This window comes from Podarcis pityusensis (genome assembly GCF_964106645.2).
Source record: "Podarcis pityusensis genome assembly, chromosome: 4".
NCBI lineage: Eukaryota > Metazoa > Chordata > Lepidosauria > Squamata > Lacertidae > Podarcis > Podarcis pityusensis.
The window spans coordinates 24,602,755-25,179,470 of NC_138027.1; the positions used below are offsets into that span (position 1 = coordinate 24,602,755).

The 576,716-nt window shown below is 43.0% G+C and overlaps 9 protein-coding genes and 7 long non-coding RNA genes across 41 annotated transcripts in view; 8 read left to right on the plus strand and 8 right to left on the minus strand.

The window, feature by feature from the left end:
- The first annotated feature begins 27,073 nt into the window (after positions 1–27,073).
- On the plus strand, positions 27,074–79,522 carry TNFRSF19 (TNF receptor superfamily member 19). Of its 5 annotated transcripts, none has more exons than XM_081004183.1 (11): positions 27,074–27,218; positions 27,478–27,566; positions 45,506–45,604; positions 48,263–48,373; positions 53,702–53,880; positions 55,680–55,765; positions 72,186–72,350; positions 73,280–73,405; positions 75,213–75,315; positions 76,442–76,728; positions 77,766–79,522. In XM_081004183.1, the coding sequence occupies exons 3-11, from the start codon at positions 45,539–45,541 to the stop codon at positions 77,771–77,773; spliced, it is 1,131 nt and encodes a 376-aa protein (XP_080860309.1). In that variant the 5' UTR covers positions 27,074–27,218; positions 27,478–27,566; positions 45,506–45,538; the 3' UTR covers positions 77,774–79,522. The 5 variants fall into 5 exon arrangements, with proteins under 5 accessions (XP_080860309.1, XP_080860305.1, XP_080860306.1 ...); XM_081004179.1 differs by having other exon boundaries at positions 27,076–27,218; positions 76,442–76,839; XM_081004180.1 differs by lacking the exon at positions 27,074–27,218 and having other exon boundaries at positions 27,264–27,566; positions 76,442–76,839.
- LOC308476582 lies at positions 52,009–52,967 on the minus strand. Its single transcript, XR_013985978.1, has 2 exons — positions 52,644–52,967; positions 52,009–52,608 (listed from the first exon to the last, which is right to left on the minus strand). It is a non-coding gene; the product is annotated as an uncharacterized lncRNA (long non-coding RNA).
- A 38,939-nt stretch (positions 79,523–118,461) lies between the features above and the next one.
- LOC308476577 lies at positions 118,462–121,826 on the plus strand. Its single transcript, XR_013985973.1, has 2 exons — positions 118,462–118,575; positions 118,715–121,826. It is a non-coding gene; the product is annotated as an uncharacterized lncRNA (long non-coding RNA).
- On the minus strand, positions 120,981–170,773 carry MIPEP (mitochondrial intermediate peptidase). 2 transcript variants are annotated; one of them, XM_081004109.1, is made up of 19 exons: positions 170,451–170,773; positions 168,343–168,516; positions 167,622–167,710; positions 166,422–166,508; positions 165,001–165,064; positions 164,482–164,664; positions 163,373–163,529; positions 162,441–162,489; positions 161,858–161,918; positions 160,668–160,720; positions 155,752–155,905; positions 154,163–154,240; positions 153,451–153,655; positions 150,884–150,993; positions 141,578–141,652; positions 137,029–137,148; positions 128,181–128,302; positions 125,756–125,829; positions 120,981–122,331 (listed from the first exon to the last, which is right to left on the minus strand). In XM_081004109.1, the coding sequence occupies exons 1-19, from the start codon at positions 170,631–170,633 to the stop codon at positions 122,234–122,236; spliced, it is 2,136 nt and encodes a 711-aa protein (XP_080860235.1). In that variant the 5' UTR covers positions 170,634–170,773; the 3' UTR covers positions 120,981–122,233. The 2 variants fall into 2 exon arrangements, with proteins under 2 accessions (XP_080860235.1, XP_080860236.1); XM_081004110.1 differs by lacking the exon at positions 170,451–170,773 and adding an exon at positions 170,235–170,403.
- A 174-nt stretch (positions 170,774–170,947) lies between these two features.
- LOC308476548 lies at positions 170,948–185,188 on the plus strand. The gene is made up of 5 exons (XR_013985937.1): positions 170,948–171,027; positions 175,631–175,728; positions 177,743–177,839; positions 178,880–184,778; positions 184,961–185,188. It is a non-coding gene; the product is annotated as an uncharacterized lncRNA (long non-coding RNA).
- On the minus strand, positions 171,819–178,871 carry LOC308476515 (uncharacterized protein). Its single transcript, XM_081004199.1, has 4 exons — positions 178,743–178,871; positions 174,802–174,982; positions 173,927–173,989; positions 171,819–173,363 (listed from the first exon to the last, which is right to left on the minus strand). The coding sequence occupies exons 1-4, from the start codon at positions 178,755–178,757 to the stop codon at positions 172,570–172,572; spliced, it is 1,053 nt and encodes a 350-aa protein (XP_080860325.1). The 5' UTR covers positions 178,758–178,871; the 3' UTR covers positions 171,819–172,569.
- A 139-nt stretch (positions 185,189–185,327) lies between the features above and the next one.
- Positions 185,328–282,563, minus strand: SPATA13 (spermatogenesis associated 13). Of its 7 annotated transcripts, none has more exons than XM_081004060.1 (13): positions 282,412–282,563; positions 225,437–227,233; positions 213,052–213,405; positions 208,225–208,369; positions 198,858–198,994; positions 198,365–198,544; positions 195,375–195,560; positions 194,179–194,358; positions 192,589–192,821; positions 189,635–189,764; positions 188,320–188,692; positions 186,104–186,178; positions 185,328–185,732 (listed from the first exon to the last, which is right to left on the minus strand). In XM_081004060.1, exons 1-13 carry the CDS (start codon positions 282,424–282,426, stop codon positions 185,551–185,553), a joined length of 3,987 nt encoding a protein of 1,328 aa, XP_080860186.1. In that variant the 5' UTR covers positions 282,427–282,563; the 3' UTR covers positions 185,328–185,550. The 7 variants fall into 7 exon arrangements, with proteins under 7 accessions (XP_080860186.1, XP_080860187.1, XP_080860188.1 ...); XM_081004061.1 differs by lacking the exon at positions 282,412–282,563 and adding an exon at positions 260,994–261,189; XM_081004062.1 differs by lacking the exon at positions 282,412–282,563 and adding an exon at positions 234,822–234,958.
- On the plus strand, positions 235,180–236,488 carry LOC308476547. Its single transcript, XR_013985936.1, has 2 exons — positions 235,180–235,657; positions 236,381–236,488. It is a non-coding gene; the product is annotated as an uncharacterized lncRNA (long non-coding RNA).
- On the minus strand, positions 242,106–261,208 carry LOC308476545. Of its 2 annotated transcripts, none has more exons than XR_013985929.1 (4): positions 261,177–261,208; positions 243,239–243,326; positions 242,825–242,903; positions 242,106–242,461 (listed from the first exon to the last, which is right to left on the minus strand). It is a non-coding gene; the product is annotated as an uncharacterized lncRNA (long non-coding RNA). The 2 variants fall into 2 exon arrangements; XR_013985930.1 differs by lacking the exon at positions 261,177–261,208 and adding an exon at positions 248,348–248,385.
- Positions 282,564–299,887: 17,324 nt separating the features above from the next.
- On the plus strand, positions 299,888–315,481 carry LOC308476544. Of its 2 annotated transcripts, none has more exons than XR_013985927.1 (5): positions 299,888–300,004; positions 303,032–303,846; positions 305,061–305,252; positions 307,571–307,687; positions 314,922–315,481. It is a non-coding gene; the product is annotated as an uncharacterized lncRNA (long non-coding RNA). The 2 variants fall into 2 exon arrangements; XR_013985928.1 differs by lacking the exon at positions 314,922–315,481 and adding an exon at positions 310,344–310,540.
- A 14,358-nt stretch (positions 315,482–329,839) lies between these two features.
- LOC308476573 lies at positions 329,840–415,864 on the plus strand. The gene is made up of 5 exons (XR_013985969.1): positions 329,840–330,188; positions 343,917–344,019; positions 371,324–371,396; positions 414,551–414,697; positions 415,762–415,864. It is a non-coding gene; the product is annotated as an uncharacterized lncRNA (long non-coding RNA).
- AMER2 (APC membrane recruitment protein 2) lies at positions 392,958–406,154 on the minus strand. 2 transcript variants are annotated; one of them, XM_081004121.1, is made up of 2 exons: positions 403,349–406,153; positions 392,958–403,171 (listed from the first exon to the last, which is right to left on the minus strand). In XM_081004121.1, exons 1-2 carry the CDS (start codon positions 404,211–404,213, stop codon positions 402,288–402,290), a joined length of 1,749 nt encoding a protein of 582 aa, XP_080860247.1. In that variant the 5' UTR covers positions 404,214–406,153; the 3' UTR covers positions 392,958–402,287. The 2 variants fall into 2 exon arrangements, with proteins under 2 accessions (XP_080860247.1, XP_080860246.1); XM_081004120.1 differs by having other exon boundaries at positions 392,958–406,154.
- A 31,179-nt stretch (positions 415,865–447,043) lies between the features above and the next one.
- MTMR6 (myotubularin related protein 6) lies at positions 447,044–467,892 on the minus strand. The gene is made up of 14 exons (XM_081004115.1): positions 467,731–467,892; positions 461,293–461,409; positions 459,550–459,712; positions 459,116–459,273; positions 457,791–457,919; positions 456,823–456,957; positions 455,722–455,854; positions 455,121–455,230; positions 454,038–454,163; positions 453,362–453,411; positions 451,566–451,766; positions 450,697–450,831; positions 450,476–450,602; positions 447,044–449,584 (listed from the first exon to the last, which is right to left on the minus strand). The coding sequence occupies exons 1-14, from the start codon at positions 467,752–467,754 to the stop codon at positions 449,330–449,332; spliced, it is 1,863 nt and encodes a 620-aa protein (XP_080860241.1). The 5' UTR covers positions 467,755–467,892; the 3' UTR covers positions 447,044–449,329.
- Positions 467,893–468,883: 991 nt separating this feature from the next.
- Positions 468,884–503,070, plus strand: NUP58 (nucleoporin 58). Of its 3 annotated transcripts, none has more exons than XM_081004118.1 (19): positions 468,884–469,062; positions 474,814–474,950; positions 476,068–476,103; positions 477,505–477,654; positions 478,385–478,516; positions 479,157–479,267; positions 480,477–480,501; positions 481,664–481,729; positions 482,519–482,693; positions 483,272–483,351; positions 484,360–484,478; positions 485,186–485,268; positions 487,103–487,304; positions 492,585–492,683; positions 494,726–494,821; positions 500,465–500,554; positions 500,697–500,783; positions 500,911–500,991; positions 502,896–503,070. In XM_081004118.1, exons 1-19 carry the CDS (start codon positions 468,989–468,991, stop codon positions 502,973–502,975), a joined length of 1,923 nt encoding a protein of 640 aa, XP_080860244.1. In that variant the 5' UTR covers positions 468,884–468,988; the 3' UTR covers positions 502,976–503,070. The 3 variants fall into 3 exon arrangements, with proteins under 3 accessions (XP_080860244.1, XP_080860243.1, XP_080860245.1); XM_081004117.1 differs by lacking the exon at positions 468,884–469,062 and adding an exon at positions 472,020–472,359; XM_081004119.1 differs by lacking the exons at positions 468,884–469,062; positions 500,465–500,554; positions 500,697–500,783; positions 500,911–500,991; positions 502,896–503,070 and adding exons at positions 472,022–472,359; positions 496,812–499,050.
- A 15,837-nt stretch (positions 503,071–518,907) lies between these two features.
- Positions 518,908–531,437, plus strand: SHISA2 (shisa family member 2). The gene is made up of 2 exons (XM_081003797.1): positions 518,908–520,647; positions 527,509–531,437. Exons 1-2 carry the CDS (start codon positions 520,326–520,328, stop codon positions 528,060–528,062), a joined length of 876 nt encoding a protein of 291 aa, XP_080859923.1. The 5' UTR covers positions 518,908–520,325; the 3' UTR covers positions 528,063–531,437.
- Positions 531,438–553,938: 22,501 nt separating this feature from the next.
- ATP8A2 (ATPase phospholipid transporting 8A2) overlaps positions 553,939–576,716 on the minus strand; it is a 324,329-nt gene continuing 301,551 nt past the window's right edge. For 8 of the 10 annotated variants that reach the window (XM_081004078.1, XM_081004077.1, XM_081004075.1 and 5 more), the window contains 3 exons: positions 572,808–572,912; positions 558,374–558,465; positions 553,939–554,592 (listed from right to left, as the gene is read on the minus strand). In XM_081004078.1, coding sequence (XP_080860204.1) covers positions 554,495–554,592; positions 558,374–558,465; positions 572,808–572,912 — 295 coding nt within the window. In that variant the 3' untranslated portion in view covers positions 553,939–554,494. The remainder of the gene's footprint in view (positions 554,593–558,373; positions 558,466–572,807; positions 572,913–576,716) is intronic. The other 2 variants (XM_081004079.1, XM_081004074.1) reach the window with 1 other exon arrangement.

A 576,716-nucleotide genomic window follows, 5' to 3' on the forward strand; every position in this document is an offset into this window, starting at 1 on the left:
TATTATTATTATTAATAATAATAATGATGATGATGATGAAAGGGAATTGCATAACCAATTAAAAATGTCCAATCTTGCCCGCAACTGTTTGCTACAGTGTATTGTTGGGGATGATATCAGTTCTACCATATGTGCCAGCTCTTAGGGGCCAAGGCAGTTTAGGGGCCCCCCCCAATTATTTTTTTAAGGGGGCCAGCCCCACCCAATGTTCAGAGGGCATTCAGCAGCACTCCCTGGCTCTTCACGATGTCAGGAAGTTGCGTTGGGTCCCCTCAGTCAACTTGCGAATTCTACCTCTGAATTCTACACTAACACTGCAATCCTAAAGAGAGAATGGAGGAAGAAAGACCCAAAGGTGGATGAATCACCACAATCAGGTTTATGGCAACAGGGTGAAAATAAGGGTCAGGAGGTGCTCAGTCCTTTCATATCCCTCCCCCTGCTTTTTTTAGTTAGCAATTTCTCTCCCGTTGGAAAGAATGGGTCAGAAATTCACTCCAGGCATAAATTCCTTCCATGTTTGGTGGGCTGTAGAAGGACTGGGAAAGCTATGGGTCCTTCAAATCCATTGCCTTGAGCTGACCTTTCTGCTCCACTGCATGCCCAGCTTTCTGCCCTAGCAATGTGAGAGGTCTCTGCTGCAGAGCTTTCCATGACAGTGGGGAGGAAGCAGATCTTCCTCTCAGAGGTCAGACCTATCTCTCCACTCTCAGGGATGGAGATCTCAGGTTTCCTGTGGCCCCTGCATTACCCTCTCAGGGACCATAAGGTTATAGGATAAGAATGCTGGCAACAGTGGTGCACACACACACAGTATTAAACTGCAAAACTATAATTTGAAATATATGCATGATTTTGTCCCAACTACAGAAAAGCACTCATGGGTTATTTTAGAGATTTTAATTATGTATTTACTTCAGTTCTCCTGCCTAGCTACTTAGAAAAGGGAAATGTTTTGCAGGAGCAGGGAAAGCTCCTGAGCCCTCAAAAATAATGTATTTGTATCTTTATTCCAAAATTCCAAAATCTGCAACACAGTGGGGGAAAACCAACTCACAGCGTTATTTTTCTCTTGCAAATTCTACTAATGTTCTTGCAGTGCTAACCCTACATAGCTGATGTGAGAACGAAATCTCCAAATGCTGCTGCCTAGCTTTTGTCCACTAGAGGTCTGTGTAGGATTGCAGAAAATTAAGCTGAGTTTGCTGGGATGGAGTCTAATAAACAATCTTACAATACCATTAGTGTCTTAGATGAAAACAATCAAGCATTTACATAAAACTGATAAACGAAACAGCCTTTTCGGTGTGCAGATATTCTGCTGTCAAAAGCTAAGTTGTGTAATGATGGCTATTAATCTTCATTCACTGAACGAAGTCATTTGAACCCACAGGAACAAACAGAAACTGTACTAATTTTCCCTTTTTTAAAAAAGAAATCCACAGAAGTTGCCTTGCAGAGTTATCACAGGCAAATCGACATGTGAGATTTTTATGCAGTGACTGCCAGTGTTTAAAAGTTAAGTCATACATTTGATAGCATTTTGGCTTGTCCCCAAATGCCTCTGAGCCAGGGTGCAATGTTTGCAACAATTCAAATATGATAAAGGGAGAGAGGTGAAGAGAAATAAGTGCCAACATTAAATAACATACACGTAGCCCAGAAAGAGGATAAAAGAGGGTATAGATTTGCATAAAATTTCCATCTTCATATGTATAGCCACAAAATTTAGAAATCATGACTGAAATTTATATAGAAAGACCAGACTATGACTTAGTGATGTATGGAAGTGAGAGCTGGACCATAAAGAAGGCTGATCACCGAAGAATTAATGCTTTTGCATTATGGTGTTGGAGGAGACTCCTGAGAGTCCCATGGACTGCAAGAAGATCAAACCTCTCCATTCTTAGGGAAATCAGCCCTGAGTGCTCACTGGAAGGACTTATCCTGAAGCTGAGACTCCAATACTTTGGCCACCTCATGAGAAGAGAAGACTCCCTGGAAAAGACCCTGATGTTGGGAAAGATGGAGGGCACAAGGAGAAGGGGACGACAGAGGACGAGATGGTTGGACAGTGTTCTCGAAGCTACCAGCATGAGTTTGACTAAACTGCAGGAGGCAGTGGAAGACAGGAGTGCCTGGTGTGCTCTGGTCCATGGGGTCACAAAGAGACGGACACGACTAAACGACTAAACAACAACAACATGACTAGGAGACCTGTGTGCCTGCTTACACTACTATCAGGTGCTAATGGTTCTTCTCTCCTTTTCTTCCTCCTTATGTTTCAAGGAACTGTAATCCAGACTTGGACCAGACAACCCTTCAAATAGAGGAATGTCCTCTGTAAAGTAGAGCAGGTAGCCAACCTAGACTGTTAATTTCATGTAACTTTATGCAACCGATTCTTTTGACATTTGTAATTGTTTTTACTGAAATATTGTATTTTTTGTTTGTGTAAAAAGGTAAAGGTAAAGGTACCCCTAACCGTTAGGTCCAGTTGCGGACGACTCTGGGGCTGCGCGCTCATCTGTTTGGCCCTAACTATGAATATCTTCTGGAAAAGATAAGACTTTTTTTTTTTTGCTGTAATTTAGCATTTTTTGGGTGAGGATCTATGCATTTTTTCTCTGAAGTAAATTCAGTAGTGTCAAATAGGGCTTACACCCTAGTTTATTATTGTTTAAAGTAGTATTCTACCACTTCCCTGCATTGGGAAGTTTTTAATGTTTGATGCTTTGTTATGTTTTTATATGCATTGGAAGCTGTGTTGGAGTTGCGGGGGCAACCCAGCCAGATGGGTGGGATATAAATAATAAAAATATTTATTATTATTATTATTTTAAACAGCCAAAGGTTGCCCCAAAGAATCCCAGGAAATAAAGTTTGTTAAGGGTGCTGAAAGTTGTTAGGAGACCACTATTCTCCTCACAGAGTTAGGATTCTCAGAGTAGTTGAATAGTTGATTCCTCTTCCCCAGGATGGCTGAAGCAAAAACATTTTGCCACATAATTTTTTTAAAAAAATATGCATCTTCATCTCAAAGGCTGGTGGCAGCTAAGAATTGAAAGCTAATAGGAAAAATACTGAAGTACTATGCTGAAGGAGACATACACATATTTCAAGGATCAGAAGGCATGTAAGTTTAAGCCAGAGTTAGATTAATAGTATAGTAATCACAATAATACAGATCAGAGATGCAGAACTTCTTTCAGCTCAAGGTCATATTCCCTCATGAGCATCCTGCAGGCGGCACATGCCGGTGGTTGGTGGGGCGAGAGAGAAAAGGTGGGTGGAGCAACAGATGTGATTCTCATTATGGCATAAATTATATACTGTACTCTGTGAATCTGCCTGCCAGCCATGCAAACAAATGCAGTACTACCTTCTTCACTGGATCAGCAAGGTATAAACAATAGGAGACCTCTCCACAAAATGTCCTGTGTGATCCACAGTCAGCAGCAGAGATCCTGCATTAGGGAGTGGAAGAAATATATTTTAAAAGACCAAGAATCAAAACAAAAACAAAGCATGTTAATGACAGGCTTGTAGCCATCACTATGGAACTATTAGTTGTTGAGCAGGGAGGCAGAACTCAGGAGGAGACCATATGGCTCAGAATGGAGAGCACAATCTGTTGTTTCAGCTATAAATGTCTTTGAATGCTAGCACATGGCTATGTTTGAAGGCTTGGCCACTGTAATATAATATTTTTGGGTAACGCTGATCCCCAGGAAACCCTTTGTGTAAAATTAGCCATCTGATATTCATAAAAGCACAGAATGGAGAAATTTTTTAAAATGATAATTAAAAACCAATTATTTTTAAAACTGGTAATAAAAATAGTGCAAGCACAAAAGGCTGAGCTGCTAAGAGGGAGCAAATGGAAACACTTTTATGGTGTGTAAAGAAGATTAAAATTAATTCGCTACTGAATCTAGAAATAGCCGTTGATTTAAATTACAGGCAATCACATATAACCTACAATTTAGAAATATGTTTCAATAACCACAATAATAAATTAATAATGATGCAAAGAATCAAAACTTAAGTCCTGTGTGAGTAAATTTCTTGCACTGTAATAAAGGCAATTCCTTGCATTGTATTACAATTTGCATTCCACAGAATTCAAATTGGAGTACAATATAAGAAATAAAGGAAGCAGTGAAAATACATTTAAAAATCAATATGAATATTTAATATGAACATAATGCAGACCACCTAAATAAAGTTTGCAGACCACTAGTGATTTCATAGTTTGGGAATCCCAGAACTAGATCCCTCTTCATAAGTCACAGGCACTTTTTTCCAGCTTACATAGCTGATCAGAGATGTGAATCATGGGCAGGAAAGCACAGCAAGTGATAAGGCCAGTTCACATGGTAAGTTTTAAGAAAAATATGGCTGTGTGTGTGTGTGTGCGCCTGGACTCACCATGATTCCAATGGCAAATATATCATGTAGATTAGCTCTCTATGGACTCAGCTACATTAGTAGAAAAAGTGATTTGAATGCATTATAAACAAGAAACACCAGATGGCACCAGAGAGCAGGAAACATTTATACATATTTTCCATAGGGTTTTCTTCTAGTTTCTGACTTATTCATAGCATTTTTTCCCTTTGTGTAGATCCACCCACAGTTTTGCTGGTAAGAACTAGGAAAGGAGATGTATCACAAAGGAGACATCTGATTGACTAGCAGGGAAAGGAGGAAACCAGACAAACTCAGCTGGAATGGGATTGGCGAGGGACTTTAAGTTCTAGTATGCTTATGTTTTCCAGATCACCCCTACCTATATTCTTGTTGAACGCTTAGGTATTACAATATTCAGAGGTGCCTCATCTTTCATTACCAGGTGCCAGGAGCAACCTATTGAGGATGACTCTTTCTTGTAGGTTTCCAAGGAGCATTGGGCTCTGTGGCCTCTTTGAAATAGAGTGCTAGCTTAGATGCACCTTTGGTTGGCCAGAGTCAAAAGGCAATCCTTACAATGCCATGTACAGAGCAACTGCTGTGCCATACTGGGCAATGATAGTTGTTACTAGTACAATTACCATATTTTCTCAAATGTAATGCACACCTTTTTTGGCCAAATTACATGGCAAAAATTAGGGCGCAGATTAAATTCAATAGCGCATTTACATTCACCAGCAAATACTTTTCTGGTTTCAAGGCTTTGAAAATTGAGGTGCACGTTAGATTCAATGGCACCTTAAATTCATGTAAATATGGTATATCAACAAGCACGGCTGAACCAGGCAACCTCCTTGTTGATTCAGTACTTAGGGTTACTGTTCAGAGGAAAATACATAGGAGCCTCTACTCTAAATCCCACCCTTTCTCTTTCTTCTGGAGAAGTATATGACTGTTTTAAGTTGGAGTAACCTTGATGGCAACAACACCCTCTCTGCCTAAAAGTGAATATTGAAGAGGTTGAGCGAACAAGCGACAGCATATGCTCAGTGGGGTGGGCTGTTTGAATTTTATTACCTTGGCAGAGATCCAAATTTCCATTGACTGCAATGCGGTAACCTTACCCATTCCAAGGCATAGCAGAGAGCCTGTCCCATAAATGGCTTAAGAACATTTTCAAACACATTTCAGACTTCCTCTTCAACGTTTTGAAAGATAAGGGAGTAATGTCACTCGAAATCTCACACTGAGCCTTCAGCTATGTTTAGAATAATACTGCAGCAAAGCTTAGAAGACTGTGTTATTGCTGCTATTGTGAGTGGTTACTTTACTTATCTTGTATAACTTTGAACTTCGGCGGCGAGGAATTAAGAGTGCTCAGCTCTTGCCTCAGAAGGCTAAATTAATTCAGAATTGCCTTTACTCCATTTCGCAGCCTTTTGTCCAGAGTAGTCTACATTTTTAAAGATCTCTACCCAGCAGTGTTTGCAGTGAATTGAATCCTATAGACCCTCAGTTGGTGCCACTGTAGTAAACGATTGTGTACTAAGGGTTATATCCAATGCAGCACTAGGTTAAAACATAGCTGTCAACTTTTCCCTTTTCTTGCAAGGAGTCGGAATAAGGGAATTTCCCTTAAAAAATGGGAAACGTTGACAGCTATGGGTTAAAATCAGTGTACTTGTTGTGTTGGTGGAACATTGTTGTCTGTTACAGAAGATTGTTGTGCAATGGATTGCACAATAAAACCAACAGTTTCACAACAAGCTTTTGCTAGCAGCGGTGGAACAAGCTGATCGGGCGCCTGGGGCTGCACATGTGCCCTGTGCCCAGGGGTGGGGCCAGAATAGAATAGAATTTATTATTTATACCCCGCCTATCTGGCAGGGCCCCCCCAGCCACTCCCCCCCAGCCAGGGTAGGACACTCCACAGGGCCTCTGAGGAATCTGCCTGCCTTCTCCCACTCAGCTGCCCTACAGTTGAGGAGGAGGCGGCGGGCAGACTATTTGGGGCAGTGTGGAGCTTGCGGGCACCCAAGCCACCGCATCAATCCCAGGAGAGAAACCTGGCTCGGGTGCGCTGCAGGCTCCGCAGTGAGTGCCGCATGGCATTTTGTCACCCCCTTCAGTGGTGACACCTGCGGCAGCCCGCCCCCCACCGCCCCCCTTCCTCCGTCCCTGTCGGCTAGTGCAACAATTGCATTCAATTCCTCTGTTGCACAACCTTTAAACACTGGCATCCACTAGCACAAGGGCTTTTGTTCTGGCAGACATAGAATGTTGGATACAGACCATTATCAGTTGGTCTTTAAGGTGGCATAAGATCCTTTTTTATTTATAATACTATGTGTTATTCAAATGCTACTTTAGAACAAGCAGTTCCTCCAATAAATGCACTATTATTATTATATGAGGAAACATCCAAAATAGGTGATTTATTAATAGCTAGAAGTCTGTTTCAGTTTTAACCAATGAAATATATGCAATGACAAACCTAGTCTTAATTGCAATGTAATTTGAGGTGGGGCGAATTTTTGACACTAAATCTTTCATGTTATGAACCTTTTTTTGGCAAGGCAAGTTAATGCTGAAGGAAAAAGAGAATGTACACTGATCTATTTCATTTGGTAATTTCCCAACATCTGGACACCTGTTTTTAATTTACAAAATTGGATTAGGTTCAGATCATCCTAAAGGCAAACACACACACACACACACACAGAGAGAGAGAGAGAGAGAGAGAGAGTATCCAGCTATAATAAATTTACTAAATAATATATGCACAACTTCAGATATTTTCTATAAACAATAGGTTAAAAAGTAGGTCACCACTAGTAAGAAGATTAACAAACTTGACCTGTTGCTATTCTAAAATGTGAATTGAAATTTATTCCATCATTGTTTTCAATAGCACCGAGGTTGCACAAACACCTCACATTTGAAGCACATTTAAAGCAGATTTGCCCCTCAAAGTATCCTGGAAACTATAGTTTCTTAAATGTGCTAAGAACTGTCCTTCTGTGATGGGTGAACTATAGCTCCCAGGATGGAGGGGAATTTTTCATCCTTATAAATAGTATAGTGGTACCTCGGGTTACATACGCTTCAGGTTACAGACTCCGCTAACCCAGAAATAGTACCTCAGGTTAAGAACTTTGCTTCAGGATGAGAACAGAAATCGTGCTCTGGCGGCGCAGCAGCTGCAGCAGGCCCCATTAGCTAAAGTGGTGCTTCAGGTTAAGAACAGTTTCAGGTTAAGAACGGACCTCTGGAACGAATTAAGTACTTAACCCGAGGTACCAAAGTACTGTATAGAGTTGTAGAACTTATGTTGAGAAGGACTCAATTTGAATCAGGGGTCTGGAATATCTGGAATATATGAAGAATAGTTTCTCTGATTAAGTGTAAAGTGAATTTCCCTTGTGATTAAATACATGGTGTTAATAACTTACATTGACTTTATTTACATTATTTCAGCTTTACATGGATCACCAAGTGATCCGTCTATCTACATCTGAGGGAGAGAGGGAGGGATGAGACAGGAGAGACCCTTGTCTGCCAGACTCTGGAGGCTCTCATGGGAACCTAGATCCATTTAAATCTGGTTTCAAGCCTGGCTATGGGACAGAGACAGCTTTGGTCTCCTTGCTGGTTGACTTATGCTAGGAACTGGTAAAGCAGAGTGTGTTCATGTTGGTTCTGCTGGACCTCTCAGCAGCTTTTGATACCATTGACCAAGGTATCCTTCTGGGCTGCCTAGCTGGGATAGAACTTGGAGTCCTAGAGCACACCCAATCTGTGAGCCTGTGTATTCAGGGGGAGTGTTACCCCATCCAGAACAAGATGAATCACTTTTCCCTGTTCTGCCTTCTAACAGACCAAGAACACTTCTGGACTGAATTTCAGTTTGTTCACCCTTATCCTTTCCATGAGTGATGACAGATGTTGTTGTTGAAGAAGAAGAGTTTGGATTTGATATCCTGCTTTATCACTACCCGAAGGAGTCTCAAAGCGGCTAACATTCTCCTTTCCCTTCCTCCCCCACAACAAACAATCTGTGACGTGAATGGGGCTGAGAGAGACTTCAAGGAAGTGTGACTAGTCCAAGGTCACCCAGCAGCTGCATGTGGAGGAGCGGAGACACGAACCCGGTTCTCCAGATTAGGAGTCTACCACTCTCAACCACTACACCACACGGTCAAGAGGATGTTGTTGTTTAGTCGTTTAGTCGTGTCCAACTCTTCGTGACCCCATGGACCAGAGCACGCCAGGCCCTCCTGTCTTCCACTGCCTCTCGCAGTTTGGTCAAACTCATGCTGGTAGCTTCGAGAACACTATCCAACTATCTCGTCCTCTGCCGTCCCCTTCTCCTTGTGCCCTCCATCTTTCCCAACATCAGGGTCTTTTCCAGGGAATGAGTGATAACAGACACCAGTTTAAAACCAAACCAACTTCCTTGGATTTAGGTGGAAAAGAGAAATAGAGTTGAGTGTTATCAGCATACTGGTGACACCAAACCCAGAAACTCCGGACAGCTGTGATGTGCCCAGAGCAGATTCAAAATTCTTATTTCTTTGTAAGGCATGTAAAAATTCATCCTAAGGCCCATAGAATTTTTGTTGTGATTGTTGTTCTTTGCCCACCCTTCACCATGATATCCCAGAGCTAGTTACAACAATTCAAAGAAGTGTGAACTAGAATGAGAAGAGGCTGCTGTTCCATAGTCTTCCGTACAGACTGCTATGTATTACCAAATAATATGCTCTCTTAGCAGTTGGCCTGGGAAGGTAGTGGAAAAATGTTGGTCGTACAGTCCAACAGAAGATCTCTTCTTCATTTCAAGGCATCTTAGGTAGCAATCCTGTACATCAGTTGGGATTTTGCTATTGACTTTCAAAGGAAGAAGACTGCATCCATAGGAAAAAAATATTATCTTAGTGTTGGGTATAAAAAAAACTTTAAGCAAAATAACTCTTGGCAAATTCTGGACGTCTAGAAGAGCTCATTAGCTATGAATGTGCTTAGAGGATAGGCATTGGAGAGCAATATACAGTACTTCCTAGTTTTAGTAACATTGTCCTTCCGTTTGCCAGACCTCCAGGGCTCACCTGGAGTCTTCATGTTTGCCTGCCTCTCTCCAGGTGCCCAGTGAAGGGATTGTCTCTCCAGGAGGGCAAGAGGGTGTTTAAAAACAACAACACAAGATTGTGCATGCAGCTTGCAAGAGCTGGCTGCAAATTATTGCATAGACTTTCACAAGTACTTTCCTCACCTCCCTTCTCATCTCTCCCAATTAACCTCCATTTCTGCAAATTATTGCATAGACACTCCATGGCGTCTGCCCACCTCCCTCTCCTTGGCTCAGTGGTGGGAGGGAGCTCAGAGGAGTAAAAAGTACTGGGTTGGGGTCAAGAGGTTGGGTTTATGACATGACACAAAGTGTAGGGCTGCAGAAGCAAGCAATGTGTGATAAACAGCAGCAGGAGCTATGGCAACTCTGGCCTTTGGTTTGTCTTGAGCAAGTCCAAGGAGGCAAGAACAAAAAATGGCCAAGGGAGTCTGGAACATTGAGAGACAGGAGGGGAGACTGGAGAGTCTGGACTGGAAGAGGCATTTATTATATATTTTCATTTGAAATGGGGTGGAGACTAGATGGATCATTTGGGTGAGCAGATGGGGTAGGGGCTGCCCTGGAGACCGAAGAAAACAAAATTCTAGTTTGGGAAGTTCCTAATTCCATTCCAGCTTTTTCCCCCTTCCACCTCCACGGCAGCTCTCTCACACCTGCCCCCCTCCAAAAGAAATAGTCCAGTTGGGAACCTTAGGAAATAACTTAGTATGCTGAAAAGAAAGTGGTGAAAGTGGGGCAGGAAGTGTGCTTAAGAAAAAATGAGTTTTACAAGCTAAAATCTGGATTGAGGATAGAGTTATATTGATTCACTACAGGGGCTTCTGCTAGCCCGGTGTTGGGGATTGAACCTGTGACCTATAGCCAATTATGTGCCAGCAAAACTCTTCAATCCAACAAGGAAAGAAAACAGTATTAGTGCTAGTGGTTCCTAATCCATAGTCTCAATTTTTTCATAGATGATGAGAGGGATATGATTGTCATATGAGGTGAAAAGAGGGAGGGATGTGCCACTTACAAGCTACAGAAACAAAGGAGCTAAGCCACAGAAGGTTCAGATGACACTGACAATGACATGATGTTAGCCACACAGACCCCTGACCATCACCAGGGGACACCCCTAAATCTCAGGTTTGGGGCCTAAAATCTCAGGGTGTGGGATGCTCCTTACCTGGCACCCCGATTGTCCCAAATACGTTTACTGTTGTTTTGTTTCTGCAAAGACATCCAAACTCACAGTTTTGTCAAGAAAGGAACACACACATACAGAAACACAAGTTCTCATGGGTAATTTATAAATGTTGGAACCTCACGGTCTACAAGTTAGTATTGTAGCCATAATATGTGAAGATACTGTCAATGAACTAGAATTCACAACCCAGGGAAAGTGTGGAAAAGTCAGACAGCGGATTATGTACAATAACTTTTGAGGCATTGTTTGTTTGTTTGTTAACCCACCCGCTCCAAATATCATTTTCAATGGAGTTATTTCTGGAACTCTGTTTCTTGCTTACATATTCACAGTCAGTGTTATTGTTTAGTCTCTCCTAAAGTTGAGCTTGACAAACTCACGCGTAAAAGTGCATCTTTCTTTACATCTGATCCCAACACTGTTGTGTATGTTCTTATATGTCTCTCATCAAAGAAGAGCCCTGCTAGATGGACCAGCGGGCTGGCACAGTCCATAAGGCAGCTTCACATGTTCTTAATCTCTGCTTTTTATGAACACCACATTCAAATACATGGGGGTTTTTTTAAACGTTCCTCTCATGTACACAGTTAGAATTATTTCACAATACAACATGTTTGATCTTCCCATGTCACTTGAAGTGCTGACTTCTTGGCATTTTGATTTAAGGAGCTTCATAAATAAATTAGACTGGATTTCCCCCGTGCCGTGCCAGCTCTTGAAGCCCTTCCAAGGCAGTGACATGGAGACTTGATCCTGGAGTTATACCTCCGCGAGCATTATTGGTTCAACAACAAGGATTAAAAATGCAGAATTCCAATACAAAACAAGTTGCTACAAATTAATAGCTTGGTAAGGCAACACACTGCCTTCAAGCAAGTAAATCTTTTTCATCCTGAGGGCCACATTTCTGTCATGGACTGACTAGCTAATGCTATTCTAGGCTGCGTCAACAGAAGTTTAGTGTCCAGATCAAGGGAAGTAATAGTAGTGCTCTATTCTCCCTTGGTCAGACCACACTTGGAAATCTGTGTCCAATTCTGGACACCACAATTTAAGAAGGATGTTGACAAGCTGGAACATGTGCAGAGGAGGGCAACCAAGATGATCAAGGGCCTGGAAACCAAGCCTTATGAGGCTTGGAGGAGCTGGGTCTGTTTAGTCTGGAGAAGAGGAGGCTGAGAGGAGATGATGATAGCCAAATATCTCAAGGCTGTCACATGGAAGATAGAGTAAGCTTGTTTTCTACTGCTCTGGAGGGTAGGACTTGAATCAACGGCTTCAAGTTACAAGAAAGGAGATTCCAACTAAACATCAGGAAGAACTTTCTGACAGTAAGAGCTGTTTGACAGTGGAATGGATTCCCTCAGGAGGTTGTGGGCTCTCCTTCACTGAAGGTTTTTGGGCAGAGGTTAGGTGGCCATCTGCCTTGGATGCTTTAGTTGAGATTCCTACATTGCAAGGGGTTGGACTGAATGACCCTTGAGGTCCCTTCCCACTCTATGATTCTATGAGTGGACACAGAGGAATGGTGGGAGGCACCATCTGGAGAACCCCCCAAAGGAAGACGGAGAGGAGGAGACTTAGGCAGCCATGAGAAGGTAAGGACCTTCAGTCTCCACAACTGCCTCATAGAGGCAAGACATACCGAGAAGAGTTGCTGTGCTCAATGGGTCTGGCTCCCCTGGGCAGACCTTCTAATAAAGAATTAACTTCACTTTCTCAGTGTGATTTATTACTGGCTTGTTACTGACAATTCCATTCTGACAGACTCATGGTAGTGGTGGGCGAGGCCAGAGGCAAAATTGAGCAAAACAACCAATGTAAATGTTACCTTTGTACAGTAGGCCATTTTCTACACTCACTCACAAACTCCTTACAATCCTCCATCCGGACAAGGGGTCATTAACAGTGTTCAAGGACACATTCCAGATAGGCGTGTAGCCTGGGAAGAGTTTTGAGGGCCAGAGTGAGAGATGGAGGGCCACTATTGGCCCCCAGAGCCTGAGGTTTCCCACTCCTACTTTAGAGGGCAGCACAGAAACACTAGTTTGATGGAATCTGTGACAAGAAGTGATTAAGTAGTCACGTGGTAAACTAGAAAATTCTTCCACAAAATAAGTGATTTTAAGCGTCAAGTCACCAAGAGCAAAGAGAAATATTGATGTGACATGTTCTTTGATAAAACAAATGGTATTATGGTGGGCTCACATGATTCCCCCTCCCCCAATTCTCCTCATGTAAGATCCATGCAGAACTGGAACGGAAGGCAACGCATCCTCAGATCATGTGCCAGCATGAATCTGGCACACCTGATTGTTTAAATGTTCCTGAAGTTGTTTTGGCCTGAAATCTAAACAACTGTTGGATGTTTTCCATAGTTAAGCTCCCCATGGAATTCATGCCAAGTTGGCTAGGGGGAGGGGAAATAACCTTGGAGAGAAAGTTTTGTGACTCTGCCATTACATAGTATAATGGCAACACCGGTAACTATTAGTCAGCTCTCCTTTCAACTAGGGCTTAAATTATGACCAGCTTATAAATTGTTTAAGTATATAGCTTGTCCCATCCTAAAGGCTTTGGGAAGGCAATAAAGGAGAGCGGGAGAACCATAAAATCCCTTAAAGTAGAGAAATGAAGTGTAAGTAGAAAGCTTCATTAAAAGGCAGCATCCACACTATGGAGCTCCCTTCTGGTTGCTATTAGATAAGCGTCAACCCGATTAGGGTTTTGACACGTACTGGATACATTTTTATTTAGACAGGCCTTCCTAGAATAGTGATCATAGCCATGCCTTGTGTCAATTTTATGAAATGTTATCCCACATGCACCAAACATAAAGGCAGAAATCCCAGGGATCTATAACCCAATCACTCCAATTGTAGTTTCTTGCAATCCATTTTCATTTTTACCACCAGGAACAATGTGGTGTTGGCCACCTCACTGCTCATTCTCTAACTTCACATTATTTATGAACAAATTTAATTGCATAGTGGACCCCATTACTTGCATGTAAGAAATAGTTGGCAATATGAAGGGGAAGACAACTTACCTCTGTGGCTAATTCTGCTGGCTTCCATGTTAGTTTATTGGTTTATTTTTAGGCATGTTTAACTTATGACTAATCAAGCATATGGTGGTGGTCTACTCAGTGTAGACCCATTGAAATTGATGGACATTACTTCATTCTATTAATTCCAGTGGGTCTACACTGAGTAGACTAGCACTGGATACAATCTGTATTTCTTCACAGTTTGCCCCATGTAGAATTTATTATTAAAATGTAGAGCTCCGGGAAAATTCAAAAAGGTAACCTAATCTAAGTTCTTCTTTGGCGATCACTCGTAGCCGAGTAAGATTGTCTTCCATAAACACGGTTTTAACAATGAGTCCGTAAGTGACTGTGGAGACCAATTCTGGATCCACACAGTGGGGACATTGGTTTCCGGGTGGGAGTTGATCACGGTGTGGATTTGCCAAGCGTGCCTTCCTCTTAGCAAGTTTCTTCCTTGTGTCCTGAGTTTGAGTGTCTTCAAAGCCCATGACACCTTTGGTAAAGGCTGTTCTCCAACTGGAGCGCTCACAGGCCAGCATTTCCCAGTTGTCAGTGTTTATACTACATTTTTTTAGATTTGCCTTGAGACAGTCTTTAAACCTCTTTTGTTGACCACCAGCATTACGTTTTCCATTTTAAAGTTCGGAATAGAGTAGTTGCTTTGGAAGACGATCATCAGGCATCCACACAACATGACCAGTCCAACGAAGTTGATGTTGAAGAATCATTGCTTCAACACTGGTGATCTTTGCTTCTTCCAGTACACTGATATTAGTTCGCCTGTCTTCCCAAGTGATGTGTAAAATTACTATATGCTTGTGAAACATGGACCACTTATAAATGCCATCTCCAGCTCCTAATCTAAATATCCCCGTGGCATACCAATGCCCCCAAGTAAATGTGCTTATTCTCATTACACTTTGCCACATAATTGTAAATAGCCACTTGGCTCATCACTTGTGGTGACTGAGAATTTGCTTCCAGTTACGGAAGCTTTCATAATTGGCTGGAAAGGATTTGCTTATTATTATTACTTTACTTTCGGGATGTTGATGTACCACAAATGGCAGGTAACACGTGTGCCCCGTTGGGCTAGTAAATTTTGTGTGCACTTGGTAACTTTTGTGGATTAATTGGGGAGGTTGCATTATTAGTTAGGAAATTTGCAGTTCTACATATACTGGAAAACACTGATAGATCACAGAAGTCTTCACATGTGTTTGTTTTAACAATACATGTCAAATCCTAGTCATCCCTTATTATTACAGCTGGATGAAATGGTAGATTAAAGGTCCTGATATAACACAGCAAACAAATATCAAGCTCTATAATGCAGTGCCCAGATTGTGGAACTCCCTCCCTAGGGAAGCCTGACCAGCCCCTTCCTTTCTTGCCTTTCAGCAAGTTGTAATAACATTTTTGTTTCATCTGCCCTTTAGTCTGGGGTGGTGGTTGTTTCTTGATCCCTGCTTCTAAAGTATTTTAGTGGCTTTAATTCTAATTTTCTATTTTTAAAGTACTGCTTTTTTTGCTTAATGTTTTGTGTATTATTGTCTGCTTTTAGGAAACTTATAGCCAGAGTCAGTTTATTTTTATACCACATGTTCCACAAATACACTGTAGTCAAGCAGTTCACAGCCAAAACAAAAAAGATTCCCAAGGGTGTCAGAAAAAACAGGGGGAAAATCAGCTGTCCCCAACAATGAAAATGGAGTAAAATGTGTATTTAAATATATGTTTTCACATGAATTTAAAAATAATAATAATCACAGATTTGTGTGGAAATGAGATGGAATGGACTTAACCATTCATACCTGCAAAATTGACATGGACTGAAAATAGACTGATCCATACATCTCTATATTCTGTGTACTGTTGCAAGACGACCTTGACAGATTAGAGAACTGTTCAAAACGACCTTGACAGATTAGAGAACTGGGCAAAAACAAACAAGATGAATTTTAACAGGGAGAAATGTAAAGTATTGCACTTGGGCAAAAAAAATGAGAGGCACAAATACAAGATGGGTGACACCTGGCTTGAGAGCAGTACATGTGAAAAGGATCTAGGAGTCTTGGTTGACCACAAACTTGACATGAGCCAACAGTGTGACGCGGCAGCTAAAAAAGCCAATGCAATTCTGGGCTGCATCAATAGGAGTATAGCATCTAGATCAAGGGAAGTAATAGTGCCACTGTATTCTGCTCTGGTCAGACCTCACCTGGAGTACTGTGTCCAGTTCTGGCCACCACAGTTCAAGAAGGACACTGACAAACTGGAACGTGTCCAGAGGAGGGCAACCAAAATGGTCAAAGGCCTGGAAACGATGCCTTATGAGGAACGGCTAAGGGAGCTGGGCATGTTTAGCCTGGAGAAGAGGAGGTTAAGGGGTGAAGGTTAAGGGGTGATATGATAGCCATGTTCAAATATATAAAAGGATGTCACATAGAGGAGGGAGAAAGGTTGTTTTCTGCTGCTCCAGAGAAGCGGACACGGAGCAATGGATCCAAACTACAAGAAAGAAGATTCCACCTAAACATTAGGAAGAACTTCCTGACAGTAAGAGCTGTTCGACAGTGGAATTTGCTGCCAAGGAGTGTGGTGGAGTCTCCTTCTTTGGAGGTCTTTAAGCAGAGGCTTGACAACCATATGTCAGGAGTGCTCTGATGGTGTTTCCTGCTTGGCAGGGGGTTGGACTCGATGGCCCTTGTGGTCTCTTCCAATCTATGATTCTATGATTCTATGAATGCTGAACAGTTTCCAAGAGAGAGCAGACATGCTCACTGTTTTAAAAAGTGCCGACAGCCATTAAAATCTGTTCCTGAAATGGAAACATCAATGACCTCTTTCCCAGCCACATTGTAAAAATTCATTAAATTCAAAGGATTAAAAAAAAAACACCATTATTATTGTCCTAACAGACTAACTTTCATGTAAGGATTGTGATGCATTTTCCATAAGCTATTATTAATTTTGTGATTTTGCAAAATCTTTTGTTGTATTTCACATCCCCCTGCTTTGCAAGGCGAATCACTCTTGGAATACAGGTCTGATTATCTCACCTCAAAAGGGATATTATAGACCTGGCATCCAAAATGATCAACTTAACTATATGAGTGACTTCTACGATAAGCCGTTCATTAGAAGAAACACCTCTACAATTCCTCTAAAACTGGAATATTGCTTTGAATATGTTCACTCCAGTTGTAGCAGTTCATCCTTAATGACTGCTAGATGCTATAATTTTCTACAGTTGACTGCACAAGCATCCCTTCAGAGAGGAGGATGAATATCAATGAACTCCAAGCTGCAAGCAGTATCAGCTACCAATATTTTCTTTTGGTCAGTTAAAACACTTCAGATAGATAGTTAACAAATTCCTTGGCTGCCATTCAAACATGCAGAAAAGGTTCTGCCTCTGCACCTCTGTCATGGAATCTTAAATATCTTCCCACAAGGTATCAAAGAACAGCATCATTAACTTTAATTATAAGTCATCTTGAATTAAAGGGAAGTAAATAACATGTATATTTTAATACTTAGTTTCTGTGAACGGTTGTGGTTAAGAAAATCACTTCACAGAATGGAGACAGGGGGTCTGAGATGTGTACTGCCATGATCCATCCTGCAAACTGCAAACACAGATAATGCCATCAGAGAATCCCAGCTTGCTTGCTTGGGTTGAAGAGGAAGAAGAAGAAAAAACAGTCTCCTTTCCTGTGGAGACATATCTGTAAACATAGATGGCAGCACGGAGGCCAAAACGTTCCATCCGGTCCCTGTCCCCAAATTGTGCCTTCCTGTGTACTCAGCTCTCAGCTGTGTAAGCTTCCTTTCATGCCGCCTCTACTTTTACTGTTAGCTTATTTGTTCTTGGAAGTGTTGCATCACAGTCCCGTTTCTGCCAATGCAATGTCAAAAGGCCATTGTGGCGAATCCCAGTTGCTTATTTACAGTCACAGCACACTGCCTGGGAACCTTTTTCAATGCAAGGGCCACATTCCCTCCTGGGCAAACTTCTGAGGGCCACATGCCAGTGATGGGCAGGGCCTGAATCAAAAGTGGACAGAGCAGCAAAAGTCTCCCTTTTGTAATGTTGTCTAGTTTCTACTCAACACAACTCTCTCTGTCCTTGATCTGGACAAGGAAGAGGCATTATCAGAGTTCAAGGACACATTCCAGCTAAACTTGGGTCTCCAGCTGTTGCTGGACTACAAAGAAGAAGAAGAAGAAGAAGAAGAAGAAGAAGAAGAAGAAGAAGAAGAAGAAGAAACCTTTATTGTCACCTCACCACCTGTGTGCAGTGAAATTAAACACCCCCCCATACACTCAATCTTGTTCGCGCTCTGTGTGCTTGTCAGAAGTCAATTACACCACTATTTTTTTCCATTCAGCAGCCCAACAGCAAACGGATAAAAACTGTTCTTTAACCTGTTGGTGCGGCTGACTATACTGCCCAAAGGTAGGAGATTAAAGAAGTGCCGGCCAGGGTGTGAGTCGTCCCTAAGTATTTTCCTCACTCTCCTGAGGTAGCGGTCTCCCACAATGTCATCTAATGAACTCCGAGGACAGCCCATGATGTCATGTGCTGTATTCGCCACCCTCTGTAGGGACTTCCTGTCTGTGGCTCTCAAACCAGCGTACCACACTGTTATACAGAATGAAAGGACACTTTCTATTGTGGCCTGGTAGAAGGAGATAATCAATTTTTGTTTGACATTGTTCTTTGCAAGACCCTGAGGAAATGGAGTCCATCATCTCTAGCTAGCAGGACCAGTGGTCAGGTATGATGGGAAGTGTAGTTCAAAAATGGCTGAAGACCGAAGTTTGGGAAACACTGAGTTAGACTAGAACACTTGGGGTGCAAAGCAGGGTCTGTGAGAGGAGGTGTAGCCTGGAAGAGTCCTGAGGATCAGTGAGAGACCTGGAGGCATTTGGCCCCCAAGCCTAAGGCTCCCCACCCCTAATGTAGAGTTAGCACTACATTGTCTACATTGAAACTTGTCTAGAAGAAGAAAGACATTAGAAAAGAATTCCAAGTTCCTTTCCATTTTCTTCACTGGCATATTCTACCTTTGAACAAAAAAAATAAGATAACTCTGTAGCAAATACTGATGCTCTGAAATGGTGACAAGAGTCTTGCACTAAAAATTCAGCAGTCTGCTGCTACTCAATAAGTCATCTTCAAAAACTTAAGCCTAGCTCATTCTCTGTTTGTTATATTAATAGACACTGTTGATCTAAGGCCAATAGCCTGAGGAAGTCAGTTTATGAACTCAATTGCACCAAAGTCTCCAGAAAGAATGTTACATTATTGAAGTTTTGCATGCTAGTACAGAGCCTCTTAAACACCATCAGATATGAAGTTGTAAGAGAGTTTCCTCGTGTTTTCCCATCTTAGCTTCATTTTAGATGTAATTTAGGATGAGCATGAGCGTAACAAAATTGTGTTACTACTGCATGCTGTTAACCAGAGGTGTGGAACCTGTGGCCTTCTAGATATTGTTGAAATAAAACTCCCACCACAAACCATTGGCCAACAACATCTGCAGGGTCATATGCTCTTTCTCCCTTCTCCAGACATACCAAGGCAAGCCAGTAAAAGGCCAAATGCAATGCCCAGAAGACAATCCCTAAAACATTTGGGACAGTCACCTAATGGCAGTTACCTAAACATTTGATGCTGGAAGAGGGGAATCTGCAAAAATCAGAAGTACATTTACTTACTGGGATATTTATATTTTTAAAGTTTGACAGTGTCTAACCTTGTCTATAATGGTTGTGCATAGGCTTGCTCATCTGTAATCAAAAAGCAGAGACAGAATGCCACATATAGAACCTTCAGCATTACAGCCCTTGGGTGGGAGGGAAGGTTAAGTGATCAGAGCCATTTGACAATGGAATGGATTGCCTTGAGAGGGAGATGGCTGTGCTGAAGGCATCTAACCAGAGGATGGATAGCCATCTGTCAGGGCTACTGCAATTCCAGCCTGCATTTTTGATCCTCCATTGAATAGGAAGTTGCATTAGATGACCTCCTTTGAGGTATGAAGCTTGTTATGGATAAGTTGTACTCCCATTGAAACATTAGATTTTCACTTGGGCTTTTTTCAGGGATTCATCTCCGTTTGTGAATATACAGGTAGCAATGGTGGCCAACTGCCTTTTACCAACTTCATCAGCTACACTCATTCATGAAGAGGTCAAACCAGGCCAAAGCAAAGTTTTTGTTTCAGTTCCTTTCAGGTTGTTTCACAATGCTAAATCTGAACTATATGTTGGGCTTCCCATGAAGGAAATCTGGGAATTTAAGAACATAAGAAGAGCCTGCTGGATTAGGCCCATGGTCCATCTAGTCCAGCATCCTGTTCTTAGGGTGGCCAACCAGATGCTTATGGGAAGCCCTCTAGCAGAATTAAAGTACAACAGTGTTCTTCCCTCCTGTGGTTTCTATCAACTAGTATTCAGAAGAATACTGCCTCCGACAATTAGGTAGAACATAGAACATAGCCATCAGGGGTAGGGCTTACCCAAACTTTCATTTCCTCTGCTCTTTCCAGGCATGGCCCACAATTTAAAACTCCAAGTCCAAGCACCGTTGCTTTTTGCAAAGCAGAGAAGAGTAGAAAGGCCATAAGCATATAAGAGCATCTGCTTTGCATTCTGAAGGTCCCAGGCTTCAATCCCCAGCATCTCCAGGAAGGACTGAGAATGTACCCAGTATTAAACCCAGGAGAACTGCATTCCAGGCAGTGTAGATAACACTGACCTAGACAGACCAATGGTCTGAATTGGTATAAGGCACTTTGCTGTGATCCTATGCTATTACTGTATAAAAACGAATAGATAACACAGCAGCCATATGATCACGATAATCCAACTGAATGTTAATGGTATATGGTAGAAGTCCCACAACATCTGCAGAATGCCAGTTAAGCTTCTACCATGACAGATATGCTGGTGACATCCTAGATGTGCCAGTGGAACACCCTACCAGTGCAGTTGTTCCACCGGCTAAGACAAACCAGCAGAATGGGGCACTGTTTGGGACTTTTCCACATGCTGTGTTTCCCCCTTCTAAACTGGATGAGTACTGAATATGGCAGCTGATGCACCAGCATATCTCCTTTCAGTGCCCCTTCCCTCCCGGGGGCTGGCATAATTGGAGTATAAGATTACTCAGAAAGACCACCTCAGTAATCTTACTAATGTGCCTGAAGAAATACAAAATGTTGTGTTACAGTATCATAAATGGCTTTGATAGTTAGATAGGAGAGGACAATGTGCTACTATCGCTTTACTGTCTTTTGCAAGAGAATTGTGTAAAGGCTAAAATGCACTCAGCATATGATTTGAATGACTGGGTAGAAAGATCCTGAGAAAGATTCTGAACGCCTGCAATTTTGTTTCAGCCTCTGTTACAAGCTGCATGTAGATCTACAGGAAACCATGTAATCTCAGATTTCTCTGTGTGTGTTACAGCTTTCTCTATGTGTTACAAATAGCCATGACCCATTTTGGAAAGTATTCATAGATGTTTGGACAAAAAATATAGCTGCAAAGTAACCTTTTATTATTTAATAACCTTTAAGCCAAGTGGACAGAAACAGGATAACAAGGAACTGGGCTGGCTAGACTGCCAGGCTCCAGATGTATACTTTTTAAACCATTCTGTAAGCGTGCAGTATTATTATGAATACTAACAATTTTCAAATTGTAATTTTCACCTTCCCTCTTAAAGTTTTAGATTAAAATACTTGAAATGTTCTGGTCTTTGATTTTTACTTAATTCCAAGATTATTACCTCTTGCAAATTGTAATTTTCTCAGTTGTATTATTATACTTCATGTAGTCAATCGCAGGTTTCTCATAGCTGTACTGTATGGAATTATTATAAGGTACAAGCACATTTAGACTAAAACAGATAGGAGCAAGTCAAGTGCAAAGTGTATAAAAACAAAACAAAAAACTGACAAAAATATACCACGTTGAAGTCTATTATTTCAGTGGGAGAGATCTAAGAAGATTCTTAGCACATCCGCTAAAGTCGTTGTATCTTAACAGTGCTTATCTCTGGCAGGATCGTGCCCCAGTTTTTAAAAAGAAAATAAATGAGATACTGATTACATTTTAGTTCAAGCTATTTAAAAATAAGCCTGTTTACAATCTAACTTTAATAGAGACCATATTAATTCTAAAATATATAGTGTTTCCATTGATACACACATGGAAAAAATAAAGCATATAAAAATTTTATGAGCCTCTATCAAGAGTTATATTAAAGCCACTCCTCTGTATAAAGAATTCATAGCAGGGGGTGGGGGAGACTTTTGAGGTCATATAAAAGTTCACACAACACAGGAGTCAAGGCTAGGCCACCAGGAGGCTGGAAACAATCAACGTCGTTTATGGTCTTTTGACTCCAGAAGATCTCAGTCAGGCTGCACTAGACAGAGAACTGGGGAGCAGGAGGAGGGCCACTGCATTGGCTCTGCTGGGCAACCAGCTCCATTGGGCTCATTTCTCCCTCAGCTGACAGCTAGATGCAGTCATTCCAACCAGTTGGCCATGAGTATGGGATACGGGGTAAGTGCTGGAAGCTGCCCAGAGTGACTGGGGAAACCCAGCCAGATGTGGGGGGTATTATTAGTAGTAGTAGTAGCAGCAGCAGCAGCAGTATTATCTCTGCTGAAAGACCATTTTACTCTTGCTCTTCCTTTCCATTCAAGCTGGATGGAACTTTGAACTTCAAGAATTAGTGCCCAGGTTTTCCCATTCTCTCTTCACCCACATGGCAGCTCATCCACATCATGCTGGTGTTTTATTAGCGTATCCCAGTTCTCAAGAACAAACACTTATCCACAGCCAATTAAAAAAAACCCAGAACAGATTCACACAGGCAAAAACCTTCATTTATAACCAGGCCTCTGGCCTTTAACTATATGCGGCTTTTTAGAAGTGGGTGTTTTTAATGTATTTCTCTTTCCTCTTGGTTTTAATGTATTTATGGGGGGTTTGTGGTCTGTTTGGTTGGTTGTAAATCACTTTGGATTAACCCTGGCAAGATAAAGTGACTGAAAAAATTAATAAATAAAATAGCCAGTGTGGTGTAGTGGTTAAGAGCGGTAGTTTCGTAATCTGGGGAACCGGGTTCGCGTCTCCGCTCCTCCACATGCAGCTGCTGGGTGACCTTGGGCCAGTCACACTTCTTTGAAGTCTCTCAGCCCCACTCACCTCACAGTGTTTGTTGTGGGGGAGGAAGGGAAGAGGAGATTGTTAGCCGCTTTGAGACTCCTAAAGGGGAGTGAAAGGTGGGATATCAAATCCAAACTCCTCTTCTTCTTCTTCTAAAGCTGCAAAATGCAACATTATCAAGGGGGTGAAATTACTGTCCTTACTAGGGAAGTTTAGGGAAGCTTTTAATGTTTAATAGATTATTGTATTTTAGTGTTCTGTTGGAAGCCGCCCAGAGTGGCTGGGGAATCCCAGCCAGATGAGTGGGTTATAAATAATAAATTATTATTATTATTATTATTATTATTATTATTATTATTATTGGCTCATAACCACACCTACTTATACATATGGCTTTTGCTTACAATTATTGGGGAGTCTTTGGCTCTCCAGGTGTTATTGGATTAAGGTAAAGGTGGCACTGTGGGTTAAACCACAGAGCCTAGGACCTGCTGATCAGAAGGTCAGCGGTTCGAATCTCCACAACCGGGTGAGCTCCCATTGCTCGGTCCCTGCTCCTGCCAACCTAGCAGTTCGAAAGCATGTCAAAGTGCAGGTAGATAAATAGGTACCGCTCCGGCAGGAAGGTAAACGGCATTTCTGTGTGCTGCTCTGGTTCGCCAGAAGTGGCTTAGTCATGCTGGCCACATGACCCGGAAGCTGTGTGCCAGCTCCCTTGGCCAATAAAGCGAGATGAGCATCGCAACCCCAGAGTCGGCCACGACTGGACCTAATGGTCAGGGGTCCCTTTACTCCTTAAAGGACCCCTGGACGGGTAAGTCTAATCAAAGGCGACTATGGGGTGTGGCGCTCATCTTGCTTCAGGCTGAGGGAGCTGGCGTTTGTCCACAGACAACTTTCCGGGTCATGTGGCCAGCATGACTAAACCGCTTCTGGCACAACGGAGCACCATGACGGAAGCCAGAGCACAGAGAAATGCCATTCACCTTCCCACTGCAGCGGTATTGGATTACAGTGGTGCCTCGCAAGATGAAATTAATTCATTCCGCGAGTTTTTTCGTCTAGCAAATTTTTCGTCTTGCGAAGCACGAAATCCCATAGGAATGCATTGAAATTCAATTAATGCGTTCCTATGGTCAAAAAAAGTCCAAACAAAGCCAAATTTGGTACAACAAGAGTTTATTAAGTGCTCTTTAAAGTCACATATACTGTAAAGAGCATTTCAAAAATTGAAGGAACAATAAATTCAAAAATTGAAGGAACAATAAAAATCAGAAAAATTCAGAAAAAAACCACACAAGCTTCCAGATTCTTGCAAACCCCTCCTCAACTGTTCCCCCAGCCACCCACCACACAGAAATTCAAATCCATAATTTTTTTTTAAAAAAACAGCAGAGTGGCCCAATGGTCACAGAAAATCATAAAAATGCAGAAAAAAACACACAAGCTTCCAGATTCTTGCAAACCCCTCCCCAACACCAAGTCCTTGAATTCCAAACACCCCAACCCAAAATCCAAAAACCCCCAAAAAAGTTTTAAAAGTTTAAAAGAAGTTTTGGAAAAGCTTCAAAAATCACCAGTCTTCAAAAACCTCAAAAAAGGCTACCACACCGCGTTCTATGAGTTGCTCCTTGAAGTCAAGTCGCAACTGTATTAACGGTGTTAAGAAAAAGGAAACAAACTTGCAAGACGTTTTCGTTTTTCGTCTTGCGAAGCAAGCCCATAGGGAAATTTTTCTTGCGAAGCAGCTCAAAAAACAGAAAACCCTTTCGTCTAGCGAGTTTTCCATCTTGCGAGGCATTCGTCTTGCGGGGCACCACTGTACAACTCACATCATTCCTGATCATTTGAAGCGTTGTTTGGGGCTGATGGAACTTGGAGCTCATTGATATCTGAAAAACCACAAGTTCCCCATCTCATAGTTACAAAGTTCTTTCTTCCTACGATCATATCCTTGTCAAAATCAAAATCCCAATTATATAAACACTCAGATATCAAGGTCAGATAAAGCATTCAAACTGAGCATGTTTTGCACTATATATGTTTGTGTGTTTTATTTGTGCATTATTAGTGCAAAATATGAAAGTTCTGAATTTCTAGCCAACCCTCCCTGCAAGTAGATCAGGACACAATAAGAATTCCACTGAACCAAACCAAAGATCCTAGTCCAAATGGCCAACTAGGAAGCTCACAATGCTCCCATGGCTGCTCCCCAGAAGCTAATTTGTAGTGGCATACTGCTGAACTTAGAGGCTACATATTGACATGACTCATAGCCATTGGTAGACAAATCCTTCATGAATGTGTCTAGTTCCCCTTTAAAGCCATCTACGCCAGTGGCCATCATCACATTTTATGGCAGCAAATTCCATAAAGTAAAGAAGTACTTTCTTACGTTTGTCCTGAATCTATTGCCAGTCACTTTCATTGAGTGGTTCCAAGATATAGTATTGTTGCGTGCACCCCAATCTCTGAGCTGTGAGAGATTCCAGGGTTGCCAGCACTTTACTTAGGGTTTGAGTTCCTTGGAATAAAGGTCACTGAATACTGGGGCATCTTTAGGATATATTGCTTTATTTACACACATATATAATGTGAGCATAAGATGGAAGGACTGACCAAATTAATAACAGGTTTTGCTTGCTCCCCACTGTTGTTGTTGTGTTTTTTTTGGGGGGGGGAGCAAAGAACAAGTTTAGCCTCTGTCTCTTTCCAGCTTCCAGCTCCAGACCAAGACTGGCTCCTGGCCTTTTGTTCTCCTACTTACAAGATGACACGGACTGCAGTCCAGTGAAGAGGGTCCCACATTCAAATCCCCTAGTCAACAGGACCATAGATTTGTACCAGGACCTGTGCCTTGCTAATGACAATGCTTTGTTTAGCTGGATCAGCCTTCTCCAACTTGGTTCCTTCTGGGTGTTTTGGTCTACGACTCCCATTCACCACAGCTAGCCCAGTTGTACTGGCTTGGTTGATGGGAGTTGTAGTCCAACACATCTGGGGGGGGGATTAGGTTGCACAAGGTTAATCTAGACCCTCACATGTTCACTGTGTGAGTAGAGGTGTATTGCTCACATAATTTTTTCCTCCAGTAATGAAAAATGGGCACAGGTGTGTGGTGGTGTTGGTGGTTGAGAAGGTGGAGCTTTGAGTAACTTTGGTGACAACATGTGCTTCCTGTCCCTGTGCTTACTCATAAGCATATTAGTAATTTCCCATCAATGCACCACTCCTGATGCAGAGGAAGACTTTGCAGCTCTCTAAGCCAGAAGAAGTGTGAAATTTCTACTCCAGACAACAGAGGAAAGAAATCAGCATCCAGCAAGACCAGAAGAAAGAAGAACAGATTAAGGGATACAGAAGTACTTAACAGTGCTGCACAAGGTACCAGTAGCCATGATGAGCAAAGCAATGCAATTGTCTCCAAAGGCTCCCTCTTACTGTCATAGTTCATCCAGTTCACATTAATCCTGTGAGAGTATGCAGATTTACTTATCAGGAAGTCCCAATCAGCGGAACTAACTTCTGAATAAACGTGCACAGGCTTGGGCTATGTCCCCCCCCCCCCCCATTCAGAACACACTGGTGTCCAACTGAATTCAAGTTGCTTAAAAATTTGTAGACTTATTAGGACATTTTTCTCTAAAGCCTCTTTGGTACTGGAATTGAATGTGGGAATCTGTTCTTTCTTTTGGTGGTTTCAATGGTAATTTATTGGCAGCTGTTAGAAATCATCCTACAAGTTTATCATTTAAGCCCGTGTGGGAAATTTTGATTTTGGTCAGTCACAATGCTGGAAGATACCCTTACTTGAAGATTATCTGATAACTTTATTACACAAGGACATGTAAAATGCACTGCCTCTTTCGTGACTTCATATAAAAATTCCAAATAACAGAAACTTTTGAAGGACATTCTTGCACTGTTTACGACAGCTAACTCAATTAAAAACTGCACAGACTCTTGTTGCAGTTCAGCTGTGTTTCCCCACAGGCTGTATTATAGCTCTCCAACCAGTCCCACAGCATTGAATGATGTCATGGGATCAGCTCAGCAAGATGAAAGGCATAAAGCGGAACCCGCTGGCACTGGGGAAAGCTTCCAACACACAATCCACAACGAGCACAGCTTGGGAACAAAAAGAAAAGAGAGAGAGAGAGAGAGAGAGAGAGGACTACAGATCCAGCCATTCAGCTCCAAGAAACATGTTTTTCCCCTCCTCACAACCAAAAAGGAGGGTAGGTGGGCTTATAGCGATGACTTTTTATTAACCATATTTGAGACAAGAGAAAGGGAGAGAATGGAGCACAACTACCTGCTATAAAGAAAGTTCTTTCTCTCCAGTCTCCCAAGCACTGCCTTTGATGTATGGCAACAGATCACTGATCAGATTACAGGCACTGCTCGTCTCCCTTTGATCTGCGTGCTTAATTTTATTTTCCTGGATTTGAATTTTGCCTGGGCTTGTGCTGACATACTTTTTTTTTTTTTTTAAAGCAGATGAAGGCATTTAATGCAGAAGCTCTGGCAGAGTGAAATTCAGTTGCAGAAAGGGTGGCTATTGGATAAACAACAGCATTCATCAGGTACTGTATTTTTTATTTCATTTTAATCTTACAATGCATTGACAGGCTGTCGGTTTTGATTTTTTTAATGAAACAAAAGCTAGCTTGAAAGTTGCATAAATGATATTAAACACCCATGCAGATAATTACAGTTTGAGAAAGGCATATGGTTGAATGTAGGAAATATTTTAACAACAGTCTCGTTTGGGGAATTTATTGTGCGATATTTTAATAAGAATAAACCTCAAAACATGGTTCAGAAAAGAAATTGAAAGCACTGATAGTAACTAGTGTTCTTGGAACACTCTGTATTTTTCAATACACAGTTGGAATACATAAAAAGTTACATATGTAAATCTTAAGAGTTGTTCAGGTTCGCTTAGTGAGTACATAAGCAGCTAAAATCTTTACACGTATGCATTCTCACAATTTCAGAAAATAAATGGAATGTGTATTGAAATTATTTGAGGATCATGATCTGTACTTGTAACTCCATGCCTAGTTACCCTCATGCTATATACTCTTAGGGTTCCATTGAAATTGGGGGGCTCACCTCTAAGCAAATGTGTTTAAAAAATGGAGTTGTCCATGAAGTGAAAACACTGAACTATAAACTAAAGAGCACAACTACTCTAACTTTGCATGTTTACTCTGAATGAAGTCCCACAGAATTCAGTGTAGCTTATTCTCTAATAAGCATGCTTACGCATTTACCTGGGAGTAAGTCCTGTTGAACTCAATGATGCACTTCCGAGAAGTTATTATATGTTGTATCTTGTCATAGCATTGAAGACTCTAGCTTCAATCCACGTGTCTGTGTGTTCTCCAGGTCAGGTTCTCCAACTGACTACATTGTCAGGAGAGCGCCATGTACAGATGGAGATGCTGGAAGCACTCAATGGGCTAACCCTTGCATTGGCACAAAATCAATGTGCACAGTTGCAATCCTATTCATTCAAGAAACAACGCATGTATGTCTCTGGGAGGCAATGCATAATTATGATGGCAATTTATGGCCATGTTTATATATTCATTAAAAGCTTTATGTTTTAGTAGTAACAGCACAGTCCTAAGCATGTTTACTCAGTAAGTCCCACTGCATCCAAGAGGCATTACTCCCTATGTTTAGGATTACAGACTAAGGGCCTACTAATCATAAAAAGAATATCATAAATGTTACTTTTATTTGTAAATAAGATTAACACACACTTTATTTATTTTCTCTACTGCCTTTCATCTGATGATCACTCTTAAAAATCCACTCTATTCTTTTTTTTGAATTTTAAACAGGAAAAACAATGTAGGCTATATTATATGCTTGTTCATATCTCCGTATCTTAATCAGACACTGCATACTTCAAACAATTTCAGGGTGTGGGTTTTTTTAAATAAAGAGAATTAACAAATCCCAGTATTTTTCAACATGAGAGTAAAAGAAATGAAATATAAAGCAGATCACCAACTCCTGCTTAAAAAGAAAAGCAGCTAATACCTAAAACATGCTAACTGAGGATTAACTGCTCTTAACATATTTTAGTCTTGAACATCTGTTAAAGGGTTTTGGATGTTATGTTTGAAAACCCAGCCTCTCAACATGAGATCATGACCATATTTTTTAGGACTGATAATCTATACCATGACCTCTGGCTAAACATTTATATACTTGAAGAATATTAGTTGTTTTATTAACTTAAATGGAAGACTTTCTGAAAATATGGTCCTCAATTGCTGGTGCTCTGCATGCATGAAAATCGGATAGATGAGAATTTTAAAGAACTCATCCCATACAGTAAACTGGGATCAATTTAGGTCTCCAGATAGTTGTTTAAGAACCCTAATGTAAAGTCTGTCAATATTTTAAATGTCTTTTCTTCCTGCTTTTAGAGCTACAACTTAAAGACATGACTCTCATGAGGCTTTAAACAGATTCTGTACAGTTACCCAACTTATTTTTTTTAGAACAAGTTTACAGTATTTCCCCATTTCAATTTCTTTTATATCCTTATTTTATAACAGATTAGTATTCAATCTTCAAAAATTCCCAAAAAATCATTTTTTTTCTTCCTACACTAATTTTATTGTCACAGGCACATTGTGATCAACATAAATATTGCTTTCTTAATTTTACTAAATTATATATTGAAGCAACAGTATAATCAGTTACAGAAGATGTGCTGTGGTAAATTCAGTGCCTCTGGGATCTTCTTTCTTATTAACTAACCTATTGGAGTCACTTGCTATTACAAACTCATTTTCAATCCACCCACCCACAATCCATTCATGAAATCTATTTTTCCACAAGGCTGCTTTTGGCTATTATCAGGGCAATACATACAGTATCGAGCTTTTCTAGGGTTTAATTTTACATCAATAATCAATAATCTGCCCTAATTGACTGTTATAAGATTTGTCTAAGAGTATACGTCTAGCAACTTTTTCTCACAACCTCTTCTTTTGGGTCTGTAGGTTATTATATAAATATTTCAAAGACTTCTAATTTTATCTAATAGAGGTCTCTTGCTCCGTCTTTTCTTCCTTCAACAACTTTTCACTTTAAAAGGACTGTTTAAAATAGCCAAAATTCCTGTCATCAGTTTTAATTTATTCAGTATCTTTAGAAGATAGTGGTGGATTATCAAATTCTTTAACTCTTGGCACATCAGCAATATTGATAACTAGGTTAGTGCAAGCACATGTTAATATAGTGACCATTAATGACATAAACAATTTTATATGCCATATTTTCCTTTTTTGAAATACAGCTGGCATGGAATTTTTAAAGTGAAAAAGTAGTAAATTGTCATTAGGTCATGTCAGTGGGATGCCCTCATTTTATTATAAATTACACTTGAATTTCTGAAGATATATGAAACAGGTGGACAATCTAAGAAGCCAGGTGTGAAATAAGCATGCCCTGTCTTTGCTGCAATTAATATCCCTTCCAATATTTCACATTCTAGAAACACAGTCACTCTGGAAACATACCAGACACAATCTAATACAAAGTTAGACACCCCTTTCTATTGATTTTAATAGGCATAAGTAACTTGTCTATTAAATTGATACCTATAACTTTCACACACCAAATAATAATCTCACCACAGCCACCAAAAACATTTGTAATGGTAGCTAAACAGAGTTCCAGCAAAATTCTAGAACCCACTCTAGAATTATTCTTCCATCACCAGCCACAATCTTGGGTTTGTTTGTTTTTTAAAAAAACAAAAAAACCTCCTGTGTGACAATTATTAGGAAAAAACCTCCAATCGGTGTCAACATATAAGAACAACTTTAAAAACGTAAACCAGTTAAAATAAATCAAAATTAAGAACAGATTTAAAGCCTGGGAAAATAAGCTTACACCCACCTTGATAGCAAGCTAGGAAAGCTGATAACTGGCGATGTTGTCACTTCTGAGAAGGCCATAGAAGGCCTCTGTCACACTTCACCCTACAGGGCATCCCAAAGAACCCCAAAACAATATCTTAAGGTTCAGTTATGCCAATATGCTGGACAGGTAGTCCTTCAGGTACCCTGATCCCAAGCCAGGAAATGCCTTATGTCAAAAGCAGCACTTTGAATTGGGTCTGGAGACAAAAGTTGCTCCAGATCTGAAAGAACATGAGCCTACCATCTTGCTGAAGCTAAGCAGGCCTGGGTCTGTTCAGTGCTTGGATGGGTAACTAGCTGTGAAATCACATGAGTTGTAAGAAGAAAACAAAATGGTATAAATTCTGCCAGTCTGTTGAGATCATATTCAAAGCCCTCCTGTGGTCCCAGCATCCCCTAAAATGCTTGGTTGGGAGAGGAAGAGGACCTTTTTTATGGCTGCCCCTGAAAATCTGGAATTCCCTCCTGTGGAAAATATGTCTTACCCTATCCCCACCTGCCACTGGCCATATAGAAACTAGCAACATGAACAACAAAACTTCAGTTTAAAGAAGAATTTTGGTTTTTATATGGTGGTTTTATTGTATTGGTTTTAACCTACTGCTATGGAATAATTTTTACCATTGCTGTTGGTATTATTGGAGGGGTTTTTGTGTTGCTTCTAACTTATATTTTTAATTGTGGTTTAATTTTGTTGTCAGCTGCCTTGAGCATTTGATAATGAAAGGCAGACTACAAATGGTTTAAATAAATTCACTGTATACTTAGAACTCCTCAAAGTGCAGGATACAAATGTGAAAGGTATAAATAACTATATATGTAGGCAGAATAACCAGAAGCAATGTAAAAAGCAAAAGCATAACATAAAAAAAAACAGTGCAGCATTCTGCCACTTTAAAAAACCCGCTGGTGGTTTAGTCTTTCATGGGCCTGATTCATACAGGATTTAATAATAATACCTGGCACTTATAATACTTTAGACTTCCAAAGCACTACACAAACATTCTTTAATCCTTTGCACAATGTTTTCAACAAAACTGACTTCAAAAGCCACATGTACATATACTATTTATTTACTCAACAGATGGGAGCAATTATTGATTCCTTCCTACAATCAAACTGTCTCAAATAACACCATAAACATATTTTAGGACTAGTAGAAGTAAAGATTACTAAAATACTCTGTAATATAATATTGACATCAGTTTCCAACAGCTGTCATAACAAGTACAGATCTGTCTTTAGACTCTAACGTTTAGAGCTGTCTCTGTCATTGAGCTACACAGATAATATTCCATATACTTCTGCTTTCTCATAAGGGTCAGTTCAGTTAACATCTCAAATAGATCATTCTTGCTTTTCCACAAGTGATTAAAATTAGGCAATAAAGTGGAACAATAACAGGCGAGTAAGCTTTGCTGTTACACTGAACTCTTCACCAGATATAACAAAGAGCTGGTTTGTTTTCTACAACTCATACAGGACTATCAAATCACTGGTCTATCAATATACTTTTTAGAATCTCAAGGAATCATTCCCTATTTCCTAAGCTCATGGGTGAGTAGCCCTTACTCATGTAGCCAAGAACGCACTACACCAACAGAAGGGAACATCCAATGTTTCCTGGTAGAAACAGCTGCTGCTTCCATAGGATGGCTGCAGGGATTAGGCAAGCAATGGTTGTCACTGCTTCTGATAGTTCTTCATGTTATCTCCCTCTAAAAAGGTACACCTCTAGCGCACCTTGTCTCTTAGAGTAGTGCAATGGAAAATCTGCAGAGGACCAAACTGTTAATGTGGGAGATGAAACACATATTCGGTGCAATTATAGTTGATTCAGGCCTCACCTGTGCAAATGCCATATGTAACATGTAGCTCATGTCTTCAGAGTACAGAAATTGACAGAGAAGCCTTGAAGTAATCACATCAGAAGGTCTTGTCTGAAGTAAGAGTGGGTGCCTTAAATGGATCTGAATATGCAAAACACTCAGAGAACCCTCAGCGACCTTTGAAATGAAGCCTATGGAATATTAGGTATGTTCTATCTAGGGTACATTCTTCATTCACACAGGGTAAATAGAAAGTCCAATAGGAATTGGGAGGGTGAAGGCAAGAGTCATGTTCAAGGACACATTGTCTTCTGCAGGGGTTACATAGCTTTCCCTAAGAAACAAGTTGAAATGAAAAGGATTTCCTGAAGGCAGAATATCTGAAAACCACTGCATCACACGAAGAGTTGGGCATATGCAAGGTATTTCAGTAGTAGCAAGTGACTGACACTTTAATCCCAAAGATTGATAGAAAACAACACGGCAATCGGAGTCAAGTTCTCTTTGCTACTCCACAATGAAAGATCTAATATTACCAAAGAGAGTCAGTGATGGCTTTTCTGTCCTAGAAATCCAAATGCAAATTTGCACTAGCACAAAAACATTGTAGATGGCCCTGTATTTGTGCACAGTGGCTAGTTCACTAGCTTTATCGATACACGCAGCAGCGAGCAATACTCTTGTTCAAAGCACAGCAGTCGTACTGATAGTCCCAGGTGCATTTTCAGTTTAAATATATTACAGCACAATCCTATGCAAGTCTTATACAGCAATGCCCAGGAAGATATGCCAGTATCACCTGTGTAAATTCACTTGGATCCTAACTGTTCAGAGTTTGTAGAGAGGGTGCAATGTGGACTTTCATTTTGTTCCTTTCCATTGTCTCCTATATGGTGAATTCTAGTTACACCTGCATTTTTGGTAGTTAGGTTATCCCAAGCACCACAGGAAGAACCAGTAAACAGTTATGATGCAGCTTAACTGTTATCAGAAAAGCACCCAGCCAATTTGGTTGCCAATAAATATTCTTGCAGACATTTTTGAGATAATGGTCTTTCTAATGAGTGGCTTTGTTAATTGTCTTACTTTAAATGTTGTGATGATCCTATGCCCTTTTAAAATATGGTTTTGGGTAGTGGGGGGTTATTAGGGTTGTTGTTTTTATTTTGATGATGTATTTTGTGGTTTTATATTTTGATTTTATTCCGTTAAGTGCCCTGAGACGTCGGGGTATAGGGTTGTATATAAATTCAATTAATAATAATAATAATAATCCCACTTCCCACCATCCACATGCCCCTTTTTGTCCATTTACACTGGTATGATTTGCACCAGCTCTCTTTCAACTAGCATAATTAGATAAAACTGGAGGTGTGGGGGGGGGGAGGTAGCAGTGAGAGAAGAGAGACAGACACCCCATCCCTTCCTGCAGCACTACTCAGAAGTAAATCTGACTCTATACAATGGGCCTACTCTCAAGTGCATTTACATAGGATTATCACTGCGGCAGGAATTATATCTTTATATTGCTTTTAATTATCACCTGCCCCAGGAAGGTGACCTTTGAGAAATGAAATTCGCAAGGCTGCGTTGCAAGATCAGAAATACCGAATATAAAAGTGGTAGGCAAGGGGTAAAGGGTGGCGACAGCCCACAGCACAGAAACGGCTCCCCGCTCCCCATTGCCTTTTAATTTCGTGGCGGGGGGGGCGGAGAGAGAGAGAGCAGGGGACCCTTATCAGCCGCACTCAATAGAAATCATACCCCACCACATACCCGGCTATTAAAACTCCCTCCTCTTGCCAAGCGGCGCGTGGGGGGCAGGCGCTGAGGGAAGGCCCCAACGGCTATTCCCCCTCAACCGTCACTGCGTCCGCCTCGAGTTTTAAGCGTTGCCGCCTCCCGGGAGGGTCACGTGGCGTGACGGCCTGCGATTGGTCCGTGCTTCCCAGCGCGGAGAGGGAGGTGGAGCGGCGGGTGGTTGCCTAGGCTACGAGAGGGAGCTGCGGGGCAGAAAGAGAGGCGGCGGGTGGGCTGGTTGGCTGGCGGAGGCGGAGGAGCCGCTGTGGGGCTGGATGGGAGCCTCGCGCAGCGGCGGCGGCAGCAGCAGCAGCCGGTGGCGGGCGGCTGGCGTAACTTTTAACGGTCACGGACACCCCGCCGCCTCTAAGCTTTTTCTTTTCTTTTCTGGTGGGTTTTGCTGCGTTCGCCGAGCCAAGTTCGCCGAGCCACGATGACGGTGAGGCACCCGTCGCCCTGGAGCTGAGGGAGAGGGATGAGCCCTTTTGCTTTCGCGAGGTGACCAGAAAGGCGTCGGCAGCAGCGGGGCTGAGGGAAAGGCGGAGGCGGGAGGGAGGCTTTTATAGGAAAGGTTTGCCTTGGCTGGGAGGCTGAGGGAGCAGTCAGCGCCGAGAACGTGGCTAGCTGCTCGATATTGGGATTTATTTCCCAACTTTTGTATGCCGCCTTTCTCCCGCTGCGCAACCCAAGGCGGAATACACGCGGTGTCCAGTTCTTCCGCCCCCTAGAAGGTGGTGGGTGGTCGTCCTCAGACCATGCTTTCTGATTGTGTGATGCCAGCCAGGGGAGGGATGGTTTCAGTACCCAGGGTGGTTTCAGATCTGTTAAGGTCACCTAGTGAAAGCCTTGTTTGTGGTGGCGCCCTGACTTGAGAAGTCCCCTTCCTAGGGATGTTTCCTTAGTTATGCTTGACTCCCTCCTCTTATTCTGAGCTTTTAATTTCCGACAATGTTTTTATATGGCTTTGCTATTGTTCTGCTGCGTGGTTTTGTTTTTGGGGATGTGTTAATGTTTAACCCCAACCCCCCACAGCAATCTGTAATTGTAAGATGCTCTGTGGGTTCTTATGCCCCCACCTTTCAGTTATATGTCGGTACAATCCTGTGTGTGTTTTCTTGGTATTAAGTATCAATGTGCCCAGTGGGGCTTGCTTCCGGATAAGGATTTCAGTGTGTAGCTCTTAAATAGTTGAAACCCTGGTGTGTCAATGCAGTTTGCTGGTGCTGCCTGCTGAATTCTCACTTAAAGTTGCTCTCTTTCCAGTCAAGAGACTTTGAGTGGAACTGTCCTTTCTTCTTTTTACTATGCTATGTGTCTCTTCTGCCCATAACGAGCAAGCCTAAAGAGGAAATTTAAATTGTACTTACAGAATTATACCCACTCAAACAAAGGCTGTCAATGCACAGATAAAAAGGCAGGTCTTAAATACAGAATATTGGAGTATGGGTATAACTATGCTATCAAACAAGATAGATGCTTAAGAACAGATAACTTCAGAACTTTAATTTAAACCCAAATGCCTGGATGGAGCACCAGAAGTGGCAAAATTACTTCAGGCAAGTTCAAATAAATGAAGGATTATTTGGCTTTCCAAATGGGACAACGTTGCAACCAGATAGCAGCTAGCCCTCAAATAGTTCAAATTAGCAAAATTGTGTCGAGGGGTAACAACAACCGATCCAGTTGGAGATTTTGTAGCACATAAAGCTTCCCAAACAGGTTGCTTCAAATCGGGCAGTCTCTCCCATGCCAGATGTCCACTGGGAATGGTGTTGGTGGATGCAACCACCAACCTTTAACTTAGTGGAATAGAGAGACCAGGAATATGCCTGTACAGAAGAAATTTGACCAAAACTTCCATAGGTGTGGTCTACCCAGAGCTATGGCGATGGCAACAACAAACCCATGGTTTGAGCTTAACAAAGATAACAGACATGGGTGCCTTCTGTTCCTCTGCCTTAAATTGAAGGGTTCAAAATATTTGACAATTTAAATAAGCTCAAATATACACATAGATGTTGCTGATATACATGTGCAACCTCCCTTACTTTGAATGTTGAATTTGACAAATTCAAAAGTATCTCTAATTATAAAGTAGCCTTTAGTAAATCAGCAGTAATAAATGTTACTACTTCAAAAGTAAGAAAGAATTGTTTGAATATAAGAACAAAAGAAGAGCTTGCTGGATCAGGCCAATGCGCAAGGTTTATACCTTATTTCGTGGTATGATAAATCATGATAACAGATGGGAGTGTATGCTAACTGGCAGTAACTTTACCAGTTGAACTATGGCCCATTATACACTATGTCAGAAAAGGATTTGAAGCACTGGCCTTTGGAAAAAAAAAATCTGCTGGCATGGATTGTACGTAATAGTAAGTACACGTGTTGCCAAGGCTGCTGAGTTTTTTTCCTTGCCCTTAAGTTGTCAGGAAAAGCCTTAACAAAGTAGTAGTGCTTGGTTAGCTATTTTGTCGTGTGTTGGTAAAAAAAATAAATCAGACTACATAGAAGTAAGTTCTAAAGGTCTGTGGCTGTGTGGGATCTTGATGTTCCTTTTTTTGGCTCAATATGCTGCTTGGCATTACCCTTAATTGCAGATTTATTAGAAGTTGATTCAACAATCTGCAGTTGACTCTTTGCCTTTGGATGTGTTGGTGTGGTTAGGGAGAAAAGACAGACCTCATATTTGCCAAGTCACCCATTCATTTACCTTTCATTTCTGGAATGGGTTCTCATATTTAACCTAATTTATTGGAATTTGGAAATATGGGGGAGTAATTCATTAACTACCTAAAAAACTTTATTTGCTCAAAAGACCTTTATACTTTTTAGCATAACAAAAAGAGGAGCAGAAGTATTTTGCCAATCTATCAATATAACCCATTAATATATTTTTAATGTGACCCCATATCAGAGCTCAGGTTACTTGAGATCTACCATTCCAAAGTGTAGGAAATGTAGTAGGATAGACATGTTCTTCCAGATGTGCTGGGAGTATTTTAAAAAAATGGGATTTGGTATTGGCAAAATGGGAAAATTTTGAAGTGTGTTGTTTATAAGGAGTGTAGATTCATGCAATTCTATGTTATTGACACTGGCCATCTTCTGCACTTGCATTGTTGTTGTTGTTTAGTCGTCTTATGGTATTCTTTTTTTCCCTGGTGCCTAAAATAGTATGGATAAGTGGAGGTTTTAATCTTTTCACAAACGTAAGAATTGCATGGGGAAAGTGTGAGACGTAATAGTTTATCAAAAGCTTATGTGTCAAGGAGGCCAGGACTCAATAGTCAAGTATCTTTTTATTATACATTGTTCCTCTTCTCTTTGCATGTGAAATCTAAAGAAAATACATTGGTGATATTAATGTAGGAGCCTTTATTGATGTCAAGTTTGTGCAACTAGGTTTATAAGTTGAGGAGGCTGGTGGAAGCAGATAGAAGGTGCTGAGTGGGATAGATTAATGCTTTATTGATTTATTACACGTTGTATTTTGCTAATTGCAGAAGCTAATCTCCATGACATCTGTTTATATTTTCTTGTAGCTACATAAATACGTATTATGTTATCCACCTGAGCTGTTTGTGTTGTGTTGTCTGGCTTATTAGCTCCATAGTGTTTTCCTTGTGTTAACTGTATGTAATTGACATAAATACAAAATATATTTGCTGTAAAGTAAGATCAGGAAATGCATACAGTGAAATTATACCAAATTACCACACATGAATACCTGAAATTAGATGATAGCAGAAACATTTTAGAGTGACAGTACAGTAATTTCAACCATTTCAATTTATGATTTCAGTGTAGCTAAGCCTATCCAGAACACTAATCAAGAAACAGTACAGCCATAACAAACTTCCAATACATTTGAAGTTGCTCATATTTACTATTTCCTCAACAGTGAAACCTATTCCCTGTTATTTAGCCCAGTGTTTTCAAAGCTAGGGGGACTTTAAAAAAATTATTTTGTGATATGGTGTAAGGGTCTAAATAATAATTAAAAAATTGCAATCCCACTGGGGATGCCAAAGACTTTGGGCATCCCTAAAATAGCTCTTTCCTGTGGTCTAAACCACTGAGCCTAGGGCTTGCCAATCGGAAGGTCAGCGGTTCGATTCCCCATGACGAGGTGAGTTCCCATTGCTCGGTCCCAGCTCCTGCCAACCTAGCAGTTCAAAAGCACGTCAAAGGTCATGTAGATAAATATGTACCACTCTGGTGGGAAGGTAAAGGGCGTTTCTGTGCGCTGCTCTGGTTTCGCCAGAAGCGGCTTAGTTGTGCTGGCCACATGACCTGGAAAAACTGTCTGTGGACAAACGTCAGCTCCCTTGGCCAGTAAAGCGAGATGAGTGCCGCAACCCCAGAGTCATTCACAACTGAACTTAACTGTCAGGGGTCCTTTACCTTTACCTTTTTATCCTAGCTATTGTGCACTGCTTAAACTTGGGGTGGGGTGGGGTGGGGTTCTTGCATCCCCACCAGTTCATTTAGAATTCCTGGGTAGCCTGAGGACAATGCTAAGTGGAAAAACAAGTATTAAACAGACTCTTCTCTTCTCCCAAATCTGATTCTCCAAATAAGATTTCAGACTCCTACAGATGCTTTTGATTTTAATAAATTAGGGTTGGCATACACACAACTTATATGAAAGCTATATTTTAAACTTAGTTTCTGCTTTTGAAACTACTTACCCCTGAATGTTCTTATCTATCTGTCACACCAACTCAGTGAGGTAGGTAAGGCTGAGAGACTGTGACTGGCCCAAGTTAGTTTCACGGCTTAGGGGTTTGAGCCCTAATTTCCTCTGTCCTATTCTAATAGTCTAACCACTGCACCACTTACAAATAGAAATGCAGTAATAGTAAAGCAACAAAGAATAGTTAGCTTGAATAGTTAGTGGTATTATTTTTACTTATTTATTGCATTTATACCCCACCTTTTATCCAAGGAGCTCAAGGTAGCGCACATAGTTCTGCCCCTTCTTTAATCCCATCAAACCAGGTGAGGGTAGCTGATGGATCTCAAACCCTTCGTGAGTTAGGGGCTTCTCCTGTTTATGAAGACAGTCTCTGGCAGATTGAGCAGACAAGACCAACAGCGGGTCCAATGGTCAATAAGGTGGTTTCTGGACTTTGTGTAGAGGGAAGTGAGGGGCAGATGGGGTTTGTCACCCTGGGAAGGTAGCCCATCTAGGAGAAGGAAAACACTGATCCTAAACCTCCGTGGCCTTGCGGGATAACTTCAGAAGAACAAAAGGCTAAGAAGTACCATAAACCCTACACAAATCTGGAGTGGAGTCCCTAAGATGGTTGGATGGTACCTCCTTCCAGCAACTCCTGCAGCCAAGCTGGTGCCAAATGTGTTGCTCTGCTTTCCTTTGGACCACATCAGCAAGGCCGGGGAGGAGGTGTCTTGTCGCCAATCCAGGACCTCCATACACACTGCCCAGGCTTGTGCTCTGGGAAGGTCACTTCAGTGCTGCTAACACAGCAGTTTGACTTCATCCCTGGAGGCACACTCCATTGTCTATTGAGATAGATGGATGCCAACAACCCTGTGAAGTAGGTTAGCCTGACAGGCAGTGACTGTTCCAAGGTCACTTAGTGAGCTTCATGGTTGAGTGGGGTTTTGAATCCTGGTCTCCCTGGTCTTAGGCCAATACTCTAACCACAACACCATACTGACATAGCATGTGGTACTTCAGCTTTGTGGGGAGACGAATAGAGGCAGGGGGATTGAACATGTCAACTTAATACTACGACCCTCCACACTGTTCTCTCTCTCTCTCTCTCTCTCTTTGTCTTCCCTACCCACTTACCCAAAAGAAACCTAGTTTGTAAGGGAGCAAACTATACGTGACATACCTGGGACAAAGTTTCATTGAACTAGTGGGGCTTGTGAGTATATTGCCTAGGACTGCACTGTTAGTTCCTCGAGGAAGAGATCTGTCTTTGCTTCCACTTTGAAAAGTACTATAATAAATAATAAATAATAAATAATAAATTTTATTTATATCCCGCCCTCCCCAGCCGAAGCTGGGCTCAGGGCGGCTAACAACAATAAAATAAAACAAAATAAAATAAAGCAATATGCACATTGACAGCGCTATGAAAATAATTATAAAAACCTTACAACCTATTTGTTTGCCTATTCATTTTCTGCATGCACTACAAACAGAATATAGCATAAGAAGTCTGAGGTTTTTGAATATTTCAAGCTTTATAAGATATTTTATCTATTCTTAAGCTGATCATTTTTATTTGTCATGTTATTATTATTTATTGAATTTATATACCACCCAAACCCGGCAGTCTCAGGGCAGTTCACATACTGTGTTCATACTGTTAGTGATATGGGCTGTACAAGGTTTTTAAAATGCTTAGTGACCATTTTTTCTAAAGCAATGTAATGGAATAACAGTTTTTAGTTATTCTAAACCATACAGAATGAAAATGAGAAATAGAGGTCCAACTTCATGGAGTCTGACTGGCTGAAACAATAGGTGTTGTAGTTTTAAATTGTTGCATGTTTACATATGGAAAAACAAAATATAATGCTGCCCACCACAACATGCAGACTGATGTATGTTTTGAAACTCGGTTTAAAAGTTATGAAGGATTATGTATCCCAGATATATGGCCACATTCACATTAAAATTGTTCTCTTGTTATACTTAAAACAAACTTGGGAGATACTTCTCTTTAGGCACCCATGTGCTTTATATTACTAGCTGCTATCAGATGTGGATGGGGACAGATCACAGCTTAAGTTAGGATTTGGACAATTTAGCAGAAACATTCATTTCCTTTGCAAAACAGTATTTTCTAATGAATGCTTTATGTTGATGTGGCTATCCCTTGGTAGGGGAAAAAGTTTTTATATTGTTAATTAAAACTCATTATTAATATTAATAAGTAGAAACAAAATGTCTACATTAGTTGGATTTGGGATACAACATTTCTGGACATATTTTGCCCTCTGTATACACAGGAAAAGGATAGACTGAATGGCTTGTGTCCAACTGACATCAGTACAGTGCCACTTGATAGCAGTAGAGAACAAATTTGCCCAATAGCAGCCTATTATTAAGTGCAGTAATGTCTGTTTTTAAACCAGAAATGTTTGAACTGGAGACAGAAACAGGAAACACGCAGTTGGCACAGTTTCATTCCTTTCAAGACTTGCTTCCAGGCAAGTCAGTCAGTTATTTGTATGTTCCAGTCCTTTTATTTTTTAATCTAATTTTCTTTGTGAAAAGCACTATGTTATTACTGCATATTCCAATTCAGGGATCATACTGCATGCTACATTGAATACTCTTCCTACGTATATTAGCTGAGCCGTCTCCTGAGATGTTTCTGTGAATTGAAAAGTGCCTATAAAACTTGTGTGATTAGAGCGTTCAGACATATCTGCTGTAAAGTACTGAAGAGAATTTGCAACTTTTGAGGCTAAACGAGTTCTCTGAAATTTAATATCCAGATGGTCTCAGACTTCTTTTTGGAAGTTCCAGCAGTTGTAAACTTCAACTCAGAGCCTTTTGATGAATTGCTCTATTTTGAAGGCTGAGTAATTCTTCAATATATAGATGAGGCAATCGGCTTAGAGTTCACAGCAAGATGAGCAGATGTACTAGGCTAGTAGTAGAATTATGCGATGTGAAATGTTTGGCTTTTGAAGTGTACGACTTAGTTTCTGCATGTGAAATTCCTGACACTGGTACTGGGTTTGGCAATGTTCATAGGAAAATGTTAGATTTGCTATTCAATATAAAAATACTCAAAGAATTGCATAAGAAAAGAATATCTCTGTAGAAAGCTTCATAAAAAAATATAAAATATGTACACATAGCTTTTTGTATTATTTTGCTGGCATTTGTTAACCAGAGATAATTGGGGACAGAGGCGGAATTTACTTTTATTATATTTAGATCCTTCCCTTAGTTATTGATTGGAAAAACTTAGAGCAGATGGCACAAAAAGTACAAATGTGTCAAAGCAGGCCAGTGGAAGGAGCCTTTCTGTCTGTCCCACTACCTGAGAAGTGACTAGCCAATTGGGAGGGGCACTGTGGATCAGCAATGGAATGAGTCTTTTTCAGGTAACTACAGTAAGACTCATTCCATTATCTTAGCATGATTATTGTTTATTAAATTTATACCCTATCCTTTCTGCTCTCCAGAAAGTACCTGATAGAATACTTGCTATGATGTTTTTTCTATACTAGTTTAATTTCTGATTCTTTTAATATATTATTTGTTAGTCCAAGCCTTTGGATGGGATCAGATAATAACTGACAGATGTAGCTCTTTTGCAAATGGGCCCCAAAAAGTTGGTTACCTCTTGTTCTGTTGTACAATTTTATTATCATAGTATTGCCACATATCACAATTGTTCCTATTTAGTTTAGTTTATCATTACCAGCCTTTGAATTTCCAAATACCATAATTAAGCATATAAGTTGTAAACATGCATCACCAGTGTACTGTACTATAAGGATTTTATGAAAGGCCTCTTGAAACTGGAAACCTAGAAAAAAGGAGTGCACTTGGACATTATAATAGTGATTTGTTTTATTTTGCATTACAGTCTGCCAGTTGCCTTGTTACCAACAATAACATTAATTATCATCTAGCCCTTAGGATCAGCAGACCCAGAAATCAAGCACATAATCATGTGAGCTGTGCACATAGCTCTTCGGGCACAAATGAGATGAAGATTTTTTTGAGTAGGCCTTGTGGGGACTATTTGCATATCTGAAGTTATATGCACTTGTGGTTCTTTGAATCATTGGAAGTGACTGCTGCAGCTCACCTTGAACCCAAGAGCCCTTAGTCTGAGAGTGAGAAGGAGATAAGTGACTGAAGAATGGGACGGGTACCTAGTATTCAGACATTATTTATATGGCTGCTCTTTTTCAGCCTTGAATATAGATATATAAAAATAGTATATTTGGATCATAATAAAAAGCTAGCATACCCAGCTTTTAAAGTGTATGACCAATTATATATAAGAAAAGCTGTATCAAATTTGTTGTCCCTCCTTTGCTAATAGTTTTTTTCCAGTATAGTTAGTTGGTTTTTTGCTTCTTCCCACATAGTTTTTGCAGCACCAAAATGACCTACCCAGGTCACAAGCTAAGACAGTGTGTATGGAGGGCCAGGGCTGCCCAGATGACAAGACCCACCAACCTCACCTATTCCTCTTTACACCTTGGCAAAACAAAAACAAAAAACCCTTAGCTCTTGCCATTGCTCGTTTGCTTGCCTGAGCCACTTGCTTGCACATGGCTCCCTTCTCTTCTTTCCGCTTCCTTCTAATTTTGTCTTGGCTGCCTGTCCATCCATATCTCCATCCTCCAGATCCCTCTTCCTCACCTTGCCTAGATCACCCTCCTGCTCACATTTCCTGGGTCTGTCTCTGTCCTTTGGATCCTCCCACCCACCAGCTCAGCAGCTCAGCACACTGCCACTTGTCTATGTAGCCAATGTGCAATGTGATATTTTATATATATTATATATATTATATTATATATTATATATTATTATATTAGAGAGATTTGCATGCCATTCTAACCAAATGCTGGCTCAATAATAATAATAATAATAATAAATTTTATTTATATCCCGCCCTCCCCAGCCGAAGCCGGGCTCAGGGCGGCTAACAACAATAAAACAGTACAAAAGTACAGCATAAACAACAGTCTAAAATCATTCATTATAAAATTAATTAATTCAAGCCGCTGGCAACTATTGAGCCAGAGCTCCGCGAAGATTGCCGAGGGAGGGAGTCAGGCTGTGCCCTGGCCAAAGGCCTGGTGGAACAGCTCTGTCTTGCAGGCCCTGCGGAAAGATGTCAAGTCCCGCAGGGCCCTGGTCTCTTGTGACAGAGTGTTCCACCAGATCGGAGCCACAGCCGAAAAAGCCCTGGCTCTAGTTGAGGCCAGCCTAACTTCTCTGTGGCCTGGGACCTTCAAGATGTTTTTATTCGAAGACCGTAAGTTTCTCTGTGGGGCATACCAGGAGAGGCGGTCCCGTAGGTACGAGGGTCCTAGGCCGTATAGGGCTTTAAAGGTTAAAACCAGCACCTTAAACCTGATCCTGTACTCCACCGGGAGCCAGTGCAGCTGGTATAGCACCGGATGAATGTGGTCTCGCAGCGAAGACCCCGTAAGGAGTCTCGCTGCAGCATTCTGCACCCGCTGGAGTTTCTGGGTCAGTCTCAAGGGCAGCCCCACGTAGAGCGAGTTACAATAATCCAGTCTGGAGGTGACCGTCGCAATGAGTTGCTTCCCAAACCAAGTGCATGTGTGGACCTTTAGCTATGTTCCTTGTGCATCAGGCAGATTTCCTATCTATGTTTATGTCCAACATAGGTTTTCAAATTAGAATTGGGGTTCTAAATCAGGAAAGAGAAAGGTTCTGTGCTGAGTTTGGTTCAAGTTTATGTTTGGCTTGATTCTTAGCACCAAACAAACTCTCTTGTTCATGGCCAGTAGAGATTTACTTTTGATGAGCCAGTGGCTGTGACTGGATTATTGGAGACTTTGCTACAGTTCAGAGTTGCAGTAACTTAGATAGTAATGCTGATTAGGATGTACCACTTTGGATCCCAGGTGAGAGTGAACAAATGACTGAATGTTCCTTTGTACGAAAACATTTACTGCATGTAGAAAACTATATTGGAGGGCAGGGAGAACGCTAGGCTAAAACCCCTTCATTCTGTCATTTAGTGTATATGTGGAGGAATGTATTTCTCTATGGAGCACGTGGAAGACTAAAGTAGCACAGCCCAAACAGTTCTGTAAGGACTAGGTCAGATTTTCAGGAGTTACCAGTTTTCCCATATGTGATTACTCACCATTGTTCAGGCCTCAAACCTAGATGCAACACTGCTAGTTCATCCACCCTGCAGTTTTAAACTTATTTTCTTTTTTCAGATTTAGTACTTCATTAAAGGAAAGACTTCAGAAATGGATACAAAAAGGTCACAGTGGCATTCTAGCATGCTGAAGTTGCTGATACTTCTAATATGTTTTGTAAGTAGACAATTTCTTGATGTGTGTTGTGAATTTATGCTCCAGTGGGTTGCACAAGTGGTGGTAGTAGATGACTCCCTACTGAGGGAATCAGAGACAACAGTGTTCAGTAGTAACAAGATGTCCTGGGAGGTTTGCTGTCTTCCAGGTGCATAGATTTACAGTGTGATGGAGTTGTCATCAAATTTTATAAACCCCACTGACCACAACCCTTCTGATTTGTGTGGGTACGAACAATACCGCCAGACACAGCCTTTGACATATAGCATGGGCTATGAAACTCTGGGCAGGAAGTTGAAGAGCCTTGGGGCAAAGGTGACTTTTTCAACACTCTTTCCTGATGACATTTGTGGCCTAGGAAGAGAGAGGAAAATACTCAAAGTAAACCACTGGCTGCGCAAGTGGTGTTGTCAGGAAAAGTTTGGCTTCTTGGACTATGGTCTCCTCTGTTTTGAGGAAGGACATCTGGCAAGATATGGGTTGCACCTCACAGCGGTTGGCAAGAATATATTTGCTTAAGAGTCTTGCAAACCTGATCAGGAGAACTTTAAACTAAATCCTTATGGGGTGGGAGACAATTTTACAAACAGCAGGGGAACACCTGGTATTGGGTATAATAGCTTCATTGATGCATAGGTAACTGAGGTGGTGCTCCAGAAACTGCTTAAAGGACAAGAAACTACAAGATGGTAGCAGCTGGAGGGATTGACTCATGATTTCAGTTATTTCTATACTAATGCTCACTATATGGGAAACAAGCAAGACAAATTTGAGCTCTTAAAACAGGAAGGCAAATATGACCTAATAGGCATTATTGAAATCTGGTGGTATGAGACTGATGACTGGAATGTAGAAACTGAAGCATATAACCTGTTCAAAAGGAATAGACCAAACAAGAAAGGAGGAGGAGTAGCATTGTATGTAAAGGATGTATGCACTTGTGAAGAGTTCCATGATCTGGAAGATGGAGGGCAGATAGAAATTATATGGCTAATAATTGTTGTAGAGGCAAGCAACAGTTACCTTAGTGTCTGCTATAGACAGCCAAGCAAGACTGAAGACTAAAGACTTGGATGCCTTCCTGGAGTAGATTACCAAACATTCAACAAAGAGATATACAGTAGTCATGGGAGACTTATGCTTCTCCAATATTTGTTGGAACTCAAAACTCCACCAAGAATGTACGATCCAGCAAATTCCCCCATTGCCTTGCTGACAAGTTTATTTCCCAGAAAATGGAAGAAGCAACATGAGGATCATCTATCTTGGACATGGTCCTCACCAACAGGGAGGAACTGATCAACGGTGTGGAAATACTGGGAAGCTTGAGAGGAAGTGTTCATGTCCTCTTGGAAGATATTGGAGATAGTTTTTCTTAGTAATCAGTGGCAATTGCAGAATAACTGGCCAGAACTAGCATCCCTAATCGTTGGCCATGCTGGTTGGGGCTGTTGTATAAAACATCTGAAGGTCAACAGTTTGGGAAGGCTCTATAAGATTATTGATAAAATTCAGCTGATTAAGATATTGTGAATTAGCCCAAAGCAGTTCATGCTTCACCAAGAGGCAATGAATGTAGGATCATGTTAGTTCTGAATGTGGTGTTGTTACAAGCTTAGTTAAGGTTAGCAAACCTCTAGCTCATACTTGCAGAATAACAATACTTAGAAGTCACCACCCACGCTCTTGAATAATAATGTTGAAGTAATATTGAAAATGATGTGTATTTGTCTCACAAATGTGTGTAGGACTTAAACACATAGTTAATTTAAGTACCACTGATTTTAAATGGGAGTTATGTGTGTAAGGCTGTAATGCTAAATAGATTTCTCTGTCAGTAAGCCTTAGTGAATACAGTGGGACTTATTTCTGAGTAAATACCTATTTTGCACAATTTAAAATACTAAGATGTAGCATATTATTTTTGTCTTAGTGATTTTTAATGATTTTTGTAATTTTAGCTTACGTTGTTTGTCAATAGAATTTTGATATTTGTACACTTAAAAAAATTAATTTAACGATTCCTTAGCTTCCTAATAGATCCAACTTGCTTCAGTGAGGGGTGGTGCATTTCTGTCGATAGCATCTACTTCTAGGAAAACACTTCAAAAATACAAATGTTTATTTTAAGGTACCACAGATACATATCACCAATTTGACTTTGCTTCTAAACCAATTTAATTAGATAGATAAAAGTTACAACTATTTCAGTTACATGTCTTAATGATAAAATGAATCTAAGCACAGATGTTGCATCAGTAATTTGCTTTCAAAGATTTTTCCTACTGGAGGTGATTAGGATAAAGCATAGGTTTATCCACCAGTAAAGAGAGCTCCAATAATGTAAGGTTACTGTTTCAACCAGCAAGATTGGAGGCTACTGCCAATGGTCCTCTCACTGACTATAGCCTGCAAAAAGGCCTGAAATGGAGTGTTTCAGTGTGGGGTGTCAGAGGCTCTGGATCCTAAGAAGGGCCAGATGCCAAACGTTCGATGGCATTTACCTAATCCCAGATATGTGCATACAGGACTGCAGCCAGGGAGCGCAATCTCAACACCTTGAAAGCACCAGGGGGGAGGAGCAAGACATGTAGGATTATACCAATAGAAAGAGATTAACTGAAGCACTATTAATTAATTTTATATTTTCATTTTTAGACAAACACTGTAATTTGTGAAACTGGAGACTGTAGAGAGCAAGAGTTCAGAGATCATGATGGAAACTGTATGCTATGCAAACAATGTGGACCTGGCATGGAACTGTCTAAGGTATGCATGTATTCACATTCTCTAAACCATTTTTTCTTTTGATCCTATTTCGCAGTTATTGAGATTAACTTGAGTATTATGTATTGAGTCACTGAGGGTTGTGAAATGGCACTTAGAAATGACAAGCGAGTGTTTTGTTAAAAATATTTAGATTCCTAGTATTAAGAATTTTAAGAACAGTTCTGCTAGGCTAGGCCCAAAGGCCCATCTAATCCAGCATTGCTTTCCCATAGAGGCCTACCAGATGTCTATGGGAAGCCCACAAAGATGACACATGCACAATGGCACCCTCACATTTGTGTTCCACAGCAGCTGGTATTCACAGCAACCAATATTCTGTGATACACTTTGTCAGAGTCATTTTATATAGTTATGAGGCTATTCATAACTTTTAGGCCATTCCTTTATATACAAAAACATGAAATATGTGATTAGATTCTTAGCCATATTTGATTCTGGAGTAAAAATGTTAAAACAGAAGCTTTGTGGTTTCTGCTTTCTTTGAACTGATTTGCTCAGAGCATCCACAAGCTTAAAATTTAGTAGGAGATTTTATTCTTAAAGAACATTACACCCTTTCTTCACTGCTTTTAGTTAAATGAAAAGCTGTGCATCTTATGAGTGTCATAAATAACATTTAATACTGCTGCTATGTGCTTTTTGCCACTTGGAAGAGCAGAAAGTATTTTTATGCTACAGACTGGTTGCATTTGCATGTAAAGCTAAATAATTATTTGTTGTGACTTGCTTGAACATCTGAACCCACCCTAGGCAACTTGCTGTTGTTAACAGCAAACCGAGAAGTGAATCCATGGTTTCTTGTTAGCTTACAAATTGTGTCTGTTTTAAACTAAAGTTTGGGGTTGTGGTCAAACCCCCAGTGGATTTTTCTTAACCATGGTTGGTTTGCCTAATTTGAGCTCAACAACAACAAATCCAAATGTGGATGAATTCTGATAATAGTCCTTTAGACAAGATGTTTCCCATAGAAAGTAGTGTACACTGAGAGTTCATGACAGAAGTTGCGATATTCTGGTGGTGACTCAGATTAGATTTACTTAGGGTTGTCTAACCATCTTTTGTGAAAGCCTCTCCCTTGGTTAACTGCTTCTTTTCATCTCTTATCTTTGGATAGATGGTAAATATTAGCTCTTCAGTTTCTGACACCTCAGAGCAACATTGCTCATTAAAAATCTTACCTGATTTTTGTTCAACAACCTATGATACTTAGATCTCCAGGGGCAGAGTCTTCTCCTCCCATTTGCTTGGGTGGCCAAGTGCCTGTAAGTTTGGAAGCAAAACAGGACCACCCAAATATAAAGTCATTACTTCACACCTGCAGGCTATGGTGGAACTCATGGAATGGTGTCTTTCTGCTCTCCCTACTTCTTCAGAATAGATAACTATTGCTGTTTTACCTGTCCTTCCAATTTCTACCTTGTCTAATTTCCAAATCTTTCTACCATTGCATTATCCAGACTCCTGTGGTACACAACTGCCTCCATATTAAAGATCTCCAAAACCACATTTTATTTATACTTGCTTGTGAACATGTATCTTACAGTGAATACACATGTAAGATACATGTTCACATGCAAGTATAAATCAAAACATTGGCTGTTCTTCCCTTTCCTGCTGGGGCAGAACGGGAGTTTCATTCAGGCTGCAGCTTTCTCCTTTCTCAGCTGATTTGCTGCTGCTATCCTCTACTATGGGCTCAGGTGGAAGCTCACTACAGAACTGAGAGATTTGGGGAGGTAGAATGAGGAGGGGGCTGTTGCCTTGGTTCTCACAGGAAAAGACTTGTCATTCTCTGCCCAGCTTCCTCGCTGGAGCTTCTTCTGGGAAGATCACATTTGGTCCTTCATATTCTTACCATATCCCCCCCTTCTGCCAGCCCTCTGTGGCCTGGGATATTTTGGTAAGAGAGCAGCAGAAGATTGAGTCAGTGAGGCTGACTGACTTAAAAGTTCTGCCTCTACTCCAGTTCTGTCACTCTGTTGGATTAATATATCTGAAAAGTCTTTGGGGGTCATGATACCCCCAAGTAAAATACTCAAATGCTTAGGAATACACAGGGCTTTATGTTTTCTTTTACTTTGTCGCATGAAGCACTGAGAAGGGGCAGAATGTGGTTGCAGAGAGAAAGGAATGGGGTGGCTCGTCCATGCCCCTGGGTGGCTTCCTCTACTGCTGTCTCCAGTTGGTAGATGGCATCTTCTAGGGTGGACCCTTGTCCCAGCAATGAAATGACTAGACCAAGCCCTGATAGAGAAGCCAGTAAAGTGGGGTACGGGGAAGAGAGACAGGGCTGTTTGGGAGAGAGAGGGGGTGAGGGAAGAAGAGGAAATAAACTTCATGTGTGTTTGTATTATTAACTCATGGCTATGGAATTCACTACAACAATTCACTTCCCCTTGTTTGATGGAACCACTGTTAGCAGTACGCTGTTAGCAATACACAGCTTGTATCTGTTGGTTCAAGAAAATACAGGTAAAAATTCCTGGTTGCCAAGATCTTAAGTTTGGGGCAAGTACTCTTTGATGAGAGAACCCTTAGCAGAGATTTAAAATCACAAAATACGCAGCAAACTAAAGCATGGAAATAAGGAATGTTAGACCTTTAAAATAGGCTCTTGTAAGTTCCAAAACATCTCTCTACCCCCAGCATAGGAAAAGACCACAGGTTTGGAAGTTAAGAATTGGTTTACTTACAAACTGTCTAAAGGTCAGATTCATGTCCCTCCCACTGTTTTTAGCAGGCTTCTTTTGGGGAGTGGTTGATGACATTTGAGCTCTTGAAGAGCCATCAAGGTGGCAGCCACTGTTTTTGTTTCTCTCCCTTAATTCAGTGCCTCTTTCTTTGTGATATGGAGGTTGGGGAGGAATGGCAGCCACTAGCCTGACAGAACTTCAAGAGTGCCAGTGAGTGTTTTCCTAAACCCAAAAAATAATACTCACTCAAAATGCATTGCCTTTAATGCCTTGTCAAATATGCCTGTGAAATTTGAGGGGCCATTTGGGTTTAGCCCTAGTTATAGCTTGCATCAGTCTGAAGGCTTATAGATAATTTCTAAATAAATTATTATACTTTGTCCAATTCTTTGTCCATTAAATTAGATATACATTAGATTATCTTGCTTGCTTTTAACATAGTAATCAGGAAACTGGTCTATTGTATGTGCTATTTAAAACATATCTTCCATATCTTTGGCAAGTCTTTCAAAGGAACTATTTTGAAGCAGTTACTGGATAACATTTTGTCCTTCAAAATTAGCTCTTTCAAACAATATGCTTTGCAACTCTAACTACAATATGCACATTTCAGAATACAATATGCTTTTTAAAAAGAAACAAATTACTTCATATAAAAATGCTGTGTTTTTAGTTTATCTAGTATTTAAGGGAAGGATGTGGGAGAAGTGTCTGTTTCTAAAACTCTTGTTCCTGATATCACCCCTATCCACTACCATTTGCCAGAACAATATAAATGCAGATATCCCTTGCAGTTTGTTTATGGAATATATTTGCAGCAATGACGTACTGGTGCTTATTATTATCAAAAAGGGACCACTATGAACATTGTAGCCCACTCTTATGACTCTGAATAAGAATTGGATCTTAGTAAAAAAAAAATTCAACAACAGGCATAACTTTAACCTCCCCAAAGCCAAATGAGAGAGTCTTTCAGCTGCTTCCTAAAGGCAAAGCTAATCATTATGTCTAGCAGAGGGCTTTTGTAGAGTTAGCTTTTGCAAGAAAGACACCACTTGGCTGGTTTTGGCAATAGAAAATTACAAGGAGGGAAAGGGTTTCCCAAAGAAATAGGAAAGTGTGGGATACACTTGCACTCCCTTTTTAGAGTGAGGACAACTGGAGAACTCAGTGACATCGCAGGACCATATCTGGTTGACTACATAGCACTTGATGTCATCATGCTTACTGTATGACCCCCTAAACATTTGGTACCACACAGTGAAGAAACCAATTCATTTTAAATTTGCACTCAAACAGTGGCTGCAAACTGCCACAAAAATATGCAAGGAATTGGGTAAGGGAAGGCTTTATAATGAGCACTCTAAAATAGCAACATGGTGGACTCCCACATAAACCTGCCTATGCACGGAGGTTATTTTCAGTAGACCTCCCCAGACATCTAAAATGAGTCGGGTGGTGGTGACTGGGGAGGCCTTCTTCATAGTGGCACCTTGCTTAAATAATTCACTTCTCAGAGCGCTAGAGGTAATGTATCCTCCACATCAGTCAAATACCCTTTTATTTTCTCAAGAATTTTAACTTAATGGTATATTTTATGTTGCTGTTTTTATTCAGTTTTGCTTTACTATTTTATTAATATCATTGATGCTGTTTTATTGTATTATATCATTTGTGTGAACCACCTTGGAAATATTGAAGGAAGGTGCACACATTCCTTAAATAAAGTAATTTGCACTCCAATTTTGCTAAATAAATTACTATCATATTCTAGTTACAGATAGGTAGCCGTGTTGGTCTGCCATAGTCAAAACAAAAAAATTCCTTCCAGTAGCACCTTAAAGACCAACTAAGTTAGTTCTTGGTATGAGCTTTCGTGTGCAAGCGAAAGGTATCTGAAGAAGTGTGCTTGCACACGAAAGCTCATACCAAGAACTAACTTAGTTGGTCTTTAAGGTGCTACTGGAAGGAATTTTTTTGTTTTATCATATTCTAGCTATTTTAAATACATAGCACCAGCTCCTCACTATGTTCTCAGTGTTGCTAATAAACATTGAAAACATGTTAATATTGGTAGTTAATATTTGGGTTTTTAAAAATTGGATCCATGATGCCTTGTTTTTTAGTGAAAAGCAGAGTTTTGTACTTTATTATAAAGATGAAAGATGCATATTTCAAACAGTTGCAAATGGTTATTTACTTTCTTATTTTAGCTACTATCATTTGATATGCTTTTATTTTTCCTGTTTTGGTGTAAGTGTCTAAGAACTTAGAGCTTCTGCATTTTCACAAACCTAGCTTAATTAATAATGGACAGCTCAATAATTCCCATAAGCCTGTAATAATGTAGCTGTGGGAGACCATGGAGTCCTTTATCATTCAAATGCTTAGCCGTTTCTCAAATAAAGTAGATGAATAAGTATTGCTTATAGAAGTAAGGGAGATTATTAGTAGTGGAAGGCACATTTGAACTTGCTGAAAGGATTGCTTTTGTCTCTAGAAAGTCTTATTCTCGGAAATAATTACACTGAGTCTTTGCTTCATCCTTGCAATCTCCCTTTATTCACGCTTCTAAATTTCTGAATAGTGTGTTCTTGCTTGTTAATCCCTACAGGAATGCGGCTTTGGATATGGGGAGGATGCCCAGTGCATGACATGCAGACCAAACAGATTCAAGGAGGACAGGGGCTTTCAGAAGTGCAAACCATGTTTGGACTGCGCTCTAATAAATCGATTTCAGAAAGCCAATTGTTCTGCTACCAGCAATGCTGTTTGTGGAGACTGCTTGCCAGGGTGAGTTAAGGAATCATAAGGAAACTAGAAATAACTTGTCTGCAGGGTTAGTACAACACACTTCAGATTTAGAAAGCCCTACAATCTGAGACTTGGCTGGCTTTCCCATCATAGACTGATGACTCTACCTTTTTGTTTTGCTGATTATATCTTCAGGACTGATTTCATGTCCTTGATGAATACTTCAGTGCTTCAATGAGAAACATTACGTTATTCCAGCACTATGAAATCCATTAACCACATGTACAATAACCCCTCAAATTACGTATATTTAGCTTGTGCACATTCAGCTTTACACTTAACAAATAAATAGAGGGTGGGCATCCAGGAAAAAAAGACTTTGGCAATCCCACCTGCCATTGAACCCAATGTGTTTTGACTAGACACTATTTTGGCTTTAGGCATGATCCCCAGAACATAACCCAATGTAAATTGCAGGCTTACTGTATTCCACATGCTTTTCTGGTCATTTTAAAAAAGTTGTAAACATAATATCACTCTGACATGAAAAATTCTAATTTTTAATGCTACCGTGCTTAAGCTAGTGCTGAAGAGTTGGTTTATTTCACAGCACAACACATAGAATTTTATCAGAAAGATGGCACTACCTTTAAAAAGGTAGAGATCTCTTTTATTTGAGTGACCACAGCTGTGGAACAAGAGCTTAAAATATTCTCATATATGGTTAAATATAAGACTTGGTCTTATATTTGCATATACACAAAACCATGGTTTAACACTATGTGGATGAGCCTCCATGAGCCCTTAAACAAAGTTTCAAACTTTGTTATTTATTCCTTTCCACTCCTGTTCCATGGCTAGAAGGACTTTTCCCAGGTTTGGTTTCAAAGAATCTCAGCTTGGCATTACTTTAAAAACATTAAATCATATACAGTGGTACCTTGGTTTGCATACGTCTTGGTTTGCAAATGTTTTGGATTTCAAACATGTCAAACCCGGAAGTGTATGTCCCAGTTTGCAACCTTTTTTTGGATTACAACCCATTTTTTTGGATTACAAACAAAAAAATTTTGAAGGCCACATTAGCGAAAGCACGCCTTGGGTTACAACCTGTTTTGGTTTACAAATGGACCTCCGTTTGGTTGTAAACCAAGGTACCACTGTAATGGTTAGTTGCTAAACAAGCAAACTTCAAACCATGAATTTATTAATATGGTTGTTTGGCTAACCATTTGCCATGAATCATGGTTCCCAGCTTGTACATAACAGTTAGCCAAGATTCTTTGAATCGAAACTTGGTAGAAGTTCTCCTCCCAGCTGCATGGGAGGACAGATGGGAGAGTATGTTAGCCTAGTGCTTCACATGGTCTTATAGAGGCTCATCCACATAACACAGCAAACCATTGTTTATCATTATGTACAGACTGTTGTCGGGTGGGGGGGAATGGGCAGAAATTCCATACATAAGCTGTTTGGAATGTTGTACAGGTCCCCACACTCATCAGAACCTTTCTCAGAATGCTGCTCTTTGGTGATGTGGTGTTGGAAATTGATGTTACTACTGTGAAACAAGTGGTGGTGGGGAAATAGCTAAAAGGAAAGCTGGTTTCATTGTTCCCTTCCCCCTCCCATTAAGAACTTTAATATCTGTTCTCGGTATTAATGGACATTGGATTTTATCCTCTAACTTAGTCACTGATTTACTGCATGATCTCACATTTTTCCAGGGCTGTTCTCTAGGTACACTCTTCCTTATCTATGAAATATGTCTGTATGTCCTGCTGTTAAAATTTTGTAGACAACATGGGGAATGTGTTATTTGTTCCTCTGTCTTTCAGATTCTATAGAAAAACCAAGCTTGGGGGCTTTCAGGATATGGAATGTGTTCCTTGTGGTGACCCTCCACCTCCTTATGAACCTCACTGTAAGTGCTCCTGACAGTAAAATAGTATGATATTGAATTCAGGTTTGTTTGGGTTTTTTTAAACATGTACAGCTGAATTGAATTTGATAATTGAAACTGATAACGTTGCCACAAATACCTCACCTAGAAAAGCAAATGGCATATCACTAAAATAAAACTGCTTGATAATCCTAGCCTTTTAAAAGAGGCTGTGTAGCCTAGGCCCTGCTGATTTCCCAGTGCACTGTCCCAGGTTCTAACATGGGACAAACACTAGGCAGCCCTTCTCCAGGCAGAACTGGTACTCGAGAGCCTTGTCCCTTGCAGAATGAAGCACAAGCTTCAGCCACAAATGGATGAATAGTGTACAAGCATGTTAACCAGTAATTGTTTCTCTGAGTGGTTCCCCAGCCCTTGTTCTTGTTGACCTTGGCTCCTCTTCACTTCTGAGCAGAACAATCCCAGATTTGAAGCTGAGCCTGGCAGTGGGGATAATCCTGGAGTTGTTTGTATGCCCTTGCTTCCTTGTAGTTTTAATGGATGCCTTCTCTTTATGGCAAGAGGAGGAATGAAATGGAGTACTGTGCAGAAGGGCATGGCTAACCAACTGGAACTGTGAATGGCTGTGTCCCACACTAACATTTTGCTATGGGTCACATGTGTTATGTTTTAATATTGACATGAACCGACAGTGTCTGTAGTTCTGTTTAATAATGAGTTCTGGTATCAAACTATCTTTCTAGTATTTTGATGCCATTCATGGTGCAGTTTTCTAATTTGTTTTTATTTGTGCGAAGAACAGTATACATAGGTGTGATATAAATAATAAATAAAATAGTAATGTGTGAATAAAATAATGCATTTTTAGTAAGAACATATAATGTTTTGCATAATGCTTCAAATTCATTCAAGTATTAAGCATACATTTGTACACTGCTAATTCTTTATCTCAAATAGATAAAAGTTGCAAATATTAAGGTTATGTGGCTATATAAATTAATCACAATGTGTATGCTTTGGCAAATTTTTGTTTGCTCTTGAATACAAGTTGAGGCTACACTTCCAGAGTTAAAGTCCCATCATATGGTGGGGCATTAATGAGGACTACAGAATGCTGGAAGCAGTTGATTATTACCCAACTGGCTATAAATTTCAGGGCTAGCTTTCATCTTCACTCTCTCTGTAGACCTCTTTAAAACATGGTTTAAATATTTACTCATGGAAAAGCTGCTTGTGAGTTGTTAAAAGTCCATCAGAAAGTTGAAAGGATTTTCTAATGATCAAGTAAGGGGTGTAAAAGGCCAAGAGAATTGTTATCGTTCTTGGGTAAACTTTATAGGGTAAACAAAAAATTCTGTGTCATATGATAATAGCAACTGAAGCCTATGCATAAATTCATTTAAAATAGCAAGTCCAAATATTTGCATTTACTTACAGAGAAATTTGATTGTACAATGGCAGTGCAAGATTTTAAGCAGAAATTAAAACAATACTAAATTAATGTACAGTATATTCAATTATTTCTGTATTGAGAAGAAAAAAACTTTTAATAAAGGTAGGAAAGTATACAAAAAAACCTTACATTAAATTTTACTCAGTTATCTTCTGATGGGTTTTATTTATTTAAAACTTTTTAAAATCAGATGGAATTCATTACAACAAATAATAATCAAGCCCTTGTTAAGTCTTGGCTCTCCAAGACTGGTTGCAGAATGTTTAAAAAATAGCAGACATTAAGCTCATTGAGAATGAGAGCTGAACAATTTCACTGGCAGTACCTATTTTGCATAGCTTCTTTTAGTCAAGATGTGGGCTAATCTTATTTTCACCACCGATTGTCCAAAGCTGTATAAAACGTTTGCTCTTCCACATTTGCATGGACAGGCGGAGACCCCTCCCCCAGGCGACCCCCGGGAGGAATAATGATACCTGACAACGTGTTACGGGATTAAAATTGGCCACAACTTTATTAAATTCTCAGATGTAGAAAGACTTTGGCTTAGGCATTGGGCGTTTTTCCCTTCCAGTCCCCAGCCGGAGATCTGGGGAAGATCAGGGTTATCCAAAGTGTGTGGGGATTGGGCTGACTCTGGAGAACATCTGTTCAAGCAGAGAGCCCGCCCCCCATTTTGCCGCGTCGTAGGGGAGAGCACTAACAACCCATTGGCGTATGGCCAGTGCCTCCCCTCAAAATAGCCCCTTTAACGGGGAACCCTGGGATCGCCGCCGCAGGGGGTGGGTGGGTCACTGCTTCATGCCCCCCATTGAGAGAAGATAGACTAAAGGATTCCTCCCAAGGCCTACAAACTGCCATAGTTGTGACATTTTGCTACGGGGAAGGCAGAACCTGCCAATGCAGGGAAATTCCTTCCCGATCCCTCAATGATGACCATCTAGGACCGCAGCAGTGCCTGCATAGCTGTAAGGAAGAAGGTTAAACTGCGAAAGAAGGTATAAACTGAGGGAGGGCAGGGTGGGGGAAGTTCAGGAGCCGACTGAGGAGCAACAGGTAAGTTACACCCTCTGTTGTGAGTGTAGGCGGTCCTAACTCTACCTGGCCAACTCCCTTGGCAACACACACCCCAGCCGGGATTGGCTGATTGATGAGGCTAGGTGGGAACCTCCAGGTATCCAGCTGGGGGGGGCGGTGAAGCCAGCTACCCTGCCGGGGGTCTAGTAGTCTCCAGGGGGGGCTGCGCGCAACCACGCAAAAGCCGCCCCCCAGTTAATGCGGGGAGCGGTCATTTTGGATTGCTTCATGTTTCAGTGTCTGGAATAAAAAAGCATTGATTTTCTGCAAGATTTTCTGACTAAACTATAGCTATGTTTTGAACTTTAGGCCAGAAGATGTTTTCCTAACGCATGGCTCTTGCCAAAAACAGCAGCTGCATGTCTAGTTTCCTGGCTCCCTGTAACTTCTAGTACAGTTTCCCTGTTTTCACGACATCAAGACATTGTGTGTTTCTCTATTCCATTGCTTTTGACTGCTGGTGATAAAGCCTTTTATCTTCACATAATGTGTTTGCAAGACATACAGTTTCATAATACTATTTTTATATGAAGCAGTGATGTTTATTTTTCCCAGCATTTTGAATTCTGAGGTTGATATGTATCATCTTGTAAACAAGTGTTTTGCCAGATATTAAGTATATATAGCGGTTTTAGTGAAGGTAAGCTTGGCATGCAAGAGAGTTTTTAGAAAGTTGAAATAACAATATTAAGCAGTTTAATAGTGTGATGTTAGCTTCAGATCTTTTGCTCATTAAACTATGAAATATGAACGTTAAACAAGTGAAATCAGTTTGATAACTTAGTTTAATACAATCATCCTATAAATGAATTAAACTACAGGTTTTCTCTGATTTTATCACACCCTTCTTTGTTACCTTACAGTGATTATATCTTTTATAAATGAAGGTCATTTGCAGAAGTATCATAAATACAATCAGTTGCAACTAAATTGAATTTTAAAAGCGTGCCTTGTCATCACTAATAGTTTAATTATACATCATTAGTGTTTAGTTATACGAGGAATAAATGTCACCTCAGATATTGTAATCATATTTGCCCTTTGTGTGATGTAGTAGCTAGGGTTGCCATATTTCAAAAAGTGAAAATATGGACACAAAAGTTGTTGAGCTTTGAGCTCCTTTTGGCAAAGTTGACAACATATCTGTTGCCATTCATCCAGATTTTCCCATTTCTGCCTGGACACTGCTTCCGACTGCAATAACCCTAGAGTTCTACGACTAGGACAAGAACCTGGGAGATCAAGTTTCTAATTCCCATTTCACCATATTTCAGTCTAACCTACCTCACAGAAATGTTGTGAGGATAAAATGGGGAGAGGGAGCCTCTACGGCACCTTGGAGGAAAGGTGGAAAATAAATATTGCTTTATATCAGTCTGATTAGAAGAGAGTTTTCACAGCATTTTATGTCGGTTACTCTGCTGTTCTATCACATTCAGGTAGGATTGCATAGGTCTGTATTTAGTAAGATGCCTGGAATGGAGTAGCAGTAGTCTTATATTTGGGCTGCACTGAATTTTGGAAGAGTCATATAAAGGGCCATAGACCTTTTAATCCCAGCTTATAAAATCAATCAATATGGCTCTTATTATGCTTTAAAAAGAGTGGCAAAACTAGAACTGAATTCTGTTGCCCCTGTTCAGAGGCCTTCTGCTTGACCCAACACTTTCAACACTGATATACACGGTACAGTTTCGCTATTCATTGCAGTGTTGCCAAAATTTCTGTACGCTCCTTCCCTAAGGCCTATCCTATGCTAGCCAAAAGCACAGCGTGCACCTAGCTGACTTCAACTAGTTTTTCCACAACTTTGCCACTTACTGGGGAGAAACCTTGGGTGGGTGGCAAAACAAGATAATGTAAATAGTGTCATTTGACAAAGGCATATTCTGGAATCGAGGTTTATGGAAAGAGCTTCACAAGTTTATAGTTTTGTTTCATTCTGTAATTTTTGTTCAGAGTGACTGCAAGTCAGAAATGAAAAGAAAGCTTAGATGTCATGAAATGTAAGCAACACACTGGGTGTGTGGGTGTGGGTGTGAAGGACAAATCTTCCAAGTCTCCCCTTGGTTTGGCTCAGGATTTTCCAGGTTTCTCAAAATAAAATTTGATTGCCTTGGAGCAGGTTTGCTTACCTCCACTGGCCATGTGCCTCAAACATTCCCCCTTCCATCTCCTTACCTGGTGAATTGGCTGGGTGCAGGAGCAGCAAAGGAGAAAAAGGTGGCATTTTTTCATCTTCTCATTTCTCTCAATCACTTGTCATCTAAGTGACAAAATGCAGTACACTAGAGGATCGTGCTGCATCATGGCTTCCTCATGCTCTGTTAGCCAGATTGCAAGGTGATAGTGGGATGGTGTGTGGTGCAAAGTGAAAAGTGTATTTCTTTCAAGGGCTCTTAAAAGCTAGTGGAATGGGCTTTTAAATGTTTATTTTTAGAGGGGGTTTTAAAATGTGAAACTGAATAAATAAATTGAACTAGCAATGCTGTGAACTGCGCCATGGGTCCTTCTGCTTACATAGCATGTCCTTTGTCACAGAGCTGTAGACTTTCCATGCTGGCTGTTCATGGATGATGCTCATTTATGTTGCATTTTTTCTCCAGCTTCCTTTTGGATCCATCTGATTGTACTATGGGGGTTAGGAAGCAGGTTTGTATTTGATTAGAATTCATTTTAATAATTGCAGATAGTAGAGATCGAGATACTATCGTTTAGGTGACATTAGTATTCCCTTTTACTTTCTCCTGTGGCCTGCCAGTCACTGGTGGCTTTATATTTTTCTTAAGGAAATAAGGCACAATGAATGGCTAGTTTGTTCACTGTACAAACCTCCCTTCCTGCTAGTGTTTTCCTCAAAAGGTCTACAAAAGCCAAAGACACAGCCTATTGTCTCAGGGCTTAAATAGGTAAAAGGTATTCTTAGAGACTTCTGCATTAGCATTAATCCTTTTGTATCAAGAGTCAAGAAAGAAAAAAAGCAAAACTAATATTACCAGTAAAGGGAGGAAAATGAGTAGCTCAATGCATTAAAGAAATAGAGAAATAAGTAGTCAGATGGGCAGGGTACAAATAATAAATTGTTGTTGTTGTACTTAATTGTGCACAACTAATAACAGCAGGAAGAGAATTTTCCATTTGCTTTTTCTTCCCTGTGTTTTGTTATAAGCAGTTTGTAGCTAGTTGCTTTCTCCTTATCAATTGGTACACACTTCAGAAGCTTGTAATGCCTAGATTATAGCTAGTTCATCTGCCCGGCCTCTCAGAGCTATCAGGCAGAAAGAGGTGTGAGAGAGCATTAGGCAGAAATGAAATGTTTGCGTCTGTATAACAGAAACATGTTCAAAACATTGGATGATGTTTTACTCACAGACCCATTGAAATTAATGAACATGCCTAAATTAGGTTCATTAATTTCACTGGGTCTGCTCTGAGTCAAACTAAGTTGAATACTACCCATTCCTGCTAGTTTCTTAATTCTATTTTCTTTAAAAAAATACATCCACGTTGATTTCAGCTGGACACACTTTGAAATAAATGTGCTGCCCAAGTCTTTTTGTCCCCATTATTTCCACCAAACTCCCTTGTTAATAAGTAGCCATGTATGGAGGCTAAAAAACACAAGTCAGTGCTTTTCTTTTGACAACCGAGGTGCTTTATTTATCATGCATCATACGGAGTTGCCTCCCCCCCCCCCCCAATTTTGTGTCTAGACTGCTCCTTCCCTGGAGCTCAGAAGTCCTCTGAAGCACCTCTAAGACAATCAGCTAACATATTTATGCCACTCATGCTTTTGGCTTACTGACTTGACTTCTTTCCCTCCAGCTTTTCTTAAAATTACCTTTAAAAGTGCTGTCTCAGTATTTTATTCTCTGACTAGGCCTCACCCTCCTGAGGAGACTCTGGATGACTGAAAACAGTGCACCCTAGGGATGTCCCATTGCGTTTATCAAGCAGGTTGCATACTCAGTGTTTTGCAAGTCAGCTCTGTACATGGTTATTCACACTACTTGATTAATTTTACCTTGATGGAGAAAAAAGAAAGGTCGTTTGTATACCAAAGCTTTAAAGATAGAATATATTCTTCCTGCTCAATCTGTAAAAAATGTGCCTTTTTCTGACGGGTATTTTGTGTGGTATTCAAATATCTTACAACGTACATTAAGCTGGCTAATTTCCAGTTTCTTTAGGAATATTTAAACTGAAAACAGCTCTTGTGTTTGAATAGCTATCCATTGACATATAAATTCAGTTATGTTAGAATTCCTGTTTATCCATATTAATTACTCAGATACATATATGGAGCCCAGAGGATACATATAGGCCACAACAAATACCTGTCTTATTGCTCCTCTCTCATAAAGCACTTACAGCTATTGTGGCCTATCTCGGGGTGTGGGGTGTGATTTAACCTCTTCCCTCACAGTATGATTAGTGAAATCCTAACCATGTCTACTCAGAAGTAAGCCCTTTTGAATTCAGTGGGGTTTACTCGCAGGTATGTGGGTTAGTTTTGCAGCCTAAAGTTGTGAGAATCCAGGGAGTTTCAGTTGTCCAAATTTTTTCCATCCTACCTGTGAGTTTTGTTCTCAGACGTGCTGTCATACATATCATTTTTATTTCTTGTTCTGGTTGTTGAAATGGTGGGGGTACCTTGTTTTGTTTTTATGTGTTGACTTGTCATTTTTATTTTTATTATGGATATGGGCTTCAAAAGGGGAAGAAGCCTGGGCCTCTTTAGACCCCTGTGGGAGCCTAATTCTGTCTAAAAGGAGGTCTGTGCATGTCTCTGATATCCCAGCTCAACTTTCTCCATTCTGCTGTAAGACCGTAGAGCCACACTCCTTCATGGTCAAACTGGAAGGAGATATGAGATGCGTACACAGTCCTTCCATTTCCCCTAACAGGCACATCTTGGTGCATATACCAAGGGTAGAAACACGAGTTTTATGAACTAAAAGGATTATACCAATAGCCTGTAATGTTTTAACTTTATGATGTGGAAAGGGTGAAGAAGGTGTTAATTTGAACTACAGGGATTGAGAATGTCAGTATTTCTCTTAACCAGCCTTCTGCACAAGTTAGTACTAGAAGCAACCTTTCATCTCTTGAGTCAATCCTATAATTAGCATCATTCTTTGCCAGAGGCTGAGTGAGTGTTTGTTTTAGGTATAATATGTCTGCAAGATATTTAACTTAATCATTACTTTTTATTAACAAAGAGCTAGCTGCTCAGTTATCAGATTTAAGTGAACTTGAAATTCCTCAGAGAAAATGGGATAATGATTGACCTATACTGTGTGGATGCTCTTTGCGGTCGGCCTTGTATATTTATCAGTAGGCTGACCCTTAAGGCGACTTACAGTATTCATGCTTTGAATTTAGAAAGCAGTATTGAAGGCTAAGTAGTGACTAATCTGCTAGATGCAGCTCATTGAACAACTAGATTGTATAGATCTTATCTACATCCATTCTGTTGGGTTTGTTCTCTGAATTTACTGTATTGTCCATAATTTTTCAGTGGCATTTCATTTTTGTTTGCATGAGAAGCTAATATGCCTGAAAACCAGAAAGATTATTTTGCTCAGGCTGTACATTTCAAATTGTTTAGCTTCTCTAGTCTTTACTTCCAGAAGTTGTAGGACAAGGTAAAACCTTACTGGCTTCACATGCATAGAACAAATGTGGCTTAGGAGCTAGTTTAGCAATGTGTTGTATTCATCTTTAGCTGCTAATATGCTGCCAGGTGTGCAGCAAGTCAGTAGAATCCAAAGTAAACTTTCAGCACTTCACTTGGGAGCATGCAGCAACTTGTTCTGCCTCAGGAGCCCAGTGCGTTGGCTAGTCCTGGAACAAACACGCAGATCCTTGAAGAAGAACAAGTTTTCTAGGTGCTTTAAGGCAGGTGCAGAAGGCCTCAACTTGGAGTGTGGAGACTAGCAGACAGTGAGAAACATCTAACAGTATGCTGTAAGCCTGCAGAGAGGCTACACAGCATGGAAGTAGCAGTTGTACTAACTTCTATAGGATATTGTTCTGTGTCTGAGGGGCCAGCAGGATTACACCCATGGCTGTAATATTTTTGTGTTAAGTTATTCAATATTCATCTGTGTTCATTCTATTTAATCATATAAAATGTTCAGTGCTTTTTGCCCCCTGTTTCAGAGTTTGCAAACACACAATACATTCTTATTTTTTATGAACATTCTTACAATTCCCTTTATTAATGAAAAACATTTTAACAATTAATTTAGAAATAAGACTTCTAAGTGAACATAGTAGACAGTGGAAAGCATAGTCTGATGTAATAAGCAGTTGGCTGTGTTCCTTGAATGGCTTTGTGTGTAAAGTTATGAATACTGGAAAGTACATGGTCACAAAGGAGTGGAGGGAAAAGAAAGAGAAAATAAGATAAATTAAGGATTTGTGTGTGTTTTATTTCTAATCCAATATATGAATACAGTATTTCAAAAAAAATTACTGGGGAAATGTCAACGGTTCTGTATATTAGCAACTGCTTATATTATACAGCTGGGATTACTTTGTATAACCACAAATATTGCTCAGGTTTTTTTGTTTAAAGAACACCCTGCATTTGAGTTTACATCGAGATTGCAAAAACATTATTGACTTGCAGAATAAAGAATTTTTATTTGAAATAATCCAAGAAACAGTCTGAAAAATATTTATTACTAATATTATGTATATACTAAGAAAAATAAAATGTTTCCCATCAATAATAAATCTATCTCACTACAGCCACAATTTAACTTAGTTTCATTTCTATAATGAAATAACAACTCATATATTTGTTTAAAGAGAAAAGCTTCCCAGTGTTCCATTGGTCATATTTTTTTCTGTTCCCTTTATGCACCTGAATAAAAAAGTAATATTGAATCATACCACTTTTATTATTGACTCAAATTGCTAAACTATTCATAACAAATTATATCTTAAAGTTCAAGAATCAGGCATGGACCACAATACAAAAGAGATAATCTATAAAGTTTTCATCATTGGGTATGAAAGGGCAAAGATGAGTATACATCTTGCATGAACATACAAGATGCCCCATCTATAAGATGCCCCCTATTTTGGGGGACTCAAATTTCAGAAAATGTGGAGATGGCACAGAGTTGTTGAGCTGATTACCCAGGGTTGTAGAGCTTTTCTTGGGGGGGGGGGATTGCCGAAAATCGCTCACCTGCACACGTCACAAAATCCACCTCACGTCTGTCCCCTTGCTGGCAAAAGCTGCCAATCACACGACCAATTGCCGCAGCGTCAGCCAATCAACACCACCCATTGACACAGCAACCAATAACATGCACAATAGCTGCTAACAGCCGCAGCGGCAACCAATCAAACGTCCACCCTTATACCCATGTATAAGACGACCCCAATTTTTTAGCTTGATTTTTAAGGGAAATAACATAGTCTTATACACAGAAAAGTATGGTATGTACTCAGGCTATGGGAATACCATGCTCTAAAGGCTCCACCATGAGTCCCCTTAACTAAAGCTGTGCTTTCTTTCCTTTTTTTAATGATACATTTACTAAACATGCGTTTTTAATAAATTAAAATAATCATAACTGTCTTGCAAGTTATACCCCAGTCTGAACTACTTGTCCCTGTCAGTGTATTTTATCATCCCTTTTGTGCTGGAGTAACATTGGCTTGGATCCACAGTTGCACTTCCACTCACGGAATATTTCTTTCCTTGAGTGGAAGGAGCACCTATTTGATCCAGCTGTCTGTTCGATCCAGTCCAGCACTTTTTTGTTTTCATTTTTTTTGCATTGATAAAGCTCACCCCAGTCTACTGACACTAATGAAATCATTCCATTAGTTTCAGTGCAACTAAATTGTCTTGAGTTCTGGTACACTGGTTTGTGGAGGCTGTAAACTTTGTCGTTACAGCTAGAAGTTTATGAAGAAAGAAGGAATTGGGAAGTATATGTGTTAAAAACATTATAAAAGTATGAACAGAGCAAGATGAATTATGTACTGAGGACTCATGAATCATCCCTTTTAACATATCCGTACAATATAAGTGTGGATGGAACTTTTGATCCAGGCATGCTCTGTTATTAACCTGAACCGCCTTTCACATTCTGCAGTTGTCTGGTTACTTCCTTTTCTTTCCTGCCCTTTCCATGTACCCCGGTCATTCCTTCACCCTTATTTTCCCCAAACATATATTTTTATTCTTCTTTTGCTGCCAGGTTGCACAGGGAATGTAGGAGCTCATAATAGAGGTCATCGCATGAAAATGACTCCTCACTTCAATTCAGTACATTTTGTAGGCTTGGCATAGCAGCTTGTTTTTTACATGTAAGAGTTTTATAGTTATTTTACCATATTTTGGCAGTGCTTGGTCTCCTAACTAGCCATTATGACTACAAAGATCATTTTTCAGGAAATTATAGACTTTCAGTCTTGTCCAGGCATGCTTGTGGGAACAGGCAGATTTTACATGTTTTCAGAAGCTAATACATTTGGGTTGCTTTCTTCTGATCTTTTGTCTCATGAAATCTTTGTTGTTTTTTGCCTGTGAAGTTGCTGTACTGATGTGGGCTTCTGTAAGCACTGCAATTCATGTCAGTTGCAAGAAATAAGCCTCCTCATGTCTTTTACTGCAATGAGTGAACCCATTTGGGCTGGAGACAGATTATAGCTTGCTTCCAGAGAACTGAAGGCAGTCTGAAAGAGGAATCAATGGTTGTTGTGTGCACAGTCATCCTAGTTTACCACTGGTGAACAGGTTTTGCATATTTTTAAAGAAACCTCTGTGAACAGCGGTAATAATAGCTAGCCTACTTCAGTCATCCATCATTCACAGGGTGGCATTATGGCAATAGGATCTGCCCTTGACCAATGTTCATTATAACATGTATAGAGACCAACTGTACATATGAAGAAGTGGTCTGTACATCTAAATATAAACATGTGTAGGATGGTCATGACACTGCACCCCTACACATATTATAGACTCTGTTAAATGTCTGATGAAGGCTAATGAACAAAAGAAACATGTTTTTTATCTATTCGCAAAAATGTTGTATCCAACTAAGTTCTCAGAGGAGACGCAACTGAAGTTAATGGACCTAACCTAGTCACATTTGTTAATTTCAGTGGATCTACATCTACCCAAAGTATTTACCGGTATATACCACCTTATACCAGCAAGACACTGTACAAATAACAATGAATACATAAATGAACAGAAAATGAACAATACATTAATATCCCAATAAAAATAAAATGCAGCCCTAAGCCAAAGGCTTGCTTAATTATTGACATGAAATGCCAGAAAGGCTTGAGCTCAGAGGTACATTTTTAACAAGTGCCAAAATATCCTCCCTTGCACATGTCAGCACTCCAAAGTCAAGTGATTCAGTAGAAAGCAGGCCACCAGAGAGAAGGCCCCCACCCCAATTGCTGCCAATCAAGATTAGCCCAGTAAGAGGGTCTCTTCAGCAATGCACAATGCTCTGACAGGACAGTAGGAAGCAAGGCACTCCTGCAGGCATCCTGGTTAATAATAATAATAATAATTTATTATTTATACCCCACCCATCTGGCTTGGTTTCCCTGGCCATTTGGTTCCAAGTTGCTCAAGACTTTATAGGTTTAAACAAAAATGTGAACTTGATCTGGTAACTTACTGGCAACCAGTACAGGTCCTTTAGGTACAGTTCAATATGTGTTTGATAGAACACCTCCAAGTAACCTTGCTACAGCATTCTGCACCAACTTCAGTTTATGGACCCAGCTCTGAGGAAGCCCCATATAGAGCACTTTAAGGTAGCCCTTTCTAGAGATTACCAATGCATCAGACACAATGGCTAGATTATTAAAGGTAAAGGTACCCCTGCCCGTACGGGCCAGTCGTGTCCGACTCTAGGGTTGTGCGCCCATCTCACTTAAGAGGCCAGGGGCCAGCGCTGTCCGGAGACACTTCCGGGTCACGTGGCCAGCGTGACGAAGCTGCTCTGGCGAGCCAGCACCAGCGCAGCACACGGAAACGCCATTTGCCTTCCCGCTATAAAGCGGTCCCTATTTATCTACTTGCACTTAAGCGTGCTTTCGAACTGCTAGGTGGGCAGGAGCTGGGACCAAAAGATGGGAGCTTACCCCGCCGCGGGGATTCGAACCGCCGACCATATGATCGGCAAGCCCTAGGCACTGAGGTTTTACCCACAGCGCCACCCGCGTCTACAGATTATTAAAGAATATTAAAGAATGATAATGATAATAATAATAATAATTTATTTACACCCCGCCCATCTGGATGGGTTTCCCCAGCCACTCTAGGCGGCTTCCAACAAAATATTAAAATACAATAGTGCGTCAAACACTAAAAGCTTCCCTAAACAGGGCTGCCTTCAGATGTCTTCCAAAAGTCTGGTAGTTGTTTTTCTCCTTGACATCTGGTGGGAGGGCGTTCCACAGGGCTGGTGCCACTACCGAGAAGGCCCTCTGCCTGGTTCCCTGTAACTTGGCTTCTTGCAGTGAGGGAACCGCCAGAAGGCCCTCGGTGCTGGACCTCAGTGTCCGGGCAGAACGTTGGGGGTGGAGGCGCTCCTTCACATAGTTGGTATACCAGCCACTGAAGCCACTTTGGCTTCCAGGAACAAATAAGAATTGAAAACTCTCAAGCTGTGTACCTGTGTAATCTAAAACATGCACATTACCCAACCCCCAGACCTGGAAACCACCCACCCACAGGAACTCAGTCTAGCCAGGATTCATTTTCAACTTATTGACCCTCACTCAACCCATTACTGTAAACCAGTACACAGTCTATAACAGACAAATAAAGCTGGGTATCATCAGCATAATGCAGACACTGCTTCAAACTTCCGTAGGGATCATTACCAGCAACTAAATATGAACATTAAGTAGCATGGGGGACAGTATAGTCCCCTGTGGCACCCCATAATACAAATGGCAGGGGACTGAGGTGCAGTCACTTAATGTTCTTTGATACCAGTCTAGTGGATAAGAGTCAAACCTCTGGAACACAGTGTGCCCAACTCCCAAGTCACACAACCAGTCAAGGATTATACCTTGGTCAATGATATCAAAAGCTGATGAGAGAGCCAGCAAGAGTTTACAGGGTTGAACTCCCTCTGTCCCTCTCCTGGTAAAGCTCATCTAAGTGACCAAGGCCAATTCAGTCCCAAAAGCAGGCCTAAGCCTGTGCCTGGAGCTGAGCTGTCACCACTCTCACAAGTGGTCCAGAGTTGGAGTTTTTAAGCAGGCGTCATTGCACTACCTTTTCAAGATGGCTGATTCCTTATTAAATGACACATTCATATAACTCCCTGGACCCACCTGGATAATACTCCCCAGCAAGTACAAATAAGCAATGAAGGATCAAGACAGCAAGTTGGCTGAACAGATATAAGCACCTTATTCACATCCGCAAGCTTCAATCAATGAAAAAAATTCTACAGTGTCTGAGCAAATGGTGCATTGGACACCTCTCAATGGCCTGTCACAACTGTGGCATTGCAGTCATTACAGAGAAACAATTTTGCCCTTGAAAGTGCCTCTGCATATTTGTCACTCATACCTCTGAGGGTTGTAAAGCCTCACGTACCAAATCAATGTCTATTGCTTTAGACCTGGAAAAGCTCTGTTGGACTACTTAACAATGCAAAGGAAACTAAAAAGTAGACCTTTTCAGTCTGCAGTAGCGTGCAATGATTGTGTGTGTGTGTGTGTGCGCGCACGTGCGTGCGCTCTAGCACACATTCAGTCATCTTTGCAGCAAGTCCTTTGCTATTTATATTCAAGCCATCTTTCGGTCTGATTCATTGCCTGCAGCTCTCCAGTATACTAGTTTATCTATTATGAGAGAAAATGCTTTTCAAGCTACTGATCTATTAAAAAACACTATTTTGTGTTTTAATACTGTAACATTTTAATTAACAACAAGAAGAAGAGTTCATGTTTGCAGAATGGAGCTTTCCAGCTCCTTCCCTTTGCAGCCCCTTGCATGCCCTGAAAATCTGATGCTGGGGCTTGAAAGGTCCTTGGGAATGGTATGGGATGCAGGCAGATTATTGCCCCTCCCTTACATGAATTGAGGAACAACTTCAGATCCAAGCTCTGTTCCCAGCTTTAAACATTTTCAGCCCCTGTTGTTTGTGGCATGCTGAAAATAATAACCCCCTTTATTTCTGGCCACTCCCTGAATGGCCCAGATCATTAGTATTCAAAGTTGGCAAAAGGTCCTTGGATGAATTCCTTCTGAGGACATTGATCTCCATTTGCAGCTTAAGATAAAATGACTCTTGGAACATCCCAAGTATTTTAATAAGTTTCCTTAGCATGGAAAATATGTATGTTACACTCATCAGCTGTGTGGCTTATGAATCCTTCTAGTTGTTAAGTATCTGTGCATACAGGCTTTCAAAGCTAATACATTTTCTGTCTTAGATTCTTTTTCTGAACTTTTTTATGCTGTTTCTTCTTTGGGGTTAACTTTGTGGCAAAATATCTGAACATTTAAAAAATGAAACTTAAGTTTTAATAAATGGTGATTTGTGATAAAGAAAACCTGTGGAAAACATACTGTGGTGGACTCTACTTAATATGCTAGATGTAGAAAACCTTTAGCCGATATACTGTTCTAATTGCTGAAATATTTTATTTTTCATTTATAACCATTAATTACTTAATCCAAACCAGTGATGCAATCAGTAACCTGATCCTGGAAAATCTGTGCAAACAATAAGACTTGTTGTCTTGGATGTACCAAGAAGTTACCTTTTTTTAAGCTAAGCACATGAGAGGAAGGAGAGCAGGGTTCATATTTGATACATCAGAACCATCACTAAATACTCTTTAGTTCTATGATGGTGTAAATTGGGCAAAGCTGGTAGGAGACTTTGTCTGCTACAGTGTTGCTGTGAAAACATGTTTAAAAATTCCTATTACATCAGAAAAGCAGAGAAGAAAGCAAATATATATTTTAAGTTCTGCTCACTCAATAGAATTTGTGCTCAAAGGTTTGTTTCCAATGTATTTGATATTTAAGCAGTTGCTTTGTGGCTTGGCTGATTCTTCATTTATATTGCTTAATCAGTGGATAGATTCTATGGCATGAATTTTCATAGAAGTTGATTCTACAATAGAACATGCAATTCTTATACCACTATAGAACTGTATTTCTCATAACATTGTTGTTATTACCCGTCTATTACTATTATTACCCGTCCTTCACCAGAAAGTCCCAGGGAAGGGTTACAGCAATATATAAAATACAGCATTAAAAACAGTTTAAAATAAATTACAGTCACAAGTAGTTTGAATCCTAATAAGTATCAAAGGCCAGAGTAAAGAGGTGTGTCTAAAGCATGTGACAAAAACTACAATGAAAGTACACCTCTTTGAGAAGGGAATTCCACAATCTGCCAGAAAAATTCCTTCTCCTGGGTCCCCACACCCCAGACCTCTGAGAACAGTGGAACTACCAAGAGGGTCCTACTCTGGTGAATCTTAAGACCTAAGAGGGTCTTTAGAGAAAGAGGTAGGCTTTCAGATATTTGGGGACCTAAGCAATTTAGGGCTTTGAACTGGCAGCCAGTGCAGCTGTTATAAAACAGGGGTCATATGAGTTCTAAATACAACTCAAATCAGTAATTGGACCACTATATTTTGGACCACTTGAATTTCTGAAGTAACAAGGTTAAATCCAGGAGCACCCCCAAGCTGTTTAGAAAACAGTTATGTCAAAACAACTAATGTCTGGCATTACATTTATGAATAAGCTGCATTAAATATGCTCATATTTGTTTTTGAGGATGTTGTTCCTCTAAGCACTAAGTGCTTCTTGGATGTTCCTTGCATCTGATTTCATATAGCTAAAAAGTATATGTACTTATCTTTATTTAGGCACTACAAAAGTGAATCTGGTGAAAATCCCATCAACTGCTTCCAGTCCACGAGACACTGCTTTAGCTGCTGTGATATGCAGCGCACTGGCAACTGTACTGTTAGCTCTCCTCATCCTTTGTGTTATCTATTGTAAAAGGCAATTCATGGAAAAGAAGCCAAGCTGTAAGTTTTCCATATTATATGTTTAATAATGTTGCCTTTGTTTTCTTTGCCTTTAAAACCAATAACTTTTTCACCTGAATTTTCATAATGAGCATCTTATTACACTTTGGAGCTGATTCTCAAAGCATTTCCTTCACCTTGAGTGATTACATCATAGACAATAATTGATTGAAAGGTTGTTGTGTGAATCTGATGAACATACGCCCAACCACCACATGTCTAGATGCTTGTTAGTCTTGCCTGGCATGTGGTGAACCCATTTACAAGACCACACATGCATCAAAAAATGACCCAAACCAAAATCATGTGTGAAAGATGTTCTTTAAATTAGCAATGTCAAATAGCAGCAGGTGGACCATAATTTCCTATCAGACAACCAAAAGTAATCCATGCCTGGATTTTTCTTATAGGGAAAAAAGCAGACAAAGAACACTTCTTATTCAGCAACTTTTGATTGCTTTCAGCTCTACACTAGAATTGGGGTCTACCCTGTACTTCTGGTTGGAAAGAACTTCAGCTTTCTTCTTCTGCAAATGGTTTCTATTACACTTCTGCCAGACTAGGGCTGGGTACACGCTATACCTTTAAAGCACATTTAAAGAATTCTGGTTTAAGCCTGTTAAGAGTTGCTGTGAATTGTAACTCTGTGAGGGGTAATGTACAATACCCAGAATTCTTTGAGGAGCAAAATGCGCTTTGAATGTGCTTTAAAGGTATAGTGCATACTCAATCTAGATAGTTACTTCACAGTGCTTTAGAATCTTAACTGTGGACCCAAAAGCAGAGAGATCTAAATGATTCATAATGAAGTGCTTCGTCACTGAATAAATTTTGTACATGAATGTGAAATTATGCTGGTTATGATTAGAAAAAACTGTAACCAAAACCGAGACAGTTTAACCATTTCAAATGTCTTTTCTATTCTTAAGGGTCTGTGCGATCACAGGATATTCACTATGAAGGCTCTGAGCTTTCATGTTTTGACAGACCACAACTTAATGTGTATGCTCATAGAACATGCTGCCAATGTCAGCGGGACCCATCACAGATATGTCGTAAGTACATTCATTTTGGGTGAGGTTTATGGGGAAAGGACGAGTGCAAGCAGCAGGGACATAAGAGATAAAGAGAAAAGTTAAAAGATCAAATTCTGAAATTATACTCTTCATAGGAGTTTGAATCTCTGTAACCAAACATTGCTACATGGATCTCAATATTCTAACATAACAAAAACAATTGGCATTCTACTTCGGAGTGTACTGTTCGCTGTGTAGATCCTCAGGAGCATATTTTTACCTGCCTTACATCTTAAGCTTTCCTAGCAATTACATTCTATATGAATATAGGGAATGGGAAAAAAGAAAAATTTTAACACATTTCTTCAGAGGCTAGTGGAGAATGCTGTAATTTCAAACGGTATCTGGCAAAGAAATCATAGTAAAATTGTAGCATATAATAGTACTACGCACCGTATTTTTCACTCTATAAGACGCACCAGACCATAAGACGCACCTAGTTTTCGGAGGAGGAAAACAAGAAAAAAAATATTCTGAATCTCAGAAGCCAGAACAGCAAGAGGGATCGCTGCGCAGTGAAAGCAGCAATCCCTCTTGCTGTTCTGGCTTCTGGGATAGCTGCGCAGCCTGCATTCGCTCCATAAGACGCACACACATTTCCCCTTACTTTTTAGGAGGGAAAAAGTGAGTCTTATAGAGCAAAAAATACGGTAAGTTACTGGCAAGCACTTTAAGAGACTGTGCATTAGATTTTCTTCTAGCAGTTAAGGATTGGAATTCAGCTTCTCTTAATTAAAGAAGAAATTGGGTCTCTGGTGTCTGATTAAAATGAAACTGAAAGTTTGCCATGTTGAGACAGCTGTTACGTTATATGCTACAAGTGGAACCTGCAGCAAAATATTGTAGCGTGTGGTTCTCCTGCACAGGTTTCCAGTTACTCCATTATTTCCTCCTGTTCCCTGATTTTCAGTCCTCCCACACCAACATTCCATGCCCATCAAACGTGCTTAGTCCTCATTGGACTGTTGTTATTGCTTTGCCAGTGGCGGGGCAAGGGAGTTTTTGTACTTCTGTAAACTTATAAGATATACTACATAATTTTGTTCAGGGGTATCTGGTTAGTGCTGCCACTTTAGCTATGACCTGGCTATGGTTATGCTTTACAATCATATTCCCTAAGTGTGGCTAAAGAGAACCTTTAAATAGTTGTGTACATGGCTCATGTGGTCTTTCATCTAGAAATGGCTAGGTGTCATCCTTCATGGTTGTAGACAGAATAACACTGAATGACCTTTTGAAAAGAAAATCCAATATGAAATTTTAAAATGTTAAGATATTACTTTTAAGCACACGTAGGGCTGTAACTGGCATCAAAGACCTACACGTTGTCAGAGGCAGTTGTGAGCTTTAACTTGTCATAGGTGACCAATTTTATGTAACTCATGCTAATAGTATCCTGCTTCCCACCCCCCGCCCCGCAAAAAGTGTATACAGTGGTACCTCGGGTTACATGCGCTTCAGGTTACATATGCTTCAGGTTACAGACTCCGATAACCCAGAAATAGTACCTCGGGTTAAGAACTTTGCTTATGAGAACAGAAATCGTGCTCCGGCGGTGCAGCAGCAGAAGGAGGCCCCATTAGCTAAAGTGGTACCTCAGGTTAAGAACAGTTTCAGGTTAAGAACGGACCTCCAGAATGAATTAAGTTCTTAACCCGAGGTACCACAGTAGTTGTTATAAGCAGTGGCTCTGCTTGTGCATATGAATATTGTTGCACATTGTGTTCCAACACATGTTCCCAAAAGATCTTATATCTGTTAAGATAAAAGTTTTATTTATTTTTAGGACCAGTGCATTTGATTCCATCCCTGTGCTGTGATGAGACATGTAGCCTGGAACACAGCTGCCATAGCTGCCCTTTTCACTCTCGGAATACACTTCATGAAAGGTAATTCAGGACCTTTATTTGTGTCCGCTGCTAACTATTCTGTTCTTATATCCTGTAATAAATATTAAATGAACTAAAAGAGTGAAGTGAAAAACTTTGAATTGACACATGTTTGCTGCCAGCTTTGTGGAAAATTCATATTCATGGCAATATCATTATTACTTTTGCTCACTAAATAAAAACTGGTTGTGGGCCACTTTCTGTGGTGTGAATGCTAGCAAGTTAAAAGAAGTTAATGATCTGTTTCTGGGTGGGTATCCATATACCCCTTTGAAGACCCTGAGGTGATTTCTTAGTACTTGATCCATAAAATACTATGCATACTCATTCTAACAGACACCTTGCTTGGAAAAATGTTATTGCCAGTAACTGAAGTTCTAAGAGTGTTTCCAAACAATAATTTTCAGAATTGCTTGCTGACTCTGTTGCAGACATCTTAGCGCAATGTAGCACTTCTGTTGCAAGTCTATTGCATATTTGCACCACTAAAGCCGCATGATTTTGTCATGTGAGAAAATACAAATCTCTTGCTCACCTTGCTTTGCAGGCATTTGCAGCTGAGAGTGCTGCATGAAACATGGTTGCATATCACAGATTTTGCCATTTTTGAACAAAATATTGTTGGGCCCCACCTGCCCTTCTTCCCCCAACCCACACTTCTGTGGAGCACACCTTCTTCCATTACATGCAACTGGGTGCAGGCCTCCCCTTCCCCTCCAACTGTTCGCAATACATTTCTGCCTGCCTCGCCTGCCCCGCACCCCTACTCACCTGCTTGCCTCTCCCCTGGGCCTGCCTCTCTTACCGTCTTGCCTACCTGTCTCTCCCCAGCTGCCCTGGTTCAGACGCACTTGGAAATGGTGCCAAAAGTCAGGAGGAAAGCTGGGAAAAGAGGGTGACACTTGGTGGCTGCCCAAGGGAGAGAGAGCAGTGCTAACTTGCATAAAATATTGGAGGGGCTGCCCACCCTAAATTGGGGGAGCTGAAGGGATCAAGATCCCATAGAGTTGACACCTGCGAATCACGAGTAACATAAAAACACTAGTTCTTACTCTAGTTCTTGATTTGCAGTGTTACTTTTTGAACCTTATTAAAGTCGTCCTTTATTTCCTGTGACTTCTTGCAGGAATTCTAATTCTGTTGGGGAAATGATTCCAGCATTCCTCGGTTCTCTTTCACATTCAACCTGTGGAGATCTTTCAGATGCCTGGCCTCTTATCCAAAATCCAGCTTGCTGTGATAGTATTTCTTTCTGTGAGTCATACCCTGAGCTAACGGGAGAAGATGAAAATTCTTTCAGCCTAGAGACTGAAAAAACAGCCATTGTGGATTCAGATAACGAACAGGATTTAAGGGTGTTCATGTCTACAACGTCTCATTTTGGAAGCTTGACAGAATCAACTGAACTTTCCAGTAAGAGTCCTTCCAGTATCACTGCTTCATTAAACCAGTTCTTAACTGCTGAACCACTGTCAACAACAGAGCTTGACAAAACAGTTAGTGATTCTATAAACTGATGGCCAGGTAAGAACAAAACATTAGTTGTCTACCAGGTGAAGTACTATGTAGTATCAATTAAACTTTTACTAATGCTATCTAGGATAGTTTGTAAATTGTCTAGTTGAAATTGGTGTCTCAGAGATCCTTCACTAATAATTCTGCCTCCTCTTGTATATATTTTACATGCTTTATAAAAGCAGATTTATGCAAATTCCTAACGCTTTTAAAATCTTACTCTGATTTGCATAGCCATTCCTATTAAAGTCAATGACCACAGCTCCAATCACGTGTTCACAACTAAGAGCTCCCGAGGAGGGCATGGATCATTTCTGTGCATCTGAAGTTGAACTCGGCTCATCTGGATGAGCACTGGTTCCACGTCACTTGCATATGGATCTCCCTTGCTGTTTTAAAGTCCATATTCCTGTTTTGAATTGTTATCTTGTATTATTTTTGAACAATACTTAAGCCCTTTATATCAATATTATATTTATTATAACTTTTAAAAGAATGTGACTGTATAATACATTTGCAGGCTTATAATGTATAGGACCTGAATTTAAATAAGATTGTGACAAGATGGCGGATTTAGGAGGGCTGCTGCGGGGATTAGGCTGATTCCTGGACAATCCCACCAGCAGGGGACAGCAGGAGAGAGATGGGATGGGGTTGTCAGAAGACACTTTGAATATCCCCAGAGGGAGCTGGGGAAGCAGTATAGACTTGCTCTGTGGGCTGAAAATATTTTTCTTCCCAATGTTTCTGATTGGAATTGACTGGCTGAAAGTACTTTTCCTATTAATTAGAATATAATTAGTATACAAAAGCTTGTGTTCAGCAGTAAATAATAAAAATGACAAAGGCATCTTCTTATGACAGTGACATCTAGAATGTGGCCAGTTGTAGGTTTTGTGCATATGGCTAACCCCTGCTATCTTGCTCTCTTTTAGGAATCTAAAGGACCTTTCTTGGCAGCCTTTAAACTGAATGCTTCCCAACGTGCTTCTCTTTGAATGCTTGTGGATGGAATGTGGCCTGGATCTCGATGTTACAAGGTTTCAGAAACAGCTGAACTAAATTGGCAGCATTTCAAAGCTCTCTCAGGCAGTTGCATTTGAAATACAGCAGCTGTATGAGAAAACTTCAAGGAGCAGCTTGGTAAAAGACCAAAGGCAGATCCATGCTACTCTGTCTCTTTTCTGAACAGCAAGCTTCTGTGTCTCATTGACACAAGGAAAGTTTGGTGGACTGATCTTACTGCTAAGCAGATTATGTAAATATAAAGAGCAATAGAATTGTGTGTGTGTGTGTGTGTGTGTGTGTGTGTGTGTCTACTAATAGCAGGTGTTTGTTTGTCCATTTTTCTGTTGGCAAAAGGAAGCATTTAACAGGATTTTCAACGAGCTGTACTGAGTCAATACATAATAGGCCAAATATACAACAGTAAAAAGAATCTAAAAATAATAAAATGAAACTTCATTGGGAACTTGGGATCTGCCTGTTACAGTACAGAATGCATAAATACTTGTGCGGAGAAAACATGCTGTGAAAATTGCAAGACTATACTAAAGTGCTTTTTTCACAGCTATTTACAGTGCAGTCCTATGCATGTTTACTTAGAATTCTAAGTCCCACTGTATTCAGGGATGAATATTCCCAGATACATGTGCAGTTCTAATGTGGCAGCAACTTTGCTTGCCAAAAGATGTTAACTCCAACTCCCAGCCAGATATTTCTCCCATAATTTTTTTGCATTTCTATGATGGCGTGCTAAAACTGTGGGTACTTTGGCAGGAAAGCTAAATACTTTTAAGTCCTATTGATTTCATTTGGAATGCTTTTGAGTAGTGCTGACTCTCACAATAATACCAGGAGGACTTGAAGTGTTTGCTTTTGGCTAAACTATATCCTGTATATTTTTTAAACTTTGAAACAAAGAACCAAGACTTTTGTGTTATATTTAGTGGAGAATCCTTTAGTATCATTGAAAAAATAAGGCTGTATTCCTGTATACACACCAATGTGGGAAGCAAGCCTCACTGAATCATAGAATCAGAGTTGGAAGGGACCTTGAGGATCATCTCCTTCCAACTAAGCATCCATGACAGAAGGCCATTCAACCTCTGCTTAAAAAATACGTGTTGTTTCAAGCAAACATCCAATGGAATTATACTATGTTAGAAAACTAATGTTACAAAATTCACGTTTTTATACGCTAGTGAAAACCTGCAAATAATACGTATACTTTTTGCATGAAGAACCATATATGTGTGTAAACTTTGTAAATAAAATAATCCAATGTGCATTTCAGTATTCTGCAAAATGGTTAAGACTATGCGTGGAGACTACTGTTTACCTCTAAAAACTGCTTTCAAAAGGCCTGTGGTATGTGCCCCATTGTAATGAAGATCAAAAGTTTGAAGCAAGAACAGGATTTTAAAATGTGCATATTGTATAAATGCAGTTTACAAAATGTTTGATTCAACCAAATTGGTCTTGATTATGTTGCCTATGGCAAGCAATTTTGTATATGCCAATAGAAAACATACACTGAATTTTTTATACTATTTGCTTTCAAACAAAAATGCTTTCCCAATATTCTTTTACATGCAGGAATTCAAAGGGGTGGACGAAGACTGTAAATTACAACTTTGTGTATATGTTTATATATTTTTCTATTTGTTAATAAATAGTCATTTAAATACTATTTGTATATATGTGTGTTTCAAACATAGATCTTCACCTAAATAATAGTTATATTTTAGAAACATGTCAAACCATCTCAGTATGATTCTGCCTTCTTATAGTCCGTTTTTATTTCTTTAGGCTATAAGACTGATCCATGCTTCCTTTGTTGCTGCTTCCAAATTTGGAGCAAAGCAGGGAGGGGAGAGGGAGGTGCTTGTATCTTTTGTGTCAAGATGCACACTCTCCCTCAAATATAATAACCTATCTGTGCATATGTGCACCCACAAACTGGTAGTGATGATGGATAAGTAAGTCACTTGGTGTCCTGTGTTGTCACTTTGGGTGAACATTTGAAACAATCCTGTGTTCCCATTTCTTCAGCTTGTGGCCTTCAACTGCTTTTCTCAACTAGAAACTTAGAAGAGGACCCGTGTCTGCACATAAATCATTGTCATACAAAAGCAATGCAGTTAATGAGAAAATTTTGTAATGCACAGCCCTGGTCTCCTTGAGCACACATTACATCACTTTAAATGGAAGGCTTTGCCAGGGAGCAGGTGCACTCACCTAACAACTTTTAGGGTATGGTAGCATGCCCACTAAACAAACTGTACTAACTGAAACTGGGTATTGCTTGTCACTGAGGTGGGCCTCTCTTCTGACCACTTGCTCCCCAGCATATAGATCAGTGCTTCCTAGGCCCCTTTCTAGGAACCAGTTCTGAACTTTCGGCCCATTCCTCCCTCCCCACTGTGACCAACTCAGCCATCTCTGTGGAACTCGTGACAGCAGTCTTCACAAGTCTTGCCCCAGGCACCTTTGTTTAAACAAGTATATCCAGTGAGAAGATCTACATAGGAGCCCCAGAGTGTCTGAAGACCCTTCCTAAAGTAGCATGTTGAATCATGGAATAGTAGGGTTGTAAGATGCCAATAATTTGAAGACTATTGCAGCAGATCTGCTTGCATATCATTCATAGATGCACACAGTTATGGGGCTCTTATGAAACTCTGAGCAAACAAGTACAATCCCATAATGAATTCACGCTTGCCTATACATAACAGTAACATCAAATGGTGCCTTGCATATCTGAAACAATTCCCAAGCAACTTGTATTCAAAAGTATACTGCCTTTGAAAGAGGGGGGACAACACAGCCATTGTGGCCAGTAGCCATCCATGGGCTTATCCACCATGAATTGGTCTCCTCTTTTAAAGCATCCAAGTCAATGGCCATCAGTGCCTTTTGTAGGGGCAAATTTTATATGCTCTGTGTGAAGAAGGATATTTCAGTGTCCAAGATGGGTTAAGCACAGTTTACATTTCTCCTTTGTTGTAGAACCTTTTGAGGGCTTTAACTTTGCATGCACCGAAGTCTTTACGAGCAATATCTCCTGTAGATTAAATTAATCCTCTCGCCTCCTCTCTGAGCCTTATGACTAGAGGTTTAGATTACAACCTGAAGCACATTCCAATTCAGTCTCTGTTTGAGGGGTTTTTTTATTTTTTAAGGGGGGAGAAAAAACAAAGACCCCTTATTTGAGCTAGTGCATGCCCTCTGCAAGAGAATGCGACTGGTATAACTTGCATAACAAAGGAGCACAATGTGCACACTGTGTTAGCAGGGTGCAATTTAATCCATACTTGCTTTAGGCATGAGTGTTGCTGGCACACCGTCCTTGGCCCTTGCAGCACACAGGAGCTCCTTTGATTGTGTCCTGCAAGGCAGCCCCATCTATAGAATGAAAAGGGCTGCAGGTGGATTTGCCAGCAGTCCTGCTGTGATTCACATCAGCAGTAAATGATGGGATTAGAGGAAATGTTCCATAATAGTGTACTGACAGGGAGAGCTGATTGAGGGCATACTAAGGATCAGGGTAAGTGACATCATTTCTCCAGCGGGAGTAATGTTAAGATTTCCCTGTAATTTGGTTTTGATAACACAAAGGGGGAGGGTTGGTGGGAGAGGAAGTTATTCTAACAAAAGGGAATGTGCACTGCTGGGCCCAGTTCAAGGTGCTTGTATTAGGGCCCTGAATGACTCAGGTCACAACTATCTGAAAAAACTACCTCTCCTCAGGCCTTTTCAGCTCTTGGTGGCTCCACCGCTCTTAGAAGCTGGGTAGTCATCCTGGGAGAGGGCATTCTCTGTGGCAGCCCCTAAGTTGTAGCACTCACTTCACACAGGCAACTTCAATATACAGTTTTGGGCAAATGTTGAAGATGCTCCTCTTTAGCCTGGCCTTTGACACCTGAGATGTATATTTACAAGGCCCACTATTTTTCTGGTTTTGGGTTTTTTTATTGTAATTTTTAAAATTGTAATTTGATTTTTTATAAAATAAATTGTAAGTTTAAAAATTGCTTTAAAAACCAATTGAGTGCCTTCAAGGGCACAGTCTCAGAAGAGCAGGATGTTGGATGAGATCCAGCAGGGTTGATCTTAGAAACATGGAATTGTAGAGTTGGAAGGGACCATGAGGGTCATCTCGTCCAACCCCCTGCAATTCAGGGATCTCTTTGCCCAATGTGGGGCTCGAACCCACAACCCTGAAATTAAGAGTCTCATGCTCTACTGGCTGAGCTATCCTGCTGCATCGTCTTACGCTGCACCACAAAGTGCAGACTTCCATGAGTATGTGAAACTGAGGACGGTGGGGTTTGACTGTGCAGAATGCAATTACTTGACTTAATGCCAAGTTCAGAAACATTTTTTACCCTTCTCAATACTGGGCTACTGCCTTTTTAAAAGCATCACCCCCTCCTTTCCTGATTGCAGCTGAGCAACAGTTAAACAGAGTCACATTTAAAACTGAGCAGCCTTCTCGCCTGGCAAATGTGTGAACAGAATGTGAAGGCTCTGAGACAAATTCTCTCTCATTTCAAGAACACTTCATTACAATCATACCAAATTCAAAGGGATGAGAACAGAGATAGCGTTCAATTTGACTGAGCTGATTAGTGTCAAGGCATCCCCCCAAAAAGTTCAAAGGCATCATTTGTCCAGGGCCTGCGATAAAACTTTGAAAAGCCAAAGAAAGAATCCTCTCAGCTTCCATCCGGCAGATAAAAAGGGGATTACAGGCCCTTGCTGTCCTTTGAACCTTAAAAAGTCCTGCTGGCAAACAGAATAAGACAGGGTTCAGAATAATCTCCCGCTAAAAGCTGTTGCTTCACTGACTTCATTTCACTTCTTCAAAATTTATCTACTCATTTGCAGTTTTTCAAAAGGGCTTCACAACCAAAAGTTACCAAAGCGGTGCACGAAAAAATAAGACCAAATACGGAAAGTTTGCAAACTCAGTAAACGAAAAGCAACGGAACCTTTTAGTGAATGGTGCTCCATAAAAGGACGAGGTCCCACTTCCAAGAAAGTCTTCTTGCTCATCTCATAACGGCCCTGATCCCAAAGTATCTGATGCAATGCTTTAATAGACCTGTGTATGGGTTGGTGTGGGTGGGCAAATGATGCGGCCACAGGTAGTAGGAGAATACACATTTCCTTCTGCATCTACAGATCAGTGCATAAAGAATAAGAATTTATATCTTTGTTCTCCCCCCTCCCCCCCCCCAAAATACTAAGCAGCTGTCCACAAATGCAGCCGACCCATGCCCACATACGAAGACCTTTTCCTGATGATTGTGAGAACAGGAGGCTGACCTTTAATCTGATTCAGCAGGACTGATTCAACCAGATGCTTATGGGAAGCCTTGCAATCAGGACAGGAATGTTACATCTCTCTCCTCACTTCTGATTCCCAGTATCTGGTACTCGTAAGCATACTGCCTCTGACACTACAGTTATTCAATGACTGAGTGATCCTCGTTTCCAAGTAAGTGGGTTTAGGTTTGCAGCCTAAAATAGGCATTGCAGCTTTAGAAACACCAGTATATAGAAAGCTGCTTGATACTGAGTCAGACCGTTGGTTCATTTAGCTGAATATTGTCTACACTGACTGGCAGCAGCTCTCCAGGATTTCAGGCAGGAGCCTCTCACAGCCCTAACTTGAGATGCCAGGGATTGAAGCTTCTGCATGAAAAGCCACTGAGCTATGACTCTTCCCTGTAACTAAAGCTTGAGGGCGTTGCTCATCCATTTCCTTTCTGGGAGTACTGGGCAAACCATGCCTGTCCTCGTAGGCCTTCCAGGTCTACCTGCCTGGAGTGGCTGTCTGCAGAAAGTAACTTGCATCCTTTCCCCCACATTGCAAAACAGATAAAGGAAGACTAAAATACTCATATTTTCAACTCCAAGGTGGCTGTCACCAATGGAAGCGAAAGCCTTGAAAAAGCTCAATATGGAGGTCAAATGGCCGAAATATTGGGAAATTTTGGAACAAGATGGAGATAGACTGAAATTGCAGAGTTTTGAAAAACTAAAAAACAAAGTGCGAGACTGGCTTCATTATTTTCAGATAATGGAGGCATTTAAATTGGACAAGAAAATTGGCTTCCAGGTGGAAAAATCAAAATTAGAAACTGAACTGTTAGAACCCAAAACTAAGAATTTGTCAAGAATGTATAACTTGCTGCTGAAATGGAACACTCAGGATGAAATGGTGAAATCTGCTATGATTAAATGGGCACAAGACGTTGGACACAACATTATGTTCGCTGACTGGGAACAGTTATGGACCACAGGTATGAAATTTACGGCATGTAATGCCCTAAGAGAGAATATTATGAAAATGATATACAGGTGGTACATAACCCCAGTCAAGCTTGCAAAAATTTATCATTTGCCCGATAATAAATGTTGGAAATTTAAAGAAACTGAAGGTACATTTTTTCACCTTTGGTGGACGTGCCCAAAGATTAAGGCTTTCTGGGAAATGATATATAATGAATTAAAAAAGGTATTTAAATATACCTTCCTGAAGAAACCAGAGGCCTTTCTCCTGGGCATAGTCGGCCAAACGGTGTTAAAAAAGGATAGAACTTTCTTTATGTACGCAACAACAGCAGCAAGAATACTCATCGCAAAGTATTGGAAGACACAAGAGCTCCCCACACTGGAGGAATGGCAGATGAAACTGATGGACTATATGGAACTGGCGGAAATGACTGGCAGAATCCGTGACCAGGGAGAAGAGTCGGTGGAAGAAGATTGGAAGAAATTCAAAGATTATTTACAGAAATACTGCAAAATTAATGAATGTTAGAGTGATGTTGGATTGAAATTAAATGGTTTCTAGCTATACAGGTTTTAAAGTTATATATAGATTAAGATTAAGGATTAGGAATAAAAAGGTTAAAAGAATGGAAAATTGGCTATTAATAGATAAAAATTTAATGTTATATTATATTAAGATTAAGGATTGGGATTAAAAAAGAGGGAAAGGAATTGCTGGACAAATAAACTAAATTGGAATACAAAAGAGGGAGGTATGAGGAGGTCCAGAAAATAAGTAAATTCAAAAGTAGTGATGAAAAGATAGAATTGTTTTTAACTGTTTTTTTTCCTCTTTTTATTTTATTTTTAATTTTGTATTTTGTATTGTGTATTTTTCTTTTTACTGTTAAATTCTCTTCTATTGATGTGTTTCTTTCTATCTGAAACTTTAATAAATATCATTTTAAAAAAAAAAATACTCATATTTTCTCACTGGGAAAGTCCAGAAGCCAGCAAATGGATCAGAAAGTAGAGCAATGTTAGACTTCTCTTCATTCCAAATAAGTCGGAAAAGAAGAAATCCATCAACAACAATAAATCTGTCTGCCAGATGATGCTTCCAAAGTATGTTGAACAAAGCTTGTTCTATTTATAGGCAATTGTCTTCATTAACCACCCTGAGTCTTCTCCACCCCTTTTCTTATTGTCAGCCATGCCGTCACTGCCTAGCGCATTCCCTTACAGTAGGTGCCGGTTCAAAAAGAAACATTGGATGAACAGGTCAATCAGTACCCAAATTACACGCAGTGTTATTGCTTTTTTCCTCACAAGCTATGAGTTACAACATGTTACCTTTCCTTTCTGCAAAGACATAAGCGCACAGTGCAGATTACTCAGCTTCAGAAAAATTATATATAATTGTCCCCTGAGGCCTGGAAATCCTGAAAGATGCTGAAGCACACAAGAGCTTGCTCTTTGCAGAAACACCCAATTTAATTTCTCCCTGGAAATAACAGCTTTGATATACTTTTGTGCATCATGTACCTGTGATCCTGGAAACTGACTCCAGGCTCCTACTGTAGTGACTGAAACATACTACCACCCAAGGAACGTTGTTATTAGGCAGCCTCTGTAAATGTTGTATACAGTAATACTGTATACAGTAAAAGAAATAGCTAAAACCAAAAGTTACTGCTTTTAGCTAAGCCAAGGAAGCCAATTAGGATTCATGCATTTGCACCTTGCCAGCACTGTCATTCACACACACACACACACACACACACAGAGAGAAGTAAGTTTACTTCCAAGTAACCAGATACAGGATTACTCCCAAGTACCAAGGTATACGACTGCAGCTGCAATTAGGATGCAATTCTGTACTGACAAGTCTCAATTGATTCTGTGGGACTTACTTCTGAGTAACCTATGTAGGATTGCACTGGTGAAAGGGTTGCCAACAATGGTCCTACGGACCCAAAGAATTAATCAGGGAAATAAAAAACAAGGGCCCTATGGACCCAAAAAATTAATCAGGGAAATGGCTGTCAAAGTGATACAAATGTGCTTTAAATGTGTGGTGGGGGACGCGACATTTGACAGTATCAGGGTGCAATTCTCATCTATATATTTGTGTCATGGATGAAGAATGACTCATGGATGAGTTCACCCCTTTGCTGAAACACCACTTGGTACATTCCACCTCAGTTCCAGGTGGAACTGATCAACAGCTTCCACAGAGACCTGGGCTGGTGTCACAAGCAAAGGAGGGGCCAAAGTGCTGTTGCTCAAACCTCTTGGGTGCATATAATGCCTGAATAAAGACTAGGGTTGTCTCAAGGCAGTTTGCTGCCTGAGGTGAAGGACAAGATGGCAGCCACCACTGTTCCACATACAGAAGCCATTTGGAACAGCAGTGAAATCTTACTTCAGTACTGGCAATGTGCTCCACTGTGCCTGAGGGCAACAGACCACATACAGCTCTGTCCTCCAACAGATGAATATGAGTCAGGGGGCTCAGGACATGCAGTTTCCCCTGCCTCCCTTACCTCACACTGTCTAATAGTAGGGCTGGTCCTGGTAAAGAAGGAGCGTAGAGGATTTTGAGGCAACAGGGGGGAAAGTTGGAGAAAAGTCGTCTCAGCTGCCTGCTGCCAAGGTAAATAATACATCTTAAGTATATCATACAGATGTGATTTGATATTTCCTTCTGTTGGTTCAGTTGACTGCTTTTGTGGCCTGCCTTCTAGAATACTGTAGAATGTTCTGGAGTAATATTTTTTTTCTTAACCAGGGGAGAGACAGAGAAGCACCACTGTAAACAAAACAAAACAAAAAAGATGAACCTCCAGTGTGTTGAAAAATAGTTCTTGAAAATGTTGGCTTGAGGATGGTGGACTTTCCCTTGATTGAAAACCAAAAGCTTACTATTGCCCCTGGGGAACAGCACTGCTCAAAACATGTCAAGCACAAATGAGGTTCTTCTGAACCTACATATATTGCAGTCTTTCCCTAAATTGTGGGTGCAGGTGGGGAGTGAAGTGGAGAGAGAGAGAGAGAGAGAGAGAGAGAGAGAGAGAGCGCTGTGGGGCTCTGTTGTTCTTCTCCACACAGTTACTGTACAATAAGATAGGGAAACATCTGAAAAAGGGTACATTTCCATCTGTGAACTGGACTCTGATAGCCATGTGTTCAGCATCCTTTCTGGGAGACATCTGCTTCTAACTAGCAACTGCTGGGAACTGCTGGTGAATATAACTGGCTTGCCCTTATTGTGAACTTCTCTTGGGCGCTGCATTGGCTACTAGCAGCAGATTACTGAGGTAGTTGACTGACTCCGTGGCTTTCATGTTTTTCTAGCTCTAGAGAGCCTTTTACTACCATGACTTTGGTACCAAGAAACCCCGGGGAAGTCGATGGAGGAAGATTGGAAGAAATTTAAAGATTATCTTCAGAAACATTGCAAAATTAAAGAATGTTAGAGTGATGTTGGATTGAAAATAAGCGGTTTCCAGATGTACAGGTTAAAGTTAATGATAGACTAAGAATAAAGATTAGGATTAAGGATGTTTAAAGAAATGGAAAATTGACACTAAGAGGAAAAATTTTAATGTTATATGATACTAAGACTAAAGATCAGGTTTAAAGAAGTTGAAGTTATATATTTCAATATCTTATTAAAGTGAAAGATTGGGATTAAAAAAGTGGAAAAGAAACTGCTGGACAAACAATTTGGATTGGAATACAAAAGAGGGAGGTATGAGGAAGTCCAGAAAATAAGTAACTTAAAAATGGAAATGGAAAAGAGATATTGTTTTTAATTGTTTTGCTTTTTGTTCTTTTACTGTTGAATCTTGTTTTTTTTTCGTGTTTTTGTTATATGTATTGTGTATGTTTTTCTTTTCTCTCTTTGTTGTTTAAAACTTTAATAAAAATTATTTTTTTAAAAAAAGAAAAGAAACCCCGGGGAAATCTGCTGAGGAAACTTTGAATATTGCAACGAGCTGTGAGACAGGATGGAAAGGAGGTAGGGTGAGATCTAGTGGTAGATTCTGGGCAATCAGCAAGGGTTTCTGATTTATGATTGTGTGACAAAAAACAGCAAAAACAAAAGAAACGACAGTAAGGCTCCCATCTAATTCTAAACTAGATGGTTAAAACTAAGAAATGAGAAGCTGTGAAGTCAGTTCTGCTTAGGGGTGGGTGAATTTGCATTTCTCTCATTTTGCCATCTTATGTTTAGTTCTCCACATTTCTACATCACTTTGCGATATTTATTTATTTTTAATTCCACATGAAAATCCATTAGCATCTTAATGCTAATGTTACCAAACTGTATGCAAATATTATTTTCCCTAATATAATGCATTTTTTGCATGTTCTCTGTGATTTTTTTATGCATGCTTTACCCCGGTGTACACACTTTTCCTACACACTGTTTGGCTGGGGAACTGCATTGCAAAATTTAAAGAAGCGCAAATTTTGAAAGATGGCTGTGTTCCTGGGTTGCTTTTGGAACGTGCAGATTTCCTAGCTTCACCTTCAAATGTCAACTGAATTGAATTTCTTCTTTAGCCCTAGTTCTGGTACTGAATACAAAAAGGCACCCTTTTCGTATATTCCGTATTGCATGTCCTCCTCTCTCTGTATTTTGCACCTTACTCTGGCTGGAAGATTTTGGGGGTCAAGTAAAAAGACAAGATGGGGGTGCTGCAAGCTTGACATCTGCCCAGTCCTGTCCTTGGATTTTTGCTGTCACCTTAACATGAACTGAGTGTGTCCTTAGAAGGCACCCAACCTTGTGCATTTCAGAGGGAGTTTGTTGATGTCGCTGGGCAAGCTGCCTTTCAGTAAAGCCGTTCTACCATTACTGATCTTTCCACTGATGAAGAAACCTGGAACACAGTGTGAAAACCAGTACAGTATTCTAATAAACACCTTCTGTGTGTTACCTGTTGGGGCAAGCCACAATTCGGATTATCCTATCGTTTTCTGTAAAGTTGCTGCACATTTTCTGCTCAGCTTGGTGTGCCAAGAATGCTACAGGCTGACCTGGGCAGGTTTTTAAGAGACCTCTTGCTGCTTATTGTCACAGCTGGTTACATTAAGCCAGTGTGGTGTAATGGTGAGAGTGTTGGACTAGGACATGGGAGACCAGGGTTTGAATCCCCACTCTGCCATGAATTTCATTGGGTGACCTTGGGCCAGTCACTATCCTTTAGCCTAACCTACCTCACAGGGTTGTTATGAGGGTGAAATGGGGAGGGAAGGGAACCATGTCCACCACCTTGAGCTCCTTGGAAGAAAAAGGTGGTATATAAATGCAATAAACAAATAAAACTTTTAATACTGGTGGTAGTGAAGGTATCATGGGTAATGGAATTGAGGCCAATGCTGGCTCTCCAAACCCTTCTGTCTTGCCCTAGGGCAGTGTTTCCCAACCTGTGGGTCCCCAGATGTTGTTGGACTACAACTCCCATCATAGAATAGAATCATAGAATAGAATCATAGAATCATAGAGTTGGAAGAGACCACAAGGGCCATCGAGTCCAACCCCCTGCCAAGCAGGAAACACCATCAGAGCACTCCTGACATATGGTTGTCAAGCCTCTGCTTAAAGACCTCATCAAATTTGCGGATGATACAGCAGTGGTGGGGCTCATTAGTGAGAACGATGAGACTGCTTATAGGAAAGAAGTACAGGGGTTAATTCAATGGTGTAAAGAAAACAATCTTATGCTTAACACCAAAAAAACCAAAGAACTCATAATTGACTTTAGGAGAAAGAAAAGTGTATTTTTACCATTGCACATAAATGGCGAGGAGGTGGAGAGGGTTGGTAGTTTTAAATACCTGGGCATTTACATCTCTGAGGACCTCTCATGGACTGCAAATATTAATATGGTTGTGAGGAAGGTGCAGGGGAGGTTGTATTTCCTGAGAATGCTCAGGGGACTGAATCTATCTCAGCACCTACTTCTGTCCTATTATCACAGTACCATCGAGAGTGTCTTAACCTATAGTATATTATCGTGGTATGGGAGCAGCTCTGAAACGGATAAAAAAGCTTTACAGAGAATAATTAAAATTGCCCAGAATGTTATTGGGCTCCAACTACCAACCCTGGATGAGATCTTCACGTCTCGCACTTTGAAGAAGTCACACAATATCCTGAGAGATCCCACCCATCCTGCTCACAACTTCTTTGAACTGTTGCCTTCGGGCAGAAGATATAGGACAATGAAAACACGAACCACACGCCTTCTGAATAGTTTCTATCCAAGAGCTCTGATTGCACTAAATAATGATCTCAGGGCCAGTTGCAAGAAATAGCAAGCAGGGAGTAGGAAGGAATGAGACAGGTTTTTAGGTTATGTTATGCCTTTAATAGGTTATGTTACATTCTGGAGTATGATATGTTTTTATAGATTATGTCTGAATAGGATGAGAGTGTTGGAGATACGTGCAAATGTGTATGTGAACCCGGTCTTTGGGTGGGTGTTTGATTTTCGTTGTTGTGTATACTGTGTATATACGGACAATGACAATAAATTTATCTTAAATCTTAAATCCAAAGAAGGAGACTCCACCACACTCCTTGGCAGCAAATTCCACTGTCGAACAGCTCTTACTGTCAGGAAGTTCTTCCTAATGTTTAGGTGGAATCTTCTTTCTTGTAGTTTGGATCCATTGCTCCGTGTCCGCTTCTCTGGAGCAGCAGAAAACAACCTTTCTCCCTCCTCTATGTGACATCCTTTTATATATTTGAACATGGCTATCATATCACCCCTTAACCTCCTCTTCTCCAGGCTAAACATGCCCAGCTCCCTTAGCCGTTCCTCATAAGGCATCGTTTCCAGGCCTTTGACCATTTTGGTTGCCCTCCTCTGGACACGTTCCAGTTTGTCAGTGTCCTTCTTGAACTGTGGTGCCCAGAACTGGACACAGTACTCCAGGTGAGGTCTGACCAGAGCAGAATACAGCGGCACTATTACTTCCCTTGATCTAGATGCTATACTCCTATTGATGCAGCCCAGAATTGCATTGGCTTTTTTAGCTGCCGCGTCACACTGTTGGCTCATGTCAAGTTTGTGGTCAACCAAGACTCCTAGATCCTTTTCACATGTACTCTCAAGCCAGGTGTCCCCCATCTTGTATTTGTGCCTCTCATTTTTTTTTTGCCCAAGTGCAATACTTTACATTTCTCCCTGTTAAAATTCATCTTGTTTGTTTTGGCCCAGTTCTCTAATCTGTCAAGGTCGTTTTGAAGTGTGATCCTGTCCTCTGGGGTGTTAGCCACCCCTCCCAGTTTGGTGTCATCTGCAAATTCCTAGCCAGCATCCATCATTCCTAGCCAGCATGATCAATGGGCAGGGATGATGGGAGTTGTAGTCCAACAACATCTGGGGACCCACAGGTTGAGAACCACTGCCCCAGGGGCTTTTGCCACACCACACTCCCACTCTGCAAGCTCCCTAGCTGTTTTTTCCTCACTGTAATGTGTCACCGAACCTCTTGCTTCCCTGGATGGAGAATGCAAGTCCCCACACTCCCCTCCGTTGCTAGTAAGCAAGAACCACAAATGTAGGAGCTGCTGTCAGTTTGGGCAATACTGAGCTAGAGGGAGCAATGTTCCGACTCAGAATTAATACCCTTCAACATTTCTCTGGTGAAAATAGGGACATCCTAAGGAAAAGCGGGGCATTACGGGATCAAATCAGAAACCAGGGTGTAAATCCAAGATTGTCCCTGGAAAATAGGGTCTGATGCCACTTCCTGTCTGTTCCTGTGCCTGCTAGTGCCAATTACAGAATGTTTATTCATGCTATTAAAATAGATTCCGTTTTGATCGTATGTCCCTTTTGGATGGTGAATATTAGAAATGGAGAGAGCTGGGCTCGGAGTCTCCTTCTAGCTTTCATTATGCCTTTCATAACACTTCAATCAAACTGTGTTGCTCTCTGTTGTTGATTTAACCTTTGTTGGCGCTAAGAGCTTTAATTGGCTGCTCATTTGGCCCTTTTCTTAGAAGCTAATGCACCATTACTGGCGTAGGAAGAGGGGCTCTTTGCCAGGCTAAACAGTTGGGAGTTTTCAAAGTGACAAAGCATATTACCAATAGTTTGTGCTTTCCACACAAAGGGCCCCTTCATAGGTTATTCCCAGGGCCAAGAAGCAGCAAAAGACCTGGATGTCTCAGCAGCATGTTCACCTTGTTCTGCTGGTTGACACATCACTGATGTGGTCCAAAGGAAAGCAGAGCAATACGTTTGGCACCAGCTTGGCTGAAGAAGTCACCAGAAGTTGTATAAGGCACCGTCCAACCATCTTAGGGACTCCACTCTGGATTTGTGTGGGGTTTATTCCTTAGCCTTTTCTTCTCCCAAAGATATCCCACAAGGCAGCAGAGGTTCAGGATCAGAGTTTTCCTTGTCCTGGATGGGCTACCTTCCCCATCTGCCTCTCACTTCCCTCTACAACATGTGCAGAAGCCACCTTCTTGACCGTTGGACCCACTATCGGTCTCATCCACTCAATCCGCTGGAGCCTGTCTTTGCATATAGGAGAAGTCCCTAACTCACTAATGGCTTGAGACCCATCAGCTCCCCTCACCTGGTTCAGACAGCCAGTCAAAGCCATTTCCCAGAGTGTGGTCGCTGTCACATGCTAACAGCTTCTAGGAGCCACAGGTGAGAGCTCAGTGCAGGGTGGTGGCCAAAGGTGGGAAAACTACCCTAGGAGGAGCATGACGCCCCCTACCAGAGGCACTACCCCTCCCCTAATGCCCCATACACCCCAATTATGTGAGTGGATTTCATAGGAGCCACCTCCTAGGGGCCAAGGTCCCATAGATTATTTGAGGGGGCTGGAGGTCCCCAAAGTTCATGGGCATTGCGACTCAAATAGTGTCCATGAGTGATCACATCTTGTGATCCATTATGCAGGGTAGGGCTTACCTGCCGCCCCCCAATATTTTATTCAGGTTGACACCCTTGTTGGACGTCAAATAATTCTCCCTTGCCCCCAAAAAGCAAATGAAAAATATAAAGCCTTTGCAAAGCGTCATGACTCCTGCCTCTTTGCAAAAGTTTAACATGTTGTTTAGTCGTTTAGTCGTGTCCGACTCTTCGTGACCCCATGGACCAGAGCACTCCAGGCACTCCTGTCTTCCACTGCCTCCCACAGTTTGGTCAAACTCATGTTTTTAGCTTCGAGAACACTGTCCAACCATCTCGTCCTCTGTTGTCCCCTTCTCCTTGTGCCCTCCATCTTTCCCAACATCAGGGTCTTTCCCAGGGAGTCTTCTCTTCTCATGAGGTGGCCAAAGTATTGGCGCCTCAGCTTCACGATCTGTCCTTCCAGTGAGCACTCAGGGCTGATTTCCTTAAGAATGGATACGTTTGATCTTCTTGCAGTCCATGAGACTCTCAAGAGTCTCCTCCAGCACCATAATTCAAAAGCATCAATTCTTCGGCGATCAGTTTAACATACTTAGGGCCATTTACTCACCAAGAAACTTGCCTGGCTCCTTCAGCCGCTCAAAGATTGGGGTGGCAGGCCACAGAATTATTCTGCTCTGCAAGAGTTGCATATGTTCCACATGCCTCTGGAGCCCGACATCTCCCCATAGGAGAGAGACATGAATTGCCTTTTGGACGTTTATGTATCCGCTTTTCACTTTTCATTGCACTATCTGTAGGGTGAACCCATAATAAAGTGAGGAGGGAGTGAAGTGATGGATGATCCGCCACTCCAAATCCCTGCTGGCTTGTTTCCCGGGAGCAGATCTTTGCATTCTGAAATCCACTCCTGTTGAAACCAATGGGCACAAATTAGCTACGTAAGCTCCAGCCTTAATATAGTTGATGGGCCTGATCCTGGGGCCTCCTGTGTGAATGAAAGAAGCTTTGGTTCCAGCGGATGCATGACCATCCGGCAACCTGCGCTAGAACACCTTGTTTGGGGGCTTACTTTGGCGGTTCCCTCACTGTGAGAAGCAAAGCTACAGGGAACCAGGCAGAGGGCCTTCTTGGTAGTGGCGCCCACCCTGTGGAATGCCCTCCCATCAGATGTCAAAGAGATAAAAAACTACCTGACATTCAGAAGACTTCTGAAGGCAGCCATGTTCAGGGAAGTTTTTAATGTGTGACATTTTAATGTATTTTTAATCTTTGTTGGAAGCCGGCCAGAGTGGCTGGGGAACAAATAACAAATTATTATTATTATTATTATTATTGCTTGTGGAAAAATCGCAAGGGGCAGGTTTGCCCCTGCCGAGCTCTCTGCAGTTATACAGAAACTTTCTGCAATGAGTGCACACAGATACATATTTATGGAAGGGCAAACACAGAAGTTGCCCATGGTGCAAAATTTGAGGCAGCAGCATTTTCCTGCTTTGCCACTTACAGGCTGCCCTCCTCCCAGACTAGATATATGCACAGGAAGGCATATGTTGTTGTGCTGCCACCGCCACCATTGCCATTGAATAGGAGCAATTTGTCTCCAAGGTTGAAGCATAAAATTACCCAGCATGCAGTAACACACATAGCATGCTGGTTGACTTTGTGCCCAGCCACCACTGGGCAAGGGATGCCAATCATTCATATTCCAGAAGGGCAGCGACTGCACTGCACACCTTCCCACCAAAAATAATGGCGAAGGAACAAGTGGAATAGATCACTTGCTTGCTCACTCCTGTTTGAGAGCATTGAGAGTGGAAGGACAGGTGCTAGTGGTGGCTTTTGCACAGGCTAGTAATGCATTCTCTTTCTCCCCTTGCCGGAGTGATAAAAACTTCAGGGTTCAGGCGAAGAGGTCCGAGAGGATCTCCTCTCCACCCTTCCAGGACAGCTTGCTGAAGAGTAGGAAGAATCCCTTTACTTGTGTAGTCTTTGAGATCAAAATGTGGCATAACACTATTATAAAACCTTTATGGGAAGGTCATCCCCCCCCCCAAGGCCCCCCAGAATGCTCAACTTGGCTCCCACCCTTTTAGGTGAGTAATTCCACAATTGGGCGTCATGCCACAGTTAAGAACTGCAGCTAACTCCAAAGGAAGTTGGGTTTTTTCTGGGATTAGCTGCAGGTGTAACCTGTTATCCTTGTTTCACCAGCCTTTAGCCATCAATCCGCAGATGAGAGAGAGGCAGCCTTCATTGAAAAGGACTCATTTGAAACGGAAAATATGAACAGAGAGTGTCAGCTACTGCTTTGGTGTCTTCTTTTTTTAAAAAAGATCACTTTAAAAGGGTAGGATCGCTTTTAGTGTGTTTATGTTTTGTTGTGCTTTCACTCTCTTTTGTATTTGCGTTGTGTCTCCCCCCCCCCAATAAATTACCTAAAGACTTTTCTCTGTATCGTGATGAACAAACAACAATAATAACAACGATACATCGTAATTATTAATATGACCACTAATGAAAATACAATAAAATAATAATATTCATAATAATGTATATGGGTATATGTATATGGTGGTTCCCTCAGGGAACCAGACAGAGGGCCTTCTTGGTAGTAGCGCCTGCCCTGTGGAACACCCTCCCACCAGATGTCAAGGAAATAAGCAGCTATCTTCTTTTTAAAAGATGTCTGAAGGCAGCCCTGTTTAGGGAAGTTTTTAATATATAATGCTGTATTGTTTTTAACACTTAATTGGGAGCCGCCCAGAGTGGCTGGGGAAACTCAGCCAGATGGGCGGGGTATTAATATTATTATTATCATTATTATTATTTTATTAATTCTTGCTTACCTCCAGAAGGTTGTCCTTGTTTGCCTGAACCTCTTACATACCCCACGTTTTAATAGCTCTGTCTTACATTCCAAACATATTAGGTGAACATTTGCTCCTTTTAAAGATGTAACATCAGAATATAAATGTCATAAATTGAAGGATATGAGGGAGACATCTAAAAGACATCTGCAAGCCCTTCCTATCTTCTTCTGCCCTTAACACGCTTATTTGAATACAATTTTTCAAACTTTTCCTCTGAAATGCTGCATAATAAATACAGAATCTTAGCCATATCTCTCTGATACATCTTGAGATGTTTTTGATTCACAAGTAGAGAAACCCCTCTGCAAGTACTGCTGAGCTGCCTGACAGATTTAATTAATTTACTGACAAGGGCAAAGACAATCATTGTGTGTTGAGCAACTTAATGAAAGCTGGATTATGTGACGTCTGCTCTCGGGTGGGTTATATTGATGCCTTTTGCATGGGGGCAAGTCAAGCAGGAGACCTTTGGCCCTGGAATCCCTCTTGGGGGGAATTCCTGGGGTTCTTCTGATAGCTGGAGAGGGGACAAGTAGTGACCTGAGCTCTTGCCTGAGGCCATCGCTTTGAAGAGACTGAACGTTTCACCCCTGTGTGTATCCAAAGGGAACTGGCCGCCGTCAGAGGGTCTCAGAGGGTAGCAGCTCACTAGCACTGGCAGAATTGACTAACCAAGATGACAGTGGCCACAAGAGGGTTTCCCCTCTCCCCTCCAGGATACGATGTGAGGGCGTTCTATTAACTTTACATCTTTCATAAACACACACACACACACACACACACACACACACACAGTTATACAGTGGTACCTTGGTTCCTGGACGGCTTAGTTTACGAACAAATCGGCTCCCAAACGCCACAAACCTGGAAGTAAGTGTTCCGGTTTGCGAACATTTTTTGGAAGCTGAACGCCCGTTTCAGCTGTCGGCATTGTTTCTGGAGCCAACCAGACGCCGTGCCTTGGTTTTCAAACGTTTTGGAAGTCAAACAAACTTCCAGAACGGATTGAGTTCGAGAACTACCACTGTATAGTTATATAGTTATAGATTTAGGGTAAACCCTAGAAATTAATAAATTCTAGGATTGTGATTATTTGGGGTGGGAAGGGAGAGATATAAGCTGAAGAAGAATTCCTGGCTAAGCTGGCCAAGCTGGGGCCATTGAGAGGCCATTGTGGGTTGTTGCCAATGCAAGAAAACTCCCCACACCTCCTCTGAGGTGTGAACAGAGACGGGGTTTGAAAGGTTTGAGAGGTGATGGGCTGTGCCTTTGAGGGGACAGAAAAAGGGTTTCCTGGGAGGAAGAAACAGGAAGAAGGGGTGGGATCCATCTTGGGGAAGGCTGGCAACAGGCAGCTTACACTGCTGCCTCTGGGAATGACTATGCCGTAAGATCTAGACTCCCTCCATGCAGACTGAAGGTGTAAACAGGTGAATAAACTGTATTTCTTAAAGCACGACAGTCTGTGCTGTGTCTTCTGTTCTCCAAAGTGACACAGACCCCGTGTTTGTCTGGGACCCCATGGGCTCTTGCCACCCACCGCTTGGTGCAGAGAGGAGCAGGCACCCGGTTTTCGTAACAATATCATGCAAGAAGGAGCTAGTAATATGCTCTGTAAGGTTCATCCACCAAAACAAAACTTCCCTATTCAAGGTTGCCTTCAAATATGCCGCTGGTTGAAAATTAAGATAGGAATCTGAGCTGAAGGGGGTGTTGCTATGCTTGTTGTGAACTGCTGTTGCAAACAGCCGGTGTTAATGATGCGATTGCGAGTCCTGTACAGTCTCCACTTAATTTCCTTCTGACGTTTCTGACCTTTCTGACTCCACACACACCAACACTTAAACTGCTTTACACTTTCTTACTCTTTAAGATGCCACAAGATAACCTTGCTTCTTCAGAAAAAGAAAAAAACACATTTAGGAGTTCATAGGAACATTGACATCAACATAGAAAACCTGTACAGCCAGTGCTATTTTTCTAGAAAAAGGGGAGCAGGAACTCACTATGGAAGGCCTCCCTTGTTCTCTTAGAATGGCAATGGCGCCCACCTGAGAGGTGCCAAAACTGAGTTTTCTGGCTGGGGGAAAAAAAGCTCTGTGTGCAGTGTTGCTTGTCTAGCATATAAAGCAATTGGGTAGAAGTGGGGAGCAATGTGCCACAAATGGGGAGCAGGGACACCAACACAAAGCAGGTTAACTTCCCCAGTCTCTGCTTTCAACAGAAACAGACACACTTTGTTCCCCAATCTCTGTATTTAAGGCACAGGATGTGATGGGAGTTGCAGCCCACCAAAGTAAAAAGTGGAAGGATCCTCTCTTCACATCAAGAAAACGCCTTTTCAAACGCCTACTTTACATACAGACATTATTTATTTCCCAAGCTCTGCATTGTTTGTGAAGAGTTTCTGGAAATTGTAACTCTTGTGAAGTATAAACCACAGTGCCTGGAATTCTTTGAGAGAAAGCATGTGTTATATATAATGAATGAATAGTCGTTACACAGGCTAAAATGTCTTGTTTCCAGCTTTTGGAGTGGTTCCATCAAACAGTAGACCACTGCCGTTCATGCATAGAATGAGTCACAGCATAAGACAACCTATAAAACATTTAACACCAGTTCAAGAGGATGGAAGGGCGTGCCTGCAAGCCACACCTGTGTATTATTTACCCAGACTTGTGTGGATTCCTCCCCGCCCTGGTTTCACTTACAATTCAAAAGTATCCAGCAGGCAGGAAGGCTAAAGACATGGAGAGAACAATCATCTCCAAGGCTGGCTTTGAACTTAGCAGCCCCTCTCCCTGTTCCCGCCCCCCTCCGGCACTATCAATAAGCAGCAGACATGTGCAGTTAAAAGAAGAAGGGTATAATTACCAGGCCCTCTCCCTATAATCTGTCTCTCTCAAGGTGCAATTGGTTTATACCTTGGTATGTAAATTACTGGTTAAAGACGTTTAAACTGGTCACATCAAAGATCTTGCCTAAAAAGAACATCAAAAGAGACTCTTTCAAAATTAGTACTAGAATGAGATGTTCCCTTTTAAAAGAAAAGAAAAAAACAAGGAAGGACTTGATCCCATGAGCTGCTTCCTGCTCGGGCAAGTAAAAATGCAGGGTAGAATATGCCTCCACAATGTGTGGGTCTCTGGACGTTGAACAGAGCCCACTAGCCACAAAATGTACTAGCTCGCCAAGGGGCTGATAAATGTCATATGTTTTCTGCCTTGCATGGGAGGGTGAAATAATAGTGTTACGAAAGTTGGGTGCCGCCTGCACTCTCTGCCGAGTGATTCCAGGGGGTTCCAGGCACTCAGCCAGGTTCTGTGTTCCTTTGGAGAATTGAGACACGGCGGAGACTGTCATAGTTTTAAGAAATACAGCAGTATCTCGGGTTAAGTACTTAATTCATTCCGGAGGTCCGTACTTAACCTGAAACTGTTCTTAACCTGAAGCACCACTTTAGCTAATGGGGCCTCCTGCTGTTGCCGCACCGCCGGAGCAAGATTTCTGTTCACATCCTGAAGCAAAGTTATTAACCTGAAGCACTATTTCTGGGCTAGCGGAGTCTGTAACCTGAAGCGTATGTAACCTGAAGCGTATGTAACCTGAGATACCACTGTATGGTTTATTCGCCTATTTGAACCTTCAGTCTGTGTGGAGGGAGTCCAGATCTTATAGCATGGTTATTCTGAGAGGGACTTGACATGGAGTCGATGGCATCTTCAGCCAGCCAGCCCAAGACAGATCCCAGCCTTTTTTCTTCTCTTCTTCTTCTTCCCAGCACACCTTGCTCTATAGACTCCATTTTCCTGTCATTGCGAACTCATACCCCATCACCATGGTAACCTCTGTTTGCCCAGGCTCTCAGATGAGCCATCAACACCTTTTGTCATGTTAATGCCTCTATCCCAGGTGAGGCCCTGGCTTGGAAAGGAAGCTTAGCCTGTGCTTTTCCACTGGCCTCCAGTCTTCCCTTCAGTACTCCAAATAATCAAAATCATTTCTCATTTATTAGTTTCTGTTGTTGTTGCCACAATACATTTGCTGGACTGCAATGGTCTCATTGGGTCATAAATTGGCGTGGGGCTCGGTTGAAGGCTCTTGTGTGGATATACAAAGTCCTGAACAACTTGTGTCCAGGATACTACCTTACGGACTGCCTGGGCTTTTATATCCCAGATTGATCAACAAGTGCTGCTGGTTGTCCTCCATATTGCAAAGGCCTGATCCGCCTTAACAAGAAGCTGGGCATTTAGTGCCGCCATCTCAATGCTGTTGAACACTCTTCTAGCCAAGATGCATCCTCCCTTTTGACTTTCAGGCATCTCATGGATATTTTTTTATGCCTACATGCAACTGTTTAAAACCTTTTGATCTACTGGTTATTTTAATTATTACTTTGTTCTGTTGTTAATAGTTGTTTCTTAATGGCACACAGCTTGTTGGACACCACCCTGGTATAGTAGCTGCTTTGTGCGGTCAGACACCCCATTTGGGTGGATCTCCTCCTCCTCACCCAGGTGAGTGAAGAAGTCGTTGCTAGGAACAGTCCTGGGCACATGTTGGAATTCCTGCATTCAAATGGCCTGATTTATAAGTTTTGGGAAGTGATCTTTTACACTGGGATTTTTGTTGGCATCCGTCTGCCTCGGGAGACAATGGAGGAATGCACCTTCGGGGTGAAATCAAACTGTTGGAAGATTATGGTGCCTGCTGTGGCTGTAGAGACCGATAGGGGAGAGACATGTTTTGCTGCAGCTGGGGCAGATGAAGGCGTCTGGTTGTGCTGCTGCAGATGCACCATGGCGTTTCTTCTCTCTGTGCTCCTCCCAGAAGTCATTCCTCCTCTGGTTACTGGTATGGATGTACAACCGGACTTGTCTATCTCTAGGCACTGCAGTCGTCTACAAGGGATTCCCGCACGGCAGGGTTGATGCTGCCAGCCTTCATGTCACATTTGCAGACATCTTTATAACGCAGAGCTGGTCTGCCTGGTGCCTGAAGCCAACTCTCTGTAGAGCACGTCCTCGGGGACCCTGCCATCTTCCATTCTGTGGAAACATCACTAAGTGGGCTTGGGAGAGCAAATCTTTCTTTGAGACTCTGTTCTGCTGTGTCTGCCAAATCTTCCTGACACAGTGCATGTGGAAGGCATTGAGGCGTCGCTCTTGACGGTTGTAAGTTGCTCATGTCTCACTTCCATAAAGCATTGTGCTCAACCCATAACCTTGGTAGACCTTCTTTCTTGGTATTGGACATTAGCATCACATTCCTTTGCAAGGCAGGAATTCCTCCTCCTCCTCCTCCTCTTCTTCTTCTTCTTCTTCTTCTTCTTCTTCTTCTTTACAACGCCATTACAGCTACTGTATGTCAGTTCAAGTACAGTGGTACCTCAGGTTAAGAACTTAATTCGTTCCGGAGGTCTGTTCTTAACCTGAGGTACCACTTTAGCTAACGGGGCCTCCTGCTGCCGCCGCGCCGCCAGAGCACAATTTCTGTTCTCATCCTGAAGCAAAGTTCTTAACCTGAGGTACTATTTCTGGGTTAGCGGAGTCTGTAACCTGAAGAGTCTGTAACCCAAAATACCACTGTATCTTGCTGCACCATCTCATTTCTTTTTCTTTTTTTGTATAATTTTTATTAGATTTTTTTTTACAATTTAGAATATTAATTTATACAACCTTAAAATATCAGTGACTTTCCTTCTTCTCTTTCCATGGTTCATTTTACATAGCATAAATCCCTGCATACATTTTATATAAACTAAACCTTTCAGTATTCCATTATTACTTCTATCAAAACTTATTTACACTGTTGAATTTATCTTAATGCTGCTAACGTTTTCAAGTGTACACAATTTCCCCCCATATATTCAGTAAACATTTTCCAATCTTCTTTAAATGAATATTCTTCTTGTTCTCTTATTCTGTACATTAGATCTGCAAGCTGCACATATTCCATCAGTTTAAGTTGCCATTCTTCTTTGGTCGGGACCGCGCTCGTTTTCCATTTTTGGAAACAAAACACGGGCCACCATAGTGGCATACATAAATAGCCTTTTTTTTGACACCTGGGAATTTCCATCTGAATTATCCTCAGCAAAAAGGACTCTGGTTTTTGTTGTTGTTGTTGTTTGTTTGGAAAGGTGCTTTTAAATATTTTTTTCAATTTGTTTTAAATTATTTCCCAATACTCTTTTACCCTTTTACAGGTCAACCACATTTCTCATAACATTCAGAACTGGTGCCTGGGTTTGCTTGCATTCCTCTTCCCTCCTCTTTCCTTTTCCCTTTTGTGTCAGGTTTTTAAAAAAACATTGTAAGCCTGAGGGCCGTGACTCTATTATCTTCATCAATTCATAAGTCATGGTTGAGAGCTTTTCTTTCTGAAGAGTGTGGTAAAATGCTCTGAATGAATGAATGTGTTACAATGTTAGCATTCCAGTGAATTGTGTTCTCTGCTTTGATTATAATTACGTCTGCCAGCTTTAACTGGTTTATTAAGTGGTTTGAATCAACAAAGCTAATTTATCAGTCCTGATTTTAATTGGTTCAGCTGTGAATTAAGGACACAACCCTAATTTCCTAAGCCTTTTTTTTTTTTTAGTCCGTTATTGAAGTTGGGCATGAAAAATAAAATCTTTAAGTGAATTTTCCTTCTAACAATGATTGGTATCATTTGATTGCTGTTGAATTATAAATGCTTTTGACACTTCATTCAGGATCTCAAAAATTATGCCTATTTGGGTATAATACAGTTTGATTTAAATTTAATCCATTAATGAAATAATCCATCATCTGAAAGGTAGACAATTGATCAACTAAAATATTATAGCTGAGTGACAGCTCCAGTTACACTTAATTGATTTTTTAAAAATTTTAATTAAGGCACAACCCTTCAATTTAATTCAAGGAAACATAATGTAATGCCCAGTCCCCTCCAGCTAGTTTGTAACAAAAACATTTTTCTGTTTTAAACAGTTTTATTTTTATTATTATTCTGGGATTCAGGGTTTCCTGGCTTAGGTCTAGGGAGTGGTTCATTTCTTTCATTGTCAGGTGCACTCCTGAGTAGGTATTAATCAGGGCAGGGAATAAAAAGCCTGCCTATAGGCAGGAATATATTTGTGTACTAATAATAGTTCTGGCATCACTTGACAAAAACCAGGGAGAGGAGAGGGATGGAAATCCAAGGGGAGCACAACTTCTCTGGCCCTCTATGCTTTAGATTCCCCCTTTGCATATACAGTGGTACCTCGGGTTAAGTACTTAATTTGTTCTGGAGGTCCGTTCTTAACCTGAAACTGTTCTTAACCTGAAGCACCACTTTAGCTAATGGGGCCTCTTGCTGCTGTCGCGCCGCCGGAGCACGATTTCTGTTCTCATCCTGAAGCAAAGTTCACCTGAAGCACTATTTCTGGGTTAGCAGAGTCTGTAACCTGAAGCGTCTGTAACCCGAGGTACCACTGTACATATTGTTAACTTTCCTGTATTTGACACTGAAGCTAGACTTCCTTCTCCTCCAGTAAATAATAAATAGGGGCTTTGTCCTTTCTAGTTGACAGTGGGTGAGAGTAGAAGGTAGATCTGGATCTACTGGTAATAGATCTCTAGGCGATTTTCAGGAAATCAGCAAATATTTCTGATTCCAACTTAGCAACACCCAAATTACCCCCTCCCTCTTAATTATACTGCTGAAAGTGTGGCGGTCACCAAAAGTTAACTCAGTTCAGTCTTGGTACTCAACATGAATTCTTGCGCTTGGGATTCCTCGATTCTAATTTTGTCTTTTGCACCAAGCACTGTTCTAGTTAAATCAAAGAAACCGCAAGGGAAATTGCAGAACCCTCAAGTCTGACCACCCCTAATCTAAGCTGTCTTGGTCCCATTCAGGTGTCCAGTTCCTGTTGTGGGTGCCAGATTTAGTCGTTGGAGAAATCCGATGAAAATGGAGACAGGAACAGGAACTGTTGGTGTTCACTTATTTGTGCCATTTCCAGAATGCAAATCAATTCAGCTAAATCGTTTGAGCTGTGATTCCTGCATTGCAGGAGGCTGGACTAGATGGCCCATGAGGTTCCTTCCAACTCTACTATTCAATGAATACGATTGGTATTTGCGGTGATGGTTGTTTTCTGTCTGCAATTGATGCCGAATTGATTATTTCCTCCTCTTTGCAGTGTGTTTCATTTGCATTGAAATGAATGCTACGACAAAACGACGTAACAATAATGCAATTAAAGATGTAAAATTCTGCCATAACAGATGAATACTGTAGTTTTTGTTGGAAGCTGAATTGCAGTGGAACAGAAACAGTGCTGCATGTGGTGAACATGGGTCAGAATAGAAATCAGTGCCCTAAGGCTAAGATAGCTCAGTCAGTAGAGCATAAGACACTTAATCTCAGCGTTGTTGGTTTGAGCCCCGTGTTGGGCAAAAGATTGCTGCATTGCAGGGCTTTGGACTAGAGCAGGCATAGGCAAACTCGGCCCTCCAGATGTTTTGGGACTACAACTCCCATAATCTCTAGCTAACAGGACCAATGGTCAGGAATGATGGGAGTTGTAGTTCCAAAACATCTGGAGGTACGAGTTTGCCAATGCCTGGACTAGATGACCCTCATGGTCCCTTCCAGCTCAACAGTTCTATGATTCTTGCATCCTTAGTGACAAATGTGCAAAGAAGCTAGTGAGAATAGTTGAGCTACATCCCATGAAAATAACAAAAGCCTTGGTTTAGCCTCTTGGCCATCTGCATGGTGCCACTTTGAAGGGATGAGAGCTTTCTCTGCAGGGATGGGGACCCTAATTGAGCGAGGCAGACACATGCACCCTTCAAACTGCTGCTGCACAGGCACCAGGTGTTATGCGTGGCATTCTCATCTGCACGTCCTCACCAGGCCCCTTCAGTGTGGTTGATTCCCTTGGAGAGTCTCACTCAAAAAAACAGGCCTCCTTGTGCTTCTTTCACTTCCAGCCTGCAAAGAGAATAGGAGGAGGAAACAGCTGGGGCTTCCCTGTTCAAGCAGCATGTTTTCCCCCTGAGGATGGGTGGGGAGGGCCTTCCCCTGTATCTGCACTGAGTAAATTAAAATCCGTCTTGATTTTAATTTCTGGGAGGGTGGTGGAGACTTGGAAGGGAATGGGAGCTTTTCCAGCCGTGATGCCTTTCTAAAAGGATTAGCAAGCCTTGAGCAAGCCTAGGTGTCAGGGGTTCAGGGACAGAGGCACAGGGTAGGCAGGAGATGGAGAGCAATGGGGATGAGTCACAGGACAGCGAGGAAGAGGATGACAGTGACTCAAGAGATTCCATGAGTCTTTCCAGCGAATCAGAGGATTCCCAGAAGGGGGCGCCGGTAGTCAAGGCCAGGGGAGCCCCAGGGGGAACATGTCAGGAGCAGGGGGCCAGCGGGGGATACCAAAGTGGCAGCTGGGCGTCAGGACCAGCCTCCCCGCCAGAGTGCAGCGAAGGGGGTGGAGGTTTCAGTGTATCAGGGGAAGCAGCTCCGGCAGCAGAGAAGGGAGGGAGGTCGGAGCAAGCCACCCTCCCGGAAGGGGAGGGGAGTAGTGAAGGGAGTAGTGTAGCTGTCAAAAGGAAGGTTAGAGGTTGGGCAGGCGCGCCAAGTTCAAATGTAGAGGCGCGCGGAAGTACAGGGAGCCCGGAGGAGGGGCCAGGTCCCAAAGCCCGCAGGAGGGGGCAAGAGCAGTCTGGGGATTCCGCGTCAGAGGAATCCAGGAGGGGCGAAACCCCAGCGGGCAGGAAGACCCTGCGGAAAAGGAAAGAGAGAAAGAGGTGGAGCAGCGCAAGCCTCTTAAACTGGTGCAGGGGAGGGACTGACTCAGAGGGGACTTCAGCGGTCTAAGCGTAACAGACGTAGGGCTGCGCGCCTCGGATGTGAAGCAAACAATGAACTGCAATAAACACTTTTGTATATAAGAAGAGATAGGCGTTGGTCTTTTGTGAGCTGAGACTTGAGGCAGCCCTGACAGTAAGTCCCCTCTCAGAGAAACCGCAAATTATTATTTTTTTTTTGCAAAGCTCACGAAGTTTGGCAGACATGACTACTGAGGAGCAGATAACGACCCTGCAAAACGCAGTCGCTGAACTCTCCGTTGCAGTACGGGTCTCTCAGAAGACAGTTGCCGAAGCAGAAGCGCGATGCCAGGATCTGCAAGCCAGGTGGGATCAGGCGTGCAAAGAGGGGTTCCCGGGGTCCAGATCAGACGGAATCGGACTCGGACGGAGGGGGGGCAATTTAGTAGCCCACTTCGATGGAAACCTGAAGCATTATCCCAGTTTCAGAGCAGACGTCGTATACGCGCTGCATTTGCTTTGGAAAGACTTCAAAGATGAGGAGGAGAAGGTAGGCTTTATTGTGTCCCATTTGCATGGGGAAGCTAGAGCCTGGTTACGCAATTTGTGGCGCGAAGATGGTCCTGCCCGCAGGAACTCTGATGAATTTATCAAGGCCATGGACGCTTGCTTCCAATCTACAGTTGATGTTGATGTGGCGCGCCGGGAGATGCATGGATTGAGGCAGGGCAAGGCTACAGTGCGTCAGTACCATTCTCGCTTTTTTGCTTTGCTGAATGTGCTGGGCTGGGAAAAGGACTCATTGGCAGTGAGAGACTTGTTCTGGGAGGGGCTTCATGGCTCCGTAAAAGATGAGTTGGCCAGGGGGGACAGACCTCAAACCCTAGCAGACGTCGTGCAGAGGGCACTCACGATAGGAGTGCGCCACGAAGAACGCCCTTGGCACAGTGAGGAGGGGCGCCAAGTCCGCGCACCAGCTAGAGCGCCTCCTTTTCTTCCCAGCGACCTGGGACGTACGCATCCCTCGCCTAGGCTGAGGGAGGGGGAAGAACCAATGGAACTGGGTGGTGCAAAGGCTCAGACAGCTGCCGGAGCCTCAGCGTCCGGAGCAGTCAAGGCGAAGCCTCCTAGAGGGACCAGGAAGTGTTACGTCTGTGACAGTGCGCAGCACATGGCCAAAGAGTGTCCCCAGAGGCTCCAGAAGCACACTGCAGCCTTAGCAACAGTAACAGGGGAAGCGCTCCAAGGAGAACAGTTTCAGGGAAACGACAATGCCTGGCTGGAAGCAGACATGCTGGGGCTCCGCCAGGCAAGTCAGTGAAGCAGTCCCCAGCGCTTTTGCAGCCTATAGACCCCTTACCACCCAAGCCAGTGGTGCAGCTCACTGCTACTCTCCAGCTACCTAATGGACTCACCCTGGAAGTCCCCATTACGATTGACTCAGGGAGCAACGCAGACTTCGTGGGGATGCAGTTCATCAAGCAGCATCGCATAGCGCTACTACCAGCCACGCTGCCTCTGAACGTCGTCACGGTAGATGGCAGGAAGTTGCTGGGTGGGCAAGTGGTACAACAGACGCCACCCATGCTGCTGAAAATTGGGAATCATCGCGAGGTCATCAGTTTCAATGTCACCCGACTGTCAGACACGCCTATAGTGTTAGGCATGAGTTGGCTGGATAGACACAGCCCATCATTAGCGTGGTACCAGCGGCAGCTCACCTTTGGCTCATCCTACTGCGCACAACATTGCATCCAGACCGGCCAGGAGGAGGAGGGCCAGGAGGAAGGGCAACAGTTGCATCTAGGCATGGTGCAGGCAGTGCCCCACAAGTACAAGGGGTTTTTGGAGGTCTTCTGCGAAAAAGAAGCTGACCAATTACCACCCCACCGGCCCTACGACTGTGCAATTGACCTCTTACCAGGGGCGACGCTACCGACTGCGAAGCTGTATTCCATGTCTGAAGATGAGATGCAGGAACTCAGGGAGTTCATAGATCACAATTTGAAGTGGGATTCATCCGAGAATCCAAGGCAGTGGGGGGCAGTCCTGTGTTTTTCGTGAAGAAGAAAGACACGCCCCAAAAAAGGCTCATTGTGGACTATAGGGCCATAAACTCGATGACAAAGCCCAAGGCCTTCCCCATGCCCAAAATTGACGACCTGCTCGCGACGGTACGGAAGGGGAGGATCTTCACCAAGTTGGATTTACGCGGAGCATACAATCTAATACGCATGAGGGAAGGTGACGAGTGGAAGACGGCCATGTTCACACCGCTGGGCACCTATGAATACAGAGTTATGCCGTTTGGTCTCCAAAATGGCTCCCACTGTTTCCAAGCCTTCATGCACCACGTGCTAGCGGGACTCCTCTACAAGAAGTGCGTATGCTTCCTCGACGACATTCTGATCTTCTCAGAATCGCGGGAGACTCACGAGAGAGACGTAAAGGAGGTCCTGCAGAGGCTGCGGGAGCACAGACTCTACGCCAAACTGGAGAAGTGCCAGTTCGACGTGATGGAGGTGGATTTCCTGGGCTACCGGCTGTCCGACAAGGGACTAGCCATGGACAGCGCCAAGGTCCGCGCGGTGTTGGACTGGAATAGCCCGCGCAATCGGAAGGAGGTCCAGAGGTTCGTCGGCTTCACCAACTTTTACCGCAAGTTCATCAGGGGTTTCGCGAAAGAGACGGCAGCTATCACGGACACCCTCAGTTCCAAGAAGAAAAAGTTCACATGGACGGACCAAGCGGAGCAGTCCTTCAGGAGACTTAAGAGCCTTTTCGCGTCCGAAGAACAGCTGCTACACGTGAATCCCGGCAGGCCCATGTGGGTTGAAACTGACGCATCTGACGGAGCAGTGGGGGCCGTCCTCTTGCAGGAAGATCCGCAAGGGAACTGGAGGCCCTGCGCTTTCTATTCCCGGAAGCTCAGCAAGTCGGAACAGAACTACACCATCTGGGACAGGGAGTTGTTGGCCATCCACGCGGCTTTCAAGGCGTGGCGGCACTTCCTCATCGGAGCCAAGCACACCGTGCAAGTCCGCACAGACCACAAGAACCTAGAGTATTGGCGCACGGCGAAGCTCCAGAGCCAAAGGCACATGAGATGGGCGGAGTTCTTTGCGGATTTCGACTTCAGGATAGAGTATATCCCGGGAGACAACAACGTCATAGTGGATGCCCTCTCCAGGAAACCGCAGTATCTCGAGGAAGCGGCACCAGTGGCAGCCAGGCACATTTTCGCACCGCAGGCGTGGGCATGCGCTTCCGCCGCCGTGGACCTGGACGCGGTACGCCGCGCGCTACAGACGGATCCGTTCGCACAATCCAAGATGGAGGAGGTGCGCAGAGGGACAGCAAAGGACGACGAATTCCAGATATGCGACGGCCTGCTAACCCGCAAGGGTGCTCTCTATGTGCCGGGAGACGATCTCCGCGCGAAGGTTTTACAGCAGTTACACGACGCACCCAGCGCGGGTCACTTCGGCAAAGAAAAGACGGCGGACTTAGTAGCCAGGGACTTTTGGTGGCCCCAGATGCGAGGAGAGGTCGTGGATTACGTCGCCAGGTGTGACACGTGTCAGAGGTCCAAGCCAGTGCACAAGAAGCCAGCGGGATTGCTGGAACCGCTGGAGACGCCACTACAGCCGTGGGAAAGGGTGGCGCTGGACTTTGTTACTGATCTGCCCAGTTCGCGAGGCAAGACGGCGGTGCTTGTGGTTGTAGACCTGTTCACCAAGATGGCGCACTTCATTCCTTGCGCGAAGGTGGCAACAGCGGAACAGACCGCCAAGCTGTTCATAGACCACGTGTTCCGGGTGCACGGCTTACCACGGTCCATCCTGTCCGACCGGGGTCGCCAATTCATTTCCAGTTTCTGGCAGAAGCTCCTGGGCATCCTGAATGTCAAGATCAACTTAGCGTCGGCGAGACACCCGCAAACCAACGGCCAAGCGGAGAGGGTCAACGCCATCATGCAGCAGTACCTGTGATGTTACGCCAATCAAAAGCCTGCAACTTGGGTGGACTACTTACCGATGGCCGAGTTTGCCTACAACAACACGAAGCACGCGTCAACGGGGGTGACACCATTCTTCGCCAACAATGGGCGACATCCCAGAACCTTCCCGGCGTTGGAGACAACGACGCAGGGGGAGTCGCAGGGAGCTGAGCATTTAGCAGCAGAATTGCAGGAGGTCCACGAGGAGCTACGACGGCACTTGGAACTAGCTAAACACGCCTACAAAGTGCAGGCAGACAGGCACAGGAGGGCAGGAGAAGACATCCAGGTGGGGGACTGGGTATGGTTAGCAGCCCAGGTGGTGCCGGCCAAGTCGTTAGCTAAGAAGAAGCTAGGACACAAACAGTTAGGGCCATACCAAGTTGAGGGCAGGATCAATCCCGTAGCTTTTCGGTTGACCCTCCCAGAAGGTTCCAGAATGCACCCGGTCTTTCATAGGTCGGTGCTTACACCCTACAAGGCCCCACACAGATTTCAGGAGCCAGGGACGGCACCAGACCCACGTAGAAAGTCACAAGGGGGGGGAAGTCACCGAGGACCCCGCCACTCAACGAGGTCACGGAAATTCTGGACTCGAGATGGGGGGAGGAGGGAGTAGAATACCTCCTCGCCAGGGAAGGTACCCCGGCCAGCGCCAACAGTTGGGTGCCAGATTATGCTCTGGAGGAACCTCTTCTTAAAGACGAGTTCCATGCACTCTTCCCACACAGGCCCATGCCAGCGGAGTATTTTGACGACTGGCTTTTTACGCCCACGCTTTCAGACAGCACCTTCCGGGGGTTCTCCTCCGCAGAGGAGACCACGCCAGAATCGAGCCCTCCAAGGGGATCGTGCTCGGGGGTGGACATGGACCGCTCTTACTGGTGGGACAATCAATCAGAAGAAGAGTGGCGCAGGGGGTGGCTAAGGGGGCCTTGGCAAGCAGCATCGCCTGAAGTAACAGGGGGAGGGGAGGACTTGGATGTGTTGGGGGAGGACCCCGGTTTCGAGCACTCATACACTGAACTGGAAGCAGAGGAGATCGACGTCGACGAACTGTATCCAGCATCTACCCCCGCTACAACGGAGCTCCCGGAACCTGCGCCCGAGCAGCGGGAGGGGGGAAGGGGGGGCTTCGAGGGGGGGATGGATGTCAGGGGTTCAGGGACAGAGGCACAGGGTAGGCAGGAGATGGAGAGCGATGGGGATGAGTCCCAGGACAGCGAGGAAGAGGATGACAATGACTCAAGAGATTCCATGAGTCTTTCCAGCGAATCAGAGGATTCCCAGAAGGGGGCGCCGGTAGTCAAGGCCAGGGGAGCCCCAGGGGGAACGTGTCAGGAGCAGGGGGCCAGCGGGGGATACCAAAGTGGCAGCTGGGCGTCAGGACCAGCCTCCCCGCCAGAGTGCAGCGAAGGGGGTGGAGGTTTCAGTGTATCAGGGGAAGCAGCTCCGGCAGCAGAGAAGGGAGGGAGGTCGGAGCAAGCCACCCTCCCGGAAGGGGAGGGGAGTAGTGAAGGGAGTAGTGTAGCTGTCAAAAGGAAGGTTAGAGGTTGGGCGCGCGCGCCAAGTTCAAATGTAGAGGCGCGCGGAAGTACAGGGAGCCCGGAGGAGGGGCCAGGTCCCAAAGCCCGCAGGAGGGGGCAAGAGCAGTCTGGGGATTCCGCGTCAGAGGAATCCAGGAGGGGCGAAACCCCAGCGGGCAGGAAGACCCTGCGGAAAAGGAAAGAGAGAAAGAGGTGGAGCAGCGCAAGCCTCTTAAACTGGTGCAGGGGAGGGACTGACTCAGAGGGGACTTCAGCGGTCTAAGCGTAACAGACGTAGGGCTGCGCGCCTCGGATGTGAAGCAAACAATGAACTGCAATAAACACTTTTGTATATAAGAAGAGATAGGCTTTGGTCTTTTGTGAGCTGAGACTTGAGGCAGCCCTGACACTAGGGCTTTTTTCTGCACAGTGCGTTCCATCGTTCAAACATCCCAGGGCATGCACACGGCCCAGCCAGTCCCTGTCCCACAAGAAAAGGCTCCTTCATAATTTCCTTTACGCTGGGGGGAGGAACTTGAGGAATCAGAGATGGGGCTTTGATGTGTGGAGCCATTCCCAACACTCCCCCCACCCCTCCTGACTCTGCTTGCTCACCCTTAACCCATGTCAGGTGCCCGGCTGTAAAAGGAGCCAGGTCTGGTTCTCTTTTTACAGCTGTGTTTGAGGAAGGAATCTCAGCACCCAGTGCTTTTCTCCCCTATGCATGCCAACGTTGCACACTTACCAAAACAAAAGAGGAGCCGCGGCCCATTTTTGCATTTGATCATTCCAGTATCACAGCCTTAGCACCATCACCCCGTCAGTTCTTTGCACTCAAGCAAAGTAAAAATACCCGAGCTGCAGGATTCCCAGTTCTGTGGTCTGTATATTATAAGCAAATTGGCATGATTTCTCGTTACTTTGCACTAACTGAGTCTGCAGTTTAAAACTGTTTTTAAATTAAATAATAAAAACAAAACATTTTTTAAAAAATAACCACCAAAAAATAATAATACAAGATTTTACTTCGCTGGAACATCTAGCTTCGTATCGTCAGCTCTAATTGGTAGTGGCTTTCCAAGGTCTTTCACACCCCTTGCTACATGACACTTTGAATGGGAGATGCTGGGGATTTAGCCTTCAGCCTTCTGCATGCCAAGCACACGTCCTAATTCTTATATCACCCATATGGTGTGAAATGGCACACTTAGTGTCCATGCACATGCATTTATACCTATTTGCATTAGAGACAGGATTAGGGTTGCCAGGTTAGGAGCATCCCTGACCCTGAGATTTCAAGGCCCAAGCCTTAGACCAGGCATAGGCAAACTCGGCCCTCCAGATGTTTTGGGACTACAACACCCATCATCCCTAGCTAACAGGACCAGTGGTCAGGGATGATGGGAGTTGTAGTCCCAAAACATCTGGAGGTACGAGTTTGCCTTTGCCTGCCTTAGACCTAGCGGAGGCCCCATGTGATGTCACGGGAAGGTGACTGAAAGCAAGGCCCTATCATCAGCACTGTCAGGTGCATGACATGTCTACCTCGGGACCAAGTTGAAAGGGAAAAATCTAATTTTGCAGATCTAGCCATGACTTGAGTTCAAACCATGGCAATGAGGGAGAGTCTTCCTTGTTCCCACAGCTTGAATAACTTCTGCAAAATTAGAGGGTGCTCCCAATGCATCCATTTCCATTTGTCCCCAACATTTACTGCTAGGAAGAGTCCCATGGATGCAGGAGACAAAATTGTTTTGCTTAAGGATTGTCCACATTTGAGCATTATTTAACTGCTAATCCACCCCCTGCCCCCCAATTTGGATTAGGCAGTAGCAGTCCACACCCGCAGGTTTTTGAATTTGTATGTGAGAAGCAACTTCCATCCTTCCTGTTCATACCAGTAGGCTTTCTCTTTTGTGTTTGTCGCTGCCTTCTAATCTGATTGTTCTGTTATGCCTGTTAAATAACAATAGGCATGAGGACAGATAGCTGTGAGCACATATTATTAATTAATTTAGTTCCACCCCAAAACATGTGCAAAACCATTGCAAAGTTGCATGTGCAAATCTGTGGGCTCAAAAGAGGGGGAGGGGCTCAGTTCAAGAGCAAACCAGAATTAGTTCACGATCACAGCCAGAAAGAAAAGCCTTGAGGAAGTAGTGAGCATAGAAAGGGGAGTGGCAGAAAGTGTTGATGGATCCACTTACCCCAGAACTCCAAAGCAAGGTAGCTCAGTCGGTGGAGCATGAGACTCTTAATCTCAGGGTTGTGGGTTTGAGCGCCACATTGGGCAAAAGATTCCTGCATTGCAAGGGTTGAATTAGGATCCTAGTGGTCCCTGCCAACTCTACAATTCTGTGGTTCTAAATCACCTGTGACCCGAGTGGGACAGTTTGGAGCCCAATTTCTCCCATCTTATCTTATTATCCCCACTATCAGGTAAACCCAGGTTTTAAAAGAGGGCACTCAGATTGTGATGTTTGAGGTTGTTATCATGTGGACCACACAAAGTAAATGTGAATGCAAACAGCTGCAAACACACAGTAAACTCTGGTGTGGACACTGGACAGCTTTTCTGCTGGGCCAGCACGTGTACTACAGCTATTTCTTTAAACTGAAAATTCAGATTCACGTGTTCTGGTGGTGGTAGCCAGCACACAAGCTGTGTGAGAGAAGGATGATTTCAAAATTATAGCTGCGGAACAGGACGTCTGTGGATGATGGAGGCGTTAAACATAACAGACTTTTACTGTAGCCAGTAAAAGTCTAGTATTTCTTTAACTAGCACTCCCGTTGCCCTTAAGCATGCAAAAATATATACAGGTGCTTGCTTGATTTATATCCTTTCCAACAGGCTATTCGCAAAGCACATAAAGCTGAGCAGCTGTTTAAATCTTTGCAGGATCTTTGCCATTGTTCCCTTTAGCTTTGCAGCTGTATCAACTGATGGCAACAGAAGGGATTTTTAAAGATGTTAAAAAATGACCCCACTGAGAAAAAGCTTTACCAGTTGGAGGGCTTCAAAGCGCTTCTAGAACGTAAAGAACAGCAACAGCTTTGAAAAGCTGCATGAATCATAATATTCCTCCACAATGTTATTACACACATATAATTTACTTTATTGCAGAAGAGCTTTGAATCCCCTTTCTCAGTAGCTGTTCCCAACGAGAGTCCAGCTAATGAAATCATGGTGCCAAGCAGGGAAACTTTTTTTGTACATACTTAAAGCATATGTCCATAAAGAAATGCAGTGAACTCAGCTGACTACCCTTTCCTGTAAATGCCATTCATGGGAAAGATGGGCAGGACCAAGAAATTTCCCAATCCCTGAACCGTTTTGCCAGCAAAAGAAGCAGCTAGCAGTTAGGGTGAGCAGAAACTGGCTTGGTCTCCTTTTTGTGACTTTTTCGGGACTTCAAAATCACTAGGTGGTTCCCCCACCCCAACAACCGAGAGATAAATAGCAACTTCTGAACATCAAAAATGCTGTTAGTAGGGGCGGAGGAGGAATCTGTTTTAAATGCATTTATACACAGAATTGGGTGATTCTGACCAGTCGAGCTAATAATATGCAAACAATGCATATATGTATCAGGGAGTTATCACGACAGATAGAAGGAAGTTTTCATGCAGCACATAAACAATGGCACTTGTCCCCAAAGGAGGCAGTGAGGGCCACCAGCTTGGATGTCTTTAAAAGAGCATTAGACAAATTCATGGAGGAGAAGGTCACTGATGACCACTAGTCATGATGGCTACGCTCTGCCACCATAAGTTGGAAGTAGTAATGTTTCTGAAAGCCTCTCCTCCTCCCAGAGGGGAGGAGTCGTGATTGGAAGCCGTCCCCGCGTTTTGCAGGGGGCGTTCCGGCCCTTGCTTGCCGTCACTGCTGCCGCGCCGTGCTCCTGGGCAGCCAACCAATCGAAGGGAGGCTCGGGGGCGGGGTTTAGCTGCTCAAATGTGGCTGCGGCAGCCCTTTGCTAGAAGCCACAGTGGGAGAGAGTGTTTTATGTTCAAATCTTGCTTGCAGGTTTCCCATAGGCCTCTGGTCGGCCACCATGAGAACAAGATGCCAGACTTGATGGGTCATGGGCCTGATCCAGCAGACTCTTAAGTTCTTACATTTTTATGCCCTGAGTGGTACTATATATTTTCAGCAAATTCTTTAAAGTATTAACACATACATATTTTAATACAGCTAGATGCATTGTTATATCTGTTTATGTGTTGGCTGATTGAGGAAACTTTATAGTGTCAATGCATATAAATATGTTTTTATTTTTTATTATTAGTTAACTTTGTATACCCCCCTTCACCTGAAGGTCCCAGGGCAGTTTGCAACAGAAAAATACAAAATCAGATTACAAAATATATAATAAAAAGCGAAAGCAAACCGATACCCCGCACTCCCACGAACACATTTTAAGAGCCCTAGTATGTTAATCAGCCTAATGCCTGTTAGAAGAAAAAAGTTTTCACCTGGCGCCTAAAGACATGTAAGGAAGGTGCCAGGTGAGCGTCCTTGGGGAGAGCAATCCACGAAAGGGGAGCCACCGCAGAAAAGGCATTGAGAAGTATTCCTATCTTTAGCAGAACTGGTCAAACAAACAAACAAACAAACAAACAAACAAACACCTCCTTGCTTCTCATTGAGCTCAAGGAAGAGAAAGGGATTGGGTGTGTGAGAAACTATGTGGATAAGCTTTCGTGTGGGTCTTCAGAAAATTCCATCCCTAGCTGCCATTTGAGAAGCTGGTAACCATAGTAGCTAACGAGCTCATTGGCTGTTTTTTTGATGCTGTGGTTGCAGCCCAAGGTGCAAAATCCCATTTCCCCAATGTGCTGTACGGGAGATGATTTCTGGTGGGTGGGCTGCAAGCCATATTATTCAGATATTTGTTTTATATCATAGAAGGTTCAGCCTAATTTAGACACAAGAGGTGTCTAGCCTATGCCATTTAGGGCAGTTGCTCTACTCTCTTTGCCCAGTGCTTTTTCAAAGGCCATAATAAACCATAATGTAAACATCCACTCTGCAATAAACACCTTTTACCACTGCCTAGTATCAATTAGTCTGATATAACTTATTTTATTGAGGGTTTTAGTGTGGCATAAAAGTTGTTAGTTCACCTGTATTCCCCAGAGGCTCCAATGGAAAGTGTTGCAACAATTTTCCTTCTGGATCTGACACTTAGGCATGGTATATAGGCTGCTGCAAAAAGACATGTCCTTTCAAAGGACCTCAGAGACTTTTAAGAGCATGATCCAGCTGTTTCATAGAATCATAGAATCATAGAATCCTAGAGTTGGAAGAGACCACAAGGGCCATCGAGTCCAACCCCCTGCCAAGCAGGAAACACCATCAGAGCACTCCTGACATATGGTTGTCAAGCCTCTGCTTAAAGACCTCCAAAGAAGGAGACTCCACCACACTCCTTGGCAGCAAATTCCACTGTCGAACAGCTCTTACTGTCAGGAAGTTCTTCCTAATGTTTAAGTGGAATCTTCTTTCTTGTAGTTTGGATCCATTGCTCCGTGTCCGCTTCTCTGGAGCAGCAGAAAACAACCTTTCTCCCTCCTCTATGTGACATCCTTTTATATATTTGAACATGGCTATCATATCACCCCTTAACCTCCTCTTCTCCAGGCTAAACATGCCCAGCTCTCTTAGCCGTTCCTCATAAGGCATCGTTTCCAGGCCTTTGACCATTTTGGTTGCCCTCCTCTGGACACGTTCTAGTTTGTCAATGTCCTTCTTGAACTGTGGTGCCCAGAACTGGACACAGTACTCCAGGTGAGGTCTGACCAGAGCAGAATACAGTGGCACTATTACTTCCCTTGATCTAGATGCTATACTCCTATCGATGCAGCCCAGAATTGCATTGGCTTTTTTAGCTGCCGTGTCACACTGTTGGCTCATGTCAAGTTTGTGGTCAACCAAGACTCCTAGATCCTTTTCACATGTACTGCTCTCAAGCCAGGTGTCCCCCATCTTGTATTTGTGCCTCTCATTTTTTTTGCCCAAGTGCAATACTTTACATTTCTCCCTGTTAAAATTCATCTTGTTTGTTTTGGCCCAGTTCTCTAATCTGTCAAGGTCGTTTTGAAGTGTGATCCTGTCCTCTGGGGTGTTAGCCACCCCTCCCAATTTGGTGTCATCTGCAAATTTGATCAGGATGCCCTTGAGTCCATCATCCAAGTCGTTGATAAAGATGTTGAATAAGACCGGGCCCAAGACAGAACCCTGTGGCACCCCACTAGTCACTCTTCTCCAGGATGAAGAGGAACCATTGATGAGCACCCTTTGGGTTCGGTCAGTCAGCCAGTTACAAATCCACTGAGTGGTAGCATAGTCAAGACTGTTTCAAATGGAGAGATTTAAGCATTTGCTGGATGATTATCCCACTGAAATCATTGGGATGTAAAACACACCCACACACCCACACCCATCAAGCAGCATACATGCAATTCCAAGGTGACACTTACTGGGCCAGATCTGCTTAGTTTCAGCAGCATAACCTTCCTTCAGATAAATATATGATCTGCACAAAATTTGGTGTTGGTCAGCAGCAACCCTAACCCCACTTACGTGAGAGTAAGACCCACTGAATTGAATTGAACTTAGAAGCAGACATGGTTAGAATTCATCCTTAGCCATTTTTAGCCCATTTCACCTGCTGTTTTATATGATTGGGTAGTGAGAGTGCTGTTACTTCTTACTGCTGTTATTTTAAGATTCCTGCTATTGCTTTTGTTGGTTGTGATATTGGTTTCATAATTTTAATAGATGACTTGCATGTTTTGATGTTGAGTGTTTCATTGCTTGCCCTTTTTAATGAAAAACTGCATTGAAGAGCCCTTTGCACCAAATGACAATATTAAAAGTAAAGGACAGTTATAATTGCCCTTCTGAGAACCCAACTGAGACAATAAGACAGGAGTGCTACAATATGGCTTCTTCTTCCACATGGTGCCATTTGCCAAGAGTTGACTGGGCAAGCACAGACTGTGGGTCACAAGGGATTGCTCCCAGGTCTGTAGGTGTGCTCACACTTTCATGGGGACACATGTAGTCGCTAAAAGGCTCATTTCTGAGAATTCTCAATATTACTCTTAGGATATTTACTGGAAATGATTGCATACACATAGAATTGCATTGACCTTGATGACTCTGCTTAGTCTGGATGATTAAGATCAATATTAGTGTTCTTGCTCCAGAGTAGCTCTGCAACCTAAATTAATAGGTGTGAATAAATGTAAACTGGGAAAAGATGCAATCCCCCATCTTATACCAGTGCTGACTAACACAATAAGAGCTTGCCTACCCACCACAGTGATACTTGGATTGCAGTGGTTCTCAACCTGTGGGTCCCCAGATGTTGTTGGACTACAACTCCCATCATCCCTGAGCTCTGGCCTTGCTAGCTAGGGGTGATGGGAGTTGTAGTTCAACAACATCTGGGGACCCACAGGTTGAGAAAGGCTGGCTTAGAGGAAAGCCAAATCTCACACACCATTCTGGGGCATGTGCAGAGTTTCAACTGAATGGAGCTACTCAGTAACATAGTATGCTTACAATATTATGAAGACCTGGTTAGCATGTTGTGGGAGATTTTGCAGTCAAACCTAATAACCCATGTCTATGCTAGCTAGTAAATGTAGGTGTTAAGGACCACAGAGCTGTAAATTGGTAGAGAAGGCTCAGCTTGGTCATGACCCATCAACCCTAGAGAGGAAGGACATAAAGTTTTATTTTTCTGTTCTCTCCCTCTCTTTTCTTCTTGAACCATGTAACTAACCAGACGTATTATGCTTGAGCTCCCATGCCCAGACTCCATGTTTAAAGATACTTTTTGTATTTTGTACTTAATAAGTTTTTACTTGTGTTGTTTCTGCTGTAGCATTGAACGATGCTTGTACTCTGGAGGATAGGAATAAAACCAATGGCTTCAAGTTACAAGAAAGGAGATTCTGACTAAACATCAGGAATAACTTTCTGAGAATAAGATCCTTGTGGTCCCTTCCAACTCTACAGTTCTAAAATTCTATGATGCATGAGTGAGACCTTTGATTACTGTAAGTAAAGCATTTAAACTTACTTAAGTTTGTAGTCTATTCATTGCAAGAGGGGTAGAGACGTGGGGAGCACATTGTGAGCACTTAATACTGGGACATTTAAAGGTCTAACAGCCTAGTTGCCCTGCATTTTGCAAATGCTGCATATTTGAGTGCTGTGAGTTCTTTTGACTAGAGAGTGAGTCAAGCACCACTCTTTTTGAATTCAAGCAGTCAGCCATTTTTTCTTTTGTGGCTTCCCACACATGTGGGACATCAGAATTAATTGGTATTCCCTAGTTATTTCCCAGCATATGTAATATGAAGACCGTGGCTTGTTGCAAATAGACAGCCTGCTTATGTAGGCTGCTCATTCACGCACAACCCCTTCTTCCCTGGACTGCATGGGAGAAGAAACAACCTAGAGCTCTGGCTTAGTTATATGCAAGCCACTGGTTGTTTCTCTCCAAACAAGCTGTGAGTGTCCGTTTGCACATAACACTAAGCCAATCATCTGATTTGTTTCCACCCTTGCAATGCATGGGGGCGGGGGCAGGAGCAAACGAACAGCATCCGTCAGCACACTGCTCATTTGCAGTAAGTCCTTCAGTGTTTTAGATCATGGCTTTTGTTGCATGTTAACCAAGCCAGTTTCAGTGATCTCTGTAAATCTGCACAGAATAAATGGCTAACGTAGTTATGACATCCGAACAGCTGGAAGCATTTTTAAAGCTAGCAGATGACGGAGAAATCTTTTCAGAATACTGTTTCCTTTTGAGTAAGACAACAAAACAATACATTAGCAAGGGATTTGACCGTGGTTGCTATTTAGCATGTATATTTCATAGATAAAAATAATTTGAACTGACAAATCTTTTGTAACATTTGAAAGATGACAGCATATGGTCCTGAAGCAACCTTGCTAAAGTTAAGCAGGTTTCGGTCTGAGTTAATGCACGGGGAGAAGACCATCTGGGAACCTTCTGTATGCCAGCTTCAGCTCCATATGGAAGAGAGGTGCATATAAATGTAGATTTTAAAAGAAACATAATAATAATAAAAAATAAGCAACACATATACACAAAGCACAACCAGCTGCAGAGCTAAACAGCAAACCAGTTGGATGGCACAAATGGTCTAATACTTGAAGGCCTGTTGCCACATGGTCTACACCATCTTCCACCAACTGGAAAGAGAGTAACCTAACCTTCCATACATGAGGGTGTTTGGGTGCTGCAGATGAGAAGGCCTTGCCCTGTATATTCATCATTTGAACTTCAGACTATAGTAGGAAGTAAAACAGAGCCCCACCTCTACCATCAAAGAACTCAATTTTTTTCCTAACAGGTGCCATACATTCATGTGGAGGAACATAGATGTAGAAATCTCAATAAACAGTTGCTACTCTTTTCTAAGCCATGGCTTCTTTAATAAGCCATGACTTAACCACAAGTAGTCTCACATATGATCAAAGAAACCATGGTTTGCTTCTCCAAAGTTTGGTTTCTTTTCCAGCTGCACTTGCCTTTGTAGTTTAGAGAGCATCTGGGGTGAGGTGGTCAAGCAAACATGTGATGCCAAGGCAAATGAAACCACAAACTGTAAGTCAGCAGCAAAGCACAGCTTCAGGCTGTGATTTGTTGGAAGCAAACAAACCATAATCAAGCTACTTGTAAGGGTTCACACAAAACACTACGCAATGGTTTGATCAATTGGTATTTAGAAAACCATGGTTTATTGTGATGTACAAACCAGGGCTCTTTTATATGGGCTCTTTTAATAACAGTTAACCTCGATAAACTTTCCTCCTTCCAATAGAGAATTACAGAAAGTAACTTCTCCAAGAGCAAGGAAAAGCCCTTGGTTAATACTCCAGTAAGTGGGATAATTCCTTTTCTTTATCTTTATTGTAACAATTCTTTATTGGCATCTTAATCCAGAGCAATTAGTTTAGAGTGAATTTTACTGTTCATAAAAATGTAATGCCTACAGGATGATGCAATCTGATGACTTTTCCACACTCGTGTGGTTAGAGCCAAACAAAATGCAAAACATTAATGTGTCAAATTACATCTTAGTTGCAGGAGTTAGTACTGGCACAATGGTCGAAGCACACTCCTTAAATGTCTGATAAATGTCTGACTTTTAAATTAAAAACACAAAGCAAAGCAAAGATGGTTTAAGGATAGCACTATAACAACTGAAAAGTGTATCCTAAACTATTGTGCATTTTATTTATTTATTATGCATTTTAAAATCCCAAGTTCTTTGGGAACAGAGGTATCTTGAGTCTATTGTAGTTTTGCCTACTGGCTCCTGCTCCCAAGGTTTAAACAGCAGTTTGATACACAGACATCAGAAATAAATAATGCTTATCTTATGCTATGAAAACATTCACTTCCTGATTTTTGTCATATCAACCTCTCCTTAAAGGTCAGTCCATTTTTGTTCCTCTTTTCTTCTGACTGGCTGGCAATTCTTCACTTCCCATTTGCAGATGTTACTTGCTTTCTGTTAGTTTAAAATCATGGGTGAACAGACAAAAGAGGCTTCCAGTGTAATCACATAAGAGGTTTGTACCCTCCCAATGCATTCAGTGAGCTCACATAGTACCCACTGGGCACTTCTCCATGGGCACCCACTGGCCATGCCCATTACAGCACATGCCATTAGTACCTACATAAGGCTGTAACCCTGGCCTATCAGCTGTCACGTGTTCATATAAGAATACGTTTTCAAATAGGTTAACAGGAATGCAAAGCATACCTGTTTCAAAGCCTTGGCTATGACAATCTTTCTGTAATGAAAAAACATCCTGCTCTTCAGGTAAACCATTTATTTTACCCAAGCACTCATGAGGATGCAGCAATGCAACCCACAAGAGTTCTGTGTACACTGTTGATGGTACACGCCTTTTTCAAAATTCTTCACCGGAAGGCTTAATTTTCTTCTCTTGCTATTCAGAATCCATGAAGAACGTTTCAAAATCCTGATCCAAGTCTGAAACAAGGGCATCCACAAAGTCTTCCACTGATGGACGTTTCTGAAGCATACCTGGGGGGGGGGGGGGAGGGAAACACAGGTCAGTGGAAAATGGATTTCACAAGCAAGGCAGCCCTGAAGTGGAAGGAAATTGTGCCACATCAAACCACTCCAATATAGCTGCCAAGAGCATCTGCCAAAAAACATGGAATCAGATTATATGGGAATTGATTTAGAAACACCACATGATCACCACTCCCCTAAGTATGAAAGGAACAATGTTTCTATTTGGAAATGCCTACTTATCTGGTAAATGTCCAGCAGATATGTATATCTAAACAATACACAGATATGCAGTCATACCTCATGTTACATTTGCTTCATGTTAAGTTTTTTCAGGTTGCGTCCCACAGCGACCCAGAAGTACCGGAAAGGGTTACTTCCGGGTTTCGCTGCTCGCGCATGCGCAGTAGCACTAAATCATGCTTCATGCATGCGCACAAGCACCAAATCGTGCTGTGCACCTGCGCAGATACGGCGCTTCAGGTTGCGGGCTTTTCAGGTTGCGAACGGGCCTCCAGAACGAATCCCGTTTGCAACCAGAGGTACCACTGTATATGAGAAAGCATAACCCATGTTTGTACTTACCTCTGTGGTTTTAAACAGCCATTGATGAATTTGTGTGTACACTTTCTTTCCCATAGGGAAAAAATATACAATTGAATTTAACATATGTATGCGTGTTTTTCATGTCATTTTAAATGTCAGATTAGGAAATTTCCAATATTGTTTTGCACTGGACAAAGAAAACACTCTGTGGAAACTTGGCTCTTCTTTTAGGTAAATCACTCTCAGAAGTGCCAATGTAAATATAACCTTGCAATACCCTTTTATTGTAGTACAAATACTTTATACACCTAACATGCCTACGTCTATTTGGTTTCCATTGGAATAATAATAATAGTTGCTGCATTTAGGAAAACTGAAATCTTTCACATGAGCCTTTTAATAAGTTTCTACAAGAGCCAACTGGTTTGATTAGGTATTTTTTGATGTACAGTTACAGTTCCCAAAAAAGAAACACCCAATCAGGGAAAGAAAGAGTCCAGATCTTCAGGCAATTTGAAGCGGTTACTATTAGAGTTCCTTGCTAGGATCTCAGTGCATCGTGATTTTAATTAAGCCTAAAATATGTACACTACAAGTAAGAACAAGAATGCCCTTAAAGAAAGTTGATGAATAGTGTAGAAAAAGAAAAAGGAGAATTAAAATTTAGTCAGATCATATTTCATCATCAAAGGCAGTATAAGAAGCACCCTGAACATGGGCCATGCTTGCTACCTTGCCTTTTGGTAGAATAAAAAAAGTTAATACCTAGATGATTAAAAATATGGCATGCTTTAATATAGGCATTTAGTTATCTGAGGAGGAATATTAAGGGAGCCTGTATTTCCAAAACACAAATGAATTGCAATAAAAAAGATGGGGAGGGGAGTGGACTCGTGAAATTTTTACAGAAGCCGGCTGCCTGCATCAGCTATATGGCAGTGATGACTCTTTGAACCCCCTTCACTTTTGGTAACACTTTTGCGGTCTTGACAATAAATTTCCATTTGACACTGATAAAACAGTTCTGTAAGGTTTCCAAATACTAGTTCTGCCCACAGCCGTTCTCCCGCTTTCTCACAATAAGCCACTTCTCTCCTGCCCCTGAAACCACTGCTCATCGCTCCTTGTTTCTCTCTAGAAGTAAAAATCTGTAACAGAGTTTACAAACACAGCCAAAATGAGGACGTCTTGAGCCCTGTAGTATGTGTGGGATGAATGGGAGGGAAGTTGTTTTTTTTAAAAAAATGAATGTTATTGATAAACAGTAAAAATTTAAAAATCATACTGCGTTCCAGGTTAAACAGCTAATTGCAGGTATATACTGTAGTATGCCATATTATTCATATCAGTGATAAATTTAGCAGCATAATCATTTTACAATCTTATAACTGAACTGAATTAGTCTCTTGTCAGATATACTTAAATCAAACATTTTCTCCATCTTATCTTAATTGCAGCCTCCAGTTATCGAACTGCTGATAGCATAACATAGTTTTAACAACAGTCCCTTCGGGGAATTACATGCAATCCTCATTTTGCACAGGGGTTATGTTCTGGACTCCCACTTCTGTGGAGCACTTAAGCCTGCACCACTTGCCCCTTTTCATGGCATCTTTATGACATTTGGGGGCAACTTCTGGGTTCGGCACTGTGTACATGTGCGCAATCAAGCTTCATTCAGATATGCCTAAACCAGGAGTTTCCAGGAACTTCCTGCAGCCAATCAGAAGCTGCGATTTGGTTTTCAAACATTTTGGAAGTCGAATGGACTTCCGGAACGGATTCCATTTGACTTCCAAGGTATGACTGTATTGCTAGTTCTAGTAATGCATCAAAACCAAAACCCTGTTTCTTCTTCCTCAATCCCAGTTAAGCTTCTGACCAGCTATAGCTGTCTTCTGCACTAAGAGGTCTATTTCCTATCACCCTTTCCGAAACATGAAATGGCCCAAGGCAAACACTTCCATTGTCTCAACAGAGAAACACTGAGAGCAATGAACAGCCTGCGATATAGTCATATTTACGAAACACTCTCTTCAGTCTTACAAACTTAGGCTAATGTTACAAATTCATGATTTACCAGACACATAAAAAAATCCACACCCTCCAAGCCAACATTCCCACTGTTTGGAAACACAAGGATCAAATGACTGCAGTAACGACAATAGTTCCTTAGGGACTATAATGTATGTGATACATACAGAATACATAGCTCTTGAGATCTAACAAAGGCAGCTGCTGTTTTTAAACCTGTGAATTTATTTTAGGCATAGGTCTGACTGTAATTTTGACTCAGTCCCTCCCAAGCCTGGGGCAACTATGGAAGTTGCCTCCTTTGAAGTACTGCACCTTCCATATTACAGTACTAGGGTTAACCACACCCTTCTTAGCCTTCAAACACCAGCAATTGGAATATTGTAAATACCATGGCAAAATGTTGCTGTCCTGTTCCTTTCATTACTTCATAATGATTTTGGTTCCGTTAACTTGTTTCGTTAAGTTGGTGTTATAGCAACTTACAGCTAAGGTTGCAATTACCAATTATCACATTGAAGTGAATATTCACTTAACGTCTAACATGACGTTACTCAAAATTGTATTAATTAGCTTTATCAAAATATCGAGGACCAGTTAGGGGCCAGCCCCCATATTCAGCTTCCTCTAAAAGCAGATAGCTCCATTTATTCCTCAGCAAAGAAGAGTTTGAAGAACTGGATGGCTGTATTGTGTGTGCCCTTTAGCAAATGCTATCTAAAAGAGCAGTGAAAAGGGCACAGTGGTAAAGAAGTTTACTTTGCAGGGTTTTGTTTTTTAAGTACAAGCAGTAGTCTTTGTCTAAATAAGTGTACTGGGGGGAAAACCAGTCTGTGATAATATTTTATATTACCTTGAACCATGAGCATGGGTTCTTTTCCTCCACCATGTGCTAGCATTTCTCTACGGTAACGTTCACCCATTGCCCTGAAGGAAAAGATGGTATTGTTATTACAGCCACCTGCAATCACAAGCAGCTCAGATTCCTGTCACACCTGTCTCCGGATTCCTTGCAGATAAAGATCTAATGAAGCCTGTCGCTTCAAACTCACATGTCCATTTCAGAAACGCACACTATAAATAAAGTTACACTAGAGCAAGCTAAGCTTGAAAGATTGGAGCTGTAACCAAAGCAATCTATATATCTATATCTCATATCATTTTGTTGGTGTTGCCACTCGCAACATATACACCAAACAGTAAGCTTTCATTGTTGAATTGGAAAAGTGTGACACGTCTGTGTTATCTTTGCTTTACAGAATTGTAAGAAATTCAGAGGCTGAAATTTCACGTTTCAGTACACAATTGTATCATTCACACTAAAATAGGCAGCGGAGAAAGGACCTGGACCAGTTCCAACATTAATAGTCATGTGGTTTTGATTTTAAACACTGTGATGTTACTCACTGACAGGAAGTTCTTTAAATGACAGCAACTTATCCCCTAGAAAAATCCAGGTTGAGTTAATGGGATTAAGAAGGAATGGATGATTGGCATGTGCATCACCACATGGGAACTGCATTTCTGTAAGCAGATAGGCATCCAAGCAGGTGCACGTTTCCATGCTATGTCAAGGGTAAAGTCAGAGAATCCCAATCTGCCTCCAGAGCTTGGAAAACATGCAGGAAGAGAGGCCCCTTGAACATGCTCTTCAGACTTCCTCCAAGCTTCTCAACTCCCTACAGAATTCTCTACCTGCCTCAAACCTTCATTGATTTGAGGAATTTCCCATCCATTTGGGGATGGTTCCTCAACAAGTGTGCACTGATGAGTTCTGATGTGGCGTGTTCAGCAGTGCAAAATATGTGTCTTTGTTAAATGAAGAGGAACAAGCCAGTTTCTTAAGAGTCCTAAAGGTCCACGGGTTAGAATGGCAAGTTCCACACGGGACAAACTTCCTACAATATTCACAACTGACTGCAATGGAGGCATGCAGCCTTTCAGCAGATGCTGCTTTTGCGGCTGTAGTGCTGCAATGGCAGCCACCTACGAAAAGCACAGGCCTGAGAAGGAACAATGTATCATGTATGGCGGGGATGCAGGAAAATTAAAAAATTCTGGAGTAGTATTCATGAAGAATTAAAAAAGATGTTTAAGACATCATTCGAGAAAAAGCCAGAAGCATTCCTATTAGGTATAGTCTCAATGGACATCCCTAATGACAAGAAAAAGGTGTTTTTATGTGCTACAACTACCGCCAGAATATTGATTGCTAAAAACTGGAAAGGGGACATGGTCCCCTCAATAAGGGAGTGGCAAAACAAACTCTGTGAGTATACAGAATTGGCCAAAATGTCGGCAGCTATTAAATTTCAATCCAATCAGTAACTGAGGAAAGAATGGGAATGTGTAGAAGAATATATGGCAGAACATTGTTCCAAAACAAAGATATTGATATGCACTGATGGAAGTTCATAAAGTTAAGGTTAAAATATGGAAACATGGTTATTGGGGAATATGTAAACAATATGTATAACACAATATAAAAGTAATGAAAAACAAAAGAAGCCGAGCTTGGGTGGAGGGAAGTCACAAGGATAGGAATAAGGAAAATATATAAATACATACAGATATAGCTAGGTAGTATAATGTGCAATGTATTGTAAAGAATGATAAAATGTGTAACTGAATGAAATAATGTAAAAGGTAAGAAAAGAAAAGAAAAAAGCACAGGAGGCCTGTTCAGAAAGCAATCAATCAAGAGTACTGAAAATGGTTTTATTTCACAATGGCAACTACCCAACCCTCTAGCGGAAGGCAATCCGTAGCACTCTATTGTCATTAGTGGTTCTGAATCATGGACAATGGAGGGAGGTTTATTCTCTGGTGCTCCCCCATTCCATTTTATCCCCCACCGCATCATACTCTGCAAACGTCAGAACGAGAGGCACAAAAGGGTTCTGGTGGGGAAGCAAACCTGGTGCCAGAGGTCTAAACTGACATCTACCAAGAGTGCTAGTATGGTTCCCTGGTCATCCAGAAAATGCTCCTGCTCTGCTGGGCCCTGAATGTGTGCGTACACTGGCTGAGGTTCCAGTCTGCTTTTCCCGCAGTCCTTACCTACTCATAAACACAGACAGGAAGCTGGATACCCCAATGCATTTGCAATTCTTTAAAACGAACCACCCTCTCATCTCTCCACATCTGACTTCTACCGAGAATAAATCTTTGCTTTGCTGTGTTTTACTCCTGAATTTCAAAAAAATGCTATCGTACGTAAAAGAACCGTGGTAAAGATGGAAACTGCACAGCAACACGCCTTTTTGGGGGGGGGGTACCTGTCGAAAGGATCCTGTACGAAACATTGTTTCCAAACCATGGACGCGACAGCCCTGGACATGAGGTAGGAATAATACTTGGCCCCATAGCCCACAAGATGGTTGAATCTGAGTTGCCAAGCCTGTATGCAAGGGGAGGAAAAGAATAAACTCTGTCATTCTTCAGAAAGTTTGTTATGAAACTAAAGCATCAGTTTAAAAAATGTTATATCACCCTTAAGTCGTGGTTTTTTTTAACAAAATGGCAACATCTCAGCTTTTCTAATCTTAAGAAACTATTATAAACAGTGCAAAAGGTACCGAAGAACAATTGGCTTGAGAACTGCAGGTGCATTTCATTATATCCATCATTGTTTCTTTTGGGGGATTAAAGAAAAACCACAGTTTACATGTTATAAGTGTCACTATGTTTTAGTTTCCATCTAGGTACATATAAGGTTGCACCTGGAAAAGGTAAGCCTGCAACAGTCTGCCAAAAACAAATCACAGCAGAGACATGTCCTGTTTTCCAGAACATCTTCCCACATGTCAAAATACAGGCTCAGAGTAGTCGAGATGCACACACAACATGCCATTTTTCATTGCTTTGTTTGTATATTTAAAACAGATTACCATCATCTGTAATTCTGCTGCTATTTGTCCATAAACTGTCAGGGATTTATGATTCATGCTTTGATTTTTCCTCTAAGTACTGTTGTTAAATAGCACTGAGTGCTGTGCTATTAAAATGAGTAATATCTCTCCTGGATAAGGGGGTTGTGACTTCGCAGAGTCCAGCAAAAAGGCTCATTGGCTTGCCCAAGTTTCCACTGAATCCAAGTGGAAACAAGGAAACTGGCACCCTGAAAATTGCACACAGGCTCTGGAGCTCTTTGAATCACTTAATGAGGAACAGAGACTGGAGTCGATTTACAGAGATGACTGGTTAGAATTACTGTTGGCGTTTTCTTTTTATAAAAGCCAGAAAGGTAAGCCTGCAGCAGACCACCAGAAACAAAACAAAACAAAAACCAGATTGTCTCTCAAAGCATGTTGGGTATTGACAGAATTTTAAGGAGCCTGTTTTCAGCACATTTAGTAATGATTTATAATAAATCTTACTTGGCATTTATAAAGAACAAATTCATATATACATTTTAATGCACTTATTTGGTTTTATTTTAAATCCTGTTTGAAGCTAGCTGGGTTAGTATACTAGTCAATTCATTCAGAATTTATTTTTCTAAAACAGAATAGATATTTAATATATTATTCTTTAGGTGACGTGAAGCACAATCCTATGTAGATTTAACTGGAAGCAAGTCTGATTCTATGCAGTGAAGCTTACTCCTAGGTAAGTATGCACAGGATTGTACATGCTAACAAGCTAGAACTCAAACAGTGTCTCTCAAATAATTAATGGGAAAATGCATCTCTTTTCTTCCTACCAAGCAAAATTCATGCTCTGCCACAAAGGGACTAGATTATTCCTATAATTGTTTGCAGGTTATATGCTACACTAGAAGAAAAGCATGTAATGAAAATGGGCCTGTAGCTTTTAAATTAAGTTACCAAACTTCAAGCTGTATCCTAATTCCCTCTAAACTAGATCTGAAAAGGAGTTAACCTTCAAGTCCGATTATTCTACATACAGTGAAGAAGTATTTTGGCAACAACATTTGAACTTAACACCCCCCCCCCCAAGAAACCACTCCTTTAGCTATAATCCACCATACAAAACACATTTAAAACATATTGGAAATATAGGCTGAATTAATAAAACATGTTGGTTTTCATTATAGTCTATTATAAGTCTTTCATCTGAGGATTTGAAGTTTCAGCTTGAAAGGTTTCAATAGAACCATTCTTTACATGCCCAGGATCTGAATTATTTCCAAACAGACCTTCTTACCAAAGTGTGAAAGAATATAGATGTTTTCCCTAGTATTTCAGATTTCTCTCTCCCTCTCTGTGCCTCTAAAAGAGGATTTTTCTGATCTTCTGGTGCAGTGGTTTTCAGCTACTTACTTTGCAGGAACCCCTTTCAATATTGGCTTGCCTGTGATGAGCCTCAGCATATCTGCAGTCAAACAAGCATTGCAGAAGATTCTTGGGGTGGTGTATGCATGCTCAGTTAACATAGGGCATTGGTTGAGTCGTGTTATCACTCTGGATACACATTTTTTAAAGCTGGGCCCTTCTTATAAATTGACATTGATTTATGGGGAAACACCCTCCCATCCCTAATGTGGTGCTTCTCACTTAATGTGAGAGACTGTAGATTAATTGTTATTAAAAGGCAATGAAAGGGGGTAGGAGTGCCACCTCCTTCTCATCTGTGTTAGCCTCCTTTTTCTTGACTAACAATAGGACCACAGGTTTGCTGCTATATGCATTGACTGGAAAGCCAGGAACAGAAGAAGAAGAAGAAGAAGAAGAAGAAGAAGAAGAAGAAGAAGAAGGGGGGAGTACCTATCTATTGCATTCCATTAGCAGTGGATCACTTCTGAAGTCCTGGCATTTGTGACTTCATCCAACTGAATCCAGACAAACGCATTCCCATGAGGGATCTTGATTGCAACCAAGCCCTCAGAATGATTTAAAGGGAAGAGCTTTTGGCTTGATCCTTTGATTAATGTGAGACAACACCTGTTTCACTAGTGTGAAATATGAATGTGTTGCAAGCTGAGTTAGTTTGGTGCACTGTCAACAGTCAGAGTCTCCAGATGCACCACAGTGATATCGCACAAAACTGTTGTATTGCATGAAACTAGGTGTAGACATGGACACGGACAGGATGGGGATCTTGCACGTCACAGCATCCTAAAGGCATTTTTTACCATCACAGAACTTTTTCATGCATGTACTTTTTTATTATAACCATTCATTTAGAGTATGGCAGATTAATGGGTTGTGCTGCAGGATTCACTTCCCTCACTACACAGCTGCAGTATATGATGCTAATGTCACCATGATTAGGCAGTCAAGAGCAAGCTGTTGAATCACATACTTGCTCCCACCTAGCTTAGCACTGAAAAGTCTATAGAGCTGAAGGAGGAAGTGCGAAAAGAGTGGTGTTCTTCCCATTTCATACTTTAACTCTCATTTCAATTGCGGCTTATAATCCACATTTCTGTCACTGCACAATATGATCTTTTCAACTATAAAAATAACCCTCATGTTTCAAATTCCATTTGGGAACTCACCCAGCCTGCAGCTACATGCACAAATAAGTAAAACCTACACCTTACTGAAGGTCATGTTTCTAACTTGCAAGCAAGCTGATGAAGTCTTCAACTACATCAACTGCTCCAGTTAAATATGTAATAAGTCTTGAAAAAGCTGCAGGAAAACATTCCAAGAGTTTATTAAATCGTGATGTGCTCTATAGCATAGCCCAGAGGTTGTGATAACATGCCATTTGCAGGTCATGTTCCTTCCTGTTTTTTCCCATATAGTATAACAGACAGAAATAAAGGTGCATGACTGAGCTACAAAAATTAATACTTAAAGATGCCTGCTTCCCATCAACATACCATCAATCCACCAATGATTATCTTGTCTGAACATTTTCCAAAAACCCCATACATGATTTTTATTAGAAAGGATGAAAAGCTAACTGCTCTCTTGTGGCCAAGAGTCTTAAATAAAACACACATTTGTTATATTCTAGGACTATAAAACATAATTATAAGTGCATTAATACAATACCCTATGTTCAATTTAGCACACAAAAAAAGCTTTGATGCAAATTGCAGCCATATGCTATCTAAAGGGGTCAGTTAAACTTTAAAGCTGTAAGCAGTCTGAGTTAGTCAAATATTGATGGAATTATGGGGCAAAATGTTGGAGATCACTACATCAAATTATGACCTAACATTTGCAAAAGCAGAGAGATTTTAAAGCTGAAGATAACATGGTAGAACTTAATACAGACCTACTTAGGGCTGTGCTGAAAGTACTAATTAATTGCTTTGCATGAATCTTTTCAACTGTCAGAAAATGATGTTTGGTAATTTTCTGATTCCTTCAAGTGTTTGCCTATCCAGGAAGCACTGCTCTCACTCAATTGGCTTGAGAATTTAGGGGAGGAGAGAGTTGCCTGCTGTGATTTTAGAACTCCAAAGCCAATTATTTAAAAATAAACTTTTTTTTAGCCAAACATGTTTGTGAAAGAGTTTGCTACCCTTCAACTTATAGAGAATTAGTCTAGAATGAAAATAATCTGTTAATTTCAGGTGATCCAGAATGCTTTTATATGGAAGCAAATCTTTATTCACATCAGTAGACTGTTTATTAATATGGACGGAATGGGGATTAACTATTTAAGCTGGCAGGCAAATCAGAAGTAACAAGACTGTAAATCAGAAGCTATAATTTCTCCTAATGTGACATCTCCCTATTGATCTTCATTCATAATGAAAACTTCGACAATATCCTTAAAGGGTGTCCTGGGTAATTAGAAAAAAGTACTGTACCACATAAAGTATGGTTTAAAGAGAAAGGCTTTGCAATCGAGTGTATAGCCTCCTTCAGGATAATTAATTGTGTGTCAAAATGTTTTGACGCATGAAAATGTTTTGGGGCTAGTTTACTGTTTTCATTAAGGAACAGGTAACATGACAGCAAATGTAAGGACAAGCATACCAGCATGTGCCAGCAACATAATACTGTTGTGAATCTTATAGAATACTGTGGATGATATTCAATCAAGTTTTACTCAGAGTAGACCTTTTGAAGTTGATGGACATTAGCCACATCCATTAATTTCCATGGGTCTCTTCTGAATAAAACATAGTTCAATACCTCCCTGTGTTTTGCAATGCAGTGCCTGCAAAGGGATGGTCTGTTTCACTACATCTTGGGCTGTAAAGAGAATTGCGTTTCATTAAAGGTAACCTGGCCCTGTATGTGATGTACAGAAAAGGCATTCTAGCATAACAACTTGAGATGAATGCTTCAAACTCAATGAAATTCATGAATGCTATGCTTCAGAAAGCAGGAATGAACAAGATGAATCAGACCAGAGATACATGCCTTAGGCAAATGCTGTAAAAGCAAGTTAAGTTACAAGTAAATAAATGATAAAAGCCACGGTTGCTGGCAAGGACCGCTTTTCCAAGCCAACAGATGGCAATCTGGTAGAAGGTGAAGCAAAACCTATCCACTGAACTACCTACCCACCCAGAGTGAAAATGTCCTTGAGTCTCCTAGAATCCCACCCTGTACAACATTCCAATAGACTAGACAACAACAAAACTGCTTCCTGGTCTCTGTTCGGGGGGAGGGGGGGACGACTTAAGGTTGCCTCTGATGCTATCACTCTCTTTGTGTGAATGTATGGGCAAACAGCATTATTAAGTTATTGCAACATTTTATAATCCCCTGTGGGTCATCCTGTTCTGTATGTTTATGAAGTGGTAAAGATTTTGTGATTAGGTTGCTCATTCTTCCTGAGAGTCTTCTTGGTAACTCAAAGAAGCTTACATGTTTAATGAGGTATCTTCTCTTAGCTATTTTATAACCCAAAGATGGCGATAAGCGCAGAATATCTTAAATATGGGAATTCTGCCTCTTCAGTAAATGTCCTGTTTTCCTGTAGGGAAAGCAATCTACTCACTGGGATTGTTTCTAGCCATGGTGGCCATATGGTACAAGAGTAGGGGCGGGCTGCTGCCTTCATGCCCTGATTCACAAAAGCATGGGGGTGGCCACTGCAGGAGAAAGGATGCTGGACTAGAGGGGCCTTTGTTCTGTTCCAGCAAGGCCCTCCTAACATTTTTATGCCCTCTTGGTCATAGACAGTGGATTTAAGCCTCCATTTAAGTCTTCTGGGAGAATGGGTCATCAGCAACCGCCTCAAATACATATAAGTATTAGTTTCCATTTTCTGCTAACTTGCAAAATTGCCTTTTAACAGTGCAAACCTATGCATAGCCAGTGTAGAGTGACAGTTATAGAGTGTTGGACTATGACCTGGGGGGACTAGGGTTCAAATCCTCCCCTCAGCCATGAAGCTCATGGGGGTGACCTTGGGCCAGTCACTGCTTCTCAGCCTAACCTGGCAGCCCTGTTCAGGGAAGTTTTTAATATGTAACGCTGTACTGTTTTTAACACTTGATTGGGAGCCGCCCAGAGTGGCTGGGGAAACTCGGCCAGATGGGCGGGGTATAAATAAATTATTATTATTATTATTATTATTATTATTATTATTATTAACCTGCCCCACAGGATTGATGTGGGGATTAAATGGGGATGAATGGACCAAGAATGCCACCTTGAACTTCTTAGTGAAAAGGTGAGATATAAATGCAATGAATTATTACATAAATAATTTAAGTCCAACTCTAATGTGAACATATGTGAACTGTGCACACACAGGTAAGTGTGTACAGTGGCAGCTTAAAATAATACAGGAAGGGGGTATTCTAAAATCAGGAATAGGAAAGTAAAAAACAACAACAAAAAAAGCACCCTGAGATTTTGAAAAGTGAGTCAAACGAGAGATTAAAGTTTCAATTTATAACACTTCTGTGTTTTTATTACCAACTCATAAATAAACCCAGCAAGACAAGGGATATAAATATTTTTGTAGTAGTTTATATTGGAGAAGAGGAATGGAATTTCACATTCAATTAACCACTTAGGTGTTTCTGGAAAGATACCATATGGTCCTTGAATTATTAATTATAGCTTTTTAATGGATTATTGCATGTCACGGCTGAAAGAGCAGTGGCTCTTGGGAACTGGAGTCTTCCCAAGGCATATCACATGGCCATAGTGCCCAGGAAGAGTGGCATATTGGGACAATGCGGAGGGTCCTTCCTTCCTTCGCAAGCCCTTTTGCAGTTGCTGCGGCTACAAGTAGGTAAAGGAAGGAGAGGAGAGGTCACTTTGGTAGCTAGCATGGAGAGACTAGGAACTCTTCTGTGACCCAGATATTGATCCAGGTTAGCAAAGGGTGTTGCAGGGAGTAGTCCAGGGATTTCTAAAAGTTAACATCTCCTTGAAGGCACGCTTTTAAGTATCCTAGAAACTCATTTCCAAGCCAGGCTCTGGCAAAATCTAATCACATCCCTGGTCCTATATATGCTCACTGCTACATGCGGGTCAATGAGGTCTGCAGGCTTCAGAAAAAAGCTCCCAAATTGTATAGAATGCATATGACTTGTGTCCAAACTCCCCATACATTATGGGGGAAGGCCATTCAGTCACACAGAAGGTAGGGGAGGGGGACCCCAATTTTTTCCACAGGCTGCAGACTTTGTGCCACACCACACAGGCTCCCAGGGAATTCCAGCAACCCTGAGCGACTCTTGAGGGTAGGAGAATGCAGTCTGAAGGGGGAAGCCAGCAACCCCTCAATGTGTAAGCAAAATGCCACGTTATTACCAAAAGGTAAAGTAAAGGTAAAGGACCCCTGGGTGATTAAGTCCAGTCAAAGTCCAGTCACACTATGGGGTGTGGCGCTCATCTCGCTTTTCAGGCCGAGGGAGCCAGCGTTTCGCCACAGCCAGTTTTCAGGGTCATGTGGCCAGCGTGACTAAACCACTTCTGGCACAACCCTATTACTAAAAAAGCACTAATGCTACAGTCATAAAGGGCTGAATTTCCTTAAAAGCTTCAAGTGGTTTACAACTTGACAACTTCCAAACATTCTGCTTCAAGAACTGTGAATAGCTGGGGGGAAATGTTTCCTGAAAACTGTTGGCCTCACTTCAAAGGAAGATCGTTGGCCTAAGCTCTACTAAATTAATAGCTCCAGTTAGTCACAACTAACTTGCCCCATTGATTTCAATGGGACCTAAGTGGGGTTCAGTTTTCCTGTGATCATTATCTGTAGCTTTTCTGTTCAAATGAACAAATGAAAGGGCTTCTCTTTAAAAAAAAAAAAAAAAAAGCAATCCAAGATTCATGAGCTGGTTTTCAAAGTACTAACTTTGTTATGGTTTTGAAATGAATGCTGAGTTTATGAAACCACCTTTATAAAACAATAACCAGAGACTATTTACAGAAAAATCCACAAAGGGTTTGTTACACATTCATTTAATTTTCCTCTTCCTACACGCAGTCTCGTAAAACCTGGTTTTACAGTGTACTTTAAGATGACCCAGTTGAAAGTTAATCCAAGGGTATACAATTTGTATAAACAAATGGGTTTTCCACTTTGGCTGAAGCAGCAAGTTACAAGCATTCCAAAACTAAAGGATGTTTTCACAAGCGTCTCTAAAATCTGAATTTTTGAATTTTCTGGGTTTGCAAATTGAATGAAAGAGCCACACTGACCACAACATATATTTCACTTAAAAACGACCCACTTCTGCTTTCTGTACAACATTATAAAAACACTCAGAAGTTCTTCAATGCATATTTAAACTGTTTGTAGCCTCACTTGTGTAAAATGCACGCAAGCTAATGATTACATTATACCCTTTAGGAAACTGAAAAAGAAGTAACAGCCAAACATTTTGAAGTAGTCTCAATATTTTTTCTATGCTTTGCAATAAGCCTAAACTATGCCTGGGGTCCAGACAGCTACCTTAGGTGCATCCAAGTCACTGGTCTTATTCAAGGATGTTTTTACTTGCCCCTCCTATTTTGAATGTTAGACTCCTCACCTCAAGCTATATTATTACTAGTAGCATTTATTTCACTTGCGAATTGCTTCCCATGAGTCATCCCAAAGCAATTTACAATATAATAACAGATATAAAACAGTTCCACAGATAAAAAAACTTTTTAAAATGATAACATAAAATCATTTGGGTGGTAGTCAATTAATTTTTACTCATAAATTAATGAACATGACTAAGTCCATTAACCTTCGTTTTCTTTTAAAATATCAATCCGCATGAAATATGGTACTCACAGTATTAGGAACGTATGGCAATCCATAGAATTTCTCCTGAGTTTCCTTCAAAATCTCTGTGGTTGACTTCTCTAGAGGATGCTTCCCATGGTATATTTGGTCCAAGACAGCATAAAAGATCTAGATAGATAATATATATACTGAGCTATGGCTCACTCTTGCTATTCAGCATGTGGTTAAAAAATTCAGACATGCAGCAGAATAAAAGAGATTAAAATACATGCATTCCCTTGCTTTTCTTCATAAGAGTAATATAGAATAACGTTCAGAATAATACTAATTTTATTATTATTTGTACCTTGCCCACCTGACTGAGTTGCCCCAGCCATCTGGGCGGCTTCCAAATATATAGGTAAAAGGTAAAGGACCTCTGGAGGGTTAAGTCCAGTCAAGGGCAACTATGGGGTCGCGGCGCTCATCTCACTTTCATGCCGAAGGAGCTGGCGTTTGTCCACAGACAGTTTTCCAGGTCATGTGATCAGCCTGGCTAAACTGCTACAGGTGCATGGAGGACTGTGGTGAGTGCCAGAGCGCACAGAAATGTCATTTACCTTCCCGCCGCAGCAGTACCTATTTATCTACTGGAACTGGCGTGCTTTTGAACTGCTAGGTTGGCAGGAGCTGGGACAGAGCAATGGGAGCTCACCCTGCTGCGGGGATTCGAACCACCGACTTTCCAATCAGCAAGCCCAAGAGGCTCGGTGGTGCCACCCACATCACACACACACGCACACACAAACATAATTCTGTTCACATGTTCAATACTGGGGAACAGCATATGTTTTGTATGGAGAAGACTCTAGCTACAGTCCCTGGCATCTCCGAAAGACCTGTGTCTGTAAACTTGGACAGCTACTGCCAATCAGCATAGATAATACTGAGCTAGATGGTGATCTATTCTCAAGTGTTGTGTATGCACAAAAATCCTGCTTTTTCAAAAGGAAGCCGCCAAACAACCATAGGACTTCAGCCTGATCCTTAAAAGATACCATACTGTCGCATCAGGTAGGCATGCACGTGTCTTATCGACTCTTGTATTACACAAGCATCCTCCACACAGCCCTCAGGATCTTTATTTCTGCATAGCTGTTATAAAAGGACACCTGAGCAAATCCAAGGCTTCCACTTCTTGCGTCAGTACTAATTTCTAGCTAAATACCTGGAGTTAATAGGAACAAGTCAGGGAGACAGGAAAGCAGAGGAGAAATCAAGCACTATGCTGGATCCACCAGCATATTTTTGCAGTGTTATTTGAACAGCAGCTAATATATTAAAGGCAGGCTGGGACATATGGTTGGTTTCTAGCCAAATTTTGATTGAGGCCATCACTGATGTGCTATTTATAAAGAAACATTGAAGACGGAGGGGAGGGTGTTACTCCATTTTTTGCTTTTGACATCTTAATAACTGGTCTTATCAAAGCCTAGAGCAAAGTTATAAAGAATCAAATTATAATTAATTTGAGTCATGAATGGTTGCTGTACATTAAAAATATACTGTCTTTTTTTTTCTTAACAGGGTGGCAGTCTTTGTGGGAGTGGCAAGATGTGGATGCCAAACCATGAGAAGAACATCTTCAAGAAAAACCAAACCCCAGTATTGTACCACATAAATTCCCATGGAAAACTATAGTGGTGGGGAGAATTCCTTTCCAGGTCCTTTTCAAACGAGTCTTAGAACATAAAGACAGGGTTCTGGTGTCCTCCCAGTACTGCCACAATCTCTCATCCCACAAAAGAGCTCGCACTAGAAATTTGGATGGAAAGTAACATTTTGTAAGACAGTGTATCTAAAATGAAATGAGAGGATTGATTCACCAGAGTTACCGACTTTTAGGCTTCATGTGCTTCTCTTTCCCAATTAAGGCAACATGGCTGAAAAATGCTTAATACAGATTGAATTGCACCAAGATATTTCTTGGCACAAAGAACCACCGATTTATCAGTCCTGTGCTCTGTGGAACTTGGCACAGAACATTATAACATGACCTTGCCACTCACTTATCTCTCATCTGGTGAGAGGCCTGTAAAAACTCAATTACTATGAAGCTCTACAACTTTTATAGATATGCCAGTACTTGTGCCTGGAGGCTCCCTTATTCTGCTTTTTGGCGGGGCAAAAATTAAATTACTTCAGATTGCAGGAGGGTTATTCTATTTTGGACCACCTCATCTGTTTGTTTTTCTAAAGATCCTTGCACCTAAAAATATAACCCATGAGGGAGAGAGCTGGACTGTGTGAAATAAGGGTTTAAATGCAACTACCCATGTGAAACAGTACAGTTCAGAAAAGACTCTTGCGATATGTGAAAGGAGAACAAAAAGCCTCTACCCTAGATTTGGAATTCCAAATATTCCCAGTCAAACTGTGGGTTTGGAGAGAACTGAAGGGGAAAGAGCTAAGAATTTAAAGTTATAATTATCTAAGCCTTGATATCCTGTAGAGGCTTGGAGGAGACAGACATTTAACCACAATTATGTTTCAGACTGTCCTTGTTCTTTGTGGGATGAGGTGGATGACCTATGCATAACTCTTAGTCACCCTGCAATTTCCAAAGCAAGCTTGGTGTTGGAGAAATTGCTATGACTGCCAAGGCAGAGAAAAGTGACTGCTATTACAGCTCTTGATGTCATGACAGAAGGGCTCAGCATGTTCCAGGATGGTATATTTTTTAAGCAGCAAACCTGAGTAAAGACAGGACAGTTTTCTCCATCACTGGGACCTTATGATCAACTCAGAGATGCCCCTACCGATCTCAGTTCAGATAGCATACTGCAAGGGCACAAGAAAAGCACTCTATGTACTTGCTCTCCACTTGTTTCATTCATTCATTCATTCATTCATTCATTCATTCATTCATTCATATATATTCTTCAAGCTCTGTATCTCATGTTAAGGGAAATAAATGAAAAGGGAGATACTAGGTGATTTTCTTACCCAATAAGCTAGACATTCTAATTATTTCGTTCGCTGATTAATCTCCCTAAAAAGAGCTCTTTTAATAATTTGAGAGCCATAAACAAACCAAATGCATTAAAATAAACACAACTGAAAGCTTTATTCAGTATTTTCTTAGAGATGAACTTCCTTGGGGAAGATTTTTTATGATTAAGCCAATATGTTATGTGCGTAAATTACCTAAAATAGAATCAGTTCTCATTTAGAATGTTCAAATGCATTTCCTCTTTAGAATAAATTAGATTTGGGTTCATAAATAAATAAATAAATAAATACATTTACATACTAGATTAGCTCGTGATTTCCCCTGAAATGCATTTATTTGTTATAGATTTGTTCTGGCTTATGCATTTATCAGAGTCTTTAGAAATAAGCATGTAAACATTTCTAACGGATTATGTTGCTTCTGTTAGAATGATTAGTCTTTGGAAAAGCACATGGCAACTTATGAACCATTCAAGTCCACTGCCAGAATGAAAACTTGGCTTGCATGCTCTTGTTCTGCATATTTATATTTTAGGCTGACAGTTTCCAGTGCCTTTTATTTAATGGATCCACAAAATAAAGCTGCAACACCATGCACGCTTAATTTGCAGACGTCCCACTGAAGTTAGAGGGACTTTTATTATAAATATATATATCAAAATTAACCAAGAAAAAGAAGAAACAAAAAACAAAGTAAAACACAATTTGGCTTTGATAAGGCCTCACATTATTTGGCCTCATCCTCCAATCCAGAGGTCACAAGCAAGACATTTAGATTCAGGAACCCACTATAATCTATCATAAGGAAGCAGGAACAATCATTCTATCTGTGCACCAAATTTAGAGATCAAAGGCACATCATGGGGCTAGTGCAGATGTAATGCTGGCTCTTTGTTACCCATGACCAAGAAAACTAGGAGGCAGCTATCCTCCCATCTTCTCTTCATTCCCACTCTGCCTTAACTAGAGTTCAGATAAATATTGGCACTGACCTTCAACCAGTTCACACTAACCAACTTTGCCTTTAAACTAGGATCTGAACCCCAGTTTAAACTGCAGTTTCATATCCTGATTAAAAGGAAACCTAGTTCAGCACTAGCACTAGTCAACATCAGAGGCAAGTTAAGGCAGAGGGGAATTCACGCTAGTGTTTGGAAGATGTGCTTCTGAAGCTGTCTGTCTCTTTTTTAACTGAAGTCAAGAAGAAACCAGTGTTAAAATTCACATCATTCCATAGAAGTAGGTTTTCACTGGCTGCTGCACAATGTAGAAATCTCTTTCCCTACAGAGTTCCCTGAACTTTTTCTAACAGCATTGCAGACTTAAAAAAACTTAGACTGACTTTTGACTGTCAAGTTTTAGCTTTAAGAAAAGTTTATTTGGATATGTATTACTTTCAAACTGCAACTCATTCTACACTTAAGAGTCGGTGACATTAAAATCCCATAAAGTTTTAAAGTAATTCATTTTAAGTATTCAACAGTTGTACAAATGTGCCAAAGAATCTGCATCACTGAGTCATAACTTTAAAATGATGCTGTGCTAATCTTAAGATCTTTCACAACTTCATAGTAAGGTTAAAATCACATGGAACCAAACAACATACCTGAAGCTGCATGTCGGCAGCAGCACAAACCTTCTTAGATTCGCAGAGTCTTGACACCATATGTTTGGGCAATGGCTTGAAAAATAATAAAAAAAAAGATGGGGAGATGGAAATCTTTTAAACAATTTTTAAATAGACTCAATGAACAGACAAAGTAACAGTCACGTGCAAGTAAAATGTGTATTTAATTGTATGCTGGAAAAGAACATGGCTCGGGGCTCTCTGTTGCTTCTACCACCTATTTCGCATCTTGATTGTTTAATGAAAGGACACTTGGCTTGGCTTTCCTTGCTAGCTTCTAGTCTGGAGAAGGTAAATGGTTGTGCAAGTAAAAGCATAGCCAGGTGCTTGCTTAGGACCTGGAGAAGAAGTAGCAATAGTTGGATCAGCATGTCACGCAAAATATCTTCTTCCAGCGGAGGAGAAGAAAAGTTAAGGTTTTCCTTTTCTCACAGAAGAGAATAAAACCAGCAGAAAAAGCAGGTAAGAAGAAATGGAAGAAATGGAATCTCTGCTCCAGATTTTTGGGGGGATGAAGAGGTAGGAAAAACACAAAGGAGAAAGGAAAGGAAAAATTCAAAGGGGAAACTTGAGATCAAAGGCAGATGGGGGAAAATAGAGAATCCCTGTCTGCTTTGGGCAAAGGCAGGGGCAGAACTGAAAGAGAAGCTACAGGAAATCGATCACATCACATGTTCCTTACTTGGGCAAACCATAAGACACAACCCATCATGTGGATGTATTGCATGCCAGCCAGAGAAACTCTAGCTCTCTTCTTGTTTCAAATCCATACCACGTCAAGAGACACAGACAGGTAAACTATTCCAGGCAAACACTCCGTTTTATGATAGGAGAAAGTATCTATTGTTAGCTATGAGGAGAAAGGTAAGAAGAAAGATGCTTCATTTGATATAGCTTCTCACATTAAAAAAATGGAGCGAGAATGAAATAAATTAGAAGTTTGAAGTATATGCTACTAACAACACTGTATATCTTTTTGTCCAGTTTCCCCCTCTCCTCTATAATATAGCCTATCTCCTGGGATCATCCTGATATTTGTTTACCTGGCCCTAACAACATGAAGGAACAGATTAAGTTTTTCTATACAATATAGAGTGAAGTGCGAAGACTGAACACGGAATGCTTCTTACTAATTTATACTTGTGCCCTGAATGTCAGTGTGACCAAAGCCTTCAAACTGTTAAAGAGCCTCTTTAGCTTCAAAAATGGAATACAGATGTCTGACATTTACAAACAGCTCTTCAGTCATGCCTGAAGCTTTACAGTTGAAGTGTTTAAGAATTGTTCTATCAAAGAATTGTTGCTATTACAAAATAGCAACATGTTCAGGTTCTGTACTAATTATGACATCTAGAAAAACTACTCATGTAAGTAGAACAAAAGCAGCTGCATCAAAGTTATTGAGAACCAATAAAAACATTATCAGCAAATTAGATGGAAGAGAAAATGGGCAAGAAATGCTCCTAAACTGAAATGCTTCCCATAGTAGTTAACCACACAAGATCTATAATTTTCCCATCCAGAAAATAGCAGTATAGTTTTGAAAACTTAAGAATATCCAGTGTGCAAAGCTGTAATTTAAATTGCACCATTTAAACAGCAGACAATTATTCCACACTGTAGTACAACTGCTATTCTGGGACTTAGCCCCCAGACATGGACCCCTTGATTAGAATGATTTCTAAACGAGAAAAAAGCAGATCTCTTTCCCCACTCCCTCCCACCCAAAAAACCCCCTGTAAAGAATACAAACATAAACATATAACAGAGACGTAAATGTGAGACCACACACAGGCCTAATCAGCACCATTGCAGATAAAAGCAAGACAGGTGGACCCAAGGCTTTCCTCTTCTTAATAATGAAAGAAATGTTAAACTGAAAATATAACTTAACTCTCTGAAGCTGGTAATTGCTACTTTGCCAGTTAATCCCTTACTCCTCTGAGCTCGAAAGCTGTATCCCAGGTGGCATCTAATGCTTAAAGGTGGGGAGGGGGGAGATAAGAGGCTCAAAGAACACTGCATCAGCTCATCCTAGGATTCCCCCTAGACCACATCTGCATAACACAAGATGAGCAGAAGCTGTGGATGAGTGGTTCTGCCTAGTCTGGAAGGCAGGAAAATTTAATGTGATAGTGAGAGGGGCAAGTGATAGTCCAGAAAGCCCACCTTTAGGCTGAGCGAAGCAGCCACCTCTGGAGCTGAGGGTGTGTGGGGACTGCTGCCATTGCCTGCCTCCCAGGCAATTTCTTCTACTTCCCTCTACTGGGGAAAAACTGTAGGTGGGATTCATCTAAGAAGCCCCATCAGAGGAAGTCCTGAGCAAGGACTTCCACTTGCACAACAAGGTTTCCCCCTCTCCCCCTGAAATTGGCTCACGGGGGGTGGGAGAACCCCCAGAACATGAGGGGAGCCGAGGGCAGAGTGTTCCATCCAGCAAACGGAAATGCTTGCAGAGACTGAATGTTCCCAAGAGTGCAATGCTGAATCCCACCAAGTGTTAGCTTGTTGGGTCTATAGTCTGACTCGGCAAGGCTCTTCTTATGTTCTAAACCAGGGATGATGAACCTGTGAACTGTTGTAAATAAAAATATGCCCTTTTCCCTTATGGGGTATCCAAGAGCCCATATAGAGTCCTTACATAGGTTCCCTATTGGTAGGAGAAAATAACAGAGACCAACCAGAGAATATTGAGAAGCATTGCGTGGCGAGTTCCCGCCCCCCACCAGGGTAAATAAAGACACAAGACACCATAATTTAAGGTTAATTGGGCGAATTAGGCCACAACTTTATTGAATTCAGGAATGAGAGGCATTGGCTTAGGCATTGGTCCTATCGACTATCCGGCTCCAGCCCATTTGCTGGAGACACGGGGAAGGGTTAACATTATATCGGGGGAGTCTCCTGCCGAGGCACGTCGACTAGGAGCTCCCCCGGGTCACCGCTCTGGGGCGTGCCTTTGGCCCACACCTCCATAGGCTTCGGACAGGGCCACACCCCCGGAGTCCTTTAACGGACCACCCTTCGCTCACTGGGGGGAGGTGATGGCGTTCCTCCCCCCCCCCACATCCTCTTAACCCCTTCTTACCAATGCCTACCGCCAATGCCGAAGAGTTGTGACGAGTTGCTACGAGGTAGGCGAAAAACCAAAAGGCTGTAAATTGCCAATTGGGAAAAATTCCTACCATGCCCCTTGCGGCGACAGACCGAAGTCCATAGCAAAGTCAGAGACCTGCCTAAAGCCTACCTAGAGGGAGGGAGAGTGGGAAAACGTGAGGGCTAGCCGGCGGAAAGAGGGCGAGCCCCCTCCGCGCCAGCCCTAAATAGCCCAGGCCACGCCCCCCCAGCCAGCCGATTGGCGGCTGGGGGGGCAGACCCAGCCGGGATTCCCCTGTTCTCGCGGGGGCTGAAACCAGCCCCAGCTCACGTGGGGTGGGCGTGAAGCCCACAACCCCACCTCCTGGGCAGGCCGGAAGTGGCTATGCAGCTAGTAAGCTTGATCTTTATTGATCTGTTGCAACAGGGTGCTCCCCTCACATGCAGGAAAGGAGGAGGACCCACAAAAATGCTGTGCAAGGGCTTATAAAGACTTTTGAAATTCCCATCCTGTAGATCAAGACCACCCCCCAGAAACATCATACATACATCACAGGAGGGGTGTAACCTAAGACCACCCCTCAGATACATCACAGAAAAGGTGGTCTTAAAACAGAAATTTCAATATTGTTTTTCTCTTGTCCTTGTTTATTTCCTGTCTGGCAGGTTACTTGATTGGATTGCCTGAGGAGCCTGGCCAGTCTTTTGTAATGATAAGGCTCACACCCTTATTCAAACACAGACATACCCTTAAGACAGGATTTGTGAAGGAAGACACAATGGGGAGGCTTTTCCATTTTGACCTTGCAGAGAAAACATTTGGCCAGTTTAGGAATCAAAATGGTTCCAGGTTGGTCTTCCTGTGCTGATCTATGTATGTGCGGTTATGAACATTACCATATATCTAAGACCATAAAATTCCTATCACAGACCCTACCCAGATGTTAGTGGACTACAACTTGCATCAGTCCCAGGCATCATGGCTACTGGACAAGGATGCTGGGAGTTGTAATACTGTGACCTCTATAAGGATACAGGTTCCCCATTCCTGAACAAAACTTCCTTCTTCCCAGTCATGACCCATCATGGTCACTAAACACCTGAGAAAGAGTCCCCATTTACACATTCAATATACTCATAGTTGTTGGTTGTTTTTTTTTTAAAAAGAAGTCTACGGTACAAAATATAAACATTTAAAAACTTGGCAGGAGGGAATGGTTTTATTTTATAGGGCTCTAATTTTTAACACAGTTACAGCCAAATTGGCTCTTCTAGTATAACTTTACTTTTTTTGCAGTTTTATACTTTGGCTGTTTCAAATCACATCAAACAGAAACTGAGCCTCAGAGCTGTCAAGTGGTATCCTGTTTTAAACAGAACAAAATAGCAGAACCCTGCTAATTGGTATTTTGGTAAACCACAATCCCACAAATCCTCGCTGAAATGGAAATCCAGGTTTGCAGCTCAGTGAAGCATAGAGCAGGAAGCCCTTTGTTGTCAGGGAATGAGAAAAACCACTAACCATGCACCTCTCTGGGATAGTAGAGGGGTGAAAGCATCCCTCCTGACGCAGGTAAAGCACCACTGCAGGTAACAGAACAAGGCAGCACTACACCTATTTCCCCTCTGCAGCAGGGGTGGGGAGTCCCAGGCCCAGGCTCAAATGTAGGCTTCTTCATCCAGCCCTCAAGACTCTACTTGAGGCATACCTCTTTCTTAGGCCTCAGCCCTCACTAGGCTTGCTCTACACTCTTGTAGACTGTTCCTGCCTGCCTGGAATGTGTCTTCAAACTTTTCCTTGCATGGATGGAGAGGTAGGTGTGTGTGTGTGTGTGTGTGTGTGTGTGTGTGTGGAAACCTCTGCTTTCGGCACGACCAGAATATACAAAGGTAAGAGTCAAATTCGTAGCTGGCAAATTACAAATTAATATGTCCCTGGGGCCAGATAACTTTCACCTAACTGTCCTTAAATCATTGAAATGTGAACTTGCTGAACTTGTTTGTTTGTTTGTTTTTTACAAAATGCAACTTATTAAAATTAGCCATCTTGCCAAATGATTGGAGGGCAACCAACTGGACACTATTTTATTTTTAAAAAAAGATAGTATCTGGAACCTATGGCCTGCTAGCCCAGAGGTAGTCAATGTGGTGCACTCCTGGTGTTGCTGAACTACAACTCCCATTATCCCTGACCACTGACCATGCTGGCTGAGGCCAATGGGAGCTGCAGTCCAGTGCACCACAAAGGCTAGCCCAGGGTAGCCATTCTTCTGCCTCAGGTAAATGGATTATTAAAGCTAGCATTATTAAACCCTTGCTGAGAATTAATCCACATGGTTTCTGCAAAGGGTACTCCTGCCTCAGCAACCTTTTATAATTCTTTAAAAATGTCAACCTGTGACAACATATCACTATTTCTAACGACAGGTCAGATGGCAAATGCCAACATGACTGTAGCCAAAACAGGGCTACTGAAGAACAAAGGGAGTTATCAGCATGCTCAGGGGAACCTTGAGATAAGCAGAAGTACAAAAGTTCTTTTTCAAAACAACAAAAAACCTAAAGGCGCTATCTCTTCCCAAACATCCCAGTGGAGACTAACCTTACTTTATAGCCACAGTCTCTTGAGAATTGGCTGGAAAATGAAAGGGGAGGGGAGGAATGGGTACGGCCAATGAAGGGGGGACATGGCCACAGAAGTCATGGGACTTCAAAACACTGCCAGTCGCTGGTGGGTAGGAGAAGGCTATTTGATAGAGACTACAAAGAGTGCAGAGGGGATAAAGAGAGGAGAGGAAGATGAGTGGCTATTTCTATGTCTTTTCCTGAGACTCAGTTAGGAATTGTGTGTGTGTGTGTGTGTGTGTGTGCGTGTGTGAGAGAGAGAGAGAGAGAGAGAGAAACAAACAAACAAACAAACAAACAAACAAACAAACAAACAAACAGAGCTGGATGGAGATGTGAGGTCATGATGATTTTTAGGTCATCAGCACCTAACATAATCAATCAGTCAATCTCTTTCTCTCTGGCTTACACCCACCCACCCACACCCCTGCCTATCCATCCCATTCCCTCTTCATTTTCTCTTCCTTTCTCACAAAGAAAGTAACTGAGAAAACATATTTTAATGATATTAGTTGTTGTTGTTTAGTCATTTAGTCGTGTCCGGCTCTTCGTGACCCCGTGGACCAGAGCACGCCAGGCACTCCTGTCTTCCACTGCCTCCCGCAGTTTGGTCAAACTCATGCTGGTAGCTTCGAGAACACTATCCAACCATCTCGTCCTCTGTCATCCCCTTCTCCTTGTGCCCTCCATCTTTCCCAACATCAGGGTCTTTTCCAGGGAGTCTTCTCTTCTCATGAGGTGGCCAAAGTATTGGAGCCTCAGCTTCACGATCTGTCCTTCCAGTGAGCACTCAGGGCTGATTTCCTTAAGAATGGAGAGGTTTGATCTTCTTGCAGTCCCTGGGACTCTCAGGAGTCTCCTCCAACACCATAATTCAAAAGCATCAATTCTTCGGTGATCAGCCTTCTTTATGGTCCAGCTCTCACTTCCATACATCACTACTGGGAAAACCATAGCTTTAACTATACGGACCTTTGTTGGCAAGGTGATGTCTCTTGCTTTTTAAGATGCTGTCTAGATTCCACTAAATCAGTGAATGTTCAAAAGGCACCAGACTTTTCTGGTTAAAACCTAGCCTCAGTTTTTTGTTCTATAACAAAAAATGCTTGGTGAAAGCTTTTTGCTTACGTTTTACTAAAGCTGATATAATTGAGAGTGCCAAGTCAAAGCAACAGTTCTCTGAGAGAATCAAATATGGTGAGGAAAGTGAGTAGAATCTGGTCCCACTTCTAAGCACACGAAAAGAAGGTTCCTCCAGACAAAAAAGGTCAAAACCAGTTATTAACATAGCAAACAACAGGTCTGCTCTCAAACTCTGATTGCTCATATTTGTATTCAAAATTACAGGAAATAAAGCATTTGTTATCAAACACTTTAAAACCAATCACCCTTTAAAAAAGAAAAATAGACAGCTGAGTCAAAAATAATTTTTAAGCTATTCAGAAAGGTGAAAGAAATGCACATTCAGAAACATGACAGCAAAACAGTCATTTAGGCTCAAGTCCTAATCCCACATTACATTTTATCCTGTCTGCAAGGATGAAAGCTGACTCAATTACTTCCTGGTACACAATGATTCTATGCCAAACGGCTTCCATCACAAAACAGGCCAGGAATATTTAAGGAATGGGGCACACAGTGCCTAGCTCCAAATTTGTGAGCTAAAAAGAGACAAGGTTTGTAAAGTATCTGGAAAATAGAAGTAGTATATTATACCCTTAAGGCTGCAATCTGAGGCACACTTACCAGAAAGTAAATCCCACTGGATTAGTGGGAATTACTTCCAAGAAAGCGTTCTTAGGATTGCATTGTAAGTATCTTTCTTAAATGTATTTCTCCCTTAAGCCCACATCATTCTATAAATCAGTTCCACAAGGCTAGACAACAGGGCTGACTAAAAAGAAACAAAAGCATCTTTTAAAAGTCAGTATTCAATGTTGAGGTGCCCGTGATATTTTCAACTCTGCAAAATAATATTAAACAAATAAATTCATTGAAATGCACTGGGAGCAACCATCCCAACCGCAACTTTCTATCACCAAGGAATTGCGTGTTACTGATTCTTCTAAGTGATGGCAGCTCCCTGTTAAACACTGACTATCCTGAATTCCCACTGCTGTTTGACAGATTTGTAAGCTCTTAGTTCTTTGAAGAATCGTGTAGCACACTTAGGACTTCAATACAATTTTATTGTTCTAGCCGAAGGCCATGACAAACCTGCTGCAAGAGTACCAATAAAACAATACGGATCATACAGTCATAATATGAGCCAACATCCATGATGTAACAGAGGAGTTACCAGAGACAACAACAAACTCAAATCCAGCTTGATATCAAATTAAACCTCTGAATCACCACAACAATTTATAGCAATTTTATCTAACTCAGTCAGGGACTGGCTACATGAAAAGATGTGGTGAGAGGCACCAGCTGGGGGACCCTCAAGAGAAATCCCAGAGGAGAAGGGCTCAGAACCAGGAGATTGGCGGTGGGATGCTGAGAAAAGGTCAGAGGGAGAAGATGGGGAGCAGGGGCTGGATGCTGAAGGGGCAACAGGGTTTAGTGAGCAGGAAGAGCCTGTGACAGGGAGCAGTTCAGACTCCGAGGCCGAAGCAGAGAAGGGGAGTCAACAGGCTGCTGAAGAATCCAGAGAGTCTCCCTCTCCTGCCGCACCAGGCTCCCTTCCCTGCTGGTCTCCAAGAACATGCAGAATAATGAGGAGAGCAGAACAGAGGCGTGCAGGCGCAGTTTGAGACTGCTTGGGAAACATCTGAGAGAGGAGGAGTCTTAGAAAGTGTGGAAGGCAGGGACCTTCAGTCCTGGCAACTGCTCCATAGAGCAAGACCTACTAAGAAGTGTCCCTGGGGTTGTATGCCATTTCTTTGAATAAAGAGTTAACTTCACTGACAATAGAGCCCTGCGTCTTTTGTGCTAACCTGCGTCTGACTCCAGCCCTGACACTCCCTTTTCCTCAGCATCCCTTTCTGCACTGGGCCTCACAGAGGGGAGGGGAGGCAAAGCCAGGAATTAGGCCTTGGAAACAGCAGACATAGTTGAAATGTGTTCAGGCAGATTTCTGGAAACCTTTATAATCCTTCCAGGTCACAGAGGCAATGGACCACTTGAGGAGGAAGAGGCACTGGAGTAGGCTTTCTCCAACCTGCCGCCCTCCAGATGTTCCAGACCACAGCTCCCATTAGCCCTATCCAGTACCAATGGAAATTGCTGTTCAAAACGCCTGAAGGGCACCAGGTTGGGGAAGGCTGCCCAAAAGCCTGAGGATGCCCCACAGCACTCAGGACTTATTATTTCCAAAGGCTCAAAAATTAAGTTTTTAAAAAGGAAAAAGGAAAATGGCAGTCTCAACCATTTTGTTTCTATCATTCAGTTACTTATGGGAAGAGACAAAAAGGGGGGCATGAAGTATGAGTCTCATGACAAAATATTTCTCCACCTAGTTTCATACATCTGAATCTATTATGTTTCCCGCCCGCCCCCCCCAAAAAACCAACAACCCAAAATTCTTATGTTATTTACAATCAGCCTGCTTTTTAGTTATCCTACCTGACCCGTTTTATAGTGCCTTGCAAATTGGTTCACCACTCGATAATCATTTGCAAAATACTCCATCAAGATAGAGGGAACTTCAGCAAAGTCTGTAGAACATCTTGTCCCTATAGAAAAGAAGCAGAAGCATTAACATGCAGGTAGCCATAAAGTTTACATAAATTCTTCTGTCTTCTCCAAAGTTCCTCTTAGCTTTCCATCTGCACTTTTGATGAACTGTGGTAAATCATTCATTAAGTAAATATTTCATTTCTGTAATGTTATTGTACACACTGGCAGAAAAGCTAAATTATAATCCTACATGTTTTACTGCAAATCACAAAGTAAATACAATATTTGAACAGCTGGGTGAGGCACCCTATAAAGCTATGGCTCACACCCTTTATTAACTTAAACCAGGCTACAGCCAATCTGGCCCCACTTTAAACACTAAATCCGTAATTGTCGTTACTTTATACCTAATTACAATAAAAATATCAAACTGTGCTTAAAAATTTAATCCCATTTACAAATATTATCATCCCATCTGTCTGATGAGCTAGCACAATTATTGTCCATATTTGCTTTCCTTTATTGTTCAAGGTATCAGTCACTGAAGAGCAGCTTTTTTGGCAGGGGGGTGTTAACTCAAGACACCTGACGGTGAAATAACAATTTACAATTAAAAAATTAAGTCCTCACATCTAGTCTCTTCTCCTTTGTGATCAGTGGGCTTCAAGCTTTTATAGATTGTCACTTTCTGGAGCTACAAATATTTGTATATTTCTATTCCTTGTATGGCAGGGGGTAGGGAACTAGATCCAGCTGGTTGATCCAGTCATGTAATGTAAGGTGACATCATATAACATAAGGTGATTCAAAACTCAAGATGCAATGGAAAATTCAATCTGGGGATGAAAAGGACCTTCCTTTGAAGTTGCAGCATGTTCAGACCACAGCTGAAAAGAAGAACCTTTGCATCCTTGGCATGAATTCAAGCCAAGGTTCAAAAGAAGGTTTTTCCTGCAACTGGCGCCTACAAGGAAGGTGGGTGTGATTTGCCCAAAGCCACTTGGCAAGCCAGCCTCCAAAACCTGGCAAGCCTAATTAGGCCTGCAGGCTGGAGGTTCCCCACCACTTTGTACGCAACCTGGACTTCTTTCCTCAAGTGTTACTAGATGGGGGGGTCTTGCATTTTTGCAGCGCTCAAACCACAACATGTTGCGATGAAGTTTTGTTTCTTTAGCCTTAGCTAGCAGATCCATTGTGGTCTGGGAGGCTGTGCGGAACATGAGTGTCATGAACATCTACAGTGGTGCCTCGCAAGACGAAATTAATCCGTTCCGCGAGTCTCTACGTCTAGCGGTTTTTTCGTCTTGCGAAGCAACCCTATTAGCGGTTTAGCGGCTATTAAAGGCTTAGCGGCTAAAAGGCTATTAGCAGCTTAGAAAAAGGGGGGGGGGGAGCAAAAAAAATCTCAAGACTCGCAAGACATTTTCGTCTTGCAAAGCAAGCCCATAGGGAAATTCGTCCTGCGAAGCGCATCGAAAAACGGAAAACCCTTTCGTCTAGCGGGTTTTTCGTCTTGCGAGGCATTCGTCTTGCGGGGCACCACTGTACTGAATAGTGCCAGGTGGGGGGGGGGGGATGCAATGTACATTTCTCACTCCCAGCGCTTCTTCATGAAGCTTGTAGTTGAGCTATAGAATTTGCTCCCACAGGAGGTGGTGGTGGCCACCAACTTGGATGGCTTTCAAAGATGAATGGACAAATTAATGGACAATAAGGCTTTTAGTGGCGACTAGCCATGATGACTATGTTCTACTTCCACTGTCAGAGGTAGTATGCCTCTGAATACCAGCTGCTGGGAGTCGCAGGTGGGCAGAGTTCTATTCTGCACTTATGCTGCTTGCAGGCTTCCGACAAACACCTGGTTGGCCACTGTGAGAACAGAATGCTGGGCCATTGACATGATCCAGCAGGCTCTTCTTATGTTCCCCCACCCCTTGCACTGGATGATAACTAGTTTAACTACATCATTTAAAAGAGGATAGGAGGAAGAAGGGGAGTAACAGTGAAACTGAGAAATCACAAAGGGTCTGAAGGAAGGTTAAGCACCACAGAGTTGAGGGATGGAGCTTCTGCAACATACCAAAATTCCTAGCTCACCACCTACTACTGATCTGAAAGATTTAAAGATCTATTAAATTAAATAAATAAGTATTTTAATGCTAGCAAAATCACCCTTGACATGGATGCTACTGGAATGGAGACTAAATCTGCTCCCTGCCTCTGCTCACTAATACACCTATCAAGAATTAAGTCTGTTCCTGCATAGTACCATCCTTGTTTCTGCTCCTTATTCACACAAAGTATGATGGGCAGTTGGGAAAAGGGTTATATGTAATATACAGAAGATAATTTGGAGTAGTTTTTAAAGGCCAGTAAGAAAATTGCTCTCAGCTGCCTTAAAGATAAGACTAAAACCTCTACTTGCAGCACAAAAAGATACACCATGTGCAAACTATGAAAGGGTTGCATGTAAAAAGTGAAGTACTTGTTTGAACTTTAACCAGTAAGCTTACCAGTGACATGTTGGTATCGAGTCCTTCCCAGCATAGAATGCATGGCATGTCCCATTTCATGGAAGAGATTCTCCATCATCCCAGGAGTAAGCAATGTTGGTGAACTACTAGTGGAATGGGGCAAACTTAGCATAAGGACAACAACAGGAAGCTGGTATTCTCCATTTTCTTTTAGCCTGCCTCCACGTATCGTAAAGTGGCAATCCTATAAATATATATTTAGATCAGAAAAAACCACTCTTTTTCGTCAATACTTCACCATACTAATATAATTTAAGACATCAGCACGGTTTCAAGCAGTCACAGAATCTGCTTACAATTATAGAATTGTCTGAAATCAAGCTGTTGTACTGTACCGGAACAGATGGAGTGGCTAAGCAAAGTGAAGCCCTTTGGTTTAACTTGATTGTTTGGCATTCTGCTTATAAGTTTGTTTATCAGTTTATTTTAAATGTGGCAATTCAGTTGAACACGGAGATACCGGGATCAAATTGGGTGCATGCTTTTGGGGCATAATTCTGCTTTTGAAGCTGAAATACCAACTCAACCCTTTGAAGATTTTCCATGATCCCCCCTCCACTAGCAGCCCCCTGGTTCCTTACAAAGATCTGCTGACCAGAGATGTGTTTGGAGGGGCACATGGGGCTGCAGGATCATATTTTGAGAAGAAGAAAAAAGGCTCATATCGTTTGTAATGTTAGGGAATTGTTACCTGATAAGGCTTGTCTGGTCTTTGAAAAAAATCACAATAGATGTATCCCAATAATCCTTCTTGTTCATGGACAACTGCCTAAAATAAAACAGGAAAGTACTAAGTGAAACACCCAACAACCGATGATGTGCTTCTGTAGGCTTTATGGGGGGAACATTCCAAATCTGACCATTTTATATGATTTTACTTTTTTCCCCCTCTTTGTTGTAGAATTCAAACTACTACTAGGTGATTCAAGTCCCATTCACAAGATTACTAAAGGTTTTAATATACAAGTTCTACCGCTTATCCAAATGGATGACTCATGAAGCAATACAAAAATAACCAATACCTTTTAAAGCAATATTTGAGTTTTAAATCTGTTTCACACTACATATATCACAATTAAGCAATATGAGCAAAGATCTAATAGGAAGCAGTTATGAAAGATGAGACAGGAATAGTTTATCCACTTTACAGATGTTTGATGAATGACAGCTCCTGCTGTTACTTGGACTTTGAAGTATAAGTGAGAAAGATGACCCACTAGCAAGCATTAAGAAAAGGAAATAAAAAGATGTGAGAAAACCAGCGTGCCCTGGACCTAATAAAACTGCTTTTAAATCTTTTCTTAGTCATAGTGATTTTAATGTCACATTTTCCTACATGCATGTTTTAGATTTTGGAAATACCGTAGAGAAAAGAAAAGCAGGATACAAGTTCAAGCATTAAGAAATAAATTTAAGTTGTAAATATTTAATTTGTTTTGCAAATTTGTTTTCCCATGATCTTCTTTAAAGTTTGTTCCAACTCAGAATTTGAAGTTGGTAGTTGCCCATGAAAGCTCATGCCATTTTGCAATAAAAAGCTTATTAAAAGTTAGTCTCATTGTGCCATCAAACACATTTCCTTTTGAAGTTTGTGCAGCTCATTCTTAGGTCTTGGCTCTTTCAACTTTACGAAATTTTTGCCTGTAGCCATTTTCAAGCTGCTTCCTTAAACATATTTGTAAAATGCAAGGAGGGAGATGTTGCTCCAGAACTGAGCCCTTCCTCAGTGGCCTTGGGCAAATATTTATCTGAGTCATCACTGGGCACCAAGGAGAAGGGAACTGCAGGCAGTTCAAGCTTGAAAACTCACACCCAACAGCCCAGAATCCTCCTGGCCCAGGAAATCAGATATTACCAAATGTCCAATTGTTTACCACTATCTGACCCAAAATTCCCAGAAATGCTGCCCTTCCTTGATCTAGGTAGGTTCTAGATAGTGCCACCAGAATCCACCTCTTCATTTTGCTGTCTGTTCCCTCCCATTGGCCTAAAAGCCTGAAATATTTCCCCTTTCTTTAAAACCGAAACAAGAGAGATATTCTTAAGCGCCGACTTGGGTACAAACAAAATAAAGCCTTTTTGCATTTAAAGGTGCTATACGAAATGATTGTCAACATTAACAAAGACAATGCAGGAATTAAAAACAAATAGCTATGAATTGACCTACGAGGTGTTTTTCGGTGTAATTCAGAAAACTTCCTTTCTAAGCATCTTGTGCTTTGCTCAACAGTGAACTGGATTTACACAGGGGGTCCGAAATTCAGGACTTTGGATTCTTACCAGTTTGCGAACATCCTCACACCACACCTCTCCCTTCACGGTCTGTTCAGCATAAAGAGAGATCCCTAAGAGTTTATTGAACAAGATGTTCAGGCCTTCCATACATGCTCCAAGAGAGAAAAAGGGGCAATACAGGCTGGGTTCAATATTATACCTAAAACATACAAAATGGAAGGAAGGAAATGAATTATGCATAGCTACAACATTGTCCCAATTTAAACAGTTTATATCACGCAATCCCCAATTAAATGAATTAAAACATTACACTTGCTAGAATAGTGCATCTACTTGGTTCAACACTTAGGCAGAAACATGGTCTCATTCACGTGGCATGCTAAGGCAAACCTTGACTTAGCATGTCAACACAAACATGTAAATTCCAGAAATGAGCTTGCAGCTGCTTTGCTCGTCCCAGTCCCTTCTGCTGCTGAGTAGCCCTAAGCTATGCCGAAGTTTGGCTTAGCAGGTTATCCAAACCAGGAGACATGGCTAAGCTCTCTCCTTACTAACCCCAAGTTGTAGTCAATGTTTGTTCTTCACCCTAGAAGGTGGCCTACAAATATTTTCAATAAATAGATCAGGTGGGTTGCACATGTAGCAAGCACCACAATTTTATTTTTGCTAGATAAAGGCAAAAGGTTCCTGTGTTCTGGGGTTCAGCTACAATATTTGATCCTAGCTACAGTATTTTACATTAGGAAAATGACTTTTTAAAAAAGCCAGCCAATATCATAGTGTGGTTATACACATCTATAACGTGACCACACAATGGAATACTGTGTACAGTTCTGGTTGCCTAAAATAAAAAGGGTATGGTAGAGCTGGGGAACTTTCAGAAAAATGCAGCCAAATGTTCAAGGGTTTTGAGCAAGTCCCCTCTACGGAAATGCACTGTGGCTATGTTCCACTTCCACTTTTGAAGGTAGTACAGTGGTACCTTGGGTTACATACGCTTCAGGTTACAGACTCCACTAACCCAGAAATATTACTTCGGGTTAAGAACTTTGCTTCAGGATGAGAGCAGAAATCGTGCAGCGGCGGTGCAGCAGCAGCGGGAGGCCCCATTAGCTAAAGTGGTGCTTCAGGTTAAGAACGGACCTCCAGAACGAATTAAGTACTTAACCTGAGGTACCACTGTATGCTTCTGTGTACCACTTGTGAAGGTTCGCAAGTGGAGAGAGTGCTGTTGCACTCAGATTTTACTTGTGGGCTTCCCAGAGCCATCTGGCTGGCCATCATGAGAACAGAATGCTCTACTAGATGGGCCTTTGGTCAGATCCAACAGGGCTCTTCTTGCACTCTTATGCTAGCAGAGAGGAGCAAAACAGTCCAGACAGGTGAGTTCAAAGTAAACTATTAACTATGGCTCACCATAACCCACAAATTGAGCCAATGAATATCTGTAACAGTAGCCCCCCCCCCAAATTTCTATGCTGCTAGTACTCAAAAAAGGCACAGTAATCAAGTGTTATGAAGTGCAGCAAACAGACAAATGAAAGTAAGGAGACTGCCCCACCCTGCCCCACCATTCAATGAATTATCTCAAGCGTGTGTTTTTTTAAATTAAGCAACAACTGATTGTGATGCAACCTGAATTGTACACAGGATACAGCTAAAGTATACAAAGTTTGCTGACAGTTTTTCTTGCTCATAAATATAAACATATTTCATACACCAAGTTCCTTCCAACTCCTTGGTTTCTAGAGGCAAAGCTTGATATGTTACATCAGGATTACCATTGTAATAAGAGGTCCTCCCCCATAACACATTTCACAAGAAGGTAAATGTAGGATTGAGAAAGCAAAACAAATGTACTAACAAAGTTGATAAAATGATAGAGGGCACTGGGTTCTTTATTTGATGTGAAATCCTGTTTTAGATTAAAAGGATGAGTTATGGGAAGAAATCCAATGGCCTTAATCATACAGCATTTGATTTACTAGTATTTTGAAAGGCAAGACACCAAGCCAGCTGCTTTAAACATGAAGTTAAATGGTACAATAAGGTGTTCATTATTCTTCATGAACAGCACGATTCAAATTGAAAAGAAAGTACTGCTAAAGAGCAATAGATGTAGCGTGCCATTGTAAACAATTATTTCTAAGCCTAGATGGCTTCATTCAGTCCAAATAAAATGAAGGAGTATAAAACGGCATTAATTTAAGTTGTACATTTGGAAAGAAGTTAAGACTTGTGCATTATGGCTGTCATCAACTTTATTCAAAATCTTTTTGATAGACCTAGTAATTAAAGGAAGGATTATATTTACTCAATATCATTAATCACCGAACATTCAGAACTGTAGCTATCACACGGGGAAATAATTTCTTGCAGCATTCCATAACCATAATTACCCCATATAAAACAAAGTCTTGGTTTTTTGTTTGTTTGATTGTTGAGCATTTGGTTTTAACAACCAAAACACTGGAATACATTAGCCAAAGAAATGACTCATTTAAATCATTTCTAGCATTAACTGCATGCCAGACAACAATACTTACAGACTTACAGCTTAGTCCTAAATAGGTGTAATCATTTATTTCTCATATTCTGCATGCCTATGCTTTCTCCAAGTTGCTCAGGGCAGTGTACATGGGATTACCCATTTTATGTTCCCAACAACCCTGTGGCACAACGCAGAGTAAGAAACAGCAATTGGCTTAAGACCACCCAAGGAGTTCTATGGCCAAGGGGTGTTTTGAATCAAGTCTTCCCAATCCAAGACCAACACTATTATCTGCCTCACATGCTGGCTCTCCTAGGTGATGCGTACTTCAGATTGCAGTCCTGAACAGTTATTTGAAGAAAGAGACAAACATGGATTTAAAACTTTCAGATTGTGTGTGTGTGTGCGCGGATGTGTGCATGTCGATATGTGTGTATGTGGTGGTAGTTCTGCCCACGACTGGCATGCACCCCCCCCCATGAGGTTTGACCAAGATGAAATGTAGTCCTTGGGCCAAAAATCAATCAATCAATCAATCAATCAATCAATCAATCAATCAATCCTCACCCTTGAGCTAAACAAAACATACTCCCCCTCAAGAATACCACTGTAGTGTACTTGATTAGGATTTTAATATGTACTAACCTTGAATTAATTTGGATAAGGAAATATGATACTGGGAAGATACTAGGTAAGTGATAGGCATTATCAGGTTTTTGAACACTGAATTGAGTGTATAATTACCAGTCCCTTTTTATATATGATATGCAGAATAATGTTCTCCATGCTTATATATCTCGAACGCATTACATTAAAAAATGTATACATAAATAAAATGTGTTTTGTAAGCCCTCAAGTGATTGGGAAACAAAAGGGATTGGAGAGAAGAGGCTATATTGAGTCTTCCTACTGACAACTCAGATTCACTGGATTATATTTGATCTTGCCAAGCTTCCTAGTTGCAGTCCTGTCTAATAAAAAGAAATGAACCAAATTCCATATGGTTGACTGCCAGTATGATCCAGAGCAATGAAAGCTGGAAGACGACAAAGGAAAAATTTGGTTGGCAATTTTGGGTTAAAAGCACTGAGTCAAATTACAAATATATGTAGCAATACATTCCCATTTCGTAATGTATTAGTATTGTTTTAGTGGGCAAGGCTGGATGTGATGTTTTTATCATGATTTCAGTTATGGGGGTTTGTGGGGGTTTTTTGTACAAATGACGGCCCTTGACATATTTCAGAATTTCATATCCAGTGTTCCAAACATGCACTGACGTATTCATCATGTCCGTATAAATGATATGACTACAAAAACATATAGTCAACACAAATGCCACATCACAGACAAAACATCATTTTAAATGACATATATCTAATCGTAAAATGAAAACTATTGCTGTTCTCTGACGGCAAAGCTAAGAGGCAGCTCATCTTTCCAAAAGAAAACTTGACAAAGCTATGCAAAAAAAGGTGGCAAATTGATGCAGGAGCTCCCCCTGGTGTTTACAAACAGAAAAGTTACTATTAATAGGCCTGGACGCAAAATCCTGATGTACATGTGGAAGGGCCTCAGGCTGCGGGATACACCTGTCCCCCCCCCAATTCATCTGTGCCCCCTGCACCCCTGAAAACTGACTCCAAGGAATCAAGATGCCTTCCACCTTAGTTTTAGGGGAGCTGACGATGGTGGGAGGTGGGCTGGTAGACTTGCCCAGGGCAAGTTCTTAACCTGAGGTATTATTTCTGGGTTAGCGGAGTCTGTAACCTGAAGCATATGTAACCTGAAGCGTATGTAACCCGAGGTACCACTGTACGTTCACGGACTGTAATGTGTCTGTTATGCTGTAAGATGATAAACTAACCACAATATTATTTTATTACAATAGCTTAAGGTATCACAATGCCTCTCTTTAAAGATCAACTGAGGAAATGAATTAACTAGGAATAATTATTGACATGTACATGGTACATATGTGTTTTGCTGGCTTCAGTGTGATTTTTTAAAAATGTATGTTCAGTATTTATAATGAATATTATCTGGGAAGACACTGGCACATTTTACTTTGGGAGGATTCAGTTATATCAATTAAAAAATCCAACAGATAGCAGAGGGGTTTAAATGCTTCCCCCCCCCCCCCCAGAACACACACATGGTTTTGGAGAAAGGTGACCAATACAAATAGATTCTTAGCCATACCCTCCTGCACAGAAAAGAAAACTGCAACCTGGTAGTTATCTCAGCTCTTATACAGAAAATATATACACTGAAAAGTTGTGGCTGGCTCCAATGCAAGTGCAAACAAAAACACACATTTCAAAACAATACAAAAAGGTAAAGAAACAGTGATTTGCTACAGGAGTATATATGATAACTATAGCAGAACTTTTAACAACTAAAATCTAAGTATTAGAATGCAAATAAAGTGCTAGATACACCAGTTGCAGCAGAAGGCCATAACACTGACCTCTCAGCACGCAGGACACCACTGTGGTATGGATGATCCCAAGGCATCAATTCCTGAAAATTAAAGCATTCACGTTTTCAAACACATAACACAAATCAAATGAAACAAGTCGGATCCAACAGCTTTCTTTCCATAGCAGCATTTCTGTAATGACTGTAATGACAGAGCTTTAGGTGCGATCTTACCTGCCCTTTACACAGCCTGACTATTCGGCTTATGTACAGTGCGTAGTTGACAAGTTCTGGCCATGTTGTTTCTCGAACATATATCATCATTTCTTTGTATTTCTCCCCGCTCCAGAAAACTGGAGATACTTAATTGAACATGCCCCTTTTAGAGCGGATGCATGTGGAAGGAGATGTTTGGCTTAAGTTACTGTACAAAAGAGATGATGGTTTAAAAAAAGCATCTTGAATTTTGCCTTTGATGTCATTGATAGCCCTTGCCATCACTGAAACACAGGTATCATGTGCTCCCACTTCTGTGTATTTTAAAATACACTTCTGTGTATTTTACAAAGGAAAGCACAGATTTAACATATCTACATCATTTACAGATGATATGACCGCATCGAAGTACAAAGCAGCAAGTGAAAAGTGGAACAGTGAACTTGCCTTGAGCATTCAGGACAGGCAGCTAGAAGATTTAAATATAATCAAATAATGTGATCTAAGACTTAAAAGGCTTCAAGATGTCCACTTGTATTTATCCAACCAAATTTCATTGAGGGGCATTTGAGGTCCCAAATTATACATTGTGAGGCAGAACTATTAGAATAATCATGCAGCAACCCAGTTATTGGAAAGACCGTGGTTTCTGAACAAAAATACTGGAGCCTGCCAAAACACAGGCTAGACACATGCAGTTTTTCAAATCTGGCCTCTGCCTTTTCAAGCTTGCAAAAACTAATTGAACAAAATGTTTGACATACTCAAGAGAAGACATTACATTTTCCATCTTAAGTTTTGGCTACCACATAAATCACTGTGTTTAAACCAATATCTTCTTTTAAGTGGTTAGTTTCCCTTAGAGAAAAGAGCCTTGAAACCCAACACCGTTATAATACAAAGCCAAGAGAAAGAGAAAGCTTAGATTACGTCAACATAACTCTGAAATTATAGAAAGTATTTTCTCAAACTAGCATTCAACTCATTCAAGTTGAGAACAAGTAAATGCAAAATATAACTTACTGATTTTATAGGATTTAGTTTCATTTTCATGCCTTTCATCATTTCAAAATCCTTTAGAGTACTGAAAAACAATTTCACCATAATATTTTGTTAAAGTGCTTTTCAAAAGACTTTGTAGTATAATACAATTACTAGACAATCATTTGTCCATTTTGCAAATAAATGTATCTTTCACACAAGCAAACGAACAAAATGTGCCATAAAGAGTTGTGATTCTTCTCTGCTTTTTTAGAATAGGTTTTTCAGTAAGGGATAATACTTTCCAATATACAGAAAATATTTGGCTGGTTTCCCTCTTTACATCACTGGAAAACAGAACATTGGTATGCTTACCATGAAAGGGCCTTTTGGCTGGCAGTGAGACATCCACCGTTCAGAATATTTTTACAATTACAGTATGACCTTAATCTGTAGTTGATTAGATATAATCCTTTACAATAATCTTGCAGAAATAAGATGGGGGGGATTAATTATGAAATCTAAGTGTATTTTTAATTGATTCTGCTAGTAATATTACAAGATTTTTACCTTGCAGCAAGGCAAATTTGTTCTCCTTTTAAATCTTATTTAAAAATAAACTCACCGACTGAATAACTTATCTGAAAGCTTCTCAAGAAATTGCATTACTTTCTCTAAAAAACAGAATGGAAGAAATATTGGTACAGTAGGCAGAAAGAACACTTAAGAAATAATTTATATACAGCTGTAAACTTTCATCTAAAGTAATCTTCAGAGGTCAGAGATGGCAAGAATTGTAGTCTCACAAAATCTGAAGGGCCACAGGTTCCCCATGCAAAGTTCACTGGAACTTTGAAACAATGTGAATATATTGAATAAGGAAGTTCTCCATAAGCAGCAAATAATAAATACTCATGGACAGTCAACATGGCAGGGGGTTGGACTCGATGGCCCTTGTGGTCTCTTCCAACTCTATGATTCTAAAATAACAAGCAGCAACATTTCTTTAACACAACAATTTCACTGAGACATCATTCTATGCAGTGTATTTCGTATGAGGATGTAATATATTTAAAACATTCTGACACTGCATAAATTAGTGTTTGACTGCAATTTCATGTTCCTTGGGAGTGTGTGCCCGGACCATAGGATTCTCTGACGCCCCCTTTCAGAGGATGGAGAGAAACAAAGGTCCACCTTTAGAGAGGGAGATCCAACCTCGTATGCCTCCCCCATGAGGCTGTGAAAAGGTCCACATAGGGCCCCTCAGGTGTTGGGAGAGGGCAAATATGGGCCTTGCAGGGTGCTGTCAGGGGCATGCCAGGAAAGGCTGTAGATCCACAGGATCCAAAGGCATCCCACTTTCCTGAAACAGAGCTAGTGTTATTTCCCTCCCATTCGAATCAATATGAGAGAAACTGTTGCCAGGGGAAGGGGAAATTGAACACGAAGGAAAATGCTCCCCTCCCACTTTTCTCTCCTCCCATGTACTACTAATCTCTTGTAACAATCTGCACAGCCTGCATTTATCCTGGCATAATTCACAATTAGCATTACCTGGAGTTTTGGCCATTGTCCCCTGAAGAGCCCGATGAGCAAATGTATCATATCCTACTAACTGGGCCAGAAGGTTTCTGCTGGTAAGAAGTTCCTCTAAACAGTGTAATTGCTGAGCATTTGGGTACAGGAAAACCTTGTAGGCAACTTCACGTACCTAAGGTTAATTCAAAAGAAAAGCAATATATGGACAACTACAATAGCAAAATGCAGAAATTGATGAAAAGACATTTATATTACAGTGGTACCTCGGGTTAAGTACTTAATTCGTTCCAGAGGTCCATTCTTAACCTGAAACTGTTCTTAACCTGAAGCACCACTTTAGCTAATGGGGCCTCCCGCTGCCGCTGCGCCGCCGGAGCACAATTTCTGTTCTCATCCTGAAGCAAAGTTCTTAACCCGAGGTACTATTTCTGGGTTAACGGAGTCTGTAACCTGAAGCGTCTGTAACCCGAGGTACCACTGTATACAGTATCACCCTGTTGCAAATGAAGGGAAGAGACAGTAGGAATATTCACTTCTTCCCTAACTGGTCAATTTCTGAATCCCTTTCCCCGGTCATTAGATGGAGCATTAAAAAAGATAGCATTTGCAAATTTAGTCATCACACCTATGGCTTAGGTGTGGGGTATACAGTTAAAAGACCTCCATGCAGACAAATGGATATAGTTGAAGGTTTTCTTCCATCTCATGTACTTAAAGAACCTAGCTGAAAGTTGGAAGATCCCAGACAGACAAAAAGAAGTCTTCTTTACATAGCACATACTATGGAATTGTACTGATGGTCCCCAACTTGGATTGTTGGGTTTTCCCAGTGTGAAAAGAACTTTTCAGCTCCCTGCCTTGCTTGCTTGGCAAGGCCCACTCAGCACATCGGCTCCAGAAGGCTAGGGATGCTGGCACAAGACCTCATAGGGACAAGGATGACTCCAAGAGATCTCATGAGAGCATCCTAGAACCGATGTGCCAAGAGGGCCTTGCTTGCATTTAACTTGTGGATTTCAACCAAATGGCCTTCAACCACATAGGGTTGAACTAACATGAGTTAAATGCTTGTAAGATGTGATCGTACTCTATATGGTGCTGTAATGTACTTCATGTATACATACCAGATCATCAGGACTATCAGCATTGAGACCACTGATTTGGGCATAATTGCCTTCAACTGCAAAATGATGCCGAATGTGTTCTGGTAAAATTTGCTTGTCAACCTTGTTTGGAAGATGAGATCCTATGAGAAATTCATTACACAAATCCAATATTTTGACATTGAGATTTACTGCTCTCCTTCGCTGCAAATGAGAAATAAACAGAGCAATAAATATTTCTTTAAAATATAGTTTCCGTTAACATCTTTAAAAGCTTTAGTTCAGATTCCTGCATTGCACTGGTTCAGCAATCTGTGGGAATATTCCCATGCATACATATTCCTTATGAAATTAAGATGTTTTAAAAACTAAGACGATTGTATCTTAGCTGTAGAAATTAATACCATGCCATTAAGGTTAAGGATCATTGTATTCTGTAAATCTTGATTATGGCGGTTAATCAGCATATTATGCTTGGGATAAGGGCTTAGTTTCTAGAAGGCTCAGCCAATAGCCTTTCTTATAATGGAAATAACTTACCTTTTCTTCATCCAAATGAATACCACTGATCTCAAAATCAAACATGAAAAGTTCTGCTACTCGCCTGAAATAATAAAATCACATTAACTCCAGGACATGTACTTTTATAGACTCATCCCTTTTACAGATATATATTACATTTTGCAGATTATTATGTTGCAGACCAAGTTCTAATTTGTCAATGTAGGGAACTAGCAACATAATTTATTCATTATTTAATATAATTTCTATCCCACATTTCACCACAGGACCCCAGAGAGTGTTACAATTATTAAAATACGTTAAAAAAAAAATCAAAAGCAATGCACAATTCAATTTTTTTAAAAAAAATCATCCACCACTATTTCTGTACAGGCAAATTGCCCTGAAATATCCAAATGGCCTGGAAGAAGAGGAAGATTTTCAGCTGGCACTGAAAAATGGACAGTATCAGTCCCAGCCATGCCTTAGGGAAGGATATTCCACAATCTGAGTGTGGCATACAAGAATTATTGAAAATCATTAACAATGACATACCAGCTGACTTCACAGTCAAGTCAGCAGAATCATGAACTATGCAATTTACTCACTAATTGCCTGGTGCTGATGAAAACAAATAATAACATGGATCCAAGCTCACAGCAATGGAACATCTTTTTTTAAATGAAAATAGCTTTCCATATGGCATACGTACAAAACAATCCTAACCATGTGCTCTCAGAAGTAAGTCCTGTTGAATTCAATGGTGCTTACTCCCAGGTAAGCAGGGTTAGGATTGCAGTCTCATGGAACTAAGTGTCGTAGGGTGTTGCTACATTGATGAAATAAACTAGATACAGACAACCTTCATGTTCACAGGGAAGACAAATATTTGCATTGTTTAATTCTTTCTAAGAATAGATATTATCATGTCTTGTTTGCAAACTTTTTTATGGCACACTGACCATAAGTCTGATAAAGCTCTGAGGCCTTAGACAAAAAAAGTCAAAAGGAATTTAAGATGACCATGATAATTGGGGTGTTAGGGTTGCCAACCCTGACCAAACCATGGAGTTTTAAAATTTCCAGAGGAAAGCACAGAATTTTACAAATTTTACAAAAGTCCCTTCAGTTTCAGAGTAGCGAGTAGATTCTGAATTGAGGAAGCATGGTACGTCTATCAAAGGAAGCATGGTACGTCTATCAAAGGACAAGTCTGGATATATTGGATATATATTTCAAAGAATGAAATGGCACTTGTAACCATAGGTTACCTAGACCACTAACAAAATGTTTTCCATAGTTAAAGACTGGAATTAGACTCACAAATATGGTAAACTGTGAAAATAATTTCACCGTGTTTTGAACTACCTATATTGTAATAAGGTATGCAGAACATTAAATAGTCAACATTCTGAGTATCATGAAGAAATATCTAGTGAAACAAAATTAAAAATGTGTACCTTGTTTCTGGATCAAGGGATGCCATTACACCTTTATCAGCCAACAACTTTCTTAGACTTTGGCACAAATCTACATCTGTATTTAATCTAGAAAGACAGAAGATTAAAGGATCAGTTGCTACTAATACAATTATTTCATAGTACAATAACAAAAACATTTTTAGGTTTACTATTTCTGCAGAATTTTTTTGTTGTGTCTTTTAAACTGTCAGGTTTTCAGAAACCACAGAATGTTAACATCACCATAACCAGTGAAGTGTAGATGAGAGCAACAGATCAGTCAACAAGTACTTATTCACAACACAACAATGAAAATAGGTGGCGTATTAAGATTGTTGCAGCCATAAGAAGAACTAATAGGCAGCAAAAGACCCCAACCCGTGCAACAGGGGCCTTGCTGGGTGAAAAGGTTTTGCTCTCCAGCAGTCATTTTTGGGGAGGCAGCCTTTCCCCTGCACCATGCAAGGCTATTTTAGCAAGAGACATTATAGTAAGTGGCTCCTCCCAATAAACACTTCCCATCTTAGAATTGTGGCATTGTAGAGTTGGAAGGGACCCTGAGGATCATCTAGTCCAACCCGCTGCAATGCAGCTCTCCCATATGGGGATCAAACCTGCAACCTTGGCATTATCAGCACCACACTCTAAGCAACTGAGCCATCTAGATGTTAGGCCTGCACTTCTCATTCAAAACAACTGCTCAGTACTACTTCTTTTCTTTTTTTAATTTCATGAAAAGCAATCATGCTTAAATCAATAAGCATTTTGGAGCTAATTAAATGACTGGGTTGTTTTTTAATGGAACTCTTGGATTTCATTTTTCTTAAGTGACCACTCATGTAATATGGACCATTGCTTTCCCCACCAATAGGATGATGTCCTTCCACTGGTATGAACAGAACACAGAAAAATATTGCACATTGTAAAAGGACAATATCTCAATTATAATTAGAAACACTATTGAATTTCAGTCTGGAAACAGCCCTAGTGGTTAGGAAACATGTATTTAGAATTAGAATATCAGGGCTGTAATTACTATAAACTAAAAAACATTTTTACCAGATTTCTTAATTGGAAGAGAGATTCTCCTTGTTTTCATAAAGACTTTAGAACACATAGGAAAACAAAACACCTTGTTGTCTACTGTTCATAGCAGCATTCAATAAACAGATAAACTGTAACATAATGAATAAAACGTACTTTTCTACCATAGTGCCAATGCTTCTGCAGGCTTCCTCAGCAGCCTCTCTGAAAGCAAAATCTGGATGGGCAATTTTCACAAAGTCAGCCTAAAGCAGTAGAAAAAAGAAACTATAATAGTGATAGGGAAATGTTTGTTTTGATATTTAAAGAAAAGTTAGAAATTCAAACTTAAATTGCCATGTGAATCTTTTTTCATAAGAGCATCTTGTGTTTCATAGCAGTACAATCTATTGATACTATTAAAAATGGCATTTTCCTCACACAGCTTCAGGAAAAAGCACATTTAAATTATTTTCAAACACAGATGAACATGAGAGGAGGAAAATCTTTGTACCACTCTGCTTGAGGATCAGCCACATGTCTATCCTACTGTCTGTATACATAATGGGAAGCCATAGTTAGCAGTGGGTTACCAAAATGTATAAAACAAATACATGCACTATCTAACACAACGGCATAATCCCCAGTAAATAAATTACTGCCTAAAAGCAATGTTTTAACAAGCCCAGTGCTCACTATATTGGGCACTACATTTTAAAAAATAAATCAAGGAGTTAGAGCGACAGGCTTGTCTGTTTTAGCAGGAAATCTCATTTAGTTTCATTGTTAAATATAACATTGATATAGTTCCCATTGCATTTGACAAAATTTACGAAACTGGAATCTAGAAATGTGGTAATTAACAAATGGCAATTTCAAAGTTTCAAAAGTATCTTACCAGATCTGCTACTCTACACAAAGCATCTGAGAGCTGATCAAAGATCATGACTATCTCCTTCCCAGGCGGTGTAGTACATGCTTTTTGTACTAGTCGTTCTGTTTCTTGCAGTGATTTTTCTTGAGCTTCTTGAAATCCTTCTGGACAACTCAACTCTGGTACACCAAACAGACCCTGAAACACAAAGAACAGGTCCCATATAAATAATAAATACACTACTTTTCCTGTTTCGCAGCAATGCTATAAATTATAAACCCGCTTTTTACATTTAAGCTGTATTTATAAAAATACATGAAGTGTGAAAATGTTTCAGCACACTTCATTTAATCACCAACTCCACAACACGGCAATTATGTTTTTATTTGGGTGCCCGAAGTAGATTCCTAAATTAATATTACAGCGTCTTGTGTTTATAGTACAAGTGGGAATCACTGGTATAATTTTCAGCAAAATGTTGTTGCTTGGGATGCTGCTACTCAGTTCAGCTGGTGAGCCATGCCATCTTTCAGGATGCTCCATTCACTCCATCCCATAGGCCAGTCAGCATCCTGTATCCATTGAGCTTATTCAGTTATAGTGATGTTTTGGGGCTCCCCCCCCAAAGGTTTATATGTGCATGTGTCTGCAACATATGCGTTCATGTGTCATATATATGTGCAAGTGTCTGTGATGTACATTATACATAAAGAGTGGTACCTCGGATCTTGAACGTAATCTGTTCTGGAAGACCATTTGGCTTCCAAAACGTTTGAAAACTGAGGCACATCTTCCAATTGGTTGTAAGAGCTTCTTGCACTCAGCAAAAATCACGTTGCACGTTTGACTTCCGAAAAACATTCAAAAATGGAATCATTTACTTCTGGGTTTTCAGTGTTCGAGAACCAAAACGTACAACAGCAGAGGCGTTCAGGAACCGAGGTACCACTGTACACACATTTACATCTGTACGCATACACAAAACCTCAGGATTTACCCAAGCCTGCAGATTTTTCTCTCTGGAGTGTGTGGAAATTCAGTGAAGACCCCAAACACTGTGAACCAGTATGGTGTAGTAGTTAAGGTGTTTTGGCTACGTAAGGAACTACACTGAGAACTGAAAAACAGAGTACTGTATAGGATAACTTGGAAATTGAGATGCAGTATATACATTAGTGACCTCTTACACCAGGTTACCATAACTTGCTAAACACTTTTCCAAAGAAACAAAACTCTTGAATGGTCACTAATTTCCAAATGCCACTGTTAAGCCTAAGGTTGTCGCCTTTTATGGATTGTTCCTGTGTTTTACTGACAACTCTCACTGGCTTTTCAGGTCAACCATAGGCCTGTGCTATGTGACATGTTGATGATCCAGGATTAGTTCAGAGTTAAAATTCAGCTCACCCAAAACCAACAGTGGGTACTTGGAATTTACTGAACCCTTATGCCAGTGCTGCAACTTAGCAGAACAAGGAGTGTGCAGGTATGCTTTAAGAATGCACAACAAGCAAAGAGCTTGTAAAGGTTATCCTAGCATAAAGAGACAGTGGTGAAAAAAGGTCCTGCTGGATTTCTAGCTGTCTGAGCTACTATGCCATGAAGCTCAATGGGGTGGAGGTGTTCCTAACCCCACAATTCAAATCAAGGACTATTCTGTGGGGAAAGTCAGCGAAGACCCCAGACACTGTGAACCAGTGTGGTGTAGTAGTTAAGGTGTTTTATTCAAACCTGACGCACTTTGGGTCAGATCTCCACTCTGCCACAAAACTTAGGCCAGCTGCTTAACCCACCTCACAGGGCTGTTTTATTTATTTAGGAGCGGTAGTGGATATAAACCACTTTTAAAAACCTTTAAGTAGCATACAATAATACAAAACAATTATGCACAGGTATGAAACAACACACAGACAAACCGCTGTGGTGAGGATAAAGGGATGGGTGGGAGCAGCTATCTATTCCTTTTGGAAGCAGGCAGAAATAAAAATAAAATCCTGGCCGTGCACAGCCTTCGCATCGCTTGCTCCGGAGTCTTGGCACCGAAAAGAGGTTCTGGGGCTCAGAACAAGTCTCTCCTTCTCCGACCCCGTTAGGGGGTCGCCCCAGCCTCCCCGGCCCAGGTGGCCTCTCACCGTTTTCTTCCCCAGCTCCCGCCGGTGCGGCTGCTGAGCGTTAAAGGCAGCGCCCACCGGGGACCAGCTGGTGCTGACCCATCTCTGGGGAGCGGAGCTGCTGCAACCGCCGGCCCGGCCGGGCGGGCCCCACCTCAAGCCGCTCGCGGCAGACCGCGCCACACGACCGCAGCCGGCCAGCATGGCGGCCCCGGCCGGCCTCCCCGCCTGCCTGCTCGGCCTGTACTCTTTTTCTTGAGAGGGAAATGCTCCCTTCGCTACACGCCGACCAGGCCGCTAGAGTGCCTCGGCCTCGCTTGTTCCTGGTTCCGGCGGTGACCTCTTACGCGGCCGGGCCGTGAGGAGGAGCTTCGTCGCCTCCCCTCTCGCGTCCTGGAGGCAGACATTCGCCCCGGTGTGGCGGCAAGAGGGATTTCCGAGCCAGGTGGCGTTTCGGCTTTCCGTGCTTATGTTTTCAATTATCCTTATTCTCCGAGGCGGAGGCGGGCAGCTGAAGGAGATGATGGTGCGCCTGCTCTGCAAATGGGCTCTGCTTAATTTTTTGAACGCTGTTTTAATAGGGAAAGCGAACGAGCTAGTAAGTAATGCAAGCATGCAAGAATCCTCGTTACAAAAAGGGGGTTGCAACTTTTCACGTTGCTCTGGTGTTGCAAGGCATTTTGTTTACTGGCTTCTTTTTTAAAAAACCCGAAAGAATATTTAAAAACGACGCCCCAACCTTGCACCTTGCATGGACGACATTATTTACAGCTCTACCACTTTTAGGTGTAAATACTACACCCAAGCCACAGTTTGCTGTGCAGATTTCATCTGAAGTGGAAATCTTGCTGAGACGAATGGGCAGCCCAGGCCCCATATATTTTGGTGCCTGAGGTAGACCATAAAATGGCCTCCCCCTCGCCGCCAGGGAAAAGGCCTGAGTGAAGATCATTCTACATCATGCACAAGGGGGTGGGGAAGAATAAAGACCCACATCTGGATCTGCTGCCCCTGCAGATCCTGCTGCCTGAAGCGGTTGCTTCACCTTGTCTCATGTGTGGACCGGCCCTGCTGATGGGTTTTACACGCTGGAAATGTGAATTCGGTGGAGTGGTATAGTGGTTAGAGCGTGGGATTCAGAGGGAGAGCAGCCAGCTTCAAGTTCAGTCATGAAACTTGCTGGGTGCCTCTGGGCCAGTCACTCTCTCTTGCAGCAACCTACCTCACAGAGTTGATATTAGGATACAAGGAAGAGAGACGCTTCAATGTTGCCCAGAGCTCCTGAGAGGAAGCATGGGATGTAATAAATAAGGGTACTGTACTGTGTATTACTAAATAAATGAATTAAATAAATTCGGATAGCATTCTTATTGCCCTTCACCCAAATAAGGCATCAAGGGATATTCCTCTCCTCTCTGTCTCTCCTCTCACACATTTAGAATTCCAGAGTAACGTGTAATAATTTTTTATGCCCCAAAAGATAAGACACTAAATAGGTAAAAGTATGTTTTATTCCAGGCAAACATTGTCCAGTGTTCAGAAACATTGTGGCATACTAGGGAAACTGCCAGCTACAGCACCAACCATAACAGAGAACATGAATGTGCTTGGTTTGTCACCACTGCAAAACAGAAAACTCAAGTTCTACAGACTAACTGGGAACTTGAGAGGGTGGGGAGTGGCAGAAATAGGATAAATTTCTTCAGGTCCTGATGTGGCATCTAGCAAACAAGCTCAATGCATCTTGGCATGGGCATACAAAAGGTTGTACAATTTAATCCAGGTCTAGCTATTCTGGCAAAAAGTATGGGAGCTTAATCTCCTCATTTAAAACAAACAAACAGCAACACCCCCTCATCCCAGGATAAGAGAATTCTCCACATTTGTGATTCTGAGGGTTACATATGGTGTTGCAGGCAGGCAGAATTGAGATATGGACTAGTTGGCCTAGTTTTCAGATTTATTCTTCAAAACCAACAAAACCGCTCCTGGGAATATTTATAAAATGTTTAGCATCAAGGACTGTGTCACTGGCAAGGAGCTATTAATATGCTCTTGTGAGCTTTGTTGCCATACAAATCTCGATGTGAGAAGTAAGTAATAGTATGTATAATTGGCATCACATTAGAAACAAAACAGATCACAAACTAAGAAGCGGTATAGGCGCTGCTGTCTCTGAGGTACTAAATATAAGGAAGCCTGTGAAGGTCGTGTCATCATCAGGGTCTGCAAACAAACCATTAGAAGTCCCATGGGTCTGCAGCCAGATCTGATCACCTTTCTGCAGCTCCAATATGGTCGCTCCTGAGGCCTGGTCTTCACCACTCTGGTAGCTGTCTGCGGTGTGGAGCATCCTGTTCCCATTTTTAATCAGAGCTACCTTAACATTCCTTGAATAGACAGTGATGTGGTAGGTGAAGTAATAGACACCAGGAATCTGGCAGGTGAATACCCCAGTGGCTGTGTTATAATGGTTTAAGCCGTTATACATCACTTTGTCAAATTTGATGGGAACGTTGAGAGGAGGAAACTTAGTGGTAAGACCTACACTGAAGGCACTTCTCGGGATGACTGGGGTACTACCAAGTTTTCCCTTTTCTCCCCTGTCTCCCTTCCATCCCCTTTCTCCCTGGATTCCTCTACTGCCCTTTGGACCTGGACCTCCCACCTCTCCTTTTGGACCAGTGGGGCCAATTGGTCCAATGGGACCCCTTAAGCCTATTTCGCCTTGGACTCCAATTTCACCTTTAAGTCCTTTTGGGCCAATGGGCCCAATGTCCCCTTTTGTCCCCTTTTGTCCTTGCAGTCCTAGCTCACCCTTTTGACCTTTATCACCCACAGGACCAGGAATTCCCTTAGGGCCAAATTTCCCAGGCCAGCCTCTTGACCCTTTATTTCCTTTGTTCCCTTTCTCTTCAACTCTGCCATCAGCTCCTAAAAGCAAAGGAGAAAGAGAGAGAGAGATGTTTCTTTTATTTAAAAGAATGGTTTAATTATCTAGTATCAGGTTGTTAGGAGCATATGTGCAAGATAACAGGAAAAGGCATTTGTCATTCTTGTATTAGCTAACACTGTGCTGATAGGAGATGAGAAGGTCAAGGACGGCCTTGGAATTTTCAGAGCACGAGAGAAAGTGTTGTGGGAGAAAAGAGATTTTCCAGAGCTGCAATTTAACTGTCATTTGGGATATATATATATCCAAACATATAGGAAATGGGAGGATTCCAGACTACACTTTAATTATGATGTGCTCAGTGAAGTGCTTAAGACATACAGTGGGAGACAGTGACCTCTATCCTCCAATAGTGGCACTTTTTAATTCACTTGACATTACTGCAAATTAAATGCCCCCCCCCCCCAAATTAGGTAGGTTTGCATTAAAATCTTAGCTGAACCTCATCCCTAACCCATGAAGATTCAGCTGCATTTATTCATATCCCCTCAGGAACAGGTAACAAGCTAAAATGTTTTTCAGCGAAACCACTTTTTGCTCTCACCTGAATCTCCCTTTTCTCCATTTATGCCATCTGTGCCTGATTTTCCAGGATGTCCTGGTTCACCTAGCCGCAGAAAAAGGCAGTGTCAGTTCTGTTAAGTATTTCATTCTAAAAAAGGTGATGTTTAAGCTTTCTGCTTTTGGACTGCAAAAATGACCTCAAATCCTGCAACAACACACAATTCTGTTCCATCAGGGAGAACTGGAATGCACAAAATCCAAGGCAGTGCAAGATAATGTTCCTGCAAGCAGTACCACTGGTTATTGCTTGCACAGGTACAGCCATCTTGAGTAGGTGCATTATATCACCTGTTCATATTTTTTACTGATCGATTCTAAGTTAATGGCTGGGTGACTTTGGTCTTCTGTAATTAGCTTCACTTTTTAAAACTGGAAGTCCTACCTCATTCGTTATCTCTATCAACCAACCATTCATTAGCCAACCACTCACACTCAGCAACATTATAACTCCCATACAAAGGATCACTGCCAGGTATACACATATTAGAGACTCATCCCATCTCTGAAACACTAATGCACCACACTCACTGGAATCTGGACCACCAAATACTGCTTTCCCATCTCTCACCTGAGAGGGGCTCACAGCAGGCTCTCATTGGGGAAGGGGATAAAACTTCTTCCATTCATTAACTCCCAACCACATAATTGCACTACGCATAGTACTGCACAGCCACAACTCCTGACAACCCATCAGCATTGGTTGCAGACACAAACATTAACCTCACACCCAAAGTAGCCTTGAAGATCACCGTAAACTCAATTGTTACAGTGAATCAGTGGCTCTGCTCTCCTCTACCTCGGCATATTTTGTATAACTTGCTCATGGGGTTCTCGTGATGACAACACATGTGATACCTGTGTCTCCTTTTTCACCCTTTGGTCCATCGCGTCCGTCACGTCCTGGTATGCCGTTGTGTCCAGGGTTCCCAGGGATCCCAGGAAACCTTTCATTGCAACTGTTCTGTCTTTGTATTTCTTCTGTGCTGACTGCAACAGCCAGCAGAATAATCCAGAGTTTCATGCTATCTAATTTCAGCTGAAGGAATCAATATATTTAAAAGCAAAAAACCAACATAAAACAACCAGTGAATAACATGCTTTGCAAAATAAATACTATGTTTTAATCATAAAGTTGTTGTGCATCTTCATCTTGTTTTAAATGCATCTGAGAGTTCGCTAACACATGCTGTCAATTGGGCACAAGGTTATATAGTGTAGGGGGTGTGTGGGTAAAATTCATTTAGATAACAGAGGAGGTTACTGTGAACATACAAAGTTGTATTATACTGAGTCGGACCATTAGTCCAGCTAGTCCAGTGCTCCATACTCTGTCTAGCAGCAGCTCAGAGATCTCAAGAGGAGGAAGCAGGGTTTTTTTTTTGGGGGGGGGGCAAGGAATAGAGATGCCTGCATACAAAGTCTGTACTTTGTCACCGAACAAGTCCTTATAGGTTGCTATAGTCCATAATTCATTTAGGTTAGTGAGACTTCCTATGGGAAGTATATAGACCCCTTAATCAAGAGCAAATTTTAGCAGCGAGCAAATATTTTAAAAGAATACAACTTAATAATGTACTGGTGGGGGGCGAGTACCAATGCTTTCCCCCTAAAATTACATTTGTTCAGTTTGTCACTGCTCATCTTATTTGCATATGGCTCAGAGCATATATCTGATTGTTCTCAGTTGTTTTTCCATCCAGAGAGCTGGTAGGGCCAGGCTACCTTTGCTCCAGAGGCAGAACTTGGATCCTGTTCTCCAGGTGACCAGAGAGAGCCTTCTCAGTGGTGGCACCCCTGTATAGAAATCCATCCTCAGGGAGGCCTACCTTGCCATCCTTTGGGCATCAGCCCTTGTTATTTTCAGGAATTTTACTCTCTTTCATTTAATGTGTTGTGGTTATGTCTTAATAGTTTACCGTATTTTTTGCCCCATAGGACGCACCACCCCATAGGACGCACCTAGTTTTTTGGGGGGGGAATAAAGAAAAAAAATTATTTCCCCCCCAGGCGCGGGGCTGGCGCGGGGGAAGCCTGAGCTTCCCCCGACCCCAGCCCCCAGAACAGGCTGCTGCCGGCAAGCCTTGTGAGCCCGGCGGGACCTCCCGCCGGGCGCGGGAGGCTTGCGGACACCTTCCCGAAGCACGGGGCGTCCTCCGGAGGGCACCCCGTGCTCCGGGCTGCAGGCTGCTGCCCACAAGGCTTGCGTATAGCTTCCTGAAGCCTGGAGAGCGAGAGGGGTCAGTGCGCACTGATGCCTCTCGCTCTCCAGGCTTCAGCGAAAGCCTGCATTCGCCCCATAGGACGCACACACATTTCCCCTTCATTTTTGGAGGGGGAAAAGTGCATCCTATAGGGCGAAAAATACGGTATTTTACTTGTTTTATACTGAAAACCGCCCAGTGAGGCTCAGATGAAGGCCACTCCACTTAGGGCTGGGAATACCTACCCCCCCCCATTTGACAAGTTGCTGCTAGTCCATAGACAATTCCTGAATTGGGGGGACCAATAGTCTCACTCAGTATACAACAGCCCCTTTGTCCCTAACATACATGGAATATTTTTTCTAACAGGAGACTTTATGTTCAACCTCTACATATTTGTTCATCTACTCCCCAGGCATAGTTTGCACCCAAGTCTTACCTTTTCCGCCACTGCCTATCAGGATATGTTTTTGGGTATCTTGTGCTTAACACTCAGGCACTGTATGTGAAGCTAAAGCAAGGGCAGCTGGGGAGTAGGTTACTAAGTTCTAAAAGCTGTTATCCAGTTTTCAGATATGCTCAATGATTAATATGGAGGCAGGTGCCAAGATATTTATGTGGAATGATTCCAGCACTTAAATATTAATCACCAGTGTACAGTGTTTTGTCAGTTTTCCACTTGAACCCCCAAAGTCCGTTCTTGTTAACTGCACAGAGCTTTACCATGGTGTCATCTGCACTATGCTTTTAAAGCAGCATCACATGACTTTAAACAGTCATGACTCCCCCGCCAAAGAATTCTGGGAACTGTAGTTTGTTGAGGGTGCTGAAAGTTGTTAGGAGACCACTATTCACCTTAACAGAACTACAATTCCCAGAATTCCCTCTGAAGAGGGATTAGTGTTAAACCACTCTGAGAACTGTAGCACTGTGAGGGGAACGGGGTCTTCCAACAACTCTCAGCACCTTTAACAAACTACAATTCCCAGGATTCTTTGAGGGAAGTTTTTTTTAAAAGGATCTTCTTTTAAGATTGAAAAATCCCTGCCCCACATTCAAATAATGCATCCCCTCAACGTCTCCCATTAATAATAACACCTTACTGTATTTTACTCATCCCATGAATAGTTTGCTTCTAACAATGGAACCTTTGTCCAGGAACCTTTGGACAATAAGTGGTTTAATAATTTTTGGAAGCTTCCTAGAATTAGAGAATTGTAGAGTTGGAAGGGACCGTGAGGGTCATCTAGTCCAACCCCCTGCAATGCAGGAATCTTTTGCCCAATGTGGGGCTCAAATCCATGACCCTGAGATTAAGAGTCTTGTTTCCTACAGACTGAGATCTTTGATCAATGACTAAAGGCTTAAGGAAGGGCCAAACGCTGCCCTTTTGCAATTGGGAGAGGAATAATTTAGTGGATTGAGGTGATTTCTTTTAGAATAATAGAATTGTAGAGTTGGAAGGGACCGTGAGGGTCGTCTAGTCCAACCCCCTGCAATGCAGGAATCTTAACTAAAGCATCAGATGGCCATCTAACCTTTGCTTAAAAACCTCCTTGGAAGGAGAGTTTTGGATATTTATGGTCTGACTACAGGGCTGTCAAGAGAATTGTGATGGAAACAGGAGTGGAAAATGCCGGTGTTCACTGATTTGTCCCACATCCGGAACTGCAATCAAGTCTTGTGAATGTGGTCAGTATTCACTGTTGTTTTCAGCCCAGAAACTATGAGTAACGGTACGTAATTGATCGAGGTTTCCAATTTGCATTGCATTTACTCTTCATTAAAATAATTTGTGTGGGAATAAAGTAATGATTAGGCAATTGTGTAACTTTTCCCCAGAGTGGCCGGCGAGACAAATTATGTACCGGTAGTTTTTGTCAGAAGCCAAAGTGCAGCAGAGAAGAAAGTGTTATAGGTGACCAACACAGAGTGGAATGGAAACCAGTGTCTTCTTGCATCCCTATCTGTAGACCAAATAAACTGAACTACTGCTATATTGAGGTCATTTTCTGTCTTACAGGGAACTCTGCAAACAAAACTCCCTCCAGCATGAAGTTCCACGCAGCATTTCTTGCAGAATGGAATTCTCTTCCAGGTTTGTCTTACTGGCCAGCTCTGGGACAAACTAAATGATACGTTAAATAAATGTTCACATTTGCATTTCTCCAATCTTACACGTTTTTCTATATTAGCCTCAGGCAAGCCCAGCATCAAAACATTTTCCAGGTGACTTTCCCTCCCTGCATCCCTGACTGTTATTTGCCCTGGGAGGGAAACTGCTATGGACATAAATAACAGTTTCATTATGAAGTATGTATGAACAGGGGGTGCGGGTGAAGCTTTTTGGTTAGAAAAATGGCATGGGGACTGCCTGCCCCTTCCATCCGCTCACAATATAATCCTGGTCTTTGGGGGAAGGGGGATGAAATGTTATCATGCTTTTGACTTATATGGACCATTTAGTTGCTTTCTTGGAAATTCAAATTTACTTGTTTCTGCAGTACCAAACCCTTCTAGCTATCATAATGCACAGCAAAGTGGGCCATGTGTTTTTTCTGAATGTATCTTTAGCCAGCAGTTGTGTCTGCTTACGTTTGCATGAGACATTCGGGCAACTGTACCCACCCACAGATAGACATATGCATGTTTTTGGCTTGTGCACAAACATCACATACAGTGACTGAGAAAGCAGCCAACCTTTCCACCTTTCTCAATTTGCTCTCTCTTAGAAAATGAGTAAAAGATGCAATCCTATTTACAGAAGTGGCAGCAGCAACACCTGTTGGTATCTGCCTTGGATCCAAATTGATCTTACGTATGTTTAGTTTTTTTAAGCTGTTTTTATCTGTTTCTAAAAAAAAAATGTTATATGTGCAATAACTTTAATTTTTTTTATATATGTTATTGTAAATTCCTTTGGGATAACTCATGCAAAATGAGAAGTTACGCAAGCTAAATGTTAACTAGATGTTGCGGCGGGGGGGGGGGAGCCTTAGGTTTGTAGAGCAAGATTATAAATAGACAAAATAAACAAAACAAATGATATTTTGCTGTCAGATAATGTTCAAATATTTAAAGCTCACATACAATATTTTATATGCTATGAACAAGTCACAAACATTGAAACTGTACAGTTGAAATTATGTAAGACACAGCTGAGAAATGTTAAGTTATGCACATTCTTAATCAAAACATATAAAGTTAGAGCAAGGTACAAGGAATGTACGTTTGTAGATTCATTCCCAGAAGATATTTTTTAAAAAGATATAAAACATACAGAATGCAAATAAATCTGGCAACAAATGATACAGCAAACAACATATGAAGGTAAAGAGATCCTATACATTATACATTTAGCTGTCAACAGCCAAGTAATATTTTTTTCTGAAGCCAGGAATTCTGGCTTGAAACATATGCAGCAGCGCAGAGCTGTTAAGATGCATAAGAACATATACAGAAGGCGGGGAATTGTTAGAGAACACTTGTCAAAATATACAAGCAAGTTGAACAAGCAGGCCTAATATTTATCAACAAAGTTAAATCACAGAATCATTCAGAAGGTGTCTTCAATATGCAAATATACATTGAGAAAGAAAAGGCAGTCAACAGAAATATACCATTTATTTATGGCTAAGGTCCTTTGGCTCAAACTCCAAGCTAAAATCTACAATATATTTAAAAAGTAAAAAGAATGCCCCGCGCAAAAAAATGTGAAAAGTTTCAGTTAAGCTCCTTCACTTTTGTATATTGAAACACAAGCCACTGTAAAACCTAGATTATTTATTTGCTAAAAGATGCTAGCAGCAAGCCAGAGAATTAAGAGTTTGGCGCTAGTTTAGTCCAGTAGAAACAAGGAAAAGTGTGCTTTGAGGGTTATTTGCACAAATGCTGTGCTTTAGCATTGTGAGGAACTTCATAATCAGTGGTCATATGAGAACATGACAAAAAAACAAACACTTACAAGCATTGCAGTAGAAATTAACAGCAGTTCGGTTTAGACTGGGGTGGGGGTGTTATGCAAATTTAAACTCAACAATGTTATTTAATTTGATGAAGCTCAAGGTCAGCTTGTGGTGACCTGCAAAAACAATACTGTATTCTTAAAGCCCACTTCCCTACAGACCCAGGCCAGGAACTAAAGGCAATGATGGAGGAGCTTGTGGTCTTCCAAATATTGTTAGACCCCAAGTTCCATCAGCCTCAACCAGCATGGCCAATGGGCAGGGAAGATGGAGAGTTTGGAGTCCAGCACCATTGTGGAGGGTGAGAGATTCCCCACCTCTGATCTATTTTGGTCCTGTACAGTGGTACCTCAGGTTAAGTACTTAATTCGTTCCGGAGGTCCGTTCTTAACCTGAAACTGTTCTTAACCTGAAGCACCTCTTTAGCTAATGGGGCCTCCTGCTGCCGCCGCTCCGCCAGAGCCCGATTTCTGTTCTCATCCTGAAGCAAAGTTCTTAACCTGAAGCACTATTTCTGGGTTAGCTGAGCCTGTAACCTGAAGCTTATGTAACCTGAGGTACCACTTTATTTCATAAATAGCAGGTCTCTAGGGTGAAATTGGAAAAACAACTTTTGACCCAGTTGCAGATGTCTGCTGTGATAAATCAGTTCTTAAAAGAAATAGTGTAAAACGGAAAAAAGCCAACTGAGTGAGATCAAGCCTTTGGACTGGTCTGAAATGGCTCTTTGGATTTTGGGCTGCGCAATTATATAAGGTCTGATTTAGCAAACCCATTCCGCTAGCAGTAGCCAGTGTGAAAACTTCCACTAGCACAATGAGGATTCCCTCCTCCCCCAAATCTGCTCTGAAGGGTCAGGAAACACCCCTGCCAACAGTGTGGAGGGGGAGGGGATATTGTTCCATTGGGCAAGCAAAGATGCTTGCTGTGACAGAACAATCTCCTTAGTGCTCCATTGAACTCCACCCACTGAATTTCCAGGATAATTTGAGAGCGTGTTTAATCACAACCCCAGAGTCGTTCGCGACTCGACTTAATTGTCAGGGGTCCCTTTACCTTTACCTTAAGCCCAATCTATTCTTCCAGCCTTCGTATTTTCCAAAATCAAAACATTCTAAACAAAGTTATTAATATTAAAGCATCCCCACAGCCTTAATATGCTGCAACCACTACCACCTTCACGCAAAGCAAAATTTGGCTGCAAAAAGGGGTCAAGGTGAAGAGGTTTGTTAAATAAAGCGGCTTTGGTGTTCAAGGTACTGTACACAACATTGTTCCTGAGTAACCTGAATAATGATAAACATTTCCCTCTCTTTGTAATGTTTTGAGTTTCCTGAAGGGAGTAACATCAGTGCATCTACAAGCAAATCCAAAGCATTCTGCTCCATTCCAGTGCTAAAACAGCAGTGTTCCCTGGGCACAATTCTGCAGGTATGAGGGCAATGACTGTCAGCTATAGCGGTCCATTCTCATCCTTCTGTCTCCTATCAAGCTGCCATAATGAAGGTACACTTGTCAGCCAGGCAATTTGTGTCAGTGGGAGGGTCAAACGTATCTAGCAACACCTGGAGAATCTTCTGGGCTTCTATTCCCTGCTGTTGTAGAAGCTAGGGTCATTCAATGCAGTGAAATAAGGGGAGAGTCAAGTCAGACAAGAGGAAATACTTCTTCACAGTGCATTCTCAAGCTGGGGAATTCCCTTCCACCAGCAGTACTGAGGGCCGCCAACATGGCTGGCTTAAAAAGGGGGATTAGACACATTCATGGAGGATAAAGCTATCAATGGTTGCTAGTTGCAATGGATACAATACATCCAGTATCAGAGGTGGTATGCCTCTGGGTACCAGTTGCTATTGCATTTATGTCCAGCTTGTGAGCTTCCCATAGTCATCTGGTTGGCCACTGTGAAAAGCAAGGTGCCTGACTAGAGAAGCTGCCTAATGCAGCAAAGCTCTTTTTATGCTCCATAGGCCAGGAAGGGCTGGGGGGAGTGGCAGAAGCATTGATGCAAATTGCCTGGTTCTGGCAGAGAGCAGACAACAGCAGCAGCAGCACTTCAACAGGAGCAGAGAATAGACCTTGGCGACCACCGTTCTATTTACCCTGCTTTCTATACCCACAGGGTCACAGGACTACAGCACTGAACAACAGTCTGAACAAATTCTTTGTTATCACGGCATAGGCACCTAGACTATGGCAGACACAGCCATGTCAGTGGGTCCATCCAGCTTTCTCAAGTTTTGTGGTCATGCAATGATAAATGTGAAAAGGTTTTAAAACTGTAATCAACCCTGGTGCAGGCACAGTGGCCAAAACAGGACCACTGAAAAACTAGAGAGAGGTGGCAGCATGCTTGGGGAAGCTCTGGGGTAAGGAGAAGTACCCCAAATAGATTATTTTAAACTCATAAACCTAAGGGGACAACACCGCTGAGAAACAGCCCATTGAGGACTGAGCAGTAGCTGCAGAGTGCTGTCAGTTGGAAAAGAAAACTGGAAAACTGGAGGTTGGGAGGAGGAAATGGAAGGTATTGCTGCATGGCTGGCTAACACCCTCCAGCTACAATAGAAGAATGCATTGCAATGTTTTGCTGCTTGTTCCAGTTGTTGAAAATAATTTTATGCCACATTTTCAGAGTGAATGGAACAATATAATGTAATAATAATAATAATTTATTATTTATACCCCACCCATCTGGGGAAGCGAGGCTGTGCCTTCAAAAATCAACTTGCAAAAATCAACTTGCAAAAATCAACTACAAATCAGGTGGGCTATCAAGACAGTTGTTTTTGTCTCAGTTGAAATGATTTTTAAAAAAATACTTTAACAACCGCTATGACTAAAATGCCAGTCTGTAATTCCATATATCCACTTCTCAACTATTTCATTTGGGGACAGGAAAAGAATATTATTGAAATGCAAGCAATGAGGTTCACAGCATGCTGGGCAATCCAGTTTAGCATCAGTGTCTTTTTACAATCATCGTAAGCTATGTACAGAAGGCATATCTAACACTACAGTCTTCGATGTGCTACTTCCACTTCCAAAAAGATGGAAAATGCAGGTACAAGAACTTAATTTACCCAGTGCCATGCCAAAAATTTATCCAGTTTCGAAGGCAGATCTAAGGAAGTATGACTGGTATGGCTGCCCTGGGCACAGAGTTTCTGGACCACTGTAGCAGGTGTCGCAACTATAAAGCCCATCGGAAAGCAAGAGGCAGGGGGTGCAGGATTTTGGACTCACACAGGGTGCCACTAAAATTTGAGATGCCCAGGTCCGTGACTGCCTGACAGTTTCTGTTGTGCTTATCTTACTTTTGAACTAATCAAGGGGTGTTTGCAAGTGCCCTTTCATTCATCCTACAAATCATCTCTCCAATGGTTTGCACTCTGCAGCCCGCCCAGATGCCTGCGCTTCAATTAAACAATTTTTTTTTAACAACATACACCCTTGCCAAACACCTGAGTCTCACTGAATTCAATGCACGTGTTTTAATCATTCCCATTGAAATTAATGGGGTTTAAAGGTGACACACTTTTGCCAGAGTCTATATGCTCTGTGTGCTGGTGGCAGGGAGCAAGAGAGAGAAAAGTGGAAGTTAATAAATCGCCTACTCCTAACCACATCTACCGAGAGGTAAGGTCAACTGATTTACTTTCTAGTAAATATGCTTAGGATGTCAGCCAAAGGCTTTATATTTCACCCTGTAGTTAAATAACCTTGGCTGTAGCCCATTGTCCTTCATATATTTTAACAGATTTACCCCCTTTCTCTTCCCCCGCCCCAAGTTGTATTCACAGTAAAAATAAATAACTTTTAAAAATCCCGAATCAACCTTCATTATCAGATAAAGTTCTGGACATCAACATAACTGGCAATTGGATAGACTGGATATCTTTTGAAAAACAACCTTTGAAATAGAACTGTCCCACTACTGAGTCGATAATACTTAGGCTAAAGTTGCATTAATATAGAACTACTGAGATAGGGAAATAGTAGTGTGTGCCATAAACTTCAATTTATAACAGCTTTCTCGGGTAGAATATTCTGTAAATGCTGTATTAAAAGCAGCTTCATATTCACAGAACAAAGCAAAGCAAAACAAGAAAACATAATTTTAATAAGCCATAAACCGGCCACATTTGACCTGAGTTTTGATCAAAGTTCATTTCTGATGCCATTAAATGTTCCCTTGTGTGGGATCATTGTGACTGCAAAGAAACAATCCCTGAACGACCCTCTTGGCTTGGCTGATGTAGGCAAGAATAATGAAATCAACAGCATTTTGGAGATATTCTGAAGGTTTTCCTAGAAGTCACAGAAACCAGCTGGAATGATTCTATATTTACTGCAGGGGTGGGGAACCTGTGGCCCTCCAGATGTTATTAGACTCCCAACATCCACCAGCCCCAGCCAGAACGGCCGGTGGTCAGGGATTGTGGATGCTGAAGTCCAGCAACCACTCAAGGACTAGAGATTCTCTGCCCGATTTATAGGAGAGTGACAAAAATCTCCCTTGAGTTAACAACTGGATTTCTGTTTCTCTTATTCATTAGTTGCATTGGTGCCATTAAGAACAGAGAACACTTCAGTTTCTCATAGTGTAAAAAGCAGGCATACTGGAAAGCACAGAGGCAATTTTCACAGGCTAAAACAGCAGCAGGTAACAAAATAAAACAAAACCAGTTTCTTGAAGTGCATTCAATGCATGCAGCAAAGTACCGCTTTTCATAAGGATCCACCCAAGACGCATTGGGCTCTTCCTTCGTCATTTGCAACAGCACGTAAAAATGCATGTTTATCTATTTATGTCACCAAGTGAACATTTTCTCCCATTTTTGCCAGGAAGATGCTAAGGCCTTGCAGGAAGTCCTACTCCTACTTGGTTAAATTAACAAGAAATAAGGACAGTGAAATAAGAGAAATAGGAAGGACGGAGGCTCAGCAGTTCTTGCAGTGGCAGCTAACCTGATCCCAGAGATCCATACGCCTGCTTGGTGCTCACACAGAAGATGGTACCTCTTTTTTTCCACATGCTGCGCCAGTGGGCGGTGGTTGGATACTATCCTTCCTATTTCTAAATTTGGCCATGAATTTATTATTAAGACAGGCAAAATGACCTAAGATATTTAAACCATTCCTTTGGTGCAAGTACAACAACCCTGCACCACCGTTCAAGAGGAGCAGCAATTCTGCCCTTGCGACCAAGTGGTGGGTTTCTCATTCATCAATGTTTATTGACACAGGTCAACATTTGCTTCACATCAAGCCACAGCCTTCTCCACTAAACCACCGGCAAGTCCTTCTCACTGAAGCAGAGGAAGATCAGGACTCCTTCCCTCCAGAGTTTTCCAGCTGGACCAACCAATTCTTTGACGGCAAGTGGCTCTTCCTTCGCCTTGTAACCTTCTATAGTCCAGGGATCTTCCAGCCACTCATTTCTTGAAGGGGGTCAGCTTGTTAAAAGTGTGCCAAAAAATAGAGGGCTTCCGTTTCGGTTCTGCCAGGGCAAAGACCTGCTGTTGTGGGATGCTAGTGGGCACGGTGATGTGACGCTGGTGGATAGGATGTAAACTCTGGTGAGGGGGCGGCATCGGGCACCCACTGTATCCGACACCTGTAGAAATAAAGTATTGACACCAGGGGTGAGACTTTTGTGGGGACAAAGACTGGGGTGGTGTAAAGTTTGCACAAAGACGTTTGTTTCTGCACCCAAGCTATTGCAAATGTCCACAGTCATACACACAGTCGTACACACAGGTAGATAAATGGTACATGCAAAACGCCACAGTTACAGCCAGCAGACAGCATTGTGATTCCAGGCACAGAAAGCATGGGAACTGCTGTCACCTGGATCTATAATTGTCTGGTCCATGGGCTACCACCTTCCCCACCATGCCCAAGGACAGGCAGGACTCCTCACGAGAAGGAGAAAAGCTTCTTGTGTGAATTAGCCTTTGGTCGGGGTGGGGGTAGCGAAAGAGTCACCTTTCATCTTTCCGTGTCTTGACTTCCGTGCATTTTGCATGGCTTGTTTCTTTTGGTTTTCTGAGATCTCCATTCCTACAATGGAAAAACAAGCCATGTACTTTTAAACATGTCTCAGGTTTTTGACTGCAGGGAAAATAATTTCAGGTTAAAATGTCACACAGGAACGGTTCAGTTTAATGGCGCAGTCAAAGGAGAACCTCAGCAGTACAGCACATGCTCTGCATAAAGAAGATTCGAAGTTCAACCCCTGGCATCTCCAGGAGGGTCTGGAACAGATACCTGCCTGAAAACTGGGCGAGCCACTGGCAGTCAGCTGAGAGCCAACCTTTCTGACCTTTGGATCCCAAGATGTTGTTAAGCTACAATTCCCATTGTCCGCTGGCCATGCTGACTGAGGACAATGGGAGTTGTAATCTAACGATTATCTGTGTGGCACCAGTTTGGATGTAGAACAGTAGAAGGTGGCTTTAGAGGAATTTTAGAGCCTGAGACAATAATGAGCTAGCTGGACCAATTGTCTGAGTAAGTAAAAGGTCTCTTCCATTGTTCATATTCAGGAGGTGCAAGGTTTAATTCCCAGCACCAATTTTTAATAAGATATATGGCAGAATGGGGATTCTGGAAATCATAGTCCAGTTAGCTTAGTGTCTGTCCTGGGAAAACTGTTGGGAAATATTGTTGAAATAAAATAACCAAGCATATAGAAGGGTAAGCCTTGTTGAAGCAGAACCAGCATGGCTTCTGTAAGGGAAAGTCCTTTCTTATTAGCCTATTAAGAGTTATTTACGAGTGTTAACAAGCATAAGATAAAGGTGATCCAGCTGATATATTGTATTGGACTTTCAAAAAGCTCTGGACAAAGTGAGTTCCCTGAGACTGCAGTCAGCTTTGTAAGCTGCAGGCTGGATGTGGCCTTATCCGGATAACAGAAACTGTACCTTGTTAAAGTATCACAATTTAAAATAAAACTACTGATATCATAATTCCGTTACACAAATTTATCGTTCAACCATATTCGGAATATTGCAGAGCTGGAAAAGGTGGTGGTAGTGGGGGGAGGGAGAGCAAATAACAATAATAATAATTTATTATTTATACCCTGCCCATCTGGCTGGTTCTCCCCAGCCACCCTGGGTGGCTTCCAACAAAATATTAAAATACAGTGGTCTGTTAAACATTAAAAACTTCCCTAAACAGGGCTGCCTTCAGATGTCTTCTAAAAGCCTGGTAGTTGTTGTTCTCTTTAACATCTGGTGGGAGGGCGTTCCACAGGGACGGCGCCACTACCGAGAAGGCCCTCTGCCTGGTTCCCTGTAACTTGGCTTCTCGCAGTGAGGGAACCGCCAGAAGGCCCTCGGCTCTGGACCTCAGTGTCCGGGTAGAACGATGGGGGTGGAGACGCTCCTTCAGGTATACTGGACTGAGGCCATTTAGGGCTTTAAAGGTCAGCACCAACACTTTGAATTGTGCTCAGAAACATCCAAAGTAGCATTTGGAGTCCAAGATTTCAGTTGGGAATGAGGTTTTAGTCCATATTTTATTTAGCCTTCCTACTGTATGGCGACGTATCCAAACCCCATGAATGAGAGGCAGGTTAAAGGCTGTGTCATATGCTCAAAAATCCTATACAAGGTGTGGGATTGTGAATGACAGCTGCAGGCAGAGAATGTTGTAGAAGCAGCCATGACTGTAGGGGCAGGTGCTACTTTTCAGCAAACCATCCATCAGTGAGGCTGAAAATGTGAACGACTGTTGGAAAGCAGCACCTATTAGTGAGGTTGTCGCTAATTCATGTGCTGCTTTGTGTTTGTGTCTACAACTTCAGAGTTTGTTAAATGGCACTGCTGGCTTGTTGAGATAACCCACCAGAACTCAAAAGCTTCTATTTTGCAGCAAATTCCATTTATGAGGCTGGCAGTTGGTTTTGTGGAACCCACCTCTTTTGCTGAATTTACACTGTTCTGTTTAGAACCATGCTATTCATTCTTGTAACAGTTTTAATGTTGTAACTCACACCGGACCTTATGGTGAAGGGAGAGTAAAAAATACTGTACGTCAATCAATCCATCCCCACCCACCCCTAACTCCCCCAAGCCAGCTTCCCACTGCTCAGTTCCAGTGGTAACTGTTAATCAGTAAACTTGCTTATACAGCTGAACCAGGGTTTCCACAAAGCACAGAAATAAGAGAAGTCAACAGAAGACAATACTTGCCCATTTCTTTGTCTTCTTGCACTCGCCTCCTCTCATTTGCAAAGGCCTCCAGCCACCTCTTCTTGTCCCCTGGCTTTTTCCCACAAAATAGATGGACTTCTTCTGTGGCACTATTTACAATTTTGAAAGCATTTTTGACATTGATATTGAAGTCCTTTTCTCTGCCGTCCTCAATGTCCAGCACTTCAAACTCATCCATGTCCACCCGTCCCTTGTAGTACAGCATGTCCCTTCTCAAGAGATCTTTCTTACAGAACACAAGCTGGTGGTCAAAGAGAAAGAAAGTCCTCTGCTGGCTCTTGCCTTGCTTGGAGATTTTGGTCAGCTCTCCTGAGTGGATTAGTTCTGAGCTTCTGCCTAAAATGTCTTGCCCCTGAAAACGTTTGCAGCAAACAAACAAAAAGTTACGAACTCAATAAACGAAAAGCAACAAAACAATTGCTACAATTAATATTCCATAATATGTCTGGGTCACTTCAGGGAAAGCCGCCTTAAAAATGTCCTCAAAAGCCACCTAAATATCAAGAGGCTAGATGCTTGTCTAATTTCAGTTGTTAACTAATTCCAGGTGGCTGGAGCTTCAACACTAAAAGCCCAGTTTCTAAAGCACATCGCTGGCGTATGTGATATTTTTCAGCAGTGCCCCATCTGAGGATCAAAGTTGCTGGACAGAGATATACTGGCATTTTTTGCATATGGATATTTCTGGACTCTTTGGTCACAACAGAATTAAGCATGCCTCTGTTCCCTGACAACTAGGTTTAAGCAAACTCAGTTCCAGGTTGGGTGGGGCTGTCTTACTCATGTCTTCTCAGTTTCATGCATAGGATTCAATGACTACAAAATAACTGACACCTAAAATTATGGAGCAAAGTATTTTCAGTAGTTGTCCCATTGATGTAGAATTGCCCTCTCCCTGGAGACTAGTTTGGCCCCATCAATTGCTCTCTTTTGAAGAAATGGTATAGAAAAACTTTTCTATACCATTGGGCATTTTTGAGTGTGACGGTTCTGTTCACTGAGATGCTGCTTTGAGAATCCATAAGCTGCTGTTTGTGATTCGTTTTAGTGTGTTGATTGACCAACTGGGTTTATCCGTTATACTTTTTGTTCCTATTAGTTCTGTTTTGTGCCGTAAACCACTTTTTGACCAATTGTTAAAGAAACAAGCATAAAAAAATCCGACATTATCTGGTGGGTAATAGGTTAGTCTGTCTTAAGTCCCATTGATTATAATGGATGTATTCTAATCCCAAGACTGGATCTAACTGTCTGCGACTTTTGAGATGAAAACCTCCTGGAAGTGCACCCTTACCTCCCAGTTGACAATGGACACTTGCCAGCGGGCCATCTTGTCTATGCTTTCTAGCCTTCGCTTGCGTTCATTGATCAGGCAGGCTACGTTCTTCATGGCTTCATATGCTGCCTTTATATCATTATAGTCGCTGCAAAATGAAGGCAGGCATGGGTCAGTCATTTTATCCTCTTTGAACTCGGCTTGTGAGAGCCATGCAGCTGGACACCAGCAGAAACGAGAGCGCCAGGCCACAAGGGTTTGGGTACGATTCAGAAAAGCAGCACTCATGTCATGATACAGTGAGCATTAAGGTGCATGGAATTCAAGCCCAGTATAAATAGCATCATTTTACTTCTGACTTTTCCCAACCACAGTACAGGCTTATGCTGGCATGGTCCTTAAGCGTAGCTATGCTAACCAAGGTTTGCTGATAAACCAGGATTTCAAATGCCATGTGTGCCCTCGCTCTATTTCTCTAAGTGTTAAGAGGATAAAAACATCTGTTAACCTTTGGGCTTGAGCATACCCCTCCTCTGAGTTAAAAATGCAATCATTACCCTAGGTTTAAGCTTTGTGTGATATAAAGGTTGAGGCCATAAGAAACTGTCTGAAAACATTTCTGTTAAATGAAAGTTTACACACACACACACACACAGAGAGAGAGAGAGAGAGAGAGAGAGAGAGAGAGAGAGAGAAGCATGTGGGGAATGGTAGGAGGGTGACAAGCAGGAGCGGGGTATACTTTGGATTAACAACTAGAGTTAATAGGAACTGTAGTCCAAAGCATTGGGAGGGCACCCGGCTGGCGAAAGCTTATATATATATATATATACATATACTGTATACATTCAGAGAGTATGCAAATGAACCACTCCATTAGAGAGAGAGACCTGGCCTATTTTCTTCATGATGCTAGGATCACCCTTTTCATGGAGATTTCTAAGACATTAATGAATAAATACTGGAGAAGCAGAAGGAGGAGAAAGTTGAGGACGGAAGCAGACAACAAAGGAGCTCCCGCCCCCACAACAGTCCTGTTCAGCTGAATCAGGAGCAGGCTGGGAGGAAAAATAGAGCTAATGAAAAGGATTACTTTACTGAAAGAGAGTGTGGCATCAGCAGTGTGACTTCCTGGACTGATTGCACATAAACCAAAACTTTATGGGATCACATGCTTAATTGCCTCAGTGTCCAGACCCCTCCACGTTAATTTTAGGTTTCAGAGCAGGTTTTTGCTGACCATCTCCCCTTGCTGGCCACCACACATCAACATCAATTGTGTGATACACATTCTTACAGCTGAGGCAGTGCAGCCCTCTCACTGGACTTTTATCATATCTGCATGTACAGAGGGTATCATTAGTTTGAAAGTGCTAAAAGCAGTTATTGCTGTTATGTTGGGTTTCCATATGCAGACAGGCAGAGATGCGGAATCTCTCAAGGACACAATCAGCCTCCTGGGTTCCTGGGAGAGGACTGTACCACCTCAGCAAATGTCGTCCTGCACTTACATTTCATTACACCCACATTACACCCACACCCAGTGCAGAGATGGGAAAACCACAACATGACCATTACAATCATTGTCTGTAAGCCCAGACAACAGCCTACAGACAATGCACAGCTTGCATTTTCCCCTGATTTGTTTCAGAAAGCTAATATGTGCTCGGTCAGATTATTATTCGGACATCCAGTGCAGTGTTGTCTACTCTGATTGGCAGCCCCACTGAGCTACTGTCACTCCATATATGTAGTGCCTTTTAAACTCACAACAACCCTGCAAGTTTTTACAGGGTTCAGCTGTCCTCATATTATCCAGGCTCACAGAAGCACTTTTATTGTGAAAATGTTAAACTAAAAGCACACAAAAATCCTGCCCAAGACAGTGACGAATAAACCCTACCCTAAAGGAAATGCATGCAGATACTGGCCATAAATATATAACTGAAGGCCATAATTAACTACATGAGTGTTTGTCTACTACATTTAATCTTATCCCCTTGCAATTCTGTAAAATCATGTTCCTCTTTATTTGACTACTTATATATTCTACACTAAGAATAGGGGAACTTGTACTAGACATACAGGGCAAAAAACACATCCTAACCGATAAGGTTATGAGTCATAAACTACTTAAAACAGAAAACTTGCACTTAAAAATAGCCAATCCCATTGACTTCATGTGGGCTAAGAAAAACTGAAGTGATTTGTGGCTGAAGGATGCTGTGTCAGGGAATTATGTTGAATAAAGTAGACATGGCCAGTTAATATGCTGAAGCTACTCATCAACACAATTTAACCACTTCTGTCCACTCGTCAAGTACAGAAGCAGTATTGGCCGCCTTCCAATGTCACTGATAGCTCATATTTGAAAAGGATATACAAATCTGAGCTAACGTTTGTGGAAATAGAATAACAGAACTGGAAGGAACCTCAAAATTCATATGTTTAGTCCAAGGAAATACAACTACTACATTTCTAAAGGTAGCAATAAAGTAGCTTAAAAACATCTAATTAAGGACAGTCCACCACCTAGCAAGGCGGTCTGTTCTACTCTTGGAACAACTTGTGTTGCCAGAACTAGTTCTTCCATAGTTTAGCCTAAAGCAGGGACCACCAATGTGGTACACCTTCCAGATGTTGTAGGCTACAACTCTCATCATCCTTGACTACTGGATATGCTGCCTGGGGCTGATGGACGTTGTAGTCCACAACATCTAGAGGACACCTCATTTGCTACCCCTGATCTAAATCCTTCTTATAATTTCAGCCCATTGGTTTTGGTCCTCCTCTCTGGAGCAAAAACAACTACCTCAAAATTAGTTCACCATCTATGTGAAAGCCTTTTAATCATCTCTTTTCCAGGCTAAAGAGAATGAACTAAGCAGAATGAGAGGGCGATAGTTGCTGTAGGTTAGTTTGGAAGTGAGTTTGGGGAGGTCCCCTTGGCAAAAACATAATGTTCGCCTTACCTATGTTCCTGAGTGGTGTACTTGAGTAATTCTGCAAGCTGCAGGGGATATTTACAGATTTTCTGAACAGGCGTGAGAAGGAAACCATCAATGGCGATGTCAATCATTTGCTGAAGCAGGCGACAAGCCTCAAAGAAGTGGCGGTACTTGCCCTGCTTCATCAGGTTAGACATCTCAATGCAGGCACTGGGATGATTGTTGCAGTACTCAGAGTAGATAGCAAAGCCTTCTTGCTAAAATAGGGTGGGGGAGAGAATAAAAGCAAAACTGTGGTTAAAATATCAAGGAAATGATTGGCACACCCACTCCTGTAGCCATCCCCTTTTCCAATCGCTCCCTTCCATATGCCTTGAAACTGCTCAGAGTTGCTTGCCTTAAGTGCTGAATTTAAACAGCTGCAAATGCAAACCTTATTTCCAAGAAACAATTGGGAGCCCATGTCTTAGGAGGGCACTCCCAGTTGTTCCTTTGCAACATAATTTACATTCGGTGCTGTTCAAAAACAGCACCAAAAGCAAGCCCAGATACAACTGATGTCACATGACAGCAGGTGATTGACAGGCGAGTGGACTCGGTCACTTGTCAAGAGTAGCCTGCAGAAGGGTAGCCGCTTTTTGATCCAGCCTGCCAGACAAAAGTGGTTCCACACGCCTGACCTAAACCATCACAAAGATTTCTCAGTGAATGTAGGAACAAGACTGGGCCCATTCTCATGGTCTTTAGGACAGACTCAGTGGCAGATTTCTCAGATTTCTGCAGCAACAGTGTCTCCCAAATATGCCACAGAGTGCACCTGCATACCACTGCTTCACACTACACGTTTCCCAATGCCATCAGGCATCTGGGGTGGTTCATATGAGAATGTGGGAGTGGGGTGGAATAAAAAAAAATGGCCAGATCCCAAAAGGAGCTGAGAATTTAACATATTTCCATATCACTTATTTGAGGTGATAGGAGGCTGAAAGCTTCATCCGTTTAGTGTTCTCATCCATTTTCCAATCACATTTTCCAATTCCTCTGTAAAGATCTTACATAGGAATGAAAACTAAGTCTGAGACTTATCATAGCTGTTCCAGAAAGAACTATCATGTGTGATGTTGACATCTGTGACAGTATACCGATATGTGAAGGAATCAACAACACCTATTTGGATGGTGGTATTGTAAAACTGAGGGTCTGCCTTATGGTAGAGGCAGGGAATCTCTCTATCTCTTTGCTATGAAGGGCAACTGAACAATGAGAGAAGTGAATGGAAGGTGATGCTGCAGCTGATGGAGAGTTGATACAGGGTCAGTGGTGGGCATAACCAAAGCATAAAGGGGATGGAGTTTGCAGCACTGCAGGTTTGGAGAATATGTTCTCTCACTCTCTTATGCTACCCTATCTCTCCCCCCACCCCACTCCACACACCCCATATCTGTATGTATAATTGGGCTAAGGGTGCATGCAATCTATGGGCCTTAAAGGATCAGCCTAGCATTTAATTCTGTAGTGTTATCACACTGTTAGCTGCCCTGGCTCACATGACTGCATTTCTGGCATAACATTCATTAGCTAATCAACTTAATGCAACAGAATTACCCAACTTACATGCTGAAGAAAGCAGGATCCTATTTCACTCAAATGGGGCTCTTCTTTGTTGTATTGCCTCTCTAGATCCTTCAAGAACTTTCTTTGGAATTTGTAAATGTCTTCAATATTTCCAAATATGGTGCTCAGCTGGGCCCCAGTGAACATTCCTGTATGTTTCCGACACTGCCGAATGTACCCCTGGAAATGACAGAGCAGGACTCTTTGGTTTGTCAAAGATGAAGAGATTGAAAATAAAACGTTGCATCAAATAATCAAGCTTGGTAGTCAACAAAGGAAAGCTTCATCTTAAGACTTCCTTGTCTCTCCCTTGCAACCCTTACTCATGAGGAGCAATAACCATACAAGTTTTCCCAAACCCAAGCTGCATGGTCTGAATTCCAGTACAAAATAGAACCAATCTGACTTTAAGACCAGAGCACCCACTCACAGAGAAATCCTATAGATAAGCCATCATTTTGCCATTCAGCCAAAGCAAATAAGTGCCCCAAGAAAGCAGCTAAACAGTTAGCAACACTCAGCTGCCAGGGAGCTGCACAAAATTTCCCAGGCCAAGAAAGTGAAGTACTGCAGCAACCCAAGAAATGCAACATATGCCCACCTTAAGTTTTCTGAAGGCAAAGTTCGGCACCATAGCCCAGAGGTAGAGTGTCTGCTTTGCAGAAAGGGTTAGGAAAGTTCCCTGCCTGAATCCCTGGCTATCCACTGCTAGTCAGAACAGACAATACAGTGGTGCCTCGCAAGACGAAATTAATCCGTTCCGCGAGAGTCTTCGTCTAGCGGTTTTTTCGTCTTGCGAAGCAACCCTATTAGCGGCTTAACGGATTAGCGCTATTAGCGGTTTAGCGGCTATTAAAGGCTTAAAGGCTTAGCGGATTAGCTGCTAAAAGGCTATTAAAGGTTATTAAAGGCTTAGCAGGTTAGATAAAGGGGGCGAAAAGCGAAAAAAAAATCTCAAGACTTGCAAGACATTTTCGTCTTGCGAAGCAAGCCCATAGGGAAATTCGTCCTGCGAAGCAACTCAAAAACGGAAAACCCTTTCGTCTAGCGGGTTTTCCGTCTTGCGAGGCATTCGTCTTGCGGGGCACCACTGTACTGAGCTAGATGGACCAGGAGCCTAGCATCCTATGGTCCCCAATAAACACAGCTGTTTCCTCCCCCCCAAAGCAACTCCTCTCCAGCATTTTGCAGCTTACTTCACAGATGTCCTTGAGATGTTTGATATAGATCCGCTCCGTGTTCATTATTTCCTGAATCACGTTTGTTCTCATCTGATCCTTGTTTTCAGCAATTTTTTGGCGGTGCTTCACAGGGTCTGCATTGGGTTCTTCGTCTTGGAGGCCGCCACCGTTTTCTGCAAGTTCTTCCTGGTTGACCCGCAGCTGGAAACATAAGAAAGGAGAAAGCAACTGAGTTGAGGAAGCACAGCTGAGTTGAAGAGCCCTCCAGAAGGTTGTGGGACCTCCAGAACAGATGCGGTGGAGCGGGGTGGGCACCAAGCCCTCCTGGCACAACCCTGGAGATAATCCTTTGTGCCTATGCTACCTAGTATGGCTCAAAGCTCCATACAGTTGGAGAGGAACCACAGTTCAGTGGTAGAGTCCATGCTTTGCATGAAGAAGGTCCCAGGCAGACTCTCTGGCATTCTGCTTTTAAAAAGCGAGCAGGTAATGAAAAGTATTCCTGAGATCCTGGAGAGCAACTATTGCCTCTCAGGTGAGACAATATCAGACTAGATGGGCAAATAATCTGATTTGGCAGCCTCCTATATATTCTGCAGAAAAGCCCCACTGAAATTAACTGGGATTTCTCAGCATTTAGCTTACCCATATTATGTAGTCAAGCGAGTCCTAAGAACCAACTTAGAAGAGAGTCTTATGCAACACAGATTAACTTGGCGAGTTACCATTTACAAGCCTGGCTCTGCTCAGCTTGGTGTAGTTATTATTACAGTGAACAGGGTGCCCTGAGAAGAATTTCATCATTTAAACCAGTGGCGGAAATGAGGCCCTCCAGATGTTCCTGGACTATAACTCCCGTCAGTTCCTGATCCTTGGCCATGCTGGCTGGGGATGACGGGAGTCGGAATCCTACCACATCTGGAGGGCCACATGTTCCCCCTCCCTGATGTAAGCTCTGGGCAAGGAAGTCCTTTCTTTTATGTGCAGCACACTCCTCTTACAGGAAATGCATCGGACTGGACTTTCTCCAATGTAATAGGAGGAAAAATAGGTAGAGGTTTTAAATCACTGCCATCTAAAAACGAGATTGCGTGGGAATGGGCAATATCAAACAAATGATCCAAAGAGCGGTTTCCAATTAATATCAACCTATCATTTATAGAAAACCTTTTCAACCTTTGTACCGACTCTGTTGGTCTTTACAATAGGCTTTTTAAAGTGATAAATTATTTATGCCTTAAGTTAAAAAAGAAATAGTCCCAAGAATAGGAAGCGTGGAATGCTGAGTGGCTGCGTATTGAGCTGGCAGAGAAGAAACTGTGCTGCCCGTTTCAAAAAATTGCTGTGGGGGAAGGCAGGAGTTTGTTTCGGCCTTTGTCTGACTGAAAACATGGTTAACTCTTACTGCGGTTGTTATAAGAAGAGTGTGATGTACTCAGGGGACCTCGGGACTGCAGTGTGTGCAAACATGTGACACTTTGTGGATTTGAACCGCATAGTTGTTAATGCAGGGAGGCTGGTGTGTGTTTCTCACACTGGCAAAAATTGGGCAATTCAGTAAAGGTTTTTTACAGGCCGCATGGAGGAAGGGCGATACCAGTCTGAAACTACTGACTCATGACCCTTTCTTCTTCTTTTACCCATTTATATCGTTACAGAAACAGAAGTACGATGCAGACTCACACATCTCAATGCCAGACATGAAGCCTGATCCCGTGCTGCCTTCTGGGGATTTGGAGCACGGTGTCATCAATATGTGGATGACACTCAGCTCCCTCTCTCGCTCCAGTTCATGTGAATCAGGAGAGGCAGTTCAGGTGCTGAACAAGGGTCTGGAGGCAGCAATGGGCAGGATGAAGGCCAATGAACAAAGCTAAATCCTGACAAGACAGAGGTCCAGTGGGTCAATGGTGCTAGATTCAGGAACTGGGACTTTGGGCCTGTTCTAGACAGGGTAACACTCCCCTTGAGAGAGCAAGTACATAGCTTAGGAGTAATCCTTAATTCTATGCTGTTTCTAGAGGCTCAGGTGGCCTTATTTTTAACTGAAACTGAATATGTATGTTGCATTTCATTGTAGCAAAGAACGCATGACCTGAAAAGTGGAATATAAATCTCTTCTTAAAACAGGAATCAGATTCCTATATTCTTATAATCGCTTTTAAGGACAGAGAAATAAAATGCTCTATGTGAATTTCTTCCTCCAGCTTTTGCTGGATTCACTGAGTTGATTCCTTCTCCTCCACAAAATACTTGGTTGTGGGTACAAACAACAATGGCAACTAAAGGATAGGTAAAGGGACCCCTGACCATTAGGTCCAGTCGTGGACGACTCTGGGGTTGTGGCGCTCATCTCACTTTATTGGCCGAGGGAGCCGTAGTACAGCTTCCAGGTCATGTGGCCAGCATGACTAAGCCGCTTCTGGCAAACCAGAACAGCACACGGAAACGCTGTTTACCTTCCCGCCAGAGCAGTACCTATTTATCTACTTTATCTACTTGCACTACTTGAAGTGCTTTCGAACTGCTAGGTTGGCAGGAGCAGGGACTGAGCAACGGGAGCTCACTCCGCCGCAGGGATCCGAACCACCGACCTTCTGATTGGCAAGTCCTAGGCTCTTTGGTTTAACCCACAGCGCCACCCGCGTCCCTAAACTAAAGGATAGCCTACTGTAAAAATTGAGCCCTTCAGATAATGCATCTGCTGGGTCCCCCTGTAGTCACAGTGCGATTTGTATAGCAAAAGCAATGACTGTAACCTGCAAGAAAAAGGAAGGAGAGGAGGAGGACATTCTGGACAGCAGTGATTCTAACAGTTTGACGTAGATGAAGTTGGAAAATTAGGACTGAAAATAATCACTGCAATCTACGTGTTGCAGTGGGAAAGGAAGTACTAGTAAACTTGAGCAATGCACCAGCCGCCCAAGACCACAATATTGCGTAAAGAGGTGGTTCAGTAGTTTCCGGAAGAAGAATAAAATAACGCGAGTTCTTGCTTTACTCACCCTGACGAAGCTTGCCGGAAACCAGGCTTCCTTCTCCTCATTTCTGCCCCACCACCAATCCTTGTTGGAAGCCTCAAGGACTTGGATGACGTCCCCGGCTTTGAAGGCCAATTCCTGGTCGTCCATGGTCACGTGATCCCAGAGTGCCTCTGCATAGACCATGCTCCCATCGCTTATCAGCTGAAACAGAAACGTTTTGTGAAGGGCAAGGTTTCTGTAGGGATGGCCAAAGACAAATGCTTTAAGTAACTATGTGTAGATGCAAGCAACACCTGCAGCAACAGAGATATCAAGCCACTTTTCTGAAGCTTCTAGGTATTATCCATGGAGATAGTTGCTTTTCAAAATGGTGAAAGATAAACAGTTTGTAATTTGGAAGTTCTCCAAAAAGAAGAGCAGATTATGGGCCCACAGATCTGATTCTTTGTCCAAGAAACTCAAAACAGTGGATCTTCGGGAAAAAATCGTGCACCAAAGTATTCGCCTCATTTACCTCGTTAATGGCTAGCTGCTCCCCTCCGGGCTGCAAGTACCTAGGGCTGGCTTGGCAGAGGTCCTCATAGCTGTAATCCTCCTCGCTACCATTATCATCCACTAAGGCAGAAGATTCAGTACCTCCATCAGTAGCACCTGGCAGGGACAGTGAAATATTGATAAATTATGTACAGTCAAAGCTCATCTCTGTGACTTTTTAAATTAAAACAATTCCTACTAATAAAAAGACATGGAGCCTGATTTACAACTTCTCACATCCACTTAAATAAACCATAAAGTATCTGTCTGAAGGGAAATGTTAGAGCAGAGAAATATCTGAACATACAGTAAGAGAAAATCTACGTATTATACAGAGCCAGTGAGGCTTGCAGTTGAAAGTCTGGAGTGCTCCTTGTTTAGTGTTCCAGCAAGCCATGCCTTCTGTTATGATACTCCATTCCATTCCATTCCATTCCACTTCCCTGTCCGTTTTCCAGTCCTCTCTCCAAACAGCTGGTCAACATCCCATGGCTACTGGGCATACTTAGTCCTCATTGTGCTGTTTCTGAAGCCCTTTCCCCCGACTTAGGGTCATGTTCTCCCCCACCAACCTAAATATTTTTGTACTTCTGCAAACCTTGGGAAGCCTGCCAATACCCCTCTCTTTGTGTGTGGATGGTGCTATTTTACCTATCTACACTTGGATAATGAGTTCTACGTTACTATGTAGGACAAGTTGGTGGAATTGCCCCTACCTAAAGTGTGGTACAGTCCAGAATTTTACTTGCTCTGTCTACCACGTCATTTTTGTACCACTCAGAAATGGCAACTGGGCTGAATCACTTTATATCATGCAGACTGACAAATAAAAAACCCCACCATTTCCCCCCTCCTAAACAGAAGTGGGTCTCTGTTTAATCTGTGTATTTAAAGCTTTTGTGGATGACTTTTCTACCCAACACAACATGGAACATTTAGAATGGGCGAAAACCATTACAGCCTATGTTTTATCAAATGCAATGTCTGACATCAAATGTAAGTGACCTGTAGATAGGACTCTGAAAACAAAGTTGCTATATTTACCTTTGTTAGCCATGAAAACCATTCAAGAAAAACAATTAAATATATATGTATTCCACCTAAAAGCCAACTACAGCTAAAACAATCCATTATCAAAAGCAGCCATGGCATTATATGAAGAAGCCAACACTAATGAAACCTCAAAACTAACACCCTTCCAGGGTAATTACTGACAGACACCTGCCCATGCAGGAAGTTGGGAAGATAATATGCTTCGAACCAGACCACTGCCATAGTGCTGTGGTAGAGAAGGTAGAACTTGTTTATTTTCATTTATTATTATATTTATACCACTTCTCCTCCAAGGAGCTTAAGGTGGTGATAACTTGGTTCTCCCCGTTCCTATTTTTTCCTCACAACAACATTGTGATGTAGCTTAGGCTGAGAGACTTATAACTGCTCAAGGTCAACCCTGAGCTCCGTGGCTAAATGGGGAATTAAACCCTGTCCTCCCAGGTCCTAGTTCAACACTCTAACCACTACACCACACTTGCTTCTGCAGGACCAACAGAGCTGCACAGAGGTGAAGGCACTGTAAAGGCTTCCAGCTGGGAAAGGGTGGTGGTTAACCCAAATGTAGAAATACATAGACGTACCAAGCAGAGATATGGATATGGGTGACTGCAAGTAGCTTAGAGAACTCTTACTCTTTTCCTCAAGGGATGGAGGAATGTGACTTTTAAAATCACATTATCATACTACAGTGGAATCTCAGGTTGCAGAAGTAATCCGTGATGGAGGCACGTCCACAACCCGCAGCGTTCGTAACCTGCAGCACCATGTCTGCACACGCGTGTGATGCGATTTGGTGCTTCTGCGCATGCACAAAGTGCGATTTAGTGCTTCTGCACATGCTCAAGTGGCGAAACCCTGAGGTAACCCTTTCTGGTACTTCCGGGTTTCCCGTGGTCCGCAACCTGAAAACACGTAACCCAAAGTGTTTGTAACCCGAGGTACCACTGTATACAGGATTTTGGTAATCCCAATAAGAAGAGTTCTTGCCTTCTACTAGCATGCAATTGTGCAAATCCTAGCAGACAACTGTGTAATGACTGAGTACAATCTGACTTGCTAGATCATGGATGGACACAACCTGTAGCACAGGTACCACAAGAAGCACAGGTAGCTGGACTTCAAGGAAAGCTAAGGCCAGGAGCAGAGGGCCTGAGAGCCAGGCCTGTATTACCTGCCTTGCTATAACTATATGGTTGCTGGCTCTCAGACTCAATAGTAAGAACAGCCTTTACCAAGCAGTGTTCTCCATATGCTTGGACTACAACTTCCATTGTCCCTGACCACTGGCTGTTCTGGGGCTAATGGGAGTTGTAGTCCACAACATCTGGAGGTTGGCAAAGGCTGGTGTAGAGGCAAAACCACACCAAACCAAAGAAGAGCTTAGTACTGACTATGTTAGAGTGGCAGTTATATGGGTATGCCAAAAAGTTGGCCACTAGGTTCTCATGATGACACAGCATTAGAAAAAAGGGTGTTCTATGCACCCATATTGTCCATGTCCTGGTTTTAGAACTTGAAAAATTCAAACTTTTTCAAGGCTTTGCCTTTTTTTTTAAGGGAGACCTAATTTTCCAACATAAACAGTGAGCTGATTTACCTTCTAGACCTCATTGCTTAGGAAGGCAAGTCTGTCTATTCTGATCAACACTATTTCTTAATTTCAAACTTTATTTAAAATGCACTATCCAAATCTCCAACTATATCATAAGAACTTTCCTAAATTTCCCTTTTAGGAAATATTCCCAAAATACAGTATTGCAAACATAAATGAAAGTTGAACAACTTATACAAGAATGCAGATTTTTACAATGCAGGCACACTGGAAAACCACTCTCATAAATATCTGTAAAGAACACACAGCCTAAGGCTGCATTTGGAAAGCTTCATCCCACACTCTTTCTTTTTTAAAGCCACGGTAAATTGTGAATACTTATATGCAGATATTTTAAAAGGAAGCACCTATTAAAAACAACCAACGGGGAGTTGAGTCTTCCTTTGCAATATGTAAGCTTGGATTCTGTATAGCTAGTTTTTCATCTCTTGTTCTATGTAGCCATTTCTCTATTGTTTACTGCCTGGAGTAAGCAATGCAGACATGAATGAGCAATTCTTATCTCTCTAATGGAATGTCAGAAATCCAAAAGTCGATGTAGTACTTAATCTTATTCTTCCTGTGCTGGTCCAACTGCTAGTCTTGCTAGTATAAGCATTATTTTAAAACCAAGTCAAGCCCCATGATTATAACAGTTTAAAACATAAAATGCCATAGGAAATAAATGGAGCTTATCTCCTACTCAAACATACCTATCTGAAGGCTTTCCAGGCTCCAAAACCGGGCCATTTCCCCTCTGGCTACCATCCTGCCATCCAAAAAAAAAAAAAAAAGACCATACACAATGCACAGCTTGGTTTTTAATATGTAAGGCTTAGTCCTTTAAAAAAAAAAATCACGGAGGACCAGGGAGAGGCTGCAATCGACTGGAAATGCAGAAACAGCTTATTCATCGCTTTGAGCTTCTGTTTCTGCAGTTCAGGACAGAGAGCTACTTGGAAACTGACAGCTCACTCCCTGCTCAGTGTAGCTGTGAGTTTGTTGGCATCATGGGGTACCCTTAGGGAGGAAGTTATAAAAAAGAAACACCTGCCCCAGCGGACACACAGCTCTCATGCACATTCTGCATGCACAGCCAGCTCAGGACTTAAGTGCCTATAGTGCAGATTTATTCTTGTTATTCTCAATTAGGCTTCTGCTGTGCATTCAGATAAATCCCTCCTGCTGTTTGTTTGTTTTTTAACTCCAAGGTTCTTTTGCAAATTGCTGGAGTCTTCTCTCCCCCACTACATGTAAAAATAAATAAAATAAAATGATTCACTTGGTGCAAATCGTGCAGCCAGAACATTATGTCAGAATATAAATGGCAAATGCTAAATTCGCAGGTACTCCCTGCAGGTGGTTATATGGCACTGTGCTTGCTTTGTATGCATGCTCTCTCTCAAGACTGGCCATCAAGAACCAGGCTCCCTTTCCTCTTGTTTCCTTGGGAGGCCTGACAAGCTGAGTGCTGTGGGTCAAGGGTGTCATCAAATCTGCAGTGCCAGCCGGCCTGAATACTATCAGCTGACCCCACAGGCCAAACCCTCTCCAGTTTTTTAAGGCCTTTCTTCTGAGCTTTGTTCTCAACAATTTTCTGCTTACTCTCCTGCTCCTCAATATTCGAGGTTGCTTCCTTATATCACGGCCTAAGTACAGCAGCTAGAAATGTACCAGGGAGATGGTACCTCCCGAGTAGGTCTCCTGGTTAGTCTCCAGGTAGGTCTAGTTAGAGCCAGGCCCAAGAGCTAGAGCTATAATCCAACATAAGCTAAGACCAGATGCTGCAAGCATAGCTACCCCACAAAAGAGAGATACACCAATAGGGAGGCAGCTTTTATACCAGCAAAGGTCTCTTCCACCCACCCAGATTATAGACAGATTCTCTGATAATAGTGTAGTCAGGTCATTTTATTTTTCCTTATTTAACAAGATTTATATACCACTTTTAAAAAAAACAACCTATGCTGTTTAGATAAAATAGTATAAAATATTCATTAAAGATAGTGATAAAAACATATATTTAAAAGAGCAGTCATTCATGCACACACACACACACACACACACACACACACAAAATCAACAGTTAAATATACTCAATGACATGTCTGAATAGGCTTGCTTAAACTTTTAGTAGTTGTCCATAACAGTACAATGAAGGCGCCTAATAAGCCACACTAAAATAGGCAGCTCGATGGAAATGTCAGAAAAAGAACAATTAAACAGAACAAAGTGGGAGCATATAAAGTAGCAGCTAACACAGCAGCATATGATATAGTTGGAGCTAAGAAAATTTCAGGAGCTGAGTAACAGCATCACAGGAGTTTAAAATGTTGGGCGGAAAGTGTTTGCACCAAAATCATTTAAGTAAGCACCAGGCAAGCACCCTTAGGGAGAGAATCCGAAGGCAAGGCACTACAAGGATTAGGCCTCTTTCCACCTTGGCTTACTTCAGATAACGTTCATCATTCATCTTATTAAAAAACTTCCCCCTTAAATCAGTTACATAATTGCTGTAGGGAGAGGGGTGGGGTAAAGAGAGTTGTATGGCTCCAAGAAGCAACCACAAGAACTGAACCGCTTAATGAGCCTTGCTGGTTCTTCTGAAAGGAGGAGCTGAGGATTTCTCAGTTCCAGCTTGAGGGGTGCCAAAAGCCTACGAAACCAATTTAAGCATAGACTACAGCAGGGCAGGTGGGAAACGTGCTGTGGACAAGTAGGGCTGTAACAAAACCACCTCAACCACTTCGGAAATGTTACATCTGCATACCCCAGCAAGCACAGGAACTATTTCTGCATCCTGTTGACTTACATCTTAGCTACAGCGTAGCTGTTCTGTGGCATATGAGAGATGGGGTGGCAGGGAGAGAGATAGGACTCTATACCACCCCCAGAGCTGAAATGTCATCTTTCACACAGCTGAGTCAAGCAGACCTCAACGCATCAGAATGTGGCACATTTCTGTAAAGAGCTGTTCCTCAGCATGGGGAATAGCAACACGAGTGCAACATGCAGGCTCTTGACTTGTATCTTTCCAGTGCTTGTACTGTGCCCATCCGGCATAAAAACCTCAGAATGAAGAAGAGCCATCGTTTGTCCTGTTTTCCAAGAAATCAATGCAATTACAGGCAACCATGATGTACCCTTCCCCCAACTTGCCCTTCTGAGCATGTTTGAGGATGCTGACATGAACTTTTAGAAGACTTCTGAAGGCAGCCCTGTTTAGGGAAGTTTTTAATGTTTGCTCTTTTATTGCTTTTATTATTAATAATAAAATTCTGTTGAGAGCCGCCCAGAGTGGCCTATTATTATTATTATTATTATTATTATTATTATTATTACCTGTTTCTGGAGGGACCTTGCTGGTGCAGATATCATATATTGGTACAATAAGATTATAAGAAACAGCCTTTTTAGAGAAATTAAAGTATATATATTATGGGTTTCTTGAGGTCAGAGTAAAAAGAACAAGTTCATCTCAGTGTGGCTTAACTTTATTATGCATGTGAACAAGACAGAACATGGTCAAACCCCACCTCCTGCATATAAATGGATTTCGTTAATACAATAAGACTTGTATATAGTCTTGCTGATCCCTTCCCTAACGCAATAAGGGAACTTAGTTAAAGCAGACGGTTTTATAATAGTGCACTGGTACACATATAAATTCTCTGTTTATGTATCGGTCAATTGTATGATTTATAGATGATGGTGCATTTGTTGCTACTTTCTCCAACTATTACTGTACTATTTTCTTAGTCTGTTTTTGTTATAGGCACAGATATGTATAAGTTATGTCTGAGCACATAATCTCTGTAATGTGTTTAAAAGAATTTGATGTTTGTGACTATATATTAAAATCCAATAAAAAGCATTTAAAAAGAAGAAGAGTCCTAGATCAGTAGTAGAGCATCTGCTTTGCATGCAGAAGGTCCCAGGTCCAATCTCCAGGAGGCTGGGAGAGACTCCTGTTTGAAATTCTGGAGAGCTGCTGCCAGTCAGTGCAGACAATACTGAGCTAGATGGACCAAGTGTCTGACTCAGTATAAGGCAGCTTCCTATATTCCTAATATGTGTGGCTTGCCCTTTTTATCTTTCTGCATTTGGGATGCCTATTAAAAAAATAATACCGTATATACTTGAGTATAAGCCGACACGAATAAGCCGAGGCACCTAATTTTAGGACAAAAAATTGGGAAAACTTATTGACTCGAGTATAAGGCGGTTCACCACACCACAAACCTGGTGGTGGCAGCAGCGGAGGGGAAAAAACAAGCAACCCAAAAGGGCTCCTTTTGGGCTGCTCGTTCCTCCTCCGCCACCTCTGCCGCTCACAAGAGTAGGCATAGGAGTCCGGTTGGGAGAGGCACAGTGCAGTGCAGCGCCTCTCCCAGCCGCGGCTCCTGTGCCTGGCCTTGCGAGATGCGGGTAGTGGCGGAGGGACCTCTGCAGCCGCCCACCTCACACGAGTATAAGCCAAGGCAGGCTTTTTCAGCATTAAAAATATGCTGAAAAAGTCGGCTTATATTCGAGTATATACGGTAATATCTGGTACTGAAAGAGCGTTCCACTCATCCATAAAGCGCATTCAACACCAGCCTGACGCATTTCTATGACTGGCAAAACTCTGGTCTTGCTTCTTTTTCAGAGACAATGCAGCTCAGTTATGTCGGTCATTTAGCTGAGACATTTCCAGCCCCCACATCCTTAAACTATTGACCAGCTCAAAAGACCCAGACCCTGGAGGCCCCTGCTGCACACAAACAGCACCAAACAGCCACAGAAGTCACGTGGCTTCCTGAAAGCCACTGGCTGCAATGGAAAACAAGAAGCCAGGCATTAAATGAAAGTCTCTAGCCTTCTTGCTGATAAGAATCTGCATTTCTCTGTCATTTGAAAGTGGCTGCCCAGTCATGAAGATACCGCCTTCTGTCCTTCTGTATCAGCAGACACGAGCACATAGAAAGAGCCCTGCTGGACCAGACTGAGAATTCACCCAGTATCCTGATCCCAACAGTGGCCAGTCAAATGCCTCTAGGAAGCAGGGAACAGAGGAAACAGCCCTCTTCAAGTTGCTTGTGTCCTCAGAATCTGGTATTCAGAGGGATACTGCTACTGAAATATGTTTCACTTAACTATCATGGCTGTTGAGAAGCTTCTCCATCCCCAACCCTGTGCCCTCCTGATATTATCAGACTCCGAATATTCATTGGTCCCAACCAGGCAAGGATGATGGGTGATGTGGTCCAAAAGCAAGTGGAATACAATACAGTGGTACCTCGGTTTCCGAGAATTTCGGAAGCTGAACATTCCGGTTTTCGAATGCCAAAAACTCGGAAGTAAATGCTTCTGTTTTTGAACATGACTCATAAGTCGAACAGCTTCCACTGCGTTTTTTTCTTCCAATTTTCTCCATTAACTTTGCAGGCCACCCTTTGCGCCTCAGTTGTTGAATGTTTCGGAAGTCAAACAGACTTCCAGAACGGATTACATTTGACAACCGACATACCACTGTACTAGGTTAGGAAAGCCATCCTTATCCCAAGAAAGGGTGGGCTTGCTTGATAAACACAGCTGGAGAACAAAAAGCATATGCCTGCTTCATTCACAGACTGATACATCAAGGGACCATCCCATTCAAACATCTGAAAACCAAGGCATGATTCTGCACACAGCTGGGCCTCTTAAATCTCATTGCATTGGTGGGATTTAAGCCATGCACAAGATTCCAGATGAAGTTGCCAAACAAAAGCATGACTTTATTCAAGTCCTTAAGGAACAAGACCTGACATCCAAGACATCACACACCTCATCCTCACTGTTGGGCAATGGTGGGTTTTAAATCTGTGTGTGAAAACAACAATGGTCTTTTTCTGTGGGAAGTGGCTAACCCCATTATAAGCCTCACAGTGATGATATTAGGGTTTTGCATGGGGGGAAATGAAGAATTTCAGTGTAACAACTGCTGTAATAGTTTTCTCATTTTTAACCTTCACAACAACCCTGTGGGACAAGTTAAACTTGCTTTATTGTGATATTTGCTTTACTACGGTGGTCTGGAACTGAACCTTAAGTATCTCTGAGGTATGTCTGTATTTTTTTAACCAAAATACACCTAAACCAACACCATAAACCAAGGATCAGAAAACTTTTCCAGCAGGGGGCTGGTCCACTGTCCCTCAAACCTGGGGGGGGGGGGGGGGTCGGACTATATTTTGAAGGGAAAAAATGAACGAATTCCTATGCCCCACAAATAACCCAGAGATGCATTTTAAATAAAAGCACACATTCTACTCATGTAAAAACACCAGGCAGGCCCCACAAATAACCCAGAGATGCATTTTAAATAAAAGCACACATTCTACTCATGTAAAAACACGCTGATTCCCGGACCGTCTGTGGGCTGGATTTAGAAGGCAATTGGGCCGGATCCGGCCCTCGGACCTTGGTTTGCCTACCCATGCCATAAACCATGAAAAAGAATAACCATACAGGATACAGATGACCCAAATTTTAAGAACCATAAATAAGGTAATATAAGGCAAACATAAATCCAAATGGAAGGCTAATCTGCCAGAGTAGATGGGGCTGGGCAGGCCTTCTTTGGGAGAGAGTTCAGCAATCTGGGTGCCACCACTTATTAGAGCAGCCATTGAATAACTTGTAAGTTTATTTTCCATTGGCCTCCTGTGAAACTCACCATTGGATGCTCTCATTTGCCGCTTACATCCAACTCTATCCAGACCGATGGGTGTACTTTGAGAAAAGGTAAAGGGACGGAATCTGGCCGAGACAGCTTTATAAGGAGGAACCTGATGTGCTGGTACCGGAGGGCGTGCAACTGGCTAAAAAAAAAAGCAAACAAAGAAAGCTTGTTACGAAAGAAATCTACCTGGAAGTCCAACCAAGCTGTGCAGAAAACACTGTTTAGAAATGAAGTAGTTCACATAAGCAAAAGAAAAGTGTTCTCAGCACTATACAGTACTGCAGTAAATCAACATTAGGGTTCCATGTAATTGTAAACGTCCATCATTCCTTCTATTTCTGATGTTTGGGGGTGAGTGTTGTTGCTTACGCAAAGCAGTGGCTGGAGCAGTCAGATGGGTGGGGTAAAAATAAAATTAATATCATCATCATAATCTGTCTCAGCAGGCTTTGGGGAAACCACGAGGTTTGCAGAAGCAATGCCTTCTCTCCCCCCAGCAAAAAACAACAACCCATTTTAGGGGAAATAAGCCCTAAGGGGGTGGGGAAATAGCCCAATGTGTGCTGAGCATGCTCAGGAGGCATAGAATACTAACTAGTTGTTGGGAAGAACAAAAAACCAGGGGGAGGGCGAATGGAATGGCGTATTACAGAGGACAGAATGGCTGGCTGACTCAGTTAACTAGCGCTCAGAGCTAAGGCATTACAACTCAAAAAGCTCTTTCCCTGGTGACCACCTGCAGGTGATGGTGAAACTTGAACAAGCTGCCTATAGAGGTTTAGCGAAGTTGAAAGGAAAAAGGTCTCTGGGTTTTTATTATGGGCCCCTCTATCTTTCTCCCTATATTAAAAAGTACTGATTAGGTTTATAGATGCACTTTTAAGTAACACATTCCATGCAATTGATTCTCTAAGTGTTTAATGTAAGCACTTTGATCATTTTCTTATATTATATAATATGATATAATAAAATAAATACTGTTCTTTGCCTTTCCCCCTTACTTGATTGCACTTTCTAAAGTGTTTGCTCCCAGTCACACTTTGCATTAAAAACCTTCACACTAAACTCTGTTTGCTACTCTCTTCTTCACATTTTCATAGCCTTTCAAGCACATATTCCTTCTCAGAAGGCTATACTAGTTATCAAAACTTAAATGCTGCCTCTCTGGAAACCTTAATTGACCCTCTAGCACGAAACAAGGATTCTTATAGAACAGAGCTTTCCCTGCATCAAATTCCCAGGCAAATAAAATAAAGGTCAACAAGGGCTTTGCTTTGGGTTTTCTGACACTCTGCTGGAGCTTGTGTGTTTCCTCCTGATTTCTCTTAAATAAAAATATCATCTTAACAAATCTCCCTCAAGCAATTCTTTGATTGCCCTGTTTTATTAATGTTGTTTAAATGCATCATATATAGCGATTCATATAAATCTCTTTCAATTCTCTTATTTAACCAAACAGCTCAATTAAAAACAAAACAAAAAACTAATACCAGTTTTCAGCAGGTCTTACTTTCAAGAAAAAGCTAATTTATTGCTTGTTTATTTATACTTAGGATATTACCAAGTGTTTCACTTAAACTCTTCTTTAAGTAATGAATACATTTGTGCTGAACAAAATCCAAGCCTTGAGAACTGATCCCTCTTCTTAGCATCAGTAATAATAAGAATATACCTACCTTCAAAGTGGTCCTTTGAATTTGTCTCCAGAATTTCAGCAAAGTAGAATTTTACAAGAAGAATAAGTTTTTAAAGTGCCAGTATAAATGGCAGACTTGCTGAATGCTATCCAGTAAGAACAAAATATGGGTGATACCTATATAAGAGGGCTTATCCACACTTATCTTTTGCTCCACTCTTTCCAGGCACGAGGGTCCACACTTTAATGCTCTGATTTATGTTACCTTGACCTACAAAAACCTGCTCTTTAAAGCTGATTCGTAGCAAATGTCAATTCGGGTTTACCACAGATTGGCATTTGTTCCTATTGAGCTTTAAAGAGTGGGCTTTTTTTGCAGGAAAAGCTCTGGGGAGGGGGGGGAGTGCTCAGATATAGAGCTTTAAATCACAGACCATGCCTAGAAAAAGCAGAGAAAGTTAAGTGTGGATAAGCCCAGAGTCAGACTCAGAATAGACTATGCTGTCAGGAACAGTACCTCTGGATAGCATCCTAGGTGGAGGAGAAATCACAAGCGTGAAGAATTTCCCCCTTAAATACACTGCAGAAAATCTGGATTAGGGAGGAAAGCAAATATCTCGCCTTGCTGGAAAGCTTATTAAACAAAAAAAAAACAAAAAACAGTGAAACAACATTCCTGGCACATCCATAGTAAGAAGACTCCATTTCTGGTAATCTTTTCACGACAATCTGGTGATGAGAGTTATTGTAAAGTATGAAGCCAAAGACCCATCACAAGAGAATTAATAAATGCCAAAGTGAAAATTTCTGGATGCCATGCAAAGGCCCTTCCAAAGCAAAACTTTTTTTCATGAAGGAAGAACAAGACAATATTTTATTTTTAGAATATTTGAAGGCTAATGGCACATCTGAAGCTCTACCCATATATAAGATGTCTGTTAGAAACCCATTCATTTTCACAAAAGAAACAATACAGCTCTCTATTGTGGATTAAATTAGTGAGAAGGCTGTAACTTTATATGAATGTTTCCTTTTCCCACTGTTAAAGAGCTTCCCAGCAGGAGGCGTTGTGCTAAAAGGAAATGGAAATGTCTGTATGTCAGAACACTTGAAAAATAAAAATAGGGTACATTCTTTTTAAAGTTTCCAGAATGTTAGAAAATGAAATTTCAGTTAATTCTGTTCAAACTTCATTCATTTACAAATTATATTTTGTATAACTTGAACCAAAGTCAGTACAGCAAAACAGGCTCCTTGTTAAAGAGTCACAACCCAACTATTTACAGACCATCTTTTAAGAGAAGTATTAAGTTTCTAGCTTTAAAAGATGGATCAAAATACACATTTATACTGTGGTAGTCATGAACTACCTATTCATTTTCCACGAAGAAAGGGCAAATTTAGATGTTGCTTTTTTCCAAGACAGAGGCAGATATGGGACTTGTGCTTCTGTACAACCTCTAAAAATGTTACTGTATTCAAATTTAGCTAGGTCAATGTCACTTTGATTAGCGTGTAACATTCTTTGCTGGTATGCAGAGATATAGTTGCAGCCATATCTGGGGAGAAATAACCTAAGAGCTAATTCATGTGTCAGGCCCAGTTCACACAATCATCTCAGCCTGTGCATGAAAAAGCTAGCCCACACTGAATTCCTGTCCACTTCTGATTGTGCCATGGGATGAACGAAGCTTTTGGCATCCTTCTGCAAGCTATCCTAAGTGTCGGTTAGTGATAAAGAGTTTGAAAAGCTGAATTAGGACAGAGCTAAGCCCACAGTGGTATATGAACACAACTGGACCAGAAGCCAGCATGAGTCAAATTTCACATATGTTACTGGTCCTTTCTGCAACATGCCACCTAGTACAGTGGTGCCTCGCAAGACGAAATTAATTCGTTCCGCGATTTTTTTCGTCTTGCGAAGCACGGTGTCGGGAAAGTTTTGGAAAAGCTTCAAAAATCACCAAAGTCTTTAAAAACCTCAAAAAAGGCTACCACACCGCGTGCTATGAGTTGCTCCTCGAAGTCAAGTCACAACTGTATTAACGGTGTTAAGAAAAAGGAAACAAACTTGCAAGACGTTTCCATCTTGCGAAGCAAGCCCATAGGGAAAATCGTCTTGCGAAGCAGCTCAAAAAACCCTTTCGTCTAGTGAGTTTTTTGTCTTGCGAGGCATTCGTCTTGCGAGGTACCACTGTACTAACTCCAGAGACAGGTAGTCATGTTAGCTTGCTGCAGCAAAAAGAACGAAGGTATTTAAGGTATTTGACACCTTGAAGATCAATATATTTATTGTGGCATATGTTTTGTAGAGACCACTTCATCAGATACATGCATCTTCAGCTGGTAGGTCAGGACTCACTAGTGGATCATGGCGTGATCTAAGGTGGGCTCTACAAATATACCATAACAAAATGAAGAAATGGGTCCCTGGGTACATGCGTGGTGGATCTGGGTCTGTAAATGTGGAGTTGGGTATGTAAATGTTGAAGTCTGCTACATCAGAGTCTTAGGGTTGTTTTTTAGATTTTAGTGTTGTGTTCTCTGTCACTTTGATTTTTCTTCTGAATGAATAGCAGGAAAATAAATGAATTGGTAGGTTGTTAGTACTCAGGGGCGATATATGCCTGCATGGTTATAGGATCCTTTTATGTATCATTCTGTTCACAAAAGTTTATACCACAATAAATGTGTTAAGTCTTTAAGGTGCCACAAGCCTTGTAGTCACCAGTCTGGTTTATAAGAGAGTCCCTTAATAACTCTATTGCACATTTCCCTAAGGTTGTTGGTCAAATGCCAGAATTAGTGCCCATAAATATTTCTAAACTAATAAACACTTTCAAAGGCCTAAAGAAACACAATTAATACACGTTAATACTGAAATTTATATGCAACAACAACCTGTATTGTTGATTACATAGGTCATACTTAGATATACACAGAGATATAAATATTTCTAAGCCTCAAGTATCAGCATCCAGAAAGGAGGAAAGTTAGTGTACACCACAAAGGAACAATCATCCATTGAGAAGTATTAATTAGTGTGATGTCATGCTTTTTAGAAGAATGATGGTGATTTGGGATAAGCAGAAGGAAGGAAAAGGAGGTGTCCACTAATTCTAACTTGAAGGTTACAGGCAAGGAAGGAGGAGGAGGATCTTTTGATTGTGCATTTTGTGTCTTACTTGTGCAAGGAGGTCTGTTATTTCTTCTGTTTGGTTCTCATAGAAATTGGCCCCACCAATGACAGAGATGGGTCTTCTTTTGCGTGCTCTTTGACTGGCTACCATACAGGTTCCCGGCGCAGCAGAAGGCGATCCGGGCTCAATGTCAGCATCCACACAATCCATTTTCTGAGACTCCATAGCAACGGAATCTTCTGGTATTGAGAAACTCCTAATTGCCAACTGGCCGTAATCTGAGAGGGGCCGAGGGCGCGATCTTTTTCCAGAGCCCCATCTTCTGGGTGTGACCTTTTGAGTGTCTGTCCTGTCTTCATCCTGGTATGGGGCCTTCTTCCAGTGATCGTCAGTAACAACCTTTTTTAAACGTGAACAGGTCAAATAAACCAAAAGCACTTAAAAGACGTAATAAGCTATATCCTTCACAGCCTCCCTCCAATCTGGTCCCCTCCAGACATTTGGAGCTATTTATTTGTTCAAGTGATTAGCTGCCCTTCATCCCAGGATGCCATCCAGTGGCTAGAGCAATACATATCATGGAACCACATAAACAATAATTGGAAAGTTAAAACCCTACACAAAGAATTGTTCATCAGCTAGAAACATAAGAATTTGCTGTATACCAACTCAGACCATTGGTCCGCCTAGCTCAGTAGTCCACCAGCTTGCAAAAAAGGACTAAGCCAAACCTTGGTTTATTGGAAATAAACAAATATGGGGCTCCCAGACAGGTCACAGTTGCTCTGCTCCTCCTCTGTTGCTTTGCTGCTGTGAGCTAAGCCATTCTCTGGCTTTGTGTTATGCCCCAACTCATCGTTTATCCCACTCTAGACAAACCATGAGCTGTTGCCAAGGGAGCATCACCTGTTGGACAGTGCCTTCAGAGAGTTCAGTCTCCTGGGAAAGGGTAGCTGCCTGCATCTCCCTAACCGACGCAGTTGCCACAGATGCTCTCATTGCTTGCACTAGGCAACAAGGTGGAAGTTAACTCGCGACTATGATGCTGTGAGCAGAAAGCAAAGGGCTGCTACATTGCCCTCTAGTCCAGAACTGCAGCAGAACTGCCCGCAATGAAACCTAAGAACAAGGTTAAATCTTAAACGGTCTGAAGGTGATTTCCTTCAGAGAAAGAGAGATCAGATACAGCTCCCATTGTTTGTTTCCACAATGAAAGTGGGTCAAACATACACATAAAATTCCAATGTAAATGAAGGCGGAGACATTACTGTCCAGATCGTGACAAAAGAAAGAAGTGCATACATACAAGGGAATCTACCAGTAAACTGGTAGAAGTAAAAGTGTTGATGCATCCCAGTGTCTGAAGTTACTATTATTTTGCAATTACTATTTAACACTGACATTTGTCGCTTTGAAGGGTGCCATTACAGAAAATGAGAAGTAGACTCCCACTGATTTCACAGTTTTGCAGATAATTTACTTCTCCTTCCCAGAGCATTAATACCTTGATCATCCACAAATTATTCTGTGACAGCTACTATACTAAGGAGCCTTTCTCTTTTTTCTTTTTGTACTAACCACTTTTGTACTAACCCCTGGACTGCAACCCTCGGTATTAGTTGCAAAGTAAATATTTTTCACGTTATCCTAAAAGTATAACAATTAAAAACAAAACTGTAATATTTAGTATCCTAGGAAGCTGCTCCTCTCGCAAGACAGCAGTGCTTGCAGCATTCTATATGGCAGAAGCGGGATGGAAGCCAGGAGACAAGACATCAGGCAACATCCTGACCCTACAGGCTGGCCCAGCCCCAAAGTACGATACTTAACTTGGCCATTTCATCAAATCTTTATCAGCTTATGAACTATCCATTTCTCTAAGGTGTAACATCTTACAACCTCTGTGATCAACAACATTGCCCCTACTTTATAGCCCTGATATTGGTATGCCAGTAAGATTTATTAAATTCTGGCTTAATTCACTTTGTCATATTTTTGACTTGCAACATGCTGGGATTGGAAAAATGGGTAAACTAGCAGATATAAACCACAGCTTCCATTCTGTGTTGAAATGAGTTTTAAATTAAGATTCTACATGGACCGTAATTGGAAAAGAATTAATTTTGGTCAGTCACCTGAGCTTCCTACACCTTCCCATAGCATCTTATTATGCCATATATTCCATCAACAGTATTTTCATGACTAAATCAGTCTCACCCAACCTGAGGCTCTCCAGATTTTTTGAACTACAATTTCCATCATTCTTGCCAACTGGCCATGCTGGCTGAAGGTGACAGGCATAGTCCAAAAACATCTGGGGTGCACCAGGTTGGGAAAGAGTGGCATAAATATTTAGAAGATCAGAAACAAAGTGAAACACTCTGCACTAAACAATACAGTAAACAGTGACAGTGAGTAGCTTCACATACAGCAACTAAAGGTGTGCTTTTAAAAATCACAACTACCAAGGCTGCAATCATAAGCACACTTGCAAAAGAGTAAGCCCTACTGAATACAGTGGGACTTACTTCTGAGTAAACATGTGCTATACACTGCCTAAGCCTGTGCATGTTTACACAGAAGCAAGCCCCACTATGTTCAATAGGGTTTACTCTCAGGTAAGTGTGCACAAAACTGCAGGCAAGCATGTTTACTCAGAAGTAAGTTCTTCATTCCGGAGTGTTAAATCATTCAAGATAGTGAAAAGCTGACTGGAGACGTTCTTGTACCATCTTTATTTCATTTCATAAAGAAGTCACTCAGACTCAATATTTTTGTCGTATAAATCCATATTGCTGTCTAAAATCAAAGTAACCCTACTGAATTTAAACAGAGTTGTGCATTGCTTCACACCACTTAAGGCCTTGCCCTTACAATTATATACCCAGGCAGGAAAATCATATACGAAACAATCAACTTACTTTGTCATTGGACACAGACATAAGAGCCCCGCACACACATTGGGACATCAAAGAGTTGACTAAAGTCATTCTTTTGTCGTTCCCATTTAATTTCACAAATGAGCTGGAAAGACAAGCACAACTCACAGCGTAGCTTAGCCAGGCAAAGTGTTCATTTCCATGACCTTGTACCTTAAAACCAGGGAAAGGACACGTCACATGTCCTCTTTTTGTGTGCTATTTATTATTGCCCTGTCTTAAGCAATAAAACCTGGTGAACAATCAGAAGAGATTATGACCTGCCCACTCTGCCCAAATCACAGAAGTAGAGAACAGCCTGTTCTGAGTTGGCTGCACAGAAGTCCAACTTTCTTTGATTTCTGTATTTTACTTAGAAACATTTGTATATTGCTTAGTGCCGGGACATGGAATCCTGTGCCTTCCAGACATTGTCGGACTACAACTCCCATTGGCCATGCTGGCTGGCGCTGATAGAAACTGTAGCCCAAATCTGGACAGGACAAGGGTTCCATATCCCTGCACTAAACTTAGTGGCTACAAGACTGAGTTAAGAAATAAGGGAACCCCCTGTCTGAACATGCACATTTTTTTTTCCAAAAGGAGAAAGTGTACATCGGCTAGGACTCCGTTTGTGCTAAGGCTCCCCTGACAAAAGGCCTATAAGATACATTCAGCACCAAAGTCCTACAATATAGGAGAGGAATTGTCTGAGAGCATGTGCAAAGTGCATTTCAGTCACTACTGAAAGTTTATCCACCTTTCCTCCTCAATTTACAGCTAAAGAAGCAGGCTTACAGGGCATACAGTATGACTCTCACACAGACCTGAATTCTACCATCTCTCTTTATAAGAGATTAAAGACACACTCAACCTTCTTTGCCAGCCAAAATGTAGAATCAGAGAACATGCCCATGTGCAGAAAAATCCACTTTAGGTTTCTCCACATCCCCTTTCAAGGGGACCCTCACAAAAGCGCTTCCTCCGGCAGGCAGTTTCTTCATTCAATCCCCCCCCCATCCATTTTCTCCATGTCATTCATAATTTTATAAATTGCTATCATGTCACCCCCTCATTTGCCTTTTCCCTAGAATAAAAAGCTCCAAATGGTGCAACCTTTCCTCATTGGGGAGTTGCTCCATCCCCTCGATCATTTGGGTTATCATATTCTGAACCTTTCCCCGACTCTACAATAACTTTATGAAGTGAGCCAACCAGAACCGCACACAGCATTCCAAATGCAGTCGCACCATAGATGTTGGTACTTTGATTATTGTTAGTTTTATTTTCAATTCCTTTCCCAACGATCCCTAGCATGGGATTTGCCTTTCACAGCTGCCCCACCCTGGGTTGACAGCTAAAGGGAGTTGGGAGCCCAACACATCTGGAGGCCACAGTTTCTCCATCCCTTGGAGAAGCCTCTCTCAACCTTGGGTCCTCATGTGTTGTTGGACTACAACTCCCATCACCCCTGACCATGGGGTAGCCTCTGCTAGCTAGGAATGATGGCTTGTAGTGTGACAACAACTTGGGGACCCAAGGTTGAGAAAGGCTGTCATGGAGAATAAAGCTATCAGTGGCTACTAGTATACTCCACCTGGCAACAGCATTCTAAGGTTCTTAGGCAGGGTATTGCCAACCTGAGATGCTTTTACATGGAGATACCAGGGATTTAAAAATGGACCTTTTGAATGATCTGAGACAGTTCTATCTGTGGCAATGCCATTGCCAGATGATGCAGGCATTCAGCAGTAAACATGTGTTGAGTCAACCAGTTCCAAGTGCTGAACAAGGGAGTTACAGGCATACATGTATGATCCAAAGATCCTGCAAAGAGTTCAAAGTTTTAAAGTCCTGAAGAACTGAAAGGTAATAGATGTGAGGTGACAGGATACAGTCTGCCCACAGCTGGCTTTCTAACCTCTCAGAAGTCACTTAAGTCTATCACCAAAAATTGTGCAAGAAAACTTAAAATACCACTTACTTTCCTTTTAATTCCTACCCGCAAGAGAGAGAAAGGAATACTCAGTGTACATGCAGAGTTCTAATGTGTACCATTCATGTGTGTACAAAAGCAAATGTGGAAAATGAAACACGTTCCTCAATGCTAGATTGCCTAACCTTTCGAATATACTTCTTCCATTGTGCAAGAAGAATCGGCAACTTACACAGGGCTTCATTTTAAAAGGAAATTCCTGCTGAAAGGGTCTAAAAGTAGAGAAAAAGAACAGCAAGAGGTAGGATATTTGGAAAGGATTTTTTTAACAAAGAAATTAAGATTGAATGTATATGTAATTATGCATAACCTGAAAATAACTTTATAGAAGCACAGCCTATGATCAAAGCAAACTGGCTCCCACCCACCTTCCTAGTGCCAAGCTTAGGATATTTTCACACCTGAAGTGAAAGAACAAAATTATCCATGCATCTCCCCAACCCATTGTCCACCTGCTGTAGAGCTAATACACACAGAGAAAGAGATGGGAATCAGGCAGCAAAAAAATAGCACTCTCCCTATTAAGTCTACAGCCTGCTCCACCCTCTTGAGACTTTATATAACTGCCAAAATTCTGCTTGCCTAAGCAACTAGGAAGAACAAATCAATGAACACTTGCTTAATTCCAGATACGCACTACCTGCTATGATGAAACAGAATACCATTGCTAATTCTGTGCCTGGAGCTGGTCAAGAAAAGAACAATGTTTTGCGGGTATAGCCTACCCTTACATACATCACATCAAAGATATTATTTCTATGGTAAGCCTTACAGAGACATCATCCTTATCTTCAGCGGTTCAACCCCACCAGGACCCTTAAATCTTAACTCATCTTATTAGGGAAAATTGTCAACTGACATCTTGTAGCCATTACCTTGACAAGTTTTTGTGGCCAAATCCACTCAGCTCCAACTTCTGCTTCCAAACTATAAATGCTAAGTTCTTGCTGCTGGTATTAAGCTGAATTAAAAGTGTTTCATGGTTATACACCAGGACGTAACTGGCATCTTCTCCTTCTGACTGTGGCTTGGTGGTCATCAGAGTCCTTTAGGTGATTTTCTTTTTAAAGCCAGGATCACATCCACCAGCGTTTTTCACGGCACAGCAAAGTGTCAACATATTTTGCATTCTTAGGCAAGGCTAAGTCCCAGGCTAGGTCCAAATTACCTGCACATGGCCTCTTTAGGCTCTTCCAAAACAGGACTTTTATGCTTTGGAATACCAGTTGCAACTGGGGAAGAGTGGGGTTGTGCTCAGCTTCCCACAGGCATTTGGTTGGCCACTGTGGGAACAGTGCTGGACTAGATGGGCCTTTGGTCTGTTCCAGCGTCAGGGCTCTGCTCTTCTTATGACTTCACATATCATCATCTCCCTTTATTGCCTACTTCTCTGGGTTCTCCTGCTCAAGTTAGCTTGTCACTGACCACTTCCCTTTTCAGCTTGCGCTCATTCCAGTTCCCATGCCCATTTCATTGGCGTTTCTTGGTTGATAGCTGTGCCAAGGAATGCAAAGTTCTTAACATCCAAGCTGGCTAAGGCAGTTTGCGAGAAAAGAACAATGCTATCATTAATGGCCTAAAGAAGGTTTCCCACCCTCCTTTGCTTTGGATACTTCTCTAATCTCCTGAGACTGGAACTTCGTTATTACATTAATGCCTTTAATGTTTCATTTCAGTTTGATGAGAACAAAGAATGGATAGAATGATTCATAACCCAAGTTGCAGCAGTGGCCTTGCCTCTCAATCTCAAGTTGTTGCTATGAGAACAGTTGCTTATTATGCCTTTTAAAAATGCTTTTTAGATAGTAGGCAAATTATTTGATGATAGCTGTTGAAATCTTTCCCACTTTACTAAAATATTCAAAGCTGTTTCCCCACCACCACCCCCAGCCAACATAATCTAAAGTTGCAATCTTGAGAACAGGTACTGCGGGATATGATTCCCCTTTTTGAAATCAGGGAATTTATTTCTATAGGGATATGGTTTTTAGTTTTTAGACTGTTGGTTACAGTAGTATTAAGTGCTCACACAGGTATGCCAACTATGTATTGTTCAAAACGTATGATTGGTCTAAAAAAGATACAATTGTCTACATCATGTAACAGAATAGTAACGGGAATAGTATAGCAGTTATAGAAATACGTCATGTTTCATAAGTTCATAAGCATGACAACTGGGGCAGGGGGCAGAGATTTTCTGTCTCCTGGTAACATAGGGGCAACTTTCTGGAAAACATAACTGTTGGGTTTTCTAGTGGTTCAGAAACCAAAATAATAAACCCAAATAAGCCAATACACTACAGTGGTACCTCAGGTTACATATGCTTCAGGTTACATACGCTTCAGGTTACAGGCGCCGCTAATCCAGAAATAATACCTCAGGTTAAGAACTTTGCTTCAGGATGAGAACAGAAATCGTGCTCCTGCGGCGCGGCAGCAGCAGGAGGCCCCATTAGCTAAAGTGGTGTTTCAAGCTAAGAACAGTTTCAGGTTAAGTACGGACCTCCGGAACAAATTAAGTACTTAACCCGAGGTACCACTGTATTTCAAATTCTCAAAATGAAATAGAAAGATTCAAGACCTATCCTATTATTTATTTTATTTTAACTATGTATATTGTACCTTTTAGGACAAAGTCCTAGCCAGTTACACATTCATTTACAAAGTACATACTAGAAAGGTAAATGTTTCCTGTGTAAATTTTTACTTCTCTTTTTGTAGAAGTAAACGCCCAATTGTGGGATGATAAACAAACAGAAGCATGGTGGCCATGAATAAGGTTATGTTCTTGCTACCATATCACAATAGTACCTGGATTTTTTTGCTGCTGATGTTGTGAGCTGCAATCCTGCAACCCATGAAAGAAGAACAGAATGAAGTTGGATTGTCACTCTCTGAACTGATAACCATGAATTCTGCCCCCTAAATACTAGGCCCCAGAGTCATCCAACAAAGCTGTATGGTGGGGTGTGGGGGTTCAGGACAAACAAAAAGAAGTACCTTCACATACCACACAATCAAATGATGGAATTTGCTTCCAGACAGTGTAGCAATAGCCACTGACTTGGACAGCTTTCAAATGGAAGCAGACACATTTGTGGAGGATAAGGCTCTCAATGACTCTTCCATCTAGATTTCACCAGTGGGGAAGCAGCAAAAGGAGGGAAGGAACTAAAATTCTTTCTCCAATCGTTGACTGTAATTCTGAGAACTACATAAATCCGACCCATCCAATAGGATTTTAGATAGTTAAAAAAATAAAAATAAAACTGAGCAGCTATTCCAGATGCTTCATATCAAGTTATGGGGAGTTTCAAAATTCCGCACTGGAGTCTCACAATTACAAAAGCAAAGCATGATGTTGCGCATATCTGAGGGAGTTTTCTGGATGGCTGATAAAACTCCAAACTGAAAATCAAACCTGTCAAATATGCATGGCAAGTTCTACTCTAAAGTATCTCACCACTAGATGGCAGGTTGAGAACACAAACAGACTGTTTCAAAGGACCCTGGTACAATATGGAAGAAAATGTGCAGTGTTGTTTTCATTTATCTTGGTTTTCCTATTCATTTCAAAGCATGACTTCACACGTTCACCAAGTATGAGAACTGCATAATAATCCAGCAGCCTCAAAAGGCTGCAACTTAAGTCTTCTGCATTTTCCTGCGCCAACATAGGTCTTCTTTTGGTACTTTGCTTCAGAATCAGGAGCACGACTTACAAGCTTTCATTCAAACGTTACTAGCTCTCAGGAAGGCAGAACATGCAAACTCTCTTCCAGTCAATTAAGCTACAATATAGTGGTACCTCTGGTTAAGAACTTAATTCGTTCCGGAGGTCCGTTCTTAACCTGAAACTGTTCTTAACCTGAAGCACCACTTTAGCTAATGGGGTCTCCCACTGCTGCCGCGCTGCCACCGCACGATTTCTGTTCTCATCCTGAAGCAAAGTTCTTAACCCGAGGTACTATTTCTGGGTTGGCGGAGTCTGTAACCTGAAGCGTATGTAACCCGAGGTACCACTGTATTAGTAAAGATGCAGACTTACAACCCAAATATTTGGTACAGAGCAGGTTCTGGGTCACAGCAAAGCATGGGGGGGGGGAATGTGAAGCCGTATTACAATGTGTTGAACCACCAAGTGCATTTCTGTCTATTTGCTAGCCAAGTCTTGTACAGAGCCTAATCCTGACCCTGCTACTTGCTATCCTTTTTGGCTGTAGGTGCCAAGGACTGAAATTTGGACCTACTGGATGCAAACTGAGATTCCTGCATTGCAGGGGGTTGGACTAGATGACCCTTGGGGCATCTTCCAAATCTATAATTCTATGATTCTATCACTGCACTATGCCCAAGCAAAACGCCCTGCCGCTGCCCTCATGACAACCTCCTCCCCAGGTCTCCTTCCCTGCTCCCACCATTGCACCCATGCAGCTCTGAGGAAGGGGTCAGATCCACAGCCTGAAGCAAATGGCTTCACCTCGCCTAATGCATGCGCCTCCCCTGTGCCCAAGGGACTATATTTACATACTTAGTTTTTATTTTATTTTTTAGTTTTAGTCTCCACCTCCATTGTTCTGCCCGGACACTGAGGTCCAGTGCCGAGGGCCTTCTGGCGGTTCCCTCCTTGTGAGAAGCCAAGTTACAGGGAACCAGGCAGAGGGCCTTCTTGGTAGTGGCACCCGCCCTGTGGAACGCCCTCCCACCGGATGTCAAAGAGAAGAACTACCACCAGACTTTTAGAAGACATCTGAAGGCAGCCTTGTTTAGGGAAGCTTTTAATGTTTAATGTTGTTGTTGTTTAGTCGTTTAGTCGTGTCCGACTCTTTGTGACCCCATGGACCAGAGCACGCCAGGTGTCTTCCAATAGGTTATTGTATTTTAGTGTTCTGTAATTTAGAGTGGCTGGGGAAACCCAGCCAGATGGGCGGGGTATAAATAAATTATTATTAGCAGTAGTATTATTATTTCATTTTATTATCACATTTATTTCCCTTGCTTCCTCAAGGAGCTCAAGGTGATGTATGTACATAGTTCTCTCCTTATTTATCTTTACAACAACCCTGTGGAGTAGGTTAGGCTAAGAGGCAGTGACTTAACCCAATATCGCCTGCTGGGCTTCATGGCTGAGTGGGGACTTGTAATCCTGGTCTCCCAGGTACTGCTCCACACCACACTGGCTCTCTTCACATAAATGTTCTTATGCAGATCTCTACCGTTTATTCCAGTGACAGAATCTGTGTAGGATTTGCAGTGCATTTTGAAGCTTTATTACTTAACAGCCAGAACTATTCTGACATTCTTTCATCCTTCCATACAGTGGAGCAGTTTGCAAGAGGTGACATATGGACTGTTTTTATTCCTCTTTGCCTGCCACCATGTGATTCAGCTATTGTGCTAGAGGTGGCTCTTCCCTTCGCACATCTGCAATATAACATTTTAGATACATGTTGTTCCAAAAGAATAAAAGTATCTAACCAGTTACAGCTAAGTATTACAAAATACTGTACAGGAGATCTAAGCGATGGAAAACATTGGGTGGTATTAGACTTAAGTTTTACTCACAGCAGACACGTTGAAATTAATGGACCTAATTTAGTTATGTTCATTCATTTCAGTGGGTCATCTCTGAGTAAAGCTGAGTTGAATACTACCTTTCAGATTCTATAAAAGTGGCCACAGAATGTTTGGGGAAGGAATGTGATTTGTAGAATTAATGAAGTTATGCGAAACTACAACATAATAAATTAAGCTAATAGAAGTAGCCTGAGAAAGTGAAACACACACACACACACACACACACACACTTTTTGGTTTTACTAACTGCTACTTACAGCAAGTAGGTCAGTCTTGCTGAGCCACAACATTTCTGCATTATTTTTACACCATTCCTTTCACTCGTAGCAAGTTTTAGCCTAAATTGTATTTTGAAGTATGTATCATAGATGCACTGGGAAGGTTTGACATAGACCTTCAGAACACCAACAGCTGCTTTATATTTACACCAGAAAGAGATATAGGAGTTTTACCTAATTAACCTCCTTGCAATATTGCAATGATGTAACTGCCGGTATACGTTGCAAGTTAAGAAACAGGAAGCAAAATAAGAAAAAGCATGGAACCTGAGTGCAGCAGAAAGCCACAGAGAAGTGGTTCCTTCTCTGCTGCTCCACAAATTCTGTTCTCAGCTTTTGCTAAAGATATAGCACTTCTGTGGCTCAATATCTCACACAATTACAGGTACATTTGTGCTGTTGGGATGCGCTGGGAATTTAACACACTGATGTATTTACTTAACATAGTTCTGCTCCCAAAATTTACTTCTTTTAAATGCTTTTAAATATTCCAGGAATGGAATTCCCTAACAGGGTGAGTGTTGGGGGAAGAATACCTTTGGCCCTCCAGATGTTGTTGGGCTACAACTTCCATCATCCCTACTGGCCATGCTGGGTGGGGTGATGGGAGTTAGATTCCAACATCTGGATGGTCACAGGTTAGCCACTCCTGGTATACGGTGTCAAAGGCCAATGAGCATATGAAAAGAGAGATAGGGGCTGGTGGAGAAGATAAATGGAACAAGGTTCTATTGCAGGACACTTAAATCCTTTCTGGATCGAAGTTCTAACCAACCCACCAAACGTTTTGAACTTTCTTTTAAGTTATTCTCTCCAAACCAACAGGACTAGACGTTGCATGTTATGTGCATGTTATGTGCATATCTTAACAACTATAATAATGACTGTTACGACATTCAAGCGCTATACAGAACAGGGCTATTGAGACAAGGATTACAGATGAGGAATACATCTGAAATGATTAAGAAAGTTAACCATGGGGTCACTCTTAATTATTGGAATCATATGTCACCCACAGCTGCCAATTCATAAACAGAGCTCAGTAAAGAATGGATTCTTTTTGAAATATGCCCCTAACTGCGCCTTTAAATAATGTACCAACACATACCACCGTTCAAACATGGTAGAACTGCAGCAACCTGTTAAGATCTGTGTATGCAGCTCCTGTCATTGTGAAGCCTTCTGTATAATTTTAGCATGCTTGGGAGTGACTTCAATGTCCCTTAACTGTTTAGCACCATGGCCACTACCATGTGGCTTACACTAAGTGTCTTTTGACAGGGCTCCAGCCATGGGACTCACCTAGCTGGATCCTGCTTGGTCTTGATCCTGTCACAAGGTGGTGAGGTTGCAAATTGCAACAGTGCTGACCTCAAAAATGTACACAAGCCATCTCCCTTCCATGGCTTTCTTTATTAATGTGCACAGGAGGGCAAACTACTCCAGTTTCACCTTCGAAATGGAATTGTTTACACACTTCTTTGCACACTTACTTACTTCCGAGTAAATATGCAGAGAATATAACTGCAAGAGTGGTTAAAACATACACACAAGTTATCTAAGCCACCTGACATTACATGAGTAGTAGTCAATACTTAGTTAACCCCAGAAGTGGAGTATCACTCCTTCCTTACAGGCATGGGGCTTGCTTTCCTCCTTACCTCCTCCTTCTTTTCATCAACACTCACAGCTAAATTGAGACTCAGCTGAGAGTGGCTGCTGATGCCACTGTCTTCATTTGTGTCATCAAAGAACACAGCTTGCACCGAATCCTGGAAGCAAACAGGGCTCTTCCCTAGCTTGGCAGAAGGCCCATCCCCTCTTCCCTCGCTTTCCACGGAGCTGAGTGACAAGGTGCTGTTCCTGTCAGGACAACGGAAATCCATATTGCACTTGAGGTTTTCGGCACAAGGGCTCTGAGGCTTGGGGATGACGGGTCTGGCAGGGGTGGCAGGATGCTCAGTGCTGCTGCATGTAAACTGGCGAGAACTTCTTGGCTCATCAGAGTCTTCGTAAAACACTTCGTTCGCGATTGTCCCAACGTCCTGAAGTGGAGGCGGCGAAGACACCGAATCTGGAAGGTCACAGGACGACATCCTGAGGCCGCTGCCTTCGAGGGTTAATGTATTAGCATTGTCATCCTCAGAACTCTGGACACTCGATGTGGAAACGGTAGAGTCTGGGCTGCTCCTGGGAGGTGCACACCTCCGCCTGTCTTTCTCAGTGTTGCTGGAAACCCTACGTGAGTAATCATCATGCAGCCGACTGTTTGATCTAGTCCTCTGGTTCGGCTCATTAGAGGATGGGATCTCGTTCTTGGGACTGTCTTTCTTCAACGCAACGTCAGCAACGTTGCTGACAAGTTTCAAAACTCTGTCGAAATCCTTCGCCCTGATTGGGCTCTTCCAGCGTTTCGACTGGCGCTCCGAGTTCCTGCTGGCTTTGTCAGAGTCCGCTGAAGAAATACTTGTTGTTCTCTGTGGAGTCTGCTTTTCGTTCACTACTTTGAGGTCGGTGAGGTTTGAGGTCGACTTCCTTTTGAATGAGCTCTTTTTCAGGAAGTTCAGGTTATCTGTGCTTTTGCTCCTCCGGTAGATGACTTTGCTGCTTTCAGAATCTTTCACTACTATTTCGCAAATCTGGGCCTCCTGTATGACAGGGGATACCGTCCTGGTAGCGTCCTGATGGCCCTGGATTTTATCAGTGTCTAATAAATTTATACGGCCAATCCCATAGGCACGCCTGATGCTGCGTGACCTGCGAGTGTTCCTCAGGAAGGAATCGTCGCCTTCCTCCCCGTCAGAATGATCAGAAACAAAAGCATTGTCTGTTGTGCTTTGCGAGTCATGTAGTGGCCCTGAATAAGAATACCTGTTTGTTTGAACTCTCACCAACGTATTGTTTGGGACACGCTTTCTGATATTATTCTCCAACACGCTATCATTTAAGGTGTCAGATTCTTCCTTGGCTGGCATTCCTTGGAGAACGGAGGATTTTAACTTCTTGAAAGATCCTATTTTCCTAATGGAAGACAGGGCATTCCATGTTGAGGGGTTCCCCATGACTATCAGAGAACGAGGCCTTTCCACATTGGAGCCAGATCTTTTCCGCGGAGTGGAGAAAAAGTGCATGAGTTTGGAAGGGCTGACTTTATCATCCTGGCCTTCATTTTCATAGCTGTGACTTGTGTCACCACTCTGACCTAAAGAGGTATTGCAGTGCTTCGATTCCTTAGTATCCATCACCATACAGGTAACAGAGGTGCCGTTTCCACAGCCATTCTGATACGTTGTCATATTTTCTGCGTACGCATCGGGATATATGGGGTTATATCTCACATCCAAAACCTTGTCTCCTTCATTCTCACCAAACCAAAGCTTTTCTTCAGTGGTGCATCTTTTGGGGTTGTTGTTTTCACATCTGTGGTGTGGATTTAGTTCTCCAGTAGTCTGCACTGCCTGCACCAAGAAAACAAAGCCAGCATTTAGCATGTTTTTTCTCCATAGAAAAAAAGGATTCTTTTGTGTAAAATGCAAGGATTTCTTAAACAAGGCTCTCTCGTGGAATTGAGAAATACCTTTTGAGGACACAAACATTATCTGAGTTATTAATTACATCTACAGTCATACCTCGGGTTACAGCCGCTTCAGGCTGTGTTTTTTCGGGTTGCAGACCACCGAAATCTGGAAGTACCAGAACGGGTTATTTCCGGGTTTCGTCGGTCGTGCATGCGCAGAAGTGCTAAATCGCGCTTTGCGTAGAAGCGCCAAAACACAACCCGCGCATGCGCAGACGTGGGTTGCAAACGTGCATCCCGCACGGATCACGTTCTCAACCCGAGCGTCCACTGTATTATAAGGGGGGCATTTGCTCTGCAGGCTTGGGATACTGATATTAGAAAGAATCCAAAGGGCCAAAAGAGGGTCCATCAATGGAATTTTTCCATGGATCAGGATCCAGCTCAAGCTCCCATTGGATTTCCTTCATGCTGTTGTATCAATGGGGCCTAATTCTGTAGTCAGTTTTTCCTAGGAGACCTATTTCTCAGGATTCCTGTCTTTACCCACAGCACTCTTTGCGGTATTTCTCCAAAAGCACCTGATGAAGGGACCTGTGCCTGCCAAAAAGATGTTTGGGACTCTGACCACTGGGACTTGTTGAAAGGATAAGATAAAGAATCCTAAAATAAAAATAATAAAATAAATTTAACTAACATGTTCAGAATTCAGAGCTTAATAAATATTAAAGGGAGTGAAAAATATGAAACATGCCTCAGCCCACATACACAAGTAACAAATTAAGCTTCTGTGTGGATTACTGGAAATTCAAAACACCCAATAAGTTTTTCAGTCTAGTTTTAATTTCTCCCTTAGAAGAAAAATACATTGCATAAGCATTATCTAGTACATGCTTCATAAAGTACCTGGAAATTCCTAGAACCCTCCTCCTCAAGCTTACCCCAGCCTTGTTAAGTCCATCTTTTCCTTATGTAGGAGTTTTATTTTCTTTTATTTAAAACTTGTGTCACAGTAGGAGTAGTGGGAGTTTAAGTGTGGGCTCCCAGGAGATGTTTTAACAACTCTTGCAATTCCATCCTCCCCTGTTACCCTATTCCCATATTCACAGCTTAACTGATCATACTGCATAAAGGGTAATTCACATGCTTGAACATAAATATTTACAAAGAGCTGCTTTAAATGGGGTTAGAACAATTTTTCAAATAACTTTAGAGGGAGTTCAGAACAAGGATTCCCATCTCAGCATCCTTTTAGTTCTTATATTTAAAAGTAAAAATGGGGGGAAGGGAATTGGGGGGCTGGATTAAGTCAAGGACTCTCACAGTAAAACATGACAATTGTTTTTAAATGTGCAATCCTAGACACCCTAGGGAGTAAGCTCCATTGAAAACAGTGGGGCTGACTTCTAAATAAACATGTCTAAAGTTGTGCTGCAAAGTCATATTGCCCCCAGAATATATATATATAAAGAACAGTACAGGAAGTGGGTAAGTTAGCGCTTAAGATGCTGCATTATAATACAAATCAGTACCTGTTTAATTGTACACACTTCTTTTTAAAAAAAAAAAAAAAAACACTATGGGAAGAAAATGCAGAGGGGAAAAATGCACATAACAATTGCCACTGAAGAGGATGATTTTAAAAAATGCTTTCAAGGAATCGCTTCCCTCACTGGCCTGCAAAAGGAGTCTGCCTAGTCTTCCCTCTCTCCCTCTTAGCTTTCCGAAGTTTCAGACTTCCATTTCCAATGGGGCACCTGCTAGGCTCTGGTTTTCTTTCTAATCCGAGGAAAGGAAGAAAAAAAGAGTCCCCAACAGAGCAGATGTGCTCCTATAGCTAAGGAAGCCGGGGAAAGCCATGCGCTCGCCGTCCCTCCCTCCCTCCCTCCGGCAGCTGCGGTTACCTGGCAAGGAGGACTGGACTAAACTTTTCCGCCTGCACGCCGGACAGCAGATCACAGCCAGGATCGAGAGGAGGAGCAGCTGGATCACCTCTGATCCTCTAAGGTAGCCTCTCCCCACCCCCCTTACACCGGAGCGGAGAAGAGGACGGAGAAATGAATGTGGAGCAGCGGCAGAAACCTCCCACATAAACACGCCTCCTTGTCGCTGTGGTGGCGGCGGCTGCCTCCCCACCCCCACCCCTGGTATAGGAGGCTAATCTGCTCCCAAGCATCACTATGGCAGCAACCGGAACAGAGAGAGGGAGGGGGAGAGGGAGAGGGGGAGGAAAGACCTTAGTAGCAAGCTGGGCAATGAGGGCAGGGACCTGACTAGTATTGGCAGGGTTGGGGTGCCCGGCTAGCCTAAGCGCACAGGATGGGGCGCCAAAGGGGCGCAAAAACACAACTACCACCACCTACGGTGCATTTACACGGGTAGCTGCTGCGAAGATCAATAAAAGGCCAACTGCACTGGTGTGGAAAATAAATGTCCACAAAATTTTGTCCTCGCTCAAGGAGCCACGTTACCAAAGTCGCCCCTGGGGACCCCCTCTCGCCCAGGGATCTGCGGATAGGCCCTTAGCGGGCTGTCTTTGTTTTACTAAAAAAAAATCCTTCCAGTAGCACCTTAGAGACCAACTAAGTTTGTTACTGGTATGAGCTTTCGTGTGCGCGCACACTTCTTAAGTTTCCTGGAAATCTACCGAGAACCCTGAGTTTGGTGCAAAAGGATTATTAACCGAGGAACTTGTTTTTAGCACCAGGGCTGAACAGAGCTCGCCCCCCTTCAGCACCAAAGTCCACTCCGAGTTTACCCCAGCAGCAGCTGTAAAAACAACTTTGCATTTTTATACTACCCATATAACCGATGACTCTGGCCGCTTTGCAGACTATTAAAGGTCCAACGCTGCACGCATGACGCGATCCTATACGAGTCACCTTAGAAGTCCAGTCCCGTGGACGTGAATGGGACTTAAAACTCCCTGACATAGGAGGGCAGCCTTAAAACGCTATCTTAAACGCCACCACTAAAACCAATTACAAATCCATCAAGTGGAGTGGTGGTGTCAGAAAACCTTGCCCGATCTATCGCATCTCTATTCTTGCCCATCAATTCCCCACCCCCTCGTGGTGAGGGAAATTACCCTTGTCTCCTCAGTGAAAGAGGAGCTGGTGCCCGTCCTGTGGCCCCTTCACCCTAGAGGCACAGTCCATGCTCCTTTATCTATAAAGATACAACGAAAGTTGACCCGGAGGGGAGGGCTGGTGGCACGGGATAAAATAATCACGCATCTCACTTAAAACAGGGTGATTTACATTTGGGCAAACACTCATTAAGTGCCCCTCCCCCCCCCGCCTTTCTTCCGACTCTGCCAGAGACAAAGGGAGGCTGTTTGGCTCTCCGTTTGGATTTCATTATCAATTGAACAGCCGATAACAAGAGTAGCAGCCCAGCCAATATAAATGACAAAAAGTGAACCAGGACAGCCAGCTTTCTCCCTGGTGGGGGTCGGGGAACGGTGCTTTGTTTTGTTTTTAAGATACCCTCAGAATCTAGCAACATTAGAAACATTGCAAGATTTTATTTTAAATCATATCGAAAATGAATTTTGCAAAGCTTCTTTAAAAATAATATTAAAAACTCAAGAGTGTTGTGTGGTTCATATTACCCTGCAAAATCGCTAGACCTAAAAAAAAAAAATCTTTTGAAAAAGCAGCAGCCTAAGGGTGCAATCCTATACCCACTTACCTAAGAGTAAGCTTCACTGAAATTAATGGAATTTACTTCTGTGGAGACTTGTATAGGATTGCACTTTGAAAAAATAACCCCCCTGTAAAATCTTGCCCTTATCGCAGTTCCTGCTGAGTCAATTCAAGCTGGTTGTGGCTTAAGAAATAGCCACACTGGAGGAAGAGGAAACTGAAGATATTTAACATATAAATTACCGTACCTGCTGTTAATTGCCCATGTACTGTCAACTGCACAACTGAGAACTTTGTGTTCTCATTTGCAGAAATGTTTTACTTAAAACCTGAAAATTAAATAGCCTGTTCTGAGTTCTAAAATTTCACATGTTCTAATGCAGTGGCTCTCATATCCCCACCCCGACCAACCACTTGATAATCACAAAGGATCTAGCCTATCTAATGGCAGGCAACTGATAGGTTTTTATACCTGTTTTAGCAATTGTCATATTATAGTATTTTCTGCATCACAATCTGAATTCTATGAAATAAAATATAAGAAATAAAAGAACCAATAATGTACAGTTCAAAACCATTATGTGTATTTAATGCAACTGATGTGTTGTGTACGATGACAAATCCACAGACATGCTGCAGGACAACTTGAATGAAGTTCATGGACCACTGGTGGTCCACAGACCACAGTTTGGGAACCCCTGTTCTAAAGGGTAGTCGAGACATTGGTGAATATGCAAAGTTTCTATACATGTACATGGTGGGGAGTCTTGCTCATGCATGTTGAAACTGCCTTCTCATTACACACATTCAGGATAACTTCAGAAACAATATATATTGTATATATATACATATATCATACATACAATCAATTTGTGCAGGCTAGCTCAGTTGGTTAGAGAGTGGTACTGATAACACCAAGGTTGCAGGTTCAAGGTAAGGGACAGCGGCACAGTCCTGCATTGCAGGGGATTGGACTAGATTATCCTCAGGATCCCTTCTATTCTATGATTCAGGCTCTGTACATGCTATTGGGAACCTGGAATATACTTGGGAATCAGCACTCTGAAACCCTGTCTCTTTCCTCGGTAGTGTTAACTACAGTGCCAGATTACACATGCATTAACATAATCGTTTACTGTAGTTTGCTTTCAAACCAGAGATTGAAACCAATTTCAGATCTTGGTTTCAGTCTCTGATTTTAGACGCAAACTATGGTTAGTGGTAACCATGGTTACAATGGTTCAAATTTAAGCTGAAGCTAACCAGGGGAGGGGACAGGAGAAGCAGAGGAAGGTGTGAGTCTATGAGCACCAGCCATCACCAAACCATGGTTTGACAACTGGACACAGGTTGCAGGACTGCACATACCCTTCTTCCACCTCTCCCTTCTGGGATGGGAATTTCTGTTAGCCACTGTTTAACTCAGGCTAGGCATTATATTGATAGTGATGACTACCAGTAGGGGTTGAAATTAGGATTCAAATCCTGGTTGCAAAAACCCTAATTTGAACCATGGGGAACTGCTGATCATCTGTGGTTAAGACTGATGGCATCTCCTTAAGCGGGAGGCAGGGAAGGAATGTGTGATACCCCTGACAGCTCACAACTGCTTAAGCATGGTTAAGTAATGTCAGGAGGGTTATGCAAGCATTGCACCTAAGCAATGGAGGTACAAGAAACTGAACAATCACTTTTTGTAGGTTGTTCTAAAAAGCTGCAGTTCATTCTTATTATTTGCAACCTGTTCTTTTGTCCCCAGCTGAACAATAACATATGTAATTCAATAAACCCTTCTGCAAACATCATAAAGTGTGGGAGAATCAAGTGTGGACATTAAAAAACAGAACAAGTTTGGAGAACAAAATCCTGATTGGTAAAGGGCAAAGGAGCTGTTAGTGTGTGTTGATGATGGTCTCTGGTATTTATAGCAACAAAAAGAAAGGCATGTTTTAAAATTTTAAATCTCTGATTTAAAGAAGGTTTAATATGCATGTGACAAGGAGTGAAGAGGATTACAAACTGAAGCAGTGTGTGAAATGATTACAGAAAGGTGACAGGAAACAAGTTATACTGAAGGGGGGATTCTGTCTAAAAGAAGAAAAAATAATTTTAAAAATGCAAATGTGTTTTGATATTAGCAATTCATATTAATCCCTAGCACCGTAAATACTTTATATAGCACTTCTAATTTGCAATGTACTATTTAGCTTTTATTGTGTTCACCTTTCAAAACCCTGTGCAATAAATCTTTATTATTCCCCATTTCACAGCGAGACACCAGAGTCTGACAGACAGTAATTTACCAAAAGGCTATATATCTGTGGTAGAGCAGAAATATACATAAATCTGCTTGAATGGTTCACGCGGGCGACGGGCTGAGAAGGAGCAGAAAATGGTGGCGGCTGTGGCAGTTTCGGAGGGCGGTGCCAAGATGGCGGAGGCTGGGGCCTTGGCTGGAGGAGGGATGGCGGCGGTCAACAGGGCTGGCAACGGCGTCAGGGATGGCATCCCCAATAGTGAAGGCGAACGGCCAAACCAGAATGAGAAAAGGAAGGAGAAAAGTTCCAAGCGTGGAGGAGGGAGTTGTTTTGAGCCCTATGCCAGCCCTTCGAAAAGATACTGAGCCTTCATTACTAACATCCCCTTTGATGTGAAGTGGCAGTACCTCAAAGATCTAGTCAAAGAGAACGTTGGTGAGGTAACATACGTGGAGCTCTTAATGGACGCCGAAGGAAAGTCAAGGGGATGTGCTGTTGTCAAGTCCAAGATGGAAGAGAGCATGAAGAAGGCTGTGGAGGTTCTCAACAAGCACAGCCTCAGCGGGCGGCCCTTGAAAGTGAAGGAGGATCCTGATGGAGAGCATGTGAGGAGAGCCGTACCGAAGGCCATGGCTGCATTTTTGTGAGAAATCTTCCTTTTGATTTCACGTGGAAAATGCTGAAAGACAAGTTCAATGAGTGTGGCCACGTCATGTATGCAGACATCAAAATGGAGAACGGCAAGTTCAAAGGGTGCGGCGTGGTCCGATTTGAATCCCCGGAAGTCGCCAAAAGAGCCTGCCGTATGATGAACGGGATCCAGCTTCGTGGCAGGGAGACAGACGTACAGATTGACAGGAATGCCTAAATTTTGTTTTTTGGCACAGACATTTTTAAATATGAAGGGAGAGCGCTTGGGGTTTGTACTTTCTTGTTGGGATTTTTAAAAAATTTGGATGTGAAGATGGTAAGACAACTCAGTTGCTTTTTGGAGTAATTTTAGTTCCTTTTTTAAAATAAGATTTGTTTTTTCCCCATTTTACTGTCCTGGGTTTTTGTTTTTGAATTGAAACTGTGTTTTAACATGAACAATCTGGTTCTATGTAGTGGCGTCGCATTACACTATGTCTTTGGTAAATAAACGCCAGTGGCGGGTGGCTATCAAGTCTTGTTCCCACCCTTTCCCTGGTTAGAGAAACTCTTTGGAAAGACTCTCTGAAGAAAGAAGGTAGTGCTGATAACTCTGTATCTGTTTCTCCTATGGGAAATATTCCACCTGGGAACTTCTGTGAATGTCTGAAAAGTTTTTTTTTTAGTTTTTTTTCTTGGGAAATTTACAACTAGACCATGAGTCAAACCAAAACCACATGTTGTTAGCTGCCCTGAGCCCGACTTCGGCTGGGGAGGGCGGGATATAAATAAAATTTATTATTATTATTATATTATTATTATTATTATTTTATTATTATTATGTCTTGTATGAAGTCAATGTCTATATTAAAAGTGTTCTCTTGTGGGTTACAAAGGGGGGGGGGAATCTGCTTCAACTGGCTCAATAATCCCAATCTTTCACATTATTCCACTCTGAACAGTAAACTGCCTCCCTTCCCTACAGCTTTCTTACCACTTTTTCATCTTTTCTTCCATTTGCATATTTGCATTTGCTCTGTGCACTTTCACCTAAGTTTCTTCAACGAACTTCAGTATTAGTCTTCTCTCCTTGGGAGCCCATATGTGACGGAGAAAAAATGGGATACCAAACTGACAGTAGGTATGCTAAGAATCACGACCTCTGGATGAATATAATTGATTCGGGGTTTGATACAGTCCTCAAGCTCCAGACGTTTGCAGAAAAATAGGTTTGGGGTCAGAAAATGCCCACTCGGGGAGAAAACTTCAGGACTTTCCCTCAGCACTTGGTTTCACACCACAGCTGAGAATGTCCAGGCCCACTCCCAACATTCTTGAAACAGGTAACAGAGGCCACTCTCACGTCTCCAAGGAGAATGGAATAAAAACAGCCCCAGTTGGTGAGATTCTTCTGGAGTTGATCTGCCACAAAGAGCTGATTTATGCCTTCCTCACTTCTGAATTTACTTGCAAGGAAGCTACCTAGCCTGCTGTGAAGATCAACAGCTTGGAGTCTGTCCCATAAAATGAAATGAGATGACACTGAGGGGTTGGGGATGAGAAACAGAATGAGGATGTTTGGATAAGGGAGAAGATGGAAAAGGAGACAGGTGGTGAAGTATACTGAACTGGGCAAAATGGAGTGCGGGAACATGACTGTGGGCAAGAGAATTCCTGTGAAAATGCCTCCTCACATATGGTTTATTAAAGCAAGCTAGCTTCATGAACCACTGTATAAAAACGTCTCCTTTCAGTAAACCACGGATTTGCAACCCATGGCCCTTCAGATATCGACTCCAGCTCCATGCATCCACTTTCCCCATCCTTGCAGTAAGCCATAGTTAAGACTAATCACAGTTTGTCTGGTTTTGCACATAAAGCTAAGCAGCAGCTAGTTAAAAACAGAAATGAAGGCTTCTGATCTCGTCTATGCTTTTTTTTGCAATTAAAACATTTTTTGCTATGTCCTAATGCAGTCATTAAAAGCAGATATTTTTCATAACCCCATCTCTTAAAGAGCCACCTGTTCAATTCCGGAGGAATGGGTAAATGTGAAAAAATGAGTTAATAATCAGCCTTTATGAAATTGCCTGATTGCCCTTTTAATTTGAAAGAAGCGTGTAAAAAGAACTTACTAACTCTTTGCTAAAGATCCCCAAATGTGCTCTCAATTAACAACATCCATGAAGTCAAGGTTAGAAACTAACTAGTCCCCGAGAACTAATGGTTGAAGTGCAATGGAGATTTTATCCTTTATCAGTACCATCCTTCTTCACATTTGCAGAGAGCTTATTGCACCCCACTCCCCTTGGCACAGAGATGCAATTTAGGTTGGGGAACAAAGGCCTTGTGGAGTGACGCAATCTGAGAAACAGGACCTCTGTGTACCAGGTTACCATTATATTCTGTCAGAGCTGCTCTTACCCACCCACCTTCACCCGTGCAGCTGCATGAAACTTAATGGTGGATTCAGCCTTTCAGTCTGGAAGAAAGCTATTTATACCCTCATTGAGCTTGCTTGTGACACTATTATTGTTCTCCCATCCTCAACAGGCATTATTCAGGCAGCCTGACATGAAGAAACGGTCCATACTACAGAAGAGCAGTTTCTAATAAATAGATCATTGTGTCTCAAATATAAAGAAAACTTCCTGTTTCTAATTAAGCAGACTGCAACTCTACCTTTCTTTCCTTTTTTTTTTTGTCTCAACTTATGACTTAATGCTTAAAAACAGGGAAGAGAAACCATGCATGTAAAAGAAGAAAAGAAACAGATAAATGGAAGTGGTCGAGTTTCTTCAAGTTTTAATCTCACAGATTGGTTTCCCATAACCGGGTTTTAAAAGCAATTATGGCTAATAGGTTTCATGCTAAACGAAAAGCATTTTCAGGTTATGGGGAATCATGTTACAGAGGAAAGAGATAGAAAGAACAATAGTAGTAACTGGCTCTTTCTGATTTACATGGAGTTTTGGTCTAATCTAGCAAAGTTATATTTCTAAGTATTTGTTTTAGTTTTAAACTTGTCCTATCCCAGGAGACTGGAAACAATGTTCCAAGTGAAGGAAGAGGGGGCATATAAGGCAGGTTCCTATCTTGAACGCCCACAGTCTTTTATTCTAAGTGTTCCTCCTTACCAGTCTTTGCCAACCTGGCGCTCTCCAGATGTTTGGGACTTCACAAATATTTTTGTAGTCCAAAACATCTGGGGGCACCAGACTGGCAAAAGTTGCACTATACAATGTATGTGTGGAATCATTTGTAAACTCCCCACATTTTGAAGGTAGAGCTGTGGGTTAAATCACAGAGCCTAGGACTTGTTGATCAGAAAGTCGGTGATTTGAATCCCTGCGACGGGGTGAGCACCCGTTGCTCGGTCCCTGCTCTTGCCAACCTAGCAGTTCGAAAGCACGTCAAAGTGCAAGTAGATAAATAGGTACTGCTCTGGCGGGAAGGTAAACAGCGTTTCTGTGCACTGCTCTGGTTCGCCAGAAGCGGCTTAGTCATGCTGCCCACATGACCCGGAAGCTGTATGCCGGCTCCCTCGGCCAATAAAGCGAGATGAGCGCTGCAACCCCAGAGTCGGTCACGACTGGACCTAATGGTCAGGGATCCCTTTAGTTTACCTATCTTTTGTCCAGCAAACACATCTCTTAGGTTGTATACACACTATATACAATCAGCATGGTCTGGTTGGTAATTATGAGAACAGGATGATGGACTAGATGAGCCATTGGCCTGATCCAGTAGGCTATTCCTATGTTCTTACCTTTACACCACATTTGAAACATATTCATTCCCTCAATGAATTCTGGGCACTGTAGTTTAGCCCTCCAGAGGTACGATTCCCAGAAACCCTTAGCAAACTACAGCACATCATTCTTTAGGGAAAGAATGTTTCAAATGTGCTTTAAAGGTATAGCATGTATGTAGCCTAAATGAGCCATTCTTATGCTTAACTAACAAATTATTCTCTAATTCAGCCTTTCCCAGGCTGACATCCTCCAGGTGCTGTTGCACGACACCTCACATCATCCCTGACCTTTAGTCATAATGGTTGGAGCTGATGAGATTTGCAGTCTGAAAGGCTGCTCAAAATTGCATACAATGTGTGCTTGCTGAAAGATTTGCAGTTTCTTTTCATGCAATATTGCAGCAAGAGAAGAACATTGCAGCAACACAAGCATTTTGCAACATCATAACTGCTCTTGTTGCATGATGCAACAAAAATACCCCAATGAATTTGGCAAGAAGCTGGTTACCTTAGCTGCCTCTGCGGTTGCTATGTTGAAAGGCTCTGGACAATTAGATGTGTACGAAAAGACACAGCAAAAGTTAAATCCCACCAAAATCAAGTGCTTAACTGTGCACTTTGAGTTCCATTTACAGATGCAGGAATATTTTCAACTGGGTTTATATTTCATCTATTTTCCTTGACCTGAGCTTTGTCACTGGATGGGGCAGCCCCTGCAGGCGGGGTAGCTCTAGTCATGCATAGTAGCTCCTACCATGTCCATCATCTCTCCCTCTAAGCCTCTTCGGCTTATGCAAAGGTAACAGGAAATGTAAGAGCTTCACACTGCTTGTTGCCCTGTATCTCCATCTGGTGTGAAACAGCTTTTATAGTGCAATCCTGAGCATGTGCTACTCAGAGGTAAGTCCCACAAGTTCAATGAGACTTACTTCCTGGTCAGTGAGCATGGGACTGCAACCTAACAGAGAGATGGACAAGCTGTGACCCTGTATCAGGATCATGTGCAGTCCCCTCAGCATGGAATATGAAAAATAACTTTTTTTTGCACAAGATGGAAATGCAGAGGAACAGGAAGTGTGACACAGTCACATTAGAGTCTGACAAAGGGAACATTTCCTGTTCCCTTTGCCACATTTTAACATTCAAAGCCATTCACAACAAGGAAGACTTGAAAATTTCAACCAGTAGTTTCTCTCCTCTGTTATGGAAGTTTCCAACCTTTCACGTTTCAATGAGTCTTTACTACCTTGACTTGACTGTTGAGAAACCCCTTCATGAGATAGTGGTGCAACGGGGTAATGTTACACTCTTCCAGTCTTTCCCAACCTTGGGTCCCCATAAGTTGATTCACGACAACTCCTATGAGTCCCAGCCAGATGACCCCAATGGTCAGGAATGATGGGAATTGTAGTCCAACATCATCTGGGGACCTAAGGTTGGGAAAGACTACTCTAGTCTTAAAGTATTACCAGAATACACACACTGGATTTAATGGTCTTTGGGGCAGCACTTTAGATGGTAATTAATATGTGTTACTTCACGTAATATGGTTTTACAGGGGGAGGGATCTTCAGATAGTAATATGTATGACTTAAAAATAAGGTAAGCCAGCACTCTTGCTCATTCTATGGACTTGGGGTGGTATTCAATTAAGTTTTGCTCAGTGCAGAGCCAATGAAAATAATGAACTTAGTCATGCTCATTAATTTCAGTGGGTCTACGCTAAGTAAAACTTAGTTGAATACCACACCAAGTCTGTAGAATGAGCAAGAGTGCTGGCTTACCTTATTTTTAAGTCATACACATTACTATCTAAAGATCCCTCTCCCTGTAAAACCATATTAAGTGAAGTAACACAAAATACCTGTCCCAAAGACCTATCCTGCTGGTACTACTATCTTAGACAGGGATAGCCAACATAGGGCCCTAAATAGGTCACTGCACTACAACACCCTAACCCCAGTTAGCATGGGTTATGGGCAGAGACTATGGCATATGAGGTCCAACAACATCTGGAGGTCACCATTGGGTATCCCTGGTCTAGGGAGTGCACTCAGTTCATGGAAGGCCCAGAACAGGCCTGTTTGACCTTACTATAGCTATGTACATATTGAGCTTGCACCGTACGTGAACCTACATATCAGGGAAGATACATCTCCAGCAAGCTTGTCCACCACTCCTTCTCACTGAGGAATCTCTCATGAGCTTCCAAGGAACCTGGTGTTTCCCAGAACAGTGCTGGAAAACCATTACTCCATTCTATGTTCATTAACTATTGTTTTTTTTAAAAAGACTAAAATCTCTTTTGTACAATGATCTGAAATGGTTTAAATGTCAATCTCATTAAAACTCTCTTTGATGTCCCAATGACTAATTCAGCACATATTTCTCAAGCGTTCAACGTTGTGAGATTAATCCCACACTTGCATTTTTTAAAAGGCTTCTCTGCTTAGCTTCTCTAGCTTTGCAGATGCTCCATCTCACGCCTCTGATTTCTCACAGACTCTACATGGCCAGCCACTGTGCCATGGCTGTGCCAATGTTACGTTGCCATAGTAGAGTTGCAACCTAATGCACTCCAAGCAGCAAAGAAGAAAGCAAGACAATGCCAATGTGAAGAAGAAACAATGCAGCAATACGGCCCACCAATCCACACTACTACTAGTGACTCTACCATTGTCCACCACTCATGACATTGCCCTCTACTCACACCAAGCAGGGAAAGCAGAAATACCTATGTAACACCTAGGTTGCACCATGGTTAGGTATGACACTTGGTGTCAACAGAACCCATTCTCTATTTCCTCCCATACACATGGGATGCCCTCAGAAGAAAAGAGTCAATAAGGGCTCCCCCTACCACAAGACTCCTGTGTCCTAGGCATTAGGAGAAAAGCAACCACAGGTTCCAGGGCTCTCCTCTGATGGGGGTTCAAATTCCTTGGTATCCCCTGGGATACCCCTTTAAATGCAGGGATGCAGAATCTTAGACTCAGGGGTCAAATGTGCCTCTGCACACCTCTCTATCAGACCCTCAAGAGTCTCCCCAAGCCCCACCCCTTACCTTCAGGCCCCACCCCTGCTCTGTGTCCTCCTTGATTGTTTTTGCCTGACTGGTATATGTCGTTGAACTCTGGTGCTGCCTCTAGCTTGTCTGGATTTATTTATTTTATATTCCACCCTTCTCTCAGTGCAGGGCAGCTCACAGCATAAATTAAGGCAGATGCAAACCACACACACACACACAGTATAAATATTAAAACAAATGGTAACCCTATTATAAACAGCACTGAAAACACATTAAACCATTTAGAAGCGCATGCGTGCACACACAAAGTACAACACCATCAGAAGACCCTGCTGCAACAGCCAGCTGGTGGCCAAAGGCCTGTTGGAACAGAAACGTATTTGCCTGCTGGCAAAAGGAAAGCAGAGAGGTGGAAGGGAGTTCCACAATCTGGGAGAAGCCACCGAAAAGGTCCTCTCAGATGGAGAGAGTTATATGTATAGGCAACGCAGTGTAGAAAGATAAGCATCACCTGCATTGCACCACTCATTTTTACACCTGGCCCCACCCTCCACTGGCGTGTGGCCCTGTGGACATTTCTGCCACAGAATGTAACCCTTGGGCTTAAAAACATGTACCACCCCTGCTTTGGTCAGGAAAATAGCTAGGACCAAAGGAAGGAGTGCCAATTTATTCACAACAAGGTCCCTACAACATCAAGAATGCAGAGAGGGAGCCCATGGCAGTTCAGTACCCGAGGTGAAATGCCCCACTGGGCACAAACTCCCTAAGGAGACTCCCCCGCCAGGAAGCGGTGGGGAGATCTATTCCCAATCCCCCCTCCCCTCCTACCTGCCAGTGGGGCTTTGTATGGGCTCCTCCATTCAGGAGAAGCTGGTGCAAAGCTCCATCACACTGCTGGACACTGCTGGGCAGGGGGTGGGTAGGAGATCTCCCGCCTAGTGGCAAAGCTGAGTGGCAGAGTGCCTCCCCTCTCACCGACTCAGCAGGAGGGGAGGCATTCTGCATAGCTTTGTCACCAGTCCCTCTCTGCCCCCAAAGGCTGGGGGAACCAGCGGTAACTCTGGGCAGCGAAACAGGATGACACCGCTCCGGGAGGGTGACGTCTGCAGCGGCCACCTCACCCAGCCTCACAGGTGGGCCAGCTCTGAGAATGTGCACAGATGTCTTTTGTAACATTTCACACAATAGGTATATGTTGGTGTCTATGTTTAGGGAACAACCATTTAGCCAGGGGGAGTGGAAGAGAGCCACTTGGACAGGGAAGAGTACACATTACAAAAGCAAGCTCACAGAAGGAAACACATCCAGCCACTTAGCAATGCAGTAGGACAGAGCAATGCAGTGTAAAAGGAGAGGTGTGGATCTGATTCCCGCACAGTCAGTCAGCCTAGAAGGGCTGTGATGATGGAAAGCCCAGTGCCCTCCTCCTCCTATTGTGAGTTTCCCACAGTGAAGACGCTGGACAGTCATCAACAGGACAAAAACACAGCGGACACTGGCACAAGCTTTTATTGAACAGTTTCAGTGTTGAAGGGAGTTCTGACAGCATCCTAGCAACGTGGGATTGCTACTGGCTATAGGACTCCTGCCACTCTGTGTGACACGACGGGCAGTAGAGCAACAAGTGCAGCTGAGTGCAACCACATCAAGGGTGCTACTGCCCCTGCTGCATTTTTGTCTATCACATGCTTCTGAGAGGCACAGGAGCCCAGGGATACTTAAAAGGCAGCAACCCCACGTAGGAACACAGGTTTCCCACTGGTTGCTGTTGCTGGAGGCCTGGTGTTCTGCACTGGTAGCGGTAAGAAACATCCTTTCCCCTGTGCGTGTTCAGTGGCTACTTGGTGGCCTGTGGAGAGACAAGACAGACATGGGCGTAGGAACGAATAACAAATAGCTATTGCAACAGATGAATGAGTGGGTGCTCATTTGGCAAATGCATCTTCAAGAAGGAGTGCGATATCTCTGTGCTCTTCTGCTCCACATTCCCCAGCCCCCATTCTCCTATTGGCACCCCCACCACCACAGCTATCAGTGGGCTGCATGGAATGCTAGTCCTGCTGAGAGCAGACTCACTGAAATTAATGGGCATGACTCACTTAGTTCCATTAATTTCAACGAGTCTACAGAGTAGGACTTCATTCGCTACACCTCAGATTTTGGAAATTCAGCTTGCTGGAGGAGACAATATAGCAACTGAGCCAATACTCACCCATGCAATATAATGAGCTGCACTGGTACCCCCTTCTCCAGTGACAGCTTTTTCTGCTCCATGTGCCCTGGCTCTGATCCTGTAAGGAAAAAAGAGTCGTGATTGGCCAACAATTCCATTAAGAAGAAGGGAGTGCATGGTGTTCACTGCCAATGTGTTCCCCACAACCCACCCTAACACATGTATTCCCTGGGTTGTGGCTAGCAGCCCCCTCTCCCATGTCCCCACAGCACTTATATGCCTTGCGTCCCTTTGAGCAAGAAAGGCTTGTTAAACCAGTGCAGTTTCCGCACATTGCAAGGCAAAGGGTATGGGAGGAGACACTCTGATACATGTCTGAGTGCTCGGCGTACTTTAAAGCGAGGAGAGGGAGATGGAAGAAGTTCAGGAAACTGGCAAGTCCCTCTTGCTTACCTGCATGGAGCAGCCGGTCCTTGCAGTCACAGTTGCGGCAGAATTGCAATTCCATAGGGTATCTGCATCGTGTCCTGCAGCAGTACACCTGCAAGGGTCCTGAGATGTGACAAACATTATCCATCTGCCCCTCCTATATTTGCTGTTGGCCTCGGCTGTTTGCACAATTAGCAAAGGGTTCCTTCTTGCAGAGTACTCCCTTCCGCTGGAGTTCTCCATCCAAAGAATTCCTCCTTGTGCGCTTTCATAACTGCAGTTCTGCAGACATGGGGCTTTCTGCTGCGCAGAGTGATACAGCCTCATGACACACAAGCTGATGTGCGACCTGTTGCTGGGAATTATATGTAAACTCCCGGTGCTGTATTTGGCTCCTGAGATGATTGGAATATTATCCTTTATTGACTGTGATGCAAAAGCAGTATGGGTGGGAGTCCCCTAACCAGGCCCATCAGCAGGAGCTTTGATGTGCACAGGTGCTGTGCATGCATGTGAGCACACCCACCGACCCATTCTCTGCATTGGCAGTAAAAGGGATTTAGCTATGTTTTAATAGGCACAACTGGCACTGTAACCTTTGTTAGGACCTTAATAGCAAGTACTTGTAAAACCTGTTTTCAGATAGAAAGGAAAGCCTGATTCATCTCACTCTAAACATACAGGTGCTCCCACCCCACCTTTTCAGCTCTATGTGCCACAGTGGTGCCTTACCCACGGTGGATCCGACGTTTGCTCCAAGGAAATGAACCAGAGCCATTGAGAAGCAATGCTTGGCAGATTGTGCCTCTTGTCAGATCTGGGTAACTTTTCATAGCACAGACGAGGCTTGTATAAAAAGGCTTTCATTATAAAACAGTGGGAAAAATCTTTTTCACAGACCGTATTGGAAGCATTGCTGCTTTTCCCACGAAAGAGTAGAAGTCCGGCAAATAGGAGAGTAAAAAGTAGACCATTGTAACAAGCGGCCCCAGATGACAGAGACATTATTCTAAAAGCATCAAACTAAGAAAAATATGCTTAATATGTTCAAAAGCCCTTTGCAGTTTAGGGGATTAGGTATTACAATTGAGTAGTCAGTCCAGGTGGCAGATCAACACTTCCAATCTCTTATATTGCAGCTCAACAAGTCACACTAAATAGTCGCCTCAGCAGTCTATATTCATAATGCTCTGACGTTTGGAATTATGAATGCTACTGAGGAACAGTATGTCTGTCTTCCTAGTAAATTTATGCTTTGGGAAATAATTACATTTCAGCACCATGCTGTAGTCTTTCCAAATGCCTGCTGTACCAAAATCTAAAGGTAAATGGAACTTAGAGAAAGTTTTACATACCCTCCAGTATATAACACTGTGTTAATTTGCTCTTGTGGTTGTCAGGGAACTAGCATATAGTTTTACTAATTCCCAGATGCGGGTAGTTGCAGCTTTCTTTGCTTGGATGCAGGTGGTTTTAGCTTTCTGGGTTGCAAACTGGTAATCCTAAAAACAAGTTTTCCCCTGTAAAATGTTGCAACCTAGAAACCCAACATGTTCCACATTAAGTAGCATGGGATAAATAGAGCAACACTGATAATGCCACACAGAGTAGTCACAGTAGGACTAGTAGTATGTCACAAGTAATTTTTTTAATGACTTTGCATGATATTCATTCCCTACGACGCACAATAAGGATGAAGGGCAGTATATAAATTTAATAAATAATAAAGATAATAATAGGCAATTTAGCAGCTGGGTTTTTATTCCGCTATGGCAGATTCATGCAGAGAAAAGTCCAACCGGCTACAAAGTGAACTCCTATTCACATGGAGGAAGCCTAAAAGGCCCTTAACTGTTAATAACTCATTCTCGAATTGCCCCCCTTAAAAATCAAATTGCCCCCCTGTGGGGTGTGTACCCAATGTTGCCATACAACCACATTTACAATTCATGCTTTATTCATTTAGATGCTAAAATGAGATATGAATGGATTGTCAAAGCAACCCATCTATTTACACAAAACATAAACATTAATATTTAACAATATACAGGGCAAAAGAAAATTAATATTTTACAATAAGTTGGTTTCCATTGGCTACTGCCATCCCAAATAGATTATTGGCTAATAGGAAAAAGTTGCTTCCCACATACTCATGTATGGAAACTAGTGTTTGTTCTAATCTTACAGTAAAAAGATTGTGGCAAGCCTTTCTTTGTTACTAAGAGCCTCCACTGTTTATACAAACTTCCACCTATATCCTTGACTTCTTTTAAGCTGCAGCTCAGCAAGTCTAACTTCATATGGATAAAAAGGACTAGTTGCTAGACTAGCCAACTGAAGCTTTAGCCACCCTTTAATTTTCTCTCATTTCCAGCTCCCATCCCTACCCCTGCCACACTGAACACACCTTTTCAATAAAAATCCATCATTTGACATAGCTCATTCCACACTGTACTCTATTTTCATATTTTGTAAGTGGGTCCTACAAACATAACTGTGCATAATTTTGCATTCCTACAACTGGTAAGTCTTGATTTATTTATTTTATCACACTCATTTATTTTATCACATTTGTATGCCACCAATCTACTGAGATCATGGAGATAAACCAAGCATTATCTATTTTACGCTTGTAAAAATCCAGTGCAACGTTAAGTGAAAACATTATCTAAATACCTAAACTCACCTGCCACATCCACCTGCCTCACCGTCACCTAAATACTATTCTCTACCCCTGGTTTACATGAAGGAGGTTTACAAAATTGGTGCACAGTGTGGAGAAAGTGGATTGAAAGAGGATTTTCTCCCTCTTGCATAGCTCTAATATTGCTGCAACACCAAGCAGCAAAACAATCTTCTTCTAGAGGAGCTTCAGAATAGAAGGAGCACATTAACACCCCAGTGCCACTTCTGGACCGATTGAAGTAAGTGGGGTGGTTGCAATTCACTTTACTGCTTTGTTTTCCTGCAAGTGAAACAGTGAATCTGTTTTTTAAGAACTATTTCGTAATGCTGACCTTTTAAACATTCCAGTCTCCAACTCTCAAATGTGGAATAAGGGAGCAAATTCTGGCAGTACCCAAGTTCCCTTGACTTAAGCTGGGCACAAAACTGAGAGCACTTTGTGTGGTAATTGTGCTTGTTTCCTGCAGCAAATATCCAAACATCATGGGGAAATATATGCACCTGTTAAAATACTCAGCGACCCTAAAGCAAGAAAGAAATTCAAGCATTTGAGGCAGTTGGGAAACCTTTTTCAGCTCAAGGACCACACTCCCTTTTGGAGGCCAGATTCCAACAGTGGGTGGGGCTAGGGGCAAAAGTGGATAGAGCAGTGAATATAAGATTTACCTTTGAGCAGGAGGCTAGTTCTTACACACACACACACACACACACCCCTCTCTATCCTCCATGCAGACAAGCAACAGTCATCATCATCAGAATTCAAGGACATATTCCAACCAGGCAAAAGCACTCACAGGGGATGTGACACAAGGCCGGAGAGCGGTGTGGCATGGGAAGAGTCGCTAGGGACAGATAGAGAAGGCTAGAGGACCACATTTGGGCCACTAAACTGAGGTCCCCTTCCCCTGATTTAAGGACGGTCATTCACACTCTACATGTGCATTGTAAGAAATACCACACTGGTATTTATCCCTCTAGCAGATACTACCGCTGCATGAAATAACAGTTGATTTGCTTTGTGTGTTTTTTTAAGGCATGAAGTTATTATCATGGTGACTCCTGTGAAAATGTCAAAAGATGTCAGTTTAGCATACATTGGACAAGCTTATCTAGTACAGTGGTACCTCGGGTTACAGACGCTTCAGGTTACAGACGCTTTAGTTTACAAACTCCGCTAACCCAGAAATAGTACCTCGGGTTAAGAACTTTGCTTCAGGATGAGAACAGAAATTGCGCGGTGGCAGCGCAGCAGCAGCAGCGGGAGGCCCCATTAGCTAAAGTAGTGCCTCAGGTTAAGAACAGTTTCAGGTTAAGAACGGACCTCCAGAACGAATTAAGTTCTTAACCCGAGGTACCACTGTAATGAGTGAACTTGCATTAAACCAGTCCTCAGTTCAATCCGCACATACACTTTTTCACAGCACTAAAGGAAATGAATTTGGGAGGCTGCTACTGCCATTTTTCCTCCTTAGAACTGATTGTGAGCTTTTAAGAGCTACCAACTAGGCATCATTTAGCAGAAGCTCTCCCCATCACTGCATACCCATGCTGGGGGAAAGGTTCATCAGTAGGAATTATCATGAGGCTGTCAAAAGGCAAAAGAGCCTTCTCTGTACCAGGTGAGCAATTATATATTGCACATGATATTGTTAGATCACGTACATGCACTCACACACATGTGTGGAGAATCCCAGGCTCAGAGTCAAATGTGGCCCTCTAGGGCTTTCTGTCTGGCCCCTGGGACTCTTCCCAGGTCACACTGCTTTCCAGGCCAAACCCCCTTTCCCCATGCTGCAGTGGCCCAGCACTACATCCTCCTTGGGTTCTTTTGCCAGCTGGAATATGCCCTTGCACTGTGATTCTGCCTCTTGCTTGGCTGGCTGGAGGACAGAAAGATGCGTGTGGGAAGTGACAGTGTATGCAGGAACCTCTGACTTTTGCACAACACAACCAGAGCATCCAGGAAGCTGAAACTTGGCATATATGAAGCCGTTCCGCACACATAGCCCAAGAGACGCCTACTGCCAGGAAAGCCTGAAAGGAAGACATTTGCAAGCTTCTCCCTAGAAACAGGGGCAAGAATGGTAACTCCAAAGCACACCCCCCCCACCCGAAAGCAGAACTTTGGCACATGCATAGCTAAAAAACAAAACAAAACAAACCCCAAACCCCACACTGCTAGAAAAAGTAAAAAAGAAAGAAATTAAAACAGAATGACTGAGAAGAAAATAGTAAAGCTCTGAAAGTTATTAAGTTATGCTCTACATAACATTTTTTTAAATCTTCAAGGCAGCAGTGGAGTGAAAGTCTACTGGTTTCCTCAGGATATGGAAGTATCTCACAGCTGCAAAATGAACCCTTCTCCACTGGGAGCACAAATTTTGTTTTGTTTGGCTTCTGATCATTAAATGCTCGCCGTTGCCTGGCTATTTGCTGGCTGAAACTTACAAGGTGATGAGGACACAGGAGTCGAGAGCCTGTCATTTCTAGCAGTAGCCCTGCGTAGATGTGAAACCTGAGTTAATGCGTAACACATTAGTGCAAACCGGTGTATTAGATCACCAAGTTAAATATATACTTACAAAATCGCAACATCCAAAACAAACAAAGGCGAAGCCCAGCATAATTTAGGATTCTATTTCATAAATTATTATTTTTATGCTAGTATCACATACAAGAAGACAGAACACATTGTTGTACACATTAAATTTAATCCACAGGAAAGGAGGGGGTGAACCAACCAATTCATTTAATTAAAGGGATTTGTTGCCTCCAGATGCCTAGTTAAATATTATGCAAGTTGTGAGTGGCTCAGGCAGGGATGGGATTATATACTAATTATGAAGAGTAACATAGAGAATATAAGAAGCTGCCTTCTAGACTACTTGTCTACCTAGCCCAGTAAAGCCTACTCAGACTGGGAATGGCTTTCTAGGAGCTTAGGCAGAAAAGTATTTCTTACAACTTGCTACTGTATCCTTTTATCTGGAAATACTAGAGATTGAATTTTGGACCTTCTCCACTGTAGGAGTGTGAATGAGCTGGTAAAATTGCTTAGTTGGATAGGAATTGCAAGAGCTCCTAGCCGGGTCCATTTTCAGTCAACCCTTCCAAAAGAACTCCACAGACACCTGAGAATTAAGGCCACCCAACTACTAGACCAGTTTGAATGGGCCAACCAGTCTCTTAAGTGATGATGGGGAACAGTAGTACCCAAACAAACTGAGGAGACTTTGCCTTGCCTCTTGCTACCTTTTCTCATGGTTGTGTGACAAATCACCCTAGCGAAGATTCTAACTGGGGAGCATGTTTTAGCATGAGACCACTAGAGATTTTCTTGCTGTTGCTTTGATGGGTTGTTTTCTATCTACAGTTGGAACAAAGTACTAAGTCTACCATTAACAGACCAAGGAGCCAGAATACCAAAGGACAACTCTGATGTCAAAGTGGTTGGTTTCCTCTACAAAGGGTTGACTTCTCTCTGGGACATGCAGATTAAGGAGGTGAAATGATGCAATATATTTCCTAAAGCAGATGGGAATCGGTTCCACAAACTCATTCATTCGATGAAGAAATAAATATAGAAGTTTAACTTCTAAGTGGAGAAGTAGCCTTTGTTAGGATTTCATTAGATAATGAAATGGCATCAAGATAACACTCCAAGCATTGATTAAATACTAACATTTACTGAATCCAGGAATTTCGGGTGTCTAGCATCCACAAACTCATGACACTATGTTCTACTTCCACTTCTGAATATCAGTTCCTGAAAACCGCAGGACGGGAAAGTGCTGTTATGCTCAGATGCTGAATTAGATGGGACCTGACCCAGCAGACTCTTCTTGTGTGGTAACTGCATCTTTCATCCTGACAAACAAGTCTTCTTTGAGGGCACTGATTTTATATGGTCTTTTTATTTCAACAAGACAACTGTCCTACAGTTTCAGTTCTCAATATTAGAACACTTACTTCCTAACAGAACCACAGACTTTGGTTTTCTTGTGGCACATGATAATATGGTTTATGGAATGGTAGCATGGCTAGGGAATGGTAAATGCAGTTTATTTTTATAGGTTTGGACCTGTTACGGCTCATGGTTTTGACGATCCTTGTTCTCCAATATTCCAACACTTATTTGCTCCTCTCTACCTGGCTTGCAACTGCTCACATGTGCTATTTTCATTTTTCCTAGATACATCTGATTATGTGCAATGTGCTGCTCTCCCATTTTTAATAACATCCTTTATCTTCTCATCTTAACAGCTGTGGGATTTAACTGCTGAGACAGATGAAAGATAAACACTTGGGGGATGCTGCAGAAATATTTAGGCAAGGCAGCAAAGTACTGCCCCTCCAAGGACTTTAAAAGAAGGCTAAAATCCTAATTGGAATAGCTTTAACTATGAAACCTTCTACTCCTCAAATTTACTGGGAAAATTTTTTAATTAAGGCAACAACTTGTAATAACAACAAATGTTCTTGTCACTTATTCTGTATGACAACAAGCAGTTGTGGAGAGCTAAGCCTAGCCTTCCTTTTTATAAACAGAGTAGTCTAGCGGTATCTGATAGCACTACTTAGATGACTGAGTGAGGAAGGCAAGACTTTGGCCCACTGTTGTGGAGCCTTGTCTTAACAAAAGGCTCTCTATCTATTACATGCCACCAAGAGACCAATTTGAGGCTCTCTGTGGACAAAGTAGTGTCTGATAACAGCCTACAAAAAGAATATTTCTTCTCAGAAGTACCTGCAAACACAGTACAGACAATCCTCTTTGGGAGCTAGCCCAGGTTGGGGTGTGTCCAAAAGAGTCTTAGACATTGGTTTGAACAAAAAAGGTTTGTCTGGTTTTAAAAGACATACATTTAAAGCACAGACATCCTGCAAAGAACATGGGAACTCTAGTTTACTTTTCAAAGCTACAATTCCCAGCACCTTTAGCAAACTACAGCTCCCACAATTCTTGGAGGAGGGGGAATAATGTGCTTTAAATGTATGGTGTGTAAGTAGTCTGGTGCAGTGCTATTTATACTAGTATGGTTTTAATAGATTTTATATATGCATGTAGTTTTAATTCTATCAATGCTTAATTGTTTTTAATGAATTTTTTCTAGGTTTTTAGCAGTTCTTATTTTTATCTGTAAGCCACCTTGAGTCCCATCTGAGAAAAAAGGTGGATAATAATAATAATAATAATAATAATAATAGCAGCCTAATACTAAACACTGAAGGGGAAGTATTGTAGTTACATTCACATTTATGCTTAACTTTAATCATAAACTGTTTAAGAGTACTTGTCACAACAAATGAGCAAAGTTCAGTAGATGTTACAAACGTTTGTATGTCTGTACACTTAAGAAGTAAAAAATATTCCTTCTTTGCTGTGTGCAAACATTTTTGGGGACTTAAGAGTTTTCTCACAAAGCTACAACAGTAGCCTCAGGAATAAGATCTGAAAATTTTCTCAATAGAGATCAGTTCACAACACTGCACACTGCTGTCAAACATAGTATTCTATTAGTAAGGTTGGCACCCTCTTATAACCCTTCATTAGTTTGCACCTTAAAATCCATAGAAAGGTTCCCCCTTTCATTAACGCCACCATTACTCTGGAAGCTAGAATGTGGCTGAATGGAAAGAACTAATGCTCCAAGATATTGGGTTTCTCACTGGTAGCCCTTGGCCCTCTGAGGCCAATTTAACTAATAGCCTAATAATTATTTACTCAAGTAAGCATTAACCACCTTATGTCATGGTGCTTCTAAACAGCAAGAAAGTAAGCACTCTTTCTATGCACTCTCTTTTCTATGCTGGGAAAGATGACCAGTTGCTTTTTCTATCACAGCATGGAGTAGGCTTGCAGATTCTGCGGAACTCAATTACACAGAGACAGAGGACAGATGACAGACACCCTCCTAGACTTTGGTGGGGAACACATGTCACCCATCCACCAGGTGCTGCTGGACTCAAACTCCCACCATCCATGACTATTTGCCATGTTGGCTGGGACTGATGCAAGCTGGAGTCCAGGAATACCTGGAGGGTCATAAGTTCCCCATCCCTGACCCAGACTACTCTTCGATCTCACTCCTGTATGTGAAATTTGCTGTTACTGCCTGCCTGCCAGGTCATCCAAGGCCACTTCTCAGGCAGTTTTGTGTCTGATGGGTCACTACTACCATTCTCTGTTGGCAGCTGAAGCACAAGACACCAGTTTCTACAGTTTCTTGACAGGTCTCTGCAAATAAAAGGCAATCTGCGCATGCTCAGAGGCACTTTTGTCTTTTTGAAAGCTTGTTTATCTATTGCAAAGGAATTTCACACATGCTCTGAGGCATTCCATCTTAGATGCCAATATTTTTGTAAACAAAAGGTGGCTATCCCACACAGGTGACAAGTTTCCAGAAGTCAGGATGACTCTTTTGTCAACAGTATGTGCTGCTGGGAGAAGAAGGGGCTCACAAATCATATCTGGCATGCTTCTAGAAAGGACTGGATTCGGGAGTTTTCTGAGAGACCGTAGTAATTAGCATGATTAACATTGCTCTTCGTTACTTCTCTAATAAATTAGTGAGCGCTTCAAATACCTGAACAATATTGATGTAGTTTCCTATATCCTATATAAGTTTTAGTAAGCTCTAGAAACCTGTGGGGCTAAACTGAAAATGGAAGATACCTGCTGCAGAATTTGGGTCATCATATACAATGCAAAACTCTGCTTATGCAAAACTGCAGAAAATCTGTTTATGCATCAGTTCCAGGAAAATTATGCTTACCTTGAGGTCACATTGCAAGATTTGCAGAAGCTATTGTTTTTCCTCCCTAGTCAAAACAGAACTTTCAAGGCAATACTGTGCTCTCATCAAGCGAGGCATGTAATACTTGGTAATGATGCACGTATTTTCCTCGCTAAACTGGTGCTGCTTGCCAGCAAGAACAACTTCGTGCAGATAAGGTGGCACTTTTTGTATTGCACAGACCATCTGTTCCAATCTGCCTTTCATTAACACTCATACTCACTTGTAAGCGGCATATCATTCAGTGATAGACAATCTTTCTTAACTACAATGGAACTCATTAAGGGAGCTCTGGCTAATGCAAACACCTTTCGGGAAGTATACATGTGCAGAAGAGTAATATTTTTGTACATTAAGCAGTGTCAAACCTCTGCACGTTCCTAACACAAACCTATATCTTCATCTTTTAGTATTTAAAAATAAAGCTGTCAGTCAAAGAAAGATTATTTAGTTGTTTAGGCATCTCGCCTTTTAGGCTACAGTTCTATTTTTCACACACACTTTTATGGGAGTAAGCTCCATTTCATCACAGTGTTGCGTCAACATGCATAGGTTTGTACCGTTAATCAAGGTTTGAAGCCCTAATTTAAAGACATTCACACTTTAAAAGTCCTCACTTGGACACAATTCAATGACTACTAGCCATGATGGTTATGTTTTACCTTTTTGGAGAAAAGTACTAAGATGCATAAATATTGTTTTTGGGGGGAAATATAAAATATTTTCAGAGGATAACATTGTTTTAAACTATATATCAACTATGCGGGGTTTGACCACAGTTCAATGTAAATAGACTCTCTGCGCCCTTACTTCTGCTAAAAGACTGATATTAATTCACTTGAAAGATAATACCATGGTCCCCTTCAATCAATGAACAGAAGACATGAGAACTCTGGCAACATACAACAGATTGCTTTTAGACACAGATTGTGCATGGATAAATATAATTATATTTGGAATCTATTTATAAAAAGTATAATGTCTTGTTAATACTTTTACATTTAATGGAAAACTGCTGATTACTTATATACCCATATACTCTATTTTATCACAATTTCAATTCTTTGTTTCTTCTTTCTTTTCTTTCCCATTACTCTCTCACTGATCGAATACACACACATCCCTCCACTGTCAGAGGCAATATGCCTCTGAATACCAGTTTCTGGGAATCACAAGTAGGTAAAGTGCTATTTGACATAGGTGCTACTTGTAGGCTTCCCATGGGCAACTGGTTGGCCAAGAACAAGATGATCTTGGAGTAGAAAGGTCTTTGGTCTGACCTCCTTATGTTCCCCTAATGTCAATGCAAACAGCCTTTCAGCATTAAATCTGAAAATACAGTGGAAGCTCGGGTTGTGGACGGAGAAAGGTCCGCAACCCGCATCGTTCATAACCTGCAGCACTGCGTCTGCGCACGCACGTGACACTATTTGGCGCTTCTGCTCATGCGCGAGCAGCGAAACCCGGAAGTAACCCTTTCTGGTACTTCTGGGTTTCCCGCGGTCCATAACCTGAAAATGCATAACCCAAAGCGTCTGTAACCCGAGGTACCACTGTATGTTGTCAACATTGTACTAAACACCCAAAACAGTACTAAAACAACATAGTTTGAATGATTCACAATGAAAATTTGAGTTAGCTTTATCTACGTTTTTGTAAACCACACTTCTCATTGCATGTTGCGTTGTACAGATTGTGACAGCAAGATCCTTTTAACTGGGGAGGCCAGCGTTTGAACAGCTAGTGATTATGCACACTAGTACAGCAGGACACAAAACTATTACACAGCATTAAAGTGGGCAAAGAGAAAAGGGAAAGAGCTGGAAACAATTAATCTACATGACATCTTCCCCAGCTCTGTTGGTGGGACTCTCTGTGACTGACATATAGAAAATTTGTCTGCATTAGCTGTTTTGCATTTGGTTTGCACCTGACTGTGCTGTTGATAACTGTTAATAGTCCATACCATGCTGTGTCCTTTCTACTGTATCAAAACTTTCTCTATACAAGTTATCCCCTATCAGATACCTTCATACAATGTCTCTCATGCATGTTTGGGCCTACATCTTAGAGCAGGAGTCCCCCACAAGGTGCCCAAGAAGTGTGTGTGTGTGTGTGTGTGTGTGACCAGATTTAATTCTGTGAAATGGGTATTTTATGGTGCCCACAAGAGTTTATTAGACGTACTCAACCATTCTTTCTCCACTTTTTCTTTTTTTTAACTCTACATGGACAAGTCAGCCCATACAACATCTCCTACTAGAAGACACCTAACTCCTTATAGTGGTGTAAACTAGAGTTCCCCGGGATTTGGGGGGGCAAGTCATATGCCTAAAATGAGCTTTAAATGTATGCTGTCGGATGGAATGTTAAGAACCGATGTTCATATATAGTATATACATATGGGAAAATATTTCATGCTTGTTTGCTTGTTTGTTTAAATCATAGCTTTATGGCGCTGAAGTGGTTCATACCTGCCCAACTTAGTAATTAATTGTACCACAGCCCTGAAGGACAGAAAATCTTGTGAACGTGCTGTCTGTATCTGACATCAGATGTAGGAGGACGCCTACTTCTCAGATGGGCTTGGCATGTTTCTACTGCTGCACATGAATGATATTTCAGACTGTACTGGGCGTCAAAAGACAAAGTAGTTTCTTTTTTTTCCAGGGTTCTTCTCTTTTCTCTGATCAGTGAAAATGGGTAGAACAGTAAAAAAATTACCATACTTTTTGCTTTATAAGACTCACTTTTTCCCTCCTAAAAAGTAGGGGGAAATGTGTGTGCATCTTAACGAGCGAATGCAGGCTGCACAGCTATCCCAGAAGCCAGAACAGCAAGAGGAATAGCTGCGCAGCGATCCCTCTTGATGTTCTGGCTTCTGAGATTCAGAATATTTTTTTTCTTGTTTTCCTCTTCCAAAAACTAGGTGTGTCTTGTGGTCTGGTGCGTCTTATAGAGCGAAAAATACGGTGCTTAGCAGAGGTATAGGCCATAGGGAGGATTGTAGCTCAGTTGAAAAGCGTCTGTTGAGTCGGTAGAGAATGAGACTCTTTATCTCAGGGTCGTGGATTTGAGCCTCATATTGGGTGAAATATTCCTCCATTGCAGAGTGGGACTAGATGATGCTTCCAACTCTACAATTCTATGCCTATGCCTATGCTTTGAATGCAGAGGGTCCCAGGTTCACTCCCCAGCATCTTCAGGTGAGCATGAGAGAACACTGTCAAATCCTGGAGAGCCAACTGCCAGCCAGTGCAGGCAGTACTGAGCTAGATTAACCAATGGTCTGTCACCATATGAGGCAGCTTCATATGTTCCTATGATGGTTCCCATGGGATAAAAGAGAAAAGGTGGCCTGTGAATCTCTGGATATTTTTAAGACTAAACCTCACATGGGAAAGTATAGGCAGAACATTGATGTTCTTTTAAAAATATATATATACAGTACTACATTTTCTTTATAATTACTGCCAGAATCAGAGTATAAAGAAGTCTGAAGTGTAGAAAAGCCGCCAGAAGCTCATTTTTTTTTTAGGGAAACCAGTGTGAATTTTGCATTAGGCGTTTTAAAAAAAGAGTTGAAAACAACCCCACACGCACAAGCTTTTGTTTTATAAGTTGAAGCATTCATTCGAAGCTAGGTGGGGACCTTTTAAAAACACTACAAGGAGCCGGATATACACGGCTTGAGCCATTAAAATGTTATTAAAGGCAGCAGGGTCCAATTTAGTTCTCAACAAAATGCCTGACACAGCTGGGCAGCGGCGGTTCAGTGGAGTCAAGCAAAAAAGGTTGGGAAAAGTGATCCCTTATTACTGCACTGTGTGCTGATTCAGGTGTTACTCGTAGGTGTGACAGGTTGATTAATCTTACATAAATTGGACTTTTGTCACCTTATGCTGACAGATCAACGATTAGAATATGTTTTTGCGTATGGATAACCACATAGATTGCTAAGATCAATTAAACCTCATCACCACAGCATTTAAGAGTTTGTCTGTACCAGTGCTTTTTTTTTAATGTGCAGCACAATCCTGTGCATATTTGTTCGAGAATTTTTTTAACCAATAAGCAGTTGATCGATTTTATTTATTTTAAAATTTAATTTAAAAGCAAGTCACGCTCTGTCCAGTGGGACTTACTATCCAGTGTGTATGTTTACAATTGTAGGCCTAATTCCCATTTTCTTCCTGTTTCTATGGTGGGTCTGCACCAATGTCTAGCGTTGCATTTTGTCCCAGTAGAATCATAGAAACATACGTGTTGGAAGGGACCCTGTGGATCATCTAGTCCAACACCCTGTAATGCAGGAATATACACCCATATGGGGATCAAACCCATGACCTTGGCATTGTCAGCACTATGCTATAACCAGCTGAGCTAACCAGCTACCTAAGCATTCCAGCCCTGGTCTCTACACGTTTTCTCTACACCTCTTGGCCAAGAGCTATTTTTTTGAGATGTTAGTTCTTTGGAAAATAAAACCATACATCTTATGTTAGCACAGAGATAAAGGGTTGTATCTGATTATTCCTATGGAGGAAAGTCAAGTGTTGAGAACAATGTTGTGATAGCCATGAGTATCAACAGGATTATCCTAAGGGAGAGCAAATAATGCCCCCTCTTCCTGTACTCAAGGGACACAGTGACATTTTTCTGAGACACAAGTCAGATTCATAGGGGAAGAGTGGGAACAGTTTCTTGGTTAGGAGGAGAGAAAGCTTCCTCACCTTGAGGCCATGTTCATGTTTGGAGAAACGGTCTGAGGTGATTTGAAAAGCCGGCCTAATTTGTAAGTAGGCGCTCTCCCCTCCCAATTATTAAATAATGAGCAGTAATGAACTTTATCTCTTCATCTTATAAAGGTGTGGTGATCTCTAACTAACTTTACACCCATCCATCGCTTACAAGAACTGTTGTGTGTGAAGACTAGTCCTGAGTCTATCTGATCCTAGCTGTACAAGGCAGGTGTTGTTTGAATAGTGATAAACCTGAATTAGAATCTTAGGGCTTATCCACACTTACCTTTCCTCCAAACCACATCCTGCATTTCCAAGCACTCTGTTTTTCACTCTAGAGCTTTCCCTGCGAAAACCTGCTCTTTACCTCTTGAATCGGAGCAAATGGCAATCTGCGGAGAACCTGAATTGCCATGCGTTGCGGTTTGAACAGGGGATTTTTAGTGGGGGGGGGGGACTCTGGGGTTAAAAGAAAAAGTGCTGAGACACAAAGCTTTACTGTGTGGACCTGTGCCTGGGATAACTGAGGGAATGTACAAGTTGGGTACTTCTTGGAACATATTCTGTAGCAAGCAGAGGCAAGGCATATCTATGCTACTGGAGAAAGTTCTAGCTACACCTCATTTAGCCAATCCCCAAGCCTCTTCTTGCCTGCCTTTCACAGAGGCTGATACTGGGAATTTCTGTTCTTCACTGGGAATGAAGAGGCCTTTGTGGTAACATGTAGGCTGCCTGACCCCTCACTCCCACCCCCACTAATACCTTATACATGTCAACCAGGGATGGGGAATTTGTGGCCCTCCAGATGCTGTTAAGACTACAACTCCCATAATCTCTGACCATTTGCCATAATGGCAGTGGCTGATGGGAACTCGAGTCCAACAATGTCTGAAGAATCATAGGTTTCCCACCCCTGATCTAAATGAATACTCCTGGCAAAATATTTTTCTGCACAAAATTAGTATCCTAATTATTTCAGTAAGGCAAATAGATTCAAGCTAAATATAAATCAATAGATAAGGTCTTAAACACAGTACAGTAATGTGTCTTCTTGGCAGCACATTCCTCCAGGCTCTGATAACGTGAAAAGGTAGTACATTATGGAGTATAACGAATGCACCCAGCTTTGGTTGTTGACAGCAAGGGAAAAGAAACTGGGCCCAAGTAGAAAGCTACATTGCTCACAGGATTTCTGAAATCCTGAATAAATTGGATGCAAGAATTACAGTAGACCCAAACAGCCTAACATTGTATAGCCTGCCAACAATTGCACAGGAGATCACCTAAGGTCTAACTGGCCCTGGCAGGTTTGCTGGAGTTATACTTTCACATGGATAAACTGTTCCTGAACAATTTCTACAAAGCAAGCTTTCATTTACTATCATGCCGTATGCCAACTAACATATGTGAAACCACTAAAATTTCAAAATAATGCTCTGTGGTCTCTGTCATGATGTCTTTTAAGGAACCACGGTAGAAAGCAGGAGAGGTGAGAAGTAATCTGGAGGCCCAACCTCCGTCTCTAAGAGAAAGGCGAGAGAACATCTCCTGCCAATTTCATCAGGCCTCTATTTTGTTTGTTTGTTTAATTAGTTGTATACTGCAATTTCATTTTTAAAATATCAAAGTGGTTTACAATAATTATACATGCACACACACTAAAACCTACATAAAATTAAAAACCTAGGATCTGTGGCAATTCAGGCAAGGAGCCACTGTGTCTTTGTCCTGTTCATCAACTTAAGAATTCACAAGCGAACTACCCAAAAGCACATGAGAACTGTCTGCTCCATCACTCAATTTCTCTTATGTGGGGAGCTTGACCATGGAGAAATAATACTGCAATTTGTAGAATTAGCTGGGAACATTTACCAGTCTTGCCCTGCTAGCTGTTCTGCTTTATTGGGAACAGCTCCAATTAAAAATCATGAGGGCCTTGCACCAAAAGATATTCTGGCACCCCTTACCTCCAACATGCCATACACTTGAGAGAAACAGGGTCAAATACATCGTCGCTGCTCCCAACTTGCATATGTTCATGTTAGTGTCAGCAAGGGGCTATACAAATTGAACTGTACATATAGCGCACATGTGCCTGGAAAAGCAGGATGCCTGGTTGCATGGATTACATCTCAAGCTTTTAATAAAGATTTTCAGTTATTTCTTGGGACACATGAGCCCTGCTTAATGGTACAGAGGCTGCATATGCACTTTACATTTAAAGTACATTCCCACCCCCACAGAATCCTGGAAACTGTAGTTCACTCCTCACAGAGCTACAGTGACAACCCTTAACAAACGACAGTCCCAGAGCAGGGTGTCCTTTAAATGTATGATGTGTACCTGGTCTAAACAGAAAGCTTAGCTAAGTGCTGTGAAGTTAACTTGGGGAAGAAGGAAGGAGCAGACAGGTGGGTGGGAGGAGTTAGAGAGCTAGAAGGGAGACTATTGAATGGATCTGCCCTGTTTTAAAACTCAGCAACATGTTTAAACAATGTTCTTATTTTCCCCTATACTTTGTTGTTCATCAGCCAATCCATTCTCCCCACTTCACTAATTTAACACCACATGAAACATGAATGTCAAAGGAGAAGTGGGAATACTGGGCATGTACATTATCAGTGCTTGTCTAACACAAAGGTGGTGTGTTCAGTTTTTATCAAGTAGGTACAGTACATACAGATAATCCACATCATAAATATTCAGTCATCCAAATCCTATGTTATTCATGATGATAAAATTTGCACAAATCACTTTCCGCCCATTCATCCTATAGCCATGAAATCAAGGTAATCTTGAGTAAATAACACTCTCCTCATGTCACTGAACATGCCATTTAGTTTTTTTAGAAGTTACTAGAGACATTGCACCCTAATCCTGAATACATTAACTAAATACCTTGACTGCCTCGGATTCATTAACACTGGAGTGTGTGTGTGTGTGTGTGTGTGTGTTTATCAAATTGTTACTCCCAAATAAGTGAGTACTGTACTGTAATGGCATTGTAGCCACAGGCACCCAGACATACATACAAATCCACAAATCCATATTCCTCGTATATCCATAAATTCCGAACTTTGGAAGATTTCTGACTGCATCAATGATCAAAATTAAGCATCTGGACCCGAATACACCACTGCAAGCTAAGTCTGCTTAGGTCCTTTAAAGCCAGTTTTCGGTTTGTTGGTTTGTTTTTTAAATAAAACTTGTATGTAAAGTTTCAGCACCCGCACAACACACCTTCCCTCGAGCCCTGCTAACCGAGCACACGAAGACTTGCTTTCCAGTGAGCGCCCTCGGCCTTTCAGTTTTTATCCATCTCCGCTGTAGTTGCAGCAGCAGCACAAGCACACTATTGCAACAGAACTTTTAAAAAGCTCTACGCGTTTGGGTGCAAAAGCACCCGGCTGATGCAGCTTGATCGCCACACTCAAACCACGACTCGTGCCACCGTCAGCCCATTTCGCCTTTAAACGGCTGCAACACACTTCCAGAGAATAGGAGAAAAGCAAAAAAAAAAGTTAGAGGTGGGCAAACACCACAGTCCTCTCTTACCTGTCTGTGGAGAAGGCAGGGAAAACCCCAGGCACCTGCAAGTTCCTCACAGCAATACGGAACGGATCCCGAATTATTTCCTCCCCAGCAGCATATCAATAAAAGTTACTGTTTCAGCCTCTCCTCTCCCCCGCAAGCCCTAAACCACCAGCTAAGCTTTCGGGTCCTGTGACTAATATTTACCCTTCCTAAGCCCGGGCGAAGTGCAGTCGGTATCTCGAGCTTTTTAAATGGATTCTGAGTACGGAGTGCACCTCGCTGTTTCCAGCAGCCAGTCTCCTCCGCCAATCAGCGGCCTCGGAGCCGACCTCTCCTCCCTCTTTCGCTCCCAGTCCTGCCTCCCTCGCCTCGCTCCACCGTAGGCGGCGGCAGGACTGGGAACGGAGTGTGAAAGCACGAAACGAGCACGCTTCTCAATTTTGTTGTCCTCCCTCTGCCATCTTAAGACTTGCAGCCTTCTTTCCTTCAGGAATCATAGACCCAGTTCCCGTAATTTGTTGGCATAGTAACCACCCCTGGGTTGTTTTGGTCCCCCCCCTTCTTTTTTTTGTATGAACACTATGGAAAGGAAGAACGCCTCGGCCTGTAGCAGTCTGTAGCTACATGCAAAACATAATGAAATAAAAGGCACAATTCTGAGAACTGCAGGAGGCTAGGCCATGCCAACCCTCCAATTATTTTCTGTGGGGACAAGGGATCCTGAGGTGTCTTTCACATTCTCCTCCACCCCAGCCTAATGAGGGGGCAGAGGAGACAGACATAGAGAACTCCATATCCCTATCCGGGAATCGGAGAGGCCATTACTTCCCCAAATTCCAGAATCATGCCAAATACATTTATTTTAATTATTTTTGCCTTTCTTTACAGGCACACCTTACCACTTCAGAATACCAGTACCAATTGTATTGTTTATAGGCCACCACAACCCAAAACTTGGAAGTTGGCAGAACATCCAGCACAATTATAACGTCAATACTCCCCTTACCAATTTTTATTTTCCTCATGAGGGGAAGGGTAGGTTCTAAGAAATATTAATAATCCTCCCACAGGGAAACTCTGGGCTCTCAAATTTCATCGGCACCCTGTGTGACACTAAAATTCACCCCCCCCACACACACACCTCTCGCTCTCTGTTTTACATCATTGTTGTGGTACCTCCTGTGGCGCCGGCACCCAATGCGGCTGAATTGGTCATGCTACCCCAAAATCACTTCTGCTGCCCACTCTCTACAAGTGTTGTATTTTAAACGAAGAAATATTGGGTCATATCCAGTGGTGGCTTTGTCTTACTGCAAAGTGCTTCCACTCAAGGACTTTTTGCTCATTCTTCCTGCCTACTTGAAGCCCTCTGCACCACATCCCATATTGTTTCAGTGGGTCTCCCTGCCCTCAGGAGGAGCATTTCATGGAGCGGGTATCAGTAGGTAAGAAGTATCAGTGAAAATTGGGTGCCTACATGGCACAAGTAGAAGTGCTTTCTGTGAGGCAAAGCCACCATTGAACACAGCCCACTAAGTATAAACTTTAGAAACAGACTACAAAAGAAAACAGAATAAGCACCAGCAGATAAAACCAAGTTCATCAGCCAAATTCATCTGATTCGAAGAAGAATACATGTCAACTCTTAAAATGTCATGCTGAAATAAGTTTTAATCATGAAAATCAAGTTTGTGTGAAAGTATAATGAAATTTGGAACCCATTTATACAAAATACAGCAGGTTAACATTTGTAATTGTTAACTGTTAACAATTGTTATTGTGATGGAATATACCCTTTTTCCTTTTTCTTCACTTTAAGGCACTTTGTGTTGTATTTAAATTTAAAAGAGAAAGTCAAATTTGTTTCCTGTGCTTTTCCAAAATCACATACTTAGCATCAGTTAAGTATGATCACTTGCTGCTCAACACCCTTTAGCCACCATTATACTCACAGTCAAGATGAAAAGTGGGTTTATCCTTTTCCCCCCCACAGGTTCCTCCTGAGGGTGGCTTGATTTATTCCCCATAGCGTGGTATTTTTTCCTAATCCACGCTGGCGAATGTAAGTATGAAAGCGGATATGTGTGCATGTGTGCGGCTGTTCTTCTCAACTAGTTAACGTGAAGATCAGAATGTGATCTTATACATATTTTTTTAGCTGGTTAGGAAGACTGTGTCCCTAACCTCTTTACATTCATCCTCAGAATTTAGTCATCTTTGGCCCAAGTGCAATATAATTTGCAAATCTAAATAGGGTAATCTCCTGCACCTATTGTGGGGTGGTGCCCACAAATTTTTATGATGACGCTGGATGCTAAAAACAGTCAATTCAGTTTTGGAATAGTGCCACATGAGCTCAGTCATTCAGGGTAATATTCTTAAACCCTATTTTGTTTAAGACATTTCTGCCAATCTCCACAAATGACTTCAAGCATGTAACAAACCATTGAGTCCTTGTGGATGCAGAGAGGACAAGTCTCAAAAAATGGACAACACAAAAATATGTGCCATGTTTTCTTATGTACAATGGGACCTTTTTTTCCTTGAGCAAAAAAAGCAAGCAGATTAGTTTCTTTTCAATGGCAGGATGTCTGGTGGGTACAACAGCATTTTCAGCAACAACAACAACAGAGTACATTTTCTTTTTTCTTTTTTTACATTTTCCTGGATTAAAATGGGCAGCATACTCTTATGCCCACTATAGACCTGTTCTCACCTTCCCTCCAGGTGTTGACTCAACATGAAGGAGAGGGAAAGGGGTGGTGTTTGCTAACCTGCATATTCTCATATCCAGAACTTTTTCTCAGCTGGAACTCACCAGAACTCAGTTCCGGCACATCTCAGGTGGGCACCATTGCCATTATAAGGGAACAATGGAGGCATTCATGGTGAGTTCCGGAACCTCTTTTTGTAGAAAAATAGCACTGCTCATATTTCTTTTGCTAAGACCCATCTTCCCTGCTGCCTTCCCTCGACTTACACTTATTTTTTAATATAGTTAACTTTGGTTACTGCAGCTTTTGCCAACCTTGGCCTCCCCATTTTGGCAAAGGCTGCCTTATAAGGCGATTGGGCACACCACTAAGTGTACTGTTGGCACAACCCCATCCTCCAGCCATCTTAAGTGACCAAGAGGCATCTATTCATAGAAACTAGCATATGCAAATGTGTGCCATAGGAATTTTATGGTACCTAGCAACACCCCTGCTTCTGGGATTTTCCAGTTACTTGGGCTGGGGCTGGGCTGAACGTGAAGAATCCTAGCATAATCATATGGGATGATGTTTCAGCCCATATATGGGCAGACTGTAGCCTCCACGCTGCACAGGATTTTCCTGGCATGTATTGAGGCACCTTATGGGCATAGAATCCACTTACATTACAATGTGCAGTCACCTATAAAGATGATTCAAATACGAAGAGTATTATTTTTTGCGTGACATACATCCGGCGCTTGTGCGGCACACCCTCAGGAAACACTGGGGTACAGGTAGGGTGCCATCAGAGGCATAAAGCACAAATGAGGCAAATCTCTGCAGTTCATTCTGGATACTCGTTTGTGCTGCTAAGCATCTCAGCTAGTCAGAACATTCTGTCCACCCTGCAATAACCATTTCCTTTTTCTCTCTCAATTAAGCCTTCCTCTCACCAAATGTAAGTATTTGAAGAAAAGTTGCCAGCTCCTGTTTGACGCATCCATCTGTCATGCAGATATGTGAGCGCTTCCAAGGAATGAAGGGCTAAAATTATACTGCTGCTAGATCACTTTCAGATTCGGATTAAAGCCATTTGCCTTTGTAAAAGGTGTCAAGTGTGTTTGCTGATGTGAATGGGTATAATTACATACTGGTGGTCACTGCAGGTAGAATCAGTTGTTGAAAGGTGTAGTTGGTAGAAGTCTGAGCTGTGAGTTTGGAATCCCTCTTTATTATGTGGGCATTAGACAGAGGTAGGAAAGCCACTATCTCTCAGACCTTATCGACCCCTTCCATCCGCAGTATGGGGATTATATAAGCCTATCTTGCAGAGTTGTAACAATAATTATTAAGATAATGTATGTGAAGCTCTTTAAATATTCCAAGTGCTATGCTAGTATCATTATAACAACTTCATAATCTTCCTTTAGTCCACCATTTATTAGGTGGGCATGATCTAAGGAGTTAAACAGTTTTGAGTTCCATTGAGGTCAAGGAAAAAGGCTAGGAACTGGTGTAGCTAGTGGCTAAAAGATCAACTTATGAATCAGGAGCTTCTCCTTTGCTACTCACCCTGGCCCATGAATTTATTTCGGGCAGTCATTGTGCAGGTGCAAATTACAGCGCATGTGCAGATTAGAACTTCAGTGAATTGGAGTTTGGTGTTGGTAAACAAATTAGGTTTCGAGTGAATATATCCCCACCCTCTCCCTGGTTTGTACAGCAATGCAAGAATGTGAGTTGAAATGCAGCAGGTGAGAGAGGGCAACCTCACCGTGTTTTGAGCCGCTAAAGTGTACATAGCCCAAGTGAGACAACAACTGCAACTCCTCTGACTTGTATTTTATAAGATACTACCAGGTCTGCTTAACATACCATTCCTAGTGAAAAATACATACCGGGAATGCGCTCAATGTTAGTTTTGCTTATCTAGAGCAGGTTTCAACCAAAATATTGTACTTATGGATGTTTACTTTCTTCTTATGAGCACCTGTGGGCGTAGCCAAGGGGGGCAGGGAGGGGCAACTCCCTCCCCATCAATAAACACTAATAAAAAAACATAGCTAACTGAGGTTCTGCCTCCATCCTAACAAAAGGCCTGCCCCCCCCAACCAAAAATCCTGGCTTCACTCATGTAAGCACCAAAGAATAAAATATCAGTAAGAATCTACTGACCAGTTATGGAAACCTTTCATGAAATCTGGTGAGGAAAGATGTTTGTACGTATATCTATATGTTCTAAAATGTACAGCTTGCAGGACTGAATCAAATTCTTTTAAAAATTATCTTATAAACATATTGCAATAAATTAGAATACATTCAGTATTTAAATATAAGATTTAACATATCTTGAGTACTTGTAGGACTGAATCAATTCTTATAAAATCCCAAGAGGCCAAATATATTGCAAGCGCCAGCCTTCCATGTTGTTCTTATTGAATGTTGGGCATTGCTTTGGGGGCCTTTGAGCCAAAAACCATAGTAAATACAAACAACATTCACAGTGCAACCATGTCAAACTTTCCCCACTTTCACATTTTGCCTAGTTAATAGAAGGACGGTACAAAAGTGAACTGCAAAAGCAGCACATGCCTATAAGCTGTATGGTTCTGTGCCACTGCCAAGTAAAAAACATGCTTGAGGGGTTGCTAAACTCAGGTCAGGGGAGTTGATGACACTCGGGCAATTAAGTCATTACTTTCTGATTACAATGTCCTTACTGTGTTTAGATTCACTACCAGGCTCAAACACTTTTATGGAGGTTCAAATGACTGATGGCCAGAATGATGGTCTGTCCTACGATTTCTTGTTATTTTATATTACGTTTTGTGCCAAGTTGTTAATGTTTCTTGAAAGTTTAAACCTTTTCAGTTGACTAATAAACTAAACTAAACCAAGATTGAAAATTGTATATGTCGTGAGTAAAACACTTTTATGTGCTTAATCTTAGCACTGAAATTAATGGGGCTTTGGTTTAAAAAAACCCCTAAACATTTTTTAAATACACTAGCTAGTGCTTATAAGCAGCTGCCCAAAGAAGCATGTCCAAATAGGAAAGGTAGACCTAAATGGACAGTCTTATTTGCATTGTCATGAATTCAAGCAAGCAACCTATTTGGTCAAAGCTCACAGAACATGGCTGATGGTGTTTCTTAGGCTCTTTTGTATTAAGGAACAAAACAAGTAGAAGATTTCCTGGCTACTCCTAGCTCTTTTATTTAATGGTTATATTAGCATAGTGGATTAGTTCTCATATGGTTTCTATACCTTTTCAACAAGTGCGTCAGAACTATAATTAACATTTTATCAGGTCAAAGCAAATATAAATCCCACATCACTAATAGCCAAAGAGAAAAACCAAGGAGAAAAGAATGATGTATGGACAGCCAGACCAAGACAATACTACCACTGAGTATGAAAAAAGAGTGGGGATATATGAATGCAATTAAAAGGTAATGGCTGCAATCCAGATCCCCATATGCTTCCATGCTGGCTTTCCCAAATGGTGCTCTAGGAGCCCCCAGGGCTCTTTCCCATTCTGTTGCCAGCAAAGAGGAAGTCTGTCTTGCAGGCATGGGGATGCTTATTTGGATTGTGGCCAATGCCTTTAATATCTGAACAATGGTTTCATCAGTCCAAACTGTACACTTAGAACCAGATTAATCAAAAACATTTTACCATGTAGTAGTTTGAAGTAGATGGGATTTAAACATATGCTAAGTGCTTGGTGAATCACAGATATAGAAATTAATGGGAATATTTATCAGACACAAACCCACATAAAGTCTTAGGAATGTATGAATTCTGCCTTATAAATCTTCTAAATAATGTTGTCTTATAGATCCTACAGGCTGCATAAAGTCCAAATATTTGTGTCTCTCTGCAATGGGCTGGGGAAACCCAGCCAGATGGGTGGGGTATAAATAAATTTATTATTATTATTATTATTATTGTTATTATTATTAACACCTCCCAACATGTAGGTAATTGGTCCACTGGTATCCCAGCTGGTCCCAGATAAGGAAGGCACCCGTCAGATAGTTAACCCTTTATTGGGAAGAGAAACACTTACAGCAGCTTCCACAGTGCTTCAGATAAACAAAGTGCTTCTAACCTCTAGGCATCTATCCACAGGTCTGGGATATGGAGCAGTTGCAGTGGCAGGGGGTCCCTCACCTCCTCTGGCTTTTATACCATCCTCTGATGGGTTGCATACCCACAACTTAAGACTTCTCTTTTCAAGCTCCTCCTGGTTCTAGGAGACAATGGGGCAGTAGAAGGTGGGAAATCTACTGACCTGTCCCTCGCTTGAACCAACTCTCCTTCTTCCACCACATCCTCCACCTTGGACTGCCCTGACTCTCCTACCTGCACTGGCTCCTGCATCAAACCCCATAAATTACTGGACCCTTCTCCTGGGTCACTCCCTGGGTCCCTTGCCTCCACCACACACATGTCAAAGCCCTGCCAGTCTCTGACAACTGGCATTCAGAGCCCAATCCTACAATTAGGAGGCCTCTCAGCATGAGGCCCCCTCCATGCCAGGAAGCTCCTCACTGCAGCGGTCAACAGGTGGACACATGTCCTCTCTTGTTCTTCCACCACTGCATCTTATGAAAGTCTACTATTGGCACATGGGTGGGTAGGTGAGACCTCACACACACAGCAGCGAGAGAGGCAGGAGGAGACACCAATGTCCCTTATGTGGAATCCATAGAGGAAATGGCAGCAGTGTTGTGGCTGGAGGAGTGGGCAGCAGTAAGGTGGTACCGTGCCCGTGGCAACTGTTCTACCGTGACTTTAAATCTACAAATACAGTACAAAATACAGCAATAAAACTGAGAAGATTAAACTATTCAACTAGGTAAAAGAATCCCTCAATTGAAAGTGTCTGGGCAAATTTTTAAAGAGTTTTAACCTGGCACCAGAAATAATACAATATCGGTGCCAGGCACCTCTCTCATAGGAGGGCATTTCACATTTAAATGTTAAAAAGAATGGAACACTGCAGGAACCTGCAGCTCAAATCACATGTGTCTGAGTAGAAACCCTCCAATTTCTGCTTTTGGAAAGCAGGTAACCTCACTTCAGTAGAGGCTTGAGGCATGTGCATTCCGTTTTAGTTTGTGATTTATTTAAATTAATGTGTTAACACTCCCTTTTCCATGGCATGAATCCAATGAAGAAGGCAATTGCCTACAAAAGTTTACACACCTCAAGAACAAACAAGCTCCCTTTAAAGTGTGTTGTCCCCCCACTGTGGTTCACTTCCTCCTATTATGGCTTAACACCAGCTCTTCTGGATCATATCCCATGAAAGAGTTAACTGCTAGAAGGGCACAACTTTGCACCACTCAGCAACCAACTGTGAAATGGCTTCAGGCCACAGTTCTGCAAATGAGAACATATTCTGATGATGTCATGCTTGTAACTTGATAACCTGCTGCCAGGAAGGCTTGCTCCTAGCAATTTCTGGGCAACAAAGGGAGCCAAACCTGTTCCTCCCAGACTTCTTTGTGCAGCTTTAAGTAAGGTTGGTTGCATCAGTATTTGAAGAAAAACAGTTATTTGCCCCAGGAATCTTAAATTTCTTAAGTACAAGCACAATCATTCTTTTTTTTTTTTTTATGTGTGTGCGACCAACAAAACAAGACTGTCATTATTATACCTGGCAGTAATTAAGTGCCAACAGAGAATACTTCAGCAGAGGATAAAAAGAGTTCACACAAAATGTGAAAATGAAAATGCCAACATTACAGATGTTCAGCTCTTTCATCTCACACTTTCCACTTTCATGGGGGGAGCTGTCCTCATCCTAAATTTCTTATTCCTGTCAATAAATTTAGCGCTGAAATATATAATTTTAATGACCTGTTGCAGTCATTCTAGTCTTAGGTATTTAGGGGTGGTTGTATTTTCATTTTAAGGAAAGCATTGTTACGCATGTGACTTAAATGGCACAATCCATCATGCTCTCTTCTATTAATTGCAACTTCTATTAATTTTAATGATGCTCGCGCAGAACATTGCAATGGACTGTGCCCTTCATAAATAACAATTAATTTTAATTACTACTTCTGCTGTTTTACTTTTCTAATGTTTTACACATTTACTTGTTTCCACTGTATTATTTTACGTCAACCTGAGAGTTTCTACTGAAGGGTAGCATGGGAACGTCCTGAATAAATAAACAACATAGGATAAATGAGTTAATTACACTTTACATTGTTCTTGAAAGTAGCAAACGGGCCTTCATACCTAATTTAGCACCGTTCTGTAAAATCACTGAACATTCTAAACTTTCTAAAGTCAACATGAGAATGCTGATCTTGTTCACGTTTACTTGGATGTTCTACCATGTTTAATAGGGCTTAAAGGTAAAGGTAAAGGGACACCTGACCATTAGGTCCAGTCGTGACCGACTCTGGGGTTGTGACGCTCATCTCGCTTTATTGGCTGAGGGAGCCGGCGTACAGCTTCCAGGTCATGTGGCCAGCATGACTAAGTCACTTCTGGAGAACCAGAACAGCACATGGAAACGCCGCTTACCTTCCCGCTGGAGCGGTACCTTTTTATCTACTTGCACTTTGACGTGCTTTCGAACTGCTAGGTTGGCAGGAGCAGGGACCGAGCAATGGGAGCTCACCCCGTCACGCGGATTCGAACTGCCAACCTTCTGATTGGCAAGTCCTAGGCTCTGTGGTTTAACCCACAGCGCCACCCGCGTCCCTTAATAGGACTTACTTCCAAGTACAGTGGTACCTCGGATTACATACGCTGCAGGTTACATACGCTTCAGGTTACAGACTCCACTAACCCAGAAATAGTACCTCGGGTTAAGAACTTTGCTTCAGGATGAGAACAGAAATCGTGCTCTGGCAGCGCGGCGGCAGCAGGAAGCCCCATTAGCTAAAGTGGTGCTTCAGGTTAAGAACAGTTTCAGGTTAAGAACGGACCTCCGGAACGAATTAAGTACTTAACCCAAGGTACCACTGTAAATGTGTGTAAAATCGCCATCCGAGTTAAATATGTAGTAGCTGAGGCATTCAGAAAACGTCTGCCTTCCATAGCACTTGCCAATGCAGGCAAGCAGCATAGGAAGATCTCTGCTGAATCAGACCAAAGGACCATTTCATCCAACATCCTGTTCACACAGTGACCAGCCTCATGTCTATGAGAAGCCTGCAAGCAGGACCTGAGTGCAACAGTGCTCTCTCCACTTGTGATTCCCAACAACTGGTCTTCAGAGATACACGGAGGGACACGTGTTCCCAGGGACTCCGTGGTGGTGAGAGAAAAGAGAGAGCGCATTAGCACTGCTAGTGAGCACAGTCATGCAACAGGACCTGATGATAGCATCCAAACAGCAGAACCTGTGTTTACTTTGGCTTGCTAAAGGCTTAAGGGCAAAGTCTGAAGGGTGCTTTAAAAAACACCTCTGCAACCCCCACTCTAGCAATGCAACTGTGTTAATAATTAAATAACTGTACCCAAGAGCTGCTTTGGGAAGCACCTGTTTTATTTTTTTGCTACCTTTTTAAATGGTATATGCAATTGCTGAACAAGCGGCTGCTTTTCACTTCCAAATAGAACCTGCAAAATACCCGTTTTGGCAGGGGTGTTGTGGGAGAAATTCTATAATGTAAAAGGCTCCCTGGAGTGTGTGTTTCTGATCAAGGGCTGCTTCTCTGCATGATCTGTGCAGAGGAACTCATTGTACCCTCCTCATGCTCTTGTAGGAACCCTTTTCATGAAAATTAAAGCCACCCAATGCAAGACTTGGCCTTGCCGCTGCAGTGTCCCCATGTGGAGCAAGGAGAGCAGCCACAGCACTATCGTACAAAGCTGCATATAGATAAAAGGTTTGCAATCCCTGGAATCTCCTGTTAAAAAATATCCAGCAGGTGATGTGAAAGACCTCTCTCTTTGTCTGAGAGCTTGAGGGGCCTCTGCCCATCAGGTACTGGGATAGACGGAAAAGCAGGTACTGGGCCAGAGCCTGGTAGGATGTCGGATGTGAGAGAGACTTTAGGATTGCATCTGAAAATACTACATGCATTAGGGCCATCTTGAAGGATTTAAACCTTTAAAGAAATGAAAGTCACCTAAATCCTGGAAATTACCTAGCTGCTCCATTTGACTTGGTTTGCTTGCATGTTTTAGCTAAGAATTACATGTAAGTTTCATCCTAGAGATTCGATTTGCTAATGGAATGTGAGAGCTGTCTGGACTCTTCACAAAGAGAAAATCCCCCTTTATTCTTCTGGAACATTCATGCTCCGGGCTCTTGCCCAGTTGGCCTTAGAAGTGGTAGGACCTGTTTGTGTTTCGTTTCGCTGGTGGGTTGTAATGTCTTCTTTTGCCAGTAAGTCCGTACTGTGACTGAAACCAGCCACCGCAAAGCTGCTTTTTTTTGTGTGGTTTGCCAGGCAGATCCTGCTGTGATCCATTATTACCTTATGAAGGCCGTATCATTTGTTTAAAAATGTTCTTCCTTACTAGGATCCTTCCTAAACTGGGGTCAAACCATAGGCCCTTTCAAATGGCTCAAGCAGAAGATTCAAGCATTTGTGTGATGGAAGCTAAAAAATTTTTTTGGGGGGTGGTCTCCTTCTCGGTGAGAAGGGCTCATCTTCAGTATGCACAAAAGCAGGACTTCCCCAAGTGAATTGAGATACATCCCAAAATGAGACATGTGTCAATCAGAATGCACTCCCAGGTGAGTCCCATGACCTGCACTTCACTCTCGTCCCCCCCTCCCAAGTGATTTTTTTGGGTCTAGATCCTGCATGGCCCTGAAAAAGTGCAGTTTTCAGGGCAAGAGTGCAGCACAGACTGGCAGTGGCAACTTCTGGGTAATCTCAATAGTGCTGAAAAGCAAAGGCAATACTGTGGAGGGAGGAACAAGCAAAGTGGGACAGCGACAGAAAGAAGGGGCTAATGTAGACATGGATCTACTGGATCAGATGTGCTATGTTGTAGTGGGCCTTCACTGCAAAGGGACACAGAGATTTTGGGTCAATGCAGAACATATATTTGTAAGACTGAGGCTAAACAAATTGTATGAATGTACATGTATCTGGGAGGTTAGACTTATACAAACAGTAATGTAAAGATGAGATGGTTGGATGGTGTTCTCGAGGCTACCAGCATGGGTTTGACCAGACTGCGGGAGGCGGTGGAGGACAGGCGTGCCTGGCATGCTCTGGTCCATGGGGTCACGAAGAGTCGGGCACGACTAAACAACAACAACAATGTAAATTTGCTATTCCCCGCCCCACAATGAGAGTCATGTTCAAGAGTATATCACTACTACAGGTCCCTATCACTTTAAGAGGGCTGACACCAGTAGAGAATTTTAAATAGGGAGCGAATAATCATTTCCTACAAATTCCAAACAGTTTTTTATTCCCTTTTTAGCTTTCTTTGTATTCAATTCAAAAATTATTTTTTGCCCATCCATTCGAAATACGTCTATGCTGCTTTTCAATGCACGTTTACAAAGTGGTGTACAAAAATAATAAAAATTCAACTAAAATGATTTTTAAATATAAATACTACTGTCTGATTTAACTAATATTACAATTGCCCTTCAGTGGAGCTTCCAGGGCAGTTTACAGAATCAAGATAGACTATTCTAATGAATATCACCACTGAAATATTTATTTTGCAGATTATTTCAACACCCTCACTTCACCAAGCACTAGTAGTAGATATATTGGTATGACCATAGCATTGAAGGAACAGAAGTACTTTGCATAATTCACATTCCATGTTTTGCAAATACTTATTTGATAGCAAGGTAGTCAGATGGGGACATGGCATTCTCTGTGGAGAACCCTCATCTTGGGAATTCAAAAGCCAACTTAGTCCATCACAGATCTGTTCTGTGGATTCTTCAGCTGCCTACGTGGTGTACTTTTATGAGTGGTACAACAGCCTCAGGCTATGCAAGTGTCGTAGACACATAAACTTTTGAGGAACTCCTAAAGTATCGGTTTAAATTACTCTTCTTGCTCAACCTTGAAGGATGGATTTGTCTTGAAAGTTAATGTGCAAAAAGAAGAAGAGTTTGGATTTGATATCCCGCTTTATCACTACCCTAAGGAGTCTCAAAGCGGCTAACATTCTCCTTTCCCTTCCTCCCCCACAACAAACACTCTGTGAGGTGAGTGGGGCTGAGAGACTTCAAAGAAGTGTGACTGGCCCAAGGTCACCCAGCAGCTGCCTGTGGAGGAGCAGGGAATCGAACCCGGTTCACCAGAGTACGAGTCCACTGCTCTTAACCACTACACCACACTGAATGAAAACTCTACCGTTTGCTGATCAGGCTTCTATTGTATTCCGCACTTTGTGAATTTGTATTAAGAAGGTAAGAGGAGCCTGATGGATCAGGCCAATGGCCCACCTAGTCCAGCCCCCTCTTCTCACAGTGGCCAATCAGAAGCCTGTGGAAAGCTTGCAAGCAGGATTCGAGCGACAAATCACTCTCTCCTCCTATTGAAAAGCAGTCTAGAAATTATTGTAAAAATCAATCAATCAATCAATAGAAGAAATGGCTTTTGGAATTTAATGTGAAGAAAGCTGAGGTATGATTCACAAGGCTGCAGTCTAGTAGTGAGTAAACCCCATTGCACACTGTAAGATTTATGAGAAGACATGGATAGGAATGCACTGCTAAAGGCTTCATTTGTCTAAAGACAAGTTCATCCAAAGTAGCGGGGGGGGGGGGGGACTTCAGATGGGAGGATCTCTGCCGGTCCTCAAAACTCTCCCCAGGCCCCACCCCGCACTGGTGCTGCTTCTCACCCCAAGTGTTGTTGCCTGGCTAGAATGGATAGCTGAACTCGATTAATGCCTCTTGCATCTTTAAAGAATGTACACTCTTGAGCAAAACCAGAGTGTGGACAGTTTGGTCCTCCTGATTACAGCCACTGAGATTCATCCCTTGAGCTCAGCCCTGCTTGGCACAGCCGTGGAAGGCAGCCAACAATATTAATCTTGCATGCCCTCCTTGCTTGTCAGCAGAGCATTCTAGCTATGTACATGCTGCACATTAGTAGCCTGGCCATCTGGAAAGTCATGCCAGGAGCAGTGGAAGGTGGATGGGTAAGCACTAATACATGGCTAATAGCTCTGCACATGATACACGTTTTGCTGAGATGTTGTGTGGGTGTTGATGCTCCATCAAGCATACCAAAATAACTGCAGACAAAGAGAACTGCAGAGACATTTCTCTCTCCAAACAGACAGCAGGCATACACTTTGATCAGGCTTTTCGGGGCACAAAAGCTGCTGCAGAAGTAAATATTCATTCAAAGAAATATTTTTGAGAAAGTGAAATAAGGCTAAATGAAAAGCACAATTAATGTGAAATCACAGCGAACACTTAGAAAGATACCTAATCAAAAGTGGGAAAGTTGCATTGACCACTCACTTCTCCTGAAACATGCCTTTTTTGTGTTCCCCTGGAATTTGACTTTGGACCATGACCTGACCTGGCCTTTCTGATTGTCCCTGTGATTGGCTTTGGGACAGCTGGCTCCAGTGTCACATGAAACAGGACAATACGCAGAGGGTCCCTGGTTTAATCCTTGACATTTCTAGTTAAATATCAAGCAATAAGTGATGTCAAACCCCTGAGCCATGGAGACAACCTGTTGCCAGTCAGAATAGATAAATTCTAGTAGATAGACAAATAGTTTGCATTACTGTATCTATTTAATTTATATATCTGAAGGGTTTTCACTCTTCAGCCAAAAAGGCTCCCACTGCAGCATACGTTAAGATCATAACAAGAAGATGGTGCCTGCCTGCCTGCCAGGTTGCAACTTAGCTCACTCTTTATCCTAAGAACCCAGAGAGGGGCAGAAGCAATTAAAATCTGAATAGTTCCAATACTATCAAAAGAACAAATAAAAAAAAAACCATGACAAATCCTCAAAATTACCATCTATAAAAATAGTTTGGAGCCACATTTATGGGACTGATGTCCAACGAAAGCCTGAACTATTTTATGACTTTAACTGGTGCTGAAATGACAAAAAAAAAAAGAGATAACATATATGAATGCCCAATATATTAAGCAGGCAAATATACTCCTGTATTTAAGTGTAATGTATATCATCATCTGTCAGCAAAGTCCTTCTGTGTTGTACACAGGAAAAACAGACCAATCTACACACCAAAGAACCAATGGATCCAAATTTGATATGAAAATGGCAATATGCATAAGCCAGTAGAACAACATTTTTCAATCTACCTGGGCACTCTGCTGCTGAACATGAAGTGCCCATACTCGAGCAAAAGAATTTCAAAGGGACACTTCAGGGTGAGAATGCAAAATTACAATCAATCAAGAAGTTAAACTATTCATCTTGGCCTGAACAGAGAAGCAAGTTTTCCACTATAAATGTTAACTAAATTAGCAAAGCAATCACGCTTTCTTAAGGGGTCACTTTCTGTGTTTTGCATGCATTCTACCTCTGGTTCAATTGTCACTGTCTGTAATTCTTGCATTTCATTTTTCCCTGATCTCACTGCTTACCACTCCTACTGTTGCTTGCCACCATTTTTATACTTCTGATTGATTGTGGATCTGATTGGCTGTGCCGTCTAGGGAAGTTTATGCCAGAAAGTTCAGCCTTTAAGGAGTCAAACGACTCTTTATTGTTTTTAGAGCAACAGTCTAACGTGGCTCAGCCTCTGGATATTATTATGTTATCAGATTTCTGTTAATAGAACTATCACTGTGGGTTTGCCTTAAGGTAATGCCTGGCCATAATCTTGGACTTGGCAATGGAATGTTAATAGCCTGAGATATTCAGGTGCTATCTCTCAATGGGAACTAATTGTTAGAAGATTGCTTCTTGATATGAACATGAGCCCTGAGGGATCAGACCAAAGCCTTATTTTAGTCCAGCATTCTGCTTCCACAGTGGCCAACCAGATGCCTATGGGAAGCCCAAAAGCAATAAATGAGTGCAACAGGACTCTGCTGCTAAGCGTTCCCTAACGGAGAACCACTCTGCAGTGTGTGTGTGTGTGCGTGTGCGCGTGCGTGTGCAATCAAAGAAGGTAGTAGGGTGGCCATAGGAAAATAGGAAGCTGCCCTATACAGAATCAAAATATTGGTCCACCTAGTCCCAGTATTGTTTATCTTACCTGGCAGTGGCTGTTCAGAGTTTCAGTCAGGGGCCTCTCCCAGCCTTATCTGTAGTGGCTGTGGCACACTGGCCCCAGAAAGAGAGTAAACTACTGTATGAGGCTAACCTAAGACACACTGCTTGTGAAATTCTGTAAGCTTCTGAGTTACACAGAGCTCTTCTGCAGGGAACACATGATATGAGTAAATTGTGGATATTTATTTAAGCAAAGGCTAAAGGTAAAGGACCCCTGGCAGTTAAGTCCAGTCACAGACGACTATGGGGTTGTGGCGCTCATCTCGCTTTATAGGCCGAGGGAGCCAGTGTTTGTCTGCAGACAGTTTTTCCGGGTCATGTGGCCAACATGACTAAGCCACTTCTGGCACAACGGAACAGCAAAACCAGAGCAGCACATGGAAACACCGTTTACCTTCCCACCGGAGTGGAACCTATTTATCTACTTGCACTTTTTTCGCATGCTTTCGAACTGCTAGGCTACCTATTATTAATTAGTGTGATAAGTGTGTATGGTGTAATATTGTATAACATAAGAAAAGGATACCGTAACTCCTGCTGTGAGGAGCACACAATCTAGCCTAAAGCCAGCATGGTGAAACACAGTTCACACCTGCTGCTCATCATAGAAATGTACTGAACACATATTCACTCATGTTATAGTTTGCTCCGTGTTTACTTTCCATTTTATTATTTCCTTCTGAGGGGTACCCGATTACACTGTTTGCTTATGCAGTTCTTTTATCACCTTTAAATGACGAAAGGTGAGTTCAAACAACATGAGACATACTTCAGTGTGAATGGCTTGTGCATGCTGTTTAATCTCTGATGGTTTTAAAAGCTGCCCTTTGTCAGAATTTGTTAGTACACAGGCCACCAAGCAGACGCCCAACCTGTTACCCAAGTAACAGGAAGTCAGTGTGCTTCTGGAAACTGTATACAGTACAGTCAGTGATCTCCTGCACTGCTCTACCTAGAGACTATGGCATCTTTCAGTACCATATAAAGGTAAAGGAACCCCTGACTATTAGGTCTAGTCGCCGTACTACCCTGCTCAGCAGCTGTTGGGCAGGAAGCTGTATTGCAGTGGGCAAACTACAATCCCCACCATTTTTTTGTAGAAAGCCATGAAAATTAAATTGGTTTTAAAACTTACATAAATTTACAGCAATTGCGGTATTTGTAAGTTGGGCACTGCTGCTTTGCTGCTCTCCCAGCTATTGCGGTGGTAGCAACTTTTAGTCTGAGCAACATAGACGTGCAATTTCAAGAGTATGCTACATTTTCTCTAATTCTTCTGTTTCTTTCAAATTTTCTATTTTGTTATATATTTTTAAAAAATACTGCAAATCTCCAGATCTTAATGCGAGTTATTTTATTCTCATCATACCCTGATCTAAAAAGCAGCATATATCTTACAAAGACAAACTCATTAAAACAGTTCTGCTTTCTTAAGCGCTATATTTCATTAGTAGGAAACTTCAGACTTGTTTTACAAATATCTCTTGATGTTTGCATGAAAGGAAACATCTAACCTACAGACTGAGTAAAATATAATTTATAGGAAGCCTGGGGCACTTTGATGGGATGACTCTCCCCACTGGAAGAATTATTAGTGCGAGATAACCTTGTTTGCTCTAGATCTGTTGAAACGTACATTTATGGCAATGAAGTCAGTTCAGATGGAGGCAGGGCCTGATCCTCAAAGAGTGGTATAAATAATCTCCAGTCTTTGCCACACATCTGGCTGTACTCACCAACGGAGCAAAACTGAGTAGGAAGCCACTTCACACTGCACAAAAAAGAAAAACACTGTTTCCTTAGGGCAGAACCACACATTTAAATATGGTTCTATGACTTTCCCCAAAGAATCACGGGAATGGTAGTTTCCCCTCACAGTGCTACAATTCCCAGCACCCGTAACAAACTCCAGTTCCCAGAATACTTTGGGGGGGAAAGTCCTGTGTTTTAAATGTGCATTGGATGTGCCTCAAATGTATCCAGTGGATCTTTGGAGTCCCATCCTGCAGAACAAGTTCTAAACTGCCACAAAAAAATAATTTGAAACAACTATTTTGTAAGACAAAACATTTCATTTTCCTCTGTGGGTTGCTTTAAAAAAGCTGTGTGGGTAGCTGCTAAAGCAATGTATTGGGGCCCAAGTTAACTTTATCTTTATCAGCAAACATTACATACAGTATCGTGTACATGGTACATAATCTGTGATTAAATCACATTCTGGTACAGAATTCCCCTCCCTATGTAAAACTGGCTGTAACAGTATCAGCTAGAAAGTAAATATACCAACCCGAAGGCTAAATAATGCACTATATTTGGAAAGAGCATTGCCCTCAGTAGCATTTTTGCTTCAGTGTATGAATAACTAGGAATTCTGAAGTATTCCCAGGACCATGTACAGAACCCTCAGATAAACTCCTTGGTCCCATCTACATGGGGTGATTAATTTTTTTATTGAGTTTTGAAGGGGTTGGTTACAGGAGGGGGAGCTTGCCTGTTGTTGTTGTTTTGAGAGCTGCTTTCTTTGTGTCTATTTTATTGGGAGTGGGGAGTATGGGTATTCTGAGCACCACAGGTTTTTCTTCCATAAAATTGATATTTTGTAGTGCCTGTGACTGTATCTTAGAAATCCATGTGTTCCTCAAAATGGTTGAGGACCCCTGTTGTATTTAAAACAAACACAAAACATAAACACACCCATAAAATACAGTGGTACCTCGTGTTAAGTACTTAATTCGTTCCGGAGGTCCGTACTTAACCTGAAACTGTTCTTAACCTGAAGCACCACTTTAGCTAATGGGGCCTCCTGCAGTTGCCGCGCCACCGGAGCATGATTTCTGTTCTCATCCTGAAGCAAAGCTCTTAACCTGAAGCACTATTTCTGGGTTAGTGGAGTCTGTAACCTGAAGCGTATGTAACCAAGGGACCACTGTAATGTTAAAGCACAACATTCCCTTCTGAAAAATAAATCACAGCTTCCTGCTACCCAATTGCCTATCTAGCTCAGCTCATGAAAAAACAGAAAAAAAACTGTCCCCTGAGACTCCTCTGGCTTGGCAATGAAAGCACATGCCTCAAGGGGAAGTAACAGAGAGCAGGATTTTGGTGGAGGGGATTGTAGGGTTGTAAGCTGGGGAAGGAATAGTGACCCCTGCAGTTGCTTCTCCTCTCCAAATTACACCCTGACACTCCGGGATCAAATCAGCAGCTGGGATAGATTTTGTAATTCCAGGACTGTTCCTGGAAAATAGGGACACTTGGAGGATATGCTCACTCTGCCTAATGGTAGGACTGGCTCCAGCACAACATTAAAATTGAGAGGAATAAAACCAGTAAAAATAAGTAAAAAATACAATAATTTGAATTTCCTGAACAAATAAAGAGAGTTTAACAAGGTGCCAAAATGAATACAGTGTTGACACCAATGACGCTGTAGATCTTCCATAATTCCTCCAACCCCAGAACACAACCTGAAAGTTATCCATTTTGACAAAGCTTCTACCCACACCACACGAGATAGATGCAGAAGGAGTGATGAAAGAAACAGTCACCGTGCCCTTTGCTCTGAGGAAATTTTTTTTTTAAGGGAACAGGCTAACAAAGTCTTTGCCCCTGGTGAGAATTCAGATAATTTTAGTACAGAAGAGCCTATTATATTATTCTATAGCATACTTGACATAATCAATTCATTCCTGCCTACTGCTTATTTCAGTAAAGGGCTTTATTGAATAGTGGCATACTGGGTGTTGTGAATAGAAAATTTGTTTTTTAAGATCCTCACCGCTAAAACAGGCACAGAGAAAGATCAAACATGGGAACAGAGGAATTAATGCGCCAGCGCTCTGAGGGAGAATCTAGTAGGCCCCTTTCATCCCACAAAAGACAGCACTTCCCACTTTGTACTTCAAATGCGGAATGACCTTCATGGCTTTCTTTCTTTTTCTTTCTGGAATCCTTCTAGTGAGAGAAGTACTCCTCATCTTGGTAGATCTTATCTATACACACTCATTTCAATCACTGTCACCCATACCTTCAGATGCCAAATGCCATGCGCCAATCCCTCTATATCAAAAACCTTGTGCCTCTCGCAAGTTCCTTAGGCCTGCTTATCCTTTGCAATAAAATACACTTTGTCAATGACAAGTTTAATAAAGTATGTAATTTCAAGGCAATTTACATTAATTCAAGGTAATTAAACAAACTACAAAATGGCTTAATTGAAGGTAAAGATCAATTCATTGTGTTCAATAAGCATTTCCAATAGCGGCTGGTATGGTGGAACAATGCCATGGAGCTATACTCCCCACACTAGCTTCGCTGCACCTTTGGTGGCGCTGAGGTGGGGCTGCATGGACATATTAGCGGAAGCGCAGCCCTGACCTTGCCACTGCCCTGCCTCATCCACGTGCTATCTAGGTGAGCAGTGGTGACACTGGCATTGGGAGGGTTGCTCCACAGTGATGCCTCACCACATCAATCCCTACTGCTTATTTCTAGGGAAGCTCACATGAAAGAAGGAGGCTTTCTTTCAAAGCCAAAGTAGTATAATCAGCTCAAAGTACTCTTGAATGAACCAGATTTCTTATATCCATTTTAATATGGCTTCTGGCTGGGGTTTAGGATGGAAGCTGCTTCAGATTGCAGTCCAACGCCCTGATTATGCTGGGCTGTGGGGTTGTGTGTTGGACTGAGTGGAGGCTATCCTCTACTCACTTCTACTGGTCTCCTGCCAGCTCAAACTTCCTCCTTCTGCTTGCCAAATGAGTGGGTGGGTGAAAGGTCCATTGATACCATCCATCCTTGTATCCTTCTGGAGTATTTGCAGAGACTGAATATGGGTGGGTAGGAGGCACCTTAATTTTCCAGTGCTTCTGCTCCTGTTTCACAGGACACCTCCATAATGTAGTACTGGGAAACTGCTCCTCCACATGGGAACTTTCATATGGGTGTGTTATTTCTTATCACATGGAGAGACTAGGTAGATTCTCTAGGTGATGACTATGCAGCACATTGCATTTGATCCCATGGTTGATCTTGCTCTTCAAAAGGAAAGTTTCCATGCCAGTAGCTGTTGCTGCCAGCCAAAAGAGAATGTCATGGAAACTTTGGCATAGAAACTACCTAGCAAAGATAAAAGTCAGTTCCACCCATACACATTATAGCAGCGCCATGAAGAAGTCATCACACAAATGCCGTTTCTCAGCTTCCCAAGCCTAACTGAGGAAATGTGAGAGCAGGGGCAACGGATCTCTTTTCTCAATGCAATAACTTCACACAACCATACCATACCTGCTGCACAATGTAAGCACTTCAAGGAGTTCCACTAAATTACTGAGCTTCAGGGCTTGTTGATATTTTCCACTTGAGAAAGCAGGCTTGATATAGCAAAGTCAGACCACTTTATTGCCGGAAAATGTAGTTCAGCTTTCCAATGAGGCGTGTCAACTGCAGGTTCAGTTCAGGCTTATGAACTGAAAGAAAGCTTATGGCTTGAAGTATGTTATGTTTAGCATTCTATTAAATTCACCACTCCCATTTTTATTCTTATAAAATAACATGTCATACCTGGGGAAAATCCATGGGCTGTTACACCTCAGGCCATTCAGTTCCATCCTTCCTTGATTTCCCTGTCTACCTCCTTTGTATCCTCTCTTCCCAGATCCTACGCACTTCTTCCTCCCACAGTACTTCCTCTATAGTACTAAGAACAGATAAGCTCACTCAGCAGGGATGCAATTATGATGTCACCTGTAAATCATCAATGAACCCTGCTGGCAGTGATGTGCCTATGGCATCCTTGGTCACCATTGTAAGTTAATATTGAGCATTCACTCTGTCATCTCCTCTGCTTTTGGACTGGAAGCTGCATTATACTGGCCTATCCAACTCAGTATTGATTCCTTCCAGCTTTACCTGAAGATGTCAGAGAGGGAAACTAGGAACTTCTGCATGCAAAACTTACTGCTCTAGGTCTGAGCCACACCCCTTCCCACATGTTCAGCAGTTGACAACTGCAGCACTGACTTGCATGTCTGAATCAGCCAACACAGATCAAACTCTGCAAAGATAACATGCAGATTATTTCAAGTACAGCACTCTTCTGTTGAATTTGTCCACACAGGGAGATGCAAAACACCAAATATGAACTTGATGTATACACCTGTTAGAACTGACCCTAAAGCTCCATTTTTGCTGGATTCTAGGGGTAGTGAAGGTAGAACTCCAATTAGTGCTGGATTTACGCATAAACTAAATAAACTACAGTTTTTAGGGCATCAGATTACGCAAGGCCTCTAAAGAATATTTTTTTAATGTTACGTTTTAGTTAGATTTAGTTTTTAGTTGCATCCTCACTTATTTGCACATATAAAACTTTATTGTTTCTATTTTCATTGTCCTTTATGTTAGATTAATACACTTTTTTGTATTTCTTATGGGCCTCTTAAACTTGACATAGTTTAGAGCCTCAACATGTCTTAACTTGGCCTGGCTCTGGTGCATATCCATCTCCTATATATGACAAGCACTACAGTTTTGAAAATATTAGTCCGCTGCTGCATTTATGAAGGGGAGAGGCAGGCCAGAGGCTTGTGTAGTGGGGACAATACATGCTTTTAGGGCAGACGTTTCCAGGTATTTCCAGCTAAAAGGGACTCCAGTAGTAAGATTGGGCTTTGCAATGCATTTCTACATGCAAGCCAGAAGTATCTCCTCCCCTTGCATGCTATTCTGGAGGTTCTCCTGACCTCCCAGAAGCAGTTTGGGTGAGACATGATTCCTCCACCCTCACTGCAACTCTTTGACCTACCGGTAGGTCATAAAGTACTAAATAGGCAACCAGCTTGAAGTTTTGTTGAGCAATACAGACAAACCCATGTGCACATTCACCAGTGTAACCTGGGCTGTAGGGAAAGCAGCTAATCACACACGCATGCACACAGTAGATGTAGCCCAAGAGATACTGTTAAATATTCTGATTTTGATTAAAGAATCTGGCAATTTGCAAAAGGCACCTAGGAAACACAGCACAGTTTTGCAACTCAGAATAATCCACATGCCCCCAGGTAGGTTTTTCAAAACCTTTTAAAAAAGGCTGGCTCAAACACAGCAGTGAAAAGCCCAAAATGGAAATGTATTTGCACTTCATTTAAATTTGAAAAAAAAGGCAATTATATTCCTTCCGCTGTGTGTCAGATTGTTAAGAATCTCGCTGTTCTGCTTTGGAAGGAAGCCTACAAAAAAGAATGTTATTGACATTAATCCACATTTAATGAAGTAGCATGATGGTTATATAACCATTGCCGGTTTCATAAAGGTTCCAATTTAGAAGCACACAGAACTTTATGATCATGTTCTGCTCCATCTTAATAGATGATATCAGTGGCAAGTGACAACTACTGCAAACAACTAGGCACTGCTATTTTTGTCTGTGCTACAACTGTAGCTAGATACACAAAGCTGTGAGAATTCAGCCCTTTCAAGTTCTCCCTATTAAAAAGCAAGCTCCTTTTACACTGGGGGATTGTGCCTGCCAGATCCCAGGTACTCTGGGTCTACCATACAACAATGTGAATCGGTTACAGAAGTTTGGGGGATACACAACAGCAAGAATTGGTGTCTGAATGGTGCAGCAAGACTTTTAAAAGTCTTGTGTCTAGTGCCATTTGGACTCTCGTTTCAAGGAGCGAAACATCTAGGGCCAATGCTGATTTCAGGAAGGGATTGACAACTGTAATCTCTTTCCAAAACCTACTATTGCCCTTGGTCATCCCCTCCCCAACATAAAAGAGAATTTTGGCTCTGCTAATGCCTTGGACAAGAAACTTGGTAAGCCTGTGGAAAAGACATAGAGATTTCTTCTTTCAGAAGAGGCAAGTATAGTCATAGCTGTCAACTTCCCCCTTTTTTAATTCCGAATAGGATTCCTCGCAAGAAAAGGGAAAAGTTGACAGCTATGAGTATAGTTCTGTCCAGCAGTAGCACATCTCCTTCCCATTACTACAGGCAAGTTACTAATCTTGTCTAAGTGTAGAGGGATGGTAGAGATCATTGGCAGACAACATATTTACATGCTTATCCTCCCAAGTTCAGTCCCTAGTTTCTTCACCTACAAGGAGCTGAGACAGGAGGGTAGGAGGAGAGAAGGTATCTGAACCATGGGTTGTAGATGGATTGGAAATCCCTGGAAAAGAGGGAAGATGGCCTGCATTAATCATGATGCTGAAGGATGCAGATATAACATGAATGCACAGCTAAAGTGGATAATAAATAAAGTGGAATTTTGCACCATAAGAAGAGCCATTTTGTGTCAAACCAAAAGCCTCTCTAGTCCAGCACTCTGTTCCTACAGTGGTCAACCAGATGCCTCTGGAAAGCTCACAAGCAGAACATGTTCTCCAGGTACTGGTATACAGACACATGATGTTGGCATTCAGAAGTATCCTGGAGGTAGCATACAGTCATCATCGTGACCAATAGCCATTGATAGCCTTATCCTCCATGAATTTGTCTAATTTCCTTTTAAAGCCATCCAAGTCAGTAACCATCACTACAGTTTGTGGTCACAAATTCCATAGTGTTTACCCATTGTGAAGAAGAGCTTTCTTTTGTCTCTCCTGTACTTTCTTTTCTCAGCTTCCTTGAGTGGCCCTGGGCTCTAGTGTTGGAAGAGGGAGAAAATATTCTCTCCCACAGACCACCAGAAAGGGGAAAAGGAAGGTGGCATGAAATGTGGGGGCCCCAGGTCTACCTTAACTCTCTTAACCAGGGGTCAACAAACTTTTTCAGCAGGGTCCAGTCCACTGTCCCTCAGACCTTGTGGGGGGCCGGACTATATTTTTGAAATATACTCAGAGTCGCAAAGTGATTTCATGCTCTTTATTCAGCTCATAGTGGTGAGGAGGAATGAATAAATGTCCCCTCACAGTATCTGCTTTATATACATTATTTACACAATGGGCTGCACATGATTGGCTAATTCTGGAATTCTACTGTAAGCCAATCAGGTTGTGGATTCACTTCTATCTGGAGCAGGATTGGGTGGTTCCTGCCAACCAATCATACTGCTGCATTGTTCTAGGACCAATCAGACTGCTGCATTCTGAATCCTATTGTTCTAGGACCAATCAGACTGCTGCCTTTTGGATCCTATTGTTCTAGGACCAATCAGACTGCTACAGTTTGGATCCTATTCAACTCAGTACATAACACCCCTCCCCTCTAAGTTCCAGTCCTGCCCGGGAGGTCGCATTCATAGTCCTCAAGGTATGCCGGCGGCCTACGTGTGCGTTGTGGCCTGGGGTGTTCCCTGGTCCGGGCTCCGGGTTCTGGCTCGTGTTCCAAGGATGCTGGCTGTGATGCGGCTGTTTGGTCTGGTGCAACCGGCTCGCTCAGTCGTGGTTCTGGTTCCGGTGTCCTTTCGGCCTCACGGGTCCTCTCTGTATTTACTGATTCTGCCTCTCCTGCTGGCCCCTCCTGCTCTATGGGCCTCACTGCCCCGCTGTTCCCTTGGGACTCCTCTGACCTGTCCTCCTCCTGGTTTTCTCCCGGGAATCGTCGCCGTATCTGGTCGCAGTGGCGGCGCCAGCATTGCCCCCCATCCGTTAGCACCTCGTACGACACGGGGCCAGTGACCCTGGTGATTGTGGCGGGTACCCATGCTGGGCCTGCCCCAAAATTCTTTGCGTACACTGGGTCCTGGGCCTCGAAGGTCCGGGGGTTCCTGCCTTCCCCCACCACTACCTCATCCTGAGCTCTATCGGGGTGAAGGCGGTCCAATCTGATTGCAAGGCGCCGACCCATTAGCAGTTCAGCGGGGCTCCGGCCAGTCGTTGAGCTGGGGGTGCTGTGCTGTGCTAGAAGGAATGTGGCAAGGCGGTACTCCCAGTCCCCTTGCGTCATGCGGCGAAGGGTGTCCTTGGTGGTCCGCACCATGCGTTCTGCTTGGCCATTGGTGGCAGGGTGGAACGGCGCCGAACGGATGTGGCGGATGGCGTTCTGCGCTGTGAAGGTTTGGAATTCTCCTGACGTAAATGCAGTCCCGTTGTCTGAGACGAGAGTGTCAGGGAGCCCGTGGGTTGCAAACAGCCTGCGTAGTACCCGGATGGCTGCGGACGTGGAAGTGGACGGTACCAGTGCGACTTCCAGCCATTTGGTGTAGGAGTCCACCACTATGAAGAATGTTTTCCCCTGAAAGGGGCCAGCGAAATCCACGTGCAGGCGTGACCATGGTGCTCGGGCGGACTCCCAGGACTGGACTGGGGCCCTTGGGGGATCTGGGCGGGATTCTTGGCAGGCCTGGCAGTGTTTGACCCAGGCCTCTATCTCTCCATCGATCCCCGGCCACCACACATAACTCCTGGCAAGGGCCTTCATTCTTACTACCCCTGGATGTGTCTCGTGTAGGGCTGTGAGGACCCTTTTGCAGAGGGGCTGGGGAACAACGACTCTGCTTCCCCATAACAGGCACCCCTTGTGGGCCGACAGTTCATGTTTGCGGGTTGTGTAGCCGGCAAATTCTGGCCCGGGGCTGCTGCTGGGCCATCCCCTCCACACCCAGTCCAGGACCCGGGAGATGACCCTATCTTTCTTGGAATGGTGTGCAACTTCTTGTGCCTGAATGGGGCGGTCGGGAAGCAGCTCCAGGCTCATAACCTCTTGTGCAGGTGCTGGGTCAGGGCCTGTTTCCGGTAGTGGTAGCCTGCTGAGGGCGTCCGCATGGCCCATCGCCTTCCCAGGTCGGTGAATCAGTGCATACTGGTAGCTGGCAAGGAAAATTGACCACCTGAGGACGCGAGGAGACAGCACTTGGGGGGTCTGCTTTTCGGGGGCAAACAAGCCAAGCAACGGCTTGTGGTCAGTCACCACGGTGAAGGGCCGCCCGTACAAGAAATCATGGAATTTTTTTACTCCCTTTACGATTGCCAGACCCTCCTTGTCGATTTGCGAGTAGTTCCGCTCGGTTGTGTTGAGTGTCTGGGAAAAGTACGCCACCGGTACCTCTCTTCCATCCGGGAGTTGGTGCCCCAGGACAGCTCCAATGCCATAGGGTGAGGCGTCGCATGCTAGCACCACCGGCAGCCTCTCGTCGAAGTGTGCCAAGACCGAGTTTGAGACAAGCAAGTCCTTGACTGCCTGGAATGCGGCCTCCTGGCGCTGGCCCCACACCCAAGGGGCCCGCTTGTCCAGGAGTCTGTGTAGGGGCTCCGCTACCGCCGCCTTGTGGGGAAGGAAGGAATGGTAAAAGTTCAATAGTCCCAAGAAGGCCTGAAGTTCAGTCTTGCTCTTGGGCGCTGGGGCATCACAAATGGCCCGTACCTTGTCCCCAGTCGGGTGGACCCCTTCTGCGTCCACCATAAATCCCAGAAAGTCCACCTGAGGCACTCCTAGTAGACATTTTTCCCGCTTCACCTTGAGACCCGCCGTCTGGAAACGGTGCAGAACGGTGCGGAGGCGGTCCTCAAACTCCTCTGGTGTGGGGCCGGCAATCAACACATCATCGAAGAAGGGGGTGACGCCAGGAATCCCTTTAAGGAGAGAGTCCATTATATTCTGGAATATGCCTGGTGCCACGCTGACACCGAATTGCAGCCGCTTTACCCTGAACGCTCCTCTGTGCGTCACAATCGTCTGTGCCTCTGCTGTGGCCTCATCTACTGGCAGCTGTTGATATGCTTGGGCCAAGTCCAGCTTGCCAAAAATTTTCGACCCAGCCAGGGTGGCAAGGACATGGCTGACCACTGGCACTGGGTATGCGTGGGCCGTGAGGGCCTTGTTTATGGTACATTTGTAGTCTGCGCAGATGCGGACCGAACCATTAGGCTTGACGGGTGTGACGATTGGGGTTTCCCAGGGAGCATTAGGCACCGGCTCCAGCACTCCTTGCTCTACGAGTCGGTCCAATTCCTCGTCTATACGGGGTTTCAAGGCGAACGGGACCCGGCGGGCCTTGAGCCTGACCGGTCGTACTGCGGGGTCAAGCTGTAGCGCAATGGGGGGGCCCGTATACTGTCCCAATTTCCCATCGAAAACCCCTGGAAATTCCTTGCATATGGCGTCCACGTCCACTTGTAAGCTAGTGTGGTTCACCCCGGTGACAGCTAGCCCCAGTGGTCCAAACCATGCCAATCCCAGTAAGCTAATGTAGGGGCCCTTGACCACAAGCAAGTCCAGTTGCCGCGTCCGCCCTCGGTATTGCACCCTGAAGGTCCCCACCCCCATTGTGGGGACCTTACGTTTCTGGAAGTCCCGGAGGGTGAATGGGGCCGGCCTGAGTTTGGGACCCCCAGTGGGACACAGTTTCCTTAAGGTCCTTGCCGAGATTATGGATAGAGTTGAACCCGTGTCAAGCTCCATGCGGCATGGGGCCCCCTCTATCTGTACCTCTACATAAATTTTCTCTACGTTGGGGTGGGGCAACTGGTATACCTGGAAGTCCGTGAGCTCCGTCGAGTTGCCTTGGTGCGTTGGGCCCCGGGACCTGGGGCTCTTGGATTGGTCATCTGATGCCTGGTGTCGGGTGGGCCGAGCCCGACACACCCGGGCGATGTGTCCCGATTTTCTGCACTGCCTGCACTCTGCGTTGCGGAAACGGCAGGTCCTCCTCTCGTGACTCTCCCCGCAGCTTGCGCAGTTCCCTCCTTCTCGTCGAGGCAGCTGTGGTCTGTGCGCTGCTTGAGTGCGCTGCTGTACTCGGTGCACCTCCTCCCTGTCGGATCCTGAGTCGTCGGTGAGGTCTTCATGGTGGACCCTCGGTTGGGATGGCAGGCTCGGCCGTGCCTCTTGGGTCGACCTCTCGGCAGCTTCTGTTGCCAGGGCCTCCTCCAGAGCGACCTGGAACGTTAGGTCCTTCTTAGCGTAGAGGTGTCGTTGCAGCTTCTCATCCTTCAGGCCACCGACGAGGCGGTCACGAAGCATGTTCTCCAGCTCTGAGAAGTTGCAGAACCGGGCGGCTTGGCGGAGAGAGGTCACAAACCCAGTTATGGTTTCCCCAGGGGCTTGCCGCTTTGCGTAGAAGGCATTTCGACGAGCCACCACTGAGGGCTGTGGCGAAAAGTGCCCCTTCAGCTGTTCCATTATTGTTTTGTATGGAACAGTAGCGACGTCTTCAGGCGCAAGGAGAGCCCGGGCGATTTCAAACGTCTCCTCTCCGCAGACGCTGAAGAATATCGCCCTCTTCTTGGCGTCTTCTTCGTCGGTGACCCCTTTGGCTTCTAGGAGGAAGGTGAAACGGGAGGCGTACGCTTCCCAGTCTCCAGATGCTGGGTTGAATGGCGAGAAGCTGCTGTTGGCTGCCATTCTGAGTTCCTTGTGCCCCGGAGCTGAAGCCTGGATACACGGTGCGAGGCAGCGGTGCGGCAGTTGGCGGTGCTGCGGTGCTGTGTGTGGCAGTCAGCTCAGCGGGATCCCATCCTCGTCGCCAGTGAAATATACTCAGAGTCGCAAAGTGATTTCATGCTCTTTATTCAGCTCATAGTGGTGAGGAGGAATGAATAAATGTCCCCTCACAGTATCTGCTTTATATACATTATTTACACAATGGGCTGCACATGATTGGCTAATTCTGGAATTCTACTGTAAGCCAATCAGGTTGTGGATTCACTTCTATCTGGAGCAGGATTGGGTGGTTCCTGCCAACCAATCATACTGCTGCATTGTTCTAGGACCAATCAGACTGCTGCATTCTGAATCCTATTGTTCTAGGACCAATCAGACTGCTGCCTTTTGGATCCTATTGTTCTAGGACCAATCAGACTGCTACAGTTTGGATCCTATTCAACTCAGTACATAACAATTTTGAAAAAATATAATAAAAAATGAACGAATTGCTATGCCCCACAAATAACCCAGAGATGCACTTTAAATAAAAGGGCACATTCTACTCATGTAAAAACATGCTGATTCCCGGACCGTCTGCGGGCCGGATTTAGAAGGCGATCAGGCCGGATCCGGCCCCTGGGCCTTAGTTTGCTCTTAACAATGAGATCAGCTGCATTACATTTGTACTACCCTTTGGTAGAACAGCAAGAAAAGGACAGCAATACAATTATAAGAGTTTTAAAAGTTTAATGTGGTGCCTCTGGAGAATTTGCACAGGTAAGTGCACTTGACGGTGTAATGAGTACAATTAAAGGATGGGGTGGGAGTGGAGGAAGCTATTACAATGGGGCTGTTATGTGGACAGCAGTCAATTCATCAGCTATCACTCAGTTTCCTTGGCAAGCCATTTGAGGTGAGTGACTCATTCCAGCAATGCATTCAAGAGACAACCGAAAACTCTTTACAAATGAAAATATGCAGCCCCATGGCAGCTTGTTATTATTTCCACACAGGCGGATCATGCTTCCAAAACTGTCTTTTTTAAAAATGCACATAAAAAAAGCAGAATTAGGCATGTTGGGCCATAGGAAAAAAAACCCAACAACTCCCAAATCCACAGCTAAGCGATACCTACACTTTTTTTTTAAAGAATAATTTTTTATTAACCGACCAATCACATCAAATCAAATCAAATTACATAAATTCCAAATTACACAGCCGAATTTTAAATTTTTGTTGGGGATACCCATATTTCAAGTTCTGAAGGGGATCCAATCAACTTCTTGCTTCTTACTGCTGTTTTAATGTCCACAAATCTAACCTTATGATGTTCACAGTACTATCCAGTCCTTTCTTCTTGTTTTTCCACATCTCTTGTTGTTATTTTCATATATTTTTCCTTTCTCTTTGTGACCTCTGATAGTCTCCACAAGCTGGTTAGACAGTTTGTAATCCTGCGTGGATATTATTATTTTTTATCCAGCAGCCATATCCAGACGTTTTCCATGTAACATCACTTCCATACATCAAAACAGTCTTAGCGTCATTAATCTTCACCAATCTGCCTCCTTTCTCAAAATCTCTGAGGAGATTCTCCAGGAATGCAGTCTGAAAACAAGTCCGTTCCTTCTCTCGGCTATAAATCCTTTGGCAAGATGGCGACTCCGAATTAATTGCTGCGCCATTCCCAAAAGCTCTTATTGCTTCTCGGTCTCCATAAAGCATACTTTTGGTTAAAGTTTATCTCCACACAGACCTTAATCATCCTGCTTGGGTCAGTTCAACCGACGATTCTAATGAGGAGGGGTTCTTGTAAATCACATAGAAGGAAAGTAAAAAAGGTCCCCCCCCCCCATTCAGTCCCGTTGTCAACATACCCAGCCTTTGGTGTATCTTCATCGTAAAATATTCCTGTTTCTCCAACCCGTCGTCTTCTTTCGCAGAGGTCACTTAAATTAGCAGACTTCACTCCCCTTCTTCACTTGAAATATATGCATTTGCTTCTTTTGTAATTAATTATTCCAAATTGCTGCAGCTAGTGCGCGATCAGAGACAGCGTCCAGGAGAGCCGAGGTCCACACGGGGGCATTCTGCCTAGGGCCCTCACCCCCTTCTTTCGAATTAGGGGGTGATTTATGGGCACAGCAGGCAAGGGCAGTGTTCCCCATTTCCTTGGGGCAACAAGGGAGGCTGCCTACTCCAATAACAGCCTCTTAATTACCCCGTATGGGTCAGAGAGATGGTATTGTCAGCCATCTTCCAATGCGCCCCCTAGTCGCCCCCTGCGATACCTACACTTTTATTAGGAGGAACAACCAAAATGTCACAACAGTGTGGCATGATTTCAAGGTAAGGAAACATCAGGAAAACGGGATAAAGTGCCATCTGAATGCAGCAATGGAGTATATGAGAATTTACATGTAGATTAAAGCAAGCCAAGTCTCTCCTTTCCTTTCCCCTTGACCTTTCTTATTATTTTCTACATATTCAGCAAGGCAGGATAGATTTCTTCCATCACCTCCAGCATCAGGTCCAAGGTGAGAACTGGGTATAATGAAATTTTCCAGACTGTTTTCTGACCATTTCCTATTCTATTCAAGTGAGCAGTTAACATGTTTGCATTACATTTATCATTGAAGCCTGCATTTATTTCAATGGAGCCCTGTCATGAAAGCTGACATTCAGAGCTCCCGTTATTTCCAGTGAGCATTCAGATACGGTTCCATTGTTTCCAATGGGAATTATTGTAATGTGTTTTAGTATGTGTGGGTTTCTGAACAACATGTCTTAGAGAGGGCAGTGTGAAAAGAGTAGGTGGGTGGGCTTCAGTTTATTGAGAAAGGACACAGGATGGGTCAGAGGAGCAAAGGAACCAGGTGATGCATGTACACCAGGGATAAAGTGTAAAGGGACCCCTGACCATTAGGTCCAGTTGTGACCGACTCTGGGGTTGCAGCGCTCATCTCGCTTTATTGGCCAAGGGAGCCGGTGTACAGCTTCTAGGTCATGTGGCCAGCATGACTAAGCCGCTTCTGGCGAACCAGAGCAGCGCACGGAAACGCTGTTTACCTTCCTGCTGGAGCGGTACCTATTTATCTACTTGCACTTTGACATGCTTTCGAATTGCTAGGTTGGCAGGAGCAGGGACCGAGCTACGGGAGCTCACCCCGTCGCAGGGATTCGAACCGCCGACCTTCTGATCGGCAAGCCCTAGGCTCTGTGGTTTAACCCACAACGCCACCCGTGTCCCTGTACATCAGGGATACACTGCAACATTTTGTTGCAGAGCCCTGCTTCTTAAACATTGTTCCTTGTTTCCTTTGAAGTTGGTTTAATAACCTTGCTTGGGCTGAGGTTGGTAACCATAGTTTCCAAGTTTGCATGAAACAATAAATCAATGCATAATTATCCAAGCCGGGCCAATGATTTACCAGAGCCAGGCACCAGAAAACAGGGACCATCCCTGGTAAATAGGGGTGGTTAGAGCATATGAGATATAATCTGTGATATATGCTCCAACTGCCTATTTACCAGGACATAGATACCTTCAGTGCATTTTTTAAAAAAGCAACAAAACCGGGCCAGTACTGACACATTCCTACCAGGTTTAAGGCAAATATTGCTCCGCAAGATTAAAACTTAATACCTTTCAAATACCCAGCAAATCCCACAAAATCCATTGCTAGGCATAACAAGCATACTTTTGAGTCATTTCATAAATTATTTCCCCCCCCTTAACCTGCTGTGAATTAAAGGACCCTATACAACCAGAACGTATACAACAGTGTATAAAACTCTTAAAAGCCAGGTAGATGTGTATACAATTCCCGCCTCTATCCTATTTCGAATATGCACTCTGCAAAAAAAAAGCTTCAGTTGCCAAGACATAATGTAGGTGGGCTGCATTATCTCTCCTACCAAGGGAGGATAATTAACAAAGCGATGAAGAATGAACTATGAAAACTTTCTTTGGAACGCCTGTTAAAAGAGACTTTGTCAGAATAGGGGAAGGTGTTTTCATTTGGGCTCACTCAAAGACTATCAAGGGCAAGAATTTTAATGGGATAAAAAGCCAGCAAGGAAAAAGCTTTGGAGAGGGAAATGAAGATAAACCTTGTAATATCTTGGGTAAGAACCCAAGAGTCTGAATGTTTATTGAAAGTCTATTCCTAGTTTTCTGAGTGGTTGGGGGTTTAGACTCTTTTTAATATTGTATCTGAAATTGTTGTAACCTGCCCTGGGAACTTGAGTTGAAAGGCAGGTGAAATTATTATTATTATTATTATTATTATTATTATTATTAAACCTCTGCCATAGTCCAAAGGACAAGACGAACTCCATCACGGTTAAGTGACTGTAACAGTTCCATTATGCTAGTTGCTGGTACACCACTGACAGAACACAATTAATTCTCTCCAGTGCAACATTCTGTGTCCTGGTTTGCAGTCTGTTATTTGGAAACTAATAAAAACTGAAAGCTCAAAATAAGAGATTCTATTCTCTGAGACACTTAAATGTTTCAAATTAAGTTATCTCCCCCGCCACAAGTTCCCACACCATTCTTCAGCAGTTTCCTGAGCAATTAACTGTGGGATGTTTTGGGATGTGTTTGAAACAACATGGACACAGATTCCAAACTTAATCTGCCTCAGGTACCAAAGCTAACAAACATCGTTTGTATAAGAGGGAAGGTTTGTTTGTTTGTCTTTCAAACTGCTGAGCATGTTCTAAAGGGACTTTCAACAAAGCACAGCAACCTATATAAAGCAGAGTTTCTCAAATCTGACCACCAGGGATTTTTTTTTTTTTTAAAAAATACTTCTGAGGACATTTCATGTCTTCCAAACTTTAGAAGATGAAAATAGGATGTGTGCAACACCTTTATTCTTACACCCTTCCCCTCCATTATTTTTATTTATTTATTTATTTATTTATTTATTACATGTCTATGCTACCTTTATCTTCCAAGGATCTCAAGGTGGTGCAGATGGTTCTCCTCCCGATTTCATCCTCACAACAACCCTGTAAGGTAGGTTTAGGCTAATTATGCATTACTGCAGCCTCCTCTTTAATTATTGAGTGGACTTTCCTTCCTTGGAGGTTTTTAAGCATTGGTTGGAGGGCCATCTGTCATGGATGCTTTAGGTGAGATGCCTACATTACAGGGGGTGGACAAGATGACCCTGGGGTCCCTTCCAACTCTAAGATTCTATGATTCTATGAGTTGCCAGTTCATTTCCAGACCCAATTCAAGTTGCTCACATTGGTATTTAAAGCCCTGAATGACTTAGGCCCCAAATATCTCAAAAGCTACCTCCTTCCCTGCAGATTCTCTTAGACAGGGGCGAAACTGGGCTTTATTTCACCCAGATCAAAGACCCAGTTTGGCACACACACACCCCCCCCACACATTTGCGTACACACACACACACACACACACACACAGGATGGGAACCTCAATGGTGCCCCTCTGGAGGCTTCACCCGGGACAAAAATCCTGGCCAGCCCTCCCCCATAGCTATGGCTCCGTCTTGGTTGCTAGGATTGGGAGAGAAGCCCCAGTTTCTACACAACTATTTAGCCTGCAAGAATCTAGAGAGTTTACCTGAATTAGCTGTCACACAGAACATAAGAAGAGCTTGCTGGATCAGGCCAATGGATCCTTGTTCCCACAACCAGATGCCTATGGGAAGCCCACAAAAAGGATCTGAGTCCAACAGCAACTGGAATTCAGAGGCATATTGCCTCCAGTAGTGGAGGTAGATACATAGCCATTGTGGCTAGTAGCCACTGATAATCTCCATAAGCACCACAAATGCTGTCATTTCCATCAGGATGTTCTTACGTAATCACGCTGCTATATCTAAAAACCAGGTGAACTTTTCCAAGCACTTTTTTTAAGGTGGGGGGTAGAGTGTGTGAATGAGACAGTGAGTGAGAGACAGAGAGTCCGTGTCTGTGGCCCCATGTGAAGAAGGCAGTCAGATAGCTGAATTGCATTTTTTTGAAAACTAGAAAACAGCCTGTTTTCACTCCCCTCAATGAATGAGTGTTGTTTGTCACAGTGTTAAAAGGTCAACACAGCCAATAAATATCCCTGAGTGCTACCACTATGTCCCTTTGTGATCATGAGGGACAATTTAGAAAATGCATGAATAGCTGGAGAGTTCTCTCAGGGTCAATGGAAGATGTTGTCTAGGGAAGAAAACCAAAAGGAATTGCACTGAATAAATCCCATGTATATTGAACCCTGAGGAACACTTTGCAAGCACCCTGCCTGTCCATGGTGCTTGCATCGATTTCTATGGTAGAAAGCAAATGGACTGTAACCCAAACACTCTTGTGGAAGGGGCATAACATATCCCCCCATCCCTGATGCTGTGAGTACTGGTGTCCATTGAAGTGTCAGGTCCTGCCCCCCCAGCCCCACTTCCGATCTTATTCTTGTTGGCAAACCCTTCACTCACCTGCCTCACAAGTCAATGACGCTCATTGTCTTCTAGGAAAGACAATTGCCATAAGCCACAGATATATTAATCTGCCATACTTTCATCTATGAAATGTCAAACATATGGTAGCTGGTGATTGTATTTACTCAATGCATAAATTCATTTGTGGCATTTAAAATAAAAATACAGCACCCACTGCAATGTCATATCTACTGCATAATTTTATATTCTCCCCAGAACACGTTTCCAAATAAACACCTGTGGTACTTTAACGCCGCTGCCCCCCACTGTTCGACAGTACGGTGCAGAAACCAGGCCTGTTTCAAAAATCTAATCCCAATCTGTTTTCCTTCCTGGGCAGAGGGAAAAAGAAAGGCACTTCTTCAAGCAACAGCCAATAAAACCTTCTGGCTTTAGAAACACTGTACCAATGTCACAAATGTGGGAGCGTATTTGTTCATACCAGCACGAACTGGCTCTGTGGCAGTCCAGCCATCACGAAACAGTTGGAACAGACAAGCTGGCTGGGATCTTAATTGAGGCTCTGAACTCCTCCAGCCACCAACACCCCAATGCACCAGATTACTTAACCCAGTTATAGTGTAAACAGAGGAGACAGAAGTGCATGAGGGATTAGGCTCCAGTGAGCTTTTAGCCACAACGCAGCAACCCTGCCCCTTCAGTAAATGTTTGGATGGCTCCAGAATTTCAAAGCAGTGGACAATGCAGGCCACTGGGGCAGAGAGGACGTCTCTTTGATGCTGTGCTAACAGGGTAGCCTTGATGCCGCTCAATCTAATCCATTTTGATTAATGCCACCAAATGAGTTTTCCTGACATCTGTGATTCCCCACCCAAACCCCATGGGAGGGGGATGATTGAGGAGGCCGGGTTATGATCCCATCACAGCAAACACCTCCAAGACTGCTACAGCAAAGAGTTAATAGCTTCCCCAAACAAATAAGATGGGACCCCCTTACACTTCCCCCCTTCCTTAATTAACTCCTCCCTGGGTTGCTTCTGGTCCCATTTGCACCCCTCTGTTCCAAAACAAAAGAAGTGCTCTCTGTCTGGTTTGGGCTTACGTAACCATGCTCCTCCGTGCAAGGCAGGTCACAGCTTTCTCACACTGGCTGAGAGTATTTGGAGAATGATTGATCTGAACATAAAAAAACAACAAACCACCATGCCTTTTGGTCCATTTTGCAAGTAAGTGGCCACTCGGACAGGCAGTGGCTAGGAAAAGTCTGAACATAGGAAACACAGGAACACAGGAAACTGCCTTATACCGATTCAAACCATTGATGCATCTAGCTCAGAACTGCTGACATTAACTGGTAGTCGCTCTCCAGTCAGCCCTATCTGGAGATACCACGGATTGAACCTGGAATCCTCTGCAGGCTGTACTCTGAGCTACGACCCTTCTGGGTTCCCCAAAATGTTAGGCAGAGCTCCTTCCATGGATGGGATCCTTCAGGGGTTAAACTTGCACCTTCAGCATGCATCCATGCAAAGCATATTCTCTGGCACTGAACTAACCCTAACACATACTGGAGCTTAGTTCAGTCACTGGTGAGACAACAGGATGAGTTATAGACATTGATGTGTTTGCCTATGTTTCAGTTGCTAGAGCACATGTTATATTTACAACATGAATGCCACCCAAACGGGCATTATGCATATTTTGTAAAAATATTTGTTTGGTTGGTTTATTATTCCATTTATATCCCTCCGTTTATATTCCACTGATATCCTGCCATATGTTGCCCTCCCCCTCTTATCCTGTGAGCTAGGTCACACCTAAAGACAGGAGGAATTGGCCCAAGGTTACCTGGTGAGCTTCACTGCTGCATGGGCAATTGAACCCTCATCTCCCAAGCAAAGGTTCAGCCAGCTGCATCTACCAGCACTGCCACAGGAGCAAACAGGTAGCTTTTACTATTACCCCTGCTGTCTGTGGAGTCCAATCCACCAGTTCCACTAGTGCTAAGTACTTAAAGGCCTTGGGGCATTGGCTCATGGCAATATTTGCTTAAACACTGCAGATGCTAATTTCGATGTATAGATGTCTCAGAGCAATTTTAAGAGAGTGGGTGGCTGACTTCTCCCCAGAAATCTGTTTTGCGATATGCCCAGCTGCACTGAAAAGACCCGATGTGTGGGTCCTGCTAACAAAGTCCATGACCTCTTGGCCTGACAGGAACCAGAATTCCCCCCCCCCCCCAAATGCTTTTTATTGAATTTTCTTTAAGGAACCAGAATTTTTGAAATCTACGTTTGGCAACCTTATACAGGAACAGTTGTGGAGACAGAAGAGGATGGGATATAAAATGTAAAGAGATGGAGTATGGGGAGAATTGAACCACAACTCAGTGATGGAACAAATGCTCTGCATGCAGAACTCCCCCAATGTAATCTTTGGTACTCCAAGTTTAACGGAACCCATAGAATCATAGAGTTGGAAGGCACCCCAAGGGTCCTCTAGTCTACCCCCAGCAATACAGGAATCTAAACCAAAGAATCCCGGATTGGTGGTCACCCACCTGTCAGAAAGTCCTTCCTGGTGTTTAGTCAGAGGGTCATACAAAAGAACTCTCCCTGAGAGGAGCTGCCAGTCAGAGAGCTTAGCACAAGATGGACAATTGGCCCAGCTTGGTGTAAAGTAGCTTCTCATGTTCCTAGTAAATGGGGCAGGGGTGAAACCTTGAGCCCTGCATTGCAGGAAGTTGGCCTAGATGACCCTCAGGATCCCTTCCAACTCTGCAGTTCTCTGATTCTAGGATTCTTCCATTGCAGCCTACTCTCTTCCCCACTGCAGTCTTCGAATCTTACCATTCATACAGAATAGGACTCACAATAAATGCTTGTCAGGAGAATGCATTCCTTTTGGAAGTGGAATTATTGAGTCCATGAACCCTGCTTGGAGAGACAGCCCATTCAATTATAAAGCCTGCCCAACCACCAGCAGCACACTTCATTCTCTCCCTTAACATGTAAGAGCTTTATTTACAAACTGCTTTTAAAAAAAGAACCACTGAAAAGCCCCAGAGAAACCAGGGATTTATTTCTCCCCCTAACAAATGTAGAAGAACCAGTTATAAAACTTGCCAGTCACCCTATTGTGCTTCTAGTAAAGCACTTGCTATTTTTATTACTTCCTGTGATAAGCCTGCCAAGCTGGCCTGACCAGGCCACTAATGTGGCCCCAGGTTTCTCTACCAGAGCCAGAGAAGAGAATCAACAAGTGAGAGCTGCAGGACTTTCGGTGATCTCAGAGGATTGTATTGTTCAACCATCATAATAGCACAATGCAGCACTCCAAAGAGCTTTGAGCATAACTGCAACATTAAGTGCTTTCATAAGTCATGATGGGATACATCTTCTCTTCCAGGGGTGAGGAACCTTCATTTTGGGGTGTAAGGCCTTTTATGGGTAGGTGAAGGCAAAGGCAAAGGACCCCTGGACGGTTAAGTCCAGTCAAAGGCAACTATAGGGTGCGGCACTCATCTCTGTGGTGCTCATCTCGCTTCAGGCCGAGGGAGCTGGCATTTGTCCACAGATAGCTTTCCAGGTCATGTGGCCAGCATGACTAAACTGCTACTAGAGCAACAGGACACCGTGACGAGTGCCAGAGTGCACGGAAACGCAATGGACCTTACAGCCGCAGCGGTACTTATTTATCTACTTGCACTGGTATGCTTTTAAACTGCTAGGATGGCAGGAGCTGGGACACAGCAATGGGAGCTCACCCCGTTGGGCGGATTCAAACTGCCAACCTTCCAATCGGCAAGCCCAAGAGGCTCTGTGGTTTAAACCACTGCGCCACCTGCGTTTGGAGGCTACATGCAAGTGAGCCCACCTACCCACCACTTTCTGCCATCCCTGCACTCTCCCTCCTCCAATACAGAAATTCAGATGGCTTTAAATTACTTGGCAGGAGTGCCAGCTTGGCCCCGTGACCATGGGTGCCTGGGGCCATGGGTGCCATGCAGCATGCATGGCCCTGGCACTGAAATTTGTGGGTGCCCAGTCCCTTCACAGGGAATGTTGTGGGTGCTCAAGGACCCCAGGGAGTTTTCACCTATGTTACTTGGCAACAGCATGACCACAGATGTTCTCAGCCAATTCCCAGCTGCAATTTGGGAGAAGGGTTCAAGGCATGCTTTGAGAGCCACTGTGGTGTAACAGTTAAAGTGTACTGAACTAGGTTCCTGGGACACCAGGGTTCAAACCCCTACTCAGCTATGGAACTCACTGGGTGACCTTGGGCCAGTCACCGCATCTCAGCCTAACCATCCCCACAGCGTTGTTATTATTATGAAGATAAAATAGGGTGGCAGGGAGAATGGCATACAACTCTTTGAGCTCCTTGGAGGAAAAGTAGAATACAAATGTAATTAAAAAAATATATGAAATGCTTTGCATGCATGAAACCCCTGGTATTTCTAATTAATATGTATTAATATGTATCTGGCAGAACTGGGAAAGACCTCAGCCTGAGACTCTGGCTGGCTGCTTCCTGTCAGCTCAGTCAGTAGAGCATGGGACTCTTAGTCTCAGGGTTGTGGGTTCGAGTTCCACATTGGGCAAACATACCAGCATTGCAGGGAGTTGGACTAGAAGATCTTTGTGGTCCCTTCCCACTCTACACTTCCATGATTCTGTTGATAGGCAATGCTGAGCTCGATGGGTCAGTGCTCTGGGCTCGGCACATGAAGGCTTCCTTTCTTCCTCATCCTGGCCCGCCCAGCCACTGGCTCCAACATGCTGTCTTTTAACTCTTACTGGCTGTTTATGCTGATTTTTCAAATATCAAAGTGAGGGTGGGGCATTCAAGCCTATCTTGACATTAAGTTTTATGTATATCTAATAATGGGACGTGGGTGGCGCTGTGGGTTAAACCACAGAGCCTAGGACTTGCCAATCAGAAGGTTGGCAGTTCAAATCCCCGCGACGGGGTGAGCTCCCATTGCTCAGTCCCTGCTCCTGCCAACCTAGCAGTTCGAAAGCATGTCAAAGTGCAAGTAGATAAATAGGTACCGCTCCGGCGGGAAGGTAAACGGCATTTCCGTGTGCAGCTCTGGTTCGCCAGAAGTGGCTTCATCCTGCAGGCCACATGACTTGGAAGCTGTACGCCGGCTCCCTCAGCCAATAAAGTGAGATGAGCGCAACCCCAGAGTCAGCCATAACTGGACCTAATGGTCAGGGGTCCCTTTACCTTTATATCTAATAATAATAATAATAATAATAATAATAATAATAATACCTGTTCCCCTGTGTGTTAGGCATGCTGGTATGCTACTTTAGGAAGAAAAAGAGTGTTTTAAACTGACATCAGATGCTATTCTCTCACTATTACTATGCAGATCCATTTGTCCTAGCTTTAGTTTTACAGACGTCTCAAGGACCTACAGAACAGTGCAGTTAAATTCACTGAATATGCTGCAATTCCAACCAGGATGAAGATATGCTGTTTAGTGCGCCTTTATAAATGTTTGTACTTAATTGCATTTGTGGTGGCACCACCTTGCATAAAAGAAAGGTACTTTGGAAAGCCACTGGTAGCTGATATAGTTATTGATTCTCAGGGAAACAGAATGTGTTTCGATCTGTCAAACCTGCAATCTTCATTGTGAATATTGATCCTCCTCTGCAGCAGTCTCATCTAATGCTTTGCACTGAAACATTGGTTCCCATTACTCAGGATAAGTGCCAGAAACACTTTCTTCAAAAAAACACAAAACTAAGCTGAGCACATTTGCAAGGAGGAACGAGGCACTGGGGACTCAAAGCTAGAGGTGGCCTTCTAAGTTGAAGCCCGCTGCCTCCGCACCCCACAAAAATCAACCTGCTTTGTTGAATACACAATTTTTATTATTTATTTATTTATTTATTTATTTATTTATTTATACCCCGCCCATCTGACTGAGTTTCCCCAGCCACTCTGGGCGGCTCCCAATCAAGTGTTAAAAACAATACAGCATTAAATATTAAAAACTTCCCTAAACTGGGCTGCCTTCCGATGTCTTTTAAAGACAGGATAGCTGCTTATTTCCTTCACATCTGAAGGGAGGGTGTTCCACAGGGTGGGTGCCACTACTGAGAAGGCGCTCTGTCTGGTTCCCTGTAACCTCACTTCTCGCAATGAGGGAACCGCCAGAAGGCCCTCAGCGCTGGATCTCAGCGTCCAGGCTGAACGATGGGGGTGGAGACGCTATACAGGACCGAGGCCATTTAGGGCTTTAGAGGTCAGCACCAACACTTTGAATTGTGCTCAGAAACGTACTGGGAGCCAATGCAGATCTCTCAGGACCAGTGTTATGTGGTACCGGCGGCCACTCCCAGTCACCAGGCTAGCTGCCGCATTCAGTAAATGGATATTACCTTCTAACATATATTTTACTTTCATTTTTCTCCCAGTCCTACTCACACCAGCCAGCTTTTCCGCTAGAGCAATATCCCACACTTTCTACCACCAACCTCAGCCATGAAGCTCACTGTGTGAACCTGTGCAGCCACTAGTTCTCAGCCTAACTTACCCCGCAGCCCCAGATAAATAAAGCATTGGCGAAAGGAAGTTGGAAGGGTTTTCTAAACTAAACTCTGCCAGTGCTGTTCCAAACCTTACTGCCCCCTTCCTACAGAGTCTTTTGGAGTCATCGGTAGCTGGACATCTCCACTGAATCCAAGAGCATGGCAATAATTTCTAATGACTTTCAACAATGACATCAGCCTGCGTGGAAATTGCTCAGGAAGGAGAATGAGGTCATTGGCGGGAATGTAGGAAGTGATCTTATACTAGGCTAGACTATTTGCCCATCTAGTCCTTCAACATGCACTGTGCGTACTCTACCATCATGGAGGAAAACATGAAGACTGAGATGATACAGCATAACTATAGAGATGGTTTGGGACAGTTTCTTGAAGGATGTGTCATTCTTGAAATTGGACTTTCGATACAGCACACCCAACCCTGCTTTGAGCATTCGGTAGCTGACACCCACTGGCCCCTTCTAAACCCGTTACATTACAAAAATTCCCATCGATACTAATAAGGCTACGTGCCAGTATGTGTCTCTATTTGCCAGCATCAGAGCCTTGTCTCAGAAGGGGACAAATTGACTTGAATGTCAAGGTTTATTATCTTCATAGGAGGAAAATACTTGCAACAAAAAAGAGCTGTTCTAGATGGACCTCCTCCATGCCAGCATTGAGAAGCGAACAATTCCAACCCAGTGAGTCATTTTTCCTCCCCTTTCAAATACAAAGGGATATTTTTTAAGCAGTTTCACCCCAGATTAATGCCAAAAAAATGCCTTGCCTAGGAACTGCGAGGAAGCCTATATTCTCAAGATGCCCTAACTCCAGCAGCTGTTAGTGCCTTTGCTACAATTCTAATTATTTACACAGCGCCATCTGTAGTCATGACATTTTGCAGAGGATAAGACGACAGGGCTCTGCCCCAAGGAGCTTACAATATAACATTCAAACACAGGGCTGACAATGACGGGAGGGAAAGCAGGGCTAAACTGGGACGCATTATGCAGTTGTTGCAGCTGCACATGCTGCGACTGCAATCTAAGCCAACCTTTGCACTGGGCTGGGTAGGGGGGTTGGACTAGGCAAAGGTGTCCCTCTGCCCAGCCCTGCTGGCCAGTGCTTGTCTCTGCCAGCATGAAGCTTCCCATTCTGCCCACCTTGGGGTCCCTTCCAGCTCCACAGTTCTATGATTCTATGTGATCTGGTTACCTGGCGGAACTTACACTAGCAGTAAGGGTCATGTAAGTCAAATTGTACAGTATATTAAAAGCTTTTTGTTGTCCCTCTGCCAGGCTCAGGCAGACTCAGCTGGCAGCAGCCCCACTCCTGAAAGGGGATTTAAATGGGAGAACTTATGCCAAAGGAAGATCTAGGGAAGTGCAAAGCTTATACTGGCTTTACTTAACTTGACATTAATTTCCACCGGCTTCCTATAGTTAGGATTGCTCTGTACATTTGTAGCCAATACAGCAGTTCAGGGTTTTGTTTTTCGTTGTTTTAAACTGCCCTCTGGTTTAGTAACAGAGTTTGTAGTCTGTGGTATGCAGCTTAATTTTTAATTCCTTTCCATTTGTTGCAATGTGCCATGTTAATTGTTTGTGCAAGATCAACTTGCATTCAGTGGTGATGAGTAATGGCTGTAGATTAATACTCAGCTGCAAATATATTCAGTTGCAAAAAGAAAAAGAAAAAAGGAAGCCACTGTTGTTTTCAGAAAATCTCTCTCCCTTCTTGCCAAATGGTTTTGAGGTGACATATTGAAGGGAGTCAGGACACATTTCTTTTCTGATGCACAGTGATGAAAATAAATGCCATTCACATCCTATGAAGCACGATTTCACCGCACCAAGCAATAAGAATGCATGGAAAATTCAACTGAAATTAAAAAATACTGTTCAATTTCTTGCAGAAAAGCGACCTGAAATCCTGAAGTGTGGGCTTTTCTCTGAAAGAAGTCTGAAATGCAGTTTTCAGTCTGAGATACTGTTACCACCATGTTATATTGATGGTACCTACAGATCCTTTTAATTAAAAGCCTTGGATGCATGCTACAAATCTTTATAGTGTCTACAGATGATAAAGATCCAATATCTACAGTCAGGTGAATATCTCTTAGACCAACCAAAATGTCCCAAAATAGCGAGAAAACATTTGAATTTTTCCAGAACCTTCCCTCAGGCTAGATGTAAAACAAAGCAGGGGTAGACGAGTTAGGGTTCCCTAGGAAGAGGAGTTAAACTACTCTGAGAAGAATGGGAACCTTCTAAAAACTCTCAGCACCCTTAACAAACCACAGCTCCCAGAATTCTTTGTGGGAAGTCATGACTATATCATAGTGCTTTAAATGTATGGCATTGAATATGGTCTTAATGTCAAAGTCATGGAGTCTACACTACAGTCTTAAGACGGCATATGGGAGGAGATAAAAGACTTAAATAGTTTTGGCTCCACTTGGGAGGTAGGCAGGTTCTGGAGAAGTTAAAAGCTTGCTCCTTCATAGGTTTCATTTGGTTGTCACAGAAAGCCAAACTACAGTTTATTCCAGGACAACTATGTTGGCTCCCAGAAAGGATTTCACACCCACTTTGCTTCTCCCTGGTCCTTTTAGCACAGTGTGGCAATGCAGCGAAGCCAAAATTTCAACAGGAACTCTGCTTAACCACAACCTGTAACCATAGGAAAAACCTTGGCTACCATGATGTGCAAACCAGGGTCAAAGTTAGCAATGTTTTAGTTTGTCCTAATGGCCTGACAGTGGATTTTGGATTTACTTATCATGAACCAACACAGCTTACTTTGCCTAACACACCCCTTAATCCTTCTTTTACACTCAAGTCTTCCTACTCTTTCAGTGTGGTGATCAATGGTCTGATTGCTGGTTTAGTTCTTAAACAGATGAAGGGCACCAGGGAAAACGTGTGGAGGTACAAAAAGAAAAGTAGAATATAGTTTATGCTGCTGATGCAACTTCATAAGAGAAGGGACTGGGTATTCCTAAGGACAAAACCCCAAGATAGAGCATCGCTAAATAAAGGAGCCACCATCCCACATAAAATCAGCCAGAAGGAAATGTCAGCATCTTGAATGGAAACCAAAAGTGAAGCCACAGTACATGGGTATCTGGAAATGGACTGAATGCTAGTTTTATCACTTCTTGTGCCAACCGATTTGCAAAACAGAGGGTGGAAGATCTGGTTTGCCAACTGGGAGGAAAAGTGCAGTGAAAATTTACATAGTTTTATCTGGGGGCTTTTATCTGTTGGTTTGAATCACCTGCAGTCTCAAAGTATAAGGCTCTTAACTAGAGTGTTGCATCTTGACAAAGACATAATTAACATACTGCCAGGGTGGTTCTCTCTCTCCCCCACCCCCCTTGTGAAGTTGTATTCTTGTGAACTAGAATAAAGTACAATGGAAAATCTTGGCATATGCTTTATTTTAAAAATGTGCTTCCTGGTTGCTAGGCAATGGAAACATAAAATTATTTTTGAAAAATTGAAACATGCTGTCTTGTTAATTGGGAACATAAGCTGCCCGGAAAGTGCAGTTTTGGATGTGATGCTTCCTGTGTCATTTGCATGCAATTCTTTTTTTCTGGCTGTGTTTTCTTCTGACCTCTAGTGGTACAAATAACAATTGCGGCATCAAATGCACAGTTTTTAGGATCTCTTTACCTTTGCCTTTACATGTGTCAATTACTCACACTTAAAAAGCGGTGTGTGTGCTTAACCTGGTGGTGTTTATTAGTGGGGTGGAGCTATTAATCTGCATGGATCCCAATCCAAAACTTGCTCCCAGGTCAAATTGGGGTCTTGCATTCAGAATAGCCCGCTGGCTGCTCTTTGCCCCTGAAAGTGCTGTTTGCAGTAAAACACTTTGTAGAGCTATTTATACTAAACAGGGGCAAGCAAACCTGTACTATGCTGGGCCCTGATTCAGATGAGCAAATTCTGAATTGGATCCTATTTTTCTTCAAAACAAATGCTGCCAGGTTAAGCACACTTAACCAACCAACCAACCAACCAACCAACCACAGAAAACATGAATAATGGTCACGTGTAGTTTTGCCCATTAAAACTGTGGCCATTATTATTTATCTGTGAATTTACAGCTTGAGTTCGGGAACACTTTGGCAGCAATCCAGAAAGACACCAGGAGCATGGCCTCTTCATTTGGGTACTCACTGTCAGATGTGAAGGGTTGAGATGATGACTCAGAAGAGGTAGCCACAACAAGAACACGTTTAGCTGCTTGGGTGTGTGGGTAGTGATTTGAATGGGGGAGCATCCTGCCTTTTATATCAACTGAGGCATATTAAGTAGGACTGGGCAACAATTTGACAGGGTGTCATTCAAGGACTGAAAACTGGGAATTGTTATTTATTAATATACCACTGTTACTCTATTTGGATTTTCTCAGCCACCAAAATATCTTGGGCTGCCTCCAGCACAGCAACTCCTATGCAGCTACCATGGAACTTTTAGATGATGAAGAGAAGGTAGAATGTGCCCCACTAAGAGGGGAAGATGAGTAATGGTAGGTCTGTTGTTTTTAAAGAAAAGATTGCCTGTTGTTGTTGTTGTTCACCATCACCAATTTATTTATTTATTTATTTATTTTTGATTGATTGATTGATTGATTGTTACATACATATCCTACCTTTCCTCCAAGGAGCTCAAGGTAGCATACTCATGATTCTCCCTCTTCCCTTTTTAGCCTCACAACAACCCTGTGAGGTAGGAAAGAATGAGAGACAGTGACTGGCCCATGGTCAGCCAGTGAGCTTCATGGCCCAGTAGAGCAAGGATAGGCAAACTCGGCCCTCCATACGTTTTGGGACTACAACTCCCATCATACCTAGCTATCAGGATCAGTGGTCAGGGGTGATGAGAATTATAGTCTCAAAACATCTGGAGGTCCTAGTTTGCCTACGCCTGAAGAGATGTGAACCCCAGTCTCCCATGTCCTGGTCTGTTACTCTTACTAACTATCTAAAGGGTATAACAGCAGGGGTTTTAATGAGATCAAAAGCAAATATTTTTGCTTTGATAATAAGTAAACTTTCCAAAGCCTGAACATTGAAGAACTCTGGATAAGTTTCCATGGGATATCACAGTTCAGGGGGACTAACTATTCCTTTTGAGCACAACACAGTGTATGGTAGATATTGACCCACTACTTTTCCAGGGCAATGTATGAAGCTCAATGTGACCTGCTGGGCCTCGCTACTGGCAAAGGCCACCAAATAAATATATCGCAGAACAGGGCTGCCAAATATTTTATGGGGAGGGGGGCAAAGGGACCTCAGCCCTTAAGAGCTGGCTCCTATGTTACAGAATGTTTCTCTGAAATTGCAGATGGTAAAGAAGCTATATTTGGGGCAGCTTGCTCACCTTGACTGATCGTTTCATCACAGAACCTAAGCTTGAAATCCCCTGATCTGGAGAGATACCCTTCTCTCCATCTATCTGACTCAGTGGTGTATCATTTGACAGAGGAACAAACCACTACATGTAAGCTGTGCTGTGTTGCTGCAAAAGATGATTAATCATCTCAGATGCAAGCAAATTGGCTACATCTCTGTTAATTGGGCTGTGGTGTTTCTGTTGGCTACAAGTGACAGAAAATGGATAAAATCTATGTCTTGATTCAACATAGGCTCTCACCCGAACACATATTTACACGGTTCATTATCCTGAGATAATAGGCCCCTTAACTCACTTCAGTCTCTGATCTGTTTACACAACCTGCAGGTTAATCAAAAGCTGAAGGAAGTAGAAGGGAAGGGAAGGAAGGCCTGGATAATGAGATGTCCTTGACTTCTCTGGTACCGCAAAAATGTCTTGGTCATCATCTCAGGCATTATTTAGATTTATAGTTCATCAGACCCAAAGGGGTCAATGCAAGTAACATTATTTAGAGAGAGAAAGAAAATGGTGTGATTTCATGTGCAGATGAGACAATAAAAGAAACCTTAGATTGGCCCTGAACATTGGTTACAAATGAACACAGCAACATAGGAAACTGGCTGATTCAAAGTGAAATAATTGGGTCCTTCTAGCTCAGGGATGACTAGCACTGACTGACAGAGGCTCTCCAGGATTTGAGGAAGGAGTTATTCTCTCAACCCTACCTGGAGAAACCAGGGATTGAACCTAGGACTTTCTGTGTGTAAAGAAGATGCTCAACCACAGAGCTATGGTTCTAAATATTAAACCTTGCAGAAGAAAAAGATGGCTAGGAAAGACCCTTGTGATTACCACCCACCCACATGGTTGCTGCATTGACTTCACGTATCAGCCTCCCCAAATCTTAAGCTTTTCACTTGAGGCTAGAGTGGCCAGAAAGGGGACATGCATCACCAAAAGAGAGGACAAAAGAGGGCAGGTGTTTCCATAAAATTTGCATATGCTAATTTATATGTATATATGCAAATGTAGAAATAATTACTAGAAAACAGAAAAACAATAAATCTTGCAATATCCAGAAGCTAATGGGGGATAGGCAGCTTCAAGGCCCCTCCTGCTTTCTCTTCATAATGATTCTTAATCTTTAAGCCAGGCTTGGACCAAACAGCCCCTCAGATAGAAGGACCATCATCCTTCCAAGCTGAAGTTCTTTTCTGAATACCTTCCTTATTTATTTAGGATATTTATTGCCTGCTCTTCATCACAGAAGAAATGGCCAAGACAATTTAGCAAAGTCACCAATAAAAACTACAAAACAATAAATAATAACCATACACAATGCAGCCATCAGAATCAGCAGAACTCAGTAAGTCAAGAGGCTCACACAAAGGTCCAGGGAAACAGGAAATCCTTCCTTAATGGAGGTATGTTGTGTACTGTGGTACCTTGGGTTACAGACGCTTCAGGTTACATACACTTCAGGTTACAGCCTCTGCTAACCCAGAAATAGTGCTTCAGGTTAAGAACTTTGCTTCAGGATGAGAACAGAAATTGTGGTCCGGCAGCGTGGCAGCAGCAGAAGGCCCCATTAGCTAAAGTGGTGCTTCAGGTTAAGAACAGTTTCAGGTTAAGAACGGACCTCCGGAACGAATTAAGTACTTAACTTGAGGTACCACTGTATCTCCAACAGGAGAGAAACTTTTCTGCAGTGGCTTCTCCAGTCTAAATGGCCTCCCCAAAGAGACAGGACATAACGGCTGACATTACCATTTTTCCTCCACCAGGTTAAGGCATTTCTATTTGCCCAGGCAAATAGAAGGGAATGAATCCTACTGTCCAAAGGCAAGAGGAACATCTCATTGTCATGCTCGCTTTTGCATCTAGCCCCACCCACTCCTTACATGCAGCCCCCAGAAGGCTCCCACTGGAAAATGCGGTCCTCAGACTAAAAAAGTGTTATCTACTGGTGCTCTAAGGTATCGTACCATTGGCCCTGAGAAATATTGGAAAATTGAGAGAAAACAATTTCCTCTTAGCTCACAAAAAAATGAGAGGCCGGCACCAACGCTTGCTAGCCTGTAACAATCTTCAGTATCTCTACTGCCCTCAGTTTAAATTAAGTCCCCATTCAAAATATTTCCCTGTCCTATTTGCCTATAACACTAGTAACACTTGTTAGCATCTGTCTGTCCTGAGAGACAATGGAGTGCACCTGCAGGAGCGAAATCGAACCGCTGTGTTAGCAGCACCAAAGTGACCTTCCTGGGATGCAAGCCTGGGCAGCGTGTATGGTGGTCCTGGGCTGCCCAGACAACAAGACCGCTGTTGCAGATTTGGTCCAAAGGAAAGCAGAGCAATATGTTTGGAACCAGCTTGGCTGCAGGAGTTGCTGGAAGGAGGGATACAAGGTGCCATCCAATTGTCTTAGGGGCTCCAGATTTGTGTAGGGTTTACCCCTTAGCCTTTTCTTCTCTGGAAGATATCTTGCAAGGCAGCAGAGGGTTAGGATCAGAGTTTCCTTCTCCTAGATGGCTTCCTTCCCAGGTTGGCGAGCCCCATCTGCCCCTCACTTCCCTCTACAGCACATGTAGACACTGTCTTATTGGCTGTTGGACCCACTATTGGTCTTGAACGCTCTATCCACCGGAGACTATCTTCACATGCAGGGGAAGTCACTGAGGGTTTAAGACCCATTGGTTACCCTAGCAATTACCCTAGTAACAAACACTAGGGTATATACACATGGTGTATAACCACTAGGGTATATACACATGGTGTATAACCTAGCCAAGAGCAACCACTTTTAAACTGGTTTGTTTTTAGTGCAGAAAGGTCCGTGCTTAGTGGTAGAGCATCTCCCTTGTATGCAGAAAGTCCCTGGTTCAATCCTCAGCATCTCCAGGTATCCTCAACCTAAACCCTGGAGAGCGGCTGCCAGTCAGTGTAGGCAATATTGAACTAGATGAGCCAATGGTCTGACTTGGTATAAAAATGAGATTTATTAAAAGTTTAAAAAATTACAAAAAAAAGAAAAAAGACAACAATAAAAAAGAAAAAAGAAAAAAAACATAGAAAAGCAATACAACAATACAGCAAAAAGAAACAAAGAAAAAACTAAAACACACATCTAATATTCCATATCTTTACCTTTCCTTTACTTGTTTCATCGACCTCCTCACACCTCCCTTTTTTTGTATTCTAGTTCAATTCACTATTTCAGCAAATTCTTCCCATCTTTCTCAATTTTTATTCTATAATTTATCTTAACGGTCTAACCTTATTTTTTTTCATTTTAACCCGTTATCAATCAACTTTTACTTAATTCTTTGTTACATTTCTACTAAAACCTTATAGCTTCATTCCAGCATCCTTCTAACACTCATTAATTTTACAATGTTTCTGTAAGTATACTTTAAATTTTTTCCAATCTTCTTCCACCGACTCTTCTCCCTGGTCTCGGATTCTGCCAGTCATTTCCGCCAGTTCCATGTAGTCCATCAGCTTCATCTGCCATTTTTCCCTGGTGGGTAGATCTTGTGTCTTCCAATACTTTGCAATAAGTATTCTTGCTGCTGTTGTAGCGTACATAATAATAATAATAATAATAATAATAATAAATTTTATTTATATCCCGCCCTCCCCAGCCGAAGCCGGGCTCAGGGCGGCTAACAACAATAAAACAGTACAAAAGTACAGCATAAACAACAGTCTAAAATCATTCGTTATAAAATTAATTAATTCAAGCCACTGGCAACCATTGGGCCAGAGCTCCGCGAAGATTGCCGAGGGAGGGAGTCAGGCTGTGCCCTGGCCAAAGGCCTGGTGGAACAGCTCTGTCTTGCAGGCCCTGCGGAAAGATGTCAAGTCCCGCAGGGCCCTGGTCTCTTGTGACAGAGTGTTCCACCAGATCGGAGCCACAGCCGAAAAAGCCCTGGCTCTAGTTGAGGCCAGCCTAACTTCTCTGGGGCCTGGGACCTTCAAGATGTTTTTATTCGAAGACCGTAAGTTTCTCTGTGGGGCATACCAGGAGAGGCGGTCCCGTAGGTAAAGTTCTATCCTTCTTTGGCACCAATAAAGAAAGTTCTATCCTTCTTTGGCACCAATTGGCCGACCATACCCAGGAGAAAGGCCTCTGGTTTCTTCAGGAAGGTATATTTAAATACCTTTTTCATTTCATTATAGATCATCTCCCAGAATGCCTTAATCTTTGGGCATGTCCACCAAAGGTGAAAGAATGTACCTTCAGTTACATTACATTTCCAACATTTGTTATCGGGCAAATGATAGATTTTTGCAAGCTTGACTGGTGTTATGTACCACCTATAAATCATTTTCATTAAATTCTCTTTTAAGACATTGCATGCCGTAAACTTCATACCAGTGGTCCATAACTGTTCCCAGTCGGCCATCATTATATTATGTCCAACATCTTGTGCCCATTTAATCATAGCAGATTTCACCATTTCATCTTGAGTATTCCATTTCAACAGCAAGTTATACATTCTTGACAAATTCTTAACTTTAGGGTCTAACAATTCTGTTTCCAACTTTGATTTTTCCACCAGGAAGCCTAGTTTTTTATCCAAGTTATTGAGGCATCAGATCAAGGTCTGCATTTTAAAATGAGCTTAAAAAATATATTTGCAAATGTTTGTATGTTTCATGCCAGAGATAAAGCAGCTGGCTGAGTACTTTGGCAGATGTTTATCTTCTTGATCAAGGGCCCCCCTGATCTATAGCAGTGCCTCAGGGTTGTAAAAGGAAATTACAGGCTGGGAGCAAAAGGTCATATTGACCATACAAATTACAGAATACAATCAAGCTGCAAAAACACAATTAAGAGTTGGTAAATAGTGAGATTTATTGTTTAACAGAAAATAATACTAGGTGCCTCCCATTAGACTTGAGCCACATCTTCCTAAGGTTAAAGGGCAAGAGCTAATAGAAACAGCAGCTGGCTTGAAAGGGGGGTGTAAATTTAAGAGGTTGCTTTTGGAAACTGTTTTTACTAAGTTCCTTTCCTTCTAAAAAGCTATATATGTTATGTATGAAATATATTGGCTTAAATGTAATTATGCAAAGGATTTAGAAAGTAAGAAATGTTAGATTCTTATGTTAGATTCTTATTTCATTGATGGTGTGTGAGAAGGTGAACCCAAGATCTCTGTTTAAGATAAAAATTAAAACCATTAGCCATCTGTTTTGGAGTGAATAGGGCAATAGGGCAATAGGGCAAAGATGATCTGATAATTAAGGTGCCTGGTCGAGGCAAATGTAAGATATATGGCTACTTGTCTGCCATTTATGGATAGAAGGAAATATAGCTCTTTGTCTCCCATAAAAAGTAATAGGAAATGGGTGTATCTTTTATGATTGGTTCTAGCAAACAGCCAATAGGAATTTCAACCAGGCTGATTGGACAGAGGCAGCCAAAGGAGGAGCAAGGGGGCTGGGCTGAGGAAATATAAGTGCTGGCCATCAGGGCTGGAGTGGGCAGAGCTTTGGTATCCATATACCACTGTGTCTCTCATTTATTTGTCTGACAAATAAATTATTATTTTAATTTCTCTATTGCTGCGTTGAATATTTCATTCCAGCTAAGCGTTAACCACAAGCAGGGTGCTACATTATATGCCTCCATTATTTGATAATAATGGAGCCAATCTCGTACTCTGTTTTTTAATTTTTCAAAGCTCTGCAGTTTTAATCTGTCACCCTCTTGTTCCAAAATTTCCCAATACTTCGGCCATTTGGCCTCCATATTGAGTTTTTTCTGAGCCTTTGCTTCCATTGGTGACAACCTCTTGGGGTTTTATTTTCTAACAAATCCTTATATCTTATCCAGACATTAAACAGTGCTTTTCTTACTGGTCTGACTTGGTATAAAGCAGCTTCCTATGTTCCTAATTTGTCCACTGTGATCCATGAGACCTCAGCCATCATGGCAAACATTTTTGGGTTATTTTGTTGCCCGGTCACCACTAATCCATGTAGCCGTTCTGGTTTTCTGTTAACATTCATCTCTGAATTGGTCCATAAGAAGTTAATTTGACACCATCTGCCATTCTTCCTGGTGTCTTCTGTGCTGTGAGTAATTTAATTTGTTCTGTTCTCTGTTTCCCCCACATTTTTCAAAGCAAGCTATTTGTTCCAGAATTTCAAAGTGCAACAATGCATCTGTAACAATTTATAGAACTCTGCCATGCAAAACTGACCTTCTCAGAAGCTTCTATTGGAGTTACCCAATAATTCCCTCCCCTATGAAAATCAATTACTTTTGAAGTTACTTGTGCTTACTTCTGAAATTTAAACCAACCATCCCTTCAATTCATGTCATATAATAGATACCAAAATTATTGCAGGCATCAAACAAAGCCATTTCAGCCAGTAGCAGGAGAATGGCAAATGTTACAGAAAGAAGAAAGAGCATTGAAAAGTATTTCAAGAGCACTAAGCAAAATGTTTTAGAAGTTCCTACAAGGATGTATTTGGACAGAAGGCTTCCTGAGAACCCAGCGGATGCTGCTCTGAACTTCATAGGTTTGCATGCTGATACATACAACCTAGGAAGCTGTTGCATCCCCCACAGTGGCTTCTTAGCAGTTCCAGAATAAACCTTTTGTCCTTTATAGCTCTCTACAGCCTTGTTGACATCCCTGGTCTTGGCCTTTGCTCTTTGTATCACCCTAAACTCACAAAGGTATTCTGATTTGTCTCAACGCTTTGTCAGGGGATGGGTCATAGTGCAGTGCTAAAGGGCGTGGAAAAAACATCCATGTTTGGTCTCTGCCATCTCCAGGTAGGGCTCGAAAACCACATTGATCAATGGTCTGATTCAGTATAAGGCAGCTTTCTATGTATTTTCCCAGGACTCCATCATTTCTCTCTTGCTGTCCACGATCCTCAGAACTCATTCCCCACAACACCTATCTGACAACACCTCTCTTTTACTTCAAATCCCTGATTAAGGCCCACCTTTTCTGTGAGGGTTTGACTTAAGATTATTATTATTATTATTATTATTATTATTATTAATCTTGCTGTGCTTCTGGAAGGAGCTCAGGGCAGCAAACAGTTCCACAATTTTAAAACGAAAACATTCTAGAACAGTTAAAACATTCCAAAAACAATGAAAGTTAAGAACAACCAAGAGCAGTCACAGTATAAAGCATTTTAAAAGGCATTGATTGCAGTAAAAAGTATTATTTCATCCTGTGATCCTGGAGTTGTACTCCAAATGCCTGGGTAAAAAACAGGAATGTTTTCAAATTCCTCCTGAGAGTTAATTATGATGGAGACAGACAGGCCACACTAGAGAGGGTCTTTCACAAATGGAGAGCCACCACTGAAAAGGCCCTGCTATAGGTCAGCTTCAACCAGAGAGCTCCCAGTGGCGGCGGCACCAACAAGGCCTCACCAGCCAACTGTAGGATCTGAAGTGGCTGTATTTAGTCCTCAGCTGCAACTGAAATTAAGCCTAGGTGTGTGCAAGTGCATCTGCTTGCAAATGACTACCTTGTGAGCACTGCCTCTATATTCCCTCAGTTAGATACTAAACTGTCAGGGGATGGGAACTCCTTTTTTCCTTTAGTGACTCCACAGTGTAAAGTGCCATGCACAGTCATGGTGCAATACACAAACACAACATTTTAAACTGGGCTTCCCAAATTTATTTGTCCCTCATGCTCAAGCAACTAAAATGACAAGAGAAAACACACATGCCCACAGTCACCATATTATGTTCACATAAGTCTCACAGGGGCCATGACATGTTAGATAGCTTGGAGAAACAGAAATTTCCTGAGTAGGGTACAAGGCTGGCAGAAAAGACAGGGACTTTGCCACAAGGTGGAGCTTCCACCACAATTCTGCAAAGTGGAATGTATTCCAAAAGAGCAAAGTGTCTGCAACATAGTCCACAGATCTTGCAACAGTTGTGACTTCTTACCATTTCGTTATGTCATGAGCTTTTGTGCACACAGTGGGAAGAAGTTTTAAGTTACGGCACTATTTATTCTCTTAGAGCTTGTGCAGTTTTAAGGGATGCTTTAATCACAGCGAAGGCCAACCAGGTCCTTCACTTAATGAGCATTTGTGACCTGCTTCAAACTCTGGTTAAGAATTCTGACTAATATGGATGGATACTGGATAAGCAGGGAACCTGGCTTGTTCACTGGGATGTGCCAACATATCCCTTAACCACAGTTATGGTGGGAGAAGAAATTCACACTGGTGAGGGTCTGGATGGACAGTATGTCTGTGATCTTGCAGCTCTGGGTTCCATTGATGGAAGAAAGGTCGGATATAAATTTAAGAAAATAAATAAAAATATGTAGTGAAGGAAATCAGCCCTGAGTGCTCACTGGAAGGACAGATCCTGAAGCTGAAACTCCAATACTTTGGCCACCTCATGAGAAGAGAAGACTCCCTGGAAAAGACCCTGATGTTGGGAAAGATGGAGGGCACAAGGAGAAGGGGACGACAGAGGATGAGATGGTTGGATAGTGTTCTCGAAGCTACCAGCATGAGTTTGACCAAACTGTGGGAGGCAGTGGAAGACAGGAGTGCCTGGCGTGCTCTGGTCCATGGGGTCACGAAGAGTCAGACACGACTAAACAACAAGTGAAGGAAACTCCCTCAAAACTTTGCCATCATCCCTTACCACTTATTAGATGGTACTGAATCGGATCTGCAATGAATTCCTCCTACTGCCCTCCCAAAAATGCATTGCTGTTTTTTCTACATACTGTCTGTGTTTTATCTGGAAGGTAGTGTACAGATCTTGGGTTTAGGTTGTGTGGTAGAATGAGGTTGTTTCACATGTATCTCTCATAGTTATGAATTGAGTACAGTAAGTACAATGAAATAGTTATATTTCCTCAGGATTTTTGCTTATAAGTGATGTATGTACAGGGAAGCATAGTTTCTAGTTGTGCATGAAGTATTGAATACTGGTCATAAAAAGATGGCGGCACAAGTAACGTTGCTGAAGGCTTTATATGGAGGTATTAATGCAAAAGAGAAAGGATCTCAAACTCAATGCGACCTTGTATCAGTTTCAAGGTTGTCAACATCACTTGCTGTGTTATACAATATCCATTGTCCTTATAAAACAACAAAAAGGACACCACAAAGATTTCTGCATTATTCTTATTAGCATGGTTATGTTTTGGAATGTAATTAGTTTTTGTGTAACATTTTCCACGACATTGAAAGAATGGGATGTTTTACTCCAATGGTCTCTTTGGTCTTGATTTGAAAAGCACATTATTCTGTTTACAGCTTGTTCCCTTTTAAAGGACACTGATGAATGGCTTTTGTGTGACCCACCATAGGCCCATTCAGATTAACGTTTAACTAGAAAATGCCTGTTCAAGTAAAAAAAGACAAAAATCTTCACTTTCATATCAATAAAAAGTAAGGCAAAAAAATTATATTAAAAGGAAAAACCCTGGAAGCTACAGGCAGTATTGGATAAAAGAGTGAACTTTGTTTTACACCATACTCATTCATGACACACAGCAAATTACAGCAGATGAAAGCTATTTGCCATTGACTGGGTGATGAAAGTTCTGCTCTGACTTTGCTGAAAAGTGAAGTCCGGCCACTGATGTGACACATGCAGCTTTCTCCAGGCTTCTGCAGCTTGCGTGGCAGATGTGCCTACTAGCAAACTGCAAGGTACTTCTGCTTCAGTTTTTTCCTGTCCAACCAAGCTATGTTTCCTCTTCTCCCAGCTACATCTGTACTATGGTCTGGGTGCCATATTTTAAGAAGGACGTTACCAAACTCGAGTTTTTCTGGAAGAGGCTTGCCAGGATTGGGTATGTGTATTGGGTATTGAGGGACACGGGTGGCGCTGTGGGTTAAACCACAGAGCCTAGGGCTTGCCGATCAGAAGGTCGGCAGTTTGAATCCCCGCAACGGGGTGAGCTCCCATTGCTCGGTCCCTGCTCCTGCCAACCTAGCAGTTCGAAAGCACATCAAAGTGCAAGTAGATAAATAGGTACTGCTTCAGCAGGAAGGTAAACGGCGTTTCTGTGCGCTGCTCTGGTTCGCCAGAAGTCATGCTGGCCACATGACCCGGAAGCTGTACACCGGCTCCCTTGGCCAATAAAGCGAGATGAGCGCCACAACCCCAGAGTCGGCCACGACTGGACCAAATGGTCAGGGGTCCCTTTACCTTTCTTTTATGTGTGGAGTCCAAAGCAGAACAATGGAAAGGACTGGGTATGCTTAAGCAGGGGAAGAGTAAGGGGAGACATAATAGCAGTTTCCAGGTATCTGAAGGGCTGTCAATTAAAGCACACTGCTACCCTGCAAATAATCCTGGGCTTTAAAAGTGTCCAGGTCAGGCTTGGGCTTCATTGGTTAACTGTCAGCTTGGCCTTACCTATCAGGCTCTTATCTGTCTAGACTGTAATTCCAATGCCAGCTGATCACCATTAGGTTTCAGTACCACAGTTTCATGTCTCCAGCTGACTCCAAGGCTGCCTATGAGCCAGCATCACAACACCTGTGTTTGAGACCAGGCCTGTAAGTGCACATCATAACAAGGACCGGAGCAGATGACAGGCCCATTTTATGCTTCAGATGGAGATTTAAAAGCCTATGTGAGATGGCAACTCTCCCTCATGCTTCGGACAGGCTGGTCACCCCCTCTTTTTGTTCATTTGTTTAAGAGCTACATTTACATTTAAGCATTAGCAATGACTGCACAAAGTATGCCTTAGTGAGGAGCAATAAGAGGAGCATTTAGGAGCAGAGCAGAGCTCTGTATATAGTGCTATAAAGATAATAGCTATTCTTATAGAACAAAGCACCATCCTAACCATGCCTATTCACAAGTGAGTCTTCGTCAATGGGGCTTACTCCCACGTAAGTAAGGTTAGGACTGCAGCCTTTGGGATCTGCCAAATCTACACAACTCTATTATGTTCAGCATTAAGGGATGGGCATTAAAACAGTTAAGGGGCAGAAACGGCTCGAGAGAGTTTGGTAAGGAATAAGTTGCTCCTTTGTTCTCTTTTGCGTGGTGAGTTCCCGCCCCCCACCAGGATAAATAAAGACACAAGACACCATAATTTAAGGTTAAATGGGCGAATTAGGCCACAACTTTATTGAATTCAGGAATGAGAGGCATTGGCTTAGGCATTGGTCCTAATGACTATCCGGCTCCATTTGCTGGAGACACGGGAAGGGTTAACACCATAGTGGGGGAGTCTCCTGCTGAGGCACGTCAACTAGGAGCTCCCCCGGGTCACCGCTCAGGGGCGTGCCTTTGGCCCACACCTCCATAGGCTTCAGACAGGGCCACGCCCCCCGGACCACCCTTCGTTCACTGGGGGGAGGTGATGGCGTTCCTCCCACACACACACATCCTCTTAACCCCTTCTTACCAATGCCTAACCGCCAGGGATCTGCCAAATCTACACAACTCTATTATGTTCAGCATTAAGGGATGGGCATTAAAACAGTTAAGGGGCAGAAACGGCTCGAGAGAGTTTGGTAAGGAATAAGTTGCTCCCTTGTTCTCTTTTCCTTTCATAGCTAGTGCTTTTGTTTCCAGGACAGGATGCAAGCCTTTCCACCTTTTATTACAACCTGCTGCTGCATCAGTCTTAAACAATAGGCTTTAAAAGGCGTAACTTCTCATTCCTAACGGTTCTAACTGTCAAACACACAGAGAGAGACTGCTTTGACACCAGGCACTGCATATATTTAAAAGCTGGCAACAAATTCGTATTACGCTCCAGTTGCCAATCAGGCAGAGGATCTGCTTTGTCTATTTCACAGGAACGAAGAGTGATGTTATTTTGGCAAGGCATTTCAGGATTTATGCCAGGAGAACCGTCATCAAGTAAGATAACATATATAAGCAGCCTCAAAAGCAGCCAGTGTTCAAGGCCATCAACACCAAGGCTATGAGCACATTGTCGGCTTACAGCACAGCTAGGTTGTTCTTTTTCTCAATTTGGATCAAAGCTGGTTTGGGGAAAAATTCATCAAAGCGCAATGTTTCATAAGAAACGACAGGATAGGTGTGGATCGTTGCTAATATCACGTGTACACCAATTCCCAAACTGAGAGCACTAGGATGCAGAGTAAACACAGTTGTGTACACAGCCCAAAACACTATGAGTGCCACTTGCAGCTGCTCAAACTGCTGCCTGTTTGATTTACTCATCAAGTGCCTTTTGCACTTGTGTTTAACTTTGAAATACAGGTGGAGCCAGAAGTCTAGGAACAGAACTCTAGACTTAGTGGTCACCTGTCCTCAGCGGTGTAGCTAGTCACTTGGGTGCCTGGTGTGGGGGCGTGTCCTGCAGCTGGGGGCGGGGCGATCCATGCCCATGGGGGTGGGGTGAGCCTCTCTGCCGCCTCCCCCTCAGCTGTAGGGCGGCTGAGGGAGAGGCAGTAGGCAGATGCAAGTCCCACACTGCCGTTTCAGGCAGTGCAGAACCTGCAGGCACCTAAGTCACCGCGTCACTCCTAAAAAGTTCCTTGAGCCTAATTTTTTTTAAAAACTCATTTTGTCACCCCCGCTCAGTGATGACACCAGGGGTGGACCGCACCCCCCTTCTTCCGCCACTGCCAGTCCTGCCCCAACCTTCAGTTGCTTCACATCTTGTGGCGGATGGGGTGGGGTGCTCCTGCTAATTCTATTGAGCGAGGCCTTGGACTTCTTCCCCAAAGCTCTTGTGGTGGGGCTCTAATTACTAGATGAGTGGCAGCATAGCAGACTGAGCGATCCTAATACTTCAATATGCCGGGGAGAGAGTAATACACCACTGCTACACTGACAGCCTATCAGGTCAGTTCTGGCACAGTGTGTGTCGTCGTGGCACATTCTGGGTTTCTTCCAAGATCGTGCCAAGGAGAATGTTCCATTGGTGCAAAGATTTCTCCCTGCTCAACGGAATGTTTTCCCTCTCCCCTCCCCTTGATGCCACAGAAGATCCTATGGCAGGAATGGAATAGAATGTGTTTTTGCTTTAAATGTAAAACAAATGAACAGAAAAGTCCATCAGGCTGCAATTATTGTTGGAAGTGCAACTGCAGATAGTGTGACTTAAGGGTTATTTTTGTTAGTTACAGTTACAGTCAACTAGCTGGGGGTGGGGCAGGTGGAGGTGTTGCTCATCAAACCATGCAGAGTGGCATGATGCTTGCCAATGTGGCACTGTGCCCTGATTGGCTGTATAGTTCTGAAGGAGTTTTCCTCTGCATGTTTGGTTGAATGCTTCCTTGTTATGTACAAAACCTCATGTAAGAAAGACAAAGACCCTCTGCTCCTTTCTCCCTCAAATTATACAGTTTTTGTTCAGGTTCTTCAGTAATATGTAACCAGGATTTATTTTCTTTCTAAACTCAGACTGTGTTATTTGCGAACAATTGTAGGCACACTTACTAGGGAGCAATGCCCAGTGACCACAGTGGGACTTCCAGAGGACACATGTTTGGTTTACTTAACTATTTTCATTGAGAATACAAAGAGAAAGGTGTAAAGCTTGTCTGTTCTGCTGCAATGTTTGAGAAATGTATGATCACGTGGTCAAATTTTTTCACTGATTCCTAGCACACTGCATGGAATCTGCTGCAGCATGATTGCTAGGTTATAGCTGACAGAATGGCACAGTATGGTGGAGGCGGGGGAATCCCAGCACTTCTATTAATTTACAGCTCTTCTTGTTGAAATTTCTATTCTCTTGAGTTAGATATTGACACATGCACACTCTCGATCAAAACTGACAGCAGGTTCCACAATCAATCGCAAAGTGACCAGAACACTGAAATAGGTAACGATGCAGTCCTAAACATGACTAGTCAAAAGCAATTTCTACTGAATGCAATTAGGCTTACACCCAATGAAGTGGGGTTAGGATTGCAGCCTAAGGCACTATTCCATATTTGGTTTAACTTGTGCATTCTTGTTGCCTAAACAAACCACATCCATATTTAACATCAGCACTGATGCCTACAACTAAAAGCCACAACTATGACCCACTGCATGTACTAAGCTGTGTACAAACAAGAATAGACAGTCATTGCTGTCAGCAGTATGTTCTCCCAGAATAAAAGTGACAGAGAACACAAATTCACCAGGAATCTCTCCTATACAGTTTCCAGTTGAAATAAAAGTGGGGTGGAGGGTAGTTGTCTAGTAGTGTAGACGTGTGTTTGAGCTCAAAGAGATTGTTGCTGACTGGTCTCCTGCATAAAGTTGGTTAAAAGTTATTTAGTGTGTTCAGTCATATATTTTAAAACATTTATAGCCATAGATGCACTAATATTCATTTATTTAATGAGAGTACTTTTAGCTTGCACTTCATCATATGATCCCAGAGGGGGTACATGCAATTAAAAACACTAAGAGCTGTTCCAGTGCATCAAAAAGAGCTGGTAAAAACAAAACAAACTCAATTTCAATGCAAAACATTATTACAATTACAGGGGGGGGGGGGAACCTACAGCGCACACGAGTGACCAAGAAACGGCAAACAAATGGGTACGTCTTTACCTGATGCTAAAACCCATAATATTCCCCTTTCCACTGTATTACCAAGAGCTGGCTGACTCAATCTACAAAAGAATATTGGCTTCACTTAACACTCCTACTTACAATGTATTTCATGCTAATTGCATACAGAGTACGACATGATGCACATATTTGTTGTGGGTTATGCCAAAATATTATTCGTCAGACATGCATTATGTTATTCCTGAAATAAGTTTTCAACCACAGTTTTTAGGTAGCAGAAATTCTACTTTCTAGTGGAAAGCAATATCATAGAGTACTGGATAGAAACAAAGCAATTTAAAAAATGAAATGCAACGAAGACATTCATTTAAAATCCTTTCCTTTGCAATGTAGCGAAGCCAGACCATATTACCCATGTATTCCAGACAGCTCCTCTCTATTAACCTTTTGAAATGGCAGTCCAAAAGCACAGCCTCCATTCTGCTTTGCACAGTGAAAAGACCCCCTTTTCTGATTTGTACTATCGTTTCCTAAGACGGAAACCCGCCCATATGGGGCATCTGACGTTAGGAGCTTGGAAAAACAGGCTTCAAAAGTAAGCAGACAATGTTAGGTCACTTTTTTCACATTTCTGGCTTTTGCAAATTGGAGGGCTCTTTTCATCTTCCATTTCAAGGGAGATAGTTGTGGCCTGTTGCTTTGTTTAAACCACATGAATAAGTCCCATCCTCCGCAAAGGAAAAACCAGACCACTCAGACAATTTCCCAAAACAAAGTGCATACAATCCTTTCCTGCAAACCAGAACATTATTCTTGAACGGGCAACCTTCCGCTGTGATCCACTTCAGCCTAGCTCTAAATACCAATGCTGAAAAAGCGACCTTTTCTTACAAGCCCTTCTGCAATCTGCCTACCTTTTTGGAGCTTACCTTCCACGCGATGGAGGGGCAGGCTGCCAAGGTGAAGGTAACTTTCTCTGTCACCACATTGAATGTGACGCGAAACATGACGGCTCATACTCATGTGGTCCCGAGGCCCAGGTCAGGGAAAAAAGACAGCAACACTTGTCTCCCCTGCTCCAGAGCAGGCTGGCTGCGCACTCGTGCCACACTGCACTCACGCATTCGGCAACCCCCTAACCTATTGATCGAAGCAGGAGCCTCAGAGTGCTGTGTAGGCCCCGCTATTCCTCAGCAGCCTTTCTTCGTGTGTGTGTGTGTGTGTGTGTGTGTGTGTGTGTGTGTGTGAACTAATCAGATTAGCTGGTTTTACCAGTCTGAGTGGAGACTAACAGGTTAGCCAAACAGTTTGCATGGGGGAAGGGAGGAGAGATCCGAGTACAGAAATCAAACTGGTGCATTTATTAAAGCAGGGGAAAACAGACCTCCTTTGAGAATCGCTCCTTTGTCTCTCCTCTCAGTGTTGACACAGAGCCATGACATGCATTGTACATTTACACATGCTCTGTGGGGAGCTGGGCTTCTCTATGGGCCTTGTCTCAAAATCTGAGCGGCTGCTCAGCGCTACCAAAGTCTACTGAGGGGTGACCTTTTTTCTCATGGGATCTGGCTCTTGAAGGTAGGGAAGGGCATCTGTCAATTTGGGTTTCTCTTATGTTTCTCATTTTCCCAGTCTTGAGTTCTCTACATTTCCACTTCAGTTTGTGATTAAAAAAAAAAAAATAGTCCTCATGAGAATCCAGTGAATTTCTCCTAATGTTTAATTGCAATTTTGCCTAATATACACATTTTAGCAAAGTGAATTCCTCTAATATAATGCATTTTAATGTTATTTTCACTAAAATAAGCATGTTTGTTTGTTTACATCCATACTCCACCTTTTGTCCAAGGAGCTCAGGGAAATGTACGCATTTTCATCCCCTCTTCATTTTATACGCACAACTATCCTGTGAGGTAGGTTAGACTGAAAGATAGTGACTGGCCCAAGGTCACCCAGTGGGTTCTTAGTTGTATGGTGATGTGACCATGGTCTCCCAGGTTCTACTCCAGGACTGTAACTACTACGACATACAGGGTCTTACACACACTTCACCCCAGTATATTCAGGTTTGTACACTACTCGGTTGGAGAATAGCATTGCAAAACTCAGAGAAGTGTGAATTTCAAAGGATGGCTGCATTTCAGTTCAAGAACTGTTTTGTGAATTAGGTAGGTTCACCTTTGAATGTGAACCAGATGAAATTTCTTTCCCCTCCCTCCTTACTGGTGACCTTTAATCCTGGACCTTGGGTACTTGCACAAATAAATCTGTGTTAATATAGTGAGAATGAAAAACTCTCTCTGCAGTAATATTGGTAATGCCATGTGATTAGTTCTGTTCAGTGCTACACAGCATTATTCACACTTGGTAAAAATGTACATGAGAATATCTAACTGACACTCACTCCAGGCATTGACCCCCTCACATATCATTTGTGGAAAACTTACAATCATTCCTTAGATAATGTGTTAGAATATAATTATACTGATAACAACATGCATTTTGCCCAAGTAGTTAACCTAGTCAGACAATGACTTTTAAACGTGCATTGTATTGTGGACCATTAATCTGGTTTCCATTATTCTTTTTAAACCAACACATCTACTTTCATTAGGGATGTGGCTAAGAGACTTAGTAAGGAAAAAGAAATTATTTGGTTCTAATCTCACCTCTGTCACATGGGCCTTTTTGGCTGAACAGCACAGAAATTTTAAAAAATGTAACTTTAATAATGATCTCACTAAGTGCCCTTTGTCAAGCCACCACCCTCTCAGCTTCAGTCCTCTTAATCTGTAGCATAGGGATAAAAATACTAATTAACAATATCCAAGTTGCAATGAGGATTACAAAATACTGCATGTAATATTTAAATACCCCCAAAGCCCTGGATAAATGCTAAGGATTATTATTTTTCAGTGGCTTTCAAATTATATCCATATTATATTATTAATGCACATGTCTTCCCTTAAATAATCCTTGGTACTACTGTTTTACCCCTTGAGGAGCTACAATTCCCAACACCCTCAAACTACAGTTCCAAGGATTCTTTAGAGGAAGCCACGTGCTCTAAATGGGCTACCTTCCCAGGTTGATGAGCCGCATCTGCCCCTCACTTCCCTCTACAGCATGTGCAGAAACCGCCTTCTTGACCATGGGACCCACTATTGGTCTTGTCCGCTCAATCTACCAGTGCTTCCAAAACAGAGGAGGGTGCAGGACAAGTTGTAGCCTCGGCAGAGTCCAAGGGCCAGATAGAGGGGCTTGGAGGGCCACATTTGGCTCCCAGGCCTGTGGTTCTGCGGCCCTGTTTAAGACAGCTGCAGGTTACTATTTTATTATGCATCTTATTTATACATAGGCAAGCCTGTAGTTCACAGAAGGCTCATCATCCTCTCCTTACTTTTTGCCTTCTATGCTCACCTGTCCTACTCTATCCCTCTGAAGATGGTATAATAAGGCTCTCCGGCTGTTTCCAGCCTTGCGAGGAGTCCACCTGTCAGGTTTTCTGGGCTGCCTGCAAGGGAGATTGTCCTTGTTGCATCTCCCAGCACGCTGGAACCGAAATAGCAGCTGAACACCCTGGGATGCCACAGTAATAGCTGAATGTGTCTTGCTGAATATCCTTTGCCCATCCGTATGGATTAAGCTACGCTGTTTTTGTCATTGCATATTTAAGTACGGCTCCCAAAGTCTCCCTCCCTCAAGCAGTTTAATCTTTGAGAAATCAATTTGGATTAGCACAGAAATGTAGAACAAGGTTACCAAGTAGGGGAAACCCACTAACCCATTTTCAAAGCAAATTTTCAGAAATAACATAAGATACAAGGAGCAAGTCAATCCCTTAAGGGAAAGCTGAATGTCATAGGTTGCAGCCAGATCTCCCATGTATAAAGCTTCCTTTTCTTGAGTCATTTCCTTATCATCTTTCCTTCCAGGAGCCACTGTGGTGTAGTGGTTAGATTGTTGGGCTAGGACCTGGGAGACCAGAGTTCAAAACCCTGCTCAGCAATGAAGTGCACAGGGTGACCTTGGGCCAGTCACCATCTCTCAGCCTAACTTACCTTACTGTGTTGTTGTGAGGGTAGAATGGATAGGTGGGAGAACCATGTATGCCACCCTGAGCTCCTTGGAGAAAAGGTAGGATAGAAACGTAATACATAATTAAATAAACATTCATCAGTTGAGGAACTAACAGGAAGTGCTGTGACAGACAGTCTACAGAAAGTTAATGCCATGCGACTGATCTGCTCCTCTTTAAGGTATGCTGGCTGGGGCTGATGAGATCCGTAGCCCAAAACAACTGGAGGGCAGAGGTTGGCAAAGGCAGGACTAGAGGTTCCCAAAAGATTGCAAATAGGTGTGGTGGAAGAGGGAGCCCCTGCTTCATTCCTTTGTGCAGTGCCACCACTGGTCGCCAGTTCAAATAGTTAGCACTCACCACTGCTTCCGATTACTTGTAAAGGTATGGCTCTGCAGTTATTTGTATATTTCCCAAACCCATTTTTTCTCCAAGAAGTCTTGTTAGGAACCCTCATTTCAATCTATAAAACTTTTATTTTTTATGTCAAGTGCAAGAATTCACAAGATGCTGCTACTATAATTATAATTAATAAATAATAATAATATCATAATCATCCCCCTGAGGGGACTCAAGGCAGTTTACAGATTAAAAACAGGAAGAGCTAAAAACATAGAAAAACTACGGTAATCATTAAAATGCAATTAAACATGGATAGAATAAAAACTATATACATATATAAAATCATGGTACCTTCCAGGTATTGTTGGACTCTAGCTCCTTTCAGCCACAACCAGGTGAGAAGAGTTGTAGTCCAGCAACATCTGGAAGATGACAGGTCACGAACCTCTACACTAATGCAATCACCCTGTTTGACTCAACCACCCTCTGTTCTTTCCAGGCTTGGGTATCACCATTAATCCTGAAGCCTTCCACAAATCTGGAGGTAGCCCCAAAGCCAGTATGCTTTTCAAGAAGTTCATTAGGTAAAGGATCGGCAGGTCTCTCTCTCCCTCTCTAATAGAAATCCCCCACAAAACCATCTGGCCTCACAGATTTCTAATTCTTGAGCTTTTTAATCACCTGAGATACCTCCTCCATGGAGCCTTCTTTGGTCAAAAGAAGTCTGTGCTACACTGTGATCTGACAGACTCCCACTCTATTTAGCTGTCGCTCAACAGCTTCAGCTACAGGCTTATCTGTAGCACATAAAGAGATACAGCAGACGGCAAATCAATGGCAGATGTCTTTTGTCCATAGATATGGTTCCCCATTTCGTTCCTAATGCAGGTTATTTTGGCCTTATTCATGTCATCAGACATGTCGCCACTTCACCCTTTCAGCACACGTGTGCTTATGCTCACAGAATTCACAGCATATTGTGCCAAACTAGTGTCTGAAATGTTGTCATGTTAACACGGTTTGGGCAGGGCGGGGGATATTCCATGCAAACCACAGGAAACTTACTGTGCATAAGTCAGGTGATTTTCCGAGACTGGAAACATTTTTTTCCAAAACCAATATGAGCGCTAAACTTCCACAAGATTTCAAGAAGCAGATTTTTCATCAAGGGGGGAAATTCCACAAAATGCAAAACAGGTAAGGAAACGTTGGGAAGATGGAATAAAGTGATGTTTGAGTGCAACTGTCGTGCAAGACAGCTTCTTATGTTCATATACTTTGAGAGATAACATAAAGAAAATTCAAGTCTGAATTGCTAGAATCAATACTCTACTGTGAGCAAATCCTGTTGTAACTCCAAAGCATACATAACCCTAAACCAGGAAAAGCTGGTCAATTAAAGTTATTACTTTATCTCCTTAGCATAGTCTCTGAGATCAACAAAGCAGCTACTTCCTCTGCCAATCCAACCAACTGTTCTGCACCCAGGAGGCCAGTCAGATTCTCAGATAATGTTCTGATTAATTACATTCTTGAGTGTGCAGTCCTAACTCTCTGAAATCAACAGATGTAGCACCACCGTTTGATTTAGGTAGATAAAGACTTCAGCAGCGAGCTGTTACTTTTCATATACCTGAAGCAACACATTTCAACTGCTAAATGTATGGTAGGGATGGAAGCTTTAAAACAAAATCATGGTGGCCTATGGTTGGAAACTCCTAAGCACTAGAAGGGAAATACTGAATGAACTTCCTAATGCAATAGTCATGGCACTTGGGAGCATTTCAACCTAAAAGGCTTTGTTAACATCTTTTCCTTTGAAAGTTACCGTTTCTTTCCTACTGTTGCATCTATTGCCCACCTATTGTCCGCCCCAAGACAGCAGGAAGCTGAGTTCAAAAAGTAAAGGTAAAGGTAAAGGGACCCCTGACCGTTAAGTCCAGTCGCAGACGACTCTGGGGTTGCAGCGTTCATCTCACTTTACTGGCCGAGGGAGCCGGCGCTTGTCCGCAAACAGCATGACTAAGCCACTTCTGGCGAACCAGAGCAGCGCACGGAAACGCCGTCTACCTTCCCACTGGAGTGGTACCTATTTATCTACTTGCACTCTGACGTGCTTTTGAACTCCTAGGTTGACAGGAGCTGGGACCGAACAACGGAAGGTCACCCCGTCACGGGAATTCGAACCACTGGCCTTCTGATCGGCAAGCCCTAGGCTCTGTATATTCTCAATAGCAAAAGCATGCCTGCGTGAGTGCAGGGGTTATGCTCATCTGTCATGCTTAGTTTTCAGTGCACTGGAAGAATCAAGGTCATAGTAGCACAACCAATCTAGTCTCTGGTACAAATGCTTGTAAGTTGACCTGGCAGCCACCTGGTGCAGCCAGCGCACATGTTTGCTCTTGCTGGGTTACTCTGTACCGAGAAGAGAATTTCCCACAAGACTTGACGGTTTCCCCAGAAGCATTATGAGAGTAACTGAGAAGGATTTTGCCTTGCTAGATTTTGGAAAAAGAGAACCTCGTCACAGTGATTCAGAAAAGGGTACTCCCTGCTCTCTGTGCCAGTACTTGGACAGCAAACATCATCATGTCTTTAGGAGCAAGAAGCAAGAGAGAAGCATGTGCTACAACCAGCAATTATCCATCACTGTTCAGATGTGGACACCCATCTCACTTCATTCAGCAAAGGTCCTCAGAGCAGGGACCTCGAAGATTCAAAGGTTTGGTAGGTACATCATATGGGAGGTGTGGTCTTCAGGGCCGGGACAGCTATTAGGCAGGGTGAGGCTGCCATCTCAGGCAGTGAGAGGCCCCAAGGCAGTGATCCCATGGGTGCCCTGCCTGCCCCACTACTGACAGAGAAGCAGTGCTGGTATCGGTGCTGATTTTGGGTGAGATTGCGACAATTTCCGTCAAGATCTCGCTGAAGTCATGCATGACATCTTGTGCAATATTAGTGTGATCTCACCCCAAATCAGCGGCAGGTCAGGACTTCCCATTTCGCCTCAAGCAGTGAAACAGGACACACTGCCCCCGGTGGTCTTCCACGCTTGCCGCAAGCTATTTAAGGCTGACTTCAAACTGGTGTCCTCCAAGTGTTTTGGACTACAACTTCCATCAGCCCCAGTTAGCATAGCTAAGTTGGCGAAGGCTTGCCTAGGGTTTTAAAGGTTAGAACTAGCACTTTAAATTGGGTTCAAAATTTACTTTTCGTTAGCAAACTCAGTGAAACCTATTTAATAGTTAATCTGCTGGACAATTTTGCTGTACTATACAGAGCAAGTGCCACAGTTCTTCTCTATTAACGTATGAAAACAATATACATGTAGTCTGATGCCATCTATGATTACTCTGAAGCAAATGTTAGAAGCAGAAGTGCCGCAGCTCAGTGGCAGAACATCTGTTTTACATGCAGGCACTCCAAGGTACAATCTCCAGCATCTTCAGGTAGGCCTAAGAATGACTCCTGCTTGAAACTTGAGAAAGATGCTGTTGGTCAGTTTAGAGTCAGATAATACTAAGCTAGCTGGATTAATGGTCTGGCTCAGTATGAGGCAGCATCCTATGTGGCTAAACATATCTCACTCATTTCAAAAGTAAAAGGTAACCATGTGGTCTATAAGTAAAAAAACAGCAACCCCAAAATCCGTATTAGGACAATACCTCTGTTAGGACAACCCAATTATCACGAAGTAGTATGCAATATTTTGAGTTCTCCAGAAGTACCGTATTTTTCACTCTATAGGACGCACTTTTTCCCCTCCAAAAATGAAGGGGAAATGTGTGTGCGTCCTATGGAGCGAATGCAGGCTTCAGGCAGCTATCCGCAAGCCTTCTGAGCGTGGCAGGAGTTCCTGCCGGGCTCCAAAGGCTTGCGGATAGCAGCCTGAAGCCCGGGGAGCGCAGCGGATAGCGCCCGAAGGCTTGCGGATATCACCAAAGGCTTGCGGATAGCACCCTGTTCTGGGGGCTGGGGTCGGGGGAAGCTTGGGCTTCCCCTGTCCCCAGCCCCGCAAGCTCTGGCAGCAGCGGCGAGGTTGCGCGCAATCTTGCCGCCGCTCCTGGACCTGTTCTGGGGGCTGGGGTCGGGGGAAACTTGGGCTTCCCCCGTCCCCAGCCCCGCAAGCTCCAGGAGCAGCGGCAACCTGTTCTGGGGGCTGTTCTGGAAGCTCGGGCTTCCCCCACCCCAGCCCCGTGGCTGGGGGAAAAAAAATATCCCCCCCTTTATTCCCCCCCCCCCAAAGAAAAACTAGGTGTGCCCTATGGTCCGGTGCGCCCTATGGAGCGAAAAATACAGTATTTATCAGGCTAGATGGTAAGCAAAGCAAACTTCGGAGAGGGGAGTTAGCTGATGGTTTGCCGATTTCAGTGGTGCTTACATAGCATTTAGCTCACATTACAGAGCATACTGTCTAGATTTGTGTGATGCTTCTCTCTTACTGTACTCCCCTTGCACTCTACCCTCCCTCCACCAGCCTGTCTGAATATGAAAGCCGATCAAAGCCCATATGCTAGGGTTTAACAGCTAAATGAAGTGAGAAAAACCTTCAATTAGCTGAACATGATTTCATCTCAGAAGGCAAAATATTTCTTTCCTCGAGCTTAAAACTAGCAAAAGCTAATTCAACATACATTATGCATTACAATTAAACTTTAGACGAACATTACTATCAGCAAAATGAATTGGGGGAAAATAATTGAATCAGTAAAACTAATAAGGGGGGATGGGGAAAACTAACATTAATACAGTCAATTGACTTAGTTGATATACGTCCTGAGCTGAGCCCGTAGAAAGAGGAATGAATGGCTTCCCTTTAATTTGTTTGTGATCCTCAGTTCAAAAGTGCAGATGGAGTGTAGGAAACTTAGAAGGCAAAGGGTGGACAAGCAGGGCTGATGGGGGTCTCCATCCATGGTTAAAAAAAAAAAAGATCCATCCCTCCCACAAACTTCTGAAATTGCTGTTGGGCAAGGGAAATCACTAGTATCAAAGAACAGAAGGATACTGTTGGATCTTGAAGTTAAAGTTGCTAAAGGCATGTAAGAGCATTAACAATCATCATAGAATTGTAGAGTTGGAAGGGACCCTGAGGATCATCACGTCCAATACCCTGCAATGCAGGAATCCCGACTAAAACATCCAAGACAGATGGCCAGCCAACGTCTGCTCAGAAATCTCCATTGAAGGGGAATCCACAACCTCCCAGTTTAATTTGTTCCCTCAACACAAGCCGAGGGAACAAATTACAGATAATGGGATATAACACCCCCTACTTTAAATTAATTAGAATTTGTTTAAATGATGACTTTCTGAAGCACACGACTCTTTAAAAAAATGTTTTTATTAAGGATTTTCTTGTTCTGAAGCAACACAATTTTTTAAGTTCAATCCAAGCTATTAGCACCAGTAAGACTGGGGGAGAAAGAGTTGTACATCCATCCTCACCCCTTGACCCGCTTGTTTTGTTTTTTAATTTTCATTGCATGGACTCATGTTCATGAGGGCTAAGCCCCTTTGGTTTGGCAGCCTGAACAGTGTGCTGACACATGTCAGGTACCGTATTTTTCGCTCTATAACACGCACCCGACCATAACACGCACGTAGTTTTTAGAGGAGGAAAATCCGTAGGCATGCCACCCGTAGGCATTCCCTCCATAACACGCACAGACATTTCCCCTTACTTTTTAGGAGGAAAAAAGTGGGTGTTATGGTGCAAAAAATACGGTATTTTTTGTCTGCAAATATTTAACCAGATGCAGGCTCTAAGCTTCCTGTCTCCTAGCATCTGTGCACTGAGCCATCTGCTTTCATGCAAAGGGGTTGTTGTTGTTGTTGTGTGAATTGTCACAGCTAATAGAGTCAAGCAAAAATTCAGACAGATTTCTAAAAGTTTACTAATTAAACTCAGGATTCATCTTGAAAAGTAGTTGAAGTTTGAGCAAAACAAAACAAAAAAGGTCAAATCCTTATTACTACTTCATTAATCATCATCAAATTGCATGTTTGTAAAAGAGGAGCATTTCACAACTTGGGAAGAAGGAAATTAGGTGTTTTAAATGGATACTAGGACTCCAAATAAGCAACAGAATACGTTTTTTGAATAATCAATATTATCCTTTCTTAATATTGAAATATGATTTTAATAATATTTCAGTTAACACCATTCATTGTCATCTAAGACCTGCTCTGTATCTGTGTTTTTAAAACTGGTTACTAACTAGGTTTTAAAAGTTCCTGATTTCAGGATTACGACCATTTTATCAAGAAATTGATTATTTATATTATACATTGTAGTGAGAAAACAAGAGAAAACAGAAACCCACACTCATTGCTGTGGGTGCTCTGATGCTATGTATTTGATTCATTTACCGTAATTCTAAAAGAATTAAAGTAGCTTTGAAAAAATACACACACACATAATGAAAAAATGTCCTGTATTTTTCTTTTGTACTGTTGAATGAAAATTGTACTACTGTTTTCTTCTTTTCTTTCTGTTCTTTTATTTCATGTAGTATGTTTTTGTATTAGCAATGTAAAAGCTTTAAAATATCAAATAAAAGGTTAAAAAAGGTTCCTGATTTCTAATTGCTATGATCAGACTCCAGAGGAAGATATAGATGAACAATATTGCTTGCACAACAGAAAACCATTTTCATTACCGCAGAGAGCATCACAGTATTTATATACTAAACAATCTACTAAATCTCTTACATCCCATTTACTCTCCACCTGTCTCCCAGACTAAACAGCCACACTTGTAAGTAACACATAGAGTAATTAGGTGGCATACTAGAATTCAAATGGTTTAACACATTTGCTCTAGGAAGCTTGCCTTTCCTTGGCAATCAGAGCATGTTTAATCAAGGGAGGAGGAGAGCAAAACATATGCTAGATTAAGTAAATAAGAGGGAGATGTATTTGTGCTGAACCAATATTTGCTTTGAATCTCTGGGTAGCAACTGCATCATTTACCATGTTATCTGTTCTGAATAAACTAGGGGAATGCCTGTTGATATGATGAGTCAGATTTGGTGTGTTTGGAGGAAGGGCATGTACGGTATATGGTAGCAAGCATATTGTTGAACACAACACAGAGATCTTACATCCCTCACTGGGCCCTTGTTACTAGTCACTAGTAACTTGTCACTTCTCACCTTGCTACTTGTAAATAAATAAACAACTATTGGACTTTTAGAAGACATCTGAAGGCAGCCCTGTTTAGGAAAGCTTTTAATATTTGATGAATTATTGTATTTTAATATTCTGCTGGAAGCCGTCCAGAGTGGCTGGGGAAACCCAGCCAGATGGGCAGGGTATAAATAATAAATTATTATTATTATTATTATTATTACTTTTAGTTTTGGCTATAGGACTCTCACACCTCCTTTCCAAAGCAAGAGCTTACTAGGCTTTGGAATGGAGGCAGGAAGGCAACCCCTTGGCTTGGCACCCTGTGCAGGGAAACTGGTCACACTGCCCCTAAATCCATCTTTGAGACCAGTGAGGGGTGGGGCTTTGGGAGAGTCCGAGGACTGGACAGAGGTGCCTGGAAGGCTACATTTGGCTCCAAGGCCTGAGGTTTGCCACCCTTGAATTAGCATGCAAAATCTTTCTGAAGGTGTGCATGGCAGGTGAGATTAAAAAAAAAGGGAAGCCCTGTGAAATCCAATCTTTATCTGCAATTGAGGTTACCTATATTTGAAATATAATCAAATATTGAGGGCAATCATTCACTACTAAAATGTATGTTTGTGTGGCAGATAAATTCTGAACAATATGATATTCATTCTTCCAAACAGGAAGCTTTTTTAAAGAAAAAACTCATTGTGGGCTATACAATCCACAATTGACACATTTGAAGCTGGGGTGCGGTGGGAGAAACCTGTCAGAAAGCCAGAATTTAGCAATTAGCACTGAAAGAAAGTTTTTAATAGCTTGGAACAGAAGTCTTGTGTCACAACACTGCTCTACAGCCTGGTGCAGCAGAAAGTGACTTTAAGGATGCAAAACAAAATCCCCTCTTTTAATGGCTGGCTCACTAAAAGAGGCATTTGTGTATATTTGTCTTGCTTAAGAAGTACTGATGTAAAGAGGCACCCAATGGTGAACTGATCAGCCATGACAGTAAAACCCAAGCTAATGGAAAATACTTCCCAATATTACTGCAGAACTTTAATAGTGTAGTCGGAAGTAAACCCCATTGTGTCCACTGATGCTTGCTTTCCCGTAACTGTATTTAGGGCTGCAGCCTTAAAGGACGTCTCCTTCGAAATTGTTGGTAATTTATTTACAGCTTGCAATGTAATGTAAGAACATAAGATGAGGTTGCTGGATCAAGCCATTGGCCCATCTAGCCAAGCATCCTGTTCTCACACTGGTCACCAGATGCTTGTAGGAAGTCTGCAAGCAGGGCATGAGTGCAACAGCACTCTGCCCATCTGCAGTTCCCCACAACTGGTATTCTGAGGCATAAAAGGGCATTTTTGACCTTGAGAAGAAGCTGGAACCTTCAGCTAGGAGCATAAGTATTTCACAGTGGGGCACCAAGATTGGCGTTTATAACTGAATATGAATACACATCATTCTGCGAGTGGAGCATGGTGGGAAGAACCTTGGGACTATGGGCAGTTGGTATTTTGGAGTGGAATTCAGCCACAACTTCAGGTTGTGCAGTTATAGCCGATTGACAGGTCTTGCACAACAAATCCACTTCCCCCAAAAGATCAGACCCTTTGAAGTGAAGAAAATGACGGGAAAATTTACTGGGAAGTGCGGGATATAAATATTAGGCGTGACCATTTGTCTGTCTGTCTGTCTCTGCTTTCTACCACCAAGGCAAGTAGCTAGGCCTGCAACATAGAAACAGCACAAGGCCTCAAACTTTGACAGTTACACTCTGACATCAACAGAGGCCATGAAAATCTTTTTCAAAGCATGAAATTTAGACAGCCCTATACACAGCATTTCTCCACAGATAGGTTTGTAGTTTCCTCTGTGTGTAGTAAAATGACACCCATCATGTCCAGAGGGGTTGTTTTCTGTTGCTTCTTGTCCTCCCAAAGGCACCCGTGGTGCTACCTTGAGTGAGCAAACAGCAAAATGAAGGATCAGGTGAATGAGTGGACAAGTCAGTAGCTTAGAGCTAGTGTCGGGCTATTTGGCACCCTAGGGGAGGCTAACCACTTGCACCAATAATGTTCTTCTTGCAACCTGGGGATAACACTTGTTTTGACACAACAGCCATGTACCTCCCTGCAAACAAATCAGGATGACTGCTCAATGAACAGGTTGAATGGAAGTGCCCTTATACTAGGCGTACTCAGTTCAAATCCACAAAGCTTACTTGGTGTTCCCTGTAAGGTAGCTTAGTATAAGATTTATGCCTGTTGATTGCCTCTCAAAACTAACCTACTTCAAAGATACGGCTGTTTTGAAGATAACATTGTGAAGGAACCAACTCCTATGGGCTGTTGGGGCTTCAGCTCCCAGAATAAAATATTTGAGGGGGCTGGGCCTGTGCGAAGTTGATGGGCATTCCCATTCAAATGGGGTGTGTGGACTGCATCATGTGATTAATTATGTGGGGCGGGACTTACCTGCACCCCCATAATATTTTATTCAAATTGGTATCCCTGACACCAATAGCCTTGGTATTACCAGGAGCACAAATCCATAGTGTTCACTTACCAGAATATGCTGCCTATGGCTTTCTCAGTCCATGTGATTCTGCATCACAGCTGCACAAGAGAAAAAGCAGATACTGGGCACAGAAGATAGCAGTCTGTGGTCAGTTTTTCAATTTGCTTTGTATATGGTACGATGTAAATACCATGCTACTGCACTTTTGGATTATTAGTAATGTTCATTAAATCTATAGAGATCAGCTGGAGATTAATCTATTAAAACAGTTAGCAACATTGCCAGTGAAAAGGAATGCCACACAGCTGTGGCACCAAGGGTTAACCTTAAAGAGCAACAAACACAGGGCCCCTCCAGAGGACCTTTATTATTCAGCATCCATCCTGATTTGCTTGCACAATGCTTATGCAGTGGTTACACTATGTTTGGTACTTATTGAGCATTCATTCCAATATATTCAGCAAAGAACATTCATCCTGCATTCACCTTGATTTGCTTGCAGGTGTTTACACATCTTCGCATTAATCACTCATTCACCCTATGCTTTTCAGTCCATTTACCTATCACTTTCCAAACCGCAAAATGTCTGGTTATTTATGGAATGGGAAACAATGGTGGCAGGGTAAGGACACCAAGAACAAAGGGATGTTTCTGACCAAACCACAAAGCTCAACATCCAGGGGCAACAAAGTGCAACACCAGAATAGTTTTTGTATTACCAAAGGTATCCTGCCTCGGTTCCCAGACTTAAGCACAGCTGTGAAACTTGAGCTTTGCTGCTACAGAGATGCAGGATAAACAATGCCCCATAAATAAAGGAGGGGAGGGGACCACTATGGGAATGAGCAGATCTGTCAGTTTTGGTTTCTCTCAGTTTCTCTTTCTCATTTTGCCAACCTTAAGTTTAATTTTCCATACTACCACATCAGTTAGCATTTTTTTAAGTTCTCATGAATATTCATCAGCACTTTACTGCAAATTTCTTCTAATGTGCATTTTTCTGTTCAATTTTGCCTCATATAAACAATTTTGCAAAGCAACATGCCCTAATATGAAGCATTTTTGTGTGTTATTTTCAGCTCTACATAATGCATTTTCAGCACACTTTAGTATATGCTTTTTTGTACATATTACTTAGCTGGAAAAATGCATCGCAAAATCTGGAGAAGTGTGAGTTTTGAAGGATGGTTATGTTTCAGCTTACAGCTTATTTCGAAAGTGTAAATTAGGTAGGCTCATCTAGAAAACAAGCCTCCCTCACACAGAATGGTCACTTTACAGAGGATGGTACTCTGTTTGAAGGGCTCTGTCCAGTCCAAATCCCATATAAAGTTAAAGAACCACAAGTCTGAAGTTGCCCAATCAACAGTTTTCACCTGAACAGCAGACTGTGCAGGCACACAACCACCAGGAAAGCTCTGTATTGCATTCTATTTAAATTGAAGTAATTATTTCTAAATTAGTACCTACAAACATAAATAAATACAAGCTGGTTGTTGTTGTTTTGCAAATCTGTCCCCTCCTTTGCCCTCTTTCTTGTGATGGTTTAGTGGTCCCCCTTACAACCTGAAGAATTAAAAACCAATCCCTCTTTGTATTCTTAAAACAAACAAACAAACAAACAAACAAACAAAGACACACAGAAAGAGACACTGGAATCATTCTCTTTTTCATATAACTAGGTCTCATTTTGTTTTCCTGAAAATCAGTTGAAGATTTGTTTCCCATTGCACAATAAGATTTCTTACCTTATGGCTACTGATGTTTGTAATGGATTGTGTCGCTTTCCATCAAAACTGCTTCAGGATGCTTTTTGTTTTGCAGAGATGGAAGGCGCCAATGTTCTGATTACTTTGTAGTGTAAAAAGCACAGAAGAGCAGGTGCTTTGGGCTAGCTGGCCTGTGGACATGATAATTAAACATCCCTTTGGCAGCCTAACCCCCTGCATGCCACACAAACAGGCCTCAGCAGGGTTCAAGTAAATTAAAAGCATTCACTAGGCCTTTTCATATATAAATAACTTTTATATATTTCTTCTAAAAATTATCCTCTTCCATTGGGCATTGAATCATTACAATGCAAGATATCTTAGGACATAGATCTATTCTATTTCCCTTTAATATATATATTGCAGGAGTTGGTCTAGATGACCCTTGGGGTGCCTTTCAACTCTACTATTCTATGTGTATATATTTATTAGCACTGTTACACTGATTTTTTTTATTTTTTGCTATTGTATGTTTTTCTCACAGCTTTTGCTAATTTTGTGCTGCTTTTATATAATGATTCTTTTACTTTTATTATTGTATTTGTATTATATATTTTTCATGTGTGAGATGCCCAGAGGTGACAGATGATTGGGCAGGATAAACATGTCGAAATAAAATAAAACAAACAGGGTTCAACAGGGTGGAACGTGAGACTACTGCAGAAGGGCATAAACTGGCAGAAGCCTAAGCATAATGTAGTCAAAAAAATTGTCACTCAAGCTTTTGCGTGGTTTGTTGTGCAAATGTGGAACTGGGAGATAATGTCTATTCCATTCAACCCATGTTTACTCTGTGAGATCCCTCCCATCCCAAGTACATGTGTATGGATTTGGGCTGCTAATGTTTCCCACTGAATCCTCACCTCACAGCCTCCTGTGGTCTGAGCTTAATTGGTTCATGAGTTAACTCTTTGTTCACAGAGGAGCATTGCACTTGTAGTGAATCAATCTATGTTCCTACATGGGAACGTAGGGAGCTGTCTTATATCAGCTGTCAGCCCATTGGTCCATTGTATACAATGGGTAGCAGCAGCTCTCCAGAACTTCATCCAGGGGTCTCCCGCAGTCGTACCTGAAGACTGAAGCTGAGACCATCTGTATGCAAAGTAGATGCTCCACCACCAAGCTATGACCCCATACCTCAGAACATAAGAAGAGCCTGCTGGATCAGGCCAATGGCTCATCTAGTCCAGCATCCTGTTCTCATAGGGGCCAACCAGATATGTACCTGTGGGAAACCAGCAAACAGGACCTAAGCATAAGAGCATTCTCCCCTCCTGCCATTTCCAGTAACTGATATTCAGAAGCATTGGTACCTCTGACCTACTGACAAGTGCACATGATTGTGGTGGCTGCTTGAAATCTGCTAGTGTTTGAGAGAGGGACTTCCCATCTGTGACCACTTGTTTCTGTATAACTACAGCTCATGTGCCACATAATCCTTGTTTGTGGCAACAGTATGCAAAGCAGCTAGCTCTTATGGCATTTCAAGAAGCCACAAGTCCTAAATGTCAGGCCCTATCCACAATACCAAGATTTACGTTCTTCCTAAAATTGTGCTAAATTCTTATAACAGTAACTTTTTTTCAAACACACACACCCCAAACTGTTTCCGGTATCAAGCACGTTTTCTAAAACAAAATACCAAATTACTAAATAGAGGTAATATAAAATTTAGCAGGCAACCCTGCCCCACAATCTTTTTTGCCCTGCCAGGAAAATCAGCAAGTAGAGAGGCTGTCCCTCGCCCCTTCTTCCTCTATCAGAAAAACCTGGCTACATGATCACCCATAGCAGGCTCGCACTGGAGCATAGAGCTTTGAATACTTAGAGGAGCAAACACTACACAATATCCTTGGAACAACATTGTCACCCAGACAGAGAGAGGCAATTGCCCCAGATGCCCAGGGGCAGCACTGAAGAGCCCACCCAGCCATATCTCCTGAGCCATTCCTTTCCATTAGAGATCAGAGCTGTGTGGCTTGTCATACTAGCCTGCTGCCCTCAGGTGCACCAAAGGGCACTTAGGCCACAGCTACACCATACATTTCACACACATTTAAAACACATGGCTTCCCCCTGCCCCCAGAGAATCCCGGGAACTGCAGTTTGTTAAGGATGCTGGGAATTATAGCTCTGCCATAGGTAAAACTGCAGCTTCCAAGATTCTTCAGGAAAATGTCATGTACTTTAAACGTTTGGTATGGATGCTTCTCATTTCCCGTTGCCGAAGCAGCATTCAATCACCAGTCCAATCAGTTTCTGCACACATGAAATGGTTTGCTTCTGCCTCAGGCAGAACAATGTCTTGGGCAAGCCCTGACAAATCCATGGTGTGGTTCACTGGGGGAGCCCTGAGGATGCCCATGTACATTTGACAGGAAGGCCAGCAGAGGACAGGATGGCTGGGATTCAGGGCAAGCATGCACAGTCCCACTCTCTCAAACATTGTTTGAGAAGCCTAGGACATATTCTGAGCAGGACCCAGATTCTGCCATTGTCCTGCCTAGGAGCGGAAGCGGGTATATCAGGCACAGAGCCCAGCATAGTATTTGCAAGATTGGAAATGGTCCACGGAGACTGGATTAGAAGGAACAAGCTTTGCTTACCAGTGGGCTGCTTGCAAACGACATATTGCACAAAAACGACAGTGGCCAGATCTCTTCCATGATGACTCTGTGACTCTTCTTAGCTTCCTTTTCCCGCTGGTTTCAACCTCAGCTGATCCCACCCCCTCATTCAACCATTTCTAAATCACTTCCGCTCCTGCACACATTACACACAGTATGGCCACCCCCGTAGCAGGTTTTGTGGGCTTTTCATTTTTGAAACCTGCCGATTAAACACAATGCCAATGGCTTCTAAGGAAGGCAGGGACATGCAAGGGAAAAAATGGTCCCCCATCCTCTTCCCTAATTAGTTAAGCAGGAAGATTGAGCTGAAGGCTGAAAAAAATATGACTTGTAAACTAACAAAGCCAAACAGCTCTTTAGGACCCTCTCGGCCTACTAACAGCTCTGTGGTGATATCCCTTGAAGAGGTTGGTTGTGTTTTGGAGGGAAATTCTCTTAACTTTTCCTAAAAGTTTTTCAGAAGTTTTTGAGAGAACCACCTTTTGGTTGTGCCCGTTTGGGAACCTGACAGAAAGTTAACTGAGTGGAGTAAAGTTTGAGGCCCAGGCCATTTCAAAGGCCTCCGTTGCCACAGCAACCGGCCCCCTCCCCCACCCAGCACCACCAGGGCTCCTTGCCATGTGAGCTTTGCTGTTAAAGGCTTGGAGGGGTGCTCAAGTCACCCACCACCACAGCTCACAGTCCTTTGTACACACTGTCTGTCAGTGGTGTGGTGAATTTCTTGCATCACCAAGGCTTCTTGTGCCCTTGCCTGCAAATGATGCCTCTTGGGAGAAGAAAGTACCCCTAAAGGGGACACCCATTACAAAACCAGCATCCTGAAAAGTCAAAAGGCATACCTACCTCTGGGAGGATCCTTCATGCTACAAAGCTGATGATGAGCCTTAAAGCGACAGGGAGGAAAAGAGGCAGACCTCTGCAATAAGCAAGGCAAATCCACAGGACACAGCAGGGCTGGGCTACTAGTTTGCCTCTCCTACTATTTGAAATCTGCATCCTCTGAGTGTTGCACAAAAACCTCAGGAGGGGCCTGCTGCCCACCCCCTCTCCAAAACAGATTCTGGTGGGAGTGCCCCAAAACCAGATTCAAACTTGCCGGCCTCGCACACTCTAAAGCCAACCCCATTAACTACAGAATTTAGAAAAGAGAAATAGAAGCAAACTGAAATCCTGATTCCCCTCCCCTTTTCTCTTGCCCTTCCTATTCTGAGCCAATACCAATGCATTGAAAAGGTGGAGCTTGCCTTTTATTCCCATTAATCCCCTAACAATAAGAAATCAGAGAGGGATTTAGAATTTAAAAAGATGGAGGCTTTTGAGAGGCACTGTCAACGATCATGCTAAACAGAGAAAGCAAGGTCTTGGATCTCTTTATGCTAAGTAACCAACACTGGTGGCTGGCAGGAAAAGAAAGCTGGCTAACTGCTGCATGTCCTCAGCTTTTACAAGTGTGAGCAATTTATCTTAATGTTCAAAGACCAAAAGATAAGCTTTCCCCGCCCCCAACTGTGCTTGCATCATATGTCCAAATGTTGCATCATATGTCCAAATGTTGCATCATATGTCCAAATGCTGGCTCACCTCTGGTGCTTCAGAGGTTGCTGGAATGCCAACTTCCTTCAACCCCAGCCAGCATGACCGTTGACTAACTGGAGTCACTCCACCAAAAGCCTAAAGCTCCAATGATGAGCCACTCCAGACATATACTGTTATGTACTGAAGTTCTCACCCTGGGCCAGCAGGGGGATACTGTAGATAGTTATGCAAATGAAGGATCGAAAAGTGACGTTCAGTGATTGGATAGTTTTGTATGCAAATGAAGGATCGAAAAGTGACGTTCAGTGATTGGATAGTTTTAGAACGTTGCAACAGTTACAATTGTTCTGTAGCTCTATATAAGCAGGCTGACTGAGCTCCTCAGTTTAGTTCTGTTCCAGCTTACAAAATAAAGAGCTGCTTTGGAGAAATCGCTGTGTTGTCTGCTATGTCAACCCACAACTTAACATATACCAACATGCATATGGTGGATTGCAGTAGCAGCTCCCCTCCCTATACAAGTCTTTAAGGCTAGGATGGGAGGTCTGTAGCCTTTGATGTGACTTTGATTCCCATCAGCTCCAGCCAGCAATGCCAATAGAGGGAATAGGGCTTGTAGTCCAGCAACATCTGGAGGGCACTAGGAGTAATGGTTAGAGTGTTGGACTATGACCTAGGAGACCAGGGTTTGAACCCCCACTCAGCCGTGATGGTGACCTTGGGCCAGCAACCATCTCTTAGCCTAACCTACCTCACAGGGTTGTTGTGAGGAATAAATGGGGAGGAAGAAAAAACATATACACCACCTTGAGTCCTTGGAAAATAAAGGTGACATATAAAGGAAAGGAAATAAATAAATATGCCATTATTTACAGATGACAGACCTTGATTAAAAATAACCATGAGAAGGGAAAGCAGGGGCTTTGAAGTGATCAATCAGCACTGGGCACTTGGACAAGCTGGTTACTGTCCACCATGGTGAGATATATGGTTTTCTATTTCTGATTTTATTCTTTTATTTGCTGTGCTTTTTGTTTTATTGCATATTTTAATTGAGAATGTTTTAATGCCCCAATGGAATGCTATTGTGCATTTTTATTATTGGTCAAATAGTTCTAAACAGCTTAGAAGTTATTTTGGCATATAGGTGTTCTATAAATTAATAAGAGATAAGAATTGTTTACATTAGAGTAATTGGTTGAAATGCAATTGTTATACTCAAAATTAACAGGCTTGTCAGTGTGGTGTAGTGGTTAAGAGTGGTAGACTCGTAATCTGGGGAACCGGGTTCGTGTCTCTGCTCCTCCACATGCAGCTGCTGGGTGACCTTGGGCTAGTCACATTTCTCTGAAGTCTCTCAGCCCCACTCACCTCACAGAGTGTTTGTTGTGGGGGAGGAAGGGAAAGGAGAATGTTAGCCACTTTGAGACTCCTTCGGGTAGTGCTAAAGCAGGATATCAAATCCAACCTCTTCTTCTTCCTCTTAAGTTAATTGATTTCAGTCAACTCTGAGTATGACTAATTGGGGCATCAACTATTTATTTCTAAATTTGCAATTCTCTATATAAATTAGTAGATTCTATGCAAATATGTGTCCCCTTTTTTTTTTAGTGGTGAGACAGTGCTTTTTCTCTTAAAAAATGTTTAGGGGTACTCTCATTTTCCTACTCATATTGAAATACTGCCCCTCAATGAGGCCAAACTTAGATTCACAAAATGTTTAGGGGTATACGTACCCCTGCGTCCCCCCAGAAAAAAAAGCACTGGGTGTAGATAAATGCAGTTAGCAGCAACTTGGTAGAGGAAGTATTAAAAGCCACAAAGCACTCTGCTAGCCAAACAGGGAAACAAGAAAGATGACTGCTTTAATATGTTTTGTATCAGCTTGACTCAATAGTAAAGGGTCCCAGAAACACTGGCTGCTGTCCATATAAAAACTGCAACCTGCTTAAGAACAACTGAACTGTAGTAAGGAGAATAAAAGCCAGGAGGTTTGTTTGAGGTCTCCTCAGACTGCACCTCCTTTATTGAGTATGTTTTGCTCTGCTCATTGTCCTCGCTTTGTTGCATCCACTCTGCTTATTCTGTTTCTCCTTGTGTGTTCCCGAAAAGAAAAAGGAAAAAAGTGGGGGTGGAGAGAGACAATGCAGTGAATGTCTTGAAGAGAGAGGTCAAGCCTTCTTAAGCAGCTGAAGCCTGAGAGATTTTCTCTTTGATTCCCAACTGGGGCACAAAAGCATCAGACTGCTCCCTCCCCAATGACACTCCCACTGGCACTTTCACACTCTGCGAAACAAAACCAAAGAAGTAAAAGGCTGTGGTGAAATAGCCAGTTGTTTAGTTTAGGGTTGGCGACTTCCAGCCTTTTTGCATCTTGAGGTTCATTTATATGCTTACACTCAACCCGTGCTTCCAAGCAGTGATAAGTTCCAAGGGTGCACTAGGAATAAGGGAGAAATTTAGTGTCGTTTGCATTGTAATGAGAACCTCTGTCATTTGCAGTTTCCAAAACAATATACAAACAGATTTAACCTTCAGAAGTCATACTTTCCCAAAACCTGCAGTGCAATTCTCCACCCCCCGCCAAAAGTGTACAAGAAAGCATATATGCTGAGAAAATGTGCCTAAACATTAATATATTGGTGAAAATATCGAAATACATTGTATTAGGGGAAATTCTTTGCAATGTGTGCTAAAATACAGACAAATTTCCATGAGTTTTTTTGTGGGGGTTTTAAAGTCACAAACTGATGTGGAAATGTGGTGAACCAAACTTTACTTTGGAAAAACAAACTCAGAAAAGTCAAAATGGCATTGAAGGGTGCCTGGTTGCCGTGTCCCCAAGGCTTGGGAGGGTGGGTCAAGAAGGGTGCAATAGCCACACGCCCCTCAGGTGCATGGCCTGCCATGTCCCCACAACGGATCCCCCTAGCAGCCTTGCAAGGCTGGGATCCAGGCAGGGTGCTGCCACCTGGAGCCCAGCCAGTTGACAGCACTTGGGTCTGAAGCAAGTGTCCCCATGCCAGCACCCCCAGCACAACCCGACCCATGGACATTTCCACAAACATTGGTTCCTCCAATGCTGGGAGAGGAGCACTGGGACAGGCCTGCTTCGCACCCCCTCCAAAATCCATGCCCAGCACCATGGCCCCTTCTGGCACCCCCCCTTACTATGCCACTGGCTGGGATTGGTGGTTAAGTGTTCGCCCCACTAACCACTACAGTTTGTGGTTGGTTTGCACTGTCTCCCCAAGTCAAGGTTTGGTTTAGCATGTTTTGTGAACTAGCTCAATGTGGCTTAGTTCCGAGACAAGCAGTTTTGAGAGGATGAAAAGTCACTAAATAAGAAGTTCGGTTTTTCTCAGGTGAACACTGCTCCTTAAAACACAGAGTGACTTGTAGCACAGGACAGCCCTGGGGACACAACCGTTCAGTTCATCCATTGCAAAACCAACACAGGCAGCTAATTCACTGCCTACCTCTTGAAAGGGACTTGAGGCTTTGAAGCTGGCGTCACCTGTCCACGATGTTGACAGCCATTCATCTGAGCCCACGGAACCACTTTGAAGTCTTCTTATGCCTCTGTTCACAAAAAAGCCCTTGTAGAGGAAAGAGAAGGGATCACAAAACGTGTTTTCTGTGGGTGTCCACATAAATATTTAACAGCAGTGCTCATTTCTTACCCCTTTATATTTCAGTTCGCTAACCAATATCCATCCCATCATCTAGGAATAGAAGCATTTTGACAGGCTGTTGCCCCGGTTTTGTTGCTGCGGGTTGTTCTACTTAAGCTGTGTTTGTGTGTGATATTTGTTTTCAGATAGCTGGTACCGTCACTCTTTGCTAAGTAAAGTGCTATAAATACATAGAACCCTAATGAAACATTCATAAGTATATAGCTGTTTTGATAACAATACCTCTTAGGAAAGCAAGATATGGTGAAACTTTACAGTTTTTTTAAAACAACACAAATCCAGCCAGAGTTATGAAGGTGTTTGCTGATGGAACCTCATTGCTATCACTTCAGCCAGGAAATCTGTGCTGGCGTTCATTGTGGCACAACTTGTGCCACTAAGGTTCTTTGCAGTCCAAGCCTATACAGTATGTTGACTCAGAAAATCCAAGGATTTCATTTATAGAGTCCCAGTCCCTGTAGCACTGCTACCAAAGGACCTTCAAGTCAGGAGCTTCCTAAAGCAAAACATTTTGGCAGCTAAAGAAGGCTAAAGAGAAACATTTTGCTTCACGACTTTAATATCTGTTATGTAAGTCACTGTAGTAAATGTGTAGTTTTAGTGATTAACTACATCCTTCCATGGTCTAGAGCAAACTTTTTCTCACTCTTTCCAAAAACACATTAAACTACAATATCAGACTGTCAAAACTACACAAATACAGTGATACCTTGGTTTACAACCATAATCCGTTCTGGAGGTCCGGTTGTAAACCAAAACAGGTTGTAATCCAAGGCGTGCTTGTGCCAATGGGGCCTCCCAAAAAAAAATTGGTTGTAATCCAAAAAAATGGGTTGCAAATCCAAAAAAAGGGACACATACTTCAGGGTTTGACATGGTTGTAATCCAAAACGGTTGTAATCCAAAACGGTTGCAAACCAAGGTACCACTGTATACAGTAGTATGTAGAATGCATTCATCTGAACAGAGTCGTATTTTACCAACAATATATTCTTATATCCATTCTTCCAAAAGTCAAGGGCATTGTTTGCTAATATTTTTTTAAAAAAATCTTTTTGTATTCCATCTCTCAGTATAACATCACTTAACTTGGCTAATTGTCCTATATGCCATACTTTACTTATCTTCACACATTAAAATTTTCCCAGTTCTTATCTATAACAAGCTTGGCAGCTGTTAGAAATCATTGCGGGATATTCTTTCATTTTAATGACAATACTTTTGAACTCATCACACACACACACCAATGCCACAGAACGGCACTCTTTCAGGGCCTTTTGCGGGGTAGGATGGGGCCCCCAATGTTTATTTTATACTAGTGCCAATGATATCTCCCCATAATGGGGTGGGAATAGTTTTGCATCAATGTTGTAGCAGTGCAGTGGACATTTCAGGTGTGGGGAAGAAGCCGTTCTGCTCCCCGACAGGGAATGGAACTAAAAAGAAAAAGAATTATAGCCTAGGTGTGCTTCAGGGCCTAAAATGCAACAAAGAAGGAATCCTCCCCCTTTGCAAGCCAAAATTTCAAAAGCATCCCAGGGTCACTCAAATTTTCTAGATATGATCACAACAGGGTAATGAATGCAGGATTTATGCTTGAACAAAGAGGCTACTCTACACATAGGAAACGTTATTATTCTGAGAAAAAGGGGTGTTTCACTTTCCATGTTTCTTTTTATGGCTTAGATCCAGCCCCATGTTATGAACCTTTCAACATTACTCCATACAAGACAATACTCCACTTGTAGAGAGATGTCCATGTAGCTCTCCTCCTATGAATTAAGAATTTCCTCTTATTTCCCCCTCCCTCCCTTAGTGACTGAACTGCACATGGAAGCCTTATTAACAGAATGCAGCCACACCGATCTGTCTCTGTACCAGCAGCCACTGATTTATTGTCCATACAGTTTTATTATTTACAGCAACCTTGCCTGGACCTGCTGCCCTCCAGATGTTGTTTTATTCCAGCTCCCACCATCCCTGACCACTGACCTTGATGGCTGGGGGGTGATGGGAGCTGGAGTTCAGCAACATCTGGAAGGCACCAGGCAGAGGGAAAGCTGATCCAGACCATATTTTGCTTTGCACCTTTATTACTATCCCACTAATACCTGCATCTGATAGACATGGAGCAGGGGATAAGATACAGTTCATGGTGATATGTAAGGAATATATGGCAGAAGTAGCAGTGGCGTGTTTGGGAGGATACTTGGGCAAGATGCTCTCCATATATGTATGAATCCAATCACTGTTTGAGCAGATGGAATAAGATGAGGGTAGGTCTGTAGACCCCATGGCTTGGAAAGTTTAAAAAGGAACTAGTTCTAGTTCAACCTAGACAGCATCTTAAAAAGCAGAGACATCACCTTGCCAACAAAGGTCCGTATAGTAAAAGCTATGGTTTTCCCAGTAGTGATGTATGGAAGTGAGAGCTGGATCATAAAGAAGGCTGATCGCCGAAGAATTGATGCTTTTGAATTATGGTGCTGGATGAGACTCTTGAGAGTCCCATGGACTGCAAGTAGATCAAACCTCTCGATTCTTAAGGAAATCAGCCCTGAGTGCTCGCTGGAAGGACAGATCCTGAAGCTGAGGCTCCAGTACTTTGGCCACCTCATGAGAAGAGAAGACTCCCTGGAAAAGACCCTGATGTTGGGAAAGATGGAGGGCACAAGGAGAAGGGGACGACAGAGAACAAGATGGTTGGACAGTGTTCTCGAAGCTACCAGAATGAGTTTGACCAAACTGCGGGAGGCAGTGGAAGATAGGAGTGCCTGGCGTGCTCTGGTCCATGGGGTCACAAAGAGTCGGACACAACTAAACAACTAAACAACAACAAAGTTTTAGTTCAGCATGCATCCAAAAAGGAACTAATTCCAGTTCACATTTATTTCTTTACAAAATGAACTCATCTGATTCACATTCAATTCACAGTTCAATTCAAGTTCATCCAAATGATCCTCAGCATTCAGACGGTTACATGCAGCTGTGGTGGAGTGTAGATTATATCAAGAAGACCTCAAAACATACACAGAGAATGGAATGCAACGTGTCTGATTTACTTTCCAACAATGATCACTTTAAGCCTGAAAGGTCCAAGAGTCTACAGCGTAAAATGCAAGAGAACTAGAAGATGAACTTGAAATTGCTCATAATACCACCCTGAACTAATTCATTCCAAATACTGGAAGTCATACTGCCGTGCCACACTGACAATATTTCTGAGAATGTAGTGTTTCTAACACATATACCAGGTAAACAATGTGGTTTGGCTCTTAACTAGACTTCTGATGGAAGAAGCATCCCATGAGCAAAGCTCCACTCACGGAGTGTTCCCATCAGCAGAAGGGGAGAAGGGGACGTTTACTGATTTATTCTTGTGCCAAGCAGAAAACAACAACAACAGCTTTATTATTTATACCCCACCCATCAGGGATATCCAGTAGACCAGCTTGAGGGTTAGCAATGGATATTAGCAAAAATTACCTCTCCCCTGCCTTCTGCTAGTGGGATCCTCTTCTGCATCTTGTTCCCAGCCATTAAAGGAAGGAGCCCTGCCATTCATAGCTGCCTAGTTAGGAGCCAAGCCTATGTGTTCTGAGATGTTCTAGAAATAAAAGTAGCAATGAAGTACGCACAGGTGGTAGGTAGCGTGACAAAATTTGCAGAAAAAGCAAAGGAAAAGAACAGCAGACACATTTGTTGCTCCCTAACCTCCATTTGCCTTATGGAAAAATCAGAGGACGCCCTCATAACCTTTGTTTTTCTAGCCTGGTTAAACAAAATGTGATTAGACACATCTATTCAGCAGTCCTAACCAGACTGACAAGACTCTGATGAATGAGAATGGCCTCAAGCATAGCACCCTTTCTTTTCATTGTCTGTGACTTCCCACATAAGCTGTCTTTCATGCCCTAATTCTCTATGCTGGCCCACAAGCATTTTGGGCTGGAGTATTTTGACAAGTTAATGAAATTTGTTGTGCACTGGGGTAACCTGGACCTAGCTGACACCACCCACCAAATTATACAATGCTGTCAATGTCACCCCTTTGGCAGGGTCTGATGGTCGTGCTACGTGGATGGAGTAATTTTGGCCTTACACAGACATTTCACCAGTTTGATTACATTTGTGTGACTCTTTCTGTTGGTCTTTTATTCTCGCTTTTCCCAGGACATGAATGGCCTAGACCATTTAACAAATCGCGGAACACAAAACAAATCTACATTGCATTTAGCAAGTTCACATCTTCGTGATGACGGGAGCTGGATGATTCTGGGAGATCTTAAGAGGATGCTTGTTATTTTTATTATTATTATTATTTTAATTCCCCATTCCTTGTTCTGAGCAGGAGTCAGCTGAACTGACAGCTGAATTTCAGAGCAATGAGACAGTGTCTTCCATTGCCCAAGAATGCAGGGCAGGCCAAGTGGGCAATACTCTGTCACCCAACACATTACCACCCCTTGCCCAACACCACATGTCTCAGCACCACTGAAACAGACGCCGCAATGCAGCAGTGGGGGTGACAGCATGCATCATGTGAGCTGAGAAATGCAATAAATGCCTCCTCAAGTACGTGGCCTGGGCTGGCTGTATTTCTGGCATGCCACTTATTTAGGGGCCATTTCCAATGTCACTGTTAAGTTGTGGGTGAACATATCAGATGACACAGCAATTCTTCAAACAGCTCTTGTTTATTTACAGGCCAGAACAGAACTGAACTGCAGGGGTCAGCCAGCCTGCTTATATAGAGCTCCACTAGAACGCAACAGTAACCATTTTCTGTAACTATCCAATCACTGAACGTCACTTTCGATCCCTTATTTGCATATGTGGACCTGAACTATCTACAGTATCCCCCCGCTGGCCCAGGGTGAGAACTTCAGTACATAACAGTCACTATCTGTGATTCTTCGGAAGAAGGCAGCTAGCAAGTACAGACAGCCACTGCCTCTGGCCAGGAACAAGCAAGTACCACTGGGGCATTCCCACCCCCAGAAGGATGGGACTTAGGCGGGGGGCTCAGCAGAACAGGCACTGCTGCTGCACCCTCTCTACTTGCCGCCTGAGTCTGCCACCTTTCTTTGTCTAATGATAGAGCTGGTCCTGTAAAAGGCTTCATTGGATACTGCAATACATGCAGGGTGTGTGTTGCTTTGGTGCTGCTTGTTGCTTTACCTGATGTTGAGTACAGTGCTTGTTGCTTTACCTGATGTTGAGTACAGTGACTCAAATTGTGCTTACTGAGACTGATCTCTTGCATGCCCCACCTTGTCCCTGCTCAAACACAGCTCATGCCATGAAATAGGCAGGTCAAACATGATCTAAAAGAACAAAAATAGTATATTAACTGTAATAGAATACGGGAAATGAGCTTTTCCCCCCCACCAGTACACATCAACTCTGATACAGCTTTCATCCAAAAGATGTCAGGCTTATTACCATAATATATGTTTTGTGCCCAGGAGATGAAAGTCTGGCAGGAAAAAATAAAAAACCAAACCAAACAGCTGCTAGCAAGAAAATCTTATGATCAAAATGTGTTTATTTTTTAATTTAATTTTTTATTTTAAGTCTGAATGATTCATCATGTTTTTGTAAACTCCAGATGAGCTCTTAATTCAAAGCACATGGAGATTTTAGGAGCTGAGCTATTGTGAGTTCTATGAACAGAAGCTAAGCTTAGAGTTAGAAGCACTAAAGCTACGATTTAAGGGCACCTAATTGTTGGACTATGGCCAGAATCTTTATAATATAAAATACATCTACTTCAGCTTTCTTACCACCAAACCCCTCCCCTGGACTTTTGGATAGGGTTGCTACCAGCATTTCCTGAAAGAGGCTCTGGGACTTTGACACTTTCACGTATGCCTACCTGGACCTTAAGAGATCATCTTCTGAGGCCATTTTCAGGTCCCACCACCAAATGAGGGGTGATGGGTGGCTAGTGGAGGACTTCTCAGTGGTGGCACCTTGCTTGTGGAAGGCTTACCTTGTGCCAACATTGTGGTCTTTTCAGTGCTGAGTGAAGACCTTTGTATTTTCCTAGACTTTCAGTGTGTGTGTTTAGATCATTTGTACTGATGGACCATTCCCTGATGCTGGTTTCACTCTGGTTTTATTCTGTTTCTGGTCTGGTTCTGTTTTAGATTTCAAGTTTATGTTTTATATATTAACTATACAGTGGTACCTTGGGTTACCATACGCTTCAGGTTACATATGCTTCAGGTTACAGATTCCACTAACCCAGAAATATTGCTTCAGGTTAAGAACTTTGCTTCAGGATGAGAACAGAAATCGGGCTCTGGCGGCACGGCAACAGCAGGAGGCCCCATTAGCTAAAGTGGTGCTTCAGGTTAAGAACAGTTTCAGGTTAAGTACGGACCTCTGGAACGAATTAAGTACTTAACCCGAGGTACCACTGTAGTTTTAAATCCTTACTTGTATACTAGGTGGTATACAACAAACATTGCAAAACAAATAAAGAGACACCTGATGTAACTGGACTTCTTGACAGGATTACTAAGTGTTGACAAAAGGTTGCCCACTTCAGTATTTTAGCAAGAGAAACCATCTCTCATGTAGGTGGTCTCCTTCTCCGCAGGATGCCATTCGCTGTCCATCACATGTCAAATGACAGCTACTTTGCTCACAAAACAGCCAAAGCAGATGGCACATCCTATTCCCAGCACCGAGGAATGTGAGACAACAAATATCGTAGGACCACTTGCTTAATGACAGAGTACTTTTGAGCCAGCGCTGGTTAATTCCAACCATTTCCCCAAAGCAGTGAATGGCAGCAAGCTCATCCAATCAGATGGCACTTCTGGGATTGTAAAAGGCTGAGGGAGGTTGCTCTTACTCTTCACTGTTCCAGCATCTCCCTGAATTGCTTACTAGACAATTGCTTGTCTGAGCTCACTGCTGTTAATCTGAACATTTCTAGGCCTGCAGAAGCCTTTATTGATAGCCACATTAACAGCTGCCACTCTTGACGCATTGTGGGAGTGAAGGCTAGCACAGCGCTTTGCTTCTTTGCATGTTGTCAGGGTCACGCCCAGCAGAGAGGAATCTCCAGAGGAAGAGGAATTGGCTGCACCTGAGTCGCCAAGAAGTAGGAGGTGGAGCTAGTGATTAGAGCAGAGGCAGGCCAGCAAGAGGCAGGGGAGGACGTGGCGTATATTTGGCCTTGGGAGGGGTCAGAAGCCAGTCAAGTCAACTGACTCTGATGGCGAAGGATGAGTTGTAGAAGCTTGGACTGCTGTAAACCTGTTATTGAGAAATAAACCTCAGATGTATGTACTGAAGTTCTCACCCTGGGCCAGCAGGGGGGTACTGTAGATAGTTTTCACTCAGGTCCACATATAATAATAATAATAATAATAATAAATTTTATTTATATCCCGCCCTCCCCAGCCGAAGCCGGGCTCAGGGCGGCTAACAACACTAAAATAGTGCAACATTATAAAAACATCAAAGAATTAATTAAAATCAAAATTGATGGCAACCATAAACTAAAGTATTGTAAAGATTGCCAAAGGAGGGAGTCAGGCTGCGCCCTGACCAAAGGCCTGGTGGAACAGCTCTGTCTTGCAGGCCCTGCGGAAAGATGTCAAGTCCTGGAGGGCCCTTGTCTCTTGTGACAGAGCGTTCCACCAGGTTGGAGCCGCAGCCGAAAAAGCCCTGGCTCTAGTTGAGGCCAGCCTAACCTCTCTGAGGCCTGGGACCTTCAAGATGTTTTTATTTGAAGACCGTAAGTTCCTCTGTGGGGCATACCAGGAGAGGCGGTCCCGTAGATACGAGGGTCCTAGGCCGTATAGGGCTTTGAAGGTTAAAACCAGCACCTTAAACCTGATCCTGTACTCCACCGGGAGCCAGTGCAGCTGGTATAGCACCGGATGAATGTGATCCCGCAGCGAAGACCCCGTAAGGAGTCTCGCTGCGGCATTCTGCACCCGCTGGAGTTTCTGGGTCAGTCTCAGGGGCAGCCCCACGTAGAGCGAGTTACAATAATCCAGTCTGGAGGTGACCGTCGCGTGGATCACAGTGGCTAGGTCAGGGCGAGAGAGGTAAGGAGCCAACTGCTTAGCTTGGCGGAGATGAAAAAATGCCGCCTTTGTTATAGCTGCAATCTGCGCCTCCATGGAGAGGGAGGTATCGAAGATTACACCCAAACTCTTAACGGACGGTGCTGGCACTAATTGCACCCCCGCAAGAGATGGGAGTTGCCCCCTCAATCCCATATCGTCCCGTCCCAGCCAGAGGACCTCTGTCTTCGAAGGATTTAACTTCAACCGGCTCCCACGTAACCATCCAGCCACAGCCTCCAAGCATCTGATCAGTGTGTCTGGGGCCGAGTCAGGATGGCCATCCATCAGCAGATAGAGTTGGGTGTCATCAGCATACTGATGGCAGCCCAGCCCAAAACTCCGGACAAGCTGGGCGAGGGGGCGCATAAAGATGTTAAAAAGCATCGGGGAGAGTATCGCACCCTGGGGCACTCCACACACCAAGGAGTGGCGGGATGACAGTTCCCCCCCAAGCGCCACCCTCTGTCCCCGACCAGAGAGAAACGAGCGCAGCCATTGAAGGACTGTGCCCTGGATCCCCACGTCGGCAAGGCGGTGGTCCAGGAGTTCGTGATCGACCATGTCGAAGGCTGCTGACAGGTCTAGAAGAATCAGCAGCCCCGACCCGCCTCGATCCAGCTGCCTGCGGAGATCATCTGTTAGGGCGACCAGAGCCGTCTCGGTCCCATGACCAGCGCGGAAGCCGGACTGGAATGGATCCAGAGCCGATGTTTCATCCAGAAACCTACCAAGCTGTTCAGCAACCGCTCTCTCAATCACCTTACCCAGGAATGGAAGATTCGAAACTGGGCGGTAATTGGATAGATCTAAGGGATCTAATGATGTTTTCTTTAAGAGCGGACGCACCACTGCCTCCTTCAGTTCCCCTGGGAATGTCCCGGTGCCAAGGGACAGATTGATGATATCCCCCAGGGGGGCCCTCACCTCGTCTGGACACGCTCTAATCAGCCAAGACGGGCACGGGTCGAGAGGACAAGTGGTGGGCTTTCCAGCTCGGAGGAGTCTGTCCACATCGGCTGGGGATATCCGGTCAAAGTGGTCCAATACTGGACCCGAGGACAGTCGAGGGGCCTCCAGTTCCTTTATTGTATCCAAATTGGCAGGGAGGTCATGGCGGAGCGACAGGACCTTCTCCGCAAAAAAGCTCGCAAATGCCTCACAGCTGTGTGTCAAATTATTATTTAAATTTGGCTGTCCCTCAAGGGACGTTAAAGACCGAATTACACTAAATAATTGTGCCGGGCGAGAGCTAGCGGATGCAATGGAGGCCGAGAAGTAGGACTTCTTAGCGGCCTTCACTGCCATCTCGTAGGTTTTCATAAAAACTCTATAAGATGTTCTTGAGGCTCCGTCACGGGCACCCCGCCATACTCGCTCTAGCCGTCTGAGGTCCCGCTTCATTTTCCGGAGCTCCTCAGTAAACCAGGGAGCCCGGTTTCTGCGGGGTCGCAGAGGACACTTAGGTGCGATCTCATTGATGGCTGCCAGGAGCTGGGTATTCCAGCCCTCAACAAGCTCAGTCAATGAGTCGCCAGGGGGAGAAAGGTCCCGCAAGGCTTGACGGAACCTATCAGGGTCCATCAGCCTCTGCGGGCGAGCCCAAATCGGCTCGCCACCTAAGCAGGGGGGGGGTGGAACATCAATCCTGGCTTTCAGAGCATAGTGATCAGACCATGGCACCTTGATCGAAGGAAACATGATCACATCTATACCGACACCAAAGATCAAATCCAGCGTGTGGCCTGCTTGATGTGTGGGGCCCGAAACAAACTGGGAGAGCCCTAGTGTCGCCATGGAAGACACCAGGTCCAGAGCCTGTGAGGAGGGAGTGGCATCGGCATGGATATTGAAGTCCCCCAATACCAATAGGTTAGGGAACTCCAAGGCCCAGCCGGCCACCGCCTCCAGCAGGCCTGACAGGGTGGCTGCTGGTGCGCTAGGTGGCCGGTACACCAGCCAGACAGCCAAGCTCACCTCGGAGCCCCACACTAGGCCAACACATTCAATGCCGGGGATCGATGGCGGTGGTAGAGCCCTGAAAGAACAATCTTCCCGGATTAATAATGCCACCCCTCCCCCCCGGCCCACAGTCCGTGACTGGTGGAGGACGGAAAAACCTGGGGGCGCCATCTCTCGTAAGGTAACAGTATCCCCTTCGCGCACCCAGGTCTCCGTCACACAAGCCAGGTCGACCCCCTGCGAGATGATGAAATCTCGCATGGTGGCGGTTTTGTTGCCCATAGACCTGGCATTGCACAACACCAGTGACGGAGGTGAGTAATCCTTGCTCACCCTACCCTCGTCTCTCGGGATGGGGCGCAGATTGGAAGGGGTACGAGCATATCCGTATCTCGATCCCCTTCGCCTATGACATCTGCCCCCACCGCCATACCTCCCTCGCCCCTCCACAGTAGGAATCCCAAGCCTCATACTCGCCTCCATTTACAAAATACAAAAGCAAACAAACAAACAAACAAAAAACAATTACACCAAAACAAAACCAATCCCCACCCCACTCAACAACCATCCCACCCCAACCCAAAATAAAAGAAAACAAAATAAAAATACATGGATAAAAACCACCGTTTATGGTGGTACAACAAAGTAAAAAGTAAAAACACTTTTAAAACACTTTAAAATATATAAAACGTTTAAACATTTGCTGCTGCAGCACCAGTGTCCTTAAAGTTGTGGCGGTGGTGAGTATGGGGCCCGCCCCCAGGCCCAAGGTGGAGAATGGGCTTGCAGGGGGAGCGGTCCTCCCCAAGACTCACCGGCAAAGCGGCAGCAGCAATGTCCCGAGGCCTCCTTGGAGCCTTATATGCTGAGGTGGAGTATGGGGCCCGCCCCCAGGCCCAAGGTGGAGAATGGGCTTGCAGGGGGAGCGGTCCTCCCCAAGACTCACCGGCAAAGCGGCAGCAGCAATGTCCCGAGGCCTCCTTGGAGCCTTATATGCTGAGGTGGAGTATGGGGGCCGCCCCCAGGCCCAAGATGGAAGATGGGCTTGCAGGGCGAGTGGTCCTCCCCAAGACTCACCGGCAAAGCGGCAGCAGCAATCCCCATATGCAAATAAGGGATTGAAAGTGACGTTCAGTGATTGGATAGTTACAGAAAATTGTTACAGTTGCGTTGTAATGGAGCTCTATATAAGCAGGCTGGCTGAACCCTTCAGTTCAGTTCTTTTCTGGCCTGTGAATAAACAAGAGCTGTTTGAAGAATCGCTGTGTCGTCTGATATGTTCACCCACAACTTAACATCAGCTATTTAAACTGCCAGCGTTCCGTGTCTTGTATGGGAGAAGTGCTAAACTTGACACATGTTGTGCTGAGGCAGTTTGCAGCCACCACTGTCACTGCCCCTCAGCATTGTTTAGGAGTATCTCAGGCTCCGAGGTCCCAAACATAGATCTAATGCAGGGGTACCAACTTGAATAAAAGATTGGGGGGGGGAGAGGTAAGCCCCACCCAACCCCAGATAATTGAACGCAAGACACAGCACACAAACCATTTGAATGACGATGCCCATCAGCTTATGGCAGGCAGCCTCCTCAAATATTTTAAGGTGGGGCAAAGGGACCTCAGCCCCTAGGAGTTGGCTTACATGGCAAAACCAGGGATGCTATTTACCAGTCAATGCTGGAGATTAGAGTGAAGCTGGGATACTGGGTCCATGCTTTTAATTAGTGTCAGAAATGTCAGCATCATTAGTCTTGTTCCGGACATTTCCCAATGTATCTTCATAAACCTATACTTTATAGCAATGAGCCTAACATTAGATTGTTTGCCAGACTTAGTTGGCTTGGCTTTGAGAGATATTGGGAAATGTCAGAATGCTTTCCTTCTAAAATGTTACCAATAATGGATAGAGCTCAACATTTATTCGGAGTTTCTCATGATGCCCTTCGGTGGGAATGGAAATCATATGTGCACTGGTTGGAAATTAGATACCAGCATCTTAAAACAAACAAACAAAAACACTACAAAACTGTGTGTGCATGTGTGTCACACAGGATAACACTTCATGCAGTTTACAAAATCGACTATAACCCACAAAAGCCTATGCCCTTAAAAAAAAAAAACTTGTTAGTCTTTAAGGGGGCTAATTTGTAAGTCAACAAAGAGTCTTTATTGCTTTTGCTGCAACAGACTGACCCAGGTAACCCTCTAGAAACAGATGATAACTAGCCTCCATAATTGCCTTGCAGTTTAACAAGATCTGCACAAAACAGTAGTTTAAAACACACACACTATCTTAGAGGAAAGCCGCTTACAGCTTTGCGGGGGGGGGGGGGGGAGACCCTTAGAAGTTGTATTTTATTACTGCCATCTTCTGGCAATAATAATAATTGCAGATTAATTAATACTATGGGGCGGGGAGGGGGAGCAGCGATGAGCTTAAATATAGGGCACACCCTCACGATGCTCATTTGGGAGCAGCTGCACCCATGCGGCACATATAGCCCCCCACAGGCCAAACGCAGAGAGGACTTCAGTCTGAATCCGTTCCCTGCCTGCTTAATTGACGGAGAGAATGGCAGGACCAGCGTGGGCAATTTGTGAAGGGCTGGGTGCCCGCTGCTAGTTCCTGCCTTTGAATGAGCCTTTCCACTACTTCGTATTGCAAACCAGGGACACAGGAGGCTTGTTCTAATAGCTGAAAATCCACGCAAAGCATTTTAAAATAACTTTCATCTCCACATATCTAGCAATTTGCTATATTCGAGGATGGAGTGGGATTCACAACGCTTAAAGAGAGTGAGCTGTGAAATCCCTGTGAAATGTTACCTCAGCCATGAACTCACTAAGTCGCCTTAGGCAAGCTGCCGTCTTGCAGGCTCAGCCCCCCTCTGATCATATTACAGCCAGGAACAGTCGGAGGCACCATGCCACCAAATACCAGTTGCCTGGGAACTGCAGCAGGAGGGGGCTATGGACCTCAGGCCCTGCCTCTGGACTTCCCAAAGGCATCATCATCATTATTATTAATTTTATTTCTATACCGCCCTATACCCGAAGGTCTCAGGGCGGTTCACATAAAGGATCACATACATAAAAATCAAAATACAAACAACAACCCAATAGAACCCCCCCTAAAAAGAGCCAGCATGTTTAAAAGGGTCAGGCAAAGGCCTGGTTAAAAAGGAATGTTTTTGCCTGGTGCCTAAAGGTGTATTGTGAAGGCACCAGGCGAACTTCCCTGGGGAGAGCATTCCACAGACAGGGAGCCACTGCAGAGAAGGCCCGTTCTCGTGTTGCCACCCTGTGGACCTCTCGAGGAGGAGGCACATGAAGGAGGGCCTCAGAAGATGATCTCAGGGTCCGAATAGGTTCATATGGAAAGAGGCATTATGGTCCTGAGCCATTTAAGGCTTTATAGGTCAAAACCAGCCCAGAAACTAATTGGTAGCCAGTGCAGTTGGACGAGGATCGGTGTAATATGCTCAAACCGTCTTGCTCCGGTTAGCAACCTGGCTGTTGAATTCTGCACCAGCTGAAGTTTCCGAACTGTCTTTAAAGGCTGCCCTACGTATAATGCATTGTAGTAATCTAACCTTTAGGTTACCAGAGCATAGACAACAATAGTTAGGCTATCCCTGTCCAGATAAGGGCATAGCTGGGCCACCAACCAAAGCTGATGGAAGGCACTCCGGGCCACTGAGGCCACCTGAGCCTCAAGCGACAGCAAAGGCATCCAATTGGCCACTGTGAGAAACTGGATCCTGCTTTAGATAGGCCTTTGGTTTCATCCTGCGGGGCTCTTCTCCTCTGCAATACACCGTGCTATCTTCAAGGCTGCTGCCAGGATGACTAAGACCATGCGAAGCCAGGGGTGGCTAACCTTTTTCGGCCTAAGGTTGCAGACCTATTTTCCAGGGACAGTCCCAGATTTACAGAACCTGTCCCAGTTTCTGATTTGATCCCGGAATGTCCCACTTTTCCTTAGAACGTCTCTGTTTTCATCGGAGAAATGTTGGATGGTGTAGTAGGACATCCCTCTTTTCATTGGAGGGTATGGAGTTATGCAACTCGAGCTAAGCAGATAAGTAACTGTACAACTTTTAGAAGACATCTGAAGGCAGCCCTGTATAGGGAAGTTTTAAAAAAATGTTTAATGTTTTTATATATGTTGGAAGCCACCTAGAGTGGCTGGGGCAACCCAATCAGGTGGGCGGGGTATAAATAATAAAATCATTATTATTATGGAATAGGACATCCCTATTTTAATGGGAGAAATCTTGGAGGGTATGAGGGTGGCATTCAAGGTTGGCCAAGTCTCAGTCCAAGCGCCATGTGCCAGCAGAGATTATGGGCCATATCGGTCACCAAACACTCACCTGCTCCCATGTGCACACACGGAGCACTCAGTATACACACAGACAACAAATGTCACATAAACCGCACACGTGTAAATATAGCACATGCATTCCTCATGTATGCAGACCACATACATGCAGGCCCGCAGACACACACAGAACTCACCCCCCCCCCCATAGTTCACACTTCTCCTCCTCCTCTCAGTCCAGCACCATCATGTGGCAATCACAGTGCGAGGCTTGGTGGAGAGATTCAAATCTCTAGTCTGAGGCTGGAGCTATGGTAAGCATAATTGTTTTCTCTGTCATAGAATCATAGAATTGTGGAGCTGGAAAGGACCCCAGTCCAACCGCCCTGCAATGCGGGAATCTCAACAGGCAGGCCTCCACCCAGTCAAAAACCACCCTTTCCAGTCCCTAAAGAGAAGATGCAGCCATTTCCTCCCCTATCACAGTGCTGCTCTGAGAAGAGAGGAACCTCCCCTTCCAGTCCAGTGCTGTAATGGGAAGTATGATGGAGGCTAGTGGGCAAGCTTTAGCTGTCTCATGGCCTGTGGGGTTTCCACCCCAGCTTTAAAAACTCCAAAGCATTATAGAAATGTTTCTGTGAATGTTTAGTAACCTAGGTAGCCTTATACCAAGTCCTGTATACCTTGGTCCTGTATACCTGAAGGAGCGTCTCCACCCCCACCGTTCAGCCCGGACACTGAGATCCAGCACCAAGGGCCTTCTGGTGGTTCCCTCACTGTGAGAAGTGAGGTTGCAGGGAACCTGGCAGAGGGCCTTCTCGGTAGTGTTACCCACCCTGTGGAACCCCCCTCCCATCAGATTTCAAGGAAATAAGCAACTATCTTACTTTTAAAAGACATCTGAAGGCAGGGAAGGGAAGTTTTTAAAGTTTAATGCTGAACTGTGTTTTTAATATTCGCTTGGGAGCCGCCCAGAGTGGCTGGGGAAACCCAGCCAGACGGGTGGGGTATAAATAATAAATTACTACTACTACTACTACTACTATAATACTAATAATAGACTATTGGTCTATCTTGTTCACTATTGTCTACGTCGGTGTTTCCCAAACTTGGATCTCCCAGCTGTTCTTGGACTACAACTCCCATCATCCCAAGCTAGCAAGACCAGTGGTCAGGGATGATGGGAATTGTAGTCCAAAAACAGCTGGAGACCCAAGTTTGGGCAACACTGGTCTACATGGACTGGAAGCAGGGGTCTCTGACTGGGGTCTTTCCCAGCCCTGCCTGAGGAACACCAGCGACCTGGGACCTCCTGCCTTCCCAGAATGTGCTCTCCTGCTAAGCTATGGCCCTTCCGTTCCATTGCCCGCTGCACCATATCCCATGCTGCAACTTCATTCTTTGGGGATGATTGACATTTCCCACCCAAACTCTTCACGCAGTCTCTCTCTATCGTGCTGGTGCAGATTTTTACTTTCCATGCCCGTTCTCATTGCTCTATCCCCTATGGGAGAGGTTTGCCGTCTCTCAAAACTGACCACTTTTGATTAAATTTAAGCTCGGCCTCCAGCTGTAACTCTCTTGGGCTAACCGTCCCTAATCAGTTTAGACAGGAACCATCTGTTAAACCCCTCGGTTACAGCGAAAATGCTAAAATCAAAGCACTAAGACCCAGTAGCACTGCTGCCTGTGAAGTGTTCTGTAAGAGCAGGGCATTGCACCACGAGAACCAGCTTCCCAGAAGTACTGAAGCACAAATCCTGAGTGGGGCACAAACTGTTTATCGCCCTCATTTCATGGTACTTAGGACCTAGATCCTAGGTTCCCTTATGGGGTGGAAATATATAACCTTCCTTAGCCTTCAGAATATAAAAACAAAATTTTAAGGAAGTGGGTATTGTTTGCTTTGAGAAAATTATGATGGGAGCTGTGCTTAAAATGATGCCATAAGCAGATGGAGAGAGAGCGCATCTCTCTTTATTTCCAATAATGGTTGAACTTTTCCAGAAGCTGGTAGCCACTGCAGAAAGTTGGATCAGTTTCAGTCCCTGTTTGTTAAAGCCAGTTTGCTGAATTGCACTCATGTTTCACCTTACGTTCAGGTTATTCAGCTATGTGATTTCCAAGCAGACTCCCATCCCAGTAACGGACATACGTAGCTTCAGCAGAAAAACTGTCTAATGTTCCTTCAGACTGTTCTTTGCTCTTGGGGTTGCTGAATGCTGCTGATTGCTTGCAGGAGGATCAGCACATTTTTAGAAAATATGCAAGTAGCTTCCTTTGGTTTTAGGATCTGAGTTTTCCTTCTCCTAGATGGGCAACCTTCCCATGCTGATGAGCCCCATCTACCCCTCATTTCCCACTGTGGCATGTGCAGAAACCGCCTGCTTGAGACCAGTGGCGTAGCGTGGGGGGTGCAGGGGGGGCCGGCCGCACCGGGCGCAACATCTGGGGGTTAGGGGGCGCAAATCCACGGGTTAGGGGGCGCAAATCCACAGGTAGAGGGTGCAAATTACTTGCCTTGCCCCGGGTGCTGACAACCCACGCTACGCCACTGCTTGAGACACCCAGAGGTGCATGCCATTGTCTCTTGAGACAGACAGATGCCAACAATAAGAAGCTTCCTTTGAATGACTTAAAGTTTAATTGGTTTACTCCTTACTTGCCTAGGGCATATGGAGGTAAATAAAGCCACCCACTCCTGGACAGACCAGCATAGCAGTTAATCATAGAATTGTAGAGTTGGAAGGGACCCTGAAGTCATCTAGTCCAACGCCCTGCAATGCACAAATCCCAAATAAAGTGTCCATGACAGATGGCCCTCCATCCTCTGCTTATAAACCTCCATGGAAGGAGAGTCCACCGCCTCTCATTGGAGTCTGTTCCACTGTTGAACAGCTCTTACTGTCAGAAAGTTCTTTCTGATGTTTAATCAGAATCTCTTTTCTTGTAACTTGAAGCCATTGGTTCAAGTCTTGCCCTCCAGAGCAGGAGAAAACAAGTTTGCACCATCTTCCATGCGACGCCCCTTTAGATATTTCAAGATGGCTATCACCATCTCCTCTCGGTTCCTCTTTTCCAGGCTAACATACCCAGCTCCTTCAACCATTCATCCCCATCCTCCCTTCCTCCTTATTGCAATCAGGATGGGCTAGACAGGAAGATGCAATTTACACGGGGAAGAAGGTGCAGCAGAGTTGATTCTCCCTGCATGTCTTTCTGCCTATCATAATTCCATTACCCCAGGCAGCAAAACAGAGAGCAGAGACAGCTCCAGTGTGTTCTGCTGCTGCTGCTGCTGCTGCTACACCATCTCCTGAGCTCACTTTGCTTTAGCAGGTCTCCTCTTGGAGAGAAAGAGGGAGGAAGAGGAGAAAGTAAGGAGTTGGCACCAGTGCTGAGTGGGGAGGGGGACACACCCTACACACCGCAGGGAATTACCTCTCTGGTGTCTCCCCTTCTGGGGCACCACTGGAGACCAAGGATTGCACCCCGCTGTAAGTGGCAGGTAGATGGTGGAAGGACCCTGAAATATACTCAGAGTCGAGTGTGGATTTCATGCTCTTTATTCAGCTCATAGTAGTGAGGAATGGGAGTTCCCCCGAAATGTCTGCTTTATATACATTATTTACACAATGGGCCCCACATGATTGGCTAATTCCGGGATTCTCCTGTAGGCCAGTCAGGTTGTGGATTCACTTCCACCTGGAGTTGGATTGGATGGCTCCTGCGGACCAATCAGACTGCTGTATTCTGGATCCTATTGTTCTAGGACCAATCAGACTGCTGCATTCTGGATCCTATTGTTCTAGGACCAATCAGACTGCTGCATTCTGAATCCTATTGTTCTAGGACCAATCAGGCTGCTGTATTTTGGATCCTATTCAACTCAGTACATAACAGACCCCAAGAGGCAGGGAAGCAAAGACCTCCCAGGGTGAGAGGGAGGAAAGCTCCCAGGTGAGAGCTGGGAGGGTCTGTCATTTTCTGTGCAGACCAGGATTAAGAGCTACCTTTGACTAGAGAAAAAATTCTGATTTTTTGCAGTTTCCCCCTGAATTTTTGATACTCTGCTCCTGATTTTCCCCGTCCCTCCTTTTTTATGTTGCTGTTATGAGAACCTGCATTTTATTATGGCTTTATTATTATTACATTTGTAGTCATATAATTATTTTGATGCTTATGCTGACATTTGTGTTCTGTGTTGCAAACTGCCCTGTAGTCTTTTGAGGAAGCAAATATATATATAGAGAGAGATCTTTAATAAACAAACAAATTAAAGTGTGGAGGAGAAACTGCTCAGGGCTCTCTCTTTTTCTCCCTCCTCCCCCAGAGCAGAAAGCAAGGGAGGTTTGAAGAGAGGAGGAAGGGAAGTAAGATAAACCTTTCCAAGAAGAAAGCATCTGTAAGGAATGCCAGCATCCTCTCATTAAGGGTGGGGTGGAGCCCCCGTGCATTTGCATTCACAACTCATCACTGAATGTTACAAAGAAGAGAGCAAGAGAAAAGGCTGCTCTTCCGCCTAACTTCCAGCCTGCAGAAAGAAGCATCTTTTCCACATCACTCGGTTGGCCTTGAACCAGTGCAACTTCAAATAGAGGGCTCCTTTAAATAAAGGACTGCCCTCTGTAAACTAGGGCACATGGGGTCACTCTACTGTCATGGATGCTTTAGTTGAGATTCCTCCATCGCAGGCAAAAGCATAGTGAGCCCCGCAGGGTGCCTGGGAGGTAGGCAGTGGCTCGGGTGCCCTGATTGCAGGGGGTTGAAATAGATAACTCTTGGGGTCCCTTCCAACTTTACAATTCTATGATTCTATACTCTTTAAGGGTACAATGGGCTGCCTGTGATCCTCTAGTAGTTTGCCAGATTCCAAATCACATCATCTCATTGGCCCTGCTGGTTGGGGGTTGATGGGAGCTGGACTTCAAGGACATTTTGAGGGTAACTGGTTTCCCATCCTGCTTCTAGAGAGACCGGATTTTGGAGTGACTATATTAAACAGTAGCACCGTTCGTTCATTCATTCATTCAGATTTCTGGATTTCCACCCCACCTTTTCTCAGATGAGCTCAAGCTGATGTACACACTTCTTGCCTCCCCTCCATTTTATTCTCACAACAACCCTGTGGAGTTGGTTAGGTCGAAAGATAGTGACTAGGTCAGCCAGTGGGCTTCATGGCTGAGTGCAGATTTGAACCCTGGTCTCTTGGCCCTTGACCAACACTCCAATACAGGGTGAGCTCCCTTTGCTCTGTCCCAGCTCCTGCCAACCTAGCAGTTCGAAAGCATACCAACGCGAGTAGATAAATAGGTACCGCTGTGGCGGGAAGATAAATGGCGTTTTCATGCACTCTGGTTTCCACCACGGTGTTCCTTGCACCAGAAGCAGTTTAGCCATGCTGGCCACATGACCCAGAAAGCTGTCTGTGGACAAACGCCAGGTCCCTCGGCCTGAAAGCAAGATGAGCGCCACAACCCCATAGTCACCTTTAACTGGACTTAACCATCCATGGGTCCTTTACCTTTTTTTACCTAATCACTACACCACGCTGCTTCTTTGTAAAAAAAAGTAAAACGGGGAAATAGCCTTAATGCGGGGTGGGGGGTGTCAGTGGAATCTTGCAATTAAGTTAAGTAGAAGGCACATATTCATTTTTTCTGCTTAAAAGGTTTTGTTTTTCCCTATTGCCTTCTTGCTTGTGAACTGCCTGGGTTCTCTCAGGGCAGGGGGGAGTTTGTGTTTTTTAATGGCCATGTTGCATGTATTCTGCTTAGTAAAACACAGAATATATGTATATGTGTGTAATTAAAACTATTGGCGGAGGAAGAGTGGGGCAGGGGTAGCGCACAGCCCCTGGCAGCGTGATCCTAGTGGGGTTCCATCGCAGCTGCCCCCCGCCCGCGCTGGGCACCCCGCCCCCGCAGGCAGCATACCCCGCCCCCAGAACGCGTGTCATGCCACTGCGGGCGGCGCACACTGCCCCCAGGACGTGCACCATGCCCCTTTGGGCACTGCGCCCCGCCCCCAGGACATGCGCCAGCCCCACCCCCGCCTGCTCTCCAGCCCCAGTACCAGAGCATGAAGCTCCACCACTGACTAAAACCATGTATCCTCAAGACACAGCAGTTTCTGCGCACCTTCACTCCAAGGAAACCAAAGCCTGGGTTAAGAGCCAGTGTGGCGTAATGGTCAGAGTGTTGGGCTAGGACATGGGAGAGCAGGGTTCAAATCTCCACTCAGCCATGAAGCTCACTGGGTGACCTTGGGCCAGTCACCATCTCTTAGGCTGAAATATACTCAGAGTCGAGAGTGGACTTCATGCTCTTTATTCAGTTCATAGTGGTGAGGAGGAATGGAAGTTCTCCCAGAATGTCTGCTTTATATACGCTATTTACACAATGGGCCTCACGTGGTTGGCTAATTCCGGGATTCTCCTGTAGGCCAATTAGGTTGCGGATTCACTTCCACCTTGAGCTGGATTGGGTGGCTCCTGTGGACCAATCAGACTGCTGCATTCTGGGTCCTATTGTTCTAGGACCAATCAGACTGCTGCATTTTGAATCCTATTGTTCTAGAACCAATCAGACTGCTGCATTTTGAATCCTATTGAACTCAGTACATAACATAGCCTAACCTACCTCACAGTATTGTTGTGAGGATGAAATGGGGAGGAGGACAACTGTGTACACCACCTTGAGATCATTGGAATATAAAGGTGGTATATACATGTAATCAAGAACTAAATAAAGCACCACTGGGGTCTCTTACCACTTGGCTGTTAGGGTTGTGCACCACACTATGTCGTGTACACAGCCCAAATATATAGAGAGAGCAAAGTTCGCCTATGAAGTGGGTAATGGTAAAGTAAATGAGAAAGGCTGCCCAGGGCTCCCTTGTCCTTCCACCCTGTATCACTGCACTCTTGACTCAACTGAGCTCACGTTGTTTGGCATCAGCTGGATATCCAGGCCTGCAGACACTTTTCCAAAGCAGGGAGACAGATGGGTTATGTAAATAAGAACAACTCAAACGCAACAGATCTGTAGAGAGGAGTAGACAGAATTTCCCCTAGAGCTTCTGGAACTAATGGGCCGGTGACAATCATCACATAAAACTTACCAAGTGAGCTTTCAAACAGTACAGGAGAAAAGAAAAAAAAGTAGCCAGGATGAAAGAAAAACACAGACTTGTTTTGAAATCCATGCGCTGTAAAATTCTACTAGATTTGTATCTTAATTATCTAGCTGTTTAGAAGTGTTAACAATTAAGGATCATTATAGCGTCGTTTCCCTTTTTGTAATACTGTAATACACAAATATTTTGCTTCTCTGGAAAGAGGGTGGCTGGTAAAACCTGGAATGCAAACTTTTTTTCTTTTTCAATAATCTTTATTCATGCATTCTCAACAGTAAATGCAGATAAACCGTCTCACTCAGAGGAATACCCCTGTCCTTCCCCCTTCTCCCCATTCATCCCATATGTATATATCATTCACACAAGCTTTGTTCTTAATGCATTCTTGGCACAGTCCAGAGAATAGGCAGAGCTGGCATAACATTGCCAGGGTGTTATTCTGCATACGGATGCATATTGCCAGATCCATCCTCAGTCCCAAGCATGATCAAGCCAATGCTAGGACCCACAGGTTGATGCTGGTCTCCTTCTTTGGTTCAGAGTTGGAAGGGGTCCCAAGGGTCATCTAGTCCAACCCCCTGCAACGCAGGAATTTCAACTAAAACATCCATGACAGATGGCTATTCATCCTAGGGCTGGAGGGTGGGGCACGGCAGGTGGGAAAAGCCATTGTCTGACAGGCAGCACAAAGTCTCTCTCCCGTCACCAAGATGCCCTGGCTGCTGGTGGTGCAGCACTGTGTTCCATGTGCTCTAATGGATGAGCCACCACTGCTTATTAGGATTCCTTATCGTTGGGAAGGCCTCAGGCAAACATGCTTAGAAGCTTCCTTCAGACCTTTGGGCTGTATGTGTGAAAGTGGAGGGGTCACGGGGGGGGGGGAGGCATCTAGTGTAACAGGACATGTGGCCTCCTTGCCTGACATTGAAACCCAATTATCTGAGGAAATGAAAATGCACCGCACAATAACATGGTCAAATCATGCGTCGTGCTATGCTTCGTGTTAGTGGGGCATATCCTCTGACATTTCTCCGATGAAAATAGGGACGTCCCATTCCATAATGATTAGGGACCAGGTGGCACTGTGGGTTAAACCACAGAGCCTAGGACTTGCCGATCAGAAGGTTGGCGGTTCGAATCCCCGTGACGGGGTGAGCTCCCGTTGCTGGGTCCCTGCTCCTGCCAACCTAGCAGTTTGAAAGCATGTAGTGCAAGTAGATAAATAGGTACCGCTCCGGCAGGAAGGTAAATGGCGTTTCCGTGCGCTGCTCTGGTTCACCAGAAGCGGCTTAGTCATGCTGGCCACATGACCCAGAAGCTGTACGCCGGCTCCCTCGGCCAATAAAGCGAGATGAGCGCCGCAACCCCAGAGTCGGTCACGACTGGACCTAATGGTCAGGGGTCCCTTTACCTTTATTCCATAATGATTATTTTACTATTCATACTCCGCCCATCTTATTGGGTTGTCCCAGCACTTTGGGCAGCTTCCAACATATATAAAAACATAATAAAACATTAAACTTTAAAATAAATTTAAATTTTTTTTTTAAAAAAAACTTCCCTATACAGGATCGCCTTCAGGCGGCTCAGGGGTTGAATAACCAACATTTCTCCAATGAAAATAGGGACATCCTAAGGGAAAGCGGGACATTCCGCGATCAAATCAGAAGCAGGAATGGCTTCCCTAAATCCAGAACCATCTATGGAAAATTAGGGACACTTGGAGGGTCTGCTGGGGTGAAGGGAGAGAATGTGAGCTCTGGTTTCTGGTAGTATCTAATCTCCGTTGGGATGTGTGGGAAAATCTAGAGGTAGGCCATCAATCTATAATGTCGTTCTGTTCATTGGTTCATCAGCAGCTGACACCTGTGAGAAAAGGGCCTGGTGTGTGTGTGTGTGTGTGTGTGAGAGAGAGAGAGAGAGAGAGAGAGAGAGAGAGAGAGAGAGAGAGAGAAATTTGAGAAAGTTGTCAGCCTGTGGTGCCTGACTGCTTCTTAACGGCTGACAGAGCATGTGACACTGCAGTGAGCTGACAAGCGGAGAGTACAGGGGAGATTAATTACTTCTAATGAGTAGCAATGTGGCTTTGTTGAAAAGCGGATTCTGGAGCTAGCTCATAAAATGAGAGATACTCCAGCCCAGATTCATTATGATTTGGTTCTCCTCAGTGAAAACTTATCCAATCTTTGGTCTCTCTCTTTCTCTCACAAACACACAAAAACACACTGCTAGGGAATTTTATCTGGCTGATTATATAAAACACAGTAGAGAAGGAAGTTGATTCCAGATTCAACTTGATTCCAGATTCAACAATCAACCAATCTGGCTGAAATTTGTTGTATCCTGGCTTTAGTTTCCTTTCTAGGATTGTCTCCTTGATTTATACAAATTAAAACGGTTGTTCTAGGTACTCAGGAACTCCTTTACAGCAATGTAAATCAAGAGGAACCTCAGACCTTGCTGGGTCACGCTAGTAGTTAATGTCGCCTAGTCCCTGTCTTTAATGCTGCTAGTACATGCTTGAGGAAATACAACACAACACAAAACACTCCAGACACAACACTCACAACACAAAACATTCCAAAATCTGCAACATACTGTATTTTGACATCATTGGAAGATCTGCTTTTCACTGGGAGGAACATCTTTCTGTTTCCTCATTCAATATTAGCCATAGCTAATATTCCCTCTTTACTCCCAAAGCTCTGTCTCAGTCTGGTTTATGAGGACCAAAGAACACATTTACATTGGAGTTCTGTAATTTTCACTTAAAAGTAATTAACCAGGGAGGTAATTGACTAGGAGGAGCAGGGCAGAGGAAGGGAGTTAACAGCCTTTGCCATTTCCCCCAATCTAAATTGCACCTGAACCTCAAAACTACCATTGCCCCCATTAGGAATCCAAAACAGGTGCTTCTGTTTCCCCATCAGCTGCTCTCAACCCCAACAGCTCAGAGTGAAAAGGGATGAAATCCTTTGAATATGTTGCTGTGATCCAATCCACACATAGAGAGCCATGGGGAGAAAAGACAGCCAGTGTTCTGATCTGAAGCTCACCTCACTCTGTTCTTTCTAGGAAAGAAAACTGCACTTGTGATCAGCTGAGCCTGATGCTCACAAGGAGATGAGGACTCACTGAATGGACCCAGGTGGGTGGTCTTGTAGAAGACAGGGAAAATCAGATTTTTGTATGTGTTTACTTGGGATTTTTAAGAGCATTTTTCTGTCAGGAAAGAAAGTTCAGGGCCGTCTTTAGCATATGTGCCACCGGGGTGCAAAGATCCGCCCAGCACCCCCAAATTAACTTTTATTGAGCTTTTTTGGGGAGGGAAGAAGCCAAAATTGTTGAGTTATTTTAAGGGGGGGAATCGCTCACCTGTAACAATGACGCAGCAGAAAACTGCTTGACTCGTCGGGAATATTTGACGCTACGGAGTAACAGAGCAACAGAGGTGGGGGGCGGAGACTTTCACTCCCTTACTCTTCGCTGCTGCTGATCGAGAGGCATCCCCCAGAATTCGGCACCCGGGTGCCCTTCACCCCTTGCACTCCTGGGTAAAGACAACCCTGAGAAAGTTGGCAATCTTTTGTTCAAAGCAGGGACAGCCAATGTAGTACCTCCCAGATGATGCCGGACTACAACTCCCATCATTCTGAATCACTGGCTATATCAACTGGGAATCATGGGAGCTGTAGCCCAACAATATCTGGAAGGCGTTATGTAGGCAAACTCTGGCTTAGCTTAAACAATAATCCAAAATGGTTCGTTATAATTTTGGTCTCTAGCGCTATCCAAAAGAAAAACAGAGCTCGCCACAAAAAGTATTCATCGATACATGCTATTTTATTTCCCACCTTTATGGTTTTTTCACCTGTTGAGAAAGATACTAGATTACTAACAAATCTTTTGTCTTTCATTATTATTTTAATAGATAAACGACATGTAAATATTAAACAAATTAAGATTGTCTTAAAAATAAACATGTGAATATGTGTAATGATTAATGTGCCATGAAAAATCTTCAAAATGTGCCTTTCTCCATGTGCTGAGACCCATAATTGCTTGTTACACCTCTTCTGAATAGCAAAAGAGGTAAGATTAATTCCAGGAAAGGACCATTGTTTTAGGTTTCTTAGCACGTTAGCACTTACACATGTACTTCTGAATATTTTAAGACAGAAGAAATATTCTTTGAGAAGTGGGTTGAAAAATCTTTGAGAAGTGGGTTGAAGCAGGACATGATGAATGTCGTCTAGAAACATTATTGATATTATCACACCTGTTAAAGACATGATTAAACTTCAACTCAAATGGCTGTAAGAATCAGTCCTCGGAATTGAACTTCAAGACTTATTGCCAGACCTAAATCATTCCTGAAAGGTCACTTTCACAACTAAGTTACAAGCACATGGAAATACCCACTTAGTAACATTAAATAACTGATTAAAAAAACCACCCTTGTGTTTATCTAATAGCCATTGAAAAATGACGTTCTCACAGATCCATTCATTAAAAACGTGCTGGTTGTGAGATAACCAGCCTCATATAACCAACATATGGTATTATCATATCACACAGGAAGCTGGAATTTGGAATACTCAGGGTTCTTTATACAGTGGTACCTTGGTTTACGAACTTAACCCATTCTGGAAGTCTTAAACTGAAACTGTTCTTAAACTGAGGCGTGCTTTCCCTAATGAGGCCTCCCGCCACCTGTGCCCTTCCACCATTTGGATTCCGTTCTTAGACTGAGGTAAAGTTTGCAAACCGGGACACTACTTCCAGTTTTGTGGAGTTCGTAAACCGAATCGTTCGTAAACAGGACTTTTCTTAAACCGAGGTACCACTGTACCATGTTTACTAAAGAAGCATACAAGTCTGATATTTTTTACCTTTCTGCCTCAAGATGTAATGTATGAAATCTGCTTCATAACAGCGGTCAGCCCAGGCCTGTGAGGTTTATTGTTTTCCAGGCGCAATCCAATGCATGGCTACTCAGTAATGCTCCCTGATTTCAAAGGGGTTTGCTCCTGGGTAAATGGATCTAAGTATGGCATTGAGGAGATTTCACCCCTCCCATACACAAGAACCTCCTGATCATCTCCTGATGGTCTCTGCTGACTCTCCAGAGAGAAGGAGGCGTGTCCTGCCTATCTACTTATTCTGCCCAGCAACATATCTGTGTGTGTGAGAGAGAGAGAGTCAGTCAGTCAGTGTATCGGAGAGAGTGAGAGTGTTAGAGATCCTAGAGATAAGATTGCTGCTAAGAGCAGCTGCAGACTCTCAGTGTAGCATTGATTTATGCTTAGAATATTCAGCTCTGTATATAGCTTTGTATCATAGTTGTAGTTATAGAATAAAAGGAAGATATTTTACAGAGCTGCTCTCCGAGTGGTTTATACTCTGCAAGACTCTGCAAAACTCTGCTGTGCAACGACTGTATTATTGAGACAGTGAATCCGGTGCTCTCAGCTCTAAGCTGTGAGTCCACAGCACTGTGACCTGTTCCTGTGGGAAAAGGAGGTCTCTGGCGGTGCTACCCAGCTCGCCTAGCCCAGTCGGGGTTGAGGTGCATGAGTCCAGTTGGCGCACTGGCTCTAGGGCGATGCTGACATCGGTTATGGGCCCAGTCGTTGTTCCAGTCGTCTGACCTGGCGTTGTTCCAGTCATCCCAGGCGTCCCAGGCGTCCCAGTCGCCAGAGGTTTCTGTTGCTGATTGCCGGACGGTGGAACGGACGCTGCATGCTGGACTGATTTGCGGTGCCCAGAAGCAGAGCTGTTTTGGAGCAGAGTGTTCAAGCTGCCGCTGTTGCTCTTGCTGCTGCTTGATTTATGGAGGTATGTTGCTGACTGCCAAAGAAAGAAGATAGCATCCCTGTTTGCCTGTTAATTGCGCTCTGAGTGGGAGAGAGAGTGGCTGAAGGAGTCAAGGCTTTATCTGTGTTGCACGAGGGAAGTGTCTTGCTCTAAGTAATAGCAGACATGGCCTGTGCACATTCTGGCCAGATGGCTCTGTCCTTTCCTCTCCTCACGCCTGAAACCTATGCAGTTTGGCAAGTAAAGATGAAAGCGCTTTTACAGAGGGAGAAGCTATTTCACACGATAGAAGATGACCCTCCAGATAAGGATGATGATGATTGGGCTGAATGGCATGCTGCAGATATGAAAGCCCGAGGGACAATTATTTTGAGTGTTTCAGACTACTTGCTGGTGAACTTAGAGGGTCAAGAGACTGCACAAGCTGTTTGGCATAAGTTGAGAGATATGCATCTTAGACAAAATGCTGGTTCCAGTGTGATTTTCTTTAAGAAGCTGTGCAGGCTGCAGTTGGAGAAAGGTGGTGATTTGCCTAGCCATCTATCTCAATTAAAGCGTCTCAGACAGGACCTTGTTCAGCGAGACCTGGCTATTTCAGAGGCTGTGTTTGCAATGCTGATGATCAATAGCCTAGATGAGTCTTATGATGGAGTGGCTGCCCAGATTTCCACAATGCCTTCTGACCGGCTAACAGAAGATTATGTGTCTAGCGTGCTCTTGAATGAGTGGGATCGCAGACAGGCTGTTAAAGAAAGCCGGGACTGTGCTGTTAAAAATATGCTTGAAAATGTGCCTGAGTCTTCAGCAGGGGAAAGTGAAAGTGAAACTGCTGCTGTTAAAGCTTTGAAATTGAAGCGGTGCTTTTCGTGTGGAGCACAAGGCCATTTGAGTTTCCAGTGTAAGAAGTCTTCAAAGAAGAAGGGAAACTTCAGAGGCAGAGGGGGAGGAGGACGAAATCCCCATGCACCTGCTACTTCAAAGGCCTTGATCTCTCGCTGTTCCAGTCAACGTGGGCGGAGTTTCTTCGTGGTCGACTCTGGCTGTTCAAACCACGTGGCCAAAGATAAGAATCTCTTTGTTCAGCTTGAGAAGCAAGAGAAAGAAATTCATCAAGCAGATGGGACAGTTCTCACGAGTATGGCTCAGGGAACTGTGTTCTTAAAGAGCCTGAATGCAACTATTAAGAATGTCCTGTATGCGCCTGATATTCAGGACAATTTGTTGAGTGTTTCCCAGCTTGATCGTCAAGGGTTTAAGGTGGTGTTTGCTAAATCTCGCTGTGAAATTCTTAGAGATGGCAAGCTCATTCTGTATGCAAAATGTGTAAATGGTTTGTACCAATTGCCTTTTGTTTCAGGTACAGGCACTGCAGAAGCAACTGAGAAAGAGTGTTGCAATTTAACTGTAGATAAGAATGAGAAGTTGCATGACCAATGTATTCATTATTACCACCGTATTTATGGTCATCTGAATTTCCAGGCTGTGGCAAAAATGCCTGATATGGTTCAGGGTATGAAGTTGAAAGAATGTCCCTACCACATGAAATGTGTTTCTTGTGCAGAGAGTAAGGCAAGGCAAGCTCCCAAAGGTACAGAGTCTGGGAGAGAGGCCAAGAAACCATATGAAGTCATTCATGCAGACTTAGTGGGGCCTCTAGCGCTCTCTAGAGGCAATTCAAGGTTTTTCATGGTTCTGATAGACTCCTATTCGAAATATGTTTGGGTCTATATGCTGCAGAAAAAGGCTGAAGCCTTTACCAAGTTTCGCCAGTTTTGTAAATGGCTCAGAAATGTACATAATGAGAATGTACGTTTTCTTTTCACAGACAAGGGTGGAGAGTTTTGTTCAGAAGAGTTTGAGAGTTTTCTTTCTGAACAGGGCATTGAGCATAGGACAGCCACGCCCAGATCACCCTGGCAGAATGGTTTATGTGAGAGAGTAAACCAGACTCTGCAGCAAGGAATCAGAACGCTGTTACATGATTCAGGGCTGCCCAATCCTTTTTGGGCTGAAGCTCTTTCGTTTTTCTGTCATGTGTATAACAGGAGATACCAGTCTAGTGTAAATTGCACCCCATATGAGATGCTTCACGGAAGAAAGCCATGTGTAAAGCATTTTAAAAATTTTGGTTCGGAGGTTTGGGTGCACACCTCGCAGGGTGACAAACTGAGCAAGCGTGGAGAACATGGTGTTTTCCTAGGATATGAGAAAGGGTCTTATCGTGTTCTGATCACAGACACGAAAACCATAAGGCTGACCAGGAGTATTGATGACAATCCACAATGGGACAGAGTTGGCGTTTTTCAGTGCCATCCCATTTGTGATGATGGTGCAAAAGGGGCAAAGAAAGTTAAGAGGGAGGCAAGTGTTGTTGGTGATGATAATCCTGATGCCAATGTAGTTCCAGATGATGGCACAGATTATCAGAGCCCAAAAGCCTCAGGTGAGTCTGACGCTGACTCAGACTTAGCAGCTTCATATACTTTAGCTCCCCATTCTCCCAAAGAGGAGGAAGCACCAGAACAAGAGGATCAAAGAGTTCTGCGCAGGTCCGAGAGAACAACCAAGGGTGTACCACCGAAAAGGTTTTCTGAAGAGTTTGCAAAGACTGCGGTCACGAGCAACTCTGGTGGGGTTTTCAAACCTAGCATGAAGTGTGCTGAGAGTAGTAGCACAAAACGCTTTATTTATTTCCTTACCTGATATTTGAAGGAAAGCGTGTATTTGAGTTCTGAAAAATGGTTTGTTCAAATCTAATTAGAAATGTCAATTTGTATTTGAAAGGAAGAAATGTGTGTGAAGATTTTTCCAGAAGCTGCTTATTCAATGGTATTGTAAAAGTGTTTTATATGCCGGGAGAGAGATACCTGCAGATATGTTAACCAAGGTTGTAAGCAGAGAACAACTTTTGGAGTGTATGTGCAAATTGCAGTTATGTTAAAGATTCTTGAAATGGTCGGATGAAATGGGGGAGGATGAGGAGATTTCACCCCTCCCATACACAAGAATCTCCTGATCATCTCCTGATGGTCTCTGCTGACTCTCCAGAGAGAAGGAGGCGTGTCCTGCCTATCTACTTATTCTGCCCAGCAACATATCTGTGTGTGTGTGAGAGAGAGAGTCAGTCAGTCAGTGTATCGGAGAGAGTGAGAGTGTTAGAGATCCTAGAGATAAGATTGCTGCTAAGAGCAGCTGCAGACTCTCAGTGTAGCATTGATTTATGCTTAGAATATTCAGCTCTGTATATAGCTTTGTATCATAGTTGTAGTTATAGAATAAAAGGAAGATATTTTACAGAGCTGCTCTCCGAGTGGTTTATACTCTGCAAGACTCTGCAAAACTCTGCTGCGCAACGACTGTATTATTGAGACAGTGAATCCGGTGCTCTCAGCACTAAGCTGTGAGTCCACAGCACTGTGACCTGTTCCTGTGGGAAAAGGAGGTCTCTGGCGGTGCTACCCAGCTCGCCTAGCCCCGTCGGGGTTGAGGTGCATGAGTCCAGTTGGCGCACTGGCTCTAGGGCGATGCTGACAGGCATCTCATATGGGACATGGGTGGCACTGTGGTCTAAACCACAGAGCCTAGGGCTTGCCGATCAGAAGGTTGGCGGTTCAAATCCCCGCGAAGGGGTGAGCTCCCGTTGTTCAGTCCCAGCTCCTGCCCACCTAGCAGATCGAAAGCACAGCAAAGTGCAAGTAGATAAATAGGTACCGTTCCGGCAGGAAGGTAAACGGCGTTTCCCTGCGCTGCTCTGGTTCATCAGAAGCGGCTTAGTCATGCTGGCCACATGACCCAGAAGATGTCTGTGGACAAACACCAGCTCCCTCGGCCTATAGAGCGAGATGAGCATGCAACCCCAGGGTTGTCCGCAACTGCACCTAACAGTCAGGGGTACCTTTACCTATGGGGTCTCATGTACTTGAAGCATCCTCAGACTAGAGTGCAGGGAGGTGATTTACAGCAGCAGTCAGAAATGGGTAGTATTCAACTAAGTTTTTCTCTGAGTAGACCTAATGAAATGTATGGCCGTGACTAAGTTAGGTGCATTAATTTCAATAGATGTACTCCGAGTAAAAACACAGTTGAATACCACCTTGTATTTATTAGGACAAATATAAACGTTTTCCCAGGTGGTAAGCAGAGAAGAGGAAAAAAGGCACAGAAGCCAGACACCAAGAGTTACACTTATTCTTAACTAGTGTTCAATTATTTATTATGTCAATCTTGTAAAATATTTAAACCCATTTCTTCAGTGATTAAAAAAAGGGGGGGAATCAGAGCACTGTTGCAGATAATGGATGAGGTCCTTCTGCAAGGCACAGATGGAGCATTCCTTGCTTGCCTTCATTTCATTGGGCAGAGGGTGGAGGAGACGCATGAGCAGTGTTGCCCTGAAACAGGGGTGTGCTATAAATAGCTTATGATAGAATTGCAAACCCAAATGAAAAATGAAAATATCTTTTAACTAGGAGAGGATTGGCCTAACTCTACATCACAATTAATTCTGCTCCAGCTTCCATTAGTGGCTGAGTAAGGAACTGGATGTCAGCATCAACTCCCTGCATGCTTGCTACCTTTGCAAAAGCATTCCATATTACTCCCTGTTCCTAAAAGCGTTGCTGTCATGCTACATAAATACATTTTTAAGAATTCTAGGCAGAGTTTTGCATTGAGAGCATGGTGCTAAAAATAGCCCCTCCTCCCAAGATGTTTTCATTACAGAAATGGGTGCAAGGCAATTGGAGTCTGATCACCGGCATATATTCTGCCGGCAAACTCTACTGCTGGACGAATCGTAGGCAAGATGAGTACCTTAAGGATAAGTCTCACTCTTTATAAACTTGAGAGTTGCAGCTCCAAAGAGCTGGTTCATGGCTGAATTAAGCCATTCTGAGGGTCACCAACTCCATTCACCTTTGTGACATTAATGCAAGGGTTTGTGGTGGGGGCGTTTTCAGAGTAGACTGGTGGGCAGGAGATGTTCAAACCTCTCCCAGCCTGCAGATTCTCACCTGCAAGTCCTCATCACCTCCAAACAAATTTGAAGGGCTTTGCCCTACTAGGCCAGGAGCAGGGAACCCTTTTCAATCCTAGGGCTGAATTCTCATCTCTAGAACCTTCTACAGATTCAGCCTCCTAACCTTTCCCTCTAAGTCTCTCTTCTGTGATGTATTGACACGTGTGGGGTTGGGGCCACACATACTCATTTTTACATCCTTAAAATATCAATGACTTCCCTTCTTCTCTTTCCATGGTTCATCTTGCATAACAAAAACCCCTGCATATTTTTCATAAACTAAACCATTCAGTATTCCATTATTACATCCATCAAAACTTATTTACACTGTTGAATTTATCTTAATGCTGCCAGTGTTTTCAGATGCACACAGTTATTTCCCATATATTCAATAAACGTTTTCCAATCTTCTCTAATCTTCTTCTTGCTCTCTTATTCTATATGTTAAGTCTGCAAGCTGCACATATTCTGTCAACTTGGGTTGCCATTCTTCTTTGGTTGGGACCTCGCTTGTTTTCCATTTTTGGGCTAACAAAACACGGGCTGCTGTAGTAGCATACATAAATAACCTTTTTTGATACCTGGGAATTTCAGTCTGAATTATCCCCAACAGAAAGGACTCCAGGTTTTTTGGGAATGTACTTTAAAACATTTTTTTTCAATTTATTATGGATCATTTCCCAATACTCTTTTACTCTTTTATAACTCCAAGTTATCATCTAGTTTGACTCTGACTTGCTTTTGAGCCAGAAGAATTACCATGAGGAGATTTTGTGGGATAACCAATCACATATAACCAACATGCTTAAGTCTAGATAATGCATGAAGGGTTTTAGACCATAGAGTAAGCTGTGCTGACAGAATTAGCTATGCCATTTCTCCTTATTTGGGAGGAAATAGTTAATCAAGTCTTTGCTCTCCCCCCCCCCCAGTCTACCTGTGAATTCAGCGTGTGAGGAGGTCTGAGCTGGTTGTTCCAGCTCAGTCGCATAACTTTCACCAGCCTTTTTCATGTTCCTATACCATCAGTTTAGGAACTTTTAGCACTTTGTAACTAAGTTACATTTTATTGCCTGTGCAACTTTTTTGACTGATGTATGGAAAAGCATATGAATCTGACTTTTGGAGAGTTTGTAAGTAAATCATTTTTTAACTTGCCAGGCATGTGGTCTTTTCCTGTGCTGGGGGTAGAAGGAAACTTTGGAAGGAACTTTTAAAGGAGACAATTTTGGTACTCACTTGGAAAGGCGTATCTTAAAGGTTTTACAGCCTATATTTCCATGCTATACTTTGCTGCATATTTTGTGTTCAAAAAGAACAGGGACATCATTAGCGGATGGCCTGAGCCTTGGATCTTTTGGGTCCAGTGCCTGCTTTGCAGAGGGTGGGGTGGGTTATTCAACAGCTATTTGTGCTCACGAGGTAGTTGAGCATAATGCCGCTTACTTCTAAATACAGAGGTATGTGATGCAAATAGGGATTGAAGGATGTGTCCGTTTTGTTTCTATCAGTTTCTGTTTTCTCCAGTCTTAAATTCACTTCTCCGCATTTCTGCAGTAATTTGTGTGTGTGTTCATGTTTTGTTTTAAAAAACTCCTGAAAATTCATTAGCATTTTAGGGCAAAATTTTTGCAAGAAACACATTTTTGTATGTAGTTTTGACTAATTACACATTTTTGCAAGTCGCTTTTCCTAATATATACTTTTGCAAACACTGTTTGGTTGGAGAATAGAAAATAAGAGCAAATTTTGAAGGATGGCTGCGCTTCGGTTCTCATGTTGTTTTAGAAATTGTAATTTTTTCCCCATTCTGCTTTAAATGTGTACTGAATCAAATCTCTGCCCTATACCAAGGCGCGCATAACATGTTCTTCCTTTCACTTGGGGGGAAGGGGGAAAGTGCATGGGTTTTAAAATGTAAATCTGTCGTTGTATGATGAAATTACTGCCCAGGGTCTTAGAATTCTCTTTTATTATTATTTTTATTTTAAATAAAAAGTGCTTTTATGAATGAAAAATAGTTGTAGAATCAATGTCTCTTTTTTTTAGAAATTGAAAGGAAAAGAGTGTGCTTTTCAGAAAGCTCATTCTTGGACGAGTGTAAATCTTCCTCTCCAGTACATGTAAAGTCTCTCATTAACAAGCTGAGCGTTACCATCAAGACACGACAGCAGCTGGCACTGAATCTGAGAATAGAATTATTCATTGCCATGGTTACCGGTACTGGAAATATTACCCTCTGCTATCACTGTAAACAAAGATCCTTTCAAGACAGTCTAAAAATCAGAGCAAAAACAATTAGTGAAAATTATACATTGTACAGGAGTGAAATTCACACATGCGGTAAGTGGCAGAGCTTTCTAGTATGGGAAGGGAAGAGTTCTCCTGTGATCAAGCCACTAATCCAGGATTAAAGGAGGCCAACTTTTGGGAAGCTGAAATGCAAGTTCGACACAGATATTCATCTGATCAGTGGAACAGAAGCAAGCCTTTAAAAATATGAAGAAGCTTATGATGTAACGCAGCGTCCTTAGAGAACAGAGCCTAGGATAAGAGGCATGTTTCTTTTTCCTCCTACAATGCACTGAGATTCAGTGGTAAAGAAATCTCAGGAGTGGAATAGGATTGTTCCTAGGATGACAGCGTTGATTTCTTTCAGAGCTGAAAACCTGCATGAATGTAAATGAACTGACATCTATGTAGCCTCAGCCCTCATCATCACCACCGCCACCTCTTGCCAAAAACAGCAGCCGGAGATGAAATGATTGGCTTTACCTTTAGATATGTTACCACCCCGTGATGTTGCTGGACTACAACTCCCATCATCCCTGACCAATGATAATCATAGAATCATAGAAACACAGATTTGTACAGTTGGAAGGGATCGTGAGGGTCATCCAACGCCCTGCAATGCAGGAATCTTTCACCCAACATGGGGCTCAAACTCACAACCCTGAGGTTAAGAGCCTTGAGCTCTACCAACTGAGCTAGTAAATGCATCCCTAGACACCTCTGCAAAAGCTACTGGGTAATGCTGGCTGCGGCTGATGGAAGCTGGAATCCAACAATATCTGGAAGGTCACAGGTTCTGTGTCGTTTACTGCCTAGAACCAGATTCCAAATTGCAGTACTTTGGAAGACAAGGAGTCAAGAGAAAGACTTTTCATCATCCATTGTGGTAACCTTCCATTGGTGTTAAGCTACGGCCTCACTTTCTGCTTGCACTATCTGCCTCCAATCATGTCTGCCCGGTCCAAGGTTCCTCAGCCCTTGAATCCTGTCCGGTCTCAGTTCTGCCCCAAAGCCAGACATGCCCTGAGCCCAAACTGCTCCTGAGACTGAGATCGCTATTGTGCCTGACACTATTCTTAGTCAAAGTCATCAGACAGTCCTTGGCATCAGCACAGTTTCCTTTCTCACAAGATTAATCAGCATTGGTTGAGGAAAGATTGAAAGTCAGAAGCGAATAAACTGAGAATGTCTTCCAGAACTGGACAGTGCTTTCGGAGTCTTTGAACCATAGCCCTAAAATAATCACACAGCTGAGTGTCTTGAGGTGATTGAAATGTTTGGGGGCTGTGGTTGCCAGCAGTCTTGAAAATATGGAGGATCCTATCAAACACACACACACAACCTCTGTACATTTTGCACAGATTCAGATAAGAGGCCGCGATGCAAGACAAACAAAACCTGGCTCCTCTCACGCCTCTCCAGCAACATTTTTCTCATCTAACCTACTACTCCGCCTTCAGTACATGCTAACTATTCTGCTGAGAGGATGCAAAAGCACCATGTGTGCCAAGGGGTATGGTTTGGTCTTTCCTTGTAATGTTCATTTAGAGGGATACCAATGAACCACTCACCAAGGGATTTTTAAAAAAAAATGCATGTAGTTTTTGTTGGTTGTAAGCTTTGATCAGAAAAGAGGCTTATAAATATTTTAAAATAAACAGCTCAAAGGGTGAGGCTGTGGAAGGGAGGTAAGTTTTTCTTTCTTCATCATCCACAGCCCAATTCTATGATAGCTGTCAACCGTCCCTTATTTGGCGGGAAACTCCCTTATCCCAGCGCCGTGTCCCGCTGCTGTCCCTTATTGATGATGTCTCTTAAATTTCCCGGGTTTCAAAGGAAGCAGCTCCTCTCCCTCCCTCCCTGCCAGCCAGGGAGGAGGGAGGTTCCAACTGTGTTGCTTGGCTGCATTGCTCACCCAATAAAGAACGAATGGGGGGTGGAGCTTGCATGCTTTGTGCCGATCAAATCGACCACGTTGCCTGGGGACTCGCCTTTGCTCAGCGCTTCCCAGCGGAGAGGTGACAGTGGTTTTCCTTGCTGCATCCCCTTTGCCGGGTTGCTGCGCTGTGGGAACCATCACTTGAGGCTTCGTTTGGCTGCTGGGCTGGCTGAGCTTTCTGCCTTTGGCTCGGTAGTTGGTTGACTAAAATCCCTTATTTTGGCTGCTGGTCCCTTATTTTCAAGGCTGCTGGTCCCTTATTTTCAAATCTGTAAGTTGACAGCTATGAATTCTATGCCTGTCTACTCAGTCCCATTGAGTTTAATGGATCCCAGGTAAGTGTGTATAGAAGTGCACTCTATAACAGAGGTGCTGCCTTGAGCCAAAGATGGGGGGGGGGGAAGCACCGTGTTGTGTGTGTCATCAGGAGGAGGTGCATTGTCAGGAAGAAGCCTTGCCCAGCTTCAGTGGCTGTGGCTCCTCCTCTCTCATGCTCAGGAGGAACCTACCTTTGATGCTGTGCCACGCTCAGCTCAGCAGTTCGGCCTCCTCTGCCCCCTCAATTTTGGAGGGGCTGAGCCTCCTGCTAAAGAATATTGAGGGGGCTGACGACACCTCTGCCCTCTAGGGTTGGAGCGGCTGCCCTATAAATGGGGTGTGTGTGTGTGTGTGTGTGTTTCTGTATTTAAAATACTGGCCCTTTATCAAAGCATATGACACAGAAAATACTAGCAGAGCAAAGCATTCCCCATAATTCAAAAGTAATTTAATTACCAATTTGGTTTCTCATGACATTAATTTCAGAACTGAATAATCCTTCTTCGTGCAAATGTCAGCAACAGGAAGTCAAGTGGACTGCAAAACCCCAGGCGCCGTATCTATAAAACCAGGAGACAACTAACCCAGACTAATTCAATTAGAGTTTGGGGATTTCAGAAAATGTAGCTTTGCTGAAACTAGGTATTCTAGATTAATTGAATTGTACACGGAGCTAAACCGAGAAAGGCTAGTAGTGGAAAGTTTCTGGGTTTCTATACAAAATGCTGCAGTTCAGCTTAACAGAATGTTGGGAGTTCTGAGTTCAGATCATCGCTTTGCAAAGAAATTGCAGGGTGAGCTTAGTCAAGTCACCATTTCGCTATTTCAGTGCTCCATCCAAAAGATAACAGCAACATTGAGCTGTACAACAAGGTTGGTCTGAAATCAAACAAAATAAAACTGCAAAGCAATTCATAAGCATTACATAAGTGAAATGCTGCATACACACCATATATTTTAAGTACATTTTAAGCCTCCTGTCAAGATTCCTGGGGAATTGTAGTTTACTAATCACAGAGCTGTAATTCGCAACACCCTTAACACTTAAACTGTATTTTACTTTAAATGTATGGTGTGAACACATCTGCATCCACCCATTTGAACTCTTCTCAAGGGCTGAGTACAGACCCAGAATTCTTTGTGCTGATGCACTGACCTGGGTGTAGCTAATTACTGTAGACATTTTAAGGCCACAATAAACCTATTCAGCCCTCAGTTCTAAAAACAGCCACATCTCTCCCATTGAGAACTTCTGAAGCCACCCATAATAAAAACCTGCACAATGCAAAGAGCCTTGGCTTGTGGCCCTTGCTTTAGAGTCCAGTTCCAAAAGCTTTGGAAATTCCTCTATGCCCGGAGCATCAAAGCCAAAGGCCTTTGAATTCTGTTGGTGGCTTTAAGGAATTCATTGCTGCTGGAGCATATTATCATTCCCTCGCTTAGTAAAGTGTGTGCCCTGTGTGGGGGTGTGCAGGATGCCCAGCTAGAGGTAGGGCATGGATTCCGCAAGACATGCAACTCTGATGTATTCTAGGAAATCTTCATAGCTGAGTCAGTCTAGGCTCTCCCACAAAACAAAGAAAATCAGCCGAAGACTGCAAATGTGTGCTACCGTCATATTGTTTATGAATGTCAGTATTAGAGGTCACTGGCTTTCAAGCAGCATTTGCAAACCCCAATGTGCATCCCACTGAAAGCAGTGCAGGATAGGTCACATTTGAACCTGGCTGTGCATTTGGAAAGGAGTTCAGCTTAGGCCCCCTGTTATGTACTGAAGTTCTCACCCTGGGCCAGCAGGGGGATACTGTAGATAGTTATGCAAATGAAGGATCGAAAGTGGCGTTCAGTGATTGGCTAGTTACAGAAAATGGTTACTGTTGCATTCTAGTGGAGCTCTATATAAGCAGGCTGACTGAGCTCCTCAGTTCAGTTCTGTTCCAGCTTACAAATAAAGAGCTGCTTTGGGAGAATTGCTGTGTCGTCTGATATGTTCGCCCATAACTTAACACCCCTGATACCTGATCCAGCAAGTGATCTATGTATGTAAACAGCTTTTTGCATATGGCAGAGGTTTTCAACCTTTTGGAGTCCATGACTCCCTTGACCAGCTACATTCTTTCTGCAGCACCCCTGTGGGGCTCAGAAGCCCAGTTATGTCACCCCTTGCCTGCCAAGCTGGCAGCCTCTCACCCTTTTTCAAACACCCTCCTTTGTGGAGTGCTCCCTCAGCCTCCTCTCCCCTCTCCTTAGGAGTCCTCCAGGCAGCCGCCGCAGCCACCCCTGGTCCCTGAACCACCTCAGCTCCTGGCAACCAGCACCCCCTGGCCAACCCCAGAGGCACCATTTGCTTAAGGAACTTGCAGACAGGGCTGCAGCAACAAACAGCTGTGCAAGCCTTTGGGAGGCAGAGATGCCAGAGGACATCAGACGATGGAGGGAAGGAAAGAAAGAAAGAGGGACAGAGGACAGTGTTGCCCGCGGCAGCAGTGACTGGGGACCATTGGGATTGGTAGGGCAGAAGCCAGAGAAGCCAACAGTAGATGGAGCAGAGCCAATGACAGGCAAAACCAACACATTCTTATTTATTCCCCATCCTTCCCCTGCTAAGTTCCACACTGGCAACATTGAGACTGAGGAGGAGGCAGCTGTCGACCAGGTCCACAACTTCCTCAACCAGATGAAAGGAGGCAGGCAGGTTTGGGCTGGCTACCTTTCAGGGATGCTCTCTGTTATGTATTCAGTGGTCTGTGTTTGCCTGAGCTTGAGTCTGGACTAAGGAATCTGAGCCCCTGTGTTCTGATTCGATACATGATATCCAATCACAGAACATTTCAGGATTTGGGCCACTGCCATTGGCCCTTAAACTCTGAGTTATGATTCGCAGCTTGGGAGTTTAGATAGCCAATCACATTGAGAGTGGGAGTGGTCCCTGCCTTCAGAAATGTATATAACCAGTTGCTTTGTCCCTGTTGTCCAGTTCTGTTAGTTCAACAGTGGTTCTTCACTGTGTCTTGCTTTGTGGGAATCTACCTACACTTCACTCTCATTCGGTGGTTCCCAATTAGCTAAGTACTGCAACCACCACCACCCTTTCTCAAAAGCCAAGCCATGACCCCCCATTTTTGAAAATGTTGATATCTCTGTGGTAGGTTTTGTAATGTGAATGGTGCCACCACACCTTCCAACATGTCCAGTGCAAACCTGGGCTATGCTCCCGTGTGAGTCACATGACCCGTGCAAGAGCACAGTGCCCCAAAACTTGTGCCTTTGGGTGCTGTAATCTCACATGAGACACACATCCATCCACAATCTCATGTATTTTGAGGTGCTGCATTCTCACGTGAGCACAGCCACCCAAAGCAGGATGTCCTGGACAGTTGATGGGTTTGTGCCATGGACCCCCTGGGTGGGTTACAAGAATCTTCTGGGGTCTGGGGACCACTAATTGGGAACCCCCACTCTAGTTGCATCCAGCATTGCAAATTCTGCACTGGGCACTGGGTTGAACTAGATGACTTCAAAGATCCCTTCCAACTTTATGGTTCTGTGAGTCTGAGAAAGGAAAAAAATGAGATGTGTAAGCTAAAACCTGCAGGTGTAAAGAAGGCTGATAGTTATATCTGGGGGGGGGGACGGCAAAATATTTGATGGTAGGTTTCTAGTATGTCCGTTTTGGTTCTGTAGTCACTGAATGCTTGACCTAGCTATGCTATGAAGCTGTTAGCTTAAAGGACTGGGTCCAGAACCTTCAGAAAATCTGTGGCAGAGACTCCAGGTTTCTGTCATCCCCACACATGATTGCATCAGCTCTTCTTCCCTTGGGAATCCCTTTAATTCATTTTAGGCCCCATAACGGAGGTGAGCAGGCGGCCAGGAAAAGCTGCACCTTACAGAATCAAAAGACTCCAGAGGCCACACAGAGCCTCGGTGAAGCACATTAATGGACTATCAGGATAAAACAAAGATGCTTATGTTTTTTCATTTCAGTGTAACTGAAGTTGCTCTTGCATGAATTGACCAACTCCCAATGTATGAATGGTATGTGATGCACAAGCAAACTGTCCTTAGATGAACATATTTGATTTGAAACAGACCTTGATGGTTGGTGAAATCTTGGAGAAGCAGTATCTGACATGTCTAATGCAAATCACCAGCTTGGAGAAAACCAGATGTGACAAGATAAGGTTGAAATGAATTCCCAAAGGGAAAGGGGGAAGATTAGAAAGCTTGTTAAGAAACCTGCTACCATCTGGAAGGCAGTAAGAGACATAGATCGGTAGAAATTAGTCTTCCCAGGGGACAAAGCTAAGGTGCTTGCAGCTGCCCTAGCATGATCAATTGGTGGTGAGTATTGCATATACCTGCATGTTCCAGAGCAATTTTAGACTGTACTGTGAGTTAATTTTAAATTTATTAAGGTAACCGACGACACACAGAAACTAGATTATGTTTCCTTTTTAATCTGAATGTTGAGACAGAACAACACATTAACAAAATGGCATCCCAGTTGAGTTTCCCCCTCACCTTATTTATATTGCAAGGATTATTTATATCCTGATGAAACAATAGAGTCAACATACATTGTTGCATCATCACATCATCTTCAGTTGGCCCTGGCCAGAAATTGCAATACCACTCTGGCAGTAGCACATAATCCTTGGGTTTACACACTTACTTGCCAACTATACATTTCTCAATGTGATAAGCATTTATACTCATCTATAATTCTGACGTTAATTATGCTGAATCATTTCCAATTTTCTGGAAAACCTGGAAATAAGAATGCAGATCCTACACCAGCCGGCCCCAATCTAGTGCCCTTGGAAACCTTTCGAGCTATAACTTCTATCAGCCACAACCAGTATGGCCAATGGTCAAGAATGATGGAAGTTGCAGTCCAGATGATATGGAGGCTGCTAGTTCTGGGTAGGGTGTCCTACACAATTTCTCACATCTAACTCCCGTGTATTTCAGCGACCAATTTTTATTTATTTATCTGATCAGTTCACAATATCACAAAGCAATTTAACAATTAAAAATGTCAACATTTACAAGCAACTAAAATGAAAACTTTTGCAAGTGTTTGCTCCAACTGCAGATTTACAGTGCATCAGTAATGGAAAGAGAATCTTTTCTTCAGTGGGTAGTCCACCCAGTGTCCCCAACTGACCTCCCTCCCTCTCCCCATTGACAACAACTTTGCATCTTCATATGCTGCTCATGACGACTCCTGACACATTCCCTGTACACCATCCTAAAAACATGGTAAGGGGGATTTGAGTGCCAGGAGCCAGCTCAAGCACTGATGAGGATGACAGTCTGCAGAGGCTCAGGCTCTGAGATGGAATCTAAACACATATTAAAAATGCTGTAAAAATGCTTTTAAAAAAAGTTTAAAAAAATATATTGAATTTGACATAGCTCGCCATCACCATCTAGTGTCGCATTTGTATAATGCACTTTACAATGCACTTAAACTGTTTTATTTGCAGCTGTATAGCTGAGTCCTGAGTCTATTTTGCAACATGTCAATGATGCAATAATAGTGCATTAAAGGTAAAGGGACCCCTGACCATTAGGTCCAGTCGTGGAAGACTCTGGGGCTGCGGCACTCATCTCACTTTATCGGCCGAGGGAGCCGGCGTACAGCTTCTGGGTCATGTGGCCAGCATGACTAAGCTGCTTCTGGCGAACCAGAGCAGCACACGGAAATGCTGTTTACCTTCCTGCTGGAGCGATACCTATTTATCTACTTGCACTTTGACATGCTTTCGAACTGCTAGGTTGGCAAGAGCAGGGACTGAGCAATGGGAGCTCACCCCGTCGCGGGGATTCAAACCACCGGCCTTCTGATTGGCAAGCCCTAGGCTCTGTGGTTTAACCCACAGCGCCACCCGTGTCCCTAACAGTGCATTAGTGGTGGGTATATACTGAACCATCCACACCTCATTCCACTTTATTAGTTGCTCTGCAACAATAACTACCTTGTTATTGCATTTTTGCCATCTGGTGGGGCACTCTTGCACTATAGCTCAACAAAGGCAGGGCAAACCACCACCACCACCCCTGGAATGTTTCTGATATGAAAAGTTACAGGACTTAAGAAGGAAGCTACAGGACATGTAGTGATTGAAAACAAAGCAGGATGTGCACTCTGAAACTTTTGCTGGCACAAATAGTGTGGCTGTGTATAACCACCCCTATACCATCATAAGCACAAAGCATCAGGAATGCACTACGAAGAGGGTGTTTGCAGGGGCCCCAGGTTGATCCATAGCACTATTTAACTAAGCAGTACTAGTGAAACTCTTCCCCCATTATATTTGTAGAAACTCACAGGCATACTCTTGAGATTTACTCTTGTCACGTTGGAAGCTGGCAGTTGTTTCCAGTGAGCTATAAAACTCCTCTCAAGAATGGCTGGTTTCACACAGACCTTTTTGTACAGACTCAAACAGGCGAGTCTTTTGCTTGGGTTAGTCACGTAGATCCTTAGAGGGGGGAAATATGCTAATAGAACTGTAAAGCAGTATTCTATAAATAGTGCCAACACTGAAGTCACTTGAACTGATGCAGAAATGGAAGGGTTCATATTGAAATCACAGTTCTTCTGGAAGCAGGGAGTTGACATTCACCTTTCTGCATTTACTGCACAGACACTGCCTTTTATCTGCAAAACCGTTTGTTTTATGTTGGCTAAAGTGCATTTTGCACCTTGTGGATCTAAGACAGACAATCTGTACTTAACCACGCAAGTTGGCTCTGCCTATTTTATACAATGGAAGTGGGGGGAGAAAATCTTCATAATTTTTTTAAAAAAGCAGCTAGTAGTGAATGCCAACCATTGTTGAAGCAAACCTGGTGATAATGCAAATGAAATATTGAGTGCCTTGAAGGGAACAGAGGTACGCAGCTGCCTAAAAGATTCAACATCCAGTTTTGCTGCAGCTACTCTGCTATTTCCATGGGAAAAGCCTGTGGCTTTTCAGTGGAGGGACAGCTCAGCACATGCGAAGCAATGTGTCTATGGAGCTATTCTTGACAGTGAACTGGACAAGGAAACCTGCTTTCAGAAGTCTCCATCAGAGGACACACGGAGCACCAGAGCAGAAGCACATTAGCTATGTGATAGATGTATTTTGAGAAGGTGGATAGAAATGGAAATGAAATATTATTATTTATGGCCACGTTATTTCCAAACGTTAACTACTATAATACAATCTACTAATCTGAAAATCCTGTAAACTGCCTGAGTGGATCACTGGGCAACAAACATAAACTAACCTGCACTCTTTAAGGGGAAAGTGGAGTATTAAATAACCTTTGCTACTGTATTAGTTTCATTGAGAGCAACTCATGTTGCTATAAATGATGCTTGACAGATTTCATATTTGCACTTAGGCGAACGCTACCACCAGTATTTTTGTACAAGTAGCAACTGTGGACTCTCATCTTAAACAGTTTCGCACATGCAAATCCAATTGCTTCTGTGGAATTTGGGAAGTTGACTTTTCTAGTATTGCAGGTGGTGTTCTCCATTTGATTTCCCAGGCTGGTGATAGAATCTCAGCATTGTGATATATCTTCCATTTTTCTTTCTGTTTCTCATGGCATGGCACAGGGATATTCCGTTTTTGCACAGGAGAGCATGGTGGCCATTTGGGGTGCCACAGTATTGCCCCCCCAAATTTCTTTTTCTGGGGCCTCAATCTCACATGGCACCCAAAAACATGCACCCAATGATTTAGCTTGTAATATGATATAAACACCAAAATATAATGTATGCCATTAGAATAGTTCATAAGTAAACACTAATAGATCAGGAATAGAATTATGCACAATGTTTGAATAGCTTAGGGATATCTTATTAAACCACGTATCTCACACTTTTGAAATATATGGTTCTTCTTCATATATTAAATAAGCCACATCCTATCACACTGGATAACAAAAAAAAAAAGAAGGGAGGGGGTTCTTGTAGGTAAAAATGAACTGTCAGTTGCAATGTGCTGAGCGCAAGACACCAAATCAATATTTTATAACAATACAAATCCATCTCAGTCAGCTTGAATCAAGCCTACTGCAGCTTTTTGGAAGGCAAGTTAAAGTCTCCGAGGTACTTTTCCCTTCAGGTTGTTAGCACCTTCTGTAAATGGAGTTTTGGTGCACTGAGAGGTTAGTGTCATTAGGAGATTCATTTTGAATCAAACTCGTCTCTTACTTCCCTCACCCCATTCATTGGCAAAAATAAATTGCTGCCTCTAATGGCAGCCATATTTTGTGTTGCATTTTATGGTAGTCTTAGTCATAGTTTTAGCAGGCTGAAGTAGGTTTTTAAATAACATCTTGGTGATATATAAAACGACAGATTCTACTGTCCCCGTTTATGGTGTGACAATGCTTTACTTTTCAATTCAGGGGACTATCATGTACACAGAGTAACACCTGATGGTTACACACCCAAGAAATTCAAAGAGTCTTGGACAGTGCAGATGCACAGCCAGATCGACATCAACATTTGCTACAACTGCAGAAAGGTCCTTCCATGCATGAATATATCACTTGCTGAATCGGGGGAAATATCTGTGATTTCAACAACAGAGACATCTGCCTCATAAACCCTTGCTTGCACCCGATTATAATTGCCTCTAGGACAGAGGCGTAGCAAGGTCAGGTGGTACCTGATGCGAATTTTTTTTTGTCACCCCCCCACATTGAAATTTTTGGGAACGTTGCCAAGAGTTGTTGAGCTTTTGGGGGGATGGTACTCCAAAGTTGTTGACCTTTTTTAGGGAGGGTTGGCCATGAAACAGATACGCCTGCAGATCACGCAAATCCGACGATCACATAAAACCGTGTCAGCGCTGCCAGCCGCCCACCGATCGCCAAGATCAGACTGCTGATTGCATAAAACCACCCACCGGGAGGTGTGAATGCCGCCTGCTGGGAGGGTGACAAGCTGATCGCCAGGCATATCTGTGTGATCAGCGGGCAAATTTTCATGACAACAATCATGCCAGTCGCAAAAATCCACCTGCCGGGGATGCAAGCACCGCCACGCCGATCTGCCCAGGGGGATTTTGTCACACACACACCCGGCATGACACCCTGGGCAGACCACACACACCCCAGCCCCCTTGTGACACCCCTGCTCTAGGATTCAGGGCTGCTTAAGCAACAGATGTGGCTAAGAATGAATGTTCTAAGACTATAACTTTGTCTGGAGTTGTAACCGTTTCTGTAAAGGCAGCTATTTATTTAAAGCAGATAGAATATTTTTTTCTTCAATGTGTTTGTGTGGAAAAAATACGACTGAACTATGTTAATACTTCAATGGTGATTTCTTTAATGCAACACAGATCAAAATAATAATAACAACAACAATACTATATTGATGATGGTGGTCCTTACAGTCTCAAACCAACATCATCAATTTGCTAAATAATATTTTTACGTGGACCTGGAATTAAAAGTTTAAAAGGAAGGAAAAAAACATGTTAACAAATCACAAAATCAGGGCAGGCAGAGTAACGCAATAGACAGCACGTAGGATTGACTTATTTGAAAGGATTGGATCCCGTTTCTGCCATCACAAGCTAAATTAAAAATGGCAGTGATTGTGTTAGCTTCAAATTGAACATGCTGAACACCAGGGTCAAGTCCTGGAGTGGTTGCTTGCTAAAATGGAACAACAACAAAAACGGAAAGACACGATTTGCATTTAGATCAGAAAGAAAGATTACCACAACAATATACAAAACCGTGTAGAATTCTGTATAACAGTGAAACAAATCTTTAAATATAAGTGGAGGTGTGTATTTAGAGATTGTTTTATCATTTGCCTTGGAAACCTATTTTCTCTGGTGCCATATTAAAATACAGAAAGTTCCTGTATTTCAACTTCAGTGGCACATACTCAGAACCAAAAGCTTTTTTTTTTTGGAGATTAATTGCTCCAGAATAACTATCAGTCCCTGGATTATAAATTTATGCCACACGTGCATAGGCAGTGAAAGGAGGAGGGACCTATTTTACGATTATTAAACTACCTTGATGTTGCATGTAAAAGCTTAAGCTGCTAACTATTTTGTATTAAGTGATACCAAGTATGTGCCCCAAAGCTCTGACTACATTCGTTTTAGTCAGAACAATTATCTTATTAAGAGACAAATTGTTTCCACCTTACTCCCTGACAGCAACTGTAATTTGTACACTTTTGTACACTATTGAGATAAATCAAACACAAGCCAGCTGCACTATCTACCAAATACCCCTGCTTTTCACAGTGAAGAGTGACATCCCATCCTAAACAAAAATGATCCTCTAACAACAGTACAGTACAGTCTAGCAAACCCTACTTTTTTTCTTTTATGAGCTATCCAATGTTGCTTGAAGATGAATAAATTGAGGCTGTTTTGAGAAAGGAGCATGATTCCAACAATGAGGTAGTGGAATGACGTGGGCTTCTAATAAAAATGCACTGACAAGGATGTTCATCGAAAATGCACTGCTGATACTGTGTGACATGCACAGGGAGAGACAATGCATGTATAGCCTGCAGTATGCACTGGCTGCGGAAAGAGAACACATATTTGGCAAGATGAGGGAGGGAATTCCTCCCCCCCTCCCCGGAAAATGCACTTCTGGTTGGGTGAAAGGGAATGAGCATGGAGAAAGCATTGCTGGCAGCAAACAAATTGGATGATGGATAAACAGGATCTAATCTCTGCTGGCTGTGGAGCAAGAGGGATGTGCATGGAGTCTACACTGCAAGCAATTTGAAAATACACAGCAGCAGTGAGAGGGAGGCACGTTAAATGTGCTCCACTGGCCCTGGAATGGGTGTAGATGAAAACTACAGGCAGAATCTATGTGATATTGGAGGAGAAACGAGGTCTGCATGAAGAATTCACAGTGTGTAGAGAGAAGAGGAGTTTGTGCTGATGGAGTGTGAAGAACTAGTTGTTCCACTATATGAGCAGATAATATTAGCCAGTAACACTGACAGACCATAGAAGAAAAACTCAGCAGGTTAGGAGGGATTTCATAGGCAGACACATATGGAGGTACCTAGATTTTGACAATAAGGTTACAAGCTCTTGCATATGTTTAGGCTTTGTCCATCCCACTCAAAACAGTGGGATTTATCCATACCAAGCTAGGGATGTATAAAGCAGGCTGGCACAATCCCATAACTGATGTCATGTTGGAAATGGCATTAAGAGAAGCGTAGGCACCAATGATGAAAATGGATGACATGTTTTATAGGGATTCCCATATGGTTTTTCTAGTGCTCAGTGATGCATGCGAGTGAAATGTTATACCAGAACTCCATGCGTTCCCAGCATTCTGTCCTTGTTCCTTCACACTTCTCAGCTACATTAGTTATGAACAAAAAGTGCTTCTCTGCCTAATCAAGCCAATCACCTCCAGAAGATTCTACGAAAATGCTGTGTGCAAGATGAAACTTGTCAATCAGAAATGGAGGGAGAAAGGAAGAATAGACAGGATTGGAAACAACTTAAGTCTACCAGGAAGGGAGCCCTATACAATCCAGATTTGCCCTAACAGCTCCTGCACTGAAAATAGGCCAGAACACCTCTAAATGTTCTGCCTGTGGATACAGAATAGTTCACAACTCTCATTACAGAGTTGGAACATAAGGTGGCTTCAACATTATTCAGTGATTAACTCAGGTTCACACTTGACAAAGAGCCATAGCCAGTCCTGACAGCCTACATGTTACACGTGTTTTTGAAACATATAAGGTGTGCACCCAAGCCACATGATGTTTGGACCAGCTCTTTGATGAGATTCTCTGAAAGACTGACTTCTGTTTCAACATGTTGAAGATCTGTGACGGGAGCTCTCAATGTCTTTTCAATCCTATGAAAAGCAGCCATGATGGGGTCTCTGAATTGGGCCTGTGGTGGGATCTAACCCTTTATCCCCACATTGAATTCTCCCTTCCCCAAAGCTGCTGTTATTGTGGTGGGGAAGACTTAACCAGCTTAAGCAACGAAGCTTGTAAGTTTCCTCCTCCACAGCTACAAGCAGTTTCTGGGGGACAGGCAGTGGCGGAACAGTTACACTCTGCCTTCCCCAGGCTGTGTCCCCAGTCCAAACTGGGCCTTTCTTCTTTTTTTGTAACAAAATTGCAACTCCTGTACAATGTCTAATTTGGATCCTCCGTTGTTTAGTACAAAATTGCAATATGCCAATAATTCACCGCAGGTTTCACAACATCACCAACTCTTGTTCCCAGATTACAGTACCAGCTTCCATTGCAGTCAAGGGCAATGACATGAGCAATATCTACCCCAAGATTATTTTAAAATGCACCCATTTCATATCCAGCTCAAAATGGTAATAAATAATGTCAGTATAGTTATATATGGGCAAATGGGTGATTTCTGCCTTAAAAATAGGCACAGAACACACTGTTCCTCTGCCCTATGTGAAATATCTCAATACGTAATTCTCTTGGAGTCTTTATAGGATCAATGTATATTTTTCCTCATCTAGAGTAAAGAAAAAAATACAATAATTTCATACCAACAGCATGTGCTAACTGCCCCACTTCATTCATATGTGTGTATACACACACATTTTTACTGTTAAATAAATGTCTAGCATCTAAATTTATGGCACAATCAAACTGCCTCATCCACAGCTTTACTGAAACAAAAAATGAGTGCTTTTTGGAAAACATGCCATTTAGTAGGATGAAAAGCTGAGGAGCCAAATCAACAGCTTCCTTTAAGCTTGGGCAGTCCCATAAATTTGCAGACCAAGTAACAGTTTTGCTTCACTAAGCAAAGCATGGCAATTTGATTTCCCTGGGATAGTGAAGCACTATGCTGTGGGGGGAGGGGGGACGGACTGGCCTCAGAATCAGACATTTTGAAGACTTTGGTGCAATATCATTTTAGTCTAGATAAATAATTCAGTAGAGGCCATTAAAAATTAACCAAGGAAGGAATTTTCATAGGAGAAGCATATGAACTGAAGCCAACCAATTCTGTTCATTGCTAACCTAGGAGGTTTAACGGGCAACCAATTCAATTCTTCAGTAACAGTAAGCATGTGTTTGCTTTGTCAAGACAGGGCCTGTCTTAAATCTACTGCATGTGCTTTATTCCTATGACTGCTAATGGCTGGAATCCACATACCATTTATCCCAGGCTACTCAAATCAATTGAATTGCTCCAGAATAAGTGCATTGTGGACTCCTGCCAATGAAGCAATGCATGTGCACTGAGATGAGAACCAAGTCTTTGTCTCAGATGCAGACCACACCTCTGGCACCTCTTTACAATCTATGGGAGCAAAATAAGATCACACAGAGCAATCCATGCCTTTAAAAGAAAGCTCCTGTTTAAAAAACATATGCCACAGAAAATACTGGAAGTATACATCATAACATAACATATTCTAAAAACATGTAAAAGGTACCAAGTGACCTATAAGTGCAAAGAGTAAAAAATACCAAATACCTGATGTAGCATACTCTTTTCATGTTATGTACAGGGAAACAACTGTACAAGCATCATCCCAAGCAGAAGTCTAAACAAATAAAGCCTTCTTTGAAGAATAAAAATAATAATGACATCATTATTAAAGAATACAGCATCTTTGGGATCTGGAAGATCATTTCTGCCTATCAAGGCTGTAGAAATACATGAATTTCTGTTATTAAAATGCACATCTCTACAGAATGCCTCTAGCATGGCCACTTGCACATGGTTCATTCCCTTAATTCCAGCACTCCACTATTTTTCTCAATCACCAGAGTGCTCTACAGATCACAGAAGGGAATGAAATACACCTAACACATGTTTATTGAACATCCTCTTCAGTGCATTGTCTTAGGCACTGTTTATTTTCTAGTGTACAAATATAATCTTCTTATTAAAAATAAAATCATCATGGTCAAAATTAGTGGCAATTTGTAAGCTGCGGAATTAATGATTTCAAAATCATTAGCTACTCAAATCTATAATTTGATGCACATCTGCCTGTAAGCAAGACCACTGAACAGGACTTCCTTCAGAGCCACCACACACCAGATTGCACTGCACAAAATGGTGCTTTGTGAATAATTAAGGGTCAGTTCTTAAGACCCTGGTTCATGGCAACATGTGGGTTGAGTGTAACACTGCTGATGAGGGCAGGGCAAAATGCAGGCACAAAATGAAAGGCTTGGATCTGGTTAAATAAGGAAGCATCACACACCAAGTCAGCACTGATACAGTTAACTCACATGTTGTTGGTGCAGTGTGGTGCTTCCACAGGCTATGTTTTGGAAGTGTGGGAAGCACCTTACATTGCTTCTCTTCAGGTCAAAGCATCATGTAAGAATTGAGTTCCACATATTCCTGGCTACTGAAAGCGCCTTGGAGTTGAAACACTGATAATAGTTTGATGAGTTTGCAGTTCTGAGACAGACATGTATAAAGATCATTCTCACATGACCTGTACGCAATCATACAAACACCCTATGAATGCAATGTCTGCAAGACTTGCCCTACAGACACTACATTCATGCAGAATATACCACATCTTCAAATTGTGGACTCATCCCTATGTCCACAGAGCCTTGCCCTGATTCATAAATCAGCCAATCCCCTTACTATGATAAAACAAACACTCTTCTCCTCCTTTTCAGGATGATTGTCATCAACTTATAAATACTACTAGCAGACAACTGAACAGCTACCAAAATGGGTCCTACCAACTGGTAGCTACAAACTGGGCAAACAATGTTATTATCTTTCTGATCCCCTCCACAGGTCTACTTGCTACATGCCAGCCATTTCACCTAAACAGTCGTGTGTTTTAGGAGAACAACACTCTTGTTGATTGTAGTGAATAGACTTCCAGCATAGTAAACAAGGTAGTTTTCACTCCAAACTGACATTACAAAACTGTGATCATTCATACATCATTGGAGTGTTAACAAAAATGATATTATTGCTAGTCAGATGTGTACTTGGTGCTACTCCCTTACCAGCAAAATTGTGTGAGCACTGTTGGTAATGGAAACTGCTCTGTCATGCACAATCATTGTTAAAAGTGTTGCTAGTATCCCTGGAAGATACTGAGAGTGATTTACACTGCTCCCATTTTACTGTGACAAAAATGGTTGTATGTGTGATGCCTTCTGTGCTTGCTAGCCTTTGAAAGAAAAGCAACAACTGGATGTAAAATGAAAAAGCAAGAAAATGAAAGACAACACAGTTTTAATGGACATCTTAGTCATAAATGGAAGGGGAATTTTATCTATGAGTAACTCTAATGTTTCTTCATACATAACAGGCTACAGATCAGCAAAATGCATATGGTGAAAAATTGCAAGAGAGATAAGGACTCCCAAATGGCAACGTTGTTTCATAGGATTTTAAAAGATACACCACTGTTCTGACCTGCAGCTAACTCTTCCGGCATATTACAACATCCTCTTTCCAGCTCAACTTTCAGCACCCTGCAGCACTTCTCTACACAACTGCCCTTTTAAACAAAACGCTGTAATAGTTTTGCATAGAAAGCATGCAGAAACAGCATGATCTTCACTGATGTTAAACAATGAATAGCTGTTTATTATCCAGCTTGGAATAAAATTTTGTGTCCCTGGATTCTTTCCTTCCAGAGTATTACAGCCACAAGGGGACAGTCTGTGTAATTTGATGTAGTCTCAGGGCCTTCAATGGGAGGGACTACACGCACAAGGATGAGTCAATCATTCTCCATCCCAAATCTACAAAAAACACACAAGCACTCAAGCAGAATCAGGTCAAATGTGAATCCCATTCTCAGGCAAAGTTAAATAACTGTCAAAATGATTTGGCAACATTTGCTATTTGTACCATTGGTCTGTTTGTCTGTGCATGGAAGTTTACGTGCCCTTCAGCATATTACAGAAATGTGTGCATGTATTGTATGTGTATCCATAGGAATATACATGCATATGTACAATATGAATTTGTAAACGGCTGCACACCTGCAACCACTCACAAATACATTCTGAGAAAGTATACAAAATAAACCCACCTGGGTTCATTAGCACTCTGCTTCTAAACATGTTTTTTTTTAAAACTTGGGAGACCCATTGATTACCACTGAACTACTTATTGCCAATTAATGCCAATTAAGAATGCTTAGAACTCAGCTTTCAGGGTCTAGCACATAGCAACAAAGTAAATATGGGGTGAAAGGCTAAGATATGACCATTGCCTCCCTCCTCTAGGATAATGGAAGACATGGCCCACCCCAACCTTGTTGCATGTAATTTGCAAAAGCAGTTTCCCCACTATTATCTGGGATTTCTGTGGACCATAGCCTGTATCTGCATGGTTGCAAGCAATATACATTATTGACTGGGATCCAATGGTCTGTTTAAGTTCATGGAAAGGCTTTGCTGTAGCCTAATGATGATTTTGTTTGAACTGCTGATCCCCATGCCATATTACAAACTGCTTTAACAGAGCTCTTGCTCACCCCTTCAAAAGCAGTTTACTATGTGGCATGTGGGTTGCTGTTTAGGAACATATGTCTGAAGTCCCCTTAGGATCACAAAACTTTGTTTCACTGTTGACCACTGGGACCACAGCATCACATGCCCAAAGGGATGGGGAGTTGGGAATTATGTTTCTTGTCCACTTGCTTCCCAACACTCCATGTGAAGTGGCAAATGACTTATGAAACTGAATATACTTTAAAAAGCAGTTTGTGACAACATATGGTGATCAGCTGATCAAAGTAAAAAGAAGAGATAAATCCCACATGGCTTACTCAAGCCCTTGCACATGCCTAAAATCATCCTTGGGAGTTTGACCTTTGTAAATAAACATTCCGGTTCTTGATTTATTTATTTTTTGGCAGTTCTGATATAGGCTACATTAATGCAATTGAAAATCAATGTGATATAAGCAGCCTAGCTGTGGGCAAGAATACAACCATTATATGTTCTAGCTTTTCTTCATTAACCTTAATGCTCTTATTCAAATGTATATTATGTAAACCAATATTTACTTATGGGAACTTAAAAAGGAGAGGTTAAATGAACTCTTATAATTGATTTACGGAAGGAAATTTAGAATTTTCTACATCACAAAATATATATCGTTTTTTAAAGTAAGTTTTACTTTCTTAAAAAATAAATAGGACCTCTGAAACAAGCTCTTTGCCTAGTGGTGTTCTGCTTTATTAATTTATTTTTGTTTAAGCCCTGTCATATTAGACCACAATGGGGTTGTTTCTATCTTGAAAATAAATCTTTAGGCACATCATGTGATGCTGCTTCACTGAAAAGATGTCAATACAGCAACCACTTTTCAGTAGCACTGCTTATATTCAGTGGCAACAAACATGTCTGTTTTGTCCATGGTGATAAAATTATTTAATGGAGTAACAGTTCGCCAATTTTCTTCTCTTTCTTAAAGGAAAATAATTTTAAAGTCTAAAAGTTGGTATGTGTGTGAAATACAAACTTTCACACAGCAAATACCAAAAGCTAAATTTATTAACATTTGAAAACAAACATTTTAAAAATTGGTTTGCAGCCTCAGGCTTTAGCTCTGCAAGTACTAAACTGAAATTCTATTTTTTAGAAAGTCCTGAAAATAAGGGGTTTGCAGCGAAAACACCATTAGATCCTTGGTTCCAGTATTATGCATGCTCTTGTAAGATTAACACAATAGACTTGCCTATCCTTGGATGTTAGAGCCAATATAAAATTTTGCTCTAGTTACTGTACTTTTAAGAAGGTCCATACATTTAGAACTGTAAAATTATCAAGCTATAAAAACTAATTTTGTTTCAACTCTAGTAAATACAGAAAGACATTTTAATTTAAAAAAGCTGTAGCACTAAGAGTATCATATGCATCTATCTATACATGAAGAACCATTTATTGTATAAATGTTGTAGTTGTCTCTATATTGGCATTTAGGAAAGTTATTCCCTTGAACCTGATTATTTTGTGCATTGGAAAAATATTGGTGTAAACAACTGAGAGTTCACTAGATGTCTTCATTATCCACTTACACTAGGACAGATCCAAAGCAAACAGACAGACAAACAAAAATATATCTTATTATAGAAATCCATCTAACTTGCTAATCTACCTTTCACAAGTGAGTTGAATCTGCTGCTGGTTGACAGTGCTCTTTCTATCTCAGGTTAAATACCTGGGATTTTATGGTTGTTGCTATTACTCTGCTTGACATTTTCCCACAGTTAGAGCAAACATTTCTCAGTATAGCTAAAAACATTTAAAACAAATGTAAAATTATATATACTGGAAAACTTATTTTGGTCCTCTCTTTCCCAATTTGTGTCTTCTTTGAAGAATTCATGGCACAAGTTTGCATTATTATATTTTATATACCTAATCAAAGTCCTGCTTCCACAAAAGACATGGAAAAGTGGCTTCCCGAGTGGTTTAGTGCTTCAGAAAAACAGATACAAATGTTAAAAAAGTGCTCAAAAAGAATCTAACTTTATATTTATATATATACTATATATCAAGATGGACTTTAGAAGCACACATCCCTTTTGATCACAGAAAGGGCACATGTAGGTGTCTTCCTTTAGATGATGCCAAACTGCTTATTAGCAGGTTTCTGCAAGACTGACACACCCATATTTATCTTCTTCTATTTTTTGGCACTTTCATGATATGTGGCTATTTTACCTGTTGTCCCTGCTAGGCTCCGGTAACTTGCCCGGTGTACAAGCACTTTAGAAACTGGGATTTTTGTTCTAGGGATCTCACTTTTGGTAGGCTGGTGGTGTGCAAGATGATGGCTATTACTGGTATCTGGGCCATGACTGCCATGTGGCGACGTAAAATGCTTGATACTGATGGGTATCTTGGAGTCCTTGAGTGAAGTTGTATGGGTTTTGACTGGGCATGTTGTTGTTACTGGAGACAGTGGCTTGCAACAAGACACAGAGGTGACGTCTTCTGCAGAAGTAACTGTGGCTGTGTTTTCATCTGGATCAGCGTACAGATCATAGAGAGCATCCCCACTGTAGCTGTCCCTGGGAATTACCTCTTTCTGGATACTGTTGGCATTGTCCTCCTCTGGCCCAGGTGTTGTGGAATCCCAATAGCCTTCATCGCTGCTGGGGATGGCTTCCTGTGGCTCCTTTTCCCTACACTTCTGGTCATTCTTGTGACTGTGGTGAACCGGAATCTGGTTGAAACCAATGTGCTTCCCAGTTGTCGATGCATCCTGAACCTTTTTGGTACAACCACCACCTTTGGAGCTCTCAAGGGATTCTTTCCCTCCCCCCGGGGTCTCCTGCGGCTTCTCAGCTTGTGACAACACATCCCAGAACTCTGGGGCGCACGTGTCCCCCACCTGTTCAGGGCTGGCCATCTCTTCTCCTCCTCCTTGATAGGTCACCACGCTGGGGGGCTTTTTGGAAGCCCCCGCTTTGCCAACCCCAGGGGCACTCTTGTCGCTTCCACCTGCGCCACCGCCACCGCCGCTGCCCACGTCCTCCTCCTGGTCGGCAATAATGTCCCCACAGCCTGTAAGAGAGTCAAAGCTTTTCAGTGAAGTCACGTCAGCAAACATCAAACAAATACGGTCAATGGACGGCTCAGAGGGTGGATCAAGAGAGGAAGGGTCAGGGGCTGCCGCCGCCGCCTCTTGGCTGCGTTCACACTCGGGTTCAACAGGGGGGAAAGGCTCGATGGGGATGTCACCTGTTATGGCGCCGTCCTCCTGGGTCCCTGGGCCATCGCCATCTCCGGGGGGCGGCTCGGGGCGGCTTTCCTGCGCCGGGGGCTGGATCCTGGGGGGCTCGGCTCCCAGTGGTGGTGAGGTACGTGGGGTGGGCTCCCTGGCACCGACGTCCTGCTGCTCTTGGGTGGGCACGGCCTCAGCGCTGGGGTGGGCCAGCAGCAGCATCTGGTCCCCACTGGCCACCCCTGAGGGGGTCTGGGGGGCTGCAGCCGCCGCGGCCGCCGGGGGTCGTGGCGCCTCCTCTTTGATGCACTCCAGGCTGGCCGTGAGGGAGCCGGGCCTGAGGTGGCTGGCCTGTCCCTCGGCGCCGTCTCCGGCCTCGTCCTCCTTGCTGGGCTTGTCCCGGCGGTGCCACCTCATGCTGTTGAAGAGCCCCTTGAGCCCCCCGCGCCCTTTGGGTCTCTCCCCTTTGCCGCCTTCGCCCGAGCGGCCGTTTTTGCGCAGCAGAGAGAAGAAGCGGTGGGACTTGCTCGCCGCCGAGCAGGGGGAATAATCCTTGGGGGCTCCGCCGCCGCCGCCGCCAAACTGGTCGTCCCCTCCGCCGCCGCCGCCGCCGCCTCCTCCTCCCGGTTCCTCCTTCTTGCCGCCTTCGAGCACCACCTCGGCCAGCCCGTCGTGGGTCTTGCTCCTCACCATGCCCGGCTGCCCTCCGCCCGCTTCCCCGCCTTTGCCTTTGCCGCCGCTCCTCACGCCGAAGATGCTGGGCATGGCGCCGCCGGACTTCCTGCGCTTGAACAATTTGAAGGCGGTTTTGTTGAGCTTGCCCGATGGCGGCGGCTGATCGCCCACCGCGCTGAGCTCCGCACAGTCGCCGTGCACGTCCATGGCGGCGGCGGCGGCGGCGGCGGCTGCCTTCCCCTCCTGCAGCTCCCCGCCGATGCCTGGTTCCTTTCCCTCGCTCTCTCGCTCGCTCACTGACAGCCTTCTCGCTGCTGCTGCTGCTGCGGCCGCCGCTGCCTCCTGCCCGTCACCATGGCAACCCCAGCACGGCTAAGCAGCTTTTACTCAGCCCTAGGCCTGGGCCTGCGCCAGGCCTCCGCCGCCGCCGCCGCCGTCCATCCGCTCGCTCCGCAGCCAACCTGAGCTGTTACAGCAGCCCACAATCAAAGCCAGAAAGCGGGGGTGGCGGGAGGGAAGGAGGGGCGAAGGGAGAGGCGACTCCCCCCTCCCCACCCCACCCTCCGCGGCTTTCCAAAAGCGGGGAGGGGGAGGGCTTATATAACTTAATCCATTTGGGGCTGCTGTGACTGCGGCTGCTCGCTCGCTTAGCATATGCCTGGGCAGGGACGGAGGGAGGGGGCTGCTTTATTTGGGGCGCATGAGGAGGCTGTTGCTTACACACCAGAAGTATTGGGAAGCAGGGGGGATGTGGATCATCCACCAGCACAATTCCTTTCCTCATGCTTTTAAGCTCCTGTTTTATTCTCTCCCCAGCACCTGGCTTCTTTTTATTTAAAGGAAGAGGTGGTGGGGCTGGAGCCTTTCTTCACTACAGCACACCCTCAAGTTTCCCAACTCCATTTTGCGGGGAAAGATACTCTGCATATGCTTGAAGGCACTTTCTCAGAAGGAAGCCTGAGCGTTAGAAAAGAAACCAAAAGGGTCAGATCCAAATTGCATGTTGGAAACCCTTTTAAAAACCAAGCGTTGGAAAGAGGGCATGCATCTCATGTAACCAGAAGGATGGAAACAAAGGGTGCATTTTATTATACAGCAAGTCTAATGAACTGGGCAACTTTCATGGGGTCTGGTGGCGTTCCTCTTCCAAAAGCCTTTCAAAGATGTGTTTCCCTAGAACCTAGAACCTAGAGCATCAATACCCAAATTGTAGAAAGAAAACATTCAGGATTTTCAAATCCTCTGCCCATGTTACTAGTAAGGATGTGAAAACAACTTCTCAGTTCATCAGAAATTTCTGGACCAATTAAAATAGTTTTGGTGTGCATAAATAGTCCAATGTTAGGTACAAGTACAGTAAACAACAGCAACCTGTACAGATAATGCAAAAAGTAATTTGATTCAGAGCTCAGTCCTGTTATCCTCCAAAGTTAACAGCAGCTGGCGGGGAGGGTTGCATCAGGAGAATAATGCAGGAGAAAGAGTTAACCACCCCTCCCCCCTAGGCCCACTTCTTCAGTCACTGCTTCTTCCTCCATGACGGCTTTTAAGATAAAAACAAAAATGTCAGGAAATCCAGTCACAGATCTCTCATGTGACATTGACAAAGTCCTTTCTTACTTACTCTCCTGAACAGTTACGGGCCAGCTAACTCTTCCAGAACATTTTGCATCCACAGGATGTCGGCTTGAATAACTCCCACGAGGCATACTTGTGAATTTTTTTCCCTTCTGAATGTTTTATCCATGTAACTTGTTCAAAAATGAGATCTGAGGCTAGATTTCTACATATTTCTGATAGATGTAATCAATTCTGAGCAAATTGTGGGGATGAAACGATTTTCTCCACTATCCACTACATGGAACAGCTGCATTGGGTGTGGCCCTGGAGATATGTAGGAACGGATCCTTTTGGGAAGTTAGTCTCCTGAATTCCTTTGTATTCCCATCTTCATAGGTTGCATGACAGACTATATTTGCAAGAGACCATATCAGATCTATTATCATAACCAATTATCAGCTGCAGTATCCCTGCCCAAAAAGCTGCTTACGCCATATCAAAATGCAAGCTGAGATTACTGCTTCTATTGTTCTGTGTAATGAGAATCGCAAATAATTAAATAACATTTAAGTACAACAGAAGAACTTAGCTTGTGTTTTAATACCCACTATGCTTAATGCCAAGGGACATGGGTGGCGCTGTGGATAAAACCTCAGTGCCTAGGACTTGCTAATCGTATGGTCGGCGGTTTGAATCCCTGTGGCTGTTGGCTATTTGCAGTATGGTAGCACTGCAGAGAGCTTGCTAGGGAGACCATGCATTAAAAAGGGACTCAAAAATAACTTAAACAAGGTTTTAATAAGAAAAACAAAAACTCCATTTACACTAAATACATCAACAAACCAGACCCAACCACCAACCCATCCCCCAGGGTAATGGGAGAGCTAGGTGCTGCTCCTTATATACTACACCCAAATGCTGACACAGCTTAATCAATACAACTCAGCAGCACCTGTTATGTTTCACAGCTGTAAAGCTGGGTCTCGTTAGTTTGCTCTGGCCCTTGCTCTGGCCCCTTAAAGACATACACATCGGGTGGAACAATGATGAACCTTTACATTTAAAGAAACCATTCAACAGTGGCGGGGTGAGCTCCCGTCGTTCGGTCCCAGCTCCTGCCCACCTAGCAGTTCGAAAGCACCCCTAAGTGCAAGTAGATAAATAGGTACCGCTTTATAGCGGGAAAGTAACGGAGTTTCCGTGCGCTGCGCTGGTGCTGGCTCGCCAGAGCAGCTTCATCACGCTGGCCACGTGAACCGGAAGTGTCTTCGGACAGCGCTGGCTCCCGGCCTCTTAAGCAAGATGAGCACGCAACCCCAGAGTCGGACACGACTGGCCCGTGCGGGCAGGGGTACCTTTACCTTTACCTTTATGCTTAATGCCTACTATGCTAACTGTGGACAATATATCTTCCTAGCTGAAGATCTTGAAGTGGTTGTTTACAAAATACTAACTACTACATGAAACCAAAATATTGTCTAGTGCATATTCCAGTGGTTTTCAACCAGGGTGCCATGGCACCCTGGGGTGCCTTGAATGGTGGTCAGGGGTGCCACAGGCAACACTGTCCTCTGTCCCTCTTTCTTTCCTTCCTTCCCTCCTCAGATGCCCTCTGGCATCTCTGCCTCCCAAAGACTTGCACAGCTGTTTGTTGCAGCAGCCCTGGCTACAAGCTCCCCAGGCAAATGCTGCCTCTGGGGCTGGTCAGGGGGTGCTGGTTGCCAGGAGCTTAGGCAGCCTCAGAGTAAGCAAGCAAGCAGGCAAGGGAGCCTAGCCAGCCAGCCCACCAGCCCTTGCTGTTGGGAATGGACAGACAAGTTCTGGGCTCCTGTGGGACAGTGTGAGGAGGCACCGCTCTTTGGGGCAGGAGGGGGGCAACTCAGAGACCGGGGGGGCAGCAGCAGTTGCCCAGAAGACTCCCAAGGATGGGGAGAGGAGAGGAGAGGAGGCTGAGGGACCACTCCACAAGAGAGGGTATTTGAAAAAAAGTGAGAGGCTGCCAGCTCTGCAGGCAAGGGGTGATATAATTGGGCTTCTGGGCGCCACAGGGACCACAGAAAAAATTTAGTTGGTCAAAGGATCCGTAGACTAAAAAAAGGTCCACCTGGCATATGCCATAGAAAAGCTGACAATCAGGTGACAAATTCTATTGGCAATGCTTTGGCTGTTCACCACTTTTAATAGCTAGCATGTATTTGCATTAATTCATTTGGTATAGGAGGAATGCAAAGTAGTGATTTTGCCTCCTGGTCATCTCTATGCTTCCAGCAAACCACTAACGAATACTCTATTCGTACAGTTGTTCAGGTACTGGGTCAAGGAAAGCTTACTTGTCAGAATGAGAGTGGTAACAGATGTAGAGAACAAACAGATGAGCCGACAAACCCATCAAGTCATAACATTTTCATTATTTTTAGTGTATACGTCGTGTTGTCTCCGTCATTTCTTAGTGATTCAGAACAAAGTTGTTACATAAGCAAATAAAATGTAACATTCATGGAGAATAGAGAAAACATATTTACTTCAGAAGTTGAATGTTGGTGGCTGGTAGTCATTCAATGCAAAAACACTGTGCACCTGGAGGAGAGGAGGAAAATTGAGTGTGATGTTTATTATATTTATTATTATTATTACATTTATATCCCACCTTTCATCCAAATAGTTCAATATGGGGTACGTGGGTCTCCCCATCTCCATTTTATCCTTACAACAACCTGTAAGGCAGATTAGGCTAAGAGACTATGCCTGGCCAAATATCACCCAGTTACTTTCATGGCTGAGTGGGGATTTGAAGTTTGGTCTCCCAGGACCAAGACCAAATCTCTAACTGCTGCATCACACTGACTTGTGTTGCTTACGTTTTTACCTTTCTTCTCAGCCAAACATGACTCCTAAAACACCTTATAGTAAGATCAAACCATGACTAAACATGCATTATATTTTTAAAATATAATTTAAAAAAGAATGCGATCATCTCACAAATACTATAAATAGTACCACTAAACAATCAGATAACAAAACTCTCCTAAAAAGAATGATTTTTGTCAGCCCCCTAAACATGCAAAATGCGTAGCCACCCAGAAATCTTAAGGCAGGATGCCACAAGGGAGAAAGCATTTTTTTCTGGCTTGCCACTTGTAACTCATTAGTGGCCCAGGCACCCACAAAATTTTAAATGAGGGGGCTGGGCCACGTCAATATTCCACAGCCGGGCGGGCTCCATCGGGCCCTCCTGCTGCTGCAATGGGCTCTGGTGGGTTCTCCTGCTGCTGCAATGGGCTCCAGCAGGCCTTTTGGAGGGTGTGCTGGGGCTTCTCCCAGCTAGTGACGTCATGCATGGTACACTGGGCATCCACCATATTGGGTGGAACCCAACACACCTGGTGGGTAGTCACTATGTGGTGGGGAAAAATTGAATTGTCTGAATCCATGTTTGGTCAGAACCAGGGATTTCCATAGTTTAGTGGCCTTGTATTACGCCAGAAGCAAATTGTTTTTAATCAGTATAAGGAAAGTTAAACATCAGGTATAAGTTAACAAAATGGCAATACTGGGTTGTGATCCTGAATACATTTTCTTACAAGCAGTTGAACAGAAATCAATGGAATCCCATTTCTGTGCTTCCAAGTTAATGGGTCAGTGATGTGATGTTTAATTGCTGCTATTTGCAGAATTTCTGAGGGCATTAAGAGATCTGATATAAGCAAATATTTGCAATAAGTGTACAAAGTGTAATAAATGGTGTGCATTCTATCTATGGGGCAACTGCAAGATCCTTTAATGCAAATAGCTTTTGTGTGCGTAATAGGAGTATTTATAGAGTGGTAATGTTGCTCCATGTTATTAGCTATGGGGAACTATGTACATCTGAAATCTGGGTCAGAGAGTGTGCTTTGTAAATTTGCCATAGGGCTTGCTTTTTATTCTCAAGGAAGAAAAGGCTTCTGATGTTAGGTCCAGAGGTCTAGCATTCGTTGCTCATTGCCAGCAACCCACCCACAGCTGCCACATTACATAATGCAGATATTCACACAAAACCATTCTTTCAAAGCTCAAGTAAACAGAAGCCCATGCTGGAAAAGCGAACAAAAAAGGCTCACAAATCTAGCTGGAAGAAGCTGCACAATGTAAGTAAAAGTTTACAAATGACGAAACCTTATTGTGCAGCATTTCTGTCTGATGGTGTATGGGAGGATTAAATGGCTCAAAAACTCATGAAAAAGGTTGGTTTTCTTGTGATTGTGCACAGACACCAATGCTACCTCCAGGTCTGGGCTCCAGCAGGTTCCTATTGGTGGTGGCAGTAGGAGTGGTAATATATTATTATCATTATTCACCACTTTTAAAAAGAAAACTCAAAGCAACTTACAATATAATACAAAACCAAAACCAATATAAGACTAAAACAAAATTAAAGCTAAGCACATTCACATACCTAAAAGGCGGTCTAACACATCCAGTGCCGTGATCTGTGTCATGTTGTCATTGCGAGCAACCCAGAATTTTAATTATCAACACTACTGCCTATGTCAGGGGTGGGGAAACTGCCTGCGGCCCTCCAAACAGCTCTGTCTGAGAGAGCCAGTGTGGTGTAGTGGTTAAGAGCGGTAGTCTCGTAATCTGGTGAACTGGGTTCGCGTCTCCGCTCCTCCACCTGCAGCTGCTGGGTGACCTTGAGCCAGTCACACTTCTTTGAAATCTCTCAGCCCCACTCACCTCACAGAGTGTTTGTTGTGGGGGAGGAAGGGAAAGGAGAATGTTAGCCGCTTTGAGACTCCTGAAGAGGAGTGAAAGGCGGGATATCAAATCCAAATCCAAACTGTCTGGCCCTCATAATTCTCCCCAGGCCACACCCCTCACTGGTCCTGCTTCACACCCCAAGTATTTTTGCCTGGCTACAAAGTGTCATTGAACTGTGAGAATGCCTCTTGCTTGTCTGGATGAAGGATATGGAAGATGTGTGTGTGCATAAAATTAGCTTAATGTGTACAAAATAAACTTTACATTCATTGCTTTGTCTACTTTTGCCTCTGGCCCCACTTATCACTGGCATGTGGCTCGTGAAAGCTTGCTCAGATGGCAATGCAGCCCTTGTATGTTGGAGTGGGGAATGCTTTTCGGCTCAAAGTATTGTTCCAGGGCATTGTGGGAAATTTAAACAATGGGCAGCTCCCAGGCTCAGCTGCCCAGAATGGGAAGACCATCTCCAACATCAGTGGTTGGCTCAGCCAAGGCTCTTTGCCCCCACAGCTGCCCTTGGATGCCAGGTACGGATGCCAGCCCTGATATACACAAACACATCTGTGCCATATCAGTAAATGGTGCCAAGATGCATGCACAAAGCAATCCATTCAAGGAAGGTCTCATCTACATTGATATAGAGGTTTGTGGAAAGTTTCATTGTGGCTGTCCAGCAGTACCCTTTTTTGGGCCACGCACTATTGCTGTCCACATTAATGTCTGCTATCAGTTCTGGCTGCAGGTTTCAGAAAGGTCAGATGACTTTCTGCCCATTCATGTGTCCTCTCCCCTTGGGTCCAGACTGCACAACTGTCCCAAGGGAGAGCACAAGGCATGTGAAGACAGGAAATGACAGCAAGGAATTTATGGGGGCCAACAGTGGGTTCCCATCACAGAGGGGGCCTTGGCAGGTGCCCAACGATGCCTACCTCTGAAGCTGGCCCTTTCTGCTAAGGCACAATGGAGGGAAGACACTAAATCAATAAAACACCTTTTGTATACATACACCCAAAGGGGTTCTCTTTTATCTTATAGAATCATATAATTGAGTTGGAAGGGACCTTGAGGGTCATTTTGTCCAACCCCCTGCCATCCAACCTCTGCTTTAAAACCTCCAGTGAAGGAGAGTCCACCACCTTCTGACGGAGTCAATTCCTCTGTCAAACAGCTCTCACAGTCAGAAAGTTCTACCTGGTGTTTAGCCAGAATCTCCTTTCTTGAAACTTGAATCCATTAGTTCATGTCCTATCCTTTGGAGAAAACAAGCTTGCTCCATCTTCCATGTGACAGCCCTTGAGATCTTTGAAGATGGCTATCATATCTCCTCTCAGTCTCTTCTTTTCCAGGCTCAACATAAATACCTTTTATGTCCTTTTTCAATTGTCTGCTGAGGACAAGCTTTGAGATGCAATTTGGTTAGGAAAACAGAAAACAACAGAGATGATTGTTCTGGGTAGGAGAGCTGGCCTTGCTCTGATGACAGAGAGAGCTGAAAGACTTGGGTCTGTCTCAACCACTTTAAGGAATTTGGCACATGTCTCTAAGTAAGCTGTATTTTAGCCTGTTACTATTATTACGATAATGATGATTTGGAGTGTATTTCAGATATTTGGTCCATAAGTCATTTAAGGGATTTAAACACTAATGTGAGTACCTTGAATTGGGTCCAGAAATGAATTGGTAGCCAATACAGCTGCTTTAGAACAGAAGTTATGTGGGTTCTAAATGAATCTAACCAGTGCTTTTTTTCTAAAAAAAATGTTTAGGGGTACTCTCATTTTCCCACTCATATTGAAATACTGCCCCCCCCCCAGTGAGGCCAAACTTAGATTCATAAAATGTTTAGGGGTACACGTACCCCTGCGTACCCCCAGAAAAAAGCACAGAATCTAGCAGTAATAACCTTACAGGGTTGTTGTTGAGGGCATTCTCATCACAGACTTAAAATCCTCAGAGCAGTTTAACAACCAGTCCCACATCCCAGGAACACTTTGAATTGTAGCTCTGTGAGGGGAATAAGGGTCTCCTAATAATTCCCAGCCCCCTCCATCTTTTCTTCTCAGCATCCATTGTCAATGTCCACTGAGAGCCCTGCTGGATTCTCTCTAGTGGGTCTGCTGCATGGGAGACCTTGGACCAGATGCTGTCCCTTCGTCCAACGTACCTCACGTAGTTGTTGTGAGGGGCGAAATTGAAAACTATGTGTCCTACCCTTGCCTCCTCTGAGGAGGCAAGGATAAAAATGTAATAAAGAATATTCCATATAATGAATATTTGTTCTACAGTCATCCAGGCTTCCTTCGTGGTTCCTGACCTAAAGGGAAATATTGAAACATCAATTATTAGAAGTACTTCTTCTCTTGAATTCCCTCCTCCCGGCAACACATAGTGTGTATTGTCTTAAAATTAAACACCCGTTCAAAATATTTTCCTGAACAGTGGGACTTGCTTCTAATTAATATGGCCATGTATTGACCTGCTACATTTTATTTAAACTCTCTCTGATTAATCCTTCCATAGCATTCTATATATTGCGACTGGACCCTCTAAGAATGTGCAGTATCCAATCTCAGATTTATTTCCATAAGGATTATTTACCAGTGTTGGGATTTTAATTTCTTTCGTCTACTAACTAGATGGGGAAAGACAAATGGCTAAACCAAACAAGTAAACAAATCAGAACCCAGGAGATACAATCTGCTTGGTTCTTTGCATGGCTGCAGTGCTAAAGAGTTATGTAAGGACGAATCACTCCCTTAGGAATGACTCTTTGCTATACATCCCTGCTTGAAAAAGTGGAAGACAGCCCCTTGTGTTATATATTGTACTGTCATTCATGTTAAGGTCCTCCTCCTTAATGGCTTCTACCGATAATATATATCATAACAACTACTGTGTACCTGAGTATGAAGATACATATACATATTTTATGAGGTTAGGTCACACTCTTATGCCACTTTTAACAGCCATCAGAGGGGTAAGCTACAGTTCCCATGAGTCATTGGGGGAAGCCATGGCCGTTAAAGTAGTGTAAGAGTGATTTAAATATAGGCCCTGCCCATTATGTGAAGATGCCTTGATTTGGATAGCAGCTTAGCATCTTCCACTCCAACAGTCAGTGGCTTCCCAGTGTCCCAGGTAGACATCTCAGATACCTTAGATATCCATTTAACTGGGTTTAAACCTGGGACCTTCTCCATTCAGTGTCTACTGCTCTCAGCCCACTGAATCATGGCTTTTGTTTCTGTGTATATGGAAGCAGATACAAGAATCAGAATCTACTCAGCTACATTTGTCAAATAATACATTCTGAATGTGTTATAGACACCCATCACCAAGAGAGCAAAAAGGAGTTTGTATGGATTTTTACATAGGCTTTTGTCTTTTTTGTTGCTGTAACGATTTAATTTCTGACTTCTTTATAGCATTTTTAACCTGTGGCTAGATCCACCCTAGATCAGAGATGAACAATGTGTGGCTCATGGATTGCATGTCACCCTCAGCCTCCCTGTGTGCAGCACTGTATGCCCATTACTAGCAGAGGTAGTAAGAGTGCCTCTTACTACTAGTTCAGTATATCTCATAGGTGGGGATAGAATGCATATACTAGGGTTAAGATGTGCACAAGAACTTTATTGTCACTTTCCAACAAGAACAGAACAAGAAATTCTTCCCTTCCCCCAGCTATAACTAAGTCCAATGCCACCTAGTGCCTGAAATAACTACTAATGTTATCCACACAGCCCATTAGCCCCATATTGCGGATGGGAGGGGAGGGGGTGCTCGCTGAGACGGAAAGAATAGTGCCTTGCCTAAGAACACCTAGTGAGATTGTGGCTGGGATATTTGAACCAAATATGTCATACCCACTACTGATCTACATCCGCACTCCCTTATAACATTCTTCACACTGAAAACTTCCCTAATAACTGAACCATAGCCATTTAGCTTGGGGTTCTGCTCTGCAGAGCACATACCATAATGATTAATCCAGTCCTGACCTTAATGCTCAAGTCATGTGGTTAATTTTGCCTTCTGTTGCTGTGCGAGGTCTACTGAAACAAATGAAAAAAATGCCCAAGGGCATCTTGTTGTTGTTTTTGTTTATTTTATTTATTTCCCTTGCTGCCCCTTATGCCTTTTAATCAACCGAGCTGCAATTTCATTTATGTAAAAAAATGAAAGGATGGGGAATAATGCAGGTAGCATTTCCATAAATGTAAATACTGTTCTCATTGCTGTAGGATGTTGTGGATGAGGCAGCTGGCTTAGAAGGATTACATGAATAGATGGGAAGCAGTTCTGAGGGTATGACTTGTGGAAGACAGCTATCACAGCCAGCGCATTTTTTCATCTGGATCGCGCCAGAGTGCAGTTCCAGCACCTCTCAGGTGGGTGCCATTGTGGGCCGGTGCTCTCCCACCTGCTTCTTGCATTTACATACTTCTGAATATCCCAGAACAAGCATTTCAAGTCAAAGTACAGTGGTACCTCGGGTTACATACACTTCAGGCTACATATGCTTCAGGTTACAGACTCCACTAACCCAGAAATAGTGCTTCAGGTTAAGAACTTTGCTTCAGGATGAGAGCAGAAATTGTGCTCTGGCGGCAGGAGGCCCCATTAGCTAAAGTGGTGCTTCAGGTTAAGAACAGTTTCAGGTTAAGAACGGACCTCCGGAACGAATTAAGTACTTAACCTGAGGTACCACTGTAGAAGCTGGCCAGAGTGTTCGAGTCTACGCTTGTTTTTAGATCTACGACTCCACCTAGCTCCCAGCCATTATTGGTCAAGCTATGGGGTGAGGCCAATTCATATTTCCTTTTCTTCAGTCTGTCTCCTGTGTAGCAGTGGTGGACTTTAAGCTTTCTAGCCAGGCTTCTACTGTGCATGTGCATGTACACACACACACACACACACACACACACACACACACACGTTTGCATGAGGGCCCTTCCAAGCTGCCCTAGCCATCCGCCCGAGAATAAGAGAATGAGGGAAGTGGGGGCGCATGTATTTGACCTGCGCCAGAACCAGGGGCTACCCCCAAACCATCTAAGGAATCAGCTTGCTATAGTTTTAACACTATTATGGGTGGTGAATGCAGCTGTTGTCAAACCGACATCTGTTCAGGGCTGCTCCGAGTGGCCCTTTGACTTACTGTAACAACTTCATGGTGAGTTCTGGCACCTATTTTTCTTGGAAGAAAGCTCTGTCACCCATCTTGCAAACCTCCCTGGGCTTTCCTCTGTGTTCCCAGGTTGTGCACTTACTACCCTTTACTCTGGCTTCAGTGCGCTCCCACTGCCGACTTGAATCTGTGTGCTCACCACCACTGGCCGCAACGCAGCACTATCTTGTAGTTTCTTAAGAAAGATGGCTGTTTGTTGGGCTTTCCCTCCAACCAGCTTCAATCGGAAAGGAAAACTTAAGCCACATTCACTTTGCAACTAAGGTGAGGCGTTTACATCTAAGGCGGCCATTGCTCATGCGCAGATGACAGCTTCATGAACAGGAGTCTGGGGAGACGGTGTTGCAGGGGCAGGGAAACTAAACAGGTAAGGTGCATCGGTGTGTACAGCAACACAAAGATGAGATTCGAAACACGGCTGGGGGAGGGAATGACCTCATTGTGTTTTAAGCCACTAGTTGTGTACATAGCCCTAGAGAGGATGCTGAAGTAGATGAATCATTGCTCTGACCCAGCATGGCAGTCTTTTGTTTCTGTATTCCAGCTGGAATTGCATGATTGCTGCCTTGAAAGAGAAAGAGAAATATGCCTGTATTGCATAGCAATGCTGCAGCCATCTTGACTGCAACATCCAGGCCAAGTCAAAAAAAAGGGGGGGTTATGACTAGCAGGCACAGCTGGTTTTTCTTTTGCATCCTGCTTTGATCAGTCTCACAAAGTAGCAACAGTTTCCAGGGAACTCGGACATGGTTTGCTTCTTTTTAAAATGATGCCTATATCCACTCCACTGACCTCTTTAATTTGATGTCAACAGAGGGACTCTCAGTGCTTGTGAAAGGCACTGATTGATTCATATAAGCATGTAGACACAATGGATCTGCTAGTCCACACACACACACACACACACACACACACACACATCCCTGCAGCCCCAAACAGAAGAAGCAGTAGGATTCCTGGCAGATGATAGTCCAAGCTCTTCTAGATAGTATCTATTGACACAGATTTCATAATCATTCCTTTACTGAACTGATAGTTAAATTTACTATGGTTTCACCTATATGTTTGAGGGATACTCTACTTTTCAAGCCAGAGATAGCCAACATGGTGCCCTTCACTCACTAGAAATCTTTTTTATCTAGACTGAGCCTTGGAAATCTAACCGTATACACTTCTTTTCAGAGGAAGGGTTTTTTTTTAAAAAAAACCTCATGCTGCAGAGAGACAATTCTGTCTCCAGCATCATCAGATAATTTGTTGTCAGGATGGTTGCCATCAAAATCAGGGCAGGTGCAGACATGTGTCATTCCCAGCTTCCCAGCTGTCATCTTTCCCCCTTAGTCCAATTAAACAAAAGCAAAAGAAGAGGTACTTTATCAAATCTGGCGTTGCTTTGGGATAGGAATCGTTGGCTTTTGTAGGCATGTATTTATTTAGGGATTCAAAAGCAGTCAACAACAGAAATCCTCTTCGAATATTTGGAATATGTGAAACAAAAAAATGCCTTTTCCAGGCAAAATATTCATGACAACCCCCCGCAATTTGTGAAGAACACATGGCAAATTGCAGGGTAATCATTATACCCATAGCTAGGGCTCCAGCAAGGAGGAAGGGAGAAATGACTGTGAGAAGTGAGGTGCAATTTCTAATGTTTGTGAAGAAAAGAACAATAAGGTTTAGTGGATTGAACATTAACCAGGGAAATCAGTTGTTTGAACTCCTGCTCAGCCATAAAGCTTGCAAGATAGACCTTGCATTAGGGGCTTATTAGACTAGACTTGGGAGCCCTGGTCTCTGATCTCAGCTGCCCTCTGTAATGAATCCTCAGGGCCACGGGTTGTCACATCTTCCTGACTAGACAGCAAAATGTTCTCCAATCCTGGATTAACTCTGCTCACCCAGATTGCTGGTTGGCTTACCACCCTAGGGTGTTCAGATGAACCTCAAACACATTGGACCCTCAGCCAGTTCCTTACAAAGTCAACCACGGGTGCCAGGCCTGCTGCCAAAGGGCACGGCATGGGCACTGCTTATTTGGCATGTGCCTTGAGCTTCCCTTATACAGGGGATGAAGGAGGTTTTGCTTCCTGGGGACGCAGGTTGAATCAGTTGCTGACAGCCACTGGAAAACAAAATATAGAGTCCCTCCCCAATTCCTTACAAACTGCAATGCTGGTTTCTCTGTTACATAAGAAGAAGAAGAAGAAGAAGAGTTTGGATTTGATATCCCGCCTTTCACTCCCCTTCAGGAGTCTCAAAGCGGCTAACATTCTCCTTTCCCTTCCTGCCCCACAACAAACACTCTGTGAGGTGAGTGGGGCTGAGAGACTTCAAGGAAGTGTGACTGCCCCAAGGTCACCCAGCAGCTGCATGTGGAGGAGCGGAGACGCGAACCCGGTTCCCCAGATTACGAGACTACCGCTCTTAACCACTACACCACACTGGCTCTCTAAGCAGGTATGGAGGGGTCAGCCTATATCTGGGGCATGTCAGTTTCACATGTGTTGATTCCAAAGTGTGTTCCATCCAGTTTCTGCATCACTCTATATTTTTTTTAAAAAAGCATGAAAATTTGCATTATTTTCGTTTGTATGTGGTTTTTAAAAAATGCCTTTTTAAGCTATGTTACCATAAAATACGCAATTTTTACTAATTTTAATCAAAACCAGGATTTCTATATGCATTTTGGTTCACTTTTTGAGTCAAGAACTATATTGCAAAAATTTGGAGCAATGCAAGAACTAATAACGATAACGATAACAATATCTTTATTGTCATTGTCCCATGTGGAACAATGAAATTGAAAAACTACATAAAACTACCACAAAACTACATAAAACTACTGCAAAACTACATAAAACATTTAAAAACCCCTAAAAACTCTAAAACCCCATTTTAAATACACTATTCTATAGAGACCCCTTATGCTGCGTTTAGAACCAGAATTGCATTTGCATAGAAGCGGTTTCTAAGGCGGCTAGTCCTGGACTTTATAACCCTATACCTTCTTCCAGAAGGCAGAAGCTGAAAGAGATCATTTCCGGGGTGCGTACTATCCTGTGCTATCTCTGCCGCTTTCTTATGGCACCTGGCAGCATAGATTTGATCTAAGGTGGGAAGAGTGCACCCAATTATTCTTAATAATTGCTTTCCAATCTGCACATCAGTTTAGAATGTTTGGATCAGGTTGGTTTGTGCAATAATACAGCCCAAAAGAAATCTTCTAACATTAAAAACAACAGCCATGAAATTTATCCAGAAAAATCTACTCGAATCATCCACCTGTTCAGCGATAACAGTAACTGTGGAGTTTATGGCGAACAAAGTAAGCTAACCCTTTTTAAAAAAAGGTGCATATTCCATCTGCAACAAATGACTGCCCAGTGCGCATTTGAAGTCCTCGTATGTAAAAACTCAATTTGGGATTTCCTAAAAAGACTAATACAGCCTGAGCAGTTTAATCCTTGTTTGGTTTATCTGTGTTTCTGAGCCTCTGAATGATTTAACTAGTAACCCATATTTTAGCACGCCTGGATTACTGACCTATTAACCTAAAGATGTTGTTAATCTGATTTCAATTAATGATTTGAATGCCAGCTTGCTTAGGCCATAGTAAAGAATGTTTTAATTTTGAAAAACAATTTTCTAAGATTGATTTTTAAAACTAATATACTTAAGCCCTGTTCTTATTGGGTAGTTGGTTGTGCCATATTCAGTCATTCATTTATTTCTTTTTAAAAAATATTTATATTTTTCAGTGTTACATTTTGGGAAGCACACAGAGCAACCTCATCCCCAACTCCTTTAGGTCTTATATGGTTTGGTGTGTTGTGTCTATGCAGATTTGGTCCTGGCAGATCTGTAGGGAATTCCTCATGTTACATAGTTCCATTCGCTATTCCTCAGAGGACTCTGAGGATAGGCGCCTGTAAAATGTGGGATCAGAAAGTTGACTCTCGGTTTCCCATATGTAGCCTGACTTGATCATGAAGATGACAGCTCCCCCCCCCCCTTTGTCAGTGTTTTTAATTATGATGTCAGGATTGTTTCTGAAGCTGAGGCTAACATCACATTCTACATGGCTGAGATTATAAATGACGCTGTTTGCTAATTACCGTATTTTTCTGTGTATAAGATGGAAAAATACGGTATTGAGAGCCAGTGTGGTGTAGTGGTTAAGAGCGGTAGACTCGTAATCTGGTGAACCGGGTTCGCATCTCCGCTCCTCCACATGCAGCTGCTGGGTGACCTTGGGCTAGTCACACTTCTCTGAAGTCTCTCAGCCCCACTCACCTCACAGAGTGTTTGTTGTGGGGGAGGAAGGGAAAGGAGATTGTTGGCCGCTTTGAGACTCCTTAGGGTAGTGATGAAGCGGGATATCAAATCCAAACTTTGCTTCTTCTTCTTAAAAAATTAGTAAAAAAATGGGGGTCGTCTTGTACACGGACATCTGGGGGAAATTTTAAAATATTTAAGCATATGTCCGGGATTTTGGCTTGGGCAAGCTGAAGCGGTCCCTCCTGCTGCCGTCCCTCCCCCCCCCCGGGCTACATGCTGGTGACTGGCTCACCTCCTGAAGCCCATGCTGGTTTGGCCAGCAGATTGAGATCAGCTGCCACTGCCGCCACTACCTCTGCCACTGCCTCAGCTACCTCTCATTGCCCTTCTTTCCTTTTCCCCCTCTTCCCCTCTCAAGCTCCCACCCTGCCCCCAGCTCAATTTGCTTGACGGCATGGCCCAACGCAGAGCGGCCACTGCCTTCCCCCGGCTCTTCCTTGGCATCCTGCTTGGGAGCCTGCTTCTCCGCAGCAGCAGCAGCCACTGAGGGGGAGCATGTGTTGCCCCAGTCGCTGCCTTTGCTTCTACAAACTTCTTCTTCTGCAAACTGCTTCTGCTGCCTTTGCTTCTGCACCACAGTGCACTGCATGCACCTCATGCTGGAAACTTTGAGGGCGATCGCCCCAAAAAAGATCAACAACTTGCCGCCGCCATCATTCAGATTTTCACTTCTATTTTAGGGTTTCATTTCCTTAATTTTGGGTTCAAAAAAATAGGGGTCGTCTTATACATGGGGGAGTCTTATACATGGAAAAATGTGGTACTTTGACTTGGGCACAGCTGCAGAAGCACTCTGTGTGTAAAATAAAAAATAAAATTCAGTGTTTTGACTATCTGGAGTGGCCCATGCAAAATTCTGCTTTCTCTTGCAGGGAGAAGATGTTCTCTGCGTGTCACTGCACTGTCCAAAATGGCGTTCTGGGAAGGTGCACTCAGGGCCAGCCCAAGACATTTTGCTGCCTGTGGCAAAGGACAAGTCAGGAATCCCTCCCATTTCATGTACAAAAACTGAGCAGGCTGGCAAAATGTTTTACTTCAATACAGGTGATGAGATGATGTGTTCCACCACATGTAAAGGCAGCAGGTGGGCTTAGCGGGTAGGACCTGTGGCACAAACAGCTCTGTCCTACACCATCTGGCTCCTGTTCTCTATCCCCTGACATCTGTATTCTGGGGCAGCTGCCTCACCTTGCCTAATGGGAGGACTGGCCATGTATTCATTCGTTAGTGAATATGTACTCAAGAAGACAGCTTATTTTATTTTATTTTAATTTATTAGATTTCTTACACACCCTTTACCGCAAGGTCCCAAGGCAGGTTAGAATAATAAAATATACTACGCCTCCCCTTACCCCACCTGAGCAACTGTTGCACTAATGAAACAGCCATATTAAAGGCTAAGTTTATGTTATATAATGTGTTATTAATAACTGAAGTGAGAACAGGAGGACTGCCAAAACTCTGAGAATTGGACTCAAAAATTTCTATCTCTGAGGAGGATTGGAATACCATGTTGGACAGAATTTCCCCACAAAGCAAGCTTGGCTTAATTTAAGGAAATCTCTACAATTCTCAGAGTGTATATTTCCCAACATGTATATTAGGCAAAATTGCAATGAGGACTTTTTAAAAACTGCAAGCTGATTTGGAAATGTGTAGAACTGAACTTAAGACTGGTAGAAGGAGAAACTGAGAGAAACTGAAATTGGCATATTAATCCATCCCTACCTGGGAGTAAGCCCCATTGAATTCTGGGTAGACATGGCTAGGATTGTTCTGTTCGTCAATAGGAGTAGAAAATGGATATAGCCATACATATAGTTGTCTGATGGAGCCATATGGACAGCATGTGGAAACAGCCATGCTAGGAAGAGACCTCTAGGCAAAGTGGAGAACTGTTTCAAAATATCTGAACCAGATGGAAAGCCAGAATTTGAAGCTAAAAATAAACTAAATTGGTTAGACCTAAATCCTAATCCCCTCCCTTAAAAGATATGGGTACCTCAGATGACCCACAGATTGTAGATAGGGTTTATATAGGCTCAGCTAGACAGACATATTGCCACCCACAACCTTCATGGTCATCTTGATGCCTAGTGTAGAATCTCTGGAGTGAGGAAAGCAGGTGAGAGAGAACCATCTGTTTGCAGACAAGATGTGGAAAGTGATCACAGCAGAGCACAATAGCAGAGGAGCCTCTGCCTTGGGGTTAGCGATGGGGGAGAAATTCGAATCAGTTTGCATTTAAAGGCAAACCTACCTGATTTCCACTTTCCTAAATGATGCATGAACTGAAACACAGCCATCCCTCGGATTTCTCAGTTCTCTGAATTTTGCAGTGCCATTCTCCAGACGTGTAACATGTATGAAAATGGCTAAAATGTCCATAAAATGCACATATTAGTAAAAAAAATAAAAAATAGTATGCAGAAATGCATTATTTTTGAGGGAAATGCTTTGCAAAATATATATATATGTATATTTGTCAAAATTGCATACAAACATGAGTCTATTAGGAGAAATTTACTTAGTGATGTATTTATATTGTAAACCACCCTGTGATCCTCAGATGAAGGGTGGTATAGAAATTTAATCAAAAAAGAACAATAGCAATCTGGACTTTCCTCTCTGGACTATGCTTGCATTACTTAAAGTGACTTTGCTAACACCTCTGTAGCAAAAAGAGGCCCGCCACTTAACTGAAACCTCACTGCTTCCAAGCGTGGTGTGCTGAGACCTACTGCTGTGTTAGCCGCCCATTTTGTGATATGTCCTAATATTTTTTGAGCTGCTGGTTAAAGCTGGAAGAAGAAAAGCACACTTTGAAATGGAGGCTGATACCTACGAAATCTGTTTTAGGAACATAGGAAACTGTGTCCTAACAAGTCAGACTAATAATAATAATAATAATAATAATTTATTATTTATACCCCGCCCATCTGGCTGGGCTTCCCCAGCCACTCTGGGCGGCTTCCAAAAAATATTAAAATACAGTAATACATCAAACATTAAAAGCTTCCCTAAACAGGGCTGCCTTCAGATATCTTCTAAAAGTCTGGTAGTTGTTGTTCTCCTTGACATCTGATGGGAGGGCGTTCCACAGGGAGGGCGCCACTACTGAGAAGGCCCTCTGCCTGGTTCCCTGTAACTTGGCCTCTCGCAGTGAGGGAACCGCCAGAAGGCCCTCGATGCTGGACCTCAGTGTCCGGGTAGAACGATGGGGATGGAGACGCTCCTTCAGATATACTGGACCAAGGCTGTTTAGAGCTTTAAAGGTCGGCACCAACACTTTGAATTGTGCTCAGAAACGTACTGGGAGCCAGTGTAGGTCTTTCAAGACCAGTTTTATATGGTCTCGGCGGCCGCTCCCAGTCACCAGTCTGGCTACCGCGTTCTGGGTTAGTTGTAGTTTCCGGGTCACCTTCAAAGGTAGCCCCACGTAGAGCGCATTGCAGTAGTCCAAGCGGGAGATAACCAGAGCATGCACCAATCTGGCGAGACAGTCCGCAGGCAGATAGGGTCTCAGCCTGCATACCAGATGGAGCTGGTAAACAGCTGCCCTGGACACGGATTTAACCTGTGCCTCCATGGACAGCTGTGAGTCCAAAATGACTCCCAGGCTGCGCACCTGGTCCTTCAGGGGCACAGTTACCCCATTCAGGACCAGGGAATCCTCCACATCTGCCCGCCTCCTGTCCCCCAAAAACAGGACTTCTGTCTTGTCGGGATTCAATCTCAGCTAGCTCAATATTGGCTGCAACTCCCTGTGGTTTCAGACTGGAGTCTTCCCAGGCCTTACCTAGAATAGCCAGGGATTGAACCTGAGGTCTCCAGGGAGCGAAGCAGATACTCTGCCACTAAGCTAGGGCCCTTCTCTTCCCTAATGTGCCTTTTCTTCCCTGAACAGCTTTAGAACAAATGGGTTAGAACATGCTAACTCTCTGCCTCTTCTCTGTTGGTTTCCCATCTGTTTCTGCCAAGAAATCCTGGACAAGCTGAAGAGGTGAGAGCTGTGAGCTGCCTCGGGAGAACAGGTGGCTTTCCCCCCTTTGTGTTATCTGCCATCTGGGCAGGTTCACTCAAAAGATTTGCCTCTGCTGGAGATGTGTGTGGGTCTCCTTCATGTGGTTTGTTTCTCATGGAGCAAAGGCAAAAATCGGCATGACTGCTCCACTCCACAAACACCTCCACTTTCTACCCAAGCGCCCAGCTTTCATCTGCTCTGTCTGGGCTGCGACTTTGATGTAGAGTTAAAGCAGCTCTGAAACAATATCTGGAGCACTTATAGAAAGGCATCCAAGGGTGAAAACACACTGCAGGAACAAGAGCTCGGCGTCGCAGTTCGTGGAAGCTTCTAAAAAAGAATCTCCATGTTGTGTGCCTTCCTGTAGTAAGTGGGTAGACTGGTTAGGATAGAGATGATGGTTTAGATTAAGGTGGGGGGGGGGGGACCATGCAACTACTTCTACATGCCCCAGGGAGCGTCATAAGCAGTTTGCAATTTGGCATTACTGAGGTGTGTGTGTCTGCTGCTTAAGGAAAGAATGTCAAAATTCTGCAGGGCATGCCAGAGACTGTGGTGTGTGCACCTAGAGTAGTCCTTTGAATAGTGGCCAGTGTGTAATTGTATCAGAAAAGCAAATGGGATCAGGGCCAAACTGTTATAATGGCTTTCAGCTCATGGTGTTTGTGGTTTTCCTAGAGCATAATCGTTACTAGAAATTGGAGTGTGTATGAAATATTCATGCACACACTTGGAAGTGAGTTGAATGAGGAGACCCTGGCTCTTCCAGCATGCGCATCCTGCTAGCTTTCTCTTGTCTGTTCCTTGAAATCAGGGAGTCTAGTTTTGCTTCCCTAAACTAGAACTGAAATGAAGGGTATGTACACATGAGCGGTTTCAAACATAGAGGTAGTATCCCCCTCACCATGTTTTACATTGCATTTGTACTTTCATTTGTACTTGCTGTACACACTAGAGAGAAAGCAGGGTCATCTTCACCCAATGTGCATTACCTGACTTGGTTCCCCGCACCTGCACTCCCCACCCTAACTCCTGTTCAAGGAAGTTTTCGTCCACACACGTGCAATGGCTAGTCAAACTGTACACACCTCAGCTTAACCATGGCCTGCATTTCTCAAATTGGATGGCAGCTGGTTTGAGGAGAAACGCATCAAAGAGGAGTGCTTATTGAGAAACTACAGGATACCTATGGATTGTAGCTAACATCTGTAAGACTTGTTCAACAGAATCCCTGTTCTGGACCTTGTGTATGAACTTTCCACCCCAATAATGAGTTACAAAACTTTACTGCAGAACCATCTAAAATCTAGTTACTTTTTGTTTTGTTCCTGTAACTTACTATAACACATTGCACTCAAGCAGTGTTCAGTCTTTTATGCAGTTCAGTAAACTTTCCTCTCTCTGATCCCAGAGAGAGATCCTAAGCTTGTTTATCATTGCAGAACCTCTCTGCTGCTGCTGCTGCTGCTGCTGCTGCTACTACTTGTCTCTGACTTCTCAAGTTTCATCTCCTGCTGTGAGAGCTCAGCTCTGATTTCCAGCAATGAGTCATCAGGTAGCTTAACTCACTAAAACTGAAAAACATCAGCCCTCCGCTTTCACCCGCAATGGAACCTATCGCTTAAGGTAAGCTTCTTTTTGCAGCATTCCAAATACAAGGCATTCAAACACAGCATTTTATGTACATTAAACTTAAAACTTTAACAGCATCATGTTTGCTTGGATTCAAACACCAGCGGTCAAAGGGTCTCGTGTCCTAGACCTCAAGCGACAGTGTCCAAATCTATTTTGTCCGTAAAGTGCCTTGCAATGTTGCTGAGGGTGTCAGATCAATGCTTACTTCGCCAGATTACAAAAGCCCATTCACCAGAAAGTTCTACTGGATGGCAACTTTCAGGCAGAATGGTGGAAGAAATTTAAGCATGTGTGTGTGTGTGTGTGTGTGTGTGTGAGAGAGAGAGAGAGAGAGAGAGAGAGAGAGAGAGATTGGGGTAGCAGTTTTAAAAGGCCTTAGTAAGAGTGCCATACTTTATAGGTGGTCTTGTAGAGCCAATGAATGTGGCAAGGGCAGAGGGAGGCAAGAGCTCAGTAAAAGTTAAGAAGGATTTGCTGGAGATACGATTTGAATTAGAATACAAAGCAGAGAAGTGAGAGGAAGTCACGGAAATAAGTAAATGAGAAAACGGTTTTAATGGTTTAAGTTGAATTTTTCTTTTTGTTATTTTTTTATTGTGATTTTTTGGTCTTGTGTATTTTTCTTTGTATTGTGTGTTTTTCTTGTAGGATGTATGTGATTTGTAGGATGTATGGGATTTGTTTTTCTTTTTTTACTTTTTTCTTTTTCTGTAACCTTAAAATTTGAATAAATATTTTATAAAAAAAAAAGCAAGAGCTCAGTAAAAGTTAAAAGGAAGTACAGTGGTACCTTGTGTTACATACGCTTCAGGTTACAGACTCTGCTAACCCAGAAATAGTACCTCAGGTTAAGAACTTTGCTTCAGGATGAGAACAGAGATTGTCGGGGGCAGTGGGAGGCCCCATTAGCTAAAGTGGTGCTTCAGGTTAAGAACAGTTTCAGGTTAAGAACGGACCTCCGGAATGAATTAAGTTCTTAACAAGAGGTACCACTGTAACACCCACAGAGAAAGTTCCCTGCTCGAGACCACCGAAGCCTAACAGAGGAGCTTTTGAAACTCAAGTATCAAATTCTTTGATATTGAGCACCAAATATGATGAAGCTGTAGCCTTAGGAATAATTAGGCCTGTTGTTTTCAAAGTGGAAGATGGATGCGTTAATGTGTGATTTGCTTGGCACTTTAATGCTGTGAGTAGAGGACTGCAATATGGGGATAATAATGCATTAGTTGCGTGTGAAGTGCTTTTGAACACTCAGAAACACTAAATAAATGCTAAATATTTCACATTGTTGTTCTTGCTAGCTTGAGCTTGGGCTGCCAACTTCTCAGCAGCTTACTTTAGCTGTGCCTCTACCAGCAAACAAACCTGTGAGCAACTAGATGTTGTTGGATTATGGTCACATCCATACCATACATTTAAAGTGTATTTATCTGTCTATTGCATTTATATCCCACCTTTTTCTCCAAGGTGCTTAAGGTGAAGCACATGGGTCCGCCCTCCCCATTTAATGCTCAAAACACCCCTGTGAGGTAGGTTAGGCTGAGAGGCAGTGGCTGGCCTGATGTCACCCAGGGAGCTTCATGGCTGAGTGGGAATTTGAACCCTGGCCTCCCAGGTCCTAACCTGACACCCTAACCATCATACCACACTATGACACTTTAACAGAGAACCCTGGAAACTGGTAAACTGAATTGTTTAAACATTTTGATGTTTGCCACCCTGGGCTCCTTTGGGAGGAAGAGCAAGATATGAATTTCAAATAGATGTAAGAAATAAATCAGGCTGACTTACACTGTATATAAGAGTTTCTGCCTTTGCATCTCTCCTCAAGATTACTGCGTATGTTCCTCAAGGCTCCTCAAGACCACCACTTTTGTGGCGATCACACAAGGTCCCCGGACGTTTAAGGGTCTATTGATCCCTGTGCCACCACTGTGATCGCTTCCCCGCTGCCACCAACCAGTTACTCTCTGGTAAAACATTGAGTCCAGTCAGCTGTTAAAAGTGAACCAAAAAACAAGTTTATTTTACAAACATTAACAAGTTTATGGTTTCTCAGATAACATTCCTGTCAGTATCTTAACTTTAGTTTCTTTACCAGCCTATACCTTCCTGATACCTTCTGACTGATTATCTCAACTGTTTGACTGACTCCTCTTAACAAATTCTCTCACTCTCTCACACCAGACTAGCCCAACCCACAGACTTATCTTCCCTCTCTCGTCTAACTCCAGACTGTCTTCTCAACCACTCTAACTCTAACTCCCCTTAACAAATTCTCTCTGTGCTTAAACCTTATACACAGTTAACTCTGCCCCCTGGGTTCCCTTTGGTTAGTCATTTTGCAATTAGTTAACCCTTTCCCTATGAACCCAGTATGATATCACACACATAGGAGGGCAAACGCCACACTCCCCTACACAGTGGTTGCATCTGCACAGCTCAGTTGGTGCTGATAATGCCAAGGTGGCAGGTTCGATCCCTGTATGGGCCAGCTGTATATTCCTGTCTTGCAGGGGATTGGCTAGATGATCCTCAGAGTACCTTCCAACTCAAAAATTCTATGATTCTAACATCACCATCCTCATAAGACTGAGTTGAAAAGCCCCTGAAACGCAGCCAGCTTCCTAATGCTGCCCCCAATCATTTGTAGTAGTCTCTGTTTCCTAAAGTGATAATCCATTCGATAAAAAGTGTCTCTGGTTCACAAAGGCGATGTTGATCAGTATCAGCAATGGATCCCGCTAAAGAACATAGATTGAAATGTACGTTATACAGTTGTGCTTTCCTTAAAGAATGAGGATTAAGAGTTTTCCCACTGTAAAGAAATCAGATATAGGGAGACGGATCTCATTAATTAAGTGATACAGAAATTACCCAGTGCATCAAAGTAGTCTATGGGCTGAGATCCAATGAGCAGCTTTCAGAGGTGCCTAAAGACTTTTCAATTCTTTCCTTTGATCAGCAAATTCTCCCATTGCCATATCACAAAAGTACTTTTGAAAGTTCCCTGTGTTTTCAAAAGGGGTTCCGAGGCATGGGGAGGGAGATCAATAAAAAGCAGCCTTGTAAAGAAATTATGTTTTAATCAAACTCCCCTTGCAGCCTTTGCTTGCAAGTTTGTCTAGCGCAGCAGGATGCAAATACCACTACTGATATCTCGCTATCCTTTCCATCTTCTTTTAAAAAACAAACAAAAACAAACCACATTTATTCATAAGTTACAACACAGCTTTCTCCACTGCCATAATACCACAGAATGATCACTCCAATCCTCAATCCCGCATCACTGTTGTTGGCTCGCCAAATACCCTCAATAGGAACCCAACTACCGATCTGGTTTACTAGACAGGAGAGGGCCAGCAGTAAATCACACTGTCCAAGTTGAAGTTAACTCTTTATTAGCAAAAGCACGATATGCAAAGGAGTCTCAAGCCTAATGAGCACAGCAACACATCTCCGGTAGGTCTCGCCCCCATGAAGCAGTTGCTGAGACTGAAGGTCCCTAGCTCCCCACAGCTGCCTAAGTCCCCTCCTCTCCAGGGTTTTTCCTAAGCAATCAGAGACTACATCCGTGTGTCGCAAATCTCTCCTCCACCCTTTCCATGCCTCTTCTGGTTCTAGGAGACAAGGGGGCAGGGGGGCAGGGGAGCTTCTCACAGCAGGAGGGGGAGACACCCATGACTCTTCACAGCTTGACTCATCTCTGCCTCTTGGCCTCTCTCCTCCCTCCTCTCTTGCTTCAGCTTCTGCCTCTGATTCTGGACTTCTCTCTGCCACAGACTCTCCCAGCTCACTAAGCCCAGTTGCCTCCTCAGCTTCCAACACCTCCTCTTCTTGGTCTTCTCCCTCTGACTGTTGTCCCACCACCACTCCCTGGAAACTAAGCCTTCTTTCATTGGTGGTTCCCAGCTGGTTCCTGCTAGCATTCCTCTGCATCCAACCAACCCATGACAGTTCACTACATTCTGGTGTTTATTTTATTAATGAATCATCCTGCCTTTTCCCTTTGGTCTCTCTGACTTATTCTAAATAAACACTTTCTTAGATTTGCCTTTAGGGTTGAGAAGTACATGCTATGGCTGGTTCAGGTCTTTTCAGCCTGGCTTATCCCAGCAGTGGGAATCATCCTGTACAAAGCAGAAGGCAGCGTTTCCAAACACACCCACTCCAGCACTCAGGTGGGGAGGAACACTGCCTTTCCCCCTTAAAGAGCAGGGAAGGAGCTTTGTCTCTGATCTCAGTGTTGTGGTGTTTGGTGCTCAGATTGGAGATCTGGAGTGGGATGGGCTGGAAATGATGGTGTGTGTGTGTGCCTCTGGAGATTACTGTATTTTTTGCTCTATAAGACTGAATTTTTCCCTCCTAAAAAGTAAGGGGAAATGTGTGTGCATCTTATGGAGCGAATGCAGGCTGCGCAGCTATCCCAGAAGCCAGAACAGCAAGAGGGATTGCTGCTTTCACTGTGCAGTGATTCCTCTTGCTGTTCTGGCTTCTGAAATTCAAAATATAATTTTTCTTGTTTTCCTCCTCCAAAAACTCCAAAAAAGTCTTGTGGTCTGGTGCGTCTTATAGAGCGAAAAATACGGTGTGTTTTTGAATGTGGTGTGTGGTTTAATGTACAGTGTGTGTAAATGCCCGCATATATTGGCCATACCCACTGCTGAGGAACCATCAATGTGTCCCCCAAACTGAAAAAGATTAGTCAGCCCTGATTTATGCATTGTTCCAGATATGCTGGGAAATTGAGATGAGGGTCTTATGTATATTACCTCTTATGACGCATAAAGAGGAAATACAGCTCTGCGCACGATGCATTGCATTGTTGCTCAGTTATTTCTGAAGCAAGTTTCTCCCACGATGCTAACAACTGGGGGCTGTAATGAATGAAGAAGTAGTTTAGGGCAGCCTTGTATGTTGTATTACTGCCCACCGAAGAGAGCTTGATTTATACTTGAATGCTTCACAGCTACAGGAAGGGGAGACATTTCTTTATGCGCTAAGTCTAAGAGAACCACATTTTCTACAACAGAGCAGGCTATAATGGAACTGTATAAGAATGCAAGAATACAGCAAACACTCATTAAGCATTTTAATATATTCAGTGCTTCTCCTGGGTCTGATATACCTGTGCCATTGTTGAATACATGTCCCATTTCCCCTCCTTTGGGGGAATTTTAGCTACAAATGATTCCTTAGACATGGAACATGATGTTCATGTTATTGGCAGTGTGATAAACATACAAATGACTTGATCTCGTGGTCCCAGCTCACGTGAAAGTCTGCTCAGATATATTCTGAGAAGGCACGAGTTTATTGCAATCACCAGATGGGCAATAACTGTGCATTTATTTCACACACGCACATATTGTTCAGAAAAGCCTTGCAGTTATTGCTCACCATGGGCGCAGTCCAACACAATTAAGTCTCACTGATTCTACTATTCCATTTAAATAAACAAAGCTCAAAGGTGCAAGCATTTTATTTTGCTTTTTAAACTCAGGATGTGAGCAGCTGGGCTCTGTGTACTTCACGGATTCCCATAGCAGCTAAATGCAACTGAGGACTCAGCTACATAAGTAAAGAAAAAGCGTTTTATCTGCGACACCAGATGGCGCTGTGGAGTTCCATCTTTCGCCAATGTGATTACCCATTTAGAGGTTTACAACGCGTTTTCCTGAAACACATTTTTTGATGTGTCTAGATCCAGCTTTAGTCACCTGTTCAAAAGAGGCCACACCCAGAGCTTGATCAGGCATGCAGATTCCAGGTTAACTTCATATGGGATGGAGGGGGAGATGGAGATGAGCGCTGCCCCATATTCATCCTTCCTGCTTTCCATCAGTCGGACGACTGTGTGAAACAGGGAGCCTTCTGTGCTCATGAAGGCTCCTTGCATGATTTAGAATGGGCACTGGCTGGTGCAGTGGGGGGGCTGCACTGCTCACCTGACCTGCCTCCAGCCAAGTCCCTGTCGTGCTCCTGGGCTGCCCTGGATGGGAGGAAAGGAGGAGCAGAGCGCAAAGAGTCCTGGTTTTTTAAAAAAACAAATACTTTGTGTGGCCGCGTCTAATCTTGCCCCTCTCTAAAATTTATTTATTGGTGTGTGCTTTTATTTAAAGAATAAAATAAAAATCAGGATTAAGGGGTTTTCTCAGGACAGTGGAGGACTTGTATGCTGTGTTCCATTGGTGAAGTGGTGGTGGCACTTGCCCTCTTCTGATAGGACATGCCTTGCGGTGGGGTAGGTGATAAAAAAATGGGTTGAGAAGGGTCAGTTGGGGGAGGGAGTAAGAAATTTCCCTATTTTCATCGAAGGAATGTTTGGAGGTATACAATTAGAAGAAGAGTTTGGATTTGCTATCCCACTTTATCACTACCCAAAGGAGTCTCAAAGCGGCTAACATTCTCCTTTCCCTTTCTCCCCTACAACAAACACTCTGTGAAGTGAGTGGGGCTGAGAGACTTCAGAGAAGTGTGACTGGCCCAAGGTCACCCAGCAGCTGCATGTGGAGGAGCGGGGAAGCGAACCCAGTTCACCAGATTACGAGTCCACCGCTCTTAACCACTACACCACACTGGCAACTTAGACATGTTGCTTTAAACAGCCAGGATGGTCAAAGGCCAATGTTGGCATACATGTGATTGGTCTCCTTTCTCCAAAGAGCCTGATCTTGGGGAAGAGCCAGAGCTCAGTGGCAGAGCATCTACTTTGTGCACAGAAGGTCCAAGGTTGCATCTGTGGCATCTCCAGGCAGGGGCGTCGCAAGGGGTGTGTGGGTGTCGCGGTCCGCCCCGGGTGTCATGCCTGGGTGTGTGTGTGAAAAAATCCCCCCTGGCGGATCTGTGTGGCAGTGCTCGCACCCCTGGCAGGCGGATTTCCACAATTGGCGCAATCCTCAACGTGAAAATCAGCCCCCTGATCGCGCAAATAGGCCGAACAATCAGCCTGGCACCCCTGGTGGGCACTGCTCGCACTCCCGGCTGGTGGCACTGACATGGTTTTATGTGATCGCTGGTCGGATTTGAGCAATCTGTGGTGCATGTGTTTCGTGGCCAACCTTCCCTTAATAAAGCTCAACAACTTTGGGGTAAAGGTAAAGGGACCCTGACCGTTAGGTCCAGTCGTGGCCGACTCTGGGGTTGCAGCGCTCTTCTCGGTTTATTGGCCGAGGGAGCCGGCGTACAGCTTCCGGGTCATGTGGCCAGCATGACTAAGCTGCTTCTGGCGAACCAGAGCAGTGCACGGAAATGCCGTTTACCTTCCCACTGGAGCGGTACCTATTTATCTACTTGCACTTTGACGTACTTTCAAACTGCTAGGTTGGCAGGAGCAGGGACCGAGCAACGGGAGCTCACCCCGTCACGGGGATTCAAACCGCCGACCTTCTGATTGGCAAGTCCTAGGCTCTGTGGTTTAACCCACAGCACCACCCGCATCCCTAACTTTGGGGTACTGTCCCTTAAAAAGCTTAACAACTCCAGGCAACGTTCCCAAAAATTGCAATGGGAGGGTGACAAAAAAAAAATTGCACCGGGTACCACCTGACTTTGCTACGCCTCTGTCTCCAGGCGCTGACAATACTGAGCTAGAGGAATTGACTCAGCATAAGGTGCCTTCCTATGTCCTTCAGGCCAACAACCTGTAAAGTATCCATTGAAGGTTGGGCCAGATGGTACCACAGTCTCCTCCATCTATGATCCGTTCCGCTGAGCAATTTTCTCTGGGGTGCATCGGAATTTTCTGAATCTGATCTCACTGAGCAATATACATCTGGGAAATGAGTATTTGAAAGAGAGAAATAAAAAAGAGGGGGAAACCTGCCAAGCTCTTAATATCCATCTGGCGTTTCTATTCAGCTTGGCTTGTCATTGGCCATCATGTTGTCTGTTGTCTTTCTACTGCGCTTTAGGGAAGACCCATTTCTGGCAACACTTGTAACATGTGCTTTTGTCTGCAGAGACAAATGATGTGATATAGGCTGCTTTTTTAACAGATGCTCCCGAAGAAGCGTACAATAAAATAATAAAAAACAACAACAGCTACAATGTCATCAGGAGTCAGGAAAAAACAACAACTAAATTCCACATTGAAGGTCCATCAGGACACTGAAAAGAAAAGAAAAGAAAAGATGTTCCCACAATAGGCAATCTGATGGACCACAGTGCTAGATGAGTAGAAGTGCCAGATGAGTTTTTAACAGTGCAATGCTGGACAGATGTAAATGACTGAGAAGTTATTCCTACTGATAACTTTCGCTGGCTTCTGAAAAGCAGGAAAGAGAAAAGGCTTAGGCAGTGGGAAGTCCAAAGTCTGGGAGCCACAACTGAGAATGCTTTGTCTAGAGATGAGGGAGAAATTTGATTCAGTTCGCAATTAAAGGCAGTCTTGGCTAATTCATATTTGTTCAAAATAATATGTGGACCAAAACACAGCCAGCTTTTGAAATTCACACTTCTCTGAAATGTACAATGCAGTTCTCCAGCAGAGTAATGCACACCCTCCCAGACAACACAACACAGCCCAAATCCAGGTCACAATCTTCCGGGTCCAAAATCCTGTGCGAGTCACTAGCCCTAGTCATACTGTATGTAAAACTGTACATGCAAAGGAACCATCGGGAGCTTTGGTGTGTGCAGTCTGCATTTAAATTTGGTGTCAAACGCTGCCTCCTCCCAAGGTCAGAACCACTCAAGAGCTTCCAAGTCTATGCTTGTATCTTCCCCAAGACAGAGACTAGCTTGTGATTGATTGATTGATTGATTGATTGATTGATTGATTGAAAGGAAGGAAGGTCTCAGCATTTCCTGTTGCGGCCATTAGCATTTAGCAAGGCAGTTTTGATCCCACCCCTTTCTGCACCACTTTTTAATAAGTCTCTCCAGGACATATACTAATTCGAGAACTGATGGATCAGCTGTAAAACTTGATTCATCAGATAAATAGTCAAATTCCCAGTAGTGCTCTTCTGGTACTTTGAAATGTGTTTCTCAATGCAAATTAGCAGAGCTGTGCTTGCTATAAACTTCCTGATTTTGACCCTCCTGCATCCAGTTCATCTCTTGCAATCCATTAATCGTCAAGTGTGGACTCATTGTTTTACTCTCCTGAATTTTGCAGGATGCCTACCGGGCAAGGAACTATGGCTCAGAGGTAGAGGATTTGTTCTTTGTGTGCAGAAGGTCCTGAGTTCAATTGCCGGCATCTCCAGGTAGAGCTGGGAATGTGCTTTGTCTGAAACAGTGAATAGCTGCTGGCAGACATTTTAGTCAATACTGATCTAGATGGGCCAATGGTCTGGTGCAGCATAAGGCCCCTATGTTTCTATGTGTTGGGTTTCCTTACTGGATGAGTAGGCCTGTTTTGAAGTGGGAAGGAGCCTAGAAAAGTACAGATGTTTTTCTCCCTATGCAAATTATATTTTCCAGATTCTCCTCTTCCAGCTCCTTCCTCAAAAGAGAGAAAAAGCCTCCCCACCCCACCCCAGCAGAACTGAAATGCTTTTAACAGTAAGACTGCACGCCCATCATGCATTTTAAGCACATATAAAGCACACGAATCCTGGGAATTGTAGTTTGCTAAGGGTGCTGGGAATTGTAGCTCTGCTAGTGGCAAATTATAAGTCCCAGGATTCTTTGGGGGAAATCACGTGCTTTAAATATATGGTGCCTACACAGCCCTAGGGCATTGGCATGGCTATGTCCTTACAGGACTCAGGTCCATAAAAATAATTTTGCATATACTTGTACAGATGGGGCAACTTTCAGCCCTGTACAGTGGGAGGAAAGATAAGTTTAAAAAGGAGTAACAAAACAGGCAATCTAGAGCCAATACAAAGGAGCCACAGTTTGCCCCACCTCCCCACCCCACCCCCGGATATCTCCTAACAATGCCCCGGGAGTATTGTAACAAGCAAAAGTTTATCAGATAAAACTTTCCTCAGCCATCACGGATGTAGGAAAGGTACAGCTGATGATTTTTTTTGTTCATTAGTTGCTTTAACCTTTACCTTTATACCCTGGCTTTTGACACTTGAGGTATATTTTTTTGGACCCTCCTTATTTCTGTGATTGTAAGTTGTTTTGAACTGTTTTTAACATTAGGTTTTACTTCTTGTAACCAGCCACGAGGCCTTATGGTGAAGGGTGGTCTAATAAATCATCATCATCATCATCATCCAGGAGCTGTGCTGGTGAGGAAAGCACAAAGAGGTGCCACATCCACAATCTACTTAACTAAGAGGAAACACTGTGTCTGAATATCTATTCTATTTTCTGAAGCATGCATTGAATTATGCAAATATAACCCTTTGCTTCTAACTGAGGAATTAAAGTGCTTTTTAAAAAGAGAGAGTTCTTTGTTTAAAAGAAAATGCAAAAGATAGCTGCAATTACACACACACACAAGTTTGGGTCTCCTCAAACCCCATGAGATTCACTTCCAAGGAGGCCTAGATTGTGGAATCAAGATTGTGTATGTAAATAGGCTTCAGAAATGGGACACACAGTTACTCCCCAGCACACGGGTGAAAGCTTTCCCCCTTCTTGTTTGCTTTCCAGCCATAAACAGTGCTGTTTCTTCAAATTAACTGTGCCTTATTAGTTTGCTAGAGCTAATCAATGCTGATTTGATGCAGCTGTGAGATGCATCTTCTTCAGTAATGGGGATCGGACCTGACGGCAGGCAGACAGGGGCAGAGGGTGGGTTACCTGGTTGCTGCAGAGGGAAAACATCATCAGATGTCAGCCTTGCTTATGACTTTTATCCTAAAGTTCTACCAAAGTATTCAAAGTAGCTTACAGAACAAAACCAGACACATACAGCAAAACAGAATAAAAACAGAACTAGCACAGATCACTAAATAACTCAGAATGCTAAAACCAGACAGCTAAGGGGGCGGGGGGGAGATAGCAATCAAAACTCAAGGTCAGCAGCGGAAGATGAAAACGTAGTCTGGAACTGAAAGGACTTCAATAATTGTTGGGCAGTAGGGTTACAGGTGATCTCCACCAGCATGGAATTCTGTTGTGTACCATATACAACCACACCATCACCTCACCTGTCCTGAGTTAATATTAAAGTTCAGTTTGCTACAGCAACAAGCTGGTGAAGAAAGGAATCAGGAACAGGAGAAGAAATAGGCAACCAGTTTGCCAGCTGTCCAAGATCAGATCAGGCTCAAGACATTTTGTTGTCATAGGAACTCATAAGAAGCTGTCTTATACTGAGTCAGACCATTGGTCCATCTAGCTCAGTATTGTCTACACTGACTGGCAGTAGCTCTCCAAGACTTCAAGTAGGAGTCTCTCCCACCCCAACCTGGAGATGCTGGGGATTGAACATGGCACCTTCATCTTGCAATGTGGATGCTCTCTTGGGGCTAGATTGTTGTAATATGCAGTTACTGACTCAGACTTGGACACATGAAAGGGCTAATCTGAGCCCTGAGCTCAGGGTGTGGCTTAACAGGCTCTGCCACACCCCTTTCCTCTTTCTCTTTGTGCTACCAGAAACAAGCAAGAAGGAGCCATGCAGCCAATGCCTCCCCATGGCAAGAAAAAAACAAGTGAACGGAATCTATCAAAAATGGATATTTTAAAGCCTGCATCTTTGCTAACCAGAATATTGCATGATCCTTTCCTTTAAGTCTTTTTCATCTTTGTTTTCTGTGAATGGAGAGTTGTTTCCTGTTACTTCTGGAAACTCTGAGTAAAATTTTCACTCATTTGCAGATCTAAGTGTCTGTGATTTATTCTAGCCTAAGTATTTTTGTTAGGAATGTTTGTTTAAAGGCAGATGAGGGCATTTGCACATCTAACCAAGTTTTAATGTTCTTAGAAGAATAATCATTGGGCTTAACTCTGCTATGAGAGAGTATAATATCTCTCTTCCAAACCTCTCTCTCCAATAAATAAAGTGAGAAAATCATGTTGTTGTTTAGTCGTGTCCGACTCTTCGTGACCCCATGGACCAGAGCACGCCAGGCACTCCTGTCTTCCACTGCCTCCCGCAGTTTGGTCAAACTCATGCTGGTAGCTTCGAGAACACTGTCCAACCATCTCGTCCTCTGCCGTCCCCTTCTCCTTGTGCCCTCCATATTTCCCTGGAAAGGGTCTTTTCCAGGGAGTCTTCTCTTCTCAGAGAAAATCATAATCAAGGGCAATATAGCATTTGCTGCCCTCCCCCACTCCAGTTCCAAGTACAAAAGCCAACCAGATTTACTGTGACCCAGTGACAGTGCAGCATGTTCCTCAGTACCTGAGGGCAGTACACTAACTTAGAGGGCAGAAGGCTGGCCATGCGACACCCACACATTTCTGTCTTCCAGCACCCTGCTGCTGATTGCTCCTCACTTAACCTAGCTGCTGCTCTCCCTACCCTACCACTGCCTTACAGGTGGCTGCCTCACACTGCCCAATGGTAGGGCTGGCCCTACCCCAGATGGAAAACCAGCAAGCTCTGCCATATCCTCCTCTCCCACAAGATGCCATGATGGCCACCAACATGGATGGCTGTGAAAGAGGATTAAACAAATTCAACTGGATACAGGGAGAATCCTTTCTATTGGGGATTTGGGATGCACTAATTCCCCCTGCAGCCAGTTTCTACCCATTCCCCAGCCACCTGTACATAAAATTGTGCATATACTCAGGTGATCCTATTTTCCAACTGACTAACTGTTCATTGTGCATATAACAAGTAGCCTGAGCACAAATCTGTACATCAAAATCCTAATCCTTATCTGCTCTCATTTTATATTAATGCACTGGTGGAAGTTATTCTTGAACTGAGTTATTGTACCCACCCTGGAATCACTTGCAATGCAGCGAGGAGTGGGGGGAGCTAAAATCTCTCCCTCTCTCTCTCTCTCTCACACACACACACACACACACACACACACACACAATTCCCTTCCCCTTCATATACAATAATGCTTATGTGAGAAGTAAATAGCAATTACAATATACATATGGGTACAAGATGCAAACAGTATTCAAATTGTTATACTTAATTTCCAGTGTTGTGTGGGTTTGTACAAGGTACAGTGGTACCTCAGGTTACAGACGCTTCAGGTTACAGACTCCGCTAACCCGGAATAGTACCTCGGATTAAGAACTTTGCTTCAGGATGAGAACAGAAATTGTGCTCTGGCGGTGCGGCAGCAGCAGGAGGCCCCATTAGCTAAAGTGGTGCTTCAGGTTAAGAACAGTTTCAGGTTAAGTACGGACCTCCGGAACGAATTAAGTACTTAACCCGAGGTACCACTGTATATGTTACTATGTCTTGCTTAGTGACCCGTTGATGTCCAGGCAGAAGCAGAGAGGATCCTCAGGGTGTTCCAAACCAGCTCCTTTCAAATGGGCTTTCATTGTAGACTTCAGCAAATATGTGTAACTGTATATATCATCTTCCCTGCCTGTGGAAATAAAACAAACTCCCAGTGGTGTTAGATGAGTGAATGAGGCAAGGATCTTATTTATTTGAAAAAGCAAAATTAGGGTAGCATTGGGCTTTTCAACTCCTTCTGAAGCAAGAACCTTGGGTGTTTACAGGGCAGTCCTGATCATGCCTATTCGGATGTAAGGTCACATCCAGACTACTGTAAAGCACATGGCACCCCCCTTTAAGAAACCTGGGAATTGTAGTTTTGTGAGGGTGCTGGGAATTGTATCTCTGTGAGGGGTAAACTACAGTTCCCTGGATTCTTTGATAGGAAATAATGTTATTTATGGCATGGATATGACCCAAGTTCTATTGGATTCATTAGGGCTTACTCGCAGGTAAACAGAGTTAGGATTCATTAGGGTTGAGCAACTCTCTTCAGCTATAAAGCTGGTATGCTCTATTTTCATTAAAGAGCACAAAAGTTGTATGTAATAAATCAAACTAATTGTAGGATTTGGTTAAAGGCAAAAATGAAGTTAATTCAATTTGGACAAATTTGTTAGTTTCTTCATTAAGGTCACATGGAAATTTAAAACTCTAATGTCGCTGACTATAAAATGATGGGGTGGTGCAACCGACGGTTTTGAATTGAACGGCTGCTTTTCCTCTGCTCCCAAACTGTGTCAACAGAGAAGGTCCATAAAAGCAATTAATCCTCTGCTCTACTTACAAGTGAATTAAATTCCGTGACTATCAGAAGAGTCTGCTGATGCGATGCTTTTGCCGACGGAGCAAGCAGAGTGGGCATGTGGCAATTCTCCAATGCTTGCCAAAATAGCTCATTTACTTTACGCACCAGTTAGTAAGCTGGTAGGAAGAACCAATCGATACCTGTGGCACATTCCATAAACCAGAAAATTTTTCAGGCTTGTCACATTTGATAGAGAAAGCAGTGCAAAACTGCACAGTGAACGTGAGGAAGCAGAATTCCCCTCTAAACCTTGACAGATTGTGTCATTGGGAATTTACACATTCTTCTCACAATACAAAAAGCATTTGAACAAATGAGGGGAGGGTGTTTATCCCATATACTTTACCCTCCAAAATTAGCATGAAACTCTATACTGCTTACAGGGTAATGTCTTAAGCAAACTCCTCAGTGCCTGACTTTTTGGAAATCCATACCTCTGCTACCCCACACATTTCTCAAAATTGTTGTTTGCTTGTTTATGCTGTTGTCACTATAAATTGTCTTCAGTTGCATAGCCCTATTGGATTGGTAGTGTTGAATTTTAATACAGTGGTACCTCGGGTTACATACGCTTCAGGTTACAGACGCTTCAGCTTACAGACTCCGCTAATCCAGAAATAGTGCTTCAGGTTAAGAACTTTGCTTCAGGATGAGAACAGAAATTGTGCTCCGGCGGCGTGGCAGCAGCAGGAGGCCCCATTAGCTAAAGTGGTGCTTCAGGTTAAGAACGGACCTCTGGAATGAATTAAGTACTTAACCTGAGGTACCACTGTATGTGCTTTTAAAGTTGATTAACGCACTCGGTTTCAAAACATCCACTTAAAAAACAAACAAACCACAGCCTTTTTTCAGTTGTGAAATGCACTATAAAACTGTGGGATAAACTAACGATTAAGATGTACATACATCCAGCAAGCAAATCATTATAGATGTTCCTTGTTTTATACACTCCCTGCAATAAAAGCAGAAAGAATCCTCGATAAAGACTGGACCCAGTCTAACCTCCACATAAGCATTGTGTAAGCAAAGCAGGATGTCACATGTTAGTTGTGCAGCAACATATCGAGTCCCAAAACCAGGGCACGCATCTTCCTGCCTGTGCTCAGATGCAAGATTACGGAGCCCAAAATATGCACTTTGGAATGGGTCTATGCATGCACGGCACCTCAAAACACACATTTTGGGGTGCCACATGAAATTGCAGTCCCCCAATAAGAGGTTTTGTTTGTGTGTTAAATCTCAGTGCAAAATTGTGCGAGAGCACGGCGTCCAAAATGGCTACCATGCTGTCATGCGCCAAAACCGGATATCCCATTTTTCCCAGGATACTTGCCGGATGTTGTAGATATGGTGGGAGCACATGAGCTCAAAGACAAATTCATGGAGGGTGCGGCTGTCAATGGCTATTAACTCTGACGGATATGATCTTCCTCCATTGTTGGAGGCAGTTTGTTCCTGAGTACTTCTAGACACCTTAGGAGGGGAGAGTACTGTTGCACTTGGATCCTACTTGTGAGTTTCCCATGGGCATCCGGCTGGCCACTGTGAGAACAGGATGCTGGACTAGATGGGTCACTAGCCCGATCCTGCAGGATTCTTCTTCTTCCTACTTTCCCCACCATGCTTGAAAAGAGGCTCACTCAGGAAACTGCATGATCTGATCCCAAATCACTATGCAATTATGATGAGTAGAATTTTTAGAAAGCATAAATTCTGGGAACTGGCACATCGTGGCTCAAACTTATAGCAGCAAGGGGTTAGCAGAGTGATGTATGATTAGCCATTTTTATACTGTCCCTAGTGCATGCCATTTTCATCTCACCAAAAGGAATAATTTCCTCTCCCCACCCCCAACACGCACTCCATTAAAGTGTCTGCGTGTTATATATTGAGATGCAAAGCACTGAAGGGCTGGCTCTTTTACAATCGAGAACCTTGAAAGGAAAGAGAAAAAGCAGTGTTTTTCAAGTTCACTAGCTCATGAAAAAGCCCGGAGAACTACAAAAGGGTGGCACTAAATCAGTGGTCCTAAAAGGAAGTGGGCTTGTCAGTGGAGCTTACAGTTATAGACTGAAATGGTTTTTAAAAACAACCGCCAACACAATGCGTCTTTCAGCATGCAAATGCTGTGGAAAGCATCATTCTCCACCCAAAAATAAAACACTGCAGACTGTGTGTGAGAGAGGATAAATAAATACACCACACATATTTGGCAAAGGTTCTTTTGGAAAAAAATGAGAAGGGAAGGAAAATCCTGCAATTGGCTGAATAGTTACGAGGTGAAATAAAGGAAACCCATGTCAAAGAGAACCGGAGTTTAGATGGAGAGAAAGTCAAAAGGACAGATCCAAGTTACTAAACTTGCATCAATGGTGGCAATGCCTGCAATTTCGAAACTAGGACATGGTACTGCGTTAGTTTTAAACCACTGTGTTGGAAGCCACCACCAAAGAAGGATTTAAAGACGTCTTTTAGAAGCAAGCAGATGTGGAGGGAGAGGGCAGGGAGGAACAGAGGAAAATATGTAGAAACAATTGTGGATTATGAAGCAGAAAAAAGGATCATTTGAATAACTGCAGATGCTCTTGAATCACTCATCAAGACAGAGAAAGAGTCATTGGAAAAGTTTGTGGCTGGAAAAGGGAGGTTTATTCAAACGGCATGAATTAAACCACTTTAACTCTCCTGGGAATTTTAAGTAGCTGAATTCTCTTACGCAAATTACACCTTAGTATTCTGCCACACAATCCTCGGTAGTTCTCAAGTGCCATCTCACCCTTTCCCCCCCTTACAGAAGCCATGCACACTTTCCCTGTGAGGACTGGTGTCCATTGCAACTGTTAGGGTGAAAAGCTGGGAGCCCAACAGTAGAGGGAGCCAAAGCACACAGAGTCAACTTGTTCTAGTTTTGTCCCCATCCTCCCTGCTGAGGTCTACAAGGCTCAGAGAAAACTGACAGCGAGGGGCACCCCCTGGGCTGGTTATAAGGAATAAATCAGGGCAGAGCGAGGTTGGGGGGGCATGCCCTATTTGCCTCAATAGATCAGTCTCCAACGCAGTGTTAACATCTACAGTGGTACCTCTGGTTACGAACTTAATTCATTCCGAATGTCCGTTCTTAACCTGAAACCGTTCTTAACCTGAGGTACCACTTTAGCTAATGGGGCCTCCTGTTGCCGCCGCACGATTTCTGTTCTCATTCTGGGGCAAAGTTCTTAATCCATGGTACTACTTCCAGGTTAGTGGATTCTGTAACCCAAAGTATTTGTAACCTGAGGTGTTTTTAACCCGAGGTACCACTGTAATTTGTATGCTGTGTTCCAGTGGCACAAATATGCCAGTTGGGCTTAAATAATGTGGACACCAGGCATCTGCCCATAGGGAGCCTTGACCAACTCCTCCTTCACTGATACAAGGTGTTGTAAGAACAGTTTATTGTTGGCCAAGCTCTAAAGCCTTGTACAAGACTCACTTGTCCTTTAAAGTTCTAGGCAGTAGTCCAGTGCCCACTGAGTTGGAATAAAAAATAATAATAAATAAATAAATAAATAAAAATTATTATTATTATTATTATTATTATTATTATTATTATTATTATTTGTACCCCGCCCATGTGGCTGGGTTTCCCCAGCCACTCTGGGCGGCTTCCAACAAAGATAAAAAATACATTAAAATGTCACACATAAAAACTTCCCTAAACAGGGCTGCCTTCAGATGTCTTCTAAATGTCAGGCTTGGAAAGCAAGACCCGTTGAGACTTTGCTTCTGAGTAAACTTGCACAGGGTTAGGCTATCAGGCTGCAATCACATGCGCGCTTGCCTATGAATAAATGACGTCAAAGAGACTTCCTTCCACGTAAGCATGCATAGGATTGCACTGTGAAACTCCTTGAACACAGTGGTGGCGAAATAGTACACTCAGTACACGCCTGATAACATGAACCCCCTACATTGCTGAACACCTCCAGCACAAGCCCTGCTGCAATGGACAGGGGCTGAATTAGAGCAGTGATCTTGCACAACTCCCGACAGAATGGAGCAATTGAGCTTTTTCGCTTACCTGGCTCAAAAATACAGGTGACACTGCTTTCTCTTCTGCACCTTGCCCCTCCTTGCCACATCTTGTTGATCTTCTCTGGTGTGCATACGAATGTTCGTGTGGTGCAGTATTTCTAAGGCTGTGTGCATATCAGCACCTTAAAACACAGCATCACCACTGTGTTTCGAGTCACCTTTGCATGTTGCCGTACCCACCAATAAGGGGGAGATGATATCCTCATCCGATCTGCATCACTCGTTTCCTTCCTCCATGCCTGTTCATGACGCTGTCGTCTGCACATGTGCAATGGCTAGCTCAGATGTACACACCTCATCTTAACTGTGAATTGAATGCGGCTTAAGTTTTCGTTTCAGATTCAAGCTGGTTTGAGGGGAAACACATCCATCAGTGGTGTTTCCCAAGAAACTACAGGACAGCTCTGCATTGTAGATTATGTCACAAGGGAGCAGTGGGAGAACACTGAAGCTAGTGTAAACACAGCCAACGATGGGGCTGGGTACACAGAGTGGACAATAGCTTCCCACTCCTTCCCTGGCTGCCGCAGAGTGTGAGGTTAGTGCATAGGGACAGCGCATCTTGGATACATATTCTTCATAAGAATCTTTTGCTGGACATCTAAAGGCCATCTAGTCCAGCATCCTGTTCTCATAGTGGCCAATCAGATGCCTATCGGAAGCCCTAAAGCAGGACCAGAGTACAACAGCACTTTCCAGACTTGCTGCCATTAAAATGTGCCCAGATTCATCATCTACTGCACAGCCTTCACCTCGCCTATTTATTCCAACAGGACATGCGCATGAAAAATTGGGATATGCAAGGGAGGGATCCTACTCAATGGCAGAACACATGGTTTGAATGCAGGAGGGTCCAGGGTCAGTCCCTGCCAAAGAGAGCTGCATTGGACTACAACTCCCATCAAGCACATGTTGCCTGGGACCCGAAGGAGCTGTAGACCAACACATCTGGAGAACAGGTCTGTTGCACACAACGCTGGCCTGAACAGTCTGATAAAGCAGCTTTTTGTCATTTCTGTGACTTAGTTATTCACCACTATCCAAGCTTATTCCAAGTGCCATATTTCTTTTAAGAGCAATCCTAGAATTGGAAGGGATCCCAAGGATCATGTAGCTCACCCTCCTGCAATACAGGAATAACAACTAAAGAATCCCTGACAGATGGCCATCCATCCTCTGTTTATAAGCCTCCAATGAAGGAGAGTCTACCACCTTCCAAGGTAGTTCTTTCCAATGTCAGACAGCTCTTGCGGTCAGGAAGTTCTTCCTAATGTTTTGTCAGAATCTCCTTTCTTGTCATTTGAATCCATCGGTTTGGGTCCTACCATGTGGAGCAGCGGAAAACAAGTTTGCTCCATCGGTTAAACCACAGAGCCTAGAAGGTCGGCGGTTTGAATCCCCGCAACGGGGTAAGCTCCCGTTGCTCGGTCCCTGCTCCTGCCAACCTAGCAGTTCGAAAGCACATCAAAGTGCAAGTAGATAAATAGGTACCGCTCCGGCGGGAAAGTAAACGGCGTTTCCGTGTGCTGCTGTGGTTCGCCAGAAGCAGCTTAATCATGACCCGGAAGCTGTATGCCGGCTTCCTCGGCCAATAAAGCGAGATGAGTGCCGCAACCCCAGAGTCGGCCACGACTGGACTAATGGTCGGGGTCCCTTTACCATTTCAAGTGGTGTGACTAAGAGAACATCACAACTCTATCCATAAGCATCTGTGGTGAAGAAAAATGGCAACAGTAATAATCGAAAAGAAATTCCATGGCAGTGTTTGTGAAAAGGGGCAGTAGCCAAGTCTTGCCAGCTTGGCTCTGTTCCTTCTCTGGATTTAGCAGCTGTAGGAGCCTTTGTTAAGCACACAATGGACGCCAGTATCAGAATACTGTGTTATCTCAGAGTTTTCCAGATGTGCTGTATTACTGTGGGAGTCTGATAAAGGAAGTCTTTGGGAAGAAAGAAATAGCCACAGCAGAAGGGAATACATAATACCATTTCCTAGGACTTTCTTCCATGGTGGGGCCAAAGAGGCTCCCTATCTTTTTTCCAATTGCAGCCCGCTCTTTGAAGCACACAGCAAGGCGATTGTTTTGATTTGAAAACCGCAAAGGTGGGCGAGACGAGGGAATGGTGGGGATGCTTCTGCTTGCCTTTGTGACGAGATGCTTTTAGGTTGCTGCGTTTCGAGATTGAGGTCACTCGTAATTGGATACGTATAGAAAATGCACAAGCTCAGCAGAGCCCTCCCGCATTTGCTCGCCTGCCCATTTGGCAGCTGTCCTACAAAACTGAACGGCTGGAAATTTAAAGCTCCAATTAAACAAAAAGGATCCCACTACACAATTAACTCTCACCCATACAGCTTTTATCAAAATGGTACCTCTTTGCACCAGGGGAAGCGTCATTTTTTTTAATTTAAAAAAAAAACCAAACACATGTAAAGAAACAGACACAATTTCCTGGAACAAGGCATTACATTTGCAGGATGATTTAAAAAGGAAAGAAAGAAAATCTAAAAAACTCAAGAGCTTCTGAGTCAAGAGTCAGTTTCATCAATATGATGAAATCTGTCCAGATCCAATTTCTTTTGTAGATTACACTTGTGTGGCATGCAGGTCAGGTTTGAAGTACACCATTCACCTAACGTAGGTGGAGAACGTACAGGGGAAAGAATTTGGCCAGAAGGCTTCTGCACTGATCATGTAAGAGCTCCACTTCCTAGAGCTCTGTGACCACAGGGAAAACTACTTGAATAAATATATAAGGGATATTGAGAAAGAGTGGAAGGTACCAGCTTGCTCATGAGACCCCTGAGGTCTACAGAAGTCCAATTTGTAAAAAAGCAAAACCTAAAGCAGAAACCCAACCCCAAAGTAGCCTAAATGAGGACTGAACATATTTAGTAGCAACAGAATGTTGAATGTCAGATGGGAAAGAAAAACGAAAGTGTTGATTGGGGTGGAATGGTATTCTGCAAGAAGCCATGGCTGGCAGACTAGAATACTCAACAGGAACACTCATCAATTAACAACTGTTCAAGTTATATGAGAACTTTGGTTGAAAGAGTGAGGACCAAGTGAGAGGACGCTGAACACTTCACTTGACGCTGCATCTTTTAAGTTTTTTAATCATTAATAGTCATGACGAGGTGAGCTGTCACCCACAAAAGCTTATGCCATAGTGACTTGGTTTGTATTTCATGTGCCACAAAACATCACTGCTTTTGCAGCAACAGATCAACATGGGGAACTCTGTTAATTCCATAGCTCCACAATAAGCCCAATGTGCAGCTTTCTGCAGCTTATTTCTTACCAATATACAAACAGACGACAAGAAACGTGTGTTACGGCAACATTTAGTGTTGTATTTTCAGTGTTTATGGTAACACAGGGAGATTATTTGTCCACAGCATAAAACGGGAGAGGGGGAAACAACCAGAAGGCACATATTTCTGTCCTCATACTTTCAGAAAGTCAGTATCAATGCAACATCCACTAAAGTGGCAGAAGACATGAGAATGTACAGTTTTACTGCATTTACTACACTGAATGCAGGATCCCACCCCACCAACCAGCCGTGGACAAGAACATCTACTACCAAGACGACGTTGAAAAATACCCTTCACATTGCTCCCTCTTTAAACATATTACAATACAAAACCAGTAACCACTTAAAAAGGTTAATGCTTCTCCCCTATACAATTTTGCCAACTCCATTAAGCTATGACCTGCATTGCCCTTGCTGTTACAGCCTGGATCCCAACTAGGGAAGAGGGAAACACGGCCAACTGTGTCAAGTTCCATGCTGCGTATTGGCAGTTTTGATCAAAAGCCTTCAGGGATTAGAGCAAATCTAAACTAATTTTCACTCTGAGCCAAATAAGCATTTGATCCCTCAGGTACAAATTAGCCTACCATACCACCTAGGGAGAATAATACCCCAAGGCATGCATGTTTATAATCTTGGCTCTCAAAGCTCATTTCATTTCCTTCATTAAGACAATAAAAACTAACGTGAAAAATGTGAACAGAAGCAGGATCACAGGCTGAAAGCAAATCCATTCTCTTTTCTGATGAAGCCGAGACAATGATACCTGGGGATACATTTGATTTGCCTATATGCGAGAGGGGAACAGTATAATCCTCCTAACCAACCCTTCTTGTTAGTTAACTAGAGATCAGTTCAATCCCAGGTGGCATCCTGTATCCTGAGGATATGAGCATTATCAGGTTTTTAAAGCAAGTGGATTTAGAAAACGCGCAGCCAGCTGGCCTGCAAACCTAAAGTTTATTGTTTCTTCTCCATTCACAACAAAGAGCGGCTGCCTCCTTAGCTATCCAAGGAGACTTATTTGAAGATTTCATTTACGTAGTTTTTCTACTGAGGTGCTTAAGGTGCTTTAAAAAAAATCCCTAAATTTATTTTAAGAAAGATTTGCAAACTGAACAAAAAACCCTGCAGACAACCGTTAATTTGATCAAACTCAGAAAAACTGATACTGCTTCTACGGCATTTATTTTGTTTGATTAGCTTACAATATCTAATTCTTTCAAAAACTCTGAAACCTCACTGATCTGAAAGAAATACACACAAAAAATTAGAACCACATTTGCTTTCATTGAGATGAACACTCATCCATCCCACACAAATGTTTTGGCTCTTTGTAGGAATACACACAATTACATAAATGTAAAGACAGTTGTGTTGGCACATAAAAGGCAAGTTTTAAATGCACATTGGGCCAGTGGCTTTTATTTGGCCAATCAGAATGTTCCAAAATGTTACGTAAAGCTTTCAAGTTCTCCAGTACTTCTCCAGAACTTGAAAGTGCTCTTGAGAACTCAAAGGCCTGCATGCTATATTGTGACACTTTTGATGGCATAATAAATGCATTGTCCTTACATGGATTTTGGAACGTAACTATAAGGTTTGTAGCTAGATTTCTGCAGAAGATTCACAGCCCTTAGGGGTGCAGTTTTAATCAGTTTTAACCAGTTTTCCTGATTTTTGTAAAAGGACATTTCAAGAGGCAGGGGAGATCTGGAATTCCAGAGTTACGAATGCAAACTTAGACCCTGCTGAGTGCCTCTCTCATGTATCTCCAAACATCATGCTATGAACTTGGGATGATAAGTTTCCATCTTTTGCATGTGATATACAGTACTTTCAATGGCAACATGAAACATCAAAATTAGCAACAGGCAACAGATTAAATAGGAGTACACATACACAGTACATTCTATCTATATACATATACTTTCAGCGGCCCCGGTAAGTATTCTGTTGTGTCCTAGAAGTAGATCTTCAAAGCCCATTAAACCATTTGGCAATTGATATATTAAATAACATTCCAAGTTATCTAGTGCAAACTAAAGTTTGTTATCCTCTAGACACGTACAACAACTTCCATTCCTCATTTCTTTAAGCCAAAAAAAGTTTTTACTAAATTCTCCACATTCCTTTCGGTATTGTTAAATTCAGTTACTTCTCACAAGAACAGCATTTCTCCTTAGCAACTCGTGTGCCATGCTAGTCTACATCAATGAGGCTCTCCTTTACACAAATCCGGTTTTTGGTCACGCTCCATAAGACCAGTCTCACAATGCGCCGTCAGTACTCTGTGTGACATTTAACACGTCATTTTTGCCACTCCATACTCCAGACTGACAACACCAGGCTCTGTCTTGGAGAGCTCTTCCATATACTCGCTGTACCGATTGTCTGCTGCGTTGGAGCCCTCTATTGTTCGAATACAGTCATTCCCATGTAGAAGAGGCTGCTGTTTCTTAAAGCACTGGGATGTCTTAAGAACTGGTGACACAGGCCGCAAAGGTTCCTTGGTGAAGGCCGCATCCAGCTCCTTGTTTACACGGTGACCTAATTTCTGGGATTAAAAGGAGTATTTCAGAGTAGGCTCCATTTTCCCTTTGCGACCGTTTGGAGCCTGAGAAACTGTTGTTCACATCCAGCCCCCAACCTACCGAACTCCTCACTTTCCCTATCAACATATGAAACTACCTTACACAGAGTCCAACCATTCCTTCCTTCAGTTCAGTACCATCTTCTATGATGGCAGTGGAGCTCCAGACTCATCTAGAGGTCCTTCCTAGCTAGCGACTACAGTTCATTTTAACTGGGGATCCCATGGACTGAAGCTGGGGCCTTCTGGGAAACACTGCCAATGCACTCAACTTCTGAACTCTCTCTCTCTCTCTCTCTCTCTCTCTCTCTCTCTCTCTCACACACACACACACACACACACACTGCAGCTTTGTTACTCCCCACTATCAGTGGCACCGCTTGCTTCCTTATAGTATCAGGTCCTTCATACTTTCTGTACCCTCTGCTGTTCCTGAACAGCTGTAGTACATGCACTAAGGCAGGAATTGGGATGGGGAGCCTATTAACAAGGTCAGCCCAAGAGACCTACAAACAAACAAGACTCACAACTTGGATAGCAAGTTACACTATACAAAGGACTGGTATTTATGGTATGGGGATGAAAAGCTGACACTCAAGAGCATCTTCTAAGTCTCCCTGTGGTGCAAACTGCTCTCTGACATGTTCCAGTCCATCTCTGTTTGCGTATTATCAAATGGCCCAGCAGGTGGAGTGCCATCTTTCTCTTGCCAGTTGCAAAAATAATCTTCACAAAAGCAACAGAAAGAGACCATCATTTGAAAAAGCATCCGATGGGATGCGGTTATGACCTTTTAGGAGCAAAGCAGGCCTGTGTCGGACCTCTCAAGACAAAACAGTTATTGGAAATACTCACAGCTTCCAGTTCCTTAATGTCTTTCTCCAGCAGTTTATTTTGCTCACTCATGCTCATGACCTGACTGACTACGGATTGCCGGGGATGCATGGTGTGATCAAACTGATGATACATGTTCCTCCAGAACCTGCACGTGCCAATCGCAATAGTATTTTAATACACCATTCTGGCAGCTAGAACATTATTATTATTGTTATTCTTTAAACATCATTGAAACTTACTTAAAATTAAATGATACTGTGTCAGGCTCCAGAATTGTGAGTGACTGAGAAAAATTCTCATTATAGATGGGGTTTAGGTACTTCTTGCATTCATCCAGAAGGAAAGGCCACAGTGAATACGTCTTCTCTTTCAATCTTGAAGGGAAGAAGAACTTGAGTGAATCGCAGTCAGGGCCTGAACAACGCTAACGCCATATTTCAGTGGCAAAGCTATCCATGCAGTGGAGATATTAGGACAACCTTCCCCAACCTAGCAGACTCAGGATGCTTTGGACTGCAACTTCCACCAGCTCTAGCGATGATGGGAGTTGTAGTCCAACAACTGGAGGAAACCAGGTTAGGAAAGGCTGATCTATGGCCAGAAAGCAATCACTGGGGGTGAGGTGGGGAGGGAATGGAAACAGAACTGGATTGTGCCTGCAGTATTTTGGGGTGAGTCTTTCCCTCCCCCTCCCCTCCCCTCCCCCAATGCTGTTTCTTTACTTTAAAGTGGGGGTCGGGGTAGAAGGTGATATAGGGTGGTGATTAACCAAGCTTTAATCAGAGTTGGACTTAATGGATTATCACTACAGATATATATCATTTTATCTGACGATGGGAAACTGCAGTCCAGGGTGTGTGGAATTTAAAACAGTGAAATGGCATGCTGAGGGAGTGGGTTATATTTCTAAACCAGAGGGAGAACAATTCTCCCATAAACCTTTCTCTCTCTCTTGAAAGCGATTATATTCTCGAGAAGATTTTCAAGGATTCATGTTTTAAGGAGTGCAAAAGATCTAATGTTTTTGCAATGCTGGGTTCCCCACCATCACACACCAGAAAGGTGATTCTAAGCCCTAGCAGTTAAGAGAGCTAATATGAAGCCTTACCTGAGCTCTTCTCGTTCTTTCTGGCAGTTCCCAATGAAGTTTCCGAACTGGCAGGAATGGACGTGTTCATGGATCTGAAGTAGAAAAGCCTCATTGAACTCAAAGGCTTGTGGAAACTGCTCCGTCAGGTGCCAGACGCTTTCTAAAAACTGAGCGAACACGGGAGAGATTTCCTTTGGGTCTCCATCCAGCTGACCGCATCTATAAAATACATTCCACATTAAAAGAGGCCAGCCAGTTAGTTTTTATTGTTCGACTGCGGGTCACAACAGATAACGAAGGGCAACGTAAAATAGTAATCACAACCATCTAGAATATTTACAACAGCAATAAAACCTAATGGGGCAGTCAGACAGACAGAATGGAACTCCCCCCCTCCCTTCATACTGTATGAAGATAATCAGCAGAACAGATCCAGTAAGCAGCATGCAACAACTTCTACATTTCATTTTCATTAAAATAAAACCAGCTGCTGCAAAAGCACTTCAGGATAAATATGTGGGGGAAGTGGTGGACAAAACCCACCCTGGGTAGTCACAAAAATTCAATGCACCAACATAACCTCCTCCTCCTCCTTTTGTAGGTTCAGTTGGGCATTATCTATGTTTTCAGGATATGCTAAAAACCTTTCTGCGCACCCAAGTATTTGCAGAGTAGAGAAACTTGTCATATATTTACTGGTCTCTGTGGAAGCTGTGGAATTATATTTTGTATTGTTTTATTAGCCATCATATGCTTTTTATTCTTCTGTGTATTGCTTTAGGATTTTTTAAAAAAAGAACTAAAAGCAGTTTATTAGTATAATAAATATATGGGGTTGAATCCTACTAAGTTCTACTCAAAGTAGACCCACCGATCTGAATGGTCTTGGCTCATTTTAGGTCTGCTAATATCAAGGGGTCTACTCCAAGAAGTTGGGTTCAACCTATGATAATGCTTAGTGGACACGAAGAAAACAAAATTACCAAATGTGATCTAAAGGGGATTTTTTGACTTTTAGGAGCACATCTCCATTGCTCTTTGGAAGTCCCACCTTGTTTCCAAGCCAGTTTGTTGTGCAGCAGAGATATGGTGGAGGTGGAACAGGCTGCTATTTGAAAAACACAAGCTCAAAGCCTGCTTTGGGATGTGGAAGTAGGGATGCAGTTTTTTGGACCCCGCCCTACCCAAGTTACTGCTATGTTGCTCTGAAAGGCACAGGCCAAGTCACATAAAAACCACAAATAAAATGGGGCACACACACACACGAAGATGAGCTCTCAACTGGTATTTCAAGCTTAGGTCAGGTTTCTAGATGCCAATGGCTTACCCTGGACCAGTTAAAAATGTCTGACATGCATGTACAAGCATATGTACGTGCATAAGAAAATGACACATTTTTTTCAGAGGGACAGAAAGACAGTAAGTATAGGAGCATGACTTATAGCTCATCCTGGAGGGGCTACCAAGTCTAAGTTAACTGGTGACAACACAAAGCTCAGGGTAGATGCTAAAAGCCAGGAGCCGTCTCTGCAAGGCAAAAGGGAACACAGCTTTCCTCAGGGTCTTGGGTTGGGAAGTAGGGCATCCAAGACCAGGGCCTGGCTGGACTGGGGCTGATATCCAGAAAAAGTCATCTGAGGAGTGTCCCAGCTCAGGAGGGGTTCCAAAAACAGAGCAAATGCATCTTCTGGACTAAACGTATATAGGTCCCTTATAAGATTATGAGATCCATGTAAGCATATGAATTGAATAGTAACACAATGAGTTACATAATTAATTCAAACGTACAGCATCTTTGTAGCAAAACACCCTACCTGTCTGAAAATTTGTGCCCGAACGCAATCCAGTCTTTTTCTATCAAAACCTAGAAGAAAACAAGGCATCAGCTTTTCATCTGTTTTTATGCTGCGGATCTAAGTTTGGATTATATTACCCAGGTAAAAGTTCTTGGTTTTGATGAATTAAACCCAAAATATCAGAGCAGTACCCAAAATAATCCTAAACTCAAATATATACATTAGATTTAAGTCTCATGTCAGAGTAATTTTAAAAAATCGAACTGATTCAACTGGTGTGTTTACTACTTAAAATTAGTCCTGTAAACAAAAGAGGCTTCTCCCCCAACCTCATGCGCTTCAGATAGCCTTGCCACAGTGCATTGGTAATCTCAAAATTAAGACTACTATAATGTGTTGTTATGAGGGGCTACCCTTGTGCATGGGTCAGAAGCTGCAGCTAGCATAGCATGCAGCTGCTAAGTTATTTGGTGGGACAACCCAACACCGCAGATATTCACACCAGTGTTGAATGTTAATGATGTACCTTTATAGGATAAAGATCCCCCCCCCCAATGTTTATTATGACATACTTAGGATATTAAGTGCCATTTAAAAATGGTATATAGGAAGTAAAACAAGAGCAATTGCACCAAAGTAACTCGGTTGTACCATGTGCCAACTGAAAGCAACTCATTGTGCCCCAAGTACGCACCATAAAGCCTTTCATTGTTCTATAAAAGGGATCCAACAACAGAGATCCCAGAGAACACACTTGAGACGTCCGGTCCCAGCCGTCGGAGCAATGCACTAGCACACTTGCACTCTCCAAAGCTATGGCCTGTGAAAAAGACAAGAAGATTGACTGATGCTTGTGCACTTGTATCTCAAGGAAAACAAACACAGCTTTGAATAATAATAATTATTATTATTTATTATCTATTCCCCAGCCACTCTGGGAAGCTTCCAACAAAATATTAAAATACAGTAATGCACCAAACATTAAAAGCTTCCCTAAACATTCCGATGAGTAAAGCGGCTAGCAAATCACAACAAACGGCAGCAATAATTTGATTCAAATATACAGCCTGCTGCTGCACTCAGGCACCATGCTACAGCGAGCTATCTCCTCACTTGGAACTGCCCTAACAGGGAAACAGGTGATTGTGCATCGATACCTGACAGTCTGGGGAGTGGGAGGCATAAGTTACTCAGTCCACACTCTTTTCCTTCCAAATGCCAAAAGGCAATTGGAACGTCTGAAGTTGACAATACTGACCAAGTTACCCTAAGAACACAGAAAGCTGCCCTAAGCCGGGAGTAACTATCTAGACCAGCGATGGGGAACCTGTAGTCCTCCAGAAGTTCCAGAACTACAACTCCTGTAATTCCTGATCACTGGCTGTGCCGGCTGGGGCTGAAGGGAGTTGGAATTCAGGATCAAGCAGAGGCCTTTTACATCATTTGCTATCTGATCTTTCTTTTGAAAAACAAAAACTGGGATCTTCCACATGCAAAGCTTCTGCTCTACTCTTGAGCTAAGAACCCGCACCACGTGCAGGTGGAGGGACTCTATGAACTGAGTAGCCAATTGCAGCACCTTCTTAAATACAGCCAACTGGATCTGGGAGCATTCCACCCTCCTTTACTAAGTTAGAAAGGAAATTGGGTGTTGTTGGGGTAGTGCCCCTGAGCATTTATCCTGGAATGTAACTAAGCTTGCGGAATGCAGGCTGAACCTGCTGGTGTACTATTATGGGCATGAACCACTGGCCACAAGTTGAAGAAAGCAAATTACTTTGGCTAAGAAGATAGCAGCATCCAACACGGCTTTGATGTGTCGCAGCCATCCGCAGCTCTCCAAACCAGACAGAAAATCATTGACCGACAGGCCCCTTGTCCCACAGACTGAAATAGAAAGATACTCGGTCGTTAAATTCAAACAGCAGCACTTTCCTCTGTAGGGAAGCAACTGAAGCTTACTTTCACTTTTGAACAAATCAATTCCTAGGCTTGATATGAACAACCTTTTCTTCCCAGAGTTTCATCTGCATCCCATGGGGGCTGTGCAAGAGAGGATGCTGAACTACGCGTGTTGTTGAAAGCTTGAAAATGTTCCATGAAACAAAAAAAGAGGGACCTGAAATTGATGTGCATTCCAGATATTTTTTTCATAAGATTTATATTCCGCTTTAGAGTAGAAAAAACTCAAAGCGGTTTACAAAAAAAGAAAGATAGAAACCAATGTATTAACCCTTCGGTACATAAGGGATACTGTATTTATTACTTCAAGCAATAAGCTGTTTGGTATGGCTATGTAGGGGTGGAGAAGGCTCTACAAGAGTCTATTTTGTAATTATCAAGTGCTTTCTACCAATTAGAAGCAAATTTATACATACCTTCCAAAAGTTTCTGCAGGCTTGATCTCATTACATGGATGTTTTCGATACCAACAAACTGGAATCTAATATTAGAATAGTTGTCTTCATTCTCATAGCCTTTACCTGCTGCTCTGTTGGCCAGTGCATTCAGCTTGAAGAAAAAGGAGGTAAAGCAGTTAAAATGTGTGGGAACTCCCATCTGATAAATATTAGGAACGTTATGATTGCTCAGGTTTCCAGATCTATAGGACGGGGTTTTTTCCTCCCTTCATGACCTCCTACTTTCTAAGCCAAACCATTAATCACGTAGGATATGAAGTATCAGAAAGCATCCTACTCACTTGGTAACCCCCCACAATTTGTCCTGACCCCTGAATAGCAGCTTCCAGTAGCATAATCACAATATGCTATGTGGCATGGAAAGCTGCTATTTTGAGAAGCATCAGTACAAAGCCCTCTGGAGGTATTCAATCAGTTGCATTGTTCATTGGATCCTGGCCAGGGGCCTGAGTCAGGTAAGCAACTCCTCCAAAATCGGGGGCGGGGGGGAATTAGTCCATGAGTACAAACAGCCAGTCCAATGATGATGAGGGATCCAGTAATCAAGTCCTATAAGGAAGGAGCCAAGTATGCTTTAGCTTGAAGAAGAGACTGTTATCTGCAAACATCTGAAGGGCCGTCTCACACACAGATGGTAGACCAAATTTATTCTCTGTTGCTCCAGAGGGTGGAACCCAGAAGAACTCATGAAGACAAAGGACACAACCTAAACATTAAGAACCACCTCCTGATGGAAAGAGCTGCTCAACAGTGGAACAGACTGCCTGGGAAGGCGTTGGGTTCTTCTTCATTAGAGGCAGAGTGACTAGCTAATAGGGATGCTGCAGTAATCAACTTCCTGCATCATTAGGGAATTGGACTAGGCAACCCTTAAGGCCCTTTCCATTTCCAATTCATCCCATTGCCACTCTCAGGTTGTTCACCAAACTGGGTCCTAACAGAAACAGCAACCTAACGATATGGTGCAGTCAAGGAGCAGTAATTGCACATCACCCCTTCCCATCTCTAAACTACAGCATTATATCACATGGGAAACCAGCTACAGGGAATGGTACCTACTTTAGGCCTGGTGTCCACAACATACATATAGCAATTATTAGGATTGGCTTTGCTGATTGCTTGCAACATGTGCTCATCCTCCAGACACCTGGCACTGAATCCCGAGAGAGGCTGACTACATCTGCAAATGGCAGCCTAGTTAGAAGATGGAGGGACAAATATAAAGATAAGATAATGAAAGGTCTATATGAGCACTTTAGAGGACATGAACAGTGGTCTGAATTTTAAGTACAGTTCTTAGTTCTCTGGTAGCTGCAAGAAGGGAAGATGAAAGCCAGAAGCATGATGCATGGGACTCTGAAGATGCAAAACCTCCAGAAGGAAACTTGAAAGCCAAAATGTTTCAGAGTTCATGGTTTCCTCTGTTATAGGCAGAGACGGTTTGCCCAAATTTTAGTGATAAAGCTGGAGATATAAGGTGGCAGACACAAAATTAGTTTCTATAAGAGAGACAAGACACATTTGCGTTATGCACAATCAACTCAGAGCATTTTTCAATGCCCAAACCACATTAGTTTGTTTTCTTGGTGCCATGCATGCTATTATTAGTTCTAGTTTCAACTTCCCCACATCCCCATAAACGGGAAGCAAAAACTTGAATCTTTAAGTCCTGAATTTTCAAACCAGTGTGAATAATTGCAACACAAGACAAGTTGTAAAGGTTCTACTTCCGGAACTCTTGACAAAATCAACATATAGAGACAGATATCTGTGGTGCAACCATAACCATGTCTAATCAGAAGTTAAGTCCTAATGAAGTCAATGGGACTTGCTCCCAAGTAAGTGGGGCTAGAATTGCAGCCCTAGTGAAGAGGGGCCTACCCCAATGTTACATTCTACTAACAGCCCTTTTTTGATGGGCCGCAACAGATCTATGAATCTGGGTTACTGTACTTACCCTTCTTGTCTTTTCCTGTGATGGAAAATAGCCTTTAGCCCATTTCCCCTGAATGGAAATCAGACTATACCTCATTATCTTTATGATAATATGACAGCACAGGAAACCTTCCTTTACTTCGGAACTTAGAACTGCCAACAATGATGGGCTTGCTTGCACTCCTGGGAACATAGAGGTCTCTGGGATATGTTTCACAGATCTGAGGGAGGAAAGGAAAGGAACTATAAAGGACAGTGCATTTAGATATGGCAGGGATGGGGAAGCTCAGGGTCCGGGGCAAAATGCAGACCTCCAAACCTACCTGATCCCTTGGGACTCTCCTTAAGCCATGGCCCTCACCAGCCTTGCTCCATGGGCCCAAGTGCTTTTGCCAGGCTGGAATGTCCTCAAAGTGACTTGTGTGCAGTGGGAAGGTAGCCTCTGGTACAAAGAGCCACAGCCATAGCTCTACCTACTTTTGCCTCTGCCCTGACCAACCAATAGTACGCACTCCCAGATCTTTGCTCACAAGGGAATATGGCCCTCAGGAAGAAAAATATTCCCCTCCTCAAGATATGGTGTGCAACTGGTGGCATCCATTGAAATCAATGGGAAAGGCCTTTCCCCATATCTTCACAATGGATATTGCTTAACCCTTACCTAGAAGAATTCTGAAGTATCAGGGCTTCAGAAAAACACTGACTGGGTTCTTGAAACATGTCAGGGACATAAGACCCCTGATGGATCAGAGCAAAGGCCTACCTAGTCTGAACTTTCTGTGCTCACAATGGCGAACCATATGCCTGTGGGAGGCCTGCAAGCAGGAGATGGGTGCAAAGAGCCCTCTCCTGTTTGTGTTACACAGCAACTTCTGACGCTGGAGGTAGCACATAACCATAGCTTCCATAAATTTGCCAAATTCTCTGTTAAAGCCATTCAGGTTGGTGGCTATCACATCAAAATACTTGCATGATTTTAAAAATAAAACCTGGGGGGAAATTAATTCCTAGTGTTAATTCTACACTGCCTCTTCTTTAGTTAGAGGCACAACAAGCAAGAAAAAAGTAATTAGAAGAGAAGTGAAGAAGTTGCTGCCTTCTATGTAGCCTTGCACACAAAACTGAACTGAGCTCTACAGCAAGGAGAGAGGGGGCCTAATTATATTGCGGCATACATTCTCTCAGTTAATGACAAGTTGAGTCATCCGTCCCTCCTGTATGCAATTGAGTGTGAATTCAATCGAAGCAGCTGCAAAACAGTTGCAAGAAACAAGGTTTTCCAAGCGAACCTTTGAAACTGAATTCCCATGAGGAAAAGGAACAGACCAACAATTATTCCAGCATGAATGAGGTGGAAAATGCCACTTCTCACTTTGGTCTTTCATTTCATTTTTATTTTATGTTAGCAATCTATTACCTTATAATCACGATTTGCATCCGATAGCTGCCAGTCCGAGTTAGGCACGTCCATCCGGTTGTACTCTTCTGCAAGGTCTATGAGCTGCCAGCCTTGCACTCTCTCTTCCTCCTTTTGCTTCGGGTTGTATGAGAAGGCATACAGTTCGTCGTATCTTGCTAAAACAAGCCAGGAGAAAGAGAAAAAGAGGAAGGAGCCTGAGCCTTGCTGTGGGATTCCAGAGGCACCACACTGTCGTTGTTGTTTAATTTATATACTGCTTAGTGTCGAAACAGTTTACAAAGTATAAAAAGCAGTTGCACAAGCACTCATAATTAAGTTACATAATAAGCCACAGTTAAGTTACATGATAAAACAACAGAGCAATTGAACAGGAGAATCAGGTAAAAGGATCAAGGGGAATGCCTGTGTAATGAGAAAGGCAGCCACTCTACCTGGTTTTGACAGCTGAAGCAAGGAGTTATAAATATCATGGCAGTCCCTTTCTCTGGGAACAATGAAGTGAACTATCCTGAAGTTCTTGCACTGGATCACCAGGGGGCAGCCGGACGTGGTCAAGGCGAGTTTCTCTACCGCAGCAATATGATGGTGAAGTATCTGCAGCACACAGAAAACCCACAATGGCGTTTTCACAATTCTTGGTTTCCACGGAAGAACCACAGACATTATCTCAAGTTGCTTGCTTGTTATTGGATGTGCTACACTACTTAATGCTGTGACCAGTATCCAAAGATCCTGTCCGCAATATTTTTGATTAACAACCTTTTAACATATTTCTATTGCTTTTCTGGACATTTAATATGAAATTTTGTATTTTGCTTTTCTTTTAACTGGCTTTGGGACTTCTTTCAGCTGTATGAAGAAAAAAATAAATAAATTTGATATACTAAATAGAGGAGTAACCCCGGTGGGATTTATTTTTATTTTCTCATACTCCACTGCAAACTGTATCTGAAAGTTAGGAAGATAAGAAGAGCCCTGATGAATCAGGCCAAAGCTCCATCTAAGTCCTGCATCCTGCTCTCACAGGAGCAACAGCATTCTCCGCATCTTTGGTTCCCAGCAATTGGTATTCAGATAACTCCAAGCTCCCCTCAGAGGAAGAAGAAGAAGAGTCTGGATTTGATATCCCACTTTATCACTACCTGAAGGAGTCTCAAAGCAGCTAACAATCTCCTTTCCCTTCCTCCCCCACAACAAACACTCTGTGAGATGAGTGGGACTGAGAGACTTAAAAGAAGTGTGACTGGCCCAAGGTCACCCAGCAGCTGCATGTGGAGGAGCGGGGAAGCAAACCCGGTTCACCAGATTACGAGTCTACCGCTCTTAACCACTACACCAAACTGGCTCTCCGATTCTCTCTGGCTCTGTCAGAATCAAAAGCAACTTGCCTTGTGGAATGAGGAGCAGGGACTGCTGTTTGAGAACACAGTGAAAAGCCCCTTTGGGTGAAGGGATGCTAGCTAACCTATATTCTATTAGTCCTGCTTCTGAAGGTGACCTTCAACAGGCTACAAATGCAGACACACCAACACACTGAGGGAAAACACTAGCTATACATAGCCAGAAACCTGTTAATGAAACTCTCAGCGTTATCTCTCTTTTCAAAGACTAAAATTAAGAAACTACCAAAGGGGGAGATGCCAATTATTCATAACTCAATAAAATTATGGAGTTTAATTAGCTAGACTATTATAGGATATACAGCGCACTTTAAAAAAAACAGTTTGCAAAATTAAACTATTAACTGTGGCAGAATGGGCAAAGAGAACTGATGATGTGCCTTAGACCTGGGAGTGGGAGACTGACTTCACACACTTGCCAGTGCTAATCTCCACGCATGCACAGGAATGATATCTGGGCAACTGGCCCAAATGAAGTGAGAATACCGCAGCCTTCTCTCAGGAGGCTGGAACTAAAGCCTCTGATTCTTGGAAGAGTGCCCTGCAAAACATTGGAACAGCGCAGCTCAAAGAAGTCAACCTGAAGGAGGCATGTGGTTCAATACCCATTTAAAACAATTGTACCTCACATTCTGCATACTTAAAACAGCTTACAACAACAATTACCCAGTTATTGCAAGACAGGAGACTGGGCCTGGGGAGTCCTCTACATCAGAATAAAGCGACACAAAATAAAAAGGGTGCCCCACTGGAGAAAACCATCGGAATCCTTACCCATGTCTCTTTCTGGCTCGAGTCTATAAATAACAGGTGAGTTGCCGTGAGATAGAGCGTTCCTGTTTGTGACTTGATGTTTGTGCTGAAACGATCTAATAATTTCACCTGTTCGACCTGTGAGGGCAAGGGGGAAAAGAGAACACATTGCCATGAAGTAAAGCTATGAAACATATGATCTTGACATAAAAACAGCCTGGTCATTCAGTTCATTATCTTCTCAAGAGGCAGATCGCTGTCTGGCAACAAAGTGTGCGTGCATTTGCAAAGACAACCTTTAGCCTTCACAACGCACCAATAATGCAAAATGCAGCCACCAGGCATGTGACAGATACCCTAACGTGCACGGCCTACGGTGCAGCAGCTCACATGTGCCTGCTAACAGGAAGAACCGCTCAGCTAGAACATTTTCTGGCTTTGTATCTTCCCGTTCTGACTGCTGACCAAGAGGACAACATTCTGGTTGGGCTAGTAAAACCCTGGCGAAGTGGTAACTCAAGATCAACTGGTTCCAGGGGCTGTGTTTGCAAAGGTGACAATGCAGCCTCCAGAACAGAAATGGGATACTCTATATCAGGGGTCACCAACCTAAGGCCCATGGGCCGGAAGAGGCCCGCAGAGGTCATTTGACTGGCCCACGAGCTGCCCCCAAACTGAGCTGCCCAATCGCGCACTGCGCTAAACCGGTGCAACGTAGCACGGGGACTCACTTCCATGGTGCCGGAAATCGCGTCTGCGCGGGACCGATCCGGCCCAGGCAAGATAAACCTTCCTGACCCCTGCTCCATATTCTATTAAGCCTCTTGTGTTTTTTCAGTACAGTTCTGCTGTGAACAAATTCTCTCCCACAATTCTCATTTCAAATAGTACCATCATGCAATGATCTCAGAAAGACTACTTGGAAAGACTGCTCCTAGAGAGATAGAGGGCTAGGGGCTACTTTTCCCGCATCCAACTTGGAGCACAGTTCAAGAATTGCTGAGCAGATAACACAGCAACACGAAAGTAAGGCTATAGACTTTGGGTGGCAACCCCCATAGCTATACATGGAACCAAACACAGCTTCCCACATGCTAAGACAAATAGAGGGTTCTCTTGTAACCCACATATTTAAGGAAGAATGTGGGTGCTTGTTTTTTAGGTGTGTTGTTTGCTGTGTGTTAGTGAGGAGGGAAAGTATGGTGCTGTGTGGTTATGCCACATATGTCCTATAAGGCCTATTCTGAACTGAGACTGAGGGGAAATCTATCCTTCTTAGAAAACGAAAAAGTTCCTCAAAACACAAAGGCTGAGAAGAGCCAGAGGGTCTTGCGTGCAGTATTCTTCCAAAATAACATAGGATGCTTTCAGCTGTAGCAGAGAGCAATTTACAGAAGGTACATTCAGAAATTTAGCTGCTTTTAACCGATCGGAAATTGACTTTGAATGTTCTACAGGTCTGTTTTGTCTGAATCCCAAGAGCAGGCCAGGAAAGCTGCCACAAAGAGGCAATAAGGGAAGATTTGGCAAGGATGCGTTCCTCATATTCTCTTGGCAGGATTGCCTTATTAGCACTAATTCACCAGTCTGCTCCTAGAGCTCTAACAATGAGTCTGCCACAAGATTCAGAGAGCGCATCTCTCATACAGACCAGCAGAATTAGAACTCAAGGGAGAAAGCAGCAACAACGGAACTTCCTGCATCAGCAATGCAGGTATCTGCAATTCCTGAATTCTATCTCAACGTCAATATTTGACCTGGCTAGATTACAAGAAACATTTTATAACCAATTCTCCAGCTCTTTGCTTTTGAAAAATGCTGGCAATACAAATCAGTAAGCATCACTTAAATAAGTAGCTTTCAGATATATGATGGTGCTAATTTGCAGGAAACAGAAAATCAGCAGCTTCAACTAAAGCAGCCTTCCAGGCACGTTTTATGTTAAAAAATAATTAGGACAAGCTACACAGGCAGACTGGATCAGGTCAAAGCCACATGACCAGGGTCTAAAGTAAAGCAAGCCCTTAAGCGACAGAGACTTGCCAGTTTGTGAACTGTACTTTCCCCCCTTACTCAGCCACCCTGTCCAATTTTGATAAGCACAACTGTACACCAATAAACAAGAAAACATGAGCATCCCCAGAAATGAAGTCTAACGGAACAGGTAACTGTAGGGCAGGATTTATTTAAGGATTGAACTTTTTGCAAAGTATCAAGTATAAACGTGGCATAAATCCATTTCTCCATAAGCTAATTTATGGCTGCTATCATGTTACTACATGTGCAGCCCTTAGGATGAAACAGTAGCTTACGCACATAGCCAATCACTTTGAGCTGTTGAATTATTTGCACTACGTGTCAAAGTAAACAAGACAACCCGTGAAAATGTGGGCCAAGGGAGTGGCCACTGAGGACCAATGTGGCGTAGAGGTCTTTGGTGAAGAGCAAGGAGAGAATAAAGGTAAAGCTGCACCTGCTTTGTAGTAATAGGTGACCAGGAAAACGAGCAAGCTGGCAGAGGAGGGATGGGTGACTTATCATTCCTCTGTACTCAATACAGAAACCAAGTACTATAGATTGCCAGAGGAGGGAACGGCTCTCTTCTGCACCCAGTATAGGAATGAGGTGGGCTCTTTATCCCTTCTCTCCTGGGCTCCAAGCAAGCTATTAAAACACTCTGCAGGCTAGTAACTTTTGTGGGCTTATTTACAAGGTTGCTTTGTGAGCATTTTGTTGCTTTTTAAGGGTGATTCTTTCTTCTTTGGAACTCCCCAAAGGAAACTTCAGCATTGTAACATAATTTCTTCCTTCTTAGGAACTCCCCCAAAGAATATTCAGCCTTGTAGCATTATAGAGAGTTGAACAGACAGCATAAATCGCATGACAGGTGCTTCTGCCTTCTGAAAGATAACCATTTTAAGCCAAAAGGAACTGGCTCAGATCCAGCCCAAAACATTTTGCTGCCTGAAGTGAAGGTATACAGTGGTACCTCTGGTTGCGAACGGGATCCGTTCTGGAGGCCCATTCGCAACATGAGCAGGACGCAACCTGCGTCTGCGCGTGCCACGATTCACTGCTTCTGCGCATGACATCGTTTTGCACGTCTGCGCATGCGCAAACGGCGAAACCTGGAAGTAACCCTTTCCGGTACTTCCGGGTCGCCGCGGGATGCAACCTGAAAACGTTCAACCTGAAGCAAACGTAACATGAGGTATGAATGTAGATGGTACTCTCCACATGGGCACAGGGTTATATTGGAGGTGGGGCAGGCTTTATGTTGGGGGGGCAGAATCGAGGTATCTGTGATGCAAGTAGTCAGTTAGTTAAGTCTTTTATTTATTTAATTTGGGGGGAAGGCAGCTCCCCCCCTGCACCACCCATGTACAGAAGCATGTCAGCTGAATCTTGTTTCAGTGCTAGGAATAGGATGGTGTTCTTTACAGCACCTGAGGGGAGCAGAATATCTTACAGGATGCAGGACAGGACATGGCTTGCATAGGTCTGTCCTCCAACAAAAAAGGACAGCCAGGAAACTCGGAGGAACATCAGGGACCCCAGCATCTGTAACCTCAAGTGGCTGCCCCAGTCTGCCTAGTGATTGGGCATGCCCTGAATACGTTCCATACTCCTTTTGAGGTGCAGGTCTTTCCTCTTCAGCTGATGATTTCCCAATTACTTTTGTAGCTAATGGCACTTGCAGCATACAGAGACTTCTTCCACAACCTCCCCCCAACCCGGCCTGGAACAGCAGCAATTTGCCTCAGTTAGCATTTTGAAACTTGCAGATTACTATAGATAAGTCATCTGCTTCCTCCTCTCTCGCTGCCATACAAAGTTTCATTCAAAGGATATCTGAATTTCAGTGGAAGGTTTAATTTTTAAGAAGTTAAAAATACTGCAGGTCACACACAGCAAGAGTAAATACTGATTGATACTCTGGAGTGGTTTTGCTTTGCAGACAGGTTGTGCTACAACAGCAAACAGTCTATATGGCTCTGAGATCCATGCACACAGATCACATTTCAGGCTAAGGTCAGTGATCCTCTACAATGCAATAGAGCTTTTACTTAAGAAAAGTAGTAAATGGTCAAAGGGCAGTATTAAGCTTCTCAGGTCTAAACACAATAATCTTTGTTTTTGATTCTCCACAATTTAAACTCATATTGAGCCACTGTTTTCCAGCTACTCACAAAAACACTGAGTTACTTTAGCTTCAGAATGAAACAATTGGGGTGGGGGTGTAGAGAAAGATAAGAAGTTTTTTTGCCTGCAGGTATGCTTGTTTAAAGGTAAAGGACCCCTGACAGTTAAGTCCAGTCGCAGACGTCTCTGGGGTTATGGTGCTCATCTCGCTTTACTGGCCAAGGGAGCTGGCGTTTGTCCACAGACAGTTTTTCCGGGTTGTGTGGCCTGCATGACTAAGCCGCTTCTGGTGAAACCAGAGCAGCACACGGAAACGCCGTTTACCTTCCTGCCGGAGCAGTACCTATTTATCTACTTGCACATTTTGGCATGATTTGAACTGCAAGGTTGGCAGGAGCTGGGACCAAGCAATGGGAGCTCACCCCGTCACAGGGATTTGAACCGCCGACCTTTTGATCGGCAAGCCCAAGAGGCTCAGTGGTTTAGACCACAGCGCCACCCGTATCCCTGTATAATGCTTGTTTATACAGTGATAAAACTTCCCTAAGAGCACAGCAATCTAAGATGATGTCATTTTTAAAAAGAGAATATTTTGAATTCAATTTGGAAATGAGCTGCATTAAAACTGTCATGTGACCCTTACATGACTCCCACTGAAAAGACATAGGAACAGAGAAAACTGTCTCCTACTGAGCCAGACCATTGACCCATCTAACTCAGTACTGTCTACACTGACTGGCAGGGGCTTGCCAGTACTTCAGAGTCTTTCCCATTGATGCCTGGAGATTGAACCTGGGACCTTCTGCATATAAAGCTGATGTTCTACCTCTGAGCTATGGCCCTTCCAAAAGACCTGGCAAGAGAGATGGAAAAGATAATATGGAATTTGTTGTCTATCTCATGACATGATCTCATAAAATCAAATGGGCCCCACCCTTGGCTGAGAGCCCTGTCAGAAAATATCACCCTGTAGGTTACAAGAAGAAGACTGGAAACACATCAAAATTAGAATCAGAGAATTGTAGAGTTGGAAGGGACCATAAGAGTCATCTTGTCCAACCCCCTGCAATGCGGGAATCTTTTGCCCACAACCCTGAGATTAAGATTCTCATGCTCCACCTCTCACCTTACATCAGGCAATACCTCTATCTAACCCCCTACACTGGCTTCCTGTCCACTCCCCAATCCTGTTTCTCCTGCTGCCATTTGCCTCCCCCCCCCCCCCGTGGTTTCCCATCAAATTATGTATGTCAAGCTCCTTGGGACAGGAACTATGCTCTTGAACTTCGTAAGATATCATGCCCGCTGACACAGAACACACACACATATATAATTGAAAACTTAACCTCCAAATAAACATGAATAAGATAGGGCTATATGGCTGCAACCTTAACAGACAGTAAGTACTATGGAGATTAGTGCAGTTTGTAAGATTAAATAGCATCACATTACTGCGGCCTAAACTACTGCAGCCTAAAGCCCACTATCACCACACATAGGATCATGGGAGCACTAGTCCATGAAAACTTAAGGATCCCATTAAATTCTAAGTTCAGATACGCAGAAAACAATATATGTAAAGAAATCAGGGAGGGGAGCTGAGGGAAGTCCTTGGTGGGGGAGAGGGAGAGTTGGGGAAAAAAATAATGTAATTGATTAAGAGGACTGATAAATTGTTATGTTGAAATTGGTTAATAAAAATATTTTTAAAATAGTAATTCTAAGTTCAGATATAGCCTGCTGCAGCAAACAGCAAAAGAAACCCAGAGGGTGACTGACATTCATCCAAGTTTTACTCAGAGTGGACTCACTGAATATTTAGTCACGCTCGTTCATTTCAGTGGGCCTACTCTTGAGTAAAACTTAGCTGCATTCCAGCCAGTATGGCAGCAACCTTAATGCCCAACCACCCAAGGCATTGTGCCATAAACCATCACGGCCTCGCAACCAATTTCCTCAAATTGTGGCTAGATAGGATGGAAACAAGTAAAGAGCTTAGGCGACAGCAGAATTGACCATGGTGCCATAAGACTTCTTTCTTGTGCATGTTTTGCTGCAACCTTAAAGCCCCGCTGAACTGAATGGGAATGACTTCTAGGGTAGAGATGGGTCGGTCAGGACTGCAGCCTAAGGCACATACAGGCTTGCGTCTGAGGAGGCATGCACAGGGTTTCACGGCAAGGCTGCGATCCGGGAGCAAGCTCGATCGGGTGCTCAAGCCTCCCAAGAGGAAGCCCCCGGGGTCTGCAAGGCTCCCTCCCACGCTGCTCCGGCGGCGGACAAGGCCGGCCTCCGAGCAAGGCCCCGCTCAGTTACCTTCGTGGTGCGAATGTGCTCCATGATGCCACCGCGCCCAAGCTGCCCGCCGCCGCCCCTCTCCGACTGGCCGCTCAGCCGGCGTCTCCTGGAGACACTTCCTGATAATCGAGTGCTGGGGATGGAGGTGGAGAGACCAAAGCGGCCTGCAAGAGGGCCGGGTCCGTCCCACAGCGACCCCTGCCGGGTGGAAGACCCAGTCAAATAAGAGAGAATTCTCAAACAGAAAAGGCCGCTTTGTTTACTTGCTTATCATTCCGCCCTTCACCCGAAGATCACAGGGCGGTTTACCAATATACGAACACATACAAAAAATATGCACCCTAATAACAAACAAAAACAATGCCACACAAACACGCACGCAGTTTAAAAGGCCGTAGGATTGGAAAGAAGATAAAGTCCCTACCAGAGAAGAATGGCAGATCAAGTGGATGTGATGATGCAAAAATGGCTAAAATGACCAGAAGAATCAGAAATCAGGAAGACCAAAATTTTAATAAGGAATAGGGGGAAATTTATAAATTTTTTTTTAAAAAAACATTGTAAACAGTTAAAATAGTTAGTAAGATCAGAATAACACTTGTAGTTTAATGGTGAATTTTGGACACAATGAAGAGGTAAAAGATTTTGATTATTATAGAAGATGCAGGAGGAAATGGTTAACTATAGGACCCACAAAGGGGAGGAGGGAAGTCCAGGAGATTCTTTGGAATCTTGTTTCTATATTGTATGTTGGATATGTGACTGTAAAATTTTAATCTGAAAAACCAAATAAATAGTTATTTTAAAATTAATTAATTAATTAAAAGGCCATAGGATTACTTAACTAGCCAAGGGCCTGGGAGAAGCGGAACCTTTTCTCCTGGCGTCTAATGAAGGCAACAGATGAACCTCCCTGGGAGAGGATTTCATAAATAGGGAAAGAAAAGGCCCGTTCTCACATTGCATATCCTGGGCTTCGTATGCCTGTTTAAAATATATTGATATAGACACCTGCTGAAGATCATACTTCATATATCTGGCAGACTCCAAGGAAGGTGAAGCCAGAATAAATATGTTTCAGGGGACACAAGGGTAGTCACTGGTAAACTGGAATACTTGTGACATCATCCATCCAGCCAATCAACTGGGAATTTCCCAACAACAAAGGGGTCTGGGTTACATTGTCATGCTGATTAGCTGGGAAAGGATTAAGGGCATTTTCTGATTCAGTTTACACAGATGAAACTACTTTTAGAAAAGAGTCACGCTAGCAGCTATGTCAAGGAAGAATGACTTTTGTAATCTGGGGCTTCTCTGGAGGGGTGGCCCCAAAACCAACAATGCAGGCAGGTAAAAAGCTTCATTGCATACTAAGGATCAGAGGTGCTATGTCAGAGGTAAGGTAAAAGGGGGGGGAGAATAAGGAGCGGGTGGTTCTGTGGTCTAAACCACTGAGCCTCTTGGGCTTGCTGATCGAAAGGTTGGCAGTTTGAATCTGCACGACGGGGTGAGCTCCCGTTACTCTGTCCCAGCTTCTGCCAACCTAGCAGTTCGAAAGCACACCACTGCAAGTAGATAAATAGGTACTGCTGTGGCAGGAAGGTAAACGGTGCTTCCATGCGCTTTGGCTTCTGTCACGGTGTTCCTGAAGCGAGATGAGTGTCGCACCCCAAAGTTGCCTTTGACTGGACTTAACTGTCCAGGGGTCCTTTACCTTTTTTACCTATGTCAGATCAGGACATGGGGGTAAGATTTATTATATCCAGAGGCAGCATCTACCGAGGCAGCTTTAAGAGTCTCCAGAGCTTATTTCTTTATTCCTGATAGTAATTATAGTATTGTTCATGAGAAAGTCCAGTCACCTGACCAATTTGCTAAGCTGTGGGATTTGTGCCTTTGATGTGCAGTTCTAGAATACAGTCCCAAGACTGTACAGTCAGCGTGAGATGAGTGAGATGTGGTTCAGGCTTCTGAGATCACTCTGTGAAAGGAATAGGGTGTCTCTCATCAATTATTGTAGGGTTGCCGTATTTCAAAAAGTGAAAAGCCAGATACAAAAGTTGTTGAGTTTTTTGGGCAAAGTTGTTGTGCTGCCATATGCCCGGGTTTTCGACGATTTTTGAAAATTCCGTCCGGATGCTATTTTCGATGGATGAATCCGGGGTATGTCTGGGAAATTCCGGACTTATGGCAGCCCTAATTATCAGCACCTCTAACAAACTGGGGGGGGGGGGGGGATGACGACGATGACGACCCAGGACTGTTAAAGTGGTGTAGTTGTGCTTTAAATGCATGCTATACTTTTAACCATACTGTGCAACATCTGGTGGTGGGGAAGAGATATGAATATAAAATTAGGTTTCAAATTACTTTGAGAGACATTTTATGTCTTTAGTTCAAAGATTTTTGATGCAACTTTTAATCAAATTATCTCCAAGGCAGTTTACCCAGCAGTACAAAACAACAACACAGTGGCTTTTGTTCCTCTGGCCACTGGCAGAAGCCAGAGTCTTCCCTCCCCCTCACATCTGTTGTTCCAGAGCAGCTGCCAGTTGAGCAAAGTTATCTCCCTGCAGCCACGGCTCTGTCATCTAGTTTAAGCATTAGAACCTTATCTTGCCACGGAAACACAACTAGTACATAAAGCAGGAGGCTTAGCAGTATGACGAGGAACAAGCAGCTGGATCACCTGCCTGCCTCTATCCTTTCTTTTGAAAGCCATTTTGAAGAAATCTTCTCAACCCACCAATGGGCAAGAAGTGTGAAAGATAAAATGTTTTCCTCATAGTTTGTTGAGTGTGGTGTAGTGGTTAGAGCTGGTGAACTAGGACCTGGGAGACCAAGGTTCAAATCCCACACAGGACTACAAAGTTCATGGGGTGCTTTTTCCCCAGCCACCCATTGTCTCTCAGTCAAACCTACTCCTCAGGATTGTTACGAGAATAAAATGTGGAGTGGGAGAACCATGTATGTAAATGTAAGAATAAATAAATAAATAAACAAACCAGTCTTTCTTCCCGCAACCTGGTGCCCTCCAGAGGTTTAGGATTACAACTCCCATAGTCCCTGACCAATGATTATGCTGGCTGAAACTGATGGAAGTTGCAGTCCAACAATATCTGGAGGGCACTAGGTTGAAGGCTGTCATAGAGGTGAGGAAGTAGGCAATCTGGTAGTCTTATAATGTTGTTGGACTTTAACTTTCTGCTTATGCTGGTAGGGGCTGGTGGGAACTGTAGTCCAACATCATCTTGAGGACTCAACTTCTTTTTTTTCTAAACATTTCCCCGCTCTGCTAACTGGGAGAAAGTAAGAGCTGCCTATAGAAATCAAATAGAGAACTCCATGATTTTATCTTAGTTTATATCTGAACTACAGCTGGTCACTCCACACACCAATGAGTACAGCCAAGTAGCTGTATTAGGCGGGCATTCCTGCTAGGTGTTATTTTGTAAAAAATAATAATTATCTCAGCGTTTTTAAACATTTAGGTTAGACTAGAGCCTCACTGAACTCTACTTGTGAGTAGACATCTAACCCATCCACATGCAAACCAATGAAATATTAGACTTCTTTATGCAGGTGAGCGCTGGATCTGTGCAAGTGGGACAATTTAAGTGGACATTTTCTGCAGCTTTTGTGCTTCGCGGGTGGGAATTTTGAACGGAAGTCCAAACGAGCCCAGTTCCTAAACTACTGTGTCTCATCATTTATGTTATTTATTTTCCGTATTAATTCCCTCCCCCCCCCCCCCAAAAAAAAGGCCCAAGGGCAGAAATGACATAAGGCCAAAGTTAAATGAGAATATCAAACCAGGCCAACATAAACTTCATACAAATTAAACAACAGCAACAATGAGAATTTCAAGCCAGCATCCCTCACCTTTAAAAGGATGGCGGGCAAAGAGGTACGAATGTATTTGTTATGAGCATAGTCTACATTTGAAGTCGCACGGTTAGGGCGATTAATTTTTTTTTATGTTCAAAAATGCCTTAATGCCCACCGCACTCCGAAAAAGGCCTGGCTTCCCAGAACATAAATACTCTCCTGCTACCTGTTGCGGAGGACGCGCTACTGCCCAACTACACCTGCCCTAAAACACGGACTTTACCAATTTCTACGAGCAGAGCTTTCTCTCACTTCCGCTCAAGAGGAGAAAAGAGCCAGTTTATAACGTGAACCCCGGAACCTTCCTATCCTAATGAAAAAAAAGGAGAGAGAGAGAGAGAGAGAGAGAGAGAGAGAGAGAGAGAGAGAGAGAGTCCTCCAAGATCCCATGGTGCCGTGCGGCTGCGCGCATGCGCGAAGGGAAAAGAACGTGCGACGGAGTTTCCCTCCGACGTTTATTTGCCGCGCCGCCGGTGGCGTAATTCGAGCTCCCGAATCTTGCCGCCTTTCCTTTTGAAACTTCCCGCCGGGGAGACCTCCGAAGAGCCGCAGCCTGACAGGGCGGCTGCAGTCCAGAGAGCTCCGGCCATAACGACCCCACATCCCACGCTCGGGAGGGGGGGGTCTCCTTTTCCCCCTCGCCGCCGCCATGTCGGCGGGCTTCTCCTTCGGAGCCGGGACTCTGCCTTCGGCTACAGCAGCTGCTGCTGGTACTGGAGGCGGCGGCGGAGGGGGCTTCTCGTTTGGAGGCACCCCGAGGTAAGCGGGGGCGGGGGGGGAGAAGTGTGGAGGCACCTCGGGCGGAGCGGGGAGTAGACTTGGCCGGCAGGGCTCGGTTGAGGGCATCGCCTCGCTGCCATTATTATCCTCGTCTTGTTACGTAGAACACGCGCGCCCAAGTTGCTCGAGGCTGCGCACGTGGCTCCCTCCCCATCCCAACCCTGTGAGGTAGGCTATGCTGTGCGGTGAAAATATCTCCCATCCCCAGCTTCGTGGCTGAAGCTGGGATTTTAGCCTGGGTCTTCCAGAGTCCACCCTGGGATTTATTTTGAAGTGTGCTGTGAACAGCAGCCGAAGTGAAGTACTTTAAAAAAAAAAATCTCAACTAGAATTTCAGCGATAAAAGCATGATTATGATTATGATTATTTGAATTTGTATACTGCTCTATACCCAGAGGTCTCTAGGCGGTTCACAGAACAAAATCAAAATATAAAACCACAAAAAACATTATCAAAAACAACCCAATAACCCCCATATATAATAGTTGCCACAATATGTCCAGCTTGCAGGGTGAAGTGATTTTGGATGTCTCAGAAAGAGCCACAATAAATAATAGCTAAACTCAAAAGCAAAACCTAAGACGGCAATTGTAGTCACACATTGGGTTAAGTCCCATTGGGCTCAGTGGGACTTGCTTCTGGGTAAGTGTGCATCTGGGATGGTGAATCTAGGGGAGAAACAAGTATGTCCTGTGAAGAATGTTAGATATCTGCAGATTGCTGGCTGTTTTCTTTTGGACAAAATAAAAAAAATCCTTCCTGTAGCACTTTAGAGACCAACTAAGTTTGTTATTGGTATGAGCTTTCATGTGCGTGCAGACATCTTCTGTAGTTAAGCCAGCTGTACTCAGCTTCTGTGAAGGAATAATCCAAACATCATGAGCCTTCTACTTGTTTCTTTCACACAGAGAAGCTTCCAGAACCCTCTTGAATTAATTAGAATAGGAAAGATCTCTCCACATCTGACCAATACTTTCTGTACCAAGAAATGCAAACTGATAAGGCCATGCTTGTTTATGCTGGAAATTCACTTGCCATTTAAATAATAGTAAACAGGTACATAATGTTGCAATGCAGAGTGTTCCTGTTCAGCTCCCTCACCTCCCTTGCTCCCCCTGCAGCAGCCAGCCACTATTTTATGGTTGCTGAGCATCCTCATTCCTCACAGCTCTTTAGGAGGTATTTATGTATTGGTTTTTATTCTCTGTATATCTTCTTGAGTTTCTGTTCTTAAAATTTCCTGTACTTCTCCAGCAGTCAGGATTCCCACTAGCCTCTTGTGTTTTCGATGGTGCTGTTTTAAGTGCATAAGATAACTGATTTCACTATTAGCATAGAGGATAATAATGATGGAAGGGGTTTAGGCTAAGTTCACCATCACATTGAACACACTATGTTTTTGTGTTCTTTTTCCCTCAATGTTCTTTACCCTGATTGCGTTGTGTCTGACACTCAGGGTGTTAAAACATCAAATAAACTTTACAAGTCCTGATAAGAATAGCTGTCAGATTTTATTTGTGTTGTACTTGCAGCTGCTTTCCATATTGTGGCTATGATAGAGCTCATCTGCACTGCCTTATAATATATTACATCCGTACTGTCGTAACTTTAAGCCATTTAAACCTGCTGGTTACACCATTATTAATTTTGCAACACAGACATTCCATGTCTGAAATGTTATATGAGATCCAAAACAGAGTTGGCAGCAATTATAGAAGCTGCTTGTTGTGTTATTACTGGAGAGCCAACAGCATCTCGTAAACTTTTCTGCCTGATAGATGATGGTGAGTGAACAATAGTAGAAATTGAAAATCATGTATGAAATGTGTTGCATTGCTATAAGGATTTTTTTATTCTACTTCAGTCTGAAAAAGAGCTCACTTTTAATCTGCTAATAACTTCTTTTAAAACTTGTTCTGGGATGTGAGAAATAAAGTTAACTGTATATCTCCGGGAGTGTCAGGCCCTACCCTTCAGACTGAAAATGTAAAGAATTTTGTGTTTCCTAAAATATTCCCAGTAATGTCAGAGGTTTAGTTTGAGAGCCGCTTCATTCTAGTGGACTGCTTTTGATTCAGCTTGAGTTGAAATCACTAATGTCTTTGGATCTCTGTCTGTCCCTTTCCATATAGGGTTCTGAAACATATAATTAGTTACTTGATTATGTTAACACTGCAAATGCAATTGGTTGTTTTAAGTGTTTGTCTGTGTTAAAATAATGATAGTTAGCAACAAAAAACCCCAAAAAAGGCAACATAAATCTTGGTTGACTTGAGGGTGAAATATCTGCTGGTAGCATTTACGTTCATATTAAACAGAGAAATATGGAAGAGGCATTTTGACTTTCAAACTGTTCTGTAGAACTACTGCAATGAAGAAATAAAAAAATGAACGTGTGTTAAATTTAACTAATTTATTTGTCTTGTAATGTAGCTCAACTGGAGGGCTTAATTTTGGGACATTGGGCTCGACAGCTACAGCAACTACAACCGCTTCATCGGTAGGCTTTGGAACTGGACTTTTTAGCTCAAAACCTGCCACTGGTTTTACATTGGGAGGGGCTAATACAGGTAAAATATTATATTTCTACACTTTTAAGATGAGACAAGTATCATGACATTTGAAATGTGTAAAAAATATAGTAGGTTATAAATAGCCATATATGCATTTGGTTAAAAATAACACTTTATATACCTGTATACTAGACAAGCATATATGGAACTGTAGTTGTTTGCATATACTGTATAGTGATATAATATACCTTTTTTTCTTTTCTCTTTATGCATTTTTTATTTTTACTTTATTTTGTTCAATTGAAAAATAAAAAAGGTGAGCCTTGAACTGATAAATGATTTGAGAATTAGTGATGAGAATTAGTGGCAAAATGCAGGAGTAGCTAAAAAAAATTCAGATAATATTCAGTAATTTTGCTCCTTGCCAAAAATATTTATATCTTCATTATTAAAAGCACCCTCTGGTTATATAGTATTATTAGAGAGCTGATAATGTATTTTTTTTAAAAAATATGCATTTTACATATCTTAATATATCAGTTATACAATTGTCATCGTTTATCTCACACCCTGACTTCCACACACATCCCTCTGTGGGGTCCTATTTAGTCCTTGTTAAGCTGCATCTCCTTAATTACCGCCCCTCTTCTGCTTATTTTATCTGCTGCTCATATACCTAACGCCACTTGGAAGTTTATCTGATTGTTATATTTCTTTTAATATTCGCCAAAGTATTCCCACTCTTCTTTTATATCCAACTCATCTTGGTTTCTTATCTTTGCAGTCAACATTGCTACTCCGCATATTCTATTAGCTTATTCTGCCAGTCTATTTTTGTCCTTCCACCTTTGGGCATAAATTATTCTGGCCACTGTTTTTGCATAGAGGAAAAAAGACTTAAGTACTTTCTTGGGTATTTCTCCCTCTACTATACTCAGTAAGAACATCTCTGGTTTCTTGGGAAATGAGACCCTTAACATCTTTTTTAGTTCTGAGTATATCATCTCCCAATACTCTGGCTTTCTTACAACCCCACCACTTGTGTATAAATGTCCCTTCGATCTGCTGATAATGGATTTTAAGTCACTAATTTGGGGTCAGTGATAAATCTATTAGGCAACTGGCAATAGAAGTGTGGTTTATTAAACTCAGGGTTTTTTGTACTATTACACAGGAACAGCAACCACCATGGCTACAGGATTGACACTTGGTAAGTGCTATATTTTCAAAGCTAGCTTTGCTTTTTCTTTAAATGGGGTGTGACTTTCAGAGCTGCCCAAACGAAAAGTTCTGGATTTGGATGATGAGAGACTAGGAATGCTGGATAAACCCCAAAGATGACTAAAGTGTCAAGAAGAAAAATATGGAAGTAAAAACTGTAGATAATGATACATTAGGAACATATACTCAAATATTTACTTGGTTGGTTCAAATCCAGATGTAACATTCAGCTCCCCACCTCCTTTCCACGGCATTGTTAGCCTTCCTGTTCCCCGGTCTCCAAAGCTCTCAATTATCCATGTGTTGTTATGATATGTGCTATTCAATTTCTAAAACCTGCCTATGTGATATTTTCCCATTATCTTTCTATTTGTTTCCCTGTTTTCTTCATTTTCTTCATGTTCTTTTTATCAAGTGTGTCTCTTCCTCCCATTTTTCTCAAAGGTGTCTGTATTCAGGCCACAGCCACAGTCCATAGCCGTCAACAATTCTGCTTCCGCACTCTGTATAATCTGTTAAGGGTGTCCCATTGATATGAGTTAGAATTGAGCTAGCATGTCTTGGTTGTGATCCTATGCCTGATGCAGCTTGGGTACGATCCTGGACTGGGCCCTGCTTCCAGGTATCCAGGTTGTAGAAGTGGTCAGAAGTTTACTTTTATCAGGTGCATCTGATTCTTCATCCAGTCGCTCCTTAGTTAAAAGGACTAGGCCACTGTCCCTTATGCATGGTGATCTCTGTGTTGGACTACAGTAAAGTACTCTATGTAGGGCCACTATTGAAGCTGGTAAGTGATAGCTGGTGCCAAATTCTTCTGCCTGTGTTTTGACCGGAATGGCCCAAAGAGCATATTGTGTCGCTTATTGTCCACTTGATCTGTCTACAGTTTCTGGCTACTATCCTTGGTCCTGATGTAAAGCAGTGAATAGCTTGGACCCATTATATTCTCATTATATTCTAGGTTCTCCAATGCTCTGAGATGAACCAGAAACCTTGTTTCAGGTGATACATATTAACATGAAACTTGTAGGTGCCCAGGGTTGACCTTCCCCAGTGGTGGTGATGATTTTGTCATCGTATCCCCTGGGAACAGGGGACAACAGTGCTGGGAAGCAGTGCATATATTATTGGTAATTGTTTTTTTAAGAATTTCAGAAGCATTCAAAATATGGGAAGCTTGGCTATCTCTTACTGCTAGTGCCTATTGTTAAATGTGTTTCACTGCTTTGAGTCTAATGGAAGAGTGATTGAAAAAATGAATGTGGCTTCACTCACTTTTCACTGGCTATATACAGATCTAGAGTAATAAATTTAGAATTTTTAATTTTACTGAACATACCCAGTTTAAGTGGCATCAAAACAAGAATGACATTTTATTTTTCTTTTACAGGCACACCTGCTTCTACTTCTGCAAGTACCCCAGGACTTAGTCTAGGATTCAGCAAACCTGCAGGATCAGCCACACCATTTGCTTTGCCTATCTCTTCTGCCACCTCTGGCCTCTCACTTTCTTCTGCTCTTGCATCTGCGCCAGCAACAGGTAATATACACTTACAGTTTTGTGTTTAAATCAAATTTCCATTGTTCACAAACGCATAATCATAATTGTTCCTAAAAAAGAAACCAGGTTAATCAGTGCAGTTCTGATAAAGATGATTGAACATTCACATAACGGTATTAGTTTAGTTTGGTACACTGAATTAACTTGAGAACATGGTACATGATAGGGAAGCCAGTATGAAGGATGCTAAAAGAAGCATCCTACGTCTGATAAGAGGAGAAAAGTGCCAAGAAACTCTGCTTTGTTTGTTGTCAAAATCCCTTTAACTGCAGAGTGATGTAAGATTGGAGCATATGCATCATGCCTAAGGAATACTTGCCTCAGAATGTATGCTGTAAGATTGGTGTGGGGGAATCTATAGCCTTCTAGATATTGCTGGACTACAGCATGTATCATTCCTAACCCTTAGCCATGCTGGCTAGAGTTGGAGCTGAGCAACATCTGCATGGCCACAGATACTTTTCAAAATTTGCTTTCCTTTAAAAGGATGTCTGTTGCCCCAAGTCCTCCGGATGATTTAGTGCAAGAGTGCTTAATCCATGCAAATAAATGATGACAGCGGTAACAGCAGGTAGAATTTGTAAAAGTTTCTGCCATATTGTCCGCAACTGAATTCCAATAGTTGTTTATTTAGCAGGTAATAATAGCTGCTGTTATGAAGGAAAATCAGCATGCATGTCTTCAGCTTACACCTCTGCTTAATATTCAGGGTCCACTGGCTTTACGCTGAACTTGGGAGGCACAGCTCCAACCACAACAGTATCCACAGGACTTTCTCTTGGGGGAGCCTTAGCTGGTTTAGGAGGGACACTCTTCCCAAATGCAAGCTCAGCTGCTACAGGTGACAAGCCTTTTATGTGCATCTACCTCCTCAGATTTGTCCAAGCGTCTTATCAAGACGGTTGAGATACTGTGTGTTTTGCTAATCCTGTCGTGCTAGAACTAAGTAATTGTTCCTGGTCCTTTATTTTGAAGTGCTTGGGTTTGTGGTCATCTACATTAACAACTAATAAATGAACAGCATCACTTGCTGTGTTACTATCTAAAAATTAGAAATAGTTTGGGGCTCAAGGTCAACAGAGAGTTCTCATTAGTTAAGTTGCTTTCTGAGAGTTTCTGAGATAAGTGAATCAAGGATGAACCTCTGCCCACCTTAGAGCTTAGAATAACACCCACATGGTTGGGTGTTGATGTTTCTCGGAAGATTTCTGAAGCTCACGGCCTTATCCCTACCATTTTTGGCTGGAGAGCAGGGTTGATGATGAACACAATTTTTTGTTGTCTACGCATACTACAAGTCTTCTTTTCCCCACATCTACATATGGGTTCTAGCTGGTGAATGTAGACATAACATGCCTTTGCTTTTCACGACTGGCAATTCATTGAGGATATATTGCTTCAAAAATGTTATATTCAGACTGTTTTCAATACTGATGCATGACAATATAAAGTCTCTGATACAGTTGATGGATTACTTGCAGGGCTCGGACAGAATGCATTCGGTTTGACTCTAGGGACGGCTCCAGCACCTGCTACTACAGTTAATGAAGGTCTTGGTGGCATAGACTTCAGTAGTTCTTCAGATAAAAAGAGTAAGTTTTTGTGGACGCAGCTTTGAAAGGTGTTTCTCCAAGAATACTTAATAGGCACTGGCTTTTTTCTGTAACTGCATGGGGACTCATTAAAACAACAAATTCTAAATCTATCTTTTAAAATAAGAAACTATTTAATGAAACTAACTGCTTTATGATTCTATTACTCTGGGGTTTTGGTGCCTGGTGCTGAGACGTGTGTTCCCAGTTGCCCCGCAGCTCACCAGTACTGTCCACGTCAGTACTCCATACACCAGGAGTAGGGAATTTTTGTTCTGGCCAGATTTCTACCCCCAGGCTATTTCCCCAAATCTGCAGCCACGTCACCTCTGATCTTAGGTGTGGAGCAGGTAGAGACATGGCTGGATCAGCTGCCTGCACACCTGAAACCTGCAAAAAGCAGGATCCAGCTCCCTGTGCACCAGTTGATGCACAGAAAATTCAGTTCTGCTTGGTTCAGGTGCTCAAGTGCGTTCCCCAGGAAATCCCTAACTCTGCTTGGTCACTTCTCCTTCTCCTCCTCCTCCCATATACTTTCCCCCCTGTCTTTATCTCTGACTGAAGCTCCTATTACAGCATGGATGGGGAACTTGTAGCCCTCCATATGTTGTTGAATTACAGCTCCTATTATCCCTGAATATGGGCTATGCTGACTGACCAATGGGAGTTGTAATCCAACAGTATTTGAAGGACCATACATTCTCCACCCTGCCCTGCAGCATCTGAAACTATGCCTAGAGCCCCCATAGGATGGATAATAACAGTGGTTTTAAAATATCAGGTTATTTTTGTTAGAGAATTGCTGTTTTTTAAAAAAATATATGAAAAAATGCACTATTTAAAATCTGAATTTAATGCAGACGTGCTAGTCTGTACTCCAAAATAAAATAATTGCTACCTATCAAAATATGCTTTGAAAACGTCTGACCTGAGATTGGTTAAATGACACTAATAGTGCAATCCTACCCGTATCTGGTGACCCTTAAAGTAAAACAAGTCAGGGAACTGGCTGCTGTTTTTTTCAGAAGCTAGCATTTTTCCAAATAATATTTGAAGCTTTTAGCCAAGGGTAATAGGAGTGGGTATCCTTTTTAGAAAAGAGAGTCATTGAAGGTGTTCAGTATAAGAAACCTATTGATATTTGTATAATTCAAACTTAGGAGCATGTTTTTGTTTATACTAAGAGTTTTAACTTCCTTTCCCCCTCAGGTGACAAAACAGGAACGAGACCAGAGTAAGTGTACCAAATATTCATAGCTGGAAAAATACCTGTTGGGACTAAGTCCCTCTTAAATGGAAGGCAACCATTAGCTTCTTATTTTATTTAAGCATACATAAGGTTCTGTACCGCTAAATATTCTCAAACCAAGGTACATAAGATCAGTGTTATAAACTAAACAAAAAAAGAGAAAGATCAGAAGAACATAAAATGGGTCATATGGAAAGATAAGCTTGTGTGAATAAATGTTTTAAAGTGGTGTCTTAAATGAATCACAGAAGACACCTGCCTAATATACAAAGGCAATGCACAATATCGGCGCTGCTATGCCAAGTACCCCATTCTTATGGCTGCATAACATGTATCACAAGGGACAGTTAGTAATGCTTCTCCAACAGATCTCAAAATAGGCAGGAATGTATGGAGAATGGTGGTCCTTCAAGGAGGCTGGTCCCAAGTTATTTAGGGCGTTATATGATAACAGTTGCACCTTAAATTTGGCCAGAGGAGATTCTTCATCATTGGTGTTGCATGCTGTCAAGGAGCACCACCAAGCTCCTAACCTGCTACTTCAGAGACAATAACCCTGGTCAGAAGAGGCAAGTTGGCCAACCCACAGAGCCTGCATATTGTCAGGATTCCAGCTTAGTTTATTGGCCCTCATCTAGGCTACCACTGCACTTAGACCCAGGTCCAGGACTTGCATGGCCACACCTGGTTCATGGTGCTTTCCCAATGTTGGACTCCAGTTTCCATCATCCCTGAGGCTGTTGGGAGTTTACGTCAGTGACCCCTAAAGGGTACCGAATTGTTTACACTTAGTGGACTAAATTGAGTGGGTTTAATCTTCGTGTTAACAAGTTAGGATGATGAAGTTGGTGCAGATTTGACTGTGATGTTGTAATTTCCAGAGAGGACGGTACTGCTTCAAATAGTATGTTCATTCTCAACACTAGTTTTTTCATTTCTGTAGGAGAAAGATACTTGGGTTTGCTGGGGGAAATAATGAGAATGTTTTCCAAAACTCTTCCGCTGCTGCTTAATGATAATTGGGGTCGAACATTCAAAAAATTCAGTGGTTAATGGGCTTAGTGCAGTTCTTTGCATCTGTTGTGTTAAATAAAAACTGCTGTTTAGAGAGTGTCATGCTACTAATGATGTGCATGTCTGTTGGCAGGGATAGTAAAGCCCTGAAAGATGAAAATCTACCTCCAGTAATCTGCCAAGATGTAGAAAATCTTCAGTAAGTATTTCCTGGGTTCTTGGAATTCCAGATATCTTTTGTTACTGAAACTTACCTTGAAATATGTATTGGACTAGTAAGAGTACTCTTTTGTTTACAGTTTCAAAATACTTGGTTTTGACAGCTGTGGGTATACTGTTCACAGATGCTCTGAAGGTACCTCAGGTCTTGCTTACTTGAAGTCACTTCAGTAAAATGTAACTGGTGGGTTGCAGGCTGGAATCAGCCCACAAGGTGCTTCCGTTGGGCCCCTGATAACTCCATCACAGCCTTAATCCTTGTCCACTCTACCACAGCTTTTCCTGTTGTTTGGTGATGTGAGGAGAGTTCTCTTGGGAGAGGGGAGGATGATGGAGTGGGGAGGCATAAGCTTCTCCCCTCTGTGCAGTGCCTCTCCCCAGCACAGCTCAGATCTGAGATTGCAGCTCAGGAGTGGGAAAGGTGGAAATTGCTTTTCCATGCTTTGCGTTAAGAAAGGGAAGTCCATATTGTTAGCGTGTCATACAGAAGACAAGCACTGAATTGGCCATGGAGAAAGAGGTGTGAGTGTATGAGAGAGAGGATGGGGGAGAGGGGTCTTCGTTGTGTTTGAGATGTGGAGAGTGTGTGTGTGCACGCGTGCACACATACACTTTATCCCTGAACCACCATCAGTACGCAGCCCTGACTACTTTCCTCTGAGATTTCCCAGCTCTGAGGAGAGAGAGGTTCCTTAGTCTGTAGTTCTGAAGAGCTGGGCTTAGGGGCATTGCATGGATTAATTCTGTCTTCTGATTTCTCCTCTCCCAGGAAGTTTGTAAAAGAGCAGAAGCAGGTCCAGGAAGAAATTAGTCGAATGTCCTCCAAAGCAATGCTCAAAGTGCAGGAAGACATTAAAGCTTTGAAACAACTTTTGTCAGTCGCCGCCAGTGGATTACAGAGAAACACTCTTAATATTGATAAGCTGAAAGTGGAAACTGCTCAGGTATCAGGAACTCTGATGGGGATCACATGCTAGCCTAAAGCTAGCAAAAATGATAATATTCCTATCCTCCTGGAAAATGCAGGTCTGCTTGCCTAACAGCTGTGCTGGGCAGTCCTTGATTTGAAGCAGCTGAGAACTTTGTTTACCGTACAACTGTAACAGTGTAATGTTTGCTGTCCTGAAAGGTTTTTTCCGTTATACAGAAAACTCATCACTTGGTATCTGGCATTGTATCATATCTTCCCTCCATGTGCTTTCCCTGTAGAGTTCACTGGGTCTACTCTTTTCCAGCTCCCATCTATTAGGTTTTTGAAGCCTCTGGGCAAAATTTTATTGCAGTGGTCCCCAATTAAGTGCTGTGTCCCCTTGTTTTTCAAAACCCCTGGTCTAAAATTATAGTCTGATTTGTAATCACGTCCCATTCCTTCCCCCCCTCCCAATAATAATGAACATGGTAAAGTTCATCCTTCAGATATTAGCTAATTATCAGCAATAAATTGTTCAGTGAAACAGGTGTGTCATTTTATTGAACTGCAAGAATTACAAGAGCCATTTTTTTCCACCTCATGTTTTTGTAGGAGCTTAAAAACGCTGAAATAGCATTAAGAACACAGAAAACACCGCCTGGCCTTCAACATGAAAATTCAGCACCAGCAGAGTGAGTACAGCCTTGCATGTCTTGTCTATAATAAGTGTTTTTATATTGCACGTTGTATAGTTAGTCATATATTGTATACAGGTTCAAGCCTTATATTGGATATGGGTTTAATATAAAATACGCTTTTGTATCTGCATGGTTGGTTCACTCGGACTGTCCTGTATCTCATGCTAGAATACTGCACAGGGAAAGTAAACTAAATCTGAATGTATTATTTTGATTCCACAAGCAGAGTATGATAATTGCTATGAATCCTTTGCAGAGATATGCTAGGCACTATTTCTCTTTTGCACATAGTTCTAAGGGATCTGTCTTCTGAGCTTCTTTCAAATAGAAAGTAATAGTTCGATTCTGGCTGGACTGATTTCTCACTGTAGTGGAAGGTGTTTCCTGAGAAATAATTAGTTTTTTCCTTTTAATTAGGGACATGATTTGAATATGGCCAAAATAATTTAGCTGGCTGGAAAGACAAATTCTTTAAATTGCCTTTTAAAAGAAGAGGTTACTGTAATATGGAAGGCTTTCCCTGGCTTTGTTAACAGGGAGTGTTTATAGAATCATGGAATTGTAGAGTTGGAAAGGAACCATGTGCTTCATCTAGTCCAACGCTCTGCAATGCAGGAATCTTTCTCTGAATCTGGGGCTCAAACCCATGAACCTGAAATTAAGAGTCTCACACTCTGCTGATTGAGGGAACTCGATTTCTCCTCCCCTACTCGTGATTGAGAGCAGTTAGTGTGTACACAGGTTATTTGGGGGGGGTTTATCCTGCTTTTCAGCAGAAAAGGCTTCCAGAGCAGCTTGTATAATTAAAATAAGACAGTTCCTGCCCACAGGCTGACCATCTGAAAGACATGACAAAAAAAGAAAAGGGAATTGGACGGAAGAAAAAGAAAATACGCGAATTCATGCACCGTTTCTGAAAGTTTAAAATTAGACATGAATACTTTCTGTAGAGTTCTTTATTCACTCCCGTCATTTAAATGCTCTAAAATATACTTAATTTAGCTACTTCAGGATCTTGGTTGAACAGTTTGAAGTACAACTGCAGCAGTACAGACAACAAATTGAAGAACTGGAAAACCATCTTGCCACCCAGGCAAACAATTCCCATATAACCCCACAAGGTAAAAAGTTAGTGATTTCACCAGTTGCCTTAATTGATATGTCATACTGCACTTTTTGCATCTGGCAGACTCGCAGGGATTTGTGTTCAGATGTTGCCAAGGCAGTAGAACATGGACACACCTTAGTGTCGATTTGATTCCAAATTTAGGGCCGAAGATACAGAAGCTAACATAATTGCTGGGATCTATAAGGTGGGTTCACACACCCAGGACAGGGCTGGCACCAAAGCATTATTATTTTTTTTCCTTGCAAACAGCCGTCACATATATGTCCTTTGACTACAGAACCCAAGCATTTTTTAAAAAATCTGAGTGAGATCTCCCAGGATCCCCTTGACCAATGAAGAGAGGCTTAGAGGAGGTTTGAGTCTGTTTACATATTTCACTATTATTTGAGTTCCTGTATCACTACATTGAGGATTTTGTATCATACTTTTCAAGTGTGTACATTAGTTGAAATGATGGCCTAAGTCTAAACTTCTTGTTTCAGAAAGAAATAATCTTGCTGATAAAACATCAAAAGGACTGTCACCTCCGTTCTCTGTATGTTTAGAGACACCTTTTCTTTCCCCATCATATTTTGACAAATCCCCACAGCTTCCTTAATGCGGTGGTGGCTTTATGTGGTAGCTTTATGGCAAATTACATGGTTTCACTGTGATTTGTATTGCAATGTGACTTGATTTTCAAATTTCCCTGTCTTACAGATTTATCCATGGCTATGCAGAAAATCTATCAGACATTTGTAGCTTTAGCTGCACAACTTCAATCCGTACATGAAAATGTGAAGGTAAAGATTGCTTTATAATGTGAAATTGTGACATGATTATCTGGCTTCTTTATGGTGGGTTAAACCACAGAGCCTAGGACTTGCCGATCAGAAGGTCGGCGATTCGAATCCCCGCGACGGGGTGAGCTCCCGTTGCTCGGTCCCTGCATCTGCCAACCTAGCAGTTCAAAAGCACATCAAAGTTCAAGTAGATACAGTAGGTACCGCTCCAGCGGGTAGGTAAACGGCGTTTCTGTGAGCTGCTCTGGTTCGCCAGAAGCGGCTTAGTCATGCTGGCCACATGACCCGGAAGCTGTACGCCGGCTCCCTCGCCCAATAAAGCAAGATGAGCGCCGCTACCCCAGAGTCGGTCACGACTGGACCTAATGGTCAGGGGTCACTTTACTTTACTTTACCTTATGTTGATGAATTGTTCTGGCTCCTAGTTCAGACTCGAGTGCCTTTTTACTTCCTGCATGGTTGTATCTTCTTAGATTACTTTCTACTTTTTCTTTTGAAATGGAACATGTTGCTGAAATGTTCCTTGAGGGACTTTAAAGCTAGGAGTTTTTGAAAGTTCTTTTTTTCAAAGGTCAGACAGTTAGTCTAGCAGCTGTTTTCTGATGGCTTGCTAAATTCATAATGTGAAGTTCTTTAATTCTGAGAATCATGGGCTTTCAGAGGCACTGTTTCTTTTCATGGTGCTCAGGTTACCAGGTATCATTCAAAATAGTACTTGATAATCTTGAATAGTCTTATTTTTGAAGTGGAGCTGATTCCTGTCTTCATTTATTGTGAGGTAGCCAGATATTTACAGTAGGTGTCGCTATACACCTACTAGGCATTTAAACTAGGGAAACCAAGGATTATTTCTGTTGCTAGTAACATACTGTATTCTGTCACCTGCTGTGTTGATATCTACTGTGAGTTCAGCAAGGGAAATCCTAGCTAGTTTTGTTGTAGAAGCATATTTATAAAAATTTCTCTCTTGCCTTTTACAATAAACCAACTCAAGTGACTTGCAGTAGTAAAACACAATATAACAAATGCAATTAAATCAAAAAGATAAAACAGCAGTCCAGGAGATAAAAGGCCATTAAAACATCTTGCATACTACTAAATGCCTGAGAAAACAGAATGAACTCTGCCCAGTTTTTGAAAGATAATGGAGTTGACAGCAGGCAAATCTGTGGGGGAAGTTGCCTTTCTGGGTGCCACCACTGAAAAGGCCCTCTCTCTGTTAGTCATTCAGTAGCGCCTGGAGAAGTGCATTTCTCCAGAACCTAAACTGACAAGAAAGTTCATGTAGCAAAAGATAGTGGTGTAGATATTAAGGCTTTAAAGGTCAAAATCACTCCAAACTGAGCCTGGAAACTGGAAATATCTAAACCTTCAACATTTACTTAATATAATAAGCCGCTTTGAGCTTATGGAAATGTAGAATATACTTTAAAAAACAGTACATCTCTAGTATTCTGGTTCCGTGGATCGCCTCTTATATAACTGCCAATGCACTTCAAGGCCTGTTTTCCAGTTTGTAGTGTTGCCATTGTAAATGTTAGCTCACTTGGTTCGAGCGTGGTGCTGATAATGCCAAGGTTGCAAGTTCGATATTCGATATTCCTGCATTGCAGGGGGGTTGGTCTAGACCAGGCATAGGCAAACTCAGCCCTCCAGGTGTTCTGAGACTACAACTCCCATCATCCCTGACCACTGGTCCTGTTAGCTAGGGATGATGGGAGTTGTAGTCCCAAAACATCATCAGGATCCCTTCCAACTCTACAAGTCTATGATTCTATAGCAAACCTTTGAAAACTGTAGGATCAACTAAGATAACCTTTGCTGTCTTTTTCAGATGCTCAAAGACCAGTATCTTGGTTACAGAAAAACCTTTTTGGGGGATGCTGTGGATGTGTTTGAGGCCAGGCGAACGGAAGCAAAGAAGTGGCAGACGGCCCCGCGTGTTACTACTGGACCGACCCCTTTCAGCAGCATACCAAATGCCGCAGCTGTTGCCATGGCTGCAACACTTACCCAGCAGCAACAGCCTGCTACAGGTCTGAGTGCATTCAAGTTATAGCTTTTAGTGTTAACACAAACGGTAAACTTGTACAATGTTTTATATAAGGTCTTCCTTTGTGTTGGAAATTAAAAAAAAAAATTGTGAGTAACAGTTCATCAAAACGTAGGTAATAGAAAATGCAGGATAGACTTAGCAATAATTATATACCCAGTATTTAATCTTGTGGATTTTTATTTGTAGTAGCTTGTTTACTGTATTACTCAACCCTTTCAAATGTGAGTCTTTGTCATCTCTGAATACACGTAGGAGAGCTTATCTCTAAAATTATGACACTATTGTATAAACTTTCAAATTTGTTGGGAAATCCTAATTCAAATTTGTTTTCCATTATAGCACTTTGTAATTTGAAATTATGCCTCAAAAGGTAGACGAATGTAAGGACCATTAAAAATATTAAGAGAGTTGATTAAAGTAGTTCAGAACTGTGTATAGAAATGGGGGGGGGGTAACTGAGGTGTTGATCAAGGGTGAGCAAAACATGGGTAGAAATTAAACAACTTGGGAATGGAGATGTTGACTTACATTTTATAAAATACTCCAACAAGATATCTTATTGACTGACATATGGCAGTCTAGGTGCTTGAAGTGAGAAGCTAGGTGGCTGCTTCTTTTAAAGTGCCTACCTTCCAAGGAGTTTGGGATCTGCAGGTCGCATTTAGAGAAACTCTGAAACTAGATGACTTTGCCTAAACATGGGTCTGAGCCCAGGTAGCAGTCTCCCTTCTGGACATATCAGAGAGTTTCCTTGGCTCTTGGTGTCCTGTCTCCATCAACCACACCTTTGTGTTTCTGGTGCTGGGCAAAAAGCAACGCAGAGCATTTCTACCTAGAGAGGTATTAAATGAGGTGCTGCTGTTGTAGTATTGGGGTCTACAGGGTATTTCCAGCTTTAACATACAGTTAACTGTTGACAGCTGGATACTATAATAAGTGAATCCAAATAGAACAGGATGAGATTGAAAGGATTGCTACATCCTTCTAGCTTACTGTAGCAACACAATTTATTCTTTCCCTAGAATTGTGCCGAAGTATGACAACTTTTGAATGCATTCACCAGTTGTTGTTGGTTTTTCTTATGGAGGGAGGTTTGAATCTGATCTTTAACTACCATAGTCCTCTAAAACCTTTTCCCAAAGCTGTTGAAGCAATGCTGCCTAAACACTTTGTAAAATTAAGGGGAAAGCACTTTACCTGAAGCCTGGTAGGAAACCTCTCTCAGAATCCAAAATATCCTTCCTTGGAAGTGAAATCCATTGATTCAGTGGAGCCTGCTTCCATAGAAGTGTGTGATGGATTGCTGCAAGTGGGATGGATCCGAAGGACTGTTTAGTTTCGATTTTCTTTGCACTTCGGTAGCGTAAAGCATAGAACAGAGCTTCTGTGAGTGGGAAGCAGCTTCCCCTTACAGAACAGAAAAGACACCTTTTGTATCCAACCTTTTGCCTTTTCTTCTAGTACAAAGGCAGCAAGGTAGGGGAGCAAGTATTTGAATTTGTGCCATCACTGTAAATTGTATTAGGCCTTGAAAAGAGAAAATTGCAAAAAAAAAAAAAAAAAAGAGAGGAGGCCATTAATTTGGAGGTGCAGCTGATAATGTTCTAGCAGTGTATCCTAATGGTATAGCTGTAGATGACTGTGAATATTGAAAGTGTCAACGGAATTTGGAAGGGCCATATCTCAGTGGGCAGAGCATACGCTTGGCATGCAGAGGTTCTAAGTTCAATAAAGGTTGAGGTTTTTGGGCAGCAGGGTTAGTAAAGCCTCAGACACTGGAGACTAGCTGCCAGCCACAGCCATTTGGAGCATTGGTTCATAAGCGGCGGCTGTGTGGTTTTCCATCAAAAGTAGCCAACAGGTCGCAAAAGGTATTGCTCATTCTGTGAACTAACTGGCTGTCTTTGTTTTGTGTTAAAGAATATTCTGTAACTTAAATGTTAGTGAGGTCTGGTATTTGTGAAGATTCTTGTATTTATGACATAGGGGAGTTTCCCTAGAATAGAAAAGTAAACTTCCCTGAAGTATGGCAGCAGAGGCCATAGGGTTGGGTTTTTGGGGTTGTTTGTTTTTTACAATCACGCTCCTTTCAGAAGTCAAACATTCAGTGTTAATGAGTTTTGCCAGCTGTAGGATATTTTCTTAACTGGAAACAAATGCCTGTGAAATGGTTGACTAGCTGGGAATAATGGTGACTGCTCCACTGTAGCAGAGTGCCTCACGTTCTGCTCAGCACAGGTTGTATTAAAGCTGTTTAGCCTAGGTAAAGTAGGAATTAAAATAATTAATTTATTGTCTCCTTGGATAGCTGTGTCATCAAGACGTTTTCAGGTAAAAATAGTTTAGTGTAGTTACTGCCTTAAGTGTGTGTTGCTACTGACTAAGCAATCAAGATTTGATTGGCTTACCTAAAAAGCACTTTGCCTTGCTGTGTTCCAACACCTTCTAGCACCTAAAGTTTTAGGGATACCCTAACATGTTACTGTCCAGATGCTGTTGGACTCATCTATCTCCCATCAGTCCCAACAGGCCTGGTCAATGATGACGGGACTTGTAGTCCAGCAACATCTGGAGAGCACAGCATTGGCTACCCTGGTTTGTTATGTCATTTGACTCTGCAAAGGGTGCAATCGCTGGAAATATTCGCGGGAATGAATGCCTCTCCAAATCATAACACTTCATAGGACCCTGTGCTTGAGCTAGTTGTGTAGTTAAAATCCAATGCCTTGCCACAAATTGGAGCTAAGCTAGGGTTAATTCACTTTATTTTGAAATAGGCTTAGGGCAATTTTGGTTGTACCTTTATTGTCAGTACGAAGAGACTTGAGCAATGATATCTTGCAAACCTGGTAGGGAGCGTTGCTGATGTTTACCGTAAACGGGCTCTTAGTATTGAGCTCTATTTATTTAAACTAAAATTGCTCCTTAGGAGAAAAATATATAATTTTTAAAAAATATAATGCAGGTAATTATAGTTTAAACTATTTCATAACATGTGATCCAAAGGTGACAATGTTTACTTACGTGTTTTGGCATGGACTATCTCTAGTGTTACCTAAGTTATGTACGCCTAACTTTTAAATGAGAAGTTATTTGGTTTTCTGGCAGAGTCGCATTAATTCGAGATTGCCATTAAGTTGAAAGTTTGTCAGCTTTAACTACGAAATCCTGTCTCTCCCCCCCCCCCGTCCCCCCCGTAACTTGAATATAGGTCTGTTTTGAACTATTTTAAAAATCTAGAGTATGCTTTTTATGCAAGCTTGGCTTGGGGGACTTTGGTGTCATCAAACTGTTTAAAGGTCTTCCACCAATGGTGCCTCCTAGGATGGAAAACTGAGACACTTCCTTTAAAAGAGAACACTGGGCACTTTTTTTGTTAGAAGCCTAACTTACTTTGGATTGGAATTTTTTTAAGGAGCTGCTAGGTAGAGAGTATATCAATTTGTTTACATCTAGTTTCTATCTGTCAATGCAATGCTTGTTCTATGAAAAGAATAAAACGTTAGATCCTGGCTAAATTAGTTGAACATGGTTCTCACTGAAATTGGGGGGATAAATTAGTCAAGACTTTCCTTACTTCCTACTCCTTTCAGTAGAAATTATGTTCAACTGGCTTGGTCTGGATCTGACCCAAAATCTTTAGTTAGTGTATAGTGCATACTTGGAATACAGAAAGAACCTCAACTTGCCAAATAAGTGCTAAGTACTAATTGCAAGTTCACAACTCTAGTTGCCCTTTACAGCATAATTCTACCTTGAATATAACAACCTCATTTTTGCATTGGATCACCTAAGGTCTGGAGATGTTCCTTTCAAAAGATGCAATGCAGAACAGTGCCTTTTGCTTGATATTTGGCTATCTGTTTAATTAGCAGTTGCGAGAACTTGAATCTCAAGTGTCTGTATATTTACAAGGCCAGAAGGGGACCATGAACACTGTCTGATTTGTACAATACAGCCTAAAAATTGTCACCAACTATTTTCTTTTCTTTTCAAATGGCAGTCATGGTAGATGAATGTACTGTAATGCAATAACCAGGCAGAAGAACTTGACAAATTTTAATTGGGAAGATCAATATCCAAAAAGGAAAATTGAGAACCCCTAGAATCCTGAGTAGCTTTTGATAATTAAAAAAAACTTGCTGGTAATCATATTGCAAGTTGTCCTTTACTAGCATGCATTGGAGTCATTGCATTGGAGTCATTGCATTGCATTGGAGTCATTGCATTGCATTGGAGTCAATATACACACAGGCACAGTATTTGAACTTGTCAAATCCTTCAAGTTTAACTAATGCACTGTTTGCTGTGCTTAAGGGTAGGAATGCTGACTGTACTGTGAAAAGTGTTAAGTAGCTTTTTATAAGTTACAAAATTAACCTCAAGATATTTTGTTATAACTTATTTATAATGAGGGGCTAGTACATAGTTCCCTCCCCACCCCACCCCACACAGGACAATGGGTTAAAAATATCCATTTAATCTTGGCATATAAGCATGGATTTTGGCAGTGTGCATATGTAGGGAAACCACTGTCTCTAATCTTCTAAATGATGTTAGAAATTTCTGAATCTGAAATCTTGAATGTATTGGTTAAGGTACACATCTGTGCCTTTTCTGTAAATGTTTATTTAAGCAGGCAAAATGGTTGTAAATGTAGCAAAGTTCTAACAACTCAGTAACTTATCATTTTTTTGTGTGAACCAGTTTTAATTGTCATGTTTTGACTTGCTCTAAAATGATCAATAAATTTAATAAAACAAAGTCATTGTCTTGTGTTTTATCAACTTGTTTCACTTTGTTTTTGGTGGGTTGGTTTTTTTTTAAAAGAACTTGGATAAAATACTCAAATGAGTATTTAATATCAGACATTTATAACGTGGTAATTTTAACCATGTTCCTATGAAACTTGATTTTTAAAGAATCACTTCTAGCTGCTTGTAGGATATTCAGATATAATTCCAGCAAGGAGCAGAAATTCTAACTTACATGCTGAGTTGTCATAATATCATGGTTTCATGCTGTGGCGTAATATGCTAGGCTTACCAGTAGTTTGATCTTGTATTGCATTTCGTATCTTAAGAAATTACTGATTCGGATGCTAAGATAGTTTGGGGAGGAATTATTATGAAAGTCTGGGTGCTTCAGAAAGCGTTTGTTAAGCTGTGATTATTTACTCTCTTTAATGGAAGGGTTTACATCATGGATCTCTGTTGCGAAAGAGTAAGGCAAGTTTTGTTTTCATTTTTTTTTACACCAGGGCCACAGCCGTCTCTGGGAGTTAGTTTTGGAACGCCATTCGGTTCAGGTATTGGCACTGGCTTGCAATCAAGTGGCTTAGGGTCTTCAAGCCTTGGAGGTACACTTTAACTTTTTCTAATGTTTCACTGAATTACTACTATACAGCACTTCCTGAATTGGACTAGGCAGCACGCGTCACCCGTAGAACTAAATTCTTAAATGTCTTATGCTAAATAAGCAAGATCAAGCCCCGTAATCCACATGAATTGATACAAAAGCACCACCAGCCTCTGGTTCTGTACTCTCAACTTCCCCTTTTGGGTTAGAAAGTCTATTGCAATTGTAAGCACCCATTGAGAGAGTGGGACAAATCTACCTTTCTAGTCCTTATTTCCCTATTCTCAGCCAAGATGATTCATTTGCATTGCCATCTCCATCATGCACCCTTCCACCTAATCTGCCCTGATCTCTATGCTCATTTGGGCATCTGTTTGATAGTGTGAGATCACCAAGACTTTATCCTTCTTAGAATACATCAAGGCATCTCATCTAAACCACTTCTATTTAAACAGACATTTTGTGGGATAGAAATGATTGGTTGCCTAAATGTATATTTAGGCTTCTGTTCTTTTGTGTTTGCACATAGATATGCTTCTATTATTTGACATGTGCCTTGATCGTAGGGAATAGGATGCATTTGGAACCTAAATTAGTGCACGGTTCACAAAAATATAATTTCACTGTTGTCGGTACCAGCTTTTTGGCCTATTCTGTTTATATGTTTTAGGATCTATTCTGGGAATTGGCTGGTACAACACACACTTCATCCCCTGTTGCTGATACGCACAGAGAGGTGTTCCATTTTCCTTTATGCCTGAGCAACCATGAGGTTGATAGATCTCTGCGGATACTGTAGAATAGCCACAGCAAAACTCCATGTCAAGCATGTGTTGCTAAACTGGTGCATTGGCAAATTTCCCTTGAAGAAATGACCCCTTTGCCATCTCCTGGTCTTTAAAGTCTGCGCATATTCTGTCCGTGTAAATACAAGTTATTGTGTGAGTGTGTACAGGAAATCCATGGAGAAAAGGAGAATAAACCTAAAGCTGTCAGAAACGCAACAAGAAGCGCTGGTGAAGATACCCCACCATATAAAGTAGCTGAGATTAGCTGCAATAATAGAATAGCAAACCGAGAGGTGCAAAAAGCATTGTTAAAGGATATCAAATCTTTTTAAACTTGCATGAGCTGCAGCGTACTACTTTGCCATTTGTGTTAGGTTTCGGTCATGATTTTCCCTTCACCACCTGTTTCCAGAAATGGAGGCGTAAGCGCAGCTGTCTGTAGTTTCTGAGTATACATATTCCTGTTGCTCAGTAAACTACCAGCCCTATGTGGTGGGAGCAAGTGGAGTGTGAAACCGGCCTTCCTGAAGAGTCTTGCCAGGTTATTGCTATTTCCAGCAATGGGAGATGCTCCACCCATTTATTGCCCTAAGTGGAAGTGTGGGAGTTGAGATGCAAGACTTCCTTTCCAGCCATGTTTGGGGAAGAAGGTGGGCGTTTTATTGCCTCCTTAGTAAGAAGGCTGATGTAATCTTATGCATGCTTGCTTGAAAGCAAGTCTGCTGATATCATAGCAGTATTCTGTTTTCTTTCAAGTAAATTCTGTAATTGGGGGTAGAACCCTTGTCTCCCAAAGCAGAAAGTTGCCTCTCTACCACAATAATTGGAGGGAATCTTACTTGTTATTTACTCAACCTTGGGTTTGACAAGAATGCCAAACTACCTTCTGTGTCTGCCACCAAATGTCTAGTCCAACCCACTGCCTTCTGAAAACACATCCAGGTTTGACAAAGTTAGTCCTTTAACTTAATCAGTTGAACCTACTATGCATCTCGTTTCCCTAACTTCCCTAATCTATTAAGAGCAATTGAAGAATGTGTGTCTGCCTGCAGACTTTTCTATTTAATCAGACTTAATAATGAAGTCTTGTGCAGATAAACCCCTTTTTTAACCTTCCCATGGCAGTTCAATAACAATAGCTCCAATGCTGCAGAGTATATGTTGAAGGGACATTGCGGAAGGCCAATTCTTGAAAGCAACCTAGCCCTGTGTGTATCTTAACGTGTGTTCCCTGTCTTCACTATTGTTCCACTAGGGTTTGGAAGTAGCTCTGCTTTTGGAAGCAGTGGCACGGGTGCACCATCTTTTGGATTTGGAGCTACAAATAAGCCTTCAGGAAGCCTTAGTGCAGGTTTGTTGTGTTCTGAGTGTTAAGGTATTATAAGTTATCAATACCTAACGCATGGCATCCACCTTAGTCATTGCATTCAAATCTTCTGTTTGTGGAAATTATAGTGTTCAGAATGGTATTAGAAGCGCCCATCTGTGGAAAGATAATTTAGTAGATTAGAAAAGTGCTTTTCATTTCCTTCTCGCAAGCTCAGTAGTGCGAATCCATAGGCCCTTCCAAGGGAATTTTGGGCTTGCTTTTCTCAAACACTGTCTCCCTCAATGCTGCATAGCAAATCTTTCAAAAATGAGGAAAATTTGAACGGCATTGTAGGGTATGATACGATAAATTTGCTACTTAAAAGGAAGAAGTCATTTCAGCAGCTTTATAGAGACATGCTAGCTATAGATGCAGCCATCTATTGGTTGGAATGCAATTCGCATACTAGCTTGTTTCAAAAGCGCCAATTGCTGCCAGCTCATTTATTGCTAACTAATCTAAACTAGTTATTTCTCCAAACCACTTGCACACCTCTCAGTGAAGCGTTGGCTTATGACAATTGTTTTATGCCTCTTAATTGTAGTTAGGCAGTAACTTTGTAAGTTTACTTTTGAGAAAAGCAAATCCTTATCTCTTCTGGGTGCGTGTGACTAGCTGTATGATGGTACATATTCTAGCTTTTGTCCATTAAAAGGACTTGAAGTATCTGCTGCACTTTTGGAGTTAAAAGTAAGAGTTGTACCTAATACGTTTCCCAAACTGGGTACCCCTTAGGGTGGGTAAGGTCAGGTTTTTGGATTATGTAGTCTTTACGTACAAACCACTTAAATACAAAAGTAGCCCTATTGGAATATGCTTAAGAACTTAACTGCACCTGCAGAATCCACTACCCTCACTATAGACTCTTCCTTCCTGCCGCACTGAATGGCTATCACCATCAACTCATGGTTGCAATATTAACTGTATTTCCAGCTTAATTATTAAATTCCTTGGATGGGTTTAATGTTAGGGTGGAATAGAAAACGCTTAACAAGTATTGACAATATGTGCAAGGAACTTTTTCTCATCAGGTAGCTTCATAGACTTGCTCCTCACTTCATGTTATTGATTTATTTACTGTTAGAATATTTCTAATTTGTCCTTCATTTAAAAGGCTTCCAGGGTGGTGTACAGAAGGGTGAATAAAATTAATTTTCACAACATACAAATAGAATTTCAAGCCAACCAATAAATGTAACGAAGTAAAACAAAGCTAAAAACAGAATACCACACAATTCCAAAAACCATTTAAAATGCCCTAGGCAAATGGGAAAGGCTTCGCTGAAAATCAGGTAATATCAGTGCCAAATGTTCCAGAGTGGCACTCTGACAACCTCCTTTGTGAAAGTATAACATACCTCTGCTAAAGATGGTACTATCCAGATTTAGTGTTTCTCTTAAGTATCTTAGTTTTTCAGGACATGCCAGGTCCTGTTTTCTGGACTCATAGGAAAGGAAGAGAGCTTCTCTTCATGGTAGAAGGTTTCTAATGTGCTGCTTCATTTAACACCTGGTTCTCTTTAGAAGCAGCACATAAGGCCTAAGGTTTATTAGTCCCAGTTACTGGGATAAGAAGGGCTTCTGTTTTTCGTTTTTCTAAATTGAGCTGTTGCCATTCCTTTTCTGTTGTCTGGTCAGATATACTTGTATATGCAGGTGATCCCAGTGTCTGGCTCAGGGGCACAATATGTAATTGGCTCTGCCCCCTGAGCTGCCAGTTTCCATTTGGCATGACCACCCCACCTGGCTCCAGCTGGTGTACCTGTCAGTTCTAGTGAAGAAAAGAAAAAAGTAGATCCCATAAGCCCTGGCGTCTGTCCATGCCTGGTTTAAAGAACCAGAACTTGCTTATGACCTGCCTGAAATTTATTCCACAGCTTCAGTACAGTAGATTGTCCCTAGCTGCCTTGGCTAGGAGACTGATGTGATCACAGCGTCTCTCACGTTCAAATATTTTCCCCTCCTCTACAAGGCTTTGGCAGTTCGAGCACATCTGGGTTTAACTTCAGCAATCCTGGCATCACGGCATCTGCTGGCCTGACTTTTGGGGTGTCCAACCCAGCCTCTGCAAGTTTTGGCACAGGAGGACAACTTCTCCAGCTGAAGAAACCCCCAGCTGGGAACAAGAGGGGGAAAAGATAAATGTGAAAAGGGGGGTGGGAGGGCTGGGGTCAGAGAAAAGGGACAACTCATTGGCATAAGTCATCCTGTGGGGAAATCTATTTTTTTAAGCTGATATATAGTAGGTGCTCTGTGTCCTTGGAGATTTATAACATTTTGCTACTTCTTCCCATTCTGGATTATAAAACGTAATTGTAACAAACAGCTATTTTTGGGGTGACTCAGAACTCGTGTAAGAATCCTTTTTTTGTGGGGGGGGGATCATAGTTTTTAGATATGCACTTCATTATTAAGAAACTGTGTAAAACCATCTATTTAACCTAAGATTAGTAACAGGATATTTTTGTTAATATGCTTTAAACCATATAGAGAGATGCATATTTGGTTTCCTTGTACAGGTAAAGTATATTCTAGTACAAATGCTTGAGTCCATGTCTTCTGTTTCTTGATATGGCCTTTTAAAAAACATCAGGGTGGTTTTGTGAATATGTGTGTAAATATATACAGTATAAACGCACACTCAGATATGTATATGGGTACATACCATGCATTTCAGACCTTGTCTTGTAAGACAGAACGTTTTCAAGTTTGTGTTTTGGGTTCTTTCTCCCCTCCCATGTTGTGGCAGCATATTGGAAAACCAGCTGTAACTAATGCATGTGAGACATTGTGGGCTGTTTTGTCTGTTTTCCATTTCTGTTTTGTTTCCATTCAGTGCTTTAAATGAACTGGATGTTCAATGTAAACGTTCTCAGACTGGTTTGGTTCTCAGCTGTGGCGGTGTGTCTTTGCTGTACATTTGCTCAACTGCAGCCACGCGAACTACAGGGCTTCAGGTAGATTTTTGGAGAGCTGATGACTGATTAGTGCATTCTGAAACAGCATTCACAAACAGCTCACACAAGCGGTGTGGTCTCGCGAGAAGAATACATGGGAGTGATACCACAGATGCTTCCCAAAGGATGCTTTGAGGATGCAGAAATGTCTGCCCATAAAAATCAGTGTGCTGCTCTCCCATGTTGGGCTGTTCACATGAGCAGGTCATGTGCACGAGTGGTTTGCATAAGATGGGGCTGTTTTGGAACAGACGGGTCCACTTAAAGTTAGGGCTCACTTCCATCCTAGAGCAGACAGACTCTGCTTCTCTCATCATTCTGCATGAATTGATGCTTACAGGTAGCAGGCATGGTAAGAGGCTACGAAGGGTCAATCACAGCAGGACACTTGAGAGTAAACTTCAATATTTGACACAATTACAATAGTGTTAGCCTTGCATTAGTTGAGCTGCATCTCCAGCTCAGTGAATGTTTTAAAACAGAAACAACAGGAACATTTATTGCCTTAAATGAGGGACTACAGTCATAGTCCTTGAACTGTGTTGCCAGCACAGACCCCATTCACTTCACTGGGGCTTGTGCTAGGCCATCTCTTTTGAGGGCCGGGCTGTAAATTAGCCCATCAGATCATTGCTCTGTGTGTGTGCGTGTGCGTGTGTTTGTGTACAGAATTTTTGTGAGGTCTAGCCTTTTTACACAAAGAATATTTTGTATATAACTCCAAGCAGATATTCGTAGTTCTCATCTAGGCACCTTTAAAAACAAAAAAATTAAGTCGTGCACGTATGTATTCTCTGGTTTTGAAGTTGGTTGCTTTCAGGCATTACTATTTTTGTAAGTTCTGCCAGCGTTTTTTGTCTTCATGCAACAGCAAGTCATCTGGCAAATGTGTGAGTCCTGAGTGTGATGCATTCAGAAGTAAGGGGAATAGCTTACTTAACACAAGTCTTTTCACCTTTATATATGAAGTATGGGCCGTTTTTCTTTTTCTTTTGGAAAGAGGAAGAAATTAAACTTGACAGAATTAAGGAAAACTTAAAAACAAATTTCAGGCCACAGTTCTGTTTTGAATTTGTATTTGGGCTCCAGCAAAAAAGATGTGCAAACTTGGATGTATGTTAACTCCTTTTTACAATATTAAAATGTTAAAATTTCTTTGTATATAATTTGTGAACCTATTTTTTTAACTGTGTTGTCTTTGTCCATATGTGCATCTTTTCTGTTCTACAAATAATAAAACGGATTGAAGTGTGATGTGTCAATAATACTTGCATTTATTTCTGCATGGTGTTTTCATTCCTCTTGGGCTGTGATCCCCCACACATGATATTGTGCTCAGTGGACTATCGGTGGTGCTGTTTCAAACAATATGTTTTCTGTTACATAAGAACAACCCTGAGCGTTTCCCAATATGCATTTGTATGGCCAGTGTAACATATGATCCAATCCAATCCCTGGATTTAACCAGCAGCAATTCCTTTCAGTTCAATTATTTTCTATACCACCCTTCTGAGGACCATAGAGCAGTTCACAGTATTAAAGGTTCACAGTATTAAAAACACAAAATACATAACAGTAACAAAAACAATACACGCATCCCCAACAGTTTAAAAGGCCATAGATTGTTTAATTCACCAAAGGCCTGGTTATAGAGAAACATTTTTGCCTGGCACCTAAAGGCATATAATGAAGACGCCGGCCGAACCTCCCTGGGGAGAGCATTCCACAAATGGGGAGCCACTGCAGAAAAGTCCCCGTTCTTGTGTTGCTGCCCTCCCAACCTCTCATGGGGGAGTCACATGAAGAAGGACCTCAGGTGATAAACACAGAGTCTGGGTCTGTTCATATGAGGAGAGGCAGTCCTTGAGGTATTGTGGTCCTGAGCCTTTAAAAGGCTTTATAAGCCTCAATCACAATGGACAGAAAAATGAACCGTCGTCGTACTTGGAGTTGCTGGTGTCCTTTGTCCATTATATTCACGTCCACAGTTGTGTTGCTGAAAAACACTGGAACTGAGTGTGGCGAAAACACCCTGAGTCCTCCCTACACTTAGGAACATTTTACTGATTTGGCACTTGGGTTGGATAGATCCCAATTCAGCATTTAAATATTTTAAAATTTTGACTGACTCAGTACAATTCTATGCTTCATGTTACTTTTTTTAAAAAAAAAATACAGTATAGGGTTGGTATCAGGGATCTGTTAGTTTCTAAGGCATCTCACATCATATCTTACAACCTTTATTTTTTGTCTTCAGCTCAAAACCTGGATAGATGAATTAAAATACTGAATGATCCGTATCATTTGTTGTTTCAGCCACTGGCCATTACAAAAGATCATGAAAAAGTTACACTTGATATTGGACGTTTGGTAACTTTAATACCTTGGGTGATAGCTAATTCCCCCCTGAAATGGTTTACAACATATGATAAGGAAATGCGATGTCTATGTACTATTTCTATGTAGTTTGTGCAGGAATTCCATGTGGATTGTGTGCTTCAATGGGATACACACTGAACATATTCTCAACAAAGAATACATTAGCCCTTTACCCAGGACTCTTTGTTTTTTTTTGCTGAGACACAGCCAACCCCCAAAAACTTTTATAATTTGTATGTAGATAAGTAAATCAAATGTTTGACTCTTTGTTTCTGTGGTGCTTACGTAGGAATGCCTAGTGGATCAGGTCCAGCTCCTAGTGTATCACCTGTTGCAATGGGAAATATACCAAAGATATTTACAACGGATTATGCATCAGGTAAATTTTGCAACCTTAACATTGCCGCAGGGATCTTTGCTTTTGCTGCAACACCAAGCAACTCTGCATTGGAATTGTTTCAATTTGGTATCAGGATAAGAAAAACAGGTGTTTGACTTTTATTTCTATGGTGCTTATGCAGGGGTTTCGAGTTCACCAGGTCTGACTCCTGCTGCATCGTGCACTTCAGTAGGATGTTCACCGAACCCATTCACAATGAATACACTAGGTAAATTTGTTAGTCTGTGAGGTGCTGCAACGCTTTGGGTTTTTTTGCTGTAGCACAAACACCCCCGCCCATAGAAATTGTTTACAATCAGATGTTTGTGTTCTATTTCTGTGTGGCACTTATGCAGGAATTCCAGGCCCAGCACCCAGTGGATCATGTACTTCAATAGGATCTGCACCAAACATACTCTTAATGAAGACTGTGCCAGGTTAGATAATTTATATGACATTTATGCTCTGGTTCTTACTATGATTTTCAGCTCCGAGGTAACTCTGAATGGGTTTCCACTGTACAAAGTGTTTTACCGGTCTCGTGTGACTTTCCCCAGAGATAAGGAGATAGATGTCAGATTACAAAATATTAGCTTGCTGAAATCTGCTTGGCAAGCTGTGTAGATAACGGGGGTTTAGGCCTGCACTCATATCAGCCCCAGCAACTATGGCCAGTGGCGAGCAATGAGGGGAGTTGTAATTCAGCAACAACTGGAGGGCTAAATGCTCCCTGCACCTGAGATAACTTTTCTCTAGGTCTTTCCTAACTAAAGACAACTCTTACCCTACCTGAAGACATGCATTGTCCCAGCAAGAGTGGACCATAATCCACTGGTACAGAATACACTTTGTTTTCCCTCCCACCCAAAAGAGAAAAGTTTGGGCTCAATCCTTGCAACTCCAGCTAAAAGATTTGAGGTGGGATTATACCCCCCAAACTTGCTGTCTGAGTCTTTGGTCAGGGAGGAAAGCACTGGATTATATGGAATCATACATTTTTTAGAGTGGAAAGGAACTCTGGGGTCCCCCCCCCAAAAAAAGCTCTGATCATTATATCCACCTTGCAACCTCAGCAGATGGCTGCCCTTCTTTAACTATCTAATGAAGGAGAACTCACCATCTTCTGAGGCAGTCCGTCAAACAGCTCTTATACATACCGTATTTTTTGCACCATAACACTCAACTTTTTTCCTCCTAGAAAGTAAGGGGAAATGTCTGTGCGTGTTATGGAGGAAATGCCTACGGGTGGCATGCCTACAGATTTTCCTCCTCTAAAAACTATGTGCGTGTTATGGTCGGGTGCGTGTTATAGAGCGAAAAATACAGTACCTTAATCCTGCCACACATTATCATTACCACTAGGTGGCACTAAGTGCCTAGTAGTCCAGCCCCCCCCCCCCCCCAATATCAGTGGAAAGACTTTGGACCTCCTTGCTTTTCTGAACTGATACTACTACTACCAAAGATTTTCTACCCACCATGCAGAACTCCACACTCGGCTCCAATTCAGCAGGCACCTTCTGCTTTTAAGTGAAAATAAATACATTGGGAGCTCCAGCCACTGAATTCCCATACAATATAGGAAGCTGCCTCAATACTGAGTCAGACCATCTATCTCAATATCGTCTGCACTGACACCTGTTCTGCCCTATATATATGTAAAGCAGTATTTAAACAGTCATGACTTCCCCAAAAGAATCCTGGGACGTGTAGTTTGTTAAGGCCGCTGAGAGTTGTTAACAGACCCTTATTCCAAGACTAGTTTAACAATCAATCCCTCTCTACAGAGAACTCTGGGAATTGTAGCTCCGTGAGGAGAATGTGGGTCTTCCTAACAACTCTCAAAGAAGAGTTGCTATTGTTTTGTTTTCTATTTATTTGTGCTTTTATCTGTCTTGTGAATCACCTTGAGAACTTTGGATGAAAGGTGGTATATAAATTTAATAAATAATGACAAATAATGTGTTCCGGCCTCTCTGGCCCTCAGGACACTCCCCAGGCCACGCCATTCACTGGTCCTGCTTCACCCCCTCCTTGAGTGTTTTTGCTTGGCTGAAATGTGTTATTGACATCTGATAATGCCTCTTTATTGCCCTAACGGAGGGTACAGAGGAGTGGTGTGTGTGTGTGTGTGTGTGTGTGTAGAAGCTGGCCTGCTGTAAAAAAAGAAAAGGAAAAAAAGAGTGAGATTTACATGAATTGCTCCTCCCACTTTTGTCTCTAGCCACACCCACCACTGGCATGTGATTCCTGGATGTTTGCTTTTGGAAGGGAAGGTGGCCTAATGCATGAAAATTATTCCCGATCTCCTGGCCTAAATTGTTTTTTCTCTTTACCTCAGGCATCATTAAGCGGCGTTCACCAGTAGCACTTAGCACCATCCTAGAAAATGGGGAGGTTACAGCAACGAAATTAAACTAAGGTGCATAGAATTAATCTCCTGGACAAGAAATGGCCATTCTCTCTCTCCCCCCCCCCCCCCATGCCTTGATCCTAATACAGCACTGATACCAAGACCAGACTTTGTACCTGTCGCTTTTTCTCAAGAGTTATTACAAAGGTGACCTAGGCTTCTTGATCTGTGATTACATCCCTAACAAAGCTTAAAATGAAGGTAGGGTTGCCAATAACTTATTGGTACGCTCCTGTGCCTTTAGCAGCAGCTGGTTCTGCAGCAATGGATATCTCTGTGTTATGGGAAGCTTTGCCTGCTAATTCCTGCATCTCAAAAAGCTGTTAAAAGCATAGCTACAGAGGCAGTTTGAAAAGCTGGCAGTCCAGAACAAAGTCACATGTTGAGCATTTATGTGCAGGCTGTATCCTAGGAAAGAAAGGATAGAGTTATTTGCCTTATCCTGAAAACCCAGAGCAACTGGGTTGCTTTGTGGTAGAACTGCAAGCATTCTCAGAATAACATGGTTGCCTGAACCCACTTTCTAACTCAAGGCCCACTGAGGTAGCATAGATTTCCTTGGTGTGTGACTTGACCGTTTCACATGACAAATATTTTTCCATCAATGAGTTTTATTTTTTCCACATTCCAGGCAAGTAGGGCAGGGGGACCTTGGGCCAAATGTGGCCCTCCGAGAATATCTGGCTCTCATGACTCTCCCCAGGTGCCACCCTTCCACAGCTACACCTTCCTCCAGCATTTTTGCCTGACAGGAATGTATTTTTGATTCTTACTTGCCTGGATATAGGCTAGGGAGGGTTGTGTGAGTGTGTGGCCTACTATCCAGAGGTAAAATCTGCATTTGTTGCTCCGCCCACTTTTGCCTTTGGCCTTGTTCGCCACTAGCATGTGACCTCTGGAAGGTTGGACTGAAAAAAGTTTCCCAACTCTGACATACACCCGTAATTCATTATTATAAATGTATGAAGATATGTAATTAATCATGTTCTGCACAATGCATCCATAGTTACAGCTTCTTTTTTACGTTGGTTCCAGTGCAATAATAACCGCATACAACTTTTCCTTAAAATTGTATCGTTCCCTCCTGTAATTGTATTTCATAATCTTGATAAACACATGACAAATCTCCATACTACTGCTGGATGCTGCAGGCTGAGGCATGGAAATTATTTGTGTAACTTGGTGAGCCAGATGGCAACTTGCTTTGCATGACCTGGGAAACTGTGCTGAACCTTTGGGTGGCAGTTCTACCCATTTGGACTGACCACCATGGTTTATTAAATGAACAAAGGGAAACAGTTTCTGCAGCTGAAGAGACAAGTCCACTATTCATCTTTAAAAGTGCCCTGCCTCTTCTGCATTGCTGCTGTAGCAAAACAAGAAGCAACTCCTTCCTTTGGATCTCAGCTTCTTTCTATAATGAAATAGAACCTAGGTCCATGACTTTCCTTTCTGAAACATTTGTGGCTTTTAAACCATGGCTTTATTTTAATAATTGCATTTGACATAAAATATTCGAACAGGCTAAAGGCTGGATTAAAATTCTATGGTGTTGATTTCAAACGTTAAGGCACTCTTGAAATTAATTTTAAATTGCAGCTGGGTTCATGTTAGTTTAACTCATAGCCCCATCCTGCATCTCGTATGTGGAGACACAGATGACCTCATTTCCAAGTGCCCTCAATTTTACACCTTCCACAAGCTCTGTGGCTGCTAAATAAAACAAGACCAAGGTCTTCTCTCCCCTCCACCCCAATTTTCAAATACATCTGCAATGGGGAAAGCAGTATGAACTCTGCCATTGTGTGTTTATATGTATGTGTGTGTCATTCTCCGTGTGTGTGTGTGTATATATATAAACATACACAGAGTACACGCACCATTGCCAAGGTTGTGTGTGCACGCATGTGTATTCATGAAATTAATTAGTATTTTATATGAAAAGTCTCTCCTGCACTCATCCTCTCAACTGTGCTAGGTGTAACTTGTTGTTACCATTAACTAACGAGTTAACACGCTTATAATACCCCAGCATTCTTTCTTAAAAGTAAAGCAGTGAACTAAATGGACCAAACACAGACAAAGAAACCCATTTTTGAAAAAGCAGTTAACTCATAAACATAACCAAACCCCTCAAGCTTATATTTGGTTATAGACATAATACAGTGGTACCTCAGGTTACAGACTCCGCTAACCCAGAAATAGTACCTCGGGTTAAGAACTTTGCTTCAGGATGAGAACAGAAATCATGCGGCGGCAGCAAGAGGCCCCATTAGCTAAAGTGGTACCTCAGGTTAAGAACAGTTTCAGGTTAAGAACGGACCTCCAGAACGAATTAAGTTCTTAACCCAAGGTACCACTGTACCAAGATGGTATTGTTGGGAGGCTGATTCTTTCTCCTCTGACGTATAACATTGATCTGGGCAGGCTGAATGTCAGGGCCCAACAGTTAACTTCCACGGTCCTAGGACCCCAACAGACCAACCAACACTGGCATCTGCCCTGGGACCTCCATGCCAGCTGGTTATAAGCCACCATTTTAAATTTCCGACACTGCCCACCAGGCATCTGGCATCGGGGTACTCCCTGCTCTGCCTCTCCCGGACCTCGCTTGGGTTTGGGTGGAGAAGCAGGGAACTGGAGGGGGCAGGAAGGTCAACCTGCCTGGCCCAGCCTCATCCCCCTGATGCTCGCTTGGTCCACCTCACTCTGCCTGCCTCCTACCACTGCCTGTCCACACGCTGGAGGTGGGGGGAGTCACCAACTTCCAAGCTTCCCTATAGCTGGAGTCACTTTGCACACACACTCTGTCTCCGGTGTGGTGTAGTGGTTAAGAGCGGTGGACTCGTAATCTGGGGAACCGGGTTCGCTTCCCCGCTCCTCCACATGCAGCTGCTGGGTGACTTTGGGCCAGTCACACTTCTCTGAAGTCTCTCAGCCCCACTCACCTCACAGAGTGTTTGTTGTGGGGGAGGAAGGGAAAGGAGAATGTTAGCCGCTTGGAGACTCCTTTGGGTAGTGATGAAGCGGGATATCAAATCCAAACTCTTCTTCTTCTCCATGTGCCCTTCCTGTTAAAGTGGGGTGGTTCCCCGTTTTATGCTATTTCACTTAAGTGGGGTAGGAGGAGCCTGTATATCCCTATGTTATTTATTTCCTTTGTGGCTGAGCGTTCCAGCCTTTGCTATTGGAGGCCACATGATTCAAAAGCAGTTCAGAGTGATGGTTACTGCAGAAATTGTTAGAGAAAGGCTGGGTTTTACAAGAGAGAGAAGGAAGGTAGCTACGTTGTCATTTTACACTGCAATCCTGGTAAGCCTATTTACTCAGAAGTAAATCCCGCTATGTTCAATCGGGCTTACTCCCACGTAAGTGCAGCCACACAGTGCAAGCTACAAAATATGTCTATACCCCGGCACACGGAGTGTTATTGTGCGAAATGATTACACAGAGTTATTCCCAAGATTGTTGCCTTCATTTCTTAGCCCTCCCAAGGAATAGCAAAGGAAAGGAGTCAAGAAAGAAAACGCATTTTTATTGAGATGTAAATTACGTTTTAGCTCTGTGTATTATTCAAATCTGTTGCTGAGGAAGAAAGGAATATTTACCCGTCTTGGGTTGCTGCTGACTAAGGAAACAGGGGCAGGGGGAGGGAAATCACTCAAACATAAATATTTTATAGAGACACTCTCCAATATTTCTATTGTTAGTGCTGCTCCCATCATCTATTATATACCTTTTGCAATGGACATTCAGGGTGCTTCCAGACGGCCGCTATTCTGGGGTGGGATTCAGTCACATCTTAGCAAATTAAGGCTAAGTTGATGGAGAGGTCTTGCACAACAAACCTCTTCCCCAAATATTGCCCCCCCCCCACAATAATTGCTGGGTAAATCTGCTGGATAGTGTGGGGTAGCATTTGCCTTGACACAGCATCATCTAATCTCCCCACAAACAAGATGTTGTTGTTGTTTAGTAGTGTCCGACTCTTCGTGACCCGGACAATCTCATATAGTAACAAATCAGGATGGATGCTCAACAAGCAGGTTGTCTGGAAGAGACTCCAGGGTGCTCCAAGACATGTATCATATTTATTGTGAGATGAGGATTCCTCATGCATGCGAGGTTTTTGCAGCAAACACAGGATGTTGTTCACATCAAATGCCAGCCCGTATGCTCCCCACCAATGTTGGTTATGACCTGCTTTTGATATCTTACAGTCTGCATATGCTAAATTGAAGCAACGTATGGAAGCCACAATAAGCATTAAAGCATACAAGTGAAAACTAGGAGTCGTTCCCAACATTTCTTGTAGTCAAGGATGAAGACTTTTGTGGCCCTCCAGATGGTTTTGAACTTCAACTCCCATCAGTCCTAGCTAACATGATCAATGGTTATGGATGATGGGAGCTGTAGTCAAGTAATGTTTGAAGCGACACAGGCTACTCATGGCTGTTCTATATCCAGTTATAAACGTAAGCATTTTCTAGCCTTGTGGCTGGAAATCCAAATCAGGGTACACTAGTACACTCTCTCTCTTACAGAAGGGATGGGGAACCTGTGGCCCTCCAGATATTACTGGACTACAACTCCCATCATCCCTGGCCATTGGCCATGCTGGCTGGGATTGATGAGAGTTTTTCTTTTTTATCTACATAGCAGACTAGTGAGAACAACAAAAAAAGCAAATGAAAGGAAAATAAAAAGTATAGTTTGGTGCAGCAAGAGAATAGCCACGTGAACAGAAAATGCTCAGAATTAATAATAATCCTACAAAAGCAAATGCAACTTGATTTGGAGCCAGTCCAAGAAGCCAAATCACAGGAGCATTTTCCTAATCAAGCTATGGAAATAATTTTGCTCATATCTTTATATTTTACAACAGGAGTGAGGAACCTTTGGCTTGCCAGATGCTGCTGAACTACAACTCCCATCAGCCCTACCAAGCATGGCCAATGGCAAGGGCTTTTAAGTTGTAGTTCAGCAACATCTGGTGAGCCAAAGGTTCCCCACTCCTGTTTCATAAAAGCAGAGCATCTGCTTGAAATATATTTTCATGAATCAGAATCTTTTGTTCCATACAAGTCTTTGGCTCTGAAATCCTGATGGTTCACGCCAAGCATCCTGAGGGACTCTATCCGAAGATCCCTTCAGACCACTCAGTTTTGTGGAGCTGAAGTGTTTAAGAACATCTGTCATCACCAATTCTGTTGTGGTATTTGCACAAAATCCAGGAAACTCATTGAACCATTGAGTCAATCAATTCTTATAATACAGACAGAAGGAACATTATTTCAGCTCAACTGAGAGTAATATGTGTCACCCAGAGCCGTAAGATTTGCTGTAGTGGCACAGAAACTGAGAACAAATGTATTGCCACAAATGCTGCAAACTGTCAAAATAAAATGTGCTTCAAAACATAAGGACTGCCTACATGCACCCTGTTCGTTCCCTGCTTGTTTGGGTACAGTTTTATGCTATTCTTGATTTCATCTTCTTGCAACGATGTCCAACTCTTGAAGCAACCTAGATGATTTAAAAAATAGTATTTCATTGCAAGGACATTGCAAGTGTTTTGAACATGTTCAGTAATTGTAGTCTTTTGGAAAGGCACTCTGGACAGGATCAAGGATGTGACTGGTAACATTCATTTAATTCAAGGTTAGAGCTGTACAGATATATATATTTCTGGAGGAGGTTTGCAGACAACTGATAGTATTTTTGCTAACTGTGGAATATCTATTTCAGCTTCTTGGGGATCTTCAACCATTCTATGTTGGATTGGTTTTCTCAGATTTTGACATTAGCTCTGAAGAAAACACTTAAGTATTAAAGAAGACCGAAAGGAAAAACACCAACCAACCCATTTATTGAAAGAATTGCCAGTTGGGTAGATGTGCTAGTGGAAATTGGAGGAAGAGAGAGTGCTTTTGAGACCTGTTTGTTAGGCCTCCCAGAGGCATCTGTTTGGCCACTCTGAGAACAGGATACTGGACTAGATCAGCCATTGGCCTGATCCAGCAGGCTCTTATTACGCTATTTTTTTGCAGCAAGAACAACAAGGAGTCTTTGGGCAGCTTCAAGTGGCATAAGGCTCTTTGCAATACTTCCTGAAAGTTGGAATTTAGTTGTCAATTCCATTGGCCAGGAGCTACCATTGAGGAAGCCCTCCAATAGACTCCCAAGGGTGGGGGTGTTCAAAAGGGCATCTCTAACAGATAGGATGCTTGCCTTATAAGGAGCCAGACCATTGGTCCATTCAGCTCAGAACTTGCCGATACAGAAATCTCCCAAGATTTCAGAAAGAGATAATTCACAGTCCTATCTGGAGATGCTGCGGATTGCACCTTCTACATGCAAAGCAGGTGAGCCACTGCTGAGCTGGTACCAGGTTGTTATAGAAGTGTTCTGTCAGATGCTTGGGAGCTCAAGCTGCTTAGGGTTTTAATGAAGATCACTTGCGTGGCGAGTTCCCGCCCCCCACCAGGATAAATAAAGACACGAGACACCATAGTTTAAGGTTAAATGGGCGAATTAGGCCACAACTTTATTGAATTCAGGAATGAGAGGCATTGGCTTAGGCATTGGTCCTAACGACTATCCGGCTCCAGCCCATTTGCTGGAGACACGGGGAAAGGTTAACACTATATTGGGGGAGTCTCCTGCCGAGGCACGTCGACTAGGAGCTCCCCCGGGTCACCGCTCGGGGGCGTGCCTTTGGCCCACACCTCCATAGGCTTCGGACAGGGCCACGCCCCCCGGAGTCCTTTAACGGACCACCCTTCGCTCACTGGGGGGAGGTGATGGCGTTCCTCCCCCCCCACATCCTCTTAACCCCTTCTTACCAATGCCTACTGCCAATGCCGAAGAGTTGTGACGAGTTGCTACGAGGTAGGCGAAAAACCAAATGGCTGTAAATTGCCAATTGGGAAAAATTCCTACCATGCCCCATGCGGCGACAAACCGAAGTCCATAGCAAAGTCAGAGACCTACCTAAAGCCTACCTAAAGGGAGGGAGGGTGGGAAAACGTGGGGGCTAGCCGGCGAAAAGAGGGCGAGCCCCCTCCGCGCCGGCCCTAAATAGGGCAGACCCCCTGCTCTCGTGGGGGCTGAAACCAGCCCCCACTCACGTGGGGGGTGGGCGTGAAGCCCGCAACCCCACCTCCTGGGCAGGCCAGAAGTGGCTTTATCACAATCACACACGTCCAGTGTGTTTGTTTAGAAAGAAAAACCATCACAAACTCATTTGCATTTCCAAGCCCTTCAAATTTGGATGGGTAGCATTTAGGACAGGGATGGGGATCCTGTGGCCTCTGGGTGTTACTGGACTGTGTGTCAATCCATCATTTCCACCTACAATGGTGTAGTAAGTAGTAAACATGCAACTCTTGAGATTATTATTTTTCCTGAGCAGCAGTGGTGATTCCTCACCTGCCAGAGCACCAGAGTAACTGATGGACCCTCCTGGCATTGACAAGTGTGAATGAGGTGATAATGAACCTTTCAGGTTTGATTGTGTCAGATTAGCAAAGAGGAAGTGAGAGATGGGGGTGGGGGCAGAACTGAGCAGAGACTTCTTTTCTTAGATGGGATTCCTTCTAAATGCTAGCAGTTTAAATGGTAACACTTTTTAAGGAGACTGTTTGCATTTCTAATTGAAAGCTGAAGTTTGCAGCTGGCTGAACATCCTAGGTAGATCGAAGCAAGCACCACTGAATTCAGCAGAGCTATTCCCAAGAAAACATGCATAAGAGTGCCGCCCTTCTAAACTTAATGAACTGGGTTTTATCTACCCATTGCTGCTATTTTGTGTGTGTGTGCGTGCGCACAAAATAATGGACTGACACAGCTGCCTTGTATATTTGGACCCTCCAGTTGGCAGGAGATGATGACATGTGACTATGTTGGGGCTGTCATAATAATGAGGACCTGCATTTCAAAATTTACCACTGCCCAGTCAGCATGGTCAATGATAAGAGTGGTAGTCCAATGACATTCAGAGGGCCAGGTTTCCCATCCCACGTTTAGAATGACCCAATGCAAAGGGTGGCAGAGCTCTTGGACCTTTTCACAGCTGTGTAAAATATAAACATGGTTAGACGCAGGAGTAGGCAGAAAGCAGGTTCCCTGCTAGTCAACCTTCCTAGGGTCTCGTGGCTGTAGTAGGTAGGGTCGGAGGCAAAAGTGTGTGCAGCAACCAACACATATTTTACCTCTGTACAGTAGGCAAGTTTCTGCAAACATTCACACACCCCTCAGCGCCCCGACAAGCAAGAGGCATTACCAGAGTTTAAGCAACACGTTCCAGTCTGGCAAAACTTTCAGGGTGCATAGGGCCAGTGAGAGGGTGTGGGCTGAGGAGATTTCCACAGTCCAGACAGAGACTCTCAGATCTGACACTCTCCACAACTAAATAACAGAAAAACAAAAGGCCTGATTTTTTCATTCTATAGAATTCTAGGAAGAATCAGATAAAACCTCCCTCTCTCTCTGTTCAAGTATTTCTACGAGTGATGGTGCACAAGCCTTCAGTTTGTTACAGAATTCTTAGTGCCCCCCCCCCCACAGAAAACAATTATTTCAGGGTTTTCCCTCTAGTTTCTTCCCACATCATGAGTCTTCTGTGTCCTCCAATCCCTGGAGCTCCCTACATCAATGAACCGAGACTCTACGTTGAGACACATGACTATGAAGTTTATTGATCATGTCTGCGCTGCACAGCCTCCATGAGGATTCGCACAATGCTATGTGAACTCCTGAAGCCTTTCCCAGCATGCACTTGGCTCTGTGTAAATATTGAAAAGCAGCCTCTGGAGGGTATCTATCTTTGGTTCTATGCAGCCATCTTCATGTATTTGGATGGAAATGTCCCAGGGATTATTAGGGAGCATATTATTCTGAGAGCAAACTGCCCATGCTGTATTTAATTTATTAAGTGCAAATTGCCTGCCTGGTGCATCCTAAACAAGCCGTGTTGAATTTAGCAGGCTATATATATGGCATTTTTAGAAAGAGAGAAAAACAGTGAGTCTGGCTGTGCCTCCTCAGGTCTGTTGAGTTATATAACAGAATCCTACCACTGATGCTTTTCTTCATGTCTTGTTTATCCTTGCATATTCTGAGAAAATAACTGATCTTTCCAGTTCAGGTAGGCTTAAAGATTTGGGAAACTGAGAGGGGAAGGGCTCATGGGTGTAGCCAAGAGGGGACAGGGAAGGGCAGCTGCCCCTCAATCAATAAAAATACATAGCGTATGTCCTGTTTTTAAATGTTGGAAACTGCCTTGTGAGGGCTTGTTTGGGCCTAAAAATAATAATAATATTGACTAAGTAAGCAAGCCTAGGACAGATGTCCGAAAACTATATTAAGAGTCAAAGTGAAGTATTGTTGTACCATGACAACAGAACGGGTTGGTATCCAAAAACCTGTAAGGAGAAGGCTTCTTCAACATTGGGTCTTCAGATGCTGTTGGACTAGAGATTCCATATTCCTCAGACACTTTAGCCAATGTTTAGGGATGATGGGATTTGTAATGCAACAACATCCAAGGGCCCAAGGTTGAAGAATACTGTTTATGAAAAGTAGGTTCTAGAGGAGCTATCAGGCTTCCACTTGTACAAGCCAATGAGTAGCTTTGCATTTTACTAGCCTATCAACATGCAGCGCTCTGTGAGGTGTAAACAGTTCTTTCTTGGGGGGGGAGGGGAGAGACACCTTTTGCAAGTGAAAGGGCACCTTTGGATACAGACTCATAAAACCACATTATGCTGAGTTGGATTTTTGAGGGGCATTTGTCATTAAAGTTTAATCATTTTTGCATCCTCCAAAGCAGGCGAGCATTAAATGTATGACCTCCCACATCTCTCCAATATATTGCATGAAAGGCAGGAGGAAAAAATCAATTTTCTCTTGAACATTAGGAAGTCAAGTGGTGTTTATATTTAACCTCAGAGCAGTAATTAATTAAAATTACCAACATGGACTTGCAGCCAGAGATTGGGCTGGATTATTTTGAATCAACATGTGAAACTGATTCTCCACCGTGCTCCCTTGCACCCCAATGTGCACAAAGAGTGCCTTGGCCTCTTTTCTGATCTCATCCCACTGTCATCTTCTTTTCTATCCAAAATGCACAATCCCTCTTGACCTTAGGCCTCATGCATACACAAACACACACGGAGCCAACGTCAATCTTCCATTTCTTTCTTCGGCTACATTCACACCATACATGTAAAGCGCTGTGATACGACTTTAAACAGTTATATATTTTTTTTTTAAAGCAATTTATTGGGTTTTACAATAGAAGTAAACATAATAAACAATATAACATTTGTCTTAACATAGTTTCACATTTTCTTTGGACTTCCTCACATCTCCCGCTCCCACTTTCATCGTTATAACATTTTGTCAGCAATTTATCATCTTATTTAAATTCTTATATCCCTTCTATATTTCATAATCTTATAATTCTCGAAAGGAGTTAAATTTTCACAGTCTTACTTATTTTCTTAAAAACTTCTAAATTTAGTGGTGCTCAGTTATTTTAGTCTAGCATCTTATTTAGCATTCACTCAAATTACAATGTTTTTGTAAATAATTCTTAAATTTCTTCCAATCCTCCTCAATCCTCTCTTCTCCCAGGTCACGAATTCTGCCGGTCATTTCAGCCAGTTCCATGTAGTCTATCAGTTGCATCTGCCATTCTTCCAGTGTGGGTAGATCTTGAGTTTTCCAGTGTTTTGCGAGAAGTATCCTTGCTGCTGTTGTTGCATACATAAAAAATGTCTGGTCCTTCTTTGCCACCCCTTGGCCGACAATACCCAAAAGGAAAGCCTCTGGTTTCTTAGTGAAGGTATATTTAAATACCTTTTTCAATTCATTATAAATCATTTCCCAGAACGCCTTCACTTTAGGGCAAGTCCACCAGAGGTGGAAGAACGTTCCCTCACACTCTTTACATTTCCAACACTTATTATCAGACAGGTGGTAAATTTTTGCAAGTTTGACTGGGGTCATATACCATCTATAAATCATTTTCATTACATTTTCTTTCAGAGCGTTACATGCAGTAAATTTCAATCCATTACTCCACAACCTTTCCCAGTCCTCAAACATGATATTATACCCAATGTCCTGTGCCCACCTTATCATAGCCGATTTAACCGTTTCATCTTGTGTATTCCATTTCAACAGCAAGTTATACATCCTTGAAAGTACCTTAATCTTTGGTTCTAACAATTCTGTTTCTAGTTTCGATTTCTCCACCTGGAACCCTAGTTTCTTGACTTTAAACAGTTATAAAGGTAAAGGTAAAGGTACCCCTGCCCGTAAGGGCCAGTCTTGACAGACTCTAGGGTTGTGCGCTCATCTCACTCTAGAGGCCGGGAGCCAGCGCTGTCCGAAGACACTTCCGGGTCACGTGGCCAGCGTGACAAGCTGCATCTGGCGAGCCAGCGCAGCACACGGAACGCCGTTTACCTTCCCGCTAGTAAGCGGTCCCTATTTATCTACTTGCACCTGGGGGTGCTTTCGAACTGCTAGGTTGGCAGGCGCTGGGACCGAGCGACGGGAGCGCACCCCGCCGCGGGGATTCGAACCGCCGACCTTTCGATCGGCAAGTCCTAGGCGCTGAGGCTTTTACCCACAGCTTCCCCCAAAGAATTCTGGGAGCTGTAGTTTGTTGAGGATTGTGAGGAGGCCCCCATTCCCCACACAGAGCTTCCATTCTCAGGGTAGTTTAACCATCAATCTCTCTTCACAGGGAACTCTGGGAATCGTAGATCTCTGAGCCCCCCAGAGCTGATAGCCTAAATTTGCATCTATTCATATACATCAGGATACATACATTTTATGCAAATTTGTGTCATGGGCCTGTGCCACAGAGATTTAAAAATACTCCTGGAGTGAATGTATTTGCATATTCATTTTACCAGCCCTCAATTGCTTTGTTTTTGTTTTTATTTTTAATATGTGTATTTTGTCTTTACATTGTGATTTTAGGTCGTGAGCTGCCCTGAGACCTCTGGGTATAGGACGATATACTACTACTACTAATAATAATAACAATTTGTTCCCAGTGACATTGTCAAACCCAATTGGTTGTTATTTTATTTACTGATATCCAGTAAACACAACACATAAACCCCAGCATTGTGATGTCATCCTGTTCACTTTGTGAATCCTGACTGGGAATGTGAAATTATTCCGAAAGAAGGAAGAAAAATCAGCCAGCTTTTGGGTGTTTGTGGGCATATGTACATATGTTTGTGTGTGTTGGGAATTATGGTAAGAAGCAGCAACTAGTTAACAGCAGCATCAAACAAGATGGGGACAAGGTGAGCATCTTCGCAATCTAAAAGTCTCTAGTTACAGAAAAATGTTCCATCCCATAGAAATTGTTAGCTTGACCCCCAAAAATAGAAACTGGTGAAGATTTGGTACAGAGTATATTGAAGAACTTGCAGGAGACACATTTTAAAATGTTATAGGGAAACTGGCCCATGTCAATCCTGAACAAGCAATACATAGCATTTTAGGAATTCTCATTTTGCTCCAGTCTTAGTCAAATGCTTTTCAGGAAACATAATAATCTGTTTAAATATTGCAGACGGATGGATTCACCTCCCCTAGTTCTGCCCTAAGGCTAATTATCTGGCATGAACTCCTCTCTAATTTTTCTGACACGATTGTCACACCTCATTCTGACTGATGTGGACACCTTGCATTATGAAAGAATAATGCTTATAGCTGGAGATAGCGAAATGCTATGGTATGGAAGTCACATGTTAACGTAATGAGAAAGATCAAGAGCTTAGCAGCATATCCAAATCTATTTCATTCTCTCCAACCTGTACAGTTTGAAAGCAGCTTGGTGGTTAGTGTAAGTGACTAGAGAACTTGTCCAGCTGTCTACAAAAGCCAGCTTTGATCTCACCTTCCAAATGACTTTGCATGGTTCTAACTCCTGACCCAGCTATTTTGTGCTTTGTTTGGAATGACAATATGCCCCAGAACCCTTCCTAATGGAGAATTCTCAACATGTACAACACCCTCAAGTACGTGTCATGAATGTTCACGTGTCTCTTTCATTGTGCAAACATAGCAGGAATCCACTGGTCTTCAGGAAGGCTTTTTGGCTACTGTGAAAAAGACACGTGAGATCCTTATTTATTTCTTTTTTAAAAAAATTAAACACATATTCCCCACTTCCTCCCCCAACCCCCGCCCCAAGCCAGGTTAGCATATCCATGTCAAACAGCTCTTACTATCAGAAAATTATTCCTGATGTTTAGTTGGAATCTCCTTTATTGTAACTTGAAGCCATTGGTTCGAGTCCTCACCTTGTAGTGAATGCACGGTACATGCAATTTCCTATTACGCCTACGTAGGGAATCTGGTTTGTTTTAAATGCCCCTCACTCTCAGCTGTAGACAAAAGGCTTTTCTGTACAATGCGCCCAGTGTGACCTTATGAGTTTGCTGCTTGATCACTGGTTTTGCCTAAGCGACTCAGGAAGGCTTGACAAAAGAACCTTAATGTTCCATGATGGCTGTGGATATTTCTCTGAATGGGCAGTTCCCCTTTTCGGGGTATGTGTCTGGAATGAGGATTTTGTTGTTGTTGTTTTTGTTTAGTCTGTCTGACTCTTCATGACCCCATGGACCAGAGCACGCCAGGCACTCCTGTCTTCCACTGCCTCCCGCAGTTTGGTCAAACTCATGCTGATAGTTTTGAGAACACTGTCCAACCATCTTGTCCTCTGTCGTCCCCTTCTCCTTGTGTCCTCAATCTTTCCCAACATCAGGGTCTTTCCCAGGGAGTCTTCTCTTCTCATGAGGTGGCCAAAGTATTGGAGCCTCAGCTTTAGGATCTGTTCTTCCAGTGAGCACTCAGGGCTGATTTCCTTAAGAATGGATAGGCTCTTGCAGCCCATGGGACTCTCAAGAGTCTCCTCCAGCACCATAATTCAAAAGCATCAATTATTTGGCGATCAGTCTTCTTTATGGTCCAGCTCTCACTCCCATACATCACTACTGGGAAAACCATAGCTTGATTTGGCAAGTGTGACAGTTTTTGAAGAGAGGAAGAGAGAGGCAGGGGGCCATGCTGTGACCTTCAGCACCTTGAGGCGAATGGCCTCTTTGGGAATCCCTGAACTGGGGTTTGCTTTATTTCAGATATTTCTCCGTCAGCTTCCCAGATTACAGCCTTCCTACTGAGGTTTATGTTAATACGAATGATACAGTTTCATTAAAAGCAAGCATTAACAAACACACAATGAAAAAATCACCAAAAACTGGCTGGTTTAAATAAGTTCAACATAGCAAAATTCAACGAGAACCAACAAACAACCAGTACCTGCCCAGAGAACAAGAAAATATTTAGAAGGCAAGGAAAACAGAAACACATTTCATCCTCTTAAAAGCTTTAACTGAAGGATCCAGCTGTTTATCTCTCAGAGCCGAGTCGTCATTATAACTGATCTCAAAGGCAGGTACCATGAGGTACGCTGACAAGCTGTGGAGTTAGGGGAGAACTGCGAGGGAGCTGCAGGGGGCGCTGCAACAAAGACTTAGAAGGCAAGAGGCACAGGGTGCCGCTGAAATTCGAAAGCCCTAAGTCTGCCATTGCATACTGCAAACATTGTCTCAATGCCACGCGGAAAACAAACTGCACACCGACCTGTCCAGAGGGTCTCAAGACAGGACTGGCTTTTGACGCAAGAGTGCCTCCATTGCCATGCTCATAATGAGGTCATCAGCAAACAAAATAGTTTTACCACATGATCTCAGCCAAGCAGAACCTGACGCCATCCACAGGCTCCGAAGCAATCCTGACATCATAATTAAAGAGACCAACCATGGCTCCTCTCTCATTCTGAGTCTCTTCTGCAGAATACAATCTTACAGCTATAAAAATTACAGGGATGATGGGACCTCAAGAGTCATTGTACAGGGTGAGTCTTTTAAAAGAGGCCCCATGGTTACAGAGTACACATGTTCCACGGGGCCTATTTAAAAAGACTCATCCTGTATATATGCAACTGAGACAAAATAAAAAAAATTCCTTCCAGTCGCACCTTAGAGACCAACTAAGTTTGCTATTGGTATGAGCTTTTGTGTGCATGTACACTTCTTCAGATACACTTCTTCTACGGCAGACCAACACAGCTACCTACCTGTATCTGCAACTGAGAGTTACATTTCATGCATCTGCTGAAGGGAACTCTAGTCCATGAACGCTTGTCATGATAAACATTTGTGGCTTTAAGGTGCCACAAGAACGCTGATCATATAGGAGTGACACTCTTTTCTCCACTTGCACTCTGCTAGTATAAAGCAAATTTTATCAAATTGCAGTGCACCTTCAGTGTCCCCACATCCAAAGGAGACTTCACCCTGCTGTTTTAAGTGCAAAGAGCACATGGCAGTGTTTGCTGTGAAACCGATGCTTGTGCCACCATTCCCACACTTTTGAGAATTCCTGGGCTACTCCTACTTTCTCTCTCTTTCACTGCCCAAAGAGGAAGGAAGTAGAAACAACAGATGCCTTCTCTTGCTCGCACACTTCCCAGTTACATTCCCACCCTGGAAGTGGCAGAACTCAATAGGAGGCGCCCCTGGGGAGTTGGAGCTCCAGCAATTTTTTGGCTGGGTGTGTGCCAGACTCCTGCTCATTTTCAACCTCGGCTGCAAGGCAGGCGAAGGGAGTAACAAGAGAGCGTCTTACCCCCCCCCCCGTCCTGGGGAGTGAACACGCATCTGCTTTACGACCTGTCTGCTGTTCCTTGCCCATCCCTTTCCACCAGCCCTTTCTCCTGTCTCTAGAGCCGGTGAGAAGAAAACGAAGATTTCTCCGGCATTCACCAAGAAAAGGGGAGGACTTGAGCGCCGCCGGCCTGTAGGCGCATGCGCGCCGGGCGAGAGCAGGGTGCCTATAATAACAGAGAAAGCGAGGGAGTAGCGAAGGGAGCCCCGCGCGCGCACAAGCAGCCAGCCAGTAGCTCCAGGAAACGGAGCCTGGAGTTGTGTGCAGGCGCTGCTGGTGGCGTGCCGAGCAGGGCTGGCTGGATAGAAGCAGAGTTTGTTGCCCGCGTTGGAAAAAGCCAGACCGCCGGAGTTTCCTGCTGGCCTCTCCAAGCAGAGCGCAGAGGAGGCAGAACCAGAGGCAAAGAAGGGAAACTCCTCTCTGAGCCAGAACTCCTTCCCGGCTCCACTTCCACCCGCGGCGCTGCCCCGAAGTCGGAGCTGACTCCCTGGAAGGCCGGCGCGAGATGCGGACCAGGAGCAACGACTCTTAGGCGAGCGGGACCTCCCTGTCGGGACTTGCTTGGGCAGACGGGGGCCAAACGAGGCGCAGCGGCGACGGTGCTCGCGGGCACAAGGCGAAGCGCCAGGAAGGGGAGTGACGTTCCGCTGTGGCGGCGGCAGTGGCTGGGGTCTCCCTCGGAGGGTCTCCCGCCTGCCCACGGACTCGTCTCGCCGCAGGCGCCCCCTCGGACCCTCGCTGCGTTATGGCTCCGTCCCGCCTACCCGGGGGCATCTCTTCACCCGCCACAGCCCGGGCTCTCCTGCCCTCCCGGCTGCAGAACTAGGCTGTGGGGGACGCTGCCTCTTTGACGAGCGGCCGGCGACTCGGCCGGCTCCCTCGGCGCGCTCCTCCCCTCGGCGCCTCGGCTCGGGTTGCTGAGCAGGGAAGGTCCCGCGCGGGATTCCCAGGCGCCTCGCCGACAGCCAACTGTTCGCTCCGCAGTACCCAGAGCGGCAAAGGCGCCACCTCCATTAGCGCCGAATGACTCCGCCGTGGGGCGCCGCTTCCTCCTCTTAGGAGATTGTCCGGGATTCCGTGGGGCTTGACAGAAAGGCTGGACTCTTTCTCGAGGGCTGCGCTTGCTGCCCGTCGCCGGCGAGGGGACGGGCTCCGGGAGGCTAGCGCCCTACTTCAGCCGGACTTGAGCCATTTCTGGGAGCTTGGATATTTCTCTGCGCTCCTTTCTCCTGCCCAGCAACTGCGGGACTTGGTTCCTAGCGCCCCTCACAAGTTGGCTTCTTGAGGGCTCGCCGGCTCCATATCCTGCACTGACTTGGCGAGGCGACCCTGGACACGCGGCGCCAATCTCTCACGCGTGGCTGTCCCCCACCTCCCACGGCCACGTGCTTTCCGCACAGCGGGGCTTGTGGCACACACGTGTCTACATAACCACCCGCAGCTGCTGCATTCACACACGCGCCCCCTCCCCGCACATTCACTGAGTGTGCCTCGTTTGTGCCTCGACCCAGGCTGTGAGGAGAGGGGCGCCTGCCTGGTGTCCGAGGCCCGCCTGCGGGCGCCCGCCTGCTGCCGCCCCCTCGCGGTGCCATGTGGAGGGGGCGCTGTTCTCTGGGAGGGCGGCCTGGGGCGTCGCTGCTGCTGCTGCTGCTTGTGGGGCTGGCGGCGAGCGCGCGGGCCAGCGGCGAGTATTGCCACGGCTGGCAGGACGGGACGACTTGGCGCGACGGCTTCCAGTGCCCGGAGCACTTCGACGACGGCGACGCCACCATCTGCTGCGGCACGTGCGCCCTTCGCTACTGCTGCTCCCGCCCGGAGGCCCGCCTGGACCAGGGCGTCTGCGACAACGACCGGCAGCAAGGGGGAGCCGAGCACGGCCGGCCCGACAAGGACATCCCCGACGGCGCAGCAGGTACAAAGCGGAGGAGGGGAGGGACACGGGCAGCTGCCTCGTTGCCTAATGTTGAGTGAACTAGTTTGGTTGAACTTAGTATTGCCTACACTGACAGGCAGTAGCAGCCCCAGGATTTCAGAGTCTCTCCCAGCACGACCTGGAATTGAACTCAGTACCTTCTGCATGCCAAGCAGCTGCCCTGCCACTGAGCTACAGCCCTTCCCATATTTATCATAGTTGCATTGCTTTCTTTAAAAAGGAAACGACCCATCTATTTCTAGATCTTAGCCCCCACCTTGTCTCAAGGCCCAGGATTATTATCCTGCACTCAGGGAAGATACACACAGGACTCATCTACACAGCTGCAAATAAAACGTTTTAAATGTGTTGTAAAGTGCAATATACAAATGTGACACTAGATGGCAACAGTGAGTTATGCAAAATCCAATGTATTTTCCGAAACGTTTTTAAAATGTGCATTTTCACAGCGTTTTTAATGTGTACATAGATTCCACCACAGACTCTGAAAACAAGGTACTCTTCTGCTGTGCTTATTAGTACCGCAGACAAATGATTTCTACCCACCCACCTATCACCTGCCCACTTAACACAAATAAGTTTCTTTAGCAAGTCTATCAATGCAGTACTTGACTGGTCTCCCGGGGTTTACCCATGTGGTGTGCATAAGGCATGGCATGTGCCACTTGTGAATGTTGTTCTTGTGGGGTAGAAAGAACTTTTATAAAAAATATTGTGGACTATGCAAGTTGCAACCAATTTAGGACTTCTGTTTGAAAAAGTAATTCACAAGCTGCTTCAGGGCCAGGTTCACACATGACACTAAAGAAATGCACTTGAGCCTTTCTCACGTGCTGTTTAGGTGCAGGAGAATGTTGATGCAGGGCTGAAAGACATTTTTAAATCTTACGACGTCCTTTCTGGGCTTTGTAGGTAGGTAGCTCCTACCCTGCCTTTCCCCTCAAACTCATCCTTCCCTCGCCCATGTGCCTGTAGAAGTTTGCAACAGGCTATCAAGTTTAGCAGTGCCAGAGTGGTAATTGCAATATGGGGGCTATCGGGTAGAGGCCCCTCAAAAAATGCCCCTGGCCCTGTTTATATACCAGCATAAGTCAATGTTACCTTAGTGCTTTCATTAATGATTGGTGTTGTTTTTCTCGAGTCGATGAAGCGTGTGAAGCAGTAACCTTCTCTTCCCTTTCTCAGTTCCCACAGCTGGAAAACCTTCCATTCCTCAGTGCTTGGGGGGGGGGGGGAAGAGAAATAAATAGGTGGATCTTTTCCATGCTGATACACTGAGGAAGTAGTAGCCAGTTTATTTTCCTTGAAGTGGGAAGTTGGTTAGTTATTGCAAATTGCTCCTTTTGTGCATAGGTGCCAACTCCCTGGGGTGCCTGAGCACCCACAAAATTCCCCATGAAGGGGCCAGGCACCCACAAATTTCACTACTAGAGCCATGAACGCTGCATGACACCCATGGCCCCAGGCACCCGTGGTTGCAGGGCCAAGCTGGCATTCCTGCTTGTGTGCATGAATATAAAGAACAGACATAGGCAAACTCGGCTCTCCAGATGTTTTGAGACTACAGTTCCCATCATCCCTGACCACTGGTCCTGTTAGCTAGGGATGATGGGAGTTGTAGTCCCAAAACAGCTGGAGGGCCAAGTTTGGCCATCACTGATTTAACTCAACTGGCCTTACCTCTGAGTGGACACATGTAGGACTGTAAGCCTCACTGTTTTCAGAGGGAAAGAGAAGCACAAAGCTAAACACACTCTGCTGAACTCTCCTACTGAAATAAATGGGATTTAAAACTTTGGCTGGATCACATTTTCATTTTATTTACTCATGATGTAATTATTTTAACGAGCTGTGACAGCCCACTAAGAATTTCAAAATAAGTTCAAAAATTATGGAGCTGAGCTCTGCAGTCCACCTTCTTATGAAGCCATTATAACTTTAATGACTTTAAACTAAAGTGTATACAGTGCTGCCAAAGTATTTTTGAGAACATAGATGAGGTGACAAACACCCTGCTAATAAACACAGTGGTTATAAAACAGGCTAGAGTTACGTGCAGCTAAGCTGTTGACTTCAATGAGCCCAAGAGTACTTCCTTGCTGGGTAGTGACCAATACCTCAATTCAAGTTCCACTGAAATCAGTAGGTCTTATGCAATGTGCTTAGGATTTTTATGAAGCACTGTTCATCAAAACTTAATAACACTTAAGTTTCCAGTCTCTGAGTAATGAGGCTTTTTTCTTAATGCTCATCTTCAAAAAAAACCCCATAATGCAAGTAATAATAAAAACTGCAGGTGGTAAACGTCGCCTTAGAAGAGTCATGCCCATCTTTCTTTTATTGCATGCACAATTGGGAGCTTGCCTTCTAAGAAGAGGCTTGTTGTGTCGTGAGTGTGTCATCTAAAATGAAAGGGTTGAGTCCAGGGTTGCTCTCAGTGGAGTTCTGCTCTTGCTGAAGGAAGGGGGCAGTGTGTGGTCTTTGCAATGTCCTCCTTCCCCTGCCATTCCTGGAAAGCTGTTGTGGGAGAACTTGCCCAGAGCAGCATGAGAGGTTGCATAGGTGGTGATTGACAGGTGGCTGCAGGAATCAGCAGGGAGTCTTCACTGGACCTCAGTGCATTCCATGAATGGAGCTCTTCCATTTGTGAAATGGCCCATCTAGACCCTAACCATAGAAATTATGGTGCTTCCTTCTGAACTGATTATTATTATTTTTTTAACTTGCATTCAAATTTAATAAATTAACTCGCCAATCATGTAAAACTGACTGACTGACTTAAGATTTCTTTAACTGGGCAACAGAGTACCTTAGCCTCACAACAGTTCTTATGCTATATCATAAGCAAATAGAGGGGAAATATTAACCTCATGGCTAAGCAGGAATTTCAACCTGGGTCTTCCCACTACCAGCTTGGCTCACTGCCCCACCCACAACAGCCTAAATTCTGGAAGGAACGTTATTGAATTGGGATCTGTACAGGACACAGCTCATCCAATAAGGCATGCAAATCAGCTATCGGATGATCCTGTGCAAAGCAGTTCCAAATGATCAGTTCAGGTTGCACAGTTTGGATGCGCCTTCCCATCCATGTTGTGATGCAGGTAGTCATAGTAGTAGCAGTGATGATTATTTCAACTATAGCAATGACAACTTAGTTCAGTGGGAAGGGCCAAGTTATGGAAAACAGCCAGGATCTGAAGCAGGTTTACCTGTGAGTCAATCAGGAAGCAGTAAGACTGGGGTAGCCAACATGGTACCCTCCAAATGTTTTAGACTGCTGCTCTCATCATCCGTGAACGTTGGCCGTGCTGGCTGAGGATGATATCCAACTACATATGGAGGACTCCATTTTGGTTTTCCCTGGGCTAAGAGATAGCCGTAGTTCCTGAGGCTGCTTACTGAGCTTTATGGCACAGGTGATATTTGAACCAAGACTTCCCAAGTCTGTCTCTTAGCCACTGTGTTAAGGTGAAGGTGAAGGGAATGCATACCTCCAGGTACCCTCAGAGCAGCAATGAACAGTCACCGTACTAGCTTGTAACCGTATAGATTGTTCTTACCTTGCTGCTCAGGGGGAAGAGAATAAAATGATTCTGATGGAACTGGCGGAAATGACTGGCAGAATCCGAGACCAGGGAGAAGAGTCGGTGGAAGAAGATTGGAAAAAATTCAAAGTATACTTACAGAAACATTGTAAAATTAATGAGTGTTAGAAGGATGCTGGAATGAAGTTATATGGTTTTAGTAGAAATGCAACAAAGAATTAAGTAAAAGCTGATTGATAACGGGTTAAAATGAAAAAATTTAAGGTTAGACTGTTAAGATAAATTATAGAAAAAAAATTAAGAAAGATGGGAAGAATTTGCTGAAATAGTGAATCGAACTAGAATACAAAAAAAGGGAGGTGTGAGGAGGTCAATGAAACAAGTAAAGGAAAGGTAAAGATATGGAATATTGGATGTGTGTTTTAGTTCTCTTTTTGTTTCTTTTTGTTGTATTGTTGTATTGTTGTTGTTTTTTCTTTTTTATTGTTTTCTTTTTTCTGTAATTTTTAAACTTTTAATAAATATCATTATAAAAAAAAGAGAGAATAAAATGATTCTGAAACAGAAGAGATTGTATACAAGCCGTTCCTCTTTGTGTAGCTGCTGAAATAGAGGGAAGTGGGGAATAGGCAGGCACCAGTGGCTTAAGTGCACAGCTGCAATGTTACTCAGCCATTCATTCATGCTTTACAAATGTCAGAATTCTGAGTTTCCCTTTTATTCCTGTTTTGATAGGATATGGTGTGTTAGCCTCAGTATTCTAGGTGGCAGCATTACCCAGAATATCTCGAGATGAGTTGTATTTCAGACCTGACATCCTAGCATGCATTGATTTTTGTCTCCCAATTTAAACAAGAAAATCCCAGGAAAGACAAGTTGTTCTGGGGGAGGGAACGCCCCCCCCCAAGCAACGTGACACTTCATTTCGCCTCCAAACCCTACCTGTTGCTGTGTGAATAAACAGAGTGCCACTTCCTAATCATGTATTTATGTGATTGGATTTCAAAAGGTAAACTTCAGCCCTCTTTGGGAAAGCCCTGGTTGCTTCCCAGCGCTTCCCCTGCTGTTCATGAATCCTAAACACATCAGAACTTAGCCTGAAGTTATGTTATAATTAGAGCTGGTTTACTCCCGGAAAGTGTGCTTGTTGCAGCGAGAGCATTAATTTCAATAAGGTTTGTAACAGGGTGCCTGTTCCCCATTGAAATTAATGGAGAGATTGCACAACAGCAGAGCTTCGGGGTTTACTTACAAAAAGAACAGCAACATTTCGCTATAAACCACCTTTCTCTAGTAGTTCATTGCCGTATTGAGCCAGCTTTTATAGACTTTGCTATCCTGTACATAGCTATTCAGATGTGAGCCTCACTGAGTTTGCCTGTTTACTCCCAGGTAACTGTGTGCAAGATTGCTGCCTTCATGTTAAAAGAGATATGGTTTTTCTCCTCTCATATCTTGCAATGCAGGGACGCGGGTGGCGCTGTGCGTTAAATCACAGAGTCTAGGAATCAGAAGGTCGGTGGTTCGAATCCCCGCAACGGGGTGAGCTCCCGGGGTGAGCTCCCATTGCTCGGTCCCTGCTCCTGCAAACCTAGCAGTTCGAAAGCACGTCAAAGTGCAAGTAGATAAATAGGTACTGCTCCGGCGGAAAGGTAAACGGCGTTTCCATGCGCTGCTCTGGTTCGCCAGAAGCGGCTCAGTCATGCTGGCCACCTGACCCGGAAGCTGTACGCCGGCTCCCTCGGCCAATAAACCGAGATGAGCGCCGCAACCCCAGAGTCTGTCATGATTGAACCTAATGGTCAGGGGTCCCTTTACCTTTACCTTGCAATGCAGGGGCCATAAGAAAGCAACAAGGCAATTTAGTGTGAACTAGAGAAGAGCTGAAATCCATTATTGGACTTTTTTCCCTACTAAATATCTGTGTCCCACTTTTACTCACCCATCCCCATAGAAAAAGGCCACTTAAAAGAATTTTCTCCAGATACTCTTCTCTACTAAGTGTTTTGTGGTGTCTGCTATTCCACTCCCGTTCAAGGCCCTTGAACAATGCCCCACTCAGCGGAGGAAGCAGCACAATGTTGGCCAGCTTTCCAGCAAAATTGCTTCTGCTGCTGCTCGTAGTTGTCACAAATGAAAACTTTTAAGATGGCTTTAAGCTCCTGCCATGGCCAACTGCAGAGTCCCACTCCCCTCCAAAAGTTGGGGGATTTCAGTGAAATGCCGTTTCTCCAGTTTCCCTGGAGTTTCACAGGTAGGGTGAATAATTTCAAGAGGCCACTTGCACACAGGTGTAATGAGAACCAGGCAGAGGGCCTTCTCGGTAGTGGCGCCCACCCTGTGATATGCCTTCCCATCAGATGTCAAGGAAATAAACAACTATCGGGCTTTTAGAAGACATCTGAAGGCAGCTCTGTTTAGGGATGGTTTTAATGCTTAATGTTTTATTGTATTTTTAATAGTCTGTTGGGAGCCGCCCAGAGTGGCTGGGGAAACCCAGCCAGATGGGTGGGGTATACATAATTTTTTAATTTTTATTATTAATATTACTACTACTACAGTGGTACCTCTGGTTACGAACTTAATTCATTCTGGAGGTCCGTTCTTAACCCGAAACTGTTCTTAACATGAGGCGTGCTTTTGCTAATGGCGCCTCCTGCTGCCGCTGCGCTTCTGGCGCGTGACTTCCGCTTGCATCCCGGGGCAAAGTTCGCAACTGGGAGCATCTACTTCCGGGTTAGCGGAGCTCGTAACCCAAAGTGTTCGCAAGGTGGACGGTATGTAACAGGAGATTCCACTGTACTACTACTACTAGGGCAGAACTGGATGTTACCCAAAATATGGCGGTGCCACCAAAAATGGCATGCTTGGGTTGAGTCCCCTCTCCCCTGTAGTAATGGAAGCCAGATGACATGATCTTGGCATGCAGTGTGTTTCTCACAGTGGCTGTCAAATACGTGGAATGACCATGGGGAAAAAAGCATGACAGGATGATACCATACAGTCAATACTTCTTCCCTTTTCCATGTTGTTCTCGCAACAACCCTGTGAGGTAGGTTAGGCTGAGAGAGGGTGACTTGCCCAAGTTCGCCCAGTCAGCTGCACAGCTGAGCGGGGATTTGAACCTTGGCCTCCTGGGTCCTAGTCTAACACCCTAACCATTACGCTACGCTGGCTGTGACTAAAGAACGAAGGAAAAACATCTACTACCCTCTCCGCTTATTATGCGCTTTCAATAAAAACATGCTTGCCTCTTTGTTTCCTTAAAATAGTTTTTCTTTTCTGTTGGCAGTGCCTATCTACGTGCCCTTCCTTATTGTGGGCTCTGTTTTCGTGGCGTTCATCATCTTGGGGTCCCTCGTAGCAGCTTGCTGCTGCCGCTGCCTGCGCCCCAAGCAAGAGCCTCAGCAGAGCCGGCCTCCTGGAGGCAACCGGATAATGGAGACTATTCCCATGATCCCAAGTGCCAGCACCTCCCGCGGATCCTCGTCACGTCAATCAAGCACCGCTGCCAGCTCCAGCTCCAGTGCCAACTCAGGTGCCAGGCCTCCCCCTACCAGGTCGCAAACCAACTGCTGTTTACCAGAAGGGACCATGAATAATGTATACGTCAACATGCCTACTAATTTCTCAGTACTGAACTGCCAGCAGGCTACGCAGATAGTGCCTCACCAAGGCCAGTATTTGCACCCACAGTATGTGGGTTACGCTGTACCGCACGACTCTATGCCCATGGCCCCTGTGCCCCCTTTCCTCGACGGCCTGCAAAGTGGATACAGGCCAATTCAGTCTCCTTATCCCCACAGCAATAGCGAACAGAAGATGTACCCAGCAGTGACTGTGTAGCTCGAAGGAGGGAAGAAACAGAAACAGACACCCAAGCAAAAAAAGAAATAAAATAAAAATATTGCCGCAACAGACTGTGAGCAGAGGAAAGGAACGCTTTTGGAAAGAAGCTTGCCGAACTTCATTTGTAAATAATTTTGGAAGGCTCATGCATGTCCGGAGAGTATTTATAGATGGTTTTCTTTTCGTTCAGTTCAGTTGCCAAAAGAACTGTATGAAGAGACCTTTGATTTAACATTTCCAGATAATGCTTCCATTCCAGTGCATGATTTACAGGGGCAAAGGATTATGCTGAAGAGGCATCTACATTTCGGTTAGATAAGTGTTTGTGTGTGTGTGTGTGTGTGTGTGTGTGAGTGTGAGTGATTAAATGCCTGAGCCACTAAGTGCCCTTGAAGGTGCTACACAGTTGATGGTATTTACCTAGTGAATAGAAAACCAGCTTGTTACATGGTACGAAATAATTGTTTTAGAAGTGTCTTTCCCCCAGAGTTTTAACTACCCTTCGTATTGCTGTTCCGACAATCACACTGACGACAGGATGAACAGTGCAATCCTGGTTAGTTACATAGTCCTAGACGTTTGACTTGAAATTACAGGGAGGGACCATAGCTCAGTGGTAGGGCGCATGCTTGGCATGCAGAAGGTCCCGTGATTAAACCCTCGCATATCCAATTGTTCTTATTGTTTTTTTAAAAAAGCAGGGATAGTTCTCCTGAGGTCCCTCAGTTGTTTCTAGACTCCCAACTCCCATCAACATGGCCAGTGGTCGGGATTATGGGAGTTGCAGTCCAGCAACATCTGGAGAGCCAGAGGTTCCCCATCCCTATTAAAGGACCAGGCAGCAGGTGAAGGAAGGACCCTCTACCTGATAGCCTGCAATCAGGGTAGGCAGCACTGGGCTAGGTGGACAAACAGCTGTGACTTCATATAAGACAGCTTTCTATGTTCCTAGTATCTTATCTACACCCTTTGCCATATCGCAAACTGCTTTTGAAAGCCTGCTTTTGCATCGTGAAACAGTTGGCCGTGTGGTATTGGTAAGGGAGCTGTTTGAGAAGCTCAAGCCCAGAAGCCATTCAGGTGTGTGGATGTAGCTACATACTTCTTTGGATCCTGGTGATGCTCAGGAGCTGAGCATTTTGCAGACATGCGGCTTACCTCAGCGATTTTCAAAGCAGAAGAGAATGTGAAGGGTTCGCTTTTATTCCAGCTGAAGTACCCACAATGGCCTCAGTACCCGTTTTCTTTGCGCATGCCAACAAAAGTGTAGCTGCATTTTTTGCAAACGCCACTTGCAATGCTCAAAAAAACGCCTTTGGAATTTGGGCATTGGTGGCGTGAGATTAAGTGGGTTGCAGCCAAGACTTTTCCCCCAGCATGGCTCCTTGTCCCCATTTCCAGTTCAGTGGACAGGCCCTGGTGCCTTGGACCACATGGAAATGGGATTCATATCTGGTGCAGATAGAAGTGGTCAGCCCAAACAACAGAGCAGGGAAAGACTTGCAGAGGTAGAAAAGGTGGCTGCCTGGAAAACCTCTTTTTGTCGAAGTGCAGACAATTCCCCGGTTGCGTGGGGGTTGTTCTCTGGGTCATTGCATGCTTGCACGAAATCGTGCACAATTGGAGCAAACACCTGCAAACACCCTGTGTTTGCTCCCGCCCCGTTCCACCCCTTTTTGTGACGTTTTTGAATCCCTTCCTGGTTCAGCGTGTGCATGTGGTCATGCACATATCAGACACACCTAATCACCAGTTGCTGCCTGTAAAAGTATTAGAAGCGTGACATCACCACACATTTCCGTTGTGTACAGATTCATTAGCGAAACAATTCCGCATGATGTAAAGGTCTTTGGGCGACTCAAGGGATGATATTGCACTAAACCGGGTTGATTTAATCTGTATCAGCAGCTAAGTTTCCGGCAGTCATTATAAAAGAAGCAGAAGGTCTGTGTTAATTGTTAATGTATTTCGTGCTTCAGAAATCCAGGATTTGCTTTCTCGTTAAAAAACCACCAAAAAAACCCACACCACTATGTAGCAATATAATTCATTTATATTGTCTGCTGAAGTTTGACACTTACATATTGACACTGTGCCAAGACTGTGTTCATCCTGCCTCACCCCTGATGCTGTGTGCACAAGAGATAAATGCAGGAGAAAGAGATGCTCTTGAATAAGGAAACCGAAGTGCATGGGCACATTGCACCAGCATACTCTGATCCAGGGAACTGAACTAAATGGAATTTACCCCATGCAGCTCTTTCATGTGTGCATAAGTACTTTTTCACCCATATGAATTAACTGAATTCATTGTTTCTGCTGCTTGTTGTCCTCAGAGTGCTACAGGGTCTAGATCAGAGGCTCCCAAACATTGGTTTGTGGTCTATAAGCTTCATTCATGTGGTTGCAAGGATATCCATGCTCACTCATGCACTTGATTTTAATTTTTTTTCTGATGGTGAAGACTTGGTCCTTTTTGGCCATTGCCAGTTTTATTGAACAGGCAAAGAAGACCATAGCCTAGGACCTGTGATTTTCACAATAAGGTGCTGATGCAGTCAACTAATATTTCCCTAGCTATTAAATAGGACTTACGTGTGTGCTTTGATTTTTAGAGCAAAGTGAAGTTTACCGATCTGCCAAGACCTGCAGCAATTTTCAAATGGTGGGTTTGAGAACCACTGGTATAGAACACTTGTCCAATAGGTACCTTTGCAGCTACCTTACTCTGCTTATCATGTTTGTTTAGTAAAGTCTAGCTCTCAGTTTGAGAAGTGCTGCCGGGAATTTCTTGCAGAGCAATGGATGCCCTTGATATGCCGTTTGCTTGAAAAGAAACAGAAGGCGCTGAGCAGTTTCCTGGATTGGGCCCACTGTTTCACTTCTGGAAGATGGGCTCAGAGACTGATGTTAGCTTTTTCCATTTGTGAAAAAAAAAATAGTTTACACTCTTGTGCACAATTGCCTGGGAGCAAGTCCTACTGAACTCAGTAGGACTGACTTCTGAGTAGAAATGAATAGGATCGCACCCTTCTGTTTCCCAGAATTCATTGTATTCATTGCACATGCTGTGTTACTTATATGAAAATCAGGTGAATCTGTTTGTTTACTTGTTGTTTTTTTTTAAAATGAATAAGTTAAATCAAAAGTATGTAGAAATTAATTTACATTGAACAGGGGAAATGCTTTTGAGTTGTAATAAAAAAAAGTTTGTGACATGTGGTGTTTTATATGTCATGTATAATAATGTAAAACCAATGTTAATGTTTGGTATAATTTTTTAAATTTCTTAAAGGGCACTTGAGTAAGTGATTCTTACAAGTGAAGAAAAAAAAAGATCTTTTGTTTCATATTAAATATTTTATGGTGTGATTTTTCTCTCTATTTGAGTTTGTTACTCATTTCTCATTTGCTTTAGGGTGTATCTACCGTTTGAGGTGTAGATAAGACATGATCCAGCCAAATGTATAAATCCCATTGGTTTTAATGGGGAGAGACTTCAGTGCAGTCCTATTAAAACAATCAACTCAAAATGAAGTCCTGTTGAGTTCAGTGGGGCTTACTTGCAGGTATGTGGGTATAGGATTGCAGGCTCAGTTTCCCACTGAAATTGAATTCTTAAAATTTGCATGTATATGTTAAATGATGGGGAACCTTTGGCCTTCCAGACTTGTTGGACTTCAAGTCCCATCAGCCTCAGCCAGCATGGGCTGGATCTAGACACATCAAAGAAGCGTTTCAGTTAAATGTGTTGCAAACTTTGAGAAATTGGGTTAGCAAAAACGGAACTCCACAGCGCTATCTGGTGTCACAGTGTTAGAATAAGGTTACCAGACATCCCCGTTTCCTGGGGACAGTCCCCAGATTTACAAATCAGTCCCCTGACAAAATCCATCTATTTAGTAGGAAGTTGAAAAGTGTCCCCAGATTCATTGAAAAAAATCTGGTAACCTTACCTTAGAACGTATAAAACAACGCATATAAAGCGTTTTTTCTTTGCCAGTGTAGCTGAGTCCATGGCCAATGGTCAGGGATGATGAGCTACAACTTCAGTTAAAAGTTAGTTTAAGATGACGATAATTTGAGTTGTTGATACCTAATAGAAGTAGCCCAAGAGGTCTTTTGCTGATGGCGGTGGCAGACATGAGCTTTGATGATTTAAAACTAGATGAGACATTCATAGAGAAGGGGCTGGGGAGCATTAAGCTCAGGTGCAGTTTGGAGATGTGGCCCCCCCAGACCTCTCTGTTTGGACCTCGGAACTCTCTAGGCCACATTCCCCGTTCATTGGCCCTACTGCACACCCTCAATTGATTTTGAGTGCATGGAATGATCTGTGACGTGTGATGATGCCTCTTGCTTGCCTGTGTGTGTAGAAATCCCTGAAATACAGCCTACTGTACAAAGGTCAGAATCACATCCATTGCTCCACCCACTTTTTGCTTCTGGCTCCACCCACCGCTTGCATTTAGGGCCCCCCTCCAGGTTACCCACAACTAGGGTTTAGCCTGCCTGCCCCACTGCTTTCTGTTGCTTTCTCCCTCCCCCCCCCCACAACTTTGCCCCCCTGCTCTGCCCCCTTTCCAAACATTATGCCACCCTGATCTCTTCTCAAAGTTCACCAGACAATAAGGGATAAGGGTCGTTAAAAAATTATAACACCTGGGTCCAGAAGCACTCTGCACAAATGAATAAGTTGAGTGCAGCCGGAGCTTGTAAAATGGCAGTTATTGGGCAGAGCACAAGGCTGAACGGTTTTTAACGAGGAGAAAAAGGAGATGGTAGTAACCAGCTGATCTCAGCCCTGGCAAGTCCATTGCGGGCTCTGATGCCACATCTGTTTCCCACTGTGCTGCCATTGCCCCTGGGGGTGGTTTGAAGTGCCCCATAAGCTGTGGGTGCCCAGACCTAATCCCCTGGCCAGGGGCCCCATTACTTCCATGGCTGCATGGAAGAGGCTATTTCTGCAGGTGTGGCCTTTTTGCCCCTCCAAGTTAAGCTTTACCTGCCACAACTGGCATTTCTTTTTACCCAGCTAAAAGGCACAGGTGCTATGCTTTGCCTTGGGTCTATCCGTGGCTGTCTGCCATGGTAGCTAAATGGACCCCACATGACCAGCAGCATGGGAGAAGAGCCCTAACTCAGTGGCCCTTGCAAGCAGAAGGTCCCAGGTGCAACCCTGACATCGCCAGGTCACGCTGGGTGTGTCCCCTGCCTGAAAACCTGGGGAGCTGCTGTCAGTCAGTGCAGGTAGTACTAAGCTAGGTGGACGAATGAGCTGACTATAAGGCAGCTTCCCATGTTCCTTTACCTCTGATTCCCTAATGCTGGGAATAAACAATAGGGTACAATTTTCAGGGCCATTTCTTGCTTGTGAGATGCGACATGCTTAAAGCCATGAGAGAGAATCAGGAGTTCAGCCAATAACATGTTGAACTGAAAGTGTTTTTCTTCACTTAAACCACATTCTTCAGTGAGCACCAATGTATGAGGCTGTTTGGGAAAGGGCAGCGATTTCAATGCATACCCATTTTGCTCATTTTCCCAAAACACTCTCACAGAATCTGGGCTGCGCCCATTATTAGTATACAGCTACTTGGTGATTTGCAACACATTTTACGGCAGTTCATGGCGGAGTTTCTCCCGGCCTCCTTGAGAACAAGGCATTGTGGTCTTGGAAGCCGTACATCTTCAGTAATAAATTTCAGAAACCCTATACAAAGCGAGGAACAAAACGCAGCTTTTGGGGTATGAGGTTTCTTTTGAAAAGGAAGTGCTTTCACTCGGAGCCCTGCTCACCAAGGTATTCAAGCGTGCGTTTTAACTTGAAGCGTGCAATTAAGCCCTGATTACAGTGGCGCTAGTCTCCTTGCTGAATTAATGTCTAAACTGTTTCTCATGGAAAGCTGCTGTGCTGCAGCTCCCCGCTGCATCCAGATCATTTATGGTCGTTCACATTACAGCCTGCACCTGGCAGTATCACATGAAGGACCCAAATCCTGCTCCCATTGAAGTCTTGTGGGCATGTTGCCACTGGCTGCAACTGGAGCCGGAGCACGTACAGTTTTTCCTCTCAGCGGGGAAAAAGGTGGTATAAAATGATATCGTTTGCTGAATAGCTTGCCAGACTCTTTAAAATTTGTATTCCTAAATTTGAGGCATTTTGAGGGGCCCAGGAAAGGTGCGAGGAAGAAGGCAGGGAGGGCGAAGCTTCCCTTAGTACTAATTTCCACAGTAACGAGTCGAGATAATTGCTTTAGCAAGCTCAGGGAAAATGTATGTTTCCATTAAAGAGAGGACGCTGTGCACATTCACGGCGCTGTGTTTTTCTCACGAGGATTGCAGCAAACCGTAATAGGGTAACCTAGGCTGCTGTAAACTTTGATTTAATGTCAGCGGCCACAGATGGAGAGTGTTCTCTTCCCGGTGTGTAGCCAATACATTTTGATTGGGGGTTGGTGGTGGTGTGAGGCTCACACAGAGAATGGGAGTCATTGTGTGCCCTTGCTTGTGTGAATCCGCCCAATGAGCCAGTTCAATGTATAAGCCAACCTCTATATTACCCTGGTACAGACTCTACCCATGGTTGCATGCCTGGGAATATTTAGATATGTTGCACAGTCAAGCTATCATGGGAATGGAGTTGCCATGTTATCTTGTGCAGATATTACCTAGTTAACATACCAGGTGAGCTGATTCTGGGCATCAGAAAGAAGAGAAAGGTCAGATTTGGTGGATCTCTGCCTCTCCAGAAGTGGTTGGACTTTGACTCCCATCATCCCTGACCGGGATTAGCTTGATTAGGTAGTTTTCTGAATCTTCCCATTTACACAACTGTGATCAGTCACACTAATCCAAGTGGTTTCTTCTCCATTGACAGCAGGTGTTGCTCAGAGTATCTCCATTGATCGTTAGTTTTTGTGCTCACATGTTCTTTTACTCTTAATCAACCACAGACCTGGGCAATACTCTCCTTAGATGTAGCCATAGTCACACCAGCACAGAGCTCATGAGATGTGTTCGCCCCACGCCTCTCTTAATGGCCAATTGCCTCTGCATCTTTCAGGATTGAACCACAGTAACTAGTCCTCTTACTTCCAGATGACCTGCTCACTGAGAATTCATCCTGGTTTGTTTACAAGGAGATTAGATGACATTGGCCAAATAGTGAGCATTCATTCTGATTTGTTTGCTGGGAGATTAGATAAAGCTGGCTATTTAACAAGCATTCAATTCTAGTTTGTTTGCAGAGATGGCATCCGATCAGGCAAGTGTTATCCTTACTGGTGCGTTTCTAAATTTGAATTTTAAATTTTGCATTTTGTATATTTTTATCGTTGTCAGGCGCTTTAAGACATGGGTAGACAAACTAAGGCCTGGGGGCTGGATCTGGCCCAATCACCTTCTAAATCCGGCCCGTGGATGGTCCGGGAATCAGCGTGTCTTTACATGAGTAGAGTGTGCCCTTTTTAAAAAAATGCATCTCTGGGTTGTTTGTGGGGTCTGCCTGGTGTTTTTACATGAGTAGAATGTGTACTTTTATTTAAAATGCATCTCTGGGTTATTTGTGGGGCATAGGAATTCGTTCATCCCCCCCCCAAAAAAAAATATAGCCCGGCCCCCCACAAGGTCTGAGGGACAGTGGACCGGCCCCCTGCTGAAAAAGTTTGCTGAGCCCTGTTGGTTAAAAGCAGGATATGCTTTTTAAAGCAATAAATAAATAAATAAGCAATGCTCCCATCGCTCCCCATTAATATTTTGGGGAGACAGGCTTGTTGTACATGAACTCCAAATCAGCTTTATTTGTGCAATTCTGAATTTGCTGGTTTGTGACTGAATCCCACCTGAAAATTGCACCAGTTTGGAAGTGCCCTCTATGGGGAGTGCAAGACAGAGCAAAAGCACAGTGTACTGCTGGATTTAGTATTTAGTATTATTTAGTATTTATTTAGGATTTAGTGTTTAGAATTTAGCACCCATTTGCTCAGCTCCATTGAAATAAATGTCCAGGCTTTGTGGAACTTGGTGCATTTTGCAATTTCATAAGCTATGTGACTTTGGTACTCAGTTTATTTTTTATTTTTTCAAGGACTGTGGTATTTTATGTGTTGTGAACATGGGTGAAGCCAGGTTGTATGTTGAGGGGCGGCTTCATGTTGGGGGGGGCAGAACCCCAGGTAAGTATTTTTATTGATTTACTTGATGGGGGGGGGGAGTAGATGCCCCCTGTCCCTCTGGCTATGCCCATGGTTGTGAATTTGCTGTCATTTTTATTGATTATAGCCCAGTAATGATTTATTGTGATTCTTGGGGGGCGATTTTCTGTTTATTTGCTGATTTTGAGAGTTGGCTTTTTATCCTGTAATGTTATATTTCAAATGGATTAGTACTGACTATTACTTTAATTGTTTTAAGTTGTTTATATTTGTAGTCATGGTTTTCATTATGGCTTACTTGCAGTGGATCAGAACTTTCTAGGTCGTGTGAGCTTCATTGTGTATTTTGTCATTTCTGACGGCTTCTTAGCTGCCTTCTATATAGGCAGCGTAAAAGGGTGGTTTACAAATGAAATGGGGGAAAGAATGAAACCAGTAACCAGTGAGCTCTGCAGGCATGTTGGAGCCCCCATGGCAGCAGCAAAGTTTTGTAGAATTAGAGCACAGAAGGTGTTAAAAGTATTGATTTAGTTGGTTTTGTTCCTTCATTGCTGTGTGTGGTGTTTTATAAGGGGGCAGATCTCTGCCCCAAGGAACTTATAATCTGTCATTCAACGCAAGGGAAACAATTACGCTTAAGGTTTAAGCAGGAATATTTTAAATATTATTGATGTTTGGCTGTCATTTTCTAAGTTCAGCTTTAAAACAGGTATGTTGTCTTTCTCTCCTGCCTCCTAGCTTTGGAAAACAGCACTTTTAGAGGTTTCTGAGTGCATATTCATTATGCATTCTCGGTAAGGACAACTCTTTAAGGCCATCCGGACACGATACATCTGCACATCCAGGCATTACAACACAGCATGTCTCAGGCCTCTGTAGCCATCTTCTCTCTGGTGAAGAATTTCTCCCAGCATCCTGATCCAGAGCGATTTCACTGCCAGTGACTCAGACGGGGCAGGAAATGGAAGGCAGCCGATGTTTTCTGTTTGCTCCAAATGTTGTTCCCATTACTCACTGCTGTCCACTTGGACCACCCTAAGCCATTTCTCTCCTCCTGCCACTTGGTGCTAACACTACTCCGATTTATGTCTCCCCTTAGACATAACTCAACGGCACCACAGAGGTTTAATCCGTTGTTTGTATAAACGAACCACTGCTTAGTTAATTCTTTTTCCTCTCTGCAGTCTGGCAGGACTGTACGCTGTGTCCTTGACTTGACACCACCAAGCTTATACAGGGAAGGGCTTGTTTCTTGGTTGTTCCACGGCACCAGATGCACAACCTCATCTCATTTTTGGAAATGTCAAAGCTGTATATTTCCCCCTCCCACGAACATATGTGATATGCACAGCGGACAGCTCCGTAAAACCCAATGCTGTCTGAGGCTCATAGGAAAGCATGGCGCCGTTCCTCCACTCATTCGTTCCATTTTCATGGATACCCATCTATGGAAATTATTTGGAAACAGCCCTCTGGCTGGAAAACACAGTATCTGGCTCAACTCTTGCATATTGGTGTTTGTGACAGAACACGTTCTCGCCCAGCATTGCGATCCTAGGCACGACCGCTCAGAAGTCGGTCCCACAGAGTTCAATTGGCCTTATTTCCCAGCAAGTGGATAATAGGATTGCAGCTTTGATAATGTACGTGCACCAGAAGAAAGATCTCTAGTGTTCTTCAGCACTGATTGCGCACTTGAGCTTCCCCCCTATGTCAATAAGTAAAACTATTTCCATTTCATTTAATGGGCCTTAGACAGAATTGAGTGGGAATGTTATTTAAGACCTCTCTCTCTCTCTCTCTCTCTCTCTCTCTCTCTCTCTCTCTCTATATATATATATATATATAGATCAGGATACATCAAATGTTTATTGGTGGAGTGAGTCTGGCTGGCACTATCATTATCCTCTGTTCCACATGTTGATTATACAGTGGTACCTCGGGTTAAGTACTTAATTCGTTCCGGAGGTCCGTTCTTAACCTGAAACTGTTCTTAACCTGAAGCATCACTTTAGCTAATGGGGCCTCTTGCTGCCGCCGCGCCACCGGAGCACGATTTCTGTTCTCATCCTGAAGCAAAGTTCTTAACCCGAGGTACTATTTCTGGGTTAGCAGAGTCTATAACCTGAAGCGTATGTAACCCGAGATATCACTGTAATTGCCTTCATAGGTTCCTGGGTTATCTCCTTTCTCTGTTACTTCTTGCGTTTCCAGTAAAACAAGAGTAGGGGATCTTTTTCAAATTGAGGACCACATTCCCTGGTGGGCGAATCTTCATGCAACTGGTAGGTGGGGCCAGAGGCAGAATTGAGTGGAGCTACATATGCAAGTCTTATCTTTGTATAGTAGGCTGCGTTCTAACCATGCAAACGTTAAGAGTTTGAGAAGAAACCCACAACCCCAATTTCTCTGGCTTCCACCCCGGCATGCCACACTTCAAGGACACATTCCAGCCAGGTGGAAGAACTCGAGGAGGGTGTGCAGCAAGACTGATGAGGGGTGTGGCTTGGAGAGAGTCTTGAGGGCCAGATAGAAAGCCTGGAGGGCCACATGTACCCCCCTGGGCCTGAGGTTCCCCACCCCTGAAGTAAAGCAATGAAACCGACAATGCAAGATTTTTTGGGTGGGCACACTCACACTGCATGGCTATTGACATCAGGCCTGTTTGAAACATCTTCCTCTGAAACCTCTCCTTATGCTGGTCATTGCTGTGTCTCTATGATCCGTCAGCTGAGGGTTGCTCAGTGCTTGTTACCTAGAGAGCACAAGGAGCTACTATTGCACGAATGGAATAACTTGCACTCTTTTATTTCCCTTCTCTTCCCTCCCCCTCCCCCTTTATGAAGATCACCCGCTCTGAGACCCCACAGCTAATTCTCCCCTGGCCTCCTCGCTGGCCCAAGTAGGACCAATTCAGCCTGCTAGCCCGGGGGATTATCTAATTGATTTTTTATTTTTATTGTTATTCATGTTTTTATACCCTATTTTATGCTGCTTTTACAATTGTTTTAAAGTGTTTTAAATTTGTTGTTAGCCTCCCTGAGCCTGGTTTTTGAACGGGAAGGGTGGGGTATAAATAAAATTTTATTATTATTATTATTATTAATGCCCCCCCGGATGACAACTCACTTTCAACGGGTGCCAGCCTGTTTCTAACCAGGGGAGGTCTCAAGTGCTTACCTTGGCTCCCTCAACTGGGAAAGGGCTCTTTTAACTCACTGCTGCCTAGCAGAAACTACAGGACAACTCTTTCTCAGAAAACCCCCCCCCCCATGTATACTTCAGCTGGGCTCATTCCCATTTGCCTGTGTCCTGGCTTGCTTTGAGGAGTGAGCAGATGAGGTGTACAAGTGGCAAACTCTCACAGAACCTCTGTTGTTGTTCAAACTGGGAGACAGGAACTTAAGAGCCTTTTTTGCCTGTGCCCCAGCTTGGGGGAAATAATTGGCATGTTTTAAATGTGTGTGCATGAGTGTGTGTAATCAAGGGCTATGCTGAGGCCAGATGACAAACCTTTGGGGGCGGATTTGGCCCTCGGATCTCCATTTGCTGGTTGCTAGACTGTGCTGTCACATTAACAACCCCTCATCTAGTTCAATCTTTAAATCCAAAAGAAGTAGCAAACCAGGAAATTGTTCCTGTTGCAGGATTTGGTACTTCCTGGATTAGCAAGGTGTTACTCCCCACCTTGTTCTCTGCCTTGAGCCGTCTTGCAATTGGATAGTAGTGATTGTATTTTCTGCCTCCAATTGTTCCTTATATTTGGAAAGTCTCTCACACCCTGGGTTTTCTTTTCATGTTGCTTCTTAGAGCAGTCTGGGGTCACGAATGCCTCATGTCCCTTGCGCTTGTGCAGGCTGCATTGCTTGTAAACATTTTGGTGAGATAGAAGGTGGCAAGTTTGCAAAAAACAGTTATATGCACCAAAAGAAAGTATACAGACATACATAAAATGTGCATGTTGCAATATACATATGCAAATTTAGAAATGCTGAGTGGAGGTCAGTGTTGCGCTATGATGAACATTCCATCCCTGCAAGCATTTTGGCTTGTCATGCGCAGTGATGCCCCTCTTCTCCTGCCATGTGCTGATCTGGGGAGGGGGGGGCGGTTCTCTCAATCCCTCTTGAGCCAATTTTGGGGGGTGCCCGGGAGGAGGGGAGAGGGGAGAAAGTCCCTTTGCGCAAACCGAAGTTCTTGCCACAACCACATTCACACCATACATTAAAAACACTAGGATACCACTTCAGACAGTTGTGGCTTTCCCCCCAACTCTTGGGAGCTGTTGTTTGTTAGAGGTGCAGAGAGTCTGCGAGAGCTAGGCCTAAATGAAGTTAAACAAACCCCATCTCCCTTGGATGTAAGCAGAAGGCAAGTTGCTTCTCAAGTCTCCTTCAAAATCGGTTTCCAGTAGATCACTGTTGGACAAGATAGAGCAGTATGAGCATCATGAGAAAAACAATCAGGAAGCCCAAACTTTGTACATTCCTGAAATGATGCACAGCAGGCAAACTCTGGGGCCCTGACATGAGCAGGTGGATTCTTTAATTGGATTATTTTTAAGGGTCTTGATTGTGTGTTTTAAAATGTTGTCTGTTCCGTGCCTTTAAAAAAGAAGTAAATTTCTTTCTATATACATTATAACGGAATACATTAAGGCTGCAATTCCACAGAAAGCCTCCATGGGGCTTACTTCTGAGTAGACATGCACAGGTTTGCACTGTAAGTAGAGCTTATGAAAGCTTAAGGAACAGATGAGGGATGTTTGTGTGTGTGTGTTTCTTTCTATTGTCTTAGTTTTTTTGGGAGGGACAGAAGATTGGGCTGCAAAGGTATTTATTTTTTTTAAGAGAAAGTATAAAACCCTTTGTGGATGGCTCTTCAGGGGAATTTGGAGCATCCTTTCAGCTTTCCTTATCAGCCACATTCTGATAGTGGTCTCTATGTCTAAATTAATTGAGAAGCAGGATCACATTAATTCCCCCCCAAGCTAAAATACTAAATTAATTTGCTTGGAGGTGTTATTTCCTTTCAAGATTAGCACAGAGGTTCCCTCCTCCTTGCTCAATTATAAATCCAATATATTTCTCCCCTCCCCACCTTTTTTTTAAAAGAGGAAGTCCCTTCTCCTGCTGCAGAAGATTTGAAGCCAGCCGCTGTTATCCATGCTGGGCGACAGAAGGAAGAATAGTTAGCGCCGCTGCTTTGTTCAAGACTAATGAACTGCTCTCATTCTCCTGACAGCGGCAGCAACCCAGACCCACCCAGCCAACTCCAGCGGCTCCTCCAGATCGCAGGTTGCCAGCCGGTAGCGCCCCGTGCAGCGTGCGCTGCAAAAAGAATTTTTAATCAAAACAATGGAAAAGTGTAATTTATGCACAAGAGGCTATTTGGGAAAGCGGAGGGGAGAAGCTTGACATTGGGGACAAGCCAAGGGTTCCACTTTATTATTTAAACAGTCTGTTTGACTGAAGTTCAACGAACGTGGAGGGAAGAGCGCATGGGGGTAAAAGCAGGGAGGTGGGACCTCAGTCTAACCAAAACTTTTTCAGGTCATGCAAAACGAGGATGTAGGAAAAGTTTCTTGAGCCAGGGTCGGCCACCTTCCAGGGCTGAGGCACACCACAGGTGCCCCGCAGTGGAGAAGCAGAGCCGACAGTGGAGGTGGTTTCCAGTGAGATCCTGCTGAAATCTTGAGATACCTTGGCAGCCAATTCACACACACTGTCATGCAGCGAAGGTGTAGGAGGCTTTGGTGGTGGCACAGCCACAGCAACAGTAGGGTGGGGCAGCACAGTGGTGTAGTGTGGGGGCCCCAGGGGCGGTTGCCCTGGGTGTAAAATTGTTAGGGGTGCAATATTTCAACATCTGGTGCTATCTCAAAACAGCTGCCAGGCTTCTCAACCAGGAAGTGACCTCTCCAGACTATTTTCTTATCTCTGCGGCTGTGATCTTCTGGGTGATGGGGATGCCATGAGGCAATTGAATGTGCATGTGTACTCCGTCCGTTTCTCCCTGTCCCACCCACTGCCTTCTGCGTGGCTCCAGGCACTGGCAACCTGCGCTATGCCACTGGAGTGGCACCTTACTATTTTGCCGCAGGAGGTGAAATGGGACACGCTGCCTCCCTGCTGCCAACAGGACTTTTAGGCCCAGGACTGAATGTTTTTTGTGTCCATTAATTTCCACCCAGGGACACAGGAACATGCTTTATGACAAGTCAGGCCACTGGTCCACCTAGAGAGTCAGTGCAGTGTTGTGGTTGGAGCGTTGGACTAGGACACAGAAGACCACGGTTCAAAGCCTACTCGGCTGTTAAGCTCACTGGTTTACCTTGTGCCACTCCCAACACCTCACACCTAGCCTACGGCACACAGTTGTTGTGGGGATAAAACAAGGAGGTGAGAACCATGTACGATGTCCTGAATTCCTTGGAGAAAAAGGTGGGATACAGATGCAATCAATCAATCAATCAATCAATCAATCAATGCTTGGTTGGCCAGCATTTCAGGCAGGGTTCTCTGCTAGCCCTCCCTGGAGATGCTGTGATTACACCTGGGACCTTCTGCGTGCAAAGGGTGGAATCTCCATGCTCTGCCCTCCCAACAGATTCACCTGTACCTATATGTATCTTTGGCTCCCCTGCCCACCAAAAAGTTATGAGCTAGGACACACTGGCCACCAGCAGAGGTAGTAAAGTGCCAGTGTTGCCTGTATTTTTGGTAATAGGTCTATAAACAGCAAAATCACAGGGTTTCTTAACATTTTGGTAAAAGCTGCAGTGAGACTGCTGAAAGGGATGGAACCCCTGATTGCAGTGGGCTCAGTTATCTCAGGGTGGAGCTGAAGGAGAGAGGAACTGGGCATTTGTAGGAAATATGTTTGTGTGTTCTAGGTGGCGAAAAGGAGCAGTATGTGTCAGAGGCAGATGGTGAAGCAGCGCAGCATGAGGTGTGCGACCCTGGCTGGTGAATTAGTGTAGGATTTTTAAGAGCCAGAAAACAACACCCATAGAAGATTTTGGCCTAGAGGGTAGGTACTGCTCCATACACACCTTTGTTTTGATCTGTCCATAACAGGTACCCTTGAAGTAGGACGGTGATTACAGCACCATGGAGAGTTCCAAGGGAGACACTTGCTCAAAGAGGGACCCCTAATCAAGCCCTCAAATTTCAACCCTGTGACTCCTTAAAGGGCCAGTTCCTCGGTCTGAAGGTGAGCACATTTCCTCCTTTGGGTGGCTTCCCAGGCACATATAATGAAGAGGGAAGTTCCTTATTCCTCAGGCCACTCAGGATTGGGAGAAGGCATCAGCAAGAGTTCTCACTTGGGTTCTCCAGGCTCCTGACTGCCAGCCTTGGGTTCAGTATCCAGAACCTGGTCTCAGCTGGTGGTACCTGAGACCTGCTTGTCTTCCTCTGTGACGAAGGTAATGACTATGAGAGTACAGTGGTACCTCGGGTTAAGTATTTAATTTGTTCCAGAGGTCCGTTCTTAACCTGAAACTGTTCTTAACCTGAAACACCACTTTAGCTAATGGGGCCTGCTGCTGCTACCGCGCCGCCGGAGCACGATTTCTGTTCTCATCCTGAAGCAAAGTTCTTAACCCGAGGTACTATTTCTGGGTTAGCGGAGTCTGTAACCTGAAGCGTATGTAACCCAAGGTACCACTGTATTTAATAATAACAGCCCAATTTATAGACATACCCCTTGAGTGCACTTGATGTCAAATTTCACATTAGCCTGGAGTTTGGATGGACGGGGGAAAAACAAATGAAAAATCCAAAATAAGCAAAACCCTTCTTGACTCTTTTAATAAAAGTTTTATTGGAAATATTTTTTTGCGCATACACACAACAGCTTGTTCAAAGCTACAGATTTGCTAATTTCCCTCCTTGCCAAACTGTCCCAAAGTATAAGTACAAATGATCTTTCTTTGGTCCCTCTGGGAGGGAAACAACCCCAACTGTAATATAGTGCTGTACTTAAACTATCAGAGGGCATTCACTGAAGGGAAAAACGACAACACCTGAGGAATTGAGGAGCAGTCCCACTCAACCGCCAAGAAGTTTCTCCCAGTTTCTGGGAGCCACTTAAACGTTCTCCTTAGATCAGAGATGTTTCTCCTGCGGCATTCTCTTTGGAGCCAGAATTAAACCTGAAAAAAACATTTAGACTGCAGTCCCATGGCCACTTACCTGGCAATAATCCCTGTTGAACTCAATGGGACTTCTGAGTAGACAATGATGGGAATACACTGTTAAGCATTTTCATATTATCAGACAAGGAAGCTCAGACCTCCTTTCTCCAATAATTATTAAAAAAAAAAGATACAGAAGAACCCTTCCACTCAAGATTCAGGCAGGTAGCTGTGTTGGTCTGACGCAGTAGAAATATATTAAAAAATTGTCCAGTAGCACCTTAGAGACCAACTAAGTTTGTTCTTGGTATGAGCTTTTGTGTGGATGCACACGAAAGCTCATACCAAGAACAAACTTAGTTGGTCTCTAAGGTGCTACTGGACAATTTTTTAAATATATATATATTTCCTTCCACTCAAGATGGCTGATATTTGACCCCTGCATAATGTGGGCTACATTGAGGGTGTTGTTGTAATGGGATGCACTTTTGAACTTGAAGGGAGGCCACTCTGCTTCCCACCACCCACCCTGTATAAATCTCAAGAGGCCAAATTGTTTAATTTGAGCTGGAATCCTGTTTCTGGAAGTGAGGCAAGGAGAAATTTTAATGGCGTCTGAACTCAAATAGCCTCCATCTATTTCCTAAAGGAAGAAGACCAGAGTGGAAAGCAAAGACCGTGGACACAACAGCTGTTTCATTGTGTTTCCTAAGCAGCCCAGCAGATGTTTTTCCCCCTGAATAGATTCATTAATGCCAAAATTACATCTGGAAGATCTTCTCAGCGAAACCACCCAGTAAGGTAGTCAAGACACAAAACAACTGGCTCCTACTGTTAACTTGAAAATGTCTTTCTTTCTTTCTTTCTTTCTTTCTTTCTTTCTTTCTTTCTTTCTTTCTTTCTTTCTTTCTCTTTCTCTCTCTCTCTTCATCCAGTTCTCTGGCCATCCCAGTTCAGTAGCAGCGCTCACCAGGACACAGCGTAGCCCATTATCTGATCAAGGAGCAAATGCTTGCATCGAACAGTGGGGCAGCAGCGGCATTGTAGCATATTGAGACAATGCACTATGGGGTTTTTAATGGGGTAGAACTCCTTTTCATCTTCCTGAAGGAAAGTAATCCATGCCATTTGAATTAATATGAAATAATGCAACTTGGCAAAGTCCTTTAGATCACGGTAGGGCACCCCCCCGAGCCTTGTGAGGAATTCCTGCAGTGATGGGTGGTGCCAGAGACAAAATTAGTCAGAGCAATGGATGCGACTCTTACCTTTGTACAGTAGGCTTTATTTGAGCCATGAGAAAAGCAAGGTTTCTTTACACACACTCCATCTAAGCCAGCAAGACACATTCCAGCCAAATAAGACTAGGGCAGGTCTAGTGAGGGGCTTGACTTGGGGAGGGGGGAGGGGCTACGGAAACTCCCAAGGGTCAGTCAGAGAGGCTTAGCAAACATCATTTGTTCCTTTCGATTGACTACAGTAGAATGCATATTTCAAGTCTAACTTGAAAGCACAGAGAGGAACCTGGCTATTTCTTTTGACAATTTATATGCTACTTAATTACAATCGTCTCACAAGTGGTGTATGGACATTTTGAGAAAAGTTCTCAGTCTCTACTGAGAAATTTTTGGCACAGTTAATACTGATAAATTTTACTTTTAATTCATATAGGCGGATGAAGGAAGCAATGGGGCTGCAGGGAGCAGGGGCCAGATCCATGGTTTCTTTCAACATTATGAAAATACATTAGCTTAGAAACACAGCTGTGCCTGAAATTCTCTACCTTGCTAGGTGGAGGAGCTGCAGGGAAATTATTGCCAGGTATTCTCTGAGACGGGACTGAAATTCTTCAATTGTTCCGATGACAACTTATCACACAAAATGGGGTCCAGGGTGCTGGGGATCATTAAAATGCATCTCTCAATTTGATTGTCGTTTTTGTGGGTTGTTTTTTTTTAGCATAAACATTTTGCTGACTGACTCCAACAGTTTGAGGGAAGTCTGAAAAAGAAAATCCTAAGAGAATTCTGAGAAATTTTGGCCTGGCACTAAAGTACACATACGGTACTTTAAAAAGAAAGAAAGAAAAAAAGCCCTGATGCATTTAGAAGAGGAAGAATGTGGAACAGTCTGCAGGCATTCAGGAGCAAGTATCTTCCACCATAAGCTAAATGTAAGTTTCAAGTTCAGATACACGAACCTTAAGCTGAAAGAGAAGACAATAGTTCCTCAGAGTACTTTTTTTTTTTTTTAAATAAAGGTAAGGCTTTTTATTTACATGAATTATAAGTGCAGTAAAGCCAGGTATGTATGGAAATTATACAGTTACGCTCTTGCTCCTTTACACAGAAACATTATAAAGTATTACAGTTTGTGAAAGACTACATAAGAACAGTGGATTTTAGGTTTCTCTTTCTCTCCTGTTTATGCCTCCTCAAATGTAACTGGGACCATTTTCACATGTGACACACACCCCTCTCTCAAAATACCCACTCTCAAGCTAGAGAGGCCATGTGTAAATGTCATTAAAGTGGAACGAAAAGAGGGATGGAGTCATGCAGATACGTTCTAGTGAATGTTTGGGGCCAGTGGTTAGGGAGATGAGCAACAATGAACAGGCTGAACCTAAATCAGACCAAAAAGAAGTGATGTTGATGAGAAGTCTGGGTGTTCAGGGAGAGGTGGCTTAGCCAACCACAGACATGGTAGTGTTGCCTGAGGCTGCAATCCCTTACAAGGGAAGATAAGCAGCACTGAAATCGGTGGGTCTTACTTCTGAGTAGACATGGGTAGGATTGCACTGTAGATGCTGCTGTTCATCTGTTAGGATTGTTCCCAAACCTTTTCTCCCCATGGACCACTTGAAAATTGCTAATGGTTCCCTCCCCCACTGCTGTAGCCATCACAATGCACTGTGCTAGATTCTGTATGGGTTTTAATTGAATTTTTGTTGCTTCTTTTATTTCTTATGTTGTATTTTAATGTTCTGCAATGTGCATTCCATGTGCTTCTGTAAAATACAAGAAGCAATACAAATACCATTAAAAATCGATATGACTATTTAACATGCACGTGTCACAGACTACGTGGATGAAGCTGGTGGACTGCAGGTTGGGAACCCCGATCCATCACATTTTGAGTTCTAAATTGTGGACCATGATTTAGATGTTTGCCCTGCTTTCCTATGTAAATACACTCAAGCAAATCACACTCCATGTGGTGCGAAGTGACAGGGCTGTAAATAGGATAACTAATATTTGCAGATCCTGGTGGCAATTTCAAGCCACACGTAGCATATTTTCAGAAATCTTCCTCTGACAGTTTTTCTCCCAATATGTTTCTCTGTCTTTATCGGACTTTATTATGTTTTGTCTTTCTTGGTCTGCCCTCCTCCAGTTTCCACCTTTCTCTTCCCACTCCACCTGTGCTCTTTCCTGCTTCTGCTATGTCTGTGCTTCCTTGAAGTGATCTGTCTACTTCCCAGTGCAAGAACCACAGAGCAAATCCCAGTTCTGTGTGGGGCATCCCAACAACTCTCTGCCAGCTTTGTGCTCAGGGGATTCTGTTGCTGGAAGCAAAGAACCACAAATAATGCAAGGCGAACCGCACTATTTTGTCAAACTTACTTTGGTTTTAATTATTTAGGATAACAACCAATCATCCGCTGGTAAACACAGCCCTGCTTGTTCTAAAAATAATGTAACCGCAGTAACTGGAGACTTTGCTCCAGCATCTGCTGTTTAAAACAGTTGGCTGTGAACTAGAGAGAAAGTATAGATTTTCTTTTCGTGCCTTAAAAAGTGTGTGGTCCAGCAAAGTGCAGATTAGCAAGGCTAGACTGTTATCTTAATTTACAGTCCATATACTTCACATTTGCTCTGCTGGCACATTAAAAAAAAAAAATTCCTTTAGCAACCGGCCTTGACTCCGATAGTTTTATTAGCAATTCACTGTTTCTTCTTGACAAGTTATTACTGACTTCCCTTGGTAGCTCCCTACAGCAAGACCGGGAGCCCTGTCAAGAAACAGAAAACGTCAATGGATTTCTCAGCAGAGCTTGACTCAAAACCCTGCTCCATGTTTTTTAATTTGTGACAAGACACTTGTTAAAGGAATGGCATCTCTTGCACGCTGGCCCTGGCACAGCATCATATATTTGTCCAAAGGAACAAGCTGTATCTGTTTTTTAACAAGGGAAGGCAGGCATTTGGCTTCTCCCCTGACTCTTCAAGAAAAGCTGGCAGGTTGGTCAATGTAGAGAGCTGCTAAGGAGACCTTTCCTTTCCTCTCAACATTTTTATTTTTTTTAAAAAAAATATCAGCCTGGAATCCTTAATCTAGACTGCCAAGCACAAAGCTTTATCTTATTCTGCTTCGCAACCCTGTTGAGCTGATAACCATTTCCTGCAACATTTTCAAAGGTGACTCTCAGCCAATGGATGCGGAATATGTTTGTACAAGGGTCTGATTTCCCGATAATGTGGCCAGGATGCACTCTCTCTTTCTCTCTCGTTCACAATTGGCTTGTTGACTAAGACAAGAAGTCAAGGAAGGCGATGATAGGATAGGTTTGTGTTTGGAATGATTTCATGGGATGTGAAGAATGCCAGGTCATGACCTGGGAGGGTTTTGCAGGATTAACCCAGATCCAGATTAAGGTCTCCTCCCACGCTGACAAAGGTTTGACCTGCCGGGCCTAATGTCACATACTATATAGCCGCATGACAAGAACTGAGTGTAATTTCAGTTGAGCATGCACCTAACACAAGTATCTCACTAGTTACTCTGCAGAGAGCTTGAATGTGACACTGGCTGACCTCAGTTAAGAGACAGGTCAGAATGACAGCCCCCCGCCCCCAATCGCCTCTGGTAGGAAAATAAATCTTGTCAACAGACAGCCCCTCCTTCCCAACCCTGCTCACTTTGCCTGATTAAGCAAATAACTGGGGCAGGATGGAGAAAGTAATTTTTAAGAGACTTTTTAAGAAAAGGGTTTGAGAGAGGGGCCACATTGCTTCCCATTGCCCATACACTTACTGTATTTTTCTGTGTATAAGACTTAGGTTTTTTCCCTTTAAAAATAATGTCAAAAATTAGGGGGCGTCTTATACTCTGGGCCACCTCCCCCCATTTTCTTAAATCTGAGTCCCCCAAAACAGGGGGCATCTTATACATGGGGGCATCTTATAGACGGAAAAATATGGCATACTGTATTTCTTTGGTTCCACTGGTCAAACAGGTTTTCCATGTGTAGCACAGAAGCAAGCCATCGGGCTACAAATCAGGAGTTCCTTCGTTTGAATCTCGCCTCTGCCACAAACACACAAGGTCGGATGCTGCATCTCAGCCTCAGCTGCAATATGGGGGATGATGATAATAATAAATTTATTATTTATACCCTGCCCATCTGGCTGGGATGATAATAATACTGACCTTCTCTCATGAACATAGGTAACTGTCTTGTACTGAGCCAGACCATTTGCCCACCTGGCACTACACTGACTGGCAGTGGCTCTTGAGGATGTTAGGCAGGAGCCTTTCCCAGTCCTGCCTGGGGGTGTCAGAGACTGAAGCTGGGACATTCTGCATGCAACATGTGTGCTTCACCCCTGACCTCGCAGGGTTGTTGTGACAAGATACGTCATGTGAAATACTCTGAAAAATCAACAGCACCATTCAAAAGCTAAGTATCGTGATAATCGGAATCAGCGTTGTTATTGCAGAAACAAAACAGAAAGCCCTACATGTCCTACATACCAGAGACAAGCAGAGTATCCTTGTTTCGCTGCCTTCAGCTATCCTCTGCCTCCAGTTTGAGTAAAATAATTTCTTTCTGTGCTATCTCTCTTTCTCACACACCCTTGTCTCACTGTATGAGCCAGAAATGCTCATCGTATCCAGTCTACTTTAATGAAAGGGGGAGGGGGCTATTGTATTTAAGAACATTGCATGGAAATAGCTGAGTATCTGGAATTTGTTGTAGGTCAGCTTTCTGCAACCTGGTGTTTGGGCCTACAGCTCCCTTCAGTCCTAGCCTGCATGGCCAATGGCCTGAAATGATGGGAGTTGTAATCTGAAACACCTGGAAGTCGCCAGGTTGGCAGAGGCTCTCTTAGATTTTAGGTGCTCCTCTGGTATTGTGCTTTCCCTTGTAGAAAGCGAAACTTACTAATGGGGAACTGGCCCCACCTTGGCATGGGTCCCAGTGGCGTAGCGTGGGTTGTCAGCACCCGGGGCAAGGCAAGTAATTTGCACCCCCTAACCCGTGGATTTTAGCACTCGAGTCTCGAGCGCGCCCCCCCCCAGATGTTGCGCCCGGAGCGGCTGGCCCCCCTGCCCCCCCACGCTACGCCACTGATGGGTCCTCAGCATGCCCTCCTCCCATGAGTGATGGGTGCCCACATCTCTCCCCCCCTCCAATGCACCATACTCCAAACATCTCCTTATCCATGGATGGGCAATGTGGATGTAGGCAGCAGAAGTGGCACTGCAACTGGAGGCAGCGGAAAGGAGGTGGTGCCAGGCCGTTGGAAAACCACACTGCCTGGTGCCACCAGGCCTGCAGTCTCCATGCTGACTTAGGGCATGAGTCAGCCAAAGCTTAGCTACATTTAAATCCTGTCCATCTCAACTGCAAAATCATTCTCTGCATGCACTGAAATTAATGGGGCTTTACAACGCTTGATTTTTGCTGGCTTGCAGGCCCCTGATTCATGGATGGCAAACTTGTCTCTCTAGATGTTGCTGGACTACAACTCTCATCGTCCCTTAGCACTAATTAGAGAATAAGAGACTCGTAAGCTATTCCGTAAATCAGAAAATGCTAGAGTGATTCTGAAGCGTGAGTCTATGAAGCGCTACTCAGAAGCAAGTCCCAATGAGTTCAATAGGAAGTCCTAGTTAGCTTGTTTCCACTTTGAACAGATTGTTCACTTCCCTTGGAATCTTCGTCACGCTGCTTCTCCTCGTCGTATGCTTACAAAAACACATGGAAACACAATCTCACACTCACATTTGGCCCCTTGACATCCACAACTATTGGCAATTTTTCTTTCAACTTTCCCTTTTTGCATAAATGTGTCTGTCTCCCTCCTTCTCCCCTGCCCCATTAGCAATGCAAACTAGCATGATGGAGAGGTTTCTACCTCCCCACTCCATTTATGGTTGAAGCAAAACCATGCAGAAGGCTGCTGGATCATTAAGCTCTGCGTTCCATGTGGGGAGGGGAGGCCAGAGGTGGCACCAAGAAGGGACTGGATGGTGGCACTCAAGCACTGGAATTCATCCTTTCGGATGATTCGGCCAGGGAGGGAGCCAAGAGGCTGTTTTCCTTTGGCTTGATGAGTATAAATATTCATATGCGGATAGCTTTTCGGATACACTTAAATCAATATTTAAGCTCCAGAGGGCGGTCAAGGAAAGGGCAAAAATAAACCCCAAGCTGGCATTTTAAGGGTCTATGCACAGCACATGGGGTAACCGAGAAATGTGGCTCAAGACAGACAACAGTGTTTACATTATGCTATTCAGAAATGTGGTCTGGCTACAAGAATGAATAAGGAATGTTTGAAGAACAGCACTGGGTGAATCCAAGGGCTCGTGCTTCTTCCAGGACCTGTTGCCCTCTAGATGCTGCTGGACGCAAACTCCCAGCCAGAATGGCCGAAGGATTTAGGGGTGATGGGAACAGCAGCCCAACAACAGCCGGAGGACGCGAGGTTCCCCACTCCTGCTCTAGAAGAAGACTGGATGGGGCATCCAGAAAGCGAGACAATCAACAAAGCAAGAGTTCTCTGCGTTTCTTGTCATTTCAGAAACACACCTGGAAACCAAAATGCAAGGGCTGTGGGAACTCGCCTCTGGTGGCCCGTGAACCAGTGCCAACTGTAATGCTAACTAGGCATGTCAATGTTTCCCTCCCCCTCTGGCAGGGGGCGTTCTGTGCTTTTGACAGCTGCACAACATAGGGAAATCTGGCACGTCCCCCCCAATTACTACCTCCTTTGCTGAATTTCTCCCTGTGGTCCCGCTGTTAAAGCACAGGAGCCCTGCCAGAAAAAAAGATGGCAACCTTAAAGCCAATGCTGTTTGTAAGATATAATCTCTGGCTATTTGTGAAAAATATTTCCCTGAAGTCGCTATGCCAGGATGGAGATTTTATTGCTCAAGATTTTCTTGAGCCATTTCTCTTAGTGCTGAACAGAAAATGAGAAACTTAGGTCAGCATCAGGTTCATTCGTATCTGATTTTTCTGATCCTTTGTACATTTCCTCTACCCACCCACCTTCCTTCCTTCCTTCCTTCCTTCCTTCCTTCCTTCCTTCCTTCCTTTCTTTCTTTCTTTCTTTCTTTCTTTCTTTCTTTCTTTCTTTCTGGGAGATCCTTTCTCTCCACAACAAGCCTAATTCACAGGGTTGTTGTGAGGACAGAACCATGTATGCTGCCCTCAGTTCCTTGGAGGAAAAGAGGTACCTAAACGTAATAACAAATAAAGGATCTGCAATATTTTACCAATCTGGTGGAGAAAAGATTCTGCTGCAGGGAGCATAGGTTCGTCCAAAATGGCCTCTTGCTCCCCTCTCCTCCCAGAAGTGCTCATTGGTTCTACAAGCAGAGGATGTTAAGGCACCAGCTGTTTGGACCTTCTCAGAAAGGCCAGTACGAAGAGCGCGAGCAAAGCGGAACAAAATGCCGAAATCCATGGCTGCCTACACAGCATACATCTGTGGTACATTCAAAGCATGTAGCTTCCCCAAAAGAACCCTGGGAACTGTAGTTTACCCCACACAGGGTTACAATTCCAGGAACCCTTAACCAGCAACAGTTCCCAGGATCCTCTGCAGGAGGCAGGGCACAAGTCATGTGCTTTAAATGTATGGCATGTATCTAGCCCACACTTTGAAAGCTGGGTTGTTCCCTCTGCACTCTTTGCATATGATGGGAGAAGATTTCTGTGGATCGCAGGAAATATATGCAGAGCAACTAGAATTGCTGGTGCTTTGGGTGTCCAGAGAAAAGGCTGCATTCTAAACTGCTGTTTCGAGCTGCCTCTTGAGCAGAATGCCATGCAAACATCACCCACGTCCCTCCATGCAGACGACCAGGGTGATGGATAGATATTGCGGCACAAGGGGGTTTCTGTAGGTGTGCATACACACAGCGATGTAGCTAGCTGATCGGGCGCCCAGGGGTGAGCCACCTGTGGGGACAGGCGAGCCAGGCAGGGTGCTCTGGCTGGGGCCTGCATGGAGTCTGCCCGCCTCCCCTCCATAGCCGCCCTCCAGGTGAGGAGGCAGCAGTGGGCGGACGCGAGCCCCATGCCACCCTTTTGGGCGGCACGGTGCCTGCAGGCGCCCAAGCCACCATGTCACTCCCAGAAGAGACTTGTGGCTCGGGTCTGCTGGTGGGCCCTCCCCACCACACTAAGCTGCTGCACACATAGCCAATGTCTCTGCGTCCTGTTTTATACGATGCTGGCTTGTATCTCTGGGCGCTTATTCCTCCTGAAGAGAGCTGGCCACGTTTGTTGCTGGGGCCATCATTCCTGCCCTCCCGCACTCTCTCTCTCCATGATGCATTTGTTTTCCTGGCCTCCCAGCTCTCTCCGCGAGCCTTTCAGTCAAATAAACAGTGAACATTACAAAGGTTCCATACATGCACCCTTTGCGCGCTTGGATCTGGGCATGGCAAAACAGGAAATGCCAGCGCTCCTATCCAAATTTGGCTGATCTCTCACAGAACATACAACCTCTGTTACTTCTTTCCCCACAACTACTACTTCTCCCCCCCACCCCACCCCTCCGCTTCCCTTTCTTTTTAAAACCGCGGCAAAAACAAAATGGTTTTCAATTTCACACCTCGTGGAGCACAGCCAAATTGCTGCATAAACAAGGTAAACAAATGTGAGGCAGAGCAAGGCAGCCGGCTTCAGATGAGGGATTTGCCCTACGATGTGTGCTCAAGGTCTGCGAGAAGCGTACATAACAAACTCGTTGGCTAAGGCCACAGTAAAAAGGGTTTTCTTTTCTGGTGTTTACGCTGCTGTTGCCAACCTTAGTCGAGGATGTATTAACAGTGGACACATTGATCCCGATCTTATTACTCCAGCCACCAGCCGAGCAAAAGGACTGCCGTTATTCGACGCCAGGTCTCTGTTTTGTCGTGTCGTAGGATCGGACGACTTGAGACTGGGAAACGACCCCGTGCTCCTCTTGAGAAAACGCATACCCGTCTGGAGAAGAAGAGAAAGAGCAGCGCATAGGGGAAATCAATGAAAGAACATACCTTGTCAATAGTTAAAAGAAAGCGCCACAATGGTTGGAATGGTTAGAACAGTTCCATCATCACCACCACCACCACTACCACCACCCTCCTGCCTTTCTTCCAGAACCAGGACTCAAGGAGGCTCACAAAAATCAAGACAAGCATGAATAAAACCCAGAAAGCTAAACGTGAACAGAAGACAATAGGTAAAAAGGATAGTTAAATAGTTAAAACTGTGGAGTGGGTATGGGCCTGTGACACCTAGGTTCACACCACTTAGATGTGGAAGGCTTTAAAAGAGGATTGGACAAATTCATGGAGGATAAGGCAATTAATGGTACTTGCCATGACCACCATGCTCTGCAGCACATGGGATAGAGCAGCCTGTGGACAATCATGAAAAAAGCCCTAATAAAGTTGATACACCGAGGGTAGACAATCTGCTGCCCTCCAGTGATGTATTGTGGACTACAACTCCCATCTTCCCTGGCTACTGGCAGTGCTGGCTGGGGCTGATGGGAGTTGTAGCCTGCAATATCCAGAAGGCACCAGGCTGTATTCATTATCCAGAAGGCACCAGTCTATGCTACTGTAAAGAAACCATGTGCCAGAAGCTAGAGGGACATGCTTTTCACAATGGGAAACTTAAGAGCTGAAGCCCGTAGACTGAGCCCTCCTTCACTCCACCCCCCAAATTTGACCGGGACTCCACCAGACACAGCACTTAGCATGATGTTTAATCCAGCTCTGCCTTTCACTACCATCAGAGAAACAAAGAAAAACTGTTGGCATATATTTCTGTCTTCCCCATCTCCTTTACATGTGACCCAAAAGTTGACTAATTGCACATTTCCGCTATCTTTAGAAACCAAACAATGAAAGATTCCATCTCTGGCTTTACAATAGAGCCATTGAAAGCTTGAATGTCTCCCCAACTCTCCTCCCCCCTTTTAAAAGCCGCACCTATTATTCCATTCTCTGGAATATGCCACCCATTGTTCGGAGCATGTACAGCTGCCCAGGAGTGCAAGAGCAGTGTCACAGAGGCTCTGGCATAACACAGGTCCCAAATTCTCAGCCTCTTCAATCATCTGAGACTTGAGGAGGATTTAGAAGTTATCTGATGGCGTGTGGGAAGTAAGGCTTGCCATATTGTGAAACTATAGGTTTTCCCATTTTCTGGAGGAGATCAGTGCAGAAGTATTAGAAGCATATTGATGTTAGCTTGGATACCCTTCTGGGTGAGAGATTACAATACAAGTTTATCTCCCATTTAAGGAGTTATGACCCTTCTCAGTGCAGCTACCTGATCATTTTGTTAGTGTTCCCATTGGGTGAGGTGCAGTAGGTACCCAGAAGCAGCTCATCAGGTAGGGCAGAGCTGCTAGGGTCACGTCCTGGCAGGGCAGTTGTTGCTGCTTACCAAGAGAGGGGAGAAGCAGAGGGGAGGTCAGCACAGTGTGAAAAACATCAGTAATCTTGTGCTCCTGCTACTGGTATGTTTGCACCACACTGACCTCCATAGGAAGTATAGGAAGATGCCTTCTATATTGAATCAGAACATTGGCCCATTTAGCAGCAGCTCTCCAGGGTTCCAGAGGGCAAACATTGCCAACCCAACCTGAAGATGTTAGGGATTGAACCTGGGACCCTCTGCATGCAAATCAGATGCTCTGTCATTGAGCTAAAGCCCTTAAACAACCCATATTCTATATTTTCCTCTGCAATTCAATGGGGACGATAGTCTTTTACCTGCTTAATCAAGCAATCTGATTTGGTAACAGACCATTTTTATACTACTATACAATACACATTTCTTTGTTGTGTGAACTGCACTGCTGATTATTATTGGGCACCCAACCCTTTCCCTGCTCCTTTTCCTGGTGTGCTGTTTAACAGTATCTATTGATAAGGGATGACAGAAGTTGTAGAGGCTAATGGATCAGCCCCTTTTTAAAGTCTTAAAAATACAGTGAAAATTTATGCTCATGAGAAAAACAGGTGGGTGAGGATTGCAGCAAAGCCTAACTGGCCCGGCTCATTTAACGCTTAATCATTAGTATTTATGGGGGACATGCTAACAGAAGTAAAATTTATTTTAGTACCCTCTTCTTATTTCCTGTGGCTTATCAACCTGTTAAAAGCTCGGGGATGCCTTCAACAGTGTGCACAGCCTCATAGATCACACCTGACAGCACAAGCTTTCTTCTTGTGTGTGCTAGAACATTCTTTTTCTTCACACTTTTGTTCTGGAGGGTCAAACAGCCTCTCGCATTCAGAGCGTGTCTGAAGGGGAAGGACATTTCATTGTTTTCACCTGCTTTTCAAATGATGCAACTCTGGAACCAGTCCAAAGCCTAAGGGTGTAAATCGGCAATGATTTACATCTCTATACCCTGCACAAATAAATAACCTCTAAACGGGAAATTCCCCTAAACAGGATGGACATAAGAACAGCCTTATATGGTGAGACCAATGGTGGTCTGCATAGTCAGGGAGTCCATTTCCAAGTGTGATAGCAAATAAAGACAGCAAAGACCAATGTCCCATATATACGTATTCGGAAATGAGGATGCCCAAGGCCACAACGTTGGGGACCCCAGGTCTATAACATGGATGGGGAACTTCTGGCCCTCCAGTTGTTGGCCAAAGCTCAGGCATGATGGGAGCTGTAGTCCAGCAATATTCCCAGGCCTGCCCTAGACTCCCTGAGGTTGAACTGGGAACAACACACTTGCAGAGTTTTCTCTGTATGCATACCTGATCAATGAGATCATAGGCTGGAAGGAGGTATCTTGCAAGCACCTTAAACTAGATATTCCTGAGCTGCACAAACCTCCAAATACTTAAGAGCCACCCAAACAAAGTGAATAGCTGGCGGCAGCTGGCAGGGAGTGGGTGCTAGCATGCTGCTGGCCTCCCCAGCAGTGGCATCATTGTGTGTACCAGGAGGGAGAAAGTGAGGAGGTCAGTATGGTGCAGAGCCAACCTTGCACTCCCATCTTTGTATCTACAGTGTGCTGATCTCCCCACGACCTCTTCCTCACTAAAAGGGCAGAGGTGCCCCGATAGGAAGTCAGGTGTTTGGTGCTGTTCCCCCCCCCCCCCAGCCAACCCCCAGTGAAAAAGCACAACGGTATACACTCTGGGCAGGGGGTAAGTTATGCTGCAAACCCCCCCTGAACTGCACACCATTTGATGCTGAAACAATATGTATAAAGGTAAACCTTACTGCATGCCAATGAGCGCACCGAGGAAGCAAATAGTGCAAGGCTGTTGCCACAGGGTCAGGCTGAATAAAAGGCTGCACAGAAAGCTGTGTGACTCTGCCCTTCAATGGCAGCGTTAAAATATCATTTTTGATTATTTTAAACTTCAGCTGGCATCTCTTTGAAATACAGTTTAAAGCAGCGATCGTACTGTAATACGTTTCTCCCGGACTTTGGGGGTTGGTGGGATATGGAGGAATGAAAGTTTTGCAAATGTCTGAGGATATTTGAAATCTTGGGAAAGGCACAGACCCTAATTCCAGTTCCAAAGAGGAGTGTCACTGTCAGCCACTTTGCTTCTCTGTCGGATCATCTCTCCCTAGCCCTCATTTTGCAAAAGGGTACAAGCTACTAATTTGAGCACAGTGTGCCGCTCTCTGCTTTCCATTTATTTCTACAGGGCTTCGGATGGGAGTTGCATGCCAACCCAACCCTGCCTGTTACTGCTGCAGCATTTCAGGACTGAGTTCTATTACTTACGTGACACGCCTTGCTGGACAGAATGAGCACGGAAGAGACTTGGAGGGGTTTTTCTGCCAAGCCTTTTCAACAAGTGGTCCCGTTCGTTCATGCTGCAAGAAGAAAGAACAAACCCAGTGAGACGCTCACAACATGAACCATTAAATGGCCTCTTTTAAAATCAAAGAAGAAAACAAGATGTGGACACAACAGTGATGGTGCAGGATCTATATAGCTTCTCCCGATACCTTTCAAGTGTAAACAAGCAACCAGCCAATTCTAATATGCTCATGGCAGTGAGCCACCGCTGTTTAGAGAACATACATATTCCAAGTTAGCTGGAAGGTTCTATAAACTTTCATTGCACGGCATGCAAACTTCCTTAGGGTCACAACTGCTGCAGAGAGAAAGGGCAACATGATGTTATGTAGGATATGTTAAACTGTTCTATTCAGAAGTACTGGTCTTGGAGTATTTCCAGATTTTTTTAAAAAGGCAAATCACTGGTCCATTGAGCTCAGTATTGTCTGCACCAATTTGGAGTGGCTGTCGAGGGTTTGAGACCGTGCTACCTCCCAGCCCTGCGTGGAGGGCTGACGACTGAACCTGAGACCTTCTGCTTGCAAAGCAGATGCTCAACCACCGAGTCGCAGCCAAGAAAAGCCAAGTGCAATTTTCTAAAACTTCACAAGGCGGGAACCCCAGAACTGCAAGCAGTAGATAAACTTGCCAAGGATCTTCATTCCACTAGGAGAGTAAACTCTATAATTTCCTTTGCTCCCGAAAAGAACAGTAAACATAAGAAAGAACTATTTTCTGCAACGCATGCCAGGACTATTGCACTGCTCAAAATCCATGGCATTTGGGCTTCCAGCAGATAAGCCAACACAAACATACTAATTCCTCCTCAGGATATTATGCAAACTGTAACGGCTCCCCTCCATCCCGACACGTGAGGCAAAAAAAAACTCAGTCCAGAAAGGTTTGCCTGTATGCTTCTCCTTTGTCTGCAGAACATGTTACAACGTGAGCAGGAAGAAAAATGTTGTGGGAGATCCTGGCACCAACATGGCTCCTGTGAGTTGGTGGATTATGCCAGCGTCTCCATCTCTTCTTACTTCAGTGTGGGCAGCACCTTGGGGACAGTGCAAGCCAGGACAATAATAAAGTCAATACATGGAAGGTTAGCCAACATAGTGCCGCCCAGTGATGTGTTGTGGGCTGCAACTTCCCTCATCCCTGACCGTTGGCCATGCTAGCTGGGGCTGGTGGAAGCTGTAGTCCACAATGTCAGGAGGGCACCAGGGTGTGGAAGGCCACACAACAAGAAGAACCCACAGCAGAACTCCTGGGTGTAATCTCGGTTCTCTCCACAAAGACTCATCCATGCATTTTAATCATCAGTGCTCTAATGATGACATGACCTCCATCATCATGATGTTTTCATCCCCAAAAAAGTTTTTGATTTGAGTTTCCATTCAAATGAGGCTGTATTTTAATGTTTTAATGTTGTATTTTAATCTTGTTTTTAAGTTGTATTTCAGTCAATTTGTTTTTATATTGGGTGTTAGCTGCCCTGAGCCCAGTCTTAGCTGGGTAGGGTGGGGTATAAATAATAATAATAATAATCACCGCCTGAAGGCAGCCAGCTGTTTGTAAGGCTGGAGGTGACAATAGAGAAGGATAGTAAAAACAACAAAAGCAACAGGAAATCCATTGCAAAGAGAGAGAGAGAGAGAGAGAGAGAGAGAGAGAGAGAGAGATACAGATTTGCACAGGATTTGTATATGCTCATTTAGTTATTTATTAAATTTGTATATGATTATTTAGTTATTTATTAAATTAAGTCACTTTATCTTGCCCAGGGCAACCTAAAGCAATTTAGAACCAACCAAACAGACAGACAACCCTCGGCCCCGAGATATATGGAAACCAAGAGGAAAAAGAAATAAAAAACATCCCACTCACTTCTAAAAGGCCAGGTAGTTTTTAAAATTAATTTTTATGAAATATTTTCTTGTGCAACAAACAAACCAACAAACCAAATAAAAAGAAAGGAAAAAAGGCCAGATCGTTAAAAGGCCAAAGGCATGATTATAGAGGAAAGTTTTTGCCTGGCACCTAAAGATATATAATGATGGTGCCAGGCGAGCCTCCCTGGAGAGAAGGGATGATGGGAGTTGTAGTCCAACACCATGTGGAGGCCACTACGTTGGCTACCCCTACATTGTATGTACACAATTCTTTTGTTGTACTCTCACCTCCAGTCAAACTAGGTTTTCAGAATAATACAAAGAGTAACATATTGGACCAGAGAAGAAAGTGACAGTGATCGTTCTTTTAAACTACCTTTCCCTCTGGCACAAACCTTCAAGGGTCTTCTCCAAGAACTGTTGCCTATGGAAGAAATGGAATTGCCACATAGAACTACAACGGGACAGATGCTGCGAGACAGCAGGGAAGAATGAAACATCACTCAGAGCCCTTTGGAGTTCTCTTTGCTGGGGACCAGCTCTATTAGTTCCAAGCTTATCTGGATTTGGTCCTTTGTCTTGGGCCAGTATCTATGAGATACTGATCCCGTTTGCATGTAAATGTGAAGCCAAATCATGGCTCAGCACAAGCATGGAGAGATCATGGCTTCTTAGCTCCTTCTCTGGTCCTGCTGCTTCTGGGAGCTAATACATGGCTTAACTTGTGTTGTTCGAACCCACATACATGGTTTGTCTTGCTCCAGACCAAAAACCAGCTGTACCCATGGTCTGTTCTTCATTTTCACCTTGTGGTTCATCTGGAGGAGATAAACTACAACCCCAGGTTTGGATGACATACTAAGACAAACTATGGTCCAGTTCACAGCAATGCAGCAGCTTCAGTTTCTGTTCTGGGAGTTCATGTGCTTGAACTAAGCCATGATTTGGCTTTGTTATGTGCGAACTAAGCCTATGATTTTCAGGTTCTGCAGTTCATTGTTTAGAATTTAAACCTTACTGTCACTGTTACAAATGCTTGCGAAATGTGATGGGGCTCCTAGCGAGTGTGGGAAATGTTAAAGTTATCAATTCTGCTAGTGATGCGTATGTCCTGTTCGCTGCCCCCAAATGATGCATTCTTTTCCACCTGGGAAAAGGGGGTGGGTTGGGAATAATTGTTCTAGGGCATCAGCTAAGCCCCAATTAACAACGGTAAAAAGGATCCTTTGTCTTTTCAGCCCCTCCCGCAAAGTAAAGGAGTCCCTAAGCCTGGGCAAAGAACATCTGTCTTTACACATTCAGTTGACAAGCATCAAAACAAACAGAATAATTCAAAGCTGACCACAGGGTCCCACTGGCTTATTCGTTGGAGTAATTAAAAAAAGATGAGCTTCACCACCAATTAACCTACTGAGCGCTAATTAGTGTTAATGAGGATTCGAGGCACTTGCTGCAGCTTGACCCAGAATGTCCTCCAGAGTTCACTAATTGGCTGGTGGCAAAAGCGAGACACAGACAGAAGGGAAGGTTAAAGTGGATGCAGGTGTCTTGGTGATAGAACAGGCACATCCTGGGAAACTGGGTGCCTCTGCCGGGGTTTTAAAAATTCAGGTTTTCCCTCCCCCAGCTCTGGCCCATAACAAAAGAGCAAGTTAGAAGCTGTGCTCTGACATGATTTGTGAGCAAAGCGACAGGATCCTGGTGACGGGAGGGGGATATTTTTTAAAAAACAAACAAACAGAAGTCACTCCCATCTACTGGGGATTTCTCCTATGCAAACCCCACTGAAACGTGCAAGATTTCTTATGCACATTTCATGCGTTTTATGCTGGGCTTACTTCCAAGGAAATGAGTTGAGAAGAGAGGAGGTCATTAGCAAGCAGCAGCCTGGGAACTTGCTGGTAAAGGGATGGAGCTCACCTGCTGACATCCGCTCAAGTAATTAAACAAAAGAAAAACTAGGTGAACAAGGAAGTGTTGGAGTGGACAGGGAAATGCACTCAAGTGCCTGGCTCAGTTTTTAAAATATATATATATATATATATATATAAATGCTATCAGGCTTTTCTGCATTTATTAATGCCGTGCCATGAAATAAGCAATTTCCCCCCTTAAATATGCAAATTGTTCTGTGAAATAAGCACATTTCCACTGTGAAATACAGGCTGACACATGGCCTACTTTAGCGTTGTCTCTAGCCTTACACTTCCCCTCTGGTTCTTTTCCAAAAATATAATTAATAATAATAGTAAAAAAAAAAATTAAAAAAAATTCCATTTGCTCGCATATGTGGCTATGGGTTGGATTTTAATTTATATAGATATTTCAGTAAAGTGACAGCTCTCAGAACGAAACTAAGTAATGAACTTCTTCTGTTCAGTTTAAAACCTCATTAAGTCGGTACCCATATCATCACTGGAGAACAAAGCCCCAATAAATGTTTAGGGAAAGGAGTAGCATCTCACAGGGCACTATGGGATCTCTTCAGGCCGGACTGAGAACATCTGCCCATACTGAAGCATCTTGTGATCTTATCTGCAACCATCAGAAGTGTTGGAACCGTGTGCCTGGTCCTTGAAGCTCAAAGTCGGTTGACTATCCCCTTAAAATTTCTATATGGCAGGAGTGGATGGCTCTCCAGATGTTGCTGGACTACAACTCTCATCCTACCTGATTATGGGCCATGTTGGTGGGGGCTGACGGGAGTTGGAGTCCAACAAGATCTGGGGACCCCAGGTTCCCTATTGCTACTATAGGTCCCTTTCCAAACAAGTAGAGTGGCTGGGGAATAAATAATAAAATTATTATTATTATTACTTCAAACCCTTCCGATTTAGGCTGTTATTTTCTGGCAAGTCTGAATGGAATGCATGCACCAGTTTGTTGGATGTTACTATGCCTGCTTCTCTCTCTCTCTCTCTCTCTTTCTTTCTTTCACTTTAACAGAGGGAGTTTCATGACTTGACCAGCTAAATAAGATACCCTGTTTAAGAACCGAACCCAAATTCTAAAAGTGTATATGCCTCTGAAACGTTTGCTACATTTGCTTTTATTTTTAAAGGGTAGGCAGACAATGGTAAATTCCTGGCTGTTCATACTTTTGCTCTCCATACCTGGACTGGGCTTCCAAGGTATAAATGGACAGGGTAGTGCCCAACTAACGCGTCTCCATCAACACAAGGATTTCCACTTATGCAATGGGACTTTCCTCCATTTCTCCTGCCTCCCACAACTGCACTAGAGGGTTGGAGGAGTCTCCAGAACAGATTTAGGGACTGCAAGGGGGAGATGGGAGGAGTCCCATTTTGCAAGCGGATGGGAGACTTACTTAGTGCTATGCTGGACAAAACTCACAATGTATGCCTTTTTTCATACATGTATAATTTTACAGGGAGCTCACAGTCATTCTTGGTTTAAAAGTGCTAACTAAGTGTACCTGATCCTAACAAGCCACAAACATTCTGAGCTAACTCACTTAAATGCATGAGCCACAGAATAACAATTTATAAAGGGAGGAAAAAACCCTTCCTCCTGTATGATGATCCTGCCCTTGCTTTAAGGTCCTCTTTGGGCACCACGCCTACTGAAATCAAACTATAAGTGGAGACCCAAGGATCACAACTTCTCCATTGTGCCACCCTAATTTTGGAACTCCCTACCCAGGTACATCCACCTGGTGCCTACCCTTTGGAGTTTTTAATATGCAAGATGGCAACATGTTTATTTTACCATGCTTTTTAAACTTCAAGATATTGGTTTAAAACCAAACAAGAACAAATCAATGTCACTTTTAATGACATTTTATTTTTTAGCTGCCATCGCTTCTAGTATTTCAGGGTCATTTGCTTATTTTGATGACTGATTTGGACTTTTTATCTAATTTTTTGTTTATTGTATTTTCATTGTATAACTTGATTTGGAAAGCCGCCTTGAAATGGTCTCTTTTAAGGCTTGGCATAAGTACCGTATATCAAATAAATATATATGCGTTCATCTCCGCTTCGATCTCCAGTAATTAATAAATGGAGGCCTTTCAAAATGTCTTGTGGTTTGTTTGCCTTTTCTCCCATTTTCACGGATTCTGTCAAATTTGCCATTTCAGCTATTTTCCAGCTTTGGTTCAGTCGTGCTGTTGAGAAAGAATTTAACAGCGACACCATTTACTTGCTACTGATATTTTATTTGCCTTTAAGAGGTTCCAGACTAGTTTGACATGGATTTTGCTGATGGGCTTAATTTAAATGGTCTAACAAAACACTGACAGGATTACTGGGGATACGGTTAGATGTGATCGCTTTGTTTCTGAGAAGGACTTTTCTCTATCCAACAGTGCAATCCAGTACAATGTCAACCCAGAAGGAATATCTGTTGAGTTCAGCAGGACTTACGTCCAGGTAAGTGTGCATGGAAGCCTCCACCAATCTGGTGCTCTCCAGATGTGTTGGACTACAGCTCTCATTGAGCTGAAAACATCTGGAGGGCACCAGGATGGCAAAGACTGGTGTATGTGATTGCAGCAATATTCTCTTATTTTTGCAGAGTCCTGCCCAAGGTGCCTAAAGTCAGCTTTATCGTTACCAGAACTTGAACTCTTTTCCATTTTCAATCAACCTGGTACTGAGTAGGAGCATTTACTGGCCCACCTAGCTCTCTGTACAGTGTCAGGAAAAGAGTATCCAGGGATTCAGGCAGGGGACTACCCTAGGTCTACCTGTGAGTAATGGACCTGGGATCTTTTGCATGCAAAAGATGTGTTCTGCTACTAAGCTACAACCCTAAAATAATAACTAGCAATGATCCTAATTATTATTTTAGCTGCACTGCTGGTGTCATCACTGACACTGATAGACTATCAATTATCTGGCGAGAAAGTATAGGTCTTATAATTGCTATAGATGGGGAGAGAAAGGCTTTCGACTAGCCTTTGTTTGTTTGCATGTGTATTCTGTTCTTTCAAAGAATCAAGGGATTCCCATCCCACTTTATCCTCACAACTCTGTGCAGTCAGTTACCCTGAGCATGCTGTGTGTGGATTTGAACCCATGTTTATTTGGTTCAAATTAAACACTCTGTGTATCTTGCACTGCTATTTCAGATAGGCAAAACCCCCTACAACAACAAACCCCCACACACTGAAGAGAAGTTAAATAAAGAGCTGGCCACGCAGCTCCTTTTACCAAAGCAACAAAAGCAACAAGGTGCAACCAGAAGCACTTAGGTGGAAAAGAATCCCCGCCACAACATCATCGCTCCTTGTTGGCCAGAGACAGTGTGGAGACTGTGGGGATCTCGGGTTTTTAAACCTAAGAATGAAGGAAGATCAGGTTTGTTGTGCCTGATTAAAATCAAAGAGACAGCTAAAAATGCCAGAGCCTTGTGGTGGTGAACTTAAAGATTTTTAGTTACAGGAGGCAAATGAAAACTTGGGGCAACTTGACACTTTTGAGGCTTATTTCTGTCTGCGTGGGGCTACTCCTCACAGAAAAGGCACATGCAAGGGGCTAGTTGTGGCTGTTATGAGAGCCAGGAGCCCCTCGGTCCCAGCACCGATGGATTTATATTACAGAATCATGAAATGTTAGAGTTGGAAGGGATGCATAGGGTTATTTGTTCCAATCCCCTGCGATAGAACATTTATTGCCCACCTTTCTTCCATCATGGAACTGAAAGTAGCACCCATGAGGTTTCCAGGCAGTCTCTCACCCAGGCACTGACCAGATACAGCTCTGCTTCACTTCAGCAAAGCCATTCTATACCTTTAGATCAGGGGTCAGGAACCTTTTTCAGCCGTAGGCCGCTCCACCGTCCCTCAGACCATGTGGTGGGCCAGACTATATTTTCTGGGGGGAAATGAACGAATTCCTATGCCCCACAAATAACCCAGAGATGCATTTTAAATAAAAACACACATTCTACTCATGTAAAAACACCAGGCAGGCCCACAAATAACCCAGAGATGCATTTTAAATAAAAACACACATTCTACTCATGTAAAAACACCAGGCAGGCCCACAAATAAGCCAGAGATGCATTTTAAATAAAAGGACACATTCTTCTCATGTAAAAATACGCTGATTCCTGGACTGTCCGTGGGCCGGATTGAGAAGGTGATTGGGCCGGATCCGGCGCCCGGGCCTTAGGTTGCCTACCCCTGCTTTAGATTATGCCCCATAAAGGCAGTATATGTGGAGAGCAGCAGGAGCAACTCCCAGGTGGTGCACATATTACTGGCTTAAATCAGAGCGAGGTTCTTTCCTCCCTGTTGCGTTTCAAAACACATTTGCACATTGTTGTGGACATGGGTGTGGTTGGATGTGTTTTCAAGTCACATCAGCATATGCTCTGGTAGGGGTTGGGGACATCAACACATAAGCTATGAGGAAGAAAGAACCCAGCTTAAGGGTGTATTGGGAAAGCAGGCATTTATAGATTTTGGGACTTGCTTTTATTTATTTTTTTAAGCAGTGTTGCTTTTCACAGAGGGATTTCAAATCTTAGTCATTTAGGTGTGGTTGTGGCACTATAAATGCAACCGAGTTTTACAAATCTTTGTAAACACCTGGGTTTTTTTTTAAATTTTGAGAATCTTAATAGTTTTATTTTGCTTTTGTAAACCACTTTAAGGTTTTATTATACTCAAAAATGTTGTAAAATGAAAAAGAAGTGGGCCACTAGGGGGCGCATTGGAAGATGGCCGACAATACCATCTCTCCGACCCACACGGGGTAATTAAGAGGCTGTTATGGGAGTAGGCAGCCTCCCTTGTTGCCCCAAGGAAATGGGGAACACTGCCCTTGCCTGCTGTGCCCATAAATCACCCCCTAATTCGAAAGAAGGGGGTGAGGGCCCTAGGCAGAATGCCCCTGTGTGGACCTCGGCTCTCCTGGACGCTGTCTCTGATCGCGCACTAGTTGCAGCAATTTGGAATAATTAATTACAAAAGAAGCAAATGCACATATTTCAAGTGAAGAAGCGGAGTGAAGTCTGCTAATTTAAGTGACCTCTGCGAAAGAAGACGACGGGCTGGAGAAACAGGAATATTTTACGATGAAGATACACCAAAGGCGGGGTATGTTGACAACGGGGCTGAATGGGGACGGACCTTTTTTACTTTCCTTCTATGTGATTTACAAGAACCCCTCCTCATTAGAACCATCGGTTGAACTGACCCAAGCAGGATGATTAAGGTCTGTGTGGAGATAAACTTTAACCAAAAGTATGCTTTATGGAGACCGAGAAGCAAGAAGAACTTTTGGGAATGGCGCAGCAATTAATTCGGAGTCGCCATCTTGCCAAAGGATTTATAGCCGGGAGGGAGAATGGATTTGTTTTCAGACTGCATTCCTAGTGAATCTCCTCAGAGGTTTTGAGAAAGGAGGCAGATTGGTGAAGATTAATGACGCTAAGACTGTTTTGATGTATGGAAGTGATGTTATATGGAAAACGTCTGGATATGGCTACTGGATAAAAAAAATAATATCCACGCAGGATTACAAACTGTTCTAACCAGCTTGCGGAGACTATCAGAGGTCACAAAGAGAAAGGAAAAATATATGAAAATAACAACAAGAGATGTGGAAAAATAATAAGAAAGGACTGGATAGTACTGTGAACATCATAAGGTTAGATTTGTGGACATTAAAACAGCAGTAAGAAGCAAGAAGTTGATTGGATCCCTTCGGAACTTGAAATATGGGTACCCCCAACAAAAATTTAAAATTCGGCTATGTAATTTGGAATTTATGTAATTTGGTTTGATTTGATGTGATTGGTCAGTTAATAAAAAATTATTCTTAAAAAAAGTAAAATGAAAAAGAAGTTCTCTTACCTATTTTGTGATACAGTAGTACCTCTGGTTACGTACTTAATTTGTTCCGGAGGTCCGTTCTTAACCTGAAACTGTTCTTAACCTGAGACACCACTTTAGTTAATGGGGCCTCCTGCTGCAGCCGTGCCACCACTGCACAATTTCTGTTCTCATCCTGAAGCAAAGTTCTTAACCTGAGGTACTATTTCTGGGTTAGCGGAGTCTGTAACCTGAAGCGTCTGTAACCTGAGGTACCACTGTACTAGTCTGCAAAAGGAGCTGAACAAAAAGGACCAAGCAGCTTAGCACATGGGACCAGAGAAGCTGATTGTGATGACAGTCTGCTTATCTTCCAGAACTGCCTGAACAAAGCTAACCCCTAGTTGGAATCCTTGCAAGAATCCTCCCAAGGAACACTAACATTTCAGCAGAAGAAACTGGGAAAACGCTACTGCAACCTTAGCATAACTGCTTGCACACCCATCCTATTCATAACTCACTAGAAACAAGGCGATTGTGATTACACACTCACCTCCCTAGGTTTAATGATACACAGAAACAACATAGTTATCAGTGCGGACCTACAGCAGATGTGAGTTAGAAGAACTAAAATAACACACCACAATTTTCACTCCCCCCAAAATTAGTATCTAAATAAGACAGACTGCCCCATCAGGAAATTCCCAGCGTATAGGTCCCACCCCAAACCGCCTCCCTTCTCCAAAGACAAGCACATGTTTCCAAGCAGGTGTGAAAGAGCCAGGACTCAAACAAGGCGATAAAAGACAGAACAATTCTCAGAAGGCACACAAGAGGCCTCATCATAAGCATGACACATCAACTTAAGGCCAGGCAGAGAAACTCCACTATTATCTAGTTTGCAGATGGACCACCCAGAAAACCTGGGTGCAATTAGGAAGGAGAAAAAACAAATGTGTGTTGGGGGGAAAGAGGAGGGGGATCCTTTGGGGGAAAGGGAATGGACCGAAGGAGCTGGCAGTGATTCCTTGTATTGTCCTGCATGGAAGCCTTCTGAGAATGAGGGAAGCCTGTAATGAGGAGGAGTACAGATGAAAGCATTTGGGAAAGAGAACGTAATGAAATAAATGGCTATGAAAACATACAATCGAGGAATGAATCACAGCATGGCAGTTGCATTTGGGGAATGCCAAAACAGTAACTCAACATGACTGGGGAAAGCAGATCACACAAGAGACTAGAAACACACACACACACACACACACACACACACACACTGCGTTACACTTAACACATGCACACAGCCTTCCAGGTGACAATGATCAAGAGATGATGACTTTATAAACAAAGGCTGTGATACAAGAGGGAACCCAAGAAGCAGTAGGAGCTGCATAACTTTAAATAGAGCTTTAAATAGCTGAGATCCCTCAGATTAGCAGGGAACAAGAACCAACCCCCTCACCCCCTTGAACAGCCGATTAGCAGATTTCAGCTTTTGTAAAAAGAGATCCTTCTGCATGGAACCAGGAGCAGGATTGAGGACTAGAGTCTCCACACACAGAATTGCATCCACAGGTACAAAATCCTGTTTTGGGCAGCGTTATGGTCCTTGGCTGGATCAAAGTGAAAAAGTTCAGTACAGAGCAAACACAGAATAAGTTATCTTGCAACAGAATATGATCCATGCTGAAGAATGAATGGACGACTAAATAAAGCTAAATGACCTGACATTTGCTGTACAAATTATACCAGTATATCAAAGATAAGAAATTGTACAACCAGTGTTGAGAGAGTCGAATGGGGAGGAATCCACACAGTTTCTTGTATTTCAAAAATGTTTATCCAGCTAATCCCAAAGTCATAAGATGTCCTGGCACAGTTGAGGCTGCAATCCTATACACGCTTAACTGGAAGTAAATCCCACTGAGTCCAGTAGGACTTCCTCCAATCCTGAGTAGACATGCGTAACATTGCACCATGAATACTGGCACATTCATACCGTTCATTAGGATACTATTATAAACAGCCATGGCTTGCCCCAAAGCGTTCTGGGAACTGTAGTTTGTTACAAGTGCTGAGAGTTTGTAAACGACCCCATCGCAGAGCTACAATTTCCAGAGTTCCCTGTTAAGAAGGGGTGGCTGTTAAACCACTCTTGAGAATTGCAGTTCTGTCAGGGAAACAGCCCCCCCCCCATCAACTCCTAGCACCCTGAACAAACTACAGCTCCCAGAACTCTAAACAGCTAAACAACAGGCTTAACATCAGGAATAACCTTTTGGCGGTAAGAGCTGTTCAACTGTGGAACGGACTCCCTCAGGAGGTGGCGGACTCCCCTTCCTTGGAGGTTTTTAAGCAGAGGTTGGATGGCCATCTGCCATGGATGCTTTAGCTGAGATTCCTGAATCGCAGGGGGTGGACTAGACGACCCTCGGTGTCCCTTCTAACTCTTATGATTCTACGGCAGTTCAAAGTGGAATCACAGTGGTGTGAACGCGGTCTGAAACTACAAATAGACTAAATACAAACCAGAGGATCTTGAAACCTTACAGTTTAATTAGTAAGAGTTCCAAGGTTGCTGCCTGGCTATTTAAGGAAATAAAAGTGATGCGTTTACTCCTCCACTTGCTTCAGCAGCAGCTACAATATGGCAATTAGTTTCTGTCAGAATGGGCATAAAAGCCTCAGAAGGCTGCCCTTTCGTACCAGAATGGAATCTTTCTTTGAAGTCTCATTCCACTCAGGTTGGTAGTTTAGACGGTTTGGTCAAATCCCATTTAATTATCATGAAGTCCCTCGGCGGGTCACACGGTGCCATATTGTTTGAAGAACACAAGTGTTAGTTATAAAACCTTTTTGAACTTGTTCAGCTCCTCGATTTGCCGACGCACAATTGCATTCTAAAAAGGGCTAAATGAACCCTTCTGAAAGTGGGGTGGGATTGGGGGGGAGGGAGGGGAGAAGCCTCTCCGAAGGCTTTCAGGCCGGACAAAAGTCCCCACAGAGCACATAACGCTCCTGTACAATGGGGTGTTTAATAATAGCGGTGGGTTCCATATGGTCTAGCCACACAAAGGACAAGCGAGGACAGCTTAAGGCTGAAAGTGTAACAAGCCACAAGGTGAGACCAGGATGTTGTTTGCTGTGTCGAAGCATTCCATTCATAGCAGAGGTAATCACTGCTTGCTTTATCCAGACAATTGCATGGCAGCTCTTAAACACTGGGTTTGTGACAGTTAACGAAGCCCGGCAGGATTGTGAGCGCTTGAAACAAAGGGGGGCGGAATACTACCTTTGATAATGCATGAACACTGCCCTGGATCCAAAAAACTTCATGACTATCAGTTGCTAGGAATCACAAGTGGGGAGAAAGCTATTGAGCTCACATCTCGCTTCCCAAAGGCATCTAGCTGATCACTGTGATGGAGCAGTTGAGCCCTTTTGTCTGGTCCAGCAGTTCTGTGCAGCTCCCAGCTCCTTGCGTTACACAACAAGCCTCTTTTGAAACTGAGCGAGGCCTGAAAAGTGTTTTACGGAATTTATTTAGTTAAAATATTTGTGCTACCCCCCCCAGCCAATGGTTATTGCAGTGCCTTATGGCATATAAAAACTCCAATCGAAACAACAATCAGATACCAACATAAATGCCCCAACCCAGTATATTAGGAATCTCTTTGACACGAGCTGCTTTGGGGCGCGGGGGCGGCAGTTATGTCTCAAAAGGAAGACAAACAGATAGTAAATAAGTTATGTAAATAAATAAAGAAGAACAGTAAATTGGATTCAGTAGTCAGGTTAAATAAAAGCATATGGCATGGTGGAATCTACAATTAAATGGGGGAAAGTCAAAGATTCTACTGGGCACGACCAAGTCCTGCCAAAAGCAGCTCTTTGGATCTCTTTGGGCACTGTGGATAAGGGGTTAGGCGTGACTTAGTAACTTTCACCAAGAATTTTGACCATGGACTGTAGCACCCAATACTATTACTGATCTTTGGCATAACATGAGAAATTCTCCTTTGTAGGCCCAATGGAAATTAAGAACGTAGGAAGCTGCCTCATATGGAGTGAGGCCACTGGTCCATCTAGAGAAGTACACTAACTGGTAGCAGCTTGCCAGGGTTTCAGACAAGGGGACATCTCCAGTCCTATCTTGAGATTCTGGGGATGGAACCAAGGACCTTCTGCATGCAAAGCAAATGCTCTATTACTGAGCTATACCAGTAACTCAATGGACCAACACACCCCTTTCATAACTTGAACTCGTTTCAAGGGCTTTGAGTTGACGTAACCCACTGGATTCTGCTATCCCTGTTTCTGTAAAAATATGGTCTTGACGTACGTTTGTTTTTTGTCAGTCGGTACAATAAATCAACAAGATGAGGCAAGGCAAAGAAGCCACCCGAAGCACATCTTTGGATCGGCCCCAGCACCCAACGAAAACATTACATGCCATCATGCGAGAAGCACTAAATGGGGCCTTGGCCACAAGCACCAAACTATGATGGATGGAGCAGTGAAAGATGGAAGCTTTTTTTCTTTCTTTCCTCCTTTTAAAATAAAGCAGATGAATGGATAAAATTGCTGAGGAGTCTGGAGGATCTCCCATGCACGGAGGAGAAAAAAAATAATGATGGTGGGGAAGGGGAAAAATATTGATCTGGCATGCTTCCAGTTAAGATGGAATTGCCCCCACCTCTTTCCATTACTATCACGCAGCATAGATTTCCCCAGCTCTTTGGACTTAGCTTCCAACTCTTGAACCTGCTCCAGCAAAGTTTTATGGTAGGTATGCTTGGCCCTGTATCGCAGGAGAAAGACACAAAAACAAAGACACCAACAAATCAACTTTCATTGGATGTAAGAGACTCCAATTTCCCCACACGGAGTTAGACAGTCAGTAGGGCTGGCTCAAGACCCTACTGCCCAGGTTCTTTTTCAAGGTTGAAGAGGATGCTGGATTGCAAAGCATGGATTGCATGCTACCTTCTCAGTGGCGCTATTCCAGCCTACACCAACCTGGTGCCTTCCATATGTTTGGATCTCAACTCTCATCAGCCCCAATGAGCACACCGGGAGGGCACCAGGTTGGCAAAGGCTGTGTGTGCAGTCGGGTGAGCACTGAAGATTGGGGAAATAAAGAGAGTGCAGCTGCATAGCATGCTAGCACTTGATTCAGCTTGACAGTACATGGGACAGCATCCATGTAGGGATAACAAAGCAGTTTGCTTTAACAGAATGCTCTTCTTGACTTTGATCAGAAAACAATACCCAGTGCCCAATTGACGGATGGGTTACAGAGCGGGGATCTGCAACTGCCATCATTGGACTGCTCAAGAGTCGGCCATTCAACGAAAAGAGAAGGAATTCATTGAATATTCATAGAAGCAGAGCCCGATTCCATTTTGTTCTTTGAGCAGCACAGAAAACCTTAGGAGGCTCTTTGATAACGAATGGCCAATCAAATGTTCTGGTTTACGCGGCCTTTTCTTCCCTAAATCACTGCCTCCTAAAGGTGGTTCTTCCCCCTTCTTAACAAGCCACTTGCAGAGGGAGAGAGAAAAGGGTGTCTGCAGCCAGAATTTTCTGCTTCTGTGCAGAAAGAGTGCACCATTTTTCACTACCTGCACACAATAACAATAGGTGCAAACATCTGCATCTTCAGAGCAACTGGTGACCTTAATGCCGGGATTCATTTATTTTTCAGAAAGAATCCATTGTTCTCACTAAAGAGCAGAGCTCATCTCTAGCTGTTGCTCCATCACCTTTCTCCAAAGGGAAAGTCACAAGCAAGCCATGAGATAACTTGGATTTGCATTGGTCTACACAAATTATAGAATTTTCATCTGTGTCAGGCTTTGGCTTACTGGAGCACCAGAAAAGAATGTCCACATTTTCATTCATGACACCCTATTATGTACTTGAAAGTTTCCGCAATTTCCCCCCCTGACTGGCGTGAATGTTGTTAATGCAGGAGAGAATTTGGAAAAGAAATGGAAGGGTCACCACAGCCAGGGTTTTTTTTTCCATTTATGAGAGGAGCCAATTTCAAATGTTGTCTATTTAAACCTCATTTGGGAAAACTGCATGGACATGTGGGATCAACTGTCCATCAGTAAGCCAAAACTTTATTCTGCAAATAAATATACTTGCTGATTAGATTTCTGTGACATACTTTTCAAGGCTCAGTCACGACTATTAATTGACCAAATAACATGAGTATGTCCTGAAAGTGTCTAACTGTAGGCAAAAGGACCACTATCTAAACTGCCCAATCTTAATAATGCCTTGAAATGGTATTAGTAGTGTGTACCTAGTGACAAACCTGGTGCCCTCTAAATGCTCTTGGACTTCAACTCCCATCAGCCCCAGCCAGTATGGTCAACGGTCAGGGATGATGGGAGTTGTAGTCCAGGAATGTCTGGTGGGCTAGAGGTTCCCCATCTCTGCTTACATGCTACCAACAGCATTCTTTTTTTAAAAAAATAAAAAATATTATACAATTTAGACACTGTTCTCATGCTTTGGTTTTAATAAAGTTTGGTCACCATTAACACCAGTCTTTCATTAGTATAGAAGTAGAGGGTATTTGCTAGGCTGGTTCATGTTATCACTTGATGATTGCAAGATGAAGTTATTGTTTGCACCACAACCTGCATTTCATATGTTTGTGGACACAATACTTTTCAAGGAGTCACTTCACACATCCAGGGCTGGATTCAATGGGCTGTATCTGATTTGGCAGGTCACCATTTGTGCAGACTTATAATATAAAGTGTACACATCACCTTAGATGTAATAGTTCAACTTTCAAAGGATGGGTTCATAAAGCAATGCATTTAGATAAGCACAAATTATAAGAGCAGGAAAAGGTGGGAACAATCAAGTCGTTTTTTTTTATTTTGTATGTTACGATCATATTTGTAAGCAAAGCAATAAAATGTCCCGAACCATTATTTAGAAACCTAGCTTGGTGATTGCCTATAAATACAAGGGTAGTAAACTGTCCGTTTATCAGATAAGATCTTGAGCTGCAAACTCTGAAGAGAGGGAGACATTGCTCCATCTCATGTCCGTAACAGCACAAGAGGCAAATTGGTATTTACTACAAAACAGCTTGATCTCGTTTTTCCACAACAGTCCTTGCAAAAATCCTACTGATGTATGTAAATAGAATACAAAAAGAGGCACTTGTTATGACCAATTAAAAGGTAACAGCTGAACCCTGCCCCTCTATCAAGTTATATAGCCGTCTCTCACTATCAGCACTCCAGTCAACTTAAAATTAAATCCATTGATCAGAGCAGCAAACTTCTTTTAGCCTAATGAGCCAAACTCTTTCCAGCTAAGAGGCTCAGGACTGGAGCATTCCCAGGCAATGACATCATCACCCAAGTTTTGTGATGGCAGCCATGGTATGTTTATTTTTTATTTTTTAAATAAGCACACGTTGCCTTAGAAGTCAACTCATCTTCTCCTGTGGATTTCTCAAAAATAAATATGGCAGTCACCTGGACCCAGTGTGGATGCTGATTTTTTATTTTTTTTAAAGGTGGTCATAGAAGGCATAAGCAGTGGAATCCTACTGGAGTTCTGGTGGCGGCCCAGAGATGAATGGTATTGGCACCAGCCCCAAGAAGGTTGTGACATGTCCCTATGTTTAGAACAAATACATTGCAGCTCCAGCCTCTGAAGCCCATGCAATACATACACTTTCCTTTCATAGAGACATACCCTGCCCATCATGACGACTGGTGTATTCATATGGGATCAATACTGATATTGTAGCAGAACATCCCCCAGTATAGATATTAGAAATAGCCAAAATACTGACATGGTGACATTCCATTATCCTCTTGCACAGGGTTCTTCAACCCTGGGACCCCAGATGTAGTTGGACTACAGCCCCCATCATCCTTGACTATTGCCTATGCTGGCTGGGCATGATGGGAGTTGTAGTCCAGCAACATCTGGGGACCTAAGGCTGAAGAACGCTGTGAGTCTAGCCCAGCCAAGAAACAAAACCCTCAATGAAACTATACAGATAGACCCAGGCTTATTGTAACTGGGTGGGGTGACTGGGAGCCATGAGGGGCAAAAAACTGGTTACCCTAACAGTGGCCTGAAGTGCACTTCTTAATTTTCTTCCATATACATTAAATAGTGCCTTTCACTTCTGAGGCGGGAAGATAAAACACTGTTGTTTTAGCGGCAGCAAAACCTACCTGACTGGCCTGACTACCATTAACAGGGACACACCACCAGTGGGCGTTGCAAAATAAAAGCCCTCTCCCTCCAGGTACATCATGCCTATCAGAACAGCAGCCATTTTGCTAGTAATCTGTAAAGCACAGCTTTTGCTCCGACAGGTCTTTTCCTTCCTTCCTCGTAAGTCCAATATTGTCAACCCACTAAATTAGAAACCTTTAGCTCCTTACTCCAGTCAACACATGTCCACAGAAAAAGGGCCCAGTGGAGGAAACGGCCTGTTTCATCCTGGCTGTATTTTCTTTCTTTTTATGAAGGCCTGCCTCCAGCAAGCAGAGCGAAGGATAGCTGGAGGCTTAAATGTAAAGACAATTCTGTCTTCACCGGAAAATGCCAA

What these genes read in the sequence shown, in the direction of transcription:
- AMER2 (XM_081004120.1), bottom strand. Translation starts at nt 404,213, where the DNA reads ATGGACGTGCACGGCGACTGTGCGGAGCTCAGCGCGGTGGGCGATCAG.
- MTMR6 (XM_081004115.1), bottom strand. Translation starts at nt 467,754, where the DNA reads ATGGAGCACATTCGCACCACGAAG. An exon ending in AGCACATTCGCACCACGAAG is followed by an intron (nt 461,410 to 467,730) that starts GTAACTGAGCGG and finishes TTGCCCTCACAG; the next exon opens with GTCGAACAGGTGAAATTATT. An exon ending in CGAGCCAGAAAGAGACATGG is followed by an intron (nt 459,713 to 461,292) that starts GTAAGGATTCCG and finishes TGTGTGCTGCAG; the next exon opens with ATACTTCACCATCATATTGC.
- TNFRSF19 (XM_081004179.1), top strand. Translation starts at nt 45,539, where the DNA reads ATGGATACAAAAAGGTCACAGTGGCATTCTAGCATGCTGAAGTTGCTG. An exon ending in TGATACTTCTAATATGTTTT is followed by an intron (nt 45,605 to 48,262) that starts GTAAGTAGACAA and finishes TTTCATTTTTAG; the next exon opens with ACAAACACTGTAATTTGTGA. An exon ending in CATGGAAAAGAAGCCAAGCT is followed by an intron (nt 72,351 to 73,279) that starts GTAAGTTTTCCA and finishes TCTATTCTTAAG; the next exon opens with GGTCTGTGCGATCACAGGAT.
- LOC308476515 (XM_081004199.1), bottom strand. An exon ending in GGGTGAAAAAGGAGACACAG is followed by an intron (nt 173,990 to 174,801) that starts GTATCACATGTG and finishes TTCTGCGGCTAG; the next exon opens with GTGAACCAGGACATCCTGGA. An exon ending in TGGAGAAAAGGGAGATTCAG is followed by an intron (nt 173,364 to 173,926) that starts GTGAGAGCAAAA and finishes CTTTGCTTTTAG; the next exon opens with GAGCTGATGGCAGAGTTGAA.
- SPATA13 (XM_081004060.1), bottom strand. An exon ending in TTCCGGCAAGCTTCGTCAGG is followed by an intron (nt 195,561 to 198,364) that starts GTGAGTAAAGCA and finishes TTATGTTTCCAG; the next exon opens with CTGCGGGTCAACCAGGAAGA. An exon ending in TACACCACTCAGGAACATAG is followed by an intron (nt 189,765 to 192,588) that starts GTAAGGCGAACA and finishes TTCATTTTGCAG; the next exon opens with CGACTATAATGATATAAAGG.
- MIPEP (XM_081004109.1), bottom strand. Translation starts at nt 170,633, where the DNA reads ATGCTGGCCGGCTGCGGTCGTGTGGCGCGGTCTGCCGCGAGCGGCTTG. An exon ending in TCCCTTGATCCAGAAACAAG is followed by an intron (nt 165,065 to 166,421) that starts GTACACATTTTT and finishes TTATTATTTCAG; the next exon opens with GCGAGTAGCAGAACTTTTCA. An exon ending in TGCCATACGTTCCTAATACT is followed by an intron (nt 128,303 to 137,028) that starts GTGAGTACCATA and finishes CCTTGCATACAG; the next exon opens with GCTTGGCAACTCAGATTCAA.
- SHISA2 (XM_081003797.1), top strand. Translation starts at nt 520,326, where the DNA reads ATGTGGAGGGGGCGCTGTTCTCTGGGAGGGCGGCCTGGGGCGTCGCTG. An exon ending in CATCCCCGACGGCGCAGCAG is followed by an intron (nt 520,648 to 527,508) that starts GTACAAAGCGGA and finishes TTCTGTTGGCAG; the next exon opens with TGCCTATCTACGTGCCCTTC.
- NUP58 (XM_081004117.1), top strand. Translation starts at nt 472,250, where the DNA reads ATGTCGGCGGGCTTCTCCTTCGGAGCCGGGACTCTGCCTTCGGCTACA. An exon ending in TGAAAGTGGAAACTGCTCAG is followed by an intron (nt 482,694 to 483,271) that starts GTATCAGGAACT and finishes ATGTTTTTGTAG; the next exon opens with GAGCTTAAAAACGCTGAAAT. An exon ending in TTCAGGAAGCCTTAGTGCAG is followed by an intron (nt 494,822 to 500,464) that starts GTTTGTTGTGTT and finishes GTGCTTACGTAG; the next exon opens with GAATGCCTAGTGGATCAGGT.